The 503,979-nt window shown below is 34.0% G+C and overlaps 5 protein-coding genes across 14 annotated transcripts; 3 read left to right on the plus strand and 2 right to left on the minus strand.

Annotated features, from left to right (window-relative positions):
• Positions 1-6,528: 6,528 nt before the first annotated feature.
• Positions 6,529-7,578, minus strand: LOC149375505 (histone-lysine N-methyltransferase SETMAR-like). Its single transcript, XM_089598560.1, has one exon. The coding sequence runs from the start codon at positions 7,576-7,578 to the stop codon at positions 6,529-6,531; it is 1,050 nt and encodes a 349-aa protein (XP_089454686.1).
• A 97,847-nt stretch (positions 7,579-105,425) lies between these two features.
• On the plus strand, positions 105,426-106,245 carry LOC149375506 (uncharacterized). The gene is made up of 3 exons (XM_089598624.1): positions 105,426-105,585; positions 105,678-105,893; positions 105,980-106,245. Exons 1-3 carry the CDS (start codon positions 105,535-105,537, stop codon positions 106,151-106,153), a joined length of 441 nt encoding a protein of 146 aa, XP_089454750.1. The 5' UTR covers positions 105,426-105,534; the 3' UTR covers positions 106,154-106,245.
• A 32,425-nt stretch (positions 106,246-138,670) lies between these two features.
• Positions 138,671-141,184, minus strand: ifc (delta4-sphingolipid-FADS-like protein ifc). Of its 5 annotated transcripts, none has more exons than XM_014361240.2 (6): positions 140,953-141,184; positions 140,647-140,844; positions 139,593-139,732; positions 139,299-139,512; positions 139,018-139,229; positions 138,671-138,939 (listed from the first exon to the last, which is right to left on the minus strand). In XM_014361240.2, the coding sequence occupies exons 1-6, from the start codon at positions 141,032-141,034 to the stop codon at positions 138,799-138,801; spliced, it is 987 nt and encodes a 328-aa protein (XP_014216726.2). In that variant the 5' UTR covers positions 141,035-141,184; the 3' UTR covers positions 138,671-138,798. The 5 variants fall into 5 exon arrangements, with proteins under 5 accessions (XP_014216726.2, XP_014216727.2, XP_089454477.1 ...); XM_014361241.2 differs by having other exon boundaries at positions 138,672-138,939; positions 140,647-140,823; positions 140,953-141,182; XM_089598351.1 differs by lacking the exons at positions 140,647-140,844; positions 140,953-141,184 and adding an exon at positions 139,935-140,294 and having other exon boundaries at positions 138,676-138,939.
• Positions 141,185-146,162: 4,978 nt separating this feature from the next.
• rno (PHD finger protein rhinoceros) lies at positions 146,163-412,519 on the plus strand. 6 transcript variants are annotated; one of them, XM_089598647.1, is made up of 12 exons: positions 146,163-146,190; positions 147,119-147,673; positions 147,785-148,017; positions 148,239-148,803; positions 149,235-149,391; positions 149,510-149,662; positions 149,755-150,042; positions 150,210-150,383; positions 301,288-301,454; positions 301,610-301,733; positions 386,392-386,970; positions 404,948-412,519. In XM_089598647.1, exons 4-12 carry the CDS (start codon positions 148,340-148,342, stop codon positions 412,301-412,303), a joined length of 9,462 nt encoding a protein of 3,153 aa, XP_089454773.1. In that variant the 5' UTR covers positions 146,163-146,190; positions 147,119-147,673; positions 147,785-148,017; positions 148,239-148,339; the 3' UTR covers positions 412,304-412,519. The 6 variants fall into 6 exon arrangements, with proteins under 6 accessions (XP_089454773.1, XP_089454777.1, XP_089454772.1 ...); XM_089598651.1 differs by lacking the exon at positions 146,163-146,190 and having other exon boundaries at positions 147,003-147,673; positions 404,948-412,089; positions 412,177-412,519; XM_089598646.1 differs by lacking the exon at positions 146,163-146,190 and having other exon boundaries at positions 147,003-147,673.
• Positions 412,520-438,539: 26,020 nt separating this feature from the next.
• Positions 438,540-442,403, plus strand: LOC149375507 (uncharacterized). The gene has a single exon (XM_089598564.1). The coding sequence runs from the start codon at positions 438,540-438,542 to the stop codon at positions 442,401-442,403; it is 3,864 nt and encodes a 1,287-aa protein (XP_089454690.1).
• The last annotated feature ends 61,576 nt before the right edge of the window (positions 442,404-503,979 follow it).

Raw genomic sequence — 503,979 nt, forward strand, 5'->3', positions numbered from 1 at the left:
ATACGTGGAAAACTGGACAAAATTGGTATACAATAATACAATAACCAGATTTTAAACTCCTTTGCTTTCCACCGGCTTCGATCATCAAGTGAACGTGATAATCGACAAAGTTTATTTGGAACTTTGATATTTATCAACATATTGTTTATTGCGACAATGTCATCTTTTGTTAAAGAATACAGTTCATTAGTACTTCCTACCCAATAATTTATTAGCTGTTTGTTTAGTCGAAACGACTAAAATTCGTAGACCGCCTCGTGAGCGGTGGAGGATCAACCTCGCAGCACGCCGAAGGTGGCAGCACACCGAGTTCATACAAAATTCAACACATATTCACATATGCAAGCGCCGGTCAATTTCTCTCTTACCTTCATCCTTTTTCTCCTTTTGTTTCAGTCGGTACAATTATTCGCTCTCGCGCCAACTCTCATTATGTCTCTCTCTCTCTATACTCGCATTAGCTAGACATTTTCTCTCCTTCTCTATCATGCGCCTACATCTCCATCTCCTTTGCTCTTATTAAGTGTCCTCGGGTCATGGGTCTCTCCCCCTCTCTTAATTGCTTACATCATTCTCTCTCTCTCCTTTTCTGGCTTTCCACATAAGGTGTAAGGGATTGATGGGTCCTGACGACTGCAGCGGGTGGGAGAATTAAAAAGGGGAAGGGGGGTCTTGCGACTACTTTGGGTGGGCACGCCGGGTCAGTTCCGATCTATCTGTCTATACAGAGCGGTCTACAGTTGTCAACTGCGATCTCGAGTATCTGGCATAGTTGGGTATTACATTCGTCCTACTGGTTTCTACATCCTTCCTCATCATCATCACGCACACGTGTATCTGGGGGTCACCTTTTTGGGGTTAATTTCTCTCACGCTTACTTATTTTATCATCATCGTCATCTGCATCATCTTCGAGAAGCTCGGCGTGCTGCGAGTAAAGCACGGCGAAAATCCGCTTCAGGGACCGTGCGACGTTTGTCGATTCGTGAGTTTTTCGAGACACGTGCGGACGCGCACGTATACGTTTTCTACACACGATACACAAGTACACACTCTTCATTGCAGGAAGTTTATCTTAAATTTATTGTTCAACCTCACTCGTTTGTATTTTCATTAATTTTTCTTCTCTTGGGTTTTTCTCTTCGGAGTTTTTCCCTTAAGCCACGAAATATATCTTCGTTCGTGGCTCATAATCAGTGCATTTTAAATTTATTTTACCTAGTTCATTCCCATCCTCCGTTCCGATAAATTCAGAAAAATTGTCTTTTTTTTTAGGTGGATTTTAATTAATTATTTGTAAATTGAGTAGTATTTTTGTGCCGCGATCCCTCCTAAATTTTAAGTAACAAATTAGTTGACTTCGTCAAAATAGACGCAGCCAACAGGGCAGCAACACTCTTGCTACAATTCACTGTTCAACTACACTCAAACAAACATTATGCATACTATCGGGTACAAAACCTGAAACAATATGGAATCCTTCCAGCCTAATGAGAGGTGTTGCAGTTTTTATGCCATTAACTGATCTACTAGTTGTCAAACTTTGCTTCATACATTGCAGAGTTTTTAGCTCAGTTCTATTTTCTGGAATATAGTCTAATAAAATGTATTTAATGTTACCACCTCTTCCAACAGGTAGATAAACTCCTGGATGTTTGCACCAACCACATCCAAAATAGCCATTGTATTGGACAATTCCTTGCATTGGTGCTCTAGCAACTGAGTCAACACAAGCGCAAACTGAATAAATCTTAATACGAGTTTCTGCATCAGTAAATGTACATTTGATTCCCTCATTTGAAAACTTATTCATTAAATATACAAACTGGCTAAGAAAAATTTCTATATTAGGTTTCGCTTTTGCAAACCATATGCCAACAACAATGGGATTTCTAGTTCAAACTTCGAAGGGTAACTCATTGATGACTATTTGTATGGGCCAAATACTATATTTTGAACTTTCAAATAGTGGAGAGCCGTCCGTGTTAAATGTGATAGTGATACATCATTCTTTTTCAGACTGTGGTAAAGAGTTTAAAAGTTTTCTATACATAAATCCATCACTAAAATCTTGAAAGTAATCTTTACTTCTACGTCTTTCATCAATAATAGATTTATAATAATCTTCATTATCAACTATTGCAGTTGCAATATCTTTTTCTACGTTTATAATAGTGAAAAAGTCATGATATAAAGGAATTTTGAGCAATATTTCATTACCACATGAGCAAGTAGCACTTCTATCGCTACGATTAAACTTTTTCACATAACCTTTGCACAGTGGACAAATAGCATGATACTCGATATTATCACTCGTATTGAATATTTTATCAATACGGTATCTAGTTTGTGGCAAAGTATTTATACCTAATATTACATTTAACATTTTAAATAAATCTGCTATTCCCGACTGACATAAATTGTACTCCAACGAAAATTTAAGAACTGCAAATATTATTCCGCTCTTACTTACAGATACTTCAGCATTAAGAGAATCATTATCTTCATCTTCTCCTATTAAAATTTTCAGATGTTTCAACGTCTGGCTATTATCATTCAGTTCTATTGTTCGTAGATCCCAATATCTCGTTGTCACTGCTACTATCCTCAGTCCCTAAACTGTCATAATAACTGGTATTACTATCGTATGCAGTATCCTCATGTAAATCTTGAACCCAGGAGGCCTGTTGAAAATTATAAACAGTTTAATAAGGTAACTAAATAAAAACAAATTTTTTTCTTCGTTTCAGTAATAAGGCTGTTAATAGATAATGGTAGCATATTATTGTACATGTAATTGGACGTATTAATATTGGTGATACAAAAAAATATAAAATTTAGTTTATTTAACACTATTAATTTACGAGCTAAGCTGACTAGATACTACTACATACGGTGCACATATACTTGATACGGAAAATCCTAATTGGTTTTTAGAACGAAGTTCTTTATGTCGCGTTACTCGGGGGGCTGGAATTGTAAAACCGACAGATTTTTTTTTTGAAACGAAAGTGGTTTCACCCAAAGTCTCTTCCTCTCAAGTTTCCCCCCTTACCCCGTCCCCCTCACCTACTGTTCTCTATACACTTCCCCTCTTCCCCCTATATATGTATATCTGCCAACCATGCCGTGTTACTCTTCTGCACTCCCAAGCAATTTTGTTTTTCCCACAATAATTTTTATTTGACTTTGAATTTTTTCTTTTACAATTCTAAGAAAAAAAAAAAAAAAAAAAAAAAATCGTTTTCCAATAAAGAGATTTAAACCCTCGACCTCCTGTATATGAGTCCAGTACCTTACCCACTCTGCTACGAGCGCTGCCGACAATAGAAACTCAGTTTCTTGTACTTATGGTGTGGTTCGTAACTATAATATTCCATTTTTTAATGTATTTACTAATAATACATTTAATTATGTATTTGTTTTATAAATTATGTGTTTGTTTTTAAAATAATACATCTAAAAAAAAAAAAAAAAAATTAAAATAAACATGTAGAATAGAGTTGAAGAACGTATCAATGGTTTTTAAAGGCGCTTATTTCGAATTTGACAAACAAATTATGTTACATTATTACATAATTATATAAGTAAAGTAATTTATTAAATCAACTATAAATAAATGATGTAAGAACATTATATAAATATATTTCGAGTTTTATATCATTTTAATGGTTTTTAAGGTCACTTATTTTGAATTTGATAAACAAATAATGGCACAATTTCATTGAGTAATTATATAAAAATAAAACAAAAATTGCATTAATGAGCTATAAAATCGCAAAAAAATAAGTGAAAAAAAAACTTCTAAAAAAATTAATGAAATGAAATATGAAAATAAAATAAAATAAAATTACAAAAGACATGAATTAATACCATGGAATGAAAAAAAATGAAACAAAAAAGGAAATGAAAAAAAAAAGGTTAAATATGAAAATAAAAAAGAAAATAAATAAAGGAAATACAAAAAAATGATAAAAATGTTATAAAATAAGATATGAAAAAAAAAAAACAAGAAATGAAAAAAAAGAATACAACAAGAAATAAAGAAAAAAATAAAACAAGAAATTAAAAGAAAAAAAAACAAATGAAAAAATTATAAAGGAAATTAAAACAATAAACCAGGAGGTGTTAATGGGTCATGGGACCCACGGTAAGAACGAAGTTCTTTAAACATGAGATGGGTATGGACACAATTTCTCAGGTAACAAGGGGGTTGCTAGACACACAGAAAGAACGAAGCTCTGTAAACGTAAGTACTGCATTCATGTTGTTTATTAAAACAAAAACTTAAAAAACGAATGAAAAAAAAAACAATAAGTAGTTTAGTACTCACGATGGTTGAACTTTGTGAGTACTGTATTTATGCACGAGGTTCTCAAACACAGTCCTCTGTTACAACTTTTTATTAAATATTGTTATTATTTGTTTATTTAAAAATAAACTTTTTTGAAAGATCAAAGATATTATTAGTATCTACCAATTGAAAAAAAAGTAGATCACGATCGGACTCGGCGTTCAATGTAAACCACACTTATGTTTGTAACATATCCCATTATCAGCCAATTTTCACTTATTTAACATGTATTTTGACGCATTTTTTATTTTTCATTTTTTTCACTTTTTCACTTGTTGAAACGATGCAAATTTATTTTTGGTTTTTTTTTTTCACATTCAATCAGTATGCAAAATTATCTTCCGAACAACTTTTAATTTAACGTTTCCTTCTATATTTAATAGTTTTTAAGACGTGTAAGAAAATTTAGAAAAAAACAAAAAAATCATTTATTTTGCATTAAAAAATCTACAACACGTATGTGGGTTTACGTAAAGACTTTCAGGTATTGTTCCTTATATTTTTTTTCTTAGTTTTAAGCATAAATACGCATCGTTGGGATCAACCACTACTTTACTAGTTTTGAGCCTCTGACGCCTTGACTATAATTCTGCTGGCTCAGAGACACAGCAATTATTACTAAAGAATAATAATGATTAAAAAATATAACTTAATATAATAACTTACAATGACTTGAGTAAAAATAATATAATTTTCTTATAAATGGTGCAACGTCAAAAAAATCAAAAAATTGATCTCAAAAATGTAATCTCAAATTTTATATATCACAATTATGATACTAATAAAGAAAAATTTTTTTCTAAATAATAGTCTTGATTACTCGATTATTATCGCCTCAGAATGTAAGTCATATGCACTCCATCATACTGTTAACGCATTAGTAAAAAAATTAATTTGATCATAAATTTTTAAAAGTACTATTAACATTCCAAGCTTGCAATCTACGACTTCACTTTTAGTTTTTATATTTTACAATATAGAGAATAAAAATTAAGACGTTTTGTATATTAGAAATTCTACTAGTATTGTACGCGATCGGAGAAACCATTGCTTTGTGCATTTGTAATTTTATGAACATAAATTGATGGTCTCAGTTCAAAAAGTAAACAAAAAGGCATCATGAAATTGCTCCAGTTATTCGGTGTATCCTAATTATTATACCTAATATTCATTCACGTTATATCGACCGGAGAATATTTTTTTCCCGAGCGTATGATCTATTATACCGGAATATCAAAACTCTTAAAATTTACTGACTTCCACGTGGCTTATCAACTTCCATATGGTCTCCTACTTCCATATGGTTTACCTACTTCCATATGGTTTATCCATATGGATATTTGAAACAAAAGCCATATGGAAGAACCACATGGAAAATCCATATGGATTTTCCATGTGGTTTTTCCATATGGAAAATGTATATGGTTTTTTTCAATAGAGCTGAGAGAAGAGTTGAACAACTTGAGGCAAAAAACTGAGTCAGTGCTGTTCTCAGTGTGTAAAAACGCAACACCGAATTACATATTTGAAGCATGTGTCACGCGTGCATTTGTCGACAATATCTGACGACTTAAAAAATATTTGATGGAGTCTAACGTGGTAATCAAGTAAAATGTCCAATATGTAGAGAATTTAGTAGTGTCAAAAATTTTTATATTGCTAATGGTTGAATAAAATTTTCATCACAAGTTCGTTAGATATTTTTATTCAGCCAAACATTAAATATTTAATTTACCTATGATTATAATCAAATAAATGTACGAATTTAACAACCGAATCAATTTGATTCAATGTTTGAAGAAAGTAGTTAGTATGACCACTAGTCTTACACTTTTTATCCTTCAAGCAAAACTAAATTTAACATACCTTTAGTGCTTAATTTTACCAGGTAAGTGACTTAAAATTTGGAAAGCCTACTCAGTTATGTGCTTCTTCATATGAGTATTAAGACAAAATTTTCTTAGTGTTAAGCAAAATATTTGAGTAATTACATGTATTCAGGTACTACAGTCGATACTGTACTATTAAAATGAGTACTGTATCTCAAAGGCAATGCGTTAGTTCTTATATATATATATATATATATATATATATATATATATATATATATACGAGGGTGGATTGATAAGTTTTCAGCCTGGCCAAGAAAAACAACGTTTTTAAGAATTTTTTTTTTTATTTCTCAACATAATCTCCTCCAAGGCTGATACATTTCTCATAGCGGTGTTCTAGTCTAGTAATGCCATCTCCATAGACTGATTCGTCAAGCTCCTCAAAATACCCATTAACAGCTTCGATTACTTCTTCATTGTCCGCAAATCTCTTACCGCCAAGCCATTTTTTGAGGTTAGGAAACAGATAATAGTCACTTGGGGCTAGGTCTGGAGAGTAGGGAGGGTGCGGCATCAATTCAAACTTCAGATCGTTGATTTTAGCCATCGCAACGATTGACGTGTGCGCTGGTGCGTTATCGTGATGAAACAAGATTTTTTCCTTCGCTAGATGAGGTCGTTTAATTTTCACTTCGTGGTTTAAACGTTGCAATAAGTCTGCGTAGTATTGACCAGTGATAGTTTTACCCTTTTCAAGGTAATCAATGTATATAATACCTCTTGCATCCCAAAAAACAGTAGCCATAACCTTGTTCGCCGAAAAAATTGTTTTTGCCTTCTTTGGAGTTGGTTCCCCTGGTCCAATCCACTGTTTAGACTGTTCTTTGGTTTCAGGAGTGTAGTGGTGGACCCAAGTTTTGTCAACGGTTACGAATCGACCCAAAAATTCGCTTGGATTACGCTTATACAACGCCAAATTGGCGGTAGAAATGTTCTTTCGAATCAATTTTTGGTCGACTGTTAGCAAACGCGGCACCCATCTTGCACAGAGCTTTTCCATGTACAAATGTTGGTGCAAAATATTTTGTACACGTTCATATGACATCTTACAGGTCTCAGCTATCTCACGCACTTTTAATCTGCGGTCTTTCAGTACTATTTGATGGATTTTTTCGATCATATCTGGAGTTGTGACCTCAATGGGGCGTCCTGAGCGAGGCTCATCAGAGGTGCTCACACGACCATTTTTAAACTCAGAAACCCACTGCTTAACGGTTGAATATGATGGGGAGGATGTCCCCAGTGTTGAGTCCATCTCTTCTTTAATTTCCTCCGGCTTTAACCCCTTCAAATAAAAGTATTTGATGACAGCACGATTTTCCAGCTTTTCCATTTTTACGAAAAACACAGAGGCGTCTTGTTCAGCGTGCTCTCAAACCTTAACTAACATGGCGATCGGACTGAAACTATAGCTACAAGCTATCTAAGGATGGTACTATAGAACGCCACCTCAAGGTAGGCCTAGTGGCACCATCTCTTGGTCAGGCCGGAAACTTATCAATCCACCCTCGTGATATTATACATAAGAATGTGATGCTTATACGTAAGACTCTTAAATTTTTTTATTAAATCACTAACTAAAAATCTTACAGACACCTCTCATAATTTATTACGCCACCAGGGACGAAAGTATGGCTTTCTCTCCCGGGTGTATGATTGCATCCCAAGCCGAAGGCGAGGAAGGCAAGGAACAAACCTAATATATTACGATACAAGGCCAGAACGTTGAATTTTCTGGCGTACGTGGCGAATGTCCGAGGTAAAGCATAGAGATATGAGAATAGAGGGCGCTAAACCCACATAACCCTGCCTGTCGATGTTTTCATTGGTGTGAGAGAGATCGGTGCAAGATTCTTTGTGTTCTCGTTTCAATCACAGGGGTTAGATAAAGATACGTAAGAAATTTTTGCAGCGTTCTCTCTCATACCGTGGGACACAGCTGAGTATAGGGTTGTGTGAGTTTAGCTTACTCTATTATTATATCTCTATGAGGCAAAGCCTAGGTCATCATGCCACGGATGCATTGATATCCAACGTTTTGGACGGGTGTCGTATACTATTTTTCTTAATTTTCCCCTGAAAGAACGTTCAATAATTAAAATTATTAACGTAATCGCTGCCAATTGACGTTTACTACTGTATGTGTATACAAATAGCTATCATTTTTAGTTTCTGTTAAGGCGCCTGGCGCACCATCTGTTGGGCAATATGTAACACGCCAAAACGGTATGTAATACTTGGCTTCTACTGCTAAAAGCCAGTTACGGCTACAACTTGAGAGGTTATATTGTGATGCCCACGCGACTTTTGAGGGAGAGATAGAGATTCTGAGGCGAAGCTGAGGTTCAGGTGGTCAGGGCGGGCATCAAAAAGAAAGAAAAAAGAATATCAATTGAATTGAATAAAGAAAATAAAGGGAAGGAAAAAAAAAAAAAAAAAAAAAAACATAATACTGACATTTACTTTTATTGCTTTTACTTAATAATCACTGAGTTTTTGTTTACAAAAAAACTAAGAAAAGAAGAATGTAAAATTCCAAAATCACATGTTGTTTACTTGCACGCACGACATCAGGATGCGGTTAGGCTGCGGTCACACGTCATGACGGAAAATCTGAGCACCCTCTTACCGACAGTCGAGCAGCGAGCTTCCAAAAAAGTCACGATTTCTGGAGGGTAAGAATACTATACGAAAGGCTTGTACTTTTAGGGAGGGGAGCGAGAAAAATTATTTAAAAACATTGTTGTACTTTGTATTATGGAAATTGTCTGGAAACAGGCTAAATTGAGATAATAACAGAGGAAAGAGCCTCCAAAAAGAACGTTAACCTTATCTCTCTTCCTCTAGTACCCTTTTTTATTGTCTCAGATACGTCACTTTTTCTTCTCTTACAAATAACAAATTGTTGTGAATATTTGTATGAATCTTTTTTCAAATTGTACACATGTTTTGTTCTCTACATGGTGTTTGGTAAGGCTGCGTATGCACGCTGCGGAAATTTGCGCGACGGAACTCTGGCGTCGGTACATCAGAGCAAATCCCTTACCAACGGTTATTTCCGTTCCGATGGGTCAAGACCCCTATGTTTACATGGAGCGGAAAATTCCGCGACGGAAACTTCATACACCAATCAGAGCACAGCTATTCCGATAGATCCTTCTAAAGCTTCACGTTGATTGAATAATGAAGTTTTCGTCGCGAAATTTTCCGCTCCATGTAAACATAGGGTCTTGACCCGTCGGAATTTTGCGCTCGTCGTCTACATAGTAGCAGTATAGTATTGATAGTTATTGTTTATTTTTATATATCATATGACTATCATGCAACTGTGAAACTAAAAAAACTAGAATGAATGGGAAAAAAAGTATTGCAATTGTACATTTTGAAATAATTAAAAATGTGCAAGAGACCAATGCTTCGCGAACAAGAACAGAGAAAATAAAAAAAGGCTTTATTAAGTTGTATGCTATGTACGTGGCTTTATGTTAGCAGTATGGGATAAGGCAGGTGACTTGGCGAATAAAACACACTCGAAATATCGAATTGAACTTAAATACGTTTATTTATGCTATCTTAAGGTTCGAATATCTTTACACTTTACTATCTTGAGTACAAAGGTTAAACGAACAAAAAGGTAGGCTAAAACGTAAAAGAAATGCGAAGACAGAGAATGCGTGTGTGAACAGACTGGCTGACTGCGCGAGAGTGAACAAAAACCGAAGTTACTTGACGCTGAAGTGCAGCGTCACAGCGTCTCGTCTTCTTGCTGTTGCGCATGCGTAATAATTCAGTTACGAGCGCCAACAATACATCTAACACTCCCTCCCATTCGTATCTGAATTTATTAAAATGAAAGAAAAGGATATATTTTAACATAAACACTAAATATAAATGGGTTTTTGATCAGCCAATGATGCGGAGCACGTGGGCTTCTGGATCACTCATTGTGGTTGATTCCGACGAGCTAAAACATACACAGAAAATACATTAATCAGCATGTCTACCATCATTGTCTATCTATTATTAATTGACTAGTTTTAATATCTCAAATCAAAATTTAATTATCATGCATTTTACGCTAATTAACATTCAAAATTTCTTTCGTTAGTCTTTCATGCAGTTCAAACGGCAGGGGTTTTGCAAAGATATCTGCTAGTTGTTTCTTGGATGGAATCCATTTAACAATTATTTTTCCTCTGGATACACATTCCTTAACGTAGTGAGCCTTTATCTTGGTCATGTGTCTCAGCCTTTTGCCACCATCTATCTTAGCACTTGCTCCGGCAGCTTTGTTGTCACACCATAAATCCGCGGGCAACAAGGTGCGAGACAATATAATACTTATAGAGTGTTCCAGTCCAATCAATTCTTGACTTGCGTCGCACATTGCCACATATTCTGCTTCGCAGGTTGAAATAGCAACATAATTCTGCTTTCTTGTTTTCCAAGCAACTGTATCCCCATACAGCCTTAGGAGATATCCGCCTGTTGTTATTGAGCCTTTACAGTCTGCCAAACTCACATCTGAATAGGCTTCTAATCCATCTTTACGGGCTCTGTAAGTTAATCCTAGGGTCCTTGTGTGTTGTAAATATCGAAATACTCGTTTGACCATTTTCCAATCATCTTCAGTTGGGCCGATTTGATGTCTACTCAGTACATTCACCGAGTATGTAATGTCTGGTCTAATTGTGTTGGCTAAATAGAGCAGACTACCGACTGCTTTTCTGTACGGCACATTTACTCTCGTTATCGTTGTGCTTAACTCTCCAGCATCTTCAGAATCTTCTCAATCTTTTCTTTGCCGATTCAGAACTTGATTTGTCACCATTAGTGTTCTTTGGGGTTTTGACTCGTTAAATCCAAATTTCTCTAACATTTTATCTATGTATGGTGTTTGTGTCAGTGAAATTGTGTGAAGTTTTCTATCTCTTTCCACTTTGATGCCTAGAAATGTGCCAACCTCGCCAAGATCTGACATCTCAAACTCAGATTGCAGACCCGTCTTAATTTCATTCATTTTGCCTGCACAATTGCTGGCTATCATCATATCATCCACGTATAGGATCAGGACTATAGAAAGTTATCGGCTTCTCTCCATGTGTATAGACAGGGCTTGCTCGGATGTGACCGTAGTCCTAATTTAGATGCAGTCTCGCCAAACCGCTCATTCCATCTTTTTGAGCTGATCTTAAGTCCATAAAGGGCTTTTTCCAATTTACAAACCTGAGCTTTCTTGAAACTGTCACCATCAAGCAGGCCTTCAGGAATTTCCATATATATCTCTTCTTTGATAGATCCATTTAAGAAAGCTGTTTTGACATCAAGTTGGCAAGTCTCCAGATTGTATCTATTTATTATTGATATTACTGATCTTACCAGGGCCAACCCAGACACCGGGGCATAGGTTTCTTGCAGATCGTACTTGTTCCTATCTTTGAAACCACGAATCACCAACCTCGCTTTGAACTTCGTGTTTCCATCTTTATCTATATTTTTTTCTTCAAGACCCACCTAGAGTCGATGATGTTGGGCTTACCACCTTCAGCGTTCACGGTTGGTCTTTCTACAAGTTTCCACACTTGGTTTTTCCGCATTGATTCCAGTTCTTCATCAATTGCTCTGAGCCATTTATCGCAATCCAGAGATGCGACAGCTTCTTTGTAGTTTGCGGGATCTTTGTTCAGTCCAGCAATCAGGGCATGTGACATTTCATCTTCGACTTCTGCGATTAAGCAGTCAACATCGCCCTTCGATTGGAGCAATTTATTCAACTTGTTTGTGTCGATGGCTCCTGCAAAACTCGTATCATTTATTCTAGCGAGTTGCTTAGGGCTTTCTTGATCAAGATCTTCAACTTTCTTGGGCCGACCGCGCTTTCTCTTGACTACTGGTTCTCCCTCCGTTTCCAATGACTCTTTAGGGCTAGCCTTATCAAACTTAACGAACCATTCATCTTGTTTAATATCTGTCTTGTGGTTTCCCCAGTTTGCTATTTTGTCCTTTCCCCAGATACCTCTGAACACCAGTCTTTCTTGGAATTTTATGTCTCGACTCTCATAAAGTTTTCCATCTTCAGGTCTTAAGAAAGAATAGCCAGTGGGAGTATAACCAATCAGCACGACTCGTATCCCTTGTGGACCAAATTTGGTTCCAGTATTCCTTTGTATCTTGATAAAAGCGACGCAGCCAAATCTTCTGATTTGGGTTATGTCTATCTTCAGATTGGGCGCAAACTTTCCTAAAGGGGCTATCATATCGTTAGACCTGTGAGGTGTCCGATTGTAGGCATATACTGCACTACCCAGAGCTAAGTCCCACATGTTTTCCCTGAACCCAGAGTCGTACATGTAGGCTCGCACCTTGTTTTGCAAGGTACGATTAACCCGTTCCGAGACTCCATTGTGCTGAGGAGTGTCTGGACAGGCCAACTGAAGTTCTGCTCCCAACCTCTGGAGAACTTCTACCGTTTGGCCTCCTGTAAACTCCGTGCCTTGATCGGTTCGAAGATAGCATATCTTTGCATCAAAACCTAACAGGTTTCGTACGCTTGTCACAAAATTGTCGAAACAACGTCCTGCTTCACATTTTGTCTTCACTGGGTATGCCATAGTCAATCTTGAGTAGTCGTCCGTGTAGACGATTATAAATTTATATCCTTTAGGATAAGTAGCTGGGCTAATCAGTCCCAGTGTATCAGCATGAACTATCTCAAGTGGTTTGGTTGCCCTATCTCTTTTAGTACTGAAAGGCAATCTCTTGATTTTAGCGACTTGGCACACCTCGCATGTTGTAATGAAGCTGTTCAAGATGGCCTTATTTAAATCTTTATTGTCCGGATATTTTCTTTGTAGTGCCTTGAGATATTCTGCTGAGGCATGTCCGAATCTTACATGCCAGAGCATGGCTCTGTTATTTCTCTCAAATGTTCTGTACTTTTCTGTGAACGGGCTTTGAGCTTCTGGAATCTCACCAATCACAAGATCATCACAAATATTGATTTTTCTATCTTTAATTGTTTTCTTAAACTCACGTTGATGAGAGCTGTGTGGACCAGCTCTTCCCGATTCATTACTTGAGATTCCAGGGCAGCTCCTATCATTAGTGCTGACTTGCTGAACCTTCTCAGTCTTTGCTTTCAGGTGATTTTCTAAAATTAAGCAGTCTATAATTTCTTTGCACTTCTCATTATTACTTGTGCTCTGGCCATCTTGCAGTAGTTCTACTATCCAGTAAGGGCTCTTGTAGATACCAGAAATTATAGTTTCATTAGAACGCGGATCAAGTATATCTAGCTTTGTGTTATCAAGGTATATACTCATGGCCCTTTCAGCAAAACGGCGAAGCGACAGCAAGTTTCCAGTGAGTGCCTTAGCGCATACAACTCTATCTAGGATTATCTTGTTTTGGTTATTTTTACCCGAAACGCACCCTTCTCCCTCCGCTCTCAAGTCCGCGAAGGAATCTTTGTTCGCGCATTTAATCAATTTATTTTTACATCTATTAAAATTTTTGAAATAGAGTTTAGAATTAGCAAAATGTTCTGTGGCGCCTAAATCTGCTACGAACTCAATTTTCTCGCAACCGTTATCTCGTGTTTCCTCCGCGCGCGTAGAGAGCAAAGTTTCGGGGTTAACAGCAAACAAACCACTGCATGCATTAGACCTAAGTATTTCTACATTATTATTACCTTCTTCGCCTTGTTTCTTGTTATCGACCTTGGCTTTCTTGTTGTTATGATTTGTATGCTGTTTTTCATGCTTCCGTTTATTACTATCTTTAAAATTATTCTTATTGTTACCACCGCCAGTATTGCGTTTAAAATCCCAATCGTTACTTTTGTTAGAATTACCTCTGCACCTCCCTATGTGCTCTCGCAGGTTCTGTTCGAACCGTTGGCAGGTGTAGCGCCGCCTAAGGTTCTGCCCTTTTTTCTGGCAATCCCTTGCGTAGTGCCCGTTGTCGTTGCACTCGTAGAACAGAGTGCTGGCGGTGGCCGCGTTAGCAGCGGCTACGGTGGCTGGTCGAGAGCCTGCCCCACCTCGGCTTGGCCCAGCACCGGTCCCGGTCCCACCTCTACTCGGCCCTGCATTCGCCCCACCTCGGCTTGCTCCACCCGTTGTTGGTCGTGGAAGTGATCCTTCTGATTCCTGTTTCAGGATATATTGTCTTAAGTACTTAAAGGACAAGCCATCCTCGCTTTCAAACAGCCTGTTAAAATCGGCTATTTTTACATCCGGTACTCCATCGATAATTGCATGATAGAAACTATCTCTTTTCTCATCTTCAGGGAAACTGTTAGTTTTACTAATTAATTCAAAATCTCGTACCAATCCATCAAAAAATTCACAAAATTTAGTAGCACTTTGCTTTTTGGGGTCGAATCTAATGGAATGTATTTTGTTACGTATTTGATATGCGCTCATCTTCATGTCACCCCTTTTCATATCTTTAATTTTTTGTATCATTGTTGATGGATCAGTAATGTGATATACTTTTTTTTGGTAATTCAGGGACAACCTACCTAGTATTACGTTTAGAGCCCGTTCTTTATCTTCTTCCATTTTTCTTGAGTAATATTCATAGTTGCTTCCAGTTTTGAATCAATTGTGTGGAGCATATTTTTACTTTTTAGTTCTGACTGCAATTGTTTTAAGAATAATTCTAGTTTTGTTGCATTAGTGAGGGAATAATTAAAACACCCTAGGCTATCTTTATTAATGACTTCTATCTTTAGACTATTATTAGGTGCAGCGCGTTGAAACGTCAGCGAATTATCAATGGAGTCGGAGTTTAAATTAATTAATTGTTTACTTAATTTAGGTCCTGGAGTAGATGTAGTAAATTTATTTACCTCTTGTATTCGACTCCTGGCCAGTTCTCGCTCAAGAGCCTCCATCTTTCTTTGTTGAGTGGCTAGACGCTGCTCAAACTCAGCTCGAATCGCCTCTTGAGCCCTCCTATTTTCTTTTCTTTCCTTTTCCAGGGCCTTCTTATGTTGTGAGGCAACAACCTCAAACCTCATCGACATCCAGGAGCTTTGCTGATGCCTCTCTTGTTGTATCAGCTTCCTAATCTCCTCGATGTCTTTCTTTGAGGCTTCTGTAATTTCTTTTCGTGAGTATATAATTTCTTTAGTTTTGATGTTTTGACCTGTTCTTTTCATTAGTTCTTTCTTAAGTTCATGATTTGCATGCGCCATTTCTTTATGTAAGCTATCTAGCTCTTTCTTTAGGTTATCTTTCCTATTTTTCACGTATTTAAATTGGCTATCAATTGAATCTAAATTTTTGCTTTTCAAATCTTTAACCTTGTTAGGAGTTGAAGTATCAGTAAAATTTTTCTTTCTATCTCTCAAATCTTTATTCTTATCTTTTGATGAGGTATTACTCGAATTTATTTTTCTATCTTTAGGGCCTTTATTCTTATCTTTAGATGAGGTATCAATCAAATTTATTTTACTATCTTTCAAGTCTTTATTCTTATCTTTAGATGAGGTATCAATCAAATTTATTTTTCTATCTTTAGAACCTTTGCTTTGGATACGCTGTTTGTGGACGAGTCGAATTTGTCCAGCACACTTTTCTATCAAATTAAACAGGTCTAACATATCTTGATTGTGATGTGCATCTCCTCCCATGTATGCAACAGTTTCATTATTTACGGAAAATATGGCCTGGATGTTTTGACGAGTTACTACCACCTCGTCTAGTTCCCCTAGATCGTCTTCAATCTTTTTATATGCATCATTTAGCATATTGAGGGCATTTTGACCTAAAATTAACAGGGAATAAATAGGTAAAAGTATTTTATATTTTGTTATCGTGCGCGTTAGGCTATTAGTTTTCTTGTGGAAGTGACACGGAGATCTGGCGTAAGCAAATGCGAAGGAAAATGGCGCTAGCATCATGTGTGACATGCATAGAGAGAGAATTAAAATGGCCGATCAACATCGTTTACTACGACGCGCGCCACCAGCCGTAGCTTGAGAGGACGCGCACACTCAGTTCAGCCGAACGCAAGCCATAACCAAGACGCGCATCCCCTCCTCGCCTCGAGGCGTCCCCCTTGGCGGTGACTGGCAGGTTTATCAAGAAACGCGCTTCCCTTGTCACGATGCGGGCCTCTCCCTCACATAAACAAACGCGTGCTGGCTCTCTCGAATTCTGCGAATCTCCGTAAAAACAAAGGAAAGCCTTCTAATCAAGGGAGTCTCAATCATGCAATCTTAAGTGAGCTGTCTTGCTTCATCTTAAGGCAAGACACCAATCTTTGTCTTTAGAAATTGTAAGCGAACGTGACCCAACGACAACAACACCTCACGCAATTACCGAGTCCTCAAAACAATATCTATTTCTAGTACTTACTGCTGCTCACTCTTTTCTTGACTTCCTCCCTTCCTACAGCTCCGCCCAAAGCCTTGAGAGTAGGGGCGACGTCCGTATCTCGAGGCGATTCGGCCGCTGTGCCTCCATCTCGATCCCGATCCGCTGCCTCCTGGGGCTGTCCTTCTGCCGCTTCGGTGGTAGTCGTGGTGAGAGGACTGCCAAGCTCTTCCATCTCGCAGTGCTCGCTGCTCGACAGACACAGAGCTCCCGGTTGCTTCCGCCATTACGTTTCCCGCGTAATAAACAGGTGAAAAGAAAGCACACAGAGAACGCGCGATAAGCTCAAGCGTGGAGCGGAAAAAGAAAAGAAAAGAAAAGAGGAACACAAGACGCGATCAAACAGATTTCACACCCACACTACCAATTAGGGCCCATAACCTGTTAGCAGTATGGGATTAGGCAGGTGACTTGGCGAATAAAACACACTCGAAATATCGAATTGAACTTAAACACGTTTATTTATGCTATCTTAAGGTTTGACTATCTTTACACTTTACTATCTTGAGTACAAAGGTAAAACGAACAAAAAGGTAGGCTAAAACGTAAAAGAAATGCGAAGGCAGAAAATGCGTGTGTGAACAGACTGGCTGACTGCGCGAGAGTGAACAAAAACCGAAGTTACTTGACGCTGAAGTGCAGCGTCACAGCGTCTCGTCTTCTTGCTGTTGTGCACGCGTAATAATTCAGTTACGAGCGCCAACAATACATCTAACACTTTATCTAGCAGCAACAGCAAGAATAAAAGAAAATTGTGGGTACGACCAATTTATATATTTATATTCATATGTACCACTTGCATACAATTATCTATTAATAACTAGTTTAGTATTATTCATAGGCTGTGTAAGTGAAACATTCCGTCATAGAAATTACTCCACAGGTATCGGAAAAATTGTTGCAGAGCGGAAAATAATCGTTGATAAGGTATTTGCTCTGATGTACCGACGCCAGAATTCCGTCACGTAAATTTTCGCAGCGTGTATACGCAGCCTAATGTGTTTGTGCAGAGTTATGCTTTAAGTGTGCACTGGTGTAGACAGATTTGCTATTGTACAAACTTCATAAAAATAATATGCAACGTACTCTGCACAAGGTTTTTCAACACAATTATACTTCTACACTTGTGCTTGTATTCTCTCCACGGGCTCTAGTACGTTTGTGCAGAGTTATGTTGAAGCCTCCACTGGTATAGACATTTGTTATTGTGCAAATACCAAACAACAAAATGCAACTTACTCTGCACAAAATTTTTTAATATAATTATGCTTCTACACTTGTGCATACCTCATTTATGTCCATACACAATTGAAGTGTAGAGTAATTTTGTGTTGAGATAACCATGTGCTGTACCGTTTTGTGCGTAACGTGTAGAGTTGTTATGTGTAGTATCAGCCCCCTACGTCATATTCAAGATAAATATAAAGTATATAAAATTAATCGTGGGTGTTTAGGTGGGTGTGTGTATGTGTGTACGCTCGTCGAATGTGAATACTCGACGAACACGCGGCGCAAACTCGCGAACCGGGCAGACAACGCAGGTTATTCGAGGGCCGCTGCCCTTTACAATCCACTGCCTCCTGGCAGGTACTTACGGCGATGCGGGGTCGCTCCCTGACGATGCCTCTCGGAGACCAAGTCTACACGGGAGCAGTGGAGCGGCTACGCTGAGGTCAGTAGGCCAGAGATTAGAAGGGAGATTGCCAGCGCCTATGGTAAAGAGTGTGTCGCTTTTTTCCCACTGTTTTGAGCGCCCCGTCGCGGCAAATCAGTCGAACTATACGCACGTTTCAGCAGCGGAGGAGAAGACCAAATTGTGCGTACGATAGATACCTAGTAGAGGGGGAAGGAATATGTGCGCATACACGGGTATAGCTATATATGTTTTGTATTCTAGCTGCCTTGGCTCTCGGCTCCCGCGGCTCTCGCAGCTCGCAGCTCTCGCATGCATGTGTATACCTATATCTATTCCTGATGTGATGTTCCCTCAAAAGCGGTTTTGAATGTTGGACAGTTATTGTATGTCCGGTCATATATTACTCATTAAATGTGTATTAAATACTTGTACAGCTAAATACTGAGTTTTCCTCGTATAAAATAAAAAAAATGAGTAATAAAAACGTAAGCCCCGATATTGAATGTAACTTCTTGAAACTTGATCTCTATAAAATAATCATTTTTACAACTTGAATAATTTATGTTTTTATAGTTTATAAAAATTAAGCACGTTAAAAATATCAGAATAATACGCACATTCCTATTAAAAACTTCAATGCTGAATCAATGCTGAATCAACGTTGATGTTAGCGTTGAATCAACGCTGAACTAACGTTGAATTAACGTTGATTCAACGTTGATTCCATGAATGATGGAATACTGAAATCAGTCGTAATTTACATTGTAGATTCAACACTGATTCAACGTTAAATCAGCGTTGATTCAGCGTTGATCAAAACGTCAAAATAAAAATTTTTAAAAATTACAAAGTAGTATAATAACATTTGGAGCAAATATATTGACTGTTATGGAGGTACTATCCGTATGGTAACACCAAAACAGGGGGGCTCAGTTATTTGATGTTAAACTGTGTTAAATACGCATTATATTTTTCTATTATTAAATTAACGTTTATATCAACGCTGATTCTACGCTGATTTAACGTTGAATCAGTGTTCATTCAACGTTGAATCATTGTTGAATCAACAATGTAAATTACGACTGATTTCAGTGTTCCGTCATTTATGGAATCAACGTTGATTCAACGTTGGTTCAGTATTGATTTATCGCTAAAATCAACGTTGATTCAGCATTGATTCAGCATTGAAGTTTTTGATTGGAACGCTTCACTTTGATTTTTAAGTTTATTCAATAGAGAATGACTTTTTCTGTAATTCGAATGTCATTTTTCAACACATGTAACTTTTCTAATAAGAATAAGTAATTGTGAAAATATTTAGAAAAATAATTCTACTTGTAGGTCAAACTTTAACACAATTATCAATATAAAGAAAAAATAAAGTAATACTTAAACTTAAGCCATTGGAGCTTCACGATAAACATGAGTCACTTCAAGTGTTTTGAGAAACAGTGCGTTGGTAGTCGAGGTAGTTAGGTACCGCATCGTGTACTTTTGCTTTGAGCATTCTGGGGTTCAAATCTCGCCCGCAGCAGAATTTTTTTTTTTTTTTACGATTTCTTTTTTTTTTTTTTTTTTGATGGTAGTACAAAACTTTTTTTCGATAATAGTATTCAATTTTTATGTATATGTTGCGTAACGACTACGCTTTGTAAATTCATTCCTTGTAAATTTGGGTGATTTTGTTAGATATTTAAATTTTTTATTAAAAATATAATGTCATTAGTGGGAAAAATGCTAATTACCATTTCATCCTTTTTTAGATGGCTATAAAACTATTATTGATGAAGTTAAAAATCATCCAAAAGTAATTTAATAGTACTAAGTTATTTTACACTATTCTAACAAAATGGTTATGATCTCACTTCAATGAGGATCACACCTTTTACAACCTAATTAATAATTGTGTAAAACTTATTCAAACAATTAATTAAACTGTGTTTTTGATGAATACGGTGTTTTTGATGAATTTAATGAATTAAGTAAATTTGATAAAGATATTCATAAAAAAGACTTATCTAAATGCTATGGACTGATAAAAATACACAAAAAAGACTTTCCTATCCGTATCATTGTCTCAACATTGAATTCACCCACATATAGTTTTTCTAAATTTCTTCCTGATTTTTTGATTAAGAATATTCCGCTGGCAAAATCACACATAAAAAATAGCTATGAATTAAAAAATAAATTAAAAGAAGTTATCATTCCACCTGGTTACACTCTTATTAGTCTAGATGTAGTTAGTCTATTCACTAATACTAGTGAAACCTTAATCACAAATGCAATGAAACATTTTTGGAAATTCTTGAATAATAAGATCAATGTTTCTTTAAATGAATTTTGCGCAGGAGTGTCATTGGTTTTGAATTCAACTTTTTTTCAATTTAACAAAAAATTTTACAAACAAGTTTTCGGCTCTCCAATGGGCAGTCCCTGTAGTCCAATAATGTGTGATCTCGTAATGCGTTTACTTGAAATTTCATGTTTAGATAAGTTATGTTTTGATGTTCCATTCTACGTACGGTATGTGGATGATATCCTCATATGCGTGCCTACTAAATATATCTACTATACCAAAAACATTTTTAATAGCTATTGTCCTGAATTACAATTCACTGTTGAGACATGTAACAATAACAACAGCATCAATTTCTTAGATTTGGAGATTATTATTCAAAAAAATAACACAGTACTAACTAATTGGTACCAAAAACCCACACACTCAGGCCAATACTTGAATTTTCTTTCCCACCATCCAATACAACATAAAATAGGTATCATTTACACACTTGTAGACTTTTCTATTAAATTAGCAGACACACAATTTCATAATTATAATTTAAAATTGATTAATAAATTTTTATTAGCTAACAACTATCCTCAAAGATTTATTGACAAATTTGTGAATAAAAGATTAAATACCTTGAAAAACATGAATACGATTGACAATAGCAACAGAAATAAAAATAATTATAAATTAATCTTATCATTACCGTATATTCCCCACTTGCATAGTCATATTAAATATTATTGTAAGAAGCTTCACATTGGTCTTATATACAGTTTAAACAATAAATTAAAATCGATCTTTTCACTTGGAAAAGATGTAACTGAGCCACTCGATAAAAAAAATGTTGTTTACCACATACCATGTGCGAATTGCAACCACTGTTATGTTGGTCAAACATCAAGAGCTGTAAAGTTAAGAATGACAGAACACAAAAGAGACATCGAGAAAAAAAAGAATACATCGGTACTATCACAACACAGCATTGAATTCACACATAATTTTAATTTTGATAATATTAAAATTTTAGACATAGAACAAAATTACAAAAAGCGCCTTTTTTCCGAAATGCTAAATATACATTACTTTAATAATAATATTAACAGACAACAAGATACAGAAAAATTGAAAGATTGTTATAGGTCTCTCGTTATGTCAATTAAGAAAGGTGACTAACTTTATATACATGATTCGAGGACCCCTTTCATTCATAGTATTAAGAAAACATGAACTGTTTATGTGCGTCTCAAGGAACTGCTTGCGATTCTTATTCGATTGTATTACGTGCGTGTACTATGTCATTTGTGTATGTGCAGGGTATAAAAGCAACTTAGCTTGAAACTCTGACTACATTACGATTTTACATCCCTTTCGTAAGAGTCAGAGGTATGTTATACATGTAACTTAATTTGCGTTTATTATATTTTACTTGAATTTGAATTGCAAAGAATTTTATTACTCATAGATTTTTGTACCTGATGAGGGCCGGGACGTTGTCCAAACGGCCGAAACATCGTTTTGTTTTTTAATAAATTCAAAATTTGACAGTACCACCATTGGACGTTGTTTTTAATTAATTAAACTATTAGAAACCAGGAAAATTTTTGAAATCACTTTTTATCAAATGATTTTTCATTGCTATTCCAAGTTAAACACGAGTTTATTGATAAAACGCTTAATTAATTGGATAGCAAAGTATGGCATCGCTTAACATAAAGGAAACCATGAAAACATTAGTAAAATAAATGGCAAGGTATTAAATATTGAGAAAACTTAAAAATTTTTTCCTATTTTAGAACTAAATTTTGCCTATTATATAGATATAACTCATGTTGTACAAGTTCTTAGACTAATTTTGATGATTCAGATCAAAAAATTGTTTTTAAATCCATACGGCATTTATCACAAAAATTAAATTTATACTACCTTATAATTTTTTCAGATCCATAATTGTTACCACTTATTAATCGTCTATATTTTGTTTAAAAAATTTTTAATCTAATAAAAGGGTAGTCTGAGTTTGTCTCATGGTGTATACATATCATAAAATGTATGTAAAAAAACGTATTGCGGGAAAACTGGGTTTTTTTTGTCCATGAGCACTGCACTAAAAATGCTCTCAAAATTTTACGCTTTGATCAAACTTGTCTGATTGTAAACCCTCAGCTGAGACATTCAGCCCAAATCTAACAACAAAATTGCGGCCTATTCAGATCATAACTACTTAAGTTAATCTTAAAACTTGATAACATGTATATGCGTCCGCGTTCACAGACAGAGTTCTATTTCTTGTCAAAATTCAACTTTTTTGTACTGTATGTTTTGCTGCAGATAGCAATTCATGCAGACGCTTTATAATGCAAAATGAACATAAAAACAGTCAAAAAAGATTTTGTATCTGTTACAGAAATAAATTTAAATTCTTCAACAAAGTATTGAATACAAATTTTGTAGAGCTTATGAAAAAGAAACTTTTGAAAGTAATTTTTTTTTTTTTTTATATATCTTCTGAACGATTTAATCGCCAATACTCGTTTTTAAATGGCTGAAAAATCGTTTTATACCATTTAATTGAAAAAAAGCAGTGATGTTTTTCTGTGTTTATTTTCTAGAAACAATACTTAAATAAGACTACCACCTAAACAATGAAATATAATGCGTTCAACAAACGTGGTCTTTAGATATATTTAGTAAAAAAAAGTACTAGTTTGATTTCTGGAATAAATAATAATGATAATATTCATAATAATAATAATAATAACAATAATAATTAAAAATATTTCGAGTAGAATTTCTGAAAAATCATTTAATAGTCTGCCCAGAAACTAGTGATTTCTTGAATGAATCGTAGTAGGTATTGAAAAAAAAAATCTCTACCAATTACTTAGCTCTCAACTTTTTATTAATACTTTTTATTTCTTAATTTTTATGTTGCACTAAATTAGTTCTACTAATATTTATTGAATCCAGGTATAATTATAGTCACTTTAAAAATTTGGTTTAGTCCTATAATTTTTGTTGTAAAATATTTAATATTTGTCATTTAAAATATTTACATAATATCATATGATTTTTAATTCGAAAATAATAAAGATATCGATAAAAATTGAAGCGACTTTAGCCATGGGATTAGAAATAACTAGGCTTACTAAATATTTTCAAAAGATTGTAGAGATATGAGTATTGATGCATACGTACACCCGAATTTACCTATATCAAATTTTATTTTTATTTTTATTTATTTAATTTTTTTTAATCATGCTTTTAGTCAGGAACTTAATGTTGCTGTAAAGTTTTAATCATAAAATGTAACACTAAAAAAATAATTAAGAACAAAAAGCAAAACTTTTTTTATTTTAACATTGATTTTAAGAGGTTCATATGTTTGAATAAAAAACAAATTGACCGATTACATTGGTTCTTTTTAGCTTTAGTACGTATACCAAAACAAAATCATAAGCTAAGGTTTATTAGAACCGATCATGAGAATCCTTATTATAGGTACAAAAAATTATAGAGGTATGTACTCAGAGATTAAAACTTACCAACATATTGGCATTGAAATTTAAAAAATGTATAAGTAAAATTAAAATTTCGTATGTCGATGGTAGTACTAATTTTAAGATAAAAATTTAAAGTTTGTTCAAATTGTTTCAAAAAGCTCTAAAATGTGACTTGCAACATATTGATGTGCGTGCATATACACATACGCTTATTATATGCATCAATTGATGAGCATTTTTGTGAGATAAAGGTAAATCAAGTATTAACTCAAAAAATAGTATTATTACAGTATTTTTCAGCCATTTGAAAACGATTATTGGCGATTAAATCGTTCAGAAGATATATAAAAAAAAAAAAATTACTTTCAAAAGTTTCTTTTTCATAAGCTCTACAAAATTTGTATTCAATACTTTGTTGAAGAATTTAAATTTATTTCTGTAACAGATACAAAATCTTTTTTGACTGTTTTTATGTTCATTTTGCATTATAAAGCGTCTGCATGAATTGCTATCTGCAGCAAAACATACAGTACAAAAAAGTTGAATTTTGACAAGAAATAGAACTCTGTCTGTGAACGCGGACGCATATACATGTTATCAAGTTTTAAGATTAACTTAAGTAGTTATGATCTGAATAGGCCGCAATTTTGTTGTTAGATTTGGGCTGAATGTCTCAGCTGAGGGTTTACAATCAGACAAGTTTGATCAAAGCGTAAAATTTTGAGAGCATTTTTAGTACAGTGCTCATGGACAAAAAAAACCCAGTTTTCCCGCAATACGTTTTTTTACATACATTTTATGATATGTATACACCATTAGACATACTCAGACTACCCTTTTATTAGATTAAAAATTTTTTAAACAAAATATAGACGATTAATAAGTGGTAACAATTATGGATCTGAAAAAATTATAAGGTACTATAAATTTAATTTTTGTGATAAATGCCGTATGGATTTGAAAAAAAATTTTTTGATCTGAATCATCAAAATTAGTCTAAGAACTTGTACAACATGAGTTATATCTATATAATAGGCAAAATTTAGTTCTAAAATAGGAAAAAATTTTTAAGTTTTCTCAATATTTAATACCTTGCCATTTATTTTACTAATGTTTTCATGGTTTCCTTTATGTTAAGCGATGCCATACTTTGCTATCCAATTAATTAAGCGTTTTATCAATAAACTCGTGTTTAACTTGGAATAGCAATAAAAAATCATTTGATAAAAAGTGATTTCAAAAATTTTCCTGGTTTCTAATAGTTTAATTAATTGTTTGAATAAGTTTTACACAATTATTAATTAGGTTGTAAAAGGTGTGATCCTCATCGAAGTGAGATCATAACCATTATGTTAGAATAGTGTAAAATAACTTAGTACTATTAAATTACTTTTGGATGATTTTTAACTTCATCAATAATAGTTTTATAGCCATCTAAAAAAGGATGAAATGGTAATTAGCATTTTCCCCACTAATGATATTATATTTTTATTAAAAAATTTAAATATCTAACAAAATCACCCAACTTTACAAGGAATGAATTTACAAAGCGTAGTCGTTACGCAACATATACATAAAAATTGAATACTATTATCGAAAAAAAGTTTTGTACTACCATCAAAAAAAAAAAAAAAAAAGAAATCGTAAAAAAAAAAAAAAATTCTGCTGCGGGCGAGATTTGAACCCCAGAATGCTCAAAGCAAAAGTACACGATGCGGTACCTAACTACCTTGACTACCAACGCACTGTTTCTCAAAACACTTGAAGTGACTCATGTTTATCGTGAAGCTCCAATGGCTTAAGTTTAAGTATTACTTTATTTTTTCTTTATATTGATAATTGTGTTAAAGTTTGACCTACAAGTAGGATTGTTTTTCTAAATATTTTCACAATTACTTATTCTTATTAGAAAAGTTATATGTGTTGAAAAATGACATTCGAATTACAGAAAAAGTCATTCTCTATTGAATAAACTTAAAAATCAACGTGAAGCGTGTGCGTATTATTCTGATATTTTTAATGTGCTAAATTTTTAAAAATCTATAAAAACATAAATTATTAAAGTTGTAAAAATGATTATTTTATAGAGATTAAGTTTCAAGAAGTTACATTAAATATCGGGGCTTACGTTTTTATTACTCAATTTTTTATTTTATACGAGGAAAACTCAGTATTTAGCTGTACAAGTATTTAATACACATTTAATGAGTAACATATGACCGGACATATAATAACTGTCCAACATGCAAAACCGCTTTTGAGGGAACATCACATTAGGAATAGATATAGGTATACACATGCATGCAAGAGCTGCGAGCTGCGAGAGCCGCGGGAGCCGAGAGCCAAGGCAGCTAGAATACAAAACATATATAGCCATACCCGTGTATACGCACATATTTCTTCCCCCTCTACTAGGTACCTATCGTACGCACAATTTGGTCTTCTCCTCCGCTGCTGAAACGTGCGTATAGTTTGACTGATTTACCGCGACGGGGCGCTCAAAACAGTGGAAAAAAAGCGACACACTCTCTAGCAATCTCCCTTCTAATCTCTGAGTAGGCGTCCCTACTGGCAGCGTTCGAAGGCCGAGATCGACGGTATCGGCCTCGGTGACCCTGAATCCGGCGTCACCTGCTATCCCAGCAGGATCCGGACACTCAGCACCAAGCACTGTACCGGGGACAGCTCAAGCACAGCCGCCACGATAACAATCGGAGGAACGGGAACACTCCAGAGAACGCGTCTCACGTCCCCCAAAAGAATTCATTTCTCGCGGGAAAATCGCCTTGGGGAAATTGCTTCTCGCAACCTCCAACAAAAACTTGCTTCACGCGCGTTCGCTGGCCCAAGCTAATTTTATTCCTTTTCAGCTTTTTCTTCCTTTTTCCTCTTTTCCTAACTGTCCTCTACGTTTTTCCCTTTTCCTTCTTTCCCTATCGGTCCTAGCCAACCGATGATGGCTCGACGGTATTTCACCGTCACAGCTTATACGAAATAATTACAAAAATGAACGTATTTTGCTAAAAAATTGGAAGAATGATATTATTTAAAAAAATAGTATAAATAGTTATCCTGAACTAAAATTTTAACTTCAATGATTTTTGACAACTCTATAATACAATAAAATATTGACGTATAATGCCATTTGCTAATACTTAATTATCTTATAATTTATGTGATTACATTTAATTTGTCAAATTTTTTTTTTTTCCAAAAGTGTGCTTTCCATTGATAAAAATTTCTTCCTTATTAACATTATGTAATTCCGAATTATTTTCACGTTTAATTTGCATAAATAATTGTTTTTTATTTATGTATTTTGATAAAAATGAGCACAGTTTCTCACGAAAAAAAGGGCATTTGTAAAAACAAACCTACTTGATAGAAACTTTACCCTTGAGATTTCTTGATTGTCATAACAAATGTCATGCCTAAAGGAATTTGCTTTCTGTTTAGTATAAAAGATAACGACAAGATTTACCTGTATTTAAAGTTAATTTCGGTATAAAGACTTTATTTACAAGTTTTTCTCCTGTTGTTATCTCAGCTTCAATATTATACTTGAATAATTTTCTAATCTATAAAAGTGTGCCGTTGAACAATCCATAGGCTATATTTCAATTTGTTACTATCATAACTATAGCTCCAACCTTCAAATTTAGTTCATGGGGTGGCAAACCTTCACAAGTATTGCTTAATATTTCAATAGTAAAATTAACATAAATTTTATTATCTGACTTATCGGTACCTTTGCATGTGACATTATTTATGCTATAATCAGTTGTGGTATTTCTTTTTATTAGATTTAAAAGTTTGTTACTTAAAAAAAAAGTGTATTTATCATGAGAAGTCAGAATTACACTATTTAATAAAGATTTTTTATTCTTACTCCATGTTTTTAAACGGAAAACATTGACTTTTTATTTTTTGGGAAGGTTTAGTGATTTTACTTTTTGTTTTTTTTTTTAATACATTTTTTTTATCACGGGTTACCACGACATGTGACAGCCTACTGGCCTAGCCGCGGGGGCCAACCACTCACCATCTATGTATGGGGGTGTATTGCCACACCCATCTCCAAACCTTTTTCCTCATATCGTACCTGAATCTATGGGCACAGTGTGAGTATCTCCGATGAAATACCTTGCCAGTTAAGCTGACACTCTCTGCACCAATGGTGCATCGGGTCCACTCGCCACTGTGTAGCTTTTCCCCGGAAAGGACTCCATATTTCAGGACGTCCACTCCTCGCTGGTTAAGCCGGTGCTCTCTACCGAAGCATCGGATTCAGGCTAATTAGCATGCCCGAAGAAGCCCCATGTTTCAGGGACCACTCCTCGCCGGTAAGGCCGGCGATCCCTGCTCGACCACGACACCTGGCATCGGGTCCGTTAATCCCTACCTATAGCCCTAACACTGTTTCGCATTCACCCCGGCCCGAAAACCTGTGGTACAAGGAAAAAACTCTGGAATTACTCTGAAGAAAAATTCCACGGAAAAACCCGCCCCGAAACAGCCGGAGTTACATAGGAACTTTTCCCGATGAAAACAGTTTTTGAAAAAATCTACATTTACCGAAAATCGAACCCACGACCCCTAGAACTGCGTTGTATCAGTAACAAGCACGCTTACCACTGAGCCAACGCCGCTCCTGTTCAATGATTTCATTATTTCCTCTCTAATTTCTAAAAGTAGTTCAGAGAAATTTCTATCAACTGTAACAGGAAGTGTTTGATTGAAATCTCCTCCTGAAATTATTAATTTATTCCTAAAGTTAATGTGTGTATTGCATGAATCACGCAAAGTTCTGTCCACTATCTCTAAAGCTTTTTCGGAATCATAGAAGCCTGATTTCAAACTATCTAATCGACTTCACGTAATTTCATTTTTTCAAATTCAAATTTAAAAAATGCAGTCTCAGTATTATTTAAATCCAAAGGTATGTAAAAAATTTTATGACTGGTCATTCTTTTTGGTAGAAGTACTGACTCAACGACAGTCCAAGCCATTGACAAAATTTTTTTTCTTTATGATACAAAGTAATAATTTAATCTTTTGTAAAAAAATGTATTTTCTGATTACTCCAGGACCATCTATAAAATAAATGTTTTTAACGTTTTTACGTATAATTTTCAAAATATTTTTGATTCATTATATAGCTGAGCATACATTGGATTGAATATACATTTATATTTTGCAACTTCCTCTGCGTTATCATTGTCTCGTCAGTCACCTTTATTTGATTCAGGTGAATTAAATGATTTACATGATTTATCTTTAAGCTCAGAATTTCGTTGATGTGCAGAAGAGCACGATTTTCTTTATAATGAATGAAATCTCCAATAAAATAGTTTTCATTCTTATTTCAAATTTTATCGCCTTGTACATTCTCTGATATTAAAGTAATGCGAAAAATTTTCTTGATTGTTGAGGAAGGATAGCAGTACTAGCTTCTTGGAAGATATTATTGATCTGTGAATCATACTCGATTAAAACCATGGCAATTACAGTACCTTTAAATGTTGAATATTTTACCTTTTTATATGTTTTTAAATCTTTGAATTAAGTTGCTCCGTTTTTTTTTCAATTAATTTTAAAACGAATCAACTACGATCTTTTGGCGATACTATATTTAATTAATATACCTATTACAATATTTCTCATTTTTTTTGTTCTTTTTACCCAAATTTTTAGTTGATTATTAAAAGTTGAATGCAATAAGAGAATTAATATTGATAAATACATATATGAACTTTATTGAATTTTATTTCCAAATATAATATAAACTATGGTTACAGTCGAGTGTATACGTTACAACATAATTCTCAACCCACATACGGCCTATTAATAGTTGCTTGGGTTTACTTAGATAAATGTACTATCGGCCTGCATTGGTAATTATTCGAGTAATAAAATTATTTTTGTCCGATAATTTATGCCAGTAATGTACAGCTACCATTATGAGTAGCTGCACAAAAACCTTTGACTAAGACACTCTCTGCTGGTAGTATTTTATAGAGCAAAATTTAAATTAAAATTATAAGAAATACTTTTCAAAAATCAAATAAAGTACAATTAAATTTTTAACCATACATTTTTATTTTAAAACATTCAAGATATTTTATAAAGTGTTAAAATAAGATTTTATTCATAAACAAATACACTTTACTAAATTTCATTTTCATGTACTACATACAATAAGGCAGCATCTACTTAGACACATCGCAACATGATTCAACCCCACCGACAGCATGTTAATTATTGTTAAAAGGTTTAAAGTGTGTTCACTTTACGAAATTTTTTTAGAAATCTCCATTAACATGCAAAGTGTAAACTGCTAATTGCAAACATGGGGCCGCTGGCACTGAGGCTTACCCAAAAAAAAAGAAAAGTCGAGAGCAGATCTTTCTTACTACGTGAGCTTTATAGCCTTTATTTGAAATACACAGTCTATTTTTTATATCTTCCTACAAACAGCCCCGTAACTTTCCCACAGCCCACTTTGCAGAAACTCTTTTCTTGAGTATTTCAGAAAAATTCTATAGTCTTTCAAATCTGGTAAGATCCAATTTAACATTTTTTTTGGTTTACTCAACAATGAATGTTTAGTCAAAAACTACTAAAATTCGTAGACTACCTCGTGAGCGGTGCAGCATCAATCTCGCAGCACGCCGAAAGTGGCAGCACACCAAGTTCACGGAAAATTTATAACATATTCACACTTGCAAGAGCAGGTCAATTTCTCTCTTACCTTCATCATTTTTCTCCTTTTGTTCCAGTCGGTACATTTAATCACTCTTTCTCGAACTCTCGTTCTGTCTCTCTCTCTCTATTCTCTCATTAATTAGATATTTCTCTCCTTCTCTAATCGTTCTCCACTAATCTATCATGCATACTATAGCTCCATCTCTCTTGCTCTCTTTAAGCATCCTCAGGTCATAGGTCCCTCCCCCTCTCTTAATTGCTTTAAAGGGGGGTCTTTCTACTACTTTGGGTGGGCGCGCCGGGTCAGTTGCGAACTATCTGTCTATACAGAGTGGTTTACAGTTGTCAACTGCGATTTCGAGTATTTTGGCATAGTTGGATATTATATTCGTCCTATTGGCTTCCTCATTTTTCTCATCATTATCACGCACACGGGCATCCGGGTATCACCTTTTTGGGTTTAACTTCTCTCACATTTTTATTCACTCAATCATGATCGTTATCTGCATCATCTGTGAGGAGCTCCATGTGCTGCGAGTAAAGCACGGTGAAAATCCGCTTCATGGACCGTGCAAAGTTTGTTGATTCGGGATTTTTTTGAGACACGGGCAAATAACGCGCACGTATACATTTTCTACACACGTACACACTTTTCATTTCAGGAAATTTGATCTCAAAATTGTTCAACCTGATTCGTTTGTATGTTTCGTTATTTTTTCTTCTCTTGGGTTTTTCTCTTCGGAGTTTTTTCCTTGAGCCATGAAATATATCTTCGTTCGTGGCTCATAATTAGTGCATTTTTTATCTACCTGACCTTGTTCGTTCCTTTACTGCGTTCAGATAAATTTATTTAAGTTATTTATTTTGTGGGTTTTGGTCTATTATTTGTTAATTTAGTAGTTTTTTGTGTCGCGATTCCTCGGAAATTTATAATCAAAATATCCGTCAAATTGACGTAGCCAACAGGGCAGCAACACTCTTGCTACATTTTAATGAATCATAGATTTAAGGCTTAGTATAATAGAAATCAATAAATAAATCAAAATTTTATTATAAACTCATTAGGAAAGATTTTTCTCATCTGTTAATAGGAGTTAGTTCACAAAGAGTGCAAAGGGGCAAATCCCCACTAGTGTAGATCTATGAGTTTGTATTCAAAAGCAACTAAACTACACGCAGTTAAGCTACTTTTAGTCTTTAATGATCTTTTTATCGAAAACTTTTTTTTGAGATATTAAAGATATTTGTATATTGAAACATTCAATTTTGTTTAAATTTCTGATTTGAAAAGTAGCTATTAATCTCACTTCTCTGCGATACCCAAATTGGATGTTAGTAAAAATTATAAAAATAATGATAATAATAATAGTAATAATACTAATAATAAAAATAATAGTAATAATGATAATAATAACAACAATAATAATAATGATAATAATGATAATAATAATAATAGTAATAATAACATTAATAATGAAGGATGTTAAGTATTAATTACTTATAATCAAATTGGCTTAGAAATCATGCAGAAATTATTTTCTTTTCAAAAAATATATATGATGAAATATAGCTATACATATAATGACTGCGCTAAAAAAACCTCAAACTTGCATAAGTTTTACTTTACTTGAAAAGTAGTTTTTTATGAATTTTATGACTTTTGTAACTTTTCAGGAATACTATTTATAATTTTTGTGGAAGACTGTATTAAAAATAAAAAGTTTTAATTCATACAACTACTATTTATGCCAGACCCCTACTGAAAATATTCAGGTGACTTGTCATGTTATTTGTTAGGTGACATGTCAGGTCAAAAGTCGTGCCAATTTACCATATAGAAGTGTCATGTAGAATTGTCATGTGAAAGTGTCATGTAGATTTTTATAAGCTAGATTTTCGGCGATTCAAAAATGAAAAAGTAAAACTTGTACTTCTAGCTGCTTAAAAGCTGTGAGAATAGCTAATATAAATAGTAAAAAAAAAGCATCCCTTAGCTCTATTAAAGGAATTTGAACCTGGTCTGGATCATAGGTAGTCGAAAGTCTATACCACTTGGCCAGAATGCAGGTACATCTAAAACTAATGTTTATTTTATAATTTTGTGAATAACATTTACCGCCTTAGTTACCTAATTGATAATTAACTTTTTGTAAATTAACATTTTATATTGTTTTGTGTCTCTTAATATATTCGTCAACAATAAATTTAGTAATTGATTTTACAACCACTTTTCGTTCACGGATTTTACTTAAACTTGACCTTAGATGTACCTGATAAGGACGTAAATTCTGTCCCAAGTGTCTAATCCATTCTGGCCAAGTGGTAAAGACTTTCGACTACCTATGATCCGGACCAGGTTCAAATTCCTTTAATGGAGCTAAGGGATGCTTTTTTTTTACTATTTATATTAGCTATTCTCACAGCTTTTAAGCAGCTAAAAGTACAAGTTTTACTTTTTCATTTTTGAATCGCCGAAAATCTAGCTTATAAAAATCTACATGACACTTTCACATGACAATTCTACATGACACTTCTATATGGTAAATTGGCACGACTTTTGACCTGACATGTCACCTAACAAATAACATGACAAGTCACCTGAATATTTTTAGTAGGGACGCTTTGTACTTGAACAGTGATAAACTTAATATTCATGTATAAGCTGTTTTCCACTACTGTATCTGATTCAAATAACAATCTTGTATTCAGTTATCACAACTATCTTTTAAGCATACTATACATGATTTCCCTTGCCAAAGTGAGTTTACGTTTGCGCATAAAGGTCACAATTTTTCTAAGTAGATTTTATACAATGAATAATGTCAGGTTACTGAGTGAATAAAACCAGTGATCACACTAGATCCTTAAGAGCCGGTCATTTATTAACGAAACTTCCCATCAAAAAGATCTAGTTTAAACACTGATTTTAATCACTCGCCAACCATACATTCTTCATTATTCATCTATTGAGTAGCTCAGAAGAGCAATATATTTTTATAAAACAGTTTATGTACACTAGGTCCGTTTGTAAGTTCTTATAGCTAAAAAGACTTTGCAAGTATAATCAACAATTATTAATTAATTAAAATTTTTTGATCTGCAACAATCATTGGATCTTAAGCGATGAAGCGATTTTTAATTGTTTGGTACTGTAGATTTATTTCACACTTTAAGGATAAAGAAACCATTTAAAAATTTTTATTTCTAATTTTAAATTATTCAATAAATTTTGAATGTATATTACAATACTTTCTAGGCTTACATACAAATAAATACAAATCTAGTCCACTGTTTTATCGTCTATCATCTTTGTTTATACCATATAACAGAGTGAGCGAGGGTTTGTGGATTAAAATGTTAGGTGTCAGAAGTATGGATGTTTTTAAATATGTCAATTGATTAGTGTGTTTAAAATAAATATAGTTCATAAATTTGCTACAAAGGTCCAGTATTATGCTGAGTACACTGACATAGTCCTCATTGAAAATAAAATTTCTGATGTAAATTGTACTTGCGTGTGCACGTATAAGAATTGTTATTTTTAGTTAGTCTATCTATCATCCCGTTAGAGATTTTGCGTTTATTAAATAATTTTCAAGATTATGTAAAAGAAAAACAAATATATATTCTACACGTTTGTAAAAAGTTTGCTAATATACTATAATTTTTTCTAAAATTTTTCACCTTTATTCGATTATATTGGTGAAAATATTTTTTTCGTATTTTACAAATAATTTTGGAATATTTTCAAACATATATAATCTGTTTACTACGAACAACAAATAATTAAACATTTCTATTCTCAATTTGATTGAATAATCTGAATGATTTAGCACTTTTTGAACAAAGATTGTAACTTCAATCGAGTATTTCGAATGATAAGCATGAATATAAAAATTTTTTTTTTCTATATTGACTTCTGTTACCATTTTTTAAGGACATATTTTTGAAAATTTATTTCTTTCTTAATTCAAAATTTAAAAGTTATATGACTTGTCATTGTATAAGAAGTGTGAAGGAGGGAATATCAGTCTATGCTAGTGATAAAATTTTTTTTCAGTAAAAATAACAAAAAAAAAAAAAAAAATAATATATTAATGTCTTATGCAAAAATGTATTACTTGTACTACCAGGAACATTAGTAAAAATAATGTTTTAAAATCTTTGAAACATAAAGCATTTTTTAAAATCATTTAATCTATTTTTTTTATAGTTTTGATTACATTATTTACTGTCATCTTTTTATTTTTCCGATTTTGCGTGAAGAATGCAATATTCACCAATATTCACATATTTTATATTTTTTGAGAAGCCGTGGATTGTATTTAATGTAAACTGCGTTAACTGAAGAGTTTGCTAGTCATTTATAGATTCTGTAAATGAAGATGAAATAGTAAATTAGTAACTCAATGATCACTACTTTACTTTGAAAAATTTTTTTTTCTTTATGCGACTTTTGTGACTTAAAAATATTTTGATCTTAATTATCTTCCTGTAATTAAAAAAAATGCTCTATTACCTCCAGTAAACATATATTTAAAAATGTATTTTACATTTTATATTGATGCACAACTTTCAATGCAATTATATCACTTATATTTAGTTAAAAATAGTACGGTACAAGTATTATACTATCTTCTAAAAACTTTTTTCGTAAGATCTTTCATTTTTTATGGTTTATTATCCAAGATATTATTCAATCTTTTATATTTAGGATATTTTTTTTGTGCTGTTTGAATTTAAAATGGGTTTTAAAATTTTTTTTACTAAGTTTTTCTTGTGTTTCTAAGCACGTATGATTCTTACTTCGAGGACCGTGTAGATTATAGACATTCCAGACGACAAAAAAGCCAGTTCAGATTTTGTCGTCTTATTTAAAACGGCGAAATATAAGTTGAGCTTTTTTTCGTCTGGGCAACGGAATTATATCTACGAATTAAATTTTTTAATGTTTATTTTCGTAAGGTGTTTCAGAAGATATTATTTATTTATTTATCAATTTATTTATTAACAAGCCAGTGACGTGATAACATAGTAATAAAAATGCAAGAATATCGCTTGGTACCACGCACGCCAACATTATGGACAAAAAAGTTGGCGACATATGTAGAGTTCAGTTTTAATTGTTAGGAGAGCACATAAAATACAAAATGTATTAAATAACTTAATTGTTAGAATTGTTAATAAGACTTATTAATAGAAATTGATATAGTTGACATAATAATTACACTAGATAATTATTAGTAATTACGAAAGAGTACTAGTTTGGGTGTAAGCGGGTTGGAAAGTTTGTCTTGAAAATATTCATACGAAACTGTTTTGTACATGTATGTTTTGAATAATTGAACTCTTAAGACGTTTTAAAGAAAAAGTAGGTGAATTGTATAAGTAACTTGTTGTGTGAGTACGTTCAACCAGTGTACGAGAATTTCTAAGGCTGGGATTAAGGGGTCTGGAAGGAAATAAATATGATAGTTTTGGGCAACGTATTAAGTTATTATTCAATCTTGAAATAACCAAACTATCATAATAGGTGTAGAGCGATTTAAAGCGCATAAGCGAGAAACGATAAAAAGGATTATAGTAGTTTTAGTCGGTAGAATGCATTGGTGAAGCTGTTTTTAAAGATGCTCGTCGAAGAACTCTCTAAAATATATTTTAATTCGATGTAAATTTACGTGGAGACCAATCAAAAGATGCATATATATGTAAACCTTAATCATAGTGATTTGGCATAGCAAATTATAAATTTTGTTGTAGTCAAGTTATGAATTATACCTAGGGAACGCAGATGTAATTTCATCTATGTTAGCCGAGAATGGCTATATGAGTCAAGTATGACATCTAAGTCAAAAAATTAGTTGACATTGCTTGTCAGCTAATCTTACTAATGTATAAACCAAAAACGATAAAACCGTTGTAATCACTAATCGTGAAAACTACTCAACCAATTTTGCTGTAATTTTTCATACCGATTCTTGACACTTCCTAGATGGTTTTAGTATAATTTTTAACTTGAAAAAATTAATAATGAAAGTGCTAAATAAGCTTAAATTTAGCAAAAATAAGCTAGCTTTTACTCTTTAGCTCAGTTAAAACCGCTAGATGGCATCGACGTAAAATGGAAACAACCTGCAACTGAATTGAATAAGTGTGGTTAGGATAGACTCCAGCAACATACCTGAAACACAGTCGTTCACCGGCAGTTGTTGGCGCTTTAAGTCAATCGAATTATTGACTATCATACGCGGAGCAACTGCCACAAATTTTGCCATGTTTGATAGTAAAGGAAGGGAAAACTAAATAAACAGCAAGAACAAATTTCTCAACTTATGAAACGAAATTGACTTTATTTTTTTTTGTTTTACCTTTCGAAAGGTCTCGAATAATATCGTTGCTTGGCCGCTCGCAAAACACACTCCTATTATCTCTTCTTATAGTAAACTAGCAGCCCCCCGTCTTGGCTTCGCCCCAGACTTACTAAATAAAACACTGTAGTGTGTTGACATGTAATGTGAAACATTTTCAGTTAGAAATTTTACATTTATTCCTGATACATCTCAGAACAAAAATCTTCTTATAAAAACATAATTTTTGGGAATCCATATAGTTTATTTGGTCAAAAAATAAGGTGTAAGAATACAAAAAAATAATTATGCTGAAAAGTACCGTGCGTTCTTTATGCCATATAATAATCGGTGGCCATAAGAAGCCGTTGATTTACAGTTTCTCCCGTGTAATTCACGAAAAGGGCTATTTTTTAAAGCTGTCAAGATTTTAAACCCCCAAAAAATATATATTAAAAAAATTTTTTTTTCTCATATCTCACAACTTTATTACCAAAGCAACAAAGTCCTGGACCTTAAACCCTACATTTTTATTGCCACAAAAACACAAATACATTTTCTACTCATTAAAAAATCTGAAGTAGGATCTTTAAAGATTTCAGAGATTGCTGTGAGGGTACAATGAAAAGCTGATCTCTCACGTAATGGACTCTTTAGTTGTCGATTTTGACGCTGCTGTTTTAATCTCGATAAAATTTCTGCGTCAGTTTCTTGACGCCTAAGTAAAATTGTATTTATTAGATACACTTCAAGTTTTTCTTCCAATTCATCCTCTTGCGACTTTTGGCATGCTTAAATTTTTGTAACCACTAAAAGCTGTTTTCTGTCAACTTTGTTAAGTTCTACTATATGTATTGCAAGGTAGTTCAACGTCCGATGGCCCTAAAAAAGACTGGTGAGCTTCTTAAGTGAACTCTTTCTTCGGGAGAAAAATTACAAAGTCCGAAGTTTTGGTGATCTTAGACGGGGAGATTGGTTAGTGATACTCGTCTAGTGGAGGCTGTCCCGTTGGCTCGAGTTTTTTTTCTTTCATAGCTGTTGTAGGTTTGCCCAACGCAGACCTTGGAGAGGATCAGTGATTCCTGGTTGAATGCTTAGAGTCGAGAGGGTAGTATAGGGTCGTCGGTCACCGGGTTTTCCAGACTTGCGAAGAACAACTCCGCAGGTGACGTCTGCTAGTGAGTGGCTGACTTGGTTTAATAGTGCCCGTCTTTAGTTAATATAGTCTTTGAGTCGACGAATCGCTTCCGGAAATGGTAATAAAAATGTATTTGTTGGCAAGGTAGCTTACACTTAGGTGGATCCTAAAAAGAACCGATGAAATTGATGGTTAAGGAGGGAACGTAAATACTTATAATGGCCCTAAAAAGCGCCAGTGGTAAAACTTCCAGGCTATTCTTTATTATTATTCCTGATGATAAAGAGCTGGCTACGGGTTGCTTGATTCTTATCCAGGGAGTCTCGATGTACGGAGACTGTGATAGAGGGAGGTACGCTGCTGACCAAAGAATATCTCGTGTTCGTGTCGTTCCCCGGATAACCAACCGCTCATCGTTAGACGGGAACATGTGGGTAAGCGCGTTGGGGACGCGACGACCAAGAAGGTAGCCGTTGTGGCTGCCTATGCCCCTTAGAGCTGTTTTTCCCTGGCTTACATTTGTAGTCAAAAATGCTCTTACTGCATCAGGTGAGATGGTGGGACTGCCACACAACTCTGAAGAGTTGGTGCTTGGTGCAGATCGTGCTCTGGCTAGATATGTCTCCTGGTATTCTGCCAGAGACGTCATCGGTTGGAATTAATTTTTTTTTTTGATCGCACTCGTCGGGATTCAGGGTGAATGGACACCCAGGTCCCTTCCCCCTTACAGAAGAGTGTCGTCCGTAACCGGGATACCCAGCTGCAAGACTTTTATTAGCATGCCCTGTACAATTCGTTGAACTGCCTGAGTACATCCGCATGGATATCGAGACGCTCCGGCTTATTACAACCACACTTTTTTAATTCTGTTGCAGGTAGCCTCGATTTTATGTCGACGCCACCTAGCGGATTTCACTGAACTAAAGTGAAAAGCTGGCGTATTTTTGCAAAACTTTGAGCTCATTTATTGCTATTGTTATTTAATTTTTTATGATAAAAACTTTACTAAAACCATCTAGGGAGTATCATGAATCAGTGTGCAAAATTTCAGCAAAATCGGTTCAGTAGTTTTCGCGGTTAGCGATTACAACGGTTTTAGCGACTTTGCTTTATATATTAGTAAGATTTACAAAATACTTGCGCTGTGTTACTAATCTCGCTTGCAGATGTTGAGGTGAGACGAAGGCCTCGATTTGACGAAGAAAAAAACGATGTATTTGTCGGTGCCTCCAAAAGGCTGCTCGTTGCTGATGAAGTCCACGGCAATTGATAAGTTGTAGTCTTATCGCTCTCTCGAATCTCCAAGTTTGAAGAAGAGTCGATTCCGTGGCTTCCCTGTCGCTTGCTCCAGCCGAACAGAACGAAAAACCGAGCTCGAATACGCCTCGCACCATCGACTACCTCAAGAAATCTTTCCCCACGAATAAGGAAAAGCGAGCTATCCTTGTCTAGTTAATACCTAACAACACACAGACTCACACGGAGAGAGCATACCTACTACTCAAATTACAAATTTACTCTCTACTCTTACAGCTCTCTCTCTCTCTTTCTCATACATCCGAACAGCACTGTATGAAGCCTAGAGATGAGAGTCGTGCAGCTGGTTATCCCAGCTAACGACGACACTGTTCTCTAATGGACAAGTCACTTACATCGAACTCTATCCTCAACCACCATGATTGACGAGTACAACTAATACAAAGGCGTTCTGAATAGTAACGTCTCTGGCAAAATACCAGGAGATGTCTAGCCAGAGCTCACTCTGCTCTAGTAACTTGGGGTTTCACGGCCATTCTTCCAATCAACCTGGTGCTGCTACTAGAGCAGATTATACTACAACACCAAGCCAGGAAGAACAACCCTGAGATCGGGCAGCCACAACAGCCTCTTCAGTAGTTCGTGACAATGGCATGTCTACAGAGAAGATTTTTCTAGGCCTACTTTCCCGACTACCGATGAGTGGTTGGTTATCTGGGGAACAACCCGAAGATGAGATATTCTTTGGTCAGTGGCGTATCTCTCTCCAGTATGATCTCCGTACACAGACTCTGAGGGTAAGAATCAAGATAGCTGCTGCCAGCTATCCATCATTAAGAACTGGTACTTTTCAGGGCCAGTATAAGTAATAACGTTCCCTACTTAACCATCAATCTCATCGGTTCTTTTAAGGGCTACCTAAGATTAAACTACGTTGTTAACAAATACATTTTTACTACCATTTCTGGCAACGATTCGTTGACTAAAAGACTGCATAAAACGGGACGCTATTAAACCAAGTCAGTCATTTACTGGCAGACGTCACGTGTTGCGAACCCCGGCGACTGACGACCCTATATTACTCTCTTGACTCTAAGCATTCAACCAAGAATCAAAGATCCCCTCCGATATCTGTACTGGGCGAACCTAACAGCTATAAAAGAAAAATAAACTTTAGCAAATGGAACAGTCTCCAACAGAGAAGTATTACAAACCACTCCCTAAAAATCACCAAAATGACTAAGCTCTGAAAAAAAGGTGCTTTAGACACCAACTTCTTATACGTAACATCAGGAGACGTTGAGAAAGAGCTCTACAACTAGCTCTTACACTTCAGACGTTGTAGTTTTCTCAGGATCAGTCTGTTGCTGCAACAGCAGGCCAGAAAAGATCACCCTGAGCAATCTAGGCAGTTACGTTTGCTTGAAATTTCAGTCAAGAAATAGTTTAGCTCACCGATCCTTTTTAAGGCCATCGGATGTCAAACTACCTTGCCAACAGATACATGACAACATAAAAAAGTTTTCAAAAAACAAGATGTAGGGCTCACAAAAGTTTGAACCATGCCTATAATCACAAGAGAGCGAACTAGAAGGAAAGATTCAAATGCTTCAAATGTTTCAAATTTTTGATGTCAAGAAACTGACGCAGAACGTTCATCGAGATTGAAACAGCAGCGTCAAAATCGACAAGTAAAGAATCTATTACGTTAGAAATTAGATTTTTATTCTAACCCTGACAGTAATCACTTACATCTTCCAGATTTTTGAATAGGTAGAATATGTTTTTGTATTTTTGTGTCGAAAAAATGTAGAGATTAAGCTGTAGGCCTTCGTTGCTCTGGTAATAAAGTTGTGAGATTAGAAAAAAAAATTTTTAATCATATATTTTTTGTCCATTTTAAATATTTATGGTTTTAAAAAATAGCCCTCTTCATTTATTATTACGTAAGAAAGTGCAAATCAACGGCCCTTTAGGGCCAACGATTATTTTATGGCATAAGGGACGCACGGTACTTATCAGTATAATTAAATTTTTTAAACTTTTTACAGCTTTTTCTTTGACCTAATAAAATGTATGGATTCAGAACAAATGTATTTCAAATAAGAAGATTTTTTTTCTGAAAAGTGATTCACTGTATAAGGGCTTATGATCGTCATAATTCAAGAAAAGACGACAAATTACCATGTTAAAGCGTGCCGTTACAGTTTATAAGAAAAAATGTTAAATTAAAAATATATAAAATAAAGATGGTCGTTTGCTCGTGAAGCTCATTTTCGCAAACATACGCTGCTGTGGAAAGAATCGTGGTATTTGTTTACATTTTGGAGAGTATAACCTCTCCCTACTATACGTTATGTATGTTTTAGTTGAAAACTTTGTTGGCTTCTTAGATGGCACTGACTCGTCTGGGTCGATCATAATACTAAGCGTTAGAAATAAATAAATACATACATTTAAACTTGTAATCGAAGCGTTTCAATACCATATTATTCAAATGCATTTCATTATTGAGTTTTTAAAAGCATTATATAATTATAAGGTCATATTAAGAGCGTTTTAGACTATCATTTTATTTTTCACTTTAATTACTTGTTCTTTGAGAATAACATATACTTATGAGTACTGCAATAAATTTAATTTTCTTAAAGGTCATAAAATAGTTGGAAGAGCTATTTTCAATTAGTATTGAGGTTACCACATGTTATACATTTGCAGATGCTGAAGGTTTGTTTCGTCTTATTCATTACTCTGCAAAGTTCGTCGTCTAAAGGTACAGATTCATCAGGTAGTATGTATATATGCACATACAATGATGCAGTCCCAGCCTTATAGCAGTAATCATACTAAAAGACACTTAACGTTGGAATTGACTTTTATCTAAGAAGACTGATGATAATTGCTGACTATGACGAGAACCCCTACATTTTATCTAAAGGATTGTACCTCTTGTGTATTGCATCAGTAGAAGTTGTACCCCTTAAAAGGCATGTTTAAGGATTGTTTCTCATCCACAAAATGGTAGCTGATGTGAGGTACTATCATCAATAACTGTAGAAACATTAATAATGTATTTTATTCTACATTCTATTGGTGGATTAGTGGCATTGTACTCCCTGATCTTGCATTATAGTTTAGTCAAGTGTGTCCTTTATTTTTTGATTTTGTCTGTTAAGACTTTGATTTCGTTAGATTGCTGTCTTCTGTAAGAGATATTTTGAATAACGTCTCTCTTATTTGCAAGGGTTGCTTGACTAGATCTTGGCTTAGAATCTGATAAAAGTTTATCCAGTCTCTAAAATCCGATAAACGTAGACAGGCCTATATTATTTAACACAGTTTGGCTTCAGCAACGTGAAACAGTATAACGTTTTAGGACTCATTAGTTTCTGCAGATCTTTGGACATAAATTCATACAATAATTGTTGGTATAATGTAGAGTTTTCTATTTAGGTAATCATAGCTTCAAGAGACTGGAATTCCTATAGCTGGGGTACAAAACTTTTCAGGGTCTCTTGTCAGTAATACTTTTAGTTTAGTATAGATTTTTTTTTCGCTTTGTCGCTTTCGTAAAGAAGTATCAGATTCAACAGAACTATCTCAAAACATATTGCCTTGTGCTTCCAACAAGTAAAAATTCCTCGAAGGTGAAATAGGTTCCTCGTGAGATACCTTGTGCAGTGCTCTAGGTGTTGTGAGTTAAGGTGAAGGCAGGAAGGACAATCTACAGCGCCGAGAAATGTCCTCACAGATCAGGCAGTGTAGAGAGTATGAGAGATGATATAAAACGGCAAAATATTTTGCAGAGGAGACTTGAAGACACTGTTTTTTGCAGTATCCATAATAATTACCCTTTTTAAAACAAGACTCAACAAGATAAGTCAACGAGGAAAAAATGTTACTTCTTTTAAGGATTAGGATGTAATGTTTGTGAGAGATGAGCTTAATTCTTGATAACCCATTATTTTTAACACTCACTAACACGTATACCTCATCTGGTAGTTGAGAAACACCACCAGCGCCCTCACACAGATATTATTATTACATGAATATTTTTTAAATATAAAAATTTTTCATCAGGATATAACGTTATTAAATGATGAGCATGTGGTAAACCTCTTTTTTTAAACTTCATAGTATGTATACGAAATAACCTTACTAAAGATTTTATTTTTTGTTGTATGTTCTGAAACAAATTTTCGTTTTATACAAAATAATCTTTGAGTTATATTTGGTATGTCATTTGGTGTCATGTTTTTTAAAAATTTAAAAAAACATTTTTCAACTTGTTCCATTTTGCATTACACGTTACTGATAAAAATAAATCTAGCAAACCACACTTTTTTATTATACCTATTGCATTCTTATTATATTTCTGCATGTAATATAATCTGCCAACGTGAGTTAACTAAAGTGTATGAAGAAGTCTAATTTTATCTTTGTTTCAAAAATTACTTTAAGTATTAGAAACAGTATTTCTAATACGATCTTACAATCCTTAATAACATTCTATTTTTAATGTTTTTTTTTTATTTTTAAAATAATTTATACAATTGTTTTCTACCATAATGTATGAATTAAAAAAAAATGTATTAATCTCCTGGCATATAGCAACAGGCTGAATTTCTTAACGTCAGGTCTAAAACATAATCTGCATGAGTAAAACTATAAAATCTATATACGTTTACCACGTTTATAATTTTTGTATGTGTTTGTGATCCAACACTTCCAATTAAAACAATCAAAGAAATACTATTGGATTTACAAATCATGATAACTCATTTATAATGTGTAATTTAGAGTAATCATGCTTCACCTACTGCGCTCCAACCCCTCATTTTTTGATTTCAGTTAAATACTTAATTTTTTCAGTATTTCTTTTGAAGTTGAAAAAATAAAAACTCCTTATAAAGTAGATCAAAGTCAAAATAATAGTCGTGTTAATTCAATGATATATTTTTAAATTGCTTATGAGGAGGTAAGCCTTCACGAATACTGTTTAGCATTTCAATTAGAAAATGTATGTAAATATCATAATTATAAAAATTGGAGTAATTGTTATATTGACACGAAATTTAAGTAAAGCTGATGGCTTCTGTAAAGGTACAAAGTTGAAAATTATAAAATTACTTAAATACAATATTAAAGCAAAAATTGGAAATAGAGTTTTTATACCAAAAATAACTCTGAATACGGGAAATTCATAATCATTACCTTTAATTTTATACAAAAAACAATTTTTTTTAGTTTTAGCGTTGACTATAAGCTTTGAATGACTGTAAATAAATCTTGAAGTCAAAGTCTTAATAATTTTCAATTATATTTGAAAAAACCATTTTGTTCGCATTGTCAATTATACATATATGGTGTTATCAAGATGCCAAAATGAAAAAAGAATTTATATTCAAATAGAACGTGATAACGATTGAGAAATAAGAAATGTTGTTTGGAAAAAAATTTTGGACGTTGACTTATCTACAGTAAACAAAAAAAATTTAATTTTTTTACATTTATTTCAGTAGTATACAATTATACATAATTACTTTGTCTATAAGTGTATGAAAGGGATAAAATTATTATTTCAATACTATCTCACTACATAATAAGCTAAAATTTTACAATTATTTTGAAGTTAAAACCATTATTTTAACGTGCTATAGAATGAAAATTATACTTTATTATTATACGTAAATATCAGTTTTACGTATACTGTTTTGTTTAATTACATATTTTCAGTTAAAAAATTTTTTCAATTTTTCGATTTACTTGTAAAAACTATACTTGTAATATTAAAACATGGAGTTAGAACATGAAAATATATGTATTAAAATAATATGTATATCAAAGGTTTTAAGGCATACACGTTTTTCTCCATTGTTCGTTGCGCTTGGTCCAGGTTGAAGACAGAAGGGTAAACTTAAAAGTATAAAAATATCATGTCATATTTTAATACATATTTATTAATATAGTTAATGAACTTATTGGCAATTTAAGAACAAAAACCAGGACTTCATAACACTACCTCAATGGTGGTGTAATAATATTCCTACGAAGTATACGAATAAAATAATTGTCAAATTCCAGTAAGAAATTAGAACTCTAAATTAAGGAGTGGTAGAAAGTGGCTGAGAAGAGCTAGAAAAAATGTTTAACTTGATAGAAATAAAATAAAAAAATCTTAAAATTTTACCTTGTGCAGAGAGTGGCTAATGTGATGCTAAAAGTGCTGAAAGAAAGAACTGATACATTGTAAGATGGTGTTAATTGAGTTGCTAAGAAAATGTGTTAACAAATTGTGAGGGGCTAAGAGGTGTTTCTTTAAAAATGTAAGAGAGTCTGAATGGAGGGGGACAGACAAAAATTTAATCCAATAAAAATGACGTAAAAACGAACACAATTTTCCCTTTTTTTGAGGAGTTCTGAGAAAGGGCTAAGGGGGGATTCTATGAAATTTTAAGGGATGGCTGAGAAAGCGGTCGAAGAAGGATGAAGGGGGCATACAACAATTAAACCCAATAAAAATTGCGTAAAAACTGATAGAATTTTGCTTTATTCCAAGGGGGGGTATGTAATAAATATTTAAAAGTAAATATTTAAGTATGTATGAGGTCAGTGAAAGGCAGTGGGCTATCTTAATAAGAAATTATATAAATATGCATTTAGCATGTCATGCATACATTTGTTACCAGCAATGTCCATTCACATATAAACATATATGTATAAGTTTATTTTTTGAGTTTATGTATCATCTTAGTTTGCTTATAAAACAAATTTTTAAATAAAATGATACGAAAACATGTATGTGTGATCTCAGTCAAAAATTTATAGCTATTAATATGCCTATAATTCATAGCTATAATTATAGCTATAACTACGTATAAAACAGCTATAATAATGTATAAAATTCTGCTATAAATATAGCTATAAACTACAGCTGTAAATTTTTCACAAATAATGAACAAAAATTAGTTTAAAATCAGATTTTTTCAACATATCTCGATCGGTACAGATGGTATCATCCGTATGATAACAGTAAAACTGGGGACCTGAAGTATTTTTGAATAAGTAGAAAAAAAAACAAGAAATCACATACAATTTCAAGTTTTTTAAAAATTGTTTAAAAATACTTTAGGCCCTCAGTTTTACTGTTATCACACGGATGATACCGTCTATGCTGATCGATATGTGTTGAAAAAATCTGATTTTAAACTAATTTTTTTTCAAAATTTGTGAAAAGATTACAGCTGTAATTTATAGATATATTTATTGCTGAATTTTATACATTATTATAGCTGTTTTATAGGTAGTTATAGCTATAATTATAGCTATAATTTATAGGTATAATTACAGCTATAAATTTTTAACTGAGATAGGTGTCAAGGTCCGTGATGGTTAGTAAGGTTTCAGTTAAATTCTACAAAAATTGTGTTGAGGCGGTGGGTTCAAGTAATATTCTGTGAGGCCATGGGGATATATAGGGGGCACTACAGGGGGGGGGGTTGTGAACGGGTGTGAGGGGCGTTTTAGGATCCAGATAAATAGTATGCTAAACCAAGCTAAAAGAGAAAATGACGTCAAAGTGCTGTACTTCTGGCATTATCTGCATGGCTTAACATCATGTTACCAGAGGAGCATTTCATTTACGGGAGGCGAATATTACATTGCTGCCTTTTTAGTCATTTTTTTACGAATCTGTTCTATGGTGGTTCAGATTTGGTGGTCGGGGCCCAGTGTCCCATAAGGATCGTTTGTCCCAGGAGCCGTACCATACAACTCTTTCCGCTTCGCGGGCCTATGTTAAAACATAGGCCCGCAAAGCGAAGAAAATTTATATGGTACGGACCCTATCACTGATCACTTTTTAGGATCGTGTCAGATGTCCCAGCTGTTAAGTCGCAAGACTCTCTCTTAAGCAGCGGCCTCTTTTTCAGATGTGTATCTTTTTATCTGTGCATCTAAATGTTCAGATATGCATTAACATTTGTTTCCCATACCGCATCCAATAACTCTATTATGTAATTCTATTTGCACGTTTTCAATCCTGTGTAATATTCGTTGTACAAGCTTGAATTTTTTTATTTTTTTATCATTCTCTCCTAAATAGTGATAATCCAGCATACAATGTTAGGTATGCAGACAAATATAACAAGCATTTATTCGAAGTGTGTGGCGTTATCAATACATTTAATAGCAGCTACATAGTAGTAAAAATGAGCAATAAATAAAATTACCTACACATCTACCATATCACACTTATAATATAAGACTATGCAAAATGTAAGCTAACCATAGCAAATCCAGCTATTACGCATGTAAGCCTTTAGGCTAGTAACGATTTTTTCTATCTTAATCTATAACAGCTTGATTTCCTAAGGCTCACGCGAATCTGATCTTAACTCCTTAACTAACACTAACTTACGAATTCAATTATGGAATACTATTTTAAAGAATGACTGAAGAGAAAAAGCACACTGATCCACTACTTCCCTCTCTCTGATACAAGGAAGTTTGATGGGAGGAAGGTGAGAGAACAACGCCTAACCCAATTGGCCGAGATGTTGTCCAGAATCAAAACTCACCAACTTAAGATCGTGATTTGCCCACGGGTCATAAGCGTTTCCTCCATACTTTATTGAGTCACCATAAACAACTAATCGCTTTTTTTTTGTAAAAAATTGGTGTTTTTTTAACAAGAAGCCGGAGGTAAAAGTAGTTTCACCTCTAGATGAACCTGGAACTACTCTTCACTTCATTAGCCAGAGAGCTTTTATTTGGAGGCGAACCCGAGACTGCTCTCTCAACTAGCGCAACCCTCCAGGAGACAAACCCTTGTACGCTGCCCATCGCTGGCCACAGAAATCTTAGTGTGCACCAAGGAGGCAAACCTTTCAACATTTGCTCGAAGATTTCTACATTATCATGGAAGACGCAACCGAGGTAGATCGTGGATTGGCTATTTCCGCTTGTAGCAAACCGAACTTGAAAGAAATAAAAAGTTAATCCCATTGTATACTTGGCTTTTTATTTCTCCCTTTTATATCAACAAAATCACCCACACTAGTGATCGAAGGGCACTCGATTTGCACGCCTCGTTTTCTCAGCCTTAGATCCATTAATCATCGCACTCAAATTTTATTTTAGTGTTTGTCATTATTTAAATATATTTGGTGCTAACCGGTTTGTATCAATCTGACTTGTCATACTACTATCATTTATCTTGTATTATTCATTATTTGTGTAAACTCAGGCCGTTACATTTCTCTCGCTTGGGCTTTATTTATTCCCTCTGACTTTATTTAGTACCTCTACGTTTTTGACTATTTTTTCTATAGCTTTGTTTTTGCTTTCTCTCTTACTCTGTTGCTTCAATCGTTAGGGTTGTCTGTACAAGCTGCTAGCCCTAATATTCTGCTGTCTTTAACTTGTGTTTTGAATTATTTTTGTTTGCCGATGATATGTAACAATTTGCTATGATTACTTTTTTGACATACTTACTATTTTTTGCGTTATTAAAAAAGCTGATAAGTGTCTGTACAACGTATCTCGTTATTTTTTACGGGTCTTACGTAATATTTCTCGTTGTGCGTGATGTTCTGTATATCATCTATTTCTTATCTTCACACCGTTCTCTATATTCTCTTCTTTGCGCATGTAGGCTAGTTTATCACCTACAAGATCCTGTGAACATCTTTTTGCCGTTATTGTTTAATAATATTAATGTCATTTTTTCCTATTTTGTCTTACGGTACTTCTTGTATGCTTACACAGCCTACTATATCTATTCTAGAATTTATTTGGTTCTAATTTTACCGTCTATATGGTCTCATCTGACGATCACCACTCTGATTCTGAGTCTGCGTTGCTCTGTCCCCTCAACACAACTTTATTAGAACTATGATTTCTATGGAATCACTTTTTTTCTACTCAGTCATTAGAATCGTCCCAATAATACAGTTTTACCTGCCGCTTTTAATTTATTCATAAAATGTTCTCTTTTCTTGTGTTTACCTTAAGGGTTAAAGCCAGTGGTGAACTTACATCGCACAATCCTTTTTTTTATTGTTTTTCAGCTAGTTTTTAAGACTTATAATCCATGGCCACCATAAATTTTCAGCCAAATAGACAGGGTAAAAATTGTTATTTTGCAAAAACTATTGCTTGCAAAACTTTGTCGTAAGTTGAGAAATAGATCTTACTGCCCTTTAAGATTCTTATAGCACACTTGCATGGAGCTTTTTTCCTATTTCTTGTTGGCTTTAAGTTGCTCCCATAGCAGATCCGATAGGTCTGTTGTCACTATAGTCTTCCCAAATCGATTACCTTTGTTTGGGATTGAAAACCCAATGATTGTGGACTGTATTACTTATTTTACTAATATAATTAAACTGAAAATGATGTTGTTTGAGTCACGCGAGTAAATTACACAAGACATTTTTAAAATCTTTAGCTGCTATTCAAATATCGTTTAGAAAAACTTTAACGCCTTTAATACCACGAAGTGTATTTTCCATTTTCTCTTGCCAAATTGCTGGTGCTAGAGCTACACCGTACAGTAGCCGATAACATTTAAATAGCCCCCGATGTGTATTAATCGTCAATAAGTTAGCACTCTTATCATTGACTTATAATTGTAAATAAGCTAATTTAAAGTCTAATTTTGCAAACGCAGTACAACCTGCCATTTCTGAGAAAAGTTCTTCCACTGTAGGTAGCAGGTATTTATTTATTTTTAATTGTGGATTTATTGTAATGCTATAATCTCCACAAATTCTTATTTGGTTATTTTTCTTAAGCACAGGTACAATAGGAGTTGCAAAATCTGAAGTGTCAACTTTTTTTAAAACTCCTTCTTTAATGAGTAAGTCTAATTCTTTATCTACTAAAGGTAACAATTTGAACGGTGAGGCCCTGGGCTTAAGAAAAACAGATTTAACGTATTTTTTTAGTATCAATGACGCTTAAATATCGTGTGTTGCAATTATATTCTCGTTCGTAATGTTTTTGTATTTATTTAATAATTTTTCGATTAACGTATTCTTTAGCGCTTCTGAAATATTTACTTGTAAAATTGAATCGAAAAATGAATTTGTTCCGTTTGCTCTGATAATTTTTTTAATCCATGCACGCCTCATCAGTGGCAATCGTTCGATATTCGTATTGTATAATTTTCCTGTACAATGAAAATTTTTGCACTTAAAAACTACTGTAATTTATCCTATAACACTTATTTTTCGCTTACAGTACGTAATCAGCCGTAAATCTGTTGGTAGTACCGGTACTCTTAGAAAAAGTTGTTTTGCCTGCTCTCTTCCAATTAGCGTAACGGCTGCTCCCGTGTCGACTTTGAAGTTGAGTTATTTTTCGTTGACCGAGAGTGATTTCAACACTTTTTCTCGTCCGCCTTCTGTTTCGACGCCTAGTACTTCTATGCAATCCGTATCCACTGCTGTCTCTTCTTCTTCCATTGCATTTAGCAAATTTCTTTTCTTGAAGCATACCTTTGCTAAATGTCCTTGTTTACTACCGAAATTGCACTTGATTTTCACTGGTAACTTATACGTACTGGCTTTATGATCGGAGCCGCACCGATGACATTTGAAATTTTTCGAATTTGAATCATGACTTATAGTGATGTTGTTGCGAGTGTAAACTTGTTTGCCCTTTGAGTCATGACTTTGACTTGAATTTTGTTGTAATGTACGTTACTTGTAGTTACATGTACTTGTGTTAGTATAGTTAACTTGTACTGTATTTTGATGTAACGTATTTGCTTCCTTCTCGGAAAGTTCCATTACCAATGCTATTTGTAAAGCCTTTGTAAAGGTTATCTCTTTTATTTCTAAAAGTCAGCCTTGAATCCAGCGGTTTGAAATACCGTAAACAAATTTGTTTTGTGAAGCAGTTTCTTGAAAGCTCCCGAAATTGCATGTAAGACTCATCTTTGTAAGAGTATTTACGTAGCTTTGTGTATCTTCTCCTCGTAACTGTCTTTTGCTTGTAAATTTGAAATTTTCTGCGATCTCAAGTACTGCTGGTGTGTATAACTACCTTAACTTTTCTTTCAGAGTGTCGTATGATTTTTCGTAAGGATTTTTCGCTCCAATATTGTTGCACAAATTATTGAATGCGGTTTCACCGATGTAATGTAATAAGTGCAGAACCTTTTCTTCTGGTGTCAGTTTCATGATTCAGAAAACTCCTTCCAGTCTCTGTAGCCATCTGTACCATTCTAAAGCTCCTGAGACGAAGGGCTCCACGTGTAATGATGGAAACTGCATGTACGTAATAGCAGTTGTAGTCGTATTTGTAGGTATCGTAGATAGTGCCATTGTAGTCTCATTTTGGCTCATAAAACGAAGAATTTTAAATTCAATTACACTGACAGAAATTGACAGACTGTGCTATTCGAAGGCGCACGGCATGCCACAAAAACTTAACCGCACTATTTCAGCACTTCGTGCTGCCATCTATAAAGGTGTTTTATGTCTATTTTTTAAAAATGAAATAAATTTCTCCAAGTCTTAGGCGATATCTCATCTGGTATCTCATCTGAGAAAGCACCTGAGAATTGAAAAAATTTATTTCATTTTTAAATAATAGACATAAAACACCTTTATAGATGTGTTTTTTGACGTACCATCCTAATGATAACACCAACGAGGCAACTTGGAATACCGTAAAATCAATTTTTAATTTTCTTTTTTAGTATCAATATTTATGAATAAATCTCAGCTGTGTATTTGGCATAAGATAGTTACCTGAGATCTCAGGTGAGATTTATCAGGTGGGATACTCTTCGCATTCGCTCATGTGTGCGTAAGCATCGACTCTCACCTAACACATAGATACTTTCGTACAAAAGGAAGATGCTCGATAAAAAAAAAATTAAGCATTGCCAGGCATTTTTCAAAAATATAAGCATTTACAGTCGTACAGTTTTAAGTTTGCAGAGTGCAAGAGGAGGTGCGCGATAAAGGGGGCCCAGCTGCGCGGGCAGGGAGGACTCCCTGTTCCTCGCCTCTCTGAATGATACTCCTAAACCTCCTTAACCATCAATCTCATCGGTTCTTTTAAGGGTCATCTCAGATTTAACTACCTTGCCAATAAATTCATTTTTACTACCGTTTTCAGCAATTATTCGTCGACTAAAGACTATATAAAGCTGGTCACTATTAAACAAAGTCAGTCATTCACTGTCGAAGTTGTTTGTTGCAAGGCTGGGAATTCCGGTGACCGACGATCCTGTATTGCCCTCTCGACTCTAAGCATTCAACTACAAATCACCGATCCTCTCCGAGGTCTACGCTGGGCGAACCTAAAAGATATGAAGGACCCCAACGGAAAAAGTTAGTGTGAAAAAACATAGCAAACCGTAACTTTCTGTGATGTAATGTACAGTTTGGTTGGATTTCGGACCATAGTTACAGTTTGTTACGTTTTGTTACGTTTGATTATAGTCAACTACAACCCAACACATTGTCTTACGATTCGTTACATTTTATTATGATTCTAAAAAGACACTTGAATCTCGTGAAAAAGCAACTGTAGTAAACTCTAATAAACTGTAAGGAAGTGTTGTCATCTGTAATGTTTTATAACAGATTACAGTTTTTTGCAGTTTATTACACTTTTTTATATTTTATTATCATTGATAACTTTTGGACACATTTCCTTACATTTTCAAATAAAATTTGCCTTAAATGAAAAAAACTTGAGTAACTATTATGAAAAAGTATAAGTGTAATAGCATGTGGTAAATCATATTAAAAATAAGAAAATGTAAAAAAACGTAACACAATATAATAAAGTGTAAGAAACGTCCGAAATCCATGAGACTATTACAGCTCCTAACATTTTCTTACATTTTCTTGCGAGTTACGGCATATTATTACACATGTTCACTTTTTCTAACATTTTGTTACGTTTTCAAATTTCCGCTGGGGGAAAAATAAGCTTTAGCTAACGGAACAGTCTCCAACAGGCAAGTATCACGAACCAATCTCCCCAACTCAGATCACCAAAACAACTGAGTCTGAAAAAGAAGAAGGTGCTGCTTTCGACACCAACGTCTTCGGCGTAATACCAGGAGACGTTAGAAAAGAGCTCTACAACCATGCTCCAACGCTTCAAACGTTGTAATTCTTCACCCGATCAGTTTGGTGCTACAATAACAGGCCAGTTAAGATCACCGTACATGAGGTGTAGAGGCCGTCACGTTTGCTGAAAACTTTAGTCAAGAAGAAGTTTACTTAAAAAGCTCTTCTTACCAGTTTTTTGCAATTACATTTGTAACTCCACCTGTAAATACACTTGTACATACGTTTGGAATTCCACTTGGAATTACTTATAGGGTTTTGGTTTGAAGAAGCCATCAGTAATTCCAAGTAGAATTCCAAGTGGTATTACAAATAACAATTAAACTTCATTTTTTTATCGGCAAAAAATTTTTAAAAAAACATTTCATGCAGTGTCATGTCCTTATCACATGTTACCACGCATATTGTAACACTAAAACAAAGGGGTTCAAGTATTTTTTCTTGAATTCTATAAAAATTAGTTTTGTAGTTTTTTTTTATTTTCCTTAAAAGTAATTAAACCCCTCTAAAGTGAAATTCTAAATGTATTGACAAGTGTGTTTACATCAGGTGGAGTTACAAATGTAATTACAAAAAACCGCTCAGAAGGGATCTCACCGGTCCTTTTTAGGGTCATTGGAAGTTGAACTACCTTACCAACAAATATACTGGAACTTACCAAAGTTGTCAAAAAATAGCCTTTACGGCTCACAAAAGTCTTAACCATGCCAATAGTCTCAAGAGAGCGAATTGGAAGGAAAACTTTAAATGTATCTAATGTATACAATTTTAGGTGTCAAGAAACTGACGCAGAATATCTATCGAGTCTGAAGCAGCAGCATTGAAATCGACAAATAAAGAATTTATTAAGTGAGAAATCCGCTTTTTATTACAACCCACACAGTAATCTCCTAAGTTTTTCTGATTTTTAAATAGGTGGAATATGTATTTGTAGGTTTAATTGTGGCGATAAAAAAATGTAGAGATTAAGCTCCAGAAAAAAATAAGCTTTTTTGCCTTGTCTTCGCACATTCATTGTTAGGTATTGATGTCATATATTACATTTATTATAATATTAATTTTAACTCTATAAGCAAGAATTTTTATCAAATCCCAAATGTTTCACGTTTTGAACTGAAATGTCGATTATAGCGGAAATCACCCTTCCATTCGGAGATCAAGTGATAAATCAAGTGATTTTTCATACTAAAATGTTGTGTTATTTGTTTTATCTTATAAATTTTTTTTTTTTTACTGTCTTTGGTCAATTTAAACCCTTTCTTTTTCAAACTTATTTTTTTTACCATTTTTCCAAAAAATTTTCAAGTCTAAAATTTAGAAAAAATGATTAAAGTTCAAAAATTTTGAGAATACGCATAAAACAATTAGAATACTAAAAAATAAATACAAAATTGAAAATCTAGACAGATAAGATTTTGGCATAAGAAATCACCGGATTTATCACCTGATTTCCGAAAGGAGGGACTGTAAAACCAACACTACTGTACTTTGTTACATCTTTTAATGGTCACTTTTTTGGTCTCACATCGTAGCAAGACGAATGCACAAGCAAAAGCTGTGAACAACTTTAATTTTTTTAATAGACAAATTTTTACTTTCAATTTTCGTGTGTACAAAAATGTTGCCCACTTCCGTCCTTCCCTAGACCTGCCACTGTGTTATTCGTGCGGGAAAATATGTTTCCTTATACAGTTTATTGAGAACAGATGTTTAGTAAGCGGAAAATCGTTTATATTACGTCTACGACCCACAACAGTACTCGAAAGATTGAAATAACACTTTTGTATCTGTCACTTTCGTATATCCTACAATGGTAAAACTGTCTCTTTTTCCAGATTTCGTACATCGGAACCTTACTAAACTTTTTTTCCAGTACTGTTGGGATAACATATGAGACGAGTCTCGACATTTGTTCTAATAGGAATCCCAGCTAAAACTTTGTCATAAGTTCTTATACAATTTCTTATGTAATTTCTTATGTAATTTCTTACATATGTTTTTGAGTAAGTTCTCATAAAAGTGCTTTAAATAGAACTTATGTCAGAACTTGTACACGATCTTACATTTGCTTATCAACCAAGAACTTACATAAAATCTTATGTAATTTCTTACCCTGGTAGCACAATCTTACGCACTGGCAGTGCGTAAGTCTGCACCTGGTCTGCTTCCAGGATCTTGTGTAATTCTGATGCATGACAAGTGCATGAGACGCTTTGCGGCAGATTTGCGCAAGATTTGCGTGCAGGCGGTGAGAAGTGCACAAATCTGACGATCAGTCGAGTGCGTTATTCGTCTTGACTCTACGCACTCCTGATTGCGGCAGATTTGCGCAAGATTTGCGTGCACGTAAGTACGCAAAACTCTTGCGTAAGAAGTGCACAAATCTGACGATTAGTCGAGTGCGTTATCATTCTGACTTGATGCACTTCCACTTACGGCAGATTTGCGAAAGATTTGCGTGCAGGCAAGTGCGTAAGACTCTTGCGTAAGAAGTGCACAAATCTGATGGTCAATCGAGTGCGTTATTATTTTTATTCGATGCACTCCTCCTTGTTGCAGAATTTTGCAGAATTCTTGGGAGACAATAATTGACACAAGCTGTTTTAACTATGGTTTTGACTTATTTTGCTTGTAATAACATATTTCTTACGTTTTTGCTGGTGTAGAAATTGTGAAGAAATTTCTGAAGTGAGATTTTAACATCAGAAATTTCTTGAGATTTTTTAACAGGGTTGTGGAAGACATTTGTTTTTGTGCACTGACATTTTTTTATGTACAATCAGCACCAAAAGATCACAAACTACCTTTATATAGAAAAAAATTAGGAAAATACTATGAATAAACTAGTTTTGCTAACTCATTAAGGAAATTTTATTGTATCGGCGAAAAAAAGATTTTCTGGAATTCAGTTCCCAATGTTTTTTATAGTGTTAAGAATGAAAATAGTTCATAATTCAAAAATGTATTTACATGTGTGCTTATGTATGTATGTGCATTTGTATGTGATCGGTCGTGTCTCAGAGCCCTGTGGTCAAATTTTAATAATTTCGGGTTCAAACTTATTGTTTTTGCATACTTTTACCGGCTCGAAAGAGAAATTTTAGTTTCGCACCGTATCAAGGTTGATGATGTTCATTTTCGATTATTGACACGGTTTTTAAAAACATTTGTTTTTGCTTTTGATATTATTTTTATTTACTGCGTATAGAATCAACACTATTTTATATTTTAAATCCTTTTCAAAGGTTTTTTTGTTTACTTCGAATGTATACAATACTTAAATTTTAAGATTTGTTAATGTGTCAGAAAAACAACTATAGATAACAAAACAAACGTATTTACACTTTTCTCTGATAAAATTTGGATCAAAAGGATTGAAATAACAAAGTGGCACGAAAAAAATAGATATATTAGATTGTAAATTAAAATTTGAGACCAAACGTGGTTATATAACATGGTCTTATAAACGTTACTTAGTTACTTACTTACTTACTTACTTGTGTACTCACCTGCACGAAAATTTTGCGCAAATCTACCGCAATCAGGAGTGCGTCGAGTCAAGACAAAAAAAGCACTCGACTGATCGTCAGATTTGTGCACTTCTTACGCAAGAGTCTTGCTCACCTGTCGTGCATCAGAATTACGTTAGATCTTGGAAACAGACTAGATGCAGACTTACACAATTTCGCTGTCAATGTAAATTTTGTGCAAGGAGTACGTTAGAATTGCAAAGACTATGCTTGCAGAAGACGTACTGAGGCATCGTTACAGTTTTGTTTTTGGCCAAAAATTTACGAACAAGCAATGAAGTGTGAGGAGGTGCATTATCATGATGCAAAAGCCATGAATTGTTTCGCCACAAGTCCGAGCGTTTTTTTCAGATTGTTTTACGCAAACGGCGTTGAACTTGTAGGTAGTACTCCTAATTGATTGTTTAACCTTGTGGCAAAAATTCATAATGCACATTGCCACTTTTTTTACGTTTTCATTGGTTGTTAATGTGCTTGGGCGTCCGGATCGTTCGTCATCTTCAACGTTTTCGCAGACATCTTGGAAACGCTTATACTACTTGTAAATCCTTGCTTTACTCATAGCAGACTTACCATATGCCTTTTTTAACATTATATAAACTTTACTACACTTTATTTCATTTTTTACGAAAAATTCAATACAAATTCTTTGATCCATTTTTTTCACAAAACAAAAATCCCCGAGCTCGAAAAACACGTCTGACGTTAGCGGCTGCCATTTAAAAAGTAAGCAATGAATATTGCTGAAAATTTTATCGTACTTCAGGGGCATGTGTACCAACATAATCAAAAAAATGTTTATACAGGCGGACTCTCCAAACCCGTCAAATTTAAAAATTCTCGTTACTTTTTGAACACACTTCGTACCTAGCTAGAGCACAACTTGCTCCAACACTTCTCAGTTACGTGGCGGTTCCACCATTCTGCCTGGTGCCATCAAAGGATTTTTGTCTAATAATGTGAGCCAGGAAAGACAGCCCTGAGGAGCACGAGCAGCCACAACGGCTTGCTTCTCAGTGGTCGTGTCCCCAACGACAACCCACATTTTCCCGACTAACGATGAGCGGTTATTTATCCAGAGAACGATCCGAAGACGAGATATTCTTTGGTCAGCGGCCTACCAGGCCTACCTCCCTCCATCATGATAGTCTCCATACATAGAGACTTCGAGGGTAAGAGTCAAGCAACCCACAGCCAGCTCTTTATCATCAAGAATAATAATAAGGAATAGCTGGAAATTTTACCACTGGCCCTTTTCAGGTCCATTATAAGTAATTACGTTCCCTACTTAACCATCAATCTCATCAGTTCCCCAACGGAAAAAGTTAGTGTGAAAAAACGTAGCAAACCGTAACTTTCTGTGACGTAATATACAGTTTGATTGAATTTTGGACCACAGTAACAGTTTGTTACGTTTTGTTACGTTTGATTATAGTCAACTACAACCCAACACATTGTCTTACGATTCGTTACATTTTGTTATAAATTTATTCTAAAAAGACTCTTGAATCTCGTGAAAAAGCAACTATAGTATACTCTAATAAACTGTAAGGAGATGTTGTCATCTGTAATGTTTTATAACAGCTTACAGTTTTTTGCAGTTTATTACATTTTTTTATATTTTATTATCATTAATAACTTTTCGACACATTTCTTTACATTTTCAAATAAAATTTGCCTTAAATGAAAAAAACTTGAGTAACTATTATAAAAAAGTATAAGTGTAACAGTATGTGGTAAATCATATAAAAATCCCCAAAATCCCCATCCCCAAAAAACCCGATGTGCTTACTGGTCACTTTCAATGTTTATAATAAATGAATAACTAACACAATTGCCTATCGCAACACAACCCCAACGGAAAAAGTTGGTGTGAAAAAACGTAGCAAACCGTAACTTTCTGTGATGTAATGTACAGTTTGTTTGAATTTTGGACCTCAGTTACAGTTTGTTACGTTTTGTTACGTTTGATTATAGTCAACTACAACCCAACACATTGTCTTACGATTCGTTACATTTTATTGTAATTCTAAAAAGACACTTGAATCTCGTAAAAAAGCAACTGTAGTAAACTCTAATAAACTGTCAGGAAGTGTTGTCATCTGTAATGTTTTATAACAGCTTACAGTTTTTTGCAGTTTGTTACATTTTTTTATATTTTATTATCATTGATAACTTTTCGACACATTTCTTTACATTTTCAAATAAAATTTGCCTTAAATGAAAAAAACTTGAGTAACCATTATAAAAAAGTATAAGTGTAACAGTATGTGGTAAATCATATAAAAATCCCCAAAATCCCCATCCCCAAAAAACCCGATGTGCTTACTGGTCACTTTCAATGTTTATAATAAATGAATAACTAACACAATTGCCTATCGCAACACAACCCCAACGGAAAAAGTTGGTGTGAAAAAACGTAGCAAACCGTAACTTTCTGTGATGTAATGTACAGTTTGTTTGAATTTTGGACCTCAGTTACAGTTTGTTACGTTTTGTTACGTTTGATTATAGTCAACTACAACCCAACACATTGTCTTACGATTCGTTACATTTTATTGTAATTCTAAAAAGACACTTGAATCTCGTAAAAACGCAACTGTAGTAAACTCTAATAAACTGTCAGGAAGTGTTGTCATCTGTAATGTTTTATAACAGCTTAAAGTTTTTTGCAGTTTATTACATTTTTTTGTATTTTACTATCATTGATAACTTTAAGACACATTTCCTTACATTTTCGAATAAAATTTGGCTTAAATGAAAAAAACTTGAGTAACTATAATGAAAAAGTATAAGTGTAACAGCATGTGGTGAATCATATTAAAACGAAAATGTAAAAAGACGTAACCCAACACAATAAAGTGTAAGAAACGTCCGAAATCTATGTGACTACTACAGTTCCTTGCATTTTCTAACATTTTCTTGCGGGTTACGGCATATTATTACACATGTTCCCTTTTTCTAACATTTTGTTACGTTTTCAAATTTCCGCTCGGGAACCTAGTCCACTTACTAGTCGCTTTCATAATTCACAATAAACAAAATAATGATGCAAACGCCCATCCCCACACACCATGGGGCACTAACTGGTCATTTTAAATATTTTAATTAAATACACTACTAACAAACGTGCCTATGTCTACACAACTAGGGCGCCTACTGGTCACTATCATTTATCTTGATAAACAAAATAATAACGCAAGGGCCTGTTCCCTCATAACCCGGGACGCTTACTGGTCGATTTTGTTTTTAACAATAAAAATTATAACGCAAGTACCTATCTCCACACAACCTGGGGTGCTTACTGGTCACTTTAAATATTTACAATAAATAAAATAATAACGCATTCACCTATCTCCACACAACCAGGGGCACTTACTGGTCGCTTTTATTTTTAATAATAAACAAAATAATAACGCAAGTGCCTATCCCTACACAACTCAGAGCGTTTACTGGCCTCTCTAAATTGTTATAATAACCAGAATGATAATGCAAGCGCCTATCACCACACAACCAGAGGCGCTGACTAATCACTTTAAATATTTATAATGGATAAAATAATAACGCATGCGCCCATCCCCACACAACCCAGGGCGCTTACTAGTCACTTTTATTTTTCAAAATAAACAAAATGAAAACGTAAGCGCCTGTCCCCACCCAACCTATGGCGCTTACTGGTCACTTCAAAAATTTACAATGAATAAACTACTAACGGAAGCGCCTATCTCTACACAAATGTAGGCGCTTACTGGTCGCTTTTATTTTTCATAATAAACAAAATGATAACGTAAGCGCCTATTCCTACACAACCCAAGGCGCTTACTGGTCCCATCTGGTGGTTTTAAATGTTATAATAAATAATCTATTAACGGAAGCGAATATCTCCACTAAACTGGGGGTGCTACTTACTAGTCTTTTTCAATATTCATAATACATAAAATAATATCCTATCCAAAATATTAGTGATGAATCAGCGCTGAAATCAGTCGTTAATTACATCGTTGATTCTGCGTGTATTCCATGTTAAATCAATGCTGATTTAGCGTTGAATCAATGTTAACTTATTACAAACTGGATAAAATGTTATCGTAACAGTGTGTAGAAAATAGATATTTTTGCAATATTATAAGTATGGAAAATCCAATTTTTTGCACAGTGAGAAAAGTATTTTCCACTCCAAATAGCAGAGTGGAAGATATTTAAAAAAATAAAAAACAGCATGAAAAATATTTTCCACACTAACGAAAAATTTTATACACAACTCAGGCAGGAAGATTGACACACTCGTATAATACTAAGTAGTACCGATACAGATATCTTGAGCCATAATCTCCGTCGTGCGATAAAATACGAAAATCGTTACGAAAAAATAATTATAATTACTAATGTTATAAAAAACAATTAATAATGTTATAAGTAAGCCTTGCAAATAATTATCTTTTGAAAATAAATTATTATACTAATTTCAGATATGGTTGCAATAAAAAAAATTGTAAAACACAGCTGTACATCAATTCAGATCATGACATAAGATCAATAAAATTATCAGCTCCTCACACATGTTCATAACAGTCTCATGAAAATCTTGATACAAGGGTAATGAGAGCAATGATAAAAGAAAAAGCTACTAACTCAGTTTCTCGCTCTTCGAAAGATGTATTTAGGGATATTTCAAATGAGTGAGTACAAATTATTATCATTTAAAAATTATAATTTAATTAATATTTGAGTTGTTAGTTGTTTCTTAACTCAAAAATTGAAGTGTAAGATGCTATTTACTAATATGTATAAGTTATTAGAAGCCGTGGAGATAAATAAGTGGGTGTGAAGATAATTTGTGATCGCAATTTATTCTAACATTAATTATTTGACTTATCATTTATTTTATAGAAAAGCATTTAAGAAATCATTTAATCTCGTTAAATGTGTCCAATATCACGAAAGCTACTAAGAATAATGTTTTTCCATAAAACTTGAGTTATTTGGTGTAACCGTACACAGTAGTAAGTATGGACAATATTTATTCCTTCGGAACAGGAAAAGAAAAGGGGTATTAAAAGTTGTAGTTCTCAGGAAATATTACCGTATTACGATATTGTATTATTTATGAAAACAAGCAATTCTCTAATTAGTATTATTGATTCATATTAAAAAACAAGTTTTTGCAAACATGCAAATATTACCATTTTATTCTTGCAAGAGCTCGAGTGAACGATTTTTTTCATATTTGTTTAATGTTTTGTAGTGTGTAAATGTGCAATTTTTATTTTCTCAGTAAAGTTTACTATTTTCCTCGTTTACATGAATAGCTTCTAGATATTTCTTTATTTAATCTTTAGTGTAATAAATACATTCTCAGACAAATATGATTTAATTTGTTAAACCATTTAATTTTTAATTTTGACAACCCAATAAAGTTTCAAGTGCTAAAGTGCATGCTAATATCCAAATCACTTCATGCTTTGTTACTTTTCTCCTATTTTTTAGTCAGTAATAGCAAATTAATAGGGCTGAAAAAGATAGGACTGCATTTTCTGATTATATTTTATAAAATGTAAATAGCTCAAACACGAAAATGTAGCAATTCGTAACAAATATTTTTTAATGTAAAATACGCGTTTTAATACGATTTTTACAGTCTTCTTTTTATTGTATTTTTTATAAATATTTATATTTCAATTCACCACAGCTTTAAATATGCATCAACCAATGTGGCTTACCCATCTTTGTAACGTACAATTCAGCGGACAAGGATGAGTGCAAAAAAAAATCCAGGAATATTGAAGCAATATTTTATAGTTCTATTAGAAGTTTTGCACAGCACTTAGAAAACGATCCAAATCTTTTAAAAAATCAAGAAGAATCAGGGGAAGTAACATCTATTGAAGTAATACTTGTCACATCATCATCTCTTAGTGATCACTTGATTCTTTATGATAAAGATTTAGTGAATGAATTTCAAAATGAAAATTCAATCTTTGTCGATGCAACGTTTAAAATATGCCCAAACATAAAGGGTGTTACACAGTTCCTTACTGTTATATGTAAAAAAAATAATACAGTAAGTAATTTTTTTTTCTCTAAGCCTGTACTAAAAATTTTAAGACATTCCATTATCAGATAATTGTAGTAAATGTCAGTACTTTTAAAAGTACATACATTAAATTTTACGTCTTGAATAGTCATATGGCCAATACGCATGTTTCATCATGTTGGTATGCCTAACTTGGTACTTCTTTTAACGATATTAAAGTAGCTCCCTTGTCTACTGCTCTAGTCAAGTAGGAGAATTTGACTCTTGTATATATATGTGTATACTTACACAGCAGTGTCGGTATTCTGCTACCGTCTGTCTCATAAGCATGAAACTGATTTCCATATTTTTCTTGGCAGATATCTTTTAAAAATGACTGATTACCAGCATTTTCCAAAACAGAATTAAAAAGAACGAAATTTTTTTCTACAAGTACATCATAGAATGTGTGCTCAGATTCTCGATTTTTAGTCGGAAAATGCTTGTACAGCTGATTTTTAATGCTCTTCCATTTGAGCTCGTGTTACACGGTTTAACTTTTAGTTAAAATTTCTTGAGATTTTGTCCGATTCGAGTGTAAACAGGGTTACCATTGAATTCAGCAGATTTTAAGGTGGCTTGGGCGATTTTCATCCGCTTGATTAAAACCTCTAAAATTCTGAAATTATGTAAATAAAGTATGCCAAATTCATTTGCGATAAGAAAATACTGGGGACAACGGCTTAATTTTTTCTCAAATCGCTACTGAAAATTCATGAATTTAACACCTACTCTTATGAAGACAGTGGTCACAAAGTCGACTAACATACCTTCGGAAATCTTTGATTAACCTCAAAAATTTAAAATATTTCTTGCGTATTTTTTTACAAAGAATCTATTAAATTCTAAAAAATATGGGGGCAACGACTTAACTTAAGAGAAAATCAGAAGAAAAGTATGAAATATTAATCTGGCTTGCCTCGCAACATCTCCCAATTTTTACAATTATAATCTCACGGTACTTTTCTGGCAATTTCTTGATCTTGTCCTTTGGTTTTATCGAAATTATTATATTTATTTAAAAATATACCGTCTAATAGTGCTGATTTTTTAGGGGACCTACTGGTACCCTACCCTAGCTACGGTACTAACCACCTAAGCCACCTTAATCTACCAAATTAAACATATATATTTTGTTTATTAGGTTTCTGAAAGGGAGCTACCTTAAAGAATTTTAAGTGATTAAAATTGACATTTAGACACATTAGACTCATAAATAAAAGTTTTTATAAAACTAATACTTATTTAAAAAACTACATACTGCATCACGGTGATGTTGATCTAAAATATGTAGTAGTTTATTCTCAGATATTCTGGAGTAACTGATAAAAAGTACCAATTAATTACACTAGTGTAATTGTATTATGTTACGAGTTTTCGGCATCGGCCGCGAACACGAATCAGTCATACGACGGGCCCGAGTTACCAAGAAGAAGTGTCTGTTCATCACACGAGTGAAAATAGTACTTTTGGACATAAATGTGTATCTGTCCAGTGTGATAAGTGGGCCTGAGGGTGCTTGCTAAGCATTTTTTTATCACCCTGGTTGAATGCGCATTTGAGAAGAATGATATTTTTCTTCCCGATGGTGCACTAACTTCTAAAAAACACGTGAAGTAGGAAAGTACTAAATGTGCGCTAAGATGGCACAGTTTTTGTATCTTTAGGTCGAAGTTGTAATTGACATTTTTTGAAAATAGATTATCTCCTTTCACCCTTCAAATTGCACCTTCTACGCTTAATTTTAGGTTCTCAGTCGGAAAAATATTTTTTGTAACCCGTTCACAAAAAAAAAAAAAAAAAAAAAAGATTAGTGGACAAAAATGGGCATAAGGGCATTTAATAGCACTTTCAACACATTACAAAGTAATACCCTAGGTCAGAACATGAACCTAAAATTGGCGGCCAGATATAGTGGCCAGCCAGGAGCGAATAGGTGGTGTTGAGGGGCCCCCTAGCTTAACAAAATAATGAATATTAAGCCAGCCAGAGCTCAGAACCACTGCTAAAAATATAAAACAAATATTTAAACTTTATTGAATGTCAGTGTCAGGCAAATAACAAATTTACAAACAAATAAAGAAAAAGTATCACTTTCCTCTGTAAAATTGTTCATAACTCGGCCCAGCATGATCCCAGACATTAAAAATGAAACATACATATTTTTTTATTACTAAATTATGAACACACATTATGACCAACGATTGAAAAATTAATTAGAAAGTTATAAATAAATTGAATTAGTAAAATAACGATTTTCAGTGAAAAATCGACTATAACTCGGCTCAGCATGATCCCAGGCACTTTAAATTAAACGTATATATTCTTTCATTGGTATAACACGGGTAAAAAGTTATTTAAAAAGTTGTAAGCATATTAAACATGGAAAATCATGATTGTCTGTGGGAAATCGACTATTATTCCTGTTTATTTTGTTTTTGCAATTTTGTAAATAACTTTTTATCTGTATTAATAATAATTACTAATAATTTATCATTATACAATTATTTATGCTTGATTTTAAGGATCTACGATAATAATGGGTCGAGTTATAGTTAATTTTTTTACAGAAAATCGATATTTCTATTGAATATGTATATAAATTTTTTAATAACTTTTCACCAATGTAAGCAATAATTTGTGCTAATAGTATACTAATAAAAATCATAAACTCACATTTTTTAATAATATACCAATAAATAAATATGTATAATTAATTTTAAGTCTCTAAGATTATGCTGGGCTGCGTTATTGTCCGCTTTTCACAGAAAATCGATGTAGCGCCAATTTAATCTGTTTATAACTTATTGAATAAATTTTTACTCGTACTAGATATCAAATGTGCTAGTAACTAACTAATATAAGAGTATGTATAATTAATTTAAAGTGTCCGAGATAGTGCTGAGAGCCGAGTTATAGTCGATTTTTTACTGTAAATAGTTACATTTCTCATTTTCATTTGTTTCTTTAAATAATTTTTTTTGCAATGTAGGATATAATATGTGTGTTCATTTATGAATTTAAGTATCGCTGGCGAGTGTCTTTGCGCTGTTGCTGCGAGTTTTCTTTTAATTTAACTCGCGAATTTTGCTGTGCGAGAGGTAGGGGGTCACACTCCCGCAAGGAGTGCGTATTTAATACAATTGTGCGAGTGTGTCTGTTCCCCCTTCCCGCGTATTGTATAAAACATTTGATGAGGCGTTCCGCGAGTAGGTCTGGCTCGAGCAGCACGCTTGCGGGACTCTCCCCGTCCAGACTTCGAGCGAAGTAGACGTACCTACGCAACAGCAATTATACTCAAGCAAGCAGTATAACGCAGCAAAGTCGTCTTTCGGGCTAAAAATGTGCCCAAGCAACAGCAACACCGCAGAGATTTACTACTCCACGCTGGATTTGTAGTTTTTAGTATCTTTATCTCTTAAAGGCCTAAGCAATAGAGGCAGCATTCAACTAGATAAGAACTGCACGAACGGCTAGCTAATCGTCGTGTCGAGGCAGTGATTTTGTTGAAGCGTTGTAAATTTTATCTGCACGATCGACTCGATATTCGTCGAATCGGCAGACAAATTTGAAGCGTAGACAGCTCGCTTTGTAAAGCTGATCTTGTCTGAATTTTGAGTATTCTTTGATAGTGTCGCGATATTCCACTATCTCAGAAATTATTGTTAATCTCTTTTTCTTTGGTAAATATATTTGTTGATTGTTTAAAGTGAAACCATTTTGTAAATCCTTTCACTACCCCTCGCAGAAGTTCGAAATTATTCCAGAAAATTAGACAACAAATTTTCACTGTCTTTAATTCGGCAGCAGTCCGAATTTGCCCTGGGTTTTTCCATTCGAGGCTTTCGAAGCTTCTCGAGCCTCGAGAAAAGCCCAGCATATATATACAATTATACAATGTTCATATAAAATACTTATGAAAAGTATGTATAATTAATATTTAATGTTGGAGATTATGCTGGGCTAAGTTATAGTTGATTTTTTACAGATAACAGATATTTCACCTATTTAATTTGTTTGCAACTTCTGAACAATTTTTCACCCATCTAAGCAATAACGTAAGCTAGTATAATACTAATAAAAAAGTATGACCGTTCAATTTAAAGTTTCTGGGACCACGCTGGGCCGAGTAATAGTCGATTTTTTACTGAAAGTCGATATTTCACCTATTTAAAATGTTTTGAATTCTTCACTCGTATACGCTATAATGTAAGCTAATATTATTTCAATAAAAAAGTATGTATGTTTAATATTTAATGTCTGGGATCATTATGGGCCGAGTTATAGTCAATTCTTCATAGAAAATTAATATTTGGCCCATTGAATTTGTTTATAACTTTTTAAATTATTTTTCACCTATGTTTGCAATAATATGTGATAATAATATTCCAATAAAAAAGTATGTATGTATGTTTAATTTCGAGTGTCTGGGATCATGCTGGGCTGAGTTGTAAGCGATTTTATACAGGAAAATAATATTTGTTTTTTGTTTGATTAATTTATTGATTCGTTATTGGCCATGTACTGGCATTTAGTGAAGTTTCAAAACTTTTTTTATATTTTTAGTAGTTGTCCTTAACTCCACTTATTCGCCCCTGGCTGGCCGCTAACTCTGGCTGACAATTTTAGGTTCATGTTCTCACCTAGGATACAAGTGTACAGCAATCACGCTTTTTGAGCCTGAAATTTGAAACGTTTAACTCATGTAAAAAAAAAATATTTTTGCCTATGCCCTATGGGAACAAAGTGATTAGAAGGGCTTAAAGTCTGTCTTGAAGGTGCAAAGACTGCCACATTTTGTGCAAGAGATAGGTTTCGACTCAAATGGGTATCTCTCGAGGGCCCTATTGAGCTTACAAAGCAGTGTTTAAGGAAGCTTTGGTATTTGGTGTTATATATATTGACGATCTCCTGTGTGGTACTTACCATACAAAGAGTTTTTTGTATTTTTTTTATCACATTTATTATACACATGTGTCAACAAAAGAGCAATAATACGCAGAAAAGTCACCAGTAAAATCGATATCAAAAAAATTATTAGTTTCTTATGGTATTTAGTGTAAAGATTACGGCCCTGTCGCTATAAAACTGCGACAATATCATTGTCTTTCTGCAAATGCGCACTTACAGTACCTGTACCTGAACGAAACAAAACTTACGTTTGACGCTCTCTTTGCTATTTCCTCAAAATTTAACGTGTTGTTTTTATATTTTTTTTAAAGTAATAGATTCTTTATAATTAAAAGAATATGTAATAACTTGATTTCTGGGCCCACATCTTTTTTATCGCAGTATACTATAGTCAATTAAATTCAGAATGTCGTATGGTTATGTGTTAAATTACAAAAAAATTTGGCATACTTTATTTACATAATCTCTGAATTTCAGAGTTAGCCGGACTTATATTCGAAATGGCCCAAGCCTCCTTAAGCAACTGTCGTGATCATCCTGGTTGGATGCATATTTTTGGTGAATATTATTTTTTTTCTTGAAAGTCCAGCAAGCACTATAAAAAACGTATGAAGTAGAAAATAGTTATTTTCGAAACAGGGACAATATATAAGTTTTTGTGGTCAACTATTCATGCATATAACAGAATAAGTAATTTTTGCACTGTTCCAAAAAATTTTGTTCATAGCTCACGGGAAACAGTTTCAAAACTCAAGCGATAACGCCACACTTGTCACCGATGTCGATATAGTTTAATATTTTAGTGTTTGTAAATATATTGATATTAAATGCTTTGACTTAGATAATGGTCAATTCTTAACGATTGATATTAAAATCTGACATTCTAATAGGTTGTTCCATGTATTTGGGCTTTGATGACACGAAAAACGACACAGGCATACAAAGTGGTATGGGATCACATTAAAGAAGTTTTTCCACAATTTAAGCCAGACAGAGCTATGTGTGACTTTGAAAAGGCTCTGATGAAGTCCATACGGGAATCTTTTGAACATGTTAAGGTTACTGGGTGTCATTTTCACTATGCGCAGGTAAAAGACCCTTTTTAGAGGATGGTACGCACGTGAACGCAGACAAAAAAATTTCCTTTAAATTATCCTGCATGGCCATCAGTCTTGATCCGAAAGTTAAATTAATCTTTATTACCAAAACCTTGCTAAATTTTTAAATAAGCGGGTGCGGATACAAAAAAAATAATACAATTTTTCAGCAATTTATTTCGTAGATTACAATAATATTTTTTTTACTTCTATTATTTTTCATCAAAATCAATTAGAGGAAATAGCCATCTAACGACCAAAATTTATCAAAAATTCTAATTTTTAAAGACTGAACGTCACATGATTGAAGCCTTTTTCTTCGTTCTGTGATTGGTCGAGGCTCGTCTCAAGAGGATAAATTTAAAAATGAAATTTAGAAAAATTATTTCTAAGTAAATAAAATAAAAAAATTTTTAAACTCAAATTAAGGTTACTCATTTATTTTTTCTTGATTCAAACAGATCGAGTGGCTTAATTGGGTTGATTTTTTTTAATTATTATAACATTAAATTATAAGAGTAAGAGATTACATTATAAAAATTATCAGGAGTAAGATACTATTAACTATTTTTGTAATCTTAAATTCAGTTACCATCTTAAAGTATATAAATTTTCATAGCTAAATAAAAAAGTGTTTGTAAATATAAATTCAAGAAAAAAACAACAAAATAGGGCGCGCGATGTGCGTCTAACGTAACTAGTACATATAAAAATGTAAATAAAACAAAAATATTATTGTATTAATATATATGATATATTAGGATAAAAATGTATAAATATGAAAATATATAGAAATATATTAACAAAAAATACAAAAAAGAATACATGTAAGTAAATATAAAAAAAATACATATAACAATATATGATATAATAAATATAAAAAAATATGAAAACATATTATCAATAAATATTAAAAAAAATATAAACACATGTACATAAAATACTGCTAAAATTACAAACAACTATCAAAAATCGTTTAAAAAAATAAATTTGTTAACTTAACTGTTCAAGGCTCTAATAAGAAAAGCAAAATCAAAGGAATATAGACTATTTATAAAAAATAATGCCATTCAAAATCCGGATGGGCATGAGATCATAAAGAAGTTTATAAATCTTGCACTTCTACCACATGAAAAAATACCTGAGGGTGTTTCTATCATCGAAACATTGATAAAAACAAAATTCAATCATGATAAAAAAAATTCTTAAGAAGTGGGAAAAGTACATGATGTACTTTAATAATGAATGGATTGAAAAAGTTACTCCGAAAATCTTTTCCGTATTCAATATGGTGGATAGAACAAATAACTATCTTTAATCCTATCGTTGGACTTTAAATAAATGGATCAGAGCAAAGCCAACGACATATGATTTAATTTGTGAGTATTACACAGTAAAGTCATATCTTCCATGGGAATTTGGCTTATAGGGCGCAGCCATTAGTCCATTGCCCTGAGACCAAAAAATGCATTTGATCTTATGTTTTCCAGTGAAAAGAAGTTGGTCTTTTCCCTATATATAATAAAATTTTTTTTTTTTGCATTTATCTGCCCATAACGTGTTATTAATAATAAATAATGCTTTTAAAAAAATTTCTTTACTATAAGAAATTTAATGACGAAGAGATTTGTGGTCGAAAAATTTCTCTAAGAGCAATAAAAGCGGAGATATAAGCAAAAAACAAAATAAAAAATTGGCACTTTTTCAAAAATTGTTAAATGAATAAATGATGCTAACGATTAATTTGGACAAAACTACTTTTCCCGTATTCCTGCGGAAATTCTGTAGGGGAATGACCAACTTTTTCTCTACTGGAAAACATAAGATTGAAAAATCCTTCCAGCCATGGACTATATAACATAAGCTTTATTATTATGAAAGCGATTCAGATAAAGTTGTAATTAAGGACAAAAGTATGAAAACTCTTTTTTTCGATCGAACACTTATTTAAGTTCGCAATAAAGAAAAAAAAATTTTATCTCTACATCAGTATTAAATAAATTCTAGCATATAAATCTGTGAAATCTTTTTTTCGTATTCCATCTGTGATTTCTCCGGACAATAAAAAATACAAAAGTATCAGTGCAGAGGAACGAAATGAAATTATTTCTTTATCTATGAAAAGACAACATTGTTTCGCAGATTTATCGTGACAACCACTTATACAACAACTTTTATTCATGTTTTTGCCACACACTGCTTCAATTTTAACAGCTCGTCAGAGGTTATGGGACTTTGTTATGATCGTGGAGGCGAGGAAGCTTGCAACCATATATATATGTATAGTAGACGGGTATAATCCGCCTGATTGCAGTACTTTTTTTCTGTACTGATTTTCATTAAAACTGCACTTTTGGCAAACAAACGAAAAATTTCCTCTAATGCATCGGGAATCGCTATTGACTATATTTCAAATTCGTTATAACTGGATCATGGTAAGCACAAAAAATAAAATGTTTTTCTAATCAACTTTATGCCCGCGATAATTTCATTCATTTTTTTGCATTGCTTACCAAGTGAAGATGTAAAAAATTTAGTGCTCATTCGATAGCTTATTAAAACCTGAAGTTTTTAAACGCATTATCATTAGTTGGGACGTCCTCGTGAATTTCACAGCTGGTTTTGCACATTTGGTGCAAATTTGAAAAAAAAACCCAGTGATCGCGCCATCTTGGAATGACGTCACAAGTGAAAATACCTTATAGAGAATGAAAGACTCAATTGCTTTATGTTAACCGTTTATCAATTTAGTAATTTTTTATCATTTAACACTGATTTGAAGAATTTAAAAATGTTTCTTTTTAGTCGTGAACTTAAATTCTATTTTGAACACTAAACGAGTTTTACGATCCGGGTTCTCAACTTTGTCTTGTAACTAGTTGAAAAAATAATAAATGTCGATAGTACGCAGCCCTAACGTCTAGTTTGATAATAAATTAGAGAACAATTTAAGTATAGTTGTTGAATTATTAAATAACTGAATAATTAACAGATGCTTTAATGCAAATTAAAGAAGATGCTAAGCTGGACTTACAACGCGCTAAAAAAAAAATGAAAGTTACTGTGAACCAAAAAAATTTTACTCGATAACGAGACAATTCAATTAGAGATGCATGGCAAGAAATGAATTCATCTACTCCTTGGTCTGTCCTAAAATTTATAAATGAAGTATCAGGATATGAAGACGATACACTAATAAATTTTATAAATGAAGGTTTTTTCACATCATATAATAATTTTAGCGAAAAAAAAATAACAAATGGTCCTTTTTAGGGCGCAGTCCCATGGTACGAAATAGAGCGTGCAGGATGGAATTTTCCCCATAAGCTAATGTGTTAAGTCTATCCTGCTGCGCAATAGGTCTATGCAGCAGCAGGATAGACTTAACACATTATCTTATAAGGACAATTTTATCCTGCACGATCTATTGCGTACCATGGGACTACGCCTTTAGAAATCTTGTAAGTCTCGAAATTTTTTTTTTGAGACTACGATTTTGAAAATTTTGGAAGTCCTATGATTTTTCAACACTTTGAGATAATACCAAGACAATAAGAGATCTTAAAAATTTTTTCGAGACAAGAATTATTAAGACGAAACTCGAAAATATCTATTCAATACGAGAAGTATCGTTACTAAATCACATCACGCACAGGCCTAGTCCTTTTATAAATCTTTACTCTTAGATAATTTATTATCGTGTACATAATATTTTTCTTATAGTCTCTTGTGACGTACAGTATCTAGAACCTTTGTAAGTTCGCGCCCAAGACTCACCTCTCTCGGCGCATGAGCAGCGGATACAGAGTATGATGATCACCTTTCGGCGGCGGGCCTGAGCGTTATCAGCTCTCCCGCTCTCTCTCTCCGATCAGCCTCCGAACCTAACGTCACGCACGCGACTGCTCTCGCCTTGAGACTCTAATAAACGAACATATACTTTCTTCCACGTGTATTCAATCCCCTTACACCCCGAAACTCCACAATTCCCACGTAACAGGAGGTTGTAGATAACCCGACCCCCAATTTTTGGCGCCCGACGTGTGGCGAGTTGTGTACGACAAAGTAGTAGAAAATTTTTTTTGGTTATCTTTCGTCGTCGGGAAGCACCCACAGTGCAGTGTAAGTGGAAATAAAAAGAATTATCGTGAAAAGAAAAGTGAAATAAAAAAAAAAAAAAAAAAAAAAAGAATTTAAAGAAGAAACAGTGAATAATAACAAGAAAAGAAAAAAAAATACAGTGTTAAGAAGACACACGCGGCGAGACACGTAAGAAACGAGCAGGTGTCAAGTACCAGCGTGGGCGCTCAGCAGCCATCCAGGAGGCCGGCACCGTCAGGAAATAAAACAAGGGAGAGCCAAAACACGAAACTACATCACACCACGCACCCTCTGGTAGCAATATTTTTCTTTGGACACTTTGTTTACGGACACGGAAATGCTTTGGATCATACTGCTTACAATACTGTCCAGGTAGATAAAATTTATATAAACGGTAAATAATATTACTGCTGGGCGATAAGTTTTATTAAATTGGCCCATAAAAAACAAATACAACCAAACAAACAAAAAAAAATAACCAAGCGAATAAAACAGAATGCAGTCGGGAAAAATTGATAACGTTGTAGGTGGGGCGGTGGACCGCTTAGCAGACGCCGAGGTCGTAACAGACGACAGTTTATGGTTACAATTTTGCCACGATCCCGAGGCGGTCAAAGAGTTAGAAAAGTCGAACAAAAAAACAAAAGACTTAATTGGAAAAATTTTAAAGGGCATGAAGACGGTCGTACTAAGAGATAAAAAAAAGAGGGCCCTAAGCAAATAATTGGAGGAAACGAAGCCTCAGAATCATATATAGAGCCCTTGCGTAGTGATGATAGTGGAGAGGAAGGGGATGAGTCAGATAGGGGGCCCGCTAGGAATCAGCTTGGCAATTGGAGAAGGGAGACAGAGTTGCCCCAGAGATGGCCAGAAAGGAAGGGGGGAGAAAATGAAAGAGAATTCCACAATAGAGATAGATGGAAAGCTAGACCGATGTGGGAGTTCGAAATTTTAAAAATAACCAGGAGAGGTGGGAGCAAACAACAGGTGGATCTACACACAGATCGCCGCATCACCGGGAGTATGAAAGGAATATAAATTACTCAATTAAAGAATTGAGCACATTAATCCCAACAATACCAATATTTACAGGGGACCCAATAAATTTGTCGGCGTTCACAAGGGTAGTCAGGGCAATAGGCCGACAGGTGGACGACAGAGACGTCCTATATTTTTTGGCAACACTATCCAGCAGGCTAAAAGGTCGAGCGGCAGCACATTTAAATGATAGAATCACACAGTTTAAGTCTATTGAAGAATTTCTCGAAGAGGTTACGGAAAGGTACGGGGCCATCAGTAGCACAGAGACAGTTATGGCAAAAATTAGGTCGGAACGACAAAGGGATAGGGAATCTGTAGAAGAATACTCAGATCGCATGCAAAAATTGTTTAACAGGGCTATGGGGCTTCAAGAAGCAAACCTTGAAGTTTCTGAAATGTTAAGGCAGGAATTTAAGAAAAATATTCAAAAAGAAGTAGTGACCCAATATATATTAGGCCTTAATCCCCCGTACAGCCACGAAGTTTCTATGCATAGGCCCATAACGCTAACAAAGGCCATTACATTGGCATTGAAAGTCGAGGATATGATGGCTATGAAATCACCTCGAGTAGACAGCAATAAATATGAGAGATGGGAAAAAGAATTTAACAAAAAGGAAGATGACGTAAACAAGTGTAACTATTGTGGCCGAATTGGGCACAAAGCAGAAGAGTGTCGTTCATTGTGGCACGACATAGAAAAGGGGCTGCTGGTGAAGAAAGGTCGCGGTGAGGAGACCAGAACACCGTACTATACGAGGTACCAGGATAGGGGTGAAGAAAGAAGAGGTGGAAGATCATATAATGATAGTGGAAGAAGACCCGGAGACTACAGACATAATAATATGGCTCAGGCAGAGAATAAATACAACTACGGCAGATATGGGAGTAATTTTGAAAGAGGGTATGTTTATCGCGAAAACAATAACAACAATAATAATAGTAATAATAGATATTATGAGCCGAATGGCAGAAATTACGGCCAAAGAGAAAGTGGCAGGGATGATAGCCAAAATAATTATGATTGGAAAAGTAACGAGCGTTATGAGCCTAGACACACAAACGGGACACAAGACGCAAGGGAGGCTGAACCTAGACGGGGTGATATCTCTAGTACACAGAAGCCGAATTTTGAGAACGATGCTCGAAGTACTCCCCCAACATCGAGCATCGGGAAAAAGTGGCTACGTATTTTAAAGGACCAAAAGTAAACGATGTAAAAATTGGAGAGAAAGAAGAAAAACCCATACAGTCGGAGGTGTGGGGAAAGGAGGTAAACGAAAACAAAATTAATACTCGTCAACAAATCGAACCAAATTTTAAAAAAAATCTAAAAGATAAAAATATATCGATTGGAAAAGAAGACAAGAAAGAAGTCACGACGGTACTAATTAACTATGCAGCAGTAGGACGCAGACCGCCAACAGTAACGCTGGAGAGTGAAGATTTCCGAAAAAAAGATCAGATTTCTATGCTGACACGGGTGCTGAGATCTCGATACTAAAAGAAGATTATATAAAAGAAAATTCGCCATTGGATGAGAATGTAAAAGTAAAAATAATTGGAGTAACTCATGGAGAACGTGAAACAAAAGGCACGGTGGACACAATGATCCATGGTATGAAGTGCACTTTCCATGTAGTCCCGCAGGATTTTCCGATCGAAGTAGACGGAATCCTTGGATGGGATATGTTTAAAAAATACAATGCCGAGGTGAGCGCAAAAACAAATACACTTAGCCTAGGTGGTGTAGAAACCCCACTGAAGACGGCAGAATATTTCGAGATAGCAGCGAGATCCAGGCAGGTTATATATGCAAGAGTCAAAAAAGAATTCGGAAAGATTCAAGTTGGATTTGTGCCACTTCAAGATGTGGGAGAACATGTGCATTTTGGAGACTTTTACGGCACTAATAATAAAGGTAAAATATATGCGGAATGCGTGAATTTTTCAAACAAAAAAAGGAGAATTACAGTACCGGAAGTGGATCTGATAGAGTGCGAAGAAGTGAAGAAAATGGAAATAACTGGCAACGTGGGGGACGGCGCCAGAGAAGAAGAGACTGCATTTGTAGGCTTGCTCGAGGAAGTCAAATTGGAAGAAAAAGAAATAGAAAAAAAAATACAGATTGAGATATAAAAGCGTAGATGGAGATAAAGAAATCGACACATACGCGGAAAAAGACCGTGGTATAAAAAGTGTCGAAGAAAGAATTGAAAAAATTATGACACTGATCGACACTGAGGGCTGTAACGAAGAAGAGTTACAGCACGTAAGAAAATTAATATCGATGAATCCGTTTGTGTTTGGGTTGGACGAAGAACCGTTAAAAACAACTCATTTGATTAAACACAAAATAGAGACTACAACAAATAAGCCAGTAGTGGTCAGAAGATATAGATACCCGCCTGCGGTGAAGGAAAACATCAGGAGAGAAATTCAAAAATTGATGGATTTGGATATAATAGAACCATCAACGTCCCCATATAACTCAAATATATGGATAGTGCCTAAACCGCCAGGACAAAACGGCGAGAAAAGGTGGCGACTGGTCACAGATTTCAAACAGCTGAACGAAATAACTGTTGGAAGCTGTTACCCACTACCCTTTCAAAGCGACATATTGGAGCACTTAGCGGCCGCTAAGTACATCACAGTAGTTGATTTGAAGAGTGGATTCCACCAGATTAAAATTCAAGAAGAGGACGCGCATAAAACTGCATTCTCGGGACCCGACGGGCACTATCAATATAAACGTATGCCAATGGGGTGCTCAGAGTCACCAAATACATTCCTGAGGGCGATAACGTTAGCTCTAGCCGATCTACAAGGGCGAGAAATTGAAGTATACATGGATGACATCATGGTGTTCGCAGCAACTCTCGAAGAACATGAAAAACGCTTCAAAAAATTGATAGAAAGACTGGCAAAAGCAAACATGACCATAGAGCCAAAAAATGTCAATTTTTGAAGAAGGAAGCAAAAGTCCTTGGTCACGTGGTTGGAAATGGTAAGATAAAGACGGACCCGAAGAAGATCGAAGCCGCAAAAGAATATCCAAGACCGACAAATTCAAGGAAAATTAAGCAGTTTCTTGGATTCGCGGGATATTACAGGAAATTCATAAAAGATTATGCAAAGATAGCGCGATCACTCTCTACAATGACAAAGAAGAATACGGAGTTTAAATGGGGCGAAAAAGAGGAAGAGGCTTTTAAAAAACTAGTGGATGCGCTATGTTCGGAACCTGTATTAACAGCACCGGACTTAAGTAAACCGTTCATTGTTACAACAGATGCGTCGGATTTTGCCATCGGAGCAATCCTTAGTCAGGGAGAGATAGGTAAGGATAGACCATGTGAATATGCGTCACAGTGCCTTAAGGGTAGTGAACTTAGATATCCAACGTATGATAAGGAGTTGCTAGCAGTAGTTTTTGCAAAGGAACAGTTTAGACCTTATCTGTATGGCAGGAAGTTCACGGTGGTTACGGATCACGAGCCGTTGAAACATTTTAACACGTCCAAAAAACCCGACATTCGGTTCAACAGATTAAAGGCAGAGTTGCGTGGTTACGATTTCGATATAATTTATCGCCCAGGTATCTCAAACAACGCACCAGATGCTCTTTCAAGAAATCCAGTCGTAAAAGAGGGCGAAAAGAACCCAGAACTACCACGAATAGAACTGTATCAAATGGCAGATGAACAAGAGAAGGAAGAGGGTGTAGTAAGTGATGGCCCACCAGCGCGTATGTTCAAAATTAGGGCAAAATCAAAAATACGGATCGACGGTAAGTTAAAGAAGGTAGTAGTGGAATCAGACTCAGATTCATCACATAAAAAACCCAGGAAGAAAAAGACTGAAGTGGAATTGTGTTCGGAAGAAGAAGTTGAGGAAAAACAACAAACTGAAGAGAAAATCTTATCGCAGGGGCCACTAAAAAATAAATTAGAGCACATGAAGAAAGAGAAGGGCTGGATAAAAGGGGTACAAAAAACGAGCACACCTTATGTCGTCATAGACCACCAAACAAGGCAAAAGCAAAGGAAGAAAAGACAAAGGCAGCTCGACACTCTAAACAGAATTAGACAGAATTTTTCTGTCACTCCTGTAAAAAACACACAGACTGAAGAAAATATAATAGTGAATTGGGAAAAAAGACCAGAAATTAAACACAATAATTTGGAGGAAATTGAAATAGGCTTGAACGGATCAGAGCATGGGAAAGAGAGAGACGACAGTAGGGAGAGAAGCTCAAAAAGTCGTAGCACTTCGGAGGATCGAACGTCCGGGGAAGAAAAAAAATCAGAAAACCCACGACGAGAAAGGCAAAAAGAGTCTAACTATTTTGCAAAAAAGGATCCAAAAAAACTTAACGACCTTACCAGCATGTTACAAAAAAAGACAGATAGACTCAAAAAAAAAGTTTTTGTCGACATCAGAGAAAGAGAGGTAGAGGGAAAACCAGGAGTCAGAATAGATGTATGGGAGGTAGAAGATAGCAGCAGGGATTCAAGTAAAAAAGGTGATCGAAACAAAGAAAAAGAGGGAACCGTAAGTACGGAAGATAAAAGTGAGGAAGAGAAAAGTGAAGGCAAGACCAGCAGCGAAGGAGCAAATCTTTCGTGGGATAATCAGGGAGAAAGGCTATCCTTAAATCATGGTGAGACGTCTGGGGCGTTCGATAATTTGAATGATGAAGAATCAAGCAAAAACAACCAATTGATTTCAAACGATGCACTTAATGAGCAAAAACGTGGATCAGACGGAAATTGTGCAGAGCCATGGAAAGAGTGGGATTTATTAGATGTAAAGGGCGATGGTAATTGCTTGTTTTATAGTCTTATTGTACTGTTCGATCTGGACTTAACAGCAAAGCAGCTAAGAAAAATCTTACTGCATTCTGAACATATTAAAAACTGCGTCGACCCGGAAAACACTAAGAGAATTTTGAGGAAGGATTACGAGTTTGGGGATGGAGAGAGCATTTTTGTCTTTTCTCAGGAGTTCAAAAAGAACATATGTGTGCACTACGTAAATGGAGATGGACCTCCAATGTGTCATCACTACACAGGAATAAAAGGAGATGAATATGAGCACATGCGGTATGAGCCGGAGCACTATCAGGCGTTCTGCGAAAAAGGACAAAAACGCTATAAATCAATGGATGAATTATACAAAAATTCAAGTGATGAAGACAGTAAGATAGTACGAGGGGCGAGACGAGCAACATTGAGGAAAAGGAATGAAAACAAGTTCCCATATACGAGACAGAAAATCAAGGGTAGAGTTAATAAGAAAACAAAGGAAGACAACAAAACAGATCACGAGACGAGTGATGAGTCAGATTCTGGATCAAAAGAAAAACGAATACCAAAGAAGCGCGATCCGCCACCACCTCCACCGGAACCACCGGACGAGCCTAGCCCAATAGCGGAACAAGAAACACCAAAAATATCAGATGACGACGTAAACAATGAAAGTCACAAAAAAGAAGTTAGCGATAATGAAAATGGAAAGCAGTTACTTAATGCGAACATGGTGGCAGGTGATAATGCCGAAAACACAGATGATGGCGAAATCAATATAAGTGTACAAGGTTTAGAAAGGTACAGAGCTTGCCGGACACGACTACCAGTACAAAAACCACCCTGGAAGCCAGAGGAAGATAAGGATATACCACCATTCCAAAGGCTTAAGAAAATAAATGAACACCCATTTAGATACATTGACAACTTAGCCTTCTGTACAATAACAGTAAATATACCGGACACAGAAGCCATAGACGCGCTTCACGAGAGAGGTTATATAAATCCAACAGCCATGAATAAAGAAAATAGGAGGGTTGGAGAGGTCTTCCTATCTAGAGCAAGAAAAGTATCAGTAATGCAGTTATACGTGAAAGAGCACTTTGACAGTGCGGGATTAAAATCGGATATTAAGAAATGCATATCGTCTTTATAACAGCTCATGATGTTTAACAAGTTGACGTCAGTAGGTATTATACGAGATCTAGCAATACTAAGCGTATCACAGTGGGACTATTTCGCAGAGCAATTTGAAAACACCTTCGAAAACACAAAAATATCGGCAGTGTTGTACTTGAATAATTTAGTAGTACCACCAGTGGAGCAATGATTTGATGTACTCAAAGAATACCACGAGTCATCGGTAGGAGGCCACAGAGGTATGAACCAGACTTACAACAAAATTGCGAAAGACTATTACTGGCGAAATATGCGACCGGACGTACGTCAGTTCGTGTTAGGTTGTGAATCATGCCAATCTAAAAAACTTGTTAGAGTAAGAACAAAACAGGCTCTAGTCGTAACAGATACACCAGCTAGGCCATTTGAAAAAATATCAATTGATTTTTATGGCCCGATAAACAAACCATCGGCTCATGGCAATAGTCACATATTGTCAATTCAGGACTGGCTCACGAAATATATAATTCTTGTACCAGTAAAGAGAGCGACGGCGTTAGAAACAGCAAAAGCACTTTTAAACAGAGTAATTGCATACTTTGGCGCCCCAGAGAAAATGCTGTCAGACAGAGGGGCACATTTCCAAAACAAACTGTTGGAAGAGTTCGCAAGGGTATTTAAAATAGACAAAATGGGAACAACAGCCTTCCATCCACAGAGTAACGGCGCAATAGAACGAATGCATCATACATTAACGGAATATTTAAAGGCGTACGTAAATGAAGATGACTTTTGGGACGATCATTTGGGCATGTGCATGTGCGCTTACAATTCGACAAAACACTCAGCAACGGGGATAGCGCCTCAAGAAGTATTGCTGGGCTACCCAGCCAGAATTCCATCTAGCTTCAAGAAAACAATGAATGAACAAACGTATGATGAATATGTAGAAGACGCAATAAAAACAATGACGCGGCTAAGGACAATAGCAGCCATGAATCAAGTTCAAGCGAAGTACAGGTCCAAATATTATTATGCCAAAAAATTGAACACAAGATTTTTCATGGAAGGGGAAATGGTCTATGTTCTTAAAGAGCCGAGAAAGAAATATGAGGATCACTACGAAGGACCATACGAAATCGTAGGAATAAATTACAAAAACCACAATATAAAACTGAAACGTGGCAATCAAACAAGAATTACACACGTGGACAAAATCAAGAAAGCATGCGTTATAAAAACCCAATTATTAGATAATAGGGAACTCGGGGAATAAAGCAGGATAACAAAAACAAATCGCATAAGAGTAAGAAGCAAAAAAAAAAAAAAAAAACGATATATCAGAAACAACAAGACCAAAATAGTATACTTCTCTCGTAAGCGTGGCCTTCGGACGACTTACGAGATCAGCAATCAAAACGGTATGGACAAAAAAAATACAAATCTTATGTTTCAGGGCTGGAACCATGCCGGTGACACAGCAACCTGGAGAGATAGAGGAAATTGAAAGAAACCCTGGAATATTGGTGGAGAGCTTGGGCCCAGTTCAAGCAGTCGCATCAACTTGGAAAATGATATGGTATGTAGATTGGAATGACGTTGTCGAGGAGGTTAATTCGTTTTTAGACGCGAAAAAGCAAGCAAAATGGAAGTGAAGGGTGACGATAAAAAAGGAACACGAATGTATAGAACAAGTAGAGTACACGGCAGGAAAAGTCCTAACGGCCTTGGATAGGGTAAAAGAGGCATATAGAACAGTAGTAGGCCAAAAGATCGATGATCAAAGCAAGACGGTGCAGGCGCTGCAGGGGAGTGTGACTGACGCGGAAAAAGAGAAAATACAAAAGCTAGTAGAGGCGATCCCGACTAACACAATGGAAACAACTAAGTATTTAACGGAACAAATTAGAGTCATAACATATGGAAACCATGAAAGATACCTTCAAGATATAAAATCGTTTAAAGATAAAGCTGGAAGAATAACGGAGGAAGGTTTAAAAATTTTTGCAGAATACTTCGGCAATTATGACAGGGTTACAGAAATGGTGGGCGAATTTGAACACTTAGCTGAGAAACTCTTAACAAAATTTGTAACAACTGTGGACATAATATACTTGGCGAGTCGGGGAACGACACATATACCAGATGCGGCATTGAGAGCGATTTTGGAAGCAAAAATTTTGGCAGAGCAGCTGAGACCAGATCTACAGTTCCCAGTAAGCGAAAATATAACTACAGAAGAAGAAATTGGAGAAATCTCAGAAATAACGACCATGGCATTTAACGGCAGAATAATATATTACATACGGATACCACTGGTTACGAAAGAAAAATTGGACCTTCTTAGGATATCATCATTGCCAGTGGAACAAAAAGGCTTAAATACGACGGATTTAGTGGCATATTTGCAGCCAATATACGAATACATAGCGAGCAGTGTTAGTGAGAAAATATTTACGCCAATCCCGCAAGAGGTGATAAGACTATGTAAAAGACTAGGAAAAACACGAATATGCACACAAATGGAGCCAACACAAGAAGTCGAAGAAGACCACCCCTGTGAGATACGTATCATATTGGGGATCGCAGTGAAGAAACCAGAAGAATGTCCGATAATATTAGCCAAGTTAAAGGGCACATTTTGGACACGTCTCCATGCTAAAAACCAACATGCCTTTACCACCACTAGAAAGGACAAAGTCCACATACAGTGTGAACACACCGAACACAAGACACTGAAGGTGGTGGATTCTGGGGTAGTCAGCTTAGCAAGGGACTGTATAGCTCAAGCATCGGATACAAGATTGGATCCAGGACAAGAGGAAGGTGAAAATCGCATAATGAAGCTTGAAAGTGCAAGTCTTAACTTGAAGGATATACTACAAAAGGTGAAAGGGACTAAAGGAGGTATGTTATTGGAATTAATGGAAGCAGTGATAAAAAGAGACGGACTACAGCAACTCGATAACCAGGAGCATGGACTTGACGATAGGTTAAAAACAGGTACTAAGCTAGCGGATATACTCCAACGGGCACACGAGTTAGTACAAACAAAGGAGGAATTCTCAAATTGGAAGGAATACGAATTGTTGGCAACGGAAATAGCACTAGGAGTGGCAGCCGGATCTTTTGGATTTTTAAAATGGGGGGGTCCAATAATACTTAAAGGTTTGAGAATGATTACAGGCAGACGGGAGAGGAACCGCGGAAACACCAACTCAGTACTACAAGACTTGTCAACCCAGAGGGCCATGGTTGATGCACGAGAGGTACAAGTGCTACTGGCCGAGCGGATAGGATCAGAAGGCAGAAGACTACCAGTTCAGTTAACAACCAATCCGCGATGATCATTGAGACTGACGATGTAATAAAAAAGGTTATACATAAGATGTGTACAGAAAAAAAAAAAATAATAAATAAATAAATAAATAAATAATTAAATAAATAAATAAAAAATACTAAGAATAATTAAATAAATAGTAAATATACAAAGAATATAATTATACAAAAATAATGTAAAGAGAGCAGCGCAAACAAGAACAATTATGTATACACAAATAATTCACAGACAACATAACACAAATATACTCGCACACACAAACCAGTATGGCCATCGAGGACGATGACCGCGTGGCCTCGGACGTGTGACGTACAGTATCTAGAACCTTTGTAAGTTCGCGCCCAAGACTCACCTCTCACGGCGCATGAGCAGCGGATACAGAGTATGATGATCACCTTTCGGCGGCGGGCCTGAGCGTTATCAGCTCTCCCGCTCTCTCTCTCCGATCAGCCTCCGAACCTAACGTCACGCACGCGACTGCTCTCGCCTTGAGACTCTAATAAACAAACATATACTTTCTTCCACGTGTATTCAATCCCCTTACACCCCGAAACTCCACAATTCCCACGTAACACTCTTATAATCGACAGATTTTTTGTACAACAGGCCTGTTACAGTGCATCACAGCTTGATAGATTCATGAAAGTACCAGATTGATGTAATCTCATTATTGATTCTAAATACTGCTGTATAAAGAATTATAAACAAAAATCTTGTCGAATTAATGTTATCAGTTGTATAAAAACTACTATAAAACTGTTATTATATAGTAAAGACAAGATTTTATAATTGGAACTCACTTTCAATAATGCAACTTGATCTATTGCTGAAAGTATCAGCTTGAGGGATCTTCTCGTTGTCTTGAATGAAAATAGCTGTATGAATAATTTTTAATGAAATTTCTCAGAAAATAATAGTCGGTAAAAGAAATACTCCAAGATGTATATTAAATGCACTTAATAATCATTCGTTTTCCTTGGGAAATTTTAATTTTTCATCATAAAAAATATGAGTTTACGATTCTCATAAACTAACAGTCAATTCTAACGACATATTAAATTTGGTGATTTATAATAAAATATTTTCTTAACTTTCGTATTCACAGGTGAAGCAAGAAATGAGGAGTTGCAAGATTTGGCAGAAGAAAAAATTAATGATTCGGATGACGAGGATGAAGTAATTGATTTTCTTAACTTTAGCTATTCACAGCTAAATAAATCATTTACAAAAGAAGCTGTGAGCGAACAACAGGTTGCAATTGAAATCTTGTAACTCAGAGTTTAAAACATGATTTTAATGGAAATAAAATCTGATTTTTATTTTCTGCTGTATAGGAGGCAGAATCCATCGTCGATGATGCGTGTGAGATTCTACCTGCAATCAAATCCCTAGTTTCTTCGATAAGAGCTTTGCCAGACGTGGTAGCTGATGATCTAACTTGTCCAGAGCACCTTTATCTTGAGAAGGAAGGAAAACGTCAGCAGGAAGCAGTGAGTTGAACACACCATTTTATTTTCTTACTTATATCTATGTACACTAGTTGCAACCAATTTTTACGGGCATCTTCTAGAACCTGTGTGCATGGGGGATGTTTCTCATAAGCCTCTAATCTCCTTTCGCACTTTTTCTTCACCTTCCAACTTACCATTTTATACCTCTTCTTCCTCATTTACGCTTGCTAATACCCTTAACTTGGTTTTGCATACTAGCCTAGCCCCTTGCTTATCCCTGGATCACGTTTTAAGATTTATCGTATCGTAGTTAATTTAGATCAGAGTTTTAATTGCCATCAATGTTTTAATTATCATCACCTTACATAACTAAACCTCATAATTAACCTCTTGAAAATCCTGCATTGATCATTAACTGCTACGTTCACAAAATCTTAATTTTATCTATCAATAGTTTGCAACATCAAAAATGTTATCTATCAAAAGTTGTGATTTTTTTTTTCATGACCGGACTAAAACTACTAGTGTATTTCCTTCTTTCATGTCATCTATACTAACACTTCCGTCCTAGTTAAAGTTTGCTTCACTGCTTATAGGAAAAAATCTAACTAACTTTTGCATGATGCGATACTCTCGTCAGTTTCTTGTTGTAATTACACTATTGCCAAGGACACTAAAATTTTTTTGTAATATGCAAAAAAATGTAAATTTTTCCTCAATATTCTTTCATAATATATTTACGATGAAATTCAATCACATTTTATTTCAAAAAATTCTTTCTTTGAGTCGCAGAATAAGTGTTATATCGCGTTTTATGATTGAATGCCATTTTATCTTTCCTTGGTTTAAAATATACTACTTTAATTATATTTTTGTTAATAAAATTCGTAATACTGGACACATTCAATTAAATATTAACAAAATTGACTGATAATAACATTTCTATAATAGCTTATTTTTTATCGCATAAGAAACGGACGCAGAAAAACTATGTGAGACTTCGTTAATCGGCGCACCATCAGTCTTGGAAGAAGAAAGAAAACCAAGAAATAAGAAAAGGCGATGTCGTAATAAAGATGCTCTTGGAAAAGAAAAAAAAATCATCCATGAAATTCCAATTAAGAGAAGAGCAACAAAGAAATTAAATCCAGATTTTTATTTTTATTAGATATTTTTTAATAATTTTTTTATATACTTTGAAATAATTGATGTTTATATAAATAATTTATCACTGTTAAAGAATTTTCTCAGTAGTAGAACAATAGTATGAAATGACGATGTAAATAATTAGCGAGAGAATTTTTGTACGTCAATAAAATGGTTTCGTTTAATAAGACATTACCATTCATTGTCTATATTTTGTCCCGTGTAACGATTTTTGTTTTAACATTAGTAAATTTGTTTGAAATAGAAATATTAATCTGAGTAAAATATATAACAAACTGAAAGGGGCTTTCTGTACATATTAAGAAATTAAAAAATTACCCTAAAATGCTCTATGCTGCTGAATTTTCCTTCCTAGTAGCGAATTTAATTTTAGAGCTATAAAAAAAAAGTTGTCATAGTGCTTAACAAAAAAACGATACTAGACAAATACAATAGGATTATTATGTTAAACAAGTATTTTTATGTTTGCAGTTAACAAAAAAAATTTATTAAAAAATATATAAAGCTATGTAACTGATAAAAAAAGCGACTTGTTCTTACATTTTGTAAGGAATTATAAGTTTCTGGGGAAAATGACTTTCCCCATGGGTAAAAGTAACTTCCCCGGAGAAAATGACGTATAGGGAAAATGACTATGACTCCACGGATTGCATGAGGCCCTTGGACACGTCAACGTACAAACCATAAAGAAAATGGTAAAAATGGAATCTGTCGAGGGGATTGGATCAATACAGGAGAAGAATTTCTTCTGCGAGTCCTGCCAGTACGGGAAGATGCACCGGCTGCCATATAGAGGTTGCAGCGATGAGGAGTCTCAATTTAGAATGGGTGAGTGCATGCACGTTGATTTGTGCGGTCCCATGTCGAAGAGTCTTGGAGGCGCAAGGTTTTTCATGCTAATAAAAGATCGGCAGTCCGAATATAGATTTATATTTTATCTCAAGCATAAAAGTGATGCCTGTGCAAGACTCAAGGAATTTTTTAAGATGGTCAGCACTTCAACGGCGAGAGGCATAAAGAGGATCAGATGCGACAATGGTCTAGAATTCTGCAACACCCAGTTCAAGGAGTTCCTGACCAGTAACGGCGTCCAGCTTAGCACGTCTGCAGCGTATTGCCCCCAGCAAAACGGCCGTATAGAGAGAGACAACAGAACAGTCGTTGAGTCGGCCAGGAGCATGTTGTGTGGTGCAGGTATGGAAACTTCTCTATGGGCAGAGGCAGTCAATACTGCCGTGTACGTCTTAAATAGGACGCTAACCTCACAAGGAGGCACAACGACGCCCTATGAGAAATGGAGCCAAGCCAAATGTATCTCATCTCAAGCCTTTTGGCGCAACGGCTTATGTCTATGTACCAGATTTCTTCCGAAAAAAATTCGATGCCAAGGCAAAGAAAATGACCCTTGTTGGATACATGGATGAGTGCCAAAATTACCGCCTCTATGATTCGAGCAAACAAAGGGTCGTTGTAGCTAAGCATGTGAAATTCAATAAGAATTGCACCAGCACGAATGACATCAGATTAACTATCGGCCTAGAGGAGGACATGCAATCTGAGAAAGAAAATTATCCACCGACTGAGGAGCATAACGGCGACATGGAGGTTGACTCTTTCTCTGTGGATGAGGATGTCGCATAAGCAACATGGGGGACGTGGGAATGGATTTGCAGGACATAGATCAAGAAGAAACGATAGAAAATCATAAGAAGAGGAAACCGGCAGCCACTTCATTTCCCTACTGATTGATATTTTGTAATCACATACGTAGTTTCATCTGTGTTTACACTTGTAAAGTCACTTGGAATTCTACTTGGAATTCCACATGGGATTTTGGATTGGAAACTCCAAGAGCCATTCCTAGTGGCATTCCAAGTGGAATTACAAATGACCACTGAAGATACATTTTTTCCTTTTTTAAAATAGTTAAAATTGAAATTTTAAGCAGTATAATGGCCTCTGGGTGTTATCATCCATATAGTAACACCAAATCAGAGGGGTTCAAGTATTTGTTCTCAGATTTCGAAAAAATTGATTTTTTTATTTTTCGTTCAAATTTTCTTGAAATGACTTGAACCCCTCTGCTTTTGTGTTACTTTATGGATGATAACAAATAATAAGGCCATTAAACCACTTGAAATTTCAATTTTAACTATTTTAAAAAAGGAAAAAGTGTACCTTTAGTGGTCATTTGTAATTCCACTTGGAATGACACTTGGAGTTTCCAATCCAAAATCCCATGTGAAATTCCAAGTAGAATTCCAAGTAACTTTACAAGTGTAAATACAGATAGAATTACATATGTGATTACAAAATATCAATCAGAAGGGTTGACACTTCAAAACTCAGAGACAGAGCCAAACTCTTATATTGAAGCCCTTAATTGTCAACAAAAATCGGAATGGAGGGCTGCAGTCAGTGAGGACTGAGGAGCTTGCGTCGCACGAAAGGAATGGCACATGGGAGATTGTGGAGCGACCAAAAGGTATAAAACCACTGGATACCAAGTGGGTTTTTAAGGTTAAAACAGACTCCCATGGAAATGTTGAGAGACACAAAGCTAGACTGTGTGCAAGAGAATTTAGACAAACTCATGGTGTGGACTATGAGGAGACCTTTTCCCCTGTTGTCAAGTATGAGTCAATAAGAGTCTTATTGGCGCTTGCGGTACAAATGGACATGGAGATCATTCAGTTTGATGTAAAGACCGCTTTCCTTTATGGGGGGCAGGGAAGCTCAGTGAAGACATCTATGTAGAAATTTCCCCTGGACTGCAACTAAGTGATAGAAGAAACAAAGTGTGTAAACTTAGAAAGGCAATATATGGACTCGAACAGGCGTTGTTGCGTATGCGACGGTTTCAAACTCTGAAGTTATTTTTAAAAAGAAAGTAAGGCATTAAAAAAAATGATAATATTAAATTGTTATATATGTTTACATCGCAAAGAGAGTAAGACCCCAGGGGTCAGGCGTCGCTCTCTTAATTGGTACTTACATAGTTGAAGTTTAAAAAGACGCTTACGGCTATAAAATCAATGAAACACAGCATGAACAGGAAAAAGCCTTTTGGCAAAAAACCTGGTTTATTTGAATGAAAGAAATTACATTTTGATTATAAATGATAATAGAAAAAAACTTTAGTAGAATGTGATGAAAGAGAATGAGTAATGATACGTAAGTTATTTTAGAATACCTTTTGGTTAGGTTGTAGACCAACTCTTTCCCAAGGGGGAAAGTCGATCGAGGTGAGCCGTTGCTCAAAAGTTAAGGGATTGCTGGCCAGGCAGATCCGCGTTTTCGTCGACACGAAATGTTACGTCTAAGAATAGACGTTTGAGGTGCCGTGGGCAACCAGAAAATCGACAAAATGTAAAGTTTACAAAAGTCGAAGTTATAAGTTAAGTTTATTTTGTGGGTTAGCAGAGACAGATACGTCAATCTTGAACGTCTCAAAAACAAAAAAGAGCGAGAGAGCACACACAAATTTTTAACTAACTTTTTTTTCACAGTCTGAGTATAGCTTAATAACAAAACATCAACGTGTCTGACAAACTCAACTGTTTCTACTGACCCACAAAACATACTCCCCCGCGATCGCGAAACGAAAGGATGAGCGAGGTAAATATTGTACCTCAAATATGATATCACGTAGGTGAGATTATAATGTGTAATCAGTTGTACTTGTAAAGTAACTAATTGAATACTTATATTTATTTTAACAATGAATAAGTTAATTGATGGCATTACAAATACTGTTGTACAAAATACTTTAAAACATGATTTAATGAAAGAAAACGAGATTTCTTGAAAACAATGACTAATAACAAATTGATATTGATATTTCAATACTTAAAAACAAATATTTGAATGATTGAAGAAAAATTTATACTAAAGGCAAAAAATAAACTTATAAAAATGCTTATTAAAATTCAGCAACTTCTTTGTCTGGCAATGGACAAAGATCCGTGATATTTCTTTTATAAATTCCGTTTTTGTCAAGAAAGTGAGCTTTGAGCAATCAAAGTTCCCGCCTTGCTCACACATGCGCCGCCTTATGGATACATCGGGCACTACAGTCACTTGAGCTCTTCGTGGTCGTCTGGCGACACTCACTTCTTCTCAGGCAGCCGACCGATACACTCTCTCTTCTTGATCGCCACGTTACCGCTGTTAAATTACTTTTACTGTATCAGCCTAAAGCTGACCTTGCTGTAATACGTTTATTATAATACTTTGTGAGATTAAATCTTTTGTGCTTTTTCCTTCGCGAGTGCCTACCGTCATCTCCGAGCCACCTACTCTGACAGTTTTTTATTTTAATTGAAGCCACACGCACCACACCATCGTCTTCAGGGTGAATCTCAACAACTACGCCCAGCCTCCAATCAGCGCAGGAAATTTTTTTTTCCATTAGAAATACAACTGAATTTAATTTGATCTCTCCTTTCTCTCCCTGCCATTTCTGTCTTTTTTGAAGCTCATTTAAATACTCAATATACCATCGCTTCCAAAAATCTTCTCTTGCTCTTGAAATGAAGTTCCAAGAGGACAAACGGTTTTCCGGAATGTCAGAAAAATCATAAGTGGGTAATAAAGTAATAGGCCTACCTATTAATAAATGTGCGGGAGTGAGAACTTGTGGATCGTTTGGATCGGACGACAAAGAACAAATAGGCCGTGAATTTAAAATGCCTTCGATTTCGGTAGCTAACGTACTATATTCTTCAAAAGTAAGCAATTTTTTACCGACGACTCTATTTAGGTGATGCTTAAAAAGCTTAACTGTAGCTTCCCAGATACCGCCAAAATGCGGTGATAAAGGTGGAGAAAAATGCCAAACGATATTTTTTTGCACGGCGTATTTGTTTAAATTACGTTGAAAGTCTCTGGAATTTAAAAAATTATATAATTCTTTCAAATTATTTTTTGCTCCGATGTAATTAGATCCGTTATCGGAAAATGCATGCCCAGGAATTCCTCGACGGGCGATAAAACGCCTAAAACCTCCGAGAAAACCTTCAGTAGTGAGATCACTAATAATTTCAATGTGCATTGCTTTTGTGCTCATGCATATAAAAACACAACCATAGGCCTTTACTTTATTACGATTTCGAAATTTCTTTTCTTTAATAAATATTGGACCAAAAAAATCTGTACTGACTTTGCTAAAAGCCGGTGCAGGATTAACTCGAGATTCTGGTAAATCGCCCATTTTGGCATGAATTAATTTAGGTTTATATCGAAGACACGTCACACATTGCCGAACTATTTTGCGTACTTGATTTTTTCCGTCCAGAATCCAAAATTTGTGCCTAATAAAACTTAAAGTGGATTGAATACCTAGGTGCCCATTTGACATATGAATTTTACGTATAATCAGATCAGTAATAGGATGCTTGGAAGGCAAAAGTATCGGGCATTTATAATCGCTGGAGACCGAAGACTTTCGAAGCCGGCCACCCACCCTTAAAATGCCGTCTGCATCCAAAAAAGGATTAAAAGCCTTTAAACGCGATTCCTTTCCTTGTTTGACGAGATTTACTTCTAACGAGAAACGCTCTGCTTGCACAAGTCGTAAAACCACCGTTTCTGCTCCCAACGTTTCTTCTACGCTAATATCTTTCCCACGAAAATGCCGATTTGCAACCTTAAATCGTAGACTTCGAGCTATAAATCTAGTCAAACGATTAAAATCGGAAAATCTTGAAAACAAATCATTTTGAATGACAGTAGCTAAACAATTACACCGCATGAAATAGAGTTAGAGGCTGTAATAATAATGCCTTTAGGCCATTGCGATTCGGACTTTGCTAACCAATTGGGACCCGAAAGCCATTTCGGATTTTGTAGAAATTCAACAGGAGTTTGACCGCGAGATAAAGCATCGGCGGGATTGTCAGCAGATCTTACATGTCGCCATTTTACTTTACTATCAAGCGTTTGAATTTCCTTTACTCGATTAGCATCGAAAACTTCCAGGTCACGGGGCGATTTTTTAAGTTTATGAAGTACGATAGTTGAATCGCACCAGAAAATAATATTTTGAATAGGAAATTCAAAAGTTTCATAGCTTTCTCGAAATAACCTAACAAGCTGTAAAGCGCCGCATAATTCTAAGCGAGGTATGGTAAATGAACCTTTAATAGGTCTTACGCGTGATTTAGAACATGCAAGATTTACCATAACCTTACCAGCCTCGTTTACTGATCTTATATAAAGGCAAGCGCCATACCCCAATTGACTAGCGTCACAAAAACCGATAACATCTACTTGGACAAAATTATCAATGACTAATTTGCGTTCAATCATAAAATCTTGTATTAGACCGATTTGATTTATAAACTTTGTCCAAGAAGTGTGCAATTCGCTTGGAACTGATTCATCCCAATCGATCTCCGCGCGCCAACACCTTTGCATTAAAACCTTGGCTGCGAAAACGACCGGTCCGATCAAACCTAACGGATCGAAAATTCTCGCGATTTCTGAGAGAATATGCCGCTTAGTTATTTTTTGCGTGATTATAGGCCTGACTGAAAAAACGAACACATCCCGTCTTGAGTTCCATACGATTCCGAGTGTTTTTGAATTAGAAATTGACTCTTTAATTTGCTCTCCACGAAATATTTTTTCTTCGCCGTTGTCAAAAATGTATGGATCATTTGAAACCCATTTTCTAATATCAAAACCGGCGATATCTAGCAAACGAATAACCTGTTCTCGTATTCGTCGCATTTCATCGAGTGAATTCGAACCGGTAAGAAGATCGTCAACGTAAAAATGACGTTTTAAAACGTTTTGTGCTAAAGGGAACTTCGCGCCTTCGTCTTCCGCTAATTTTTGTATAGTTCTAATCGCTATAAAGGCAACTGAAGCATTTCCAAAAGTTACTGTGTTCATCTCAAAGGGCTTAATTTGTCCGTTACTGTCATACCAAAATAAACGCTGATACTTTCTATCCCGAGGATCTACTAAAACTTGACGATACATTTGCGCTATGTCTGCCGTCATGACGAAAGCGTAAGTTCGAAATCTTAATAAATGATTAAAAAGCTTATCTTGGATGGTAGGGCCCACCATAAGTACATCATTAAGTGAAAGTCCTTTATCAGTTTTACAAGAGGCGTTAAATACGGCTCGTACTTTAGTAGTAGAACTCGATGGTTTGAGCACTGGATGTTGTGGCATAAAATAACCTTGTTCGCTTTCGTTTTGGACTATTGACATATGCCCCTGATCTATATAGTCTTGCATAACTCGAAAATATTCGGTTCGAAGTTCAGGATTCGCGTTTAAACGTCGTTCAAGCGAATAAAATTGGCGTAACGCTGTAATTTTTGAATTACCAAGTTCTATTTTATCTACACGAAACGGCAAACGAACGACATATCGCCCGCTGGGATCTCTGGTAGTATTTTGAATGTAATGATTTTCGATTGACGATTCTTCTGCTCGCTTGATATCTTTTTTACATGGGATTTCTTCTATTTCCCAAAATTTAGTCATAATTTTTGTCAACTCCTCAAACTGTTTATCACGAGAACTTTTTGCTTCAAAAATGTTGTAATTACAAAAAGAATAATCTTTTAAAAAATTGCGTTGAAGCCCTCCAGCGATAATCCAACCTAATAACGATTTCTGAGCAAAAAGATCACATGGATCGGTAGCTAGTTTTATTTGGCCTACAGAAAACAACGAAAATGTAGCTCCTGAGCCAATTAACAAATCAACACCACTTGGCATGTGAAATTGCGGATCAGCGAGTTGAATATTATTCGGTAATTTAATCAAATGACGCGGAAACTTTTCAGAAGGTATCAAATTTGCAATCCGAGGAATAATTAAGCACGTGAGTATTTTAGAAAAATTATTGTAAATAGATTTAATTTTTATATTGATGCTTTGATTACATTCTGTACCTAACTCGTTTATTGCTCCGATTGTAACAGAACAATTTTCGAAGGGCAAGTCTAAAGAATTAGCTGAAACGGGACGAAATCAAATGCACGGTAGAGCACGTATCAAGCAAAGCGCGAGTGCGTATAAACTTTCTCTGCGCATTTAAAACGTTAACGCTAGCTGTTGCCAAAAGCTGAGAGTTACTTATAGTTGAGCTTGACCCTTTTTTTCCTAGTCAAAAATTAACAGCGGACGTAGAAGGATTTTTAGACGATTGAACTGTACTAGATGAAGGGGTCATGTTTGCCTTACTGTTTATCTTTGAATCATTGTGTAGCGAGGTATGATGCTTTTTATTGCATCGTTTACAAAGACTAGATAGACAAGCTCCTTGATGAATTCGTAAACAATTCGAGCACAACTTTTTTTCTTTAACAAGTGACCAACGTTGACTAACATTGAGCTTATTAAAATCGGGACACCTAAAGAGAAAATGCTCGGAACCGCAACAAACGCAAGCGATCTTCGTATTGGTTGCCAATACGCGAGCTTCTACATCTTTACGCTGAAATTTCTTAGGACGCGAGTTGGTGTATTCAAATGTGCGCTTCTGATTTAATTCGGAGTTCTTGGGAGCTGACTCTAAAACACTAACCCGAAAAGACGCTTCTCGTATGTATAAAATCAAGTAATTTTTGCAAACTTGGAAGCTCGTCAAGAGAAAGAGATTCCTCCCATCTGTTACGCGCGGAAGCCGGAAGAGCCCTTTCGATAGTTCGAATTAGCTGACGATTTTGCCCTTCGATCCCCAGAGCAGTCAAAGCAACGAGATGTTGTTCTACTGTGTCTACCAAAGCTGACAAACCGACAGAGTTTGCTTTCTGCAAATGAGGTATATCGATGAGTGCGTCTAAATGTTTAGAAACTAGCACACGCTTTCTTTCGTACGAGTCTGTAAGAAGCTTCCAAGCCTTTGCGTAGTTTTCAGCTGACAAATCAAGAGGAGCTATTTTAGTTAAGGCCTCACCGCGCATTGCACTCTTTAAATAAGTCAGCTTGGTAACATCATCCAGATTCGTACGGGAGCGTATGATCGAACTGAAAGCATTTTTTAAAGAAAGCCATTTGTCTATATTTCCGTTAAATAACGGGATTTCAGTAACCGGAAGCTTCGGAAGCTTTGTCTTTTCTGAAAAGGTAGAGTTTGCTAACGCGATAAAAGAAGGATTGACGCCTGTAGGAGGAGGCCTCAATTCCTGGAGTTTACCGGCGATAAGGAAAAATTTGCTTCGCCAATTTATTAACTCGCCAAGTTGAACGTGATCTGATTCAAGAGAAGCTAATTCATCATGCAGCTCTTCATGTTTTCGAAATGCATTTGTTAAAAATTCTAAACGAAGAGCTGCATCATTCGGAGAAACGTTACCGTCATCTAGCGCGGTTTTGGCTTCCAAAAGCTGATTGTTTAAAGAAACTCCCTTTTGCACAATAAACGCGATGCGTTTTACTTGAGCCATCTTTGCAAGTAACAATTTTTAAAAGCGATGTAGAGCTTTTATGCATAAAATGCAAACTATGTGTGTAACGTGACGAACAAAAGATGTGGCAAAGGTTCGGAACCAAGTCCGTTTTTTTTTTAATAAAGATCGTATACGCCTGCACCCACGCCGTACGTCAGGACGCAAATCTTGATTGTTATGAACACGAGGTTATGCAAACGTAAAAAACTCCCACACGGACACTAATACAATAAAAACGGCAGTTCGATAAAGTCGACAATCAGTAAATTAACAGAGAGCTTATCTGTCTTATAATGAAGACAATGTTGAACGTAGCGCTGAAGGAGGGCAAGGAGCATCCATCGTAGGAGTAGGAAGTTGGCGTGGTGCGGGGCGTTGGTGAGGAAGAGAGGCGGTTGCAGAATGTCTCGTGTGCTACGTGGTTGACAGGAGATGGTGTGGCTTGACGTGGCTCATACCTCACAGGAGGCACCATGAAATGTTGCGTATGCGACGGTTTCAAACTCTGAAGTTATTTTTAAAAAGAAAGTAAGGCATTAAAAAAAATGATAATATTAAATTGTTATATATGTTTACATCGCAAAGAGAGTAAGACCCCAGGGGTCAGGCGTCGCTCTCTTAATTGGTACTTACATAGTTGAAGTTTAAAAAGACGCTTACGGCTATAAAATCAATGAAACACAGCATGAACAGGAAAAAGCCTTTTGGCAAAAAACCTGGTTTATTTGAATGAAAGAAATTACATTTTGATTATAAATGATAATAGAAAAAAACTTTAGTAGAATGTGATGAAAGAGAATGAGTAATGATACGTAAGTTATTTTAGAATACCTTTTGGTTAGGTTGTAGACCAACTCTTTCCCAAGGGGGAAAGTCGATCGAGGTGAGCCGTTGCTCAAAAGTTAAGGGATTGCTGGCCAGGCAGATCCGCGTTTTCGTCGACACGAAATGTTACGTCTAAAAATAGACGTTTGAGGTGCCGTGGGCAACCAGAAAATCGACAAAATGTAAAGTTTACAAAAGTCGAAGTTATAAGTTAAGTTTATTTTGTGGGTTAGCAGAGACAGATACGCCAATCTTGAACGTCCCAAAACAAAAGAGAGCGAGAGAGCACACACAAATTTTTAACTAACTTTTTTTTCACAGTCTGAATATAGCTTAATAACAAAACATCAACGTGTCTGACAAACTCAACTGTTTCTACTGATCCACAAAACAGGCGTCTAGGTGTTGGAATCAAACGTTCACTGGTTTCTTGTGCAAATTTGGTTTTAAGAAGTGCGAGAGTGAGGTGTCGGTTTTTGTGTGGAGGAGAGAAGACAGTGTAGTTTATCTGGCCCTTTTCGTTGACGATGGACTGTTGATTGGTGATAACACAAGTGAATTGAAAGATGTGATTGAGACGCTTGAGAGTGAATTTCAGATGACGGTTGGATCAGCTGACGTGTTCGTCGGTATGTAGATCATTAGGAATCGTGAAAATCAAAGTATTTTTATACATCAGGAAACATATATAAACAAGGTCTTAGAAAAATATAACATGACCAATGCAAGTCCATATGTAGCACGCCGGCTGATCCAAGTATCGTATTAGATGTGCCAAAACATATTTGTAATTATAATGCGCCGTATCGTGAATTCATAGGCTCTTTGATGTTTTTGTCAGTGGTCAGTAGGCCAGATATTTCATATATTGTAAATTGTTTAAGTCGTTTTAATAGTAATTTTGATAAGAGTCACTGGGAAGCACTAAAACGCGTGTTGAGATACTTAAGAATACGTCTAGGTGGGGTATTGAATACAAGCAAAGGGAAAGAGGAAGCCCATTGGTTTGCTCATACTCAGACTCTGATTATGCGGGTGATCGAGAGTGTAGAAAGTCCACGAGTGGCTGTTTAATTGAGATGGCTTGTGGCCCCGTCATATGGGCCTCTTGTAGACAATCAGTAGTAGCATTGAGTACAGTAGCTGAGGCAGAATACATTGCCGCTAGAGCAACAGCAAAGGAAATAGTTTGGTTGAGAAATTTCTTGAATGAAATGGGACATCCATGTGCTGATGCATCTATGTTATGTGTGGACAATCAGTCTGCAATTCAATTCATGAAGTATCCATTCTCTATGAAAAGTGTAAAGCACATTGATGTCAAATTTCATTTTATTCGTGATTTAGTAGAAAGAGGTGAAATAAGTGTAAGATACGTTCCTAGTGCACAGCAATTAGCTGACATTTTAACAAAGTGCTTAACCAAAGATAGAATTTGTAACTTAGTCAAGTCCATTGGTATGAAAGAAAAAGACAGGATGTCTGGACAGGGGGAGTATTGATATATGTATTCAGTTATCCTGGTATGTGTGTGTGTTTGTGAGTATATGTGTAGTATGGGTGTGAGATGAGTCACTCGCGGGACTGCGGGAGCGGGAGCATCGGGCATCGGCTCCTCACTTGAGCAAATAGACAGTTTGTATCTAACGGAGCGTTCGACCAACACGTTGACTAAGGGGCCATCCGCCCTTATGTATATATTCATGTAACTAAGTTAATAAACCTTTTGTGCTACCCGTATTTAGTGCTGATCTCTCCTTTTATTGCTCACCCTCTGCTTCCAACAAATACATAACTCATACTAAAAATTAGTATATAGATCAGTCAAGAGCTTTTGATCTAGTTAACATCGACTTACTCGTCTGCAAGCTTATAGCTGTGGGCTTTTCGGATTCAGCTAGCTGCATCCTGGATAAGGTCGTACCTAACTGACAGGTCTCAGACAGTGCGAGTGCCAGATGGCGAGATGTCCCAGACTCTATTTCGAAGCTCTGGTGTTCCTCAGGATAGTTTGTTGAGTCCCTTGTAATTCTCTCGCAGACGACTTTTGCTTTTACATAAGTGGAGAAACTGAAGAAGCTCCCAGGATTGTGCAGCATGCTAACATGGTACTGGAGAATATCTCGAATTGGGAAAAAATAAATGGTCTCATAGCTAATGAGAAAAAAACCCGTGCCTCTTGGTTTGGTACCAGAGGAGTGCATAGCATTAGAGGCAAATGGTGCATTGCCAAATATTGTGTTCAATGGTATCACAGTAGATATCAGTGATACCATCAAGCTCCTTAGAGTCACTCTAGACAGCTCATTGACCTGGAAACCACATTGCGCTTCGGTATCAAGCAAATGCTTTTCTGGATTGGCCAGACTCAGACCCTTTAAAGACAGCCTACCGAATGACATGAGGCTACTAGGCTACTATTTGTACGGTCCCTTGTATTTCCACATACAGACTACTGCGCGTCTATATTTTATGGTCTATCAGCCAAAATTGAAACCAAAATAAGCAGATACCTAAACGCCGCATTTCGCTTCGTTGAGAATCTACGTAAATCAGACCACATCACATCAGCATACAAAAAGCACGGTATTCTCTCTTACTCCAGTAGAAGACGCTACATTATGCTCTGCCTCTTGGAAGGAATCCTGAAGACTGGAACTCCATCATATTTAGCTGAAAGTTTTTCCTTTAAAAGTAAACCCTCGGGCCTGGAGGCAATCGAACGTCGCAGAGCTAATTATAATACATGCAGAGCTTGACGTTTACAGGAACTCCTTTACGATTGGGGCCGCCAGAGAGTTAAATGAGACTGGTATACCAGTCGATCTGCGCGCTGGTGACCCTTTGGCTTGGAATAGAAACCGATTGCTAAAAGCTATCAAGAAAGAAGACTATCGCTTAAATTCCTAGGAAAGGTTTTTCTAACTCGTTTTATTCAACCCTAGTCATTAATATAGACCTAGCCTAGCTGTAGTATTTAACTTGTTTCAATCTTTCAATAGCGAACATTAGTAACTTTTAAGATTATTTCATTTATAACTTACATTTATTAATATTAATTAATTATTCTAATCTACTTGTTAGCAAGTGATATCTGTTAGCCTGCGAGCTACTTGTGATTGTAGGCTGCTTGTCGCAGCCATGTAAAACGCCTATAGGCTATTAAGGACCCCAGGTCCTTAGCCTAATAATAAACTACTCTACTCTACTCTACGCTACTCTAATGGGAATTACATGTTTAAATTTCCCGCTCAACTAATTTAACGGCGTTCACTGGCTCTGTTCGGAAATGATACGTTGGTTAAGTATTAAGTTGGTACCTACCCCCACCCTGGCCTAACTAACTGACCGTGCGTTCGCACATGTCAACAATAGTTAATCAGCTGATCACATTTTGGCGCACTTTAAGCGCTTTTAAGGTTAAAAAGAGGACTTGAAAGCGCTCAAAGTGCGCCAAAACGTGACCAGCTGATTAACTATTGTTTACATGTGCGAACGCACGGTCAGTTAGTTAAGCCAGGGTGGGGGTAGGTACCAACTTAATACTTAACCAACCCATCATTTCCGAACAGAGCCACTGTACGTAACATGGCAAAATGAGTTTTTTGCATTTCTTGCAAATATATGAACTTCTGATTAATAAATAATGGTGGAGGCCGTTGGAGGTAATTGGGAGATATTCTTTTAGCCCAGTCCCATTGAAAAATATGACCTATTCTGGAAGATATCAAAGTTGTCGACATTACTGATACATTTTGTTTATAACTTTTTTTTATAAAACGGAGATAATTTTTCAAAACTTCTTTGTGAATGAGCTAATTTAAATACTTTGATTTGGTATTTTTTTTGTTGATTTTTCATGTTTTATTAGGTTGGGGTGTGGGGGGTAGTAAACTAAGGCCAGCTGAGACTTGTGAAGTTGGCGCCCGTAAATATTAAATATTAATATTTTGCACCCATTCAGGGATTAAAAGATTCCTCCTTACTTGCGGATTTATCCTCCACTTTAATTTTTATTTGCGGATCAATAGTTTGCGAGATATTTGCAAAATAAAAAGTCGAAAATGGGCGCGGCGCTGAAGTATAAAAAACTTTGTTGTAAGTGCTAAATTGGGTTAAAATCCAATTCTACCTGTACGATTCGATTCCTCCTCATTTGCGGATTACGTAGGTATATAAATTGATGTAATTAAATGTCACAAAGTTTGTAAATAATGAATTTAATTATAGAGTGAGAGAATCTAGTAACTTTTGTCTAGTGACTTTTGGTCCAGTGCTCCGTTCCTGTTGTTCGGTACATGTCGTTTACTCCGTACCGCGGGTTCTACAAAATATTTATCAGAATAGAAAACTTTAGTAGGTACTAATCTATTAATTATTAGCTATAAGTTATTTAGCTTTTGGGTCAATCCACACACACATACATTGCATACTTCAAACTTAAGGAAAAATTTATTTGTCAATAGGTACAGATTTTTCATCTTAAGAATCTAATATCTGGAATCTATTGTGGCAAACACTGTGGACTGATATTTATTCATTACGCGCAAAATTTTAATATTTGTTGTTATTCAAGAAACAAATAACAACACAACTAAAAAGTAGCAGTACAGCTATAATCATCACAAGACAAGCCACAGCTAAGCACACGAGTAATAATTTTGTTTGGGCAAGTTTTAGAAAACAGCTCAAGCATTCAAATTTTGCGCTTAAATGATTAATCAGGCGAATTGAAGATCAAGTTACCGACCAGTGGAAACGGATAAAAGTGACACAGGCTGTGTTCGCCTAAGGCTCTGTTATTAAGTCTGTTAAGGTCACGTGATCATTTATCATAAGTGCGAGGGAGACAGCATGATGTCACCGTCTCACTCGCACTTATCATAAATGATCACGTGACCTTAACAGACTACAAATGGAGCCTATGTAAACACAGCCCCAGTAATAAATTTACAAGTACTTAATTTAAAAAAATGTTTATTAAATGGGCTTACACTAGATTGCATAGTCATCGAAAAATGTGTGTGTGTGTGTGTGTATTGATCCAAAAGCTGAATAACTTATAACTAATAATTAATAGATTAATACCTACTAAAGTTTTCTATTCTGGGGCCGTACCATATAACTATTTTTCTGTACATCGGCCTATGTTATAACATAGGCCCGCGAAGCTAAAAAAAGTTGTATGGTACGGCTCCAGATAAATATTTTGTAGAACCCGCGGTACGGAGTAAACGACATGTACCGAACAACAGGAACGGAGCACTGGACCAAAAGTCACTAGACAAAAGTTACTAGATTCTCTCACTCTATAATTAAATTCATTATTTACAAACTTTGTGACATTTAATTACATTAATTTATATACCTACGTAATCCTCAAATGAGGAGGAATCGAACCGTACAGGTAGAATTAGATTTTAACCCAATTTAGCACTTACAACAAAGTTTTTTATACTTCAGCGCCGCACCCATTTTCGACTTTTTATTTTGCAAATATCTCGCAAACTATTAATCCGCAAATAAAAATTCAAGTGGAGGATAAATCCGCAAGTAAGGAGGAATCGTTTAAGCCCTGAATGGGTGCAAAATATTAATATTTAATATTTACGGGCGCCAACTTCACAAGTCTGGCCAGCTGATGCAATATTCTTGAGAGTTAGATATACACGTTTGATGTTGTGTCTCTTTCTACTTGTGCTTTAGTGCCGCAAGGCCCGTAGGTAGACAAGAACGAGCAATCTATGATTCTTATACGTCTATGGCCTGATCATAGCCTTGGGTAAAAGTCATCACACCGTGTAATAAACTCTATATTTAAGCCTGGCCAGGCCCTGGTATCGGTGAAGGCTTGTCTGGCCAGGCCCTGGTTCTAACCTTCTGATCCAAGTCTCTGCGGGCTTAGTGGCTTGGCCTCTCATTGCCACTTTCGTGGCCCATCGATACAGCCCAACACTGTTCGATACATCGATAATTTTGGGTTGTAATTGGTTTGTCCTATGTTAGGAGCTCGTCAGTTCGCCCGTTTTCTGCTAGGTTTAACCTTTTTGACTTATAATAAATCGATACAGATATTGATAGCTTGAATTACCGCGTGAGCAGGAGTCTGATCTGATCGGGGCATTCGATATCTCGCTTAAGTCAGTAGTTTTTTTGACAATCCCTAAACTACGCATGCGCAATATCGTCATTTTTGGTTATTTTATAGGGATTATCGAAAAAACTGCTTACTTGAGCTAGATATCGAATGCCCTGATCAGACCCCTGGTGGCTAAAATCAGCAACAACCTCAAGATAACGACAATATCCACTGGAACAACAATAATAACTGCGATAATGATAATGACAATAATAACAGTGGTAATAGTGATAGTAATAAAATTTGCGAGAAGAATATTGTTTTTGAATTGATTACAGCATTCAAGGACAACTCAGATGTCCGTCTTTGAGATATGGGCTTGCACGGGCGCTCGCTTTTCAGAGACGAGCTCGATCGCTCGCTTTTCGACGATGCCTTTCCAGAGGCATCTCTCAGAGATGGAATGCACGACCCGCTACTTTCCAGAGACGTCTTTCGGAGACGGGGATGGACGACCTACCGCTTTTCAGAGACGAGAAGCCAGTCAAAGACAACTTTATGAAGGACAATTCAAGGACTACAATTGGGTATAAAAGGAGCAAGCCCCGCCGAGAACAGCCAGTTTTCGAATTAATCAGATTTGAGAGTCAGAGCTTGCGACGCTCGGTTTGGCGCTCCCTCACCAAATCTAAGGCTAGTAGAAATCTGTACTTTCTTTCGCAACTTAGTTAGGGTAGTCCGAAGTTAATAATGTTGATCTTAGCTAGGTTCAAGGACCTGGACATCATTCTCGGGGCATTCTCGAGAAACAGTTTAAACCAAGAGGCCGTGTTTTCTCGGGACTGCCAGAGGAGCAGGGGCACCTCAAGGAAAGGTCTCTTCAGGACTCCAAAAAACTTCCTTACTATCGCCTGGCACTTCCGTGCCTTACCGGGTAACGAACCCACTAGCCCAGGCGATCGACCACTGCTCCGAGCGCCATCTGCAGTCACAATCTATGGACAATGGACATGTCATAACACCTAGTGATCCTTTAACTTTAGTTCTCTTAAGACAACCTGACCAATCAGAGAGCGATATCACATTGTATTGGGCAATATCGAAATATTGTCATCAGTCAGGCATTTGCACGCAAATGCGATAACAGTGAGGAATAAAGAATAAATGGGAATAAGAAGAATAATGTAGCGGGAATAAGTGGGGCTGTTAGCCTGATGTTTCCAGAAAAGTGTAGTACATCACTACGTTATTGCACTCATTCTCGCTGTTCCTCTTATTCCCGTTATTTCCTTTTTTCTGCTCTTATTTATGTTATATCCTTATTTTTTGATCTTATTCCTGTTGTTTTCTTATTTCTTGGGGTGTAATCCGCAATCACTACCAGCAGTTATACATGTGAGACGTGACAACGTTGCTTGATTGGGGGTCGCCACTGTCAATTTATTGGTGATGTGATCTGCAATTCCACCAGCAGTAAAAAAAGCAGACGACGTGGAACTTTGTCCTATTTCGTCATATTGTGCTAACGTAAAAAATTACGCATGCGTAGACCAAAATATCCTAAAAATTAAGCTACTCGAAAATTTAGTCTGCTTTACTGCTGGCGGGATTGTGGATCACATCTCCAGTAAATCGACAGTAGCGCCCCCCAATTAAGCAACGTTGTCACGTCTCACATATGTAACTGCTGCCCAATCGAAAAGCTTAAGAGGGTTTCATGTTGGGCCTACTTTGGTTACCCAGTTACCTATGTAGGTCCAACCAGGGCAAATACATAGAAGTAGATAGCGCAGTGTAATGGGGCATTATGTGGAGCCAATATTGGCATCCCAATTAACCTATAAAGGACAGGGTTACAAAAATAAAGAGAGGTATGAAAATAAAACTTAGTAATTAGTGTAAGCGATGCATATAAGTCTAATTCGTTATGATATTCATTAGCATAATTTATTTGCAAATTACTCTCATTATTAAATACTCCCACTTCGTTGATCATTCCACGCTTCAAAGTTGTATTTACTCACGAACTCTTTAAATTAAACAATTAACGCTATTCTTTGTCACGCGTAGTTATTTACTAAATTAATGAAACTTGAGTGAATCTTCGTATTTAATAATTAATATGAGTAATTACTGCTTTACTTTTTAATAGACACATACAATCTGCAATATACAGTTATACAGCTGTCCCCAAATATATATATATATGTATATACCTCTCTGCTCTCGAATCTCTTGATGCGTACAAGGAAAAGTTAGGTAGACGATAACTTTCTTGTCCCCACCAGTTAGCGGTTAGCGCCTACCCAGACTCAAAGCCCCATCACAATCCTAGCTTAGTACCACCTAGGCAACACACATAGGCCCCAGCTAACTAGCGTGGGAGCCCTGCCAACTTTCCGATCGGGTGGTGGCGATTGCAGATTACACCCTTGCTCTTAATCCCGATATTTCCGTATTCCTCGCTGTTATCGTATTTGTATGCAAAGGCCCGTACTAACTCCTAGCTGAGCCATAAGTAGACATAAAAAAAATAGACTGCTCGTTTTTATGTTCGGCGCTGAAGCACAAGTAGAAGGAGACACAACATCGAACGTGTGTGTATATGTCTCTCTCGCACGTTGCCAACGGTGGGGGTCAATAAACTAAGGCCAGCTGATGAGCTGATGCAACCTCCCCACCGTTGGCAACGTGCGAGAGAGACATATACACACACGTTCGATGTTGTGTCTCTGCTTCTGCTTTTGCTTCAGCGCCGTACATAAAAACGAGCAGTCTATTTCTTATATGTCTATGGGCTGAGCTTAGTTCTGCTAATCATAGCAATAGTATAGTAGGTACGTTTCTCTCATCTTTATTTTTAGTGTAAAGTAGCCCTAAGCCCCTAAGACACAGGGCCGGGTACCGGTTTTTAAACGTTGATTGGTATTATTTTTAAACATATCTGTTCCTTGAATATAGACATGCAATAATGGAAAGAAGTGAGAGTGTTGAGAATGTTTTGGAAGTTATTCGCATGAAGGTAGTTCTATATTTAATTAAATTTGTAGGTCATGCATGCGTCATCAATTAAAATATAATTTCTAACAAAAAATACATTATTATTGTGTTTAGTATGCAGATGACTTGGAAGATATTTTAGAATGTCCTGTATGTTACGAAATATCTAAGGGTATTATTGCAATGTGTGTGAAGGGGCATCATATCTGCATAAGTTGTAAGGACATACTTGTTGCAAGAAGAGAAAAATGTCCAACATGTCAAAACAGCTTTAGTAATTGCAGAAATTATGCAGTTGAAAAACTTTCTTCTAAGTTTGAAGACATCAGAGTAAATGTTTATATAATAAAACTATTATATGGTGCTATTGATATACATTTTGTAAAGTTGTGATAAATGAATTTGTTACTTTCCAGTCTTCAATATTAGATCCAAGACATGCATCAAACAAAAGAATCATAAAAAATGTGGCATCAGTTCTTGTACAAACAGACAAGCATGATATGAAAGGAATCACTACCAAAATTATGTGTACAGTAGAAACTCAAACAAATGATGGATGTGTGTACAAAAGTCAAATCAGTGGATAAAATTAGCAAGGGCAAAAAAAAGAAATAGAAACTTTAGAAACTGTAGTGTCGCAGTTCAAAGTAGAATTTTTAATTTGTTCCCTAATATTAGTAATTGCATAATATTCCAAGTCTGTACTTCCAAATACTGTAAAAATAAATATGTGCCCTCATAAAGTCATAATATTATATTGACAACATTGAATTGACCTTTATTTATAAGTATATCTAATACATGTTTTTATTGACTTCTAGGTCATAGAACTTTAAATATTACCCTTAATCACGCCTTATACTAATTTTAAAAAATTAATAAACAAAAATTAGGACTTGCGTTTTCTCATACAATTAGTATAAGATCAAATTGTACACTTGTATATTTATATGACATTTACTCGTACTCTTAAAAGTTGAAGAATGTGTGCTTATTTTATTGATCTTAAAAGCCTATAATGCAACAAATAAATACATGAATTCATTGCTTGTAAATGTTTATAATGTCTCGATGTGCACATTAAAAAAAAACCAGTGGGCAGTCATGGGACTGCCGACAGAAGTAAAAACTTGAAACTGTGAATTATATTTTTACTTAAGTTCTGAAATAAATCTAAGTTCTGATAACTTGAGATAGAATAACATGCATATCTTTTCATTGTTCATATTTTGAATAATGAATTATAAAGTTTATTACACGATAATACAGGTATTCGTTTAGCTGGAAATTCTGAAAATTATAGGGTTTGTAATGAAAATATTCGTTTTAAATTTTACTACAACAGATACTGAAGAGTGAGAAAAAATTCATCTAAGAACTTAGACAATATACGTCCGATGTAAGTAGGCTTATAATTTTTTAATAAATTTATTTGGAATCCTCAGCATGCAATTTGTAAATAATTGAATTGATTTTCCAGCAAGAACTGTAAATACTTTCGTACTTCCATATTTTTTTTATAAATCATTGGGTTTTTGAGAAGGCTGTTAAAAGATTTGTAGAATAATTGTCAATCACTACTAATAAATTTGTTTAAGGAAGAGAGTAAGGTAATTAAACTTGCAATTAAATATTAAATTATACCTTAATAAGTTAAAATAACTTTTGCATTATATAAGACTAGCGCCCCCTCCCCCGTCTCAGCTTCGCCCGAGACTCACTAAATGAGACACCGTAGTGTGTTGACAGTTGACATGCAATCCCAATTAGAAGTGTCTACTGGATTTCTTCCAGAAATCCATACGGATTCCATATAAAAATTTATCAAATTTTTTGGTGGAATGTACATGGATTCTACTTGGATTCGGCCAAGATGCAAATAGAAATCTAATAGGAATCCGTCCAAATTTTCCGTGTAAGATCCTTGTGGAATCCATTTAATATCATTGTGATTTCCACATGGAAAGTATGATTTTCCATAAGCATTTTATACAAATTCCAAATAGATTTCATATGGAATATATATAATTCCTTTCACAACAAATTTATGTATTTTTAATATTTTTTTAGATACAAACTATGATTATTACAACTGTTATTTTGAAAAGCCACCCCTATGACTAAAAAGGCTCGTTAAGTGCTAGTGAAGAAAAGGATATTTTAGGGATTGAGAGTTCAATTCCTGGTAAATTCCTTGAACTCTGGTTGTTAGTAAACTAAATTTCGCCCCGTAAATCCCCGGGATACGTTATTAAAGGATCTTCTCCCCGATATATAACCTAACTAAAAGAGAATTGGAATGGATTAATTTTCAAAGAAAGCTTGCACCAAACATAAATAGAACTATATTTTATTTAATAGATTAATCGTACCTTTATGTGTTAGTGTGACAAATACAAATATTTTAAGTTATAGTTTACATGTAATTGGGTTATTATTTATATATCAACACGTTAGATACTGTACATATTTCACAAATCTACTATTGGTTATCACTGAATGAGTAAAAATTTATTTTAGCTGATACTATACATATTTTTCACAGCGGTTATATACTTGTTATGTTTTATTTCTACATAAACTGCAATTTTTTGTACAGTGTTTGTGCTTATTGATATTTTCTCGTTCTCTGCTCTAACCACTGAGTGGATAAAAGGTCGCTGTAATCAAAAGGCGCCGTTATTATTTTATTACAGATTGTCAATTCCTTACGATTCTCTGTATCAACTAAAAACTGATTTATTTTAATGAATGAGCCTGACTCTGTTTGAGCATAGCAGTCACTCGTGCGTACATTTGATTTCTTACTTGTTGAAAATATGCAACCTCTTTTTGGCTCTGTTCGGAAATGATGCGTTGGTTAAGTTTTTGGTTGGTACCTACCCCCACCCTGGCTTAACTAACTGACCGTGCGTTCGCACATGTAAACAATAGTTAATCAGCTGGTCACGTTTTGGCGCACTTTGAGCGCTTTCAAGTCCTCTTTTTAACCTTAAAAGCGCTTAAAGTGCGCCAAAATGTGATCAGCTGATTAACTATTGTTTACATGTGCGAACGCACGGTCAGTTAGTTAAGCCAGGGTGGGGGTATAGGTACCAACTTAATACTTAACCAACGTATCATTTCCGAACAGAGCCTTTAACATTCTATGATAACAAGATGTTTGATTTTTAGAAAGACAAAATTCAATAATACTTGAATATTCAACTATACGTGGTTTACCATTGTATCGACATTCTCCAAGTTTTATTGTATGTTGTGTAATTTTATTTTCTAATTGATTACAATATCTGATTATTTGAGATGACTCTGATAAGCTTGCCACATGTGTTTCTAACATATCTGCACCACGTTTAAAGTGAATTCGTCTACATAATTGATGGAGAACACCTTTAGCCGCCTTAATATCTCTTACTAGGTATATTACCGTTCCCAGATTCAAATCCATATCCAAAGTGACTCCATGAGGGACCCCAGTTGGCAACGCTTTCAACTAAATGTAGAGCCTGGTGCATATTAAAAGTCATACCTTGTTTGGAGTATAAGTATTCAGTCAATGCAACGAATTCTTTTAGTTTACGTTCTGCTTTCAAAAGATCGTCAGTTTTTATAAATTCGCCCATTAGAATGTGAGTACTATCTACCAGTAATGCCCAATGTTTACTGTACTCTTTAAAATTTTGTAACGTATCCATAATGGGAACACTGAAATACAGTAACCAATTTTCAAATTCTTTTGCTTTCCAGTACTTCCTATATTTTATTGATCTTGATAAGTGAGCAACTTGTTTAGGCAATTTCAGCGTTTCCAATATTTTATCAATTTCTACAATGGTTTTTTTTTTGGAAGTAAATATGGGTTACGAGAATGCGAGAACCAATAGTTTGTGAATTGTCGACAAATTCCCAGAAAAACGCAATGCATAATATCAGGTGTGAAGCTATCAATTATGTTAAAATGATATAGTTCAATCAAAGGTGACGAGTCTTTCATGCCAAAAGTTGGTTCTATGGAATAAATTGCATTTTCTTAGTGTATTAAGGTCTCATCTTTTGTTCTTCTACAAGGAATATTTTCTAGTGAAGGATACTTCATAGCTTTTTTTTTGTTTGCAATACCATTTCACCTCTGTGCAAACACCACCCACAGCGGCCGTAATGACCATTAAACTGAATAATGCCTTGCTTATAGCTATTAATATGCCATATAATTTATAGCTATAATTATAGCTATAACTACGTATAAAACAGCTATACATAATGTATAAAATTCTGCTATAAATATAGCTATAAACTACAGCTGTAAATTTTTCACAAATAATGAATAAAACTTAGTTTAAAATCAGATTTTTTCAACATATATCGATCAGTACGGATGGTATCACCCGTATGATAACAGTAAAACTGGGGGCCTGAAGTATTTTTGAGAAAGTAGAAAAAAAACAAGAAATCATTATATATAATTTTAAGTTTTTAAAAAATTTTTTAAAATTACTTGAGGCCCTCAGTTTTACTGTTATCACACTGATAATACCGTCTATACTGGTCGATATATGTTGAAAAAATTTGATTTTAAACTAATTTTTGTTCAAAATTTGTAAAAAGATTACAGCTGTAATTTATAGCTATATTTATAGCTGAATTTTATACATTATTATAGCTGTTTTATAGGTAGTTATAGCTATAATTATAGCTATAATTTATAGGTATAATTATAGCTATAAATTTTTAACTGAGATTGGTGCTCTCGCAACGGAGTCGACGCAACAGCAAATTGCATACAGATAAATATTTCTCATTTCAGTAGAGATATTGCATGGTATTCCCATAACTGATAAATTATTTATACTATTAACAAACGTGTCTAAAAAGATACTCATTTTCGGTTTTGTTTTTCCAAACCACAGGGCCCGCGTTATTGGCTTACTTCTACAGTCAACTGGCACTTCGTTAATACTTATTATCTGTATTGGCCATACAGAGAACGTAAAGCTTTTAAAGACAGGGGACCCGTCGCTGTTAAAAACGCATGTTGCCAGAAATTAGTAGGGAGATTGCTGACTGCCATGCTACGGAGTGTACCCACTTTTTTCCAGTGGTTCAAGCGCCCCGCCACGGCCAAGTGGCCGAACCAGGCGCACATTTTTTTATTTATTTGAGAAGCACGGTAGAGGTATGAGAAGAGTAGATTCGCGTGGAAATGTCCATATAGGTGCACATTTCGGAGACGCGTGGAAGGGGTATACCGAATGTGCGTCTACGAGGAGAGGAGTGGAAATGTCGGCTATATAGCTGTATATATCTGAACGCACAGCCAGAGCAAGCGACGACACGAGTTTTTCTTTTTTGAGAGTCTTTTGACTCTGCAACCGAGTACATGCTATGTATATATTTAACTGACTTGCTCTCGCTCTGGCTTCAATGTTATCCATAAATCTTATTTAATTAAATCGTGGAACTACATGCTCATTAATTATATACACAGAATTTTGATTTCAATACATTATTTTTTAACTCTCCCGTACTCTTAAAATTCCCAATTCCATTTATGTTTTCAAAAAATTAACCACTAATTCATTAATTTCACACATCCTAACTTCTGTAAACTGTAAGACAAGCTCCGGAGGATATCCATGAACATATGTGACTTCGAAAGAGATACCTTCCGTCCTTCGGAAAGCTAAGATGGATAAGGCTTATGCCCCTTTGTAGATTGTTTTGCACTTAAGGGTTCAAATCCACTTCGTGGTAGATATTTTTTTTTTTTTTTTTTCATTCAATGTATCATTTTGTCTTCATTTCTTTTATTTCTGTTTCGTATACATATATATATATATATATATATATATATATATATATATATATATATATATATATGTATGTATGTAGTCAACATTTTTTTTCGGTTACATCAAAACAAATTAAATTAATATTGTTACTTTGATACAAGGCAATTCTATAATTTTATAATACTAAAATAACTTTAAAGGATTTTAACATAATTTGTGTATTTTAAAACTCCTAAGAAATTATGAACATCCTATTTACGACAAAAAAAAGCCGGAGGCAGAAGAAAACTCATTCTTTTACTACGATTATACCAAATATGATCATTACCAGTTCAACTTACATCCAATTATACGTGAATATTTAACTACGTACATATATTATATTTTTGAGCTTATATTTACATTCCTTATCAATACCTTGTGGTTGCATTGACAAAATTCGTACTACATATATAAGTACAAACATGAAAGTAGATTCTTTAGTCTTTATGAATAGTGCGTATTTTAGATTAAAGAGTCTTACAGAGACTGAACGAAGCTTTTTTTATTCATCACATACTAGTTTCAACCACTTGTAACTCAGATTATGGTTTAAAAAAAAAAATTTGTATTCTGTGTAAACAATTAATCTTTTTACCTATAATAAATTGTTATTGTAATTTTTCAGAAATAGTTACCAAAATTTTTGACAGTGCGTAAATCATATACAGTTAACAAAAAATTTTTTTCCTCTGTTGTGAAGGTGGCACTATATATATTTTTATAGATGAATAACTACACAAAACATTAAAATTTCACAATTGAAATTGCTCATTTAACCATCGCAATCGATCAATTAATTTTACATCGTATGGAACACACAATGATTCGCATAAATTTATTCGATTGTTTGTAGTTGATAAAAGATAAACCATCAAAAAAAACCTCTTGCCACACAACGCAAGGCAGCTAATTTTTTTTTTGTAGTTATAGTAACAACCGCATTGTCGGTATCTTCAACCACGTGACATAGGTTGCTTTTATTAAAAAGTTCGCGGAACTTTCACGACAAGTAGCTTAACTTTAAAATCTTTAAAATTCCTTTTTCATAGCTCTACATACTAATTTTTTAGAATCATTGCTGAATTAATTTTTTATAAAGAAGTATAAATACAGTAGACAATAATAGTTTGAATACTTCACGATTTTAAGAATAAAATAGAAAACTAGAATAAATAATTGGTCGATTTTTCAGAAAATTGTAGATTTTTTAAAGATTTTGCACTACAAATGTGTATTTTGATACTACTTAGAGGGGGTTGTTGTGGTACAGTCAATTTCAAAATTGAATTTTCGTGTTAGAAATGTCTTTGTTGTGATTATTCTTAACAAAACAGGTAAATAATTTAAAAATTAGGTGTATGGAACAGAAAAATGCCCAGGAAAGTAAACACAAACGTTAAAACAACAAATTAACCTAACTTTCGCCTCGCACTGTACCACTAAATAAGTATTCTAGTAACGTTGTAACTGGACTTTAAACTGTCATATTTTAAAAACGGTGAGGCTAGGCTTCCCCAATTTGAGTATACTTATTTCAACTATAATAAACCCTAACATATTAATTTTTCAAAAGATTCTTAAAAAAATTTGATAAGTTATGAGTAAAAACGTGCATTATCCGACAAGTTCATCTAAAAGCATGTGTATAAGTGGCCAACTTCGCGATTTTATTTCTAAAAAATGGTGTATCTAGGCTCTTTGAAATTTCAATATGTTATTTATGATACTGAAACATACCTATACAAATTTTTAAGAAATTTCTTAAAACAATGAAATATCACAACATCCCCTGTAACTCTTAATCGAAGTTTTTGCTAGCAGAAATAGACGCAGACTCAGTTTTTACTAATATAGAAATTCGTAGTTAAAAAATTTTTTCAGTTCTCACAATTCCTGATTCTAAATAATTTATCACGTTAGTATAATAAAGAGTCTTTTCAGAGAAATAGGCGTAAAAGAGCCTTTTCAAACTGGATATAAGAAAGAGCCTCTAATTTTTATTTCTCCGATTTTAAGGTGGTACTACATTTATGTGTGTATATATATAATTGATCTATAAAAATATATACATTACTACCTTAAAATAGAAGTAAACAAATTAGTTAAAAAGGCATTGATATCTTTTTGTTGAACTCCTCGTTTTGCTCTCCAGTATAGAATAAATGTGTGGATTCGTACAGGGGTACGAGACCAACCGAGAGCTGGGTGAGGAGCAAATAAGAACTCAAACCTATCGAAGAATAATATTGAGCGATGATTCGTTGGGCTCAATCATACCAATCGACGCCGACACCTCTGTGCGAGTGTACCTCTGTATAAAACGGCTTTTTCTTTTAGTTTAAGAGGACTTTATTCTGTCCAAAAATTCAAAAAGGCTCTTTCTTGACTTTTACTCTAAAAAGACTCTTTCTTGCACTCACCCTATTGTATCATTATTAAAAGTATTACGATGCTTTTCCTGCATTCAATATAAATGATTAAACTCCCTTTATAATCTTCAGCCTAAAAATATGTTTTTTACAAACATCACCCTTTAAGGTAATTCATTTTTTTTTTTTTTTTAACAAAATACTGTGGTATTATAAAAAGTGTGTAGTCTCAGAATCTTGCCAACTAAATTTTATAACATATTCATCGAACTGTTTCTTTCATTATTGTTCTTCTGGCTGTCTAAAAATAAATAAAAGTAACACACCTTATTAAAGATTTGCAAACAATTTTAAAATATTTACAAAACTATTTTATATTGTGTTCATCAAATTCTTTTACTGATCAAAATTTCAACATTAAGTAAATAGCAGTAAACGAGTGCCTTTTTTTGTCGTTAATAGGATGTTCACAATTTCTTAGGAGTTTTAAAATACACAAATTATGTTAAAATCCTTTAAAGTTATTTTAGTATTATAAAATTATAGAATTGCCTTGTATCAAAGTAACAATATTAATTTAATTTGTTTTGATGTAACCGAAAAAAAATGTTGACTACATATATATATATTAACGAAACAGAAATGAAAGAAATGAAGACAAAATGATACATTGAATAAAAAAAAAAAAAAATATCTACCAGGAAGTGGATTTGAACCCTTAAGTGCAAAACAATCTACATAGGGGTATAGGCCTTATCCATCTTAGCTATCCGAAGGACGGAAGGTATCTCTTTCGAAGTCACATATGTTCATGGATATCCTCCGGAGCTTGTCTTACAGTTTACAGAAGTTAGGATGTGTGAAATTAATGAATTAGTGGTTAATTTTTTGAAAACATAAATGGCATTTGGAATTTTAAGAGTACGGGAGAGTTAAAAAATAATGTATTGAAATCAAAATTCTGTGTATATAATTTATGAGCATTTAGTTCCACGATTTAATTAAATAAGATTTATGGATAACATTAAAGCCAGAGCGAGAGCAAGTCAGTTAAATATATACATAGCATGTACTCGGTTGCAGAGTCAAAAGACTCTCAAAAAAGAAAAACTCGTGTCGTCGCTTGCTCTGGCTGTGCGTTCAGATATATACAGCTATATAGCCGACATTTCCACTCCTCTCCTCGTAGACGCACATTCGGTATACCCCTTCCACGCGTCTCCAAAATGTGCACCTATATGGACATTTCCACGCGAATCCACTCTTCTCATACCTCTACCGTGCTTCTCAAGTAAATAAAAAAATGTGCGCCTGGTTCGGCCACTTGGCCGCGGCGGGGCGCTTGAACCACTGGAAAAAAGTGGGCACACTCCGTAGCATGGCAGTCAGCAATCTCCCTACTAATCTCTGATGTTGCGTAAGAATTTTTTTGTGATAAGGGAAGTACATCCTATAATTTTTTATACAGTGCGCCGTCATAAATATCCTGATAATTTCCTTGGTTACATCTAGTCATAACTGTATCGTAATAGTTTGCATTTTCTTCTATTAGTTTTTTAATTTCTTTTTCTGGATTTAAAACAACAAAGAAATTTTCATTACGGTTTTTTACGGGTATTTAACTTTGACACCTATCACAGTAAACATGACGGATAGAGCGGTCAAATTGTTTAATATAAATATCGCAATTTGGACACACTGCATGATATTCTACTCAGTCAGAGTTACTGAAAAATTTGTCAATTTAAAATTTTGTGTCTGGTATTACAGGATTATTCAAAACCGCATTAAATAATATACTGTGAAATGTTTTCAGTTAAAAATTTTACATATTTTTCTAGCGCGACACTTCTCAGAACAAAAATCTTTTTAATAGAAACATATTTGTTCGAAATCCGTACAGTTTATTTAGTCAAGTAAAAAGCTGTAAAGAGTAAAAAAATATAATTATGCCAAAAAGTATCGTGCATTCCTCATGCCATAAAATAATCCTTGGCAATAAAAGTTCGTTAATTTGCAGTTCCTCCCGTACAATTTACAAAGGGTTATTTTTTAAAGCTGTAAAGATTTAAAACTCACAAAATATATAATTAATTAAAATTTTTTTTTCTTATCTCACAATTTTATTACCACAGTAAAGGCCGATGGCCCTAAAAGACTGGTGAGCTTCTTAAGTAGAGTCTTTCTTGACTGAAGTTTCCAGCAAACGTGACTGCCTGAATACCTCAGGATTTGATGCTTTAGAGCTAGTTGTAGAGCTCTTTTCCAACGTCTCCTAGTATAACATCGAAGACGGTGTCTAAGGCAGCTTTTTTCAGACTCAGTTATTTTGGTGATCTAAGGTGGAAAGGTTGGTTCGTGATGCTTGCCCGTTGGTAACTGTCCCGTTGGCTCACGTTTATTATTTTTCCTTCATAGCTGTAAGGTTCTCCCAGCCTAGACCTTGGAGAGGATCGGGGATTCCTGGTTGAATGCTTAAAGTTGAGAAGGTAATATAGGATCGTCGGTCACCGGGGTTCCCAGCCTTGCGGCAAACAACTCTGCTCGTGACGTCTGCCAGTGAATGACTGACTTGGTTTAATAGTGGCCGGCTTTACATAGTCTTTGAGTTGACGAATCGTCTTTTTTTTTTTTTTTTTTTTTTTTTTGTTTGATGGAGCGGGGAGGGGAAAATCTTCATAGACACCCCAGCTAATCCGATGGTAGTGTCGGATTCACCCGGTGTGCCTACCGACTAAAAACTAACCTCCCCGCATGGGATAGGTGCAAGAGGACCACTCCCCTAGAAGACAAAAGGGCATAGGAAAAGAAAGAAGAAGGAAAATAACGGAGGATTTCGGAGGCTGACTCGCTCTCGAAGAGATGAGGGGAGGGGGCACTTACGCATCTGGGCGAAGCTCGAATCTTGGCTTGCGCTGGAATGGAGTTAGAGAAGCTTAAATTTTGTGTTATTGTATGTGTAGATGTGTAAGTCCGATGGGTATTGTATATTTGGAAGCGTACTTTTGATTAGTGTAATTGTTTTATAGAGTTGAGGCCGTAGAGGATACGGCGGATAGAAGGGTACTCCTGAAGGGAGCGTATGAATTGAAGTCGCTTTCGTTTCGTCGAGATCATGAAGATGGAGATGATGCATCCAATGGAAGCAGAGGGGATTGAAGACCTAGAGTATATTGAGGGTCCTCGGGATTCTGTGCTAGAGCGCAGGGACGTCTTAGAAGGTCAAAGCGACCGGGTTGGAGGTTCGCGAGTGCGGCGATGGTGGGGTTTGGGTGGTCCGTAATGGAGGCGCGGATTTTAGACGCAAGGATGGGGGCTGCTTGTATTGGAGGGACAATGTTAAACTCCTTGATAATCTGGGTATTCCTAATGTACCACGGTGGAATACCCAGGATCAACCTCAGCATCTTCATGAAAGGGCCCTGGATGCCCTGTAGTGAGTTTCCCTTTGCAGCGCCCCACGTTAGTATCGCGTAGGTGCTGATGCTCTTGATTATGGCGTTGAAGGTGCGCAGCTTGGTCTTCTGGGAGACTGCTTTGTTGTTGAAGAAGGGCTTTAGCTGCACGAAGGCTCTGCAGTTTCTTCCTTGGATTTTTCTAAGAGACGAGCATGGCTATAGTCTTTTCCTCGTTTACGACCAGTTTCCAAAGACTATACCAGTTATGGAGAGTGACGATGTGCTCGTTTAGAAAGGTGATGCACCGAGAGTGTTGTTTTGACGTGCAGCTGACCGCGACGTCGTCTATACATAGACGTACGTGTTGATGTTTTTGCGCTGGGGCAGGTCGTGGCAAAAAATTTTGAAAAGGGTGGGTGATAGTTTGGAGCCTTGGGGGACTCCGGAGGTTATTGGACGGGGGTCGGAGAGGGAGTCACCTACTTTAACGCGGATAAATCTGTCCGAGAGGTAATATTTGACAGTGCCGATGAGGTAGTGCAGAAAACCTAACTGAATAAGCTTATACAGGAGGCCTTCGTGCCAAACTCTGTCGAAGGCCTGCTGTACATCTAGAAAAGCTATCGCGGTGAAGTTTTTGTGGATGAGGCTATCGGAAAGGTCTTCGATAACTCTCAGAAGCTGGTGTACGGCCGAATGTCTGGCTCTAAAACCGTACTGCACGTCTGGAAGGATGTTATTTTCCGTGGCGTGCTTGTTTAGGCGGGTGAGAATGATGTTGTCAGTGATTTTACTGGGCGATGAGAGTAGGTTATTGGGTCTGTGGCTCGCGGGGTTGCTAAGGGGTTTTCCTGGCTTCGGGAGGCAGATGACCGTAGCCACCTTCCACGCAATTGGGAAATAATGAAGGCGCATCACGGCGTTGGTGATGTTGCAAATCGCCGTGATGAATTTTTGAGGAAGGATTTGCAGGACGCTATTGGAGATACCGTCACTGCCAGGGGCTTTTCGAGTTTTTAGAGAGCGGATGATGCTGCACAGGTTGAGAGGATGCCACATAGCTTTCCTGAAGGTATTACAGAAGTAATCACACATGGATTTCCGTCTTTATTTTTTTAGGTGGGAGTGCTTTTCTATGGAGCGTGAACTCCTTATTGGGGGACTTTCGGACAACCCTGGTAGAAGGCGTGATGCTCACCATTGCAGTTTGCACAGCGAGGGGTGACTTGGTCCTTGTCCTTTTTTGGACAGGTTGCGATGGCGTGGTTTAAGCTGCAGAAACCACAAACCAAGGCCGCACTGCAGTAGGCCGCCGTGTGATTGAATTTTTGGCAGCGACGACACTGGGGAATGTTGTTTGACTTATGCTTCTGTTCTACTCTGACAGAAGTGCCCCCAAGAGACCTGATGTTGTAGATGTCGTGGGATCTGACATCTGACGCATCTAGGTACACAGTGACTAATGACCAGGTTCGGTCTTGCGATAGACACGACGGGCGGATGGTACTTTTTCCTGGATCATCTCCAGGATTTCTGCATCCTGGGTGTAGCCGATGCTGACTCCACGGATGACGACTATCATTTCACGGTCCTCGTGAAGCTAATGGGTGGTGAATTCGACCTTTTTTTCGTCAAGGTCGTGAACGATACGTTGAAAGCCGTCGACATTGTCGGGGTACACGCGTGTACCTTCAGAGGTCGTAATGACGCGGCGAACAGGGATATTCTCCGCGATGAGGGTTTTATCAATCTTGAGTCATTATTTTTGGTCCAAGATTGTGATCGGTGTGGGTGCCTTCTTTTTGGGCACGCTGCTGACTGCCTCTGCGTCATGTTGAGTTTGGTCCTCAAGATGACCATCGAAAGCGTTTTTCCCTGCCAGGGAAGAGCTGAATGGTAACACTTGCGTTGGGGATTTTTCGACCTCCATGTCGGAGAAGTTGGCTGCGGAGTTTCCCGCTTCAAGATCGCGCGTGCGCCTTTTTTTCTGGGGTGACTTCACACTTGGGGAATTCGCTGAGGTGTTTTCCGTTTTTGGTAGCGCGGAGAATTGCTCAACTTCCTCAGTGGAAGAGTTTTTGAGATTCAGAGGGTCATTGTTTCCTGGAGACGGATTTATAAGGCTTGGGCTTTTTATGAGTGGGATTTTAGCTGTGTGAGAGGATTTTGCAAGGAGTGCTGCGATGGTCGCATCTTTCTTCTCGTTGGAGGCTTGTAAAGAATTTATCAGCTGGATGGAATTTTCCAGCGGAACTGAGTACTCACTCGCTATTTTCTCCAAGTACTCGATCCGTTCTTTTTGGCTCGCGAGTTCCTTGGCGAGTGCAGGGGGCACAGGCGGCACAGCTGTATCTCAGGAGAGCGGGTTGCGTTCCCACTGAGAGTTGCGTCGGTTGACGCGGAGTTCTCGGCTCTTCAGCTCGAGGGATCGCTGCGGTCCATTGGCCGGCTGACTGTCATGTCAGACACTGCAGGAAACTGTGCAGTATTGTCACTTGCACTAGCACTGTCACTTGCACCATTTAGCGCGGACATCTCGGAAGATGAGGAGTCTGTTTCTTCCAACAGCGCGTTAAAAAGAGTTAGTCACACTGACCTGAAATTGTGAATTATCCACAGTGCTCATTTTTTGGCTATGCCCTAGTGAAGGGCTAGCCAAGTGGGCCACCCCTAAGGAAAGCGCGGCGTGTACACGGGTGTAGAATTTAGCGAAAACACAGTCGCGCGGCGCGACTAAGTCGCGTTTACGTAAAGAGAAAGAGGTAGCCCTGAAAAGGGCCGTTTAGAGAAAATTCAAGTCTGAGTAAGAGTGATGCGTCACGGTCGTGCACAGAAAGCGTGCGTTCGGTACGAGCGCTCGAGCGAGACTGACGAATCGTCTCCGGAAATCGTAGTAAAAATGTATTAGTTGGCAATGTAATTTAAATTTAGGTCGCCCTTAAAAAAACCGATGAGATTGATGGTTAAGTAAGGAACGTGAATACTTCTAATGGCCCTGAAAAGGGCCGATGGTGAAACTTGCAGATATTTCTTATTATTATTTTTGTTTATGAAAAGCCAGCTACAGTTAGCTTGGCACTTATTCGTTGAGTCTGTGTACGGAGACCGTACAGCAAGGGAAGTACGCCAATGATCAAAAAGTATTTCGTATTCAGGTCGTTCCCCAGATAACCAACCGTTCATCGGTAGTCAGGAAAGTGGGCCTGGAGAATACCTTCTCTGTAGATATGCCATTGGGACGACCACTAAGGAGGCCGTTGTGGCTGCCCGAACTCTTCAGGGCTGTCTTCCCTGGCTCGCATTTGAAGTAGTAAATTCTCTGACGGCATCCGGTCGGATGATTGAACGGCCACAAAGTTGTGAAGTGCTGGAGCAGGTTGTGCTTTGGCTAGAAACGTTTTCTGGTATTGCACTGGAGACGTTGACGTTCTGAACGCTTATTTTTCCGTAGCACTCGTTTATTTTGGGGATCCGGGGTAAAAACTGATTCATTTCGCTTGCCCATGAAAGAAAAGTGTCATCGGTAGCCGGGATGCCCAGCTGCACGACGGACTCCTCTGTTCTTGGTGCAGTGCCGATGATCGACTGCGATGATTGTCTACTCGATGGGGCATCTTATAACTACTCTTCACTATTTTTGGTTACGGGTATCTTCAATTTTACCTCAACGCCACCTAGTGGATCCTACTGAACTAGAGCGCAAAGCTAGCTTATTTTAGAAAAACTTTAAGCTTATTTATCGTTATCGTTATTAACTTTTTCAATAAAAAAAACTATGCGAAAACCATCTCGGAATCATGAAGAATAAGTATGCAAAATTTCAGCAAAATCGGTTCAGTAGTTTTCGCACTTAGCAATTACAAAGGTTTTAGCAACTGTGCTTCATATATTAATAAGATATTATAAAGCATAATTTGATTAAAAATTATCATTAGTAGTCTTGTCGTCACATTTGTCAGTGTTACAAAGAAATTCAAATGCGCACTTAAAGCACTGCGCAGCGGCTGCCGTGAGACCACGACAGAGTCCTTAGCTTTTGTCGGCGTGGCGGAGTGCGGCGGGCCGCCGAGTCGCGTGGAAATGTGCATCTAGGCACACATTTTGAAGACGCATGGAAGGGGTATGCCGATAGTGACTTGATCATACACAATTCCAGCAGCAACTTGTATTAGTATAAAATCCGAGAGATCGGCAGTTTTAACCATCAATTACTGTGAAATAATTGCACCACGACTGTGCTCATGTCAGTCGAGGGTAATTAGGTTAATATTCGCCTTTTCTCTTTCATCAAGTGCTCTAAAGTAACTATAAAAGTTGGAGAGTGAGTTCTGTTGCGTCTTTTAAGCGGATGTAAGACTTAGTTCGGTGATTAAGCTACGTGTTAAAAGCATGCATTTCAAGCAAATGTAAGATTTAGTTCGGTGACTAAACTGTGTAAGAAAAGCTCAAGCAAACCAGGCCACTGTAAACTCGCCTAAAAAGTGAATCAAGGAGGAACAAGAAAGAAAGGACCGTCGACTTGGGTTCCGACGTTAAAAGCAGAAGCCTAATTATTGTCATCGCCACGAGTGCTCTCGTGTATGGTCTCCTCCTTTACAGGATCACTATCAGCATACCCCTTCCATGCGTCTTCAAAATGTGTGCCCACATGCACATTTCCATGCGATTCGGCAAGCGCACACTCAGCATGGATCTCCAAAGTATGTGCCGATATGCCCATTTCCATACGAATCCGTAGGCACACACTTGGTATATCCCCTCCACACTTCTCTATTAGAAAAAAAATGTGCGCACCTGGTTCGACCGCTTGGCCGCGACGAGGCGCTTGAAACAGTGGCAGAAAGGGGGGGGTCCAAAATTCCGAAAGAGCATTTTAATTTCGAGCGATTATACGAATTTTAAATAGTTTTTAAACAAATTTGATTCCTAGATATGTAAAGTAATATCGTTTTACGTGAAGCGTGCACCAAATGCAGAGTATCGGTTATACGAAATAATTTTATTCGAATGGCATCAAATCTTATACTCTGAATTCCTAATTTTTGTAAAAAAGGAGGGTCTAGTTTAAAGAATGTGCGAAATGTAGACAATATATATTTTTATAAATGCATTTTGAAACGGCCGAAGACACGATGATCTCTCAAGTATAACGTATTTTTATTATCCTAACTAAACCATCGAACACCCTTTACGACCCCAACGAAAAAAGTTAGTGTGAAAAAACGTAACAAACCGTAACTTTCTGTGATGTAATGTACAGTTTGGTTGGATTTCGGACCACAGTTACAGTTAGTTACGTTTTGTTACGTTTGATTATAGTCAACTAAAAGACACTTGAATCTCGTGAAAAAGCAACTGTAGTAAACTCTAAGAAACTGTAAGGAGATGTTGTCATCTGTAATGTCTTATAACAGCTTACAGTTTATTGCAGTTTATTACACTTTTTTATATTTTATTATCATTGATAACTTTTAGACACATTTCCTTACATTTTCGAATAAAATTTGCCTTAAATGAAAAAAACTTGAGTAACTATTATAAAAAAGTGTAGGTGTAAGAGCTTGTGGTAAATCATATTAAAACGTAAGAAAATGTAAAAAACCAGGGGGGATAAATGGGTCATGGGACCCACGGTAAGAATGAAGTTCTTTAAACATGACATGAGTACAAAAACACAATTTCTTAGGTAACAAGGGGGTTGCCAGACCCGTAGGAAGAACGAAGCTCTATAAACGTTAGTACTGCAGTCATGTAGTTCACTGAACAAAAACATGAAAAACGAATAAAAAAAAAAAAAAAATAGTTCAGTACTCATGATGGTTAAACTTCGTGAGTACTGTATTTATGCACGATGTTCTCACGAAGTTTAACCATCGTGAGTACTGAACTATTTTTTATTCTTTTTTATTCGTTTTTCATATTTTTGTTTAGTAAACTACATGAATGCAGTACTAACGTTTATAGAGCTTCGTTCTTCCTACGGGTCTGGCAACCCCCTTGTTACCTGAGAAATTGTGTTTTTGTACTCATGTCATGTTTAAAGAACTTCGTTCTAACCGTGGGTCCCATTACCCATTTATCCCCCCTGGTTTGTTGTTTTTGTTCCTGTGTATTTTATTTATTTATTTCATTTTTTGTTTTGATTTCTTGTTTAATTTTATTTCATTTAATTTCCTTTTTTTTTCATTTCTTTTTTTTTCATGTTTCATTTCTTTTTTTTTCATATTTAATTTCATTACTTTTTTTTTCATTCTTTTGTATTTCTTTTATTTCATTTTTTTTTTTTTCTATATATTTTCATTTTTTTGTATTTCCTTTATTTCGTTTCTTTGTTTGTTTTTTTATTTAATCTTATATTTTTCATTCCCTTTTTTTGTTTTTGTCTTTTCTCGTTTTTTTTTTTTTTTCATATTTCATTTCATTTCATTTCATTATTTTTTAATGTTACATTTTATTTGTTCATATTTCATTTCATTTCATTATTTTTTTTTTCAAATTTCATTTCTTTTTTTTTCATATTTAATTTCTTTACTTTTTTTTTTTTTTTTTTTAGATTTATTATTAAGAAAACAAATACATTATTTATCATGAATTGAATGTATTATCAGTGAATGCATATAAAAATGGAATATCATAGTTACGAACCACACGATAAGTAAAAGAAACCGAGTGTTTATAGTCGGCAGCGCTCGTAGCAGAGTGGGTAAGGTACTGGACTTATATGCAAGGAGGTCGATGGTTCAAATCTCTGAAGTGGAAAGTGTTTTTTTTTTTTTAAAGAATTGTAAGAGAAAAAATTTCTAAGTTATAGAAAAATCATTGTGAGAAAATAAATTTAAAATTTGTTTAAAAATTTATTGCTTGGGAGTGTGAGGGGGAATGGTGGGCAAAGGTGTGCAGAAGAGTAACACGGCACGGTTGGCAGATATACATATATAGTGGGGGGAGGGGAAGTGTGTAGAGAACAGTAGGTGAGGGGGACGGGGTAAGAGGGGAAACTTGAGAGGAAGAGACTTCGGGTAAACCACTTCTGTTTCAAAAAATCTGTCGGTTTTAAAATTCCAGCCCCCCGAGTACGCGACATGAAGAACTTTGTTCTAAAAAGCAAGCATAAAATATAATTCCGTACGAGTCTACTCATTTTATAAAATTATTAAATAAAATCTTGAGCAGAAAGCGCAGGTAACGGGTACTCAAACGATTTTTTTAATTTTCTACACAAATTACATAAATTTTTAGCTAGCAAATGCAGGCAATGAGTATCCCAACACAATTACAAGTTTTGTAGAAAAAAATTGAATAAGTTTTTGTCAAGTAGGGAGTGAAAAGCCATTCGTATTCACCTCAATGGTGTATTCACCCTTCATATTAACGTTAACAAGTATAATTGCTGTTTCATCTTAGTTATAATGTTAATGCATATTTATTTTTGAACTATAATTAGCCATAATTATGAGGCAAATATACTGAAGGCAACATGCGTAATTTAACATGATTACTTAGGGACACCGCGATTTAAATGGGCAGTAAATATTATGATTGAGTGTTATTGGTAAATCAACATTTAAAAGGAATCGTAATCGCGTCAATACTATGTATTGATCAACAAGGTATATTCATAATATACTGTAATATATCATATTTATAAGGTAGTATACAGCAGATTAGATGTATAGCATTACAATTTTCGAACTGCTGCTTCATCATTGGCAAATTTAATCTGTTAAGCACTGACAGTCAATCCAAAGTTGGCATTTAAAAGTTAATTAACGTATCTATATCTTATAATTAACAAAATTATTGATAATAAACTGTAACAATCTTATAGTGTTCATACAATAAAACTTTTAACTACAAGCGTCAGGTAAGTAAATAAAAAAACAGAATTACAAAATTAAAGTAGTATTCTGAAATTATATCTTTTATGAAAGAATGCAGAGGAGTACTCAATAACTTATTTTATTTTTCCGCAGGCATTTTTAATACAACTGTACAATGACATTTATGCATATTATTGATGCATAATCATTTCAGAACTTGATACCAATAAAGATATAAAAAAAGTTTTTAGCTGAAAGTTTAAGAATAATGCAAAATACTCTGCCCTACTAAAAATATTCAGGTGACTCGTCATGTTATTTGTCAGGTGACAAGTCAGGAGAAAAGTTGTGCTAATTTACCATATAGAAGGGTCATGTTGAATTGTCATGTGGATTTTTATAAGCTAGATTTTCGGCGATTCAAAAATAAAAAAGTTAAACTTGTACTTTTAACTGCTTAAAAGCTGTTAGAATAGCGAATATAAATAGTTAAAACAAAAAAAGCACCCCTTAGCTCCAGTAAAGGGATTTGAAACTGGTCCAGAACATTGATAGTCGAGTGTCTTTGCCACTTGGCCCGAGTGGATTAGACACTCGGGACAGAATTTACGTCCTTATGAAGTACACTTGAAACTTATGTTTATTTTATCATTTCGTGAACAACATTTACCGCCTTAGTTACCTAATTAATAATTAACTTTTTGTAAATGTACATTATTTTGCATTGTTTCGTGTCTTTTAATACGTTCGTCAACATTAAATTTAGTAATTGATTTTACAACTACTTTTCGTTCATGGATTTTACTTAAACTTTACATATACTATTTATTCCAAAGGAAAATAGTCTAGTTATATAAGTGTAATAAATTTGTTGTAATTGCTACAACAAAGATGTGGATTACCTGTTCCTCCTTAATACTTTAATGTGCGTATCAAATACAAGCAAGCAAAATAGTTTTTCACTTATTTGTACAGTACTCAGATAAATTATATAAATTCCTGCAACGTAAGCTTATACATACAATAAGTTCTTTTTGAAAACTATTTGATTCAAACAAAAATTTAGAAAATATTATCTTAACTAGAATTGGAGATTGTAAAAAGTATTGTTTTAAAGACATTTTTGCTGGTATTCGATATGCACATTAAAGTATTAAAGAGAGAAAAAGGTAATCCACAACTTTGTTGTAGCAGTTAAGACAAATTCATAACATTTTTAAAAATAGACTTTTTTCTCTTGGAACATAAAGTACCTGGAAAGATAAAGAAATGATAAAATAAATATTAGTTTTAGATGTACCTCATAAGGACGTAAATTCTGTCCCGAGTGTCTAATCCACTCTGGCCAAGTAGGAAAGACACTCGACTACCAATGTTCCGGACCAAGTTCAAGTCTTTTTACTGGAGATAAGGGATGCTTTTTTTATTTTTACTGTTTTAATTAGCTATTCTAACAGATTTTAAGCAGTTAGAAGTACAGTTATACTTTTTTTTTTTTATTGCCGAAGATCTAGCTTATAAAAATCCACATGACACTTTCACGTGAAAATTATACATGACACTTTTATGTGATAAATTGGCATGACTTTTTACCTGACATGTCACCTGACAAATAACATAAAAAGTCACCTGAACATTTTTAGTAGGGCATGCACTACCGTTAGGGAGCGGAGCGCTTCCAAAACTGCATGGTGAAGCGTGCGTACCACGACGTAAGTATAATTGTAACTACAGTTGGCGCTTCAGCGTCACCAACGTTCTCTCAGTGTGGAAATGGGCATGTAGGCACACATTATGAAGACGCATGGAAGGGGTATGACGATATAGTGAGCCTGTAAAGAGGAGAGAAGTGCTTCTCCGCTTCTGACTATTACTACATATAAGTATATATATAGAGATCGAAGAGGTCGTCTATAAGAGAGAAAAAGGTGGTTTGATGTTTCGTCCCGGGAGCACGCCAGGACTTATCAGTAAGGCTGATGACATGCTCCCTGCCTTAGACACAGAAGGGGTGTGGGCTTAGACTATCTCGATCGCGCTTATATAGTAATCGTGCGGGAATTCCGCCGCTTGACGGGAGCGAGCTATTAGGGGCTTGGCCACCTGGCGAGTAGAGCCTGAAGCGCGAGAGATGTGAGACGCCACATATATGTATAATGCAGCTGAGCGGAGCGAATGTGTGCGATGAGCTAGGCGATCAGTGTATTGTTATGCTAGTTAGCTACTATCGTATTCTAGTACACCGAAGCGTATACGCTTCAACCTGATATGATAAGTATGGATGCTTTTTTCCTTTTCAGATTTTTATGCTAACACGTCGTAATAACCATTAACTATAGCTTAAGCTTTGGAGGTTCTCTATGAACATACGCCACTTCTAAACTATGGTAGGCATGTCGCATCGATAGCCGAGGTAGTTAATGCTCCCGTACCGACGAGTATCACATTTTGGTTTTCGATTCAAATCCTGGTATTTTTTTTTTTTTTTTTTTTTTTTTTTTTTTTTTTTTTTCCTGCAATTCAACAGATGTTTGTTGCATTACATTGTTTCAATATTTATTAATATAACATGCCTCATGCTACTTCATAAAAGGTAAGTACAAAGACAATTTTACCTAGGTATTTTCATTCAATAATCATAAAATAATCAGCCATATACCTTTAGTTTCCGTCAGCCAAATGTAATGATCCAGTGCGTAAGCTTTTCACTATTTTAATTACTGTAGAGGGATCAAACAATTTAAATTTTCTGTAATATATTATTTTCATCCCTTTTGAAATCGCTCAATGACTAATAAGGTTTATGAAACATTACATTTATTATAGTTTATTGTGAGATCTCGAAATGGTCGAAATAAGAATTCAAGACAACGCAATATTAAGTTACATGAAAATAATGGCTCTCAAAACATTAATAGATAAAATATTAAGTGATTGCAAAATGCGTGCTATATCAGCCATTTCATTCCGCTATATTTTTTTGTCTAATCCACAAGGAGTATGACCTTATAACAAAGAAGCAGTCGTTTTTCAGAAGTTTGGTACAATAGTGCATTAAAAAAATTGATGAGAATAATTAAGCAACATTTTGTGACTCTTGTTGGTACATTAGCAGTTAATCTCCCAATATTGTGATCGATGAATTAAAAGTAATAATGTCAGTGTGTGTACATGAATGCTTAGTAATTGAAAGTTACATATATAGTATTGAGATCAAGCGACTGTTAATGATATCAAATATTAAATAGGGCTACCTCCGTAGAATGAGCTTTCTAGTTTACAAGAATATTAATGTTATAAAAAAAAAAAAAAAAAAAAAGGGGGATTAAAAGAGAATAGCGGCAGCGCAGTGGCGTAGCTTACTCAACTTTTGCTCAATTTTACTGAAAACATTTTCATTTAAACCGGGCTTAACATCTCATTGGGCTATCCAACTTCTTACAGTGGATTCTTCAGCTAACCTAATCCCTAATTTTACCAACTGGTTGTAACCAGCAGCTGAATGATAGAACTTGATTTTGCATAAATTTTGTTCTTCAAGTGTGAACTTTTGTCTATTCTTCGGCTTAAAATGCATTACTATCAAAGTTTTCCGTGATTCATTGAAATCTGTGTTTTTAAGCTTATTTATTGCTATTGCTATTACATTTTTCAAGATAAAAACTATACTAAAACCATCTAGGAAGTGTCAAGAATCAGTTTGCAAGATTTCAGCATAATCATAGCTCAGTAGTTTTTACGGTTAGCGATTACAACGGGCTTAGCGACTTTGTTTTATATATAAATAAGATAAATCAATAACTCAAGCGCCAATCTCTGCACAACGTAAAGTGCTTACTGGTCCCTTTGTTCATTTTAAATTAAGGAAATAATAAAAGAAGTACCAATTCCCACACGACCCGGGGTGCTTATTGGTCTTTTTATGTATTTAAAATGAATTTAATGAAGACGCCAGCGCCAATCCCCGTACAACCTAAGGCAGTTACTAGTCCTTTCATTGAATTATAATTTATAAAATAATAACGCAACTATATAATCCCCTGACAACTTACGGCCCTTACTGGTCCCTTTATTCAATTGAATTTTGAAAAATTACAACGCATGCGCCAATCCTCGCACAAGCGGCACAACCTGGGGCGCTTACTGGTCTCTTTATTTACTTCTTATGGATAAAATAATATTGCGAACACCAAACCCCACACGATCCGGGGCTTTTCTGGTCCCGTTTTTTATTTGAAGTAAATGAAATAATAACACAATCACCAATTCCCACATCACTCAGGGCGCTAACTGGTACCTTTATTGATTTAGGATTTAAATTATAATGCAAGCACCGATTCCCACACAATCTGAAGCGCTTTCTGGTCCTTTTACTTAATAAAAATAAATAAAACAAAAACGCAAGCGTCAATCCCCGCACAAGCTGAAGCGCTTCATGGTCCTTTAATTGATTTAAAATGAATAAAAGAATAACACAAGTATTAATCCCTACACGATCCAGGGGGCTTACTGGTCTCATTTTTTGATTAGGATTTTAATAATAACGCAAGCACCATTCCCCACACAACCTGAAGCGATATCTGGTCCTTCCCTTTATTTAAAACAAATAAAATTATAACGCAAGCACCAATCATCACTCAACCCTGGGCACTTTCTGGTCCTCTTATTTTATAATAATGAATAAAATAACAACGCAAGCGTCATTTTCCGCATAACCTTGGTCGCTTACTGGTGCCTTTAATTATTTTTAATTAATAAAATAATAACGCAAGCACCGACTCCGACACAACCTTGGGTGCTTACTGATATTTTTGTTTATTTATGATGAATAAAGTGAAAACGCAAGCGCCGATCTCTGAACAATCTGGAGCGATAACTGGTCCCTTTATTTATTTATAATGAATAAAATAATAATGCAAGCGTTGATCCCCACACAACCTGGGACGTTTACTGGACCTTTTATATATTCAAAATAAATATAATAACGCAAGTGCCGATCCCCACACAACCTGGGGCGCTTACTGTCTCCTTTATTTATTTAAACAAATGAAATAATAGTACAAGCACCAAATCCTGCACAACTCGGGGCACTTACTGGTCCCTTTAAATATTTATAATGAATTTAATAATATCGCAAGCGCCAATCCCCAGACAACCTGGGGCACTTACTGGTCCTTTTATTTATTTATAATGAATAAAATAATATCGCAATCGCTAATCCCTTCACGAACCAGGGCGCTTACTTGTCTCTTTCTTTCTTTGAATTAATTAAAATAATAACGCAAGCATTTATCCTCTTACAATCTGATGCTCTCACTGGTCCTTTCTTTTGTTTAAAATTAATATAAAACGCACGCACCAATCCCTGCACAGCCCGGGGCACTTACTGGTATACCTTTACTTGTTAAAAATGAATATAACTACGCAAGCACTAAACTTTCATAAATCTTCATTTCTTAATTAGTGTAAATCATCAATTGATTAGACAAGTAACCAGTAAGCGCTCTGGGTTGCCTTGTGATTTGCTCTTGTGTTATAATTAAATGCAATAAACGTGCACAAGACTTGCATAAAGTTACTTGTATTTATTTTTTCACTTTAACGCACTCACAAGTGCATCAAACATCCACAAGAAGTGCTAAGGGGCACGTGTGCAATAATTGTGTAAGACATATTGAGTAAGTTGCACTCTATTAGTTGCCATTCGTTATGTGCGAAAGATAATTCGTTGCAAAAAAACATTTATGATATTTTATGGATGTGTCGAGTATTTTGAAAATTTATTTTCCAATTTTTATCAAGTAAAACATTTTATTTTCCAGTATTTTTTTCTATACTTCAATAGTGTACAAACTTCAAGTAGACTTTAAAATTTTTTAAAACAAATGGTTAGTATTTTTTGGCAAATAACCTTAACCCAGTATGCATGTAATGAATAAAATCTTGGAATTGTATTCGTCAATTGTAACAAATTAAAAGTTATTTTGTATTTTGACTCTGCTAAGTAAATTATTCGGTAATAAAAATAATACAATTCTAAACAAAAAAGATGTCTTGCAAATTTTCTCTAAAATCATTACTTTTCGAGATATTGATTGTACAAAGTTTAAAAAACCGTGAAAATCGCCACTTTCAAGTATGAAAAACAACAATAAAAATTAAAAATTTTGATGTTACTAAAGTTCTCAAATATTCTTCAAACATCCTTTGACAAAATCCTAAGGCGTTTCCGGATGTTATTTTATTGCAAACCCTTCATTTTTAATTTACAATTAAGCGTGTGCAGGCTTAACTTAAAATAATTTTTTTTATTTAAATACATGTATGTTTATACAGCAACAGTTAGGTTAACCTCATTTTTCATCAATATGAAAGATTGTATAATTACTTTTATTCCCACAATTACTATAGAAGAATAATATACCTACCATTAAAATCAAATATGAGCGCCAGTAAATTCCGTGTACTCCTCGTGAGTGGGAAAGAGACGGAGCATGAGAGCCGCGGCCAGCAGCGGCCGACCGTAACGATGCACACGCTTGATTGTAAATTAAAAATGAAGGGTTTGCAATAAAATAACATCCGGAAACGCCTTAGGATTTTGTCAAGGGATGTTTGAAGAATATTTGAGAACTTTGGCAACATCAAAATTTTTAATTTTTATTTTTGTTTTTCATACTTGAAAGTGGCGATTATCATGGTTTTTTAAACTTTGTACAATTAATATCTCGAAAAGTATTGATTTTAGAGAAAATTTACAAGACATCTTTTTTGTTTAGAATTGTCCAAAAAAGCTAAAAAAAATTTTTCCAGGGCAAAATAAACAATATTTTTAATTTGTTTAAAAAATTTTGTTTTTCCTACAACTTTGAAGCCTGGCAACATGCAAATTGGTTTTTAGGTGATCATTTTGCGTAAGATCATGCAAAAAATCCTATCCAAATAATTTCCCCCACGAATTCCAGATTACGACCCGGACTAAAATGGATAGCTTAACTTCTGAGGAAAACTCTCCTATCAAAAAATGTGCACCTTATCAGGTAATTGGAAGAAAAATATCTGTGCAAACGTAAACAAAGTCGCGAGCAGGTCTTGTTCTAAGTGTATGGGAGAAAACTGAGCATCGTCTGCTGTCACCTGGTATTTTCATATGGAGTGAGACATCTTTACAAAATTGCTTCTAGAATTTGCTAAACTGGAATTCATAATCTAAAACTTGGCCAAGCCTTTCTTAAGACTTCTAACTATAATGCTGTGCAAAAAAAGTTTGTTTTTCGAAAATTCATAACACACTTTTGTTAACGAAAAATGAGTCTCTTTAAACTTTTTTTAAGTTATATTTTATCATGCAAACAACATGTTTTCAAGTTTTTTTACTCGAACTATCGGAAACAAGCTGCTTTAAAGTATATACCGTAATTTATAACGTTTCATGGTTTAACTTTTGAGCACTGACGAGTTGAACACAGTTAAATTAACCGTGATGCAGTAGGCGGACGTTTTCGTGCACGGTTAGTACAACTCACATTAACTCGCTGTCTTGTTGGAGTCCCCGCACACCGGCTCACCCCCCCCCCCAAAAAAAATGACCAAATCTGTACGAATGAAAATGATTATATTTTTTATAAATACCTGGCGAATTTGGTTTTTTTGTTGCGCATCTTTCCTTTGTACTAAAATATCTAAAAACGTTTTTTGAATCTAACTCATAATGTAAGTACCATAATATTTTGTTAAAAGGCAACCTAACCTTGTTCTCTCATAAAAGACCGTGTTGAACTGTCAATACTTAATATTTTCTCTTGAAAGTTTCTCTAGTGAAAAATCCGAATAACTCATTAATTAATCCGAATAACTATATTAATTCATGTGCACTGCTGGTACGCTCTAATTTAGCATACATTTATGTGCACAACTGTACATTTTTAACTTTTCTTACTAACATCCATAATTACGAATTTATTTTTTTAATTGATGCAACCTATGATTTTTTTTCCAAAAAAAACAAAAACAGCGAGATGACCAAAGAAAATATATATCATCCCTGGTAGCACAGTTAATGCAATTCTTATACAATTCTGACGCAAAGTTTCGTTTAGTAAATAAATTGCATAAGACGATGCTCGGTCGGTTTCTGCAGAATTACATGAATCTGCTGCTCGGTAGAGGTGCAAGACACTTGCCCAAGAAGTGCACAAGATTTGCATTAAGTTACTTGCATTAATTTACGTTACTTGAATACACTCGCAAGTGCATCAGACGTGCACAAGAAGTGCACACAGACGCATGTGCGCGAGACTTGCGCAAGAAGTACGTCAGACTTGCATAAAGTTGCTTGCATTAATTTTTTCAGTTTGGTGCACTTACAAGTCAAATCTATTGTTCAAATGAAATATTTTTACTTTTTTTCCAACGAACAGAACTTTTTGTATACAGGAAAATAATATTCTACTTACATATGTGCAATAATTGTGGCTTTGCGTGCCTAATACAAGAACTATTTTGTAGGCTAAAGATAATTTTTTCAAAGAACAGATTTCCAAAACTCTATGAAACTCGAAAAAATAAAAATAATAATTTACAGGACTTACAAATTTTTATTTTTATTTTTTCGAGTTTCATAGAGTTTTGGAAATCTGTTCTTTGAAAAAATTATCTTTAGCCTACAAAATAGTTCTTGTATTAGGCACGCAAAGCCACAATTATTGCACATATGTAAGTAGAATATTATTTTCCTGTATACAAAAAGTTCTGTTCGTTGGAAAAAAAGTAAAAATATTTCATTTGAACAATAGATTTGACTTGTAAGTGCACCAAATTGAAAAAATTAATGCAAGTAACTTTTTGCAAGTCTGATGTACTTCTTGCATAAATGTCGTGCGTACGCGCCCTTTTGCACTTCTTGTGCACGTTTGATGCACTTGTGAGTGCGTTAAAGTAAAAAAATTATTTTAAGTAACTTTATGCACGTGTTGTGCACTTCTTGTGCAAAAGCATCATGCACATGCACCTCTGTGCACTTTTTGTGCACGTTTGATACACTTGCAAGTACATTAAAGTACAATACATGAATGCAAGTAACTCAACACACGTCTGACGCACTTCTTGCGCAAGCGTTGTGCCAATGTGCCTCTGTGCATTTCTTGTGTACGTCTGATACACTTGCGAGTGCACTAAAATGAAAAAATTAATGCAAGCAACTTTATGCAAGTCTGACGTACTTCTTGCCCAAGTCTCGCGCACATGCGTCTGTGTGCACTTCTTGTGCACGTCTGATGCACTTGCGAGTGTATTAAAGTAACGTAAATTAATGCAAGTAACTTAATGCAAATCTTGTGCACTTCTTGGGCAAGTGTCTTGCACCTCTACCGAGCAGCAGATTCATGTAATTCTGCAGAAACCGACCGAGCATCGTCTTATGCAATTTATTTACTAAACGAAACTTTGCGTCAGAATTGTATAAGAATTGCATTAACTGTGCTACCAGGGATGATATATATTTTCTTTGGTCATCTCGCTGTTTTTGTTTTTTTTGGAAAAAAAATCATAGGTTGCATCAATTAAAAAAATAAATTCGTAATTATGGATGTTAGTAAGAAAAGTTAAAAATGTACAGTTGTGCACATAAATGTATGCTAAATTAGAGCGTACCAGCAGTGCACATGAATTAATATAGTTATTCGGATTAATTAATGAGTTATTCGGATTTTTCACTAGAGAAACTTTCAAGAGAAAATATTAAGTATTGACAGTTCAACACGGTCTTTTATGAGAGAACAAGGTTAGGTTGCCTTTTAACAAAATATTATGGTACTTACATTATGAGTTAGATTCAAAAAACGTTTTTAGATATTTTAGTACAAAGGAAAGATGCGCAACAAAAAAACCAAATTCGCCAGGTATTTATAAAAAATATAATCATTTTCATTCGTACAGATTTGGTCATTTTTTTTGGGGGGGGGGGTGAGCCGGTGTGCGGGGACTCCAACAAGACAGCGAGTTAATGTGAGTTGTACTAACCGTGCACGAAAACGTCCGCCTACTGCATCACGGTTAATTTAACTGTGTTCAACTCGTCAGTGCTCAAAAGTTAAACCATGAAACGTTATAAATTACGGTATATACTTTAAAGCAGCTTGTTTCCGATAGTTCGAGTAAAAAAACTTGAAAACATGTTGTTTGCATGATAAAATATAACTTAAAAAAAGTTTAAAGAGACTCATTTTTCGTTAACAAAAGTGTGTTATGAATTTTCGAAAAACAAACTTTTTTTGCACAGCATTATAGTTAGAAGTCTTAAGAAAGGCTTGGCCAAGTTTTAGATTATGAATTCCAGTTTAGCAAATTCTAGAAGCAATTTTGTAAAGATGTCTCACTCCATATGAAAATACCAGGTGACAGCAGACGATGCTCAGTTTTCTCCCATACACTTAGAACAAGACCTGCTCGCGACTTTGTTTACGTTTGCACAGATATTTTTCTTCCAATTACCTGATAAGGTGCACATTTTTTGATAGGAGAGTTTTCCTCAGAAGTTAAGCTATCCATTTTAGTCTGGGTCGTAATCTGGAATTCGTGGGGGAAATTATTTGGATAGGATTTTTTGCATGATCTTACGCAAAATGATCACCTAAAAACCAATTTGCATGTTGCCAGGCTTCAAAGTTGTAGGAAAAACAAAATTTTTTAAACAAATTAAAAATATTGTTTATTTTGCCCTGGAAAAATTTTTTTTAGCTTTTTTGGACAATTCTAAACAAAAAAGATGTCTTGTAAATTTTCTCTAAAATCAATACTTTTCGAGATATTAATTGTACAAAGTTTAAAAAACCATGATAATCGCCACTTTCAAGTATGAAAAACAAAAATAAAAATTAAAAATTTTGATGTTGCCAAAGTTCTCAAATATTCTTCAAACATCCCTTGACAAAATCCTAAGGCGTTTCCGGATGTTATTTTATTGCAAACCCTTCATTTTTAATTTACAATCAAGCGTGTGCATCGTTACGGTCGGCCGCTGCTGGCCGCGGCTCTCATGCTCCGTCTCTTTCCCACTCACGAGGAGTACACGGAATTTACTGGCGCTCATATTTGATTTTAATGGTAGGTATATTATTCTTCTATAGTAATTGTGGGAATAAAAGTAATTATACAATCTTTCATATTGATGAAAAATGAGGTTAACCTAACTGTTGCTGTATAAACATACATGTATTTAAATAAAAAAAATTATTTTAAGTTAAGCCTGCACACGCTTAATTGTAAATTAAAAATGAAGGGTTTGCAATAAAATAACATCCGGAAACGCCTTAGGATTTTGTCAAAGGATGTTTGAAGAATATTTGAGAACTTTAGTAACATCAAAATTTTTAATTTTTATTGTTGTTTTTCATACTTGAAAGTGGCGATTTTCACGGTTTTTTAAACTTTGTACAATCAATATCTCGAAAAGTAATGATTTTAGAGAAAATTTGCAAGACATCTTTTTTGTTAAGAATTGTCCAAAAAAGCTAAAAAAGTTTTTTCCAGGGCAAAATAAACAATATTTTTAATTTGTTTAAAAATTTTGTTTTAACATTTTTCCTACAACTTTGAAGCCTGGCAACATGCAAATTCGTTTTTAGGTGATCATTTTGCGTAAGATCATGCAAAAAAATCCTATCCAAATAATTTCTCCCACGAATTCCAGATTACGACCCGGACTATTTGAACTTTTTTCTCATCGTGAATAAATCTCTATAGCCTCGAAATTTGTGCAACAAAGGCTAAATAATTGCTCTCGCCCATAAGAACAATGTTATATCATGCAATTTCGGGAATTTTTTTCTGGAAAATTTGGCTGATGAAAAATTTGGAAAAAATTCATATGTACTTCCAGCATGTTAAAGTACATTAATTTTTATCAGCGAGTGAATAAATCTTCTCAAAAACGACCGAACCTCCCTAAGTCAACCAGAATATTGTTTCTTACATTAAGGGAGAACTTAGTTCAGGTTAAATGTTCGTTTTCGCACTTTCAAAGGAAAGTTTTCAGCTGCAAAAGACTAATTGAGTTGGAAAAAAATAGGGGTAAGTGTACCTATCTCCGTGCCCTGCCCTATTACCGTGGATTTTGAAAAACTGATGATTACTTGTTCAAAATAAGAAATGTTTCATACAAAATAATTTTTCAATTTTAATAATCTAAAATGACGTTAATGTAGATGCAATTCAAACAGAAATATTTGTGTATATTTTGAGTAAATAATTATTTTCCACGGTATTCGGTACAACGCGCTCATTAACTGATTGTGTACGTATTTCCGCGGTGAGCGTACGTAAACATAACCCTATACTTACAGAACGCACGAAAGTTAACACGTAAACAATTAGTAGGTAAGCACGTTGATCTAACGTAACCAAGATGAAGAAAACTAAAAAAGGCAAAAAAGGCAAGAAATCGATCGAAATAAAGAAAAACAAAAAGTGTTACTCTCCAGAGACATTAAAATTAGCTTTGAAAAGTATCTATTCTGGAAAATCTATTGCTAAGTGCTCAAAAATGTATAAGATTCCTACTAAATGAATAAGCAAGTACAAAAAAAAGTAATATTTTTTTAAAACAATAAATAAGTCATGTAGAAAATGTAGGTAATATTTGCATTTTTTTTTATATTCCGCAAATACAACTTTCTTCGCCCACAGTAATACATACACGGTAATAGGTACACAACCACGGTAATACTAGCATACCGTTTTTATTCGTTTTAAAAATATTCTACTGCAGTTTTAGCTTCATAAAATTTTTTTTAATATTCCGTAAGAGATTATGTAAGATTTAAAAAAAAAAAATATTCCAAGAAATTTTAGTACATCATTTTTTATGGTGCATTTAAGTTGGAATTTTCAGTACGTGCCACGGAGATAGGTACACTTACCCCTAGCTAAGGTATCGTCATTTTCTCGAAAACATGTTATTCAAGGGCTTTCTTGTTACAATCGTTGAAGGTTAAAAAAAAAAAAAAAATAGTTATTTACGTAACAAGTGCGGAAAAGACGATTTCCCGCACAAGTATTGATTGACTCACACGAGTGCCGGAAATAACGGGAACGAGTACCAGTTGAGCACACGAGTGCGTAGCACGAGTGTGATCGCAAGGTACGAGTTACCGTCACCGGCCACGAGTGCGAGTCTATCACACGAGTGCGGGAAATCGTCCCACATGAGTTGCGTACAAGTTTTTTCGCAATGTGTGAGGAAAATAGGTACAAAATAGGTTTGAATTTTGATTTCCAGTGTGTAGCAAAATTTATTCCGGTGTGTGGCAAAACCTTTTTCACACACCTTTTCCGCACACTGTGCGGCAAAAACCTTTGCCGCACACTTTTTCCACACTCTGTGCGACAAAAATCTTTGCCACACACCTTTTCCGCAAACTGTGCGGAAAAACCTTTGCCGCACACTATGTGGGGAAATCGATTTTCCACACTAATACCAGTGCGGAAAACATCTATTTTCCGCACACTATTGCGAAAAAAATAGAATTGCACCTACAAGGCCTGTCTTAATTTTTCCTCAGTTGGCTACATATATCGCGAGAGTAACGTGACCTTTTGGAATCTTAATGGCTTTTTAGCGGAAAAAAATATTCAATCCATCACTGTTGTGTAGAAAAGTAACTTATTTTGTCAGTTACATGTGAATACATCTTAGCTAACGACTGAGAGGTGCTAATACTTTAGTCATCTAAAATCAAGCATGTACCAACTCCTCCAGCATTTTTTTTTGTACAACTCCATCACTTTTATTAATTTGCATGTAACAGTAAAAAAACTTATGCAGATAGTCCTCGATTCAGGCGTTTCACACGAGCATATGGACCAATTTCAGGATCTACAATGAAGTCCCAAATGACGGATATCCAAGAATGGTGTTGTGGTAAATCATTATAAAATTCGGAAGCAATTCTTTTAACCTAGAAACAATTGAGTGTTATTAATTATTACATACTCATTTATCAAATGTTTATAAGACAAAATAATTTAAAATTTACTTCAGGAAGTCTAGAACCTGGTACTGCAGGGAAGTCATGGTGTTCATTATGATATCCAACATTGAATGTTATGTAATTCAAAGGCCCATAATAACTATATGTTTCGTATCCTTTTTTGTACATATAATGTTCTGAAATAAAGTGACCTGCAACAGGATGTAGTCCCATAGCCAACAAAGCGCCGACCATAAAATAAACTAAAACTTTTCCACCTGCGAAGATTTTAGAGTATTACTTATTGGTTCTTTGCCATCAGAATTAGAAATAATACCTATACTTACCAAAATAATACCATACGTATGCATCAAAAGCAAGCTGAATTAATAAATTGATGAATTCAAGGAATGTTGGAGGCTTGGGATACGTTACTAATGGTCTGATGGAATAAAACAATGGCTGGAGAATCACCCAGCATAATTTGCCAAATGTGTTACAAAACAATTTAGCTTCTAACAATGTTGGTAAATCTGTATCCAATTTTTCATCTCCTTGATACTAGAAAAAAAATAAATAAATTTATGTCAGGCAAGTGTAAAAAGAAAAAATGCATATAAATTTCTTGAAAATATATGAACCTTATGGTGTTCAAGATGATATTTTTTAAAACTGATTGACATGGGAATGCAAATAGGTAAATTAGCAAAAAATCCAAATAACTTATTTGCTAGTGGTCTTGAGTGCCCAAATGCAAGGTTGTGAGAAATTTCGTGAACAGCTAAAAAATTTTGAACATGCCAGATAAATCAAAGCATAAAATTTTTTTTTTACACTTACTAACACTTCAAGTGAAAACTTTGTAGTAAAATCATTATGTTTAAATGTATACGCCATTAATGACAGTGCTGATAAATGTTGGGTTTTATGTATTTATTTTATATGAAGAAAAAACATGTTTAATATTTTATGATCTACCTGACCTAATAAATTTCAGTTCCCTTAACCTTGTTCCAGGTATTTAATGAAGTAATCTAATGTAAAGACACTCAATAATCCAAGTTACAATAAATTGTACTTTCACACCTGCGACCCTAAAGCGATCAATGTGCGACATGTATATACAGTCCGCTACGCAAACGTGATTAAGATAGACCTATAGCGCAACAGGATAGACTTAACACATTAGCTTGTTGGGGAAAATTTTATCTTGCACGCTCTATTGCGCTTCACGGGACTACGCCCTTTACGGCCACAGAGGTACGGAAAATAGTATACGCACCACGTTTGGAGGTTAAGAAATGTCTATGTAAGCTAGCTCACTAGGTGCGTTATATTTTGTTGCATAAGTAACTCTCTTCGAACGGTCTATCACACTCAAAAATTATAGCTACAACATACAGAAACAATTAAATAAAATGTAGAATAATGTACCTATGACTGAATATACATTACAGGATGACACAACGTTAAGTATTAATAGCTACTAGTGGTAGCCACTGTCAACCAGAAAAAATACACAAGTTTTCATAAAAATTTCGATACAGTAATATTGAATTTTGTATTCGTATTTTTGAATCATACGTTTGCGTTCTAAGAATATAATTTTACTACAGAAAAACAAGGATACGATATGTAACTACAAAATATTTCACTTAAAAAATTAGTTTTTAATTAAATAAATAAAAGGAGTACCAAGCATTAGCGAGTGATTTACTGGACCACCAAAGCAATAAGCTAATATAAACAGCACTGAATAGTTCAAGTCTTTTACAATATACATTGATGCATATTGCACTAACACCATGCAGGTTACAATCCACTTGAATTTTGGATCATAGCCAAACAATTTCTTGATTTGGGGATACTTTTCTGAAAAGCAAAAGTTGATTTCTAATGAATACTACACGTGTTCATATTTTATACGATGTGAGGTAAATATAAATTTAGGTAATAAGTAGTTGTTTTTTACAATAAAAACAATGCCTTTTTTATTCTCACCAAGTATCTTTTTTCGACGGCTTGCATGAGGTTCCTCGGTATAACTCCACTCAAAGTCAGTTCTAGACACACGTTGCCCCATACCAATAGTTTACTTACCTTTAATTCTGCAGCCCTATACCAAAACTGAATAATAAGAGGGTCATTGAACTGACTTGATTACGCGTCATACATTTCATTTTGCACACCTTTTATCTTATTACCTCTCTCAAGTTTCAGGTTCGTTCAGCTGAGTAATTCGAACTCATGAAAACATATTTTTGTGATCGGTTGGTTGGTCAGTACCACACCACAGTTTATACAGTTGCGACTGTTGCGACACTTCATCCGTGTGTTCCAGTATCGCTCTCCGACAACTTACCGACAACTTAAACATGATGAAGATATCGTAAGACATAATTAAGTTGTCAGTAAGTTGTCGGAAAGCGTTACTGGAACACACCCCATAGCTCATTACGTCCGCCAATGTGGCGTTGGTCGCCATATTCTCTAGAGCGCCACCCGCCGAAATTTGAATGAAATAATGTCTGGGATCGTGTTAATGAGTTTCAATTTATAAATGTAGAAAAATATTTATTGATTGCATTTTAATATACGCGTGTATATATTTTATAATAATTTCATCGATCATGAAAAAATGAGGATTATTTTAAAATGTGTAAGAATCATGTATAAATTTTATAAGAATATTATAAAAATAGTACTTACGTAGATAGTAAATAGCCTACGTGCTTAAAAAATAACTTTAAAATAACTTTATAAAAATCAAATAATCATATAAAAATATTTCTAAAAAAAGTAAAATGTAAAAAAATAATTAAGTGAATGATCGATACTCGATAAAAAAGATTCTTGTAAAAATTAGCAAAGTGCATATAATATAAAAAATATCATTCCATTAGGTTTTGTTCCTGTATTCAAGTCCAATAGTTTGATAAGAAAAAGCTGCTTCTGGTGCTTTTCAAAAAGTATCTGTCAAATATATTCAAAAGATCAAACGTAAACTAATATATCAGACCACTGTTTGTGTGTTAGAGAGGCGGCCGCCATGTTCTGTAGAGCGCCGAGCGATTGGAAATTCCGGACGCTCTTTTTCTATGGAGTGTCGCAACTGTATAAACTGTGACCACACTTAAAGCAAATGGGCACGTTCGATTTTCATCGTTCGTTCGTTCGGTCGGTTCGTTCGTTTCGCTCGTACAGTTTGTGCTGTTCAGTCGTTTATTATACTCGTTAGACGTGGTATCTATTTTAAAATAAGCTTACATTTAAATATAAAAGACAATAATTTCGAACCTTTGCAAATGTTGGTGTATATTGTTATTTCTAAAAGTGGATGACCCAAGCCAATGAATACAAAAAGTCTGAACTCTTAGTGGATGTAAGCGAACTGTACGAGCGAAACGGACGAAACGAACGAATGAACGATGAAAATCGAACGTGACCTATCCTTCTAATGTGAGCATGCAGGTGATGCAGGCGGCTGAGAGCGTGATAGGATAACCGAGTACAGGACTTGCTGCACGAAGCATAGAGATATAAGGATAGAGTTCGCTAAAGGCTGAATACAGCGATACGGTAAAAGAAAGAGATGGTTGCCGAGTGTCCTCTCTGTCTCTTTCTACCCGAGCGCTATGATTAGCTGATGCTCAAGAGGGAATAACCCATGACGTAAGAAAATAAGGTCATAAGGTGTGGCGTTGCGCATCCATTTTGATTGACCAATCAGGAACACTTCCATCGCGCTGCCATGTCTGTCTGCGAATTTCAAAAGCTTTTAAAATGTAAAGCAAATTAACATCAAGAAACTCGTGAAACAATATATATTTTTTATTTCAATATTTTCGTTCGAGTTATTTCAGTGACCAAACGTACAACTCGTGAATATTCACACAGAAAAACTAACTAAATAGGTAATCATTCATCAATAGACGTATATGTATATTCATACGTGAGTGAGACATATATGTCTATATCTATATATATGTCTCACTTCGAGGTGGATGCGGGGGATGGATTTTAGTTTTAACTTTGGCCACTTCGTTTTATTGTACAGGCTCTTCGGTGCTGTAGTAGTCACATCTCCCTCAAATATGGCGTCGTGATGGAAGGCGCATAACGGCACGAAAATGAGATCTCGGAACGCCACACCTTATATATTCTGACATCATGCAATAACCCATGTCAGTAACTGCCACAGACGGCCAGAATAACCCCTTGAGCAGCAGCCAATCACAGCGCTCAGCTAGAAAGAGATGGAGAGGACACTCGGCGACCATCTCTTTCTTTTACCGTATCGCGCCCCCTTAAGTACATTAGATTAGCGCACTTCATCCTTATATCTCTATGGCATGAAGCGATAGTACTTAATTCTATTGCAGGTATCTTCGATTTCACTTCTACGTCACCTAGCGAATTCTACTGAATTAAAGTAAAAAGCTGGCGTATTTTTGCAAAACTTTGAGCTTATTTATTGCTATTGTTATTAATTTTTTCAAGATAAAAACTGTACTTGAACCATCTAGGAAGTTTAAAGAATCAGTATAAAAAATGCCAGCAAGATCGGTTAAGTATAGTTTTCGTGGTTAGCGATTACAACGGTCTTAGCGACTTAATTCGCTTTCTGAATTAGTAAGATAGTAAGATAACTTGTGACCAAGAAAATAAATTAGCAAAAAACTTTACATTTTGACAAAGCAATGCCGTTCATAATTTTTTGCGAAAATTGCGGTAGTAATTTATTTTATAACACATTTGGGGCCAAGCTCGTGGTCGGAAGACACCGGGAGGCATCGTGGACGAACCTAGTACCCAATTCCTAAATACCGTGCAAGTGATGATTACCAGCGTTGGGTTAGGCGGATTAAATATCGGAACTTTTTCCCTAGATCGTATATATAGCTATACGATCCAGGGAGAATGTTCTGTTAAGCAGATAGCACAGCAGTGAAGGGGCATTGCCAAAGACACGCGGAAATTAAAAATTGTAATATTAATAACACAAGTGCCTATCACCCAATGACCCGGGGCGCTAACTGGCCTCTCTATTAAATAATGAAGTATTAATTATTAACACAAGCGCCTATCACCCGATGACCTGGAGCACTTACGGGTCGCTTCATTAAACGATATATATTATCAATTTATAGAATTCGCTAGGTGACGTAGAAGTGAAATCGAAGATACCTGCAATAGAATTAAGTACTATCGCTTCATGCCATAGAGATATAAGGATGAAGTGCGCTAATCTAATGTACTTAAGGGGGCGCGATACGGTAAAAGAAAGAGATGGTCGCCGAGTGTCCTCTCCATCTCTTTCTAGCTGAGCGCTGTGATTGGCTGCTGCTCAAGGGGTTATTCTGGCCGTCTGTGGCAGTTACTGACATGGGTTATTGCATGATGTCAGAATATATAAGGTGTGGCGTTCCGAGATCTCATTTTCGTGCCGTTATGCGCCTTCCATCACGACGCCATATTTGAGGGAGATGTGACTACTACAGCACCGAAGAGCCTGTACAATAAAACGAAGTGGCCAAAGTTAAAACTAAAATCCATCCCCCGCATCCACCTCGAAGTGAGACATATATATAGATATAGACATATATGTCTCACTCACGTATGAATATACATATACGTCTATTGATGAATGATTACCTATTTAGTTAGTTTTTCTGTGTGAATATTCACGAGTTGTACGTTTGGTCACTGAAATAACTCGAACGAAAATATTGAAATAAAAAATATATATTGTTTCACGAGTTTCTTGATGTTAATTTGCTTTACATTTTAAAAGCTTTTGAAATTCGCAGACAGACATGGCAGCGCGATGGAAGTGTTCCTGATTGGTCAATCAAAATGGATGCGCAACGCCACACCTTATGACCTTATTTTCTTACGTTATGGGTTATTCCCTCTTGAGCATCAGCTAATCATAGCGCTCGGGTAGAAAGAGACAGAGAGGACACTCGGCAACCATCTCTTTCTTTTACCGTATCGCTGTATTCAGCCTTTAGCGAACTCTATCCTTATATCTCTATGCTTCGTGCAGCAAGTCCTGTACTCGGTTATCCTATCACGCTCTCAGCCGCCTGCATCACCTGCATGCTCACATTAGTAGGATAGGTCACGTTCGATTTTCATCGTTCATTCGTTCGTTTCGTCCGTTTCGCTCGTACAGTTCGCTTACATCCACTAAGAGTTCAGACTTTTTGTATTCATTGGCTTGGGTCATCCACTTTTAGAAATAACAATATACACCAACATTTGCAAAGGTTCGAAATTATTGTCTTTTATATTTATATGTAAGCTTATTTTAAAATAGATACCACGTCTAACGAGTATAATAAACGACTGAACAGCACAAACTGTACGAGCGAAACGAACGAACCGACCGAACGAACGAACGATGAAAATCGAACGTGCCCATTTGCTTTAAGGGGGCTTGGGCGTTTGGTGTCGTATCTATTGAGGGGCCCCTGTGGGGTATTTGTCATACAAATGATCCTTTGTAATATTTTTTTTATAATCATTTTGATTATACACATGTGTTAACAAAATAGCAATAATACGCGGAAAAGTCATTGGGAAAATCGATATTAAAAAATTTATTAGTTTTCCCGAGGTACCTTGTGTAAAGATGACGGCCCTGCCACGACAAAGCTGGCTGCACTGTACTCTCTTGCTCTCATCTGCTATTATATACCTATACTTGTGTTAGACTCAAATTTTCATGCTTGTATGTTTATGAATGTACAGCGCATGCGTACTTTAAGTACCTGAACAAAACAATTCTCATGTTCGATGTTTTCCTCGCTATTTTCTCAAAATTTAACGTGTTGATCCTATTCTTTTTTTTAAATAATAGATTCTTTATACTTTCAAGTACATGTACCAATTTAATGTGTGGGCCCACAGCTTTTTATTGCGGTAAGGTAGTCTATTGAATTTCGGGTTCCGTTAGGTTGCGTGTTGAAATGACGAATTTTCACAAGCGATTTTCTCGAAAATAAATGTGTTGACCTACCTATTTTGTTTTCCTAAAAAAATCTAGCAAACTTTATCTATATAATCTCTGAATTTCAGACCTAGCCAGCATTTAATTCAAAATCGCCCAAGCCTCCTTAAGTGTGGTCACAGTTTATACAGTTGCGACACTCCATAGAAAAAGAGCGTCCGGAATTTCCAATCGCTCGGCGCTCTACAGAACATGGCGGCCGCCTCTCTAACACACAAACAGTGGTCTGATATATTAGTTTACGTTTGATCTTTTGAATATATTTGACAGATACTTTTTGAAAAGCACCAGAAGCAGCTTTTTCTTATCAAACTATTGGACTTGAATACAGGAACAAAACCTAATGGAATGATATTTTTTATATTATATGCACTTTGCTAATTTTTACAAGAATCTTTTTTATCGAGTATCGATCATTCACTTAATTATTTTTTTACATTTTACTTTTTTTAGAAATATTTTTATATGATTATTTGATTTTTATAAAGTTATTTTAAAGTTATTTTTTAAGCACGTAGGCTATTTACTATCTACGTAAGTACTATTTTTATAATATTCTTATAAAATTTATACATGATTCTTACACATTTTAAAATAATCCTCATTTTTTCATGATCGATGAAATTATTATAAAATATATACACGCGTATATTAAAATGCAATCAATAAATATTTTTCTACATTTATAAATTGAAACTCATTAACACGATCCCAGACATTATTTCATTCAAATTTCGGCGGGTGGCGCTCTAGAGAATATGGCGACCAACGCCACATTGGCGGACGTAATGAGCTATGGGGTGTGTTCATGTTGAAAAGGGGGTTCCACTGTTCTGCTAAACTTAAATTGAGTGAACAGACTGAACAGACCTATATACTGTGTTCTCTGGGTCCGTACCATGTAACTATTTTTCTATATACTGGCCTATGTTATAACATAGGCCCGTGAAGCAAAAAAAAGTTATACGGTACGGCCCCTGTCAGTCAACATTGTCGCGACAATGGGCCATAGGCCAGCTTTGTTGCCTGATGGAAAGAGAGGTATTGGTATGTCTGTTCAGTCTGTTCACTCACTTTGAGTTTAGCGGAACTGTGGAACCCCCTTTTCAGTATGAATGTTCACAATGAAATAAGCAAAAAATGTCTATGTAGCTCCTAGACCATCTTCAGTGACAAGACCTCACAGCTATATTGGCCAAGAAGCAGACTTGTATTGAGACTTTTGAGAGTTCCTAAGTCGATACCTGCTGATGGATGTGTGCGCGCCGAAGTTGATAGCATAGCCCACTTCACAAATACCGTGCCTGTGTACGTACATGCTTATATTACATCCCATCGGAGAATCGAGGGGAGGTGTTTGAGGATGCTTTGAGCCGAACCCACGGCTGAGTATTTTGTAGTTTATAACTCGTCAGTGCGCGTTGTTTTGGTGCCGTGTTGTGGTTGCATAGTTAGAAAACTCGTACTGATGGTAGCAGCTGAGCAGTTGAGCACTGCTGACAGCCGCTAACCGCGGTTGCTACTTCTTGCCTTATGCCTGAGTGCGTTATGATCAAAGATTTTTGAGCAAATTGGTGGTCAAGCAGCTGATTCAACCTATTGATGACAATAAGGGTTGTGTGTGTTGTCTTTTAACTTTTGCTACGGCTTACGAAGTCTGGCTCAGTGCTGACTTTGGATAACTTGGATATAAAAATCGTAGTACTGGCATGTTGATAATCATTTGCAACAAAAATTTCACCTTGGCTTTATATATTTATGTTAACGTAATATGAATCATTAAATCTATACTATTACTGATTACTATTAACATTTTAGGTTTTGTAGGCGCTCGATATCAAGGTTCAATTAATTTTTTGAGTAGCAATGTAGTGATAACTGTTTTTCTTGATGTAGTTTATTATTATGTTACTGCCGTACCTGCTGCTGTAGATGCATAGATATAATTCACAACTATCTTCCTAAATGATATTTGCATATTAAGTTGAGATGATTGAATTTGTTTTTTCCAAAAGAGTACTAAAAATAATGGAAAAACTTATTTTCACAAGGTACCAATAACTTTCATTGACATATTTCAGTAAAAATTATAAATTCACACGAGTAAGCTAAATGATAAAAGCATTTTACTAAACGTATAATAATTAATTACTATGATTGAACAATTAATTTGAAAAAATAAACTCTGCTTTATTATTCATTGGTACTGCTTTTTGTTTTTTCATTGTTACCACTTTATTGTATTCATAGAATATCAACGTAATCTTTACAGGTTGTAAGAAAGTACCATATGCAACTAAAATATCAAATTTGCAAAATGTATGCAATTTTCCTATATGGATCATAGACAATTAGGCTTTTTGGACTAGCAGAATGGCCCAACGAGGCAAGAGAATCAATAAAGCTGATAATGACTCAGCTTCTTGTTCAAGCACGTCTAAAAGGCGCAAATGTAGAGCCGGGCAAAGTGCTACTGACACACCAGGATCTGTGGGAACTTTGGGTCCGTCAGAAGAAGAAGAAACTATGGCATCATCCAGTCAAGGCGGATCTTCTTGGACTCCTAGACCTCTTAGTGATATTAAAATATCAAGTATCTACAATCGGTCAGCTGCAGAACCACCTGCTGAGTTGTATCGCAAAGACTTGATCAGTGCAATGAAATTACCAGACAGTGAACCCCTTAGTCCTAGTGAATATTGGATAATATCCGATCAGTGGAAACAAGAATGGGAAAAAGGGGTTCAAGTACCCGTTAATCCTGACTCACTTCCAGAACCAATTGTCACTGTTATTCAGACACCACCTATGTGCAAACTGTATGGAGAATTCAAGTTGTAAGTAGACCTAATTCTTTGGATACCAGCATTAATGTACTTTATTTAAAAGTTGCAGTGACAATAACTACCTTATAACTCAAATGTAGTGTTCATTTAAACTTGTTAAACCCACGCACATCGTTCAAAATTAAATGTCTAAGCCTTTTAAAATGTTTGGAAAAATTTTAAGAAACGCAGCTAATGAATTTAAAAAAAAAAAAAAATCTATAAGTTATCAAATAATACAAAATAGTTAATAAACATACAATAAAGGAGTGATACAATTATTAATTTTTATATGGTCTTCATAAAAATTTTTACCTTTAAATTGGAAATATTTTTCTGAAACTCAATAACCCTGCAAATACTACGTATAATGGCGATTTCCTACTTTAAATTATGAAATATCTGTATAGTTTACAATCATTAACTTAAAATTTATATTTTAGACCAAAAAAATATTTAAGGATATTCCGGGATGACTTTTTCAATCCTGAAGAACATTTCTTGAGTACTACTCCTGCTCGAGCAGAAAAAGCCTGTGGTTATGATTTGGATGATATTGACTTTGCTTGGCTTGAAGTTTTGAATGGAGAAAGAGCCCTTGTAATTATTAAAAAAAAATTTTTTCATTCATCAATTTTCAATTGTATTCCTAAAGGGATAAAAAATTTGTGTCGTTACTTGATAATTTTATGAACATTTATTTTTTCACTATTTACAGTGTGGTCAATCTTCTGTTACTGAGACTCAGCTGGAGCATATTATCGAAGTGTTAGAGCACTGTTGTTGGGAAAAAACTCAAGCCATACTTAAAAGTGAAGAGGGTCTTGGAATAGAATTTGACGAAAATGTTATATGTGATGTTTGTCGATCCGTAAGTATCATGAGTTTCTTATAAATTACGAAACAAAAATAACCAGTTTAAAAAATTGCTTTGTGTTCAATATATTAAATTTTCTACTGTAGCCTGACTCCGAGGAGGGTAACGAAATGGTATTTTGCGATTTTTGCAATATTTGCGTGCATCAAGCTTGTTATGGAATAACATCAATACCGGCTGGCTCATGGCTCTGCAGGACGTGTTCGTTAGGTCAGAGACCAGGATGCGTATTATGTCCTAACCCGGGGGGCGCTATGAAGTCCACGCGCAGTGGCCAAAAGTGGGCCCACGTTTCTTGTGCACTTTGGATTCCAGAAGTTAGTATAGGATGTGTAGAAAAAATGGAGCCCATCACAAAGATATCGAGTATTCCAGTAATTGTCATATTTATACTTTCATTTACAAAATACATTTACAAGTTATCGTAATTAGTTATGTTGTGTCATAAGTTGTATGATACGTCTTTTACCATTGTTATTTTTTACATGTACTAATAATTTTTTTTTTTTTAAATCATTTTACAAGAGATTTTTCCTTACAGCAAAGCCGATGGGCTCTGATTTGTGTTTTGTGTCGTGAACGTGTTGGTGCTTGCATTCAATGTAGTATAAAAACGTGTAAAACGGCATATCATGTTACATGTGCTTTCAAACATGGACTTGAAATGAAAGCAATTATTGAAGATGAACAAGCAGAAGACGGTGTCAAATTAAGAGTGAGTAATTAAATTTTGAGTAGTATACAACTGTCAAAAATTCTCTAATATTTGTAGTTGAATCTACTATCAGGCTCCGATTGCTCAGTGCTATAATATTGTTGAATTAAATTAAATCCTAATGCGTTTTAGTTTATGGGATAATTAAGTTAGCTTACAGAGTTATCAAATAATAAATTCATGTTTACTAGACAAATAATCCGTATATTACAAATAAAAATAAATTCTAGTTGAAAGATGTATCTATTGATTGATAAAGATGTTGAAAAATCTATCAAACAAGATATGTTTACGCAAATATTATAATTTGTCTGATTAATAGTGCTTCTGAAAGTGTTTAAAGAGTATGCTTGATGAGTATCCTAAAGTCATTGATTGGCTTCGTCATTATCGGGACTAACGGGGAAAGTGGGAAAATTGTCGCTAAGTTGTTACAAAAATACAAGCTTCCACGCTATCAATAGTGATGTGTACATGTGTGCATGTGAATATGTTTTCCTCTCTACCGCTTGTACCACCATGCAGTTCCGAAAACGGCGTCTTCAGAAACACTAGCTTTAATATCAAGTCGCGTGGGAGCACGACAAGATAAGTTTGAAATAGCAGACAAAGCCTCTGTGACCGTGCTACTATTTTTTTCAGATTTGCATACTCAAATTTTCAAATATCAAAAAATAAACATTTTTGCCGGTATGCTTGATACAATATGGTTTAAATCAGTCTCTTTAATCCTACTCCACAGCTTCAGCGAAAAATATTGGTCAAAAAGTTGTTAGAACAACGAAAACTAGATATGTGTATCTCAAAATGCTCAAAACAAGATTTTTTCAGGCTCAGTTGTCAAGAAATGATTTTATTGTTAAGTTAGCTGCAAGCCAAATTTTTCTTGTGTATAATTTGGATTGGCGTGTTCTTAAAATCAAGCAGAGCTGCCAACTGTGATATTGGCTACAAGTACTTCTGAATGTTACAGTAGAAAGTACGCAGCGTTGGGAGTTCTCTGGCTCTGTTCGGAAATGGGATTAGAGACATCTTGCACATAGTGAGTTTCGAGGGAGTGAGAAGACACCGATAGGACCGCTGCTGATTGGTCAGCCGCCATTTGAGGCTCATGGGGACTTTAGTTCTTCACATACTCGTATGTACACATAGGTATATGTACATGGTGACTTATACATAAATAAATCCTAAATGCTGCATTTTCAAGCTCACGCCTTTCCCAATGAGCCTCAAATGGCGGACATTGTCTCCTCACTCCCTCGAAGCTCACTACTTGCACAAAACTAAACTAAGTATTTTTTGCCATTAGATTGGCTCCAGCTGCCCTCTAAGATTTAAATACATAGATGGACAACAGACCACGAAATCGTAAACTCTAATCTTGACGAAAGCCTAGAGAAAGCCTTGTGCTAACTTCTTACAGTGGGTTGAGGGACAGTACGGAAGATAGCCGCCATTTATAGTACATGACAGTGGTGGTCAATTTGAAATGGTAAATAACATTTCACATCACACCACTCCACAATGCCATACTGTAATCGCGCTTTTGCTGCATTGCGCAAGTGCGTATAGGGGCAGCGCGCAATTATAGAAGAGACCCTGCAACAGCGATGGGATATAGTTCCGGCCAGATTTGGGAATTCTCTAGGATCCAACCTCTCTGACGTGGGAAATCCCTAGATCAAAAAAAAAAATAGTACCGAAGGTGACGCGCGAGATTCAAATAAGGTCCAATAACACAAGCATCCATCACCTGATGACCCGGGGCGCTTACTGGCAACGCTGTTAAATAAATAATTATTAATAACACAAGCGCCTATCACCTAATAATCCGAGGCGCTTACTGGCCACTCTGTTAAATAAATAATTATTAGTAAATAACACAAGCGCCTATCACCTGATGACCCAGGGCGCTTACTGGCAACTCTTTTAAATAAATAATTATTAGTAAATAACACAAGCGCCTATCACCTGATGACCCAGGGCGCTTACTAGCAACTCTGTTAAATAAATAACTATTAATAAATAACACAAGCGCCTATCACCTGATGACCCAGGGCGCTTACTGGCCACTCTGTTAAATAAATAATTATTAAAATAACACAAGCGCCTATCACCTGATGACCCGGGGCGCTTACTGGCCGCTCTTTTAAATAAATAATTATTAAAATAACACAAGCGCCTATCACCTGATGACCCGAGGCGCTTACTGGCCGCTCTTTTAAATAAATAATTATTAACAAATAACACAAGCGCCTATCACCTGATGACCCGGGGCGCTTACTGGCCGCTCTTTTAAATAAATAATTATTAACAAATAACACAAGCGCCTATCACCTGATGACCCGGGGCGCTTACTGGCCGCTCTTTTAAATAAATAATTATTAATAAATAACACTAGCGCCTATCACCTGATGACCCAGGGCGCTTACTGGCAACTATGTTAAATAAATAATTATTAATAAATAACACAAGCGCATATCACCTGATGACCCGGGGCGCTTACTGGCCGCTCTTTTAAATAAATAATTATGAATTAATAACACTAGCGCCTATCACCTGATGACCCAGGGCGCTTACTGGCAACTTTGTTAAATAAATAATTATTAATAAATAACACAAACGCCTATCATCTGATGACCCGGGGTACTTACTGGCTACTATTGAATACTAAATTATCAAGTAATTACAAGAGCGCCAATTAAAAAGATCATTGTCGTACTAGATAGGCAATCAAAATTGTGACATGTTTAATATGTTATTGATCAACTTTTTATCATTTAATAGTGTTGCAAATAAGTGTCCTGGATTATCAGGAAGAAGGTGCTTGACATATTTATGAATAATTATTTATTAACTAGATTTGCAATTAGCGCCCCAGGTAATACGGTGATAGGCGCTTGTGTTATTTATTAATAATTAATTTAACAGCGTTGCCAGTAAGCGCCCCGGGTCATCAGGTGATGGATGCTCGTGTTATTGGACCTTATTTGAATCTCGCGCGTCACCTTCGGTACTATTTTTTTTTTTGATATAGTGATTTCCCACGTCAGAGAGGTTGGGTCCTAGAGAATTCCCAAATCTGGCCGGAACTATATCCCATCGCTGCCCTGCAATGACTTAGGCACAGAACTGTATATTTATATACACTGGAAAATAGTGTGTGGTGCTGAAAATGGCAGAGCCAATCAGTAACACGTGACCCTATCTGCCACACTGTTCCTCGACCCACTGTATAACTCCTATAGGACACATACGTGTTAAACAGCTTTCGCGTACGCGAGGCATATAAAATATTTTCATGAATGACTGCGCTTCCATATTATTCGCGTACGCGAAATAAGCCTTAAGGAATAGTCTTTTATATAGTATTTTATCGTGGAATACAGATTTTCAGATAATAGTCGAGAACTTCAATGTCCTATTTTATCTTAACCCTGAATTACCTGTGCCTTAAACTTGAACACCTTAATTTCAGTATCTAAAGTAAAATTTGTAAAAAATAAATGAATTATCAGTAATAAATTTAATAATTTTTCAGTTACAGTGTTAAGCTATTCTTCATATTTTTCTTACGTTTCTTTGTAGTTGGTTAAAATACATTAACTGTAGAAAGAGTTTGATTTTTATAATAAGTATAAATTATTAGTAAGAAATAATGGATAATCCCAAGAAACTCAAACTTTTTTACCTTAATAATCAGATCCCTTTAAGTATCTAGTCGATTAACCAAATTTATTACAAGAATAACTATTTTATTGGAAATAGAAGTACTATCACTATACTATACCATTTCTCATAGTTAATAAAGCCCATATTTGGTGACATAGTTTAAAGCTCAAGGAGAAAAATGAAATGACAGACGATTAAAACAGAACCTTATTTTTTTTTCTTTTTAATCTTTTGCCATGAGTCAAAGATGCAATCAAAAAGTTTACTGATTTACGTATTGTTTAATAAAACAGCTACTTACAATAAGTCGTGTAACATAGCTGTAATAGTATCATTATAATTTTATAAAAAATACAGGAAACTAATTATTTTCCAGGGTGCCCTAAATAACAAGCTGTAAACCTAAGCCTCATTTAACTCAGCGATTTGGGTAGTTAATAATCATACAGTAATAATCAGTTTTTTAACTAGTAGTAAAATCAGATATCATTTAATAAAATCAAATTTTAAAGTATCTTAAGTTGTACATCGCTTTTACGGGTTTTGTACGTAGTTTCATAATAAAAAATTATTTATTACGAGAATTACTTAGCTATTGAATAACTGTAATTTAGAATTTTTGGATTCCATTGATACGTATAAAAGATTTAAAAACGAAATCTAGTTTAATAAATTACGCATTTTACATTTTTAATGCTGATAATTACTAATTCATCTACAAATTTTATTGGAAAGAGTCATTTAATTCATGTAATTAGCCCACCCCCGCGGTCCACCGCAATATTCGGCTACTCATTCTAGGCGCACGTTTCAAATTTTGTAATCCGTGGATATGTACTATAGCTGTTGATGTACACTGTAATTTCAAATGCACGCATCGAGTACTTACTCGATCAGAAATCGAGACTTGGCAGTAGCTCTATCCTATAGAATTGGCATCCTAGCTAACCTACGTTGGCTCTAGTGTGGCAAATGCATTGCGTTAGATGGCGTGGTGTAACGCGGGAATGTGGGGTAAAATATTGAACCGCCATTCAGGTCCAACGTGTTTCGTCCCGGAGCTGTTGGTGGACTTGTCAGTAAGGCATATCCAACAGCTCCTGCCTTAAACACCTACTTAGGGTGCTCACACTAAACTGAAACTTCCTTATATACTAACTGATGGATAATCCTGCCACTTGCGGATAAGCATAAGGAAGAAGTGACACGCCTAGTGAACAGTTAGCGAAGTATCATCTAGTGATACCAGAGTCCCCCACATACTTTCCCTCCAATCCCGACGACTACGAAGAGTCGGGAAGTGACTACACATATGAGATAGAAAGTAGAGTGATGGCAAAGTAGGAACTCGGAAACCGTATATCAAGGACCGATAATAAGAATTGCGGATAATCATGGGGCTACAAAGCACTACATCAAGGCACGGGAAATTCAGAGAGTAACCAGACTCATCCCAAAGGGCCGTAGTATCACATGATGATATCTAGAAGAGACGTTAATGTTAACGTCGGGGTCACCATTGTGGGGTAAAATATTGGATCACCACTCAGGTCCAACGTGTTTAGTCCCAGAGCTGTTGGTGAACTCGTCAGTAAGGCATATCCCACAGCTCCTACCTTAGACACCTACTTGGGGTGCTCACACTAAACTGGAACTACCTTATATACTAACTGATGGATAATCCTGCCACTTGCGGATAAGCACAAGGGAGAGGTGACATGCCTAGCGGACAGATAGCGAAGTATCATCTAGTGATACCAGAGTCCCCCACAGGAAGAGCTTAGCCCTACCTTGGCATCAATTTGCCCATATATACAGTGTAGTTGTGTATTTATAATGATTTTTTTTTTTTAACCATTTGCAAGGTTTTTAGAAGGTACAAGAAGAAAATATCGATTAGTGAAATTAAATAACTTATTTTATTAACGTAATGGATAGATGAATGAAAAAACAGATGCAGCTATAACTATCCTGTCTTATTAAAAATGTCTTTGTTGAATCTTGCTGCCCTTTCTCCTGTCCAATCCTTCGAATATTGAAAAATTGTCCCCAGCACACTCAAAATGTCCTTTTCCTAGATTTTTTATCTTGAGGAAGATTACTGTTGTATATTGACAGTAAAGACGCTGAAAAATTATTACAAAATTGTAATTAAAAATGTGACTGCAATAGTATATTGAACTTATGGGTTTACCTTGCAGTAAGTTGTACAACTCTGTATCTTTAAACAGAGTTCTCAAGCCTTAGTGTACAGTGAAGTGCTGAATCACCTTCCGACTGAATGGCGACGTCAGTCTCTTTATGATTGTTGATACAATGTCGAATAAGTCTGAATTAAAGTTTATTACTGAAATCGAATATTGTTTCTAAAATTTGATGATAATAAAAATAAGTAAAATTGTTCAGATATAGAATATTTGATGAAGTCATCACTGCTACCTACAAGATCTTTTTTTGTTACACTAGCATCATATTTTAAATCTTTTTAAAACAATTGAAATTCATCCATCGTTTTTATCGGAAATGAGTATTCCTGGTGTCTATTTTCAAAATCTTTAATAGTTAATACATCTAGTATATAATTAATAGGTTTTTTGATAATACACAAGCCTTTCAACTCATCTATCTGAGCGTCCATACTCTTATATTTTTTGTCCTTATAGTTTTTAAAATCAATAAATAATTGAAGGGCCGGATCGAAGAATGGGATGTGCGCGTGAACTCTCGTGTACTAGCCCCTAAAGTATGCAACCAGATACACTTCCTCACTGATGCCGATTTTTCAACTTTGCATTAAAAAAAAATACATAAAACGCCAAATCTCAGAATACTTTCAGCGAGAAAGTTTCTTCTATGTAAAAAACGAATACATTCCCGCAAGCAGATTATTGTTTTTTTTTTTCAATCAAAAGTTATGGCGAGTTGAAAGAAGCTCGATAGAGTTTACACTATACGCTGCACTACTAGCTTTATATAGATGCAGAGCAGACGCCGCGCCATGGTATATAGATAATATCCTTTTTAGAGTGTGTTTATATTCTGCAGTAACGTCTTTTTCTTGCTAATCATTGTTACGATTTAACGTATAATAAATTATCGTAAACGTATAATACAGTAGCAGAAAGTATTCGATAGTGTGAAAAAATTTACATTGTTCAGTACATCGTAAACAGCTTTTGTAGGTATTAATCTATATGTACTTACTTCGTATGTATTAAAAAATATCAATATTCTAACCTAAGTGTACGATAGGTATGGCTGGACTTGAATCAAAAAAAGGACGGAAGCGGTTAAGAAATGAACACCGTTGGCAATCAAATGTTGCAAAGGCTGCTCGTATCAGTGTAAACAATATTTTCACGTAACTAACGAATTTTAGTATGATTCAGAAAATCTCTGCTTCTGTTTTTTTCGTGATGTTATTCATTTAGTTACTTCGTGATACATACATACTTTTCCATCTCTGTTAATGTTTATTAGCATTTCTTTGAATAAATAGTTTAAAAAAATTTTAATAACATTATATGATGAAATAGGGCAAAGCGTACACATCATCATCTCAAAACGACAAGACAAGCTCCTAAAAAGATAGTAAAAAAAACAAATAAAATAAAAACGTAACAGTGAATAATATGGTTTCGTAAATATTATAATAATGCATTCAATATTTCTTCTCGTCGTGTAAATGTTGAATAAAACTTATTTCTATTCTGTTTCAATTATCTTTGTTACTTTTTTGTAAATTCTTATTTACTTATAAGTTCACTATTACCAAATACATCTTTCAAGCATACTAAACAACAGAAATTTATAAATATATTGATTACATTTAGTATCAATGAATGTATAGTGCGTTTGGTATCTTATTAAATTATGGTAATTAATAATAACGTTATACTTGTCTTATTAATTTATAATATAACATAATACTTATTCACATTAACAAAAGAAGTTGTCGCTACCCAATACATTATAATAATAATTTTTGTTATATTTATCAATTTCATTATTATTGCCACTAATGTAATTTCTATTATTATTATACAGCCAGATGGAATAACTACGTACCGACAGAATTAGACGTACAACACTGCGCGGCGTCTGCTCTGCATCTATATATAGCTAGTAGTGCAGCGTATAGTGTAAACTCTATCGAGCTTCTTTCAACTCGCCATAACTTTTGATTGAAAAAAAAAAACAATAATCTGCTTGCGGGAATGTATTCGTTTTTTACATAGAAGAAACTTTCTCGCTGAAAGTATTCTGAGATTTGGCGTTTTATGTATTTTTTTTTAATGCAAAGTTGAAAAATCGGCATCAGTGAGGAAGTGTATCTGGTTGCATACTTTAGGGGCTAGTACACGAGAGTTCACGCGCACATCCCATTCTTCGATCCGGCCCTTCAATTTGTCTATCCTTTTTGAAATAGCATCTGCAAAATCAAAGTACTTGTAATCTGAAAGGTTTTAAAATAAATAATACCTATACTCGACTGCATCGATGCCATTGACTGGTCAAAGTCATCTGTCTGAGTGGCAACAGATTTCATTATGGTATTTTCTTTATCAGTAGCAGTACTCTGTACACCTAAAAAAACACATTTGTTTTTAAAAAGTATAAAATTTTTTGTGATGAATGTCACTGTTAAGATAAAACTTGAATAACATGATAAAACTGACAAGTATTTACTTCCTGCGAAAAGTCAGGAACTTGAAAAAGCTTATACTCATCCTGTTTTTACTATAGACCTGCATCTAACAGTTTAGGTGTTGATTTACTCGATGATTTATGTGAGTTCTTACGCATCCCAGATACTTGATCATTTTACAGAGGCTTGGGTAGAAAATACTGAGGATCACTTTCTGGATTTGTCTTTTGCACATATAGCGAGATCGAATTAATTTTTCGGCAATGGAAATTCAGACTAGCGCGAAAAAAATTTGTTGTTGAAAATGAAATAATGCCAATCGATTGAAATAAAATAATATGATATGATAATATTAAATAATATGATCTCGCAAAAAAATTGCATCTATCGTTATAAACAACTTTTTGTAGGCCCTTTTACCAAAGGTGTAGTGTAGAAATTTGGTGTAGTTATTAAAGACTACTGAAGCTACAACTCTGCCAAAATTTCAGCTATTAATGTTTATGCGAAACAGAGTTATTAATTTTTTGATATTGGCTCAAAAAACGAGGTTTTTTGTACTTTTCGAGGAAACCACTGGACCAATTGGGATTGACCGAAGCTTATTTTGTTTATCTTATTGCCACACATACTTCTATATACATCCATATACATATATATATTTTTAAATTTTAAAGCTTATTGTTAATTTCCGACGATAAAAACCGTGTTTTACCTTTTCGCCATTTTTTTTAAGCCTGAGCGGAAAATGTTTTTTGTTCGAATTTATTACAATCAATTGGCATTATTTTATTCTCTACAACATGTTTGTTTTGCGCTAGTCTGAGTTTCATGAAAAATTACCAATATTTCAGCTGATTCGATCCCACTAATATTTCAAAGCTTCTTCGTAGGTATCTGAAACATACACATTTTCACAACCAGTCGGGAGTGTTGCGGGTGACTCTCGGAAGATATGAAGATGTCAAAACATATTTGAAGCACGACAGATATTTTATAAATCGTTAATAATTGTACCAATTATAATTGGATGTTTAGGACACAATAATCTTTCATTGTTATATTGCGATATATTTGTAAGCTGCTGTAGCTGTTATTTCACTCGATGAATTATCACCGATGTTGTCATCTATGCTCAACACAATATTAATTATGTAGCGAATGTAACAAGCAAGTGCACAAATTTAAAGGTTGTACCTAATTGCCTTGGTAGCATCCGCGCTAGCGCTACCATCAGCCAGAAGGGTAAATACAGGTGCTAGTATAAAACGTCTACAAGTATTAGGTAGAAATAGTAAAATAATGTTCTTTTATTACATTTAATAAAATTTAATCCAAAAGTACCTGCAACGCAAGAGCAGTGACACTTTATATCACACGACTTTTTATTCCTTACAATCACTGCTCTCACTTTGTGAGGCATACTATGGTTAAGGCTGAGGACTGCAAGTACAGAGCAAAGAATTCTGTTGTATTTAAACTCTGCTTCACGATATCACACGTAAGTATGTGCTTTACTTTGTACACACACTGGCCTTCTTCATACGGTCGGATGTTTGTTCCGATTAATTCTATTACATTATTAAATTCAATAAAAGAATATTATTTTACTATATCTACCTCATACTTGTTTACGCTTTATGTTGGCACCTATGTTTACCATTCCAGCTGATGGTGGCGCTAGCGCTGATGCTACCGAGGTGATCGTGAAGCACTATGTAAAGTTATACCCGAACCTATACGTCGAGTGTCGATTGCTGCACTGCACTAATCGCGTGCACGTATTCGGATATAATATGGGCCACTGAAGGGGGTAATAAATTCAACATGGTGTGGAAGAGTCAACGCATATACACGCGCAGCATAGAACTCAGAGGCTATTTTTCCTCCGTGTTCAAATTTTTGATGACACTGAGGTCCGTACGTTTTTCTTAACCACATTTATATCAGGGAGCAGCTCCCGGTGCACTTTTTTATACTATAGAGCTATGTAACTCAAGAAAAACTGAAATAAAATACGCAGCTGCTGATCGCTTTTCTGCGTATACATATATCTACAGCAGTGCTCCTATACATATAGGTACAGCACTATCAGCAGCTGCGTATTTTATTTCGGATTTTTGTGAGTTACACAGTTCTAGAGTGTAAAGAATGTGCACTGGAAGCTGATCCCTGATGTAAATATGGTTCAGAAAAACGCACGGGCCTCATTGTTATCAAACATTTAAACTCGGAGGAAAAATAGCCTCTGAGTCCTATGCTGCGCGTGTATATGCGTTGACTCTTCCGCGCCATGTTGAATTTATTACCCCCTCCAGTGGCCCATACTACATCCCAATACACACACATACACACACTTTTGCTCTCTCTCTATCAATTATCGTGCAGTCAGCTGCTTCTTCTCTACGCTAATATACATATATAGGCCGTGCTCTCCACTCTCCATAGTTTCCACTTGGCTAGCAGGCGTTGTGTACAGCATGTGTGTGTGTGTCTGTGCATGCGCATGTATATTTAGCTGCTTGTAGATGAACGATATAGTATATCTATATATTTTGGCTGACAGCAGTGTAAACTCAGCGCTCCTCAGTAGAGAGAGAGAGAGAGAGAGAGAACGGTATTAGTATATCTGTATAGGCGTGACAGAAAAAGTGTTACGCTTTGAAAATTTTCACTGCCCAAGCGGAGAGTCCAAACCTCGTATAAAATGTTTTCACATCAAAAATAGTTCTACATCAAAGTACAGTAAAAAATGTCTCACCCGTTGGAGACAAAATTTGGTACTCGAACAACTGTCAGGAGGATGGTAGGATGCTGGTACAGGGATCTGATCGGGGAATTCGATATCTCGCTTAAGTAAGCATTTTTTTCGATAATCCCTAAACTATGCATGCGCATTAACGTTATTTTTGGTTGTTTTATAAGGATTATCGAAAAAACTGCTTACTTAAGCGAGATATCGAATGCCCCGATCAGACCCCAGCACTGCTACGTACGAAGTTACGCATTCTCTCAATATTATCATTTAGAAGAGGAGGTCAAGTGCATGTTACTCGTAAACATTTGTCTTGTAACGGTATTGTTTGTTGAAAAGGTGTATGGCACAATTACAGGCTTGAAAAACTCTTTTGCAGGGTGATGAACTTGCACAATAAAAAACAACTTACTCATCTAAAATTCAGGTGATTGTGGCAGAACGGTACTTAAATTAACAATAACAAAAAAGAATTTGTCTACCTTTCTTCGTGACAAAAAACAACAAATTTCAACCCATTGTTTGCCCATGCTATCTAACCTCTATCAGTTTTTTTATTGACTTGCACCACTATTTACAACTGAACTGTTGATGGATCTTCTTCATCAACACAGACTAGAACACAGCAGATGATAGAATTACGAAACTTATACAGATAACTTTAAAAAATTAATTTCTACAAAGTATTTACAACTGTTTTTAAATTTGACTATATGTATAATTTACATAAATTGTTATTAGAAAATAACCATTTTAGTGCAATAACGAAATGGCATACAACCTCGTTCCGTCCTCGGATAACTTAAAAATGTTTTTTGTAAGGACAATGTTATTTGGCTCTTTAATACGTATTTCATAACTCATATAATTTATTTATTTTTTTTAAAATGACATCTGTATGTTTTTTTAAATTTAAAACTGTAAAAGATGGTTTGGCATCTTTTGAACAAGTATTAATTAATTTCTGTTCTTCAATTCTGTTGCATAATTGAACAAGGGGCTTGTATTAACTGGATGTTTAATCTTTTGTCGTGTCCAAAGTATTTTCAAAATCAAAAGCAGTAATTTGACTTAGTGAGCAATCCATATTTTCAATGTCATCGGCCAAGTGGATAAGCGCATGGACATTTCCAATCAAATTTTGTATTCTATGAATTTCACCAAAAAGCTTAACAAATCTCTTAAGGTAAAGCTTTGTATTTGGCAAATATTTTTTGTATAAAGTAGAGCTAGACAGAATTATCAATGACACATGCAAGAGTAAAAAATGATCATAAATTTTAGAAGGTGGCAACAATGTCTTTTAAAACAAATGGACCACAGTAGAGTAAGAAAATCTAAACTCAGTGGCTTTCCATTTCATGACATTACCTAAAGATCTGGTTGTTCTCTGGAGTTTACTGGTCACTGATCTTACTAATATATAAAGCAAAGTCGCTAAAACCGTTGTAATCGCTAACCGCGAAAACTACAGAACCGATTTTGCTGAAATTTTGCACACTGATTCATGATACTTCCTAGATGGTTTTAGTATAGTTTTTATCTTAAAAAATTTAATAACAATAGCAATAAATGAGCTCAAAGTTTTGCAAAAATACGCCAGCTTTTTACTTTAGTTCAGTAAAATCCGCTAGGTGGCGTCGACATAAAATCGAAGCTACCTGCAACATAATTAAATAAGTGTGGTTATAATAGGCCGGAGCGTATCGTTAGCTGTATAGTCGAGCTTCGGCAGCTCATCAAGCTGTTCAGAGGATGCTGGTGATAGTCCTGCAGCTGGGTATCCCGGTTACGGACGACACTCTTCTCTAAGGGAGAAGGAACCCAAGTGTCCCTTCACCCTGAATCTCGACGAGTGCGATCAAAGAAAAATAAATTAATTCCAACCGATGCCGTCTCTGCCAGAATACCAGGAGACATATCTAGCCAGAGCACAATCTGCACCAACTCTTCAGAGTTGTGTGGCAGTCCCACCATCCCACCTGGTGTAGTTAGAGAATTTGTGGCTACAAATGTAAGCAAGGAAAAACAGCTCTGATGGGCACGGGAAGCCACAACGGCTACCTTCTTGGTAGTCACGTCCCCAACGCACTTACCCACATGTTCCCGTCTGAAGATGAGCAATTGAGCAGTTGGTTATCCGGGGAACGACCAGAGACGAGATATTCTTTGGTCAGCGGCGTACCTCCCTCCATCACAGTCTCCGTACATCGAGACTCCCAGAGTAAGAATCAAGCAACCCGTAGCCAGCTCTTCATCATCAGGAATAATAATAAAGAATAGCCTGGAAGTTTTACCACTGGCGCTTTTTAGGGCCATTATAAGTATTTACGTTCCCTACTTAACCATCAATTTCATCGGTTCTTTTTAGGGGCCACCTTAGTGTAAACTACCTTGCCAACAAACACATTTTTATTACCATTTCCGGAAGCGATTCGTCAACTAAAAGACTATATTAACTAAAGACGGGCACTATTAAACCAAGTCAGCTATTCACTGGCAGACGTCACCTGCGGAGTTGTTCTTCGCAGGGCTGGGAAACCCGGTGACCGACGACTCTATATTACCCTCTCGACTCTAAGCATTCAACCAGGAATCACTGATCCTCTCCAAGGTCTGCGCTGGGCAAACCTATAACAGCTATAAAGGAAAAAAAAACTTGAGCCAACGGGACAGCCTCCACTGGACAAGTATCACTAACCAATCTCCCCATCTAAGATCACCAAAACAACTAAATCTGCAAAAAAAAAAAACGTGCTTTAGACATCAACGTCTTTGACGTTATACCGGGAGACGTTGGGAAAGAGCACTACAACTAGCCCCAAAGCTTCGGACTTTGTAATTTTTCTCCCAATCAGTCTGGGTCTTCAACAGTAAGCCAGAGAAGATCACCCTGAGGTATCCAGGCAGTCACAATTGCTGTTAACTGCAGTCAAAAAAGAGTTAACTTGAGAAGCTCACCGGTCTTTTTTAGGGCCATCGGACTTCGAACTACCTTGCCAACAAATGTATTGAAATTAACAAAGTTGACTGAAAATAGCCTTTAGGGGTCATAAAAGTCGTAAGCATATTAATAGTCGCAAAAGGGTATATTGGAAAGAAAACCTCAAATGTATCTAATGAATACAATTTGAGGCGTCAAGAAACTGACGCAGAAAATTTATCGAGATTGAAACAGCAGCGTCAAAATCGTCAACTTAAGAGTCCACAACGTGAGAGATCAGCTTTTCATTGTACCCTCACAGCAATCTCTGGAATCTTTAAAGATCCTACTTCAGATTTTTCAATGAGTAGAAAATGTATTTGTGTTTTTGTGGTAATAAAAATGTTGGGTTTAAGGTCCAGGACTTTGTTGCTCTGGTAATAAAATTGTGAGATATGAGAAAAAACAATTTTTTTTTAATATAAATTTTTTGGGGGTTTTAAATCTTTACAGCTTTAAAAAATAGCCCTTTTCGTGAATTACACAGAAGAAACCAAATCAACAACTTCTTATAGCCATCGATTATTTTATGGCATAAAGAACGCACAGTACTTTTCAGCATAATTATTTTTTTGAATTTGTACACCTTATTATTTGACCAAATAAACTATATGGATTCCGAAAAAATATGTTTTTAATAAGAAGATTCTTGTTCTGAGATGTATCGGAAATATGTGTAAAATTTTCTAACTTAAAAGTTTCACATTACGTGTCAACACACTACGGTGTTTTATTTAGTAAGTCTTGGGCGAAGCCGAGACGGGGGGCTGCTAGTTCCGAAATATTTATCAAACGTTGGGATATTATTAACAAAACTTCTTTTGAACACTTCTAATATTTTTTTTTAATTCCTAAGCAATCAAGGTGCATACTATCAAGAACAAAACGTTGAATCATATCAGTTTGTGGAATTTTAAGAAGAGGAGAGTTTTGATTGGTCAGATGATGATATGTATCTTGCTTTTCTCGAAACGAGGTATTGGTTCTTCTTTCATAATCTTCATTAGTAAATATTACCCATTTCATATAATACTGACCTCTTATCGTACAACTTTTTTAAGATAAACACCCTGTGTGCCCTTTAATACATTTTATCAATTATCTTGCAGGAATTTCACACAAAACATTTAATTTTAACTTGAAAACACCTATTATTAATAATCAGGCCACACTTTTATAAACCACTTAGTTCGTCGTAGAAATCTTGGATAAATTCATTTTTACATTTAGGCTTCCCACTTCTAAAGTAGACAGATATTATAAAGGGTTTTTATGTACTATTGCCTTCAACAAAAACTTTCACAAGAATAGGCCAAAATTCCTTTTGACTGAAGTTGAACAGAAGCAATTCATCAATATTGAATTGCAACTCAATGTTATCATCATGTAAATTTGATTGTATAATTTTTTTTAACTGCAGACCATGGTCACTAATGCCAAGATGAATAAATTTAGCATCATCATTAACGTCATTAAGGTTGAATTTTTAAAACTTATTTTTTAATTTACATTTTGTTTTCAGAAAGTTTTTGCCGTAGTTGGAGTTTCTGAATAATACCTTTTTGATCTCTTGAGTAAACAATGAATAGCTAAGTGTGATATTTTTAACTCCAAAGCCAATTTCTTCAATTCATCATTCAAAGATTCCTTAATATTACCATTAATCATCTCCATTTCTTCATTAAAATCAGTCTTGGATTCGTCACTGTTACAAAACATTAAAGTTTTTTTGTTTTTGTTGTTTCTCGTCAAGTAGTTTGTATTCACAATCATTTTTAAAATTATTTCAAAAATTCGAAAGTGAACACGTCACTTTTTTCATTACCGCTATTGTTTTCAAAACTATCACTATTTAAATATCTTTCATTGTCCTCAATAATTTTAGCAATTTCTGAAGAACAATACTTTTGCATGCAGATCGCCTTATTTTCTCACTCATTTTAGTGCAATTACAAAAAAACTTTATGCACTAGTTTACGAAGAGGATAGAATATTTTCTCCGCAATTTAACTACTATTTGTAGTTTGTATACACACGTACATTGATTACATCTATATGTAAATATGTATGTGAGAAAAGTGATGTATATGATACTTAGTTAGGCACCAACTGGCGCCAATCTCACGCCGCGTAACATAAATACGTTGGTCCTAGGATGGCAGCCTAGTTAGGTCCCATCCTTGTAGCTAGGAAACCAAGTTGAAGTTTCTGATCGGGTGGGTAGCTCCATGTTCGCTGTGAGAATAGCAAAAGGTGCCCTCAGCTCGTGGCCAGTGCTTGTACCACAGGAGGATGTCAGTGGCATCAAATCCACGTAGTTTATAGATATCTTTGAATATGTTAAAAGTTAAGCAATTTATGGTAAGACACAAAGCGTAAAAGTTATAGGAAATTCAATTATAAGTAAGTAACTTTTTACCCCATGTAAATCAAAGCAGGCGTTTTCGTATAACAGTTGTTGAAAAAGAAAGAGCCGGCGAGAGTATGATGTATAAATCGTCTGTAGTCCATCCAAACGGTGCGACTGCTCGGTATTTTGCTCCCAGAGTTGCTACATACATGGTTAAGCCGACGCAACGCACAGTTCTTGCTTGAGTTTATAAAATTTTTAACGGCTGTAATGACAGAATGACAGCACTGATTGACATGGAGTAAAAAGACACTTACTAATGATTCAAGTCACTAAATGTTTCACGCTTTATGTATCACCATTAAATGCTTATTTTTTTTAGATATTTAGAGATATCTACAAACTACGTGCATTTGATGCCTTGGTGGCCCCCCATGCTTTATTCAATTGACACCATGGGCGATAATGCATATCGTTCTATCCCCTCCACGTATATTTTCGGAGCGAATTGCGGTAGACCGCGGGGGTAGGGGAAGGTGTCATGACACTCCTACAGAGTAACTGCTTGTTGAGGGCAGTCCAGACAAAATTGAAGTTTCCCACCTTACCGATCGGATCAATGTAATTTTTCAGCCTCATTACATTATCTAATAAATAACTAGCTATTTCATGAGAAAATAAGGAGTTGACGCACATTCTTGATATTTTTAAGAATAATTCAAGCCCAAGACGTAAATTCAGATGTAAAAATAAGGGCACGTTATCTGATTTTTTGTCTTTCATTTCTAAATCACAATTAATCTCACTTGAATCAAGCTCTGTATGTTCTTTGAAGCTTCAAGAATATGCGACAACTATTTTCTTTTCAATAAATTGCATAAAAAAAGGTTACTACAAAAATAACATAACTTCCTGTTGATTTCTCCAATTAGTTTACATCAGATATATGAGCTTTCTACCCTACCGATGTTAAATTGATTACTTTTACTTACTGTAATATATTTTTAAAGTTAAACCTCTTTGCGCCTGATATAGGGAGTGAAACTGTGAAACGAGCAAGCGAATGCTGCCGTGTACATATCCAGGGGAAAGTGGGGCACGTGTGACAAATTTTTTAAATCAAATTGTATAATTTTTCCTATAAGGTAAATTAAACTTGTAAAAATAGAAAAAAATAGTATATCATCCATAGAATTAGGAGCCAACCTTAATAAAAACATTTTTAAAACTGTAATTCTTTAATTGTCGTTAGGAATGAAAGATAGACAACGGCTACATGTGCCTCGTAGGCGGGTTTGTGTAGCCAGGAGGTGGGATACGCGTAGCCAGTATATATAGATATACACTAACTGCTTGGAAGATAAGTTCGGCAATTTTAGTTTTTTAATTCATATTCAGGTACATAAAACAAATAATAATATTTAATGACTATCAGTCTTTAATAATAAAATGTTACATAAACCATTTATCACAAATTATTAGAATTTATTTCTTTCTTTCTTTAATTTACTGATATTTGGTTAAATCTTTGGAGCATTTTTTATCACAACATAATTGTTAGTGAATAAATATTTTTAGAAGTTTAACATTTCTAGTAAAGTACTATTATCTTCTAACGTAACAATAGGAACATAAGTTAAATCTGGTATAGTTAAATCATCTGCTACAGTACAAGCTGAATCATTAGAAAAAACAGAATTTTCTAGAGGATGAGTAATATTTACTAATTGACCAGATTTAACTATTTGTTCAACTGTAACAGGAACAGCTGCCATAACTGCAGAATCGTCAATTTTCTACTTTTTAGTAGTAAGTCGCTTGACTGGTAACTTTCGTTTTAATTTTTTATCTGATTATATGCGAACATTATTGTTCTTATTAACTTTCTCTTTCTTCACTACTTTGTCTTTATTAACTTTCTCTTTCTTTACAATTTTTGATTTTTGTTCCACTAGACTTTTGTAATATTCCTCATCTGTGATAATACTAGCTTTCCTTGTAGCTCTCGATTTCTTGAGGGAACACTTGGTGGTACATTTGTTGACATCAAATTGTGGGCATTTGTCAACGATTCTGAAGACATCTCATTTTAACTCGTTGAAAGGTAGTGAGAATTCATAGGCTGTTATCCATTGCTGGCTAATAAATGTACATTTTATACAGTTGATGTATTTGTAAAATATGAATCCTAAGAAACAGAAATAGTTTTAAAAAATTAAAGAACACTGTATTAATTAATTGTTTATTACTGAAATGAAAAACTAAAAATTACTATTAAATCGAATAAAGGTTTGGCTCTTTCAACGTTGGATATTAAGATATTTATGGTAATAGCTATATTTTCATTTGATTCTTTCCATTTACTACCAGTCGAATCATCGTCAACAGAAGAGTGCGAAGAAACTTTTTAGTTTACAACTTCTCTTAAAGCTGTGCTATACTCTTCAATATTCTCACTATAAATGCTACTAGAGGAAGTTAAAATCTGACTTACACTAGATGAACTTACACTATCACAGTTAGAATCCGCAAAGTCTGTATCACAAAATGCATTTAGATTATAAGGGTATATGCCACACTTTTGAAAGGCATTGATAGCCGTATCCATCTTGGTTGCTTTTGTAAAAGCATTACTGAAGAGCGAAAAACTATTTTTCAGTTTCACAACACCACCTTTTTGTTGATACTGTGAGACTTCTTTTGTTCAATAATTACTAATAGGCTTCATTAGTTATACGTCCAAGGGTTACATCTTGTGCGTGCAGTGGGGTGGGAAACTTATAACCACAATCCATTTTTCTGGGCTAATTTTATAACATCTAAATTTTTCACATGTGTTGAGTGACCGTCAAGTAGTAGTAAAATTGCATTAGTTGGTGAAGCTTTTGAGAAATCAACAAATTTCAAAAAACCACCTGGTGAAAATTTCAGTCTGCATCCAGCCGGATTTGTGGAATTCAGCCCAAGATCCAGGCATTTTGCCTTCCAAGTACTCGTCTTTTGCATTCACTCGAGGAACAATTAACATTAGAGGCATGAATGTACCTGCAGCTGGCATGCAAATGGTTGCTGTTACTGTCTCTCCTCGTTCGGCAGCTACTAATCCTCCAACCTGTCTTCTCCCCTTTCTAGCTGAAATTCTTGATGCAGACTCAAGTACAACTGAGATAACTGTCTCATCACGTTATAAATCTTGTCTTGTGTAAAGTTATGCTCTCTATTGACCTTTTCGAGCAGGTTGTAAAAATCTTGAGTTCCACTTTTATTAAAACCGTGAGCTCTTGCAGCAGAGGTATGCTCAGCTTTTCTAAGCGAAAGATTTTGCCTTTGCATAAAGCCTGATAGCCAATCTTCGCCAGCAAGTTTCTCTTCAATGTTGAAATTATGTTTCAACCCTAGTTTCTCAGCAAAACCAAAAGCAAGTCTTCGCAGATCAATGGAAGTGAGACCTATCAAACGAGTTTCCAAATCAATTATACGTCTACTTAAAGCTTTTTCTTGCTCATCACTAAAAGCATGCTTAAATTCACCTATAATGAGTAATATTTATGAATGTTGTATTAGGAAAAAAGTAGTGTAAATATCTAGTAAGTACTTACCTTGTTTTTTTGCTTCACGATTTTCAAGGTTAGAATAGGATTTTTGTACTAAAAAACGTAACGTTGACCTTGGAATGCCATGTTCTCTGGCAGAAAAATTAATAGATTTCCCCTTCGACACACTCTGCAACGCATTTTTCAATTGTTCATTAGTCCAACAGGACTTCTAAGTTTTTTTTTTGTAATATCGTACCATTGCAAATGCAGCTGACACATTCACTTACAGCAGACAACTAGTCGTTCAGCTGGCTACACATACCTCGCCTAAGTGGCTACACATGCCCCAAATTTAACAATTTTTCGATTAAAAAAAAATTATTTTTGAAGATTTAAGGATTACAAAAAAAATAGACGATGAAACAAAAAGATTCAAACTTCGTTTTCAAATTTCTTTGAAATGTCTAATAGAATTATTCTTAAATTGGCAAAAGAAATTTAAAAAAATTGAAGTTTTGTACCTTGCCATTTTCATGTGAATTATTTTCTTGATAGAAAAAACGTAATCTATTTTTATTTACTGGGAACTATAATTAATTCCTACTATTATAATATGTAATAGTTATTAATATGGTTAGTAAAGTTGACGAATTTTTTTTTTCTAGTGGTTATTTTACCCGCCGGTTAACGCATGCTCCACTCTCTCCTATGTATATTATCTACACGTACCAGCCAGCGCTGACTGCAGCGCATAATGTTTATTTGTCTCTCTATCTCTTGCTCTCTCTCTCTCATGCGCACAATGGTTAGCCGCAGTTACTCTATCTACATATATAATATAGCCTCTCTCTATACCTACTACTGCATAGTGAAAATCGTAACGTGTCTGTAATATGGGCCTCTGTTACAGCTAAGGTACTATCAGGTCAAAAATGTCTGACAAAACGTTGCTTGATTTCTTTGAAATCTTCTCAAAAACATAGTAAAAATCATTCTCCTTTCCTATATTTATCTTTTTATTTGTATGTGTGTATGTTAAAAAACGTGCATAAAGTATTAAATATATAAAATATGACAATCCAACCTTTGAAAACAAGAAAAAACGCTACATAAATTGATCCATTTTTTGTTCTCTTTGATGTATTATAAGAATAATTGTCACGTGACCAAAAACTATATTCTTATTACTAATTTTGAGATCAGAAAAATTTGTTAAGCACGGTAAATATTAATAATAAATTTAAAATAATTATGAAAAATGAATTTAATGAATAATACAACTTTACAATGCAAAATAGCTATATGTCTATTGTTTTCCTTAATTTTAATCAAATAGAGTAGATTATTTTATTTTTATGGTGGCCAAAATTAAAAAAAAATTGTATTTGTCTGATACAAAGATTCCTAAAAGAGTTGATTGTACATATGTACATATATGATGTCATATCAAATGCATGAATGACAATTTTAAATAAAAGGAATTTTTGTCCTTCGCCACCGGACAAAAGTACCTTCTTTCAGCGCAGTATGGTGAAAATTTTTGTTTCGTTCTGCAATACATGTCCAACAGTTCGTATATGTATTAATATATATCTTCCTATATTATATAGTTGTTTTTAGAAGTTTCAGCCTCTAACCCCCCTCCATTCCCCACCCATTCCCCTCAAATTACCTTGTTAACCGTTTGTTTTCTTGCTTTTTTAATAATTCATTACGTCCCCCTCCATCCCCCATCCATCCCCCACCCATCCCCTCCATCCCCCACCCTTCTCTGCAGTTACAACATCTCTTGGGAGTTCAAGGGTATGAATGCATTTTGTTAGGTTGTTGATTTAATTGCGCCGCACAGTGGGGTATTTTTTTTTTTTTTTTTCAAAATCAAATATCTGGAGAACGGATTAAGATAGAATGATAATTTTTGTTGGAGTATACTCGTAAGTTGATGTGAAATACGAGAAAAACATTTATAAAAGAATTTTTTTTTTCTAACCACCAAATTTTACAAAAAAACTCGATTTTTTTCAGAAAAACGTATAAAACTGTTTCAAATTTAACCAAATTCTCACTTCAGTCTGCATAAAGCTGTTTGATATGAGACCATAGGATATAAGTGGCTATATTATCTAAACATGACTACCTTTAAATGTTCAACATAACCTCAAAACAGCAAAGAGCGATGTATTTTGATAAAAAATCCTATATCTTTCCCACCAATAAAAGTTAAAAACGTGAATTTGGATCAACCATAACAATAACATATAAAAGGTTTAGTTTTTTTTGTGTTCCATTTTATTACACTACAAATTTTTCGACCTCTTTTGAAAGAGATTTCACATTGCATTCATTTTTCCTTTTTTCAATATTTATCATTGAGATAAGAGGATCGGATGGATACATGGTCCTATTAAACATGTTTTCGATACGATGACTTCTGCTGTCTTGTCTGTCACGATTTGAGGAAAAATATCTAAAATAATCTTGATATTAAATCTCATAATAATTGTCATCTGCATAATATTACAGCTTAAAGTTTGAATACTTTAGTAATACATTACCTATAATATTTGTGCCATGATTTACATGCATCTTCTGAGAAGTAGACCATAGGCATTGGGAATTTTCTCGCCATAGCGCACCCATGCATAAGTAATTCGTGTACCGAAGGGCTTAGTCTTGACTATTTATACAAGTTGTAGTTTAATTTATATTTCAAGCAAAACTCTTCTAATTTATCAAGATCTAAAGGTTTCTTGCATTTAACAGCAGTAATTATGGTAGCGATATTGCATACAAGGGTACTATCTATCCCTATAGCTTCAGCAAAAATTCTTGGATCTTCAAAACACGTACGAGCTACATTACCTGTATTCGTTGTTCCGTGGCCTTGGATTATTTGATCAGTTCGTATATGCAAAGCTTCATGTAATTTTTTTTGCACTATCTTCTTTTGCTTTTCAACAGCTTCTATTTTTAACATTTAAAATAAATTATATTACTTTTATTACTACATGCTTAATTGTGTTTAATTTTTAAGGTAGAAGTAGGGTTAAAAATATTTTGAATTGATATTTCGCTAGATTTGTTAGTTACAAAAACGACTACAAACTTGCCGTGTTAAGGGGTATTGTATCTTAGTCTATTGGGTTATAAGATTCTTGAGCTTCAGTTTTTTCGGTATTCAGTTTTATAGCTTACAAAAATGATAACTGGTTTTTGAATTTTTGAATTTATCTTACTGATTAGGCATCAATTTCCAATTAAAGTCTTGTCAGCAGTTTTACTTAATCACCAGTGACTATGTTCATTCATGAATCAGTAAAATTTTATTGATTCAATTTAGAGAGTATATAAATTGCCCCACTACTACCTTAGACTATATAGCAATTCACATCAAATACCTTTAACATTAGCTGTTACATCCCATTGTTTAACTGGAATTCTGTGAGCAAGTTTTGTGCAATATTCAAAACATTTTATTTCACAGTGAAGCAAACCCATTCCATATGAAAGGTTTTCCTCCTTTGGAGTGAAATTATTCTTCATGTTACTAAATTCGCGAGTTGTCATGTAGCACATTGGACAACGTTGACTAGAGTTATTATTAACTATAAAATTAAGGGCTTTTCCGTCAAAAATTGTCTGTTTAACATTGAATTTCACATTAACCATCTTATCATTAGACATTCTGAATTTATGTTTTGTAAGATTTTTTATCTGATCTCGAAGGCTCTTAATCTCTTGATTGATAGACGTAGATCATAGCTAATATTGTGTTTGTTCTTATAATGTTGCTGTGGATTAACGTGCCCGGAGGAACTATCAAAACCAATAGTTACTAATAATTCTATCGTAAAAAAAAAATTTTCAATTACCATCCAAATTATAATAATGTCTGAAAAACTCTTTAAATTTACATTTCAGAAATGGCTGGAACTTATTCTATTATGTAGCTCATAACAAATATAAACATTTCCAGTTAGTCCATAAATATGTTTTTAAAAATTGATAATAATTAATGTACGTCATTATAGTTTCATGACTTCAGGACCACACGTTAAAATTTTTTAAAATAATAGTACTGACTGTGGTAACCAAGAAAAAAACAAGTGGATTTGAAATAAAATCAATACATCACCGAGAGCACCCTCACCTGTTCATAGAATACGTGGACGTTTATAAACTAACTTTAATTGAAATGTTTAAGAAATTTAATACTTAGTCTACTGTAATGTAGCCCTGACGCTAAAGGGAGGGTCTTTGATCCATGTGTAAGCTTTACTTAATCAAAATATGACTCTAACTTGATTAATATGTTATATGTTTATCAGATGTATGGTAATGTCTCTCAAAAGTGAAAAATTTAAGAAAAATATTAGGCAATCACAGGATAGAAAGAAATTGTATTACAATTGTTCAACAAGCGATTGAATTTTTTTTAAAAGGTAGTATTTCAAATTTCGTGAATATATAACAGAAGAACTGTAGGTTTTTCAAAACAAAAAGAAATCTGTCCAGCTTCTATTAAAACATTTATAAAATTCTCACTAGATTTATAATTTTTAGTTATTTCGTTTAAATAATTACATGAAACAAATAATTCGGCTTGGAACCCAAATATTTCAAATCATACACACAACATTACATAAAATAAGGTTAAGTTTCCTTTTTGAGTACCCAATGGCTACAAAGACCTCTTCAGCATCAGGACTAATTACGCAACAAAAAAATGTCCCTACACACCTAATAACAATATTTGTCTCGTAAATGTATACCCGCGTAGGGTACGACTGAGCTAAACGAATATATTTTTGATGCATATTAAAAATGAAAATGATACCTAAGTCGACAAGGTGCATATCTTCCCACTTCAATACTACGGCTTCGCACGAGCGCTCAGCTGTTTTACTAAGAAGATCCTGAAGACAGACTTTTACTTAATTTCGGATATTATGTAATTCATAGGCTTACAATCCATTTTTGCGGTTAAAATCTCCTTGTAGTTAGGATATATACGACAATTTCGTGCGTGACTGTCGGAAACGAGTTTACTATAAGAATCTTTGGAATAGTCTCCATCCAAATAGAAAGCTAAGGCTGATTCTTTTGTGTGACGTATTTCGGACTGATTGTCAGTTTTCATTTCACTTGGATTATCTCCCTTGTTGAGATTTTTCTTTTTTGCCAATCGAGCAGCAATTTCTATTACTTCTGCATCATTACTTGCATCATTTAAAATCTCTAAAGCACGACGATATTTTGTACTATAGAACGCTTTATCAACATCAATACTTTTTCTCCCAGAATTATGAAGACCTCTCGCTACCTTTTTTGGACGGCCTTAGTGTCTTTTCTTATGTTTATTACTATTTGGCATTTTATAATAACTTTAAAAATCTATCAAAATACAAACACGTATCAATATAAGGAATCCCAAAAGTTTACGTTATTTTAAAATGAAAATAAAACTTTTCAGTGTACGTTAGTCCGATTGCCAATTAAATGAATGAAATGAAAGTTAATTATAACAGTTAATTATAAACCTTTATAAAAGTTATACTACATAATTAAATTGATCAAAGTTTTAGTAGAGTTTTATAGTAGATTTTAGAATACATTATAAATGCAATAAACAACTGTTTCAGTGAGACATACATACCTTAATTAATTGGTGAGTTTTAACATTACTCGGTTGATTAATTTACAATAACTTTTGTCCTCAGTTGCTTGAATTCTTACGAAGTTACAATCTTTCTCAACTGATGTATCTATGTATACAAGTATAATCATATGGGTTTGAAATTAAATTAAACGCTATTAGCGTAGTGTCAGTTTAGGTATATGGTTCAAAACTTTTTCTTACTTATATTTTTATAAACACGTTTTATTAAAGTACTAAATAAACGTAATATTATATAATATTAGTATTTTATGGACTTAGAAAAAAAAGTTTTTTAATTAAATAATTAGTAAATAATACCTATTCATCTGCGATTAGTTATTATGTAAGATTTTAAATACATTAAGTTTTTATTGCTCTGTCATAAAAAATAACAATTTTTATAATCGTGTTTTTTTTGTAATATTTGAAGGTTGGAAAAAAAAATCTTTTATAAATATTTTTCTCGTATTCCACATCAACTAACGAGTATGCTTCAACAAAAATTATCCTTCTATCTTAATCCGTTCTTCAGATATATGATATTGAAAAAAAAAACCCGAAAAACATTGCTCTTTGCTGTTTTGAGGTTATGTTGAACATTTAATGATAGTCATATTTAGATAATATAGCCACTTACATCCTATGGTCTCATATCAAACAGCTTTATGCAGACTGAAGTGAGAATTTGGTTAAATTTAAAACAGTTTTATATGTGTTTCTAAAAAAAATCATGTTTTTTTGTAAAATTTGGAGGTTAGAAAATAAAATCTTTTATAAATGTTTTTCTCGTATTTCACATCAACTTACGAGTATGCTCCAACAAAAATTATCATTCTATCTTAATCCGCTCTTCAGATATTTGATTTTGAAAAAAAAACCGAAATACATCGCTCTTTGTTGTTTTGAGGTGATGTTGAACATTAAATGATAGTCATATTTAGATAATATAGCCACTTACATCCTATGGTCTCATATCAAACAGCTTTATGCAGACTGAAGTGAGAATTTGGTTAAATTTAACACAGTTTTATACGTTTTTCTGAAAAAAATCGTGTTTTTTTGTAAAATTTTGTGGTAAGAAAATAAAATCTTTTATAAATGTTTTTCTCGTATTTTACATCAACTTATAAGTATGCTCCAATAAGAATTATCATACTATCTTAATCCTTTCTTCAGATATTTGATTTTGAAAAAAAACCGAAATACATCGCTCTTTGCTGTTTTGAGGTTATGTTGAACATTTAAAGGTAGTCATATTTAGATAATATAGCCACTTACATCCTATGGTCTCATATCAAACAGCTTTATGCAGACTGAAGTGAGAATTTGGTTAAATTTAAAACAGTTTTATACGTTTTTTTAAAAAAAATCGTGTTTTTTTGTAAAATTTTGTGGTAAGAAAATAAAATCTTTTATAAATGTTTTTCTCGTATTTTACATCAACTTATAAGTATGCTCCAATAAAAATTATCATACTATCTTAATCCTTTCTTCAGATATTTGATTTTGAAAAAAAACCGAAATACATCGCTCTTTGCTGTTTTGAGGTTATGTTGAACATTCAATGATAGTTATATTTAGATAACATAGCCACTTACATCCTATGGTCTCATATCAAACAGCTTTATGCAGACTGAAGTGAGAATTTGGTTAAATTTGAAACAGTTTTATACGTTTTTCTGAAAAAAATCGAATTTTTTTGTAAAATTTGGTGGTTAGAAAATAAAATCTTTTATAAATGTTTTTCTCATATTTTACATCAACTTACGAGTATGCTCCAATAAAAATTATCATACTATTTTAATCCTTTCTTCAGATATTTGATTTTGAAAAAAAACCGAAATACATCGCTCTTTGCTGTTTTAAGGTTATGATGAACATTAAATGATAGTCATATTTAGATAATATAGCCACTTACATCCTATGGTCTCATATTAAACAGCTTTATGCAGACTGAAGTGAGAATTTGGTTAAATTTGAAACAGTTTTATACGTTTTTCTGAAAAAAATTGAGTTTTTTTGTAAAATTTGATGGTTGGAAAATGAAATCTTTTATAAATGTTTTTCTCGTATTTTACATCAACTTACGAGTATGCTACAATAAAAATTATCATACTATCTTAATCCTTTCTTCAGATATTTGATTTTGAAAAAAAACCGAAATACATCGCTCTTTGCTGTTTTGAGGTTATGTTGAACATTTAAAGGTAGTCATATTTAGATAATATAGCCACTTACATCCTATGGTCTCATATCAAACAGCTTTATGCAGACTGAAGTGAGAATTTGGTTAAATTTGAAACAGTTTTATACGTTTTTCTGAAAAAAATCGAGTATTTTTGTAAAATTTGGTGGTTAGAAAATAAAATCTTTTATCAATGTTTTTCTCGTATTCCACATCAACTTACGAGTATGCTCCAATAAAAATTATCATACTATTTTAATCCTTTCTTCAGATATTTGATTTTGAAAAAAAACCGAAATACATCGCTCTTTGCTGTTTTGAGGTAATGATGAACATTTAATGATAGTCATATTTAGATAATATAGCTACTTACATCCTATGGTCTCATATTAAACAGCTTTATGCAGACTGAAGTGAGAATTTGGTTAAATTTGAAACAGTTTTATACGTTTTTCTGAAAAAAATCGAGTTTTTTTGTAAAATTTGGTGGTTGGAAAATAAAATCTTTTATAAATGTTTTTCTCGTATTTTACATCAACTTACGAGTATGCTCCAATAAAAATTATCATACTATCTTAATCCTTTCTTCAGATATTTGATTTTGAAAAAAAACCGAAATACATCGCTCTTTGCTGTTTTGAGGTTATGTTGAACATTCAATGATAGTTATATTTAGATAACATAGCCACTTACATCCTATGGTCTCATATCAAACAGCTTTATGCAGACTGAAGTGAGAATTTGGTTAAATTTGAAACAGTTTTATACGTTTTTCTGAAAAAAATCGTGTTTTTTTGTAAAATTTTGTGGTTAGAAAATAAAATCTTTTATAAATGTTTTTCTCGTATTTAACATCAACTTATAAGTATGCTCCAATAAAAATTATCATACTATCTTAATCCTTTCTTCAGATATTTGATTTTGAAAAAAAACCGAAATACATCGCTCTTTGCTGTTTTGAGGTTATGTTGAACATTCAATGATAGTTATATTTAGATAACATAGCCACTTACATCCTATGGTCTCATATCAAACAGCTTTATGCAGACTGAAGTGAGAATTTGGTTAAATTTGAAACAGTTTTATACGTTTTTCTGAAAAAAATCGAATTTTTTTGTAAAATTTGGTGGTTAGAAAATAAAATCTTTTATAAATGTTTTTCTCGTATTTTACATCAACTTACGAGTATGCTCCAATAAAAATTATCATACTATTTTAATCCTTTCTTCAGATATTTGATTTTGAAAAAAAACCGAAATACATCGCTCTTTGCTGTTTTGAGGTTATGTTGAACATTTAAAGGTAGTCATATTTAGATAATATAGCCACTTACATCCTATGGTCTCATATCAAACAGCTTTATGCAGACTGAAGTGAGAATTTGGTTAAATTTGAAACAGTTTTATACGTTTTTCTAAAAAAAATCGAGTATTTTTGTAAAATTTGGAGGTAAGAAAAACAAAATTCCCTTATAAATGTTTTTCTCGTATTCCACATCAACTTAAGAGTATGCTCTAACCAAAATTATCATTCTATCTTAATCCGTTCTTCAGATATTTGATTTTGAAAAAAAAAAAAAAAATACCCCACTGTGCGCCGTTCAATTCAAGCATAGTACACGATACATTTTTAAGAAGACCTTACATTGTATGACAGCATATAAAATATATTTTTAGGAAGTCTTAAAATTGTATGACAGTAAAATTTTTTAGAATAATATCCTGTAGAAATAAAAAAAAAAAAAAAAATTTATTTCGAAAAACTTATACACTATGAGTTGACAAATTGTGATTTTTTATATGTCTTTTTAAATTTTCTAATCTTGAAAATCCTTTTTCACATTTTGTACAAATTTGTTTAATTTCACATGTTCTGTGATTTTTTATATGTCTATTTAAATGTGTTGATCTTTTGAATCTTTTTTATTACAATGTATGCATGTGAATGTTTTTTCTAAATTATGTTCCTTTTGATGCTTTATGAAATTTTGTTATTAAGTAAATACAATTTTACAAAAATCATGAACGTATAACAATTTTCGATTTTTCTTTTTACGATCTATTTATTTTTTAGGGTTCCAAAATTTTGTTTCGCATACATTGTGATAAATAAATCTTTGAAACGGAAATATGATTTTTTATTACAAGTATTTGAATAATTGTTGGAGATCAATGATATATTATTACCTCAACTTCATTCTGTGACCTACTATATGTATCAAACAAATGTATTAATTTTTTAATTGATAATATGTAAGAATTTAATTTTTTTTCTCAATTTTTTTTTCAAATCTAGGAAATACCTGAAAAAAAGTTTTTGTACATTTAAAAAACAGGTATACATATAAAAAACAAGTAATTTCGTATTTATCCTTTGAATTTTTTATTTTTCAAAATAAAATTTACAATATTTGCTAATTTACAAATTATGGATAACAACATATAATATAAAACGTTTGTAGATAGATAAAAATTTTTTTGAATTATGAAAATATTTCGGTCCAAGCAATTTGAAATTTCTTTAATTATATTACTAAAAGGGATAACAATTCATAGAACATTTTAATTACCATTAGATTTAAGCAATATTGAAAGTTTTTTTTTTAAATACAAAACTGATCCAAAAAGTTACGAGAAGTAAATGTATTTATTGAAGACGACGAAGCTTCAACGATCCCTGGAAAAGCTTCGGAAGTAGTGGATAAAACTGTGAAAGATTTATGTAGTAATAACTTTCCATTCGGTGAAAAATGATTCATTTTAGGAGGCAGTTTTAGACAAATACTTCCAGTAATAAAGCATAAGTGTAAAAGTTCTATTATTTTATTGAATAGTTATTATATAATTAGTGAAACTATAAAGTAGTCATCCCTATGGAAACACTTGAAAATTTTGAAATTGAAAAATAATATGTGGTGTACAGATAAACAATTTTTATTATTGTTAATGGACATTAGAAACAGAACCATAAAGTCTTTTGAAATTCCTCAGGAATAGAAAACTGATAACATTTGTAACCAAATGTATGGGGTGGTAGAAGGAGCTGATTAAAAAGAGTCATTTTGACGCCTTATAATGAACGCTCGTATGTTTTAAATAACCAAATTTGAGTTTTATCAAAGGGACAGTACATACTTATAACAGTATAGATTATGCACAATATAAAGGTAGTGATTGCACTGAAGATAATGTAAACAAATTTTCCAAAATAAACTCTGAATTATATACATAAAGAATAACCCCTTCATATTTTACATAAAAAAATTTACGCTATAGTTATGTTGATAAGAAGCTTGAGTATATTTGATGGTTTGTGCAATGCCACTAGAATACGTGTAACAAAAATATTTAAATATAATTTAAAGACAAAAATAATAACTTTTTAAAAACATCGTAAGAGAGATTTCAAACCCAGAATATTTTTAAATACCAGTAAAAATATTTTTACCGTTAATTACACACAGAAAATAGTTTCTATTAGTTCTAGCTTTTTTCATGAAAACCAACAAATTACAAGGTCAAAGTTTTGACAAATTAGGATTTTGCTACGAAAAACCTTTGTTTTCTCTTGGACGACTGTACGTATTGGTATCAAGATGTAAGAATCCTTCGGAGAATCAATCAAATATTAAAAATATTGCATGGAAAGAGATTTTCGATCGTTAACTAATTGATGATTGCTTTGTCAAAGTTTGTTCTTTATAATTTTTTCTTTTTTCTGTAAAAAATTTAATTTTGAAATAAATTTCAATTTATTTAAAAAAATAGACTTTGAACAAGTAAAAACAAAAAAAAATTAATTATTTATCATGACACTGTATTTTTAAATTCTTACTTAAAAAAAATAGAAATACTCAAACTACAAAACTTTTTATGTATATTGTAACTTTGACCTTTATCTTGAAAATCTTAAAGTTTAGTTAAAAATTAATCTTACAAAATTGAAGAATGAGACATCCTATAATTTTAGATTCAAAATTTTACCATTACAAAAATCGTCTTAAATTTGAAACGCAAAATTAATAATAACAATTTCGTTATTTTATTTTCTGACACAAACACAATATTGCTGCTATGAAATTGTTTCTATCTTTGTATAAATAACTTGAGACTTAGTCAATTGTGTAGACTGTGTGGTTTTCATTGTATGAATATTGTGAGTCTTATTTTAAATTAATTGTTATAATCTTATTTACAAAAAAAATTATTGTAATTATAATTTTCAATATAAATTAAAGAATATTTTGATTTATGTTCGCGTACACACATGTACATTCTACTATCACAAAAAAGTCCTTATAATAAAATTTATATCTCCAAATACTTTACCTCTAAGTCTATGTTGTATTGACCATATAATAAAATATAGTTATACAAAACAATATGTTGTATGTATACTTTAAATTAATTAAAAGATTGGTAACATCATCAAGAAAAGTAGAACAAACTAAGTAAAAGAATTTTACAGAGACAAAGTCATAACTTGTTAGTTGTACTCGATTGTATAACAAGTCCATCATTTCGTAGATTAAGTTAATATAATGCTTGGGAGGTTGGCGCGCAGAGTGCGCAGGGGGCAGAGCCCCACTACTTTGATGTATATTTGTATAAAAGTGTACTTAGATTGCGCGAATCACATGTGAAATAAGTAGTATATTGAAAAATATGCATTCTATTCACGTGCGTGTTCGAATACGTATAATGATATTAAATTTTTACTATTTTAACATTGGATTCTTAGAGACGTACTAAAATTAGGTGTACTCTAATTTTCTCAGTTTCTGTTATACTGGGCTTAATTAACATTTGAGTTGGAAGCTTCACTTCTGTCGGGCGTCCCGAGACCCACACCTGGTTTTTTGTATTTATGCTTGATGTTTTTAAAATAGCCAAACTTGTTGCATTTTTCATAAAGATGTACATTTTTCTTGACTTTTATTACAAATGCACCGTCGTTTTTTAAAAGAGAAAATAATCGACCCTTTATCAAACTTTTTAATGTACAGGTTGTGATTGCTGACCAAAAAGCAAATACTTTATTTGTAGCCATAACGTATGAACTGATGCTAAATTGACAACGTCAAGATTTAGTTAGTGATACAACAGGCGGCAAATCTAATTTACTAGGTAAGTTAAAGGCTCGTGTTTGTTGTCACTGTTCAAGTAGGCGTTAACGCTTTTCTTGATACAATTTTCGTGAGTAAACAGAGCGTCTCAGATCGCTTAGTAGCAGACGCTGTCGTTTCGTACTTACTTGCGAGAATACCAAGCGCTATAAATTACTTAGTGAAAATATTGTGAACCCGCTCGCAAGTAAAAAAGCACCCTGTACAATTGGTGATTCACGCTATCTTTCTATACACACACGGAAAATTGTTGTTACCAGAAAAACAGATTCTATATGTTAGTACAAGTATTTTTGATACTCTGTACAAGAAAAATGTGTACTGGTACAGGTATATTTGGTACGGTAGTATACTTTAAAGTACCTTATTGAGTATAGCTAAACCTTATGCTTAGTACGTCAAAATCCGATACGTGGTACAGGTTTTTCCTAAAGTTAGTCGGCCAGTGGGAGCATTCAGAATGTCAGTATGTATATACATACGTAGCTGTATACTTTTTTTTTTTTTTTTTTTTTTCGTCATCGCCCCTTACATCTGAGGGGCTCAGACATTGCTATTTTGATACTGTATAGTGTATTTAGCCATACGTTGGTTAATTTACGGTATGTGAAACGGTAGGGAAATGGGTAGGTTTAATGAAGCTCAAATTCCACCCAGAAAAAAACCTCATACATTAATAAATAATTTTTGTCCAGAGTGGGATTTCAACTTCGGCCATCAAGATCTGCAGACAGACACGCTACTGACAGAGCCATCATGTGACTGGGAGCTGTATATATATAGAAGTATACTTGTAATGAATATTCATCAACATGTTCGGATATATATGCATGCATATAATGTATGTGTATTAATTCGCTTATGTGTATTTGTATGGATTGACAATCCCATACATGTATGCATATATATATATATATATATATATATATATATATATATATATATATATATATATATATATACATATCTCCACTATATATAAAAGCACGTACTATGCGCGGTACAGTAGAAAGCCATGCGCAGTATACAAATTTAATAGACTATCCATGGTACAAAAAAATCCTGTACCAAAGCTATTGAAAAACTTGTACTAGTATAGTTATAAAACCGACTAGTCACAGGTTTTTCGGTGATCCAGATAAGTATGTAAAAATGTGAGACTGGTTGCAGAAATCTCAAGACCTGTACGTTATTTTTCTATGCTTATCACTTTTGGTATAGCTTATTCTCGTAACAACAATTTTCCGTGCATTTGCAAGTATGAAAAGCACCCCAGATCCAAAGGTAGTAAGCATATTTTATTTATACATGCTCATGAGAAGAAAAAAGAAATACGGCATCGAAGATTCCTGTGCGGGAAACTTTGACTTTGGCCAACAAGTCTAGCTCTCCAGAGACGTCGGCAGTGCTGTGCTGGAAATCCTATTTTCCAGTGTTGTACGCTTAGGAAAAATATGTCGAACGATTCCCGTATGGCAAATTTTGGCGTTGAGCTTCGAATCAAGTATTTAGGAATCGTCGGCTTCTTCTCCCTAAATATTCAGTGACAAATAAAATCATTTTGGCGTGTTTCCTGTAAAGAAACATGTTACCGAAGATTCCCGCATGGAAAACTTTGACTTTGGCCCACGAGTCTAGCTCTCTAGAGTCGTTGGCAGTGCTGTGATAGAAATCTTATTTTCCAGTGTTGTACTCACAGAAAAAGTTCATCGAACGATTCTTGTTTAACAAATTTTGGCGTTGAGCCTTGAATCAAACGTTTAGGAATCATCGGCTTCTTCTCCCTAAAAATTTAGCGACAAATAAAGTTACTTCGGCGTGTTTCCCGCAAAGAAATACGTTATCGAAGATTCCTGTGCGGGAAACTTTGACTATGGCCCACGAATCTAGCTCTCCGAGTTCGTCGGCAGTGCTGATGGAAATATTATTTTCCAGTGATGTACGCACAGAAAAACTCCATCCAACGATTTTCGTATGGTGAATTTCGGCATTGAACCTCGAGTTGAGCTTAAAAAAAATATCGGTTTCTGCTGCGTGGAAATTTACTTATCTTTATATGTACTGTAAAATTTATCAGTAACGTAAAGCTGTGAAAGCAAGTACTCCATTGCAGGCATTTGTTGTTTAACTTTACTAATAGTTTCATCTGAGTCATTGGTAGTATCAACTACATCGTCTATTCTTGATTGGCTATTCTTATTTTCTACAGTTGAATCAATAACTGATGCATCTTCTAGCGTTGATTCTAACCCTACTTTTCCGTACTATATTTTCCAAAAAAAAACATTTTGTCATTCATTCATACTGATATGGTGTACATAACTTAGTTTTTATACAAGTTAACTTATTTAAAACAATTGATGATGGTTGTTCCTGGGCATCTATCGTAGTGTGAAGTGAAAATACTAGAATTTTTAGTAATACGATGATCGAAGTAATTTTTCTGTTTGCATTGAATTAGAATACAGCTACAATTTCGATGAATCCCACTGCATGCATGACAAAAACTTGTTTATTCGCGACGAAAGGCAGTTACACTGAATGCGTGCAAGACCAGAGTTTACAGAGGGTCAATGTGTCAGTGTGGCAGATGCTAGAGCTTTTCCTGATTGGCTCTGCCATGTTCAGGTCTAACACGCACACAATCTTTATCAGCCAATCACTGACTTGGAATCTCAAGAACTTTATAAGTGTGAGTGACAAATATCAATATGTGTGAGCAATATACATATAGACTGAGAGCTGACCGCAAATTTTCCGGAGGATAACTGGTCTGGTTGTGATTTTGAGTACAGATGTAAAAAGTTACGAGGATTCGATTAGTATATATGACTTATGTGCAAATCCGGGTCGTTTTTGCAATAAATACGTAAAACTAACAATTTACCGACGCGAAACGCGAGGCAGCAGGAAACGCACGAAACTCGTATATACCGTTGATAACGTAGAATCTTAGTTGATCCGCTCGAGTAAACCTACCAGATCTACCATATATATAAATAACAAGACGTTTAAATCTAACGGAATAGCAGTGCAGACGACTCCGAAATCTCCGCATGCATCATTGAATGCAGCACGTGTTATTTTCCCTCCGATTGATTAAATTTAAATTATGAAAATGAATTATTTCGTTTGTGAATCAGAAGAAAGTAGATTATTAAAGTTTGACCAAGAGGCTTTCGATAAATCTGTCTTAGTTCTGGAATTTAGGAAAGTAAAAAATTTAAAGTACAGTGATGTGTGTATACCTGCCTGTAGAGAAGAAGCTGCATATCACAGTAAATGTAAAAAAAATTTTTTAAACATTCCCGACATGTACCGAAAAATATTTGACGAATTTTTGGAAGCTAAGGTAATCAATATTGATATTTATTGGACATATTGTCATTGCATGAATACGCACGTAAAAATATTAGCAATACCGTGTACGACTAATTATTCCTTAGTAAATAAATATAACGGATACACACGGAACTTATAAATAAACTTATAATAGACAAAGCCGTTAATCCGTTTGCAGAAAACTAACACTTGTATTGTTGAGTATCTATATATAAAAATACACTGCTATTGTGATTGTAATTTTGGGATGTTTAATATACTTTTTTTGTATGTGGTTAATATTTTTTTTTGTATGGTTTATATTTACAGCAATGTGCAAGTACTGATGCAATCGGAAATGTTAGCCAACCTGAGGTTCTACAATCTGAACAGAAACTAGATATTGGCGGTTCGAAGCACACCACTTGTGTAACTGATACTGTTTTCATGTCTCCGGAGAGACCCTCTTCAGCTGTTGCGCAACATTACATTAATAAACGTGCTCAATTACCAAATGCTAAAGAAAAATTCAATACAGACAAATGTTTATTTTGCAACTGCAGTGACAAAAAAAAATTTGTGTCAAACAAACCTTAAAAGTAAGTACCGATATTCGGAGTATTCAAAATACTGTAGAGAAGGCCATTACTTTAAAAGATTTTGAATTAATCAGTAAACTAGAAGATTGCATTAGCTATGCGTACCATAATTCTTGCATGAACAGCTTTCAACATAGATATGAATGTGTAACCCAGAAAAGCGAATCTGATGCTGGCACTTGGCAAAAAATTAGGGCTTATCATCAGAGTGCTTTTGATTCTTTGGTCTCATTTGTTAATTTTGAGATTTTACTAAATGAGGTTTTTTTTCTTCATGATTTTTTTAAACGTTACAAATTTTTACTTCTAGAAAGCACAGATTGTACAAAAAATGATTTTGAAAACCATCATTCAAACTATTCGACCGACGACTTTGTAAAAATAAAATCGATGTGTAACAATATTATATTTGTTACAACGAAGGGCAGAGTGAAACCAGCACAACATCAATTTGTTGGACTTGCGATGAAGTCACTGACAGGTAGTCGTAAAATCATAGACATTCTCAATCGATTAGGCCATTCCATTAGTTATACTGTTGTAGAAGAACTAGAGACTGAGATGACATTCTCTGCTGAACGGAATAATCGGCTGGTATCGCCGGGACTAGTTTTACATGCAGATTTGTGTACACATATGGCTTCTGATAACTACGATACTTTTGTCGAAACTTTATCGGGAAAGGACACTCTTTACGACACTGTTTTTATAGCTTGTCAGTTTTGCTCCACAGATACAAGTGATCGATCGCTTGCAAGTTCCCCGGAATTGGAACAAGTTCCATTAGACGCTAAAGCTGTTGCAAGCCCTGTTCCTGCAAAAAAACGTCGAAAGTTCGATCAGATAACTTGCGACATACAACCTTATTACAAAAAACCTTGTGCTGCAACGACACTGATTGACATAAATGAAATTAATGACTTTTTAAACACATGCACAATCATCCGTGAAATTTCTATGAAAAAAAATTTTTTATGGTCGTTCTCAGTCTCGAAAGTCCCTGATACACCCATGTGGACGGGTTTTAATAGTCAAACAACTACAGATAACACCTGCCAACAAAAAATATTCTATTTGCCGCAGATGAATAAATCGCCGACAACTAATGATGTTGTTTATGAAACCCTTCTGCGAGCTAAAAATTTAGCAAGAGCGTGCAGTCAAGACCAGATAATAATAACCTACGACCTGGGTATCGCGAAAACAGCTATGCAGATACAAATTTCTGAACAGCCAATGTTCGACAATGTTTTTATTAATCTCGGAGCTTTCCACATTGAGTGTGCATTCTTCAAAGCTATCGGTAAATATTTAGATGGTTGTGGCATTACCGAGATTTTGACCGAGGCTGAAGTTCTTGCAGATCGCTCTATTAATGGGTTTTTAGACGGAAAAAACTTTAATAGATGCAAAAGAATTAATCCCCTCTTAGCGGCAGCCCTACAAGCCTTGCACATTACCATATTTATTGCAAAGTATAACGTTGATATTACACTTTTGGAACAAGATTTATTACAAATCCAAAATAGTATTTCAGCTTCAAGAGATCTTAACGTACCCCCCTATTTAGATAAGATCATAAACGACTATTTATTTTACGTTGAAGCTACAATCGAAGGATCACTCGGAAAAACTGCTCAATTTTATATGCAGTACATTATAGCCATTCACACTTACTTCTCTTTCTCTCGTAGTATAAGATGCAGTGATTATGAACTATAGATTTCGTCTTTGTACGAAATGTGTAATTTTTTTTTTTTATCATGAATCGACCGAATTACGCTAGGTATACTATATTATACATTTGTAATTTAATAAATTTGAAAAAAAGTAATTCGCCTTTCGTCGAGCAATTTGCAAAAAAAGCTTTCGGTGTAAAGCGAACAACTGCACCCTGCTCGCGATCTCCAGTGGACTTAAGCTTAGAACACTCTATAAACGGGAATCAAGCAAACTTCATGACCGGAATCAGTAGTTTTACGAATTCAATCAGTGCTCGATACCGTTGGGCAGTTAGCCATAGCTTAAGAATGGAACTGCTGTCTGCTTTTTTAGGAGAATTGAAGCTCTTACACACCGACGATACGGTACGAGACCTTGAACCGCACCAAATAAAAAAAATACAAAAAGCTTATATTAATCTTATTGCCTGCATAATTAAACATTTAAATCCATTTAGCATAGACCTTGAGGAAGATAATCTATTTAATATTGTAAAAGGAAGAGCTGCTTCTCAAGAAACGACAACCTTCTTACTAACATCTAATAATAGGGGTAATGAATTTAAAAAATTTTATAGTTGAGTGTAATCTTGACCATAAAAGGTTTCAACTACCCTTGAAAAAAAAAAAAAAAAATTTTGCTGCTGAATGTTTGACCGTAAAAATAAACAAAGCGTCGAAAAGCTTGTCATTTATAATAGAGAGAGATATTTTTGGAAGGCTGCTTGCTATTGCGCTTGATAAAATAAAATCGACATGGCTTTATGTTTATAGTATCCCCTGGCACCAGCTCCACCTGCATTATGTGATTCAAACGGTATGATGTTTAAAACACAAAAATCAGTTCTCTTTTCTAAATTAGTATCAGCAGCAGACCAATTCTTACCACCACACTCAATAGATGTGGAGTTAATTGATGGCTTTTATTTTCTACACCACTTTAGTCCATTACCCCGTACCTTTGACAAAATCGCAGAATTAATTATAAAACGATTATGCAGCTCTAAGGCATCTGCCATCCACCTGATTTTCGATGGATATTTTACTCCTTCTCTAAAAGATTCCAAACGATCAAAGCGCTCAGAATTTAATGTTCCTTATTTAATTTCTGGTGGTTCACAGAAACGCCCTGCAGACTTTATTAAAAGTCTACGCAATATAAAATTTAAAGAATCTGTAGTAGCTTTCTTATCGGAATTTTTCGCTAGCGATTCTTTGGCATTATTCATTGGGGATCAAAAAATTCATTTAACGTTCCACGAAAAATTTTACCCATACGCCAAACTTGATAATACAATTACAAGTAAAGAAGAAGAAGAATATCAGTGTGATCATGAATAAGCTGATACAAGAATTATATTCCATATTAGCAAACTGAGAGAAACTTCCAATGTCATGGTTAAAGCGTCTGATACTGATATTTTTGTAATAATCTTGGGGAATATCCATAAATTCAACCATATCAACATATTCTGCAGTTCCATTAGATCCAAAGATTTTTTTTGTTTCGATTGCAATAAATTAGCAAATACTTTGGGTGACAAGTTCTGCAAAGCACTCCCAGCTTTGCATGCGTGTACGGGATGCGATTACACGAGTAGTTTTCACCGAATAGGAAACGCTAAGCCATACGAAATTGAAATAAAAAATATAAAAATGCAAAAAACTTTCGCAAGTTTGACGAGTCCACACGACATTAACGATGTAGAAAAAATAAATAATTTACAAGAATTTACATGTTTGTTATACGGTGTACGAAATGTCCAGAGTAATAATGATGCAATACTGTTTTTATTTCAAAAATTGTATTCGTCAATTGATAGTAGCAAAATTTTTTTTAAAACTGTTAAATCATTCAATTTATCAACCATTCCACCATGCTTTGAATCGCTCAAGCAAAAAATTTTACGCACAATATTTGTAAATCGAATGTGGATGAATGCAACAAATTCGACACTAATAGATTTAGATATAAATCAATGCGGTTGGATAGTAGACAAAAATGTAATTCGACCGCTTTGGTATGACTGTCCTGCTACACCCATGAAAATAGAAGATACTTTAGACAGCGGAATAGAAAAAAAAGAGAAGAAGAACCAGTAAGTTATTTTGACTTCAGTTTTATAGATGACTGATATGTTGAAAATATATTTTTACACAAAGCAACTGTTTTTAACAAACGAATTTTTTTTAATTGTTACCAATTTGTATTTAATCATGGGATTTATAATTGTCTTTGTAATCAATAAATCAAATATTACTATTTGTCTTCTTTATTTACGCTGCGTGCTTGAAAATAATCAAATTGGATGTTATACATATACATATATACTAGTGGGGCACCGCCTCCCTGCGCGCTCCGCGTGCTAACCCCCCTTTTATTGACTTATAAGTGTAATTTTTTCAAAATAAGGTTTGTATTAATATTTTTTAAAGCCTTAAAAAATGATAAAATTAATTGTTAGTATGAAAATAATATGTTAAAGTATATTTTACAGAATTCGGAAGACTGGCGTTATTCGAAAATACTCGGGAATAAATTTTTCACGCTGGGGAATGATTACTGGTCTGCTTTTAAGGAAATATGAAGAACTAGCTGCTAATTTCAAATAAAAGTGCTAAAGTTTATATAGACAGAGAGATGTGCCCTTGACTTTTTGTTAGTGAGCTTTATTATTTCTTCTAGTGGCTCTCTTTTTTAAATGAGCTGTCTATCCTGTATGAGTCAATAGATATTTCTAAGCTCTTATAACTATATATGCCCCCTGCGCGCTCTGCGCACCAACCCCCGTAATTGCAAATTAGATTTACGAAGTATGACAAAAAACCCGAATTATATTAATTGTTACTTAAAATTTATATATGTAGAAAATGTATATTAATCATAATTAATTACATGAATTTTTAACAATCACTTTTTTTTCCCTAACTAATAACAGCTATTTATGAGATTAGTAGAACACGATTTTCAAAACGATATAATTTTTGAAGAAGCATGTAACGTTATGCTGCCTTTTTAACTTCGAAATTTTTTCGCATGGTTTATTATGTCTGAAAAGTTTTTTGGTCATATTATTTGGAACTAATACGAAAAATTTTTTATGAAAGATTGTAAAGATGATCAAAATAAAGCTCTTTTACAATCAAACGAAATTTTTAATTCTGAAAATATGTCTTGTAAAGATTTCAGTTTACCAGAACCAACAGAAACGACGAAAAAAAATCGATACTGACAATGATAAAAGAATAATTTTTATGAAATGTTTTTACAACTTAGTCATGGTCAACATGTAATTTTTTAAGAAATAATAAAATTTGGAAGACATATTTTATTTTCTCGATGGTCCTGGTGGATCTGGAAAAACTTTTCTATACAAAACATCAATTTATTATTTCATATCAATTGAAAAAAAAATTCTTACAATGGCTTGGACAGGTATTGCTTCTATTCTGCTTCCAAAGAGAATGACCACTTACAGAACTTTCAGACTTCCTTTAAACTTAAGCACTACAGAAAGTGCATTCTTCCAATTTAAGCCAGATAAACAAAAATTACGTAATGTAGAAGTTATTATTTGGGATGAAGCTTCTATGATACCGAAAAAAGCGTGAAAAATCGTTGATAGGAATTGAAAAGATTTATCTAGTAGTAATAAACCTTTTGGAAATAAAATATTAATTTTCGGTGGGGATCTCGTTAAATTCTCCCAGTGGTAAAAAATAGAAGCAAAATTACTATTGTTTAAGAAACCATGAAATTCTGTAATTTTTGGCCTTTGTTTAATATTTTCTATTTATAAAATAATATACGTTTGATTGTTAAAAAATTTTTTTCATTGCTACTGGATATAGGAGAAGGCGAAATTAAAACTTTTAGAATTACTTAGTCATGGAAAACAAATGATACATGTTCTAAAATTTTTAATAATGATGATGATCTTTTCATTAGTAAAGCTATATTAACATCTCACAATGAATACACATTTTTTCACCAAAAAAATTTTGAATAATATGGTAGAAAAATTTGTATCGTATTAAAATATTGATAAATTAACTCACAAAAGAGTAAATAAATCAGACGATAGTATTTATATTAATTTCCCTACAGAATATTCGAAGAGTATTAAAGAAGATCATCCTCCACACGAATTCAATTCAAAAAGTAACGTTATTTTTATGTTGGTACGAAACTTAATTGTATCTGAAGGACTTTGCAATGGTACAAGATTTTGAAGTACAAAATTATTTAAATATAACATCGAAGCTGAAATAATCACAGGTGACAAAAAAGGAAATAAAGTCTTTATTCCAGGAATAACACTAAATACAAGCAATTCTTTTTCACTACCATTTATGATGTACAAAAAACAATTTTCATTTACCTTAGCTTTTTCTATGACTAATGATAAATCTCAAGGTCAAAGTTTTGGTGCCTTAGGATTATAACTTCGAAAGCCTTTATTTTCTCATAAGCAATTATATGTTGCATTGTCTAGATGTAGAAACCCAAAAAAAGTTTTTATCTAAATTGAATCAGAAAACAAATTTAATTTTTAAAATATTGTTTAGAATGAAATTTTAGAGTAACAGAAATACTATTCCATAATTTATTACTATTTTTATAGTTTCTTGCAAATTTTTTCTTTTATCAAAAAAGCAAATTTCAGTACCGTCTAGTACCCAGATTTATGTAATCATAAACAATCCGTTTTTTGTAATATGTTTTCAGATACACCATCATGGATGCAAAATTTTATCAGTGTCGCAAATGTAACTCAAAATTTTTAAGTCAAGAGTGTCTATTATCGCACGATAAAATTCACCCAAAAAAATTTTTTGTATGTGATCTGTGTAGCATTATAATATTAGACAAGAAAAACTATTTGCGTCACACAAAGGAATGCCAAAACATTGAAAAAAATTTTAAGTGTATTAAATGCGAAAAAAGTTTCAAAAGAAATTATCACTCACAGAGACATTTGAAAAGTCATGAAAAAAACGTTCAAAAAAATATTTGTCAAAATTGTGGAAAAGGTTATGTCGACGCCCCGGGCGAAGACTATTCCCTAATTGGCCCTGGACGAAAACTATGCCCTTTTGACGTCCCGGGCGAAGACTATGCCATTTTTTCTAGTCCAGACGAAAACTATGCCCTTTTTTGGTCCCCGACGAAGACTATGCCCGTTTTTTTCGAGCCCGGGCGAAGACTATGCACTTTTTTCAAACCCGGACGAAAACTATGCCCTTTTTTTGGTCCCAGACGAAAACTATGCCCTTTTTTTGGTCCCGAACGAAGACTATACCCTTTTTTTCGAGCCCGGGCGAAGACTATGCACTTTTCTCAAACCCGGACGAAAACTGTGCCCTTTTTCTGGTCTTCGACGAAAACTATGCCCTTTTTTTGGACCCGGACGAAGACTATACCCTTTTTTTCGAGTTCGGACGGAAACTAAGTTAAAAAACACCCCAATGTTAATTACTAACCCCTCTTGTGTTTTACTTTTCCTAAAACAAAAAAAACTCTCCAGATTTGCTTATTTATGCTTTTGGTGGGTGGGTAACAGCTACTAGTACGCTGGAAAAAGCTCACGAATACGAAGCTTTTGAAAACGATTAAACATTTTAAGATTTCGCGATACTTGTGTCAAAACGTTTGTTATAAGTTTTATTTTTACATCGAGATTCACATGCACGTGAATCTACAGACGTCTTTGTAAAAAAACAATACGTAATCATTATTCTTAGCAGGTCTAACGGCTTCAGTATTTGGAGTTTTGGTAAGTGTTTGAAAAAAGGAGTTTTTGAGCTTTTTTTAAACAATTCCGTAAATTGTACATAACAATAACTGTAATTAATTCAAACTTGCTAATTTATTCTTGTGTTAAAAAATACTTTGTAATCTAAATATTCATATCTTGCAAACATTAATTAATAAAAAAAAGTTTACTTTTTTCTCAATTTTCTTACGAATATTATATTTTATTATATCACGAATTGTACAAATTTTATTGATTTTTTAACTTCAAGTTACAATAATTATATTAGTTACTTATTATAATCAACAAAAATGTAGAAAAGAAATTAAATTTGAAAATAAAACATAAAAGAGTCTTTCATATTCATTAATTGCAAATTACCATGCTTATAAAACGATTCCTGAGTTTGTATTATTATTTACAATTATATATGTAAATGTAAACAACAACCACTATATAAGTATATTTGACTATATATCTAATTACAAAAACAAATGTGCGGTGAGCTTAAATGAATTGTACTTCATCCCGGCTCCAGAAATAGTATATTACGTACCTAGGCCAGAAAGTTGGGCTATTACTGACCGCGCTATATTATCGGCCGAGCCGAAGGCGAGGCCGGTAATGCGCGGTCAGATGTAGCCCCACTTTTTGGCCGTGGTATGTATACTTTTTTTCCTTACACCTCCGCCGAAAGTTCGTCACCACGGTTTTAGTTTTGTTAAAAATGATGGTTTAAAGATCCAGTCAAAGATTTAGTGCATTATGCATTATTGTTGATCGATCGGTCGCTCGAACAATACCACTTAAATGCACGTAGATGAGTGTACATGTGTATAGGTATATCTATATATATAAACGCTCGCCGAGACTGTAGTATATTATATAGAATCAGATTGGGCCGAGGATTTGTGCAGGTTGGTCGTGCTGGCAAAACGAGAGGAAGAGAAATCCGTTTAAATTTGAATTATGGATCCTATAAAGATCATTTTAAAAATCCTAATGTTTATATCCGTAAGTGGAAAATAAATCAGGTTATTATCAATAACTATTATAATTGTGATAAGCATAATTCTATTAAATAAAAGATTTCATAGTTTATTTTTGTAATATGACATGTACATACTACATTTTTATATATTTTAATAAATCATTTAAGTGAAAGTAACTGATAAAAAACATTAATTTGGTAGTTTTAATTTTGTGTTGTGTACTCTGTTCATATGAAATTAATAAATTTATACATACATGTAAAATGTGCAAAAAAAAAAAAATATATATATATCCAATAATTTATGTAAATAAATATCCAATGATTTTCTGTGTTGTATAAACTATAAAGGTTCTAACTCCGTTAGCCGTGTATATATATATATATATATATATATAACTACTGCTGCTTCTCGGTGCTGAATATATAACTATATATATCTGCGCACTTCGTTCTGCGCACATATGGCAGGACTGATATGAGGCTTTTTTAGCTCAAAATCGGGTCAGATGGAACGAACTTTCGGCAGAGGTGTAAGGAAAAAGTCAATATCTTCGTCCAGACTCGGAAAAAATGTAATAGTCTTCACACGGACCAGAAAAAATGGGTATAGTTTTTATCCGGACTCGAAGAAAGGGCATAGTTTTCATCCGGACTCGAATAAAGGGCATAGTCTTCTTCCGAACTCCAGAAAAGGGCATAGTCTTCGTCCGGGACTCCAAAAGGGCATAGTTTTCGTCCGAGCGCGAGAAAAGGGCATAGTCTTCGTCCGAACTCCGGAAAAGGGCATAGTCTTCGTCCGGGATCCTGAAAGGGCATAGTTTTCGTCTGGAACAGACAAAAGGGCATAGTTTTCGTCCAGACTCCAGAAAAGGGCATAGTCTTCGTCCAGGCTTCGAAGCAGGGCATAGTAAGCGTCGATGTAAGAGCAGAGCACATAAAAAGACATTTTAGAGTATGTAATCAAAATAAACATCGTAATTAAGATAATTGTAACAAAATTTTTTGTTATGGTCAAATAAAATTATATGCGAAAATTAGACCACTTTTAACAGTCAATATATAAGGCTTTACGAATATATTCACATTATACATGGCGAAGCTGGGGGGGATCTGGGGAGCTGGGGGAGGTGGGGGGAGATAGCAAAAAAGTAGGATTACTCGAAAAATGCAAGAAAATGAAAGAATAACTACCTTATTAAGGGGGGAGCGTGGGGGAGCAAAACCTCGCTCCAACTCTTACGACTATATAATATAGGAAGATATATATATATATATACATATATATAGGTTTACTGGAGCGGATCAACTAAGATTCTACGTTATCGACGGTACATACAAGCTTCGTGTGTTTCCTGCTGCCTCGCGTTTCGGGTCGGTAAATTGTTAGTTTTACGTATTCATTGCAAAAACGACCCGGATTTGCACATAAGTCATACATACTAATCGAATCCTCGTAACTTTTTACATCTGTACTCAAAATCACAACCAGACCGGTTATCCTCCGGAAAATTTGCGGTCAGCTGTCAGTCTAATAGATACATAGTTTTTAAATAGATTCCTGAACATGGTGGCCCATCTGCCACACTGTCCCATGATCCTCTGTACCAGAGTTCAGTCATGCGTGCCATCTTTAAGGGGATTATCGTGGTACAAGACGCGTTAAAAATTTAATTTATTAAGATCCAAGCTAATTGTATATCCTTCCCTTCCCGTAACGATGAATTTTTATGAGTTAATGTACTGGCGCATGCGCAATTTGAGTCTAGTCATGTATTTGCTTCGTTTTCATCAAATTTTTGGCAAAATAAATCTAGGCCTTCTGAAGTTTAGAACAATGCTTCTTAATATAGTCAGCTTCAACATATTAGTTTTTTACGAAAATCTATAGGAGATCAAACGAGTTCTATTAGAATATGTATCTTTTTCATCAAGCTGGCGACGATCTCTCCATATGAGCCCGTGTATAACAGAAAAACTTCAAGATTTCTTTTCTTAAAAACTACAAAGCTAGTTCCTCTAAAATTATAATATGTTTTGTGTAGCGATAAAATAAGTGTCTCATAATTTTTTTTAAATTTTCTATAGAAAATGAAATATCACGACAACCCCCTTAAGTGCGAACACACCTCATGTTTTGACGTGTACAGAAGCACAAGCGTATAACCTGCATATTTTTTTTGTGAATATTAATATTATCATATACGTGTAATCAATTACTATTCATGACAGTATAATTTTCTTCTTTTGTATTACGTATTGAATAAGTGATGCTAATGTAACAGGATCTGAAATATAACACTTTTTATAATACATCATTAACTTTCGTATACAATTTTTATAAAGTACACTGTTAAACTACCATTCAGCTCATTTGAAATTGCAGGTATACTTGCATCTGACTTCAATATTATGTGACTGTTGTTCATAGCCTGGTAGCAAAGGCTTATAATATGATCGCTCTATCATATACTTTGTCACCCGATGAAATATTTAAATGATTAACATCGCTGTCAGAATGATTATCCAAAGTTTTGTTATCGCTTGCATTATTCAAAACGTGTTGTAAAAGTGCTTCGTCAGTACTTGGCTTTAATTTAATAATTTCTTCAGTTAAATAATTATAAACAATTACCATGCCCTTAGTGAAAACTGAAGGTTGTGGACTCTAGTCCCACGCTCCTTTACTGGCCGCTGGATCCTACTTGCTTGTACATTGAAAAAGAGAGAAAATTGTAGGTTTTCAATATATATCTCAACGTACCTTTTTCCTTAATTTCTTCCTTTGGGTCTAATAAATTAATCTCATTAATCAAAAACTTTCTTAACATTGAAAAATAGTGAATAAATTAAGACCACACTCAATGAGTGGTGGCAAGCTACTGACGAAAACGCCGCGCTGAAAAATAGACCTTACAAGAAGCTTCAGTTAAATTTTCTTTGACTTACATACTCTAAGGCTGACATTTTCTGAGCTCATGTGTTTAGGCTTGGTAGCTCGATTCGATTGTCACTTGACGCTTCCGAGAGCCACGAAGTACACAATCAGCTTTGTTAGTGAACAAAGTTGCCTCTTTTAAGAGACTAAAAATTCTATCATAGGGAATAAACAAATAAATTTATATACAAAAGTCGGCACCTAACACCTTTACTAGTGTGACTATAAATAGCTGATTCAACATTAGTTTACACATTTTGTGATAAGAAATAATGTTTATTTCAGCGAATAAATTGATATTAAATGTAAATGTGTCAATAGGAGATAGTTTTATGTAAAGGTTAGTAAGTTGGTTATTGCTTGAACGCTAAATTATATATATTTGTATAGTATAGTAGCGCAAAGTGTGAGTGTTGTAAGTATAACGGCTGCGGGCGTAGCTATGAAAGTTTAGTTTATTTTGAAATAGTCTCTCGTAGTGTCTGTTTCTCTTTGTGTCCTACAGAAATGTTACGACATATTTGTCTTTTTGTATAAACAATCCGTGCTATATTAATATTATGGTGTTTATTATAATAAAGAGCTCTTTAGTGTTTTTATTCAGATAATTATTTGCCCTTTCTATTTTTACACATACAGATCCTTATACACCTCTTCCAATAAAACATTTAATGAGGTTGCTGATGTGTTTTCTATTACTTTTATACCCAAAAGTTGAGACTGTCCATTGTATATCAATGAATTTTTTACAAACTTTTTATAAATTATAAACCAATTTAACATTAGGTTCAAATTAACTATTAATTTGTTGTGTAAAAATTGTTAATGATGTAAACATGAGTTATATGTAAATTTAAAATTAATTTCAAGTGCAGATAGTTCCAAGTATAATCCATCACTACTCGTTAAGTGGAAATACAATAACAAATAAAAAAACAATACCAACCAATTTTGTTCTTCTTATGAAATCACAACTCGAATAAGCTTTTTATTTACAATTCACCATTCCAAGTGTTATTAAGTTCGCAAATTTTAGATTGATGCTATATACTTATTGGAATCCCAAATTCAAATTCTTTTATAAATTTATCAAACGGGTATTGATTCATTACATTTTCATTTTTATTTGCTCTCCCCTCTGACTTTAAAATCAAAATTATCTGCATTGAAAGGAAACAGGCCAAAAGCTCTAAACTACTGACTATGGAAATTGTTACTCTTTTTATAGAATCTTAAGTTTTTTTTAAACAATCGCAAAATGCTCCTTGTTCTATTTTGTATGATTTTTCTTATTGAACCAAACTGATATCTTTTTATAGCGATCCTTAAACGGGTGCATAAAAACAATATCCAAAGACTGCATGATGCGAGTTTCGTTGGATACAATGGTATTAACGTTATTTCATGCTCTCTGCAGAAAGAGACCAAAGGTATAGTCATATAAAAAGAGTGCTCATCGAAATACAGCACAACTGAAAGCTCAATGTTTTGCTGTAACAATCAAGATTAGAAGACAGTAATACATTCAAAGAAACTTTCAGTAGTCATCTATCCTAAGTATGAAATTCCTGTTACCTAACCAGTTGTTGCATTCTTTAAAATTTTTCTGCACAGTTTTTTTTTGTAATAAAAGGCCCTTGTAGTTTAAAAGATTAGTAGTGTAAATTTGTCTTTTTTATTTTTGTTTCAATATTGTATTTAAATAATTTAGTAAACCAAAGTCTTGCTCTATTGTAACAAAATTATATTATTAAAGATGACGTAATCTAAGCGTGCCAAAGTAATTTAGTTGGAAAAGGCTAGGAAACACAAAAACTAAAAAAAATACTAATAGAATGTAAAAGAAAATATATGTATGGTTTGTGGTATAAATATTGATACTATTGTGTAGAAAAAGGATTTGATGAATTTTAGTAAATGAAAATCTTACACTCGAAAGTTTTGTATAAGTAGTTGTTAAATGTTAGTAAGTTGTAAATAGTTGTATAAAATTACATGTAATGAAAGCTTACAACGTGTGAGTGAGAATTTTACAATTTGATTAAAAAAGTTAAAACTCTTTTAGTAGTCAATACTTCAACTGGTAAAAAAATGTAATTTGCCTTCGGTAGGCTAGTGCTAGCGCTGCGCGTATCCACTAATGAAACTGTTAAAATGCATGTAAACAAAGCCAAAAACTGTTGCTTGCTAATGGAAAAGATAATTGAAGATGGATTTAAAAAAATACCCAGTCACTGGTGTAGTATGCTGCAATGTAAAGTTAATATGAAAGCATTGTTGCATTATTTCCAAAAAAAAATCTTATGTATGATGCGTGGGTTATCGCTTGTAACCTCAAATATGGTTGTTTGTGGAACGCATTTTTTGAGCAGTGACTTCTTACGTGCTGAGACTATCATACACAAAAAATGTGAAAAAATATCTAATTAATGATACATTTTTGCATTAAATACATTCTTACGTTGAACACTAAAAGTAGTTGTCACTAAAAGGTCAATTTTAATAAAATGCTGCACAATGAGGTAAAGTAGTTTCCATGCTTAGTACGACGTCGTTGACGCAATGTACGTAATATACGTAACGCATAACGCATGCACCACATCCAATTTGTTTTTTTTCTGGGAGCTCTTATATACGCTGAGAGGAAGAGAATATGGTGCTTATAGACGACCGCTTCAGCCATAGTGACATGGAAGCACGAACAAAAGAGGACGAAAGAACAACCTTGCGGCTACCTGTATTCGATGTGTTGACCGACTACTAGCACCGCCTTAGTGGCTGGTAAGACAATCCTACTGGGCTGCCAGATGTGTTCTCAAAATTCCAGTGCGATCAACTTAAAAAAAATGTTGTACCTAACTTCAATTTGTGATTTAACTAATTACGTAGGTAATGGAATAAAGAAATTTATCGGAGGAGAAAACATTTCAAATGCTAATCATGTATTATTTTGTGGTATAACCTCTAAGACTGTGAACGATACTCAAATAATATCGCTTGTTTTTAAATTCAACGATTTGTTTGGATAATTATTAATCTTAGTTACGTAAAAAATAATCTTCAGACTTGAAGTAATGATAGCAAATAAAAAATGTGTTCGTTAGCGAGGTTGAATTACACTTCTGTAACCACTGTTGGCGACTTTGCACGAGTAACGGTAACTTAAATATTGTAACACCATTCTCCAAAGATTGTTTACCACATCCAGAAACGCTGCAAGTGTTAACACGAATCCTCTTTATTACTTATTTTAAAACAAATTTTTTTTCGAGCGGCTCAAGTTACGAATGTGTAGCCCATTAAAGTTCTCTTTCTGCTGCTAAGGCGTCGATAGTAGTGAGTTAACACGTCAAATATACAGCAGCAGCGTGTCAAGATCGGCTGCAAGAATCACATGCACATTGTGGAGTATGCATTGCAGGGGAAGGGTGGAATATCAGTAAGTTAGAAAAAGTTAGTAGCATTGCATGTAGCAGAATATAATGTATATATAATATCCCCGTAAAATTTACTCTTTAATAAAAATGAAAGGTTAGGTAAGTTTAATGGATTTAATTCAAATATTTTTTAAATCTCTGAAGCCTTCATAAAGTGGCAATGAATTGTATCCATCAATCGTTAACCTTGCAAAGTTTTAAAATCAAAATCTAAAAACGGTTAAGTTTTGTTATGTTTTTTGGTGCACCTTACTTTTTGCATGACACTTGTATTATACTATTTTATACTTAATTAACAAGATCAAACTCAGTAATATTTACTTTTGACTGATACAAAAGCAAATTTAAATTTACATGTGTATTTGTATTGGTTAAAGATTGATATTACTTAGTGTGGTTTTATTAATGTATGAGTTCAATACCGTATGATACTACGAGTGCCATGAAAAAAGTAAACTTCACCAAAACATGTAACAAAACTTGACTGTTTCTAGATTTTGATTTCACAACTTTGCAAGGTTTAAGATTCATGGATAAATTTTATTACCTTTTTATAACGGATTTAGAGATTTCTAAAAAAATATTAATTTAATGTATCAAAGTTACCTACTATTTTATTATTATTAAAAATTAAATTTTAAGGGCAAATCATTACTTTTTAAGAAAATACAATTTCTTCTTATTTGAAACAAATGAAACAAGTAAAGTTTTCTTGATATTAAGAAGTGCTGGATATAAACAATGTCTTCACAAGGTAGCTATGGTGTACTACAATTATACTACATGAGCAATTTACACTGCTGTGTTTCACCTACAAACATATTAGAAGCGGCTTCGTGATGTTTACAGTACTTTACTGCTGAGTTTACTTTTAAAAATTGTTCAAAATCATATTAAATAATTGATTGTTTCCTAAAAAATATAGCAATTGCATGAATACTAATCTATAAAGTTATTTTTTTCAACTAATTGTTTTATTAAAAAATTTACAGCGCTTTCCTTCTTAAACTAGTTATCCAGTCCGAATTAATATTTTTCCAACATAATTTTTAGATAAGATATTTTATAAGAAAACCAATTTAAATACTCAAATGCGTTATTATTTAGTTTTTATCATTGTGTCTTTTTGTAAATTAACGAAGTACTAGTATTCCAAATTATAGTTATTAAATAGCTCCGTTATTTCGACCATTAATGCATAATTACATATTATGTACAAAAATCTAATATATAATGTGCTAGTTACTCACATGTTTATTAAACAATTTCTTAATTTACTTCTACTAAAGAGATTGATGAATACATAGTTAATAAATACCGAGATTGCTGAGTTTAATGCTGCTTGAGTTCACGGCTCGTTGTTGAAAGTTTCGTATTTTATCGATAAAATTATATTGACATTAGCTTGAAATTCAAGCTTGATTAAGTATTTATTTAAAATGATTTAACCAAGCAGAAATACTTCTTTTTTTGATAAAATAGCTATTTATTAAACAAATTGAGTTATCTAGCTAAAAGTTTATGAGAATCTAATTATTGATAAAGAGAACTTGAATTATCTTTACATTACCCAAAAAATATTTTTAATTTATATTTGCTGTAAAAACTTAACAATTTTTAGAGTTAATTCGCGTTCTTCTCTCACATTGACCATTTTAATGCTGTGCAGGTCACTTCGCGCGAAATCAGCACCTTCGTGCGAGAATCAGCACCTTCCTCTCCTCTAGAGTTATTTCAAGAGTAAATTATTTTGTAATGCTGCATGTCATATCTTTATTTAATGGCTTTGGGTACAAGTAAAGACTCTGACGTGATATGCCACATTTCTTATTTTGTATTAAACATAATTTATGAGGCAATTTACTATGAGAGAGCCGCTGATGATTTTTGTTGTTCCGATGGCACGCTAAGCATTTCACCATAGCTCTAGGCACCGTTATTTATTACTATATCAGCCAGGCAAGGTTAACCATTACACTAGCTGTTTAAAAGCTATCACAGTGACTAAGATTAATAAAAAAAACCACAGAGTTACTCGCGAAAAAGTGGCAAAGCAGGGTCTTAAACCCGAACCCTCCAAGTAGAAACCAAGCTCTCTACCACTTAAACACTGAGAGCTCCCAGGGCTGCGTTCAGCCTGCTTTGAACTTGATTACTACCTACAGCAATATCACACTGTTAGTAGCTCTACTTAATTTAAAGAATACGTTGATTCGAACTATACAGAAAAACTGGCTTGCAACTAACTTAACGATCAGAACATTTTTCGTGATGGCTGAGCCGAAAAAAATGTGGATTTAAACATTTTGAGATACACATGACTTTTTTTGTTCTAATGATTTTCTGAATCATGTTCGTCAATAAAGCTGTATAATAAGATGAAAGTGGCTGAATAAAATCAGAATACATTAAACATATCGACAAAAAGAATTTTTTAGAGTGGAACTTCTTCAGGCTTGCCCTACATGGGGAGTTAACCCGTGAAACGAGCGAGCGAGCCAACCCTGGCGTGTATATATCAATAGTTTTTTTTATATTAAATATATCTATAGATATTATTTCCGTACTACTTAGCGCAGACTGTTGTCCCTTTCTCTCTTTTGTATGCGCAAAATGGTGCGCCGCAATTACTCAATATATATATAATACAGCCTCTCTCTATATTTACTGCTGCGTAATGGAAATCATAACGTGGCTGTAATACGAACTAAGCTGGGCCTCTGTTACAGCTAAGGTAGTATTAGGTCAATATTATCTGACACCAAAAGCCGCTGGATCTCTTCAAAGTCTTTAAAAAAACATTGTAACAATCGTTTTCCTTTCCTATCTATCCGTTTATATGTATAAATGTACGTAAATAAACGTGCATAAAGTGTTATATATGTATAATACGATAACCTAACCTTTGAAAATAAAGAAAAACGCTGTATCTAGAAAGGAAAGCAAAATTGGCTTAAAATAATAATTTTGACGGGTTCTCTAAGGGAAACCACATGATATAGGCGCACAAATAAAGAAGGGTTACACCATACACAAAAATAACCTCAATTTTCTTGTTTTTTGACTGTACCTTAAAAAGAATAAGTAAAAAAAATTTTTTCTTTAGTATGTTGAAAAAATTAATACGGACATTAATAGAGTGATTAAAAATTTTTGTTACAACGTAAGGTCTCAAAATTAGACAAATAGTCGTATCTTGAAAGGGAAGCCAGATAGGCCAATAATAATTTCACGCATAGAAAATAAGTATTGAGGTGCAGAAAAATGTCTCACGTGGATTCATATAAACAATTATAATGATTTTAAAAATGATTAAAGTCATATCTCAAAGGCAAAGCTACATCCTACATATCCTACGTATAAATTGATCCATTTTTTATTCTCTATGATGTATTATAAGAATAATTGTCACGTGACCAAAAACTATATTCTTATTACTAATTTTGAGATCAGTAAAAATTTGTTAAGAACGGTAAATATTAATATTAAACTTAAAATAATTATAGAAAACGAATTAAATGAAAAATACAACTTTACAATGGAAAATTTGTTCTCCTTAATCTCAAAAGTGGATTATTTTACTTCTACAGTTACCAAAATTAAAAAATTTAATTTGTTTAATACTAAGATTCCAACAAGAATTAGTCATGCATGTATTTGATGTCATATTTAATGCACGAATAATACATTAGTTACCTATAGGGAGCGATATTAAAGTAAGTCTCAGATATCATGTACATAGTCGCCCCATGCGTAGCCAAGTGTGAAAATTCACGTGAGATCTGAGGCTTCTTTACTTAGTTTCATAGGGTAGATAGGATTTTTTTACCGTGCTGCACCGATAGAAGAAATTTTTGTCTTGCAAAAAGGGATGAATGTACCTTCTATCGTCGCAGTGTGGTGAAAATTTTTATTTAGTTTTGTATGACATGACCAAATTTGTTCTCTGTATATGTACTAGCAATTTAAGACCAAAAAATTAGAAATCGTATATTTGGATAAACAGAAATTAGCTTTTTTTAAATTGTCAGAATAGGCTGTATTAAAACTTACTTTTTTGTATTTACATTTCTTAAACTGCATGATAAGAAAATCTGAAATCAATTATGCCTAATTTTTTTATACGTAACTAACATATCTTAAATTCTGACAAATCATACGTATAGTTTTATGTAGTTTGTAAATGTTCTTGTGTGAGTTAAAAAGAAAAAGCAAAGAAAAGTGTGTGTGTCGGTGTGAGTTTGGCAGCTACTTAATGATGCCCACAAGCTGAGGATAACAAAAAAAGAATTGTCAGAACCATAAAGAGAGAGATGATGATCATGAAACGAATTTATTAATACCAAGGTTTAATAAGCCGTATGCTAACTAAGAATACATAGTAATTACAATTTGATGCACAATAATATATAAGTACATTCAATAAGCATTCGGTAAACGGCACGTGGTAACTGTACATATAATTTAGTTCGCAATCAACTTACAGAACTAGTGAGTTAAGATACTACAAAACGCAACGTAGAATTTTGATAATTTTAGCATAGTGCATAAAATAATATTAATAATTACAATATAAATGATAAAAAATAATGGTAGTAAACACAGTTCCGTTTAAAAATATGGAAAATAGGTAATGTAAAGTAGATGTAGATAATACCTGGGTGAGAACACAATACGACCATCCAAACCACGGGCTCAATACAGGGCGCGACGCAATACAATGACGTCATTCAGCCTCCAACAAGTAATTAAAAAGCGTTCGTTTAAAAGATTTGATAGTGCTCAACGATCTCACCTCCGTGGAAATCTCCTCCCCTAGTCTTAACGCACTCAGAGAAAAAGAGCGCTCGTCCGTAACTGTGCGCGCGAAAGGAATCGAAAAGCCCAGCGGATCTTTTCAGGCCGTCTGTCTGCAGAAAAAGCTCCGCTAAATAACTAGGTCGCCCCGAGGCGAACAGCTGGTAAGTCACATCCCAAAAAATACCTTTGACGAGTGCTCACGGTGAGCCAACCCAATCGCCTGTAAAAAGGCCTCATCTCGGCATCGCGACCGACCCAAAAAATAAACCTCACGATGGTATTGAATAGTCGATGTAGCTTGACTTGGAAATATTTCGAGAGGTCCAGGTACACCATCGCTGCATAGTCAAAGTAGGGCAGCATAAGTGAGGTAACTAGCTGCTTCTTGATTGACCAAGACAACGAAAGGCACCACATCACCTTAAACCATGATCAGCGGCACGCACGAGCCATCCATCGTCCTAAGCAACTGAGCTGACGCTAGCAACTACGCCTTAATCTTAGAGAAGTTAAACGGCAATCCGTGATCAAGTGCCCAGTTGTCGACAGCACTAATATCGTTGTTAAACTTCGCAACCGTATTCACAATGTCTCCGGGCAGGCTATGTATGTACACCTGGAAGTCATCTGCGAAGAGCATGGCCTTACTATACCGGAGGCATAGCACAATCATTTATAAACGCGAGGAAGAGTACAGGACCAAACGAAGATCCCTGAAAGACACCGGAAGTAGTATAACTCCCATATAAGTCGTCCTTTTTGTGCACCATCGAAAAGGTGCAATCGATCAAGAAGAATGCAGAAAACAAATTGCATCGCCCGAGAAATTCATTTGCTTGAGCGATAAGAGTAGTTTCTGATGGTCCAGAGAGTCAAAGGCCTTGTAAAAGTCAAAGTGGACTGATAATGTAATCATACTCCTGTCGATATCCCAGCGAATGTCATCGGACACTTGCAAGAGAGTAGCCTGGGTGCTAAAGCCGCGCCGAAAACCGGACTGAAAGGGTGACAAAAGTGCGGCGTTTTCCATATAATTATACATTTAATCCGCTGTAAGTTAATCAAAGAACGGGTGAAACGAAAAACCATTACAGGTGGCACCGCCCGCGATCTCATTTAGATCCTCGATACTGCACGGTGGGTGAGCGTAAGCGACTGAGAAGTAGAACCTGCCTAGTATATCAGGGGGGGGAACTATCGATGTGTGAGCTAGACTTACCGGCCGCAACGCCGAAGCGTCTCAGAATATTCCAAGAAGATTGCGGAGATGAGAATGATGACAACGTAAACCGGAAAAAATCCTCTCGCGCGCGCTTTATATCCACCGTAAGAGTTCGACGGAGCGATCTATATTCCCGCAGCATCGCCCCATCCCGTCAACGCTTTTCATCTCGATACATGCGATCGTGAATCTTACATTGGCATCGCAGCTCGTCGGTGAACCAAGGGGCCGGGGACCTACAGGAGTTACGCTCACGGAAAGGAGTCTCGAAGTCTAAAATACCCATCACCATCCGCCGGAACTCATCCAGAGCGGTGCTCATATTGCTGCAGTACAAGATGCTTGATATACGATTTATGACTACAGAAAGTCCTGCTGCAAACCTCTTCGCGGAATACTGTCTGAAATCACGCGACCTCTTGGGCTGTTTGACTCCCCGTGAAATCTCAATACCATAATCTATACATATATATATATATATCCCTATATTATATAGTTGTATTAACGAAAGTGAGTCTTGGCCGCCCCCCCCGCTCCCCTCAGCTTCCACTCGATTTACGTAGTTATTTGCTCGTTTTAACGTCATTTTTAACCAAATTATGTTTAAGTGAGCTCCCCCGCAGCTCCCCCTCATAAAATACTTATTTATCAAATGTTTTACCATCATAAATGTTAAAAAATATACGCCATTTAGGACCCAAGTCATACCTCGTTTTTAGGGTTTTTTAAGCCACTGATCATAGGTCTTCCTCTGTCTACTCGCTTCCCCTTACTCACTATATGTCTCTAAAGTACCATTATTTGTTGAACTTGATTAAACTTTTACATTCCAAATCTTTTTCTGGTCCATGTCTACTTTACCCAAATATAAAATTCTTGATTACCTGAGGACTTTATTAAAAAAAAGACAGAATTCAAGAGGAGGTATAATTAAATAGACAAATACAATGAAGCTTTCAAAACAATAATTCATTCTGTTAGCTTAATGTTGTAAGATTTCATGTGTCATTTTAACCCATCTGTTCTTTTAAAACCCTTTCCACATTTTTCACACATTTATTTTTCATGGTTTTTATGAATTAACATACGTCTGTTTCAATGTGACGATCTTCAAAGTTACATATTTTTGAATTACTGAAAAATTTCTTGAAGAACAATATTTTTAATTTCTGATTTATTCTTGGATTTAATTTAAATGAAAATTTTTTTTTTAATCTAACGTCTTAATAAAGTAACGTATGATGGTCCGTAAGAGAATGAAGGTTTTTTAATATATAATTCTAAGGAATCAAAACTCTGTCCTTGTAATTTGTTGATAAACATAGAACATGCTAATACAAAGGGAAACTGTTTTCTATAGAAGACAAAAGGTAATGATGATAAGTTGCCAGTATTCAATGTTATTTTAGGAATATAAACTTTGCTTTCTATTTTTTCTCCCGTTATTATTTCTGCTTCTATATTATACTTGAATAATTTTGTTATTTTTGATCTTGTGCCTCTACAGAGATCGTTTGATGTACTAAAAGTTCTTACTAACATTATTCAAGCATTTATTTTTAAATTTTATCTGTGTAGTGAAAGACCTTCTCTGATATTATTTAAAAGTTCTATTGGAAAATTAATATTTATATGTTATCATATGTTTTATCAACTCCTCTTTGAGTCACGTATTCTGTTGTTGTGAACTAATTATCAGCCTGCATTCACAAATACACGAGTAATGTCGTTATTTTGTCTACTCAATCTGTTAGTGGGGGGTTAGCGTGCAGGGGTGCGTCAGCCCTCCTAGTATATATATTTATATATATATATATGGAACGTTCCACGTCAACCGGGCTACCGCTGGGAACAAAAATTGTAAAGCTTTAAAAAATCGTGCAAGAGCTTAAAATTTTGGTATTGAGAACCTTCCTCAAATGTCGAGTGGCATATTGATAACTTCAATATGGCTGGTCCAATATGGCGTCCGGAAGCCGTAGGAGAATCATGAGTCCAGCAAAAAAAGGTTGTAAAAATGAAAATTCGCAACTGACCAGGTAGTTTTATGGCCAAAATTGTACCTGATAGATGCCCCTGAAGAACTTGTGTGGTTGGTAGACAAAATCCAAAATGGTGGATTCAAACTGGAGGTCCAACATCCAATATGGTTGCCGAATTTTTAAAAATCAATCGATTTACACCAAATTCGGTAAACGGGTGTTTCATAGGTCACTGATCACGAATTTAAGGTCAGATTTGCCAAATTCAAAATGGTGGATTCAAGATGGTGGACAAAATTTTCGAAAGTCAACCGATTTGTACAAAATTTGGTATAAGGGTGGTTTTGACGCCGTTGAATACGAACCAAAGGACAGACTTCTAAAAGTAAAGATGGTGGATTCTATATTACAAAAATTTAATAACTCAGTCCATTATATTTGATCGGTCACATTGAATTTTTCAAAGTGCCATGTAGATTTTTAAAGCTCATGTGTTTCAAAATATTTTAAGCCCTTGCACGATTTTTTTTAAACATGTCAATTTGTTCCCACCGGGCCAACTCCGGGAGTGAAAATTGTAAAACTATAAAAAATCGAGCAAGAGCTTTAAATGTTTGTTTTGAAAATCTCATTTAAACATTAAATGGTATTTCAAGAGTTTTTCAAATGGTACCTTGAAAATATTTAGAAATATGTGATAATTCTTAATAATTAAACATAAAAGTGTTTTAGAATGACATATGGCTTTCACATAATCATGTGATTTTCAAAATGGCTGTTGGAATTGTCAGTACTAAATTATTGTATCTTAAGAGAAATGGTACAAAAGAATGAATGACAAATTATAATTAGTATTACAAGCCATATTATTTATTTGAGAATTGAACATTTAAAGCTCTGATTTTACGTAAGTTTTTTTACAATAAAATTTTTGTTTAACTAATATGTAAAGAATTCAGTGAATTAGATTGTCGATATCGAAACTTTAAATAAATCATATTAATATTGTATAATAGTTATAGGGCTCACAGCATCTGAAGAATCAGTATAGCGAAGAATCATGCGCCGGAGTGAGCCATGATTCGATAATTACTAGAACATTAAGATTTAATTTATTTAATACGTACTTTATCTCGTCTATATGCGCTCCCATAAAATTCGCGTTAATGTGTGCTATACGTAAAAAGCCACTATCATTATTTGAAATTTTTGACGAGGAACTTACAGGTAGTCAGTCCAGCAGGTTTGAATCAGATTCAGTGGCATTAACAATAAGATCGAATCCGTTGGATTTACGTACAAAAATTTTTCCACCACGCGTCCAAATATACTTATTATTTCCGTTTGCTAGCAACGTCTTTGGGCCGCATATAAAGTTTATGCACGGGAGGTGACAGTTTTTCATATATCTTGATGAAAGCGTCCGTATTTAGCTCGGAAAATAAGGAAGTGTACTTAATATCACCAAAATCTTTTTCTTGGACAGAACAAAATCTCGTGTGGTGGTTGATTTGAATGATACCACGAAGAACTTAAACTAAGCTGCCGCAGATTGTCCTGCTGCCTCCACCAAACTCTTAAATTTCTTAAATTTTATGGCATTTATGCTTAGTATATCGCTTTGTAAATGTTATAAACCGAGTAAAATTAATATGGAGCTCATAACGTCAGCAAAAGAATGGCCGGACTCGCATGGCACACCCGTCACCCTGAGCTCGACCGTGGGTTTAGCCCTCTCCATGGCCCTGCGTGCATTTGCTGCCTCCCTTATCTCGTTCGTCCGGGACATAAGCTCGCCGATCTGTGTCCTCAGTGCAGCATTTTCGGACGTGAGCTCATCGACGCGCTTGTCCTCTTCGGACGTCCGGTTGGTCATAGAATCTAAGTGCCTATCAATCGCATCAAAACGATCCGTACTATATGCCTTAATGCCATTAATAGATGTTATCAACGCGGAAGACGACTATTTTCATTAAAGTCTTTCCAACCGAGCGGCATCTTAGTCCCTGCATCCACTGCGCCCACTGACGGGCCATCAACAATCTCACTGTCCAGTCTACGGCGTGCCAGAATCACTAACCAACCATGAATCGAGGACACTGGCACCAGCAAGGCCCCGGTTTGACTCGTGGTGTTCGGCCCGCGAAGAGATTGGGTTGACGGGTTCCTCGCCTCTCTTTTTGTCACATCGATACACACGAGCACAACAGTCACTTTGGAGTCTCGACGACAGTAAATAATTACACCCGGAATACCCGGGGGAAATGAACTGTTACATACAGTACAAGCTCCACGTATCGTTTGTAATTTTCTTTGCGCACTTCTTTCACTTAAACGTACCAGTTGGATTAGATTAGATTCTTTATTTAGGCCTTGTGGCTATGCCATATCTGGCCCTCAATTAGCAATACAAAGAATACACATAAAGTAACTCTTGAAGATACATAGTAATTTACAGTATATGATAAGCAGTATTGGTAAACATAATTATAAAATACAGTTATAATATGAAAAATTACAGAAAGTATACAAGTTAGAGCATAATAAATTCACATAGTATTGAAAGTATAAATGTAATACATAATAGATAAAAATAATAACAGTATTATTCTAAGCAATGTGTAATAAAATCGAGTAAATATATAAAACAAAAGTACATCAGACGCCGTAATGACGCAGTTATCCATGATTTGTAAGTAGATTTGATAGAAATGGTTTTAAGAGGAGCAACTGCGTCAAACGATGTCAGAATGGTGCTATTGAAATCAGATAGTAATTGATCATTTTTTTTGTTAGGAGCGGTATACTTCAATTTATTTGATGCATTTAAAATAATATTGTTTAGATTGTGAGTATTAATGTGATTAAGCGGTCTAGTTACTAATGTGATTTTGGATGGTAATGGTTTCGAGAGGCTGAGTAAAAGTATTATAAAGTTGTGTCCTGCAATGAACGGCCAAGAAGATTTAGTAAAGGAAACTACATCGGTGAGAGAATGTACTGTAAATAGATCAATCCAAGTATGTGATAATTGGTCATGGAAAACAGAATGATGGGTGGGTCCAGAGGGTACTAATTCAAGAGAAAATGATTCAAGATGATTCCGTAGAAAAGTCGAAGCATTATTTTTTGTAAGCATATTTATGTTAAAATCACCTGTGATAACCAGTCGTTTATATTTAGGCAAGAGTTGAGCAACGGTGTCAAAGAATGTATGAGGCAATGGTGAATTCGGGCGTCGATACAATACAGCTATTAATAGAGAGTTATTAAGCCAGGTGACTTTTACAATGATAAATTCAGGTGTATTATCAAACAACGGGTTGGACGCGCAGACAATATTTACTTTAAAGCAGTTCCTTATATATAGCGCTAGACCTCCTCCCTCTTTTCCCAAGCGATCATTTCTGTAAATAGCATAATCGGGTAGGTACAGAACAGCATCATTGTCATGATCTTTAAGAAAAGTCTCCAAAAGTGCTAAGGCATCAAATTTTTCATCATTGCACAAGATCTCTATTTCATTAAAATGCGTTTTAAGACGATTTACATTGATTTGACCGATTTTAAAATGATTGGTGGTGTTCTTCGAATTAATTTGATTGACTTAGCGTCAGTGAGGGGCAAGCTGCTGTTTGGGTAGAAGGGTTTTAAGTTGAGCTTCAGAAGAGATTGGTATTAGAGGAGAGTTACGCTCCACTCTCATAAACACTGAAAGATTACGAATAATTGGGAAGGCATAATTTGAAGTTTTACGAGCTTTGACCGCTGCACACCACAGGCTATAAATTTCAGGAGGCAAAAACGGGCTGACATAAATTCTCTGCTTACCCCCACATCCAAAAATTGTATCTGCTGTATTTTTCGATAGTTTGTAAGACTTACCAAGTATTCGATTTTTCATGTCTATAGAAACTGCGCGTGCAAATATGCCGCGAGCTAAAGTAGAAGAAAAGTTTACATTATGTGTCTTTCTCTTTGGTGCCCAGGGGCGTATAGGGCTGATATGGGGCAACAAATCGGAACATCCCATTGTGTGGAGCACTTTCTTGGTGATTTCTGCATCAGTATTCTGAACTACACTAGGTATGTTTGTGATAAGAAATTTCGCAGTTTCAACCAAGGAGGACTTAGATGTCAGAAAATCAATTTTTTCCTGATGGTTTTGCACAGCCTGATGTATCTTTACCATATCACCTCTGATCTCGTCTCTAAAGTTTTGTATTAAGTTAAGAACATCCGCTAGGGTAGGTTGACTGATATCGTTCATGATTTTTGTGTAATGCAATTAGAATTTTCAGAACGGGCAACTTTCAAAAAAGGTTGAACTGCAGGGTCAGGGGGAGAGAAAGGGCGTTTATCAGAAGACAGTGGGAGCACTACACTGGACTGTTTATTATTACTAAGATGGAAAGAGTTCACTTGCACTGAAAAATTTTTGGCTATGGAAAAATTTGACGAAATATGAATAACGGAGCAGCATACAAACTTCGAATTGTTGTCAATGTACCAGGTAAGATAAACATATTTGAGGTGGTAAGGCTTTAAACAGGCGACACAACGCATTCTACAATTATTGGACGTGATACTATTAGAAAAATCCGAGCGCCTACAAGTTAAACAAGATTTACGCATAATATGCTCAAGTACATTGAGAATCAATAATAATACATCTGTATATGTACAGACACTAAACTAGCAGTCATAATATAGAAGCGTAATTAATCTAGTGAACGTGTTTTTAGTGTTATCACTGTATAAATAAGTTAAGAAAGTTTGTATACTATAAAGACAAGCTAATCTCTAGGTTAAATTGTGGTGAAAAAGCAGCGTGTCTAGATCAGTATAAAATCAATTTGAACATTAGGCAGTTATGCACACTCTGTAAATATTCCAATTTTCAATATATTAGGTGGCACACTCGTAAACACAAATAATAATTGCAAATGATAAGCAAAACTAGTGTATGTAGGCACTTGTAATAATAAATCTAGTTTCTGAGAAACATGAAAGTTATGACCAGAAAAACAAGCGCTTGCCACTATTATGTGTACATAATTATTCAACTGATATGACCAAAACAAATAAAAGGTTGCAGAGAATGTAATTCACTTTGTTATCACTCACAGAAGCTGCAATTTGTTATAAGAAAAAGATGTAGGTGCAATGGTGTAAACAGCTCCGGCAGCACAAAGCGTAGACCCGACGACAATGGAATGACAATTTGTAGTTGAACCAAGAAAACACCTCCAATAAAATTCTGCAGTGCAGACAGGAATGTTTAAGCAGCCGCGATGCAGGAACTAATTTTGCATGCGGTTGCAAAAGGGTAGCATGCAATAGTTCTGAAACAGAAATGCCCGAAGGCACAAAATGGCAGAAATCAAAACCTACGAGGAGCTAAACAGATAACACAACCGCTCTCACTTACTGCTAGAACAATACTGATTGAAGTTAGTACTGACATTCACATACAATACAATTAAAGTCGTAAAAATGTAACAGTAATAAACGCGCTTAAAACTACATGTCAGTAAAACTGTGAAAGGAACTTGGCATATTTAAAGTAAGTATTTAAAATAAGTTGCGTTTGTTGCTAATAGTAAAATAGGAGCAAGAGCTCTTGTCTGTGCACAACGTAACTATCACTGATGCCAGAGGACGTCACCTCCTGGTTGCCCGGCTACAGAAAATACTTTAGCAAACACTAAAAAATAGCGTACCTGTTTACAGCCGATCCACCAAATACATAGCCGGACTCACTGACTAGCAAGCAGAACCAAACGACACAGCGCGTCCAACGACCAGCTAGCGGCAGCACATCAAAGTTGGAAACCACAGAAGGATGCTCTCAAAGCCTGAACTTTGAGCTCCAGGAGGCCTACAGCACCAGGACGCAAGGTGAAAGCCTTCCCGGGCTCCAGAGAAAGATGTTCTGTAGGTAAGAAACTCCAACGGAAGTATGAATAAAGGCACAAAAATTAATAATAAGGGAGCAACAGCTGTAACATGTCTACTGCTACGTACCTGAGACAAGAGAGAGAGAAGGTTGAAGGTTGAAGGTTTTTATTTATGACCTTAGGGTAAAACCCCATCTGGCCTATCAGGATTGTACAAATGTTAACGAAAAGCATGATGCAGTAAAAAATCGCTCTCTCAACATATGATGCAGTCACCATAGGTGAAAATTAACAAATATATAAATACAAGTTCGGCAAATCAAACAGAGGTAAGGTCAAAAAAGCGGGTAATATAGACTAAACTGTAAAAATAAACAAGAAATAAAGTAATACTAAATTCACAAGATATCATATAAGCAGCTTACAGGTACCCACACGGCAACAGCGGTGCTAAGGCTAAGTCAGGTTTGAGAGGGGGGTAAATATTATCATATTCATATCGAGTTTGCCACGGGAAAGGATATATGGTGAGGGAAGAGAAAAACATGATAACTATTGAACAGTAGGCAGACCCTCCTCCACGACTCGGACCTCCCAGTCGTGTATATTGAACTCCAACAGCCTATCAAAAAGCAAAGTCCTGAAAGCAGTGAGCGACAAATCAAAGGAAAAGGGTGCAAGCGAATTCAGCAGGTATGATGCCTGTACATGAAATGAATCTCTGAGTGCCTGTGTGCGCTGGTTTGGTATTTGCAAGGGGGGCAAAGCTCGACGGGTAGGCACTCGGGCTAACGGACGATACTCAGTTAGCGAAAAAAGCGAGAACAGGTAGTCAGGGCATTGATGTTTGATGGTTTTGAACGCAAGTAGGCCCATAAAAAGTTGACGCCTTCTGGCCACCGATAGCCATTGAAGTTTGAGCCTATGCGGGGTAACGTGCGCTCTTCTAGGGAGACCACCAACAACAAAGCGCACACAGGCATTGAGCGCTCTCTGAAGCTTTAAGTTCCTCGTTGCGTCTAGAACTGTATACACCGTGCAGGCATAATCAAGGTGAGGAAACACCAGGCTTTCAACCAACAGCTTACGAACGGGAGGGGTCAATGCATGCCTATAGAATTTGAGGGACCTAAGGGCAAAGTGAACGCGCTGTACAACTCCATTAACATGTGCTGTCCAGTTCAAAGTGGGAGAGATAAGTATCCCAAGGTTTTTGACACTTTCAGAAAACGGGACAAGTGCAGGGCCAATTCTAACCCGTGGAAGGTCAGCCAGATCAAACCGCGACATATATATCTGGCTACCCAGCAGCATCACTTTCGTCTTCCTAGTATTAAGGACAAAGCCATTCTCCTCCGACCAGTTGACAACCGCAGATCCGTCCTCCGACGACAGTGCAACACCCCCCTCCAGGTCAGCCGGAAAACAGTGTAGGTAGATTTGGATGTCGTTCGCGTAAATCATGTGGGAGCAGTGTTTGAGCACACGTGGCAGATCATTAATAAAAATCGCAAACAACAGAGGTCCCAACACACTCCCTTGTGGAACACCAGCCTCAACCGGTCTAAATTCAGATAAAGCACGACCCTCGGCACCGACCGCCTGAACCCGGCCTGACAGATAGGACCTAATAAGCGCAATTGCAAGATCGTCAAAGCCCAATCTGTGAAGTTTTTGCAGCAATTTGTCATGAGGCACAAGTTCGAAGGCCCTCGAGAAGTCAAACAGGACTAACAGGGTCACTTTACGTTGATCAATGGCTATCCTTATATCGTCCATGACCCTAAGCAAAGCAGTCTGTGTACTGTATCCGCTTCTAAACCCAGCTTGTCGTGGGTCCAAAAGACCATGTCTGTGCAAGTGCCGGACAATCTGCTGGTGGAGGATCCGTTCGAAAACCTTTGACAGCGCTGGTAGAAGGGCAATCGGTCTGATGTCCGCCGGCGAAAGAGGAGCTCTAATCTTGGCCAACGGAGAAAGTAGAGCACATCTCCAAGGCAACGGAAAATGGCAAGCATCGATACACGCATTGAAGAACCTAGCAAGGGTAACAGAAAGCACGGGAGCAGCAAGTTTAACCATCCTGGGCGACAAACCATAGAGATCAAGAGCAGAAGAAGAAGAGCGCAACAGTGCAGTACGCACCTCAAAAGCCGTCGTGTGACTAAATGAGAATCTACTCCCTGGAGGTTGGGGCAGCGGATGAAAAGGTACCGGTGTGATGGGCCTATCAGACGCGGGGGTGATGATTGCTCTGGTGCGGGCAGCGTAGGCATCATTGAGCTCATCGGGGTTGAACAGGTCGAGCGGGGACGGCAACTGCTGAGATGAAAGACCAAGCCTTCTAAATGCACGCCACTTTGCTCTCGCGTCCGGTGCACGATCAATCACCAGCGCAATGTGCCTATTCTTGGCTGTGCAGATTGCATTGGAAGCACGTGCCTGCAACCTCCTAAATTCCGCCACATCCTCAGGGCGCCCCATCCGGCGGGCCCTTCTATAAGCCTGGTCACGATCACGGAACAAGCGTCTTATTTCACTCGTCATCCAAGGTTTCCTTTTAGTGGAGAGATGTAACTCAGTGAGCGGTGAGATCTCATCGAAGGCACAGAGTATTTGCGAGGAGAGCCGCGACGCAAAAGTGTCAATATCGTCTGCCTGACAAGCGCTGCCATCAACGGGACAAAGGACGCTAAGTGAACGTTCAAGAGCGCTACACAGCACGGTTGGATTGATACGCCCCAGGTCCCTAATTCTAATGGTCTTTGTAGCCCGCCTACCGCCAACCTTGAGCACCAATTTTATCCAGTCGTGTCCCGTAATAAATGGCGTAACTGACTTGTTATAGGAGACTATGTGCGAAGAATCAGCAACCACGAATACGTCAAGCCATGTGTGGGACGGTGGGTCTCTCCATAGTACATGATGAGTAGGCTCCGAAGGTACCAGGCACAATGCAAGCTTGGATAATCTGTCACGAAAGAATTTGGACGCATCGGTAACAGTACAGAAATCAATATTGAAGTCCCCGGTTATGATCACTTGGTTAAAAGAAGGGGCATGCTCAGCGAGGGTGTCAAAAAAAAGCAGCGGAAAAGAGGCCGCGGGTCTCCGGTAGACCACAGCAAGAAGTATTGAGTAATTCTGTATCTGAATCGAGAGCAAAATGAATTCCGGAGTATTATCAAAGAGAGGATCGGACTGTACAACCAATGTAAACATGTATTGTTTTTTAATATAAGCACCGACCCCACCCCCACCGCCACCCTCTTTGATGCGGTCCAACCTGATAAAGTTATAGCCTTGTATCGTGATAATGGAGTCAGCATCGGTAGGTAGAAGGAATGTCTCCGTCACCGCAAGCACATCAACATCTGCATCTATTGCAAGGGCTTCTACCAGATGAAAGTGAGTTTTGAGGCGTTCGACGTTGGAATGAAGAATAACAAGGTTGGAAGTGCCAGCGGAGACAGGGGGGGCAATAGAGGGGGAGGGGCAAGCCCGATAGCACGCCAAATGGGGTGAGATTCCCTATAGAGGCGCAGTGTCCCGGTTCAAAGCTGCCAGCTCTTGAAGAGAGCGGACAGGTACCGGCGCAGCACCCTGAGTTTGTCTAAGATAAACTGTGTAGTTCTTGACATATGGTGGCCGCAGCTTGAGGGCGTGTTGCTCAGCTCTTGCACGTGAAAGCAGTTGATGAATTTCCTTAGGCCAGAGAGCACGGCAGTACAATTTGGTGAGCCCACCCACACCGAAGATACTCTGAGCAGAAAGGTCTTTCAACTTCATTGAATGCTGCACGGCCACATCACGAGCTGAAGCTGAACTCAGCTCAACAACCATGCCTTTTGATACGACAGCAGCCGCAGGCCGAGAGGACCCGGTACGATTAGGTGTGGTCCATGGGCGTGTACGAAGAACAAATCTACTGTAGTTTACGAGACCCATGGCTGTAAAAACTTTATCGGCAGCCTCAAGGTCTGTTAGCTCGACTTGAGTGGGTATGCCCAACAGTAAGACCTCATGCGAATCACTCGAAGCGATGTTGAGCCTATGAACAGTGGTTTCTAAAGCTGCAATCCTATCATCATGTCCAGTCAAATTCTTTAAGAGCTCAGCCCTAAAAGCATCTTCCCTAGCCAGGACTCTGGCCTCATATGCTGAAAACCAAGCGGGAGCTACGTCACTTTTTGAAGTGCCTACCATTTTGTCAAGAAAAGAAGAATCGTGACCTGGGGAAAACCGATCCTTTTTACTGGGCTGCGTCTGGGAGGGCGAGTCAGGAGTCGAGGGGGAGATCTGCCTTTTGTTGGATGATGGTGGAGGAGTAGTTTGTGAGGCTTGGACAAAGAAGGATTTGAATGTATTAAAGGAGGCGTTAAACTTGGACATTAATGTCTAGATGTGTTACCAGGTGGGCAGCTGCACAGCCTAAAAAAAAAGAAAAAAGAAAGCAAGCAATAGCAGTGAACCATAAGATAATTAACTTAGTTGATGCAAAAATACTAAAAGACCTCACCAGTGTGTACAGTGTAGTAATATGTAAGCAAATAAATAAAGAAAGCCAACAAGAAATTAGTGTAAAGCAGTAACAGCAAAGCAAGCATGTGTTATCTCCCGTGGAACCCGCAGTTGGCGGTTTGTAAACACTCCAGCAGACGGATACTGTAGGCTGCGTAAATAGGAGTGCGTCGTGGCCGGAAGCAAGTATAGCTGTAGCAGAAGATTTTGTGCTCATGCGCTCATGCCATCATGCGCAGCGGGGAGGCGTGGTAATTCAGGAAGAAGCTGTTGAAGTTAAACAAGATGGCCGCTACGATGGAAGTTAGCCAACCATCCAGGACAGCAGGAGGAAATGGAATTCCCTGGCTCGAATAATACGTCAAGCCCACTGCACTCTTACGCCTGAGCCAGCAGGAACCCCCCTCTCCTGCAGCAAAAAAAGTGCACAACGAGTAGTAGTACCGTCACTAAATGTTAATAACTCAAGAGCAAGAAAAGTACACGACTGCACAGTAACTCACCAGAGAGAGAGAGAGAGAGAGAGAGAGAGAGAGAGAGAGAGAGAGAGAGCGCGAACGAGAAAGAGTAAGTAGGCAGAGAGAACAAGACGAAGAACAGGCTACAGGCCTCTTGATTCTACTGTCAGCAAGCCTCACAAACGCCTAGTTTTGTTCGGTTGGTGTGTTCTTGATGATGGCAACGACAACTCAAACTCCGGGACAGGAAAAAGGTTTGTGTGCCAAATGAAAACTTGCAGACAATTGGATAAGAGATATAGTCGGGGCGCCAGTATTTCAACCATCGTGGTCTTTTCCCTCATTAGAAAGTTGGCCTTGAAATGTCTAGAAAAATATGAACAAGGACCAAGGACTTAAAAAGTATTTACAATGAGCTTGATCGTCAACATAGTTTCTTCTTGCAACATTTTTTTTAACGCTTTTTCTTCGATTATTGTTAGTTATTTCGAAAACTGTTAAGTAAAAAAAAAAAATATCCAGCTAAAATTGTTCTGACGATGATTCTACATAATGATTAGGTATTTTAAAAAATTAAAGAAATTCTTTTTACTGCTTAAAAGAGGAAAAAGACAGAATGTTAAAAAAATTAAAGTGTTAAATAACATTTTCAGTGCTCTAAGTTTGGTAAAAATTAGGTATGTTATAGTCTTTAGCACGCTCAAAAAATTGGCAACTGGTGACCATTGAAGAACTGTTTGATTTGATTTGATATTTCAATTGTTTATAATCTTCGTCCTGCCAAAAATTTAGTGATAACATTTTATAGAAGTGATGAGTATAGACAACATCTTTGTTTCCTCTAAGTTTTAATTTTTTAACTACGTTAACAAAAAAGTTATTTAAAAACACTTATTGCTAAATACCTCATTTTCGTAAATTTTATAGAGATTTTTAACCAAATGTATTTTGTTGCCCTTATTTTTGAATGAATTTGACACAAAAAAAATTTTTTCTGTAAGAACAATGGGAGGTGAAGTACAGTATTTTTACTCTTTTAGCCGTAGTGACTGCCCTAATTATCATTTTGACTTTGGACCCTTGGCCTATTCCTTTTTTAAATGTTTATATTATGTTTTAACACTTTTGATATCGACGGTCGATCTTATAAAAATGTTTTTTTGTGACTGATTCGGCTAGTCTAGAAGCAAGTTACTTGCTTTGAAACTGTAACCAGAGTATTGTGATTGGTTTAAAAGGAAAAACGTTACTTTTACAAATTATGAAAGCGGTGAGCTGTATGAAAATAACCATTATAAAGTGCGTATGAATCTCCAATAGATAACACTAGCGCAAGCATGCGAGCTTCCATCAGAAGAGGCATGAAAATTTGAAAGTTAAAAAATTTATAGCACCGTGGAACCATGCAATTTTCCACAATTGTAATTTCTTTTAACCAATTACATAAAGATTTGATCTTGGCATCTGCTTAGGGTCGAATTCAATAATTTCCTTTTTCCCAAATTTTTCTCATCAGAAAAATTCTTAAGAATTAAAAGAAGCAAGAGCACCTTACTGGTCAAAAAGGACCCCGCACAAACGTTTATGCGAGGTCCTTTATTTGAAATATAAGCAAGAAATCTCAACAGGTCAATAATAGACATAATAGTTTTTGTGACAGAATTAAATATAAGAGAGGCCATTACATATTAATTAGTTTGAACAAATCCTTCTATGATTTTCCACAACACTCTCTGAGCATCTCTGTTGTCTGGGCAGATTTTAAGTTTTAAAAATAAATCCCTCATGTCTCCCTTGAAAGCGACAAAGACTTGTCTAAAGCGCCTTATCATGCCTAGAAAATTTTCATATCTATGTCTGGACCAAGTAACAACAAATCATTAGAACTGATTAAACTTGATTTCGCAGCAGCATGGAAAACACGACGAACTTTGCCTGGTTTATGAAGATTTGTTACGCTAAAGTAAGGTAAATACCACGTATGATCTCTCAGAGGTAAAGGACCTTTTTATCTAAAACCAAGCTTTAACAAATGGTTCATTTCCTTACAATAAAGATCAGCGAACTGAGGATCACTGTCTAATTTTTTTTTCTAATAAAAATAATCGGCTCAAAGCATGTAATTGGCTACTCGAAATTTCACTTGTCCAGAGGAAGCCTATTTTACACTTTCTATCATAATAATTACTGGTATTTTCTAAAATACTCAAGGATCTCTGTATTTTAGAACTTACTTAAGGAAATATACTGATACCTAAGGCATCTAAAGCAAAATAATTTCTTACTTCGTCATGGAATGTGTCATCGTTGTTTTTAAATCATAAATCAATGCGATGGAAAATGGAAGAGGGCCTTTATCTAAGTCAGTATACTCTCTGCATGAAATTAGATCGATTTGGTCTTGGCTGATTAATAAATCTGGTGTCGTTGAGTAAGGAACTATCTTATATCCAAATTTATTTTGGCAATACACAGATAACTCTATTGACTAATTTTCTAAAGGAAGAACAAGATTCCTTATACCTAATACATTTTTAAATTCGTAGGAACCAGTAAAACTTTTGATTTCGAAATTTGTTGACTCATTAACAAACACCTCGTGATTAACGGTATTCAAGGTAGCCTCTATAGATTTGCGTGGAGCTCCGATTTTATCGATAATTTTAGAATTAGTAATTGTAACAGTTGATCCCTCATCTAAAAATGCAAAAATATTTAAAGAACTGTTTGGACCAACGATATAAATAGGTAAAAATTTTAAAAGAAGATAAGAAGCTAGTCACTAGGTATTCTGGCGAATAGATAATACTGCATTGGCTAAATGACATTCGGATATAATAAATGCAGAAGAACCTTGATTTTATTGGTTTTGAGTCTGTTCTTTTAAATTTTTGTTTATGTTTTGTTTGTACACAAGGGTGTTGTGTTTAAGCTTACAATGGCTACATCTCGTTTCTGATCCACAGTTGGGCCGTGAATGACTTTTCTGTAGACAATTAAAGCAAATATTAAGTTTTCTTGCAATTTTCCGTTTTTCTTAAAAAGATTTTTTCAACCACTCCTTATAAGCTAGCTGCTGTCTCGTGATTACCACGATCACACAAGGCACAACGCAAGCTTCCAGCGTGTTCTCCAAAGGATGTGGTTACTTATGTCCTTGCAGTAAAATGAGATTTTGAGTTTACAGATAGAGATCTTAATCAACATAAGAAATAACTCAACATTTCTTATTAAGCCTTTTCACAATTTTGTGCATCTGCGTAGCGAGCGTAATTCTGCAGGATTGAAATTGAAATTTTACATTAAACTTCCTTCAGTAATTCCAGACTGTTCAAATAACCACATTGTTTTAAAGTTTTTATTGCTTACCCTGAATTTTTCAAAACTGATGCAAATTTAACAAGATTAGTATTTTCAAAATCAAGGATAGGTAAATTTTTGGCATTATACAATTTTCTCAATAATAACTGTCTTGTTTCCGAAACACAGCTGTAAAGTTTAAAAAAGTTTGTGCTTGCCACTTTCTAAGACAAATAGTACTTGAAGTGCGGTCTTAGCTTCACTTTTCAATGATTCAAAAAGTTTCAATTTTTTTTTTTTTTTTTCAGAATAATCACATAATTCCGTTGATAACTGAAAGGCTTCCTTAAAATACGGCCAATCAAAAGGATCTCCCGAGAATTCTCGTAATTTTTTTATAGACATTCTATTCTCAAAATGTTAATTTTACATAGAACTGTTCAAATCTTTGTTATTAACAATCGATTTTTTGATTGCGGTTGCTGAGTAAAAGGATGAAAACTTAGACCATTTACAAAATAATTGGCAGTGCTATTAACCATTAAAAGGAGAAGTTATGCAAAAAGCTTTGACTATGATGAAAAGGTGTTTGCTGGTTAACATACATTTCTTTATCGCTAAAAAAAGATGCAAAACTTCTACGTGAATTTTAACACCTCTGAAAGACTACTTGACGACGACCATAGGTCGCAACCCAATTAAAGCACGGAGTATAATAATTACGAAAAAAATTTTATTATCACTCATCAAAAACATAAAAGTTACTCTTAGTTACTCCAAGAAAAAGCTGACAAGAGGCTAAAAAAAATTCTATTTATAAAAAACTCCGTAGCAATAAAACGAGCAATAACTCGCACACTTTATCATGGCAATAACGACCATGTTCTAAGATCTGCGTGTCTTTTTTTCTATTTTACAACGGTAGAAATAAGGAAACGCCCCCAAGATAGCAACCAACATGTCCTGCAATCAGAAATGTCTCCGTAAATTCAATAATATATTTTAAAAATGCAACTGAATAACCAAGAGTCACGAAACAGAAATACAAGGTTTTAAACAGTAACAGTCGTCGTTAGGAAATTTGGATTTGTTATAAAAATTCTTACAAACTCAAATATTACTCATCTATAAGTCCATGATTTTGTTTTTTTAATTGTCGATTAATAAAAAATTCGCAAATATAACGTTAATAAAAAACTTGAATTACCAAATTGCCTATGTAGCAAGCCCCTTGACTCTTTGAAGCTCAAAGTTAGGGCTCAGTCTTGTGTTATAATGCACAAACGATTTGTACTTGTTTTGACCAAAACATTTTCCAACTGTTTCATTTTACTTGGAATAGCATGTTTAATATGCAGTATAAGCGTCAATGGATATTACTTACAACACGACAATGTATAAATAAACAATAACACGCTTTAGTAAATTACCAATAATTAAATAATATCTATTTAATACGAGATCGAAAATTTTTAGATTTAGATCTGTTTTAAACAAAAAAAATGCTACACAAATTAACTAAAAGGCTTGCAAAAAATTATACTAGAAACATTTATCACTAAAATTCTCTTAAAAATCAAAACAAAACAAATCATGAGCAAATTTCTGTGATTTGCGTAATTCAAAAATAATTTGTTTTTTTTTTTCAAGAAATGGCCAATACAAATAAAATTCTATGATTAATTTAGTTTCTAGGTACATTGAGGTGTATGAAATTGCTGGAGAGCCCATTAAGTCTCGTGAAAACCCTTTTTATTTTTTTACTTTTTGTTAAAATTTTTGCTAAAATATAAATTTTGTAAAAAATAAAATTAAAAATGTAAAATTTTATGTACATTTAATCTCATATACTAAGTTCATATGAGAATAGATTTTTAGTACCTTATAATTCAATAGTAAAAGAAACCTTAGTAAATAAATCAAACTGAAAATTTTTCTATTTAGTTCAAGAAACAAAAATCTTACAAAAAATTAAGAATTATTAAAAAGATAAAATAACCTTATTGGAAAGATGTGTACATGCCAGAAGCAATTTTTTCAAGTACTCTTGTAAATTGATTTATTCACTTCTACGTGTCAAGAATATGTAACGATTAACTAAACTGCTAAGCTTAAACATCGAAAAATTGAATTTTGCCCAACTTTTTTTTACAATTATCCCCTTTGCCATACGTGGTTGTACCCCCTGGCTGAAATAAAGACTTATACTTATACTTATACTTATACTTTGTGCGGCGCTCGAATCGATTCTAAGTGCAAAATCTACTACATGAATGCTCCTGCGCCATATTTTTAGTTGCATATTTAATTAATCATAAACAAAATCACCAGGGAATATCTGGAAACATTCTCTCTTATGATTAATATCTTCTCTAAGATGCTAAAAAATGTATTTTTATAATAGCACTGAATAAAAGTCAAACTTCCCAGGGGTTTTATCAATATTTGAATAATTTTCCATACTGCTGCATCATTTTTGGCCCATTACCATTAATGAGCATCAATATACCGACAACATAATCACAAAAAATTATCTCGTACGAATGCAATACTTTGTACGTATATTGTGCAGTGTATTATATATACTCTACACAGCAGATGTGCGGCAAAGCAATAGGAGAATCTGTTAATGTCTTATTTTAAAATATGAGCTGGAAATTCAGCGATTGGTACAACTGTACATGCATTCTAGATGTTCAGCGTACCAATAGTAAAAATTGAGCAATAGTACACTTCACAAACTATAGTACTTATCACTTGCAAATCACTAAAGCATAACGTTGTCTTATTCTTGCATATGCTTTCCTTTTATTTTGTGACATAATTGTACTCATAAAAAATATCTTTGTAAAATACACTATTATTGATCAAACATGACGAAAGATGGCAATTTAACTTATGTAACAGCTCAAATGAAATCGATCTGAAAAAAGCACTAAAAAGCACTCGTAAATTTCGATGCTACGCTTGGATAAAGTAATTCTTGGTGATTATGTTTCCTATATATTGATATTCATTCAGCAGCTCAGAAAACTAATCCAATATTTATTAAATCCCTGACAAGTATGATTTTTAGCAGGTGTTATTAAAACAATGCACTGTTTGATACCTTACAGAGAATGTAGGTCAAAACAAATAGCACCGTCGTAAAGCTGTGAAAAAATTATAGAAGAATACATGTTCTATACATTCCGTGGTGGTTTTGTGCGTTTAATTGAATATGCAACTATAAATTCCGAGCAGCGGAATTCGCATAGCAGAGTAGGCGCTTCAGAACGCATCGGTCGCTGTCAGTGTGCTAGGCTCACAGTGGATGGTGATGGTAGTTTCTGCACGTAATTTCGTTCACTCAATCTTCTAGTTTTTACAAAAGAGTCAATGAAGTGAGTTAAGAAAAACTTTTTTTCTTGTCATGCCAACATTCAAAAAAGAAATAGGCTGGGTCCGAAGTAAAAATGATCATTAGGGCAGCTACTACGGCTAAAAGAGTTAAAATACTGAGACAAAAGTGGGTCACCTAAAAATGTTAGGTCAAAAATGTACAAAACAAATCTCACTTTCCGATAGTACCGACAAAAAAAACACGTATTTTTTCTTTTTTTTTAAATTTTGATTTTTTTTTAAATTATTAATGATAATAATATTTTTTAACAGTTTTTTTACAAAATATTTAATTACTCTTGATTGGCTTAACGAATCTTAATGAAAATTGGTGAGTTTATTTAAGACTAGTGGTACTTACGAAATAAATTTTCAAAATTTGTCTAACGCATAATTTGTTTTAAAAAATTTAACAACTTTGATGAGCAAATGAAAATTACTGATTTTTTTCAATGGCTTTGAAAAATCAACTTTGCGGATTTTAATTCTTTATTGAATGAAGAATAAAAAAGTAAAAGAAAATTTTGGTAATCGGCATTAGGCGAAGTGCCACGTTGTTTTGTTTACGCTTGCGTTTGACGCGCGGCAGTGACTTGACTTGCATCCTGCGCGTCTGAACCTGCGCGGTACCAGCACCAAGCTCTAACATAAAAAGCGATAATTTTTATTACATTAAAAGGTGAGTGTTTCTTCATAAGGCCTGTAATAAATTAGTGGTGAAAATGTCGAGAGTGAATTCTTGCTGTAACCCATTAAACAAAAAGAACCATAATTGTGTTTATAAAAACGTCAGTAAAATTCACAAAACGTGGAATTAAAAGTTTAAAAATTTAGTTGGATTTTGTATTTGTCAATCTTGCTAAGTACAAGTGCACAGGCAGCAAAAAATTATTACATTTCCACTAGTGTCAAAAAACAGTGTTACGAAGGAGAATTCTCCAATTCGTGAGATCGACAGTTTTAGTGATAGTGATGACTTCAATGATATTAGTAAACAGCTTGAGGCTGATGACAAGGTACTTATAATATTTTGTAGTTAATTTTTTCTTCTATTGCTATTATTTTATTAATTAATTGGAAAAAGTTTGTTTTTAATTTTCATCACTTATAAAAAGTAAGTAAATATTGTTACAATTCAGTTAAAAATAATTTAGTATATTATATGTACTTCATTTATTAAGTTGAAATACATGTTTAAAAAATCAATGCTCTTTTAAAAATTTAATTTTCATAAAAATATTTATGATTGTTACAGGATTTTGAAGTATCAACTACAAAAAAGGCATGACACGAGACACCAGCAGACAAACAAAAATCTACTGGGAATATTTCTATAGATAAAAATTGGGTCGGTGATTTAAGTAGTGCAATATCAAATGAAGAAACTCGAGCAGATAAAATAAGTCTACTAAGTGCAGTACCTTTGACTTGAAGCATTCGTCAAATGAAAAAAGTATTTAATGTATCTCGTCGAATGGCTTCACGAGCAAAAAAAATTGCACGCATCTGCTGGATACGGAGCTTGACCTCAACAGAAAAGTGGTAAGTGCTTAGATAATTCGACGGTCGAAAAAGTCAAAGCGTATTTTATTAGGAACGAAGTTAGTAGGATTATGCCGGGTGCCAAAGATTATAAATCAGTTGTAGAAAATGGTTACAAGCAACAAAGGAAAAAAAGATTACTTCTAAACAATCTTGATATTTTGCACAATTTTTGGAAGAACATTAATAAATAAAAATTTCACTGCCCAAATTTCAAAAATTAAGACTGAAAGAATGTATTTTAGCTGGACAAAGACGAACACACAATGTCTATATGTGTACAATACATCAAAATATTTAACTAAAATTTGAAGTTGTACAAAAAAAATTCATGCAAAACGGAAGATTTTAGTTACACGCATCAAGATGCACTAATAGATACGCTCTGCGAAAATCCAACGCCAGATTGCCATTTTAACGAATGCGAGAAATGCCCAGGTACAAATGTCATCGTAGAAAAGTTAAAAGTTTTATTTGAACAATCGGAAATTTCATCAGTAACGTTTAATCAGTGGACAAGCACAGACAGATGTAAGCTTTTATCAAAATCGGAACTAATAGAAAAATTTTGAAATAATTTGAAAAAAGATATTCCTGATTTGGCAAGGCACGATTTTTTATCAATATCTCAGATAAGTTTCTTTCGAAAAATGAAAACTTCATTAGAAGAAAGGGAAGAAGTTATTACTTTAGACTTTGTTGAGAATTATACTTGCCAAGTACAAAATGCCGTAAAATCACAGCACTGGGCCAACGTTTAAGCGACTCTGCATCCATGTGTAGCATGTTTTAAGAAATACAATGTTGTTAAACATGAAAATTTCGTCGTTGTTTCAGAACATCTTCAGTAAGACGCCAATTCAGTATTTTTGTTCAACTCAAAATTAATAGCTCATTTAAAAAAAATTGCGGTCTTAATAAAATTTAAAAAATTTTTTATTTTTTCGACGATTCTGGGACTCAATTAAAAATAAATTTAATTTTATTAATTTAATTAATCACGAAAAAGATTTCTGTATGGAGGCAGAATGGAATTTGTTTGCAACTTCTCATGGCAATGGAGCTTGTGATGGAATCGGAGGTACAGAAAAAAGACATGCATACCAATCGAGTTTGCAATGTGTTAACGACAGACACATTACATTGCCAAAACTTCTTTAGGCAAAAATTTTTTTGAAAATATTAGTTTTGATTTCTGCTCTGAAGAAGAGCATAAATTAAATGAGGAATTTTTAAAGCCTCTAAATGTCATGGCCAAGACATTAAAGAACACGCGTCAGTATCACCACTTTGCAGCATTCAGTGAAAGTCAACTTTTATGTAAAAAATTTTTTGAATCTGAAAAATCACTTATTGAAAGCGTAATGAAAAAGTGGACAGAACATCGAGCTTAATAGGGATCTCTAATTTATTGTATCGTTATTGCAAAAAATTTATTGTATAGTTTAAAATTCAAAAAGTGTCGTATAAAATTTACTTATTAAATTAAAGTATAAATGCAAACTGATGTATTTTTTTGTTAAAATGTCATTTGTTGAAATTAATAAATTGATTTTTTTACGTACTTCCATTCAGATATTTACCTACAACTTACTTTTTATAATATTGACAGTAACTGAAAGCGCACTATATGTGAGTAAAGTCGCCGTGTCCTTTTTTTCTCTTTCTTTTTCTCTTTTATTCTTTATTTAATAATGAATTAAAACCCACAAAGTTGGTTTTTCAAAGTGATTGAGAAGTATCAGTAATTGTTATTTCTTTGTAAAAATTGTTAATTTTTTTTTAACAAATTATTTGCTGGACAAATTTTGAAAATTTATCTCGTAAGTACTACTAGTCGTAAACAATCTAACCAATTTTCATAAAGATTCGTTAAACCAATCATGAGTAATTAAATATTTTGTAAAAAATAATTAAAGAATATTATTAATAATTTAAAAAAAAATCAAAATTTAGAAAACGAAAAAATACGTGTTTTTTTTTAAAGTACTATCGGAAAGTGAAATTCGTTTTGTACATTTTTGGCCTAACATTTTTAGGTGGCCCACTTGAGGAATTTTGTCTCACTGTACTTCGCCTCCCATTGCTCCTATAGAAAAAATTTTTTTTGTGTCAAATCCATTCAAAACTAAGGGCAGCAATGTGGATTTGGTTAAAAATTTCTAAAAAATTTACGAAAATATGGTATTTAGTAATGAGTGTTTTTTAATAACTTTTTTGTTGACTTAGCTAAAAAATTAAAATTTAGAGGAAATAGAGATGTTGTCTACACCTATTGCTTCCACAAAATGTTATCGTGATATTTTTGGTAGGAAAAAGATAATAAACAATTGAAATATCAAATTAACAATTTTTCAATGGTCACCAGTTGTCAATTTTTTGATTGGACTTGTAATGTATTGTTGACCATGCTAAAGACTACAACATACCTTATTTTTATTGAATTTCGAGCACTGAAAGCGTTGATTTAAAAATACCTTAATTTTTTTAGCATTCTGTCTTTTTCCCTTTTTAAGCAGTGAAAACAATTCTTACTATTTTAAATTATATAATACCTATGTACAATCATCGTCAAAACATGTTAAATTTAAAATTATTTTTCTTAGTATTCAACAGTTTTCAAGGTAGTTAATAATAACAAAAAAAGGCTGAAAAAGTTATGTTGCAAGAAGAAACTATATTACCGATCCAGTTCATTATCGAGACTTTTTTACATCATTGTTGATATTTTTCTGGTTACTTTAAGGCCAAATTGAAACGATGAGAAAAATTACAACTTTTGGCGATTTTGAAGGCACCAAAACTCCTACTAGTAAGACAAGTGGAAAAGGAGAGACAGAGAAAGAGTTGAAGAGTTCGTGTGGCGATCAGGACGTAGGGATTTGATTTTGGTTTTTACATTTTTTTTTTTTTTTTCACGTTACCGTGACAGCTGTTAGGCCAAGTCGCTGGGGCCACCCACTCATTGCCTATGTATAGGGGTGTATTGCCGCATTCATTTCTAACCTTTTTACTGATACACCTAATTTATCGCGACAGTGAGTATCTCCGGGAAAATACCTTGCCAGTTAAGCTGACACTCTCTGCACCAATGGTGCATCGGGTCCACTCGCCACTGTGTAACCTTTCCCCGGAGACGACTCCATTATTATTCCAGGACGTCCACTCGTCGCCGGTTAAGCCGGCGCTCTCTGCTGAAGCATCGGATCCAGGCTAATTAGCATGCCCGGAGAAGCCCCATGTTTCAAGGACCACTCCTCGCCGGTAAGGCTGGCGATCCCTGCCTTGCGCATCAGATCCGCTAAACCCTACCTGTAGCCCTAACACTTTTTCGCATTTACCCAAGCCCAAAGATCTGTGGGGCAAAAAAAAAACCCTAGAATTACTCCAAAGGTAAATTCCACGGAAAAAACCCTCCCCAAAACAGCCGGGATTACATAGGAACTCTTACCGATCAAAACAGTTTTTGCAAAAATCTGCATTCACCGGGAATCGAACCTACAACCCCTAGAACAGCGTTTTATCAGTAACAAGCACGCTTACCACTGAGCCAACGCAGCTTTCTTTTACATTCTTTATTAATGCCAAGGGTTCTACATACCTGGATGGCAGAGGTTTTCAGGACAGTAATACACAATGTTAATTACAAAATATAAAAACATTCAAAAAAATACATTTGCAATGATTCCGCACAATAAACTAGTAACATTTGCAGTACTATATGATGTCTATGTTAACAATATAAGTTCTGAAACGCATTTATGAAGGGGTAATATACATTACAATGACTGAAGCATAGGAATATACGCAGACAATACTTCTCTCTGAGTGGCTGAACGCTAAAAAAGTTAGTATTTGTATAGTATGTTATTTTGAAGGAATTAAGTGAATTGCTCAGTTTGATGCTTGCAGGAACTCGATCTCAGAGCTTCATATTACGCTGAGAGAAAGATGAAATATAACAATCTGAAAATGCACGAGGTAAACGTTTCCTAACCCACCATTAGAAAGAGATTCTAAAAGTACTGCAGCTCTCGCATACTTAGGATTTTGTATATTGTTGTTGCTAAAAAGTAGTCTCGTCTTACACTCGGGTGCAACTATTCTAGTCTCGTATAGTACTGACCCATCGGTGCATCCCGCCTGAGATTAAAAATATCCAAAAACCTATCCAATTTAATAAAAAGATATCCTTATAGAGCCTCTGATAGACTAAACATGCATAGTAAAAGTGGGGTATGATGAGGCTGGACTGCCGTATGGTTAAATTTTTGGCAGCGACGGCATTGGGGAACGTCGTTCGACTTACGCTTCTGTTCAACTCTGACAATAGTGCCCCTAACGGACCTGAAGTTGTAGATGTCTTAGGATTTGGCGTCCGACGTGTCAAGGTATACTGTGGCTATAGACTAAGTCTGATGACCATTGGTAATGCGATAAACATGACGGGTGGAGGGTACTTTTTCCTGGATCATGTCCAGGATTTCTGGTTCCGTGTAGCCAATACTAACTCCACGGATGATGACTACCATTTCATGGTCCTCGTGAAGCTGGTAGGTGGTAAACTCGACCTTTTTCTCGTCAAGCTCGAGGACGATTCGTCGAAAGTTGTCGACGTTGTTAGGGTACACGCGTGTACCTTGAGAGGTCGTTATAACGCGGTGGACAGGAATGTTTCCCGCAATAAGGGCTTTTTTAATCTTGGGCCATAATTTCTGGTCCAAGATTGTGACTGGGGGAGTCCTCCTCGTCATGGCGGGCTGGGTCCTCAAGATGACCGTTAAAAGCGTTTTTCCCTGTTTAGGAAGAGCTAGATGGAGGTTGGAATTTCTGAGACTTCGAACTCCATGTCGAAGAGTTCAAAACCGGAGTGCCGAGTCAGTCAATGCTTTTATACGTCTTTTCTTTACGGTGGGTTTCGTGATGGACAAATTTGTGAAGGCGTTCTCCACCTGCCTAGGGCTGGGCAGAAGAGGAAACTGCTTTACTTCTGAAGTGGAAGAATTTAGTAGGTTAGGGTTCGCGATTGGTGGGTGACTGAGTTGTGAGACCCTGACCTTGTAACGGAGTATTTTTCACTGTGCGGGGGAATGAAGCATAAAATGCCGAGATAATGTTGTCCTACTTCTCGTTGGAGAGGACAACTTTAGTAATTTACTGATTGGATTGTATCAGCTGGACAGAGTAGTCACCTGTGATCTTTTCCAGATATGGTTCCGCTGTCGAAGTTTGGCAAGTTTGGCTGCGGTTTTGGCCAGCGTTTCGTCTCAGGAGTATGGGCTGCGGCCCCGATAACTGTTGCGTCGGTTCATGCGAGGGACTCGGCTTGTTGGCTCGAGAGCATGGTGGTCCAAAAGCCGGTTGTCCGGGATGATGAACATCGGAGAGAAGTGGGTAGCACTAGTGACACCTGCACTGTTATTTACACTTACACTGGCACTGTTTATCGTGAGCATCTCGAAAGATGATGAATCTATTTTAGGCAACAGCTCTTCGAATGAATTAGTCATAATGACCTTGAATTGTCGATTATCCACTGTGTTGATTTTTTAGCTGCGCCCGCGCCCTAGTGAAGGGCCAGCCAAGTGGGCCACCCCTGAGGGTAGCGTGTACGTTGGTGTAAGGTTTATCGTAAACTCAGTCGTGAGGCGTGAAGTCGCAGATTAGCGAAAGAGAAAAAAGGGAGCCCTGAAGAGGGCCGTAAGGAAAGAACTTGGGTCTGAGTAAGAGCGATGCGTAACGGGCGTGCGCAGAAAGTGAGGTATTGTGAGATGTGATAGTACTTTCCAAATATATTCAAATTTTAATAGTTTTTTACCTGTTAACATCACGTTAAAGTAAATTGCATACTACGTTATTAATCTATAACATATGAAACCGTACCTAAAGCATAAGTGGGCTGACAAAGTTGCAAAAATCCGAAAAAATCGTGTCAAATTTTTAAGTGAAAATGATTGAAAAATAGCTTATCATTACAAAAAATGTAAATTCGTTACACCTTGATTCTCAATCAACCAAGCGAAACTGTAAAAAAAATTTTTTTCTTTATTTTAATTTCAAGTTTGTTTAAAAATTTTATTCAATCTAAAATTGGCTGAAATATTGGTATTTGTTAAAGTAGCAAAATTTTGTTTCTTCTTTAAATAAGGATATTTGGAGTAAAACATTAAATTTTTTATTACATTACTATGATACTGTCTATTTATGATGTTTTTCCGAAGCCACAGTTTCTAGTTATAATTTTTACTTACAATACATAACAGGTTGAATTTTGAAGTTTGAAAATACATATAAAAAAGGAATTATTATTTCGCAACAAACCAAGGCAATTATTGTTAAGTACGAGAAGTGCTGAAGTTTTTTTGTGGTTTTATCAAGATAAATTGTAATTGGCTTGTATAGTATTTTAAAATTTTGAGTCACAAAAAATTTTTTTTCAATAGGGTAAAGTACCTAGTTACCGTGAGCTAAAACGTGAACATGGCCTAAAGCGTGAATTTAAATTGTTTAATCTTTAAAAAATAAATTATTTATCATTTTATTCGATAGTAGGTACCTCCAGGTATTTAAAATAATTTTTTTATTGTTTTAAATACAACAGTGATTTTATAAAACAAATTCAGAATATGAAAGTCAGACAGATCGGTTACTGTGGGGCTTGATCTCGTTACCGCGACTCCGTGGCCCAATTACCGTGGCTAAAATACTTAGATGAAATAAAACAATAGTCTGACTGTGAAATGGGAATGTAAGCAATGTAAAAATATTTCCAATTAAACAAATAAACGAAACGTTAAAAAATTGATTGGTATGTAATCAAATAACTACTACATATTTTAATAAATATTTATTGAATAGATAATAGTGACTAACGCCATGCATGTATCAAATTACTTTCTTTATATTCTCTTGCTCTTGCTTAAGTTCGTTGATTTTTTTAGCAAATCTTCCTTTTTTTGCAACAATCTGTTCAGCTTTTAATTTTTTTCCTCGATCAATTTTATTTTTTTTTGTTACTTCAGTAACTTTTGTTGTTTTTTTTTCTAGTTTTATTTTCTCTTTCATTACTATTTCATCGTGTTTGTTTAATTGATTAGTTTTTTTTTTTTTTGCTTTCAACTGAAATAATTTTTCTAGTCTAATTTTTTTTCTCCAAGCAAGTTGTTTTGCCTTTTTACGTTTTTCTTGTTCTTTTTGCTCGGATATCATTTTTCACTCATCTCCAGATACAATAGAAAGAAGTTCAATGCGTGACTGAGGCTTTTTGGACTTCTTGATCCCTTTTTAAACACTCGGCCATGGTAAAAAAGGTTTTATTGAATCCTTTGACTCATTTATTGTGTCGGTTGAGATTTGTAAGTTAAATATATATCTATCAGTGTGTACATGGGACTCAGAATAATTGGAGAGCTTTTTGTCTTGATTTGTTGTAGACTGTATCGAAGAATCAATTTGTGATTTTACTTGACCTTTTTTTCCCAATGAAATAATGTTCTTCTCAGTGTGTTTATCAGATTTGGAATTAGAGTGCTGTTCGTCTTCATTTGTTGTAGACATCAATGAGATTTCATTTAATACGTTAACTGTATTATTGGATTTTTATTTATCGATTTCATTTAAAAATAAACTCCCATTTTCAAACGATAGAGACATGTCTGTTATGCTCAAAATGGAATCTCCACTTTCATTTTCTTTTAATTCAAATTTACATAAAGTATTCTCTTCATTATTATCTTGCATCTCTTTATCTTACTAATTTCAGGCACCCATAAATTTGTCAAGGAATTGGCAATATTAAAGACAAAAATCATGTTTTATAAATTGTGTTACGTTATTATAAATTAAAATTATCAAATAAATCGTACAATAAATTTACTGTAAAAATCGGCAATGAAAGAAATTAATAATATTCAATAGATATATAAATCTATGTTGTAAAAAATGATGAATAAAAAAAATTAGATCATTACTTTACAGAACAAAGACGTATTAACATAATTGTCATCCGTACTTTTCTCAAGAGTAGAATCATTTGATGCAACTGTTACAATTTTTTCAGCCTAAAAAAAGTTTATAGATTGTACATCCGCTTCAAAACACAATAAATATTAGTTAACTAGCGGCCCCTCCGTCTCGGCTTCGCCCGAGACTCACTAAATGGAACACTGTAGTGTGTTGAAATGTAATGTGAAACGTTTTCACTTAAAAATTTTATATCTATTTCTGACACTTCTCAGAACAAAAATCTTTTTATTAAAAACATATTTGTTCGGAATGCATACATTTTATTTGGTCCAGTAAAAAGCTGTAAACAGTGAAAAAAATATAACTATGCTGAAAAGTACTGTGCATTCCTTAAGCCATAAAATAATTGTTGGCCTTAAAAGGCCATTGATTTGCAGTTTCTCCCGTATAATATATGAACAGGGCTATTTTTTAAAGCTGTAAAGATTCAAAGCTCACAAAAAATGTATAATTGAAAATTTTTTCTCTCTTATCTCACAACTTTAAACCAGAGCAACAAAGTTCTGGAGCTTAATCTCTACATTTTCTATCGCAACAAAAATACAAATTCTACCTCTTTAAAAATCTGGAAGATTCAAGTGATTACTGTGAGAGTTATAGTAAAAAAATGATCCCTCACTTAACAAATTCTTTCGTCATTTTTTTGATGCCTCGAATTGTATTTATAAGATGAATTTAAAGTTTTCCTTCTAATTCAACGTCGTGTGCCTTGTGGCATAGTTGAGACTCTTGTGAGTACACAAGGCTATTTTTTTTTCAACTTTATAAGGTTGTAATATATTTGTTGGCAAGGTAGTTCGTCGTTCGATGACCCTGAAAAGGACCAGTAAGGTTCTTAAGTGAACTCTGTCTTTACTGAAGTTTCCAGCAAATGTGATTGCCTCTATACCTCAGGGTGATCTTCTCTGGTCTGTTATTGCAGCACCACATTAATCAGGAAGAAAACTACAACTTTTTAAGCTTTGGAGCTAGTTGTAGAACTCTTTTCTAACGTATCCTGGTATAACGTCGAAGACGTTGTTGTCTAAAGTACCTTCTTTATTTGCAGACTCAGTTGTTTTGGTGATCTAAGGTAGAGAGGTTGGTTCGTGATGCTTGCCCGTTGGAAACTGTCCCGTTGACCTACGTTTATTGTTTTTTCTTCATAGCTGTTACGTTCCCCCAGCGCAGATCTCGAAGAGGATCGGGAATTCTTGGTTGAATGCTTAGGCTGCGTATACACGCTGCAGAAATTTACGCGACAGAATTGTGGTTGGCTAATCCGAGTAAAGCTCCCCATGTATATAGTTATAAAAAGACTGTCTTGCCAAAGTTCTGTGGCGTAAATTTTCGCAGCGTATATACGCAGCCTTAAAGTCGAGAGGATAATACGAGGTCGTCGGTCACTCAGGTTACCAGCCTTGCGACGAACAACTCTGCTCGTGACATCTGCCAGTAAATGACTGAGTTGGTTCAATAGTGGCCGGTTTTACATAGTCTTATAGTTGACGAATCGTCCCCCGAAATCATAGTAAAAATGTATTTGTCGGCAAGGTAATTTTAACTTTTAGGTGGTCCTTAAAAGAACCGATGAGATTGATAGTTAAGTAGAGAACGTTAATACTTGTAATGGCCCTGAAAAGGGCCAGTGGTGAAACTTGCAGCTATTCCTTGTTATTATTCTTGATGATAGAAAGCCAGCTGTTGGTAGCTTGACTCTTATCCTTTGAGTCTCTGTGTACGGAGATCGTACAGGAGGGAGGTACGACGCTGACCAAATAATATCTCGTCTTCAGGTCCTTCCCCGGTTAATCAACCGTTCATCGTTAGTCAGGAAAGTGAGACTGGAGAATACCTTCTCTGTAGGTATGTCATTGGAACGACCATTGAAAAGGAGGCCGTTGTAGCTGCCCGTACTCTTCAGGGCTGTCTTCCCTGGCTTGCATTTAAAGTCAAAAATTCTCTGACAGCACCAGGTCAAATGGTTGAATGGCCACAAAACGGCCAAAGTGTTGGAGCAGGTTGTGCTCTGGCTATACACGTCTCTAGGTACTCTACCGGAGACGTTAACATTTCAAACGCCCATTTTTCCGTGGCAGCTGGTTATTTTGGCGATCTGGGGTCAAAACCGGATTTATTTTGTTTGCTAATGAAAGAAGAGTGTTATCGGTAGCCGGAATGCCCAGCTGCACGACGGACCACTCTGTTCTTGGAGTAGTGCCAAAGATCGACTACGATAATCGTTGACTCGATGGGGCATGTTATAACCACTCTTTACTATCTTTGATTGCGGGTGGCTTCAATTTTACCTCAATGTTACCTAGCAGATCCTACTAAACTAAAGCGCAAAGCTAGTTGATTTTAGCAAAACTTTAAGCTTATTTATTGATATTGTTATTAACTTTTTCAAGAAAAAAACTATGCAAAAATCATCTTGGAATCACCAAGAATCAGTATGTAAAATTTTAGCAAAATCGGTTCAGTAGTTTTGTAATTAGCGATTAAAATGGTTTTAGCGACTTTGATGTATATATTAGTAAGATTAGGCGTGATAGGTAGATTCGTACTAATTGTATTTCAGAAGATGACTGATGCATTGTAAAGTTCTAACCTCTAGGCATTGTACCAAATATAAAAAAGACTTGTACCACAACTGCATCAGTCCACACTGGACCTGGATTTGCCTGGAATTGATGCAACTTTTGTGCTGGTACTAATTTTTAAAAAAATGCATAATATCTATTCTCTGGACTTTTCTCAATATTACTTATTAAACTATCTCCTTCAGAGGAGTTTTGTCGAAGAGACTTGTTTAAGTCTACACCATTAAAAGTAAAAGGGTATAAACCGCATTTTTTTAATCCATTTGCAAGGATTGACTTTACGTCTAGTTGGTCTAAGGTTTTTTTCAAAATAGGAGCAAATTGGTGTTTTCATACACCTAAAAATACAAATTCATAAAAAATATTTATAAAATTATGAAAAACAAATACATTAAAAAAAAAAATTAGTTCGTGTATATACCAATACTAGAAGATTTTTAACACACATCTCTGTGTACTAATTGCCATTTACATTTAAAAGGCTTAAAAAAAGACTCATGAAGTAGCTGCAAAATATGTGTGGCATTTGGGTAAAGTGCTACAAGCACAATTTCTTTATTAGAGCAAAACGTACTGAGTGCCACTGTTAAATGAGACGAATGCCCGTCAACATACAAAATCACCGGTCGTTTAATATTTTTTTGTGTCAGCCAAGGCTCAAATTTATTTGCAACAAACTCGTAGAAGTTTTTGGCCAACATCCATCTATTTTTACTGCACCCAAAGGAAAATTCTGGAGTCGCATTGATAGCTGCATTTTTGGGAAAATTTTTTCCTTAAAAAAGTACAAAGGAGGGTGCAAGTTCACCTGCAGTATTGCCAGTCACTAATACAGATATACTTTCTTTTTCGTTTTGCCCACTATATTATAAACATCCTTCAAACTCCTAGAAGCGAGCACTTTCTTTGGTTTGGGATTCAGAGGCATACCTACAAGATAACATTGTTGTTGCTAAGTAAAGTTTACATTATAACATACATTTTCTTACTTTGAAGTTACACTTATCTGTTTCATCACAGTTAAATATTCAATCAGGTTCAGTTAATAGTGAACAATTATTTGTCAGGTACAGTTCAACATCATCAAACCTCTTATGCAGGCTTCTATCGGATACTAAAGCTTGATTCAAGTTTACATTTTCTGTTATACGCTGACTCATGTCTGTATGATATTTAAAAAATGTTTGATACCAGGTTTTACCTGGTTTATTTTGTACAAATGGGTTCTCTATTTTCTTTTGCATACAAAGCATGTGGACACTGTTCAGCAACTGTAATTTTGTAATAGGAAAGCCTCGCTTGGCATACTCGACAATCCAGAGTACTTCTTCAACACTCGAAGACAAATAAAAAAACGGTCCAGGCTTCTTATCAGCATAATTGTTAACTCGCTTATTTCTCCAAGTTGTCTCCGGTAAACCAAATTCTTTTGACGTTGCTGCTAGCGACTGGCCTTCTTTTAGTTTTACCAAAGCTAAAGACACGTTTTTTTTCATACTGTAATCTAACGCTTTTTTTGTTTCCCTTTTTTACTTTACTTTTCTCCTTATTTACTCCTTTATTTTTCACTTTCACCATTCTTTCCAGAAAACTGGCTATGTAACCTTTCTAACACACCGCTAACGGATTGTGTCTCAAGCATATTAGAGTTGGGTGATAAATTTAATTTTGTTTCTAATATTGATAAATGTGATTATTTTCAACTTTTCAAGAATGTCGAACATTCATTAAAATATTCGTAAGAATTTGAGACTGTCAGAAAAGAACTACTTAACATTATTGGTAACTATAGACACAATGTATCTACTCGTCTTTCTTTAAATGATGGAATTCTTCAAGACAATTTAAAACGAACACAAGTATTTCTTAAAAAAAATAAACACATTTTAATTACTAAAGCAGATAAAGGTAATATCACTATTGTCATTAACAAAGAAACTTACATTAATAAAGTAGAAGAATTATTAAGTAATGATAAATATTATTTATAGCTAGAAAATAGTCCTTTAAAGCAATTAATTAAAGATACAAAAAATTTTGTAAGAAAGTTGGATCAATACGGTATTTTTGATGAATTAAATAAGTTTGATAAAGATATTCATAAAAAAAACTTATCTCAATGCTACGGACTAATAAAAATATACAAAAAAGACTTTCCTATCCGTATCATTGTCTTGACACTGAATTAACCTACTTATATTTTTTAAAAATTCCTTTCTGATTTTTTGATTAAGAATATTCCACTGGCAAAATCATACGTAAGAAATAGTTATGAGTTGAAGAATATATAAAAAGATATTATCATTTTACCTGGTTACACTCTTATTAGTCTAGATGTTGTTAGTTTGTTTATTAATACTAGTGAAACCTTAATCATAAATGCAATAAGACATTTTTGGAAATTCTTGAATGGTAATATCAATGTTTCTCTCAATGAATTTTGCACAGGTGTATCTTAGATTTTGAAATCAACTTTTTTCTATCTCAACAACAAATTTTATAAACATACTTGAAATTTCACGCTTAAAGAAGTTATGTTTTGATGTTTCACTGTATGTGCGGTATGTGGATGATATTCTCATATGTGTGCCTACTAAATATATTAACTATACTAAAAACATTTTTAATAGCTATTGTGCGAAATTACAATTCACCGTTGAGACATGCAACAACAGCATTAGTTTCTTAGATTTAAAAATTATTATCCAACAAAATAACACAGTGCTAACTAATTGGTACCAAAAACCCACACATTCAGGCCGATACTTAAATTTTCTCTCCCATCATCCAATACAACATAAAATAGGTATCATTTATACATTAGTAGACTTTTCCATTAAGTTAGCAGACACTCTATTTCAAAAATTAAAAAATTGTTACAAGTCTCTCGTTAAGTCAATTAAGAAAGGAGGCTAACTCTATGTACATGATTTGAGGGCCCCTTTCATTTATCGTATTAGGAAAACATGATCTGTTTAAGTATGTCTCACAAGGAACTACTTGCGATTCTTATTTGATTGTATTGTGTGCGTATATTGTGTCATTTGTATATGTGCAGGGTATAAAAGCAACAAAAGTTGAAACTCTTACTACATTACGATTTTACATCCCCTTTGTAAGAGTCAGAGGTATATTATACACTTTACTTAATTTGCGTTTATTGTATTTATCAAAATTTGTATACTAAAGAATTTTTTATTACTCATAGATTTTTGTACCTCATGAAGGCCGGGACATTGTCCAAACGGCCGAAACGTCGTTTTGTTTTTCAATAAATACAAAATTTGACAGTACCACAATTGGACGTTATTTTAATTATTAACCAACTGTCATCGGACGTCTTATATTATAATTTAAGTTATTATTTGAATCGTTTGAGGCTTATAGAAACAGAGATAAACGCAAAAAACTGTTTAAAAAATTGCGTTTGAAAAAAAAATTTTTTTTGAAAAAAGCTGATGTACGTGTGGTTCCAAACTATCTTTCCTGAAATCCTGATGAAATTTTGCAGAAGAATAAATTTTTCAAACTTCGTTGGGGAAGTTTATTTTTTAAGTGTCGGATACTAGGCTCATAGACTTATAGCTATAATTGATTTTTTAGGCGAAAAACATGTTTCTTTAATAATCTTATCCAGAAGACATAACCTTTAAAAAATCTTAAACTAAAATCATTAGTTATTTACATTTTATTCGAAAAATATAACCGCTTTAATTTGAACCAAAAAATATAATCTATGATACTTGTTACATTCAAGCTATGTTACGTAAAATATATTTTCCTACCTCGGGCGTTTTTGAGAGGCTGGTGTGCCCTCGGTAGGAAAAATAGCATTCACCACATAAGCGCTATCGTTCCGTGGCTACCTTACGTCCCTCGGGCCCTGCTTCGCAGATCCCTTGGGCCGCAAAATAGCCCCGGAGACGATGGCACTTATCCGACGAAAACTACTGTTTCCTACTATGGGCCCAAAGTGCAACTGCCGCTTTGCGCCCTCGGGTCACACTTTGCGCTCTTGTAATCGCTTTGGGCCCACGGGCAGAAAAGTACTTTGGGCCCTCGGTAAGAAAAACATTATACGCGACTCGGGCACAAACCTACAACAAGCGCGCCCTTCAGGCGCTCATGTTTGTACTTTGTGACCTAGTGATGTAATGTACCATTAATTATTATAAAACTTACAAGATTTTTTTACTACTAATTACAAGCCCTTAATGAGTATTTTAACTCAAGCATTATTTATGAAGCTGCTAAAAAAGCGTGACTGTTCAGCCTCTTTAGTTTTATTGACCTAAGTAACCATCTATTCATTCTATGCACATTGTGGCAAAAACTTTCATAATATTTCAAGGCTCGAGTGATAGCTATGATCAATTTAAATGAACAATGACTCGGGTAATAATACTATCAAAAAATTAATTTTAATACTTAACAACGTTTCGGTCCACATAGTTATAAAATAACAAGGCTCTCATCAGGTACAAAATCTTAAGGCTAAAAACTTTATGTATATAATAATCTAAAAGTAGTAACAATTTTTTCATCATCTGCACTGTAACTTACACTTACAGTCGTCACACGACAATATCTATACATGCAGTGTGCAAGATGGTGAAGTGTTGAGTACAATATTTAAACCTTTTCGTACAGGTCTTATATAAGCACTGCTCATGCAGTTGTAAATGTCTGTGCGTAATATGATAAAAGGTTAACAATAACCTTAGTGATTAAGAGGCATAACGATTACTACATTGTGGATATTTTGGAAAAATTTTGCTAATAAAATTTTTTTAACATTTTGAAATTGTTGGTACCTTATATTCTATTAATATTATCAGAGTTGGCGCGGATATGTAACATTTTCGATAGTAACCGTTTGAATTTATTATTTTCAGTATCTAATATTTTAACTTTGTCATTATTAAATTAATGATTAGTTTCTTTAGTATGTTTTGCTAATATCAATTTTTCCCTCAAATACTTACAGTCACTTTTATATTTGTTAATTATCATATTTAAATGTCTAGATGATTGGCCTGTGTAACACGCCTCTCAATCACGACAATATATTAGATATACAATGTTATATTTACCTGTATAATCAACTTGAACCTTCTCTAATTTTTAAACTTTGAGAACCTACAAATTCATTTAAACACTATTATCTCATTATAATCACTCGCGATCTTCAAATAATGGCATTAAGTTTCTTGAAAAATAGTAAAGCTAGTAAATTATTATTACGAATAACTACTTGATTTGACTCTCGGGTATTACTGATATTGTGAAATCGCTTCTTTATGTGTTATTTATTAATTTAATTAGATAACTCTTTTCTAATAACATTTTTTGTGATTTCTAGTTTTTCAGGATGAAATTTGCTATGTCATAAGTTGATTCTATTATCTACCTAAGTATAAATTATAGATATTTTTTAGGATACAGGATGGTGTCAATTAAAATGTATGTACCTACTGAAAAAATACGTTTTTTTATTCTAGCTAATAATAGTTGAATTGTCATTTTAAATGATAGTCAAATGAAGTCTCAAATTAAGAAAACTAATTTGTTAGTTACTGATTTTTTCCAAAATAAACCTTCAATTTTTGTCAGAACTGTTACAATTCTTAGCGTTGCATCAATAAAAGCATTAGAAACACATACTAGTGAATTATCTATACATCGTACATAAAATGAAAGATCAAAACTTAAGGCATAAATCTTCTAAAATAGCTTATGTTACTGGGTTGCACTTGTTTTGCCTTTTGCTTATTGTAATTATAGCACTGAATTGTAATTTACAGTATTACTATGTCATACGCTATATTTTTAGTTACTATAAACCTTTTTAGTCATTGTTTCTTGTTTTATTATGTATACGTATGTTATTACGGCTCTGTAATAATTATTCCTTGCCATTCGGACCTGGCGTCCTTGGCATTAGTAAACTTCGTTATCAATCAATCAAATCAAGGAGAAGTAGGGAGCTGGGAGTTTTTTCTCCTGACCCCTGTACGTGATATAGATATCGCGTCGATAGGGAAGGAACATTGGTATTCGCCCCTATACACTGCCGCCAAAACTCGAATTTTCGGGTGAGGTAGTAAGAAAAATTTATATTATTACGTAAATTTTTCCAGTTTGTTAAAACCAGCCTTTTGTTGACTTTAAAAAGCGAGGGAGAGTTGGGGGTGGTAACCGTCGTCTTCGAGTAGGTCGGATCGATTGACTAGATCGAGATACAGTAAGCATCCTGTGCTAGACCCTCTAGGCATGGTAAGACAGTGCTTCTGTTAAATTCTGATATCACCGATGCGCTGGAGCTGGTGCCTTTGGTAGGCGGTTGGGCGGTGATTTGCAGCAGTTTAGAAGAGCCCGTGACAGTGTACGTGTCTGCTTCTCTTAGTCATTGGGAAATAGCACCCAGGGGTGTAGACAATGGTTGGTGAGAGTAGGTTAAAAAGAAATTCTATACACTGAGTTTAACGTGGTATTAAACATTGGTGTTCTATTGAAATTAATTAGTGCTTTAGCCTCTGCCGTAGCATGGGTCTCGTCGAGCGAGTGAGAACCTAGTATTGGCTTAAGACCAAGTAATCCCGGAGGATGCTTTTGAGACATCGCGTAGCTCTTTTTATATACTAGAAACTAATTATTACTTGCGATGTTTCCCAGAAACCAGTAGTCACCACCTATCGAACGGTAGGCGGTACTATCAAGCGCGAAGCATAAAATAGAAACTGCGCTTGAAAAAAAAATTTGTTAAAAATTTTGACAAGTTACAGGTTGGGAAATGTACTTCTACAATACCTAAGGAATGTCCTTTCTTGTGTATGTTGACCACGCCATAACACTTTGCTAAATTCGTCTTGCCAATATCAGTAGGTTTTAAACAAAATTGATAATCTTCAAAGATGCCCAGATCTTACTAACGCTTTACAAAAGTTACAGTTTTTTTAATCAATTCCTTTAACATTTTTTTTTTTTCAACTATATGTTATGTCTCGTTGATCAGTTGCTTTTCAACATTGTCTGTATACTCATAGTCATCAGGAGTGGCCTTAGTATTATAGTATATTGTCTTTGTCTACTTTAGTCACTGAAAATAATAATTTCAAATGATTACTATTAAAAATATTACACCTTCACTTTAACTCTCATAATATTAATAGAATACTAGGTGTAAATAATTAAAAAATAAGTTACAAAAACGTTATTTGCAAAATTATTTGAAAATCTCCACTATTAAATAGCCGATATGCTTCGTAATCACTGAAGTTGTTTATCTTTTATTATATTACCGACAAACAGTGCTTACGTTAGACCAGTGCGAAAAGGTTTAAATATTGTATTCGCTATTTTACCATCTTGAGTACTATCTTGTCGTCACTGACGTGTGATAAGCATAAGTATTAGTTATAGGGTGGATTAAAAAAAATTGTTGCATTAGATAATCGATCTTTATAAAAGAGGAAAGCTGCTTTAAATGAATAAAAAATAACTGGAGTATTGTATTTCTGAATAGTAAGTTTTGAGTGATGCCGAAAAAAAATCGCAAGCAATCATGTAAAGGGATACCATTAAAATGTCTTATGTATTTTTAGGGAATAATAATGCTTGTGTTAAAAATGCTGAATATGAGCCTTGTAAAATGAACTGAGACAAATTCAATTAATATATACATGTGTTTTTTTTACACTAAGTCATTAGGATTATAGATAATCTAAATTTTGTCATAAATTTTATAACATAATAAAAATTCTATTTACAAAACATAATCAAAAATATTTTAAATTAGTGTAAAATTAGATCTAGTATTCACTCAAATGCATCACATGCAACACTCTGCGTCTTGGCAAAAACCGGTAACCTGGTTCCTTGGTTTTTTGATATCTTGTAGACAATACAGAAAAAATAAAAAACACGATCAAATATAACAGTATTCACAGTTAAATTTTTTAGTACAACGTTAATGAACAAATTTAAAAACGAGTTGTAATTTTTAGTTATTACATGCTTAACATGTAATCTTGGGTATGTCCATTAATATAATTGTTCTCGACAAATACTTGTCTCAACTACTCACGACAAATTTTAGTGACCGAAAAACATTTTAATGAAAAATATAAGCTTCTGATTTTACATGTTTATTTTATGAATTTACAAATGTTAGGGGTGCTAAGTCGATGAGTTAACTCACCATGGGCACTTAAATAGATCTTATTATTCCCTCAAATCTCATGCACCTAGTAAATAGGTTTAGTTTCGATCACACTAGCGTTATCGTAAATTTATAGCATTTTTTCTCCCTCATTGTACTCATAGAATAATTCTCGCAGGTAATCTTAAAACTACTTTACTGAATACATTCAGAAATTTCAACATACTTTAGTAATTCATTCTTTTTTATCGAATTTATTAAACGACAAACACTTATACAACTGCCTGTTGATTTTTTGCATAGCTAAGTATAGCTTATTTTCCTAACAATAAGAATTAAATAGCATTTTTGTCAGCTTCTATCTTGGATACACAGAAAAAAAACAATAAGAATTAACAAAGATAATTTTGTGATCGATAAGTTTTAACTACAACTATTACTTCAACTTCAGAGTAAAAGTCTTGTCTATTCCAAATGGTATGAATAAATAAACTAGTGTTAAGATGGTTCCTACGGCTAGAGAGAGAAAGAGTGATTCGTGCGAGTAAAACAGAAAACAAATATTGGGAACGGGGCAATTGTAAGCGCTCCAAAAATCGAACTCCAAGCATACGAGACAGCTTGAACTGTTACAAACTAAGCATTGCTTATCATATAGAGTCTAATGTTTGTGTTCATACGGTATGACACTGTGGAGGGTTGTAAGAGCCCGAAGAATAGGGCACCACAGCTTGATGTTTGTACTTATAACTGATATACACCGATCGCTCGATAAGAGCTCAACTTACCGCAACTTGCATTGCCTTTTACGAATACACCTCGGAATACACCACGAATACAATACGCCAGTAACCGTCGTAGTTGGTATTGTTGACAATGAGAGAGTGCATCTCTGCATGATAAGAAAAATTTATAAAATAAACAAAGATGCGTATTTTTTTGCATACACAATGAATACTCCTGCCGATGCTGGGTTGGTTGAAAACCGTATACAACCTACGGGAGAAAATAAAGAAAGCCTTAGATCACTTGCGTGTCAAGTACCTGTGATATAAAACACTATTTATTTTTCTTTCCACGCGAGTAGTATACTATTTTATTATAACTGAATTAGTAAAATGAGAAATTGATATTGTATATTTTTCAAATTTATTAAGTTTTCAACGTAAAAAGTAGAAAATTTTACAATTCAAGTAACCTGTATTTCAGATGAATAAGACGTAACAAAACCACCTAATGACTTATGTCTTTCAAGTAATAGAATCTTTAACTTACTTCATAGATAAACGAGTTACTACAAGTCCTTAAGTTAAATTTTGACTGCATAAAGTAATAGAATCATACAGATTTGTCTTACAGCTTGGGTTATTAGATATGCACATTTTACGTGCACTTTTTCGTATGATTTTTTTATTAAATAGTTTAAAACATAATAATAGATACTGAGAAAAATTATTAAGCTACTAGCACATTGTAGAGACTTCTTAATGATTTTATAACTTAATTAAATAAATTACACTGATACTAGCCAAATATTTTTAAAAATAATTTGTTAATGCCTTCAAAGATCAGAATTTTCAATCAGTGAATTCCGCATACATGTGTACATTATCTAATTAAATTTTTTATTAATCTATATTAATGCTTTATAATTACTCATTTATAATGCAATATTATTCTCTGATCTTGGACTGGTTGATGTATAAGAGCGATCGAGAAACTACTATTCTCTTTTAAGATTGTAGATGATGATTTATTATTATCACAATACATCCAGGCTCCATTAACGTATAAAGTATAGTGACCTATAACTTCACCAAGCTCATTACTTTATTGTCCTATGAGGTGTGTTAAGTTCAGCAACTCTATAAAATAGTAATTTGTTATCTGTCTATACGTCGTTAGTAATTTTTTTATGAAATACACTCAACAGAAATTCTTTCGGATCATCAGCACAGTTTCCGATATAAAATTTTATACTACATCACCTGTGAATAATGTGTTGACTTTTTTTTAAATGCTTTTCTTTAAAATGCTCATTTGAAGTAATGATGTTAGTTTCTGTGATAGTTTGATACATAAATATGTAGACTTTTGTTTAAAGATGTAACATTTTAATATATAACATTCACAATTTGTATTTTTTATTCATTTATTTACTTGGTTAATTAACTATTGTCTTTTAAATTTAAGAACAGCATTTTCAAACCTCTAATGAAGTTTACCATGTGAATTATCGTAAAATCATTAAACTTTTTTTCGATTTTCATTAATTTAATACATAATTGATTAATAATTAATATAGATTGGACAATCATAGTTAATTTTAACTATATATTATATAATTGCAAATATAAAACATAGTTAATTATTATATTAATTAAAAAAAATTATAACACCTATAAGGCAAGAACGAATTCTGTTTTTTCAATTTAAATAAAGAAATTTTTAATATCATCTTAGGCATGAGAAAGCAGTGAAATCTAAAATTAATGGACAAATTTGAAGATAAATCAAATTAAAATATTTCAGTATATAACAAAATAACTATCACATAATTTATTTTTTATTAAAAAAACTTTCTTCACGAAAAAAACTAAAAAGATTAAAGACAGCAAAAAAAATTTTTTAAGTCAATTGTATTTTTCGTTTTTGAACAAAATGATGAAATGCAAGAAATATTTTTTGCACGTATATTTTATAACTTTCTAAGACCGAAAACCATATTATTTGTATACATTCTGTATACTAATAGTACGGTTTTTGGTCTTAGAAAGTAATGAAATCAACTAAAATTCAAGTTTTTCTTTTGTAATTAGTAGTAATTTAATTGAATATAATACAATCATAAAAAATTTATTTCCGAGATAAAAAATAATTGATTATAATATATATTTAAAAAATTATAAATCCCATAAATCGAGAACAAATTCAGTTTTTTCAATTGCAAGACAGATATTTTTAATAGCATCTTTGGCATTAGAAAGCAGTGAAATCCAAAATTAATAGACAAATTTAAAGATAAATCAAATTCAAATATTTCAGAATATAACAAAATAATTTATTTTTTAATAAAAAAATTTCTTCACGAATAACTGAACAGATTAAAGAAAGCAAAACATTTTTTACGTACATTGTATTTCCGTTTTTAAATGAAATGATGAAATGCGAAAAATTTTTTTTGCATATAAACATTCCGTATACTAATAATACAGTTTTTGGTCTTGGGAAGTAATGAAATCAACAAAAAAATTCAATTTTTTCTTTTGTAACTAGTAGTAATTTAATTGAATATAATCAATCACTGGAATAACACGGTTAAATCTAACATTACTCGTGAAGGATATTATATTGAATAATATAGTACGTACTACATAACTTGCCGGGACTGATTTTCGAGTTCTAGATGTTACATATTAACAGTAATAGATAATTCTTTGTATATAATTCTTTGTATATTCTAAATTAATAAACTAATTAATAATTAATTGTTGTACAAAGAATTATCTATTACTGTTAATATGTAACATCTAGAACTCGAAAATCAGTCCCGGCAAGTTATGTAATACGTACTATATTATTCAATATAATATCCTTCACGAGTAATGTTAGATATAACCGTGTTATTCCAGTGATTGATTATATTCAATTAAATTACTACTAGTTACAAAAGAAAAACTTGAATTTTTTCGTTGATTTCATTACTTCCCAAGACCAAAAACTGTATTATTAGTATATGGAATGTATATATGCAAAAAAAATTTTTCGCATTTCATCATTTTATTTAAAAAGGAAAATACAATGTACGTAAAAAATGTTTTGCTTTCTTTAATCTGTTCAATTATTCGTGAAGAAATTTTTTTTATTAAAAAATAAATTATTTTGTTTTATATTCTGAAATATTTTAATTGATAAAAGGAAAACTTGAATTTTTTTGTTGATTTCATTACTTCCTAAGACCAAAAACCGTATTATTAGTATACAGAATGTATACAAATAATATGGTTGTCGGTCTTAAAAAGTTATAAAATATACGTGTAAAAAATATTTCTCGCATTTCATCATTTTGTTTAAAAACGAAAAATACAATTTACTTAAAAAATTTTTTTTGCTGTCTTTAATCTTTTCAGTTTTTTTCGTGAAGAAAGTTTTTTTAATAAAAAATAAATTATGTGATAGTTATTTTGTTAAATACTGAAATATTTCAATTTGATTTATCTTCAAATTTGTCCATTAATTTTAGATTTCACTGCTTTCTCATGCCTATGATGATATTGAAAATTTCTTTATTTAAATTGAAAAAACAGAATTCGTTCTTGCCTTATAGGTGTTATAATTTTTTTTAATTAATATTATAATTAATTATGTTTTATATTTGCAATTAATTTTTTATAATTGATTATAAATACCTTCAGGGACAATAACCTCAAACTTGCATAACTTTATACTCTTTTTTAAAGGTAGTTTTTTTTATAGATTTCATAACTTTTCTGATAAAAATTAATTTCTTAGAATTTCTCAGGGGATTGGTTGTATGAACAAAATTCTTGTTTCCCAAAAATTACTTATTATAATTGAATATGACTACCTTTAGAGACAATAACCTCAAACTTGCATAACTTTATAATGTCATGAAACCACTTCTTTCATTTATAAGTTTTCTGAACTGTTGATTCAAAATAAACTAAGTGCTTCTTTTTTATTTTAGTGTTATCAAATAGTACCCACAAATACATAAGTATTTTGTGTAAAAATTTTACTGTTTTTATTTATTTTACTTATAAAATACTTTGATTACCATGTCTCTCTGTAAAAATAGAGATTGCTTTTGCGTGGTATGTGGGTGATACACATTACAACGCAGTAGGAAAACATGCACTGCAGATGTAAAAAAAAATTATGAAAAATGCTTTGGAATAGTAAAGGAATCTTTTGCTAACGACTGGACTTCTCATGTTATATATCGTATTTGTCATAATTAAATTTCTAAGGTTGCAAAAGGGAATATAAATGTTAAACCTTTTTCAGTTCATCAATAACCCTATCCATTGGAGAAATCCAAGTAATCATTTGACAGATTGTTATTTCTGTTCCTGTAATATTTTCGGTTACAATTTAAAAAATATTGGCAATATTGTGTATCCAAAAGTATCGTTTGTAACTTTTCCAATACCAATATCTGGAAATAATAGGAGTTCAAACTTCTTTTCTAAAGTTAATAGATTAGAAAATCTTAATCCACGGGTTGAATCAGAATCATCTAATTTTTCTTAAAATCAGGAAGAATTAGAAATGGGTAATACAACAACTGCAGAGTCGCATACAAATAAATTCGAACTATCAGACAAAGAGAATCCAGCCAGTGGAAAATTTAATCAAGATGAATTAAGTGACCTATGTCGAGATTTAGGACTTTCCAAAGAAAACTGAACTTTTGGCTTCAAGATTTAAAGAAAAAAATTGCTTAACTGAAAGAACAAAAGTTTTGTTTTATCGTGACAGGGATATATAAAAACATTTTTCTAGAAAAACGATTTTGTTTATTGCAATAATGTCACAAATTTAATCAATGAATATAAATGTTTTGAATATAAAGCATCTATGAATGGCGGCTCTTTCTCGATTCATCTACCAGGAGTTTTAAGGCAGTTTTACTGCATAATGTAAATAAGTATGCTCTTTTACCAGTTGCACATTTAACTATATTAAAAGAATAATATGAAAGTTTAAAGTACATTTTGACTCAATTGCAATACAATAACACACAAACGGTTGTTATGTGAAGAATCAAAAATATTGCCGATCGTACTAGGATATCAAAGTGGATTTACAAAATTTCCTTGCTTTTTATGTAAATGAGACAGTCGTGCTTGAAAGGATCATTACGTAAAAAAAAATTGGCCTGCAAGAAACAATTTGAAAGTTGGATCTAAAAATATCATAAAAGAAGATTTATTACCTGTTGAAAAAGTACTACTTCCACCTCTTCACATAAAATTAGGTTTAATAAAGCAATTGTTAAAAGCCATGAAAAAAGAAAATACAAATGCATTTTTGTATATTTTCCAAAAGTTCCCTAGTCTTTCTGATGCAAAAATAAAAAAAGGCGTATTCGACGGTCCGCAAATCAGGACCCTTTTTAATGACGAGAATTTCAAAAATATTATGACAGAGGATTTCGCAACGTACTGCGCGTCCACAGCCTACTGTGACTAGGGCATCAAGAAATGCTACTACAGCGCCACTGTGTGTGTTTAACAATAACCAGGGAATCAAGAAAATTTATCGATGTGATGCTTATCATTGATATTATTGTATATTTTTCTGAGATGAGATGAGATGAGATCTGATATATTGATTGTTTCAGTACCTTGAATTTATTATTATAATATACACACCCACACACACACACACACACATATATATATATATATATATATATATATATATATATATATAATGATATAAATAAAGTAAATACTCTTAGCGTGACTAACTTCACATCGAACTGAACACTAGCTCGATATATACTACTAAAGCTCGTCCGCGGCTAACTTAAGAGTCGGAACTTTTTGCTCTGAACGTAAAAATTCTTGAAATGAAATCAGCACTTTTCAAGAACGTATATATGATAAAACAATTAAAAAAGCTTTTCTGGTCAGGATTTTTTTTTCAAATCATAGTTTAGCATCAGAAAAGCCGAATAACATCACACTACTACATATATGATGATGTTAAATAATTTTTTTACCATTTCGAAAATTCAAAATGCGAATTTGAGCGTATATAGTGTCGCGGTAGCCATGCACCGTCTGCTACTCAAACTTGCATGTGGCGCTACCACGCCACTTGATACATCAGTGCAATTTTTATCTTTTAATGAAATAATTTTTCAAGTACAATTTATATTTGAAACATAAAGTATATTCAGCTCTCTGTCTGAATACATAAATAAATTGTTTTTGAAGATTAAGTGCTTGAGATTTTATTTATTTATTTTTTCATGCAAGGTACTAATTTAATCATTAAATACCAGTGCAAACAGTAGAATGCATTGGGTTATTAGGAATTAGCTACTTGTGTTAAATAATTAATCGTAATTATTTAACTCTATTATTAAAAACTGGATTTTGTGGATTTGGGTCTCACGCTCCTATCCACTTGTTTACCAGTTTATAAGGTATTTTCACTTCTGACTTCATCATGCAAAATGGCGAGGGCTAGAGGACAAAGTTTGAATTCAAACAATAAGTTTAACTGCGACTATAAAATTTATTGAGATATTACAGTTACTCGACTTGATTACAAAAACTTCTCTTTTTTACGAGCTATTGAATGGGTATCAGATATATGGCATTTTTTCTTTATAAATAAGTGAAATCGATGTATAAAGTTGTCGCAGGCAAAAAGAAAAGCCGGAAAAATTTTTTTTTAAAACCCTTTACAAGCATCTGATCGCACCTGTTTTAAAACATAGCAACAATCAGTATTTGATTATTAAATACAAATTTTTACTGCATGGCATAACATCACGTAAATAACCTAAAACTCAGCTCAACTGAAAAGTGTGGATTGTTTGGTTAGAGTGCAAGTTACTCCTATACCTATATATACAGTCTCAGCTCGCGTCAATCGCACCGGCTGCTGAGGGTAAAGGGTTTAAAAAAATGTTTTCCGACTGCACTTTTTTCCCGCGACAACTTCATTCATCGATTTTACTTATTTATAAAAAAAGGCCGTATATCTGATACCCATTCGATAGCTCGTGAAAAGGAGAACTTTTTTTTATTACATCGAGTAACTGGAATATCTTAATAAATTTTATAGTCGCTATTAAACTTGTTGTGTGAATTCAAACTTTGTCCCACAGCCCTTGCTATTTTTCATGATGACGTCAGAAGTGAAAATACCTTATAGGAAAGAAGAGAGAGAAGATGTTACGTTTGTGAAATGTATATATTATAATACCTTCATCTTTATTTTCTTCTTTTTAGTCTCTGTCTTTAATTGTCACTAATCAACTCGTTACTCCATGCAATGTGTGACTTTGACTTATGACGTGCAATCAAATTATAATTTTAGCACTTTAACTCGGTACAACCCTTCGGTATTACTCTTCTTTTGGTATTAATTTATTCAATAAGGCACTATACAATTTCGTTGTACTATCTTTATTTTAAATTACAATTGTAATTTTAACAGGTTTCTTAAAATTTAAATAGTGTATCTGTGAATTGATTTAATGAATTATGAACCATACTCGATGAGCGGTGGAAAGCTACTAACGAAAACGTAATGCGCAGAAATGCACTTTGCGCGAAGCTTTGGTTAAAACTTTTTTGTCTTACATGCTATCGGGCCGGTACTTGCTGACTTCACGTGTTTGGACTTAGCGGCTCGCTTCTGTTGTCACTTGACACTTCCAAGAGCCATGAAGTACACCGTCAGCTTTGTTCGGTGATGACTCGTTAAGTTTGACTCTTTTAAGAGTCTTAAAATTTTATCATTAAAGGAATAAATATAATATAAAATAGAACAAAATAAAAATTTATTTATTGACGCAAGTCGTCACTTGACAACTTGGGATATTGATAGTTAAATTCTTAGTAGTAATGCGTATTCGGTTACTGGGTATTGATCCACGAACACAGTGAGTTATTAGGTTGAAGTTCTTGATTTTTTGTAAATTTGATAATATGCTCAAGCTGCCCACAGCAGTTTACGCATGCTTGGTTTCTGGACGTTAACTCCGCAGTCTCGGGATATTTAAATTTTTCGAGCTGGTTGATGCTATCCCGAAATTTCACCATCAGGGTTCTGAATGTAAGAACTGGCCAAGTAGGCTATGGACACACGGAGAGATTATTAGTAAAGAAATTCTACTACGTGGGGCTCTTTCCATTCCAAACTGGAGTAAAGAGACTCTCTCACTGCTTAGGAGACACGCTCTCTCATATTAGGAGACTGAGTCTGCAAAACTTAGAGCAAGAGTGACACCAACTCACGAAAAGAGCCATTAAACTATTGAGCAGATGAATTTTCTCTTATTTTAAAGTGCGAGCAAGAGTATGGAGATATATGCCATAGGGGTACATGTAGGTATTACTGACTATTTTAAAAGTGTGAAACTGGATATTCATGAATGAAGAGTGTAACGTAAGAAAAAATCAATAACATTTTATTCATAAATTTTGAAATTCCAATTATTGTTTTTTTAATGAGATATTGACATTTAAGTCGTTAATGCGTTATTCAGACTTGTACGCTATCATCTAAATAATTGTAACATTAGAAAAAAACATTTAGTAACATTAGTTTATTTGTTAAAGTAGTAAATAATTATAAAATAATGTTTTATACAGACCTCAAACTCTTTAATGCTTATAACTATTTTTTCTAAAATATTTAATTTTAACATAAAAAAATTAACAATTATAAATTAGTAAAAGAGTGTTATTGCTTCTGCAAATTACTAATTTGTTTAATCAAATAATCTTTTTCTTCGGATTTTAATACATTAGTTTTTGTTATCTTATATTTTTCTTCGTATTGCACGACTAGTTGTTGTTGCTTAATTAAGTCAATTTATTTTTTTCAATCCTAATTTTACTTTTTCAAATACTTTGCTTTCTCTCTTCTTGCTCTTTTGTATTGTTTTCCTGATTTTCAACTTTAATTTGTTTTTTTAACAAAACAATCTCCACTTTGATACTTTTCTGTGTTCATTTTTTTTTAACCGCTTGTTGCCACTAAAGACCAGATATAACAGATAAAAGCTTTTTTTTATTCTGTCTTTTGCTACTCGAGTCAAAGATATCGTTATTAGTCCATGTAAATATCCAGAAATTGAATCTGAAGATGGTATTGAGTTGTTTTTTTATATTTTACAAAGTTTTATTTGGAAAATTGAGTTGTGATTCAGTTAAACTTAAAATTGTAACTGTTTGCATGTCTGTATTTTCAGTAGGAGCATGAATTTTTTTTCTTTCATTTTTGGATTTTGAATCTAAAAGTGGGAATAATGTTTTGGGATTATTTAAAAAAGGTTTCATTATGATACAAGCACCAGTAGCTTTTTCATGATAATACCATGATCCGAATAAGTTTTTTTTTGTTTTTCTGCAGTAATACGTATCTATATGAAAAAAAATTAAGTAAGCAAGAATTTTTTTTCTTTCATTTTTCTAGTCAAAGCTCATACTATGCATACGTAAAAAAAACGCAACAAAAATAAACTTAACAACGATGTTGTCACGCTTACGTAATATAATCATAGGTTATGTTTCACGGTCGAAGCTAAAGAAAGCTGATGACAGTAATAATATCACAGGAGCTGAGACTGTATGTAATACTGTCATTTAAATAAAACAAAATCCAATTAATCAAAAGATATTTTGTTGAATTACTATGAAACAACAACTATGACTTTATATGCCTACAAATTTTTAACGTGATTTAACGTTGCTGTATTTATTAACAGTTACTTAAAACCCATTGATGATTTTATACAATGGACTACACTTTTTAAATGTCAACAAGCTTGCATAAATTCAATAATTATCATAATCAATTTAAGATGAAATTATTTATATGTAACTACGATAATTTCATCTGCAATACATGTAGTTCATAATATTTTTTTTGACATAAATTATTGACAAATATTATTTGTCATTTTACTTTAAGTGGCAGTACTTTCATCACTGTTAGTAATACCTACATTTACCCCTCGATGAAGTAAGTTGTTGTTACAGCGTATACTTTGTTAAATATTTTCTTAAAAGGGTTCCGAATCGAAAATTAAAATATTTGCACTGGTGTATTGCTCTCCGTTATTTTTTTTTTTTAATTATGAATACAACACGCAATTTGAAATCTAAGAAATTATTTTACAAAAAAAGAATTTTGACATCATGAATTTTTCCGAAGTAGTAAATATTTTTAGCAGAAAAACTGCAAAATTGTTCACATTGATCTGAATGCTTTAGAGATTCTATGGTGCAAAAAAAAAAATTAATAAATTTTGTTTGGCTTTTATGTGTTTTAAAACAAAACAGTTTTGAAGTAGGTTACAAGATGGCAACGCTTATTAAGATACTTTTTTCTTTTGAAAAGTTTTTTACTCTTTTAATGAATTTTTTATGTGATTTCTGCAGAAAATCACTTTTTAGTAAAAACCAACTTCTTAGTAATAGCGTTTTAATTAAGTAAGTCATACAAAATTTTGTTTTTTTTGTCAAATAACATATTTTTTAGTTCGTAAACTAAGAACTTCGTACATGTATGTTACTATATATAGCTATAGCTATTAATGTAATAGTTCTTTGAATACACATATACATATGTGTATGTGTATATGTGGTTCTAGCTCACGTAATTCAAGCATGCAAGCATAGGATTACAGTGACACTTTTCCTTTTCCGGAGGTAGGAAAAAGTGCGCTCCGTCGTCCATGGTGTAACCATCTTCTCTGGAATAGAAATGCTGTGGAAATTTAATCCTCCAGATGCTTCTCATATCAGAGAGCATGCGAAAGATTAATCAAATCAGTAAAAACTGCCTTGTATGACACTTTAAAGAACGAAGTCACAAACGATGAGGTCTTTCGGACAGTGTTAACCGAAATATCTATTAAAGTGGTTGAAAAACGAAGTGGTTTCCATGAACCCAAAATATACAAAAATACGTTTTTTTAGTGATATACATGAAATTGTATCAATCGTCGATTTTCAAGCTTCAAGCAATGACAGGAACGAGGCATGGTCGTTGAAGTACAGGCCAGAGTTGACGCTGTAGTTAAAACTACGAAAGTGCGCACGTGAGTTAGAGAAACTGTAAAATCCGTGACAAGCTTGTAAAAGTGTTACGCAATGTTGAAGTACAAAATAGTGCTATATTTGTACGTAACGAATATTTTGTATTTTTTTCTTCATTTTCTTTCTTTTTTTTCGAATCGTTTATTAATTTTCAAAAGCATACATGTTGTTCCTAGTTATCAAAAACTAAAAAGTAAGAAGGATGTGTTGCACTTTTCCAACACGAGTAAGAAGGATATGTGGTGGTATAGCCAGGATAATTTTGACCTCAGAAGGCTGTAGGCATAGATATTAATGTAATGGTTCTTTGAATACATATATGTATAAGTATGTGTACATGTATGTATATATATGGTTCAAGTCTACGTAATTCGAGCATACAGTCAAATGTGACTAGCAAACTTGCGGAAAATTCAAACTGGTTATATGGAGCATTTCATACACAATACCTTAACAAATTCATCACAGCTTATTTAACGTGCTAATCAGCTGCCTCTCAAGTTTTAAAGTTTAATCAAATATATTTTAAAAAACGCGAGCTCCAATCACGACACAACCCAGAGCGCTTATTGGTATCATTGATAATTTGTAAAATTTATTCATTGATAACGCAAGCATCAATCACCACACAACCCGAGGCACTTACTGACCGCTTTGCTTATAAATAAAATAATATAATAACGCAAGCTCTAATCACCACACAACCCTAGGCGCTTACTAGTAGCTTTAATAATTAATAAAAATTATTAATTTATAAAACAAGCGCCAATCACCACACAACCTAGGGCGCTGACTGGCCCCATTATTAAAGGATACAATGAATATACTAACGCAAGTGTGAATCACCACAAAACCCGGGACGCTTACTGGCCGCATTATTTATTCATAAAAAAATTATAATAACCCAAGCGCAAATCAATCAACGCAGGGCCCTTACTTGTCCCTCTATTTATTGATGAAATAAATATAATAACGCTGGCACCAATTACCACACAACTTTTGGCGCTTATTAGTTGTTTTAATGATTAATACAATAACTATAATGACGTAGGCGCTAATCACCACACAATCTGGGGCGCTGACTACCTGCTTTTTTTATTGCTAAAAAAAATTTATCAACGCAAACGCCAAGTATCACACAACCCAGGGTGCTTACTGTTGGCTGTTATAATTATTTTCAATTATTAAATAACAACGCTAGCGCCGATTACCACACAACCCGTAGCGCTTACTGTCCGCTTTATTTATTTATATAAAATAATAACAAACGCCTTGATCACCAAACAACCCAGGGTGCATACTGGGTGCTTTAATGATTAACGAAATTAAAAAATTAACAACGCATGTGTCAGTCACCTTACAACCTAGGTCATTTACTGGCCGCCTCATTTATTAATAAAAAATATAAAGTAACGCAAGCGCTAATTACAATACAACCCAGGGCGCTAACAGGCCGTATTATTTAATGATAAAAAGAATATAAAAACGCAAGTGGCAATCACCACACAACCTAAGGCACTTACTCGCCGTCGCATTTATTGATACAATTTATTAATTAATAACGCAAGTGCCAATCACCAGAGGTCCCGAAGCGCTTACTGGTCGCTGTAATAATTAATAAAATTTATGAATAAACAACGCAAGCGCCAATTACAACACAACCTAGCGTACTTACTAGCCGCATTATTTATTGATAAAATTTACTATAAATAACGCAAGTGCCAATCACCATATAACCCAGGGTGCTTTCTAAACGCTGTGGTAATTTATTAAATTTATGAATTAACAACGCAAGCAACCATCACCTCACAACTCAGGGTGCTTACTGCAACTTTATTTTTAATGAAAGAAATACATCCACAAAAGTGCCAATTACCACACAACCTCGGGCGCTTAGTGATTGCTGTTATAATTTATATGATTTATGAAATTACAACGATAGCCGCAATAATTACCCAACCCTTAGCGCTTACTAGCCGCTTTATTCATTGATAAAGATAATATAATGATGCAAGCCTTAATTACTAAGCAACTCCATGAGCTCAGTAGGTGCTTAAAAAATTAAAAAATTAACAGCCCAAGGGCCATTCACAACACGAACCAGGAACTTACTAGCCACTTTATTTATTGATAAAATAAACAAATTCATGCTAACGCCAATCACCACACAACCTAGATAGCTAACTGGTCACTGTAATAATTAATTAAAATTATGAAATAATAACAAAAGTGCCAATCATCAAACAACTCAGAGTGCTCCATTCAAAACTCTTTTATTTAATACACTCGCAATCTTAAAACGTAGATGGTATTTATATAACGAGGATTTTTATATAAGAATGTTAACCAGGTAAAATCACAGAGTTGTTTTCGAAATGCAATGGTTTTAATAATGTTACACGACTCTCAGCTCGTATCATTCCTTCGATATCCAACTATGGCGTGAATTGCGCCAACTTGATCGACTTTGAAACTTCATGTTGTTCACAAAAAGTTTTTTACTCATCGTCGAAATTATCCGTCTAAATTTCTCTGAGTAAAAAATTTTTAGCCATTTTAACCAAGTTTTTCCTCAATCATTTGCTTATTTTAATAATTTTTAAAGCATGCAAAGATGAAACCTTGCCAAGATGAAACCTTGCCAACTAAACAAACGTACTTTTAGCGGCAATTTAGCTGGTTCGAGTGAAACAAAACATAAGCGTTGTTTTAAAATTTCTAAATTATCTATATTTTGTTTTTCTTTAATAGTAAGCATTTTTTGCTTTGGCCATTCCGATTCTGGAAGCTTTGAAATATCGGGCCTGAGAGACCACGCTTGCTTAACATCTTCATCACTGTAAATTCCGTAGTCGCACAATCTGTATAGAATTTTGTTATGAGGGAACCCACATTCACGTTGCTGAGGTTTTATGTTCGTGTATCTACGCAAGTCGATGCGCTCCGATCATTTGCCTTTTGCGAGGTTCAGTCTTTGTCCAATGCCAAGAAGTTTGAAAATCAGACCACAAAATTTGCTTGCTGCATTTATATCAAGTTTTTTTACTTTTTAATTTAACAAACGAGCTGCCAGCAAACCAGCTTGCGGCTCTAAACGTTAAACTGACAAAGATTTTATGGGTGATACTCTTGATTTTCCGGTCACGAGAATAACATGAGCAGGAGTACCAGCAATACTGAAGCTTAAATATGCCGCTGCAGCATATGCCTCAGCATCATGAAATACGTGTAATTGAACATCTGTATGGATATTTATGGAAAGAAATAGCGTCGTACTCGAAACTTACTCATTTCCCGTAGACTTTTTAATCATTCCATTGACTCAGATTGTTCCTCGTCTCGAAGTAATTTGTCCCAGCCGATACCACTTCTCCAAATATTTTGCATTGTTAATTTTGATATGATTGTTAAAGGACAGAGTGTTCCAAATTGATTGAAAAATGACATAATTTTTAAGAACTCGCGTTTTGAAGACTTGCGCGAACCATTTATTAGCTCGTGTAAAACACATTTTAAACTTACGTTAAATCCAAGAGTATCATTGCCGGTATCCTAAAATAATCTCAAAGCTCTTTGTTTTCGTTCCCCGCACAAACGCAACTAATCAGTATTATTTGGCTGATGAAAATTTACTACATCCTTGATAAAACATGGCTCATTGCTTGCCTACTCATAAAGTACAATTCCAGTGTTAGAATTTATCTCGATCACATCTTTGATTCAAGCTTTTGTTTCTTGTATCGTAGGTTTGCTAATCAAAAAAATCATTTACGTAAGAGTTTTTTGTTATACTTCGTGCTCCCCTGGCTTGCTGGCTACAAACATGGCAGCATCGGTATCTTTTATAAAATTTGCGCTGAAAAGAGGAGATTTTTCTCCTAAAACTAAGCGCGTTATCTCTTAAATATTTGGTAAGCCCTTCCTCTTCTTGCCACGCCAGAAAAAGCGTTGAACTGCACGACCTCTTTTGAAAAATTTAGACACGTCTTGTATGTCTACTTTATAACCTACAGCGAATTGTCTGAAACGAATAAGAACTCCTGGTAGTGATTGTATAAGATTAGGACCAGCATCAACTTGATCGTTTAAACGTTTGTCAGAGGATTTAGCAGCTGCGTCAAAAACCAACCTCACCCTTTCTGGCTTATTTACGTTTGTTACACCAAAATGTCGTAAATTCTAAACTCTTTTTCGTGGTTTGTCACTCATTTTCTGCACGTAACTGTTCTCAATGAATCGATTCATTTTGTTACAATTTAGTTCAGCATATTCCGGCTCATGATCAAGTATTCGCTCGAGTGTAGTTAATTATTTCAGAGCTTTCGTCCAGCTGTTTACTTCTTAAGGTGTGTCACTGCTCCGTAATAAACCAGTCTCCCAGACTTTTTAAATCGGCTTACTCGTAGCTTGCAGTAAGCGTAATGCGCGTGTGTATCGTAAGTTTGATGGAGCGATTTCGCGTGCACCTATGCTGTCGAGTTAAAAATAGTTATAAATTAGTTTATCAAGTGTGTTATCTTTACAGCAGTAACACATCCTTCTGCGTCAAAAACTTCGCAAGCATGCCGCACCTGAGTAGAATATACATATTCTTTTGGTTTTTACGAAATATGCTATATACAACTCATCGCAACGGTGTTAATGATACGGCAAAATCGTTTTTCAAGCTTGTTGCTGTAGGGTTGAATAACCAAGTCTTTAGATGTTGCGATTTCTTTCACTAAATGTATAAATAACTTTTTTGCAATTGCATTTTCATCAAAAATTTTTTCTTATTCTCCACAAATCTCAAAGCTTACCTTGTCACTGCCAAATTCTCCAGTTTTATCATCTAAAATCATCGAATAATTTATTTTTACACGCTGTTTTTCTACTCCTAGTTTTAAAGCTAATCTTACGTCGATCAACTGTGTCGTGTCGTGGTCTCATTACTGTTACCGGTAATATTTTTAATAGCATGTGAGGCTCTTTAAGTTAAATATCCCTATTGACTGCCTATGTCGAATGCACATTAAGAATATTCTTTAAATTTTCGTTCCCGGTTTGTGTCGTTCTAGTTTGTTCCTTGGATTTCCCTCGAATAGAGTTGTGCAATAGAGTATGATAGTGCTTATTACAAAAAGTACATTTTGGAGAGTTACATGTCAATTGTTAATTCCTGATTTGAGACATAAAAAACATAAACGGTGTCACTTTATAAAAAATTAACGTTGGACGAGAGACTCGCGCGCGAAATTGGTACACGTTACTGGTGTACGATCTTTTTGTGGACATACTACGCACGTTTTATCAATAGATTCTTGCTCGTTTCGCTCATTTGTTTTTCATTCTTGATTAATTGTTGCAAATACTCGTGGAATTTTACAGTTATTTTTTGTTTTCTTTTGAAAAATTGAACATTGATTGAAAACTGTAGCTCTTAAATTAAAAATTTCCCCATTCACAGAAAATTCGGTTTTGTGGAATGAAAAGTTGGCCAAATTTTTCATTCGGTTTTGTCTTCCACATTTTCTGCTGCATATCTGTTATACGCGTATTTTAGAGCAGATGGAATTTTGCTCTCAATTCTAAGGACGGTAGATCCGATATTTTGTTTATCATTTGACGCGCAAGAACATAATTATTTCCATAATGTAACTCTAAAGTTGCAATGATTGTGTCCGCACTCTCTCCCGTTGGTAAAAGACTGTTTACGAACCATCACGCTTCAGCCTGCAATGCCACAAACAATCTCGAAATATTTTCGCTATCGCTGTAAGAACCGCTTTGCGACGACGTTTAAAAAGCGTTTTGAAAATGGCGCTTCTAGCCGATTGCTAGTAGATACAGGAAGTGTTTTTGCAGAGGTTAAGCGATTCAACAAATTTATGTTACTCTCGTTGCTGGTACTATCGTGCATAGCAAGCAACGTTGATAATGCAAGGCGAGAAAACAAATTGTTCGATGATGAAACATTTAAGGGTGATTCAAACGTGTGAACATCTGAGATTATTTTCAAACGTTTATCCGAATTACCCAATTCTATTTCCCAAAACTTGTTTGTTGGCTTCCAAAACGATTTGCGTTGGCACCGACGATACTTATTCTCCTCGGGGTATAAAAGAATTCATCATCGGCTTTCCCGCATCGTTACTAATGTCGTCTATCTTATAGTCAAAGTAGAACCGTTTCGTAAATCTCGTGTTTATTATAGCAGTAGATCTCAATTTTCTTTCTCCTTCTTTCCAGCGAGAAGTCTCGGGTTCAGCACTAAATTGTGATGGACCTAGGATAAGGATACGAAATCGTAAAATTATAAAAATTGGATTAGAAAGAAAACTTATTCAAATGACAGAGTGACAATGAAATTGCACATCCTACTTTTCTTGTCAGAGCCTAGAGCACGACAGACAAAATCATGACACCGCCGCACGCCCTTAAGGTCGCTAGCTCACTTTCATTTGTTTCGAGCGTCAAGTGATTTTTGTCTTTTCACTAACATGTATATATAAAAGCATACAACATACCTTTAAGATGCAAAATTTTGAAAATACGTCTTATAAAACTACGCATTCGCGTCCAGCTATGATGCCTACATCTACATAACACTGAGATTATCTCCTGAGGTCAAAATTATCCTGGCTACACGACCACAAATCCTTCTGACTTGTGTTGTAGACGCATAACACATATTTTTCACTTTTTGGCCTTTGATAACCAAGAACAACCTGTGTGCTTTTTAAATTAAACAAACGACTTGAAACATTTGTAATAATCTGAACCATCATAATTATTATTTTTTAAATATCCATAGTATCATAGTTACTATTATCATCCATTCTCTTATTGGTATAAAATATATTAAATAATTCTATGAAACGCATGTTTTATCCACGTATGCAAAAAAAATTTTGCAGGCATAATCTATCAGAGATAAAAAGGAGCGCGTGGTGGCTCGGTAGGCTGGTTTGTGAGACTGAACGCGGGAGACTGAGAGTTCATTTCCCGGCCAATGTGACTCTCTCGAGCAAGTACCTCTGTGAATTTTCACATGTGTGTTTTTTCACCACGCAATGCTCCTCGTGAAGGGATGGGTGACCTTCTTGCAGCAAAAATGGCCTACCACATAGATCCTTCGCTCTCGAGGTGGTATGTATGTACAAGATGTAGCAGCGAATTGTATCACAGCAACAATTAAGTGATTCTATTAAAAAGTTATACTTCTAAAATAACAATGATGATTCAAATTTTTGCATTTTTTATGTTTATAAAATAAAATTGAAAGTAAATTTTTTTTCTTATTCCACAGTGCAAGTACAGAAGCAATTACTTCGGGTAACGGTACTGCAGATCGTGATTCGGAAAGTGTCGATGCGAGCGAAGAACAATCATCGATGTCGATTTAATCCGAGGGCATTAATTTAACAGCAAAAAACTATACTGTCAAACAAAATTTTATTGGCAACCGTTGTATGTGTGCACAACACAGCAAGCAATTAAACAATTGCGATCAACGGCTGAAATCGTTTATGATGCAGCCGTATTTAATTATTTGAACGCAGTATCTGATAAGAACCTTTGCTTTTACCACCACGTGTGTTTAAACTTTAAAAAAAATTTTGGAAAAACATAGTGGCACAAAACGCGAGAACCACATGCCAGTGATTATGATAAAGTGTGCGAATTTATAAAGGAAAATGTTATTCTAAAAAAAAAATTATTTCTTTTTGTAATTTTTAGAAAATTACACCACAAAGCATTGAGCACAGCCTGAAAGAAAATGCAACACGATCTCGTCGCTATTAGCGAATCACCATTTCATTTGGAAAAAAAATTAGAAAGATTATTCTCAAAAAAAATTAGCATCGTAACCTTCAACAAAAAGAAAATTGTTAAGCCGTACATCGAAGTTCTTTTAAAAAACAAAGATTATAGTATTTTAAAAGATGAGGATTATTTGAGGAGAACTTCTATGATAGTCAGAAAAGCAGTGAACGAAATGAAAGTAGTGCCATTTTTCGAAAAAGTGGTGGCGACTGATTTTATTAATGGCAAGTACAAAATTCGAGATTCGTTAAAAATTTTTTACGGACAGTTTTTAGCGGCTCTAATTTTCACATCGTCAATGAAGTATCAAAACTACTTTTCTTACCGATTCGTTATCAGCTAATTTAATTCATGCTACGACGAACGACAAGTGAAACCATTAAATTACACATTAATCTTGGTCTAGCATTAAACGGCTCGACAAACAATAAAAAAATTGTTGACATAGTTAATAGATTGGACACAATTATAGATGTGATGGAAACTGAAGCTACCTTTGCTATAAGCCAACATGCAAAAATTTATCCTGAAAATGTTCGATTACCGAATTTATGCACGGGCCTTGCTTTTAATAATTTTGATTAGTTCGTAGATACATCCTTGGGAAAAGATACCCTTTACTACACGGTAAGCAGTATGTTCCAAAACGTTATCGATGTTGCGTTTAACAACAGCAATATTAAAATAGACGTTGAACCCTCCACTTCAGTTACATCTAAAAAACGAAGGCGAACGTACGATGTTATAATCATGAAATTTAAAGCCTACGCAAAAAAAACCGCGGTTTCTAGAAACTTTGCAACCTCTGGATCACTCGTCGTGTACAGCTAGTTAGTAAAAATTTGAAGGTGTACATAAAATTAATTTTTTATGGTTACTTTCTCATGCCTTACGATTAAAAAAATACACCAATGTAGGTTGGTTATAACAGTTTAATTTATTAATGATAACTCGAGCAAATAAAAAATCTCTTACATGACAACTATCAATGCATCACTAGTATTTAAGTTATTTTGGAAACGTTGTGACAAAGTCTTGCAGTTGTAAACGAATGCAGTGAGGAGAACATGCAAGTGATCTATTATCTCGCAATTGCTGCAGTAGCTTTTCAACTGCCATTTACGGAAAAGTGCCTCGCTTTGATCGTATTTTATTCATTTCGGACTGTTTCATATTATGACGGCATCTTTTAAAGCAATCGGTAAATTTATTGATGATGTGTTAACAAATATGAAAAATTCTGAAATGTTTGCTATAGGATCTGTTAACGGTTTTGTTGAAGTTAAACATTTCAACAGATACAAGAGATTACATCCACTGGTATATTTATCTATACTCATGTTACACTTCGAGATATTTTGTAGTGACGAGAAAATTGAAATATCGAACAGCATAACAAATTACTTGACAAACTTTACTTAACATCAAGCTGCAGTTCCTACAATTAATCATTGAGGACTAGAAGTATTCGAGTAGTATAAAAAATATACAAACAAAATATTTGAAAGTCCTCATAGAAAAACTCCGCAATATTATTTGTCTTATGCAAAAATTATTAATTGCTTTTTTTTTTAACCCAGCAATCCGAACAGCTAATGTAGATTTATAAGTTATTCGTATTGGAAAAAATAGGTATGTTTTTTTTTTCTATCAACGCAATTATGCTCGCTGCTTACTAAAATATGAAGGTAATGTCTTAAAAGTTCATCTCTCTTATCCTGGGCTGCGTATTCAATGAGAGCGTGGTTCTTTTAGTTTAAAACGAACTGAAAAGCCATTTTTAAGACAACCAGTGGATTTGACTCTAGAGCAAACCATTAACGCTGATGCTTCTAAAAAATTGACAGGAATTATCCAGACAGCAAATTTTACATTAGCTTGATAGAGGTGGCGTATGAGTCACAGCATTCGCAAAAAAATTGTCAGTCATATTATGGACGTAGCAGGTTTACAATCATATCAAGACGTACCCGTAGATCTCAAACCAAGCAAAATTAAATCAAGTTCAGCGCAGCTTCAAAAATTAATTGACAACATCCGTGTGAACGTTATTCCATTTAACAGAGAATTAGAAAAAAATGTGTTGTGTAACATTTCCACAGGGCAAGCAAATGATAAAACTTCGGATTTTTTATTGAGTGCCGAGGAAACCGAAAACGAATTAAGACAGAAGTTTTTTACAAAGTGTGCCGCCGAAAGTAAAGAAAAATTTGAGAAACTGATGAAAAAAAAAAAAATTGTAATTTTAGTAGTGCAGTAGGAAAAAAATGTTTCTAGCATAGTGAAGGAAGTCTGCATACAACGTGATTTATTCGGCCACCTTTTCCAAATTTCTCTCGAAAATACGTTAGATATAAAGAAAGTTCTATCGTATCCTTTAATGAGGCTCGGTCGTTTTTTCCGGGGAGTGAGTAGGTGTGCGTGGGATTTCGTAAGACATCCTATTGAAGTGAGTTGTACTAACTATACATAAAAACCTCCGCCTACTGCATCATGGTTAATTTAAGTGTGTTTTACTCGTCAGTGCTCAAAAACTAAACTATTAAATATTATGAAAAAATGATGGTACATATCTTAAAGCAGCTTGTATCCAATAGTTTAAGTAAAAAAACTTGGAAACGTGTTGTTTGCATTATAAAAAATAATCTAAAAAGTAGGAAACTCAACTTTCATCAACAAAAGTGTGTTATGAATTTCCGAAAAATAAACTTTTTTTTGCAAAGCACTATAGCTTGAAGTCTCAAGATGAGCTATGCCAAGTTTTAGATCGTGATTTCCAGTTGAACAAATTCCAGAAGCAATTTTGTAAAGACGTCTCGCTGCTTGCGGAAAGACTAGCAGACGATGCTCCGTTCTCTCCCATATACTTAGCATAAGACCTGCTTGCGAATTTGTTTACGTTTGCACTGATATTTTTTCCAAATGCCTTATAAGGTGCATATTTTTTGATACGAGAGTCTTCCTCAGCGGTTAAGCTGTCGATTCGAACTTTTTGCTCATCATAAATAAATCTCTAGCCTCGAAATTTGTGCAACAAAGGCTAAATAATCGCCCTCGCCCATAAGAGCAATATTAGACAATGTGATTTCGGAAAGTGTTTTCTCGAAGATTCGGCTGGTAAAAAATATTGAAAAATTTATGTGTACTTCAAGCATGTTAAAGTACTTTTTTTTTTTATTAAATGAATAAATCTCCTCAAAAACGACCGTACATCCTTAACGCCAGTCCCTTTTTTGTTATGCCCTGTGGACGGGGCTATGTACCAAACCGATAAAACAACTTAAAAGAAGTTATTACAAAAAACGTTAAAGAAGATCACGCTCGCACTACTGACGTTATAATTTATGACGGTTTTTTCCTTTTGGCTTGATGATAGATGTGCCGTTAACGTTTGCTGAAATTTCCTAATAGTTAAAATTGTGCTTGTCTACTCAAACTAAAACAGTAATTATTGCTTTCGACAGATATAAGTCACCCTCAATAAAAGATCTCGAGCGTCAGTCAGAGGTGCAGAAAAAGATAGCATATTCACAATCAATGGACCAGATCAGAGACGATCATCTAATTTTTTTTTTTTGGGATTAAAAAATATTAGTTTTAAGACACAATTAGTAAATTTTTTAATAAAAGAGTGGGGAAAAAATAGTTTAATTCCATTTATCAGCCCTAAAACCTTCTACATTAATCATGAACAATTCTGTAAATACGTTGTTACAAACGAAAAAGCAGAAAAAACACTCGAAGAGAAGTAATCATGTCCAGAGCATGATAAGCATTTTTTCATAAAAGACTGGGAAAAAAACAGCTTGATTCCATTCATCGGTCCCAAAACAGTGTACATTAATCATAATCAATGCTATAAATACAATGCTGTCTTATAAAAATACGGATTAAAAATGGTGTCGGAAATTTACAAAGGTACGGTTTGTTACGTCTGGAGTAACGTGAATGTGCGATTTCAATCCAGCAATTAATTGTAAAACCAAAATACGCCCATTCAATTTGATGAGAACTAATAAAAAATACATCAACGCATTTATAAACATCAATAAAACTGATAATATTGCAACAATGGGTTTCGAAACTCTTCAAAATTTTATTTGTCGTTTGTATGGTTTAAAAAAAATTAATGACATAAATTAAGTGAGAGTAGGAATTTTCATGTCGAACCAACGGAATTTCCACCTACAGATAATGGCTGGGAAGAATGCGAAAATAAATACGTTTCCAAATGGTTTAATGGACTTCAATTGTCATTGAGGATAAATAAAATAATTGTGGAATCAATTGTGGATGCAAATCAAAGTACTGTTTAAATATTTACTAAAAATAATATCATTAAAAATCGAATATTTCGCATTATTTTTACATTTCGATATGAACAAAAACTTTTAATTATAAAAAATCTTATTTCGACGTTTAAGATATTTAAATTACATTTATTATTTTACATTTACGTATTAAAACATGCTAATTTATCTTCTTTATGCTAGCTTATCTTTTTTTATGTAAATGGAAATAATATTACTAAAAATATTTTTAAGTTAAGGATCGTAAGTTAATGGACCCATACGTATTATTAGTTTTTTTTAGAAGAAGAATTAACAGCTCATCAAGATCCTGATGAGGGAGAAGATAATTATAACCATGATGAGGACTGTAATGAGAATTACGATGAAGCTGACGATCCAGAAACTGATGACAGTTTTCTCTGTTTCCCCGGATGATTAAAAAAATAAAAAACATGTACAGGATATATACATATATATATATATATATATATATATGTACGTATAAGGTAACTTTCAAGGACTTTTCGTATGTATAACGTCACTATCAAGGACTTTTGCATACTTCCAGGACAGTCCTGGAAAATTTTTATGTTTAACGTCATGTTCCAGGACTGTCCTGGAATATTCAAGGACTGTCCTGGAATATTCAAGGACTGTCCTGAAAAATATAAGACTGTCCTGGAATATTTTAGTGATGTTCTTGAAAACACTTATGTCATTGAAATTTTGAACTGTCCTGGAAAATTTCAGGGCAGTCCTTGAAAGTGCAAATACTGTCCTTGGAAATTTTAATCAAGATTATTTAAATTTTAATAGATAACAATAAATATAAATACATAAGATCAATAATTTAAAATTATTATCTTGTAAGTAAGGCCACTAGTAAAATAGTGTGAGTATTCAAGTATACTTTCATATTCATTGCATTTTAATCTAAGAATTTTAGTATGAGCCGTAATCTATTATTCTTTTTTTCAACTACTTTTATTTCATAAAGGTTTTGTCGTTTTTGATAAGATGTACTTACTCACTAAAAAAATCATTGTGTTGTACTTTAGCATGTTAAAGTACACATAAATTTTTTCCATTTTTTTTACAAGCCAAAATTTTTAAGAAAAAAATTTTTAAAATCGCATTATCCAACATTGATCTCATGGGCAAGAGCGATTATTCAGCCTTTGTTGCACAAATTTTGAGGCAAGAGATAGATTCATAATAGGGAGAAAGTTCGATTGGAGAACTCAACTCTTAAGAAAGACTCTTATAGTAAAAAATATGCACTTATCAGGCATTTGGAAGAAATATATATGCAAACGTAAACAGAGTCACGAGCAGGTCATGTGCTATGTGTATGGGAGAAAACCAACCATCGTCTGCTGCCACCTGGTCTTTCCATAGGCAGCGAGACATCTTTACCAAATTGTGTCTAGAATTTATTAAACTTAAAATCATGATCTGAAACTTATCACAGCCCTCCTCAAGACCTCAAACTGTAATGTTGTACAAAATAAGTTTGTTTTTCAAAAATTTATCGAGTCTCTTTCAATTTTTTTTTATTTTTATAATGTAAGCAGCGTATTTTTGAGTTTTATACTACACACATACTATCAGAAACTAGCTGTTTTTAAGTACGTACGGTAATTTTTTTATAAGTAATTTAATTAACCATGATGCAGTAGATGGTTGTTTTCATGCACGGTTTGTACAAATCACTTTAACGCGTTGTCATATGAGAGCCCTCGCATACCTGCTCACTGCCCCACAAAAAAACAACCGATCCTCTTTAAGGATAATTTGACGCTAATGCATAGCATAAGCAAGTAGAAAAATCTATCAATAAAAATTTACTAACCTACAAAAAACCATCTGATTTCTTAATTGTGAGAAAAGCATTTATATTGAACTTGCCAAAACTACATAGTAAATTAACATTAAGTAAAAAGATTTACAGAATGTATTAAAACTCGTTTATTTTTTTAAATTTGAAGACTAATAGCATAAATACCTTTTACTATTGATAAAAAAAAATTTAAATCAACATTTGGTCGTTCTTTTATTTGAGATGTTTTATAGATTTCTGAAAAGTGTAGTTGTTTGGATAGCATCAATGTACATAGTTTCGTATAGTGCCTCATAAAGTTTTAAATCATTTTTTCACATAAAATGGCTTCTGTAAGGTGTTTTCCAAGCAAATGCGTGAAAATAAAAATTGTGAATATATGTTGCAGTTTTAACCCTTCTTTTTTCAGCGTACAAGTCATTATTGCATTTTATTTATTTTTGGGGATAATTTTTAACTGCAGACAGTATTTAGGGTAAACATTTAATTCGCATTACTAAAGTCTTTATTTACAACCTATCGATTTCTCAGAACGCTATTAGCGCTACATCAAGCATATCAATTGTTTCTGACAAAGTAGTTTTTGTCTAATAAGTGCCATCATCGCCGACGCTATTTTGCGGCCCTAGATAACTGCAAAGCAGGGCTCAAAGAACGTTAGGTAACTACGGTGCGATGGCACTTATGTTGCAAATCTTATATTTCTACCAAGAGCACACTAGCCTCTTAAAAAGTGCTCAAGGTAGAAAAATAACATTTACGAGTTTTCGCAAATCCAAGTTTTTTTACGTAAATATAAAAACTTTAGGATAATAATGTTACAATAAACAATAGTATGTAAGCAAAGCTTTAATTGCATCTTTACATTGCACTTATTTATCGTTAAATGAACGAGTTTTTTTTGTATTTTCTACTGCTGTCAGCATAAAAGAAAAAAATTTTCAATTTCTGTATCAAGAACTAAAATCTTTTTAGATAAAATCCTTGATTGCATTTTACCTTATAATTAACAAAAAACATTAGAAGTAAAAAGTAAACTGTTTATATTTCATGTTATATAATAAGTTAAGTGAAGCCTTCTAGAAGTAGCCCTGTATGCAAAAATGTGCTAAACACAACCATATATTTTAATCTGATAAACTAATTGCGATGAAAAATTGCTATCGTTTCTTTAAAAATTCAAAAATTAATACGAAATTTTATATCTGACAACCTCGAAATTCATGTCCCTTTATTAAAGGTCCTAGGAAATGCTAGTGGTGAACCTAACAACGACTTTAATTTAAGAATATACTTATCTACTTATTCCGCAAGCATAACAATGTTGTTATTGTACATAAAGTCTGAATTTTGTTGTACTTTATTCATTTAACTAGTGTTACATGTTTTTTTTTTTTTTAGCGTACTCGTACTAAATATTGTACTTTCCTGATCTACTATTTTATTAGAAAGAATACTATTTACGTATTAACATATTTTTGCTGACAGTCAACGCAGAAAATAAAGTTTTTAAACATTCTGTATCAAGACCTTACATATTTCTTGATATTCAAATTAAATGAATTCCACCTATTTATTGATAGAAAATATTATAGTCGTTTACTTAGCCATACGACTAGTTAATAACACTGTATTTTTGTGACATGTGATATAAGTAAGATTACAAAGATCATTCTAGTCCTCCTAGAACTTATAACGAAATTTGACTCCGTTTCGTATAGAAAATCATGTTACGAAGCATTTTATACAACAACTTTGAGTCAAATACTTTTAAAAACAAACCGCACGTACGGTTACTTTAAAGGTACCTTAGCAACCTTACGTATTTTATTCAAAGTTAAACAATTGCTTCTTTTAGAATTGACCAAAATTCAAATACAATTATAATAGAAATGCCAGTAAACATTTTGCACACAGCAAATATTACAACTAAACGCAACGGTACTTAGGTCTGAAAATTAGTTATGCCAAGAGTCTGAAAGTTTGTGTTGTAAGCAAGCATATACTTAATACTACCACATAATTTGCTCTTGTCAACTGATGACAATAAGAAAATATGATTTTGATTTTAAGTATTATTCTACAACATAATTAATAACGACTTATGTTAGGTATTATGTCACTTTTAAAAAAGTTTTAGATAATACGAGCGGTAATTTTGAATTTGACACTACTTTTAGATTATATGTATCTACTTGTCTGTCAGGAAAATCTAAGTTGCACAAAAAGCGTAATTTTTTTACGTCGTTAAATACAGGTGACCGGCAGTTTAAAACCTATCATTTGAACAACAGTTTTTATGATTTTAACTGTTTTTTAATTTATGATAATATCATATCATCACACTAATCTATGCTTTAATCATCAAACATTTTATAGCCAACTACTCAGTAGTGATGATATGAAAAAGTTTATTTTGACTTAGCGTTAACTAAAAAGATTTTTATATAATAGTTCTCACTACCTTTAGCTTAGTATGCAGCACATGTGCACCCTGTTAAAAAAAATGTAGTACAAAATAGAGTATATAGCGAATGTAACTAACTACAAAGTTTGACAATGATGATATAAGAAATTGTATGTTAGCACACAATTAGCAAATAAATAATAAGATCCTCATCATACTCCTCGTTCTAGCGACCTTTAAAATTATTGTAAAAACAATAAAAATATCTTAGTTCGTAGTTATCCAAAAATTACAAAAGGTTGAAATAAGTCAGTAGTTAGAGTACAATATAATTATCATGCCATGAAACTTTTAGGGTTAACATTAAACTTGCTGTGTTCTATATTCAGAAATAAGTGACGCGAAGCCTACAAAAGTATGTTATCTAGACAGTCGCGTACTGGGGCCCAACCATATAATTGAACTTGCACAACTGATCGCTTCAAAAATATACTGTCATTTCCCTGTGTAATTAAATGTTTGCATAAGAATTTCGAAATGCTGATCTAGAATCTCTTGTTCATTTTTTTAAGTCCTGAATAATGCAAGGAGTAAACCCAAATCGACTTTAATTTCATAAAGCACAAAACATCATTTTGCACAAGTAAACCCATGATATTGTCTAGTTAATCCTCATTTAATATTCCTGTAACTGTTGAATTATTTTTGTATTAACTAAGCTTTTTAATATATTAAATTTTATACACTCAAACTTTTTGCAATGGAACATTAAAAAGTTTTTTAAACACTTTTAAACTGCATTTCACCTTATTTGTGATATAAAATATAATGGTCGTTTTCTGAGCTATACACCTACTTAATAACACCGCACTTTCGCGACCTATGATATTCGTTATATTATGAAGAATAGCCTAGTCCTCCTAGAACATTTCCTATAATTTAAATCTGTTAATGAAGAAAATAATGTTCCACAGCAAGTTATCGAATATTGTTTAATCAAGCAATTTTCAAAACAAAAGGAACTTTTGCGACCTAACCTTTTTTTTATCGTTATACAACTGCTTTTTTTAATTACGGCCATAATTCTACAAAAAAAGCACCATAAATGCCAGTATACTTTTTTGAACTAATAAAAAATGTTCATTAAACTGGGTCTTAGGTTTTATAATAAATCGAGCAAAGCTAAGATTCTCTGTTATAAAAAAGCGTGAGCTTATCACTTTACATAATTTGCACTAAACAACTTATTGCAATTAGAGAATTTGTCATTCTTAATTATTAAATTAAAAGAAAATCAATAACAGATTTTGTTAAGCAATATGTCTCTTTCTGGACGGGCGTGAATCAAAAAAACATTCTTGGATTGCTTTCACCCTATTATAAAAATAACATATTATAGTCACTTACTAAGCTATACACCTATTTGATAACATCACACTTTTGCGACTTATTATATTACTTATAATATAAAGGTAAGCCTAGTATTCCTATAACATTTTTGATCATTCGAATATTTTAGTAGGAAAACCATGTAAAAAACATATTATTGAATATATTTAAGTAAAACACTTTTTTATAAAAACCGCACTTTCGCAACCATAGGTATTTGTCTTAACGCTAAGCAATTGCTTTTTAAAGTATCGACCATAATTAAACAACAATACCTACATAATCGCCACTACACTTTCTGCACTAATGAAAAATGTTAATAAAACTATATAAGCTTCAGGTTTTATAATGAGTCGAACTAAGCTGAGCATTTTTGTTGTACAAAACATGCACCTTACACTTTCTCATAATTTGCACTTATGAATTTATCAAAACTAGGAATTGTGTTATTATTAATTATTAAACTAGAAGAAAATAAATAAAAGATATCGTAAAGTCTTATGTTACTTTCTTGACGGGCGTGAAACAAAAAATAAGACCTTTTGAATTGCATTGAGCCTTATCATCAATAAAAAATATTGTAGTTATTTACTGAGCTAATATACACCTATTTAATAACACCACACTTTCGCGACCTAAGTTTTTTTTAAACGTTAAACAATTGCTTCCCAAAGCATTAGCCACAATGCAACAACAATAACACCATCAATTTCCTACACTAATCAAAAACGTAAATTCAACTGAATAGGTCTTACGTTTTATAATAAGTCGAGCCAAGCTGAGATTTTCTTTTGTGGCAAAGCGTGCGCCAAACACTTTCACATAATTTGCATTTCACGTCTTACATCACTTTCTTGACGGGCGTGAAACAAAAATACACTCTTACATTGCATTTCACCTTATTATTAATATAAAATATTATAGTCGTTTCATGAGCTATACACCTTCTGGATAATACCGTACTTTCGCGACCTATGATGATAGTTATTCAACAAAGACTAGCCTAGTCCTACTAGAACTCTTTTTATACATCAAAGTTGTTAATGGAGAAAATCTTAATACAGAGTGGTTAATTAAATATTTTCAATTTAAACACTTTTAAAAACAATGGGCACTTTCGCGACCTTACGTTTTTTTTTAACGTATAACAATTGCTTTGTAAAGTATCGGCCTTAATTGAACATTAATAACACCATAAATGCCAGTTTACTTTCTGCACTAATTAAAAATGTAAATAAAATTGTATAGGTCTTAGGATTTATTTAAAGTTGAGCCAAGCTGAGATTTCCTAGTGTAGAAAATCGTGTGCCTGAGACTTCTACATTATTGCACTTTACAAATTATCGCAATTAAAAAACGTGTCATTTTTAATTATTAAATTTAAAAAAAATTAGTAACAGATTTTGTTTGGTCTCATGTCACTTTATTGACGGGCGTAAAAAAAAACACTTTTGTATTGCATGTCACCTTATTATTAATATTAAATATTATAGTTTCTTCACGAGCTATACACCTATTTGATGATACCGAACTTTTGCGACATATGATAATTGTTATATCACAAAGATTTGCCTATTCCTCTGACATCATCTCTTATAATTCTAACCTGTTAATAGAAAAATCATGTTATGATGTGGTTTTTTAAATATTTCTAAGTCAAACACTTTTTATACAAACCGCACTTACGCGACCTTTCCGATTTTTTTAACGTTAATTAATTACTTCATAAGATATATGCCTCAATCCAACAAACATAACATTATAAACGCCAATTCACTTTTCTGCACTAATAAAAAGTAAAATTAAACTGTAAAAGTTTTAGGTTTCATAATAAGTCGAGCCAAGCTAAGATTTGCTGTTGTAGTATAGCGTGTGCCCAACACCTTGCATAATTTGGACTTATTATTTTATCGAAACTGGAAATTCAGTTATTTTCAATTATACAAATTAAATAAATCAATGAAAGATATTGTTCGATAATATAACTTTTTCTTGACGAGGGTGAATTGAAAAAGACCACTTTTGAATCGATGCTACTTTACTTTTAATACAAATTATTATAGTCGTTTCATAAGCTATACACCTCTTAGATAACTTCACACTTTCGCGACTTTTACTACTAGTCATAAAATAAAGGTAAGCCTAGTGTTCCTAGTATATTTTTGATGATTTGAAAGTGTTGAAAGCAAAATTATGTGAAAAAAAATTTTATTAAATATTTTTAAATCAAACACTTTTTATACAAACTGCACTTCCGTGACCTTAGGTATCTGTCTTAACGTTAAACAATTGCTTTTCCAAGTATCAGCCACAATTTCACAACAATAACTCCTTAATCGCCAGTTCACTTTCTGCACTAAAAAAATGTTAATTAAACTATATAAGCTTTAGGTTTTATAATAAGTCGAACTAATTTAAGCTTTTATGTTGAAGCAAAGCATGCACTAAACACTTTCACATAATTTGCACTTATCAACTTACTGAAACTACAAAATTATGTCAATAACAATTATTCAATTACAAAAAAAAATCAATAAATGATATTGTTAGGTCTTATGTCTTTTTCTTGACGGGCGTGAAACAAAAAAAACCTATTAAATTGCAATCAGCCTTATTATCGATAGTAAATTTAACAGTCGTTTACCAAGCGATACACGTATTTGATATAACCGCGTTTTCACGACAAATAATATTGGTTATATTACAAACATTGGCCTAGTCCTTCTTAAGAAATTTTTATATTTAAATCTGTTTGAGAGAAAAATAATGTTAAAAAGTCGTTTCTTGGATATTTTTAAGTCAAATACTTTCTAAAACAAACCGCACTTTTGCGACCTATGATATTAGTTATATTTTAAATATAAAGATAATCTTTTTAAAACATTTTCTATAGTTTGAATCCGTTAATGGAAAAATCTTTGTAACAAAGTGGTTTAATAATTAAATTTTAGGCTAACACATTGAAAAACAAACCGTATTTTTGTGACCTTACGTATTTTCTTGAAGTTAAACAATAACTTTATACGGTATCAGCCATAATTCAACAAAAATGACAACATAAATAATAGTAGACTTTTCTGTGCTCATGAAAAGTGTAACTTAAACTATATGGGTCTTGAGGTTTTATAATAAACCAAGCCAAGCTGAGATTCTCTGTTGTAGCTGTGCGTGTGCCTAACACTTTACGTCGTTTTCAATTCACAACTTATCAAAATCAGAAAGTAATTTATTTTTAATTATACAGGACCACGAAAAAAAATAAGTGAAATGGTCTTTTTTGGCTACTATTCATTTTCCACGTATTTTAAGATGCTTTATTCCAATCTGTTGTCAGAATTGCTCTATCACGTCACGACTTTTCTTTATCTGGAAAAAACGAGTCCATAAGTAACAATGCTATAATTTTGGTGAGTAAGTTAGTCCCTACGTAAACAAGTGTAAAAATTTGTAACGTAATAAAGCAATTTAGAAAACGGATTTTAATTCAGCACCTCAAAATACGTGGGATATGTTCTGTAGCTTCAAAAGGCCCCTTCAACTAAGTTTTCTTTGTAGTCTTGTGTTATTAAATTAAATAAATATCAATAACATATTTTAATTAGTCTTACATCACTTTCATGACAGGCATTAAACAAGAACAACACTTTTAAATTGCATTTCACCTTATTATTGATATTGAATTTTAAAGTTGTTTCATAAGCGATTCACATTTTGTATAACACCGATCTTTGGCGACATATGATTATAGTTATTTAATAAAGATAAGCCTAGTTCTACTAGAACACTTTTTATATATCAAATTTGTTAATAAAAAAAAACTTAATACAAAGTGGTAGATTAAATGATTTCGATTGAAACACTTTCAAAAACAAACCTCACTTTAGCGACCTTACGTTTTTTTTAACGTTTTACTATTGCTTTTGAAAGTATCGGCCCTTATTCAACAACAATAACACCATATATACCGGTTCACTTTCTGCACTACTAAAAAATGTAAACAAAGTTGTAAAGGTGTTGGATTTTATTTAAAGTTGAGCCTAGCTAAGATTCTCTATTGTAGGAATGCGTGCTCCCAACATTTTCCCATAATTTGCACTTATGAACTTATCAAAACTTGGAATTATGTTATTATTAATCATTAAAATAGAAGAAAATAAATAAAAGATATCGTAAAGTCTTATGTCACTTTCTTGACAAGCGTGAAACAAAAAAAAGACCTTTTGCATTGCATTGAGCCTTATTATAAATATAGAATATTATAGTCATCTACTAAGCAATACACCTATTTAATAATACCACACTTTCGCGACCTTAGTTTTTTTAAAACGTTAAACAATTGCTTCCCGAAGTATCAGCCACAATCCAACATTACTAACACCATAAAGGCCTTAAATTTCCCTACACTAATCAAAAATGTTAATTCAACTGAATATAGGTATTACGTTTTATAATAAGTCAATCCAAGCTGAGATTCTCTTATGTAGCAAAGCGTGCGCTAAACACTTTCACAAAATTTGCATTCTACGTCTTACATCACTTTCTTGGCGGGCGTAAAACAAAAAAACACTCTTACATTGCATTTCACTTTATTATTAATATAAAATATTATAGTCGTTTTATGAGCTATACACCTTTTGGATAACACCGTACTTTCGTGACCTACGATGATAGTTATTTAACAAAGACTAGCCTAGTCCTACTAGAACTCTTTTTATACATCAAATTTGTTAATAAAGAAAATCTTAATACAAAGTGGTTGATTAAATATTTTCAATTTGAACACTTTTAAAAACAATGGGCACTTTCGCGACCTTACGTTTTTTTTTAACGTATAACAATTGCTTTAAAAAGTATCGGCCTTAATTGAACAACAATAACATCATAAATGCCAGTTTACTTTCTGCACTAATTAAAAATGTAAATAAAATTGTATAGATCTTAGGTTTTATTTAAAGTTGAGCCAAGCTGAGATTTTCTAGTGTAGAAAATCGTGTGCCTGAGACTTCTACATGATTGCACTTTACAAAATATCGCAATTAAAAAACGTGTCATTTTCAATTATTAAATTTAAAAAAAATTAGTATTAGATTTTGTTTGGTCTCATGTCACTTTTATGACGGGCGTAAAAAAAAACACTTTTGTATTGCATGTCACCTTGTTATTAACATTAAATGTTATAGTTTCTTCACGAGCTATACACCTAGTTGATGATACCGCACTTTTGCGACATATAATAATTGTTATATCACAAAGATTTGCCTATTTCTCTGACATCATCTCTTATAATTCAAACCTGTTTATAGAAAAAATCATGTTATTATTCGGTTTATTAAATATTTTAATGTCAAACACTTTTAACAACAAACCGCACTTTCGCGACCTTGCGATTTTTTTAACGTTAATTAGTTACTTCTTAAGATATCGGCCTCAATCCACCAAACATAACATTAAAAACGCTAATTCACTTTTCTGCACTAATAAAAAGTAAAAATTAAACTGTAAAGGTTTGAGGTTTCATAATAAGTCGAGCCTAGCTAAGATTTGCTGTTGTAGTATAGCGTGTGCCCAACACCTTGCATAATTTGGACTTATTATTTTATCGAAACTGGAAATTCAGTTATTTTCAATTATACAAATTAAATAAATCAATGAAAGATATTGTTCGATAATATAACTTTTTCTTGACGAGGGTGAATTGAAAAAGACCACTTTTGAATCGATGCTACTTTACTTTTAATACAAATTATTATAGTCGTTTCATAAGCTATACACCTCTTAGATAACTTCACACTTTCGCGACTTTTACTACTAGTCATAAAATAAAGGTAAGCCTAGTGTTCCTAGTATATTTTTGATGATTTGAAAGTGTTGAAAGCAAAATTATGTGAAAAAAAATTTTATTAAATATTTTTAAATCAAACACTTTTTATACAAACTGCACTTCCGTGACCTTAGGTATCTGTCTTAACGTTAAACAATTGCTTTTCCAAGTATCAGCCACAATTTCACAACAATAACTCCTTAATCGCCAGTTCACTTTCTGCACTAAAAAAATGTTAATTAAACTATATAAGCTTTAGGTTTTATAATAAGTCGAACTAATTTAAGCTTTTATGTTGAAGCAAAGCATGCACTAAACACTTTCACATAATTTGCACTTATCAACTTACTGAAACTACAAAATTATGTCAATAACAATTATTCAATTACAAAAAAAAATCAATAAATGATATTGTTAGGTCTTATGTCTTTTTCTTGACGGGCGTGAAACAAAAAAAACCTATTAAATTGCAATCAGCCTTATTATCGATAGTAAATTTAACAGTCGTTTACCAAGCGATACACGTATTTGATATAACCGCGTTTTCACGACAAATAATATTGGTTATATTACAAACATTGGCCTAGTCCTTCTTAAGAAATTTTTATATTTAAATCTGTTTGAGAGAAAAATAATGTTAAAAAGTCGTTTCTTGGATATTTTTAAGTCAAATACTTTCTAAAACAAACCGCACTTTTGCGACCTATGATATTAGTTATATTTTAAATATAAAGATAATCTTTTTAAAACATTTTCTATAGTTTGAATCCGTTAATGGAAAAATCTTTGTAACAAAGTGGTTTAATAATTAAATTTTAGGCTAACACATTGAAAAACAAACCGTATTTTTGTGACCTTACGTATTTTCTTGAAGTTAAACAATAACTTTATACGGTATCAGCCATAATTCAACAAAAATGACAACATAAATAATAGTAGACTTTTCTGTGCTCATGAAAAGTGTAACTTAAACTATATGGGTCTTGAGGTTTTATAATAAACCAAGCCAAGCTGAGATTCTCTGTTGTAGCTGTGCGTGTGCCTAACACTTTACGTCGTTTTCAATTCACAACTTATCAAAATCAGAAAGTAATTTATTTTTAATTATACAGGACCACGAAAAAAAATAAGTGAAATGGTCTTTTTTGGCTACTATTTATTTTCCACGTATTTTAAGATGCTTAATTCCAATCTGTTGTCAGAATTGCTCTATCACGTCGCGACTTTTTTTTATTTGGAAAAAACGAGTCCATAAGTAACAATGCTATAATTTCGGTGAGTAAGTAAGTCCCTACGTAAACAAGTGTAAAAATTTGTAACGTAATAAAGCAATTTAGAAAACGGATTTCAATTCAGCACCTCAAAATACGTGGGATATGTTCTGTAGCTTGAAAGGCCCCTTCAACTAAGTTTTCTTTGTAGTCTTGTGTTATTAAATCAAATAAATATCAATAACATATTTTGTTAAGTCTTACATTACTTTCATGACAGGCATTAAAAAAGAACAACACTTTTAAATTGCATTTCACCTTATTATTGATATTGAATTTTAAAGTTGTTTTATAAGCGATTCACATTTTGTATAACACCGATCTTTGGCGACATATGATGATAGTTATTTAATAAAGATAAGCCTAGTTCTACTTGAACACTTTTTATATATTAAATTTGTTAATAAAAAGAAACCTAATACAAAGTGGTTGATTAAATAATTTCGATTGAAACACTTAAAAAAACAATCCTCACTTTAGCGACCTTACGTTTTTTTTAACGTTTTACTATTGCTTTTAAAAGTATCGGCCCTTATTCAACAACAATAACACCATATATACCGGTTCACTTTCTGCACTACTAAAAAATGTTAACAAAGTTGTAAAGGTGTTGGATTTTATTTAAAGTCGAGCCTAGCTAAGATTCTCTATTGTAGGAAGGCGTGCGCCCAACATTTTTCTATAATTTGCACTTATGAACTTATCAAAACTTGGAATTGTGTTATTTTTAATCATTAAACTAAAAGAAAATGAAAAAAAGGTATTGTTAAGTCTTATGTCACTCTCTTGACGGGCGTGAAAAAAAAAAAAAAGACTTTTTAAATTGCAATTAGCCTTCTTATCAATATAGAATATTATAGTCATCTACTGAGCTATACACCTATTTGATAACACTGCACTTTCGCGACCTTACTTTATTTGTAACGTTAAGCAATTGCTTTCCAAAGTATTAGCCACAATGCAACATTAATAACACCATCAAGGCCGTAAACTTTCCTACACTAATCGAAAATGTGAATTCAACAAAATAGGTCTGACGTTCAATAATAAGTCGAGCTAAGCTGAGATTTTCTTTTGTAGCAAAGCGTGCGCTTAACACTTTCACAAAATTTGCATTCTACGTCTTACATCACTTTTTTGACAAGCGTAAAACAAAAAAACACTCTTACTTTGCATTTCACCTTATTATTAATATAAAATATTATAGTCGTTTCATGAGCTATACACCTCTTGGATAACACCGTACTTTCACGACCTACGATGATAGTTATTCAACAAAGACTAGCCTAGTCCTACTAGAACTCTTTTTATACATCAAATTTATTAATGGAAAAAATCTTAATACAGAGTGGTTGATTAAATATTTTCAATTTATACACTTCTAAACACAATGGGCACTTTCGCGACCTTACGTTTTTTTTTAACGTATAACAATTGCTTTGTAAAGTATCGGCTTTAATTAAACAACAATAACACCATAAATGCCAGTTTACTTTCTGCACTAATTAAAAATATAAATAAAATTGTATAGGTCTTACGTTTTATAATAAGTCGAGATAAGTGGAGATTTTCTTTTGTAGCAAAGCGTGCGCCCAACACTTTCACCTAATTTGCATTTTACGTCTTACATCACTTTCTTGACGGGCGTAAGACAAAAAAACACTTTTACATTGCATGTTACCTTATTATTAATATAAAATATTATAGTCGTTTCATGAGCTATACACCTTTTGAATAACACCGTATATTCGCGACCTATGATAATAGTTATTTAACAAAGATTAGCCAAGTTCTAGTGTAACTCTTCTTATACATTAAATTTGTTAATAGAGAAAATCTTAATACGGAGTTGTTAATTAAATTTTTTTAATTTAAGAACTATTAACAACAATCGGCACTTTTGCGACCTCACGTATTTTTTTAACGTTTAACAATTGCTTTGTCAAGTATCGGCCTCTATTGAACAACAATAGTACCATAAATGCCAATTCACTTTCTGCCCTCATTAAAAATGTAAAAAAAATTGTATAGGTCTTAGGTTTTATCTAAAGTTGAGCCAAGCTGAGATTTTCTATTGTAAAAAAGTATGTGCCTGACACTTCTACATAATTGCACTTTACAAATTATCGCAATTTTAAAATATGTCATTTTCAATTATTAAATTTAAAAAAAATTAATAACAGGTTTTGTTCAGTCTCATGTCATTTTATTGACGGGCGTAAAAAAAAACACTTTTGTATTGCATGTCACCTTATTATTTACATATATTGTTATCGTCGTTTGCTGCCGTATACACCCATTCGATAACACCGCATTTAAGCGACCTATGGTTTTAGTTTTATTATAAAGATAAGCCTAGTCCTCCTAGAACATTTTTTACAATTCAACTCTGTTGATTGGAAAAAGTTGTGTTACAAAGCGGTTACCTAAATATTTCTAAATCGAACACTTTCATAAACAAATCGCACTTTTGCGACCTTACGTATGTTTTTTAACGTTAAACAATTTCTTTTCGAAGTAACAGCCATAATTCTTCAACAATAACAACACAAATGCCAGAATATTTTTTTGCAATAATGATAAATGTAAATAAAACTGTATAGGTCTTGGGTAATATAACGAGTCAAGCAAAACTGAGATTTTTTGTTGTTGTAGAGTGGGCGCCTAACACTTTACAAAATTTGCACTCGACAAATTATCGCAGCTTAAAAATATGTCATTCATAATTATTAATTAAAAAAAAGAATTAATAACGGAGTTTGTTAAGTCTTATGTCACTTTCTTGACGGGTGTAGAACTAAAAAGAAGAATAGAAAAAAACACACTTAGATTGCATTTGACATTAATATCAATATAGAATATTATAGTCATCTACTGAGCTATACACCTATTACATAACACCGCACTTTCGCGACCTATGATCTTAGTTATAATATAAAGATAAGCCTAGTTCTCTTGGAACATTTTTTATAATTAAAATCTGTTAATAGAGAAAATTATGTTACAAAGCTGTTGATTGAACATTTTAATGTCAAACACATTTATAAACAAACCACTTTTTGGCGACCTAACTTTTTTTGTAACGTTAAACAATTGCTTCCCAAAGTATTAGCCACAACACAACAACAATAACACCATAAAGGCCCGTACACTTTTCTACACTAATGGAAAATGTGTTTTAAACTGTCTTAGGTTGTATAATAAGTCGAGCAAACCTTAGATTTTCTTTTGCAGCAAAGCGTGCGCCTGACACGGTCACATAATTTGCACTTAACAACTTATCGCAACTAAAAAATATGTCATTTACAATAAATAATTTAAAAGAAAATCAAAAACATATTTTGTTAAGTCTTACTTTACTTTATTGACAGGCGTGGAACAAAAAAACACTTTTAAATTGCATTTTACCTTATTATTAATATAAAATATTATGGTCATTTACTGAGCTGTAGTCCTATTTGATATAACCGCACTATCGCGACCTTTGATATTAGTTACATTATAAACATTAGCCTCGTCCTTCTAGAACTTTTCTTATATTTAAATCTGTTCATAGAAAAAATAATGTTACAAAGCGGTTTAATAAATATTTTTTAGTCAAACACATTTAAAAAGAAACTGCACTTTCGCGTCTTTACGTATTTTTTTTAACGGTAAAGAATTGCTTCATAAGGTATCAGCCATAATTAAACAACAATAACACCATGAATGCCAGTAGACTTTTTTGCACTTACAAAAATTGTCAATTAAATTGTATGGGTTTTAAGGTGATATAATTAATCAAGCTATGCTGAAATTTTCTGTTGTAGACAAGCGTGTGCCTAACACTTTACATAATTTGCACTTAGCAACTTATCAAAATTAGAAAGTGAGTCAATTTTAATTATTAAATCAAAAGAATATAAAAAACAGATTTTGATAAGTCTTATCTTACTTTCTTGAAGCGCATGAAACAATAAAACATTCTTTAATTGCATTTTACCTTATCATTAATATAAAATATTATAGTCGTTTTATGAGCTATACACTTTTTGGGTAACACCGCACTTTCGCTACCTATAATGATAGTTATTTAACAATGATTAGCCTAGTCCTATTAAAAAATTTTTTATATATCAAATTTGTAAATAATGGAAATCTTAATACAAAGTGGTTAATTAAATAATTTCGCTTTAAACACTTTTGAAAACAAACACTTTTAATATAAACCACACATTCACGACCTACGGTAATTGTCTTAACATTAAACAATTGCTTTTTTAAGTATCAGCCATTATTTAACAACAATAACTCCATAATTGCCATTACACTTTCTGCACAAACTGCACTTTTGTGCCCTTACGCATTTTTTTTTAACTTTAAACAATTGCTTTTTAAAGTAACGGCCATTATTCTACAACAATTACATCATAAATGCCAGAATGTTTACCTGCAATAATGATAAATGTAAAAAACTGTACAGTTCTTGGGTATTATAATGAATCAAGCAAAGCTAAGATTTTCTGGTGTAGCAAAGCATGCACCTAACACTTCACAAAATTTGTACTTAACAACTTATCGCGACTAAAAAATATGTCGTTTTGAATAATTATTTCGAAAGAAATTCAATAACGGTTTTGTTAAGTCTTATGTCACTTTCTTGACAGGCGTAAAACAAAAAAACACACTTGAATTGCATTCTACCTTATGATTGATATAAAATATTATAGTCATCTAGGGAGCTATACACCTATTTAATAACACCGCACTTTCGCGACCTATGATATAAGTTATAATATCAAGATTAGCCTAGCTCTTCCGGAACATCTTTCATAATTCGAATCTGTTAATGGAGAAAATTATGTTACAAAATGCCTGATTAAATATTGAAAGGTCAAACACATTTAAAAATGAACCACACTTTCGCGACCTTACTATTTTTGTAACGTTAAACAATTGCTTCCCAAAGTATTAGCCACAATTCAACAACAATACCACCCTAAAGGCCTGTACACTTTTCCACACTGACGAAAAATGTGAATTTAACTGTATAGGACTTAGGTTTTATGATAAGTCGAGCCAAGTTAAGATTTTCTGTTGTTGCAAAGCGTGCGCTAAACCCTTTACATGATATGCACTTAACAACTTTTCAGAAATCAGAAAATATGTCATTCCTGATATTTAAATTAAAAGAAAACCAATGTTAGATTTTGTTAAATCTTATGTCTCTTTTTTGATGGGCGTGAAACAAAAACACACTCTTGAATTGCATTTTTCCCATTAATAATATTCAATATTATGGTCGTTGACTGACCCATACACCAATTTGTTAAGACCGTACTTTCACGACCTACCGTATTAGTTATATTATAAAGATTAAACTAGTCCTCTTGAAACATTTTTTATAATTCGAATCTGTTAATGGAAAAAATTATGTTTTAAGGCAATTTATTCAATATTGTTAAACCAAGCACTTTTGAAAACAAACAGCACTTTTGTAACCTAACCTTTTTTTGATAGTTATACAACTGCTTTTTTTAATATTGTTGATTAAACTGTTTAGGTTCCATATTAAGTCGAGCCAAGTTAAGATTTTCTGTTGTAGAAAAGTGTCCACCTAACACTTTCACATAATTTGCACTTAACAACTTATTGCAATTAAAAAATATGTCATTTACAATTATTAAATTAAAAGAAAGTAAATAACAGATTTTGTTATGTTTTAAGTCACTTTCTTGACGGACGTGAAACAAAAAAACACTCCTAAATTTTATTTCACCTCAGTATTAATACAAAATGCCATAGTCGTTTACCGTGCTATACACCTATTTGATATCACCGCACTTCCACGACCTATGGTATTAGTTATGTTATAAAGATTAGCCTAGTCCTCCTGGAACATTTTTTATAATTCGCATCTGTTAGTGGAGATAATTATGTTACGAAACAGTTTATCAAATATTTTTAAGTCAATTGCTTTTCAAATCAAATAGCACTTCTGCGATCTTGCGTATTTTTTTCAACGTTTAACGATTGCTTTTTAAGGTATCATCCATGTATTTACAAGAATAACACTATAAACGCCAGTACACTTTTTTGCACTAATGAAAAATGTAAATTGAACTGTATAGGTCTTAGGTTATATATTAAGTCGATTCAAGCTGAGATTTTCCGTTGTAGCAAAGCGTTTACCTAACATTTTCACATCATTTGCACTTATTAACTTGTCGCAACTAGAAAATATGTTATTTTTAATTATTAAGTTAAAAGAAAATTAATAAGAGATTGTTTTAAGTATTATGTCACTTTTTTTATGGGCGTGGAACATAAAATTGTTAAATTTGAATCTGATACTATTTTTAGATCATATTAATCTACCTGTTTGTATAGTTAATCTATTTTGCATAAAAATCGGTATTTTTATTTACGTAGTTACGTATAGGTTAGTGATTAAAGTCTAACCTCTTATTTATAGGTATGCTTTAAGGTGATAAACTGTTTTTTCTTTTTGATCATGATCATGTTCTGTAAACCGAAAAATTTATTTTATGATCATCATAATCTTTAATCAAAAATTGTATGACAGCCATCTACTAAGTTATGATCATATAAATAAATTTTTTCTTCGCTTCTTTCTACTTCTGGCCGTTAGCATGACTCATTAAGATGTTTTTTTTGTATCAAGATTTTAATCCTTCTAAAATACACTAAGTAATTATCTTAACATGCGATTTGCAAAACAAAATTTATGGCTCAGTTAACAATACCTCTAGCTTATCAGAGTGCACATTTAAACCCCAGTACTACAGTTGTACTACGAATAGTATTCTACAGCGTTATAAACTAACTTTAAAGTTTAACACTGTTGAATTTAAAAATTCAATGTTATCACACAGTTGACAGGTCAATTCTGAAAGAAGTGTTCTTGATTATCATACTTGTTATTCTGGCTACCTTGATAATTATTCTGAACTTAATAAAGATGGCTTAGTTTGTAGTTTTCTATAAATAAAAAAAAAGTAGAGCATAGTAGGTTGTTAGAATACATAATTATTATTATTTTAACAGACTTCAGTTGTTACAACTGAACTTATTGTGTTCTATATTCAAAAAAAAGAGACACAAAGCCTACCAAAGTTACTTATCTGGCATTTGCGTACTTGGCCTAACCATATCATTTATCTTGCACTTCTAATCACGTTCAAAAACTTTCGGTCATTTCCTTATGTAATTAAAAGTTTTTATAAGAAGTTGAGAATGCTGATCTAAAATTTCTTAATCATTTTTCTAAAGTCCTGGTTATTGCTAGTAGTAAGTTCAATCCGACTTTTGTTTCATAACGCTGCAATACATTTTTTGTGCAACTAAATTTATCATGTTTTATATCAAATCCTAATTAGATATCACTTCATCTGTTGAATTAGTCTTTTTTATTAAACTTCCTTATATTTTGTATTTCATTAACTTAATCTAGTATTTTATTTATAGACTTTATCTTTATATTGATATATTTGTGCTTAGTGTCAGAATATATAAAAATATTTTTTATCATTCTGCATCGAAACGTCAAACAATTTTTATCACATTCTTAAGTGGTATTCCACCTTATTTTAATTCGAAATATCATAGTCTTCTACATCTATTTGATAACGCCGCTCTTTCGCGACCTATGATATTAGTTATATTTTAATGATTAGCCTAGTACTCCTGGAACATTTTTCATAATTTGACTCTGTTAATTGAGAAAATTATGTTACAAAGCTGTTTATTAAACATTTTTAAGTCAAATACTTTTACGAACAAACCAAGCTCTTGCAACCTTACGTATTTGATTTAACGTTAAACAATTGCTTCTTAAAGTAACGGCCACAATTCAACAACAATAATAATATTAATGCCAGGATTTATTTCTGGTCCAATGAAAGATTAAAATTAAACTGTACGGGTCCTAGATTTTACAATAAGTTAAGCCAAGCTGAAATTTTCTGTTGTAATAAAGCGTATACTCGCGTATATATTTGATTGGCTCAATCTAGTATTCTATTGGTATAAACTTTATCTCTATATTGATAGATGTTAGCTAGATGTCAGCAAAAAAACAAATGTTTTCAAACATTTTGCATCAGGACCTTAAACATTATTCAATACACTCATCAATTCCATTTTACCTCATTATCAATATAAAATACTAAAGGTGTTTACTAAGCTTTACAACTACCTGATATCAACGCATTTTCGCGACCTGTAAAACAAAAAAAATTAAAAAAATTAGTCTAGTCTTCCTGGAAAATATTACAAAATTTAACTAGGCTAATGAAGAAAACCATTTGGCGAAGCATTCTATAAAATGACTTCTCGTCAAACGTGTCAAGTAAGCTATTGCACTTTTGCGACCTTATGTATTTTATTTAGAGTTAAACAAATGCTTTTTATAGAATTCATCTCAATTCAACAACGATAATAATTAAAATTCCAGTGTACTTTTCTGCACACATAAAAGTTAGCCAAGCGCATGAGAGGCTGTGTTGTAATCAAGCGTGTACTTAACACTCCAACATAATTTGCCCTTATAAACTGATCGCAATAAGAAGATATGAATTTTTTAAAGTATTATTTTTTAACAAAATAAATAACAGGTTGTGTTAGGTATCATATAACTTTTTAAAAAGTTTTGAAAGAAACAAGCAGTAATTCTGAATTCAACACTACTTTCGGATTGTATGTACCTACTCGTTTGTCAAGAAAATCTAAGTTGCACAAAAAGCATAATTTTTGTACTTAGATAAATAGAGGTGGTCGACGGTTTGCTACCTATTATTTAAAAAAAAATGTTTATGTTTTTAACTGTTTTTTTATTCGAACATGCTTTTTGAGTTAAAAATATAGAAATTTCTTTTCATTTATCTATGCTCTTATCACAAACCACTTTATAGCCAACTACTAAATCATAATGATAAGAAAAAGTTTATTTGGACTTACCGTTGACGAAAGAAATATTCATATCATAGTTCTTAATACCTCTAGCTTAGTAGGCGACACATTGCCCCTTGTTGATAGAAATTTGATACAAAAAGGTGTTTATTGCGTATGTAACTTACTAAGAAGTTTGACACTGTTTATATAAGAAATTGTATGACAGTACACTATTGACAAATAAATTAAAAGATCCTGATCATACTTTAAGTTCTGACAACGTTAAACTCTTAGTGTTCAATATGCTGCAAAAAGGGACGTGAAGCCTGCAAAAGTTAGTTATCTAGACAGTTGCGTACTGGGGCCCTACCATATAATTTAATTTGCACTACTGATCACTTCAGAAATTTTCTGTAATTTTTCTGTGTAATTAAATGTTTGTATACGAATTTAAGAATGCTGATCTAGAATCTCTTGTTCATTTTTTTTAAGTCCTGGATAATGCTAGGAGTGAGAGCAAATCAACTTTAATTTTATAAAGCACCAATTTTTTTCGCACAAGTAAATCTATGATATTGTCTAGTTAATCCTAATTCGATTGTCCTGTATCTGTTAAACTATTTTTTTATTTATGAAGCCATTTAATGTATTATATTTTATTTATCAATCTTGTATTTTATTGTTATAGACTGTATCTCTGTATTGAAATATTTTTGCTTGATGTCAGCACAGAAAAAAATATCTATTAACATTTTGCATTGGTGTCTTAAACAATTTTTCAAATACTCTTAAAATGCATTTCACCTTTTTATTAATATAAAACATTATAGTCGTTTACTGAGCTATACACCTATTTGATAACATCGCACTTTCGCGACCTATGATATTAGTTATATTATAAATATTAGCCTAGACCTCCTGGAACATTTTTTATAATTTGAATCTGTTAATGAAGAAAATTATGTTACAAAGCGGTTTATTGAATATTTTTAAGTTAAACACTTTTTAATACAAACCACCCTTTCGCGACCGTACGAATGTTTTTCTATGTGATTAAATGTTTTTATTAGAATTTGAGAATGTTGATGTAGAATCTCTCGTTTTTTTTTAAAGTTTTGGATAAGACAAGTAGTGAGTCTTCAAGCGACTTTAATTATGTATTGCACTAATTTATCCTTTGCACAAGTAGATCAATGTTGTTGTCCAAAAATTTTCATATTATTTTTCTTCATCCCTTACTGAACCAGTATTTTTCCTAATTTAAGCGTTATTGTATTTGATATTCTATGATCTTGATCTGACATTTTATTGTTATGGGCTCGAATTGTTTATTAATATGTTTTTGCCGGCTGCCAGCATAAAAAGAAACGTTTTTAAAACATTCTGCATCGGGATCTTTAATACTATTAAATATTCTTCAAAGTTGCACTTTATCTTAACATTAATATTAAATATTATAGTCGTTTGCTGCGCCATACGTCTTGGTAATAACACTGCACTTCTGCGACCTGCAATGTAAGTGAGATTACAAGGATTTTTCTAATCCCCCTTAGACTTATAACATAATTTGACTTTGTTTATAAGGTAAATCATGTTACGAAGTATTCTTGAAAATAACATCTAGTCGAACGCTCTCGGTAACAAACTGCACTTTTGTGACCTTACGTATTCTTTTAAGAGTTAAACAATTCCTTTTTCCAGAATCGGCCACAACATAATAAAAATAATAGTAGAAATGCCAGTGCACTTTTTTGCACTCATCATTGTTTAAAACTAAATGGTAAAGGACGTAGGTCTTACAATTAGTTAAGCCAATCTCCTGAGAGTTTGTGTTGTAAGGAATCGTACACTTAACACTTATACATAATTTGCCTTTATTGAAAAACTGCAATAAAAAGAACTTTGCTTTTAGGTGTTATTTAAACAACACAATTGATTACATGTTGTGTTAAGTCTTAAAATTATTTTTTAAAGGTTTAGGTAGAAACAAGTGGTCATTTTAAATGAAACACTTTTTTCAGTGTACACCTTGGTGTAAATCTACTTGGTTGTAAAAAAAATCTAAGTAACACAAAAAAGTGTCATTCTTTTACGTTATTAAATAAAAGTGATTGCCGTTTCGTTACCTATTATACGAAGAGAAGTTTTAATGTATCTACCTGCTTTTTTTTTTTTATTTTTACATGCCCATATGGTATAAATTGAAAGAAGGTTTAATTGTGAATCCATGCTTTTATCAAAAACCATATTTCAGTCTACGGCTAAGTTATTGTGATATAAAAAAATTTATATTCATTAAAAAATTTGACACTGTTAATAAAAGAGATAGTATCTTTGCACACAGTTGATAAATAAATTCCAAGATAAATGTTCTTGATCTTACTCCTTGTTCTGGTGACCTTGGGAATTATTACAGTACTAATAACAACCGCTTAGTTTTCAGTTTGCCAAAAATTAAAAAAGGTAGAAAAAAGTCAGTAGTTCGAATATAAATATTAATGTTATGCCAACAAACTTTAAGGGCTAGAATTCAACTTGTTGTGTTCTATATTCTGAAACAAGGGATGCGAAGCCAACAAAAGTAAGTTATTTATGCACTTGTGTACTTTGCACAACATTGTAATTTAACCTGCACTACTAATTGCGTAAAAAATATCATATCGTTTCTCTATGAATTTTCATGTTAATATTAGAATTTAAGGATGTTGATCTTTAATCTATTGTCCATTTTTTTGGAGTCCTCGATAATGCTAGTAGTGATTTCAAAAACGACTATCATTTTATAATGCGCTATTTCATTTTTTGCAAAAGTAAATCCATGTTGTTGTCCATAAATTCTAGTTTCATTTCACTTTATTTCTTAAACTAATATTATTTTTATTTAAACGTTCTCGATCAGCGGGCACTGGCTCCCTCTGAACTGAGCTGGACACCATACATTCCCCATTAATTTTAATCGAGTACATCGTTATTAAGGTTGTTTAAAGTTTTACAGTAATAATTTAGTAACAACAATTACATTAGAAACAGCGAAAACTATGATATATTTGTTAGTTCCTATTTAGGATATTCGACTATTTTTAATCAAAATAATATCTTTTATCTAAGAAGTCTTACTAGTAAAAAACATTAACTGTTTTTATTACATTTATGACGCAATGAAAAATATGCTTCTTCTAAAGTGCTGTTAGGTGAAATTCAAAAAAAAGTTATGAAAGAACGGCATTCTTGACAAAAAGTAGTAATGGATTTTTTAATTACCACCATTAGTCGACACCGTACATTAGTATTTAAAATCTTCTGTCGTATAACATCTTGTCCGGAGTAGATAACTATATGTTACAAATAAATAAATAATAAAGGTTTTAATGTATTGAAATTTAAAATTATTGCCTTAGAAAAGCAAGATCACAAAAATTGCTTTAGCGTTGATGGTTACACGTGGTTAGCATAAGATCTTTTCTTTATTTGACTAATTTTCTTAAGAATTGTTTATCATGTAATACTTTATGTAGTCTAACAACCAAAATGTATTGTTTTTTTCATCATACTAATTGATGAAGCTGAAACTCGCAGACGAATTCCAGCAGTGGTATAGTCAAATAATAAGTTCCACTTGGGGTACCCTTTTAACTAAGATAGGTACTTTTTTATCTTACTAAATTAAAAAGGTACCTCGTCTTAGCTTTGAGGGTACCCCAAGTTCAATTGTTATTTGATGATATCGCTGCTGGAATTTGTCTGCGAGTTTCACCTTCATTATATTACAAACTTTTGTTAAATGTATATACATGTTTACACCATGTTTAAATAAAGTAAAGTACATTTCTTGAAGCTTTTTTTTAAATTGTACTTTTGTGACCTCCTGTTTAAAGACAAATTTTAGAACCTTTTTGTATTCATGATGCAAATATGCAAAGTAAGAGGCAATTAGTTTTAATTCTAATTTTTTAATTAAAGTGTTTATGTATTTAAAAATCAAATTTTTTTTAACCCCTTTTACAACGGATAGAAGGTGGAATCGGTATATTACTAAATCATGGACGTGTTAAGAATCGTTTTTTTGTAGTACACTAATTTATCGCAAAATAAGCTATTTTTTTGTATATTTCTTACTACTGGCTGTCAGCTTGAGACGACAAGTTTTTTAACATTTTGCATCAAGACCTTAAAGATATTTAGACAGAATTTGTTATTGCATTATGTCTTATCGCTCACCATAATATACTAACGCACCTAGTGAGCAAGGTTAAGAATGTCACAGATTTTACGTGAATAAACGTGAATAACGTGAAATCTATGGCATTTTTTTAACCTTCAAACGTGGTGCGTATAAAATTTTACGTGTTCTGGTGTTCGGAAAGTCAATATTACCATCCGCACAGTAGACAAGAATGTTTACTTTCTGAGAATCAGGCACGTAAAAAGTATTGTTATTTTTACATTAAATCATACTCCTGGATAGTAACACTTCATTTTTGCGACATATTGTTAATGTTGTAATACAACAAGTGTTCTCTTGTGCCTTCAAAAAAGTAAGAAATTTGATTCTGTCAATTACAAAAACATATTTAAGCACACCTTTAATAAAAAAAATTCGACATTTATTTTATTTTCGTATTTCTTTTACTTAGTGAACTCACACATGTTCAATTTCATAATAAATGTGATTTGGATGCAAGCTTTTTTGACAGTATAGAATAAAAACTTGAGTAATGAAGAGACTTCATACGTAATTTCATATTTATTTTAGTCTGACATTTATGCTTGAAAAAACAACGCATTTCACTCTGATGTACCTTATCATGGCATTACTGTTTAAGATCATTCATTTTTACTGAATAAAAGCTGTATTTTACTCTTACTGAAAGTGTCATAGAATTGAGTATTTATTTTTTACAGCATCTCTTACTCTATTCCTCTATTATACTAAATGTTATAAAACAAGTAACGTTTGTGTACTTAGCGTATCACTCTCTTAGTAAATACCGTTATTTGGCGACCTTATGTACTAGCATTAACTGATAAAGAATTTTTTTTTACAGTTGGCTAGAAGTTTGAAACAAGTAATAATATAAATCTCCGTTACAAACCTAACAAACATCAAAAGACGCAATTGAATTGTATGCTTGTTATTTGTAAAGATTTTTTGTGTCTTGAAAATGACCATGTGTACTAAGAAATATAATTAGAAATCCTTATCGTATGAAAGATTTAAACTATTGCTTAATAAATACAAAACTTAAGAAAGTGCTGTAACATATAATATTTTAAGTGGTTGAGATGCGGTTTTCTATCTTTCTCGGTTATCCACCATGTTATATTCTCCGGAGCCTTACAAATCCAAAGAGTAGTAGTTTTTTGATATCTCATTTTAAAGTTAAATAAATAAATTATGATTTTACGAGAATAAATGTGTGTAGATCCGTTCAAACATTATCTCCTTTCTTAACTGTACTTTTTCGACCTATTGTTGTAGGTACATCAATAAATGAATTTTGTTTTGTGACGTCGTCAGCTGTAAATGAGTGACAATGCACTTTTTACTATTTTAAGTTAAGAGCCACACAGCGTATGTCAAAAAACAAATTTTAATTGTATAGTATCTTACAATTAACGAAATATTAAATCGTAATGTTATTGAATTATGTTCTTATTAAAAACCTCATCCATAGTATCTATTTTTCTAGCGTTGAAACGGATAAATTATTTGTATTTGTCATACTGCTAGCTGTAATCATGGGACTATTTATTTTAGAACTTAAAAGAACCAAAGCGTTGTACCACTTTTTCATACAATTTCTTTGGGTTAGGTCTTATTATTAAAAAAAAGTAATTTTGTTAAAAGCAAACTAATGCTAAATAACACTGCATTTTTTTTAACTATTGTTCCAAGTTCATTACAATACGCTCTTTCTTGCTTAAAAGAAAATATATGATTTGTGCTTGTAAATGACGAAAATGCGCGTAAGCGAGCATTTAAAATTACTCTTTATAAGAAATTAAAAAAAAAAACTTAAATATAAAAAAAAAAAAAATAGTTTCAACTTATTTCTTTTGTTTTACAACATTACATGTAAATCTATTGCTGTGAAGAGCTTAAATCTAAGACATTTAATATGTATGGATTTTCAAATACTTTCTATGTAAGCGTTTTTCTAACTCAATACTGTAGATTCCTTGAGATTTAGTACTTAAAGTAAAGCAACTATTTCTGTGTGGTTCCATACAACATTAAGTAAGTGTATAAGGTAGTGTAAAGTAAAAACTTCTACAAACTTTTTACGATTATTGTAGAGAAAAGCACCTATGTTATTAAAGTAATTTTATCTTCATTTTTAGTTCCTGCAGTAAAACGAGCATTAAATAGCTTTTATTTTATCTCACTTTCGGATACGGAAAAGCATGCACATTTAAGTAAATCGATTTAAGTACAGTCACTTCATAGTATGATCAAAAAACTTATTTCTTCTGAATGAGAGGTACAAGAAAGTATGTTTCCATGTTTTGACGTGGATTTTGTTTCTCATCAGTTTTCGTATAAATATTATGTCCTGAAAAAATTTAGAGTATTGCAACAAAATCTTGTACCAATAAACTATTTATAACATAAATGAAATACTATTCTGAAAGATGCTTATCCCCGTAAATAAGTAGTCCTGGAAATACGAATATTTAAGTCCTTGAAAATAAGGAGTCCTTGAAATAAAAATATTCATGTCCTGGAAAATAAAAAGTCCCCAAAGATGTACAATGTAAGTCCTGGATAATGTAGTTTCATTATATATTCATGTCCTTGAAAATATGTAGTCCTTGAAAAATTAGTATCTTAAGTCCTTGAAAATATTTTTTTTTTTAATTGATCACAACTTTTTAAAAATGTACTATACAACTTTAAATGTTTGCAATATATTATAAGGCAGTTGCGGAGATATCATTGATACCAAGAATTCTGAGGGTCCTTGAAATAGGCCTTATACGTACATATATATATATATATATATATATATATATATATGTAATTTTTGAATTAAAATTTATACAAAATTATAATTGCTGTAACATTTCTTATATTCTTTGTTACTTAATATTTCGAAAATATTTACATTAATGAAGTTTAAGATATGCAGGTAAAAACGTCAATGTGCTTGGGCGCGCTAATTAGCAAGTGCCACTGTCACTCACTTGGAAAACGGTATTTGTTGTATTTAACAAGTGGAAGACGTCAATTTTCCTTTTTCACATTACAAATACTACATATTTAAAGTACATTCATTACTTCTTGTTGTGGAGTTGCTATGGAAAGCTGCTATTGTCTCTATATATACCACCAGAGTAACTGAAAAAATGTTTCTCGAACCTTGCGGGAATTGTGTCCATCAATATGTCGCTACCTACCGTACTATATGGAAAATATGTGTCTACATAATTGGGTACAATATACGCATCCACAAAAACATGCGCGTACGTGCAAAAAAAATCTGCTCGCATAATTGATAAAAAATTTTGAGTTAATTCGATTTTAAATTATGAACAAATAAACAAATGATTGCAGGAGTAAAATTAAGTTAATATTAATTAATACTTTAATTAAGTAGTACTATATGACCTTATATAATATATGTATGTTTTATAAATGAGTAATTGTGGTTTCTTTTTCAATTAGCATCAAAGTTATTAAAAACAGTGTAGATGTTTTGCATTTTAATTCAGCCTTAGTCAAGAAAAATAGTTTTGTTTTTGAAGAATTTTTTGCTCAAACTCTAAAAGTGTAGAAGAAGGATAAAATGTTATTAATAATATTAATGTATCTTTTGCAGTCATACTGTCAAAAACATGGAAAAAATAATACAAAAGAAAAGACAAGTAGTGGTGGTGCTGGAAGCGGTAGTGGCAAAGGAGGCTCAGATTCTGATGACGGTGAAATTAGGCGAAGGAAACGAAAAGATATGAGTTCTGAAGAGAAAAATCAAGCTCGAGCTGCCAAGTAAATATCTTTTGTTATTAAAATTAGTATAATGCATGTTACAACATATTTCAGTATTATTTCAAAATTCTTTAAAATATCCTTAAAGTAACATTCTAACGTTTAACGTAACCTAATCATATATGTAGCCATAACAAATAATTTTTTAACTTTAGACTTCAAGAAATCGAAGCCGAATTTGACAAGCATGTCTGTTTGAAAGATATTACAAACCAGCAACTGGATGTAGATCACGATGCACTTCTATACATTTACAACTACTGGAAATTAAAAAGAAAGGTATATCTTAGTATTTTTTATGCTTGTGAATCTTAACATATGCAAATAGTTCTATTGATGAATGCAAACAAGATCGTGCTAGATCGTGAAAAACGATTACTTACGTTTTGAACAAAAATTTAATTTCCTCAATTGAGTAATTTAATGTAAAATAATGCAGTATAAATTAAAGAAATTAAGACACTATTGAACCTGATTGGATCAGTGGTTTTTCTTCAAGTTTCCAAAAACCGCTGAGTTGACAAGTTCTTCGAAAATTCGTAACTCTGTCTAATGTGCATAATAAAAGCCGTAATTTATCGAGAAATTAGTCTCTTTATCCATTAATACAATTTTAATAATCTAATCGAAAATATCGTACATCTTTTGCATGCTGGTACCTTGTGCAGAAAAGGCATGAGTTACAAAATTTTGGTATCATTTTTTATAGCATCTTATTATACCAAAACGATAATTTGAAGGGTGTTGAATACAAATACCCGTATGCTATACTTTTTCTGCATTATGAATGTAACAACGTCATGATTGTAAAATAAAAAAGTCACCGTAGGAAGTAGCTCCATACAGTTTGATTTTTCCTTTTTTTTGTAATTTGTCAATAATATGGTCATCACGAAGACATGTCATTTCAATGTTATAGTCGGAAAGATACATCATTCTTTGATAAATACGTAATTTTTAGTACTTTTAAGATCTCAGTCTCTAAAAGCTTATTGCTGTAACGTACTTTCGCATTTTATTGAGTAAGGAGGGTTCTGCAAAGCTTTTCTGACACTGTGCCATATTATCTTACTTTTACTGACTGATACTCTTAAAGCTGTGCCATAGGAATCAATCAGAGAGCTCCTTAAGATGTTTCGACTAATCAAAGAGCTCTTTGAGCTATGTCTGGTGGTAGCACCACAAGTGCCTGTCAGTAAAAGTTAGAGAATAAGGTAACACACTCGATAATTAATCAGGATCCAGTACTGAGCCGATCAACCATGTATTTTGTATTGCTATGTATGTAGGTAAAGTTAGATTTTCAATGCATAACCATAAGACTGATCAGCTACTGGATCCAGATCGAGTACCAGGTGTTTTACCTTATTTTCTAACTTTTACTAACAGGCACTCGTGGTGCTACCACCAGTCATAGCTCAAAAATCTCCCTGATTGGTCGAAACATCTTAAGGAGCTCTCTGATTGGTTTCTACGGTGCAGCTTCAAGAGTCTTCATCAGTAAAAGTAAAAGAATATGACACAGTATCAGGAGTACTTCCCAGAACCCTCTTTAGTCAATAAAATGCGAAAGTACGTTCCAGCAGCTAGCTTTAAGAGACAGGAAAATACGTCCTGTATTTAAACCTGGCTAAAAAAGGCTTTTTGCCGCTATAACAAAGTAATATTCGATTCTAGAACTTTAATAAAGTTTGTGAAAAGGATCTTAGAGTATTTTATGGTGTTATAACTGCTACCAAACGATTAGGTTTTGAGGTTATGTGTCGAAAAAGTTGGAAAAATGCCTAAAAACAGTTTTTTCAAATGTTTGAGTATGTTCTGGTCTGAAAATAGTAAATTAAGTACCACCATTTAAAAGTATGACAAAAAATACACAAAAAAAAACTTGTTTTACAGTTGGTCAAACATAATCTACATAATCTAAAAATGCATCGAAATATTGAAAACTCTTTTTCTGGTTCCAGTTTTGATCTAAATTATCTGTAAAAATCAGGCTTACTTTTCGCCAGAAAACTTACCTTCATGAGTTTTTATATTTTTTACAACAAACTGTGGAGCAGCAGGATCACGCGTTTCACTATAGGAGCACCCTGCCACCACCTAGGAAGCTAAAAATTTAGCTTAAGATGTTTTTAAACATGTCTTTTCGAATGGTTAATTTGAAATAATATGCGTGATCTCGCAGTAAAAATATACATTTGTACACTTTAAGCCGTTCGTGAAGCAACTACAAATTTTTGTCTTGCAAGCACTCTTACACTGACACGCAATTATTTTCAATATTTTGTTGATTTCTATGGCTTCGTCAGTATAATCTAGTACGATGTAGGACAATTTCCAACCCCAAAGGGTTGCTTGTAGATTAATTTTCAGCCATTTATGTAGCTGCAGATATGTTCGGAACACACACTGTTTCGCTGTACCTTCGGTGGGTGGTATGCTGGGCATCTGAAAAATGACACAAACCATATACTTAGTAAATTACTCGTAGCGAAGGTTACTTAAGGAGGTTTAGGAAAAAAGTTCAAAATGTAGTAAGTTCAAAACAGTGTATGCTGTATTTGAGCATATTAGGACTTTTCAGATTTTTCACCAGGAAAGATGTTCGAGAAAATAATTATTGAATACTGACAGTTTAACACGGTCTCTTATGAGATAACAAGGTTAAGTTGCCTTTTAATTAAAAATTAAGGCACATTATAACTAGAACATTATACGTTTCTTAAGGGATTGCAATATATGTATATAAATCGAAATCAATGTCGCGTCTTATGGATTTTTGTTCACCCGGACAATTGTTAAAAAATGATTGTTGCATTTTAACAGGATCATAGCCGCCTTTTCACGAAAGATAACAATTGAAGATATTTTTTTAAACATACGGTAAATATTTATTTAAAAAAAAAAAAAAAAAAAAAAAAAACTTATAAAATGTATTGCAGTTAGTTTAATACTTATAATTAATTATCAAAGTAAGAAAAAAAGCTACAAAAAATTACATGTTCCTGAAATTGTTTTCTTCTATTATAACATATTTTTAGTTTTTTGACAGCAACTTACTAAAATTAAACATTGAGCCTTCGTAGGTTCATTGCCCTACGGGCTGTTCTGCTAACTCGCTGTATCTTTACTACACTTTAAGGTAACTTTACATTAAACTTTGTATTACATTGTACTTAAGTCGGCACGTCCTTTTGGTCAGTACCTAGGTATCACTAAATATGTCGTAAAAAGATTCTCCTTATCACTCGCCTGTGTCCAGCATGAGTGTCACCGAGTCAAAAATTACTCTTGACTAAACTTTTACTCGTATATCTCAATAGGATAAGATAGTCGTTTGCTTGCTTCAAAGCGAATTTCAATCTTGGCGTTCAGGTTTGAAGTTTTGTATGTAATTGTTAAATAGTGATTTAATCATACAAAAACGAAAAAAAGGTTTTATCGTTATCATTATTTCGCCTTTCCATCTTTTGACTTTTTAGGCCTTTATAATAAAAACAAACAGTGGAACAAATTTATTTTAGGAAGCGGTTGAAATTTATTAATAGACATAGAAAATGCCGCAACTATTTAAAATTGCTTACGATATAAAATAAAAGGTTGTGAAGAGATGTTTCCGGTGTTTAAAGTTATTTCTAAAATTGAAACTTTATATACAATTTTTTCTCCGGTTATTATTTCTCCATCTACGGCGTATTTCGATGATTTAGTAAATCCTGATCGAGTGTCATTACATAAATCGTCTGACATACTCTAATTTCTAATTACCATCATCATTATACTTATTTATAAACTGAGTTCATAAGGTTATAAATCTTCATGGATACTGTTTAACATATTTATTGGAAAATTGATAGAAACATTATTGTCTGACTTATTTACCCCCTTAATCGCTGTGAGAGTGAAGACAGCCAGCTCTCTAGTCGGCGATTTTTTGCAACGCTGGCTGGATAGTGGACGACTTCCGTGATACCAAATCTAGAAAAAATATTATTTACAATTAGTATAACCTCTGTACGGTTGAGCAAGAGTTATTGAAAGATAAAGTGAACAATCTTCTTGACTACAAAAAATATGTAAAATGATTTTAGTTGGTTTATAACTCATACGCCCATAACAAAGTCGAGCAAAATAGCCTCGTTAGCCTTGATGCTGCTACTAGAAGAAAACGTGACGTCAAATTTTATGTATCTGACTGTCTAAACAACACAAAAAGGTTAGCTTGTTTGACTTTTTGTATGGGGTACGACGTATAGACATACTAAAATCACTTCACATGTTTTTTGGAGTCAAGAAGTTGCTAGCATCATCTTTTAATAACACTTGTTCAACAATTCAAAAATTGTATTAATTGTAATATAAATTTTCCTTGATTTAGCATCGTGAAAGTCCTCCACTATCCAGCCAGCGCTGCAAAAAATCGCTGGCTGCCTTCACTCTCACAGTGAATACGTTGCGTTATCTTTGCTGTAACAGGTTTCAGTTTCTCCAGTTGATATTTAAAGAATTCTTTTATTAAAGAAACTTGTATACTCTTAATGTGATAAAAGTATAACTCTATTAAGCAAACAGCTATTTAAATCACCGAATATTTCACAATTTATATTATTTAATATCCATTTTTCATTATAAGAACGGATACTGATTTGTTATTTCAAAATTTCAAATATTTATGCAAACAATAAATAATTAAATAGTTTTTTTAATAATATTACTTTCATTACTGTTTTTTAAAATAAAATAATTTGATAAAAAGGGCCTAGCCAGATGAGGGAGGTAAAACTGCCTTAGCTCTAAAGAATCTAAAAAAATTCATGTATGTAGCTTACTGTAAAAAAAAAATTTTTGAAAATTTTTCCAGGCCCCGATCCACTCATAAGTTCTCTATAGGCCCCAAATTGTGAATTTCTGTTTTTTAAAGATATCTCCGCTATTTGTCAACCGATCCCAAAAATTCTTATTGGAATTAAAAGAAAAAAACAATTCAAATGAGTTTTATCGGTGCAGACTCAAAAAAATTTATAAACTGTATTGTATTAAGCCTTAAATATGCATCAAATAAACTATAGAAAAATTGATATATAATTTTTTCGCACCTTACTCAAATTATTTGTACTTAGAATACTTTATCAAGATTTAAACTTTTTGCATAGTTTCATAGAAAAGTAAAGAAAAAATTCGTATGAATCATAAGGTTGAAGATAATTTGAAACAATAATCACAAACCGAATTTTTAATCTTATGATACGTTGACATATAGTAATATGTAATCTAATTAAAGTTTTTTACTTTAAGGAATGTATTACTTTTTTAACTTTTCAGAAATTTCTCAGTAGCAAATAAAAATACAAAAAGTAATAAAAATTTATTATATCACTTTTTTAAATGAAGACAAACCTAAAATATGTCTTACATAGTTAAAAAAAAAATTAGTTTTATTATTCATTAAAATGACGATTAAATATATCTGGTATCATACTTTTATTTAACTAATTATACATCTTATTTTCTGAATAAAATGCTCCTCAAAATATAGATGTTAATGATTAAAGAACATATTCTAATCTTCGTCACTGTCGTCGTTAATTACAGGTATTATATCACGTTTAAGAAAAATTTGTGATAATTTTTCAGCTGGTCTAATTATTTTAGACTGATATCTCGCATATGCTAAGTAGTAAATAATTGATGCCCCGTGAGAACAACAGCCGATTGTTCTCATGCCGTTTGCACACTCACAGCAATATCTCTGTATTGCATTATATCCAATAGTATGTGATCTGGAGTCAATAAAGCAATTTTATGTCTTCTTGGAGATGTGTCCTGATCGAACTTTGAACTTAACAATTGTAGATGTCTCTTCTAAGTATTCTATATTAATTTTATTATTTTCATTTATGATTTCTGCCAAATATGATACTGCTTGGTGTAACTGGTAAGTTCCTGTAAATAATATTTATAAGTCTCTTTCGGTCGTTTCTGGAAAATCTTTAAAATCACGTGACTGCAATTTTAAAAATTTACTTTTTCTATGGCTCCATCTTCCTGATTCTGCTTCTTTAGCTAACGTATTTTCTTTGTTTTTGTGACATTCTACTTGTAATAACACTTCGCTTGTGATTAATGTATTTGCAGAAAATCTTTTACCAAATAAGTTATTTAAAAAACCCACTATTTGACAGTAAGTTTCTGCATCAAGAAGCATTTTATTATCAAATTGATTATGAAAAACTTCTACTTCTGACTTATCACACCATGTACTGCTTCTACTACCCATTGAAACATTGTTACTAATCGAGAATAATTTACTTCAGCTGTCGTTAGCTGTTTTCTTTGGCCTTTTAGCGATGGCATTAAAACATTCAAGCTTTTTGATTCTAAATGATTTACATCTCGAAAGCCACGATCTAAAATTAAAATATCACCCATTTGCAATGAGTTCTTAAGACTTTCATTATTTCCATTTCACTTCTAAGAATATCAGCATCATCTTTATTTGCTACAAAAGGTCGAAGCACGTCACCGATGTATCCATCTGTCGTACAGATTGTAAAAGGCTTGACAAGATGAGTTGTTTTTTGTCCGACATACGATTTCCTTTGATATTCGTTGTTAGTGCTTTTCTCATGTCTAAGGTAAGTACCATCTGCGATTAAAATAAGTTTATCACTACCAATATCAGCACTTTTCTAACATTATTTACAATGTGATTATTAATGAGATCGTTTCTACAAACAAATTTTAGCCCAAAATTTTTCGGTAATACATCTTTTTCAAAAGCTTTTAAGATAGAAGCACAGGAGTCGGAAACTTGTTGTGGTCGTTCAAGCCCTAAAATAGATGAAATAAGATTGTTCGAATTGCCACTTCTTAATTTTAAATGAGAATATGACCAAAGCTTGAGTAATATTTCAGCATTCAGAGTTTCTCATGTTAACCAACATGTCACGCAATGAAATCACATTTTCCCAACTGAGACCAGTGAATGCTTTAATTCGCTCTTCAGAAAGTGTCCAATCGCCAATCTTATTTGTGATTCTTGGTTAGCTAAAATTTTTTATTGAAAATGTGATCATTGCAGCAGCGATTACCTTCGGGAATGTATATCCTTGCTTCAGAGAAAACTTGTTTTTCAGCAATCAATGGTACTTTTATTATATTAGAATATTTTTTACACATAAATCAGTATGAATGAGTTGCAATTGGTCTTGGAAATAGTAATTCTACTTTTTCAACATCTTTAGACTGTTTTAAAACGTGAGAATCATATACCGAACCATCACTGCAACTTGACTTTTGAGACGATAAACTAGGCTTACATTCTTGACTTACAAGATTATTATGATCTGGTCGACTTTGATCCTTTTCTAGTTTTATTCGCTTAGATAATTTTGAGCGAAAAGACGTATAACATTTTGGGCAAATCAAATCATTAATCACAATATTTTTTTTAAAATAATCCAAGAACTGATTTGCCAGTTATTTTGTTTTCACTATTTTTTTGTACCTCAAATGAAATGTTTAATTTGAATTTGACAGCCACACATTTGTTTGCCATTGAGTTTTCTTCAACGGACATTATAAATCTGAAAAAGTGTAAAAATGTAAAAACAAAAAATTTAACATCATTAAAGTTTTGTATTACATTAAACTAGATGTTTATCTACTGACACATTTTATTTCATCATAGTACAGTAGTTAGAAAAAAAATTTATTTATTGATAAAATTTTTTTATTCAACATTAAGTTTGTATTTCATTTATGCTTATGTTGAATGGACTTTCTTATGGCCCTTATTTGAATTATAGTTAAAAACAGTTTCACGAATATACACTATATCCATGCAAACTAACAACTTGCAATCTATAAAAATAATTGACCAAAAAACTTAAACATTATACTATTTGAAAATCAGCTTACAAACAATGCACTATATTTACCTGCACAAGATGTTTCTGAAATATATACGATAAATGCTGTATTATTCCTTATATATTGGAATTCGATTGTAAGCGTTAATAAAAAACACTTCTACAACATCTAAAGAAATACTGACCGTAAAGATTGGACTCATAATAGCACAATGTAAGTCAATATAAGTAATATTGTAACCTTTAAATCAAGTTACAAAATAAAGTGAGGAATTATACACGTAGAAGCAATAAAAGACTTTTATGTACTTTAATATAAACAAAATTTAAGTTAAAATAAATTTTTAGTACAAGAATTAGGTAGATAAACATTTATTAGTTTTAGATTACTAGGTATCTCGATATAAGAGCAGAGTACATAGCTGGTCTACTTTTGTATGTGTAAGTTTCTTGAATTAAAATCCTACTAGCAGGTGTCAGTTCTGGTACTACGTTCGTAACTTAATAAAATAAGACTTTTGAATAGCTCTTTTCATTTTATTACGATAACAAATTTTAAGTACAATATAATTTTCAACAAATAAACTTTAAGTTAGTAAATCATGATCTTATAGAGACAGTGTATGGGAATTCGAAAACTGATACAACACACACTATAGAACATTTACATAGCTACACAGGTTACATGGATAATGATGGAATTGGTATTTCTAATATTTTTTTGTATTTAATTTTTATCAAGACTCCAAATAATTACTAAACACAACGATCTAACTGAAGGACGAAATTTATCAAATTATTAAATGTTTTCTTCATTGAAACCAAACTTGTTGAGTAATATACTAATAAACAACTAACAAGTGCATGTTTACTAAGAAAGAAAAATTTTCACGCTGGAAAAAGCTTATTTTTTACCGTAATTCACTATACTACTTCAAGTTTACAAAAATCTGGAATAATCCACAGTAATAGAATATAATACAATACAATTTAAAAATTTTTTTCGAGTCTGTACCGATAAAACTCTCAGAAGTACGCCATTTTGAAAATTTCGAACGTTTCCCAAAATTTGAATTTGGCTCAAAAAATTTTATAAAAATTTCAGTTAATATGAATTATTTTTTTCTTTAACTTACAATAAGAATTTTTGGGATTGGTTGAGAAATAGTGGAGATATCTTTTAAAAAACCGAAATTTGCCATTTGGGGCCTATAGCGATCCCATAACTGGATTGGGATCTGGAAGAATTTTCGAGTTTGAAGTTTTTAAATTTTTTTTTCTTACAGTACACTACGTACATAGATTTTTTCAGATTTTTTAGAGCTAACGGAGTTTCACCTCCCTTATCCGACTAGGCCCTTTCCTCCTAAAATAATTAATTTATTTCCAAAATATATTTAGATGTTACAAATATCTTTTAAATTTCTGTCAACTATTTCTAAGACTTTTTTTGAAATTATTTATGATTCATCCTTAATGATAAAATCGTCTTCTGCTTTAAAAAAAACGCTGCTTCACAAGATAGTGTTAGAAGTTCATTTAATGGTCAATAAACGTCTTGAAATTTTTTTTATAATCTAGTGCTATATGTCCAGCTCCTACTAAGGGTACTATCCTGGACAGTGAGCATAGTAAAAAAGCACATATAAATACTCACAGTGATACTTGCTTGAGAAAGTCGTACTGGCTGGGAATCGAACCACAGTCTTCTGCGTACTGATCCACGACCTAGATGACTGAGCTACCGTGCGCTCGAAAACCGTATATACAAAGAGTAAATTTCTAAATTATGTACATTTCTATAATATGTAGTTGTTTAGGTTGGATATTCCATATAACCCCCAACAAACTCCTACTCACCTTCCAACGCGTCTTACCAACCCTCATAAAATAAAGTAAAATTCAGTCTTTTTTCTCCCGATCGAAAAGTTAACTGGAATATCGCGTTAGTTTGGTAGACCCAAGGATGGCTACCAGGGTAAAACGCTCTTTATTTTAAGGGAAGTTGACTACCTTAAGCAATTGACAATCATTTTTTAACTAGAATTTGTGCAAAACTTTACCAATTTATAAACGAAATTCATGCAAAGTTTCAACAACTCTGGGTGCTAATGAAACGAGAAATTAATGAAATAAATTTTGTGAATTTTACATGTGTACTTATGGAAGACAGTCAAAAGCGACTCTTATAATAACAAATTTCAATGCAATCAACAGTCAGATTTGAACAAAACTTTAGTCAACAGTAAATTAACATCTACTTTTAAAAAAATCACGTCAATTAGGTCCTTGTTAAAATAGTTATTAATGAATAATCTTGAGTGTAAATACAATTAAATATTAAATTACGGGACATGCGCACGAATTTCAAAACTAAATTAGGCACAGTCAGACCTCTATTTCTCTCTCGCACTCTTCTCCAAATGCAGTCAACCTTCTTAACAAACCAAAGAGTAACAAAATATCATTTTTTGAAAAAGCCAAAAACTAGATAATTTAAATAGAGTTAATAAGTAAGGAGTCAAACCATAAAAATAATCAAAATCTAGAATGGTCTCACATACGAGTCTGTTGTTTATTACAAAAGTCTGTAATGTAATACTACTTAAACTAAAAAAAAAAATTTTTAACTATTTTAGATTATTTAAATCAAATTGTGCTTTATTTCTTTAACACATGATCAATTTTCTAAGTTAGCCACACTTATAGGTTAACTGGGCAACCAAGGTAGGGCCGATCTGATGCCCCGTAAATGTCTAACGTTAAAGTCTCATTTATGCCAAGGTTCGTCAAAGGTAGGGTAAGTCGGCCGCCAAGGTAAGCGCTACCTAACACTCTCTTAAACTTTCCGATCGGGCTGTTACTTTGTCTCCGCAAACTCTGATATATTTTGTAACACTGCTTCTTGACCTGAAACGAAAAGAGGCGCCGACGTAACGTTAGCAAATCTCGATCGCGTTCATCACTGTTGTCCCTCTCACCTCTTGGGTTTCTGCTCCTGAAAAAGGGGGATTGGTGCGGGAGTTCTCACGTTCTACGGAAATAACTATTAATTTACACACAACAAATACCTTTCACTATTTCTATTTTTAAACACTTAACACCAATACACAGTCTTCCTCTCTTCACAATACACGACGCAATGCTTCACCTCGTCTTCTCAACTGCGCTGCAGCGACTCCACCTCGCACCACGCGAGTCGTGAGCGTACGTCCACCACGTCCGGCTCGACCTGGACCAGGAGGGGCTCCTGCTCGTCCTAGACTCACACTCCGTCCCCCAATCTCTCACACTACTATACACTCTCTCCCTCTCTCTCTCTGCTCGACTATACACTCTCTCTCTCTCTCTTCTCTACTATCTACCCTAATACACGACAACACGCACGAAAAATGGCGGCCCTCCCATGCACCTCGCGGTCTCTCGTACACCTCGTCTCGTCAACCCAAACTCTTTCTCTCTCTCTCGCACTGTCTACGCTACACACTACTTCTCTCTCTCTCTCAATATTTCTCTCTCTCTCTCTAGCCTCACCTCCTGGTCAAACGTCCGCGAGTCCAACCCGGCGTGATGTCGTCCGGCGTCCTCGAGCGGGTCGTTCGTCTTGCGGCTTCACCCTTTCTCTTCTCTCTCTCTCTCAGCGGCCGTAGTCCTCGAGCTGGAGACCTCGTCGTCCTGGGAGAGTACAGCAGCTTCTCGTTTCGCACGCACACTCCTCTCTCTTCTCTCAACACTCAACGCACCTTCTCGAAAACTCTCTCTCTCAACTCTCGCCACGAAATCTCGCAAAACCACCGAAGCTCTCGCTGCTCGCGCTTAAGCGTGCAGCTCGAGGCTCTACTCCAGACTGACTCACGATCTCTTGCTCAAGCAATGGCCGCCGCCACTGCTGCCGCCACGTATCTCCTCTCGCAGTCCCTCTCGTACTTAGTAGCTGCTGTGTCTCGATAGTCGCGTTCGCACTTTCCTTGTCCTTTTATGCTGGCGCTGCTGTGTCTCTGCATCTTAACTGTTTGTCCGTTGGCGTCCTCGTCCCCTCCTCTCAGCGTGTATACAGCTCCCGAAAAACAAACAGTTCGGAGAAGCGTCAAATTAATGCTCTTTGTATACACGTTGCATCAGCGAGAGCATTTTGGAATATAGAGTCCATTTTGCCTCGTTACAATTTAAAAAAAGAAACCTATGTGACCTAACGTACTTAAAAAATGTATATTATAAACATCGAATAATTATGCTGATTTTAAACATACTTCAAATAGTGTCAACAAAATACCTCTTACCTTTATCATTTTTCTGCATTAATCATTTCATATAATTATATATGTATATATACAATAGAAAATGATTATTGCAGAAAAATAAAAAAGGTAAGTGGTATTTTGTTGACAATGTCGGAAGTATATATACATATATATACTAGTGGGGCTCCGCCCCCTGTGCGCTTTGCGTTTCAACCCCCAAGAATATTGAAAACTTAAAAATTTAATAACAACACATAAAAACAATCAAGATAATATAGCTCTTTTACATATAAGACAAATTTTAGAATCAGAAATGTAAATGCTTTAATTTACCCACACCAAGAAAAATGATAAATGAAAAAGAAGACATAAATAAAGAAAAATGTTCCAGTAATGGAATGTTTAACTTGATGTATAAGAGTTTAAATGATGACAACAAAAAGTTTTTTATATTATTTACATAAAAAAAAAAAAAAAATTTTATGTATGGTCCTGGATGGTCGTAAAAAACTTACTTATATAAAACGTTAATTAATTTTTTTATTTTCCAAAATAAAATAATTTTCTCAATAACATGGACTGGCATAGCATCAATTTTGCTTCAAAAGGGGATGACAAATCATAAAACTTTTATACTTTCTGTAGATCTCAGCAATATAAAAAGTGCCTTTTTAGAATTGGAGTCTGATAACAAAAGTTAAAAGACGTTGATTTAATTATTTGGGACGAGGCTTCGATAATTTAAAAAAAAAGCATTGAAAAAAGTAGACAGAACGCTAAGAGATTTATTTAACACTAAAAAATGTTTTGAAAATAAATTAATTATATTAGGAAGTGTTTTTCGTCAGATTCTCTCAGTGAATAGAAACTGTAATGAAAAAATTATAACCAAACAAACTATGAAATTTCCTATTTATAGAACTCATTCCATATTTCAAGACAAGAAATTAATATTTGTTCTAACAATAAAGGATTTTTAAAATTATTATTGGAAATTGGGGAAAGTAAAATACTTTTTTATCATTCCTAAAAATTGGATCGCAAATAATATATGTTTCCAAATATTTTTCAATACATACAATTGCTCAATGAATAGTGTTATACTCACATCGCATATCGAGTATACCTCTTATTTAAAGAATAAGACTTTAAAAAAATTAACTAGAGAAATTAAAACTGACTATAGGATGGATAACGCAACTTACAAAGGAGTTGATAAATTAGAAGATAAAATTTACTCCAAATTTTCGGTGAAAACGTTGAACAATATTTGTGAAGGATTACCACCGCTTGAACTAATTCTAAAAATTCGTACAATTGTGATGCTGCTTAAACATTTAAGTATATCAAATGGACTGTGTAGTGCAACATATTTACGAATCACCAAATTATTACACTAAAATATGGAAGGAGAAATAATAACTAGTGATAAAATTGAAAATAGAGTCTTCATTTCAAGAATAACTTTAGACACAAAAAGCACCTTAACAGTACCTTCTATTTTGTATCGTCAACTATTTTCAATCGTTGTGTTATTTGCTATGGCAATAAACAAATCTTAAGGTCATAGTTTTGATAATAAAGGTTTGTAATGAAAAAAAACCCTTATTTTCTCATGATCAATTATATGTGGCTTTATCAAGATGCAAAGATAAAAATAATTTATTTTTTCAAGTAGAAAGGCAAAAGAATACAGAAATAAAAATTAATGTTTGAAAAGCGATTTTTACATAATTTATTGACTTTACTTGAGGATTTTTATAGATAAATCGGCAATATTTATAGCAATACTTTTAAAACTATTTATGAATATTTCATTATTTAACAAATGTACATGACATGATTTGTATTTTTTTCATGATGATTATTTTTGTTTAAAAAATTTAATGAAGAATTTTCTGGCATTAAATATCTCTAACTTTTTAACAAAATTTATTTAAATATAATAGCTTAGTATACACGTTATGAAAAAATAGTTATATCTATTTTTAGTTATATTTATTTGTTCAAGTAGAAATATAAAAAAATGCAGTAATAAAAAATATTTTTTGGAAAGAAATTTTACAGAATTCATTGACTCTTCTTTATAATTTTTATAAATGAATAATAATTTTTAATGAATCAATAAAATTTATGGCAACAAATGAAAAGTTATTGTTTTTATGAATGTTTCATTGCTCAACAATAATACGTAACATGATGTATTTTTTATTTATGATGATACTTTTGTGTCAAAATTTAATCTTTAATTTTTAAGAATAAAGAATTCGTAATTTTTATAACAAAATTTATTGTAATATAATAGCTTAGTATACATAGTATAAAAACATTCTTATCTATTACAATTGTTATTAATACAATAAATGTATAAATTGATATTGTTTATAAATATTGTCCGTCATTTTCCTAATCCAAAATTGGGTACTGGAAGTTTTGTCTCTTCGTGGTTATGATATAGCTGAATTTACTAGGTTGTTCACTTAACCTCTTTATATTAGGTGATACTTTCACAGTTATTATAATTTAATAATTATGTAACGTTTTGATTAGTACATGTATTTGTATCATGTCATACATGTATAAATGATAATATGTAGGTAAGAAATAATGAATGTTACATTGTTCTAAAATAATAGTCACACAAAAAAAATTAAATGCACTAAGAACTTATTTCTTATTTATAAATTCAAACAATTTTATAATCATCATATAACAGTATATTAATTATTAATATTAATGAATAATTAAACATGAGTTCTATATTCAATATGTATAAAGTCTATCTATTTGACTTCTTAGCGGTGTTAAAAAATAAATGACAATAGTTTTTTTTTTTTACCTTTACCGAGAACAATGGTGTGGGGTGGCTGTAAGGGGGCTGCGGGGGTTCCAGGAAAAAGGTAAAAATGTCTAATTAACTGTGATCGCGGTCGAATTTTAGCTTCTGTATCCAATATGTATAAACTCTATCTATTCGCCTTCTTAGCGGTGTTAAAAAATAAATGACAATAGTTTTTTTTTTTTACCTTTACCGAGAACAATGGTGTGGGGTGGCTGTAAGGGGGCTGTGGGGGTTTCAGGAAAAAGGTAAAAATGTCTAATTAACTGTGATCGCGGTCGAATTTTAGCTTATATGTAAAGGGGCTGTGGGGGGCTGTTGTGAGAAATATGTGAAATGCCTAACGCAAATAACTATATAATACAGGGATATATGTGTATATGTATATATCTTATTAATATATAAAGCAAAGTCGCTAAAACCGTTGTAATTGCTAATCGCGAAAACTACTGAACCGATTTTGCTGAAATTTTTCACACTGATTCATAATACTTCCTAGATGGTTTTAGTATAGTTTTTATCTTAAAAAATTTAATATTAATAGCAATAAATAAGCTCAAAGTTTTGCAAAAATACGCCAGCTTTTCACTTTAGTTCAGTAAAATCTGCTAGGTGGCGTCGACATAAAATCAAGGCTACCTGCAACAGAATTAAAAAAGTGTGGTTGTAATAAGCCGGAGCGTCTCGATATCCATGCGGATGTACTCAGGCAGTTCAACGAATTGTACAGGGCATGCTGATAAAAGTCTTGCAGCTGGGTATCCCGGTTACGGACGACACTCTTCTGTAAGGGGGAAGGGACCTGGGTGTCCATTCACCCTGAATCTTGACGAGTGCGATCAAAACAAAATAAATTATTCCAACCGATGTCGTCTCTGCCACAATACCAGAAGACATATCTAGCCAGAGCACAATCTGCACCAACTCTTCAGAGTTGTGTGGCAATCCCACCATCCCACCTGGTGCAGTTAGAGAATTTGTGGCTACAAATGTAAGCAAGGGAAAACAGTTCTGAGAGGCACCAGCAGCCACAACGGCTACCTTATTGGTCGTCGCGTCCCCAACGCGCTTACCCACATGTTCCTGTCTAACGATAAGCGGTTGGTTATCCAAGGAATGACCCGAGACGAGATATCCTTTGGTCAGTGGCGTACCTCCCTTCATCGCAGCCTCGATACATCGAGACTCCAAGGGTAAGAATCAAGCAACCCGTAGCTAGCTCTTCATCATCAGGAATAATAATAAAGAATAGCCTGGAAGTTTCACCACTGGCGCTTTTTAGGGCCATTATAAGTATTTACGTTCCCTACTTAACCATCAATTTCATCGGTTTTTTTAGGGGCCACCTAAGTGTAAATTACCTTGCCAACAAATACATTTTTATTACCATTTCCGGAAGCGATTCGTCGACTAAAAGACCACATTAACTAAAGACGGGCACTATTAAACCAAGTCAGCCATTCACTAGCAGACGTCACCTGCGGAGTTGTTCTTCGCAAGGCTGAAAAACCCGGTGACCGATGACCTTATATTACCCTCTCGACTCTAAGCATTCAACCAGGAATCACAGATCCTCTCCAATGTCTGCGCTGGGCAAACCTATAACAGCTATGAAGGAAAAAAAACTTGAGCCAACGGGATAGCCTCCACTGGACAAGTATCACTAACTAATCTCCCCACCTACGATAACGAAAACAACTGAATCTGCAAATAAAAAAGGTGCTTCAGATACCAACATCTTTGACGTTATACCGGAAGACGTTGGAAAAGAGTACTACAACTAGCCCCAAAGCTTTAGACTTTGTAATTTTTCTCCCGATCAGTCTGGGTCTTTAATAGCAGGCCAGAAAAAATCACCCTGAGGTATCCAGGCAGTCACAATTGCTGTTAACTGCAGTCAAGAAAGAGCTAACTTAAGAAGCTCACCGGTCTTTTTTAGGGCCATCGGACGTCATACTACCTTGCCAAGAAATATATTAGAACTTAACAAAGTTGACAGATAACAACTCTTAGGGGTCACAAAAATTTTAAGCATGTCAAAAGTCGCAAGAGAGGGAATTGGAAGAAAAACTTCTAATCAATACAATTTTACTTAGGCGTCAAGAATCTGACGCAGAAAATTTATCAAAATTGAAACAGCAGCGTCAAAATCGACAACTAAAGAGTTCATTACGTGAGAGATCAGCTTTTCATTGTACCCTCACAGCATTTTTTAATGAGTAGAAAATGTATGTGTGTTTTTGTGGCAATAAAAATGTAGGTTTTAAGGTCCAGTACTTTGTTGCTCTGGTAATAAAGTTGTGATATGTGAGAAAAAAAAATTTTTTTTATTAAAAATTTTTTGGGGGTTTAAAATCTTAACAGCTTTAAAAAATAGCCGTTTTCGTGAATTACACGGGAGAAACTGTAAATTAACGGCTTCTTATGGCCACCGATTATCTTATGACATAAAGAACGCACGGTACTTTTCAGCATGATTATTTTTTTGAATTCTTACACATTATTTGACCAAATGAACTATATGGATTCTAAAAAAATATGTTTTTAATAAGAAAATTTTTGTTCTGAGATGTGTCAGGAGTATGTGTAAAATTTCTAACTGAAAATGTTTCACATTACATGTCAACACACTACGGTGTTTTATTTAGTAAGTCTCGGGCGAAGCCGAGATGGGGGGCTGCTTGTATATATATGTCTTTCTATATTATATTGTTATTTGGGCATTCCACATAACCCTCTACAGCCTCTCCACATCCCCTCGACAAACCCCCCAGAGACCCCCCCATGTATACGCTGAGAATTCGACAGTTTTTACCTTTGAATCAAGATTTCTCATTTTTTGTTCAAACCCCCCGCAACCCTTCCGTAGCCCCCCACACATTTTTTCTTGTCCTCCATAAACCCCCCACACTATTTTTTTGTCTCCCATAGCCTTTCCACACCATTTTCCTTGTCACCTTACAACTTTTTCTATTGAGTATAAATTACCCCTATTAACAATAGATGTTAATTTTCTTAGTTTTGAAAAAATTATTTTCATCTATTTTTCCACACCACCAAAGAGGCAAATAGTATACATACAGATAAAACATTGAATCCATGTTCAATTATGTAATAATGTTAATAAATAATTTATTTAAAATCGTAATATTATGATCATCACATTGCTAAAATTTATTAATAAGTTTACAGTTCTTAGGGCATATAACTTTTTTTGTGTTACTATTATTTTAAAACATTGTAACATAAATTATTTCTCATTTGTACATACATGATATGATAAAACTACATACACAAATTAAATCGTTACATAATTATTAAACAATAATAACCGTGAAAGTATCGCCTAATTTAAAAAGATTAAGTAAACAACCTATTAAATTTAGCTTTATCATAACCTTCAAGAGACAGAACTTTTTGCACCCAATCGTAAATTCGGATAATATTTATAATGATATACATGTATACTTGTTTTATGTATATTGTAAATTTATACCCAACATAAATAAATCAATATTTTATGTGTATATTTATATATATCATCTAGATTTAGAGAACCCGACTGTCTCTTACCTACTGATTCAACGTATACGTATTATAAAATAATTATTGCTGTATTTTAATTTTCTAAATCGATAAGTTAAAATTTAATTTCATAACTGCCATTTGAAGTATTAATAATAATGAAATCAACTAAATGTTTTAAAAATAGAAATAACTATTTTTTGATAACGTGTATACTTAGCTATTATATTTAAATGAATTTTGTTAAAAAGTTAAAGATATTTAATGCCAGAAAATTCTAAATTAAATTTTTTTAACAAAAAATAATCATCATGAAAAAAATGTAAATCATGTCATGTACACTTGTTAAATAATGAAATATTCATAAATAATTTTAAATTTATTGCTATAAATGTTGCCGATTTATCTTAAAAAATCATCAAGTAAGGTCAATAAATTATGTAAAAATCGCTTTTCAAACATTAATTTTTATTTCTGTATTCTTTTGCCTTTCTACTTAAAAAAATAAATTTTGTTTTATCTTTGCATCTTGATAAAGCCACATATAATTGATCATGAGAAAATAAGGTTTTTTTTTAGTACAAACCTTTATTATCGAAACTATGACCTTAAGATTTGTTTATTGTCATAGCATATAACACAACGATTGAAAATTGTTGACGATACAAAATAGAAGGTACTGTTAAGGTGCTTTTTGTATCTAAAGTTATTCTTGGAATAAAGACTCTATTTCCAACTTTTTTTCCAATTATTATTTTTCCTTTTATATTATAGTATAATAATTTCATGATTCGTAAGCGTGTTTTATTACACAGTCTGTCTGATACTTAAATTTCTGAGTAACATCACTATTGTACCAATTTTTAGATTTAGTTGTACAACATTTTCACCAGAAAATTTAAATAAATATTGTCGTCCAATGTATCAAGTCCTTTGTAAGTTGCGTTATCTATACTATAGTGAGTTTTAATTTCTCCAGTTAATTTTTGAAGAATTTTATTATTTAAAAAACGGGTGTACTCGATATGCCATGTTAGTATAACACTATTCATTAAACAATTGTAGATATTAGAAAATGTTTGAGAGCATATATTATTTGAGATCTAATTTTTAGGAAAGTTGAAATTTTTTATTTCCCCTTTCCCAATTTCTAATAAAAATTTTTAAAATTCTTTATCGCTAGAATATTGATTTCTAATTTTCAAATTTGAAATGACTTCCATAAAAATGAACATTAAATAGTTTGCTTGATTACAATTTTTCTATTACCGTTTTATATCACTGGGAGAATCTGACAAGAATCACCTCCTAAAATAATTAATTTATTTTCAAAAATTTTTTAGTATTACATAAATCTCTTAACGTTCTGTCTACTTTTTCCAATGCTTTTTTTGGAATCATTGAAGCCTCATCCTAAATAATTAAATCAGCTTCTCCTAATTTTTTTTTTATCAGACTCAAATTCTAAAAAGGCACTTTTTATATTGTTGAGATCTAAAGAAAGTCTAAAAGTTTTATAACTGGTTATCCCCTTTAGAAGCAAAATTGATGCTATGCCAGTCCATGCCATGGACATAATTTTTTTATTTTGAGAAATAAAAAAATTAATTAACGTTTCATATGAATAAGTTTTTTCTGACCCTTCGAGACCATCTCCATAAAGAAAATATTATTTTTTTGTTCGCAAATAATATGAAGTACATTTTTCTGGACATTATTTAAACTTTTATACAACGAGTTAAATATTTCTTTACTGAAACATATTTCATCATCTATGTCTACTTTTTTACTCTCCATTTTTTTTGGTGTAGGTAAATTAAAGCATTTACGTGATTTATCTTCTGATTCTAAAATTTGGTTAATATGTAAAAGAGCTAAATTATCTTTATTTTTAGGCAAACCCTTCGTAAAAAATGCTTTGTATTTATTCCATATTCTATCACCTCAAACGTTTTCTAAAATTAAAAACCAAATGAAAAATTGTCTTATTTGATATGTAAAAATAACAGCAATGGTTTGTTTAAAAATGTCATCGATTTTTTCATTATTGTCTATTAAACCCATTGCAATATCAGTATCTTTCAAAGTTTTATAAGTTGTTCCTTTTTATGTTCTAATATCTTTGAACGATGTTGAACCAATTACTTTATCAAATATAAGTTTTAAAAAAAATCTTCCATGATTTCTTGGAGATGCAATGTTTAATCTACCATTGTAATATTTTTTATTACATTTTTTCTTTTTTGCCAAATTTTTAATTTATTATTAAAATTGTAGTATTCTAGAATGTTTACATATTTAATAGATTTTGCAAAGTCATCGTGTTCATTTAATTTAAACCAAGCTGTTAACTGTGTCTCATAGTTTTCTACAACAGTTTCAATATTATTTTCTTCAAATACCAGTTTTTGTTTGTTTTCAAGATGAACAGCTAAATTAACAACTGTATGACTTTTACCGCAAGTTGGGAATTCTCGTAATCTCCAAGCTGCTTCCATTAGACCTACATATCTAGCATCAACGTAACTATTAATTTCATCAAATATTTCTTCATCGTGGTCTCCTAATTTTTAAATTTTGATGTATGCTCTGTTACTACCTTTATGTATATAGTCATAAATATGTTTTATGCTTTGAATAGATGCACAGAATTTGACGTTAATATGACATTTATATTTCATCAACAAAAACTTATTATACGGTACGACCATTTAATTATCTACTAAAATTTCATCTTTTCTCCAAATTTTATAAACATGTTGTTTGAAAGTATTATTTCTTCTTCTATATTCAGGGTAATCATTCGTTGGAAATGAAGTTACGTTTGTAAAAGATTTGGGGAAATTTTTTGTACATTTTTTATCAATCATACAAGGACTTTGTTCTGTATGAGGTCCATGAAGTATGTGTTTAATCACTAATTTTGTGAGCTTCGTATTACCAGAAGGAATTTCAGCTGAAATAATTGCATCAATTTGTTTAGGTGTAACAATGTTTTTATCAGGATGCAAAGTTATTAAAATATGTGCATGAGGTAGATCACGTTTTTGAAATTCGGTGGTATACACGTATGCTAATACTTTACTGAATGTATCGTTTTTAATGATGTCATCCAGAATTGACATTAATTTCAAGTGAAGTAGTCCACCTGTTAAGTTTTAAATATCATTCGGTGTTGTATTTTTAGAAAATTTTGATAAAATTAACTTTAATTTATTTCATCTAGGATTGCATGTTACTATTTTAAATAAATTTGGTCTACCACATTTTCTCTTCAGGGACATTGATTTTTGATAAATTTTCTGCACATATCTTGGACTTCCAATATATGTAGATAAAAGTATAAAAAAATTACCAATTTTTTCATTGGTCTCAAAATGTTTAGAAATATTGGATGCACTATTAACAATTGCGTCTAATAAATCTTGATAACATTCGATTCTTAAATTTTTTTTATTGTATCTCAAATAATTTAAACGGTTGTATTCAATCACAATGTTAGAATGAATAAAAAATCGTTGTGTTGGCCGTCCCCCATATAATAATGGTTAAAAATGTATTTCGTTTGGTCTGTAAGACAGTTTGTAGGAATAATATAATAGTTATTTTTTCACTCTTATTTAAGTAATTTTTAAAATAACCGGTTCTTCATCCTAAATCTTCTAAGGAAAATAACAATGGAAATATCATGAGATTGATAAAATGAGACAGTTTATTTATAAATAGCTGCTGTAGGATAATTATCGGGTAATTGAGGTATACACAAAGATCGAAACTTTTTGGTAGTCTAGAGTCTGAAATTATAATAGCACCGCATTATGCTGTCAATGGTTTATTGCATGTATGTTTTTGTTGGCCGGTTTTTCTTAAAAAATCATTTAATAATTTGGTAGTTTTTCTACATTCGTGATTTGATGTAAATGTTTGTACTTTTTTGCTATTGGATTTTCTTTCATAATGTTTGTCAAAGTTTTCATACGTTTTTTAAGAATTTCACTATTGTTCATAGATTTTAACCTTAGATCAATAACAATTTCATCATCATCATATATATAGCTGACTTTTTTTTGGTTTTTCATTAAAATTAGAATTCAATGTGTTTTGCGCAACATGAAAAATTTGTCCTTGAATTTTAATATTATATGTACCTTTTCCTTTTTTTCTATTTCTCTAGTTATCAAAGATGCAAAACTAAACACATTATTGTAGTACCTGATTAGTATTCTAAAATTATCTTTTAAAACTTTTTCCTTATGACGACACGTTGATTTTTTTTTCTTCTGGCCAAAATACTGCTGAACATTACATGCACTAATAACTCATTTCACCATAAAACGCAGGATTTACTAATAAATCATTATTTTTATTTAGAGTACTACTCAAAAATTGATGTAAATTATCATTATTAAATGTATTTCTACTTTTTTGTATTCAATTTTTCTTTTTTTATTTCAATTCAATAAATTTAAGATTTCGTACTTTCCTTTGGATACCAGTATTTTAATAACACAATAACTTAAATTTCCCTGAATGTACACTTCTTCAAAAATAAATGTACAATTTCAAATCGTTTAAACAATCACCAAAATACAACACGTTCATAGAGTTCTGAACAAAAATTGTAATGTGTAGATTTATTATATCCACAAAACTTTGTATTTCAGTTGACGTACCATAAGTCCCTGAGTTATTTATTATTTCAAAATAATTTTCTGAATTCCTTACATTTTTGAAGTATTCATTTTCAACAATAAAATTAACATAAAAGTTTCATTTTTTCATGACATTTTTAACTATTATTCATCTGGTTCTAAAATAAAAATAGTCTTTATTATACAAAAAGAGAAATAAAAATTTGAACAATCCATTTTCATCTGTTTGATATAAACTATTATCTAGTGAGTTTTTGAATTGTTTAGGCTCATTATGATTAACTATTAAGTTATCATAAAACTTTTTGTTTGTTTTATGTTTAACGTACTACTTATTGAATTCTCAACTTCTTTTTTAATATTATTTTTATTCATTGAGAATTTGAATTTCTTATTTTTAGAAATTTTTTTTTCTGAATAATAATAATCATTTTTTAAATTACATGATTTATCAGTAGTTTTTCCATTAAATTCTTTTTTGAAAATGTATTATTGTTCAGAAATTCATTGAAATTTCTTTTTTTATTAATACTTTTATTATTATTACGACAGATTTCTTTTTGTTTTCCGAATGACTTTCGTAAGCTATCATTAATTAAATGTTTTGTAGGATTCTAAAAATCTAATACATCATAATGACCAGAATTAATGTTTTCAAAAAAAAATAAATTTAGTTTAAGATTACTATTTGAATTTCCATATGTTTGAATATCGTTACTCGAGAAATTAACTATAACGTGGAGTGCGTGGTGGCCGGTCGGCTAGGTCGTGGATTGGCACGCGGGATACCGTGGTTCGATTCCCGGCCAGTGCGACTTTTCGGGCAAGTACCTCTGTGATTTTTCACATGTGCTTTTTCACCACGCAATGCTCCTCGAGGAGGAATTAGGCGACCTTCTCGCAGCAAAAATTGCCTAATTTCCCCCTACCCCCCCTTCCAGTAATGGGAGGCCTCCCATCCCTTGTCTTGTCCTTCTCCCAAGTGCTAAGTGCCCATAGTAGTGCTCTTATTAAAAGGAGCCGGATGTAGAGCACTATAATATTAAAAAAAAAAAAAAAAAAAAAAAAAAAAAAAAAAAACTATAACGTGGAGATTAAATAAATCTGAGAAGCTTTTAATCCCAATACTTGTAACATAAGTCCCATTTTTTGAAATTATGTTAATATATTCATCATTACTTTTTACATTTTAATAATCATCGTTTCCAACTATAAATTGATGATAATTTTGCCATTTATTTACAACATTATTAATAACTAAACAACGAGCTCTCATATGGAAATCTTCGTCATTATACAGAAATTATTTCAGAATTTGGATGAAAGCGTTTTTTGAAGAAAAATAAGACCACGAGAAGATTCTATAATATTTTTTGAAATTTGTAAATAAAAATGTAATACGTGCATAAAAATTTCAACTATTTATTTCTGTACATGGTAAGAAATACTAAAATGAATTAATTTTTACAATTGCGGTTTTTCAATATTCTTAAAAAAATGAAATAAAAGTAATACAGTTGAATTTCAAGTAATTCAAGATTTACAGAAAAAAATTTTTACGCTGGGGGGTTGGCGTGCGAAGCGCGCAGGAGACGCAGCCACACTAGTATGTATATAATATTTTTAATGACAAGTGCTTTAGTATATAATTATCCAACCATAAGGGTCTTTTTAAATTTAACTTTATTTTTTTAAAAGAAAAAACATGTACTGCTATATTAATATGATACATCAGATATTAGATATCAACTATTTTAATTGGGTCCAATAATACTATACAGTTTCTTAAGCTATTAACTGTAGATGTTAAAATATTTAGTATCACTTCAATAACTTTATCCCAAGCTAACTATTTCAATAACTCTGTACCTTATGCATCTGCCCACATAACCTTATACTCCAAACATCATTATCTTATTACCATTTTATATATATGTTCAGTTTGATAATAAATAAATTAATCATAATCATAAAGTTGCAAATAAATCTTCAAAATAAAATGCAAATTATTTGCACTGCACTTATAGCATAAGCAACAATAACCAAATCATCTAGAGAATATAATGGCCAATTTATGTATTAATGAAGACATAATAAATAACTGTAGCTCCTATCACTAGGTAATCTAGGGTCGAATTACTAGACAGTTTATCGATTACTACAACATGAAATAGTAACGCAAAAACCTATCACCAATTAACCTAGAGCGCTTACAGGCCATTTTGTAAATCAAATAACTGAAAACACATAGCACCTATCTTCAGATGACTTGACAGGCTTACTAGTCACTTAGTAAATTAAATTAATAATAATTAACAAGCCTAGAGCCTTTCATCAAATGTCCCGAAGCGCTTTCAGGCCACTTTATTAATTATAATTAAAACATCAACAAAATAACGCTAATTTAGATTGTAAAACTGTTTTTTTTTTTTTTTTCACACGATTTGACTTTTATTTTTTCGAAATCTTTACTGTAAGTTTCAAGTTATTGTAACCACAAGGTATAAATTAAGAATGTAAATGGAAGCCAAAAACTACACATGGATGTATAAAGGCAAATATTAACATATAATTGGATTTGTACTACTTTGCTTGTAATAATCATGTTTGATATTGTTGTATTAAAGGTAAGTTTTATTGTGCCTACAGTTTTGTTTCTACAATTCGGAAAAAAGTGTCGACAACATAATATATAAGTTTAACCAAAACATAAATTAAAAAAGAATGATGAATCGAATTTAAAAAAAAAAAAAATCTGCCGATTGTTGGAATCGAAGCTTAGATAACAAAACAATTCGAAAATCGGCTTAAGTTTTAACCATCTTAGCTGTCCAAACTTCGAGCTCCTTTGATTAAGAAGTCATATATGTTCACGGATTACCTCTGAAAATCGTCCTATTACTAATAAAGCAATTACGGTGATAAAAATATTATCTTGTGATTACAGCTAAACTGATATCGTTAAAAAATAGTTTCAGCTCAATATTTTTTCAAAATATTAGTAGATTTTGGAATAACTATTGAAAGTACGGAATCTAATGAAAAGAAATGTCTTAAAATCTAAAGATACTGTATATAATTATGAACATTTACTTCTACAATTTAATGTAATTGGATTGATATAGATAACACTGAAACACGAGTCAGTTAAATAGCACATACTTATAAGTTTTTTCGGTTATAGTATATAAGTAGAGAGAAAAACTTATATCTTCGCTTGTACTGGCTGTGCGCTCAGCTATGTAGCTATAAAGTCATTTTTACTCCTCTTCTCGTCAGCGCACATTAGGTATACTCCCCTTCCACGTATCTCCAAAATGTACGCCTTTATGTTCATTTCCACGCGAATCCACCTCTCTTCTCGTAGGCGCACACTCTTCGATATGACTCTCACACGCTCAAAAAATGTGCGCCCGGTTCAACGGTTGTTCGCAGTGGGTCGCCCCGATCAGTAAAAAAAGTTGTCTCACGTCGTAGCATTGGCGTTAGTAATGTATCTACTCATCGCTGACGACGCTCTTGTGGACTTAAATGTTCTCCGTTTTTTTTAAGATATAGATTACTTGTATGTTTTTAGAGGCAAGTTCTGAGAGTTTTGTTTCTTTAATTCGTTGGACTGCAGTTAGCACTAGAATTATTTCTTTTGGTTCATTTTCATGAATTGCAACCATGTGTTGTGTTATTTTTTTAATGGTTCACAAAAACAGCATGTGTATGATTTTAAACCACTATCACTTGACCATGTAATAAAATCATCTGGATTCTTAATTGCCTCACTTGGAGGACTAACTTGAACTAGCATTTCTGTGGATGCCGACTGTGTATTTTATTTAACAATAGCATGTGTGGAGTTAGTAGTAATTTGTATCTTTTCGTCTTCTCTCTCTAATGTGTCTGTATATTTTTTCATTGGTTGACAACTTACGTCACTATCTTGACAACTCTATATTTTCTTTTCTAGATTACTTAAGTTCTGTGTGTTGAATTGATTATTACTTAGAAAATTATGTGAGTCTTTAACGTCTTGATCTAACAATTCTTTTTCTATTTAAAAATCTTTGTTATAGGCCCTATTTTGATATCATTTCAGTGGTTTTTATTTTTTTCATCTGAAAAATTTTCTTTAAAATTATCGTCTGTATTGAAGTCACTTAGATCAGTATTTTCTAAAGGGTATTTATTCAAGTTTCTTTCTTTTGTTTGATAATTTTTCTTTTTAGTGTTTTCATCATGTAATGTATTTGGATCAAAAAAACTCGAACCATTTTGAGATTCTTTAAAAACATAATCTTGTGTTTTAATGCTAGTATTATAGTCCTTATCACTCAGCATTCTTTGACTATCACATTTTAAAAAGATTGGTTGCTCACCAGACAAATAGTGAATATCTTGATTCTGTAATAAATGTTGTTTTTTAACATAAGGAGTTGGATCCAATTTTTTTTTTTGTACATCTAGTAAATATTAAGTCTGAATTAAACGATGATGCTGATAAGCTTTTTACAACTTTAATAATTTACTCACGCTCTAAATTTAATTTACTAGTTCCAGTAAACAAGACTTCATCAGTTATTCGAGGCTTTGGTTTATGAGTTGTATCTGATGTTTTCTGTAAGGAATCTGTAACAAATCAGAGGATTCTTTAATGTATGTTAGATGCATTAGACGAATGCTATTAATAATGCGCTTGCACACCTACATTTATGGGATTAGAGACACAAAAAAATTAGAAATTAACACTCTCATCGTTAAATTAAAGAGACTTTGCTTTATCAAATTTTGTGTGCTTCGAAACTAAAAACACATCATTTTTTTACAATAACTGAAGTGAAGCTAGCCTACGAATTACTTTATTATAAACTTTAATAGTTAAAACTTTTTTATTCCTGAGAATTTTATTTAGAAATCTTTCATGCAACAGTATTGACAAGTGCTCGTCGTTTGTAGACTAAATAAGTTTGAATTCTTGCCGTCACTCAGTCCTATGATACTAAGGCACCAATAGAATCATCTTAAGCTGTTAAGATAGATTGCCCTTTTACGAAAGCATACCTGGTCTATAACTGGTAGATTAAAAATATATTTACTGCCCATGCCATTGATGGTTATCAAATCCGCTGTTAACAAAATCTTAGAAAATTTATCTGATTCAATTTGTGAGACTTGATAAATTGTTTCATTAGTTAGTTGTAAACTAAAAAGAATTTCAAGTTACAGAAAAGTAAATGTTATAGATCTTTGTTTTGATGGTACCTCAGTTTATAGATGCATAAAAAAGTTGCATTAATTATTACCGTAAAAGCAACGGTAAAGTTAGGACACTTTCCCAGGCACCTTATTTTTTATATATGTGCCAAGTTAATTGTACTATCGTGATCCACGGATATAGTATAGATGGCATTTATCGAGATTCATTTACCAATTTTACTGTAGACTATGATAGTTTTTTTCTTGGTGGGAAAATGTGACTCATGTCGGAGGTTGGTATAATAGGGATCTTGTCGTACTAACCTACCACATAAACCCTACTACACCACACTCCGATACCAGCCATGGTTTCTTAACAGGAAAAAATTACCATAGCCTGCAATAAAATTCGTAGATAATCAATACGAAACTACGTATAATATCAATACTAAAAAAACTTGCTACATGTATAAAAAATAAGATACCTGGGATAGCTTCCTGACTTTACCGTGGCTTTTAGGGTAAAACTGAACGTATCTCTTTTGCCCTTATAAGTATAATTTAGTGCTCTTGAAAATGAAAATATTGCTTAAACCGTGGGCACAAACACACAAAAGCACCTCTCTTAAAATCATATTTTGTGACTTAGCACCCATGGTATGAGATCTGCTATTTTAATAAAGTATTTCAAATGACAATTTGTCAAGTAATTTTAGTTCATGGTACTTTGATATACAAGCTTCATGCAGTTACAGTTTTTTAAAATGTAGGATAAAGACTAGCTTTTCGAAAAATCTTGTATTACTTGCTTCCATCTCTACAAAGAAATCTAAATACCAACTAGATGTCAAACAGTTTGACTACTTATTATCTGAAATGTAAAGGAAATATTGTTACGGAATAAAATAATCCAGGATTGTTAGCACAAACATTGAATGCAAATACATTGTTTGGAAGAATAAAATATACTATTTTATAAATGCAGAGTATTCGTTAAAGAACTAAATGATAAATTTCTAAAATTCCTACGTAATTATAAAAATGATCATGTTTTAAATAAATATCTTCAAAATACTTGTATACGATTTTATTGTGAAGTAATAACTTTGTAAGATTTGAATATTTCTTTCATAGTTTAATTTTCTACACTACATTTGAATTGGTAAAAATATGTATTTGCGACCAGTTATCGCTCTTAGCTGTTATTTAATGTACTTTTATTAAGTATCAAATTTTAGAACTATTCTATGATGTATAATAACTCCTTGTTATAAGTTTCTCCTTGAATGAAAAACTTACATATTTCTAAAATTAAAAAAATTCTAAATAAGGTTTTTTTAAAACAACCCATGCATATAGTTAAGATATATTGCTTTTCCTATAAAACTTAGTTGTTGAAGTCCTGCCTAATGCAAGTGAACTTTTGGTTAAATATGTTACTATTAACTTCAATATAAAAGAGTTTGCATTTTGGTACGAGTTGAAATTTTTGTTAATACTGTGATAAGTCTCTAAGTCTGAAGATTTTTTTAGGCTGTGCAGTTAAAACATTAGTTTTAGAACGTTCTTGGCGGTCCCAAATTTATTTTTAATTTTAATTGTTGTTATGTAAATTAATGCAAGACACTTGAAAATTTTTACCCGTAAAATGTCCTCCAAAAATGCTTTAAGAATACCATGTTATTTCTTTCATTACAAATATAGTTCATCTAGTTCAAGCCAAGCTAATTTTTTATAAACAAATAGAAAACTATTAAACATAAAGTTTAATTGTGTGATAATATAAACATACCGATGCAGTCCTCTTCATTACATTGTTTGGTATATCGACTGCTGAGTAAGTCACTGATAACATTGTTGATAAATAAATCACAATCTCTTAAAACACTTGAATCACAAGACGATTCGGCATAATCATTACTTGTATTTCAAAGACTTATATTGGATTCAAATGCTTGAGAATCATGCTTTAAACTTATTTTTAAGCTGTCTTCCGAGTTTTTAGAGTCATTGATAGAGTCTTCTACAGCCACATTCCTTACGTCTGTATCATTTAAGATGCATTAATGAAATTTGAGTTAGCTGGTTTATTCACTAGTAAAAAGAAATGTAATATATATTGGGACTAGTTATTTTGTTATGCAACAATAAATGTAACAATACTAAGTTGTACTATAATATGCGATACGTAAGTTTACCCACGAGTTCTTCCTAACAAATTTATTCATTATTACAATAGCAAAAAGTATCTGTTAATACATTTACGTATAGTTAATCAAAATCTTTCGTATACTTTGATTCAAATAAGTAAAGATGACTGTTTTTGCCTCTCAAAGGTTTATATTTATTTTTGGTTTTTCAAGATGATGCTTCTCATTATCTTTAAATGTATCATTTGTTTTTTTTTTTTTTTTACGTCAGTAACACTTTCTTTTACAGCTCTGTCTTAAGTATCAGATTCATGTGATGTATATTCATTGAGCTCCAAGATCATTGGCTCATTTCTAAGCATTTTGTTATTAGGTAGTTCAATAGTATTCATTATGTTCCGTCAGTGATTATCTAAAATGCTAGAAAGATTAAAATAATAACTAGGTAATAAATAAGGGCCAATGAGTTCTTCCACTTTAATAAGACTGTAAACTACTGAACAGTTTTGCAGTGCATATTTTATTCCCTAAAATATACTAAGGCCTAACATCCAAACTGTTCTTTTTACTTTTCACAGCAAATCCAACAAAAACTAAGTAAACATGTATTGTATAATAGTACTATGAAAACTTACTAATTGATTATAGTTATTACAAAGTGTATGATTACAAATTACTTTTAGAAAAATTTTCTTCTGAATAGTAATAATCATTTATTTAATTTTTAAAATTTCAAATATTTCTTTCTGTACATTGTAAAAAATACTGAAATATATTAATTTTTACATTTGGTGTTTTTCAATATTCTTAAAAAAATGAAATAAAAGTAATACAGATGAATATCAAGTAATTAAATATTTACGAAAAAAACTTTCAAACTTTTACGCTGGGGGGTGGTGCGCGAAGCGCGAAGGAGGGCGGAGCCCTACTAGAATGTGTGTGTGAGTGTGTGTGTGTGTGTTTGTATGAGTGCTTTGGCCGTAACTTGCTCAAGTCGACTTGAAACAAATTTTTTTTTTATTTGGTTAAAAAAAATTTTTTTCATGGTTTTTTTTACTGTACCCAACATCAGCAACAAATATCTAAAAAGATGCAACTACAAGATTAATTAGTCAAAATTTATACGAAATTTTATAAAAGTCAGTTTTCATCGATTTTTGAATAAATGTATCTCTTTCTAACACGTGTAGCTAAGCTCCACTAATAGTTCGAGTGTTCTTACTAGGCTTAAATAAAAGTTGGAGTCAAGACCTATCGATAAAAAAAAAAATTTTGTTCGACTTTGTGCCTCCATTCAAAAGTTACAGCTGTTTCAATTAGAGCGTAAATATCGCTAATAATGTGATTTTGTCTAAAAATTCGGTATTTTTCATAAAATCACCACAACTTTTTATTTGGGGCATAAAATTGAAAGATTTTTGTTTAAATCATTAGGACTATGTTTTTGCTTTCATTTAAGCCCAGATAAAGCCACCTAATAGATTGCACCACTTGACTACCAACGTTGGAAGCAGCACCACCTTTTTTGCATTTATGTGGCGAAAAAGAGCCAATTGGACGAAACCCCGAGACATATGTGTTGTCTTTTAGCCCAACAGTGATGAAAAAAAAGTTTGGCTTAAAATGATTGCTCTAAAACGAAAAAAAATGGCACTTTTCACTAAGGTGAGGTAGGGTCGGAATGAAATTTTTAAAGTTTGTAGTGCTCGTGCGACTCATAGACGTATTATAATGAATTGTCCACTCATAATTTATTTACTAGACTCAAATGCAATAAGAAACTGTAGTTTGAGTACCTGCACGCACACACCAAGTGATTATTCCATGGGAGTCGGAACGGAATCAAATGTTTGTACGCGCGAAATACGCAAAAAGAAGACCGTGGCTATTCGAGGGGTAACAACTTCGGGTACTACTGTCGTAAGGATTTATTCATTTTAGTCCTATACTTTAAAAAGTGACCATGGGTTAGCATTTCCAATCCAAAAAGTTACTAGTTTGAACTAATTTTTGTTAAAACAGCGATTATAGTGCAAATATGCTGACAAAATGTATGCAGTGAAAACTCACTCGTCTTTGCCCATTTAAGTGATACTAAGGTACAAATCTTATCATCAATAGTTAGAGTAAATAATGCTTACACACCTAAGTGGCATATCAGCCTTATTTTTTACCGGTGAAAGTTTTTATGAGTAAAATTGAGTTGTGGACATAGATCGGAATGGAAAATTCGACTCTAAATGATCGATTATTTCAATGAAGGGATCAATATATTGGTATAAGATAATATGTCAAGTGAAGTCGACAACATTTAACACAATTTGACGATTTTAAAGTTTTCGATTTACTTACAGTACGTGAGTACCGGACACGATCCAAGCAAGTTACAGCAAAATCACCCATATATACACATATGTGTTTATAAAGAGCTGACTTTTGCGGACAATCACATGTATGTAAGGGTAATTATGAAGACAAAAGTGAAAGTATGCGGACGTCCACATAATTCTACTACGTTATTGATATATATGTTAGAAGCAAGTCTGCATAAGTCACTATCTATAAATACACACACACACACACATATATATATATATATATATATATATATATATACACATATATACTAGTGGGGCTAATGACCCCCTGCACTCTCCGCGTGCCAACCCCCCCAACTTTTAAATCGGTTAAGTACTTTCCTTTTATAAATAAATCATATCGTGGAGCTTAGGATTAGTGAAAAGTGGCTAAGTAATATAATATAACATAAAGTGACTAAAATAATATAATACACACACATAATAATTTTACGTATAGTTTATCATAAATGCTAACAAAAAAAGCTTAACGCCCCAAGAACTTTATACTTACTAATAAATGGAAATACAATTGACATAAATTGATTTTTGGTCGTATTGAGTTTTATAAATAAAATGGTTATGAATTATTCGTATGTATAAAGTCCATTTGTTTGCCTCCTGGGCGGTGTGGAAAGTAGATTAGAATAAATGTGTTGTTAGGTACAAACATGTTCTTATTAGTTAACATTCCTGAAAAATGAACATTTTTACGGTACAAAAATAGATATGACATTATTTGTATTATATGTTAAATTATATTTTTTTAAAAGACTCTAAGTAAAACATGATTGAATTGATAATACTTTAACTGCCAATATAAATGATTTTATGTGGTGGAACGTTGCTTGGAATGCCCCACACAGTTAACTATACAATATAACAGTTAACTTTATAATTTAATATATAATAATAATGATGCTTTGCGCAATGACTCCCTATAACTCAATTTTGACTTTAAATTTATCTTGACGATGAAATAAATCATGGCGATAAGACAGTTTTGTCTTAAAGTAATTTAATAATGAAGCAGATTAAAAATAATAAATTGATCCATATACGAGACGTACACGTCTGTATACACATCAAGGTATGATCCAGGTTCTCTAAAAGTAGTGTGGGGGGCGGTGGGGGGCGTCACGGAAAAATGCGCGGGGCTGGCTGCGGGGATTACGAGAAAAACTGTGATGTGTCAAAGAGGTTTTGCTCCCTTGCTCCTCCCCGCTGCTCCCCCCTCACAGCTCCTCCCCAAATAAGGAAGTTTTTCTTTCATTTTCTTGCATTTTTCGAGTAATCCTACTTTTTTGCTAGCTCCCCCTGCTCCCCCACCTCCTTTTCGCTCCCCTCCAGCTCCCCCCCGTACTCTTTACCAGCTCCCTTATATATAATATGAATAAATGTGTAATGCTTTATTTATTTATTGTTACAAATGGTCTAATTTTTACATACAATTTTATTTGACCATAACAAAAAATTTTGTTACAATTAACTTACTTACGATGTTTATTTTGATTACGTACTCTAAAATGTATTTTTGGGTGATCTGCTCTTACATAACCTTTTCCACAATTTTGACAAATATTTTTTTGAACTTTTTTTTCATGACTTTTCAAATGTCTCTGTAAGTGATAATTTCTTTGAAATATTTCCCGCATTCAATACACTCCAAATTTTCCTTAATGTTTTGGCATGCCTTTGTGTGACGCAAATAGTTTTTCGTGCGATGATAGACACTCTTAATTTTAAAATTTTTAGTTACATTTGTCACACTGATAAAATTTTGTATCTACGATGCTGTATCTGAAAACATATTAGATAAAACGGATTGTTTATGATTTCATAAATCTGGGTACTAGACGGTACTGAAATTTGCTTTTTTGATAAAAGAAAAAATTTGCAAGAAAGTATAAAAATAGTAGTAACTATGGAATAGTTTTACTGTTACTCTAAAATTTCATTCGAAACTATATTTTTAATTTTAAATTTGTTTTTTAAAAAAATTTAGATAAAAAATTTTTTTGGGTTTCTATATCTAGACAATCGATTGCCCATAAGAAAATTGAAAATAAGAAAAGATTGCCGATAAGAAAATAACTTGTTTCTAAGGTATAATCCTAAGGCATCAAAACTTTGACCTTGAGATTTATTGATAGTCATAGAAAAAGCTAAGGTAAATGGAAATTGTTTTCTGTACAATATAAATGGTAGCGAAGAAGAATTGTTTGTATTTAGTGTTATTCTTGGAATAAAGACTTTATTTCCTTTTTTTTCACCTATGATTATTTCAGCTTTGATGTTGTATTTAAATAATTTCTTATTTCGTAATCTTGTACCATTGCAAAGTCCTTTAGGTATGTTTAAGTTTCGTATTAACATAACAATAGCGTTAACTATTCAATTCAATTCGTGTGAAAGAAGTCTTTCTTCAATACTATTCAAATATTCTGTAGGGAAATAAATATAAATAATATTGTCTGATTTATTTACTTCTTTATGAGTTGCTTCATTAATACTTTAATACGTTACTAATGTTTCTACCATATTATTTGAAATTTTTTTGTTTAAAAAATGTAAGTTTTTTTTGTGAGATATTAATGTAGCTTTAATTATAAAAGAATCATCATCATTATTAAAAATTTTAGAACATTTATCATTTTTTTTCCATGTCTAAGGAATTCTAAAAGTTTTAATTTTGCCCTCCCCTATATCCAGTGGCAATAAAGAAAATTTCAAATAAAAAATACTAAACAAAGGCCAAAAATTGAAAAATTTTATGGTTTCTTGAACAATAGTAATTTTGGTTCCGTTTTCTACTACTCGGAGAATTTGACGAAAGTCTCGACCTAAAATTATTATTTTATTCCTAAAAGGTTTATTACTACTAGATAAATCTTGCGCGCCAACCCCCAATTAACCGAGTAATAATATAGTATCAGCAGTAAGTTGCTTTTTTAGAGTCGCTTGTGTTGCCACTTATTGATTTGGAAATTATTAATCAACCTATTTAAATTTGGTTTAATTAAACTGGTAAAAAAAGGAAAACTTACTTAGGGTGAGCTTAGCAGACTCAAAATCATACAACAATACTTTATTCACCCTTATGCGTGCTTAGCAGAGATGAGTAGAGTGATTGCTAAGGCCAATGCTATGTCGTGAGACGACTTTTTGGCACTAATCGGGGTGACCCGTGGCGGCTAGCCGTCGAAACTGGTGCACATTTTACGAGAGTGCGAGACTCGCATCGAACAGCATGCGCCTACGAGGAGTGGATTCCTGTGGAAATGAGCATATAGGCGCACATTTTGGAGACACGTGAAAGAGGTATAACGAATGTGTTCCTACGAGGAGAGGAGCGAAAACGTCGACTATATAGCTAAGCGCACAGCTAAAGCAAGTGAGGACACGAGTTCCTCTCTTTTGACTGCAACCAAGTACATGCTATAAATATTAAATTGACTTTTGATCTCTCGCTCTCGCATCAATCTTGTCTTATTAGTCTGATTCAATTAAATCGTGGAACTAAATGCTCATAATTATATGCACAGAATTTAATTTTAAAACTTTTTTTCTTTCAATTTTTCCCATACGTTAATACTTATTTTTAACTCAAGTATTATTGTCAAAAAATATTCAGTAATTTTTTAAGGATGGCAATTGAGCTATAACCACTAATTTACTATTTTTCGTCATTATAATTGTTATAAATTGTAGGACAAGTTTCGGAGGTTGTCAATGAACACATGCGACTTCAAGATCTTTCTCACCCTAACTACCGATAGATAAGATAATTAGGACTTATACCACTGATCTTTTTGTTTTGCTATCTAAGGATCAATTCCAACTGTTGGCAGATTTTTTTTTTTAATGCGATTCATGATTCTGGTTTATTTTTTTTTTATCTATGTGTTTTATTGAAATTAATAAATAATGTTACAATCACTTTTTTTCCTATGCGTCAAAATAAATATATTTTTAATACTAATTCTATTAAATAATTTTATAAGCTGATACTTATCGTTAGAAAGGCCATTTCGTAATTTTATAATAAGATAATTTTCAGGATATGAGTGTAATTCTTACGTTTTAAAACTCCCAAGAAATTTTTAACATCCAACGTAAGAGAGAAGGCACAAAAAAACTTACACAAAACCCCCTCAACGTTTATTTTCCGTCTTTTGTTACAAAAAATTTTTAGGTATAGCAACCGTACTTATAGTATTGGTTAAATATATAATTTCAATTGTAATTATATAATGTCGATTCTAGACCAAAGTTTTAGTTAGCGTATGTAGATATTAAAACTTGATATCTTTGAAATTTCATTAACAAAAATCTGAACAGTAACGAAAAAAAGTAACTTAAAAAATACTGCATCAGGTAAATTCATAACTGAACCATCAAAAGATCATGAACTTTTATTTTTTTTAATTAATATTAAATGAAAAAAATAGCAACTTCATTTTTAGATTTAAAAATATATAAAAATACAAAATATAAAGCATTGAAAGATTCAGCAATTTCCATGGGTTGAATCGAGTACGATCGACAGATTGATGACATTTTCCAAGAAACTGGTACTGTTATGCTTTCTCATCAATTAAGAAAATTTTTTGCATGGTTTTTAATATCAGAGAATATACGAGATAATAAAATTTGGAATAAGTATGAAAACTTTTTTTGTAAAGATTTCATTGATAAAAAAAAAAATTATGCTCTTTTGCACATCAAAAAAATGTTGGAACTTGGAGATAAATTATGTAAATCATTTAATTTACCTATACCAATTAAACTTGACCGAAAAAACAGTGATGACGCAAAGAAAGTTGCATTCTGTAAACATATGTTCGATTCGATGAATGCTTAGCTAAACAATAAAGAAGAAAATATTTTTAAAATTGTATCTCGAAACGTAATGAAGATTTTTTTTATATATGGTTCTGGAGGATCAGGAAAAACCTTTTTATACAAAACGTAAATTTATTACTTTATATCGCAAAGAAAAAAAAATTTGTCAATACTATGAACTGGCATTGCGTCAATACTACCATCAAAAGGTATGACTAGTCATAGATTTTTTCGCTTACATTTGGATTAAAATAATATTGAGCCTGCATTTTTTTAAACCGAATCTAAAAAAAAGAAATTACATCGATTTGATGGTTTGGGATAAGCGTTTATGATTCTGAAAAAAGCTTTTGAGAAAGTAAAAAAAACTTTGCGTAAAATGCGCAATGCACACATACACACATTTGGGAATACATTAATAATTTTTGAGAGGAGATCTCCCTCAAACACTTTCTGTTATGAAAATGGTAATAGAAGTATGGTCGTATCAAAAACTACTCAGTCATCATTTGTTTTAGGTTCGTTTTATATTTTAAAATTAAATACAAACATTCATTGGGTTGATGAACATTTTTCCAAAATACTTTCAGAAATTGGAGAGGAAAAACTAAAATCACTGATTATTTCTGAAAAATGGGACGTCATTGATGTGTGTTAAAATATTGAGTAAAAATTGCTAATCCTTATTGAATAGTGTTATTCTGATTTTTCATAGTAAATACTTTTTTTTTTTAAATAAAAAAATTTTTAATCTATTGAAAGGAAATACAACTTATCATAGCATGAATCGTGCCATGTACAAAGGTGTCGTTAAATCGGATGGTAAAGTTCACATACATAAATTTCCCTATTGAAATATTAAACAATATTCTTGGAGGTTTGGCACCGTATAAACTTAATTTGAAAGTTAAAGCAATAGTTATGTTTATGAGAATATTGTGTATAGCAGACGGTTTGTGCAATAGCACACAAAGAAAGATTATAAAATTATTTAAGTATAATATTAAAGCTAAAATGATCACAGGAGTAAAACTTGGAAATAGAGAGTATATTTGAGTATATTTATACTAAAAACCACTCTAAGTGCAGGTAAATACCTCGTCGTTAGCTTTCATACTCTACAGAAAGCAATTTCTTTTAGACTTGGCATTCGCTGCAACAATTAACAAATCTTAAGCGAAATGTTTCGATAAAGTTGATATATACTTAAAAAAGCCTGTATTTTCTCATGGACAACTATAGGTATTGTTATTAAAATACAAAACTCAAGAGGGTATATTTAGGCAAATTGAACTTAAAAAAAATTCGGAATCAGAAAATGTTGTTTGGAACGAAATTTCTGATTAAGAGAAAGTACACTTTTCGAAAAGAAGAAAAATTAACGAATTGGAAGTTATCACATAAATTAAAACTACATTATGTATTAGTAGCGTATAACATGATATGTTCATATTTTATTATATTACAATTTTGTTAAAAATCAGTAAAATTAGAATTTTAATCCAGGATAGCTATTTATAACATTTTTCTAAATAAAATTCTTTTTTCAATGTTTATTAGCAAACTTTGCATGCTTTGCAATTAGACTCATGCATAAAATAATAACTTTCACGTATTATATAGTTGTTTTTTGATTCGTTTACATTAAAAGTAGTAGGCTTAAGACAGACGGATTTTTTAAGAAAAAAAAAGTTGAAAGCAAATGCATAGAAGTATGAATAAACTGTTAATTAATTATTATATCTATTAATAGTTTTTTTTTTCCTCTAAGTCAATCATCGGAGAGTTCTGTCTCTTGTGGTTTTTAAGGCTACTGGTGATGACTAACATAGTTTCTATTACTTTTTTGCTACTTAAGTTTCAATAAACCTTTGTGATCATATCATGTCATACGATTACACGTATTAATTTCAAAGTCAATGTAAGAAAGAAATACTACAAACAAAAAAAAAGGTTAACGCGCCTCAGATTTTATAATTATCAATATTTATAGAAAGAAAAAACTATATTTGATGTTTTTTGTACTTGTTGCTACCAAGTATAAAATTGATCTATTTACCTCCTGAGTGGTGTGGTAAAAATACATAACTACATACAGCTGAGAGCTTGTTTACCGTAAGTTGTAGGAGCTGCCACTTGCGATTGCTGGCTACAGCTAGTTTTGGCTCATGTACAGTTTGCGTATACAATAGCTTATCGATGTACTATAAATGGAGATGCTACAAATCTGTAGAATTATCCCTCATATTAAAAGGGGTGCTGAATCAGTAACATATAGCGGGGGGTCGCAGGGGGTGGTAGAAGGGTGGTGAGGGGCATGTCAAAATGTGCAAGGGCATGGGGGGGGGGCTTAAAAAAATGATGGAAATTTTTAATTGGTCAAAATAACGGTGAAATCAACGGAATTTTCCCTCATTTTGTGGGGGGGGGGGTCCGATATTTTTTAATAAATTTATTGTTCTCGGATCGATATTCAAAGTATTTTTATTACTCGTCATAAAGCTAGTACCGTGAGTTACAGCATCTTTATCTGAATGGGGTACTTAGTACTCCAAAAAATCTGCCTCTACAAATTATGTTGACCACAATGACAACTGCCCAGAAAATGGGATGTGCGGAATGATTGGCTGGCTTAGCTCTTCATAGTAACAAAGCCAGAGTAGGCGTGCTGTCTTGCAGAGGAGCCCTAGGATGTGAGGATGATGCCGTAGTGTGTCTGACGATGAGTTGACGTTGTCCTTGTCAAAGTCAGAAAGCACTCAAATTTAGGCCTAAGGAGGTATGAGTGTTATCACCCTCAGGAATGCTGACTTACCTGCAATTGGGACAGGATTTTTAGTGTGCAAGGCTTCAATATTTTTATGATTTATCACATCTCTCATTTTCCACATAATCCTGGAATCTCTCGTAGGTCCAATAATCATCAATGTTCTGGAGATCCAAACAAGTTAAGCTATATTTGTGCAGATTATATTGGAAACGCTATAGCTAAAAATGTAACAGATCGAATCAAGCTTTTATACAAGAAATGTTTTGATATTAAAGTTCTGCTGCTAAACGAAAGTTGAGTCCCTAACGTCACTGGTGGCTCATGCTACAATATGATGACCCTTTTTGAAAAATATCAAAACAAAGTTTGACTGAAGTTTTCGACTCCAACACTATAGAACAGCTTGATAAATTTCAGTGATCGTTAGTTCTGTTAAAACGTCGTAGAAGATTTGCAAATAATACAGAAGAATAAAATTGTATATGCTTTAGTTAAAAGTGCCCAACGACCTGAAAAACATTAAATCGAAGTTCACAAGTTATAGAGACCCAAGATACATAGTAAAAACTATCAATAGTGTAAATACTATGATAGGCGTTGGAAATGAAAAGACCTACTCTGGACTTGATATATTTACAATAAGAATAGTAAACTTACCACAGTAATTGTAATGTCTGCCATGATGAAGTGTTTTACTTTTGCAAGATACTTAATACTAAAACAACAAATAGTGTGAATTGTAGCAAGAGTGTTGCTGCCCTGTTGGCTGCGTCTATTTTGACGAAGTTAACTAATTAGTTACTTAAAATTTAGGAGGGATCGCGGCAAAAAAAAACTACTCAATTGACAAATGATTAATTAAAATCCACCTAAAAAAAATAATTTTGCTGAATTTATCGGAACGGAGGATGGGAATGAACTGGGTGAAATAAATTTAAAATGCACTGATTATGAGCCACGAACGAAGATATATTTTGTGACTCAAGGGAAAAACTCTGAAGAGAAAAATCCAAGAGAAGAAAAATTAATGAAAATACAAACGAGTGAGGTTAAACAATGAATTTTAAGATAAACTTCCTGCAATGAAGAGTGTGTACTTGTGTATTGTGTGTAGAAAACGTATACGTGCGCGTCCGCACGTGTCTTGAAAAACTCACGAATCGACAAACGTCGCACGGTCCGTGAAGCGGATTTTCACCGTGCCTTACTTGCAGCACGCCGAGCTTCTCGAAGATGATACAGATGACGATGATGATAAAAAAAGGAAAGCGTGAAAGAAATTAACCCCAAAAAGGTGACTCCCAGATACCCGTGTGCGTGATGATGATTAGAAAAGATGTAGAAACCAGTAGGACGAATATAATACCCAACTATGCCAGATACTCGAGATCGCAGTTGACAACTGTAGACCGCTCTGTATAGACAGATAGTTCGAAACTGACCCGGCGCGCCCACCCAAAGTAGTTGCAAGACCCCCCTTCCCTTTTTAATTCTCCCACCCGCTGCAGTCGTCAGGACCCATCAATCACTTACACCTTATGTGAAAAGCCGGGAAAAGAGAGAGAGAGAATGATGTAAGCAATTAAGAGAAGGGGTGAGACCTATGACCCGAGGATAATGGGGGCAAAGGAGATGGAGATGTAGGTGCATGATAGAGAAGGAGAGAAATGTTAAGCTAATGAAAGTCTCGAGAGAAAGACTTAATGAGTTGGCGCGAGAGCGATTAATTATACCGACTGAAACAAAAGGAGAAAAAGGATGAAGGTAAGAAAGAAATTGACAAGCGCTTGAATATGTAAATATGTGATGAATTTTGTGTGAACTCGGTGTGCTGCCACCTTCGGCGTGCTGTGATGTCGTTTCGACTAAACATAGTGTTAACACAACTTTTATTTTTATTATTGAAGTTGTAGATGAATATAAAGAAACAATTTATGCATGTTTATTTTCCGTATTAAAGTTGTAAATAATTGTTTTGTAAATATTAAATCCTACATTAACTGTACAGTCAACATAGTAATATTACTACGAGATTTGTAAAACTAAACAATACAAGTAGTAAATTTACTAAGTTCATCATGGTAAATTTACTACGCCGGGCGTTGGAAATAAAAAGACCTACGTACAACGTAGTATAATTGCAACGGTTGGTGTCTAGTACACTTTGGTTGGTATTTTGACAATTTTGGACATTGTTATTTTACTAACAATGTGGTACATATACACAAGACTTTTTTACAGTGTAGCTTAACAAGCAAATTAGATACCATGAAAGTTGATATTTCTTCAGAAGATACATTTGAAATAGATTTTGATTCAAGAAAACCAAATGACGATTGTACCGATTTATGTGGTAAGATAAATAAAAAAGTGGTACTGGTAACGTATCAGATGACAGTTCTTGTGCATCCAGTCGGTCTGATAAAGAAGAATCGACGGAAAGTGAAGAGAATTACCTACCTGTTAAACAAGAGCCGTCCCCACATAAGTTTTATCAAAAACATCCAAATTATTTATTCCGAAATGGGCACGTATCAAAGAAAGTGTTTGAATTACTTGCATCAGAATTAAAAGCCAAAAATATTATGACGAAAAGTACACAGGTTTTATTCATTGAAATTAAGAGGAAAGCTTCCGAATGTATTTTACAACAGAGGAAAGTTTATTGTACTATGTGGATGTGAAAATCAACACAATTGTACAAATCCAATGAATGGAGGTTATTTTTCGACTCATCAAAGCGGATCCTAAAAGCTGTCCTTCTCCATAATACGATTAATTATGCTCCTTTGCCATTGGCTCATTTCACTGTACTGAAAGAAAACTATTCCCACCTGGAAATAGTTTTAAGGAATACGAAATATGATAAACATCAATGACAAGTTTGTGGTAACCTCAGGATCTTGTCTATGTTACTAGGTAATCTGTTTGGGTTTACTAAATATCCATATTATTTATGTATGTATGACAGTAGGTTCAGAAAAAATCACTATAAACAAAAAAAGGTGGTTTTGAAGGACATCTTTCGAACCTGAAAAACAAAATGTAATCAATACACGTCTCACTAAACCATCTAAGATTTTAATTCCTTTACTACAAAATGATGAAGAACTACGAAAATTTACGATGTCTAAAGACTTTAAAGCTTCATTTCATGAACTTACACCTGAATAAATTTCCAAAAAATATTAGACATTTTAGTGAGGATAAGGGAAACGATTCCACCACGATTTGAAGGAATTTAAAGGGCGATATTAAGGGTAATGGGGAATAAATATGTTTACAGATTATTGCTGAATAATAAAAAGAGAAACCACAAGGAAACGAAAGAAAAGATGAAGGAACCAATTGCACACATCATTCGATAACAAGAGTGAGCGCAAGGAAAGAAAAACATGGTTTGGATGGCTAACTTCCAGGTTTTTTAAATAATCTCGGAATCAAACTGAGAAATTTTTAAAAATGACAGAGCAAAGTACAGACAAAAACTAAATGAGAACTTCATTACAGACAAGCATTAAGTTCTTCAGCGTTGTATTGGCAAATATAAAAATGTTCAGGTTTTTCCAACTTTCCTCAAAAGGTGCGTGAGAAGCGTAATTTTTTTTGTTTTTTTTTTCAAAATTGTGTTCAGTGAAAAAAAAAACTTTAGGAAAGTTTTGTCAAAATCTAAAAACCGTCTGTATAAGATCCTTGCAGTTTGGAGTATAAAAATAAAACATTTTCAGGTTTTTTCAAGTTTTTCGAAAACACAGTTAAACAAAAACGAAGATATATGCTGATTATTTAAATACACTGCTCTAACGTTTTGTCTTTTACTAAACACGAATCTGCAAAAAATAAAGGTTTTCGAGTTTATTTTTGAGAATACTCGACATCTAATTGTAAAATAAGGAATTTATAGGTTTTGTAAGTTTTCTCAATATTTAACTGGGAAATCTATATTTTTTTTGCAGATTCGTGTTCAGCAGAAAAAAATACGATGGACCAGCATAGTCAGACCACCAGCACACACCATTTTTTTGTGAACCTATGTTATCAATGAATACGTACAAGTTTTAACTGTTAACATTTTGTCCCATGACTTGCACTCAAACCGTATTTGAACATGAACCACTCTAAAATCTGCTATTGAATCGTGTAGTGCCATTCGATTGTCATCATTTGATCATTTGAGTACAGACTTAAAGTAAACAACTAAACGCATTAACGCTGTCAGATATTTTGATCCCTTAATGTCAAGCGTTTAATTTTTATTATTCTCACGTACCAAACTTTTGGTCAGTTCTTACCCCCCTTTGCCCCATGCCTCTAGAACCACCTATGAAGTATACTTTTTCTGGTCAGTAAATTATATTTTTGTATGCTATTTAATGGTGAAAGATACTTTGCTAATAAAATAGTCTCATATATGTCAGTTCCGACCCCCCCCCTCTCCAGAGATAAATGCTGTATAGCTTTTGAAACTTATATTCTGTAGTAAACATATTTCAGGTACTTGTTTCAGACGTGTTAACAAGCAATATTAAGTGAAAAAAGATTGAATAGTTTATCTTGAAAAATTAAAAATTTGAAGTCTAATCTGAGCAAGTTACAAAGGAATCAGCCATACATACACCCCTGTACTGTATAGTTGTTTGTTTGGGGCTTTCCATACACCCCAACAGCTTTCTAATCATTTCTTATCACCCCCTGATAAAATAAGCGGAAATTTAATAATTTTTTTTGTTATTCCGATTTATATCATTTTTGTCGAGATCCTACAGCTCTTTAGGATCCTTCACAGCCTCTTCAAATCCGCTGCAGCCCCTTACGGGATTTTTTTTGGTCACCTTATCGACTTATACCGCCACCCACTGAACCCTTCCATACGTAAATACATACTTAATATCATCTATTTTTTCATGTCGCCCAGAAATCAAACTAATAAACTTCATACACACGAATCGTAAATGATCATAAGTAAGTCGCGTGGCAAGTCTGAGAAAGCAGACGAAGCCTTGCCGACCGCGCTAATTATTGTTTTAGATTCGTATGCTTGAATTATCGAATAACGAAAAATAATTACTTTTATCAGCATGTTTTCCGCATTTTGGTTTAGTTTCGTCTTTTTTAAGCTATTCTACAGCTTTACTCATAGATATGTTTCCAAAATTTCCCTTTAAAAATCCCTTTCTAATATCTCCTTAAGAAGATTTCGGAGAAAAGTTCGAAATAAAGAAACATGCCAAAAAAATATATGTTATATTTGAGCATAGTAGGAGTGCACATAAATTTTTTCAGATTTTTCACCACGGAAAATTTTCGAGAAAAAAATTATTACATATTGACAGTTTAACACAGTCTCTTATGAGAGAGCAAGGTTAGGTTCGCCTTTTAATTGAAATTAAGGTATATTCTAAATGTGTTGGAATAAACAAAAAACGTTTTCATAGATACTTTGGTGCAAAAAAAATGCTTGGCAAAAAAAATCAAGCCTTGCCAGACATTTTTCAAAAATATAATCAATTACAGTCAAGTTTGTAGAGTGCAAGAGGAGGTGCGCGGGCACTGAGGACTCACCGTTCCTCGCCTCTCTAAATGATACTCCCAAACCTCCTTAAAATATACCTTTTAACAAAAATAAAAGGTTAGGCAAGTTCGACATATTAAAACTAATTATGTGAAATATCAATTTTGATTAGTAGAAACTAATAATAAATTTGTTATTATTATACAAATATAGTTAACAAAAAAGACCAAACACACAAATAATATTTTTTACTTTAATTATACGTTTTGTTCTTTTTGTACTCATGTTGTCTTTTAAAAAAAATAATCACGGCACTTATTTATTAATACTTGTTAAAATATAAAATTCACAGTATTAAATAGATAACGAATCATTTACAAATTCAAGATGCAAAATCACCATGCCCATTTTTTATATTTCATTCAACACCTTTTTGTATTAGCTATTAATATTGTTCAAGAAAAGCTAAAAACAGTCTCACAAGAGACAAATTCTGACATGCTAAGTTATGAAATCGATTTTGAAACGTCAAGTTTTTATATTATAGCGAGATTTCACAGTTTTGAAAAGACTTTAACTTCTCCAACACATCGATTATAAAATAATTTTTTAAAACTAAACATCACTTTTGCAAAATATTGTAATTGATTTGAACACAAAAAATTGTTCTTGTATTACTAAGCTCATTAGAAGAAATCGATTTTACGAGTTAAAATTAGTATACTGTCAAATACTATGTACGACGAATCAAGTGATATGCTATAGCTTTATTATAATCTCATGACATACCTTTTCAAGCTATTTTTTTCTCAACTAAACCTTTGAATTTTTACATGTGCAGTAACTACTATATATTTACGAATATTGTACTTGAATATTAGCATTCCGGTAAACAACTACCGATCACGTAAAATATTTTTCGTTTATTTATATAGTTCCCATATATATTCTATTAAAGTGTGTTTTAAATTTTGTAATGTAGTTAACATTTATCTTCTATTTAAGATGACTAAATTTGTTTTTATAATCTTCCTTACATACGCTTCCTAATTTAAATCAGTAATCAAAATATATAGCTATCGAACACTTTATTTAATGAGGCTTCACACATGCATCGAAGTATCTAAAAAACAAATAAAATTAAAATCTATGATCAATAAGGATGCATTGTCAATGCCCTGTGCAAAATTTTGGCATAAGTGCTTTAGAAAATTTTAAGAAAAACACGTTTTAAACCAGCTTCTTTCACACAGTTTCTTTTCTAAACTATACTTTTTCTACCAGAAGTTGTATCCTAACTCATGCAAATCACTTTACACATCAACAAAAAACTAGTGATGTATAGTTAAAATAACGTTATTTCAATAAAATGTAACGTAGATATAGGTTAATACAGATTTTACTGAGATATTTTCTTCCACATGATTCTCTATAAACATTCTAATACCTTTTTTTTTTAATAAACTCACATTTTCTTACCTCTCATTCGTTTGCATGGATTTGGATTTATCTGTTGAGGAAATTTAGTACTTTATTTATCGACTCATGTGAAGAACTACTGAAAAAAACAGGTCATATCTATATAAATATTAATCACGAGATATTGTAGTCTAAAATTTTTCTCTCCTCTCCACCGGAAGTAATTAATGCCTATATAGATATATATTATTGACCTCTGTCTCGGCTTTACCTGAAATTTACTCAGTGGAGCACCGTAGTGTGTTGACACGTAATTCTAATTGAAAAATTTTTTTTAGGAATCCATGCAGTTTTGGTCAAATAAGAAGATGTAAGGAAGGTAAAAAATATATTAATGCTAAAAAGTACCGTGCGTTCTTTATGACGTAAAATAGTTTTTATCCCAAAAGGGCTGTTGATTAGCACTTTCTCACGTTATAATAGATAAAAAAGGCTGTTTGTTAAAACTAAAAAGATTTAAAACTAATAAAAAATTTATAATTAATGAGTTTTTTTTTCAATCACAATACTTTACCACTAGAGTAACAAAGTCCTGGAGCCTCATCTCTCGCCCCAATAATTACAAGTACATATTATTCTATCTGTTTCAATAGTAGAAAAATTTGAGTAATCAATGTCAGGGTTATAATAAAAAGCTGATTTTTCACTTAATGGATTCTTTATTCGTCGATTTTGTCGCTGCGTTTTTCAATCTCGATATGTTCTGCATCAGTTTCTTGATGCCTAAAATTTTATACATTTAAATCATTTGAATTTTTTTCCAATTTGCTATCTTGTGACTATAGGAATTGTTAAAATTTTTGTGAGCCTAAGGACTGTTTTTGTCAACTTTGTTAAATTGCAATATATTTGTAGGCAAAGTAATTCGATGTTCGACTGCCCTAAAAATGACTAGTGAGCTAAACTCTTTTTTGACTGAAGTTTCCAGCAAACCTAATTGCCTGGATACCTTAGAGTGATATTCTCTGGTCTGCTGTTATAGCACCAGACTAATTGGGGGGAAAACCACAAAATTTCTCCTTTACAGGTCACAAAAAGTGCTTTAGTAGTACCAGGTTGATTGGAGGAACGGGCACGAATTCCTGAATTGTTAGAGCAGATTGTGCTCTGGCTGGACATCTCCTGATAAGATGCTGAAGTTATTATGCTGGGTTCAGAATGAAAATTTTCTCGTGTCACTTAGTAATCTTTGCGATTTAGAGTTGAATTTGACGTAATTTATTTGTCCATTAGAGAAGATCCACTTACTTCGATTGCAGTTGGCTCCAATTTTACTTCGACACTACCTAGCAGATTCTGCTAAACTTAAGTGAAAAGCTAGCATATTTTTTAAATACTTTGAGAGCTGATTTTTTGCTATTGTAATTAATTTTTTAAATATTAAAACTATACGAAAACTATATATAAAGTGTCAAGAATCGTATGTAAAATTTCAGCAAAATCGGTTGAGTAGTTTTCGTGGTCAGCGATTACAACGGTTTTTGGGACTTAGCTTTATATTATACATATGACTATGGTCATGATTGTACCTACCTGCATTGTTGACTGTATATGATGTGTTGAGCCTCCATAATTAACAACTTACATTACACACCTTCACATAGATATTTATTTTATATATACTAATGATTCGTACCTTTTAATAATTCAACCTTACAATACAAGAACAAATTTTAGTGTTTATATTAATCACAATGAACTGCAGAAGTGATTTTTAGTTCAGAAAGAGTAGTTGTAGTATAATTAATGTGTTCGAGAATTCGGCGTATTACAATTGATTTAGTTACTTTTTGAGGGTGCAGCGATGAGTGGTGGCTACGATCGTATTGCTTTTGGCATTTTTCACATGTGCACTTTTCATCGCGAATTCGTAAGCAGTTCTCGAAAAGTTTATGAAATTCTCCAAAACAGAGTCGCTTGGAGTTGACAAAATCTCGTCGCTGCTGCACACTTATTTTATCATAAACTGGACATCTCTACATATCACTCAACGGTTGGTTTAACAAACACAAGAACATGAACATGGTATACGTTTGATAATTGCTCGATACCACATCAAGGCTCCCAGATTTTCGGGAGTTCGCCGCATGCGCAGTGCGCAATCACCCTCTCTCCACAGAGCAAGCTGGAGCGCGAGAGCCCCCCTACCCAGACCTTTAACCTAAGCCCCGCCCACTTCTCACAACTTAAATATGACATCTTGTCAAGTACGAGTACAATCGACGATAGCCGCGCGGGCTAAGTCTTTTGCCCCAGCCAAACTTGCCAGCTTTCGAATCTCACTGATAATTTTTTTTTTTTTTTTTTTTCCATCAGCACAATTTTTATACGTTAGGTTTTTGTATTAAAAAAATATTTTGTTGGTTTGTTGCCTTTTGTACGCTTGGTACATGCGACGAGTCGTCACTATCGACAATTTCAACGAAGCAAAATAATAAATTTTTTTTTTTTATTAAAAAAATGCTAGTTTTTTTTTTTTTTTTTTTTTTTTTTTTTTTTTTTTTTTTTTTTTTTTTAATGTACATTATACATCAAGTGTCATGACAGTTTTATGTAATTATGTAAGCTCATGTTTAACGTTTCAATACTTAGACATAATTTTTAAAAATAATATGTACAAGACAAGGTAAATAAAATTATAAAACAAAATATTCGTCACTTACTAAGGAAATCAAAACCTTAACATTTAATGAGTTAAGCTTCGAGTAATGATAATTAAAGTATTATTTAGTATTTAAAAATTACCAAACGACACGTCTTGATCATTGTCAATGTAATTCACTATTACCTTATTATGGTCGGTAAGCAACACTGTTTAATACATTAATCTGTCCCGAATTGCACGAACTTTTTTTTGATTGGTGTATCATTAATAACTTACTTCGCTACAAGTATTTATTCTTGGAAATACGTCTCGTTGAAAAATATGGATTGCCATAAAAGCTCATGCTGCGATTTCTCAACATTTTTCTATATGTACCCTAAAAACACTCGACAAAAAAAGTAAAAAAATTCATGCTGATTTCAGATAGTATAATTAATAAAATCTCTGAATTTTTGGTTGTTGTTAAATAAATAAACAACTTTTTTTTTCACTCAGAGTATGTTTATTACAGCACGCTCTCTCTGTAGTTTCTCTGGGCTTTTTTTAATTTTGAACGTGAATGTAAATAAATTATCGCGCGCCTAATGTGGCCACAATAAATGTGCCGGTTTTAAGTCCAACTACAAGCATTTTTTTAATAAAAAAAAAAAATTTATTATTTTGCTTCGTTGAAATTGTCGATAGTGACGACTCGTCGCATGTACCAAGCGTACAAAAGGCAACAAACCAACAAAATATTTTTTTAATACAAAAACCTAACGTATAAAAATTGTGCTGATGGAAAAAAAAAAAAAAAAAAAATTATCAGTGAGATTCGAAAGCTGGCAAGTTTGGCTGGGGCAAAAGACTTAGCCCGCGCGGCTATCGTCGATTGTACTCGTACTTGACAAGATGTCATATTTAAGTTGTGAGAAGTGGGCGGGGCTTAGGTTAAAGGTCTGGGTAGGGGGGCTCTCGCGCTCCAGCTTGCTCTGTGGAGAGAGGGTGATTGCGCACTGCGCATGCGGCGAACTCCCGAAAATCTGGGAGCCTTGACCACATGTGCTAATTTTATAGATTACAAGCAGAAAACAAGATTTTTATTCTTCTTTTTTTTTGTTCTAACTACCATAAGAAAATGAATAACTGAACTGTGATTCAGACCAATGTAATACCAATGTAATTGCTCTAGCCAGCCACTGGACAAGAGGTTCTTCGATGGAAGAGGCCGAGTCGTAGCTGCAGCAAAGTTGCTTATCCAAAATGTGTCCTTGTTTATGTCATTGATAATGAGCAGTTCAATGTACGTTTGGTAGTGTGGACATGATGCGTAAGTAAGGTTATAAATATACGTGTACAAAGAAACAGATAAAGAGAGAAACTCGTACCTTATTGAGGGTACCAAAAAAGGTACGGAAGACGAGGGATCTCGGCCACTCAGTAGGTCGAGAGACCAAGTGTATTTCTTTGTAATAGGGATTTAAATTTTATGAATTTATTTATACAACAAATAAGATAACTCGCTGTATAAAATAGTATAACGAAGATCTATCAATTTACAGATAAAACAATAGCCCAATTTTTAATTAAATTTAACAGTGAAAGCAAATTTATGGTGTGACGTAGCGTTTTCCAGCTCTGTTGACATTTTCACGCTGACGTGGCACCGTCCTGAATGCAACACCTTAAAATACCTCTGCTATACTAATGTTGCCTAAAAATACTCTGACATAACACATTACGACGCTTAGGCTTGGCTTTCGCGCACGGGAAGTGGGCAGTTATGAAGGGAAATGATCGGGATGCACATTCTGGTTACATGTAACAAAATATACTTAACACTGGATCGTCTGTTCCACTGGATATTTATATCATTTACAAAGAGATGCAACTCTTGACGATTGTAAAAAACCAGCGCTACTGTGCCACTTTTACGTGATTTGTACACATGCACGTGGTCTAGGACACAGCCGCCCGAAGCGTGATTAGTTTCCCCGGTGTAAGGGGGCCCGGGGTATCCCGCTATATCTTCTTCGATCGAAAGTAGCCCACGTAAACTCATGTCAACAAGGACTGTACACACACACTTTCTCTCTCTCACTCTCTCTCTATATTTCTCTCATAAAAGAAGCTTTAACCGTTTCATAAAAGACTAGACTGGCTAACACTTCTCTCACGCAGAAACTACTTTAGTTCCGTTACTCTAAATGGTGTATTAACTACAGATAGACCTGCACACCTAAAATACTTTTTCAGCTCGAGTGATAATCTACGTAGATTCGAGCGAAATGTTATGTCATGGCTTTATAAACGAGCGATTTTGACCGAAGCATATAAGCGCTCATTTACTATGTTGGCAATCGCAATTTGGTGAAAACTTCGACATTATATTAAAATGTCTAAAACTCTTGCAGTATTTAAGAAGTCATTATTTTCATTTATGTTTTTAAACAGATAAATTAACTCTAAAAAGCTCAGAATAATGCAGAATCGCTTTTTTTATTGTTTTTTAAGTTAGCCTTGTACATAAAGTTTTAATAGGCTATGTGTTATAAGTTTTATAAGTTAGGTAGATTAAATAACTGTAGTTACGTTGTTTTAAGACCATTTTTAATAGCACTTCTATGTCATGTTATACTACTCGATAACTATTTTTATACATGTATGAACTTTAGTGAATAGTTAAATGATAATTTGTAATTATTTATCTGTTAACTAAAAATTCGAAATTGTGAAATTGTAATACTGCTATTTTCGGAATTGTAAACATGTAAAATTATAAATGTAATTGTGCCATCCGGTTCTTTGGCCCTTAGCTTAATAAAGGCCCGTTATTAATCAATCAATCTTTTTCTTTCTCTCTTCCTCTCTCTCTCGTATGTGCTACAGGGGTGGTCTGCTATAAATTTAATTGAGCAAGTTATTGGATAGTGTTAGTATTGCTGTTTAGTACACATAAACTACTCGGGCTATCTTGATTTAAAACTAACCACGCTTATGAACTCTGTTGTGCGTTATGTTTTTCGTTTAAAGCGCCACGTGGCACTTCAACCTTATCAGAATCGATTGGTTTGGCTTACTGTGCCTGTGCGAAGGAAGTATTATCTAGATCTTATCACGCATCAGATCCTGCAGACTAATGTCCCTGAATATTTTGCTGGCTTTTTTCTGGATGTTGGTGATCTACGGTACTCAGCGAGGCACTTCATCAAGAATTTTCAGACCAATCGCCCGAACAAAGACATACTTGACAAAGTCTTTCATGATAAAAGCAGTAGATTTTTCAAGCCAGAAAGAAAACGTGGGACTGAGGCTTTGAGTTCCTCTAAGATGAAACTTTATCGGTACCTCCTTGGTAGGAAATAGAATAAGATGGCAGCAATCAAATTTTCAAATTTTCTATCTATGACTAATTTAATCAATGTTTCTACTACTAGCCGTGAATACCATCTTTCGTTTTCAATACTTGTTTACTGAAATCGGTACCAACAAGTTGCCTTGTGATAAATGTAAAATCTAAATTAAGTTTAATCAAAACCTGCATTAGTTTCATTTACTGTTATAACTGGTCACCAATGGATTTGCAGCTGTATAGCACTTAGATTAACGTTGCGTAATGATTGTGTGTACTCATTTGATGCAGATCATTGGATTACGCCCAGCTTTAATAGAGCTGTTCAGTCGAGAATTCCTCAACATGAGGTCATCCCGTAGTTAACGTGTTTTTTTTCTGGTCTGTATATTTAGTATATAAAGTTACACTTAGAGCGGACTAGTTTTAATTTGACAAAACCAATGTTTATTGCGTAATCAAATTAAAATAAATTATAAGAGGTGTTTGCTATCAGAATCTTTCTTCAGATCTAGATAACGCTGACTCATCAACTCGAAACTAACTTAAAATCAAAAACCTCTTGGTACTCAAGGTACAGTACAATTCCAAAGCCACGACGCCACGATGGCAGAAAAAGAAATCTAAAAGTTCGTTCGAACAAACCGAGAAGCTTCGAATTTCACGGGTTTCGTCGTAAAAACCGTGCACGACGAATTGTGAGAGCTTAAGGCGTTCTATCTGATCTCTCTCGTAGCGTGCAAGAACTCACTCCGCAACACTTCACCTCTTCTGCGCGGCGTCTCGTGTGTGGCGTCGGACGCGCGGTTGTTATACATTCATACCATCAAACCAGTCGTGTGGTTGCACACACACTCATATATATACACATACAGCTACTTATTCTCTACATTATATTTTATTGCGATATTAATAGCTTTAACAAGAGCTTTAATAGAATATGCTGGGTATCATTGTTAATTATTATACTGTTCTTTACTTACAAACTTTTAATACAATAGTATATTTATATCGTAACCGAAACTTATAAATTGTATATGAATAATATATGAATGTTGTTATTAAACTTATAAACTATGTTAAAATTTTGCGATTTGGATACCATATCCTTGGCATGAACAAATTTTTATTAATCAGTCTATCTCTCTCTCATTATGCGGAACCCTACCGTAACAGCCAAGTTGTCATGCCAGACAGCCTGCTGAGACTTGGATCTTTCGCGACCTCTCAACATACACTCCTGATGTCTTACCACAACGGACGGTCGACCTCACACCAACTTTCGGGACTCGGACACGTAATACTTTCTTGAACTTCCCACACACGCATACATGCGCAAACGCGCATGTACAAACCCCCGTGAACCTGGGCGTCTTTTTCTAACGTGCAACTCTACCTCCATCTAAAGTGCCTTACCCTCTCTTTCTCTCTCTCTCTCTCTCTCTCTCTCTCTCTCTCTCTCTCGTTCTAACAACAGCTCTCATATTTTCGAGAAACTTCTTGCACACTTACATGAAGCATCTTCTCCGTAAACATTCCTCGAGAACCCTCAAATCCGCCCTACACTCCTTTTTCTTTTGTGTTTCAGTATTTTTTCTATCTTGCTTCTAACATCTCCACTGGAGTTCTCTTTTGACAGGTTCTTACTTTTTCGGAGCCTGGGTAGACCTTCTCTTTGCTTTTGGTGTCCTGGGCCTCCTGGTACTTGAAGAAAGTGCTTTTACTCTGCTGCGGTGCCATAAACTTAATTGTCTGCTGTTGTTCTCTTGCTGCTGTGCTTGTGGTGCTCTGGTGTATCGTTTTTTCCTGAGTGGTGGCTGGAGTTGCTTTGAAGCTGGACGAGTGTGGGTGCGTTGACTCACAGCTCTATACGTGGCCCTGACTCTTAGACGTAACATCGTCTCCTTGAGAATCAGTGATTTTTCCTTGTTGGCGGGGCTATCTTGTGGTCCCGTTTGTCATTATCTGCTGATTTGGTAGCTGTCATCGGTTTGTTGACTTTCTATCTTAGCTGCTGCTGCTGATGTCTTCTGGACTTTGCAACGTGACTTGCACAAAGTGTTAGTGTGGTTGTCTGCTGTGGTATTGCTATGCTGAGGTATGTATGACAATAGTGAGGGCGATTTTGCTGAGTGTGATGCCAATGCCCTGCCTGAGAGTTCCTTCGCGCTAACGAGTAATTATGTCAATCAGCTTTTGGTAGAGGAAAATCTGATGTTGCAGTTAAAGTGAGCAGTTTTCTTGTACCCTAAGAGTAATAAAAAGCATAGGTCTTGGGTTGTGGAAGTCAATCAGGTTAGTCGTGTTCGTCTGCTGGAGCTTAGCCGTGTGACGATTGGGTAGAGTTGCTGTCGTGTCCAGGATGCTTTAAAAGTTGGGAATCAGGGCATATTGCTGTAAATTGCACTGATCAGTTGTCTTGTGAGCGTTGTAGTGGAAAGCATCTTCGTCGTGAGTAGACTATATCTGATACATATAAATATCGTTGCGTGAACTGTATGAACTTGAAATTAAAATCTGTCGCTCATGCCGCTTTGGATAAGATGACTTGTCCAATGTTATTGAGATTGATTAATCATAAGATTTTCTTGACAAAATATGCCACATAATCCTAACTTACTAAAAGTGGCACATGGTAATGCGCAATCTATTGAACGTCACTTACAGAAAATAAGATCGATCATTCTCGAGAATGATTTGCACGCTCTCGCATTTAATGAGTCTTGGTTGAAGCCATCCGAACATTTTTGCCAGTTTGACATTCTGGGTTATAACCCTTGTTCGTCGTGATAGGTTAAGCAGAGGTAGTGGATATGTTGTTGCTCATGTACATGATTCTGTCCAATTTCGTGTTGTTTCTCGTTCGGTTTATGATAATACTTACTCCCTCTGACCAGAATTTATGCTTCTCGAACTATCTATTTTACGATTCAAGTTTCTCTGCGCTATTTTTTGTAACCCGCCCAAGTGCGGCTTTTGGTTGGATGTGGAGGATGCTATCATAAATTTTTTGATAACGTTAAACTGCTCATTGCTCTTAGGAGATCTCAACATTACTTGGACGGTGAATTCTACTGCGTGCAGTATACTTTGTGAACTTTAAGCCTTTAAGTTACAGTATTTGGCCCGACGTATCACACGGACATGTCCGATAGCACGATCGATTATATCTGCATCAGCGATCCGGACTTTGTTGAAAGAATCGTGCAGATTAATGCCACCTGGTCGTGTTGATTAATTGACATTCTTTTGCTGGATTGCATCAAGTAGATTAGAAGGTTGATTTTTTTACAACTGCCCTTACGAGCCTTCTGAACAACCATGCTCCATTTAATACGTTCATCCCTCGGCGCCGCCCTTGCTCGTAAATAACAGATTTTATTTGATCTCTTTTTTGAGCACGCAACAAAGAATGGAGGTTGTATTGCAGAATCTGGTGTGATATTCATCTAGTAGCTTTTTGTCAACTGCGTAACAAAGTACATATTCTGCCCAGGAATGCGCTTTACGCTTATAATAGAGAAAGGCTTTTGCCTTATAGACTTCTGGTGGACATATGGAGATGTCGCCGTAATATTGGAGCAGCATAATCGAGCTCAGGGGTGTCACCTTTCACCTCGTTTAATGAAAACGCTCTTAATCGTCGCTTCGTGGGGGCTTCTGTGGTGACTGGAGCCTTTGCTAGCCAATTATGCGTTACACCATTTGAGACTTAATTCTTTTTTGACCATATCACTGAGTTCAATTTGCTTGAGGAATTTCGTAGCTCCATGTCCAATGCGTATGGTGTAGATGGGTTAACATTGCATATGTTAAAGTTTACCAAGCCTTTCATCATACCAATCCTGCTAAATATATTTGACTGTTCTCTACTGTCAAATATATTCCCGGCTGTTTGGAAGCGAACGCTGGTGAGGTGATAACACTCAGACAAATGTTAGCTTTTGTTTAGTCTAAAATTTACTGTACTCCCAACAATCAGATTTTCGTAAGCATCACAGTATTCATACTACCTTGATTAACCTAGTTCATGAGATCGAAATATCCATGGATGCGGGTGACGTCACGTTACTGATTTTAGTGGACATTCGGGCATACCTTCGATAAGGTCAACATCGATCTTTTACTTATTAAGCTTTCTTCTTTTGGCTTTTCTAATTCAGCTTACAGCTGGATCAGGTCTTTTCTCTTTGGGCAATCACAGGCAGTTAAATTGAGGACTGGTTTGACTTCTGGCTGGCTTCTGGCTGGCTTGGCCGTTGTTCGGGTGTTTCTCAGAGTACTTAGTGTGGAACGCTAATATTCGCATTGTACATCAATGATTTGCTTTCGGTTTTAACGTCATGCACTTGTCATTTGTATGCTAATAATTTTATCTTAAAGTTTTCTGGACAAGTAGGCCAAGTTTGCCATATTGTTAAGGTTGTCAATTCGAAATTGGGTCGTGTTGCGGGTTAGGTGAATAACAATTGTTTGGCTACTAATTTGCGTAAAGCCTTTGCCATACACTCTTAACAAAAAGACTAAATTTAGGTGGTAGAAAGACAAGATTGTCAGAGTCGAGAGAATAAAATATGATATTTATACTAAAAAAAAAAATTCCGTTTTTCCACTTTCCAAAAAAGAAATAATGTATTTTCTTCTTTTAAAAAAATTGAATTTATAAATTTATTCTTTTAGGAAGAATAAATTGGCAACTTAAGATGTAATTAGCAGTAAATCGATGTCTTTATTTTTGTTAAAAAGGAAAATCTTTTGATTTGTCTTTCAGAAAGTAGGGATTTTAGTTTTCTTTTAGTAAATAACTAAACTTTCTGATTTACACGTATGAGCAATACTTTCTCTACAACAGTATTTCTCCATAGATTTATTATTTTCTGCTTTTTAAAAGTATAAAATACTTCTCTCACGTCTATACATTATATAATAAGTTATTTACGTCGCGTACGATTATATTGTTATTATATATATTATTTACTCTTTACTTACTCAAAAAATAAAGAATATTATCTTTTGTGAAAATTAAATTGCATTGTCTTTGTTTATACAGATAACAAGGTAAAATTTCATCGCTGAAAAAAAACGAATTCGTATAAGAATTTATGTAGATTCTTTTTTTTTAAACTCATAAATCATAAAATTTGTTATTTTAAAAAGACTACATTGACTTACATTCTTTTGTAAAGTGTAAAAAACCGAATTTTATCTTTTAAAAAGATTAGATTTGTTGTTTTTATAATTTTAAACTTACAATTCTCCAAATGAATCTTTAACAGAGACTACATTGATATTTTTTTTTTTTTAATTATAAACTATAAAATTTTGTCTTTTAAAAAGACTGAATTGTATCGTTTTATTTTTATAAAGTATAATTTTCATGATTTAGTCTTTTAAAAGTTAAAATCGATTAATTTCGTCTTTCAGTTTAAAGTGTATAGTTCGCATCTAGAAAAAATATAACTACCGTTCGTGGTGACGCTTATCATGTCCCATCTCTTAGTGGTGGATTGATTGAAGTTGGTGAAACCATTAGACTGCTTGGAGTCACTTTGGTTTCCACTCTTTCTTGGGAACCTTTTGCCATGGAGACCTCTCCAAAAATTATGCTGCCCTCGCGCGTCTCGGAAATGCCGTGATGCCTTGATTTGACTGAATTTGGTTAGTGCCTTTGTGTTCCCTTACTTTGAATTTAATTCTAGTATAACGCTGGAGTTATCAGGTGTATGTATTAGTTACTGATTTGTCGCGCTGTGATTCGTCTCCGATGTTGATCAGTCTGAATATATCACATCTGTGTACAGGGCATTATATATTTTGCCTTTTACTGAGTGGCGACTTATTGTGGCACGGCTGTCCAAAACATCTTACTGTGCAATTTCAGCATAGGCCTCTTGGAACTAGTAGCCTTCTTTGCCCTTCTCAGTTTGATTTAGTAATTCTGTATGCTACTACCTCCTACTATCAAAACGCATTGCGTATCGCTATTTCACGACTTTGCTATAACTTTCCACATAATCTATGCCGGTGCTTTGATCGGTCCTAATTTAAGGTGCTCCTTTACAACTACTTTGTTAAGAGGACGTTTGGTTTTACCTAGCTTTAGTATTAAGCTGTTTATGACACGCTTCTACGTTTTTGTTAACATTTTTATTTTTGTTCTTACATTTATTATTTTCCTTCAAGTAACACTTTTTTAGAGGCGCTTTATATACAGAGTTATCTTGTGACATGAGCAAGCCAACGCTATTGTGTATATACCTATAGATATTATCTCCGTACTAGCCAGCGTTGACTGTAGTGCAGAAGCTCTGTTTGTTCGGCTCTCTATCCGTCAGATATATCTTTCATTTACGACGAGACGCGGAGCTTAAACCTTTTTACAAACGTTTGGGTTGGTTAACACTCTCCTCACGTAGGCATTATTTTAGCTGGATTACACTGTACCGTATTTTAACTAAAAGTGAACCTAAGAGCGGCGTTGGCTCAGTGGTAAGCGTGCTTGCTACTGATACAACGCTGTTCTAGGGGTCGTGGGTTCGATTCCCGGTGAGTGCAGATTTTTTCAAAAACTGTTTTCACCGGAAAAAGTTCCTATGTAACCCCGGCTGTTTCGGGGCGGGTTTTTCCGTGGAATTTTCCTTCAGAGTAATTCCAGGGTTTTTTCCTTGCTCCACAGGTCTTCGGGCCTGGGTGAATGCGAAACAGTGTTAGGGCCTAATAGGTAGGGATTAGCCGGCCCGATGCCAGGCAGGGATCGCCGGCCTTACCGGCGAGGAGTGGCCCCTGATACATGGGGCTTCTCCGGGGATGCTAATTAGCCTGGATCCGATGCTTCGGACCCAGTTTACACAGTGGTGAGTTGACCCGATGCACTTCCCCCCGGTGCAGAGAGTGTCAGCTTAACTGACAAGGTGTGTTACACCGGAGATACTTCCACTGAGCCCATGGTATGATTTGTATGGTATCAATTAAAAAGAGAGGATTTAATGGGTGTGGCAATACACCCCCACACATAGGTGGTGAGTGGGTGGCCCCGGCGACTGGGCAAATAGGCTGTCGCGGTAACCCGATATAAAAAAAAAAAAAAAAAAAAAAAAAAAAAAAAAAAAAAAAAAAAAAAAAAAAAAAAAAAAAAAAAACTAAAAGTGAACCTGCGTATTTAAAAGATTTCTTTAACACGAAGGGTGATCAGCGTCCATCAGAGTGAAATGTTGTATCGGGGCTTTTTAAGCCAGCTATATCTACGAAAGCATACAAAAGATCATTTTTTATATCAGCAATTCTACTTTGGAAGAAACTGCCAAATCACATGAAAAAATCAAAATAGCTTTTGGTATTTAAAAAATCTTTATTTACTTTTTTGTTTATAAATAAATAATAATAGAACTTAGAAATGCTATAAAATTTTCTACGGAGTAACGTTGGTTACAACGTTGCTAAATTTTTATTATAATATACTGATGGTAAAACAGTATTTCTATTAATCTCTTATAAGTTTCTATATATTGAATATGATTTGTCTAATTAACGAATAATTGAACTGGAAACAGTGCGATTCAGTGTGTTGTGAATGGGTTTTCTATGGATTATTTACTTATACTCGTAAATCTGTATGTAGCGTAAGATTGCACACAAAGCGAACCATTCAATTTCTTTATAAAATGTGTCTTACATCATTAATAATGATTCACTTATTACATATCTCCACTGCCCCCACCACCCCCAAAAGACCCTCAACATTCCTCCACTGCCCCCCCCCTCCCATTGCCAGTCCACTGTGCCACCACACGATTTTTTTCGCCCCCACACGATTTTATGACTGTTTCAATGCACTTCCATTGCTGGCGTAAAATACATAAAAAGTATAGATGATCAACAAGCCTGTACTAAACATATACACTCAAGATTGTTTCAGTAACAATACAGGGAAGCTCTCTGTATTGGGATTAATAAATCAAAATGTTTTCTTATAATGTTAAATATTAAACAAAACAAGATTTTTAATTTCACCTTTTTGTTTAATAATTTCAGGTCTTTGAGCTAATTTTAGTGTCAATATTGCCCAAATGTTTTTAGAACTACGGAAAAAGTGAAAATGCATAAAATAAACATAACAACAAATTTTTTGAGTGTAATGCATGCAATACAGTTATAAACACAAAGCATTACGTACACCACATAAGAGAGCATACGTACGGTAAAATTATACGTTGGATTATCTGTAAACGAAAGTTTCAAAAAATAATACATTCACGGCGTCATTTACATTCATAACCTGGAGCACAATGAAGTTTGTAAATATTGCGGAAGAAAATTTTCAAAAAAATGCATTAAAAAGACATTATAATAGAGTTCATAAAAAAGTAAATAAAAAACCTTAGTAGCATTTAATTATTATCAACCATTGTAGTAATGTTTGATAAATTATTATCTTGCTTCTTTCAGAATACAGATTAAACTATTTTGAACGGAAGATTAAATGTCAATGTGTACCCATCATCATTCATCAAAATATTTATGTAAACTAAAAAGAAAATGAATAAAAAAAACACTGATAAATAATAGTATTTATTATATAAATTTCTTAAGTACTATGGTAGGGTTTTTTTTTATAAATTTGAATAATTATATTTCAATCATTCTTATTATAGACCGTTCTTTATTGTTCAGCAGAGACCTACTGAATCTGATTTTTTTATAACAAACATACTTAACTTATGTTAAAGGTATTTGTTATATCTTTGTTATTATTATCATTACTTATGAAATTGACGTTTCTTAATTAAAGAAAAAATTTTGTATTCAAGACTTTTTTCCTCCTACCTCAAAGCCTATGTGAAGGATTATACTGCATTAAGGAGGTTAGCGCGCGCAGGTGGCAGAGCCCCACTAGTATACAATTATTGAATTCAGGAAAAAGCTCTTGGACTATCTTCTTCGGATTCAGTGTGGTGAACTAACAAACTAACTGTGCCTGTGACATTTCATTAAACCTATCGATAGTACAGTATGATTGTATCCACCGTTTTGTGCAACCTCGTTGTCGATAAATTGTTTTCCATGCTTGTGTTACTTTCAGTTAACTCACTTACTGTTCTTATTCTCTATTGTTGCTTGATTCTTGAATTAGTGTTGTCATTATCATCAACTTATTTATCTATTTATTTACATTATTACTATTATTATTATTTTTTTAATTCATAAATTAATGTATCTATATTTTGTATACGACAATGACAATTTTTTGTGATTACTATTTTACAATTACTGTTGTTATCATTATGTAACCTGCCGACTGTGCAGGACTATGTAGGGCCATCAGAGTCCTTAATCCCCAATAAATTCAATTCTATTCTATTCTATTTTATATGTGTATATAACATCTCTCTATACTAACTGCTAAATGGTGGAAATCGTAACGTGGCTGTGATATGGGCTAAGGTGAACCTGTGTTACAACTAAGGTACTATCAGGTAACTAATGCCTAACACTAAACGTTGCTTGATCTCTTCGAAGTCTTAAAAAAAAAAAAAACATTCTGAAAATCGTTTTCCTTTACTATTTATACTTTTATATGCATGCATCGACGTGTGCATGGAAAACTATCACTGCGTGACGTCACGCCATTTGAAATAACACGGAATGACTTGATGCTGTGATAGTCTTCCACGCACACGTCGATATGGACACGAATAAACGTGCATAAAGTGCACATATGAGTACCTAACCTTGGAATACAAGGAAAAACGCTGTATCTCAAAGGGAAGCAAAATTGGCAGAAAATATTGATTTTGACGAGTTTTTCTTAAGGGGAACTAAATAATCAAGGCGCACAATTAGAGAAGGGTTAGAACATGCACAAGCATAACCTTAATTTTCTCGTTTTTTTAACTGTATCTTGAAAAGAATTAGTAAAAAAAATTTTTTATTTAGTGTGGCATGTTTTGGAAATCAATATGGACGTTTACAGAGTCTTCAAAAATTTTTTTTTACAACGTAAGGTTTCAAAATTAGCTACTTTATTACCCCTCAGCGTTGTTGGACTTTAAATCCATTGTTGACATCAATAAATTTAACTCAACTCCTTCGCACACCTCCCCACCTTTCCCGTACGCAGACCCACTCTCGCTCTCCTTTGGCTCTCTTGTGCACTGGCCCGCACTACATACTTGAACGATCGACTCATACTCTTCTGGCGCTTACTCCTACCTCTACATAAGGTATTTTTCCTTAGCTTGACTCCGAGTTTGCTAGTCATGATGCCGATGGACACACTTGCCGTGGAGGTTGGTGAATAGTGGTGGAAGTGGCAACGGAGAAGATCTTAGGCTGTTTACAAAGCAGCTTTGCTACAGTTGTTTATTTTTTCAATGAAGTGTAAACTAAAAATATATCTCACTACTTTTGATAGTTAGTGAAGAAATGACGCTGTTCGACGCACTAGCTTGCGTAGACATTGCTAGTCGCATCTGTCTTACTGATTCTTATTACTCTATATCGTTCAAAATTGGCCATATCAACACGCAGTCACTTGAGCCGCATTTCGCGGACGTATTGAGTATTGTGCGGTGGCATCGATTGCACTTACTCGCTGTTAGTGAATCGTGGCTTACACATGGTTCTTTGTCTAATCAAGTTATGATAGATGGGTACACAATACTTAGAGCTGACCGTGTGGGAAAGACTGGATAGCGGTGGTGTTGCATTATTCGTGCACGAATCGATTCCTTGCAATGTTGTGTGCCCTTCTATATGCCCTGCTGCGTATACCAAGAGACCTGAGTTCCTGTTTGTGTTGCTCCGTCTTCAGCGGGTGAGGGTGCTCGTTGGAGTGGTCTATTTGCCGCCAAAGGGAGGCTTCTGGTCTGATGTTGAGGAGGCCATATTAAATTGCAATTCTCCCAATGATGCGGTTATCCTCATGGGGAACTTCAACATCGACTGGATGGCAGGTACCAATACTCGTCGCACACAACGTGGTTCCTTAACGGCTTGTGGTCTTGAGCCGCTTGACTTTTTGCCTAACCATCACGCGGGGAACTCGCACTCGACCATTGACTATATATGTGTCAGTGCTGTGTAGAGTGTTAGGAGCCACACGCAGATGTCCCATCCTAGCATTTCCTGGCATGACTTGTTGCTGGCCTCTCTGTCGCTTGATGTGCCTCAGCATGTGCAGCATACCACTGTGCGCCGCTCGTTTCGGGGGTTTGACTCCGACCAATTCCATGATGATCTGAGGCGGATTGATTGGGGCGCGATACACTGTCTTAACAATATAGATCTAGAGCGCGCGGTGGCTCAGTCGGCTAGGTCGAGGATTGGCACGCGGGAGACCGTGGTTCGATTCCCGGCCAGTGCGACTTTCTCGGGCAAGTATCTCTGTGATTCTCACATGTGCTTTTTCACCACGCAATGCTCCTCGAGGAAGGTTTTGGCGACCTCCTCGCAGCAATAATTGCCTAATTTGCCCCTACCCACCTCCCAGTAATGGGAGGCCTTCCATCCCTCTTCCCTTCCTTCTCCTAAGTGCTAAGTGCCCATAGTAGTGCCCTTATTAAAAGGAGCCGGACGTAGAGCACTATAATATGAAAAAAAAAAAAAAAAAAAAAAAAAAAAAAAAAAAAAAAAAAACAATATTGATCAGAAAGTCAGTGTTTTTAAGGAGTCATTGACGCGACTATATGACGCTCATGCCCCATACCGGACTTGCACTGCAAAAAAGAAAATCTCACCATGGATCACCCATGAGCTGCGATGCCTGATACAATCAAGGAACAGAGCATGGAGCGTTTATAGGCGGTACAGTAGATCTACCGATCACGCGGCTTACAAGTGGCTGAGAAACCAGGTGCGACACGATACGCGGTGCGCAGTATCTGTTTATTACTCGATGAGAATCGCGAATTCAAGGAGTGCGACAGAGTTGTGGAGATGCCTTGGAGATTTGGGTGCGACATCGGGTACCAATGAGCGGTCTGATCTTCCCGCCAGCTGTGACAAGATTAATAAGTATTTTGTCGGACTTCACCATGCTGAACCATTGCGGGACCTGCGTCCATTTGCGCATGTGTCTCCAGATAGTCGCTTCTACTTTTCCCACGTTACGTCGGAAAGCATTCTGAGGGCGATTAACTCGGCGGGTTCGAACGTGCCTGGAGCTGACAATATACCATTAAGCTACATCAAGGCCTGTCTCACTGTAATACTGCCGATACTGATGCACATCTTCGATTGCTCGCTGCAATCGTGTGAGTTTTCTGAAACTTGGAAGCTGGCTTTGGTTCGACTAGTACCTAAGCGCAAACTGCCGACTGAGATTGAACATTTGAGGCCAATCAGTCTGGTTGCGGAGCAGATCATGGAATATGTTGATCATGCTGATTTGCTGGATTCATTCCAATCGGGCTTTAAGAAGCATCACAGTACACACACTGCTCTTATGCAGATAATTGACTTCTCGCAGGCCTTTGATTGTGTTAACATTAACCTTGTATCGGAGAAACTCCAAAGAATGGGATTTTCTGATTCGTCTTGTGGATGGATCACTTCTTACCTCACTGGCTGGCAGCAGGTGGTCTTGGGCGTGAGAGGTGAAAGATCACAGCCTCTTGCCCGTGGTTTGGGAGTTCTACAGGGGAGTGTTCTTGGCCCACTAATCTTCTCCCTTTATATTAACGATGCGCCCTCCGTTTTGAAGCACTGTAAGTATCATCTCTACGCCGATGATGTCACAATCTTTATCCACCGGCGCTATTGTGACTGACCTCTGCTGGTTGACAGGATAAATAAGGATCTCGGCGCCCTCAACTGGTGTTCCCTGGCATGTGGCCTTAGGAACCGTCTTGGCAAGTCCCAAGCGGCCTGGTTTGCTACGCACGGCTTCATGAGCCGCATCCGGGAGGACGGCCCACACACTGTGCGTATTGGTGATGATAGCTTGGAATGCGGCGATACAATCAAGATTCTTGGTGTTACCTTGGACTGCACTCTGATTTGGTCACACCAAACAATTGAAACCTCAAGAAAAAGCTACGCTGCTCTCTCTCGGCTTCGCAGATGTAGTGATTCTCTGGTGCCAGAAGTCCGTCTCATGCTTAAGTCGCTCGTATTTCCGTACTACGACTATTGTGTTGGCTTGTTTCTTAGCCTGTCATCTGAGCTGTGTGTTAGAATGCGGCGAAGTATGAATGCTGCAATCAGATTTGCCACGGTTCTGAGGAAGCACGAGCACATCACACCAACGTACGGGCGACTCAGACTTATGCCTTATAATGTGCGTCGAGACTACATGTGCATTATTCTGCTTGGTTCCATCTTGACTACTGGAAGGCCGCGATACCTGTTGGAGAAGTTTTGCTATCGGTCCAGTGACACTGTTGGATCCAAGAGGACTTTGTCTACTGATCTCCTTGTTCCTTGGGCAAGGACCGACTTTTATAAGGACTCTTTCTGTGGAATGGGCTGCCTGGAGAGATTTGTGACTGCCTAAGGGAGCCATGCTTTAGGAGGAAGGTTGCCTTGTTTCTACTGGGAAGACTTTTTTCTTTGGACTAATTGCTGATTGCTGTGCTGCTGCGCTGATGTGTGGGAATTGTGCTGTGATACTGTGTTATTTAGTTTAGTGTACTGTGGTCTGTGAAATTATAGCGTACTATTATGTTCTTCAATATGAAACACACATGTTCTTTGCTTGTTTGCCTCATTGTAAACTGTTTTTAATGCATCTTACTCAGATTTTACTAACTGTGATACGATATATTATGTAAACTTTTATCTATTTATTCACGTACTTATTTATTTTTTATTTATTTATTTATTTATTTATTTTTATATCTATTTACTTATTGATTTATTTTATCAGTTTTTACTATGAATTAGACTGGGAGTAGGCTGCAAATGGCTCCTACTATATTGAGATATGTAATTGCATAACAAGCCGAGCTACAAAGAGTGACTAGCTCTTAGCTCTGTATTAAATAAATTCAATTCAATTCAATTCTCGCCTGCTTCTCATTAACCTTTATTCTAAGCATACCAACTCCATTCCTTATAACATGCTCACACTTCCCGCTTACTTCCTGACATTGACGCATTTTTTTAAAAACTCACTACAACATTAATATCATCAATATTAATTATGGCCTTATTCATTACATATCTTGCTTCTCATATAACATATATTCATATTTCTCTACAAATTATACAACAACGCGTCTTTCTGACAATGCTCTATAATTCTATCTCTTTTTCTTGTTCTCTCGGCTACCAGTGTTATCGGATGTTCTATTGTTGCTTCTTCATCTTTCGCATAAAACAAAAAACAGACCGACACAGAGACAAAGCATAAATAAATATCTTAAACGTAACATTATGTTCAGTCGTGCTTAAGATGAGCTACGTCTATAAATGACTTTGTCATACTAGAAAAAATTAGAGAAAGATTAGTAAAGGTATTAGCAAAAAAAATTATAAATTGCATACATGTGATTGCGCGCGCGTGCACGTGTGTGTGCGTGCGTATGTGTGCGGTGGCCTGCGATATGTGGCGCTGAGATGGTAAATAATAGGAAATGGGTAGCTTAGGCTTTGATGTCTAGGGTTGACGGGACTATGCTAAGCATATAAAGTCTGCAGACAAAAAGAGACAGCCTCTGCTAACTAGTAGCATTGAACGCCAAACGCTTAGGCTTCATTAACATATATGCCGTATCCTAATTTTAGATGAAAAGTTATTTTTTCATTTATTTAAGAAAACAGGTTATAGTTTTCTAGACAAAAATATTATTTTATGTGTTTTTCATGTATTAACGTATAGTGTGAAATTTAAAAAATTATACCAAAAAAGTTATTACTTCTGAAAACTACTTCTTTTGTCAGAAAACTTATAACAAAGGTGCTGTAACAAGTAGGAATACTATAAACTTTTGTAAATTTAAGATTTGAAAATGTTCAAAATTCAAAATGCAGCTAATTTTATATATTGTCCATCATGCATAAGCGGAAGAACTTGCAAAAGCTAGATAAAAATAAAAGCTTGCTTTTCACCTGTTAACCTTTTAATTAAGCTTTACCTATGGCTTAGACTTTCAACAACTTTTTTCTTATGTTTTTGCTAAGCAACCTTCTACTTCCGAAGTTTCGTTAAAAAAAGATTATTTTAACTGTTGAATTCCAGTTCTTGACACATGTGGTGCAGATTTAGCTAAAAGAAGTTACAACGTTTGGTACAGAATTCAAAATATCCCAGAAAGGCCAAGTAAAAATTTAGAGTTTCAAATGAGTTTTAATTTTTCATTTTGGTGAGGAACATGCTATAATATTATAAGGTATAACTATCGTATATAAAATAATATACAAGATTTTTAAATAAATCTTACTTCGGATTAATTTAAGTACACAAATACTCACTCTGGAGTTTCAAGACCTTGAGGTGCCTTCGAGGGCGAGAAATGAAAAAAAAATCTTAATTTAAACATGGTGTCTCATAAAAAATTGTCAAAATTTAGGTTTTATGTAAAGTTGACCCACAAGTTATTAATAAAAATGCAGTCAATACTAAGAATGCAGACGATTGGGAATATGTAAAAAATTTTAATCGATCATGTGTCTGTACAAAAAGTTATTATTTCATGTTTACCACAGTTTATGTTAAAGTTATTGCCTTAAACTAAAATTTATTTTTACATCTCACTCATACAACAGTACCAACTGAACTACAGATTCGCTAATCCTTATTTTGCAAATAATTTAAACCTTATGCAATGGCACAGCTTTCACAATAGTGATAAACCTCTTTTTGATTTCAACAAGATTATCACTCTAGAAAAATAATATATAAGGTATGTCTTGGAAGTATTAGGCCTACCTCTACAACTCCATGCCGTAGTGTTCAAGCGACCTAATACATTTTGGACGCATATTTTATGCACAGTGCGTCTTTGTTTACAAAGTTATTTTTAAGTTAAGCGGATTTTGTGACAATTAAAAAAGACTGAATAGCAGGATCAACGAAAATGCATTAAATTTTGCTTTCAGATCGCAAAAACGAGTTCTGAAACTATTCAGGAAATGCAAAAGGCTTTTCGGAATCTTACTCATATATAAAGCAAAGTCGCTAAAACCGTTGTAATCGCTCACTGCAAAAACTACTGAACCGATTTTGCTGAAATTTTGCATACTGATTCTTGAAACTTCCTAGATGGTTTTAGTATAGTTTTTATCTTAAAAAATTAAATAACAATAGCAATAAATAAGCTCAAAGTTTTGCAATAATACGCCAGCTTTCCACTTAAGTTCAGTAGGATCCGCTAGGTGGCGTTGACATAAAATTGAAGCTACCTACAACAGAATTAAATAAGTGTGGTTATAATACGCTGAAGCGTCTCAGAAAATCCTGTAGTTATCTACCGGCAGTTCATCAAGCTGCATCGAGGATGTAGATGAAAGTCTCAGCTGGGTATCCCGGTTACCAACGACACTCTTCTCTATATTCTCTAATGGGCAAGTGACCTAGGTCTACATTCACCCTGAATTTCCAGGAATGACAAGTGCCACCAAAATAAAATTATTATAACCGATTACGTCTAGTGGAATACCAGGAGACGTATCTAGCCAGAGCACAACCTACTTCAACACTTCACAGTTATGTGGCCGTTTCACCATCCTGCTTGGTGCCGTCAGAGAATTTTTGGCACAAATGTAAGCCAGGGAAGACAGCCCTGAGGAGCATGGGCAGCCACAACGGCTACCTTTTCAGTGGTCGTGTCCCCAACAGCATATCCACATTTTCCCGACTAACGATAAGCGGTTGGTTATCCGGGAAACGTTCCGAAGACGAAATATTCTTTGGTCAGCGGCGTACCTCCCTATATCACAGTCTCCGTACATAGAGACTTCGAGGGTAAAAGTCAAGCTACCCATAGCCAGCTCTTTATCATCAGGAATAATAATAAGGAATAGATAGAAATTTTACCACTGGGCCCTTTTCAGGGCCATTATAAGTATTAACGTTCCCTACTTAACCATCAATCTCATCGGTTCTTTTAAGGGCCACCTAAGTTTAAATTACTTTAATAACAAATACATTTTTACCACATTTCCGGAAGCGATTCGTCGACTAAAAGATTATGTTAACTGAAGACGGCCACTAGTAAACAACTCAGTCATTCATTGGCAGACGTCACGAGCGCAGTTGTTCTTCGCAAGGCTGGGGACCCCGGCCATTGACGATCCTATATTACCCCCTCGACTCTAAACATGTAACCAGGAATCACCGATCCTCTCCAAGGTCTGCGCTGGGTGAACCTAACATCTATGAAGGAAAAAAAACTTGAGCCAACGGGACAGTTACCATTGAGTAAGCATCACGAACCTATCTCCCCATCTTAAATCACCAAAACAACTCAGTCTGCAAAAAAAAAAATGCTTTAGACACCAACGTCTTCGACGTTATACCAGAAGACGTTGGGAAAGAGTATTATAACTATCTTCAAAGCTTCGGACTTTATAATTTTTCTCATAATCAGTCTGGTGGCAGGCCAGAGGAGATCACTCTAAGTTATCCAGGCATTCACAGTTGCTCTTAACTTCAGTCAAGAAAGAGTTTACTTAAGAAGCTCACCTTTTTTTTAGGGCCATCGGATGTCGAACTACCTTGCCAACAATTATATTAGATCTTAACAAAGTTGACAGAAAACAGCCTTGAAGGGTCACGGAAGTCTTAAGAATGCCAAATGTCAAAAGAAGATGAATTGAGAGGAAAAGTTCAAATGTATCTGATAAATACAATTTCAGGCGTCAAGAAACTGACGTTGAAAATTTATTGAAATTGGAACAGCAGCGTCAAAATCAACAAATGAAGAATTCATTACGTGAGAGATCAGCTTATCATTGTACCCTCACAGTAATCTCTTAAATTTTTCAGTTTTTTAAATAAGTAGAAAATGTATTTGGATTTTTGTAGTTAAACAAAATGTAGAGATTAAGCTCCAGGACTTTGTTGCTCTGGTAATAAAGTTGTGAGATAAGAAAAAAAAAATTTTTTAGGATTTATTTTTTCGGGGTTTTTAATCTAAACAACTTTAATAAATAGCCCTTCTCGTAAATTATACGGGAAAAACTGCAAATCAACGGCCCCTTATGCCTAATGATGATTTTATGACATAAAGAACGCACGGTACTTTTCAGCATAACTATATTTTTTTTCATCTTTTATAGCTTATTATTTGACCAAACAAACTGTATGAGTTCCGAACAAATATGTTTTTATAAGAAGATTTTTATTCGGAGTAGTGTCAGGAATAGATGTAAAATTTCTTACCGAAACGTTTCACATTACATGTCAACACACTACGTTGTTCCATTTTGTAAGTCTCGGGCGAAGCCGAGACAGGGGGTCGCTAGTTAGTGTATAAGCAAAATACAAATAGAAAAGTGGTTTAATCGTTTCAAAGAAGGCCGTACTTCTGTCGATAGTGACCCTCACTCTGGCTGACCTTTAACGACAAAAACATTAGATCATATTGAGCGGGTGCGACTTACGATCGAACGAGATCGTTGTATGACTGTGCGGAAACTAGAAGAAGATCTTGAAATATCAATTACTATAATTTGGGAAATTTTTACCTCAAATTTGCAAACAACACGTGTATGCAAAGTTGATACCAGAGCAAGAACAGCTCCGCTTAAGGGAGCTGAAACTAGCCCCACGCCGGAGCAGCCTCACCAGGGACGAATCAGACCTGAGAAGCCCCGGGGCTAAAAAATTTTTTTTTGTTCTGATCCATTCAAAAAACGATACATATAGTTGCGATGCTCCCATTCGCAATCCCTGCAACTTTTTAAAGCCGTAAAAAGTCGTCAGGCTGGGAAAACGAAGAGTTTTCCGTAGATACTTACATACGCGGATACAAAAAAAAAAAAAAAAAAAATCATAACTTTTGTTTGGGCTCTTGTGCCACCTTGGAAATTGATAGAATGTGTTTCTATTACTACTATAAGCGATCCCAATTAGTTTGTCAAGCCGTGTAATGCCGCCAGGCTTGGAAAATGATGAGTTTTCCGCCGATACGCAAATACGCGTATACAAAAAAATCAGAAAAAAATTTATAACTTTTTTTTGGGCTCTTGTGCCACCTTGGAAATCGGTAGAATATGTTTCTATTACTTCTATAAGCGATCCCAATTAGTTTGTCAAGCCTTGTAAGGCCGCCAGGCTTGGAAAATGATGAGTTTTCCGCCGATACGCAAATACGCGTATACAAAAAAATCAGAAAAAAATTTATAACTTTTTTTTGGGCTCTTGTGCCACCTTGGAACTTAAACAAATATGTATCTATTACTTTTATACACGGTATTAACTTGTTTGCTAAGCCTTTACAGGTAGCCAAACATGAAAAATTAAGAGTTTTCCGCCAATACGCATGTACGCGTTTAGGGAAAAAATGGGGAAAAAATTAATATCTTCTTTTAGAGCTATTGTGCCACGATGAAAATAAATAGAATACGTTTTTATTCCTCCTGTAGACACTTTCTATGGATTTGCAAAGCCGTGGAAGGCTGCCAGTCATGCAAAGTTAAGAATTTTCTGCCGATACGCGTATCTGCATATACAGAAAAAATAGGGAAAAAATCATAACTTTTGTTGGTGCTCTTGTGTTACCATGAAAACAGATACAATATATTTCTAGTATATACACTTACTATTTCTTTGGATTTTTTTAGCTGTGCAAGGCCGCTAAGCGTAGAAAATTATGAGTTTTGTATGCGCGTATTTGCGTATCGGCGGAAAACTCATCATTTTCCAAGCCTGGTGGCCTTGCAAGGCTTGACAAACAAATTGGGATCGTGTGTAGAAGTAAAAGAAACATACTCTATTAATTTTCAAGGTGGCACAAGAGCCCAAAAAAAAGTTATAAATTTTTTTCTGATTTTTTTGTATACGCGTATTTGCGTATCGGCGGAAAACTCATCATTTTCCAAGCCTGGCGGCCTTACAAGGCTTGGAAAACTTGTAGGTATCGTGTATAGAAGTGATAGAAACATATTCTATTAATTTTCAAGGTGGCATGAGAGCCCAAAAAAAAGTTATAAATTTTTTTCTGATTTTTTTGTATATGCGTATTTGCGTATCGGCGGAAAACTCATCATTTTCCAAGCCTGGTGGTCTTACAAGGCTTGACAAACTAATTGGGATCGCTTATAGAAGTAATAAAAACACATTCTATCAATTTCCAAGGTGGCACAAGAGCCCAAAAAAAAGTTATGATTTTTTATTTTATTTTTTTTTTGCATCCGCGTATGTAAGTATCTACGGAAAACTCCTCGTTTTCCCAGCCTGACGACTTTTTACGGCTTTAAAAAGTTGCAGGGATTGCAAATGGGAGCATCGCAAATATATGTAGCGTTTTTTGAATGGATCAGAACAAAAAAAAAATTTTTTAGCCCCGGGGTCTCTCAGGTCTGATTCGTCCCTGGTGAGGCTGCTCCGGCGTGGGGCTAGTTTCAGCTCCATCTACGCTTAGAAATTGCACAGGACAACTTAAAAATGGTCAATAATGATTATGCGTTGCTGAGAAAGGTTATTATTGGTGATGAGCCATGGGTTTTATGGTTATGAACCTGAAAAAATAGTGATTCAATGACAAAATGCAGTTAAGAATAATGCGAGGAGAGAACTCAAGGCCATCCTTAAAAGTGAGTTTCAAGACTGTGTCGAGAAGTAGAAAAATCGCTGAATCCGTGTTGTTCAATTAAATGAGAATTACTTTGAAAGATGCCATTTACCGGATGATGAAAAATAACGCCAGCGTAGTTATATTCGATAATACTACCACTTTTATTGTAGGTAGCTTCAATTTTACTTCTTCACCACCTGGCGAATTCTACTAAACTATAGAAAAAAGCTAGCGTATTCTCGCAAAACTGTAAGCTTATTTATTGCTACTGTTAATAATTTTTTTAAGATAAAAACTACACTAAATCCACTGAGGAGATAACAAGGGGTTCGCTAGACCCATAGGAAGAACGAAGCTTTATAAAAATAAGTACTGCATTCATGTAGTTCACTGAAACAAAAACTTGAAAAACGAATTTAAAAAAATAAGAAAATTCAGTTCAGTACTCACGATAGTCGAACTTCGTAAGTACTGTACTTATGTATGACGTACTCACGAAGTTCAGCTATCGTGAGTACTGAACTAAATTTCCTTATTTTTTTAAATTCGCCTTTCAAGTTTCTGTTTCAGTGAACTACATGAACGCAGTACTTATTTTTATAGAGCTTCGTTCTTCCTATGGGTCTGGCGACCCCCTTGTTACCTGAGAAATTGTGTGCCTTTATACTTATCTCATGTCTAAAGAACTTCGTTCTTACCGTGGGTCCCATGACCCATTTATACCCCCTGGTTTGATTCTTTTAATTTGTTTTTTTTTCATTTCTTATTTTTTTTTTTTTTTTCATATTTCATTTCATTATTTTTTTCATATTTCATTTCAATATTTTTTCATATTTCATTTCATTATTTTTTCATATTTCATTTCATTATTTTTTCATATTTCATTACTTTTTTTCTTATTTTTTTGTATTTCTTTTATTTCATTTCTTTTTTTATTTTTCTATTTAATCTTTTTTTTTATTCCCTTTTTTTATTTCATTTTTTTTTATTCCATTGTTTTTTTCATGTCTTTTTTGATTTCATTTAATTTTGTTTTCATATTGCATTTCATTACTTTTTTTTCTTTAATTTTTTTTCTTACTTAATTTTTTTTGCAATTGTATAGCCGATTAATACAATTTTTGTTTTATTTTTATATAAATATTTAATGACATTTTGCCATTATTTGTTTATCAAATTTAAAATAAGCGCCCTTAAAAACCATTAAAATGATATGTAACTCGAAATGTACATATTTAATGATCTTACATAATTTATTTATTATTGATTTAATAATTTATATATTTATAAAAACCATTAACACGTTCTGCAACTTTATTGTATATGTTTATTTTAATAATTTATTTAATTAGAAATAAATTTATTCATAACAGTTATTATTAGCATTATCTTAATGCCAAAAAACATCAGGTTTAAAAGAAATCGGTCGGTATTTTATGCACCAAATGCATAAAATTCTAATATTTAATGTGTAATAACGCGCCTTATTTGAATTAATCTACATAACCATACTTGTGCTAATTAAATTTTTTTTTTTTTTTAATTTTTTATTTAGAAAAAAAGTTTTTTTTTAGGAGGAAGACACTTCTATTAAGCGAATTCCGTTTTATGGAAATCTTTCGTTTTTAAAATTCCAGTCCCCCAAGAACGCGACATAAAGAACTTCGTTTTTATATAATCATCAATTGAATGTATTATCAGTAAATGCAAATAAAAATGAAAAATAAGTTACGAATCACACGATAAGTACAAGAAACCGAAATCCTATAGTCGGCAGTGCTCGCAGCAGAGTGGGTAAGATACTCGACTTGTATGCAAGAGGTTGAGGGTTAAAAACTCATTCTTGGAGTGTTTTTTTTTTCATAAGGATTGTAAAAGAAAAAATTCGAAGTTAAATAAAAATTATTGTGGGAATAGAAAATTAAAATTCGTTCAAAAATTAATTGCTTCGGAGTGTGAAGGGGAATGGTAGGCCGAGGTGTGCAGGAGACAAGCGTAGCACGGTTGGAAGATATAGGTCGAAGGGAAGTGTGTAGGGGACTGATAGTAAGGGCGACGGGGTAAGATCGGTTTTAAAATTCCAGCCCCCCCAGTACGCTACATAAAGAACTTCGATCTAAAAATTTTACATTACGTTATGTGTCCCTTCATATTTCCATAGAAATGATATAATCATTATAATATATTTATGAAAAATGAAAATATTTTAATAAAACACACACGCACGCGCGCGCGCGCGCACACACACACCAACACCCACCCACACACACACGCACGCACACACACACACACACACACACACACACATATATATATATATATACAGTACGTTCTCTTTCAGTACCACTATATTAATAACACAATAACTTGAATATACCTGAATCCACAGTTCCTGAGAATTAAATATTCAATTTCAAATCATTTAAACAATCACCAAAACATAACACGTTAATAGAATTTTAAACAATAATTGAAATGTGTAGATTTATTATATCCACAGAACTTTGTATTTCAATTGACGTACCCGAAGTTTCTGAGTTAATAAATATTTCAAAATAATTTTCCGAATTCTTACTTTTTTGAAATATTTATTTCCAAAAATGAAACTGACATAAAAGTTTCATTTTTTAAGATATTTTAAACTATCGTCAATTTTGTTTTAAAATGAAATTAGTCCTTACTGTACAAAAAAAGATAAAAAATTTTGAATAATTATTTACCATCTCTTTAATATAAACTATAATCTAAAGAGTTTTTGAATTGTTTAGGTTTAGAACTATTAAATTTTGAATCATCATAAGACTTTCTTTTTTGTTTGATGATTAACGTATTACTTATAAAATCGTCAACTTCTAATCGAATTTTACTTTCATTTTTTAAGGAATTGAATTTTTTTATTTTTAAAAAGATCTTTTTCTGAGTAATAATCGATTATTATATTATATGGTTTCTCAGAAGTTTTTTTTATTAAGTGCGTGTGTTTGAGTTGTGGTATTGTTGAGCAATTGGCTTAAATTTCTGTTTTTATCAATACTCTTATCATTATTACGACAGATTTTTTTTGTTTTCCAAATGATTTTCGTAAGATATCAAATAAATCATGAATTTCAAATAAATTTTTTGTTAGATTTTCAAAACCTCATTTATCATAATGACTAGAATTTATAATTCTATTAAAAAATTAATTTAGTTTAAGATTACTATTTGAATTTTTAATTGCTTAAATATTGTTTTTACAAAAACTAACTATAACGTAAACATCTAATAAATCTGAGAAGCTTTTGATTTTAATACTTGTTCCATTTGACCTATTTTTTGACATTATGTTAATATAATTTATTTCAGAATGTTAATTAAAGTGTATTTTATTGAAAAATAATACCATGAACAAAATTTGTAGTATTAAATACGTCAATACAAATATAGTATGTACATAAAAAATTTCAAATATTAGTTTTTATACTTGGCAAGGAATACTGAAACAAACTGATTCTTACATTTGTGATTTTTCAATACCTTAAAAGAATGGAATAAAAGTAATATAAATGAATTTCAAGTAAATTAAGTTTTACAAAAAGGAAGTTTTAACTTCTGACGCTGGAGGTTGGCGTGCAAAGTGCGCAGAGGGGCGAAGCTGTACTAGTATATATATATTACATTTTCATACACACGATGTAATCATTATAATATATTTATAATAATATTTAAATAAAATGCACTCATATTTATTCATATATTTTTATTATATATATACACTATGAACTTTCTTATGTGCTTTTTTACTACACAATGCTCACCGAGGAGGTAGATGTAGGCGACCTTCTCGCAGAAAAATTGCCTAATTTCCCCCTACCCCCTCCCATTAATAGGAGGTCTCGCATCTCTCTTTTCTACCTTCTCCCAAGTGCTACGGGCCTTGTGTAGTGCCCTTTGTAGGAGCCGGACGGAAAGCACTATAATATACAAAAAATATATATATATATTTACACAAAAATATTATATGCAGAACAAAAATATGTAATAAATGTGTCTGTGTGTGTGTTTTATTAAAATATTTTCATTTTTTATAAATATATTGTAATGATTATATCGTATCTATGGAAATATAAAGGGACACGTAACGTAATGTAAAATTTTTTTACAAAGCGATTCACTTTTTGAAACAATTTTTTAATAGTTTTATTATATTCTACCTGAAAAATTCTAACAAATTACTACATTTTTCATGTTGCAATATTTCTTTACGAAGTACTTTCGATTTACATATCATTTTATACATGTCATCTTACTGATACATAAAACAAAGTCGCAAAAACCGTTGTAATCACTAATCGCAAAAACTACTTAACCGAGCATGCAGAAATTTAGCACACTAATTCCTGACACTTCCTGAATGGTTATAGTGTAGTTTTTATCTTAAAAAAAATTATTAACAATAGTAGTTAATAAGCTTATAGTTTTGCAAGAATACGCTAGCTTTTTACTATAGTTTAGTAGAGTCCACCAGAAGGTGTAGAAGTAAAATTGAAGCTACCTTCAATATAATTAAGTAATTCTGGTTGTAATACACTCGAGCAAAGTATTGATCACTGCAGTCGTTCACTGGCAATGTGTAAAGTATAGAGCTGAGAGCCATGCAGCTCGGTACCCTGACTATCGACGACATTGCTCACCCATGGACAAGCGAGTTATGTTGAACTTCATCCTGAACTACTATGGTTGGTAAGTGCCACAAAAAAATGGCGTTCTGGACTGCAACGTCTCGGGTATTATAACAGGAGACGTCTAGCTAGAGCACAATCTACTCTAGCAATTCTTTCAATTGGAGCGGCGTTACTTTTATCGGGAAAAGTTGCTATGTAATCCCGGCTGTTTTGGGGCAGGTTTTTTTGTAGAATTTTCGTTCAGAGTAATTCCAGGATTTTTTCATTGACCCACAGGTCTTCGGGCCTGGGTGAATGCGAAACAGTGTTGGGGCTATAGGTAATCGCCGGCCTTATTGGTGAGGAGTGGTCCCTGAAACGTGGGGCTTCTCTGGGAATGCTAATTAGGGATCCAATGCTTCAGCAGAAAGTGCTGGCTTAACCGGTGAGGAGTGGACATCTCGGATAACGGAGTCTTCTTCAGGGAAGGGCTACACAGTGGTGGGTGTACCAGATGCACCATTGGTGTAGAGAGTGTCAGCTTAACTGGCAAGGTGTTTTACCGGAGATACTCAAAATGTGCCCATGGATTAGGTATGATATCAGTAAAAGGTTTGGAAATGGGTGCGGCAATACACCCCCACACATACGTAGTGGGTGGGTGGCCCTGGTGACTAGGCCAAAAGGCTGTCACGGTAACCCAAAAAAAAAAAAAAAATTCTTTCAAACGACCTAATCGAGAAAATTCTACCAAAGCAGATTTTGCCACAACTTCAAGCCAGGGAAAACTACGCTGAGGAGTTCGGGCCGCTACAACAACCTCCTTCTTAGATGCTCGTCATAACGGTATACCTACAGAGACGGTATACTACAGGCCTACTTTCCCAACTGAGTGGTTTATTATCAGAGGATAAACCCGAAGACGATATATTTTGTGGCCAGTGGCGTACCTTCCTTCAGCACGGCCTCCGTACGCAGATACTCTGAAGGTAAGAGTCAAGCTACCCGCAGCTGGCTTTCCATCATAAAGTACAATAATGAATAGGGCTATCATAAATATTTACGTTTCCAACTTAACCATTATTTTCATCGGTTATTTTAAGGGCCACGTAATGTTAAACTACTTTGCCAGCAAATACATTTTCACTACTATCTCTAGCAATGATTTGTCGACTAAAAGACTATCGAAAGCCGGCCACTATTAAACAAAGTTAGTTATCTACTGGCAGACCTCACAAGTGGAGTTGTTCGTTGCAAGGCTAAGAACATCGGTGACCGTCGACCCTGCATTACTCTTTTAACTCTTAGCATTTAACCAGGAATCAACGATCTTCTTCAAGGTCTGCGCTGGGTGAACCTGATAGCTAGAAAGCTTGAGAAGAAAATGAGGGGTGACAAGTAGGTGCAAGGTCAAATTGCGCGGTGGTGAGGGGGCAGTGGAGAGGGTAATCATGAATTTTATTGGGTTAGTTTGCCATTGAAATAAAAACAATTTTTACTTGTTTTAGGGTGTGCGAGGGAAACTTCGGGGGTTAAGGAAAGCTATAATAGAGAATGAGGAGGGGGAACAGGTGTAAAAACTAATTGAGCGGTGGTAAGGGGGCTGAGGGGGAGGGGGTAAATCAGCTGCCCCCTACACTATTACCTATTTTTGTGGAATCTTACTCCCACCCAACTAATCATCGCAGTTTCTGATACCTACCCACACACATTTACGTATACATGCTATTTGGTTGTTAAATCTATTTTTTTAGAAAACTGCGATGATATATAAACTTAACAAATGAACCGATACACATACGTATGCATGTAAGTAGACATCATTTGCTAGTATTATAAATTTAAATAATATGGCAAATGTACGTGGACGTCGTTTCCGTATGATCATGAAATTGGTGGCCAGAGTTAGCAGCGGCAGGGGCGAACAGGTGTCAAGGGGCTTTGTGGCTTAACAAAATAACAAATATAAAAGCCAGCCACAGCGCGAAACAACTATTAAAAATATAAATTAAGTATTTAAGCTTTATTTAATGCCAGTATATGTCAAGTAAAAAAGTTATATACGAATTGAACAAAAAATAATATCACTTTCCTTTGTAAAATCGCTTACAATTCATATCCCAGACGTTTAAAATTCAAAGTGCATACTATATTATTGGTATACTATTGGAATATATTAATTCTACCACAGGTGAAAAGTTATGTTCAAAGTTATAAACAACTTTACTATCACAACATAGCATTGAATTTACATGTAACTTCAATGTTGATAAAGTAAAAATTTTAGTCACAGAACAAAATTACAAAAAGCGCCTTTTTTTCGAAATGTTAAATACACATTACTTCGATAATAATATTAATAGAAAACAAGATACAGAGAAATTGAAAAATTGTTATAAGTCTCTCGTTAAGTCAATTGGGAAAGTAGACTATCTTAATGTACATTATTTAAGGGCTCCTTTCATTTATAGTATTAGAAAAACATGTACTGTTGATGCGCTTCTCACAAAAAACTGGTTGCAATTCTTATTTGATTGTATTGCGTGCGTGTACTATGTCATTTGTGTATGTGCAGAGTATAATAGCAGCTTAACTTGAAACTCTGACTACATTACGAGTTTACGTCACTTTCGTAAGAGCCAGAGGTATGTTATACACTCAACTTAATTTTTGTGTTTATACAAATATTATAACATATAAAACTGTGTTTATTGTATTTCATTAAACTTTGTATTGTAAAGAATTTTTTATTACTCATAGCTTTTTGTACCTGATGAGGACCAGGACGTTGTCCAAACGGTCGAAATGTTATTTCTGTTCTTGAGTAAATACAAAATATGACAGTATCACCATTGGACATTGTTTTCAATTATTTACCAACTGTCATTGGACGTCTTATTTGATCTTTTAAAATAAAGTTTATTTAAGTATCATGATTAATTAAACTTAAAGTCATTGCAGTATCCTGAAACGTTTTATAATTAATATTGTTAGGTGTTTTTTAAATTTTCAAATCATGTTGCTTCATGCTTTTTATTAAATAACTTTTAAAAAATGTCTTGTTATATTTATTACATTTAATATAATTATTTGTACATTTAAATGTTTATATTTATAAGATAGTAAGATACTGTTTTTAATCTGCCTATTGCTGTATTTTCTTTCTGATTTTTTCTGTTTTCTCAAATCTTAAGTATATAGTTTTTTTAAGTGTTCGATTTCTTGAATAATTTTACTGTAACTTACTGTTAACATATGAAAAAAAATTCATAATCGTTCGTTTCTTACGCCATTCAATAGTTGTTCGCCCTAAAAAGCTGTTGATTTTTATTTTCTCACGTTAAAGTGTATAAACAAGGCTGGTTTTTAAAGATGTAATGATTCGAAACTAATTAAAATTTTTTCTTATACTACCGCCAAAAGTACGACTTTCTTGTCTATTCTCAGGATAAAAAGTGAAACATTGTTTCTGGGTAAAAAATCGCATGTACTGCTTGTAGGAAAAGTATTGTGATATTCTCTGCATGGTTGTCTCTCAAGCTGAAATCGATGGAAGCATATTTTTAGACAAGAATGCTAAAATACGTTGCCAATAAGCAGCAAGTACAATTTTTACCTCTGAGGTTATGTTGCATTTTTCTCCCTAAAATCACGGAAAAACGTCATATTTTTGGCGGATGAAGAGAAAAAATCGATACGGGTGCTCAGAAGAAAGTTCTACATCGTCTTCAGGGTGTTTGCTGCTTGGCGGCAGCTCATATACATTTTTGCCTTGGTGTGTAATATACTATTTTTTTTCAGTTACGAAACTTTGTTACCAGAGAAACGATGTTCAGGAGTCTCATATTTCCACTTTTAAGCATTACAATCAATACGAATGCATATCATTCCACCTGTTTTAGTAGCTGGCAAATTTAAGTAACCAATGTCTGGGTTAGAATGAAAGTCTCGCATATGTCACTGAAAAGATCACTTATTCGTTGATTTTGACGCTGCTGTTTTAATCTTGATAAATGTTCTGCGACAGTTTCTTGATGCCTAAAGTTGTATATATTTTAAGAATTTGAAGTTTTCCTTTCAATACGCCCTCTTGAGTCTATAGGCATTGTTATAAACTTTTTTGAGCCTTATTTTATTGACGCTTTGCACTCCCAGGCCACACTTTGCGCCCTTGTAATCACCTTGGGCCTACAGGCAAAAAAATTTTTTGCTTCCTTCGGGCCCAAAGTCATTTACTGGGAAACAGCCCCAATCCAAGCCTCACAGCCAATAACCCAATAACCACTGATTTATATTTCAACACCTATCTCACCTACTACTGTTTCGCAATTTGCCGAGGTACACCTATAAGGCAAAGACAAATCTGGAAATATCTGATACGATAGGTTCACTAAAAAATCGGTTCTGAAACAACGTGTCTAGTGTATTTCTTCTGTTAAAAGCACTAAACTCTTTTTTCAGCTATTTAGTTGTTAATGCATTTTTTTTTCTTTTATTTTAACTCACAAAAAATCCATTCAAACTTTCCCCCAACCCTAAATTTAGTACCTGACTAACCAAAAATTGTTTTCTAATTTTCTCTTTGTTCTTATGTAAGTAAACGTATGGATCTATAATTTCTATCAAGCCGTTAAGGTTGTATAGGACACCCCTATTACGCTAGAGTGTACGTTTCAAATAAAATTTCTTATCACGTCTTCTACATATTTAACAATAAAATTGTTAATAAATTACAAATATATAGTGTGGTTGAATCAAGAAAAAAGTTTTTTTGAAGAAATTGTTCAACTATTTAAAACAGTATAGCCATTTAAAAAAAATGTACTCAACGCTTGTTAACTTGTATCATTTGTTTCTGATTTTGATCCAAAATCTTTCAGTCTCTTAAAAAATTAGTTATCTACATTCGTAACTTTTTTTTATTGTAAAGCATTGATTATTTATGATAAAAAAATATATGTTTATAATAATTTTACTTAAAAATAATTTTTTTGACAGAAATGATCAATATTTTACGTTCAAAAAAAGTTACGACCTTCGATAATTAATTTCTCACGAAACTGAGAGATTTTGGATCGAAATCGAAAAACAATTATGCAAGTTAACAAGCGTTAAGTAGATTTTTTATACGGCTATATTGTTATAAATAATTGAGCGATTTGTTAAAAAAAATTTTTTCTTGATGTAGCCACACTATATGATTGTGATTAATTAACAATGTTATCGTTAAGTATTGAGAAGACTTGATAAAAATTTTATTTGAAACGTGCACTCTAGCGTAAAAGGGGTGTCCTACACAACCTTAATTATTTAAAAAAATTTTGTAATTACTTACATAAAAACCTTAATAACTCATAAAATCATCTCTTTTTTTTTTTTTTTTTTTATTTGTATACCAAAAAATTTACCTTATTAACTATTTTTATGACGTTATTCTCTATTACATTGCTCTGTCCTTTTATATACTGGCTGAACCTTAGAAGTTTATTAAATTTATAAGCTTTTTACTAACCATACTTATGTATACGTGGTACGGCATGTTTTGTATCAAGTCTATGAATACTGTCAAATATGTATACATAAATACCCATAGACATATAATAAAAATAGACTACTCGTTCTTATGTACGGCACTAAAGCACAAATAGAAGGAGATACAATATCGAACGTGGGTATCTGTCTCTCTCGTACATTGTCAAAGGTGGGAATGTGTGAGAGAGACTGATACCCTCGTTCGATGTTGTGTCTCCTTCTACTTGTGTTTCAGCACCGTACATAGAGCAGTCTTTATTTTTTATGTGTCTATGTAAAAACCATTTAAAATTTTGAAGTAAATAATAAAAATCTTAAAGTATTTATCCTGAGTGACGTAGCAACTAACGCACCTTACATCAACTATTAGCCGTTAAATAATCTGGTTTACATTTTTATATTAAAGTAATTATTTTTGGACTAGCGCACATCAATATGTCATATTTGTTACAAATGTAAGTTTAGAAAAGGTGTATTAAGAAGAAGAGCCTTTTGAAAAAATTTATTTCTTATTCACGTAAAATACTTGAAAACCCCAATTAGCTAGACTGTTTTTCTCCGGACTTCTTGTGAAAACGGCATTTTTTCGATGGAAAAAGCATGTTTTTCTTTTATGCCAGTCATATTAAGATTACTTGTACGATCATGATTAAAATAGAAAAGTATCGTAAAAATAATTTACATTATAAAGTGATAATACAATTAAAAAATTTTTTTTAGGCGGGCCATAACAAACCCTTACTTTCACCACGCTGCGGTGAACTATCAAGTAATGGAATGCGAGTGCAAGGCCAGGCGCAAGATAACGAGAAGCTTCGTAAATTTGTGCAACTACGACAAGATCTGGAGCGCGTTCGCAACCTCTGTTACATGGTGAATCGTCGTGAAAAGCATTGTCGCACGCTATTTCGGCTGCGTGAACAAACTTTTCAGAAACAAGTTATGCTGCTTTCGAGTATGTCCCTCACATGCGTTGCAGAAAACGCCATACTTGAGGCTAACCATGCGCCTTCTCTCTACGACCGACTGTATTCTCATCCAGATGCTGAATTCCAAACGGCCAAGCTAGAAACTTTGGTGGCACGCATCCAGGGCTTAGATATGCCAAATACGCAGCTCTCTGCTGATGAAAATAAGCTTCAACAAGATTTCAATGGGGCCTCTAATAAACGTTTATATTGTAATGGTTCAGTATCACGAAAAAAACTGTATGCCAGTGATCTCTCTTCAATAAGTTGCAGTGAGACAGAGCAGCCTAAAACTAAAAGTGAGAGCAAAACTTACAGTGGCAAAAAATTGGTAAGTTGATTGTTTTTAATATCAAAAAAATTAGTCAATTTTGTGTGATAAAAATAACAGTATAAAATAATTTTATTTGTTCACCTAAATTGGCATAATAGGTTACTAGTAGCACTAGCTGTCTTGGAAAATAAAATAAGAGTTGTAATCAAAGCTTTGATAATTTAGTGGTTATTGTGCTAGCCTGGTATCCGGAGAAACTCGAGGGGATGTGGGTTCGAACCCTGTCGAAAACTTTTGAGACTTTTTTTTCGTGCTTTTTCGATGGGATAAGTACCCAGGGTGCCAAAAAACCACTTATCCGATTTATCAAAACGAATTAGTTGGAATCATTATTTTCAAATTCAAGCTACATAACTCATAAGCATAACTTTCTTAGTTAACTTTTTCTCGCTTACATATTATAAATTACTTTTTATCAACTAAAAATTAAGTTTTCAAATATGATATCGATTAGCTACAAGAAAACATAATTTTTTGTAGGCACTCTGACAAGTACTTCAGCCAAATTGTCTACCACAATAATAAACAGTTTCAGTTTAAAATTAAGATCTTAGTGTCATTTATTTGGTATGATTTTTGATCCTTATTAAATAGTTTTTATTGTTATAAAAAAAAAAAAAAAATACACCATTGAAATGTTGAAAAGTCACCTCGTAAGTTTTTACATGAGATCTAACTTTGATTTCATCATTTCAGAACGTAGTGCGGCGCTGGATTGAGCGAGCCGCCGATTTAGGCCACGCTCACTTCCTCGCAGTGCCGTGCGTATCCAGCGCCGCCACTGGTACCTTGCGAAAAAATACTATTTTCCGATACATTTTTAGGGTACTTACGAAAAATTTAGAGATACGAAAATTCAACCAGAGTTAGATGAACATCTTATTAAGAGAAAACATTTTGAAAAATGACTATGTGGTGTAACAACTTTTTTAGAGCAATTTTTCGGAAAGACCTTTTTTTAGGCTTTTGATGGCTTGCAAAAAGTTTGCATCCGATCGTCTTGAAATTTTTTGGGTTTGTTAAAAATCACAAAAACCATGTTCTATCAAAATTTGGAGTAAAAATTCTCATTAGAACGCCAGTTATGAAATACCGAAAAATAGGGTGAAATTAGCACTTTTTGGCAATTTGCGAAAAACTGGTAAGGCCGATTTGGGTTCAACAGGGCTCATTTTGTTCGTCTTGAAATTGCGCATGTTTTTCATACGGAACATTTTTTTGGCCAAATTACAGCTTTTCTGATAGAACCAAAATACCCAATTTGGCCATTTTTACCACTTTTTTTGGACCTTTTGATGACATTTTTTTCATCCGAAAGTGGTTACGTTTGTTATCGGGCTCAAGATCTATACAAAAAATTATTTTTGCCCACTCTGGATTTTCATAAAATAAGGGTTGTTTTCATCTAGTGTGCTCACACTATTAGTAAACAGGAGGTTGTACGTTCGATCCGTACTCGGGGATATTTTTCTCGTTCTTACTTAACATCAAGATTTTATTTCGCCTGATAAGATCAACAAAGTCCAAACAATTCATCTATTCGTAAATAATATTGGGCAAAATGGTTATACTAATATCATTATGTTTTGAGAAAACTTGAAATGTACAAGGCAAATTGTTGACTTATAAATGCATAACACATAATTTGCAAGATTTTATTAAGCCGATAAAAATGTCAGCAGTTATAATTAAGAATTATCAATATAAATTGATCTGCTAATAACTAACAAATCCTTTGCATTTATATACATATTCAAAAGGGGTTTAAGGGAGTTATGGAATCGATTAAAGTTTTGTGCCTCATCAATAGGATCGATGTAATTTATGAATTCATAACATAATGTATTGGATAACTAGTCATTTATTTTGAAAAACTAAGTTAGTTAAAGCACATTTTTTAAATTAAAAAAAATTAATCAAGCTTAAACTTCTTGAGCTTAATCGATAACTCAAGATAGAAATGAAAAGTCAGAATTCAGACTAATAAGATGTAATCTGACTTCTCGTTTTTCTTCTTCAATTTATAACACAGGTCTAAAAAAAAAGTTATTCTCCGGACTAGATTATGTTACGTGTTGTAGGTTTAAAGGATTGATGAGTCCAAATTTATGAACTGTGTAACTGCATCACTGCAAGATTTTTTCACAAGCTCAAATAATAGATCTGAAAATGTAGTGATTGCTGATATCTGTATTCTAATTAATTTTTAATACATAATCCTAGTTACCATGTAATTACTAAACCTTTTGATCTGGAAATATAGACACCGTATAAGGCTTTTCCTACGTAACCGTACAGATTCGGGTTTAACGATCCCAGAAACATAAGATAAACATCGCCTAGTCCGGTGAGCTATTTTTTTGTAGACCTGTGTAATTAATCTTGCTGAAGTCAAACTCTATCACACATCTACCCGTTAAACTCCTGCACATCTGTTTGAAAATTTCCAGTGCTCCAACCCCTTTTCAAAAACTTCCGCTAACTCTCCTGCTGTTCCCTGCATTTTCCTCGCGTATTATTAAGACCACCACACAGCCCCCTCGCAGCGCTTGCTCATTTATATTATTTAAAAGTGTTAAGCAGTAGATTTATTTTATTATTCATGCAGTAGATTTAACAGGCTTACGATTGGTTGGAGTCTGTATCACAATTAACATAGTGTGATTCTAATATTTGCACTAAAAATAACATATAATGTGCTCATTGTTTTTATAAACTCTAAAATTAAATCTCGAAACTAAATGATGTATTCTCTTGACGTAGAATATAGCTTGGTGTTTGTAAGGGTTCTATTATTGAGTTAATTTTCTCCTACTTTTGATTTTCTCTCTTTTGTGGTGTTGATAAAGAAATTTTTTTTTCTTGACAAATAGTGGATTTTGTCTCAAAGTAGAAAGTGTCTGAATTTCTTTTCCTTCAGTTAGTGTTTCATCAGGCTTTTTAATAAATAAATAACTAACGTAAATAGCGGTTATAGTTCAATGTGTATAACTATGTAAATCCGGAAGTACGTGCATTTTCTTGATGTTTCCGTTTTTCTCTAATTGTTCAATAACTTAATGTAAAGGACGTTCTATGTTAACTTTAGTCATTATTGTTATTTCACAGTTGGAGCTCATCATGAAGCCTAAAGTAAAATAGTATCAAATTACTATTGATTCATAAGTCTATTTCTTACTTTTGGGGTGTGTGACGTTAGAGTATCCAACTCCATGTCTTCTTTATAAGTCGAATTTTGAATGATTTAGGTATTTTTGGTTTCTCTTCAAATTCGACATAGAGTTGAGTTGGTTCGTGTCTCTGGGTTCTGTGTTTAGTGGATTGGCGATGCGTTTTATAAATTTTTTCGACCTACTAAGTGTCATAGTTTTCTTACAACAACTTCTTGCTTTGTTAATAGTTATTTTCATTATAATTATAATGATGACAGCTTCAAAGACATTACGTATTAAAGTAAAAAAAGATGTTTGTTTTTCCTCCAATTCGCAGTTTCGTATTTTCTCCATTTGGTTTTTTATGTTTTGTATATGTAATTCTTCATCTATTTATGCTTTATTATTAAAATTGAGTACTCGAATCGATTTTATAGCGTCGTGGCAGACATGAGTGTCCTTTGAGAGTTCATGTAATACAGATAAGTTCAAGTTCATTTCTATCTAATAGGTATATTATATCTGAGTGATGATTGATGATGATAACCAAATTGTGCAATGCAATATCAAAAGGTTTCATTTTATCTTTAAATAGGCGTGTGTTTCAATATGAATTCATTATAGTCAAACCATTTCACTGTCTTCCAATCAGCATTTTTAATTTTTGTAGTACTGATTCGTTCATATTATATTTCAGGGTTCATTTCCAGTTGTTTTATGCTGTAGTTGCCATGGTTGGCATTGTTTAAATCTGTCCAATCTCCAGGTACTATTGTCATTTAGATGTCTAGTATAATCCGCATCGTTATTTTTTTCTCAGGAAGACACGTAGAACATAATTCTTACAAGGATATTATTATTGGGGAACTAGTTTTAATTTATCTGTGTGTTTTTGTATGATTTCATCATTATTATTTTTAAGTAATACATTACTTCCCTCTAAAACTGTTTTTACTTTTAGGGGTTCTTTATAGTAGCTGTTATATATGGGAAAAGGCAATAACTAGGTAGCATTATTAGCTATACGAATAACATATTTAATATAGAAATTAGCAAACCATTACACAAGCAAGAGTACAGAAGTATTTCGGTGAGTGGCTTATCGTATACGTGCGCCCTGGTTTAGGGTCAGCACAGCTCTGACGTGTTTACTGTATCAACTATACTTCGCTAGTCCCACGCATACATATCAGTCACACGCAATACAAATTTATATTAGAATGCCGATACATTACAGTAGCGATTAAATTTATGGGAACGCACTCCTTTCTTGACCCACCCGCAATCTCCTGGTATAGCATTTAAAAGCTTTATTTTTCTGTCGTATCTTATTTTTGCTTGTAATTTTATTTTTATTTGTTAGTTTCCTGCCACAATTTGCATTCCTGAAAGTCGCTTAATAAGATCTTGTAAATATAATAGATAGGTTCGTAAGCTTTCATCTGTAGTTAGCTTCAAAGGCAACTTTGCTACTCTCCCAAATACTAGTTCGTAGGGCGTAAAGTTTGTTGCTGCATGTACACTCGTGTTGTAAAAGCTAAAAATTTGGCCATATTGTCCCAGTCATAAGTTTCAGTGTAAGTTCTTATGTCAGCTATGGCGGGCTACTAGTATCGGGGTCAAATCTAAGTGAAAGTATTTAAAGGGTAGAATTTCTCTTGGATCTGTTTTAATCATTACATCGTCCTTATTAGTATTTACTGCCATAGTATTACATAGGCTGTTCTCATTTCTTTATATTCCTTCTTTTAGATACACATCATCATCTCGTATGTCGATACATGGCAAGTATCCTTCAATGAAATTGGTAATAATGAAATCAATTTATACTATTTAACATGTTTGAGCCTTGATCGGGTATTAAGTTAGTTTATTAGTGTTTTTTGTTCCTCATTAAGGCAATGTTGTTCTACACTAGGAATATTTTTACTTTATTCAATAGCATGGGGTTGAAGTGTATCTTGGTCGTCTAATTCTACATTTTATTTTTAGAGTCGACTTACGATGTATTCGTCATAAAATTTTTGTTGGTTAATTTTATTCCTAAGACACTCTGTTTCTTTGTTAATATAAAGGGGAGTAGCTAAAATTTTATTTTCCTGCGCTTGTTTCTAAAGTTAAATTGCCGTCTATTTTATTTCATCCCTTTCCAATTGCTCTATTTTTTAAGAGTTTTATTTAAAAGAATAAGGTTCATTAAGTCATCATCTATTACTATAGCATCATGATTATACGTAAATTGGCTTGTCGTTCTATACAAAAGTTTTATTCTAAGTGACCGCCATTTTTGATAGGAAAATCGGATCACATGAAAAATTATAGGTTTTCCTAGCATAGTTGCATACGTTTTTTCTTTTAGTTAACTGAATGGTGGGGTATTATTCTGGTAAAGTTATTAATTTCACTAGTCTCTGCTTGTAAGCATCGATGTAACTGGTCTTATTTAATCAGGTTTGTGGCGACGCCATTATTGAGCATGAGTGTGATGAAGCGATTTTTTCCTTCTGGGACTGACAACCTTATTCTTGTAGGCTCGTGATTTACGCCAAGTCCCTGGTACTTATCAATGTGGACGGTTTTGATTTTGTTGTCAAGTTCATTACTTGTGCTAAAATATTTAGTATAGTGGTTGAATTTTGTGATTGGAGGCTTACCTCTGAACAACGATTTGGGTGAGCCGCCTTGGAGTTGAAATAATGTGACAAATGATCATCTCCTGGTTGGTACTAATTTTGAAAATTTTTATTTTAATTATTAGGTTTATATTACAGGCTACACGCCACTGATAATGCATAGATATCTATGAATATTACTGAATACATATAGTAGTACTAAGTTAAAGCAATTTTTGTCTTCAGGAATAATTAAACTTGAGTGTTATATAACAAAAATGCCCAAAAAATACGGAAATTTAGGAAAATTTATTTTTGCAGACTGTACGCAACTGATAATGCATAGATATTTGTTAATGTTACTTCATGCATATAGTAAAACTAGAAAAAAACAATTTTCAGCCTCCGGAATAATTTGATTCAAGTGTTATATCGCAAAATTGAACAAAAAATACGGATAAATAGGGAAAATTTATTATCACAGGCTACACACCACTAATAATGCACAGATATTTAACAATATCACTTAATACATACTGTTGACGCTTTAAGTCAATCGAATTATTGACTATCATACGCGGAGCAACTGCCACAATTTATGCCATGGTTGATAGTAAAGGAAAGGAATACAAAATAAACTCTAAGAACAATTTTCTAAACTCATGGAACGAAATTGACTTTATTTGTTTTACCTTTCGAAAGGCCTCGAATAATATAGTTGCCTGGCCGCTCGCAAAACACACACCTTTTATCTCTTCTTAGTAAATTTACAAAATACCTGCGCTGTGTTACTAATCTGGCTCGCAGATGTTGAGGTGAGACGAAGGCCTTGATTTGACGAAGGAAAAACGATGTATTCGTCGGTGCCTCCAAAAGACTGCTCGTTGCTGATGAAGTCCACGGCAATTGATAAGTTGTAGTTTTGTCGCTCTCTCGAATCTCCAAGTTTGAAGAAGAGTCGACACCGTGGCTTCCCAATCGCTTGCTCCGGCCGAACTGAACTCGAATACGCTTCACACCATCGACTACCTCAAGAAATTTTCCCCCACGCATAAGGAAAAGCGAGCTATCCTTTGTCTAGTTAATACCTAACAACACACAGACTCACACAGAGAGAGCATACCTACTAGTCAAATTACAATTTTACTCTCTACTCTTACATCTCTCTCTCTCTCTTTCTCATACATCCGAACACATACAGTAGTAATAAGTGTCAGCAATTCTCGTCTTCCAGAATTATTAAACTTAAGTGTAATAATCCAGAAGACGAAAATTGCGTTAACTTATTACTACTATATGTATTAAGTAAAATTAATTAATTAATCCTCTATGCATAATCAGTGGCTGTAGCCTGTGATGATAAATTTTTTCTAAATTTCCGTATTTTTCGGTCACTTATGCGAGATAATATTTAAAATTAACAAACCCGGAAGATGGAAAATGCTGAAACTTAAAACTACTATATAAACTAAGTTATGTCAATAAGTTTTTCTGCATTATCAGTGGCGTGCAGCCTGTGATTATGAATTTTTCCTGAATTTCCGTATTTTTCAGTCATTTTCGCGATATAAAACTTGAGTTTAATTATTTCGGAAGACAAAAATTTATACAACTTATTACTACTATATAAACTAAGTAATATCCATAAGTTTCTTTGTATTATCCAAGGCATGCAGCCTGTGATTTTGATTTTTCTCTGAATTTCCGTATTTTTTGGTCATTTTTTCAATGTAACACTTGAGTCTAATTATTCTGGAAGACGAAAATTGCGGGAATATATCATTGATATACGTATTCAGTATTATTTATAAATATCTATGCATCATCAGTGGCATGCAGCCTGTGATAAAAAATTTTCCCTTAGTTTCTTTGTTATTTGTGCGATTTTTTTTTTTAATGATGAACCTCATAAATAAAAAGATTTTGAAGTTGAAAAATGCTGGAACTGTTGTACATTCTTATCGATTATTCTGTTTTTACTGCCATCCCCAGTGTCGTACAGCTTTTTTAGTTAAAACGTCTTAAAATTTTTGTTTATTCTGGACATTTCCACAATGAAATATCTAATATATTAAATTTTTGAGGACAGGAAATATACATTTTTAGTTATTTTATTTTACTACTACTAAGATTATAGTGTCGGTATGGATGATTTTTTATTTTTTAAGTCATTTGTACATACGTATACAACCTATTTCAACTTTATTGGGTTATTGAGTTACATGGGTCATTGCTATATCCTGACGGTTTTACAGCGAGGAGCTCTTTTTTTATAGTTTTCACAAGTTATTGCATAGACAGAGACTAACCTCGATTTAGATATATTTTTTAGGAAAATAGATAATGTAATACTGTCAACTACCGCAAAACTTCTAGTATTTGTTTTAGAACAGAAAAAATAATAGATACTGGAACGCAATAAAGACATAGTTTTTGTCTTAACTTAAAAAAAGTGGATTATTGTCGGTAAGGCATGGAAAAAGGTCATATTTTTAGTCTAAATTAGGAAAAAGAGCATAGTCTTCGTTGGGACTTGAGAGAAGAGCAGAGTTTCTTTCCAGATTAGAAAAAAATGTGTACTTGAACAAAGAGTTAAACTTATCCTTACTACCTTAATTTTATTGTATTTCTTATTGTCTCTACTTCATCGTCATTTTTAAACCTTAAGTCCTTTACATAACACCTAGCATCATCATTTTTCTTGACACTATGCCTTTAGCACCTACACAAACTCACACTCAACTCGATATTTTTGATCCTATATTTCATCTCCTCCTGTTACCTCTTTCTCTCTCTCTCTCTCTCTCTCTCTTTCTCTCTCTCCCTTGTGCAAGTGCTTTTCAGAAATGCGCTTTACGCTTATAATAGAGATAGGCTTTTGTCCTGTAGGCGACCTGCGGACATGTGGAAATGTCTTCATGATATTGGAGCATCTTCGAGTGCGAGTGCATCACCTGTTATCGCATTCGATGGTGACGCCCTTAATCGACATTTTGTGGGTGCTCCGTTGGTGACTGGTTCCTTTGCTGGCCGATCATGTGATGTGCCATTTGAGGATAGATTTTTTTTCGGCCATATTAATGAGTTGAGTTTGCTTAAGGCTTTTAGTGGATCAAAGACCAATGCCTGTGAAGTATATGGGATCACGTTACAGATGTTGAAGCTTGCCATGCCTTTCATTACGCCCATCTTTTTAAACATATTTGATTGTTCCCTTCAGTAGGGTATATTCCCGACTGTTTGGAAGAAAGTACTTGTGACCCCTCTACCTAGGGGAAGCAACCCTCTGAGTTGAATCATTTTCGGCCCATTAGCGTGACATGAGCGCCATCGAAGCTTCTCGAGGCGGTGGCACTCAGGCAGATGTCAACTTTCGTAGAGTCTAACAGACTGATGTGCCCCCAGCAGTCGGGTTTCCGTAAGCACCACCGTATTCATACTGCACTGATCTATCTTGTCGATGAAATTAGGGCGTCCATGGATGTGAGTCATGTCACGTTACTAGTGTCCGTGGACTTTCGGCGCGCTTTCGATGAGCTCAATATTGATGATCTAGTAATAAAGCTCCTTTCTCTTGAGTTTTCCGATTCTGCTTGCGGCTGGATCAAGTCTTTTTTTTTGGGCGTTCACAGGCGGTTAAGATGCGGGGTGGTTTGACCTCTGGTTGGCTTGATCGTTGTTCGGGTGTTCCTCAGGGTACTCTATGTGGACCGCTATTATTTTCTTTATATATTAATGATTTGCCCTCAGCTCTTACATCTTGCCTGTGCCATCTCTACGCTGACGACTTCGTCCTAAAATTCTCTGGCCCAGTTGGCCAGATTCGCCGTATTGTTGCGGTCGTGAACGATGATCTGGATCATGTTTTGGGTTGGGATAATGACAATTGTCTTTCTCCTGACTGGCGCAAATCTTTTGCCATATGGTTTGCTTCTAGAAAAAATTTGTCCACCATTCTCAGTGAGGCTAACCATGCCCCCACCCTTGACGGCCAACTGCTCCAGATCAGTGATACAACTAGGCTGCTTGGTGTCACTCTTGACTCTACCCTTTCTTGGGGCCCTTTTGCCACTGAAACCTCTCGAAAGAGTTATGCTGCCCTCGCTCGTCTTCGGAGATGCTGCGATGCCTTGCCCCGTTCAATTCGCCTAAATAGAGTTAGTGCCTTCGTGTTCCCCTATTTTGATTTCTGTTCCGGCATTGCGTTGGACCTATCAGGTGTTTTGGTCACTAAGTAGTTTGATTGCAGAAATGCTGCTTTAAGATTTGTCACCGATGTTGGTCGTTTCGAACACATCACCCCTGTATACAGAGCACTTCGTACACTGCCTTTTACTGAGCGTTGAGTGTACCTCTTGTTATGCCTCTTGGTCTCAGTCTTGCGGAATGGTCTACCTGAGTACCTTGCTAATCAATTCCAGTTTAGGCCTCTTGGAGATGGTGGCTTTCTTCGTCGCTCCCAATTTGATTTGGTGATCCCACATGCTAGAACCTCATACTATCAAAATTCGTTCTGCGTAGCTGGTCTGCGACTATGGAATACTCTTCCGCATGATCTACGCCGATGCTATGATCGGCCCTGTTTCAGGGTGCTCCTTTACAGTTACTTTATTGATAAGACATTTGGTCGCCTATAGTTTGCAAGAGTTCTGCTCATAACGCGTTACTATATACTAAATTGTTATGTTTTTATATTTGATTTTTTTTCTTTTCTTATATATATATATATATATATATATATATATATATATATATATGTGTGTATTTTCTTTTTGAATATATGTGTGTGTATGTGTGCGTGTACATATGTATGTATGTGCGTATATATGTATAAATATGTTTATTTTCTTTCTTTTAAGTTTATTTCTTTATTTTTGTTATACCTTTTTTTATGATTTATTAATGCGAATTTTGTTAGGCTGATGCCATTGTATTAGCTCAGTCATTTTGTTCTTTTTTATTATATATACACTATGCTTCGGCATTGTAGGACCTTCAGTCCAATGTCGACTAAATAAATTCAACTCAACTCAACTCTCTCTCTCTATCCCTCTTATCTCCTCCAGCTTGTTCATAATTTTCTCAAATGCCGTTGCAAGCCTTATTATCAGATAAATTGGCTCAATGTATTCTCTCTGTTTTTTCTCTATGTCGCTTACCATTTTGCCATTGGCCCTTCACGTTTCCCGATTGTTTCGTTCCACTACCACCATACCTTATCTATCTTAAAATAGTTGTATACTATCCAAGCCTATTTAGCTTTACTTTTCTTTACCTTCATTATACTTACTGCTTCTCTTTGTTTTTTTTTCTCATGTCATTCTTTGTGAAAATATCATGTTGTAGCAAGTTTTTCTTTTTATGACTTTCTTTTTTCTATTCCTTTGTAGTATTGCTACCATAATGCTACCATGTTTCTCCTCTTTTTTCTTGACCACATACGCTTTCTCTACTGATACTTTTAACTGGTCTGTTCAAAATTGCTGTACTTTATTAAGTAAATTTTCCTCACTAAAATTTTCACCCTTGATAACTATGTTATGCCTCTTTTTCTGTTTCCTCTCTTCTTGACCTTGTTGTCTAGTTTATATATTCTCTTGATTATTGTGGTTCTTTTCTGCGTCCATTTTTTTCTTTGTTTGTTCGGCCCTCCGTCTCTTTTTTTACTCCTTCTATGCTTTTCGTAGCTACTTTGTTTGCTTTTTGGTTTTTGTCTCTATTTCTTTGTTCTTTTTTCTCACTTTATCATTCAAGTTTGCGATTTGCTTTTTCAAATAAGTCTTACCATTTTCTAATTAAAAAAAATATAGCCTTTAAGTATCACGTTGACTTTTCTTCTCATGCTCATATTGCATTCTCGTATTGTCTTCTGTACTCTAATCTCAAACTGCGTCTCTTTTTTGCAACTTCACTATTCATATAGTGCTCTTCAAGTATTTACTATTTTTCTTCACTGCCACTTTTCTCCTTAAAAACTTGAAATTCCTTTAGCACTATTTCGAAGCACAAAAAAAAAACAGTGTTAGATGATTGGGAATTTTATTATGTAATTTGCTAACATGTGATTTAACCTATCTTGATGTACAATTAAACGTATGTATGTACAACAGAAACAATGTATATTATTATTGCTATTGATACTGATGACGTATTATATCAAACTAATTTATTATACTGTAAAATAGTTGTAAAATTGTAATCCTAGAATAGTTTCAAATTTATTATTAAAATATTTTTTCGACGAATTTACTTGTTAACTTAGAAGTGCACGAATACTATTGCAAAATAGTATATGAAATTCACTAGTTATTGTTTTCGACTTGAATCATGGCTGAATTATAAGGTATGGTACTGCTATGTCGTTACCAACATTTCATCGCGACAAAAGTAGCAATGTCAAAATGTAAGCCATCATCATCCCTGCCTTCTGTCTCTGCTGTAAACGTTGATTCACAGCCCTACAAAGAGAAGTTGGTTGTGTGACGAGTCAAAGTGTGCTTTACCAATGTATTTTGAGGTAATGATTCATTTTTTGATGTCAGAATTTAGATCCAGTGTACTATTTATTTCAGAAAACTTCAAAAAGTGATGTAAATACCCTATTGTTCTCGTTAATCGTCAACTAGATCGTTTTGGAAAAGTCTGCTGGCTTAGTTATACTTTAATGTACACATATTGATACAAGATTATAAGTATCAGAAAAAAAGATTATCACTAGAAAAAGTGGCAGCAGGCCTTCGACAACCGCAGAGAAACTAGATGTAAGTTTGGATCATTAAAATACGGATTAAGAAACATCAGTTATTGGTGAGGAAAATATGAGAAAGGAAATTGAATCCATGGATAAAGACGATGAAAAGTACGTCATACGTGGGCATTAAAAAAAACTTTGAAAAATTTTTGAACTTTACATGCAACAAAAATTAAACTATCTAATCTGAGTTTAAGGGTTGTCGAATAATAAATCTGAATATCTAGCTCCTATATTAAAAAAAAAAAATCTGTTAGCTTACGACACAAAGGCTTCTGTGCATAAAGATAAAGAGAAAAAATTTCAAAAACATTTTTCTCAGAAGGAAGAGCTGGTACACTGCAACAATGTAGAAGGGTTAATCAATAAAATTAATAAATTCAATTTTATAAGGCAGAAGTATAGATACTGTTTTTTAATACATCCAAGCGAAGTCTTAAAGGGATTTTACTTTACATGGGGAACTCTTCTGGCCCGATACCGCTGGCTTATTCCGTGGTGATAAAAAACGAACTATCAAAACATTCAAAGGATGCTAGAGAAGATAAAATGCGTTAAACATAAATGTTAGATCTATGGTGATTTCAAATTACTGTTAATGATATTGGACCAGTAGTCTGGTTTTACAAAAAATCTCTGCTTCTTATGTTTATAGGATAGCAAGGATCATAAAAACTATTGTACCGACAAAATATGACCCAATAAAAAAAAATTTAGTCCAGGAGCACACAACATTATCATTATTTGCAACAGCGACTTCCTAACATAACAAATGCTAAGGTGAAAAAGATTTTCGATGGGCTACAAATTAGAGAGATTTTAAACGACAAAGTTTTAATCGCAATAGTGAACATCTCAGCAAGAGCCGTGCAAAGCAGTTTCAAAGAGCTCGTTAAAAACTTCTAAAATGATTATGAAAGTTCGAATTACGAAGAAATTGCCAGAAAAATGGTCAACAACTACGATTAACAGGGTTGTTTGATGAATCTTAAATTACACAGTCAACGTTCTCATCTGCATTCATACCTTGAAAACGGTGGCACCTACAGTGAAAAACTGAGAGAGCATTTTCACCAAGATCTCAATAAATAGAACGTTGGTATCAGGAACATGAAAACATATATATGATGGCTGATTTCTGTTGGATGTTAAAGAGGCAAACATCTTAGAAAGACAGAAAATAAAAAAGAAATTTTTTACATAGATAGTTTAAAGATAAACAAGTACGTTATCGGAAAAGGCGATAGAGATTTTCAAGTGGTCCCAAATAATGAGGAGTATTGTCAGTAAAGTAATATTAGCTTTTGAAAGTATACAATAGTTTAGTAAAAAAATTAACATATATATAAGTCTTAAAAATGTCTAAAACTTATCAGCGTTATTATTATTCAATAATAATAAGTACAAAGTATGTTTGAAAAATTCGAGTTCCGCTAATCCTGGATCCATTATTTTTGATTTTTATGATGTTAATACTTTGAAAGTGCTTCTATCTATGCATATGCACCTCTTGATACAATGATTTAGATGTATCAACATTCGCTTGTATACCATTAGTCGTATGAATTTCTAATTAACCGACAAGCATTAGAATCACACATCTACTTTATCGGGCTCTGGTGAAAAGGTAGCTCTGAAAATTAAGAATGAGAAACTTATCTAAACTTACGGTGCGAGTGAATGTACAGCTCCTCGGTAGCTCAAGTGGTAGAGCAACTGTTTAGTAAACAGGAGGTTGTGTGCTCGATCCGCACCCGGGGAGGATATTTTTCTTATTCTTATTTGTTTCTTGAAGAAGAATTAATGTGGTGTAATATTATGAGTTTTAAGTAAGTATATTGGATATTAAAAAAAGGGCATGTATGGAGAATATAGAGTGCTTGTATTGAAAGTGCCGCCATCTATGCATATGCACCTCTTGATACAATGATTTAAATGTATCAACATTCGCTTGTATACCATTGGTCGTATGAATTTCTACTTTTAACCTTGAGTTAATATGCGTATATTTAAAAATAATTAAGCCAGCTGACTCTCCCAAAACGATCTAGTTGACGCTAAAGGAAAAAATAGTGTATTTACATCACTTTTTAAAGTTATCTCAAAAATGGTACACACGATCTTGATTCTGACTTCGAAAATCGATTTATCAGCTCAAAATACGTAAAGGAAGTACAATCAAATTTGTTTCACAATAAACTTTTGTTTTGTGGGGCTGTGTTAGTAAGCAGGTTATTGCCCATGTGTTACATTTTTTTAAAGATCTTTTTCTTTCTCGCTCAAGATGCCTATAAAAACGTTAAATATATAATTGTTCTTCTTACGTTTGACACCCATCATCTGAAATTTTTGTCAAGTCTTGACTTCCGTATCCTAAGAGTACATTATATGCGCAAGACATTAAAGATATGTCATACAGGTTGAGGCAATTTGGATGTACTTTACAGATATCAATAGTTTCGGACTACGCTAAGGAGCGAGGAACCATAGAAGAGGCTCACCGAAAATGGGTCTGGCAACAGGACAGAGTAGAAACCGTAACGTCATATTTATTCGACTATAAATTAATTTTACGTAGATAAAGGAACCACTAAAAGGACTACACAAATCATTAGAAATGCCGAAGTACCAACTAGCAATAGTTATAAGTCAGGTATCAATTATATACGTAAATATGAACTGCTGTAAAGTGACGGAAATTAGATTAATAGACATGACGTAGTAAGACTGAAACACACTCATTGTCAATTTTATACAAATGGATTTTTTTTCACTCATAAAAAATCTTAAATCTCTAATTCATTGCATTACTAAAATTGAACCTAGTTATTTACTTTAACAAAAATTAAAGAAAACAAAATAAGCCCTAAGGCTAAATTCTAGAAGACTCTAGAGTGTGAGTTTATAGAAACAGTTAAGTCCGTACTTTCAACAGGCCATTCATACATGTTTACTGCTAATTCTAGCAAGTATCATCGGGTAGCTATGCGATAAAGTTACTTTTTCTCAGCACTAATGTTTGGAGATATTCGTACAGAGTTATGTGTATCTCTGTGTCACGTGTGCTGATATTAGAGTGTATATATGTGATAGGTGATGCATCTATGATACAGTATATTATATATTACACTATATATTGTATAATTTGCATCGTTACAGCTGTACCACTGTCCTTATATTTTTTGTGTTAAAATTATTGAATAACCATAGTAGTTTTTTTAATAATTAATACTTTTCAAATATAAATATTAAAAAAAATAATGTCATTAATTTCCTTATTAAGAAATAATTAAAACTGATCTATAATGCATTGATTTCCATTCATTAATTAAAATATTGACTCTATAAATATCAGTTGTAAAATAGTTTGTACTTTAATTTTATGTTTCCATAGTAATTAGTATATTTGGAAAAGTATAGTTAGTTAAGTACATTGTAAATGTAGTGATGTTCCTGAAATGTGTACAAACAATTGTTTTAAAGCTTTCTGCTTACACATGCTAAGAGATGTCGTTACAAGTATCTTTTTCTGATTATCGCTATATTACAACAGTGTAAAATTTAATTTTATTTTGAAACTAAAATTTAATATTAAACAAACGAGCTTAAACTCCTTGTTAAAGACCAAAACAAGACTCGTTTATTATGCATGTAATTACTAATTCAACTATGTTTGATTTTCAACTGTAAACAAATTATATTTAATTAATTAATGCATTACCAAAAATAATTTGTTGCATAATTTATTGTGAAAAATTGTTAGAAACTAAATATTTCATCCCTGAAGGATTTGTGTTACGTCTACGTTAGAAAATCTTCCGAATCATACCCCGAGTTATGAAATTTAAGGAAATTTGAAAAAAATTGTCTCAAAGAAAAGAACTTTGAACTTGTTACCGTCACTGACAAGGGTACAGTTTATACACGAAGGACTATCGGTTGGCATAGGTTTCAACAGACAATTTTTTTTATCATCTGACTTGACGTTAAACATCTCATTTAAACTGAGGTCCCCGAGTATGTACTCTACTGTTTGTGAATGAAAAGGCAGTTTGTACCGATGATGCGTAGAAATAATACAGCAATTACTAACTAAAACTTAAACTTGCATTGGATCAAGTCGTGAGGACAGCATTTTGCTTTGGACTTTTGCATATAAGTTTTAGTCCTCAAACTGATAGTTTTAGAAAAATTTTCAATAAATGTGGTGCATAATTCCAGTTTTACTTTTATTGAAGCACTTGGAGAAAGCTCATTCTATAAATTCGTATGAGTTAATTTGTTAAATTTTTCTCTTTTTATTCACCAAAAAATTCCTGAATAGTTTCCTAGATATTTAGTTTTGATGGATAGATCCTAGATATTTAGTTCTGTAAAAAAGTGAAAAAGTGCCAAAGAAAGAAATAGTCACTGCGTGTGATAACGTTTTCTGAATTCAAGTGTATGAAATAATCAAGGTTAATGCAGTTTCGTTCGTATAATTGTAAATTTATTTATGTTATTATTTAAACTTCTGATACTTGACTAATATCTTACATGAAGCAAAGTTGCTGGAACTGCAAGATCTTGCGATAATTGAAGGAATCAAAAGTTAATAGTTTCTATATTTCCTATTTGACATTTTTATTTAATAGAAATCTAACTAACCTCATTTTATGGTAGATCGTCATATTGATTACAATAACTTTACATAATGATTTGATTAATTTCTGTCTTTAACGTGTATTAAAAAGCAATAAAACGAAGAAATTAAAATGTTACTCTTGTGTTATTTAGAAATTAAATTATGCTCAGAACCTTAAATAAAATTGATCAACAAAACCATTCCTACATCAAGCTTGTTGAACTGTGACTGAAATTTGTCAATAAAAGTATTCCTTTATCAAGCTTGTTAAACTGTAACTAAAATTTATCAATAAAACCATCCCTACATAAAGCTTGTAAAACTGTAACTGATCTTATTATTCAAAAATACTAAAAAAAATTTTAAATATTAGTAGTGACGTGAAAAATGCAATTTATATATTTTCATACTTCTCGTTTTTGTTCGTGAGTTTTTGATTAATATTATATTTACTTTTTCTTAATCTGTGTCATAATATAATGAAAAAAACTAAGTACTCTTAAGCACAAGTAAAAAAGAAGTTTACCTAGCATTTATAAAACAAATTTGAGATTCATTTTATTCATAAGGACAGCGCTACCAGTAGCTTATTATGCCGAATATAAACAATAAATTTTTTATCTCTTGTACATATCCAACATAGAGTTTTGAAAACTATTGTTGGAACTTTTGAATTTTTTATTGTCAGTATTTCCATAATTTAAAGTTTAGTTACGTTTAGTATATTTTTCCCAACTAAGTTAATCTTGGTTGTATTTTGGCTTACCTAGAAATAGTGAACAAACAGTAAATAAATTGCATTACATAACTTATTTTTCATAAATTTTATTTACAGCAGCAACAGAAAAACAAAGTAATGCCGACAGTCGAGACTGATTCAAGCACTGAGGATGGTGATAAACAATGTGCATCTACAAGTAAAGCCAGCTGCAGTAAAGTTAACCAAAGATATAAACCTAAGAAAACAAGCTCACTTGAGCGTTCACGAACTATACCGTCACATAAAATACTTGATGAAGAAAGTAGCGAAAACGATGAAATTAAATTTGAAAGTGCAGTAACAAGATCACGCACTCTTCAGCACATGGAGCGTGAGCTTGGGAGTGCCTCTGGAAGCGATTCAGATGAGTTGCTACTAATTAACCATAAAAGTGTAATATCACATCTTGGGCCAACTTCAGTTGCAGAAATATACTCAGACACGGATTCATCTTTAGACCACACGTCTTCTGTTTTAACTAAGACTAAAGTTACTGCTGAAGCTATTACACCTAGCAAATTAATTGAAAAGAAAAATGAAAAAAAAGGTATGATAAAAAGCAAAGATGTTTCAGACTTTACAATCTTCAAAGATGAAAAAGCATCTTCGTTACTAAGTGATAACAAGAAAAATACGAAAAAAGTGAAAGAAATTCAAAAGATAATAGACAAGAAACAAGACTGTACAGCATCTGCTCTTATTGTTCCACAGCGACAAGCAGCGAAAAAAGCATCCGAAATTATGCAACGTTCACAAAATAAAAAAGATATCCCAATAACTACAGTATCCACAATAACAATGACCTTGACAACGTCGACGATAGCTGCTGCAATTACTGCGACAACTATAACAACAATGCCAACCTCAACGTTATCCAGTACGACATATACCAGTAGTACTTGTACACAGTCTAGCGAAATTCTTAGTTTGAAATCTCAAACAGGAGAAGGTATAAAATTAACTCCAATCAAACACTCAAAAGATTCTAAAGAATCAAAGTCTTCTTTGTCATTTGTACCTAGAAAACAAAAGCTTGAAAATAAGGCCCTGTATAAAGACATTAAGGACTCAAAAGATATTTATGAATTTGATAAAGAGATTGGTGAAAGTGTAGATATTATTGCTTATGTACCACAGAGACAAGCAGCGAAAAAAGCGGCTGAACATATTAAGAGTAACATAACTGCCAAATTATCAGCAGCACCACCTGAACCTGACGTTTGTGACACCAAGATTAAAAAAGAAACATTTGATGGATTAAAAAAGAAACAAGAAATGAAAAAAGAAGATTTATCATCGAAAGAGCATGTTAAAAGACCTTTTGCAAAAAAATCTGTGCCAAAACTACTGTCCGACTCTTCAAGCAGCACTACCAGCAGTAGTAACAGTAGTAGCAGTAGCAGTAGCAGTAATAGCTGTAGCAGTTCAAGTGATAGTAGTAGTGACACAGATGACACTAAAAATTCTGAGCGAGCCATACGGAATACCAATACTTGTAAGGAAAAAACTATTTGCTCTGATGTTTCGTCAGAAAGTGATTCTGAACACAATTCTAACAATCAGGACAAATCATTTGTTAGCGACCGACACAATCATCTGAAAAGTGAAAGCAAAACTGAGAAGAAAACAGTCGTTAAGTTTGAAGATAAGCAGCTAAACGACGATCAAAGAGATAATAGTACAATCTTACATCCCTCTACTTTGCCGACGGGACGGAAATTCAAAAAGCTGCCTGATAAGAAGCTTAAAACTTCCGACGGGCGGCTTGAACAAGAGTTTCAGCCGCCGTCTATTGAAAGAGATGAATCGAGTCGACTCCCCTCAATCAGTTGCAAAGATGAATTCAACAAAAATATCAAACAACAAAAAGACCAGAAACAATGCCAGCATCAACTTGACAAGCATAAAGTTATCAAGCACGAAGGTAGCGAAGTCAAAAAATCAGCTGCCATTCTGCCACAGCAAAACCACCAGCATCGCCATCAGCAACAGCACCAGTCACAAGCTCAAGCAGATGAAGGTGTGCTCAGTGGGTCTCGAGATAATGATGGGTCACGAAATATATCTAGGTTCAAGTCTGCTAAAAAGTCCACCCACGTCTCCAAAGGCTCACAACAGCACCAATATCAGCAACAGCAACAGTACTTGTCATCTTTTAAAGAGAAAGAAGACACTTCCGTCACGACTGACAGAGGAAAAATTGCCGAGGCTTGTCAACGAAAATCAAACCAAATACCGAAAAAAGAAGAAAAAGCTGGTTGCAAAAATGTGTCTCAGATCAAAAAGGTGGAAGAAAAATTAAATGATCCTGCAAGTGAAAGATCTGGTTCAAAAGAGAAAATTGCTACTGTAGAACCATTGCAGAAAAGTAACAATTTATATTCTGCTTCAAAGAGTCCGTCAACTCGAATTGATAGTTTCAAAAAACCGAAAAAAAGTGGCAACAAATGCAGTGTAATCACTTTAGAAGACGAAATGAAGCAGCGGCGTGCTGAACGAGATACTCCAAAAAAGTCGTGCAGAGGCTTGGACAAGCTATTAGAGAAACGTGAGCATGAAGATAAACTATCAAAATCACAGAAGACAACTGAAATTTCTAAGCAAGAAATAACTCAGCTAGCAGAAAATACTATTAAATCTAATCAACTTACAACTTCAGAACTGCGGGAAGCTTCTGAGATTAGACTTAGTGATAGTGACAAATTTGAAGAGCATAAAAGCCACGGAGTCTGGACGAACACCAAATCGTTGTGTAATGAGCTGATCCAAAAAAGAGATTTGTCTGATGTACCACTTGCTGAGAGATTGGCTGGTCACCAGAAGCGGTTAGCTGACAAAAAAATAACGGAGTTTATTTCATTCGCAAATGTTGAATATCCTGACAACTGCATGCATCAGCATAATCAACAGAATCAGCAGCAATCTACGAATGATATAACTTCTAAAGAAAACTGTGACAGTTTGGCTTCAAAAGTGCTGCTACAATCAGATAAGTTGGTTTTAATGAGCCAAATCAGTGATAAAGAAAATAGCAGTAACAAACGGCGTAGATCGGTCAACCATTCTTTATTTTCACCTCAACATTCTGACAAGGATACGGTAGTCCCAGAACTTTTTGACTTCGATCAAGACATTCTTACTGATGATATGGTTAACGACGACGGGTTTGGAATTCCACGAGATGCTGAAGAACGAACTGCACCACTTTCGTTTTCTTTTAATAACGAGCTCTGGTTTAAAGAAGATACAAAAGAGGACAGTGCCCGAGAAACGCTGCATCTCGTTGAAAAGCTTCGCATGGAACTATCAAAAAAATCTAGTCAGCTTGAGCTGGAGCCAACAACAGTAGAATCGTCAGCTATGTCTGTTGACACAGAAACAAAGAATTTTAAAAACACTGACCTTCAGCCAAAGGGCCAAGTACAACAGCAGAAGCTTTTGCTAGACAGGCGTACGACAAATCTATCATCAGTTACGGTAGATGATATTCAACTCAAGAGTGTCGATAACCCTTCCTCTACACTCTTGGTTAGGGATGTCATTCTTTATCCCAATTCTCAGAGAACTGATGATAAGGAAAAAACCTGCTATGAAAATAACAGCAAGAGTTGCTACATAAGCTATGATGATAAAGAACTCAAAGGTGGAAAAGTAACATTAGCTGAACGTACAAAGCTTGACAGAGCTGAGGCGGATGAGCGCTGGGTTCCACCTAGCATAGAAAATTTTGATACAACCGAGAATTTAAGTGTCTTGATCGATAACCAAGCCCATTATGATTCGACGAGTCAACATTTTACTGCAGAGCTTGAAACAGTTGTACATGCATCAGGGAATGTGAGTAACGTAGATCTTTTACACTCAACGCAACAGCCACCAAAGCAAGTACATACAGACATACCAACCGAGCATTATTTGATTCACTCCGAGCCACACAGTAGCGAGCAGACTGTGGGTCAGGTTGTTGAACGTTTAGCGTCACTTGTCGAAGAACAAGTTGGTACGCTGCCAACACACATAGTTGAGGAGATGGAACCCATGGAAATGGTAAATCGGCACCTTATGAGTTTATCTACAGCTGATGACGAGCCAAGCAGTGAACTAGATCGAACTCTTGACAGAGACGAAATTAGTTTAGAAATAACGCGCCAGGACTATGGATCTAGAAACTCACCGTATAATGAATTATCGGGAGCACGACAAGATACACGTTGGGCTGAAAGCCAAGTATTGCCGTCGCGGCGCTCCACTTCTTCATCCATTACATCAGTATCATCAGTCGACGACCATGCTAGTATTCCACCTTATAAAGACACTGCTACTCCCTCAAATTCTCAAATTTCATCTATTAATTTTCCAACTTGCTCGATCGAGGCTGATGGAAACTCTTATCAACGACAACAGCATCATTCGTATGATGCGGTCAACAGCTATGCAGGACCGGTGTCGTTGTTTGCTTCTCAATCAAGCACTACTCAGTTAACTTATCCATCGACAGGTTCGGCCATGTTCCCCCCGTCTTTTGGTACGCCTTTTCCAACACCGCAGTCTCTGTTATCCCACGTCTCAAAACCACTTGAAGAGCAATTAGGTATACAGCCATCATCCTACACAGCTGCTTTCACATCATCATCACACAATATGGCTTTTACTGCAGCTATGGTCTCGCCAAGCAAAATTCCGTCACCGTTATCCACAGAAACTGGTCTGGATGACCACATGCAGGAGTTATATAAATCTCAAATGCAGCAGTTAACCCAGCAATCTAAGATACGTGAACTACAACCATCAATCACAGAAAATACAAAGGTTACAGTGGCCAGCGATTTTCTCAATAGTGTCTCTGAAGTCATTGCACCTAAACAGACTTCAGAGAGTATGCTGGAACTGTCGCTTAGGGAGACAGCCAAATGTACACCCTTGACCTACGCAGGTAAAAAGTCACCGTCCAAACCAACTAGAACTTCAGCGAGAGTTACCTCGCTGCAAAGCAAATCCCCGGGAAAGTCGCCACGGCAGTACCAGCAGCAAGAAGTTTCAAAACCTGGACTGAACAATCGGAGTCGTGCCAAGAGCACAAAGTCTAGCCAACATTTAAGTTACCCCAGAGGTCGAGGCCGTGGAAGAGGTCGAGGTCGAGGTAAGATACCGCACCACAACAGCCTTCTTCACAGTGATGAATCAATTCAGAACAAGCTTGTAGGCACTGTCTATGACTTTGATTCGGACGAAGACTCAGCAAATGAGACCAACATCGCTGATCTACGAACAATGCGTGAACGCAAAAAGTCGGTTGAATTGGCAGTAACTATTGGTAGTGAGCACCGTGAAAGCTTGATCGATAAATCTCTTGCTTCTTGTGTTACATCAAGTCCCCGGGATCAACAACCAGCGCTCGCTAAACTTGATAGTGAAGCCAAGAGATTTACACTAGATTCACCCTCAGTACCGGGTGATGACTCAACTATGGGTACTGAATCTGAGGCTGGGGGGGCTTGCTCTGTTTTTGGTGATCCCGTTATGCCTATGCTTCCTGGGCCCGTAGACATGCGAACCTACAACTCCAGTCTAAATGTCCATTGCTCCGCTGTACATGAGCCAGCGTATAGTAACCATTTTTTGGGCTCATGTATCAGTAGCTGTGGTGGTGGTGGTGGTGGTGGTAGTGGTGAAGGAGGTGGTACTGAGCCCTCTATACCAGACACGGAGGAGGATTTTGACAAAGAACTAAACTTAGTTCTAACAGCCAAGCAGCCAACTGAACTTCATCAGGTTGATCAGGTCAAGGGACTACCAGGGCGTGACATCACCTCTATAGCATTTGCTGACGAGCCTGGCAAAGTTTCACTCACAGATTCACGTAATCAACTCAAGGTTAAGATCAAAGGCCCATTCCTTGACGCAAATTACCCCTCGAGCACAAGCCTTACAAGGATACAGCAGACTAGTTCCATCATTGCACCATCGTCAAACAACGCCTCCATCGCTGGTGCAAATAATACCTCCAACCTCCGTCGCATGCGTAAAAAAGAGCTGCTACGTCAGTACTGTTCGCAAGACATGAACATGGACGAAGGTGTGTCAGGTCAGGTTGCATCAACTCCCGTCGTTATGCCACCTCTAAATCGCACCGTCATCACTATACCCAAAGCAGTAGCATCTATGACAAGTATTCCAACCCGCGAGGATTATAAGGCTGTTGTTGATGCAAACATGGAGAAAAAAAGGCGCAAAGAACGTGCTAGTGCTTCCACTTTTAATTCTTTACTTGATGCATCATCGAATATAGAAGAGCACCAGTTACAGCGCCACCATTATCACCACCACCAAACTGTACCTATCTTAGAGCGTCGGCGTTCGTCTAGCAGTATGACGTTAAGTTCTGAACGTCGAAGACCGCGACAAGCTAAACCTCTACAAACTGTTGCAGATACTGGTCAAGTACATCCTAGCTGTGCTCCTCCAAAGCTCAAAATAAAAATCAGCAGCATGCCTGGCCAGGAAGAGATGTCTGGCCTAAGTAATCAACTAGAAGATCGTAGTAGTATCCGGCCACCAAAAAAGCGTCTAAGTAGCATACCTAACATGCCAAGTATGGAAGAGCTTAGGCGTGAGAGCATGAAGTATCGCCGGAAGATTATGGAGGCCTTTGATAACAGCACTGAAAAGTTAGGCAAGCTTAAACGAGATAAAAAAGACAAAAACAGCAAGCGTAAAAAAAAGCAAAGTAAAGACAAAGGCCGCCTTGTCGAAGTCCTAGCAGATGGCATAGCACCCCCGAAGCTCATCATACGGCTGGGCAAAAGTAGTCTGTCGAGTGAACCAGAATCTCTTACAAAAAATGATGGGACGGGAAAATCAGAAACATTAGAAGACGGTGCCTTAAAGAGCACTGAAACAGTATCACCAACTGAATATAGACAATTAGGATTAACATTATTCTCAAACGCAAATACAGAGGCTAGGATTGCCGTCTCCGTCACTACAAGTATGAGTAAATCTGAGTTGAGTGCAACTAATATTCAAAAACCCAAGCAGTTTGAACATTCTTCAGTAAGTGCTCTAAGAAACGTACGCTGCACTAAGGTCTCGCCTATCAGATTGAAATTGACGCGTTGTCAAGAGGGCTACGAGCTTAAATCTCCAGAGACGCTGTCATTGGACGTCAAAAAGCAACTGCAACATGAACAGACTAATCAAATAGCTGAAGAGTTAAGGTCTGAACAACTTTTTGGAATAACAAATCTTAATAATTCTCAAGTAAACTCATCTTCTACATCAGATGATCTTTTTTCAATATGCAGCCAATCTACAGTTGCAACTACATCAATGAGTACTGATACTAAGACACCGATAACATCTACATCAACGCAGCATGGCTCCTCAGGCTGCCCATCTGCCCCAGTTCCACAAGGATGCCAAGTTAGGTGATAATTAATGGCAGCTGCGTGATGAAAGTTAAGCCACAGCCACAATTATTGTATGCCGTTCTTTACGTAAATATTGATAACATTTTACTGTTTCGCGAGTGTATGTAATATATCCACGTATGTAAAATATCCATTGTTGAGATGAAGACTCATTAGTTAGTTTATATCATTATTACAAACACGTTTTATGTGTAGTATAAATTATTGATAACTATAATTATTACGATGAGAATTATTATGATAATAATACTATCATCATCATCCACGCCGCTACCACCATCACCACCACCATCATCATTATCATCATCATCATTATAATTTTCTTTTTTATTACCATTATTATAAATACTAAAATCATTAAAGTTGCACTGATTTTGAGCGTAAATTATACAAGAATATTATGAAATAATACAAGTGCCCAAAATTATCAATGAAAGCATGTGCATTTTAAAAGTAGAGAACGCAAAAGTGGTAAGAGAAAAGTTAAAAATAAACAAAAAGGTCAGAAGGTGTCGTCCTATATTCTAATTTAAATTGTTTGTATTTTTATTTATACATCAGTTGTATTAAAAAAGTTACTTGTTTTCATATTATTGTTGATACGTTTATTTGTTTCCTTTTGATACATCATCATAAGTATACTCAAGCACAAAAGTATAAAGAATAACATAACTGATGACAATACCATACTCACATTAAAAATGCGAATTTTGAAAACTTGCATCAAAATTTTTAAAATTTTTTTAAAGATGGCATAAGCTTGGATATAAGCGCTTGAAACAGTATAAATTGTAGGTAACACTGCCACAAAGGGCATAAGTAGTTCGGTGATTCTAGTGAAACTTTTAAATTTGCATAAAAATTTGTGTTAAAAAAAAAAACATTTTATTTAAGACTTTTTGTGTTACTTTCTATTATTATTATTACGTTTCCTAATCATGTAACTTGCAAATTATCTTCAAGGAAAGTTATAATATATTTTACGATTTTAGTTAATTATGAAAGTAACCAATTTGTTAACAAATGTAAAAATCATAATTTTAATCTATAATATGAGCAGGAATCAACATTTATCTACTCTTTAATGTAGATAACAAGAAAAATGATGTCATCTTAAAAATTCAATGGTGTAATAATACATTACCTACTCCATCCTGATTCACTGATCAAATAAAAAATGTATGAAAATAAATTAATGTCTGACGAAATTTACTGAAATGTATAAGACCTTATTTATAAATTTGTACAGAACGAATTCTCACAACATGTTGCAATTAAAAAGTTTTTATTTAATTCTGAACATACAACAAAAACTTAAATATTTAAAAAATGATGATTTATTTATGTAACTTTCTACTGTTGTATTTAAATTTATGAATAGTAAATTACAATACAACGAACTTAAGTTTCACTGTTTTATACTGCGTAAAGAGGTCATCACTTGAGTACTCACTATCTTACTAATATATAAAACAAAGTCGCTTAAACCGTTGCAATCGCTAAGCGCGAAAACTACTGAACCGATTTTACTGAAATTTTGCATACCGATTCTTGATACTTTCTAGATGATTTTAGTGTAGTTTTTATCTTGAAAAATTTATTAACAATAGCAATGAATTATCTCAAAGCTTGCAAAAAAACGCCAGCTTTTCACTTTAGTTCAGTAGGATCCGCTAGCTGGCTTCGACATAAAATCGAGGCTACCTGCAACAGAATGAAACAAGTGTGGTTATAATAGGCCGAAGCGTCTCCATTATTTCTGCAGTCGTCTACCAGCAGTTCATTGAGCTATATCAAGAATGTTAATGATAGTCGTGTAGCTGGGTATCCCGGTTACTGACAACACACTTCTCTAATGGGCAAGTGACCTAGGTCCACATCCACCTTGAGTCTCCAGGATTGACGAGTACCACCAATAAAAAAATCTTCTAATCGATAACGTTTCCGGTGGAATACCAGGAGACGTTTCTAGCCAGAGCACAATCTGCTCCTACACTTCAGAGTTTTGTGGCCGTTCCACTATCCCGCCTGGTGCCGTCAGAGAATTTTCGGCTACAAATGTAAGCCAGGGAAGACAACCCTGAAGAGCACAGGCAACCACAACGGCATCCTTATCAGTGGTCGTGTCCCCAACGACATACCTACATTTTCCCGACTAACGATGAGTGGTTAGTTGTCTGGGGAACGACCCGTAGACGAGATATTCTTTGGTCAGCGGTGCGGCGGTGTCAACACATTACAGTGTTCTATTTAATAAATCTCGGAGACGGGGGGCCGCTAGTCGTATACTGTAGTAAGTATGTATGCCTTAAGTCCGCCACCCATGAAATTTAGTATTTTGCAGTTATAAGTTTTAGAAGTTGAGCACTTCCTAAAGTAGCTTTACTCCTGTGATAGTCGTTTATTCATATAATACGGTCGATTTTGCCATAAGTGGCCAATTTCGTGTCCAGAGCTCTGGCTACTACAAGAAACTAAAACTGAATGTTCAAATTGCGTGAAGTTATTTTGAAAGTGTTGAAACTTCTTGGAAAAAAACTTTCAAGCTGATATGTCGATTTCTGAATGAGGTAATTTACAAGAAATAGTGAAAATGTCACTTCTGTACCCTGTTCCAATCTCAATTTTGCACCTAAAAACTTGTACTAGGAGAAAAATAAGCTTTCCTGCCATGTTCCAAGTATATAAATCGCATGATACATTTATGCCATAATAAGATTAATTTTTAATCTATTAGCAAGAGTTTTAACTAAATATCAAATGTCCCGCAATTTGAACTAAAATGTCGGTGACAGTACAATAACAAACGCACAAATCGAAGCTGTCAAAAATTCCAATTTTTTTGATTCACACATATTTAAATTTTCAATTTTTGTGTCCAAATATTTTGGTCACTTCTCCCCCCCTCTCCTACCTCCCCTGACCCACTACTCTGTTACACGTAGAGGTAAGGACCTTTTTTTTCCACTTTTTATTGAGGAGAAATGTTTAACGAACGAAAAATCGTTTAAATTGCGTCTACGAGCCACAACAGTACTCAAAAGATTGAAATAACACTTTCGTGCCTGTGACTTCCGTACCCCTCAATGGTAAGGCTGTCTCTTTTTCCAGCTTTCGTGCATCAGAACTTTACGAAACTTTTTTCCCAGTATTGTTGGGATAAAATATAAGACTCGTATCTCGGCATTTGGTCTAATTAGCCTTTTCTCGTGAGATAAATCGATGAATATCGATTCCACTTCCAACATTAGTAGCGAAGAAGTGTATCATATTAGGTGGTCCAAAATAGGCTCAAATGACTGCTGAAACGAAGCTCTATCGATCCAAAGTAAATTTGTTGAATTTGGTCCTACTAATCATAGCTTGATCATGGTTTAATCATAGCTTTTATTTCATTCGGGTAAGAACACTTTAACTATGCAAGCAACTTAGCTACACACATCAGAATTGATTTATGCTGTACAAAATAGTGTTTGTTCCAAAATACTCTGATTTCTACTTATTGAGTACCTAATTGCATCGTTATAAACGTTTATAAACCTCGGACTACTTAATGATTATAAAAAACTTGAAAACAAAATAACACTTTATACATGGTTATACCGTGTTTACTAGCTTGTACCACCTAACTATTGAAACTTGCTGCCAACAGATGGCTTGATCAGTGGTACTTAAGAAGCGTATGAGGGTATATCTCATAAAACTCACCTGTTAAACGGCGCGGCTGTGCTTTAGTGAAAATGGCATCGTTAACGTGTAACAGTATACTTATATATATACAATTTCAACGTGTATGCCTATATAGAGCGAGTGGTGGCTCTAAATTTTCACATGTGCTTTTTCACCACGCAATGCTCCTCGAGAAGGGGATGGGTGATCTTCTCGCATAAAATATTGCCTAATTTACCCCAAGCTCCCTTCTAGTCAAGGGTGGCGTCTCATCTCTCTTCCCTTCCCTTTCTCAAGTCCTCAGTGCCCAGAGTAGTGCCCTTTATAGGAGCCGAACGTATAGCACTAGTATAAAAAAAAATAAAAAAATTGTAAGCCTATACATATTCTACAAATAGATGACTTGAATAGACAAGTATACTGCTACACGTGAACCATACCATTTTCTGTAAGGTACGGTGGCGCCATCTGACGAATGAGCTTTGTGTGATACACCCTCATACTGACACTGCAAGTCGAAGTATTATAGGTGAAAGACAAACGATAATACAGCAGCGTCTATAAAATACTAACTTTCTTTCTATAGATTTAGATATACTGATAAATTCTATTCTACTTTTTACTTGTGCTTGTATTGTCTGCTCTACATATTTTAAACTATTTTAAGATGTTGAGCGTTAAGACGTTTTTAATCATGAATACTCGAAAAAAAAAAATTAGAAACATCTTTGTTGTATTTCAATACATTAAAGTTACAAAAAATAATTGTTATCAGGATATTTAATTGAATGTTATAAAAAAAATTTTTTAAGAATTACTTTCCTTATTAGCTGGAAGGAACTTCGCTATTTTTAAAAAAACTTTTACAAATATAGTTAGTAATGGCTTTGCTCGCTCGCTTGTGTTGAAAAAATAACCAAATCCTATAAAGCACTGATAGTAGAATAGCCGGCTGAATATATGTGCAATTAATAAAAAAAAAAGTTCAAAAATATATTTCGTAATAGCTTACTTGCCAGCTTCGCTTGCTTGCTAGTGGTGTAAAAAATAACCAAATTCTATCGAAAGTACAGTAGCCAAACATATGTACGTGTCGAATTAATAAAAAAAAAGTTCACAAATTTAGTCTTTCTTTTGAACTCTTACTCTGAAACTTGCTTTGATACCAGTATTCCATATTAACTTGGTAATCAGTTGTTTATAATTTCCTCGTAGGAAAATCAGTGGATTGCCTGAATCTTGATTGGGTGTCCACTTGTAAACACCAGGGCTAACTCTTGCAAATTTTCCATTCACGTTATTGAGGCAGGAGGAAAACAGCTAATTGATTACAACAATCAGCTAATCAGTAGTAAAAGTGAATGAAGAGACTTGAACGGTCACCCATCCAAGTACTGACTGTACAAAGTTTTGCTTAACTTCGTTAATCAATGAAACTGCAACTATATTTTTATGTCACCGTGACAGTCTGAGCGTTTAATGCTTGCTTCTACACCGTCTACTGGGCCTTTTCTATGGCCAACTTTTACTGTAGTTGTAAGTTGTATGAGAAGAGTTTTATTTTAAAATAACGTGTTGAAACAATTTGACTTAAAAGATTATGGTTTGATTTTTGGATTGTTAACTAGGGCCATCACTCTTAATGTTGAAGGTCCTTATTTTTAAATAATTAGTCAAAAAACAATCTAAAATATTGTAAACAAAAACTATAATAGCTAAAGCATCATGCCTTAAGGTAGTTGTTTCCTAATACATAGGTCAATCTTATATATAGATATACAGTATACATATACCACCCCGTATTCAAAATATCAGAGTGAAATGTGAATGACTTTGTGTATACTTATACATACATAAACATATACATCTATCTACTTGTATTTATGTGACAATGCGACGTTGCCACATACGTGATACTTTGATTACTATTACTAGTTCTAAAAACTGTGTGGTAAAAAATTCTCAAAAAAATGTATGTGTTTCTTTACTGTCTAAGGTAGTTTTCGGTAGTTTTTCAATTATTTATAAATATACAGTAAGTTATACTTTTAAAAATAATGGGGCTATGTAGTGTATGCACAATTGCTCTAATGTTAAAAGAGTGATTTTTTGACGAGGATATTTCAATAACGACGTAGTAAATCGGTCTTAAATTTTTTACACATATTTCTCCACGCTTATATTAGTTTTGCTGACACTTTTGTACCTTTTTAAATACTTTCTATTTAGGAAACAACTACCTTAAATGTGTTGATACAGTTGGAAATCGCTTGAAAAATTATATGTTCATTTAATTATTATTATTTAATTTTATATTATTATTTATTAATTATATATTTACATTGAATAAAACATACATGATAAAACATAGGTATATTACGTTATTTGTTCTCGACTCGTACTGAAGTGCTCAGAATGTACCTTAGTGTTGTATTTACATACATAGTTTTGACTGAATTAAATTATAAATAAATTTACTAACTCTCTTATACTAATATTAACAATATTTTTATTAGTTGTACTAGAGATGGCGTCATTTTTGGTTTTTGAGCTTGTACGACGAACAATTTAGTTTGTGCATCATTTCACATTTTTTTAAATATTTTTTTTTAACGTTTATAAAAAAATAATGGTTCCGGAACTTATTACATTTCATCTTCAAAGCTCTCCCATTTCTTTGCAATTATTTATCATGGCTTTTCCACAGTCATGCCACTGACGACTAGTCTACCCTATATAACAAGCAGATAAATTCATGCAAAACTTTACGTATTGCATGTTAGGTGCGATCCATGTATGGATTAACAAAGCAAAAAGTGTAATTAATTTATATATAATCTTATTTTGAGACTATTTTTTAAATTTAATATTTTCAAATTAGCAATATGTTTATATTATGTCAGTAAATGTCAAATAAAAAAATTCTTAATTAAATTAACAAGCCTTGTGTTTAACATTTTTTCCGCAAATAACAAAGATATATGTTACAAATACATTTTTTGGCTGTTTTAAAACATTTTTTTCATTTTAAGTCGCAGGATCGATGTAAAAATATGTTATAGAAAAGTAAGATGCTATAAATCGAATTTCTACCTTTTTGAAACGATTTCTCCTATTGAGATTGTTAAGACGGTACTGAGTAAACATGAAAAAGTAGTACTGAACGATAAGGTTTTATTTTAGTGAACTCTCAAATGTTTGTATTCAACACTATGTTGTAAAATTTTTATTTCTATTTTTTGAAGATAAAAAATTATTTTTCTGCTGCTCTTGTTTTTATTTTGCATTACAAAATAAAATGTTTGATAATAAAAAGTAGAATTTTACTGTAATCTACAACTTTTTCTTTGAATGTAAACGATCAGCTTCACTGTTTCACCCAAGCTTTTGGCTTTAACACAAATATAAGGCAATCTCACACATTGGTTGTTATTGATTGAAGAAAATATATAGTTCAGTAGTGATATCTTATGATAATTCAACTGACCGAATTTCTGGATACAGTAATTTTTTATTGGAAAAACAGCTCATGTCAATAGACTGTCGAACTTTTTATTGATATAAACAACAGTCAATACTGCAAATGAGCATTCTTTATCACCTAGAAACTTAGAATATACCTTTTTTATTCCCATGCTTAATAATTTTGGTGTCTATTTCTTGATAATGATCGATTAAATAAAACGTAGAAGAAAAAATGTATTACCTACTGAGTTTTGTTTTAGATGATAACACAAAACCAACTAAGATTTTTACAAGATTATCACTAAATACGGACACTTGTAACACTGTTTTTTCACCTGAAAATAAAAAAAGGCGCCGACGCAGCTCTGCCAAATCTCATTCACTTACGTCACCTTTGTCCCTCTTACACTTTGGGTTTCTTCTCCTAAAAAAGGGGAATTGGTGTGAGAGATCTCCCGTTTTACGAGGAGAACTATTAAACTAACACAAACAATTACCTTTATCTATTCTTTTTATTCAGCCACTTAACACTAATACACAGTATCTCTTCACACAATACACGCCGCACAGCTTCACCTCGTTTTCTGGACTGTACTGCAGCGACTCTGTCTCGCGCCACGCAAGCCGCGAGCGCACGTCCACTACGTCTAGTTCATCCTGGACCATGGGGGCTTCTGCTCGTCCTAGATCCACGCTTAACATATACACACTTACACTCCGTACCCAATTCCACACACTATTATACTCTCCTCTCTCTCTCTCTCTCTCTCTCTCTCTCTCTCTCTCTCTCTCACTATCTGCGCTGCCGATCTTGGACTGCAAGTAGGGCGTGTTTTCCCAGCTGCTGAAAAATCTGTTATAATTGAGGGTGATACACTGCAGGGACTCGTAGATAGCCCAGCACTGAATGATCTGGGACTTGAGGTGAAACCTAAAAAAAACTTCGGCCTCATATCCTCATCAACGGCATACCAGTTGAATATACTCAAGATGAGATACATAAATACCTGATTGCACAAAACTTAAGTGATTCCAAGCCTGACGACATTAAAATTGTCTACTTATATCCGGTGCACAATAAAAAGCATAGGTCTTGCGTCGTTGAGGTATCTCCTGAGTGTCGAAAGAAGTTATTTTCCAGGGAAAGAACAAATCTCGGCTGGGTGCAGTGTAGATTCAACGATCATATCTCTGTACTTCAGTGCTTTAAGTGTCACAAGCTTGGACACATCGAATTTAACTGTAACAGCACATCAATTTGTGGTTTCTGCGCTGGTCTGCACTCTTCTAAAGATTGCACAACAAAATCTGCTGTTTGTTGCGTCAACTGCATAAACTCCAAAGCTCCTAATCACTCGCACTGTGCCTTCGATAAAGCCAAGTGTCCTGCACTTCGTGCCAGCATAGAGCACAAATTAAGCTCGATTAATTACGACGAATAACGTTGTATCTACAAACCCATACTGTCTCACTCTAGCACATGCTAATGTTCAGTCGCTACCTGGCCACTATAACGATATACAGTCACTCATAATTGAACGTAACGTAAACATCTTTGCCATCAGCGAGTCATTCCTAAAGCCTAGCATACCTAGTCAACTAGTATCCATACCAGGATACAACTTACTGCGACATGATCGTATCAGTAAGGGCTGTAGAGGCGTAGCCTTATACGTCCATGAATCATTCAGGACCAGAACTGTAGGAATATCTGACACTCCACAAGTATACGTCAAGCGCCCCGAATACTTATTGGCTGAAATTAAAAGCAATGGATACACCATATTATGTGCAGCTGTCTATAGTCCTCCTAAAGCTGGCTTTTGGACTATGTAGAGTCTGCCATTGTTCCCGACGATAGCGCTTAGTATTTTGTAAACGCTCGTCTTCTCGTTCATGCTCCGCTTAAGTATGTTTTTAGAGAAAAGGAGGTACGTGGGGACGTCTCAACACAACATATATTGTATATGGTTGTGACGATGTTCGTACGCTTGACGGCGAAAAGAGGTGGTGCCGTCAAGGCTGCGTATCGACTCTGATGTCGAAAGCACGGGGTGAGGGGAGGAAAGGGGGTAGGAGGTATTTTTCCCCTCGCGGACGTGATCGAGAGACGTTCGCACGCAGGTAAAATAGTTGAATGTGGGACAAGGGGAGAGAGGAAAAAAAGAACACGGTTGGTTTCCTCTCTCTTCTACAACGAACGCGGTTGCCCTTGGCAACGAATTTTGTTATAAAAAAAAATTCGGGAAGAGCAAAGACTAGGAAACGAGCGGCAGTTTTGTTTTATTCATTCTCTTGAGAGACGTCGAGCTGTATTGTATACCCTCTGTATTAATAAATATTTAAAACGTTATCTTCGCCTCCTTGAAATTCTTTTTTCTTGACCGCAGAAACCAGTCGGTTTCATTTTGGTGCCGAAACCCGAGACCCCTCAAAAAAGGTGCGTGTAAGGGAAAAGGAAAGGGAGTTGTTGCAATGGCGAAGAGAAAAGGCAATAGGAGACTGGGAGCACCAGCTGCAAAATATCCGCGACAAGATAAACGAGTGGTCCTTCAACCTCCTACCAATGATGCTCAAGAAAACGAATTGCCACCCGGTCAACAACTTCTACAAGTTCTGGCTGCGGCTGCTGATCTAGGCATTGCTTCGGACGTACTTCCTGCGCGTCCTCGGGCGCCTCGACGTTTGCAAGCTCCAGCTCCTGCCACTGATGCTGGCCTCGCTTCAGACGCTGTTCCTGCGCGTCCTCAGGCACCTCAACGTCTGCAAGCTCCAGTTCCTGCCACTGATGTTGGCCTCGCTTCAGATGCCCTTCCGGCGCGTCCTCGGGCGTCTCGTCGTCCGCGAGCTCCAGCTTCTGCCGCTGACGCTGGCATCGCTCCGGACGCCTTTCCTGCACTTCCTCGGGCGTCTCGTCGTCCACAAGCTCCAGCTCCTGCCGCTGACGCCGGCCTCGCTCCGGACACTCTTCCTGCACGTCCTCGGGCGCCTCAACGTCTGCAAGCTTCAGCTCCTGCCACACGCCCTTCCTGCGCATCCTCGGACTCCTCAACGTCTGCAAGCTCTGACTTCTGCCGCTGATGCTGGCCTCGCTCTGGACGCCTTTCCTGCGCGATCTCGGATGCCTCGACGTCTGCGATCTCCAGCTCCTGCAGCTGACGCCGATTTTGCTCTGAACGGTGTTTCAGATCTCGATCACGATAGCATCGATGAAGTCGACTCAATGGAAGAAGTTTCGGAAGAAGAGATGCCATTTTCGCACCCTAGTCTCGTGGATTGCATCGAAACTTATGAAGACGTCGAACGCCGTTCTCCGTCTTCTAACTTCGCGGTGGCAGCACGACCTCGTGCCCCTCGCCGATCTCCGTCTCCTGTCTTCGCGGTGGCAGCACGACCTCGTGCCCCCCGCCGATCTCTGTCTCCTGTCTTCGCGGCGCGGGCGGCAGCACGACCTCGTGCCCCTCGATGATCTCCGTCTCCTGTCTTCGCGGCGGCAGCACGACCTCGTGCCCCCCGCCGATCTCCAACGCCTGTTGATGTAACTTCATCGCGCCCTACAACCCTTCACCAACCTAAGCATGCATCGGTGGTTCATAGGCCACCAGTCTCTGCATATCATTGTTCGACTGCGGTACCTGGGCTAGAACAAACTTTACGCGAGCGCCGTTTATTTGAGCGAGATGTCAATACAGATAGACCCTTTTCGGAGAATGTTATGAGAAATTTTGCCGATCATTCGCCGGTGTTACAACATTCCGATATTTATGCGCGAGGGTCCGATAGCGGTAAACAGCCGAGTGTGGATCCAAATTTTGAGGCTTTTTAATATGTTAGAAGATACACTTGCGGTGATGAAGGCTAATGCGGCAAGCTCTTCAAATATGAGTCTGTTAGATCGACTGTCGCATTCTAAAAGTTTACCCTCGTTTTCTGGTGATCCACTCGACTGGGTACGTTTTAAAGAGGCTTTCGAGCACTCTTCAGATCGCAGAAACTTTTTCGACAAGGAGAACGTAATTAGGTTGTATGGTTGCCTAAGAGGTGATGCTCGAGGTGCGGCAAAATCTCTTTTCGCAGGAAGTAGCAGCGCTAAAGAGATTATGAAATCTCTTGAGATGCGTTTCGGAAATTCACGAATTATATTATTAAAAATTGTTCAAAGTATGAAAGATTTACCACGCATAGAACCTCACAAGATGAACTTTTTAGAATACGCGACAAGTTTAAAGAATGCGGTTAAAGCAATAAAAGCTTTGAATAACAAGAGTCACTTATACAGCGCTGAATTATCAAACGAAATATTAAAAAAGCTACCTGGTTCTATGCTTGGAAATTATGTACGTTTTGCGGCGACAGAAAATCCCGAAAAATCCGACCTCGAAAAATTATCAGACTTTTTATACAGAGAAGCTGAATTGAATTTAGCCGCCGGTGTGATCGAAGTTTGTATCTACGTACTGTAGAAGCAAATTTGTGTGCGGGAAAAATAAAAAATTCTTTATTTATAGTTTGGTAAAAACAAAAATTAGAAATGCAATTTTATTTTTGTATCCGAGTGCGAAATTCAAATCCTTTGAAATTAAATAGATAAAGTTGTTTGGTAATTTAGAATTGTGCTAATTAATTCAATTAATATAGCGTTTCAAAATACAGTTTCCTTATTAAAATAAAATTGCGTCAATTAAAGAAATAAGAGAACCAAGTGTACTTATTCACTTAAACCTTCTTCTCCATAGGTGATTATGAGTCCTAATATTACTTAAAGTTTATTTCAGAATTTAATAATAAGAGATTTTGTTATTTTGTTTACAATTTAATTAATAAGAAATTTTCATTGTTTTATCTATTGATGAGTTTACGAGTAGATAAGAAGTGAGTTATATACAATGAAAAATTAGTTTTAACGTATGAAAATTTTATCTTTGTCTAAAGAGATATACACAAATTTACTTAGAATAAGAAAAAATTACCAAAGGAAAAATCAGTAAAGAAACAATCAAAAATAATCGCTGTATATATTGCAGGAATTTATAGATTATTCAATTGGCAACCCGAGCGATTTTGTTCTTTCACACTGGGCAACGAATCCGCCCTCCAACATATAATCACTAATATTGATTGTGTGTTTGTTCCTAATCTTAGAGTTTTCTCGGCACAGTTAAAATTCTCAAATTCCACTGCCCACTAGTCGGGGTTATACTCAAAGAAAGAGAGGTTATAATATTGACATCCAAACTATAAAAGCGATTTTGAACGTTCATAGTTGGGTGTAAACACTCAAGAAATGCTGTCAAAGTTGATGCAAACTTTTTGGCATGAATCGTTAGACAAAAAATAAACAGCTCGTAATGAGAGAGTTCGTCGGATGCAGATGTGAAGTCCATTACAACTTTGAGAAAAAAATCTATAGTTTTAAACATTCAAACAAAGAGAGCGTTTAATTAACTCATTTTCTCTTACCGTAACATAGTAAAACTTTTAATTTGGACGGCTTATGAATCTGACATTTCGAGTTTTAAATGATCTGTAGGTCAAAGCTTACGGTTTAAAATGTGCCTCTTTGTGCGTCTCATATTAGCGTACCTATTTTACTATTAGCTCTGCACAAAATGATACATCGCTAATGAAAATTTTACCAGAATTACCTAGTTGTATTATGCTTTTGAACACTCATAATTCTAAATAAAACGGAAAAAAATTTAAACTTTCTTTAGAAAACGTGTTTACTCATTATGTATTCACTAGATATCATGATACATCTAGTAAACGTTGTTATCTTCAAATGTACAGTAGAACATTTATTTTATTTAAAAAGTGTATTATCAATTTCCTAAACCTTAATTTCTCAGAAAAGTATGAACAATATTTTGAAATAAATAACTATCATAATACACGAGGCTCTTGCAAGGGTCTTCCACAACTTAAAAGTGATTTTTTTATATTACGAGGTGTGATGAATCCGACAACATTCTCATTTTTGTCCGTTATCGTAGATAATTTCAAGATATTCGATGCTACAGTTCACCTAACGTAATACCCAAACGTGAGTGAAGCTTACGAGAGAGCCATTACTGACTAGATTTGTCAACTTTTTTTTTAGAATGGCGAAGCTCCTCCTAGCTTATAAAGAAAGTAATTCTTAAAAAAAAAAATTAAAAAAGTTGTCGTCGTCGTCGTCGTCATGAGTATATTTTTCAAAACTATTCAGTAAATAACAGATTGAGATTTGGCATTCTCCAATTTTTTTTTTGTTGGTAAACTTCTGTGGTTGTCTATTGTACTTTCTTTTACCCATTTCCTTGAAATTAATTTATTAAATAAATTTTCTAATGTCTCAGAAGTATGTAGGACATGGCAAACAGACAACTCGATATATTAACACTTACTGAGTAGATGACATCTACTAAACTAGTTTGGCCAACTTTTGACCATTTCTGTATTATCATCCAAAGTATGCGTGCTTCGTGGATAGACGAACTATCACAGCAAACATTGCGAGCATTACATCATTGTTTCTTGCATACATTAAATATTCGCCTGATGCATGACATGTAGTGCTCTGCATTGTGGTGAAAACAAGCAATCTGATCCCCACGATTTGTATGTACACTATACAAAAAGTTAAAGATATGGTTAAACGTAACATTAAATTTCTTAGTATAACATTAGTGAATGAATTTTGAAGCTAAATGACTAGTGAAAGTTAAAGTTGTTTTTCGAAAGCGGTAAAAAGAATTTTTAAGGTAGAGTAATCGATCCTATTAATAGTGAATATGTATAGTCATAACGTAACCCTGTGAACTTAAATGAGATTTTTAATTACTCCAAGCATAACACTAAATTTCGGGTGTATGCACAAAAATACTTGGTCTTGATAAATATTAATCTAAAATTTTCCTACGATAAATTTTAGTGATTACAAATATTTAATTGGGCAGTAATAGGTTCTAATTTTATTTTTTGTTCAATGCACTTATAGCTTCTAAAAGACTGAATCGCCAAATTTGCCCACCATATACGCTTCAATTAATTCTACTATTCCCGCTTATCTCATGCTCCTTGAAAATAAGACGTCTCGCAGCTTCGTTTATGTTTGTATAAATATCTTTAGAACTGTGTTACAGAATTTCCTTTTTTAAATTGTTAAATCTATAATAAAGTAAGCTTCATTTTGTTATGTTTTTCATAACGCTTGTATTGTTTTTAATAAAACGATGAATTTCCGTCCAAGTCTTTGTACATATGTTCTTTGTATCACCAATTACCGCGGCTCTCATAAATAAAACGATAAGATTCCGTCTAAATCTTTGTACATAAGAGCTTATGTAATGAACTTAATTTTTGCTTCGATTTATTTAAAAATCATGCTGTCAATTGTTGTAAAATCTTACTACGAATAGACTCACAATCTAGTAAACGAATTTTATGAGTTTTTGACATTCTTATTATTTTTGTTTTTAAGACACGCTGAAGTCATACACGATTTGACTGTTAAGCAATTTAGTAAGAGTGAAACAGAAAAAAATTTCAGAAGTTATTTTATAAAATGTATTATGCCGTTAAAAGATTTACTTATTTACATTTTTTTCTCTAACTTGTGCAAAAAATCGTGAATTAAACCACCTTAAAATTCTACGTATTTTCATTCAGACTTCTGTTTTTTTCAAGACAACATTTTTATATTGCAGTTATTTAAGAAACAACGTTAGTATACTCGTACATTGTAAGCAATGAATTTTCTTATAACCAGTTTGTATTTTTTCATCTTACTTTTTACATTAATATGATATTCAAAAATCGACTTAAAAATAAAAAGATTGATAAAACTTCATACAAATCTAAATATGTTATAATTTTAAGACTCAAGAGTTTATAACCTGTTCGAAAATTTATAAGTGAATATGTAAATTAATATTTTGTTCCAGAGGTTAATTGATCTAAAAATAACAAATTTTTTGACATATTTACAGTCAAATCGATGATTTCCTTAGAGTCCCATTAGAAATTGCTATTCACTTTAAAAAAATTTCAACACCAACTCAGAAACTGCTTCAATAAAGGCATTACCTGGGATAAGGTATCACGGGAAAGAGAACAAAGCCGTCACATAGCAATACAATCTGGCGAGCGTTGCTAGAGTACGAGCACAGCGTGACGAAGCACGAGACCTCTCGTTTGCTACTGGTGCTGTTGCGCCGACGTGCAACAGCAACAGTCCGGCCATCACGACTCTATACTACATGTGGTGCAATCTGCGGTCACGCTTACGAAATATTTCTCTCTTTTTATTAAAACAAATTATTTCGTTCAATACAGTAGGTTTACAAAATTTAATCACCAAATCTTTTCGGTGGGTTTCTTTGGCGTACTGATCGGTGCAGTTCGAGGTTCGCATTATCGCTATCTGGTGGGCTATGTTGTGAGCCGTTTGCGGCAGCGTTCGCTTCATCGCATTCATTACTTTTATCGACATGCGTGTCATCATTGGCTAAGGTTTGCGGTACCCTTTGTGGAGTTGGGTCGTCGATTATAATAGACGCGTTTGCCAAAGTGGTTGACAAGTTATGTTTAAATGGTGCTGGTGCTAGGTGCCACCGGTTCTGTCGCACGAGGTTCGCTCTCTTCGTTTTTACAATAATAGAATGAGAATTTTTGTTGATGGAAGTTATTTCGCCGTATATGTGCAATTCTATTTTCAAAACTTAGTTACCAACGTTCAGCTCAGACAGTTTCTTAACGCTATGTCGTTTATTATAAAAATACTTTTGTCCTTCTATCTTTTCTTTTTCGCGAAGCGCTATCGCTTTGTGGTCAGCGAAAGTTCCCAGGTTTTTTGTCAAGATAGGGACGTGGGACCAGATTTTTCGTGAAAACATTAACTCCACTGGAGAGTAACCGTTATAAAATGGTATCGCTCTATATGATAACAGAGCGAGTTGGATGTCATCGCATTTTTTTTTGACAAGCTCTTTGCTATTTTGACTGCCGCTTCGGTGGCACCATTGCTTCGCAGGTATTTTGGTATGCTTGTTATATGTTTGAAATCAGACTTTTACGCAAATTGTTGGAATTTCGTTGAAAACTGGGTGCCGTTGTCAGATCTAACTACTTCTGGATTGCCAAAACGAGCGAAAATTTGTTTACAGTTAAATATTATTTCCGACTCACACAAGGATTTCAGTGTGCAGATCTCAAAGAATCGAGAATAATAATCTGTAACTATAAGATACCATCTGTAGGTTTTAAACATATCTAAAGCCACTTTTTGTCACGGTCTATCAGGAAAAGATTCCTCTACAAAAGCTTGACAAAAATTTTTTTGCTCCTGCACGCACGTGGGACAAAATTCTACTAAATTTTTTTATTAAGTGCTTAAAAATCTATATCGTATCTTCGGGCTGTACGAGTTTTTTAAAACTCTAAATGCCCTTTCCATCTACTTTAAAATAAAAGAATATCGGTTCCACACATAAGAGAATTAGTGCCACCAATCAAAAGTTATAGTAATTTAAAAAAAAATAATGTATATTGTAGAACAATATCTACAATATCTTATTTTTAGCGACTTTTATTGCTTTTCTTTTATTTACTGTAACTTTTGATTACTGGCACTAAAAAAATCTTATCTTTTAATCGATAGGGCTTTCTTTCAGCTTTTATTAAGGGCAGGTAAGAACACTCAAACTATACAAGCAGCTTGCCTACACGTATCAGAAATAGCTGTATGTTTTCGAAAAATTTATTTTAGTTTACTTAAAAAAAATGTCTTCTATCTTGAACACATGATTTTGTAGTGGAATTGCTTGAAATACTTATTGTGGATAGGATTGAAGATAAAAAAACCATGAAAATAATTTATTCAACTAATTGGTTTAAAACCATATTATAAGTCATTTTAAGTCAATTATGGCGAAATCACTCATACTTACTTTTAATTTTCTTAGACATCTTTTTAACTTTAGTTTCTGTTGCGTGAGCGTGACCGCAGATTGCACCATATGTGGTACCCGTACTGTGTGGAGTCGTGATGGCCGTACTGTTACTGTTGCACGTCGGCGCAACAGCACCAGTAGGAAACGAGAGGTCTCGTGCTTCGTCACGCTGTGCTCGCACTCTAGCAATACTCGCCAGTTTGTATTGTTATGTGACAGCTTTGTTCTCTTTCCCGTGATATTTTATCCCAGGTAATGACTTTATTGAAACATGGTATCAGAAGTACACTTTTCTAGATAAAGTAAGTACGCGCTACAAATACGAACCACAGGCTACGTGATTCGGCAATCTTTAAGAATATCTCGTAAAGTTTTCGTGTAAACGTGAAAAACAGTGTAACCTCTACAACAACAAAAAACATGACTAATGATTCACAAGAATCTGGTGTTGTTGTGCCGGTTACGAGCACCGTACAAACAACTTCAGTAGTGCAACCGCCCAATAAGTTTAATTTTGATAAGCCTAAAACATGGCCTGCGTGGGTAAAATGCTTCGAAAGACATGTTTTAGTGGCTAATCTCTCCTGCAAAGCGGAGAAGGAAAAAATCGACTTCCTGTGTAATGTGATCGACTGAGTGTAAGTATTTGTAGCTATAAATTTTGCGCAAGTTTTAAACAAAAAATGTGATGTGAAAATTAGATTTTTTGTAAATATAACAGCCATAGTCGGTGTTATCATCCATATGATGGTTAATATAAGCTTTTGTATGAACATTTGTTGGTTAATAAAAACTTTTATAAATACTCTTCGAAAATTTCTAAATCCCTCAGTTTTGATGATATCATACAGATGATAATACCACCAGTAGCTGACATATCAACAAAAAAATTAAATATACGTCACTGGCACTCCGTCAGTGAAAATTACCGCCCGATACGCAGGTGGCATTTTTTACTTACCAAGCACCAGGAGACGTAAAATCGTATACGCACCACGTTCAGAGGTAAAAAAATGCTCTAGATTTCATATTAATTTTTTTACATTAGTTTATTTATGTGAAATCTGTGACATTCTTAACCTCGCTCACTAGGTGCGTAAATAGCTATTTGACATCACATTTTTTTCTTTGAAATTTGCGCCAAATTTGTACTATAAACACCTACGTTTTACAGATATTATTAACATACATTTATAGCTAAACTGTAGCTGATTATAGCTATAGATGTAGGTCATTATAGTCATAATTAAAGCTACGATTATTAACTAAATTTTTAACTAATAACTTTTGACTGAGAATATTCTAAGAAATTGCACATTTTATATCTTCAAAAATTATACAAGTTACGGGATAAATGTGTGTGGGAAAAAAATATTTTATCCGCGTACAATTCGAAAGTTCAAACTCTTGGTAATGTAAGAGTTTCAAACATGGATTGATTATGGCGCTGCCAATCATTTCCTTATATAATACCAGTGGCCCTCCCTCTCGGCTTCGCCCGAGATTCACTGGCATCGCAGTAAGCGTAATTCTTCTTAAAAAAATTTTTGTTTGAAATTCCCGCAGTATTGATCAAATAATAAGCTGCAAGAGAAATTTCAAAAATATTATGATCAACACCGTGCGTTCTTTACGCCATAAAATAGTTGTTGGCCCTAAAGGGCCATTGTTTTGCAACGTTGTTCTGCTCTGTTACGTTATAGATGATAATAAATAAAAAGGGCTATTTGTTAAAACTGACAAAAAGAATACAATTAAAATTTTTTTTTTCTAATCCCAAAACTTTATTACCAGAACAATAAATTCCAGGAGCCTAATCTTTCCATTTCTTATTGCCGCAATAAATACAAATACACATTATTCTAACTATTTTAAAAGCTGAAAGTTATAATTACTGTCAGGGTTATAATAGCAAGCTGATCTCTCACTTAATGAATTCTTTATCCATAGATTGTTACACTGCTGTTTCATTCTCAATTAACGTTCTGCATCAGTTTCTTGATACTTAAAATTTTATACATTTGGAGCATGTAAAGTGTTCATTCCAATTCAACTTCTTGCTACTGTAGGCATTGTTAAAACTTTTGTGAGCCCTAAGAGCTGTTTTTTGTCAACTTTGTTATGTTGTAATATGTTTGTTGGCAAGGTAGTTCAACGATCGATGTCCCTAAAAAGGACTGGTGTGCTAAACTCTTTCTTGACTGGAGTTTCCAGCAAACGTGACTATCTGGATATCTCAAGATGGTCTTCTCTGTCCTGATGTTATAGAAACAGATCGATCAGAAGGAAAACCACAACACTTTGAAGTTTTGGAGCTAGTTCTAGTATTGTTTCCCAACGTCTCCTGGTATTCTTCTGGCCAAAGACGTTGGTGTCAAAAGCACCTGTTTTCGCAGATCTCAGTCATTTTAGTAATCCGAGGTGTAGATATTGGTTTGTGTCGCTTGCCTGTTGAAGACAGTCCCCTTTGCTTAAGTTTATTTCTCCTTTATATATTCACTGTTAGGTTCACCCAACGCAGACCTCACAGAAGATTTTTGGTTAAATGCTTAGAGTTAAGAGGGTAATGCAGGATCATCGGTGGTCAGGGTTCCCAGTCTCGTGACGAACAATTCCACTCATGACGTCTGCCAGTGAATAACTGACTTGATTCAATAGTGACTGGCTTCATATGGTCTTTTGGTGAACACACCGTTGTCGGAAATAGTTGTAAAAATATATATCTTTTAAAACAGTAGCTTAAATTTAGATGGAAAAAAACTGATGAGATTCGCGGAAATTTAGTGAATGTAAAGACTTATGATGGCCCTGAAAAGAGCCAGTGGTGATTATCAGAGTTATTACGCTCAGCATCTCTGTGTATAGAAGTTGGACGTATTTGCTTGCAATCAGACTGGACACACATGTGGGGAGAATTTTCTCAACTGCCCCAGCGCTACCGCAGAAAGGCCGTGTGAGCGCAAAAGACGACTTTTTCATCTCGTCGTTGGGGCCTGAGAAAAATGTTTGAAAAATCACAAAAGCATCGATCCCCCTGCACTTTTTTCTCAGCTTTCTAATAGTGCTATCAGTTTTCATAAATTTTTACTTTATAACCTATAAAAATGCAAATGTTTGTAAAAATGCGTTAAATCTCATGATGTACAGTTTTTAGAATTTTTTTGACCATCTAGATCGAAAGATGAGACAATTTTACTAATGTGTAAGTAATAAAAAAAGAGGGGTTTTTTGATATTTTTATGTATTGGACCGATGAATGTATAGGTGTGAGTCACCGCGTGACACGGGCGGCTTCTATGCACCCGTAGTAGCTAGTAACTCTGCCACACATCATAAGACACTTTTATTTATTTATTTTTTGATGATATGAATAACAAATTATAAATGTAGATGAAAATTCAGTAATTAGTAGACATGTAAGTACCAACACAATATTTTATTATTAACAATCAAGGAGTAATGATAGACTAAGAATAGAGATCCATTGTGATTTGTTTACATTAATAAAAATAAGATTTAACTTTTTTTTTCCATACTCTTCAGCATATTTAATTTATTTTTCTTTTTTTTTTGCGAAAATTTCACTAAACTTTTGTTAACGTAATGATTCTTTTTATTCAAGGGATTGCAGTAGACAACCATCTTAAATACTGATTGTAAAAAATGAAATACAACAATCAAATAGCTAGCATTCAAGGATGCGTTGCCATGGCTCTGTTTTAGCTTACTATAATAATAACAATAATAATAGTAATAAAAATAATAAAAATAATAATAATAATAAGGATAACAACGCAGTTCTAGGGGTCGTGAGTTCGATTCCCGGTGAATGCAGTTTTTTTCAAAAACTGTTTTCATCAGGAAAAGTTCCTATGTTACCCCGGCTGTTTCGGGGCGGGTTTTTAAGTGAAATTTTTCTTCAGAGTAATTCCAGGGTTTTTTCCTTGCCCCACAGGTTTTCGGGCCTGGGTGAATGCGAAACAGTGTCAGGGCTATAGGTAGGGATTAGCGGACCTGATGCCAGGCGTCGGGCAGGGATCGCCGGCCTTACCGGCGAGAAGTGGCCTCTGAAACACGGGGCTTCTCCGGGGATGCTAATTAGCCTAGATCCGATGCTTTGGCAGAGAGCGCCGGCTTAACCGGCGAAGAGTGGCCGTCCTGGAATAATGGAGTCTTCTCCGGGGAAAGGCTACACAGAGGTGAGTGGACCCGATGCACCATCGGTGCAGAGAGTGTCAGCTTAACTGATAAGGTATTCCACCGGAGATATTCACACTGTGCCCATGGATTCAGGTAGGAGGCGAGGAAAAAGGTTTAGAGATGGGTGTGGTAATACACCCCCACACATAGGTGGTGAGTGGGTGGCCCCGCGACTAGGCTAAGTAGGCTGTCGTGGTAACCTGGTATAAAAAAAAAATAAAAAAATAAGAATAAGAATAATAATAATAATAATAATAATAAAAATAATAATAAGAATAATAATAAGAATAATAATAAGAATAATAATAATAATAATAATCATAAGAATAATCATAAGAATACGTATCATAGGCAAATCACTTTCTAAATAGAAAGAATTTAAAAAAAGCAACTTACGGCAGAAAATAAAAATGTGCTGATAATTATAATCAAAAAGTGTCAAAACAGTACAAAGACCAAACTTTTTTTATACAGTATTTAGGTTAGGCGTACTTGTTTACACTCGAAATAAATAAAAATAATGCCTCGCGGGGTGCGGTGGCATTAGGTGGCGGCTCCTACACGCTCGTGCCGTGCGGTGACTCGCACTTATACGTTCATCGGTCCATTACATAAAAATATCGAAAAATCGCTCTTTTTTTATTGACTATATCATGAGATTTAACGCATTTTTACAAACATTTGCATTTTTATAGGTTATAAAGTGAAAATTTATGAAAACTGATAGCACTATTAGAAAGCTGAGAAAAAAGTGCATGGAGATTGATGCTTTTGTGATTTTTCAAACATTTTTCTCAGGCCAAAACGACGAGATGAAAAAGTCGTCTTTTGCGCTCACATGCCTTGTCTGTGGTGACGCTGAGGCAGTTGAGAAATTCTCACTATGTATGCGTTCAATACTTGTTTGTACTCTCTGAAGCCCAACCCTTGTACTCTTGCAGTCGAAATATTTTTTCCGTGCGTTGAACGACTTCGGTCATACTGAAAAAAAATCACGTGCAAAAAAATCTATACAAAATGCACTTGTGGGCAACCGCTTTCATTTGACAAATACAACAGTTTACTCAACCGGATTTTGTACTATAAATCATGAAACGAATGTTTTTGAGCAAAGTTACACGATTAAATAAATAATAATTGATAATGTTATATGTTTGTAATCATACTTTCGATGGTATATTATTCTGGACATTGTTGCTTTTATTAATATTTTAGTAATGTAAAAATAGTAAAAGTCAGTGGTGTACTAACGAACGTTCTCATCCCCAAGAATGTACACTCAATCTTATAACTTTATTGCAAGTACCTACTTATACTAACAACAAAGAGATTTGAACACTGTTACTTACCATCTCTCGCAATGAATGTTCCGTCGGTTCGGTATGGAATATACCTCTATAAGATTCGCCGCATCTCAAAGATAAGTACTTTCGATTTTATTTTTACTGCCAGTAGACTTAAAATTAAAAGAAAGTATATATCACACAATCCGCCACGCGTGGTATACTCGTAGGTGTGTCATTCGTGTATAGGTGTTTTCTCGTTACGTCTTGTTAGTTCTAAGAAGTGAAAAGTGCGTGGTAATTATATGTGGTGTCTCCTTGATGAGCGATTATCTCTAGCATAAAACTTGCCCACATATACACGTGCTGTTGTTCTCTTTTTTTTCCCGCGCAGGCCTCGTGCGCTTGCATCAATTACACACGTGCGTAACATTTTTTCATTTTCCCGCCAAAGCCTCGTTTTGCACAGAGACTTGCTTACACGTGCTGATTAATTTGTCCTTTTTTCTGCCTACACACAAAGATTCTTTTCCTTTACAAACATGGTGTACGTTCGGCCTTCACTCGCGTGGTGGCGTGACATCACTCGCTTAGCCGAGTGAACTTCGAGCGTTCATCGAAAATTCGGGGGAAGGAACTACGTTCACTGGGATTTTCTAGTGAACGCACTCGTAGAGCCGAGTGAACTTCGAGCGTTCATCTAGAATTAGGAGGAATGAATTGCGTTCACTAAGATTTCCAGTGAACGCACTCGTAGAGCCGAGTGATACCTAATTAGATATTGGTATGTGTGTATTTATATGGGTATATAAGTAAGAATGTTGAACTTGCATGGTATAAATATTTTGAGGTTAACAGCTACTTAATAATATACTAGTTATGAAAAAGTTTTATCTCGTATATATAATATTTATTACTATTCTACTAATGGAGAGAGTACTAATACAACATTATTGGGTAAAATGTCAATAAATGAAATAATCATGGTACTAAATAATTAGTAGTTTATTAAAGATTGGATCAGCTTAATACAAATACATTTATTATTTCAGAACAATAAGCACTATTTAAAAATACAATTTTGGGTCAGCAGTAAAAAATGTATATTTATAAAAATTTTTAATATTTTATTTGACTAACTACATTATTGCTATTACAAGGCAAAGAGAACTTGAGTGTAAAAAGTCATGACATTTAAAATTTTTTTTAAGTCCTTGGCCTAAGAGCAAAATATCACAGTGACCAAATACAAGTACTCGATGGGAATGATTACAACTACTACAGCCAGTGTGGCTGAAATTTTGTGCAGGTAAGTTGACAAAAAGTTTTTAAGTGCTCAATTAACTTGTGGTACCCAGACAAGAGTGCACAAAAGGATTTTAGAGCTGTGAACATTGGTTTGTGGGACTATCCACAATCTCACTAATCACCGTATAAGCCAGTTGTAGGTATCTGAATGTCATACTCATCTAGACCCTAGAATACAAAACCAAACTGAATACAGCAACTATTTAATTAACTTTACTGGTCCAAAACCTACATTGTCATGAATTGAAAATGCATTAACACTGCTTTCCTAAAGATAATGCTAGAAAAAATTGCAGTAACCAGTTTGGTGTGATGCATGGGTATAAATATTCAGATGCCTACAACTGGCTAATACAGTGATGAGGGAGGTTGTGGGTGGTCTCGCAAACTGATTTTGGCAGCTCTAAAATCATTTTGTGTACTCTTATCTGGGTACCACAAGTTAATTAAGCACTTTAAAACTTTTTGTCAACTTGCCTGCACAAAATTTTAGCCGCACTGGATGTAGCTGTTGTGATCACTCCCATGGAATACATGTATTTGGTCACTGTGATATTTTGCAGGACTCTCAGATCAAGGACTTGAAAAAAATTGAAATTTTATGACTTAATTTTTACACTCGAATTCTTTTTACCTTATCCCAACTATCAAAATAGTATGACAGTTACTGTCATCATAAGAAAGGACAAAAAATTTTACTTCCTAGCTACAAATTCTAATCTCCCGTGATCGCTATAGCTACACAACAATGTAGTCATGAGTGAGCTATAATAATACAAACATCGATGATTTCAGTGAAGGTTAGGCTGTCACTTGGCTCTACGAGTGCGTTCACTGGAAATCTTAGTGAACGCAATTCATTCCTCCTAATTCTAGATGAACGCTCGAAGTTCACTCGGCTCTACGAGTGCGTTCACTAGAAAATCCCAGTGAACGTAGTTCCTTCCCCCGAATTTTCGATGAACGCTCGAAGTTCACTCGGCTAAGCGAGTGATGTCACGCCACCACGCGAGTGAAGGCCGAACGTACACCATGTTTGTAAAGGGAAAGAATCTTTGTGTGTAGGCCTCGTGTTATTTTGTATATTTTTTTTTTCTCTCTTCCTCTGTCTGTACTCGCTATGGCTGAACAAGCAGCGTTATTAACACGCAAATTCCCGATTTTGAAAGGGAAAATAACCGTCTTGAAAACCACGGTAGAGGCGGATGAGCTGGATAAAGCGAACGCGTTGCTTCGTCTCGAGCGCCTTACGAACGCGTTTAATGAATACGAGTCCCTCAACGACGAGCTTGCGACGATTGATGCTGATCATGCCGAGTTGGGGCATATGGCGGGCTTAGAGGATAGTTACATGGAACTCGCGGTCCTTATTAGAAGTACGCCTGCGCCCGGGGGTAGTCACAACACAAGCCTTGGCAATCCACTCGGGCATTCAACCATCGTCGAAAAACAACGCTCTCTCAAGCTACCAGTCGCAAATCTCCCGCGATTTAACGGTGATCACGATAGATGGCTTTCGTTTAAAAACACCTTTTTGGCAATGATAGATTCGCGTACCGATATCGACGATTTAAACAAATTCTTGTACTTGAGAGACTGTTTAGAGGGCCCGGCATTTAACAAACTCTCGCTGTAAGACGCTAGCTATGAGAGTTACAAAACGGCGTGGGAAATGCTCGTTAGCGAGTACGAAAAGCCGCGTATACTCATGGGCAAACATTTCGACGGGATCATCGATATTCCAGCGCTCACGCACACGACCTCCGAGGGCTTGATCAAAATCGTGGACGACGCCCGTCAACATCTTAACATGTTAAAATCGCTGAAGGTAACCTTAGAAAATGGCCTCGTGGTCCGATTACTCGAGAGAAAGCTGCCGGTTGATGTACGGTCTAAATGGGAGGAATCACTCGATTTTAGTACGTACCCGTCATTTGAAAAATTTTGTAAGTTCGTGAGTGACGCCGCGTTTAGATTGAGTACCCTGTCGAATGAAGCGTCGCGTCAAGGAGGTGGGTTTAATAAGCGTCCGGCAGACAGAACCTCGGCAGCCTCGAAGGCTCGCAAAACCGAAACCGGCGCGCGCTCTCTTGTCACGGCAACAACAGCTACTTGCTCCTATTGCAAGGCAAACCATCCGATTTTCAAGTGCGACGACTTTCTGAAATTGATCGTTTCACAGTGGTGGAACGCAGTCAAGGACAAAGGGTTGTGCCGAAACTGTCTTCGCCCGCACACTGGCAATTGTACGCTTTCCCATTGCAAAGAGTGCAAGCGGTATCACAACACGTTTTTGCACTCTAACCCGACCCGTAACATGAATCCCAAGCAGGCTCCTAAGACCGAATCGTCCAACACAAAGTCCGCATGACTACAGAATATGGAGTGCTTTAGTTTAGTTTCCCACGCGCCCCGAGCTCAGCTGATGATGAGCACAATGATTCTAATGAGAAACTCCGATGGGAAATTTATTCAAGCACGCGCGCTTCTTGACACTTGCGCAACCGTGAATTTCATAACATCTAATTTCGCGCGTCATTTAAATTTGCCAACGCGTCCATGCAACGTACCTGTAGGCGCCATCAATGAGCTGCGCACCGTGTCAAAGGGTCGAGTCGAAATTTATTTTTGCGCAATAGATAAGACTTTCAGTAAAATTTCGAACTTTTTAGTCATACCAAAAATCGCCGAACTCGTTCCAGACGAAGTTCTTCCTCGCGACTTAATTAAAATTCCCGCCACCGTAAGCTTAGCCGATCCGCTATTCCATCTGCCGCGATCCGTAGATGTTCTATTCGGAGCTGGGATGACTTTATCGCTTTTTAGTGTGGGTCAATTAAATTTATCTCGTGGTAACGGCGATTTGATTTTGCAAAAGACACAGCTCGGATGGATAGTTGGAGGTGGTATTGGAGAAATAAGCGGGGACTCAGCGGTTTCTTGTAATTTAATCGAACTCACGCGTCAAATGGAAAAATTTTGGGTTATCGAGGACATTGGATCAAAATCATCGAAATCAATCGAAGAGACACGGTGCGAGGCTCATTACGTCGAACACACTACGCGCGATAACGACGGCCGTTACATTGTCAAATTACCATTCAAACGACAAAATGAGGATTTCGGCGATTCAAGGCCTCAAGCTCTCCGACGCCTTAACGCGTTACAAACTCGTCTTAATTCTAATCCCGAACTTAAAGTAGCTTACGAAAGGATAATGAACGAATACATTGAGTTAGGTCACATGTCCTTGGTGCGTGACGAGTCTCCGAGCGGCTATTACATGCCTCATCATCCAGTAATTAAAGAGTCAAGCAGCACCACGAAGGTGCGCGTCGTCTTCGATGCATCCGCTAAGGCCAGTAAGGGCTTCTCGCTAAATGAAGTTTTAATGGTCGGTCCCACAATCCAGTCTAAACTGTTTGATCATCTTTTGCGTTTCCGCACCTATCGATATGTAATCACAGCCGACATCGCACAGATGTATCGGCAAATACTCATTCACCCCGATCACCGACGGTTTCAACGTATTTTGTGGTATCACCAAGTCGAAGTGAGAGCTTTCGAGCTCAATACGGTTACCTTCGGCGTCTCTTCTGCTCCTCATCTCGCTATACGCACGGTTCAGCAACTCGCTGATGACGATGGCGCACACTTTCCGCGGGCTGCCCAAGTACTCAAAAACGATTTGTACGTTGATGACCTTTTGACTGGTGCTGATACGATTGAACAAGTACTCAAAATTCGCGACGAGGTAATTTCTCTTTTACGAAGGGGAGGTTTTGATATCCGTCGTTGGGCTTCAAATCATCACAACGCGTTGAAAAATCTTGAGGAGCAAATAATCAATTTAGATTGCGTGATCGAGACAAATACGGTTCTAAAAACGTTAGGAATCGCTTGGAACTCGCATGATGATAAAATTTTATATTCAGTCCATCTCGGTGATTCGGTCGAAAAACATACAAAGCGCTCAATTTTATCGAAAATCGCTGCTATATTTGATCCGTTGGGGCTTCTTGGGCCCATAATTTTGTATGCCAAAACGATGATTCAGGAATGTTGGAAATTAAAGTTAAATTGGGATGAGTCTTTACCGCAAGAGTTAAATTCACGATGGGGAGTTTTCGCGGAACAGCTTTCTTTAATTTCTAGTTTATGCATACCACGTCGACTTATTATTGACAATCCAACGCGCATGGAAATTCATGGGTTTTGCGACGCGAGTAAAACGGGGTACGGTGCTTGCATCTACATTCGCACGAGCGATAGCCGCGGGCGCGTACTCATTCGTCTAGCATGTGCCAAATCTCGAGTTGCTCCTATCAAGGAAACCACGATTCCTCGGCTTGAGCTGTGCGGGGCGCGAGTCCTTGCCCGTTTGTATAAGGAGATGAGTCCCTCGATAAATCTATCAGTCGACAGAATTGTATTTTGGTCCGATTCTACTATCGTGCTTCATTGGCTTAAAAAACCATCCCAACTTCTCAAACCATTTGAAGGCAATCGCGTTGCCGAAATACAAGCGCTCGGAGATAGGATAGAATGGCGCCACGTTAGAACAGCTGACAATCCAGCCGATGCTTTGTCGCGTGGTCAGCTTCCAGGCGAATTTCTGCGAAACGATCTGTGGTTTGAAGGGCCCCTTTGGCTTCGTTCATCAGAAAATTCATGGCCAAGGAACATGGTCCCCGCTGTCTCGCAATTACCCGGCTTAAGAGAATTGACGTGTCTTGTATTAAATCACTCAACTGTAAACGTTTTTTCGCGATTTTCGTCATATTTGACTTTAATCAATTCTATTTCATATTGTTTACGGCTACTAAAATCAAACACTCATACCGGTAAAAATATTAGTCCGATAGAAAGAATCACGACGGAAAAAATAGTTCTTCGACTCATTCAATCCGAACAATATCAATCCGAAATCAATCTTCTAACAAGCGCTAAGGGAGCCAAGAAAACTCGACTATCGGAGCTCAATCCCTTTGTTGACGGAGACGGATTACTTCGCATCGGGGGTCGATTAAGTAAAGCGCCAATAGATTCCGACCGCAAATTTCCAATACTTTTACCTTCTCGCCATCACGTGACCAACCTGATAATTCGTGAAATGCATATAAACGCGTACCACGCCGGAGTTCAAAGCACGCTTTCTGCCATTCGGCAGCGATATTGGCTGGTAGACGGAAAAAACCAAGTTCGAAAAATCATTTGGCGATGCATTCTATGCATACGATACAAACCAACCCCTCTTCAAATGAAAATGGGAGATTTACCTAAATCGCGTGTCGCCGAAGCTTTTCCATTCGAGCATGTCGGGGTTGATTTTTTCGGTCCATTATTCATCAAAGAGAAGAAACACAGAAATCGCGCGCGAGTTAAAGCATATGGGTGTGTTTTTATTTGTATGGTTACAAAGGCGGTGCATATAGAAATCATAAGCGATCTGACCACCGACGGGTTTTTGGGTGCTCTGCGACGATTAATCGGTCGACGAGCCCGGCCCTCTAATATTTATTCCGACAATGGGTCAAATTTTATCGGCGCAAGCAACCAGCTTCGCGAATTATATGCGCTTTTGCAATCCGAACAGTTTAGAGACAGCGTGGAACACTTCGCTTCACATAAGGGCATAACCTGGCACTTCAACCCCCCTCTCGCTCCCCATTTTGGTGGTATTTGGGAAGTAGCCGTAAAATCATTTAAACACCACTTCAAGCGCGTTATCGGGGATCAATTGCTTACATTCGAAGAATTAAACACCTTTACCATTGAAATCGAGGCTCTTCTAAATTCGAGACCCTTATGCGCTCTTTCCACCGATCCAAACGATCCGAGCGCACTAACACCAGCGCATTTTCTAGTCGGTCGCCCTATGACGATGCTGCCGGAATGTAATTTGCTTTCTGTTCCAGACAATCGCCTTTCCATCTGGCGATTTATTTCGAAGGCCCGACAACATTTCTGGAAGAGATGGCAAGTCGAGTATCTCACGGAACTCCAAAAACGGCAAAAATGGCACACGGGAGATGATGACCTCAAACCGGGCACAATCGTCCTCGCCATCGACAAAAACATCCCTTGTGCTCAATGGAAGCTGGGAAAAGTACTCGAGGTGCATCCAGGCGACGACAAGGTCACTCGAGTCGCTACAGTCAAGGCCGGAACCTCCACCTTTCGACGCAGCGTAACACTGTTATGCCCATTGCCGACAGAAGAGAACCTGCTAAAAACCTCATGAAGATTCTCACACACACAACACACATCAATTTTGCTCGGTTACTCGCAACGCGGGGAGAATGTTCCGTCGGTTCGGTATGGAATATACCTCTATAATAGCCGCGTCGGTCCATAATTCAAGGAAGAAAGACTTTGCTTCCGTGCAATCGTGCACACACATCCGCACTTGTACATGTACAGCGAGAAAAGAGGAGGGAAAGAGAAAGAGACAGTTTTCACACCAATTAGTCGAGACAGGATCGAGTCTTCCCCTGCCTGAGTGGAGAGAGGGAGGGGGGAGAGTCTTGACCAGCGCCGACGCATCAGAACTAATAACCTTTTGTTTTAAGTAATGAGGTCACTCTACGTTTGGCTCTCTTGAAATACTTACATCGGCTCTCTTGGGACTCACCGTAGTAATTCGTGCCTATAGTTTTGCTGTGACCTCGTGTTTTTCTCACGTAGATTATGTTTAACTAACGCCGTGCTTTCTTGTGTGCTCTTTCTCAATCCCGCCTTCTGATCGATACGACGCGGTATATTCACGTGTTTGCGACCGCGACGCACCATCGTCCTCGTGGACACACCGAAGTGATCCGTGCCGAACGCGATCAGTGGCCCAGTTACCCACGACACCGTCGCTCTCGCATCAGCGCGAACGACCAGGCGCCGACCACCAGGTTAGCGACGCGCCGTCAACGAGCAGCTCTGAGTTGCATTTACACACACACACACACACACACACACATACACACACGTTGGCTCACATCTTTGTATTGTATTTTATTCTTAGTTTGTTCAGTGTATCATTTAACGTTCGTAATATTCAGTTTAATTCAGTTGCATTTAATCCGGATTGTATTTGTTTTTAATTCATTAATAAATTGGGTTTTTTTATGCCTCCCGGCTTTTTTTCCTAAGTGCAGTATTTTTTCTTTCTTTATCCTCTCCCTATAAAACATAACTACGAAGCCTAGTCAAACCGACAAGGTTTCGAGCGTACAATGAAGGTTACAATAACTTTCAAGAACTGAGCTTCTGTCTGCAAGAGCAAAGTGGTGTGATTTAAAACTGTGCAAGGGAAATAGTCAACCCGTGGCCTAATTAATTAATTAATAGACAGACTATGTACATGGACAGACAGGTACATGGAGAGAAGTATTCACAGCTGAGAGGGAGAACTGACAGTACGTGTACAGGAGCGTGCCCGACTATCCGTGAGGTGAAATAGTGTCCGCTTGTTTGATGTTGCTGCCACTATACCAACGCTGTGATGGTTATCCCTCCTATTAAACTGTTAGGTACAGTCGGTACAGTAACGGTTAAAGTCCGTTATTTTGACGGTTCCGTCACTCCCATGGGGCTGATACGGTATGACAAGTTTTACCTTTGATACACGGGTACAACTTATTGCGCCGTACGGGACTGACGCACCGCTAAAATAGTGGACTGCTACCGATATACGCTGAACCTATATAAAATTATCTGAAATAACTAATTCATGCCTTAAAAGCATCTTATGGCGTCTTTAAGATGAAAATTCGTTTGTTGAGTTGAAGCTAAAAAAGTTACGTAATACTACCTCCATGCGCTGGCATGCGGGAATCCTGGCATGGTGGCAAGGGAGTCTTAAGGGGCTTACTGATACATCGCATAATTGCTTTACAAGTATTCCTGTGAAAAGTGTAAAAAAAATTTTCAATCAATAAACAGTATTTTTTTTAATCAACCCTTGGCCTACACTTATATACATGTATACACACCCACAATACTGCACAAGCATACAGTGGTCCGACAAGAAATGACCTCTAGACCGCCGTAGCTGAACACCAGGCCCTGGCCAGGCAGCCTGGGCATGCCCTGTCCAGAATTGTAATGAGGTTATTAAAAAGGTATGGCCAGGCCCTGATGGAATACGTATATGGGTATACTATATAACCTCCGACCTTCGAGACGTGACATTTACATACGCATACACATGCATATATATACACACACGCGCTTCCATTAATTGATCGTTTGTTTGTTTATGCTTGTTCATTCGTTTCTGTCTATAAGTACATTGAACGAAAGCTGAATGATTAAAAGGAAAAATTGGAAGTCCGCAAATTTTGAGAAAAAAAAAAATTAAGCTTAATATACTTAGTATAGTTACTACGAGTACGAATACAAGAGAAAAAAATAACCAACGTTAGACTGCTTTTCAAGTGAATTACAAACAATTTGATCAAGACAGTATTTTTGAGCTTGTAGATATAGTGATAATAATGTAAAAATAAAAAAAATTATATTTGTAAAAGTTTAATCATCATTTCCTTGTATGTTTCTACAAATTAAACATTGTACATCACTAAACAGTGTTTAATGTAGCAGTGATAATCTGCTTATAAGATTTTTCCTTATCATTTGCTAAAATTGTTCATCGTTGTTTTCTATCCAAAAGCGTTGAACATACATACCATAACCCCTACTGTAGTATGTAGTACGATAGTACTGTTAGTACAGTAGATATATGTTATTATACATACATACATATACCCTGGTTAGGCACTGGTCATAGCCTGCGGTCAACCTCATTACACCGTGTTATAAACTCTACATTTAAGCCTGCCCAGGCCCTGGTCTTATCCTTTGGATCACATTCTTATCGGGAGTATCTGTAGGTTACTAGGGAGAATAGTGGGGGTAGGCAAGTCGAGTGCCATGCTGCCCTCTAGTGATCAACTGTTTGATACTCTCTCATTAGTACCCCACTGAAAATAGAACGGGGCAAATCAGACGTTCCTTGTGGCTGCTTGAGTAATCTAACTGTAAAGCTGTTGAAAACAGCACTTCTGAGTTTAGAGCAGAAGGAGCAAACAGTTATTGTTAGTATTTCTGACTTGCGTATTTTTTTTATCCTGTTTCTCTATTCTGTTATTCACTCTGTTTCCAAATAAAACAAGTAAAGCTTTCTTTCCGGTACTAATGCTTATTTTCTTTTTTTTTTTGGATGATATCAATGATAATGATAGTGTTGTGTATCAGAATTTGGTTGATAAAATTCCACGTAATTTCAATTTGTACATTTTTCAATGTTGCGTAATTTTTCAAAAAGTGTATTATCTCTTTAATGAATCTTGTAACTAGCCTAATAGTTCATTAAGGATCATTAAAAAATTATTATCTAGAGACGTAATTTGAGAGTAAATTGTAAGAATTAAGCTTAAAAAGCTAATTTTCAAGAAAATTAAACGATATTATGTGCTGTTTAGAAAGAAATTTTATTGTATTTATACAAATGATAACTTAAGATAACAGTATTTAAGTTCTTAACTTACTAGATACATTTGTTCCAGTTTTTAATGCTCATTTACCTAACGACAAAATCAATAAAAAAATAATTCTGATTGCTCTGAGAGTGGTATTTGGTAATACCGAAGATTGGAATTATGGGTGCTGGGTTAGGCAGTTCAAAAACAGAGCAAAAGAAAACGTTAGTGTTGTAAATAAAAAAAATAAAAATTTAAGAGTATTACAATGCAGTACATTATCCAAAAAGTTACTAAAAAAAATTAAAATAAATAATGCAATAGAATTTTCTTAAGAAAGAACACAGTTTTTAATATTATCAGCATTTCATTGTTCGTTTAATGTGAATAATTCGACATGAATTTTATTTGGTCACGATTCCGATTTCTGTGGTACCACGATCTGAGTGTTGTTGTTGTATATGTTAATGCTCATTCATTTTCAAGTAGATCTATACTTTTTTTTTTTTTTTTTAATAATATAAAAAAGAAGTGGTCAAGTATGCGTAAAAGCGTGTATGTAAGTTTATCCAAATGAGAAAAATAATTTCCAGCGTTGCAGCATATATTTGCGCTGCTCCTACCTCTCTGAATTTTGTTCTCAATCGCAAAAGAAAAATTTTGTAAGAAGAAAATGCAATAAAAATCAATTATTGTATTTATACAGAAGGGAATTTTTCTTTTTTTTTTCATATTAAAATTTTAAAAAAAGTATGAAAAAATTTTATAGTTAATAATTTAATTTTTTTTTAAAGTAACAAATTAATAATAAATAAATGAATGTTTATTAATACATGTAAAAGCTGCTCTGCTAATATATACTTTCCAAATGTTTGAAAAAAACATGTACCAAAAAAATTTATTACATTAAATAACTTATTTATTTAATGTAAAATGCAACCAAATAAATGAGTACACAATAAATAAAAATTTACATTGAAAATGAGTTACAAACTGTAAGATAAAATGAATTAATTGTTTTCCGATTGTCGGGCTCACTCATAGATTAGATTAGATTAGTTTAGATTAGATTAGATTTATTTATTTAACAAACTAAGAACTCAAAGACTTTCTCTGTGGTCCTGTATAGCCTAAGCTGTATATACATTAAAACATTTCAAAGAGGCTACTGAATATTAGCGCCCAAGAATACTATCGCAATTATTACATTATTAAAATAAAATAATGAAGAAAAAAACAAATAAAAATAATAAAACTAATAAAAATATAGTAAACAAGAAATGAAATCGATAACAATAGTAATGGTAAGCGTAATTAAATAAATAGCACAACACGATAAGATTTTGTTACAATTAACAATTAACGCAAATTGTCGAACTCAAGCTGGTAGTATTTAAAAAGTTCTCTTTTGAAACACGGACGCTGGTATAATTCACATATAGCAACTGGTAAACCATTCCACACACTAGCGCTACCAACGAAGAAGAATCATGTAGAAATTTAAGGGTGGCAGGGGGGATAAGCAGATCAAGGTGAGATGCCCGTTTTGTGCCAAGCATATCATAAGGTCTAAATTTGATTTTGCACGATAGATACTGTGGCGGACCACCGCGCAAGATTGAAGCAAGGAATAAAAGCTTAAGATATTCAACCCGAAGTGAATAGGGAAGCATATTCAATTTTTTGTAATCAGATGTGATGTGCTCGTGCTTGCGTGTTCCTGTTACGAAGCGGATAGCCGCATTCATACTACTGGAAAGTTTTGTTTTAAGCTCCTTAGAGAGTGGAAATAACAAACCAGCACATTAATCAAAGTATGGCAATATAAGCGATTTGACCAAGGTAAGCTTAAAATCTCGAGAAAGTGACGATCCGCATTTACGAAAGCGATATAGCGCAGAAGAACATTTATTTGATGTAGTACAGCACTGCGCTCGAAAACTCAATGTAGAATCAAGCACAATGCCTTGTATTTTTAGTGTATCAGAAGTTTTAACTATGAAACCATCAAGCAAAACGTCGGTACATGGGTTTTTAGGAGTCTACTCATAAAATTACGTGAGCCCAATCATAAGGCACATATTTTTTCCTTATTGATAAGTAGGCCATTAGAGAGAGCCCATAATAAAATATTATGCAAATCCTCATTAACCTTACGCACAATACTCGCCAATTCATCAATCGAACCATGAAGATATATACACAGGTCATCAGCATAAAGATATGAGCAGTGCTTAATTGCAGAACTAATGTCATTCATGTAAAGGGAAAAAAGCAGTGGGCCCAGCACCGAGCCCTGTGGCACCCCCGAGTATCTATACAAAGGTTTAGAGCTTTAACCCTTTGATGAAATTACAACTTGAGACCTATCAGTGAGGTAAGATTCAACCCAGTTGCAGGTAGAGCTCGAAAATCCCAAACTGTAGTGCTTATTATAAAGATGTTTGATGTTAACGACGCCGAAAGCTCGTGAAAAATCAATAGCTACCAGGAGCGTAATCTGCTGCTCATTAATAGCAACCCTAATATCATCAACCAACTTCATAACTGCTGATTGAGTGCTATAAGACTTTCTATATCCTGATTGGAGTGGCAGTGGATCAAGTATTTTTAGTCGCGTTACATATTCCAAAATTTGTGAATGTACAACAGTTTCGAAAACCTTAGAAGTAGCACTCAACAAACTGATAGGTCTAACATCTTTTACTCTTTTAGAGTTCCTGACCTTGGAAATTGGGCGTACATTAGACTGCTTCCATAATGCTGGGAAAATTCCACTTTGAAGTAATGTATCAAAGATATTCATCAGTATAGGAACAAGGTAGATAATACAATCATGTAAAAAGTGTAGGGGTATACCAGCAGGCCCAGTTGCATTTGAGCTCCCCCTTCTTATAGCATTAACGATATCGGATGTCTTAACTGCCCTAAAAAATAGTCTATCGTCATTATAGATTTCAACAGAAGGGGTCCGAGTAGTCAGTGGCACAACACTTGGATTGCCTATGAAAAATGTATTCAGTGAATCGAGGTCAGTTGGTAGGGTATCGCAATGAATGACACCCCTCGACAGGCCAGCCCTATTAACACAGTTCCAAAAATCCCGAGGTGACCTGCAGTTCGACAATTATTGTCGGTGGTAGCAAGAAAAAGCGTTGCGTATAGCAAGCTTAGCATGGTTACGGAGACGATTACGGATTTCCCTATCGCTATATTTCCTAGTACGCTAGAAAGTACGACAAGCAGCATTTCTTGATTTTTAAAGTCTGCGTAAGTCAGCCATCATCCAGGGCATAGGACGCCCCAAGCGAACGGGAAAAGTGTGCGAAGAGGCATGATTATCATACAGAAAGAAAATTCTGTGAGTATAGTGATACTTTTAAATCGATGTCAGGACAGTCAAGAGTAGCTTTCCAATCAAGTGATACGAAATCACGCGAAAGACTGGCAAAATCAAAATTTTTAAAACTGCGACGCATAATCGTTGATGGTGAAGATTGTGGGCTATCGTATTTAAAAAAAACAAGCAGAATTTCGTGTAGTGATATACTGGGCACAAAGTGCTACGAATAAAACGCCAAATTTGAATCATCAGCAAGAAAAAAGTAGTCAATTGTTGAGAACGGATTACCTACATGATGAGTCTGATTAAAGGGTAGGCGATTAAAATTAGTAGCTTGAAGGAAGTCAACCAATGTGTTTCTAGTCGAAAGAGTAGAACACCAGTCTATATTGAAATCGCCAAGCAGAAAAATATTATCGTAGGCTCCATTACAGTTTAGTAGTGCATTTTCAACAGTTTCACACCAATATCCGGCCTTTGGTGGACTATATACCAACGCGCAAAGAAACTTGAATGAGCCCATTTGCAATTCCACGGAAAGGTATTCTGCACGCACGACCCTAGGAGGTAATTCTGGCGATGATGCAACAATCCTCCACTTCAGGGACTCATGAACATACATAGCAACTCTGCCACCCCCTCGACCAACCCGATCGTTGCGCAGCAAATAGTAGTGCAGAATGCCATACCACATTGAGTCATGATTTGGTTTCAGAAAAGACTCACTTATACCCAAAACCTACACACCATAAGTTAAAACAAAATCGCATACATCAACAAAGTTAGCCTTAAGGGATTGCGCATTACAATAACTAACACATAAGTACTTGATGCTATTGACCTTATTCGCCATAATTTACAAATGAAGAAGCACGCTCAATTTTCTTACAAAAAACCAGTCATTTAACTCTGTCATAGACACTGTGATTAATATTACCCGCAATATTGGATGCTTATATCACAACTTTGTCTTATTAACGCAAATATTAGATGCATGAGGGCCAGAACACTAGCCACAACATGCATCATTCTGACACTCTTTAGCAGTGTGACCAAACTTCGTACATTCATAGCATTGCAAAATAAAAACATGATTTGCGACACGACAGGATCGCCAACCAATATAAACGTGGGCCTTCTCACGCAAAACTTTATGGTGCTCAGGTGCTACTTCAATGATACTCGAGTGAAATTTGTTATTATCGCATAGCGGAAACATATAAATAACTTTTACTAAAAACTTATCACAACCAGGTAAATTTTGGTCAACGACGCAGTCAACTATATCAGACTCCTTTAATTCCGCCGGATTATCGCGTACAATCAGGCGCGGGTTCTTATATGCATTTACTTTAATTTCAAGCTCAGGGCACGTATTGGTAAGCTGATTTTTTATGACAGTTTCATTGAATGAATCGCCCTCTAAAACCACCGCATTATTTCCTGAATATATTACTTTATTTACGTTAGTTTTTAAATTACATGGATTAATAGCTTTTTTGAGTGCATTATACGTAGATTTTGAAGAAGTAAAATTCGGCCTAGCGTCATCACGTGGGCCGATTTTAATACGACTCGAGCGCTGAGTTCAAAACGGCTTACCGTGATTCGACATGAAGTTTCCACGATCACCACAATGCAAACCCTTAGATAATGCAGGAAAAGAACCCGAGACGTGAACTGCCGAAAACGTACGTAAATCGGCATCTGCACTATTTTTTGAGATAGCTTGACAGACATTGATACTCGCTTTTTCGATGTTTGTGCATGCGTCATTTAAAGCCTTAACGCAGGAACCGTGAACCCAGTCGACCTAAAACTTACACAGATATGCAGTGGCAATTTCAGTTATAACAGCGCTAAAGCTATTTACTGTGTCTCGTAATTGTGCCTTGACACGTAAAACCTTCTCGTTTCGTAAGCATTGCCTTACGATGTTTGCTTACATTGTCAAGCATACTCATGACGTCACTATGCGAAATCAACGATGATTCCTTCACAGATGTGAAAGAACCGTCACTGTCACCGCTTTCATCAGCACCGTCACTATTATTATCCATCGCTTTGTTTACAAAGAGAAATAGCAATCACACGCGTGTATGATGAATACACCAACACAACTATGACCAAATCATGCTAGCTCCTAGCCGATTAACGCACCATTACATACAAGTCAACAGCGGATAGCACAACGAAAAACTCTAACAACGACATCCACGGGGCCCACTGAGATCGCACTTGTGATTCAAGAAGAGCACAGGTCCATCGAAGTTGAGCCAGAAAACAAAAGCGCAAGTCGCTACAGCATTGACAACACACACACACCAGCGCATTCGGGTAGCCTGCTTGGCAAAACAGTCGAGATTGTTAAAAATCTGCAACCTCTACAGAAGATAACACTCATGCAGCAAGTTGCAGTAAGGGACCTTGCAACGGGCCTGAAACAAATACGCCCTAGGGCAGTGAACAGCAATAAAAAGCCAAAAAAAGCAGAGCGAAAAATAAGAGCCTTGATCGGTTACTAACCTTACCACCGTCTCATTGCAGAGTGGGTAAGGGCTCGCCCAGTGTGCAAGGAGACAGAGGTTGAAATCTATTCGCGAACTTTTTTTTTTTTTTTAGAAATTCGTTAAGGAGGTTTCATCGCCTACTGTGGTAGTCAATTCAGTGACGATAGATGCAATGTCACTAGACGAAAGCTTCCTTTTATGCTAGTAGTATGTTGGTAATGAACTTTGTTTTATTTTCAACTGAATCCACCTGCTATTATATATAGTTTACTACATATTTATACAGTCAGCTGCCGAATAATTTAATATTAATGATTGACATAATTTACTGCGTTATTATCCAAAAAATAAAAATTGAATAATCATAATAAAAGTTTTCATGTTATTTTACAGATTCAAATTTTTTTTATTGTGCGCGCTCCCTAGACCAATATGGCCGGCAGTGTTTGTCACTGCACTCATCGAACGTAACTGCAGACCAAAATAGTATTTTAGCTATTTTATCAATTTTTTTATCGCCAACGCCTATAAAATCACCCTGTTTCTTAAAGATAAGAGTGTCAGGGTTACGGTAAGTATTTTTTTTGCTGGTACATTCCATTTTAGTAGTTAAATTGATATTCAAAAGTTTGCTTCAGGCCTTCGGCCATAAGAGACTGTGTTAAGTGAGCTCGAAAAGTGCTGACTTTGAATTAAATTATCTCCGGATTTTGATCGCCAACCAATAAAAACAAAGATACCGTTGGACTCAGCGCGATCCCAACTTTAATAATATATCAGTCAAAGTTCTTGTACATTCCGTGATGGAGCCTCCTTAAAAGAAAAAAATTAGTTGAATTCAAAATGTGTGGTGTGGTGTGGTGCGATGATGTTGGATGTTGTGTGGTGTAGGGGGACCGGAAGTACGTCAATTAGGGCGGGGTGAATGGAAAGAATCAAGCAAAATTCACTTAGGTTACACTTTTTCTACAGGTCACCAATCTGAAGTTGTTCATTAACTCCGTAGGACATACCGCACCTATAGAAGTATAACTTCAAAAAAATTTTTGCTTAGTACTTGAGATGTTTTTATAATAAATATTGTTATTTATCAGTTTTATTTTTTAACTCATTTCTTCTTAATGTACGTAAACATCTTAATACATTGATAGGTACACATTGACATTTGGTCTTACGTTCAAAATAGTTTAATCTATATTCCGAAAGAAATAAGTAAATTATCTATCAAACATCACTATCATGATTAATAATCATTCACATGCTTTTAAAATTCTTTTTGTATTTTACTTTCTTATGATCTCTATTGTAATGCCTTTTTAATGCATATTTTCTCAAAAATTTTTTTTCCAAAATATTTACAAATTTTATTGTGCTCAGGATTATGTATGTGTAATTGTTACCGTAAATGTGTTGCACTTGTTAATTTTCAATTATAGATAAACACAACCGATAATGTTACCGTACGTGTACTCCTTTACGTAGTGTACGTAATGATTCTTTTTTATAACTAAATTACATATATTACATTAAATAAATTTTTTGTTATGTTTTTTTTTTAAGAATTTTCAATTTTTCTGTCGTTCCAAAATATACATGGGCAATAATCACACTTGAGTAAACTCATTGACCTGAAATTATTAGATAAATAGCTAAAATTTTGAATTTTCTTCGATCAATATCTTACAGAATAAGAAAATAGTTTTAGTAATTGAATTCATCACAGAAAGCGCCCCTGTATTGTTTAGTGAAATTATCTTGTGTATATATATATTCAGTACGTGCTTACTTTCTATCCATTCTTATACTTCAATTCACTTTACTGGGTAAATCATTATTTAATATTTATTATTGCTTTTTTATACTACTTTGAATCAAAACAGAGAGTAATTAAAATTAGAGACCATTGCTCAGATGATAGTATAGCCAAAAATAGTTTACCGCAAAAGTTATCTGCATAGTAACCTGGTGTAAAGAAAAAAACGGTGCCACCTCCACGACCATAATGATATAAAACTTTCTGTTGATAAAAATTGGAGTAGCAGGAGCTGATCAACAAATTAAACATTTTTTAATTATTGGATAATGTTAGTATCTCATAAGCCAGGTCTCTATACTGTTACCACAGTTTTTACTTTTACCCTTAGATGCTAGCGCCATAAAGCACCATAGTATATGTATACATGAGCGCGCGGTGTCTCAATCGGCTAGGCCGTGGATTGGCACGTGGGAGACCGTAGTTCGATTTCTGGCCGGTGCTACTTTTCAGGCAAGTACCTCTGTGATTTTTAACATGAGCTTTTTCACCATGCAATGATCTTCGAGGAGGGTTTAAGCGACCTTCTTGCAGCAAAAATTGACTAATTTCCCCCTATCCCCCTCCTGTAATGGGAGGCCTCTCATCCCTTTCCTTGTTCCTTTCTCAAGGGCTAAGTGCCTTTAGTAGTGCTCTTATTAAGGAAGCCGGACGAAGAGCACTATAATATAAATATATATATATATATATATATATATAGGGGGATAGGGGGAAATTAGGAAATTTTTGCTGCAAGAAGGTCGCTTAAGCCCTCCTCGAAGATCATTGCATGGTGAAAAATATAGTATACATATATATATATATATATATATATATATATATCTATAAAAAAACTACCTTTAAAAAAGAGTATAAAGTTATGCAAGTTTGAGGTTATTGTCTCTGAAGGTATTTATAATCTATTATAAAAAATTAATTGCATATTTAAAACATAATTAATTATAATATTAATTAAAAAACATTATAACACCTATAAGGCAAGAACGAATTCTGTTTTTTCAATTTAAATAAAGAAATTTTTGATATCATCATAGGCATGAGAAAGCAGTGAAATCTAAAATTAATAGACAAATTTGAAGATAAATCAAATTAAAATATTTCAGTATATAACAAAATAACTATCACATATTTTATTTTTTATTACAAAAATTTTCTTCACGAAAAAAACTAAAAAGATTAAAGACAGCAAAAAAAATTTTTTAAGTAAATTGTATTTTTCGTTTTTAAACAAAATGATGAAATGCGAGAAATATTTTTTGCACGTATATTTTATAACTTTCTAAGACCGAAAACCATATTATTTGTATACATTCTGTATACTAATAATACGGTTTTTGGTCTTAGGAAGTAATGAAATCAACAAAAAAATTCAAGTTTTTCTTTTGTAACTAGTAGTAATTTAATTGAATATAATCAACCACTGGAATAACACGGTTATATCTAACATTACTCGTGAAGGATATTATATTGAATAATATAATACGTATTACATAACTTGCCGGGACTGATTTTCGAGTTCTAGATGTTGCATATTAACAGTAATAGATAATTCTTTGTATAACAATTAATCATTAGTTAGTTTATTAATTTTATAAAGTACCTTCAAGTATGCTTTATACTTTTTTTTCAAGGTAGTTTTTTTTATAGATTTCATAACTTTTCTGATAAAAATTCATTTCTTAGAATTTCTCAGGGGATTGGTTGTATGATCAAAATTCTTTTTTCCCAAAAATTACTTATTATAATTGAACATGACTACCTTCAGAGACAATAACCTCAAGCTTGCATAACTTTATACTTTTTTTTTAAAGGTAGTTTTTTTATAGATTTCATAATTTTTCTGATAAAAATTTCATTTCTTAGAATTTCTTAACGGATTTGTTGAATAATTAAAATTAATTATTTTTTCTAAAAATTAATTAATATATTTGATTAAGAATACTTTCAGAGACAATAACCTTAAACTTGCAGAACTTAATACTTATTTTTAAAGGTATTTTTTTTATAGATTTCATAACTTTTCTGACATAAAATTCTCTCCTTACGATTTCTCAAGGGATTTGTTCTAAGATCAAAATGTAAAGATCTTTAGCACATCTTGGCCAAGGTCTTTTCTGAACTTTTTCATTATCCACTTTTATCCATTGATTTCCTTGACGGAGCATATTAGTATAATGCCCGCCAGAAGTTGTTGTGCCATGATGAAATATACCACTAATAGCCTTATACATTCTTTTCCCTATTTTTATTTTTGATTGTGGTATTTCATTAATCTTAAGACCAACTATTTCATTAATAGCATTATTGGGTTGAACATTGACAGTAATGACTTCATGGGTACCATATTCGGTCACAGAAAATAGTTCTAATTGTACTAGAATTACACTATTGCTCACAGTTATATCAGTCTTTTCTATTATTTTCCGTTTACAGCCATTACCGCAATCAATTGTAGAAGTCATCCAATCTCCTATATTGTCATCTGTAATTTTTTTTTAGTGTACTTATAAGATTTTATTGTTGATTCAAGTAATTGTAACCTGACAATATAATCAGGCTGTTCCGTAGTTATTCAGCCTATCACAGTCTTGGCAACGAATTACATGATTGTGTTGATTCTGACACCGGCGTCGATATGACTCGTTCGTAACGACCACATGAACTTCGCAACGTACTGCGCGTCCACAGCCTACTGTGACTAGGGCATTAAGAAATGCTACTACAGCGCCACTGTGTGTGTTTAACAATGACCAGGGAATCAAGAAAATTTATCGATGTGATGCTTATCATTGAAATTATTGTATATTTTTCTGAGATGAGGTAAGATGAGATCTGATGTATTGATTGTTTCAGTACCTTGAATTTATTATTATCATAATATACACACTCACATATATATAATGATATAAGTAAAGTAAATACTCTTAGCGCGACTAACTTCACATCGAACTGAACACTAGCTTGATATATACTACTAAAGCTCGTCCGTGGCTAACTTAAGAGTCGGAACTTTTTGCTCTGAACGTAAAAATTCTTGAAATTAAATCAGCACTTTTCAAGAACGTGTATATGATAAAACAATTAAAAAAGCTTTTCTGGTCGGGATTTTTTTTTCAAATCATAGTTTAGCATCAGAAAAGCCGAATAACATCACACTACTACATATATAATGATGTTAAATAATTTTTTTACCATTTTGAAAATTCAAAATGCGAATTTGAGCGTATATAGTGTCGCGGTAGCCATGCACCGTCTGCTACTCAAACTTGCATGTGGCGCTACCGCGCCACTTGATACACATACCTCTGACAGAGATTAGAAGTTTTACATACTTAATGAGGTGTATAACTACGGCTTAATTTTAGACTACAAAAATAATAATGAAATAAAAATTTCGATCAATAAGTATGGAAATCGTTTGGCATTTTGTTAGACATAAGGGATTCTTTGAATTTTTTCCCTTTAATCGTGAGCTTTAATGTTGAAAATCTTAATTTTTTCTAGTAAACTATGACTTTACCATTATTATTTTGAATTTCAAATACAGATGTTAATTGTATAATTAACTTGTCTTACAAAAAATTGTAGGGTAAAAATGTATATAATTATGAAACATAGTACCTAATGCTCTACAACAAAGTCCCTACTACAAAACCCTATTATATTTTTCTGAAATAATGTGCCACTGGTTTGGACACTTCTGCATGACAGAGTGCTTGAATTAATGAAAAAAACTGGAGACACATCATAGCATCAAAGTCAGCCTCATCGTCCTGCTAATTTCTACCTTCGATCGGAACTCAATTACAAAAAATTTCAATAATCTCAATTACTTTGTTGTTTGATTAATCTATTTTTGTAATTACTTTTTTACTGTTTAAATTAATTTAAAAAAAAATTGATATGATCTCATTTAACCAGTTATAACTCTAATATTTCTGTAAAATTTAACTATCCAAAGCAGCATAAAAAGAAATAGAAGTTACAGTTGAACTAAATTTGAAAAATTTTCATTATGAAACGTTAATTTATATAATTTATAAAAAAACACATGACATTTTTATTATTGTACATTATGAATAGATCTAGAAGATTACGAATTTTTTCTACGATTGTAACTTGAAGTAATAATTTATTGGTGTTGGTACAATAACTAGCTAGAGTTCTTTCTATTCTCTTTCAATAATTGAAGTAAATGTTTTCTATTTGACTTATTGACCGCATAAAAAATTTCTTATACTTTTTTTGATTGTCAAGTTTTTTCCACTAGCATTTTTAAACTGTTTTGTGCACGTATTACATATTACATCTTTTTTTTTTTTATATTCATCATCGCCCCTTAAGGGCTCAGACATGACTATTTTGACAGGATAAAGTGTATTTAGCCATACGTTGGGTTTAATAACAGTAGGGGGAAACGGTAGATAGATCGGTAGGTTTATTGAAGTACAAATCCCGTCCAGAAAAAAAACCTCATTCATTGATGAAATTTTTGTCCAGAGTGGGATTTGAACCCCGGCCATCAAGATCTGTAGGCAGACACGCTACCGACAGAGTCATCATGTGGCTACATATTACATCTAAAAAAGTTTAACAGCACATTAAATATACTTGAAAAAAAAGTAAATTATTATTGTAGAAACATATAAGTTTCATAACCTTACATAACTTTATAAACTTACTTACTAGAAAAAAAATAAATAAATGAAACTAAAAAATGTGCTAAATTTTTAAATGATCAGGTAAAAAAATTAAAAGGCCTCCTGGAAGTTGTGGAAAAAGAGATAAACAAATTTTTAACTCTAAAAGAATAATTTTGTAAAAGTATGTACAAATGTTTTTGAATGAAGAAATTGGGCTTAAGGTCGTATTATATAATCAAATTATGAAAAATATTCTATGCAGACAATGGAAATGCATTAAAACACAGAAAAATTATGTTGCGGGGGGGGCAAGAAACATCATAGTGGAGGGGTGGTAGGGTACAGTGGGGGGCTTGACCCAATATTTATTGGGTTAACATAACGTAGAAATCAGACAAATTTTCCCAATCAAACTCCCTCTTAGCCCCCGCTAAAAAAATTTTCCTCCCCTCTCAGAGACCCCCAGCCCAGCCTCAGCCCCCCTCCCTTATAACAAAGTAAAATAAGATTAATTTAGTATGAAACTAACCCAACAAAATTTCTTATTACCCCTCTCATCCCCCTTGTCACCACTCAATTTGTTCTTATGCCTGCTCGCCCTCCCCTTATTTTCTTTCTTCGATTTCTTAGTCCCCCTCAACCCTCTTAACCCCTCTCCAAAAAAGGCAAAATTGTTATATTTCAGTAAGAAATTAACCCAATAGAGTATTTGATTAACTTTTCTTTTATTCCCTTCACCATCCCTCAAGCTATTCTTGTGCCTGCCTCCACCTTATTTACTTACTAAGGCCCTCTTAGCTCCCTCGCTGCCTCGCGGTTTGTCCTCACGCCTGCACGTCCCCCCTCATTGTCTTTCCACGCCCCCCCCCTTAGCCCCTCTCATAAGAAGTTAACGTTTTTCTTATTCCCATGTAATATTTATTAAATACAACCTTGGTCAATATTTTCTCTCAATATTAAACTAATTTAGTAAATTTTTATCTATTCTTTCCACATCGCCCTCAGAGCAAATAGACAGGCTCAATGATCTTTGTTTTGTTGTTATTATGTAGATGAGTGTACATCCTGATTTACGTACGTACCATTAAATAGTAAAATAATAACATCAGTGGATATAATCGCCAAACAGTCCTGTTATGGAAACATAAAAATATGCATAATATGGAAATAACAATTATAATACACTAAAAAATTGAAAATACTCCATTAAAAAATGTTGCAACACGAAAAAAACTAGCAATTTTTTGGAATTTTGCGGGTGGAATAAAGAAAACTATTCAAAAAAAATTCAGAAGGTAGAATTTTTTACGTTATGCTACCTGTTCCTTTATTTTGCCATATATAATAATAATAATAATAATAATAATAATAATAATAATAATAATAATAATAATAATAATAATAATAGTAATAATAATAATAATAGTAATAATAATAATAATAATAATAATAATAATAATAATAGTAACAGTACAACTAATTATAATAATTTATTTATCAAAAATAAAAAAATATGAATTACTAGTGGTCCCCCGTCTCGGCTTCGCTCAAGACTTACTAAATGGAACACCGTAGTGTGTTGACATAACATGTAACGTGAAACGTTTTCAGTTAGAAATTTCACATCTATTCCTAACACTTCTCAGAACAAAAATCTTCTTATTAAAAACATGTTCGTTTGGAACCCATACAGTTTATTTGGTCAAATAATACGCTGTAGAAATTAAAATGAAATATTTTAAAAAGAATAGAGTTATTAGTCGAGTAGCTGGGTATCCCGGTTGACGATTGCCACCAATAAAAAAATGTCTTAAACGATAACGTCTCCAATGGAGTTTTTCTGGGCCAGTGGCGTACCTTCCTCCAGCACGGTCTCTGTACACAGACACTCCGAGGGTAAGAATCAAGCTACCCGCAGCCAGCTCACCATCATCAAGAATAATTTTAAGAAATGGCTAGAAGTATGACCACTAGGACCATTGTAAGTATTTACGTTCCCTGCTTAACCATCAATCTCACCGTTTTTTTAGGACCACCTAACGTGAAACTACCTTACCAACAAATACATGTTTACTACCATTTCCGGAAACGATTCATCGACTTAAAGACCATGTAAAGCTGGCCACTATTAAACCAAGTCAGTCATTCACTGGCAGACGTCACGATTTGTCCCCACTTTGGATCACCAAAACAACTGAGTCTGCAAAAAAAAGTGCTTTAGACACTCACGCCTGCGGCATAACACCAGGAGACATTGGTAAAGAGATCTACATTTAGATCTAATGCTTCAGACATTGTTGTTTCCTCACGATCAGTCTGATGCTTTACGAGCAGGCCAGAGAAGATCACCCTGAGGAATCCAGGCAGTCACGTTTGCTGGAAATTTAAGTCAAGAAAGAGTTTAGCTCACTGGTCCTTTTTAGAGCAATCGGATGTTGAACCACTTTGCTAACAAATATATTAGAACTTAATAAAGTTGCCTTTAGGGCTCACAAAAGTCTTAACCATGCCAAAAGTCGCAAGAGGGTGAATTGGAAGAAAAACTTCAAATGCATCTTATGTTTACTATTTCAGGCGTCAAGAAACTGTCGCAGAACATTCATCAAGATTAAAGTAGCTGCATCAAAATTGACAAATAAAGAATTCATTGCGTCAGAAATCAGCTTTTCATTGTACCCTCACAGTAATCTCTTAAATCTTCCAGATTTTTGAATAGGTTGAATATGTATTTGTATTTTCGTGGCGATAAAAAATGTAGAGATTAAGTTTGTTGCTCTGGTAATAAAGTTGTGAGATAAGAGAAAATATTTTCTTTTAATTACATATTTTTTCTTAGTTTTTAATCCTAACAGCTTTAAGAAATATCCCTTTTTGTAGATTATACGGGAGAAACTGCAAATAAATGACCCTTTAGGGCCAATAATTATTTTATAGCATAAGGAACGCAGTGTACTGTTTAGTATAATTATATATTTTTCAGTTTTACGCTTATTATTTGACCAAATAAACTGTATAGATGCCGAACAAATATGTTTTTGATAAGAAGATTTTTGTTTTGAGAAGTGTCAGTAATGTATGTCAAAATTTTAACTGCAAACGTTTCATATGAGATATCAACACACTGCATTGCTTCATTTAGTGAGTCTCGAGCGAAGTCGCTAATAATGCACAATTACATCTTAGTTGTTGACTAAAATGAAACATTATTTAATGACTGGATTGCATCCATACAGCGCTGACAGATTTTTTTACTGTAATTTGCTTATTTAATGATCGAAATTTGATTTATCATAAAATGTATAACTATTAATAAACATGAATTTATTGACTCTTCTTTTTGACTACCAAATAAATTATATCAATCCATGAAGGCTACAATCATTATAAATTTTATATGACCTGGTCACTTATTGACTCTGGTAAATACAAGGACGATATTTTTTAAATATTGAAAAATTGCAAGTATAAATAATATTTTTCAAATCAAACTTGAGAAATTTTGCTAAAAATATGATCAAGTTAAGAAATTGATATAAGGATGTGAGTACTTCAAAAATATCAACGCTGATTGTCTTATTTTAGATTGTAATTTTTTTATTTCTTATCAAAAGCATCTTGTACAGATGTTCAAGAGGAGGAAAATGATTAAAAATTACTAACTAATTAAGTAAATGTGTCCTTAACCATAAATCGATTAACATTATTGCATATTCTATTATAGTTTGAATATAATCGAATATGAATATTCTATTTTTTTCGTAACTTTGTTTAAAGTAAATAACTGTTAGCTTTGTTAATAATAAATATGTGTTTGTGTAATTGTGAGCACAGGAAACATGCTTACTTTTTACTTTTGTTGAAAGTTTTTTTTTGGGGGGGAGGGGGTTGAAAAATATTTGGAATTATACAGTTTTCTAAATTCAGCTGATAATAGCATTGCCTAAATATCCTTTAATTCTTTAGTTCGTTTAACGGATTCTTTGTGAACTTAAATATGGGTGTCTTTTGAATGATACATAGGATCTATGCCACTTTTTTATCTCTGACTCTCACTTTATCTTTTTCTAAATTTTCCTTATTGATTTGTGGTTTTAGTCTTACATTTTTATCTATTGCACATGATTAATCTGAAATTGTTAGTTTGAAGTTCAAACAATCCATGAAAGAATTATTATTTAATTTTTAGATCAATTTATAATCGCGTCTCCTGGCTTCATTGTGATTGGAATCTTCAATATATATTTTATTTTGAGATAAGATTTTCGGGCTTCGTATAGTTTGTTCCACATCCTATTATTCTCATTTTTGTTGTATTCAGATTGCAAGCTGTAACTATTTAGGGTATTATTTTTTAAATTATTAATCAATAAACTAATTACTAATCATTAATTTTATTCATTTAATATAAATTTCATTTTTAACCATGGAGCACAATTCCAATTTTAAAACTTTGCACCTAATAGTATCACCTACCGCTCGCTAGGTGGTGACTACTAGTTTCTAGAGAATAGCACAATTAAGTAGCTTCTAATGTATCAGAAAGATTGCATAATGACTCAAAAACATCCACTTGGATCACCCGATCGTTATCCAAAGCTAGGTTTCCACTTGCTCGCTTGCTCATGGCAGTGGCGAGAGGCATTACCTATATGCAATAAACAGTATCGTATAGACCACTATAATCTCACTGTGTTGACTCTTTCTCATTTTCTCTCTCTCTCTCTATCTCTCTTTATTACCCATTCTCACCCACTATTGTCTACAATCTTTGGCTCTATTGTCCAACGACCGAGGGAATCAAACATCAGTCTGGTTTCAACTAAGTATTATTTTAGTTTTTCTTCTAGTTTTTCCAACCTGTTGTCTCTTTCTGTGGTACAATAGAAGTTTATAAATTTTATAAATAAATTTATCACGATGTCTTGATAACGTACACGAACTAAATATCCTCCTCTCGTTGCCTCGCCAAGAAGTTTTCTCGGTCCCGCCGCTCCCAGTGGAATCTTCGCAAATACTTCTCTATCTCTCTCATTTTTCATACATATGCGCACATACACGCACACACACTGATTCCTAGTGCAATACAATTTATAAAAGTCACTGTAAAATTATTTAATCAATAACTCCGACAAAAGCTACAAATCAATACTTTTATCACCCTATATGGCAATGTTAATGTTTAGAGATGTTTTAGTGCGTTACACTGATGATGACTCCACTTCTGTGTAAAAATATCGACAGGCCTGGAAAATGCAACGTCATACTTCCCTTATTTTCTGATATTCATTCACTTGCTCCCTCAGCCTCTTATTTTTATAATATCTTTTTGGCCCTCCTAAGCCCCCTCAATATTAATTTAAATTACTTTAGCTTGTCAGTTATTTAACTTAGTAAAATTTCTATTTTAGCTCCTACCCCTTAATGCTCTCTGACAACTTCTTAACCCCGCTTCAGCCACCTTTACTATTAGTTTAAACTATTGTGGTTAGTTTGTTATTTAACCCTTTTAGATATATTGATCAGTTAGAATGTTATTACTGTGTTATGACTTGTAAAGTTAAGTATAACTTTAAAATTTAGAGAGAAAATATATTGTGGGAAAAATTCTCGATGTTATAAATGTCAGCAAATAATAAAAATAAGAGGCACTACATTTTTAACTAAAAAAGTTATTGTAAAAAATTGATAAAACTTTTTTTTTAAATTACATTGAATAATTCTTTTTCAAATCGTTACCCACATTTAACAACATTATAAAAACTAAAGGAATTTCAAGAAATTAGTATATTTATCATAAGTCATACGTATAACGATGTTGTTATAGAGAGAACCTTGTTTCAACATTCTTGTGCAAGTATTCGTTTCCCAATTCTTGGGATATTAAATGTGCCCATTTAAATATGAACAATAATTCTTAAATTCTTTTTGTTTTCAAAGCAAGTATAAACATTCAATTTTAAAATACAAAACTAAAACAAATGAATTGGTAATTTCAGAGTTTCTTTAATAATCATGCTCCAATTACTTCTTCGTGGAACGGGTTATATTCAACAATAATTTTCAATTTGTTTCTTCAAAAAATTTTCAAATAACTGGATCACGCCAAGTCTAGTCTTACATTTTTAGAGCTTTTTTGTAAAGTCATAGATGCCTTGTTCCATACAATTAAATTCACTTCTTCAAAGAGTTTTATAACTGGTCACACATTTAGAAAGTTAAATGGATGCGATGCCAGTCTAAGCCTGAATAAAATATTTTCCTTCAAAAATAAATTAATAGGTTCAGGTTTTATATAATATATTTTTACCTCATCATCCAGGACTGTCTATAATTAAAGTTTTGTCATGCAAATAGCATATAATTTTGAAAATTTTTTTTAATTCACTGTTTGACTAAATAAACAATATACAAAAAGTTAATTCATGAAATCTTATTTCTTTCATATTTTTATTTTAATAAACAGCATCCATTTTTGTCAGTGTTACGCTAGATAAGTGACAAAATTTTTCTTTCAATTTAAGAATTTAATTTTTTCAAAAAAGTCAACGATTTTTGTTTATTCACATTAAAATTTTCTGTTAACCATTTTTATAAATTTAAAATTTCGGAAAAAAGAAGAATCAAATAAAAAATAATGCAATTGGTAAAACAAATACAATTATCTTTAAAGATCATAAAAGCTTATTTTTAAAATTTATATCAAATTAATCGCGTGGCTCAATATCGTTTCAAGAAATTAAATCCCATAATGATATCATATAAAAAATATTTAAGAATACTGCAACTGCTATAGGCATTAGTATGATTCTCAAACTAATGATATTTTTCTGGAAATACTTGCTGTGATGCATCCTCATCAACTGAGACAGCTGTTTTCTCAGTTTTTAACTACAGAAAATTTTCGGGGTGAAATAATTCATTTCCTTAATTTACTTTTTAAAGTTAAAAAAGTACAAAAATCTTTGTAAAGTAAATTAAGAGTCAAAACAGAAGTATTATTAGTATAATAAATACTTCTTCATTAATTTATAAGAAATATATGTAAATATGTGTGACGGCCCATTCAAATCACAGTATAATACAAAAAGACACACACACACACACACATTATCCTTCCATATTATATAGTTAAATGTGTGGGGCATTCCACATACCCCCCCTGCCCTCACGCCCCCCCCCTAAAGACCCCATAGCCGCCCAAAAAATTAATTACGCTGGCATCGTTATTTTCTTAACACCAGGTAACTAAATAGATAACTTTTGCGGTAAACTATTACTGAGTATTATATGAGCGATGATCTCTAGTTATTTCCTGTATCGATTCCAAGTAGCTTAAAAAAGCAATAATAAATATTAAATAAAGATTCTTACAATTAAGAACGAAAATAAATAATAAAAAAACATATTCTTAATATATATACACAAAAGATAATTTCAGTAAAAATGCAGAAGTGCTTTGTGTAATGAGATAGATTATAAAAAAATTTTTTAATAGTGTAAGGTATTGAGCAAAAAAATTCAAGATTTCATCAATTTATTTAATAATTTCAGGTTAATGAGCTTACTTGAGGTGGCTCCTCACTATATCAAAACACTGGAGTGTTAAATGATATTTTAAAGGATGATTCTTGAAGGTGCAAGGAGTCTTTTCCCAAAATTTTAGACCTCGTCACCACCAAAATTGTTGAAAAAAACTAACTGGAAAATAGACTCTGTAACATAGCCTCTTATGGAGGGTCGTTAAATTGGTGGCGCAGGTTGTATGATACCTCAGCAAAGATACTGTAGTTCTTAATAGAAAACTATGTAGCAGATAGAAGAAATCAGAATCTTTCCAACGACATTCAGGTACTTGGACATTACCATGGGTATTATAGGATATTTTGTGAAAATAGTAGATAACTGTGCAAGTCACGGAACAGATGAAAAGTGTGGGGCGTCTGCTACACCGAAGAGCGGTAGCCCGCGTAGTTTGAATTGGTCAGAAAGTTGTACGTAAAATGAATAGGAGTTGTGGGGAATCGTAATTACAATAAAAATAAATGAGACGCTGAACTAAGAAAATAATTTAATGCGGGGCTGACTTATGTATTTTTTGTATACATACGTCTGCTCGGGTCACTGTATTGTACGATATAGGTCAACGGTGTCGATGTGACTAAACTTTTTTTGAAGGGACTATAGGTACTTATCCATTTTTAGTCAAGAACCTCCACAGCCAATGAAATGCTGTGTTGCAGCATGCTTACTCTTCTTGTGGGATTTATAGTGAGGAGCCACCTTAAGTATGAATATTGCCCACATGTTTTTGGAACTACGGAAAAATTGAGAAAAAAAAAAAAAACAACAAATTTTTGAATGTAGTGTATGCAATATAGTTATATAAAAAAAAAAATCATTACGTACGCCACGTTAGAGAGCATATGTACGGTAAAATTATATCTTGTTCCACCTGTGATCGAAAATTTATAAGAGCAATACATTTAAGGCAACATTTAAGTATACATAACCCGGAGCATAATAAAATTTTTAATTATTATTTTAAAAAATTTTCAAGAAAAGATGCATTAAAAAGGCATTACAATAGAGTCCATAAAAAAGTGATTAAAAAAATTAAATAGCATGTTAATAATTATCAATCACTGTAGTAATATTCGATATATAATTTTCTTACTTCTTATAGAATACAGATTAAATTATTTTGAATGAAAATCTAAAGGACTGAATACATATTCTCAAAATATACGCGAGCATGTAAATAAAATCATATGCTGTATAGGGTATAGGCCAATTCGACACTCATTAAAAAACGAGATAATCACCCAGCCCCAATTCGACAAATTTTCTCTTTTTCAATCCCAATTCGACATTCATGCTGTAAACGATACATAGCTGATATATATATATATATACATAACTATGTGTAGCTGACACATAGTTTTATACTTATTCATACCATCCAGAATGAAAATGGATTAATTTTATACTGATTAACAATGAGCACACAAAACATTTAATATATTTGTAAATATGCGTAAAAACTGACTCATGTAGACTCTACTTGCTTGTAAGATGTGTACTTATAACATTTAAAACTTATGTAGACAGTTTTCATAAGTCAGTAAAAGTCGGTGTAAGTAAGCGTTTTGTTGGTAGAGCATAAGTCAGAATACTCTTAAGTATTACTTAATATAATTTTTAATAAGTTTAAGGTGGTTCTTTCATGACTCCCGAGTCATGTGTTCGACTGTCAAGTTAATATTTATAAATCTTAAATTTGCTTAAATTTTAAACAATTATTTGTTAATACTGTTTATTGAGGCAAATTAAGTACAAATTCGAATTTTATATCATAATACACGACATGAAAGTTCGTAGGAATGATTATCTAAAATTCGAGCTTAACCTCAAAATCCCAGCAGTAGATGTTTACTTATGCTTTCAACATAGCAAACGAAAATGTATGCCTGTGTTTCTTTTAATATCTTTTAATTAAGTCCGTGATCACACATGTTTCGAGATAGTATATTTGGAATTGCACAAGCTTCATTGTGTCAGTTTTTTACTTAATCATGTTCAGTAAATAAATAACTAGACTACAAATTACTACTCTGAAATTTTGAGGGGTAGTGTATTGTAACTCAATAAATGATTCCTCAAGATTTCATGCCATTCTGTTCATAATCATTTCATGAAAGAACCATCTTAAAATCTAAGTTTCATTGACTTTTGTAGCCCTATATAGTAATGAAAAGAAAGAATACCCCAAAGAAAAATTTCAAGGGAAAAATAACAATAATCAATTAACATAGTAATTTGTTCACATATTATTATTCTCATTCATTATTAAAAAACAACTATTTAATACGTAAATGTCACTATTTCGTATACAACTATAATTTGTATAAGATAAGATTTTCAGTTTAAAATCTTAAAATTTAGTTTCTTAAGTTATTATTTTTAATACGTTTACGAAGTAGTCACAAAAATAAACCAATTTTGTTTACCAATAGATTTGCTGAGTAAAAACTTTAACACCAATTATTTTTAATAAAACTGTAACATTATAAAATATTAAAATATCTTTTCATATGGTAATATTAAATAACTTTGTTGTATTTTGTAGAGTTACTTTTAATTTGTTTATTTATTTTTCTTTCCTAAAAATGTATTTCTTAGCAATCAAAAATTTTTTCTCAAACAACATTTTCTAATTCCAAATTATTTCCATGATTATTAGTATAAAAATTCCTTTTCCAGTTTTGCATCTTAATGACGATACGTATAATTATCTATAAGAAAATAAAAGCCTTCTTAAGTCTATAAGCGTACTTTAATAAAACTTTGCTCTTGAGATTTGTTAATATTGTCATAGCAAATGCTAAAACTAAAGGGCATTGCTGTCTGTAAAGTAATGACGAGTTGTTACCTGTATTTAAAGTAATTTTCGGTATAAAGCCTACCTTTTAAGGTTTTTACTGTTAAAATTCCAGCTTTAGTATTATACTTAAATAATTTTGTAATCTGTAATGGTATGCGGGACCCAAACCGTGTCGGCCATGTTTCAATTTTTTATTAACATAACTACTACCCTTATTTTTATATTAGTGTACATGGTGGAAAACCTTAACGAATATTGTTTAGTATTTCAATAAGAAAATTTATATAAATGTTATTATCCGAATAATCTACACCTTTTTGTGTAGCATGATCTACGCTGTAATTAATTGTCATATTTTCTTTTGTAAGATTCAAAATTTTCTCATTAAAAAAATAGTATATTCATTTTGAGAAGTCAAAATTGCACTATTGAATAACGATGTATTATTGTTACTGAATATTTTTAAATATACTTTAGTGACTTCTATTTTTCGGGAATGATTAATGATTTTATTTTTTTCTGTAAAATTTCTAACAGTTATTTAGAAACATTTTTACCAACCGAAAAAATGTAAGCATTTAGTATTAAAATATCGAAAGAACTCCAAAAAAATAATGACTTAACAGTTTTCGACGCAACAATGCTTCTACTACTGTTTTTCTATTGTAGAAGCGTTCGAAGAGAATCTTCTAAAATTAATAGTTTCTTTCAAAATTGTAATTGTGTATCGCATAAATCATAGGAACCTCATCCCAAATTATCAAATCAACTTTATGTAATTTTTTCTCAGTTTTGAATTAAAAAAAATACACTCATTTGAACCAAAAAATAAACGAAAAGTTCTATTACTGGTCATTTATTTCAGAAGTAGTACTGCCCATACCATTGACTGCTAGCCCATACCATTGACAAAAAATTTTTATTATGCTATACAGTAACAAATTAATGTTTTATCTATAAAGGTTTTTCCTGATCCTCCAAGACCTTCTATAAAATAAATCTTTCTAACATTTTTATATATAATTTTAAAAATATTTTTTAAAAAATTTTTTTTCAGTATACATTGAATCGAACGTATGTTTACAGAAAACAATTTACTCTGCGTTATCATTGTTTCGTAACTCAACTTTATTTAGTACAGGTAAATTACATGATTTACATGATTTATCTTCAAGTTGAAAAGTACTGATTGAAAGCAGGGGGGCCAGGGGGCCCTTGGCACTAAAGCTCACCTAAACAAAAGAGATGTAAGGCCGTACTTTTTCAAAAATTTGTTTGAGACCCCCCTTGACCCCATCTTTGCCCCCATTTAAAAATTCAATCGTTTTTTTCTACAACCAGAAAAAATCATTTTTTTAAAACTTGGCCCCTCTGATCCTGCTCATCAGCCTTCAAAGACCAAGGCATTTTTTAGGTTTTGATCAGCGCTCCTCAAAAACTTATATTTTTCTTGAATTTTACGTCGACCTTCTTCAGCCTCCCTTAAGGCCTTAGAAATTCTTAGGATTTTGATCAGCCCCACCCCCCCTCAAAAAGAAACTTTTATATTTTTTCAAACTTTACCTAAACTCCCTCTCAGTATCCCTCAGAAATTTTCTTGCAAGCTACCCCTCAAAAACTTACATACTTACAAATTCTACCTAGCCTTTCCTAAGGGACTTAAATGACCTTTATCCTTTTCTTAGCCTCCTGCAAAAACTCATAGCTTTTTTCACTTTTCTATATAATATAAATTATTATACTTTAGTTATTATATTTTATTGTTAAGTTTAATAGAATAAAATATTATACCACTTATATTTAAGTCGGAGATATTCTTAATTTCTTAATACTTATTTTAATATCACTGATCGTATTTTTAATGAACTTAGTAAACAAATTTTATTCAAAAAAAATTTTCGAAACATTATTTCCAATACTGATGTTACTATGCTGCATAAGTAAAATCCTGCATGTAGCTGTTGTGTTCATCATGTATAATAAATTAAAAAAGTATTTTATTTAAACCATAAAATCGAGATTTTTTTATGTTCATTGTAAGTAGTAATGTCATTGGTATATATCAGTGCACTATCTCGGGAATATTGACTCATATGACTACGAGTGTCCAAATGTAATAGCTGAATAACACGGGGTAGCTGAGTGTAGTTATGGGTTCCAGTGGTTTGAGGGACAGTGGCAAAAATGGTCCTGAATATATTAATCATCTTGATCTACGTGCGTCAGTTTTAACGTGGTTTAAACATATTTGAAGAATCAAACACTTGTGAACATCTTATTGAAATATATTCCTGTATTGAAGTAATTTTGGAGGATCATTCCACCAACCCACGCTTCAGCCACTCTTCAGCCGCATTTCTAAATGAGATAAAATTATATCGGTTATCATGTCATTTTAGTTACATCTCCGCACACTTTTTATAAAACCCCCTCAGCTCCCTTACAATTTCTAAACACATTGTCTTAGTAACGCTCCAATAATTGTTCTAGCCCTCTTCAATTTATACAATTTGTTACCGCATTTTCACACCAGCCTTAAGATACTAGTGATATGGCGCGCCGCTTTTTTTTCTTAAATTAAAAGGTGGACTTCGCTCGTACCCCTATTTACCATGAAAAGATGGGAATTATCTGATCATCTGATCAAAGATAGGAATGTGATATCCCATATCATATACCTAATATTCATCACTTTGAAACAAGGTTTTGTTCGAAAATTATAAAAAGCGAATGATCAGCGACCTTCAAACATGGAGCTGTATACCTACTTCTGCAATTGCGCGACGTATGACTTCCTTCTTTTAAAACAAGCTATCGTCGCAAAATTCGAACCACGCATGCAATCTCCAAACAATTGTATGAAATTGTATTTAACATTCTTTACTGCATATTTCGTTAAGAAATATCGTACACAATTCTGACATCAACTTGTGCTTAATATAAAATCCGAGAAATCAGCAGTTTTAACCATCAATTACTGCATAATTATTGCACCACGACTGTGCTCGTACCAGTTGACAGTGAAGACATAATTTGATTACTGATTTAATTCAAATATTTTAAGATTCGAAATTTGAATCGATAGAAACACAATTTTAGATTTGATGAATAAATCAAATACCCAACAAAAATTAAATACATAACGTATGACAAAAACCTTTACAAGGACGTGAGATATAAAGATGAATAAAATACACTACTACTACATTGCAGACGATATAAATTCAAACAGTAGATCAACGCCAGATCCGTGTGTGACACACTAACATTACTGCACACATACCATTCGTTGAAACCTAACATCACAACGCCGAGTCAATGATCTAAAAAAAAGTATACTGTGAGTAAGAGCAAATAAGGCTTTTGGGCCAATAGCTGGTTCCTGACGAACAAAAATTAAACTTATTTGTTTGTAGAACGAATCTACAAGTTCCGCCCTTCACTTAGAAGTTTGGATATAATAACATCTCTCCCTTTTTATTGTATGATATCAAATATTTTAATAAAGTTTACCGTTTTGTCTTAACCTAAATAATGCGCAACGTATAATAGAAAAATGTTTGTATGCAATAAAAACTTTGTATTACTAAAAAACTTGATGTATGTATTATTCAAATTAACATGTATTTATGTGTTTTAATTTAATTTTTTAATGGTACAATTCTAATTTTTCAAAATAAATCAGTAGTTAAAGAAAATTTTTTTTTTTATTTAAGATATTTAATAAAACTAAACAGTATACGTAAAAATGATATTGACGTATAACACTATAGTGAAATTTTTTTTTTTATAATAGTGAGCAATACAAAACAGTTAAAAAATTTTTTCTTATTATGTCATGAAAAAAATTTTTATTTATCTTTTGATATTTTATGAAATTACAAACCAGGCAAAAAATTGTCTTATAAATTTATAAAGAAGTAGTTTTTAAATTTGGATTACTTCTGTTTTAACTCTTAAACTACTTTACGAAGATTATTTTTAAAGTTTTTTAACTTTAAAAGGCAAACTGAAAAAAACGAAGTATTTAACTGATATTAAAACTGGGGGGTTGGCGTGCGGTGCACGCAGGGGGCGGAACTTGACTGGTGTGTGTGTGTGTGTGTATTTATGTATACTGAAATTAAAATTCTGACACTCGGACACAGTAGTTCTGTTTGTGTAAGTGTAGGCGCTAAATATGGTAGAACGTATCAGAGCAAACTTACGCCTTTGCGCCACTGTCACTCAATCCACTGTAATATGAGTACGCTACTTTGGGGACGTCAACTGGCATGTCCAGAAGTAATTGAGTTTAGTCAGTGCTGGTCACGATGGTCAAAAGTTGAATGTCAAACGCAACCTTCAGGTTTCAGGCCGTATGTGGGCGAAGTCCAGTTGAGCATGACAAATTTTCAGCTGGGCAGTGTCCCTGTTAATCAAGCCGCAAACTAACATTTGTATATTATATATATTTGTATATAGTCACACTAGGCTTAACTGGGTTTCACAGATGTATGGCCTAAAGGTAAAGTTTGGCATCACATTTTTTACCATTGCGGCAAACCCGTATGTCAGTAAAGTGCAGTAGAGCTCAGTGTAACTTTATACATAAATGTTAGTTCACGGCTTGATTGGCGATGGCGCTGAGTTTTACGGTAGTACAGTTAGAAGGTAAACCATGACGGTTCTGGCCCCCCCAGCTCCTCCCCCTGAGGTGGTGGTGGGGGAAAGGCTCTAGATATAGCTCTGGGTTGAGAGAGGCGGTGGTGGGGGGGGGGGGGGAGAGGCTAATCGGGCGGTGGAAGGAGAGGCACGGGCGGTATAGGAGAGGTAGTAGGGGCGGTGGGTGGTGCGGATTACTCAGGTGGTAACGTCAGGGGAAGGTGCCTCTTCCAAATGCTGTGACGTTGGATGGTACTGACGGCTCCCTTCCTTTTCGACCGCGAATCGAGCTCCGACCTCATCAGGATGGGTCCGAAAGGTGTAGGTGACAAGCCCAATGTACAGCGCGAGAGGAAGGTGATTAAGCATGAACATGTATTTCTTATCAGTGGATGTAGCGGATCGCGTATCCCGTTTAGCTGCGACCAACGTTGGCTTACTCGACGCAGTACCTTGCCAAGTAATGGAGCTATTATTTCTAATCTATACGGATGTGTTAGCCGTAGCCGATGAAACTCGCCTAATCTTTTACTTCATAATAAAGTTTTTTTTTTTTACTTTATTATCTACCCACAGCACCCTGATGTGGCCCAGTTACTCAACTTGGATACTCCTGGAGACACCAGTTTATATCTTCGAGGCAGTGTACACATATCTATCCCAAGTGACTCCTGTGTTGCCCAGTTACTTAACATAGATACTCCTGGGCACACTAGTTAACGTCCCCACGGCAGTGCACTCGTATCTACTGGTAGTTCCCCCTGACATGCTCAACAACTGAACTCGGACACCCCTGGACACACCAGTTTACGTCCCCAAGCCAACGTACACATATCTACCAGCAGCGCTTCCAGTGATGATCAACAACTGTAGTAGGTAAACCATGGCGGTTCTGGCACCCCCCAGCTCCCCCCCCCCTGAGGTGGTGGTGGGGGGAGAGGCTCTAGCTACAGCTGTGGGTGGAGGAGAGGCTGATCGGGCCATGGGAGGAGAGGCTGATCGGGCGGAGGGAGGAGGGGTACGGGTGGTATAGGAGAGGTAGTAGGGGCGGTGGGTGGTGAGGACTACTCGGACGGTAACGTCAGGAGAAGGGGCCTCTTCCAGATGCTGTGACGTCGGATGGTATTGACGGCTCCCTTCCTTTCCGACCGCGAATCGAGCTCCGACGTCATCAGGATGGGTCCGAAAGGTGTAGGTGACAAGCCCAATGTACAGCGCGAGAGGAAGGTGATTAAGCATGAACATGTATTTCTTATCAGTGGATGTAGCGGATCGCGTATCCCGTTTAGCTGCGACCAACGTTGGCTTACTCGACGCAGTACCTTGCCAAAGAATTCAGCCAGCTTATAAATTTAAGTTTGAGATTTTTAGGATAGTATATAAATGGGTTTTAATAATAACAAAACTTCAAATTTAATACACATATATTTTTGGTAGCTTCAAAAAAAATACACAAGAATTTCATAGTTATTGATTTTTTTTTTAATATATCATATCCATCTTTATTTTGATAAGAGCGAATATTTTCGGAATAATAATTTCCCTCCACTTTTGGTTGAGATGCCTCAACGTGCTTTTTTATAAGAGATTTTTGTTTATAGTTGATTAAAGAAGTGAAGAAAAGGTGGCTTGAAAGGTTTAATTTTCAGGTTAATGATATATTTGATTATCCAGAGTTTGAACTCCCAACATTAGCTACTGCATGTCCTCACCATAATGGTGCGTATAGATCTATGTGTGCCACCCACAATCTCAAACGAATGAAAAAATTCTACTTTTATGTGGAATGGGAAGATGTTACTGATTCTGAAGAAGATGTATAATAAAAAAAAAAACTCAATGAAACTGTATTTTTTTTGAAATTATGTTGTAAATAAATGTATTGAATTATATTATTGTTATTATTTATGTAGCCTTTCCCTTAAAACTAGTTTAAGATTAAAATATTAAGAACCGATGATTCATTCTTATAAAACACACACTTGCGCAGTGCCTACACGAACGTGTATATAAACTAATTTCGGTGCAGAGTGCTGCTCAGTTCATCACGCAGCATCAAACGCGACGGATGCGCGTTTATATCGCAGTTAGAACGACGCTTTTGAGCTGCAAAATAAAAATGGATTTTTTCGAGGATTATGTTATTGAGATTAAAGGTTTTCTGGGCGCTTCTCGACAGTTTTTACCAAAAGAAGTGGCTGTGGTGTCGCTTATGAGACCAGCAATAAGTCATTGGATTGTGCGGCCCCCGTGCAATTTTTCCACGTTACCTATGGATGTGCGCCAAAACAACGACTTTCAGTCGAAGCGAGTGCATGGATTTCACTGGTTCGAGGGTGATTGTTCCATTAGAAAATTACAGCAACATTTGTACACTGTAGCAAAAAATGCACATCGAATTTACGTTTATGAAGATAATATAGCCACTTATTTGGAATCGACCATAGGGTGTACTGTGATTAACATTCAGCAGTATATGGTGCCATCGCATCACATTCTTAATATGGGATATTCAACAAAGGCGTTAATGTGTGGTACTCATGATGTACAAAAAAGTCTACGTAGAAAACAATATTGCGCACTTAGTAAAGCTCATCAAATAAAATTGTGGCTTTGCTCTTTGGTGGAAAGTAGCATTGAACCAGACTCAGAATGTTTTTTAGACGCGCTTAATAGTTATAAGAAGAAATTTTCTAAAACGCTTTCCAGTTGGAATACTGTAGATGGAATTAAGGCTAATGATACTGATACTGATAGTGACTCTGGAACTAATACTAATGTTGGTGTCAAAAACGATGACCGTGTGTAGGCAAAAAAAAAAAAAAAATGAAGTAAGCATAAAATTTATGATAAAAAAATTTAAGTACACCTTGTCATGTGGTAGTACAAAGAAATTAGCGCCGTCTTATAAGCTAATGAGAATTTGCGTATTGCTTCAGTTATCCTGTGACGATTGAACAGTCAACATCAACAACATGGGTCCGATCTTAAGCAAACCAAAATATGAGAGCCTCAGTAAGGAGGAGGAGGAGGAAGATAAAAATAGCCAAAAATCTCTTATAAAAAAGCACGTTGAGGCATCTCAACCAAAAGTGGAGGGAAATTATTATTCCGAAAATATTCGCTCTTATCAAAATAAAGATGGATATGATATATTAAAAAAAAAATCAATAACTATGAAATTCTTGTGTATTTTTTTTGAAGCTACCAAAAATATATGTGTATTAAATTTGAAGTTTTGTTATTATTAAGACCCATTTATATACTATCCTAAAAATCTCAAACTTAAATTTATAAGCTGGCTGAATTCTTTGGCAAGGTACTGCGTCGAGTAAGCCAACGTTGGTCGCAGCTAAACGGGATACGCGATCCGCTACATCCACTGATAAGAAATACATGTTCATGCTTAATCACCTTCCTCTCGCGCTGTACATTGGGCTTGTCACCTACACCTTTCGGACCCATCCTGATGACGTCGGAGCTCGATTCGCGGTCGGAAAGGAAGGGAGCCGTCAATACCATCCGACGTCACAGCATCCGGAAGAGGCCCCTTCCCCTGACGTTACCGTCCGAGTAGTCCTCACCACCCACCGCCCCTACTACCTCTCCTATACCACCCGTACCCCTCCTCCCTCCGCCCGATCAGCCTCTCCTCCCATGGCCCGATCAGCCTCTCCTCCACCCACAGCTGTAGCTAGAGCCTCTCCCCCCACCACCACCTCAGGGGGGGGGAGCTGGGGGGTGCCAGAACCGCCATGGTTTACCTACTACAGTTGTTGATCATCACTGGAAGCGCTGCTGGTAGATATGTGTACGTTGGCTTGGGGACGTAAACTGGTGTGTCCAGGAGTATCTATGTTAAGTAACTGGGCAACACAGGAGTCACTTGGGATAGATATGTGTACACTGCCTCGAAGATATAAACTGGTGTCTCCAGGAGTATCCAAGTTGAGTAACTGGGCCACATTAGGGTGCTGTGGGTAGATATAAGTGGGCAACCTTGGAGACGTCAACCGGTGTCCAGGAGTAACCGAGTTTAGGTGTTGATCATCACAGGATGCGTCGTGGGTAGATAGGAGTGCTCTACTTTAGGGATGTCGGCTATTGTGTGCAGAAGTAACCAAGTTTAGTTGTTGAGCATTACAGGGTGCGCTTCGGGTGGATATGCGTTTGTTGCCTCAGAAACGTCGACTAAGTTATACTCTATAAAAAAAGACTTTATTATAAAGTAAAAGATTAGGCGAGTTTCATATGTTTGGTGTCCATAAAAAAAAAAAAATCAAGACTACAAAAATAATAATCAAATACAGTGGTATGTGATACAGTAGTTATTTTAATAGCAGAAACCATTTTATCAAGTGCTTTTTTAAAGATGTATATAACATTTCCAATGTTAAGTATTGAAAAGTATTTAACGTAGTAGAAGATTTTAAATGTAATGAAATGAACAAAAAAAAGTCAAGTTTGTTGCTACATAAAAGAGTTTACACTCACCATAAATTATTCAATATTGAAAAAAATATCTTTATCAAGATATCTGAGTTAATGAAAATGTTTCAAATCGAAATTCAATATTTACAAAGTAATGAGATCAACGAAAAATTTTCGTTTTAAACACTATCCTAAATCTGTACTACAATTATTGCATAGATGCAATACCTAAATATGATAAATATTTTATAACATAGGAAAACATGTCAATATTTTGCAAAATTATTAAATCTGTATAACTTGTGGGGCTGGCTTTATACTGTTTTTGATGAGTATTACACTTTGCGAAAAATCCCCTTTACTTTCTAAAAATTTATAAATTGTTTAATTGTACAAGTTAGAGTATTTAAGTTACTCGTTTTGAAAAAAATAAACAATACTTATATCATCTATAATACATGTCACATTTTAAAAAGTGTAGGTTAATTATAAGCGTTAAAGTTTAAAATAACTTGTTTATAATCTGTAGCGATAATTGTATGTATTTATGACCGTGTTTGGTTAGAAATAAACAATTATGTACTGTGTATTGCCTGAAGGATAAGCGCTTAGTACAGACAAAAATAAATGCGTGAAGGCTGTAGAAATTATTTGTACTAAAGAATCTCAGTAAATACATAAAAAAATACCACGCAAATCAATTTCTCATTTATTTAACGTAAGAAATTATAATACAGATTCTTTTTATAAATTTTACTGTTCAACGTTCGCCAAAAAACAGTGTAAAGCCAACCCAGCAAGTTATACTGATTTAATATTTTGCAAAATATTGACATCTTTTTCTCTATAATTAAATATTGACCTAATTCAAGTATTGCAATAATTGTTATATAGATTTAAGATCATATTTAATAACTTCACAACTTTTGTTGATCTCATTACTTTGTAAATATTTAATTTCGTTTTGTAAACTTTTTCATTTACTCAGATATCTTGATGAAGATATTTTTTTCAATATTAAATCATTTTTGGTGAGTGAGAACTCTTTTATGGGGCAACAAACTTGACTTCTTTTTGTTAATCTCATTACTTTTGAAATATTTCATTTCGTTGAATACCTCTGAATAAATAACATTGGAAATATTATACATCTTTAAAAAGGCACGTGATATTATAATGGTTCCTGATATTAAAACTACTATCGTTTCAAATGCTACAGTATAAGATTATTATATTTGTAATCTTAATTTTTTTTCATTGGATACCAAATTCATGAAACTTGCCTAATCTTTCACTTTAACATAATTTAAATTTTTTAATGGAAATTTCACTTTTTTGTGGACTTCTTGAATCAACCTGTTATAATTGATGACATGACCTGTGAAAATTGAACATTAATGGTTAGTAAACTTATAAATCATTGTTTTATTGAAAAAAGACTAGTTAAGGTCTTGATATTTAATATTTAAATCTCCCATTTCTTTATTAAACTCCTTGAAATACTTTAAATTTGCTCTAAAAATAAAATATTGAGATCTTTAGCACCTTTTTGCCATTGTTTATTGACTATATTTTTATCAGAAATATGAAATCACTCGTTTTATTGACGTATCATATTTATAAAATGATCTTTTGATGAACTACCGTGGTTAAACGCTCCATTTACGACCTGGTATTGGCTTGGGAAAAAACTAACTTTGGTTTTTCTGAATATATCGCGTTAAAGTCACACATTGCTAGTGTACAATACTTATTTAATGAAGCCATATTATAGCGCATTTAAAAGGTAACAGTCCATAGAGCATTGTAGATATAAAAATAGTGCCACAAGTGTACTCAGGCAAACATTATTGCGCTGTGAAAATGGAGATTCCAAAAGGTCATTTTTGTCATATTTTGGTTTGTTACTTTCGAAAAGGGAAAAATGCAGCGCAAGCTCATCAAAACTTGTGTAGTGTTTATGGTGATGAGTGCTTAAGTGAGCGCCAGTGTCAGAATTGAATTACTCGTTTCTGTTCTGGAAAATTCGATGCTAGAGATAAACCTCGCTCTAGTTGGCCAATCGTTCAAAAAGTTAATAAAATTCTTTAAAAAATCGAGCAAGAACAACATATTTTATCTCACGCTATAGCTGTATGGACTAAAAACTAGCTATAAAATAGTTTTGAAACATTTACATGATTCTGGATACGAAAAAAACTCGATACTTGGGTTCTACATGAATTAACAAAGAAAAATTTAATGGACTGAGTTTTCATTTGTGAATCGCTGCTCAAACAAAATGGCTTCAACCATTTTTGAAACGAACGATTACAACTGATGAAAAGTAGATCATATACGACACTTCTGTGAAAAAAAGATCGTGGTCAAACCCTGGAGAAGCTTTCCAGACGGTTGCAAAGCTTGTGTTGACGCCAAGGAATGTGATGCTGAGTGTCTGGTAGGACTGGAAAGGAATTGTTTATCATGAGCTGCTCGAACTGTGTCAAACAATTAATTTAATTTTCTACGGTCAACAACTAATGTGATTGCAGCAGGCGATGAAAAAAAAAAACGGCCAGAATTAATCAATCGGAAAGGCGTTGTCTTACATCACGATAACGTTAGACCACATATATTTTTAATGACACAGCAGAAATTGAAAGAGCTTTGCTGGGAAATTTTGATGCATCCACCGTATAGCCCAGATCTAGCCCCGTCTGACTACTGTTTGTTTCGGTCTCTGCAAAACTCTCTTAAGTACGTAAAGTTGGCTTCACAAGAGACTTGCAAAAATTACTTAATATAGTTTTTTGCCAAGAAACTTCAGAAGTTCTATAGTGCTGGAATTATAGTTCTACCAGAAAAGTGGCAAAAGATCATTGATCAAAACGGCACATACATTATTGATTAGTGTTTGAAATTTATATGAATTAATTCAGTTTGCAAAACAAAAAAAAATACGAAATTACTTTTTCCCTAACCCAATATTTTTAATCATTTATGTCTACTTTACAGGTCGGTATTGCATTTCCGAATTGATCATTTAAATAATACCTTTATCAGTTTTTTACGTACTATTAATTGTACAACGACTACAGTATTACTGATTGTTAAATCTACTTTGTAAACTTTTTTAATTGACATCTATTATCACATTATGTGTACTGATTACAAATCATTCTGTTTCTCGCCAATTTCTATTGTAATCTATACTTGATTGTAATCTATACTTTCTTGAAGTGCATGGCTTTGATAATTTTCTGGCAGAAAAAAGTTACAATATAAATAGATTTTTCATTATGGTTTGGTTCGTCACAAACAGGATATTTAATTGTTACATTTTGTTCAAAATAGTAGTGAAAATCAATTAAATTTTAAACCATACATGATTTCTTGAGGTTTTGTGCATAAGCACACGATCAGTAAGAGCTAATTTAGGAGTGAGAATAAAAACTCCAAAGTCAGGTGTTAGTTTGAGCAACGTTTCGTTGGTCTTAACGCCAACCTCATCAGGCTCACTTTATTAACAGAAAAAACACAACAAATTTCATAAATTACATTGCAGGGCCAATGTTTACAAATATCTACATTAATGCAAAATTAATTATAAGTAAGTAGTCACGAATAAAATAGTAATATAAATAATTTTAAAATTGAACAATTACTCACGTCTATATCGTTAAGACGATCGTTACAGACTGTTGGGCGCCTCGAACGAATAACGTAAATGTCAAACATGTATTTATTTACGCATATACATATAAACAGTAAATGTACGTTTCTTACGAATGTAGATAACAGCAGTACATCACTACATTGTATTATTTAGAAAGATTACTTATAAAATCTTTATATATGTTATTGAGAAATAAGGTATCTTCTTTCTTATTAATAGTGTGCTTAGTTAAGTGTATGTATAGCATTTCAGATATTAATCTTTTTTGTTTATTAGGTTCACGGTCTAGAATCTTTGTTTGAGAAAAATTAAAATTATGGTTGAATTTTTTCATGTGTGAAGCGACAACAAGTTCATCTTTCTTGGTACTTTTATGTTCATACAGGCGTTTTTTCAATGCTCTCTTTGTTTCACCTACATATGATGCAGAGCAAGAATCACATGCAAAATGATACACAACATTGGTTTGATCGAGCTTATCAATCTTGTCTTTTCCAAGAATGATAACACTGTCCAATTTATTTTGAATAATAGGGTAAATTTGTATATTTAATTTTTTCAAAATTTTTGAACAAAATTTAAAGAATAATGGGTTATATGGAATATAAATTTTTATTTTATTACGTAGATTGTCATTTAGTAGGTTGTTATTATCATTATTAGTATTTTTTACTTGGTGAAGTCTTTTCTTGATATATTTTTGTATGAAAAGTTCAGTATAATCATTATCACGTAAAATTCTTTTTGCCATGAGAATATTCTTGCTGTGGTATAATTTATCAGACAAAAGAATAGCTCGATCAACCAAACTGTTCACTGCATTGACTTTTAAAGATCGGGGGTGGTTAGAATTGAAATTAATTAATCTATTCGATGAAATTGGCTTGACGTACCAATTCGTGATTATTTTTAAGTTTTTATGTGTAATTGTTATGTCTAAGAAATTTATACAATTGTTTTTCTACTTCGCACTACGTGATAAAATAAAAATTTATATTCCATATAACCCATTATTCTTTAAATTTTGTTCAAAAATTTTGAAAAAATTAAATATACAAATTTACCCTATTATTCAAAATAAATTGGACAGTGTTATCATTCTTGGAAAAGACAAGATTGATAAGCTCGATCAAACCAATGTTGTGTATCATTTTGCATGTGATTCTTGCTCTGCATCATATGTAGGTGAAACAAAGAGAGCATTGAAAAAACGCCTGTATGAACATAAAAGTACCAAGAAAGATGAACTTGTTGTCGCTTCACACATGAAAAAATTCAACCATAATTTTAATTTTTCTCAAACAAAGATTCTAGACCGTGAACCTAATAAACAAAAAAGATTAATATCTGAAATGCTATACATACACTTTACTAAGCACACTATTAATAAGAAAGAAGATACCTTATTTCTTAATAACATATATAAAGATTTTATAAGTAATCTTTCTAAATAATACAATGTAGTGATGTACTGCTGTTATCTACATTCGTAAGAAACGTACATTTACTGTTTATATGTATATGCGTAAATAAATACATGTTTGACATTTACGTTATTCGTTCGAGGCGCCCAACAGTCTGTAACGATCGTCTTAACGATATAGACGTGAGTAATTGTTCAATTTTAAAATTATTTATATTACTATTTTATTCGTGACTACTTACTTATAATTAATTTTGCATTAATGTAGATATTTGTAAACATTGGCCCTGCAATGTAATTTATGAAATTTGTTGTGTTTTTTCTGTTAATAAAGTGAGCCTGATGAGGTTGGCGTTAAGACCAACGAAACGTTGCTCAAACTAACACCTGACTTTGGAGTTTTTATTCTCACTCCTAAATTAGCTCTTACTGATCGTGTGCTTATGCACAAAACCTCAAGAAATCATGGAAACAATTGGGAGCAGAACGGCACGTTCAACTAACACCGTAATTTAAACCATACAGACTGATTTTATAAGCTGAAAAAATAGGACCTTACAAACACAAATGGTATGAACAACACTATGGTGTCACTGTTGTCTTACTATTAAATTAATACAAAATAGTATTTATTTAAAAATATTGAATAAAAGTGACTCTAAAAAAAAGTGATAAACTAAAAAAAAAATGTTGTGGTCTTTCAGGAAAGCTTGGATTTTTCGCCTTGTCAAGAGTTGTACTTGTATGCCCATATTTATATAATCCTCATTTATTATTTCATAATTTATCAGGCGTTGAAAAATAGATTGATGTATTTAGAGTGTGCTGTCCATTTACCAAGTAAAAAAGGTACATTAAGGAAGTTCCAGCAGAAATTTAAAAATGTTGAATAACGCTAAAACAAAATTACCTACGTTCTTTTTGAGAACATTTTAGGAGCAGTTGGGGTGCATAGGGTGACAGCACTCTATTACGGCTTCCTTAACCATTAATCATTGCCAAAAGTGCAGGGACCGGGACTGTGTTTTCCGGGTATCCACGTTGACACACTCACGTTACAACGCGGACAGTGAGTCCACCCCAGAAGATTCGTAACTTTGCAGATCTTCTTCACTAGTTCACTTGCTTGACGGGGAAAAGTAATTGCAATTTTGAATCAGTAAAAAAAGGTCACAGCTACTTGCACGAAAAGTCCTCCCCGGCTGCCCAGGCTAACATCCCGCCGTCAAATGACATTGTAAAGTTGAAGGCTGTGAGACCGGTGAAGCAGAGGCGTGGACGCCCACTTAGACACCCAACGGTAAAGGTCACTGAATCGACAATAGTTGAAAAAAACATAGACCAACCTCCGTGGGTCAACGCATTAGAAAAGAGCAAGAGCGGACGCCGGAACAAAGTCGCTGCGTTGGCTTGTTAGTAGCATGCTCTGCTGTAGTTGATTCTTTTATTTTATTTTGTTATTTTCTGTTTTCTTAATTTCATACCCTTCATGCTACATTTTATATATTTCGTTAACTACTAAGACGTTTTTTCTTCATCCTCCCCAGCCCCATGGTTTCATATATTTTTTATAGACTTCTTTCAGTTACAAACCCAGGCCCTAAGTGCGGGATTGAAGAACTGCTAATGGACTCGCATTTGGACAAATAAGAAAGGCTTGCCGAGGTAACTGCATCCTCACACCTCGTAACTAGCGAGCCGGTGACCATCGACTAGCTCATAGAAGCAGATGACCTTACAGCCTGTCTAACTCACCTAGGTCCATCCTGGCTGAGTTACACGTTATCTGACCCAGAGGACGAAGCAACTGGAGAAGAGACGTCCCTAGCCTACATAGACGAGCTGGTCTTCACATGGGCTGGCCCACCCGTCATGGACAAGTCAGACTAATGGTATGACACAGTGAATTGGCTCCTTAGCCAGAACATGCCTGCAGGGGTCGAATGGGTTTCTGCCACAGCTTAGGTTTCTTTCTGATAAAGCTCACTGATCGCTGCCCACGCAAGAAGGAGCACCACATATGAGAGCGACGCCCAAATAGCACTTGGCGTAGACAAAATCACGAGTAAAGCTCAGCAGTTAAGTGGTACTTCTGACCACAGGGATCTTACGATGAGTACTTTAAAAAAAATGTTTTTTATTGTTTGATTTTTTTTCTTTTCTTTCTCTTTTCCTTTTCTTGTTTGTTTTAAGCTCTAGATTCCATTCACATCTTTTTCTTAAATTTTCTTGATGTCACATACTTTGGTAATGTCCATTTTTTATACATAAATAGTCATTACACATTGCAGACAGCAAGTTTTCATTTCTCTACCCACTAACAATCCTCTCCTTCAACAAATTCCCATGGCAAGACGAAATGCAGTTAAAAGAAGCTTCGTGGCGAGCACGAACTATATTGGGTGTGGAGGAGGGGAAGAGAAAAGGCCATACACTCTAAGTAAAAGATGAGAAAATTGTTTTTTATCATTATTATCTTTCGATAGTTGTACTGCTCTTCTAACTCTCATCCTGTGTTTCCTTTCTTCCCCGTCAAGCAAGTGAACCTGTGAAGAAGATCTGCAAAGTTACGAATCTTCTGGGGTGGACTCACTGTCCGCGTTGTAACGTGAGTGTGTCAACGTGGGTACCCGGAAAACACAGTCCCGGTCCCTGCACTTTTGGTAATGATTAATGGTTAAGGAAGCCGTAATAGAGTACTGTCATCCTATGCACCCCAACTGCTCCTAAAATGTTCTCAAAAAGAACGTAGGTAATTTTGTTTCAGCGTTATTCAACATTTTTAAATTTCTGCTGGAACTTCCTTAATGTACCTTTTTTACTTGGTAAATGGACAGCACACTCTAAATACATCAATCTATTTTTCAACGCCTGATAAATTATGAAATAATAAATGAGGATTATATAAATATGGGCATACTAGTACAACTCTTGACAAGGCGAAAAATCCAAGCTTTCCTGAAAGACCACAACATTTTTTTTTTAGTTTATCACTTTTTTTTAGAGTCACTTTTATTCAATATTTTTAAATAAATACTATTTTGTATTAATTTAATAGTAAGACAACAGTGACACCAAAGTGTTGTTTATACCATTTGTGTTTGTAAGGTCCTATTTTTTCAGCTTATAAAATCAGTCTGTATGGTTTAAAATTTAATTGATTTTCACTACTATTTTGAACAAAATGTAACAATTAAATATCCTGTTTGTGACGAACCAAACCATAATGAAAAATCTATTTATATTGTAACTTTTTTCTGCCAGAAAATTATCAAAGCCATGCACTTCAAGAAAGTATAGATTACAATCAAGTATAGATTACAATAGAAATTGGCGAGAAACAGAATGATTTGTAATCAGTACACATAATGTGATAATAGATGTCAATTAAAAAAGTTTACAAAGTAGATTTAACAATCAGTAATGCTGTAGTCGTTGTACAATTAATAGTACGTAAAAAACTGATAAAGGTATTATTTAAATGATCAATTCGGAAATGCAATACCGACCTGTAAAGTAGACATAAATGATTAAAAATATTGGGTTAGGGAAAAAGTAATTTCGTATTTTTTTTTGTTTTGCAAACTGAATTAATTCATATAAATTTCAAACACTAATCAATAATGTATGTGCCGTTTTGATCAATGATCTTTTGCCACTTTTCTGGTAGAACTATAATTCCAGCACTATAGAACTTCTGAAGTTTCTTGGCAAAAAACTATATTAAGTAATTTTTGCAAGTCTCTTGTGAAGCCAACTTTACGTACTTAAGAGAGTTTTGCAGAGACCGAAACAAACAGTAGTCAGACGGGGCTAGATCTGGGCTATACGGTGGATGCATCAAAATTTCCCAGCAAAGCTCTTTCAATTTCTGCTGAGTCATTAAAAATATATGTGGTCTAACGTTATCGTGATGTAAGACAACGCCTTTCCGATTGATTAATTCTGGCCGTTTTTTTTTTCATCGCCTGCTGCAATCACATTAGTTGTTTCGAGCTTCACTATCATATTTTAATATTATTATTGTCTATTTTTTGCAATACGACTAAATTTCGTATTTATCTGCACTTCTATCATCTTCAACCGTTCAACTGCATCTATTATTATATTAATATATAAAATGTAATATAATACAAACTCCGCATCATTGCGTCAGCACTAACTAACTTGTCGGGCGACGAGGTAAATTGAAAGGCGCACAGGTAGCTAGTTCCGCGAGAGAGCGATAGGTGGAAGGATTTACGAGGGGAAAGCGAGCGGCGTAAGGAGCGAGTGTGCGTGTAGAATAAAAGTCTAGTGCGTTTTTGATCACGGTAGAGGTAAGTGCTGATGCGAGAGTTTTTTTTTGTAATTTCAAGTCAAATAAAACACATAATAAAATATAAATTGTGGCAATCTTTTTCTTTGTTGTCGATCCTTCTCCCGTCAATTATATGTGCCTTTGGGCAAGCAAGTTTCGGCGAGTGGAAACCCAATTTTTTTGTATTAATTATTAATAATTTTTTTTTCGTAGGCAAACAAGCATCAGCAATTAAAAAATTAACAGGTTTCTGGTATAATTTTTTATTATTAAATTGTTTCCTTAAGCGAGCCAGCAAGCATCGGCAATTAGAAGATTGACTAATTTTCAATATTATTTATTAATAAATGTTTTCTTCATGCAAGTAAGCATCGATGATAAGAAATCCATCTTTTTCTTAGTATTATTTATCAAATAAATGTACCCTGAGGTGAGCAAGCATCGGTGATTAGGAAATCAACTGGTTGATGGCATTATTTGTTTTCAATAAAGTTTTTTCCTTAGGTGAGCAATCATTGGCTATTAGAAACCTAACTGTTTTAAAGTATTATTAATGATTAAAAGTTGTGTTTTTTAACAAACATGTGTCTAGAAATTATTAAGCTTTTTTTGCTTAAATATAAAGTGAAAAAAATATTTTTTTTATGTACAGTTTTACTTTTTACGAAAAAATAATTCTTATTTTGATCAGTCCAGTGCAGACAGATACAGCAGTGTGGGTTAGTATATCAGTGACTACATGTATGTTTTGTTTGTTTTTTTGTATATTGCCTTTCTGCTGTACCTAGGACATATAGTGTTTTGTACATATTTTGTACATATTTTGTACATAAAAATTCTATAAGACTAAAAGTTAATATAACAGTATTTTTCTAACTACATACTCCTTTATAACAAACTTCAACCCATGCGAATTCTAACTTTTTCAAATCTCGCGCGACAAAGTTAGTCAGTACCCGAATAGACATGTGCCGTAGCTTGCCTGACTGCCTGTGCAGGTCCTGCACAGGCAAGATAGGCATTTTCTGCATATGTGAGTTCAGGCTGTGCATAGTTCCTGTACAGGTTCAGTGCTCCTGACTGAACTGACATCAACTGTCTGCTACTACAGTATATAGTCTTAACCTTTTTTTCAATTAGTCTGAAATGGAGTAAAACCATTATTCTCGACGAAAGACGCAAAATACATATAGAATGCAAATATTTTGGAAAAAAGAAAACCAAAAGGTCTTAACAGAATTAATGAAAAAAAAAGTTAAACTTACCAATAATATTAGTAAAAAGTCAGCTGTACAGTTTAATAAGCAAGAAATTAAAAGCGATATTCAGCAAGAAATTTTTGAAGATTTAAACTCATACAGAGAATGAAAAAAACTTTAAGTGAGTCAGAGCCGTCAAAGGAAAGACATGAGGATGAATTTAATAACGTAAAGTTTTTATTTTTTTACTGTGACAGAATAGTTCTTATAAAATTAACTAAATAGTTTAAATAAATTATTTCACACATGATCTACTAGTCGTTTTTTTAGTATTTATCGTTTTATCTGTTTAAAAACATTTTGTTATGTAACATAATCTTACTATTTAATTATGTAAAAGTCAGTTCAGGATCAGATTATATTTGTCCTGTTTAGGTCCTGCGCAGGCAGCTCAGCCACCTGTCCAGGACTTGTTCAGTGTCTGAACTCAATTTATGTTCAGGTATGTCTGCTACCCAAGTAACCTCATGAACTTCTGGACACGACTATTCATTTATTTCTATGACAAATTTATTGCTCAATTGTCCTAATACCCTCAATTTTTAATCCAGCATATTAAAGACGAAGACTTCATCTACAAAACTTATATAATCATTTTTCTGGAACAGTTTATGTTGGCTTTATATAAACGTAAAACAACTCGTTTTTCACGCAGCCCTATAAGAATACATGCTAACAGTTATAACTTTGAGCACAAATATCTTAACATTTTGGTCCATATGGGGTATAAATAAGGCCAGAATTCGATTCAGTGAATTTTCCTCTATTAAAAATGGTATATCTCTTTTTTGGGACTTTCATGAAGCCCCCTTAATGATTAAAATGAGCCCTTAGGCTAGCAAGAATTGGCGATTAGAAACCTAACTGTTTTTTAGTATAATCCATCAATAAATTTTTACCTCATGCAAGCAAGCATTGGTAATTAGAAATCTAACTGTACTTAATAGTTTTGATGAACAAAATATACCGTTAGGCGAGCAAGCATCAGTGATAAGAAACCTTACCGTTTATCAGTAGAGTTAATTAACGAAATAAATCAACAAGTGAGCAGATTGATAAGAAACCTAACTTTTTCATAATATTTATTAATAAAATGTCCACATAAGCAAGCAGAAAACATGCAACTTACGTGTAGTTGGTTAATTAAGTATTAGTTAACTGTTAGAAACCTAGCATCTATGATAAGTAACAACACTTATTTTTGCACAGGGTTGAATTTCTAAAAAAATTAACTTATAGGTGTGTTACATTATTAATGCTTGCTCGTCCAGGAAAGTATTTTGTTAACGAACTGTACTGATAAATAGTTAGATTACTAAGTGCAGATGCTCGTTTGCCTAATGTGTATATATATACATGAAAATAATACTTAAAAATAAAAAAAAGATGGCTTAATATTTCCCAATGCTTGCACGCTTAACGGCACATTTTATTAATTATCATTACTATATACGGTTAGGTTTCTACTCGCTAATGCTGAACAGACTATGACCAAGTTTTATTAAAAAATAATACTAAAAAAGGGAAGTTTACTAATCGCTGATGCTTGTTCACCTAGCAAAGTATTTTATTGATTAACATTACTTAATACAGTTGGGTTTCTAATCATTAATGCTAAATCAGCTAAGACACAATATTATTAAAAAATAGTACTAAAAAATAGATGGCTTCTTAATCGCCAACGTTTGTTCGACTAAGAACACATTTTTTAAATTCACAATACTTTAAAACAGTTAAACTCGCCAAAAAACAAAATTTATTGATAAATTATACGAAAAAATAGTCAAGTCTTTCATTGCCAATGCCTACTTGCCTTAGGGCACATTTTATTAAACGTAACTAAATGCAGTTAGATTTCTAATCACCAATACTACATCAGCTCAAAAAAAATTTTACTCATGAATGATACTTAATATCAATTACATTTCTAGTCACCCATTCTTGTTCGCCTAACGACACATTTTATTAATAAAAATTACTAAGTATAGTAAGTGCTCTAATCATAAATGCTAATCCAGTTAAGACAAAATTTTATCAATAAATAAAATTTAAAATCAGTTAGGATTCTACTCGCCGATGCTTGCTTGCCTAATGGCAAATTGGTTCGATTGATAATACTAAAAAACAGATAGGTTTCTAATCATCAATGCTTGCTCGCCTCGAACCATATTCTATCGATTAATCATACGAAAAAAAATTAGGTTTTTTATCACCGATACTTACTCGTATAGAAAGAGAATTTATTAATGTATAACAATAAAAATCAGTTGATTTCTATTCGCCAATGCTTGCTCGTCTAAGAACATACTGTTAAAATTGACAACACGTACAAACGGTTAGATTTTTAATCGCTATTTTTTGCTTGCCTAAATGCACATTTATGAATTAATAATACTTAAAAACAGTTAGGTTTTTTAACCACTAACGCTTGTTTGCTTAAGAAAATAATTAATCAATAAATAATACAGAAAAACAGTTTGGATTCCAATCACTAGTTCTTATTTACCTAAGGGTACATTTTATTACTGAACAATACTGAATACAGTTCGATTTCTAATCACTGATGCTTGCTCGCTTCAAAGCACATTTTATTATTAAATTACAATAAAAAACAGTTAATTTTCTAATCACCTATGCTTGCTCACCTAAGGAGACTTGTGTTTATTCAACAATATAAAGAAACAGTAAGGTTCCTAATCACTGACACGTGCTCCCCTAGAGGCACATTTTATTATTTAATAGTTCTTACAAAAAGTTGGGCAATTGCTGATCCTTGCTCGCTTAAGGAAAAAATTTGATAGAAAATAAACAATGCTATCAACCAATTGATTTTATAATCGCCGATGCTTGCTTGCCTAAGGGAACAATTGATTAATTATTAATACTAAAAAACAGATGGGTTTCTAACCACTGATGCTTGCTCACCTCAGGGCACATTTTGTTGATTAATAATACTTAAAACCAGTGAGATTTCTTAATCACCAATGTTTGCTGGCCTAAGGATAAAATTTATTAACAAATAATACAAAAAAAACAGTTTGGTTTCCAATTACTAGTTATTGCTCGCATAAGGGCATATTTTATTCATTAACAATACTAAATACAGTTTTGCTTTCTCGCCTCAAAGTACATTTTATCAATAAATAATACTTTAAAAACAGTTAGTTTTATAATCACTGATACTTGCTTGTCTAAGGGCACTTGTTTTTGATTTACAATACGAAAAGACAGTTAGGTTAGGATTGATAATTTTAAATAACAGATGAGTCTCTAATCCCTGATGCTCCCTCGCCTATGGAAAAATTTGTCAATAGATAATACTTAAAAACAGTTGGGTTTTTAATTGCTAATGCTTGCTCGCCTATGGTCACATAATTTTTTTTTTTTCAATACTAAAAATACTAAAAACAGTTTAACTTCTAACTGCCAATGCTTGGTCTGAAAAAAATATTCATACATAAATTATACTGAAAAATTGTTAGGTTCCTAATCAGCGATGCATGCTTCCCTAGGGTCATATTTCATTATTTAATGGTACTAAAAAAAATTGTTTTGTAATCACCAATGCTTGTTTGCCTAAGAAAACATTTGTTCGATTAATAATACTAAAAAACAAGCTTGCTCGCTTCAGGGCATACTTTATTGATTATTGCTACGAAAAAATAGTTAAGTTTTTTATCACCGATGCTTGTTCGCATGAAGTAAAAATTTATTATTAAATAATACTGAAAATCAGTAGATGTTCTAATTGCCAATGCTTGCTAGCCTAAAAAAAAATTTTCCAATAAATAATAGAAAAAAAAAGTTGAGTTTTTACTCGCCAAAACTTGCTTGCCAAAGGGCATATTTTATTTACTAATAAAATTACAAAATATTTACTATATTTTTAATTGTGTAGATTACTAAATGTAAAACTTTTTTTTCTAGCTCTATTTCTTCTACGTTTTTTCTATTTTTAAATCACCTGAAAAACAAAAATATCTTTTGTGTGTGCTAATAGAGCCAGTGACCAAGAATTAAAGCTGAAATAGTTTTGAATCCATTCCAACAACGAAACAGGTAACAAGAAGAAAAAAAAAAGTTTGAAACTTCTCTTCACACTTTACCACCAGGAATGAAAGGAGGGCAAGGAGATCTCACTACACCGTTAATAGCCTAAAGTTTACTTAAGTATCGAGTTAAAAGCAAACGAAATTCGCTTACTTCTGACACACATGGCTATTTCACACTCTAACAATACAGAAGTTTTGGATACATCGGAAGAAGAAGAAAAACGACAGGAACCCATATCCCAAAGAGATAAATCTCTACTTCCTAGTCTCTTGTATATGAAACCAGATTCATCCTCTACTTCTAGCACAACAGATGAGTTACAACAAGAAGCTATTACTGGGGCTAGTGTCTAAGAAAAAATATTTAACCTACTAGCGCAACCACAGACTGCCAGGATTTCTATAAATGAAAAGTCCAAAACCGCACCTCAAAAAACAGTAGGATTAAGGATTGACAGTGATTCATCAGAATACGAAACAATTGCTTGAAATTCAACAAAGTCCTAAACTGCAATGAACTGCCCGCAGATCAACACATTAACATGCATGTTTTAGAAGTCAGTCGCGATGAAGTTAATTATTGGAAATCCTTTTTAACTAATAGTTTGCAAAATAAAAATCTTACTGACCCCTCTCTTATATGGGTGCTTAGCACATAAACGAGAAGGTATAGAATAAGTTGTATTACTGAATAGGTATAAGAATGAGATATTCATAATTTTGCACGAAAATGCTAACTTTGCCAAGGACAAAAATTAACACGTATAAAAACAAAAAAACGAATCATAATAGCTGATACTTCAGTTGAAGTTTTTTTCAGAAAAGCCATCGATATCGTAGAACCGTTAGCAATGACGAAATCTGAAAATAGACATACATAAGCTATACTATGACTATTTTCAAAATACTGTGTAGTGGTAGCTATACAAGACATCTGAACTATTACAATTTCAGAAGTTTTGGTAAGACACTTAATAGCTTTGCATAAAGTGAGTAAAATAGTACTTAGTGATAATGAAAGGATTTTTTGGAATCACGTACTAAAAGAGTTAGCCCAAATTTTTGGATTCACCCTTAAGACCGCTACATCTTATCAGAACCAATGTAACGGTCCACTAAAACGTAGCATGTCATACGTGTAAGCTTTTTAAGAACAAAAGTTACAACCAAACATGATTAGAATAAACTGTTACCTTTTGCTATACATAAATACAAAATATCATTGTATACAGCTACCAGATTTACACTATATGAATTTGTATATGGCAGAAAGGCATGTTCATCAAATCCTTATTCAAGCGAAAATCAAATGTAATCTCATAATAATTATCTTATCGATTTGCTCCGTTGCCTAAAAGACGTACATGAGATAGCTCAGGGGGAGTTCATAAATAGCAAAAATAAAAGTTAATAAAACTATGATAAACATACTAAACCTCAAAGTTTAGAAGTTGTTATGAAAGTTTACGCAATAGAAGAACCTTCGAAAGGAAAATTAGATTTTTTTAGAAAGTACAATTAGAATTTTGAAATCACCAATATTAATAAACGTAATAAAAACGTAACACTTAATTCAGAGTATAAAAAATAATTATCAAACATTTAAATAAAGTAAAGTGCTGTTACGAATGAGACTTCCCTGACAAGAATTTCCTCTATTTGAGTGTGCTGACCAAAAAAATCTTTCTCTCTCACTCCTGCACGAATCTAACAGAAGGAAATTTTTTCGATTTCATTCTATTAATAGCTAAGTCATTGTTTACTATTCATCCAAATTTTATTATTTTATTGTATTTCATACAACATATTAGCATAAATCTTATATGTATCGTCAGGTCCATCAACAAAAGATTTCACGTTTTAAAGATGTACGATTTCCAAGCACTAATTTTTAACAACGCTGTGTTTCACTAGTGCTTACATAAAATTGTGAAAGTTCATACCCTCAACTGAAAACTAACTAACGGAGATGTATATTATGTAAACAATAAAATCAATATTTAATAATTCGCAAAAACGTCTTTTCAAACGTGTAGTATAAAAATTATAATAAGTCATGATACTTCAGTGCAGTATTGACAACGATATAAATAACAACCCTGCATTATCTTCTCCCACTTACTTTTGATGAAGCATTATTGATTCTGCAGTAATGTTGCATAAAAAATTAACGTCATTAGAATACTTTTTGAAATGCAAAATATCCGCGCCCATGGCACAGTATTTTCAAGTAAAATTGCAATCAAGAAGTAAAAGTAAGCAACAACTTTGTTATAACTACATTACAGTGAATCAACCCTTGAGATAATAAGCAACGATGTCACCTACTCTGGTTACAGTTCAAACACCATTGTTATACCCTATAACGTCTGAAGAAAAAAAAAAAAAAAAAAAAAAAAAAAAAAAAAAAAAAAAGGAGTGGACCAACAAATTCAAGTCATCACACTACATCGATTACAATATAGTAAAGCGTACACATCTCACTCCTATCGCATTAAACAAAAGACATGACCAATAAGTCACCACTCCAGCTTGGATACCCTGTTACACTTACTACTGCAGGTCAACATTATCTACAAAGAATTGAGCACGAAAGGTTGACTACAGCAAAACTTAGAAGAATAAAACACCATAATATTATAAATTATACTATTTTACATGTAAATGTAACATTTGATGGACTATTTCTTGATTTAATTTATTTTAATACTGTTACTATTCACGAAAATGTTTTCAAGTATTTGACATGGGCTCAACTGGTTTCACTTATACGATTGCCATGTTAAGGGGGGGTAATAATCCATGGCGTATACTTCAAATTTGTAGTTTAAAAACTATCAGCTCAGATCTACAATAATGAAATGGTTCAATAATTACAAAATTTTTTACTGCGTATGATTTATAACGAATATCGTACACAATTTCGACGTCAATTTGTACCAAAATGTAAAATTCAAGAGATCGGAAAGTTTAACCATCAATTGCTGAATAATTATTGCACCACCATTTTGCTTGTGTCTATCAAGAGTAACAAAGTAAAGTTCTGATTGGTTGTTCCAATCCCAAACCCAACATGTCCTCCTTGAATGCAAGAGTATGAAAACTCCTTGCACATTCCAATATTCACCCTTTTTTCTTTTATCAAATGCTCTCGCGTTGCTATGAAGGTTGGAAAGTGAGTTCAATTGTGCCTTTAAAACGAGCGTAAGGCTTAATTCAGCCTTTTGTTAGAAAAGCTTGAGCAGATCAGTCCAATGTTGATTCGTCTAAAAATTGGAATAAAGAGAAAAGTATAGAAAGAACTGTCGATTTCGGTTCTGACCTTAAAAGCATCAGTCTAATCATCTTTATCGCCAAAATTAGTTATTCTCGTGATTGGAACCATCGTTGTGGTCAACCTTGTTAGATCTGGCAACTGCGTGCTCACAAGCAGTGACTAACCAATGATCATAGAAGTAAGTTAATTTGAAAAATAAGATAAAAAACGAAAGAAATACGCTGCTACTGCAATATGTTAGACAGAAATTCATACCATAAGTCAATATTAGTTCGGCGCATGGCAAACTAACACCACTTCATGAATATCACTCGATGAAACCTAACTCCACAACGCCTGGTTAACAGTTCTAAAGGAAAGCATACTATAAACAAGGCCTCCAAGCTGATGCACTGTGGAAAAAGATACATTTTTTTTTCTTCAAAAGTTCCTAAGGACGCAATTCTTTGTCAGTTTGATTTTTTTTAAATCTTAAGGTTAGATGATTATTAAGACATCTATTCCTTAAAAAACATCTATTTACTACGTGTTGCAAATACTTTTTTACTGAAAATTAGTTTATGTATGATATAAGTGTTTGTAAGTTTTAAAATAATTGTAGTATGACTCAATTCATTGTTTGTTGGTTTATTAAGTTGACATTAAAGTTATCTTTTATGTAATATTGAAATGCAAACTTGGTAGTTTGGAGCATGACTATTTATTCATAATATATTCACATCTATCAATATTTTGCTGTCTTACTAACAGCCTCTTCAGGATTAAAATCATTTGAAATAAAAAAAAAAACAAAAAATAAAAAATTCTTTTGAACTAAGTAGAGTTTGTAAATATATGGACTGAATTATAGGTGCAGTAGGTGTCCATGATGCGTGTTATCTTAGCACCTACATGATTTTAATCCTGAAGAGGCTGTCAGTAAGGCAACGAAATATTGATGGATGTAAATAAAGTATAAATAAATAGTCATGCTCCAAACTACCAAGTTTGCATTTCAATATTATTTTATGACAAAGGAGCAAGTAAAAGGAGTCTATGGATATGTATAATTTATCTTCTATGTATTCATTAACGTTATACTTGTTAAATTTTTATTTCGTTTTTCTTTGCGCTAGGCGTTTCTCGTGGCTTGAGAAAATTCGAAGCCCCGTAGCAAAACGCCCAGAGATCAAGAGCAAATCAATTCGTGAATAAAATCTTGCGATCTTGAATTTATGGAAAAAAATTTGTTGCAGAAAAATTCATGTAGAAACAATCCACGCTTATAAATAAAGAGAACAATGCTTAAGATCAAGTTCAAATGACAATGATCTTTATTGTTACCAAAGAAGTTACACCAATGAATTTCTAAGGGAAGATCGCGAGAAGAAAACAAAATAAATTGATTAACAAATGGATCAAATTCAATGAATATCTGGAACGAAACGATGATATGCCAAGTTGATCGTACAGAGTTGCAGTGAATTTTGCAAATAATTATGCTTTGGCTGTTACGGGCGAGGGACGAACTTCTCTGATGTGCTACTTCCAACGGCACGGCTTCGGCACAAAGAATAACCAGGAAACAGCAAAGAAAATTATGTCAGCTTGAATATTCCAGCGAAGCAGGGACTGCTGCGCAAGAGCGTCTTATTGCCTGACCGACTGCTGTGAAGTCTGATCGACGAGAGCGAGATCGTGCGGCTCGTTTGAGCTCACGAGCGCTTAAATTTCATGTAAGGTAGAAATTATGCGTAGAGGGGGGCGCGATGTATCGTCCAGTTGTTCGCGTATGGTTGTATCGATGTCATAACGATCGCATAACGATTCTTTGTTAGTTGCCGAAGCCTCGTCTTTTAATACTTCGACCCAAAATGTATCTATTTGTTCGGTCAAAACAATTAAATTATACGTCTCTAACGATCCCTTAGGATTTTCGTTATGCATACCGCCCGCGATCACCCAACCTAATTGAGTTTTTTGTAACATTAAATCGCTCTTACTCAAAATTCGTATTTGACCTACCGATAAAAATTACAGTGTAGCCCTCAAACTGATTAGCATATCTACCAGACGCAGAACGTGAAAGCACGGATCAGCAAGTTTTATATTTAGTGGTATAGAAATTGACGCGTGTGGAAATCTTTAGTTTTAGTCTCGTACAAAATCTGCAATTCGTGGGATCGTAAGAAAAGTTAATGTTTTAGAAACATTAGTAGTGTGTGATCTGAAACTGATTCCTACACTATGGTTAGTATTAGTATTTAAAGAATTAATTACACCCAAGGGGATTAAACAAGCGCTTAATGGCAGATTTAATTCACAAGCAAATTTTTCCGTCACAAAATGAGCTGACGTGCGTATGTCCAAAAGTGCCCCGCGAATTTTTAACTGTAATCACTTCGCTCATCAGTAGTTACGACTGCGGTGCTCGAGTACTCGTCTCTAACACGCTCGCTCCAAGTTAAACGCTTGACTTCTCGACCTTTTTTCGCAATGTAGGGAAGTGTGATGTGAAAAAAATTCATAAGCGATAATAACAAAAAACACGAAAATGCATTAAAAAAGTTCATAATACTGTTCTAAATAAGCTTAGCGAACTGTTTTTACAAGTAGTTTGAATTGTGGCAGAAGTACGTTATGCCACCCTAATGACTGCGTCTAAGTAACGAAGTCATCTGATTTATTAATAAGCTAGTAAATAGGGAAACCGCGAAGCAAATACAAAATAAACGCGAAAAATGTAACACAATGACGCGGAAGAATAAGACAAATTTCTAAATTTTAAGGCAATAATTTAACAGCGAAAACATGAAACTACTTTACTATAAATGAGAAGAAATTAATTATGGAAGCATTTACGTTAGCTGACGAAGGATAGGACGGGTTCGGGTTAAATTAAATAAAAAAATACTATTTATGAGCCACTGATGAAGATGTAATTGTGGCTTAAAGGAGGAAACTCTTGCGAGAAAACCCTCTAAGAGGAAAAAATGACCGATACAAAACTGAATAAAAAAAAAAAAAATAACAACCTGGTTTGAATTGGTGTGCAGATGTGGAGGTGTAAATGTGTAAGAGTGTGAGTGTAAGTGCGCGTCCGCACTGTTCTCCTCTTCGTCTTCGTACCAAGGTTCCACGAATGTGGACGTTCGCCGTGAGTTCTCACAGCACGTGATAAGAGTTGATGCCGGACGCGGCTGTATTTTAAATTCGGACGAACAGAAGACGAATTTATGCAAAACACGTTGATGTACACGTTGATGTGAAGACAAGCTACGTACACAATTTCTCAGAAAACAACTGGAGACCGCTCTGTTCAGAGGTAAGTATCGGACTGAACGAGGCCTACCGAATTTTCCCAGTGGCGATACATTTTCTCTCTCCAATTAGTGGAGGTTTTATTCATCTCAAGTGTCAATCGGGCGTCGGGACGCGAGCAATGCCGAAGATGAGTGAGACATACTAAGAAGTCAGTTTTGAAGGATGAGAGAGAACGAGAATTTAGAGCAAAACAAGAAACGCGTGTGTGTGTGAAGTCAATAAATTTAAGCGCAGTTTTATATGTTGATGAGGACCTCCTCTGCTCACGTGGCGGTACTTGATTTTGTCACGTTCGACTAAACATAGTGTGTGATAATCGATCACTCCTACTAAAAAAAAAAGTACCATTATTGTTTTGGCAGAAAGCGGTCTGAAATAAATGGCAGTTATTAAAAATAAAAATTTATCATTTAGCGTTTAAAGCTACCACCGAAAAGTAGATTAGTATGAGGAACAGCGATAGTGCGCATCGAAAGGCTGAGTGTAGTAAAAAAGAGACAACATCATACCGCCAAAAGTCAACCAATGATAATAGTCTGCAAATCTCCCACGCACATCGTAACCAGAGCCATTAAAAAACCGAGGTCTGCTGTACTATAGCGACGTGCTTGGTGATGCAGGGTGTCCGAGCCTTTCGCGATGCATTACACTAGTCTTCGTCCAAAACTCATATAAATTTATTATTTCGGACTCAAGCTATTTTTTTATGAAGATTATCAAATACTTATAATTTCATAGAGTTTATATTATGATTCACTTTTATGTACCTTATCAAATTAAATACTCGATTCTTTTCTATCTAAATTAATTTATGTACTCATTAAATCACATGATATGAATGCCGTATCATCTTTTTTAAGAGTATCGCTACTTCTTTATTAAGAAAGTTATTTTTAAGTTTATGAATCAGGGGTTCCGTAACATGCCCTGGGTAGTTTGATTTACTCGTAGTATTGAGTAATGATAAACTCCTAAGCCTTCCATAATCTCCTCCTACCTGGTCACATTGACATGGGATTTAAGAGGGGTGGTAATTTATTCTTAAAAAATAAAAGAAACAAATGGAAAGTCCAGCAGAATCTTGCATTACATCTGTTCATGTATTATCCGTGAACCTATGACTCTCTAAACAGTCAACACAGTGATTCTTTCTTCTCGGCCAATAGCGCATAAATAGAAAAAGAATCTATAACTATATTGTCGCGTATATATGGCTTTTTTTTGTAAAGCACGTGTATTATCCGTATATATAGCTACATATAAAAGTGTACGTGCACATTTATAATTAAATATCATATATATACTGTATATGTAGCATACACATTACACACGTACACATATATTGTGTAATATATATGTGTATGTACTATATATAATATGTGTATTTACTATATATATTATAAGTGTATATTATATATAATATTTGTGTATATATTATATATAATGTATGTGTAAATTAAATTTTCAAATTTTACTGACTCTGAGAATCCAACCCACATCCTTTGGATTGGTAGTTGGGGACCTTACCGATTGTGCTACGCAGCACGCCGATGTGTTCACAGTTCTTAGTACTTATGGATATCAACTGAGAAACTTCTGAATTAGAAAATTAAATGACAACTGGGCGTTTTTTATCTTTCTAATATATAAAGCAAAGTCGCTAAAACCGTTGTAATCGCTAACCGCGAAAACTACTGAACCGATTTTGCTGAAATTTTGTATACCGATTCTTGACACTTCCTAGATGGTTTTAGTATGGTTTTTATCTTGAAAAATTTAATAACAATAGCAATAAATAAGCTCAAAATTTTGCAAAAATATGCCAGCTTTTCACTTTAGAGACTGTAGATGATAGTCGTGCAGCTGGGCATCCTGGTTACCGATGACGCTCTTCTCCGTTGGGCAAATGGTCTAGGACTACTTTCACCCTGAACCTCCAGGATTGACGAGTGCCACAAAAAATAAATTTAATTGAACCGATGACGTCTCCAGCGGAATACCAGGAGACGTGTCTAGCCAGAGCACATCCTGCTCCAACACTTCAGGGTTATGTGGCCGTACCACAATCTGGCCTGGTGCCGTCAGAGAATTCCAATACAAATATAAGCCAGGTAAGACAGCTTTGATCAGTACGGGCAGCTACAACCGCCAACTTCTTAGTGGTCGTTCCAACTGCTTGCCTACAGAGAAGGTATTCTCCAGGCCCACTTTCCCAACTAACGATGACCGGTTGGTTATACGGGGAACAACCTAAATACGAGATATATTTTGGTCAGCGGCGTATCTCTCTCATGTACGGTCTCCGTACACAGACTTCGAGGGTAAGAGTCAAGCTACCAACAGCTGGCTCTCCATTATCAAGAATAATATGGAATAAGTAGAAATTTCACCACTGGCCTTTTTCAGGGCTAATATAAGTATTTACGTTTATTACTTAACCTTCAATCTCATCGGTTGTTTTAAGGACCACCTTAGTTTAAACTACTTTGCCAACAAATACATTTTTACTACCATTTCCGGAATCATTATTCGTCGACTGAAAGACTGTAAAGCCGACCACTATTAAACCTAGTCAGTCATTCACTGGCAGACGTCACGAGCAGAGTTGTTCGTCGCAAGGCTGGGAACCCCGGTGACCGACTACCCTATACTGCCCTCTCGACTCTAAGCATTCAACAAGGAATCACCGATCCTTTCCAAGATCTGCGCTGGGCGAACCTAACAGCTATGAAGTAAAAAAAATCTTGAGCCAACGGGAGTCTCCAACGGGCAAGCATCACGAACCAATCTCTCCACCTTAGATCATCAAAACAACTGAGTCTGAAAAAAAGGTGCTTTAGACACCAACGTCTTCGACGTTATATCAGGAGACGTTGGGAAAGAGCACTACAACTAGCCCCAAATCTTCGGACTTAGTAATTTTTCTCTCGATCAATCTGGGTCTTCAACAGCAGGCCAGAGAGGATCACCCTGAGGTATCCAGGCAGTCACAATTGCTGTAAACTTTAGTCAAGAAAGAGTTTACTTAAGAAGCTGACCGGTCTTTTTTAGGGCAATCGGACGTCGAACTACCTTGCCAACAAATATATTAGAACTTAACAAAGTTGACAGAAAATAGCCTTTAGGGGTCACAAAAGTCTTAAGCATGCCAAAAGTCGCAAGAGGGTGAATTGGAAGAAAAACTTCGAATGTATTCAATAAATACAATATTAGGCGTCAAGAAACTGACGCAGAAAATTCATTGAGATTGGAACAGCAGCCTCAAAATTGACAAATCAAGAATCCTTTACGTGAGAAATCAGCTTTTCATTTTACCCTCACAGTAATCTCTTAAATCTTTAAAGATCTAAATTCAGGTTTTTAAATAAGAAGAAAACATATTTGTATTTTTGTGGCATAAAAAAATGTAGAGATTAAGCTCCAGGATTTTGTTGCTCTGGTAATAAAGTTATGTGATAAGAGAAAAAAGATTTTTTTAATACACATTTTCGGGAGTTTAAAATCTTAACATCTTTAAAAAAAAGCCCTTTATGTAAATTACATGAGAGAAACTGCAAATCAACCAAAATTATTTTTTTTTAATTTTGATCGCTTATCATTTGACCAAATAAACTGTATGGATTGCGAACAAATACGTTTTTAGTAAGAGGATTTTTGTTTTAAGAAGTGTCAGGAATAAATGTCAAATTTCTGACTAAAAACGTTTCACACTACATGTCAACACATTACGGTGTTCCATTTAGTAAGTCTCGGGCGAAGCCGAGACGGGGGGCTGCTAGTGTTATATATAATTCTGCCCGCTGATTTAAAATGATATAGTTATAATTATTTCTAAGTGATTAAATAATGGTTATGTTGAAATCATGTTTTAAAGTTCGTTTTGCTTATATTTTTTTACGGTTTGATATACAGAAAAAATAAATGTACCAGCGTGTAGGGCAAAAAGTTTTCTATCAATGAGCACTTTTAATTTTGTTTTGACTAGTGCAAAATATTGAGAAAAATAGCTTTAAAAATGAAAAAGGCATTTAGGCAGTACCTGTAAAAGTAAGTAAGATAGAGAGATAGGAGCCATTTATCGTCTGCTGTCGCGCTCGCTCTTCTTTTATTGTACTCATACAGGTAAGCCTTTTACATTACTTTTCTTAATATTTTGCGCTTGTAGAAAATGATAAATTAATATTAGAATTAGAATTATTATTTCATCATTTTTTCAAATTTCTTCTTTGTGAACAGGATTATTATAAAATATAAATATTTGACCATAATGCAAAGTTTTCGCGGAGTCTTCCAATTGTGTTTATTCAAACTTCATCTTAACCTGTCTTTAGTAAAGAGCCAACGAAATTTGCGCACATGCACAACAACGCACATATATTCGAAAAGAGACACAGAAAGTAATAGACACGAACGTATTGTTGAGCATGTACTTATGTACCTAGGTGTAAGTGAGTAGTATAGATACTCTTCGCCGTGTACTATTGTTCTTTCTCGTTCTCGTTGTTTATTTTTTATTAAACAAAACAAAAATATATATATAAATAAATATTTGCTTTTTCGTAATCTATAAAATTCACTGATAAAAATACATATTCGTATGGTTATCGTAGGTCCCTCGGGCCGAAAAATAGCCCCGGAGACAATGGCACTTATCCGATTAAAACAACTATTTTAATCATAGACAATCAAATACCACCGAGTTATATACCATATTCTTTATTGTTTCACATCTGTTGGGGGTCCCGAGACCCACACCTGGTTTTCAAACAAATCATAAGTCACTAATTTTTTGGAAAAACAAAAATAGCTCCTTTATCTTTAGCCCATTCCGAACAAATAATTAATTGGGATGTATATACATAAACTCCACAGTTTTCGAGCAAAAAAATTCCTAAAGTTTTGAAAAATGAGTTTTTTACAATTTTCAGAGCTTTACAAAGGGCTACATAAGCATATTTTCATATATTATAACACGCGATTATTAACTATCAACCTTCCTCTACAATCTGCAAAAAAAATTTCAAAAATTGAGTGGCAAGATTATTTCTTGCAATAAACGTTCAGCGCACGCTCCGATGTAAGTGTATACCTATATATGTTTACTATACGCTGAGCCACGAAACATATGTATAGGTGTACACTCAAACGAGAGCGCGCGCTGAAACGCCCTGAATGTTTATTTCAAAAAACAATCTTGCCACTCAATTTTTGACATTTTTAAGGAGAGATAGTTTAGGAAAGTTGATAGTTGACGTTCATGTGTTATAATATATGAAAATTGGCTCATTTAGCACTTTCGTGGAGCTCTGA

This window comes from Copidosoma floridanum, unplaced genomic scaffold, assembly GCF_036245765.1.
Source record: "Copidosoma floridanum isolate Cflo_tuat_1 unplaced genomic scaffold, Cflo_Japanese_pri ptg000006l, whole genome shotgun sequence".
Classification (NCBI taxonomy): domain Eukaryota; kingdom Metazoa; phylum Arthropoda; class Insecta; order Hymenoptera; family Encyrtidae; genus Copidosoma; species Copidosoma floridanum.

Excerpts from the sequence above, each read along its gene's own strand:
- LOC149375505 (XM_089598560.1), bottom strand. The coding sequence starts at position 7,578 with ATGGAAAAGCTGGAAAATCGTGCTGTCATCAAATACTTTTATTTGAAG.
- LOC149375506 (XM_089598624.1), top strand. The coding sequence starts at position 105,535 with ATGGAAAGAAGTGAGAGTGTTGAGAATGTTTTGGAAGTTATTCGCATG. Across the intron at positions 105,586-105,677 it reads TGGAAGTTATTCGCATGAAG|TATGCAGATGACTTGGAAGA; the intron begins GTAGTTCTATAT and ends TATTGTGTTTAG. Across the intron at positions 105,894-105,979 it reads CTAAGTTTGAAGACATCAGA|TCTTCAATATTAGATCCAAG; the intron begins GTAAATGTTTAT and ends GTTACTTTCCAG.
- ifc (XM_014361240.2), bottom strand. The coding sequence starts at position 141,034 with ATGGGGCAACGTGTGTCTAGAACTGACTTTGAGTGGAGTTATACCGAG. Across the intron at positions 139,230-139,298 it reads ATACGTATGGTATTATTTTG|GTGGAAAAGTTTTAGTTTAT; the intron begins GTAAGTATAGGT and ends AAATCTTCGCAG. Across the intron at positions 138,940-139,017 it reads CAGGTTCTAGACTTCCTGAA|GTTAAAAGAATTGCTTCCGA; the intron begins GTAAATTTTAAA and ends AATTGTTTCTAG.
- rno (XM_089598647.1), top strand. The coding sequence starts at position 148,340 with ATGGCCCAACGAGGCAAGAGAATCAATAAAGCTGATAATGACTCAGCT. Across the intron at positions 149,392-149,509 it reads TGAATGGAGAAAGAGCCCTT|TGTGGTCAATCTTCTGTTAC; the intron begins GTAATTATTAAA and ends CACTATTTACAG. Across the intron at positions 150,384-301,287 it reads AAGACGGTGTCAAATTAAGA|TCATACTGTCAAAAACATGG; the intron begins GTGAGTAATTAA and ends TATCTTTTGCAG.
- LOC149375507 (XM_089598564.1), top strand. The coding sequence starts at position 438,540 with ATGGAGTGCTTTAGTTTAGTTTCCCACGCGCCCCGAGCTCAGCTGATG.